At 37.8% G+C, this 509,658-nt stretch overlaps 83 protein-coding genes, 7 long non-coding RNA genes and 1 other non-coding gene across 172 annotated transcripts; 43 read left to right on the forward strand and 48 right to left on the reverse strand.

Moving 5' to 3' along the window:
- The first annotated feature begins 9,641 nt into the window (after positions 1–9,641).
- LOC105281496 (G-protein coupled receptor Mth2) lies at positions 9,642–25,557 on the forward strand. The gene is made up of 6 exons (XM_026973650.1): positions 9,642–9,902; positions 10,161–10,818; positions 21,910–21,988; positions 23,520–23,701; positions 24,345–24,510; positions 24,659–25,557. The coding sequence occupies exons 1-6, from the start codon at positions 9,783–9,785 to the stop codon at positions 24,984–24,986; spliced, it is 1,533 nt and encodes a 510-aa protein (XP_026829451.1). The 5' UTR covers positions 9,642–9,782; the 3' UTR covers positions 24,987–25,557.
- Positions 25,558–25,822: 265 nt separating this feature from the next.
- Positions 25,823–26,998, reverse strand: LOC105282319. The gene is made up of 2 exons (XR_894469.2): positions 26,339–26,998; positions 25,823–26,266 (listed from the first exon to the last, which is right to left on the reverse strand). It is a non-coding gene; the product is annotated as an uncharacterized LOC105282319 (long non-coding RNA).
- Positions 26,999–32,302: 5,304 nt separating this feature from the next.
- LOC113562926 lies at positions 32,303–33,639 on the reverse strand. The gene is made up of 2 exons (XM_026973721.1): positions 32,919–33,639; positions 32,303–32,820 (listed from the first exon to the last, which is right to left on the reverse strand). The coding sequence occupies exons 1-2, from the start codon at positions 33,197–33,199 to the stop codon at positions 32,739–32,741; spliced, it is 363 nt and encodes a 120-aa protein (XP_026829522.1). The 5' UTR covers positions 33,200–33,639; the 3' UTR covers positions 32,303–32,738.
- A 1,564-nt stretch (positions 33,640–35,203) lies between these two features.
- On the reverse strand, positions 35,204–39,216 carry LOC105287455 (transposon Ty3-I Gag-Pol polyprotein). Its single transcript, XM_011353001.2, has 2 exons — positions 38,453–39,216; positions 35,204–38,411 (listed from the first exon to the last, which is right to left on the reverse strand). The coding sequence occupies exons 1-2, from the start codon at positions 39,214–39,216 to the stop codon at positions 35,204–35,206; spliced, it is 3,972 nt and encodes a 1,323-aa protein (XP_011351303.2).
- A 4,360-nt stretch (positions 39,217–43,576) lies between these two features.
- Positions 43,577–55,678, forward strand: LOC105282317 (G-protein coupled receptor Mth2). 3 transcript variants are annotated; one of them, XM_026973736.1, is made up of 9 exons: positions 43,577–43,872; positions 44,048–44,095; positions 44,865–45,094; positions 45,187–45,275; positions 47,963–48,638; positions 51,206–51,284; positions 53,743–53,924; positions 54,461–54,626; positions 54,775–55,678. In XM_026973736.1, exons 3-9 carry the CDS (start codon positions 45,013–45,015, stop codon positions 55,100–55,102), a joined length of 1,602 nt encoding a protein of 533 aa, XP_026829537.1. In that variant the 5' UTR covers positions 43,577–43,872; positions 44,048–44,095; positions 44,865–45,012; the 3' UTR covers positions 55,103–55,678. The 3 variants fall into 3 exon arrangements, with proteins under 3 accessions (XP_026829537.1, XP_026829539.1, XP_026829538.1); XM_026973738.1 differs by having other exon boundaries at positions 44,865–45,034; positions 45,134–45,275; XM_026973737.1 differs by having other exon boundaries at positions 44,048–44,091.
- A 267-nt stretch (positions 55,679–55,945) lies between these two features.
- LOC113562933 lies at positions 55,946–56,716 on the reverse strand. Its single transcript, XR_003407259.1, has 2 exons — positions 56,449–56,716; positions 55,946–56,376 (listed from the first exon to the last, which is right to left on the reverse strand). It is a non-coding gene; the product is annotated as an uncharacterized LOC113562933 (long non-coding RNA).
- Positions 56,717–65,738: 9,022 nt separating this feature from the next.
- LOC113562955 (G-protein coupled receptor Mth2-like) lies at positions 65,739–73,364 on the forward strand. Of its 2 annotated transcripts, none has more exons than XM_026973806.1 (6): positions 65,739–66,663; positions 66,927–67,605; positions 69,719–69,797; positions 71,800–72,008; positions 72,652–72,817; positions 72,966–73,364. In XM_026973806.1, exons 1-6 carry the CDS (start codon positions 66,544–66,546, stop codon positions 73,291–73,293), a joined length of 1,581 nt encoding a protein of 526 aa, XP_026829607.1. In that variant the 5' UTR covers positions 65,739–66,543; the 3' UTR covers positions 73,294–73,364. The 2 variants fall into 2 exon arrangements, with proteins under 2 accessions (XP_026829607.1, XP_026829608.1); XM_026973807.1 differs by having other exon boundaries at positions 65,740–66,663; positions 71,827–72,008.
- Positions 73,365–75,877: 2,513 nt separating this feature from the next.
- LOC113562956 lies at positions 75,878–76,327 on the reverse strand. The gene has a single exon (XM_026973808.1). The coding sequence runs from the start codon at positions 76,325–76,327 to the stop codon at positions 75,878–75,880; it is 450 nt and encodes a 149-aa protein (XP_026829609.1).
- Positions 76,328–77,800: 1,473 nt separating this feature from the next.
- Positions 77,801–87,071, reverse strand: LOC105274674 (pre-mRNA-processing-splicing factor 8). Of its 2 annotated transcripts, none has more exons than XM_011330986.3 (9): positions 86,924–87,071; positions 85,892–86,124; positions 85,652–85,820; positions 85,397–85,561; positions 85,106–85,321; positions 84,447–84,785; positions 84,076–84,181; positions 78,668–83,983; positions 77,801–78,504 (listed from the first exon to the last, which is right to left on the reverse strand). In XM_011330986.3, the coding sequence occupies exons 2-9, from the start codon at positions 86,103–86,105 to the stop codon at positions 77,911–77,913; spliced, it is 7,119 nt and encodes a 2,372-aa protein (XP_011329288.1). In that variant the 5' UTR covers positions 86,106–86,124; positions 86,924–87,071; the 3' UTR covers positions 77,801–77,910. The 2 variants fall into 2 exon arrangements, with proteins under 2 accessions (XP_011329288.1, XP_011329289.1); XM_011330987.3 differs by having other exon boundaries at positions 86,782–87,052.
- A 124-nt stretch (positions 87,072–87,195) lies between these two features.
- Positions 87,196–90,542, forward strand: LOC105274673 (ribosomal protein S6 kinase beta-1). Of its 4 annotated transcripts, none has more exons than XM_011330983.3 (5): positions 87,196–87,333; positions 87,403–87,785; positions 87,942–88,058; positions 88,134–88,174; positions 88,267–90,542. In XM_011330983.3, the coding sequence occupies exons 3-5, from the start codon at positions 87,972–87,974 to the stop codon at positions 89,573–89,575; spliced, it is 1,437 nt and encodes a 478-aa protein (XP_011329285.1). In that variant the 5' UTR covers positions 87,196–87,333; positions 87,403–87,785; positions 87,942–87,971; the 3' UTR covers positions 89,576–90,542. The 4 variants fall into 4 exon arrangements, with proteins under 4 accessions (XP_011329285.1, XP_011329287.1, XP_011329284.1 ...); XM_011330982.3 differs by having other exon boundaries at positions 87,253–87,534; positions 87,646–87,785; XM_011330985.3 differs by having other exon boundaries at positions 87,252–87,534.
- A 304-nt stretch (positions 90,543–90,846) lies between these two features.
- On the reverse strand, positions 90,847–93,724 carry LOC105274672 (corepressor interacting with RBPJ 1). The gene is made up of 6 exons (XM_011330980.2): positions 93,487–93,724; positions 92,991–93,085; positions 92,673–92,923; positions 92,414–92,543; positions 92,196–92,327; positions 90,847–92,109 (listed from the first exon to the last, which is right to left on the reverse strand). The coding sequence occupies exons 1-6, from the start codon at positions 93,556–93,558 to the stop codon at positions 91,713–91,715; spliced, it is 1,077 nt and encodes a 358-aa protein (XP_011329282.1). The 5' UTR covers positions 93,559–93,724; the 3' UTR covers positions 90,847–91,712.
- A 242-nt stretch (positions 93,725–93,966) lies between these two features.
- Positions 93,967–95,272, forward strand: LOC105274670 (sesquipedalian-1). The gene is made up of 2 exons (XM_011330979.3): positions 93,967–94,775; positions 94,853–95,272. Exons 1-2 carry the CDS (start codon positions 94,482–94,484, stop codon positions 95,204–95,206), a joined length of 648 nt encoding a protein of 215 aa, XP_011329281.2. The 5' UTR covers positions 93,967–94,481; the 3' UTR covers positions 95,207–95,272.
- A 360-nt stretch (positions 95,273–95,632) lies between these two features.
- LOC105274669 (protein KIAA0100) lies at positions 95,633–104,187 on the reverse strand. Of its 2 annotated transcripts, XM_011330977.3 has the most exons (15): positions 103,811–104,187; positions 103,608–103,734; positions 103,337–103,528; positions 102,966–103,217; positions 102,627–102,785; positions 102,261–102,473; positions 101,898–102,165; positions 101,329–101,551; positions 101,123–101,238; positions 100,738–101,058; positions 98,104–100,641; positions 97,746–97,990; positions 96,624–97,680; positions 96,245–96,462; positions 95,633–96,160 (listed from the first exon to the last, which is right to left on the reverse strand). In XM_011330977.3, exons 1-15 carry the CDS (start codon positions 103,867–103,869, stop codon positions 95,876–95,878), a joined length of 6,273 nt encoding a protein of 2,090 aa, XP_011329279.1. In that variant the 5' UTR covers positions 103,870–104,187; the 3' UTR covers positions 95,633–95,875. The 2 variants fall into 2 exon arrangements, with proteins under 2 accessions (XP_011329279.1, XP_011329280.1); XM_011330978.2 differs by lacking the exons at positions 103,608–103,734; positions 103,811–104,187 and having other exon boundaries at positions 103,311–103,440.
- Positions 104,188–105,253: 1,066 nt separating this feature from the next.
- Positions 105,254–110,126, reverse strand: LOC105274668 (the record flags this gene model as incomplete). The annotated part of the gene is made up of 4 exons (XR_003407271.1): positions 105,254–106,260; positions 106,498–107,806; positions 108,045–109,206; positions 110,048–110,126. It is a non-coding gene; the product is annotated as a disks large-associated protein 5 (transcript).
- A 1,152-nt stretch (positions 110,127–111,278) lies between these two features.
- On the forward strand, positions 111,279–118,847 carry LOC105274661. The gene is made up of 9 exons (XM_026973809.1): positions 111,279–114,836; positions 116,246–116,543; positions 116,729–116,888; positions 116,984–117,179; positions 117,603–117,851; positions 117,937–118,082; positions 118,172–118,251; positions 118,355–118,513; positions 118,652–118,847. Exons 1-9 carry the CDS (start codon positions 112,912–112,914, stop codon positions 118,805–118,807), a joined length of 3,369 nt encoding a protein of 1,122 aa, XP_026829610.1. The 5' UTR covers positions 111,279–112,911; the 3' UTR covers positions 118,808–118,847.
- A 30-nt stretch (positions 118,848–118,877) lies between these two features.
- LOC105274662 (protoheme IX farnesyltransferase, mitochondrial) lies at positions 118,878–121,335 on the reverse strand. Of its 2 annotated transcripts, none has more exons than XM_011330968.3 (7): positions 121,184–121,333; positions 120,928–121,048; positions 120,591–120,840; positions 120,210–120,405; positions 119,934–120,109; positions 119,421–119,738; positions 118,878–119,322 (listed from the first exon to the last, which is right to left on the reverse strand). In XM_011330968.3, the coding sequence occupies exons 2-7, from the start codon at positions 121,003–121,005 to the stop codon at positions 119,078–119,080; spliced, it is 1,263 nt and encodes a 420-aa protein (XP_011329270.1). In that variant the 5' UTR covers positions 121,006–121,048; positions 121,184–121,333; the 3' UTR covers positions 118,878–119,077. The 2 variants fall into 2 exon arrangements, with proteins under 2 accessions (XP_011329270.1, XP_011329271.1); XM_011330969.3 differs by having other exon boundaries at positions 119,207–119,342; positions 121,184–121,335.
- A 183-nt stretch (positions 121,336–121,518) lies between these two features.
- On the forward strand, positions 121,519–126,791 carry LOC105274664 (alpha-mannosidase 2). 2 transcript variants are annotated; one of them, XM_011330970.3, is made up of 8 exons: positions 121,519–122,016; positions 122,098–122,270; positions 122,342–123,696; positions 123,777–124,115; positions 124,205–124,513; positions 124,710–125,241; positions 125,383–125,535; positions 125,721–126,791. In XM_011330970.3, the coding sequence occupies exons 2-8, from the start codon at positions 122,121–122,123 to the stop codon at positions 126,303–126,305; spliced, it is 3,423 nt and encodes a 1,140-aa protein (XP_011329272.1). In that variant the 5' UTR covers positions 121,519–122,016; positions 122,098–122,120; the 3' UTR covers positions 126,306–126,791. The 2 variants fall into 2 exon arrangements, with proteins under 2 accessions (XP_011329272.1, XP_011329273.1); XM_011330971.3 differs by having other exon boundaries at positions 122,110–122,270; positions 125,721–126,305.
- LOC105274665 (N-alpha-acetyltransferase 40) lies at positions 126,284–130,362 on the reverse strand. Its single transcript, XM_011330973.3, has 4 exons — positions 129,044–130,362; positions 128,564–128,952; positions 128,322–128,480; positions 126,284–126,426 (listed from the first exon to the last, which is right to left on the reverse strand). The coding sequence occupies exons 1-4, from the start codon at positions 129,047–129,049 to the stop codon at positions 126,345–126,347; spliced, it is 636 nt and encodes a 211-aa protein (XP_011329275.1). The 5' UTR covers positions 129,050–130,362; the 3' UTR covers positions 126,284–126,344.
- Positions 130,363–130,402: 40 nt separating this feature from the next.
- On the forward strand, positions 130,403–132,997 carry LOC105274666 (3'-5' ssDNA/RNA exonuclease TatD). 3 transcript variants are annotated; one of them, XM_011330975.3, is made up of 2 exons: positions 130,403–130,727; positions 131,427–132,997. In XM_011330975.3, exon 2 carries the CDS (start codon positions 131,454–131,456, stop codon positions 132,366–132,368), a length of 915 nt encoding a protein of 304 aa, XP_011329277.1. In that variant the 5' UTR covers positions 130,403–130,727; positions 131,427–131,453; the 3' UTR covers positions 132,369–132,997. The 3 variants fall into 3 exon arrangements, with proteins under 3 accessions (XP_011329277.1, XP_011329276.1, XP_019890131.1); XM_011330974.3 differs by having other exon boundaries at positions 130,404–130,735; XM_020034572.2 differs by lacking the exon at positions 130,403–130,727 and adding an exon at positions 130,744–131,327.
- A 625-nt stretch (positions 132,998–133,622) lies between these two features.
- On the reverse strand, positions 133,623–137,053 carry LOC105274660 (FAST kinase domain-containing protein 2, mitochondrial). Of its 3 annotated transcripts, none has more exons than XM_026973902.1 (6): positions 136,959–137,053; positions 136,490–136,645; positions 135,620–136,418; positions 134,852–135,483; positions 134,330–134,438; positions 133,623–134,177 (listed from the first exon to the last, which is right to left on the reverse strand). In XM_026973902.1, the coding sequence occupies exons 2-6, from the start codon at positions 136,602–136,604 to the stop codon at positions 133,955–133,957; spliced, it is 1,878 nt and encodes a 625-aa protein (XP_026829703.1). In that variant the 5' UTR covers positions 136,605–136,645; positions 136,959–137,053; the 3' UTR covers positions 133,623–133,954. The 3 variants fall into 3 exon arrangements, with proteins under 3 accessions (XP_026829703.1, XP_026829704.1, XP_026829702.1); XM_026973903.1 differs by having other exon boundaries at positions 136,991–137,009; XM_026973901.1 differs by lacking the exon at positions 136,959–137,053 and adding an exon at positions 136,764–136,946.
- Positions 137,054–138,469: 1,416 nt separating this feature from the next.
- LOC105274658 (transcription factor IIIB 90 kDa subunit) lies at positions 138,470–155,854 on the forward strand. Its single transcript, XM_026973916.1, has 15 exons — positions 138,470–138,860; positions 139,236–139,449; positions 139,527–139,611; positions 139,694–139,830; positions 140,105–140,209; positions 151,860–152,009; positions 152,098–152,191; positions 152,382–152,514; positions 152,677–152,773; positions 153,273–153,440; positions 153,523–153,605; positions 154,683–154,917; positions 154,995–155,151; positions 155,256–155,446; positions 155,540–155,854. The coding sequence occupies exons 2-15, from the start codon at positions 139,236–139,238 to the stop codon at positions 155,662–155,664; spliced, it is 1,974 nt and encodes a 657-aa protein (XP_026829717.1). The 5' UTR covers positions 138,470–138,860; the 3' UTR covers positions 155,665–155,854.
- Positions 142,728–150,594, reverse strand: LOC105274657 (BTB/POZ domain-containing protein 6). 3 transcript variants are annotated; one of them, XM_011330957.3, is made up of 7 exons: positions 148,982–150,594; positions 148,396–148,680; positions 148,171–148,318; positions 147,630–147,846; positions 145,629–145,815; positions 145,336–145,514; positions 142,728–144,983 (listed from the first exon to the last, which is right to left on the reverse strand). In XM_011330957.3, the coding sequence occupies exons 1-7, from the start codon at positions 149,022–149,024 to the stop codon at positions 144,519–144,521; spliced, it is 1,524 nt and encodes a 507-aa protein (XP_011329259.1). In that variant the 5' UTR covers positions 149,025–150,594; the 3' UTR covers positions 142,728–144,518. The 3 variants fall into 3 exon arrangements, with proteins under 3 accessions (XP_011329259.1, XP_011329260.1, XP_011329258.1); XM_011330958.3 differs by having other exon boundaries at positions 149,012–150,593; XM_011330956.3 differs by having other exon boundaries at positions 150,349–150,592.
- Positions 155,855–156,822: 968 nt separating the features above from the next.
- Positions 156,823–159,291, forward strand: LOC105274656 (putative gustatory receptor 28b). Of its 3 annotated transcripts, none has more exons than XM_026973917.1 (6): positions 156,823–157,198; positions 157,441–157,840; positions 157,972–158,175; positions 158,239–158,301; positions 158,403–158,492; positions 159,113–159,291. In XM_026973917.1, exons 1-6 carry the CDS (start codon positions 156,873–156,875, stop codon positions 159,239–159,241), a joined length of 1,212 nt encoding a protein of 403 aa, XP_026829718.1. In that variant the 5' UTR covers positions 156,823–156,872; the 3' UTR covers positions 159,242–159,291. The 3 variants fall into 3 exon arrangements, with proteins under 3 accessions (XP_026829718.1, XP_026829719.1, XP_026829720.1); XM_026973918.1 differs by having other exon boundaries at positions 159,101–159,206; XM_026973919.1 differs by lacking the exon at positions 157,972–158,175.
- A 381-nt stretch (positions 159,292–159,672) lies between these two features.
- Positions 159,673–163,518, forward strand: LOC105274683 (Bardet-Biedl syndrome 5 protein homolog). Of its 5 annotated transcripts, XM_026973922.1 has the most exons (9): positions 159,690–159,774; positions 160,559–160,683; positions 160,764–161,008; positions 161,278–161,327; positions 161,399–161,526; positions 161,683–161,818; positions 161,918–162,019; positions 162,100–162,291; positions 162,509–163,518. In XM_026973922.1, the coding sequence occupies exons 3-9, from the start codon at positions 160,864–160,866 to the stop codon at positions 162,722–162,724; spliced, it is 969 nt and encodes a 322-aa protein (XP_026829723.1). In that variant the 5' UTR covers positions 159,690–159,774; positions 160,559–160,683; positions 160,764–160,863; the 3' UTR covers positions 162,725–163,518. The 5 variants fall into 5 exon arrangements, with proteins under 5 accessions (XP_026829721.1, XP_026829723.1, XP_026829725.1 ...); XM_026973920.1 differs by lacking the exon at positions 160,559–160,683 and having other exon boundaries at positions 159,673–159,774; positions 160,860–161,008; XM_026973924.1 differs by lacking the exons at positions 159,690–159,774; positions 160,559–160,683 and adding an exon at positions 159,897–159,990 and having other exon boundaries at positions 160,860–161,008.
- Positions 163,519–163,788: 270 nt separating this feature from the next.
- LOC105274655 (WD and tetratricopeptide repeats protein 1) lies at positions 163,789–170,274 on the reverse strand. Its single transcript, XM_011330954.3, has 14 exons — positions 170,104–170,274; positions 169,486–169,599; positions 169,208–169,338; positions 169,022–169,133; positions 167,728–168,111; positions 167,542–167,662; positions 167,252–167,425; positions 166,770–166,885; positions 166,415–166,542; positions 166,187–166,267; positions 165,818–165,960; positions 165,533–165,680; positions 164,901–165,093; positions 163,789–164,686 (listed from the first exon to the last, which is right to left on the reverse strand). Exons 2-14 carry the CDS (start codon positions 169,549–169,551, stop codon positions 164,483–164,485), a joined length of 2,001 nt encoding a protein of 666 aa, XP_011329256.1. The 5' UTR covers positions 169,552–169,599; positions 170,104–170,274; the 3' UTR covers positions 163,789–164,482.
- Positions 170,275–172,554: 2,280 nt separating this feature from the next.
- On the reverse strand, positions 172,555–181,844 carry LOC105274653 (proteasome activator complex subunit 4B). Its single transcript, XM_026973925.1, has 13 exons — positions 181,606–181,844; positions 181,375–181,515; positions 180,296–180,458; positions 179,812–180,210; positions 179,470–179,618; positions 178,993–179,312; positions 177,644–178,643; positions 177,160–177,430; positions 176,595–176,978; positions 175,948–176,514; positions 173,753–175,360; positions 173,432–173,653; positions 172,555–173,251 (listed from the first exon to the last, which is right to left on the reverse strand). The coding sequence occupies exons 1-13, from the start codon at positions 181,842–181,844 to the stop codon at positions 173,108–173,110; spliced, it is 5,607 nt and encodes a 1,868-aa protein (XP_026829726.1). The 3' UTR covers positions 172,555–173,107.
- A 666-nt stretch (positions 181,845–182,510) lies between these two features.
- On the forward strand, positions 182,511–185,194 carry LOC105274652 (tubulin gamma-1 chain). Its single transcript, XM_011330951.3, has 8 exons — positions 182,511–182,705; positions 182,982–183,184; positions 183,274–183,420; positions 183,572–183,708; positions 183,782–184,088; positions 184,397–184,528; positions 184,645–184,827; positions 184,935–185,194. The coding sequence occupies exons 1-8, from the start codon at positions 182,657–182,659 to the stop codon at positions 185,136–185,138; spliced, it is 1,362 nt and encodes a 453-aa protein (XP_011329253.1). The 5' UTR covers positions 182,511–182,656; the 3' UTR covers positions 185,139–185,194.
- Positions 185,195–185,508: 314 nt separating this feature from the next.
- LOC105274648 (tRNA (adenine(58)-N(1))-methyltransferase catalytic subunit TRMT61A) lies at positions 185,509–187,461 on the reverse strand. Its single transcript, XM_011330949.3, has 4 exons — positions 186,870–187,461; positions 186,540–186,812; positions 186,166–186,335; positions 185,509–185,793 (listed from the first exon to the last, which is right to left on the reverse strand). Exons 1-4 carry the CDS (start codon positions 187,222–187,224, stop codon positions 185,650–185,652), a joined length of 942 nt encoding a protein of 313 aa, XP_011329251.1. The 5' UTR covers positions 187,225–187,461; the 3' UTR covers positions 185,509–185,649.
- A 156-nt stretch (positions 187,462–187,617) lies between these two features.
- On the forward strand, positions 187,618–193,903 carry LOC105274650 (probable ATP-dependent RNA helicase kurz). The gene is given in 16 exon segments (XM_026973811.1): positions 187,618–188,222; positions 188,434–188,724; positions 188,835–189,150; positions 189,779–190,014; positions 190,089–190,452; positions 190,564–190,804; positions 190,884–191,037; positions 191,109–191,341; positions 191,501–191,730; positions 191,882–192,109; positions 192,170–192,362; positions 192,443–192,580; positions 192,872–193,078; positions 193,220–193,438; positions 193,564–193,661; positions 193,791–193,903. Coding segments are annotated over 16 exon segments (3,357 nt in total). The 5' UTR covers positions 187,618–188,090; the 3' UTR covers positions 193,868–193,903.
- A 263-nt stretch (positions 193,904–194,166) lies between these two features.
- LOC105274651 (protein jagunal) lies at positions 194,167–196,906 on the forward strand. Its single transcript, XM_011330950.3, has 4 exons — positions 194,167–194,468; positions 194,873–195,014; positions 195,210–195,425; positions 195,614–196,906. Exons 1-4 carry the CDS (start codon positions 194,377–194,379, stop codon positions 195,740–195,742), a joined length of 579 nt encoding a protein of 192 aa, XP_011329252.1. The 5' UTR covers positions 194,167–194,376; the 3' UTR covers positions 195,743–196,906.
- A 3,568-nt stretch (positions 196,907–200,474) lies between these two features.
- LOC105274646 lies at positions 200,475–202,379 on the reverse strand. The gene is made up of 3 exons (XR_893108.3): positions 202,287–202,379; positions 202,083–202,180; positions 200,475–201,384 (listed from the first exon to the last, which is right to left on the reverse strand). It is a non-coding gene; the product is annotated as an uncharacterized LOC105274646 (long non-coding RNA).
- Positions 202,380–203,582: 1,203 nt separating this feature from the next.
- Positions 203,583–207,117, forward strand: LOC105274647 (G-protein coupled receptor Mth2). The gene is made up of 5 exons (XM_011330948.3): positions 203,583–204,572; positions 205,561–205,639; positions 205,796–205,977; positions 206,104–206,263; positions 206,574–207,117. The coding sequence occupies exons 1-5, from the start codon at positions 203,609–203,611 to the stop codon at positions 206,938–206,940; spliced, it is 1,752 nt and encodes a 583-aa protein (XP_011329250.3). The 5' UTR covers positions 203,583–203,608; the 3' UTR covers positions 206,941–207,117.
- A 2,051-nt stretch (positions 207,118–209,168) lies between these two features.
- LOC105274643 lies at positions 209,169–222,873 on the forward strand. The gene is made up of 14 exons (XM_026973554.1): positions 209,169–209,510; positions 209,954–210,134; positions 210,286–210,942; positions 211,073–212,428; positions 214,410–214,556; positions 214,618–215,206; positions 215,324–215,571; positions 215,795–216,328; positions 216,399–217,580; positions 218,241–218,744; positions 218,933–219,297; positions 220,359–221,959; positions 222,132–222,385; positions 222,489–222,873. Exons 1-14 carry the CDS (start codon positions 209,359–209,361, stop codon positions 222,654–222,656), a joined length of 7,938 nt encoding a protein of 2,645 aa, XP_026829355.1. The 5' UTR covers positions 209,169–209,358; the 3' UTR covers positions 222,657–222,873.
- On the reverse strand, positions 212,473–213,533 carry LOC113562888. Its single transcript, XM_026973570.1, has 2 exons — positions 212,910–213,533; positions 212,473–212,818 (listed from the first exon to the last, which is right to left on the reverse strand). The coding sequence occupies exons 1-2, from the start codon at positions 213,472–213,474 to the stop codon at positions 212,616–212,618; spliced, it is 768 nt and encodes a 255-aa protein (XP_026829371.1). The 5' UTR covers positions 213,475–213,533; the 3' UTR covers positions 212,473–212,615.
- On the reverse strand, positions 213,490–214,402 carry LOC113562887. Its single transcript, XM_026973569.1, has one exon. It carries the CDS (start codon positions 214,185–214,187, stop codon positions 213,882–213,884), a length of 306 nt encoding a protein of 101 aa, XP_026829370.1. The 5' UTR covers positions 214,188–214,402; the 3' UTR covers positions 213,490–213,881.
- Positions 219,338–220,419, reverse strand: LOC105274642. The gene is made up of 2 exons (XR_893106.3): positions 220,330–220,419; positions 219,338–220,010 (listed from the first exon to the last, which is right to left on the reverse strand). It is a non-coding gene; the product is annotated as an uncharacterized LOC105274642 (long non-coding RNA).
- Positions 222,874–223,010: 137 nt separating the features above from the next.
- LOC105274644 (uncharacterized protein C14orf119) lies at positions 223,011–225,695 on the reverse strand. Of its 6 annotated transcripts, XM_011330944.3 has the most exons (4): positions 225,390–225,560; positions 225,179–225,301; positions 224,904–225,095; positions 223,011–224,391 (listed from the first exon to the last, which is right to left on the reverse strand). In XM_011330944.3, exon 4 carries the CDS (start codon positions 224,385–224,387, stop codon positions 224,043–224,045), a length of 345 nt encoding a protein of 114 aa, XP_011329246.1. In that variant the 5' UTR covers positions 224,388–224,391; positions 224,904–225,095; positions 225,179–225,301; positions 225,390–225,560; the 3' UTR covers positions 223,011–224,042. The 6 variants fall into 6 exon arrangements, with proteins under 6 accessions (XP_011329246.1, XP_011329248.1, XP_011329247.1 ...); XM_011330946.3 differs by having other exon boundaries at positions 224,943–225,301; positions 225,390–225,572; XM_011330945.3 differs by having other exon boundaries at positions 224,904–225,301; positions 225,399–225,560.
- Positions 224,398–225,192, forward strand: LOC109610674. Its single transcript, XR_002192959.2, has 2 exons — positions 224,398–224,756; positions 224,840–225,192. It is a non-coding gene; the product is annotated as an uncharacterized LOC109610674 (long non-coding RNA).
- Positions 225,677–226,391, forward strand: LOC105274645. Its single transcript, XR_893107.3, has 2 exons — positions 225,677–225,780; positions 226,041–226,391. It is a non-coding gene; the product is annotated as an uncharacterized LOC105274645 (long non-coding RNA).
- A 169-nt stretch (positions 226,392–226,560) lies between these two features.
- LOC105274640 lies at positions 226,561–229,283 on the reverse strand. 9 transcript variants are annotated; one of them, XM_026973564.1, is made up of 5 exons: positions 229,141–229,283; positions 228,436–228,514; positions 227,671–228,358; positions 227,114–227,386; positions 226,561–226,887 (listed from the first exon to the last, which is right to left on the reverse strand). In XM_026973564.1, exons 1-5 carry the CDS (start codon positions 229,274–229,276, stop codon positions 226,687–226,689), a joined length of 1,377 nt encoding a protein of 458 aa, XP_026829365.1. In that variant the 5' UTR covers positions 229,277–229,283; the 3' UTR covers positions 226,561–226,686. The 9 variants fall into 9 exon arrangements, with proteins under 9 accessions (XP_026829365.1, XP_026829364.1, XP_026829363.1 ...); XM_026973563.1 differs by having other exon boundaries at positions 228,436–228,783; positions 229,141–229,240; XM_026973562.1 differs by having other exon boundaries at positions 228,436–228,789; positions 229,141–229,237.
- A 20-nt stretch (positions 229,284–229,303) lies between these two features.
- LOC105274682 (THAP domain-containing protein 4) lies at positions 229,304–230,368 on the forward strand. The gene is made up of 4 exons (XM_026973566.1): positions 229,304–229,442; positions 229,596–229,838; positions 229,909–229,983; positions 230,077–230,368. Exons 1-4 carry the CDS (start codon positions 229,381–229,383, stop codon positions 230,084–230,086), a joined length of 390 nt encoding a protein of 129 aa, XP_026829367.1. The 5' UTR covers positions 229,304–229,380; the 3' UTR covers positions 230,087–230,368.
- A 1,411-nt stretch (positions 230,369–231,779) lies between these two features.
- Positions 231,780–242,064, reverse strand: LOC105274639. The gene is made up of 3 exons (XM_011330928.3): positions 241,712–242,064; positions 241,265–241,369; positions 231,780–240,115 (listed from the first exon to the last, which is right to left on the reverse strand). The coding sequence occupies exons 2-3, from the start codon at positions 241,327–241,329 to the stop codon at positions 232,537–232,539; spliced, it is 7,644 nt and encodes a 2,547-aa protein (XP_011329230.2). The 5' UTR covers positions 241,330–241,369; positions 241,712–242,064; the 3' UTR covers positions 231,780–232,536.
- Positions 242,065–242,837: 773 nt separating this feature from the next.
- Positions 242,838–246,110, forward strand: LOC105274636 (vacuolar protein sorting-associated protein 4B). Of its 2 annotated transcripts, none has more exons than XM_020030163.2 (6): positions 242,838–243,393; positions 243,489–243,622; positions 243,772–244,148; positions 244,250–244,517; positions 244,628–245,070; positions 245,172–246,110. In XM_020030163.2, exons 3-6 carry the CDS (start codon positions 243,819–243,821, stop codon positions 245,271–245,273), a joined length of 1,143 nt encoding a protein of 380 aa, XP_019885722.1. In that variant the 5' UTR covers positions 242,838–243,393; positions 243,489–243,622; positions 243,772–243,818; the 3' UTR covers positions 245,274–246,110. The 2 variants fall into 2 exon arrangements, with proteins under 2 accessions (XP_019885722.1, XP_011329225.1); XM_011330923.3 differs by having other exon boundaries at positions 242,839–243,393; positions 243,511–243,622.
- LOC105274637 (pyruvate dehydrogenase [acetyl-transferring]-phosphatase 1, mitochondrial) lies at positions 246,019–248,600 on the reverse strand. 4 transcript variants are annotated; one of them, XM_020030161.2, is made up of 5 exons: positions 248,385–248,600; positions 248,048–248,142; positions 247,841–247,982; positions 246,993–247,469; positions 246,019–246,896 (listed from the first exon to the last, which is right to left on the reverse strand). In XM_020030161.2, exons 1-5 carry the CDS (start codon positions 248,521–248,523, stop codon positions 246,214–246,216), a joined length of 1,536 nt encoding a protein of 511 aa, XP_019885720.1. In that variant the 5' UTR covers positions 248,524–248,600; the 3' UTR covers positions 246,019–246,213. The 4 variants fall into 4 exon arrangements, with proteins under 4 accessions (XP_019885720.1, XP_011329227.1, XP_019885721.1 ...); XM_011330925.3 differs by having other exon boundaries at positions 248,433–248,598; XM_020030162.2 differs by having other exon boundaries at positions 248,427–248,598.
- Positions 248,601–248,689: 89 nt separating this feature from the next.
- On the forward strand, positions 248,690–252,226 carry LOC105274638 (kinesin-like protein KIF18A). Its single transcript, XM_011330927.3, has 3 exons — positions 248,690–249,107; positions 249,226–251,782; positions 251,991–252,226. The coding sequence occupies exons 2-3, from the start codon at positions 249,243–249,245 to the stop codon at positions 252,025–252,027; spliced, it is 2,577 nt and encodes an 858-aa protein (XP_011329229.2). The 5' UTR covers positions 248,690–249,107; positions 249,226–249,242; the 3' UTR covers positions 252,028–252,226.
- Positions 252,227–252,688: 462 nt separating this feature from the next.
- Positions 252,689–253,996, reverse strand: LOC105274635. Its single transcript, XM_011330922.2, has 3 exons — positions 253,378–253,996; positions 252,989–253,172; positions 252,689–252,916 (listed from the first exon to the last, which is right to left on the reverse strand). Exons 1-3 carry the CDS (start codon positions 253,635–253,637, stop codon positions 252,884–252,886), a joined length of 477 nt encoding a protein of 158 aa, XP_011329224.1. The 5' UTR covers positions 253,638–253,996; the 3' UTR covers positions 252,689–252,883.
- A 140-nt stretch (positions 253,997–254,136) lies between these two features.
- On the reverse strand, positions 254,137–255,605 carry LOC105274634 (28S ribosomal protein S35, mitochondrial). The gene is made up of 3 exons (XM_011330921.3): positions 255,389–255,605; positions 254,683–255,302; positions 254,137–254,424 (listed from the first exon to the last, which is right to left on the reverse strand). Exons 1-3 carry the CDS (start codon positions 255,504–255,506, stop codon positions 254,158–254,160), a joined length of 1,005 nt encoding a protein of 334 aa, XP_011329223.1. The 5' UTR covers positions 255,507–255,605; the 3' UTR covers positions 254,137–254,157.
- Positions 255,606–255,703: 98 nt separating this feature from the next.
- On the forward strand, positions 255,704–258,202 carry LOC105274633 (ejaculatory bulb-specific protein 3). Its single transcript, XM_011330920.2, has 2 exons — positions 255,704–257,236; positions 257,424–258,202. Exons 1-2 carry the CDS (start codon positions 257,071–257,073, stop codon positions 257,561–257,563), a joined length of 306 nt encoding a protein of 101 aa, XP_011329222.1. The 5' UTR covers positions 255,704–257,070; the 3' UTR covers positions 257,564–258,202.
- An 833-nt stretch (positions 258,203–259,035) lies between these two features.
- LOC105274631 (ejaculatory bulb-specific protein 3) lies at positions 259,036–260,769 on the forward strand. The gene is made up of 2 exons (XM_011330918.3): positions 259,036–259,618; positions 260,188–260,769. The coding sequence occupies exons 1-2, from the start codon at positions 259,432–259,434 to the stop codon at positions 260,358–260,360; spliced, it is 360 nt and encodes a 119-aa protein (XP_011329220.1). The 5' UTR covers positions 259,036–259,431; the 3' UTR covers positions 260,361–260,769.
- On the reverse strand, positions 260,692–262,951 carry LOC105274632 (cyclin-dependent kinase 10). The gene is made up of 6 exons (XM_011330919.3): positions 262,792–262,951; positions 262,426–262,580; positions 261,724–262,324; positions 261,186–261,482; positions 260,937–261,070; positions 260,692–260,856 (listed from the first exon to the last, which is right to left on the reverse strand). Exons 1-6 carry the CDS (start codon positions 262,799–262,801, stop codon positions 260,821–260,823), a joined length of 1,233 nt encoding a protein of 410 aa, XP_011329221.1. The 5' UTR covers positions 262,802–262,951; the 3' UTR covers positions 260,692–260,820.
- A 1,899-nt stretch (positions 262,952–264,850) lies between these two features.
- Positions 264,851–271,142, forward strand: LOC105274630 (claspin). 2 transcript variants are annotated; one of them, XM_011330917.3, is made up of 10 exons: positions 264,851–265,452; positions 265,855–266,063; positions 266,276–266,386; positions 266,542–266,744; positions 266,834–266,931; positions 267,119–269,683; positions 269,861–269,994; positions 270,299–270,520; positions 270,619–270,819; positions 270,957–271,142. In XM_011330917.3, the coding sequence occupies exons 1-10, from the start codon at positions 265,248–265,250 to the stop codon at positions 271,014–271,016; spliced, it is 4,008 nt and encodes a 1,335-aa protein (XP_011329219.1). In that variant the 5' UTR covers positions 264,851–265,247; the 3' UTR covers positions 271,017–271,142. The 2 variants fall into 2 exon arrangements, with proteins under 2 accessions (XP_011329219.1, XP_011329217.2); XM_011330915.3 differs by having other exon boundaries at positions 264,851–266,063.
- A 947-nt stretch (positions 271,143–272,089) lies between these two features.
- LOC105274629 lies at positions 272,090–274,445 on the reverse strand. 3 transcript variants are annotated; one of them, XR_893105.3, is made up of 5 exons: positions 273,962–274,445; positions 273,418–273,706; positions 273,171–273,346; positions 272,941–273,083; positions 272,090–272,447 (listed from the first exon to the last, which is right to left on the reverse strand). XR_893105.3 is itself a non-coding variant. In XM_011330914.3 (4 exons), exons 1-2 carry the CDS (start codon positions 273,784–273,786, stop codon positions 273,179–273,181), a joined length of 537 nt encoding a protein of 178 aa, XP_011329216.2. In that variant the 5' UTR covers positions 273,787–273,955; the 3' UTR covers positions 272,090–272,447; positions 272,941–273,083; positions 273,171–273,178. The 3 variants fall into 3 exon arrangements, 1 of the variants encoding a protein (XP_011329216.2); XR_893104.3 differs by having other exon boundaries at positions 273,864–274,445; XM_011330914.3 differs by lacking the exon at positions 273,962–274,445 and having other exon boundaries at positions 273,418–273,955.
- Positions 274,446–274,636: 191 nt separating this feature from the next.
- On the reverse strand, positions 274,637–278,772 carry LOC105274627 (ETS-related transcription factor Elf-5). Its single transcript, XM_011330911.3, has 7 exons — positions 278,228–278,772; positions 277,297–277,432; positions 276,554–276,808; positions 275,757–275,828; positions 275,598–275,678; positions 275,315–275,510; positions 274,637–275,234 (listed from the first exon to the last, which is right to left on the reverse strand). Exons 1-7 carry the CDS (start codon positions 278,267–278,269, stop codon positions 275,123–275,125), a joined length of 894 nt encoding a protein of 297 aa, XP_011329213.1. The 5' UTR covers positions 278,270–278,772; the 3' UTR covers positions 274,637–275,122.
- Positions 278,773–278,820: 48 nt separating this feature from the next.
- On the reverse strand, positions 278,821–284,706 carry LOC105274628 (protein cramped). Of its 2 annotated transcripts, XM_026973556.1 has the most exons (12): positions 284,503–284,706; positions 284,052–284,346; positions 283,689–283,949; positions 283,396–283,599; positions 283,088–283,278; positions 282,435–282,929; positions 282,082–282,243; positions 281,817–281,960; positions 281,359–281,673; positions 281,148–281,261; positions 280,950–281,060; positions 278,821–278,961 (listed from the first exon to the last, which is right to left on the reverse strand). In XM_026973556.1, the coding sequence occupies exons 2-11, from the start codon at positions 284,239–284,241 to the stop codon at positions 280,950–280,952; spliced, it is 2,187 nt and encodes a 728-aa protein (XP_026829357.1). In that variant the 5' UTR covers positions 284,242–284,346; positions 284,503–284,706; the 3' UTR covers positions 278,821–278,961. The 2 variants fall into 2 exon arrangements, with proteins under 2 accessions (XP_026829357.1, XP_019885715.2); XM_020030156.2 differs by lacking the exon at positions 278,821–278,961 and having other exon boundaries at positions 280,539–281,060; positions 284,503–284,705.
- A 136-nt stretch (positions 284,707–284,842) lies between these two features.
- On the forward strand, positions 284,843–286,819 carry LOC105274626 (pre-mRNA-splicing factor ISY1 homolog). Of its 2 annotated transcripts, none has more exons than XM_011330909.3 (5): positions 284,843–284,983; positions 285,181–285,239; positions 285,488–285,510; positions 285,667–285,985; positions 286,095–286,819. In XM_011330909.3, the coding sequence occupies exons 2-5, from the start codon at positions 285,237–285,239 to the stop codon at positions 286,455–286,457; spliced, it is 708 nt and encodes a 235-aa protein (XP_011329211.1). In that variant the 5' UTR covers positions 284,843–284,983; positions 285,181–285,236; the 3' UTR covers positions 286,458–286,819. The 2 variants fall into 2 exon arrangements, with proteins under 2 accessions (XP_011329211.1, XP_011329212.1); XM_011330910.2 differs by having other exon boundaries at positions 284,980–284,998.
- A 325-nt stretch (positions 286,820–287,144) lies between these two features.
- LOC105274625 (myotubularin-related protein 10-B) lies at positions 287,145–291,667 on the reverse strand. Its single transcript, XM_011330905.2, has 10 exons — positions 291,244–291,667; positions 290,882–291,079; positions 290,610–290,762; positions 290,270–290,394; positions 290,015–290,167; positions 289,622–289,926; positions 289,376–289,522; positions 288,825–288,997; positions 288,565–288,735; positions 287,145–288,457 (listed from the first exon to the last, which is right to left on the reverse strand). The coding sequence occupies exons 1-10, from the start codon at positions 291,304–291,306 to the stop codon at positions 287,969–287,971; spliced, it is 1,977 nt and encodes a 658-aa protein (XP_011329207.1). The 5' UTR covers positions 291,307–291,667; the 3' UTR covers positions 287,145–287,968.
- Positions 291,668–292,297: 630 nt separating this feature from the next.
- Positions 292,298–309,566, reverse strand: LOC105274623 (serine/threonine-protein kinase Genghis Khan). 3 transcript variants are annotated; one of them, XM_026973555.1, is made up of 27 exons: positions 309,372–309,566; positions 307,962–308,143; positions 307,669–307,848; positions 307,309–307,580; positions 306,914–307,213; positions 306,613–306,756; positions 306,395–306,517; positions 305,618–305,826; positions 305,266–305,477; positions 304,178–305,181; positions 303,794–304,029; positions 303,603–303,709; positions 301,475–301,780; positions 300,437–300,600; positions 300,038–300,290; positions 299,590–299,876; positions 299,313–299,456; positions 298,958–299,093; positions 298,531–298,772; positions 298,270–298,450; positions 297,981–298,169; positions 297,686–297,871; positions 297,398–297,579; positions 297,171–297,266; positions 296,926–297,049; positions 296,452–296,609; positions 292,298–296,348 (listed from the first exon to the last, which is right to left on the reverse strand). In XM_026973555.1, the coding sequence occupies exons 2-27, from the start codon at positions 308,098–308,100 to the stop codon at positions 296,235–296,237; spliced, it is 5,688 nt and encodes a 1,895-aa protein (XP_026829356.1). In that variant the 5' UTR covers positions 308,101–308,143; positions 309,372–309,566; the 3' UTR covers positions 292,298–296,234. The 3 variants fall into 3 exon arrangements, with proteins under 3 accessions (XP_026829356.1, XP_011329206.1, XP_011329205.1); XM_011330904.3 differs by lacking the exon at positions 301,475–301,780 and having other exon boundaries at positions 309,389–309,566; XM_011330903.3 differs by lacking the exon at positions 301,475–301,780.
- Positions 309,567–309,739: 173 nt separating this feature from the next.
- Positions 309,740–310,711, forward strand: LOC105274619 (U6 snRNA-associated Sm-like protein LSm7). 2 transcript variants are annotated; one of them, XM_011330895.3, is made up of 4 exons: positions 309,740–309,877; positions 309,973–309,984; positions 310,061–310,235; positions 310,360–310,711. In XM_011330895.3, the coding sequence occupies exons 1-4, from the start codon at positions 309,872–309,874 to the stop codon at positions 310,497–310,499; spliced, it is 333 nt and encodes a 110-aa protein (XP_011329197.1). In that variant the 5' UTR covers positions 309,740–309,871; the 3' UTR covers positions 310,500–310,711. The 2 variants fall into 2 exon arrangements, with proteins under 2 accessions (XP_011329197.1, XP_011329196.1); XM_011330894.3 differs by having other exon boundaries at positions 309,741–309,877; positions 310,058–310,235.
- Positions 310,594–314,972, reverse strand: LOC105274620. The gene is made up of 10 exons (XM_020034513.2): positions 314,955–314,972; positions 313,189–313,438; positions 312,987–313,091; positions 312,718–312,861; positions 312,445–312,627; positions 312,198–312,336; positions 311,815–311,936; positions 311,453–311,682; positions 311,179–311,358; positions 310,594–311,064 (listed from the first exon to the last, which is right to left on the reverse strand). Exons 1-10 carry the CDS (start codon positions 314,970–314,972, stop codon positions 310,786–310,788), a joined length of 1,650 nt encoding a protein of 549 aa, XP_019890072.1. The 3' UTR covers positions 310,594–310,785.
- LOC105274621 (sarcoplasmic calcium-binding protein 1) lies at positions 314,892–317,453 on the forward strand. The gene is made up of 5 exons (XM_011330897.3): positions 314,892–315,060; positions 315,351–315,517; positions 315,643–315,772; positions 315,843–315,946; positions 316,232–317,453. Exons 1-5 carry the CDS (start codon positions 315,009–315,011, stop codon positions 316,358–316,360), a joined length of 582 nt encoding a protein of 193 aa, XP_011329199.1. The 5' UTR covers positions 314,892–315,008; the 3' UTR covers positions 316,361–317,453.
- Positions 316,538–332,579, reverse strand: LOC105274622 (NPC intracellular cholesterol transporter 1). Of its 4 annotated transcripts, none has more exons than XM_011330900.3 (20): positions 332,141–332,579; positions 329,721–330,072; positions 329,102–329,394; positions 328,709–328,901; positions 327,595–327,726; positions 326,306–326,425; positions 325,978–326,195; positions 325,556–325,857; positions 325,178–325,375; positions 324,859–325,060; positions 324,473–324,770; positions 324,252–324,379; positions 323,805–324,059; positions 323,562–323,725; positions 323,326–323,438; positions 322,565–323,151; positions 322,296–322,484; positions 321,927–322,014; positions 321,188–321,354; positions 319,444–319,581 (listed from the first exon to the last, which is right to left on the reverse strand). In XM_011330900.3, the coding sequence occupies exons 1-19, from the start codon at positions 332,273–332,275 to the stop codon at positions 321,188–321,190; spliced, it is 4,134 nt and encodes a 1,377-aa protein (XP_011329202.1). In that variant the 5' UTR covers positions 332,276–332,579; the 3' UTR covers positions 319,444–319,581. The 4 variants fall into 4 exon arrangements, with proteins under 4 accessions (XP_011329200.1, XP_011329204.1, XP_011329202.1 ...); XM_011330901.3 differs by having other exon boundaries at positions 319,445–319,581; positions 321,263–321,354; XM_011330898.3 differs by lacking the exon at positions 321,188–321,354 and having other exon boundaries at positions 316,538–319,581.
- A 1,680-nt stretch (positions 332,580–334,259) lies between these two features.
- LOC105274618 (adapter molecule Crk) lies at positions 334,260–338,822 on the forward strand. Its single transcript, XM_011330893.3, has 3 exons — positions 334,260–334,912; positions 335,398–335,753; positions 335,857–338,822. The coding sequence occupies exons 1-3, from the start codon at positions 334,878–334,880 to the stop codon at positions 336,327–336,329; spliced, it is 864 nt and encodes a 287-aa protein (XP_011329195.1). The 5' UTR covers positions 334,260–334,877; the 3' UTR covers positions 336,330–338,822.
- Positions 338,823–338,954: 132 nt separating this feature from the next.
- Positions 338,955–342,252, reverse strand: LOC105274617 (5'-AMP-activated protein kinase catalytic subunit alpha-2). 2 transcript variants are annotated; one of them, XM_011330890.3, is made up of 10 exons: positions 341,719–342,252; positions 341,487–341,589; positions 341,263–341,404; positions 340,961–341,199; positions 340,664–340,870; positions 340,457–340,562; positions 340,024–340,358; positions 339,717–339,919; positions 339,460–339,619; positions 338,955–339,145 (listed from the first exon to the last, which is right to left on the reverse strand). In XM_011330890.3, exons 2-10 carry the CDS (start codon positions 341,587–341,589, stop codon positions 339,054–339,056), a joined length of 1,587 nt encoding a protein of 528 aa, XP_011329192.1. In that variant the 5' UTR covers positions 341,719–342,252; the 3' UTR covers positions 338,955–339,053. The 2 variants fall into 2 exon arrangements, with proteins under 2 accessions (XP_011329192.1, XP_011329194.1); XM_011330892.3 differs by having other exon boundaries at positions 339,717–339,880; positions 341,719–342,251.
- A 114-nt stretch (positions 342,253–342,366) lies between these two features.
- Positions 342,367–349,767, forward strand: LOC105274616 (adenylyltransferase and sulfurtransferase MOCS3). 2 transcript variants are annotated; one of them, XM_011330889.2, is made up of 6 exons: positions 342,367–342,469; positions 347,787–347,991; positions 348,080–348,293; positions 348,518–348,816; positions 348,909–349,382; positions 349,476–349,767. In XM_011330889.2, exons 2-6 carry the CDS (start codon positions 347,802–347,804, stop codon positions 349,625–349,627), a joined length of 1,329 nt encoding a protein of 442 aa, XP_011329191.1. In that variant the 5' UTR covers positions 342,367–342,469; positions 347,787–347,801; the 3' UTR covers positions 349,628–349,767. The 2 variants fall into 2 exon arrangements, with proteins under 2 accessions (XP_011329191.1, XP_026829323.1); XM_026973522.1 differs by lacking the exon at positions 342,367–342,469 and having other exon boundaries at positions 347,777–347,991.
- Positions 342,507–347,026, reverse strand: LOC105274615 (serologically defined colon cancer antigen 8 homolog). Of its 2 annotated transcripts, XM_011330887.3 has the most exons (9): positions 346,808–347,026; positions 346,424–346,561; positions 345,712–346,063; positions 344,851–345,634; positions 344,523–344,761; positions 344,332–344,443; positions 343,980–344,097; positions 343,376–343,452; positions 342,507–343,281 (listed from the first exon to the last, which is right to left on the reverse strand). In XM_011330887.3, the coding sequence occupies exons 1-9, from the start codon at positions 347,005–347,007 to the stop codon at positions 342,776–342,778; spliced, it is 2,526 nt and encodes an 841-aa protein (XP_011329189.2). In that variant the 5' UTR covers positions 347,008–347,026; the 3' UTR covers positions 342,507–342,775. The 2 variants fall into 2 exon arrangements, with proteins under 2 accessions (XP_011329189.2, XP_026829320.1); XM_026973519.1 differs by lacking the exons at positions 342,507–343,281; positions 343,376–343,452 and adding an exon at positions 343,645–343,720.
- Positions 349,768–349,809: 42 nt separating the features above from the next.
- Positions 349,810–352,459, reverse strand: LOC105274613 (probable galactose-1-phosphate uridylyltransferase). 2 transcript variants are annotated; one of them, XM_011330886.3, is made up of 7 exons: positions 352,114–352,459; positions 351,615–351,692; positions 351,359–351,528; positions 351,066–351,271; positions 350,737–350,965; positions 350,402–350,618; positions 349,810–350,284 (listed from the first exon to the last, which is right to left on the reverse strand). In XM_011330886.3, the coding sequence occupies exons 1-7, from the start codon at positions 352,124–352,126 to the stop codon at positions 350,037–350,039; spliced, it is 1,161 nt and encodes a 386-aa protein (XP_011329188.1). In that variant the 5' UTR covers positions 352,127–352,459; the 3' UTR covers positions 349,810–350,036. The 2 variants fall into 2 exon arrangements, with proteins under 2 accessions (XP_011329188.1, XP_026829324.1); XM_026973523.1 differs by lacking the exon at positions 352,114–352,459 and adding an exon at positions 351,879–351,954.
- A 247-nt stretch (positions 352,460–352,706) lies between these two features.
- LOC105274612 (neutral and basic amino acid transport protein rBAT) lies at positions 352,707–360,981 on the forward strand. Of its 3 annotated transcripts, none has more exons than XM_011330884.3 (10): positions 352,707–353,090; positions 357,441–357,819; positions 357,973–358,226; positions 358,304–358,429; positions 358,515–358,741; positions 358,829–359,012; positions 359,156–359,382; positions 359,944–359,946; positions 360,138–360,287; positions 360,374–360,981. In XM_011330884.3, the coding sequence occupies exons 1-10, from the start codon at positions 352,857–352,859 to the stop codon at positions 360,447–360,449; spliced, it is 1,860 nt and encodes a 619-aa protein (XP_011329186.1). In that variant the 5' UTR covers positions 352,707–352,856; the 3' UTR covers positions 360,450–360,981. The 3 variants fall into 3 exon arrangements, with proteins under 3 accessions (XP_011329186.1, XP_011329185.1, XP_011329187.1); XM_011330883.3 differs by having other exon boundaries at positions 352,857–353,090; positions 359,941–359,946; XM_011330885.3 differs by lacking the exon at positions 359,944–359,946 and having other exon boundaries at positions 352,857–353,090.
- Positions 360,982–361,074: 93 nt separating this feature from the next.
- Positions 361,075–362,446, reverse strand: LOC105274611 (JNK1/MAPK8-associated membrane protein). Its single transcript, XM_011330882.3, has 3 exons — positions 361,989–362,446; positions 361,590–361,759; positions 361,075–361,513 (listed from the first exon to the last, which is right to left on the reverse strand). The coding sequence occupies exons 1-3, from the start codon at positions 362,435–362,437 to the stop codon at positions 361,221–361,223; spliced, it is 912 nt and encodes a 303-aa protein (XP_011329184.1). The 5' UTR covers positions 362,438–362,446; the 3' UTR covers positions 361,075–361,220.
- Positions 362,447–365,714: 3,268 nt separating this feature from the next.
- On the forward strand, positions 365,715–385,528 carry LOC105274610 (serine/threonine-protein phosphatase 2A 56 kDa regulatory subunit epsilon isoform). Its single transcript, XM_011330881.3, has 9 exons — positions 365,715–365,853; positions 380,478–380,674; positions 380,975–381,169; positions 381,271–381,401; positions 381,796–381,913; positions 382,188–382,463; positions 382,648–382,877; positions 382,966–383,126; positions 383,678–385,528. Exons 1-8 carry the CDS (start codon positions 365,715–365,717, stop codon positions 383,120–383,122), a joined length of 1,443 nt encoding a protein of 480 aa, XP_011329183.1. The 3' UTR covers positions 383,123–383,126; positions 383,678–385,528.
- On the reverse strand, positions 366,745–378,812 carry LOC105274606 (peptidoglycan recognition protein). Of its 7 annotated transcripts, none has more exons than XM_026973529.1 (7): positions 378,220–378,812; positions 376,368–376,505; positions 374,206–375,678; positions 369,944–370,182; positions 369,547–369,612; positions 368,970–369,185; positions 366,745–367,967 (listed from the first exon to the last, which is right to left on the reverse strand). In XM_026973529.1, the coding sequence occupies exons 4-7, from the start codon at positions 369,969–369,971 to the stop codon at positions 367,453–367,455; spliced, it is 825 nt and encodes a 274-aa protein (XP_026829330.1). In that variant the 5' UTR covers positions 369,972–370,182; positions 374,206–375,678; positions 376,368–376,505; positions 378,220–378,812; the 3' UTR covers positions 366,745–367,452. The 7 variants fall into 7 exon arrangements, with proteins under 7 accessions (XP_026829330.1, XP_026829331.1, XP_026829329.1 ...); XM_026973530.1 differs by having other exon boundaries at positions 374,206–375,681; XM_026973528.1 differs by having other exon boundaries at positions 376,197–376,505.
- On the forward strand, positions 376,512–376,877 carry LOC105274607. Its single transcript, XR_893099.2, has 2 exons — positions 376,512–376,652; positions 376,729–376,877. It is a non-coding gene; the product is annotated as an uncharacterized LOC105274607 (long non-coding RNA).
- Positions 385,529–386,744: 1,216 nt separating the features above from the next.
- On the reverse strand, positions 386,745–391,592 carry LOC105274604 (transmembrane protein 62). Its single transcript, XM_011330873.3, has 14 exons — positions 391,339–391,592; positions 391,027–391,247; positions 390,817–390,928; positions 390,561–390,698; positions 390,160–390,486; positions 389,941–390,073; positions 389,472–389,627; positions 389,259–389,406; positions 389,047–389,169; positions 388,883–388,964; positions 388,668–388,796; positions 388,428–388,602; positions 388,109–388,333; positions 386,745–388,052 (listed from the first exon to the last, which is right to left on the reverse strand). The coding sequence occupies exons 2-14, from the start codon at positions 391,225–391,227 to the stop codon at positions 387,995–387,997; spliced, it is 2,007 nt and encodes a 668-aa protein (XP_011329175.1). The 5' UTR covers positions 391,228–391,247; positions 391,339–391,592; the 3' UTR covers positions 386,745–387,994.
- Positions 391,593–391,796: 204 nt separating this feature from the next.
- Positions 391,797–400,256, forward strand: LOC105274605 (tyrosine-protein kinase Src42A). Of its 3 annotated transcripts, none has more exons than XM_011330875.3 (6): positions 391,797–393,459; positions 393,738–393,859; positions 394,020–394,183; positions 396,310–396,640; positions 397,018–397,353; positions 397,626–400,256. In XM_011330875.3, the coding sequence occupies exons 1-6, from the start codon at positions 393,098–393,100 to the stop codon at positions 397,832–397,834; spliced, it is 1,524 nt and encodes a 507-aa protein (XP_011329177.1). In that variant the 5' UTR covers positions 391,797–393,097; the 3' UTR covers positions 397,835–400,256. The 3 variants fall into 3 exon arrangements, with proteins under 3 accessions (XP_011329177.1, XP_011329176.1, XP_011329178.1); XM_011330874.3 differs by having other exon boundaries at positions 391,818–393,459; positions 396,304–396,640; XM_011330876.3 differs by having other exon boundaries at positions 391,834–393,459; positions 396,304–396,631.
- A 765-nt stretch (positions 400,257–401,021) lies between these two features.
- LOC105274603 (ras-related protein Rab-23) lies at positions 401,022–406,619 on the forward strand. Its single transcript, XM_011330871.3, has 6 exons — positions 401,022–401,184; positions 403,903–404,024; positions 404,680–404,842; positions 405,038–405,117; positions 405,219–405,412; positions 405,529–406,619. The coding sequence occupies exons 1-6, from the start codon at positions 401,128–401,130 to the stop codon at positions 405,657–405,659; spliced, it is 747 nt and encodes a 248-aa protein (XP_011329173.1). The 5' UTR covers positions 401,022–401,127; the 3' UTR covers positions 405,660–406,619.
- A 496-nt stretch (positions 406,620–407,115) lies between these two features.
- Positions 407,116–408,940, reverse strand: LOC105274602 (BAG family molecular chaperone regulator 2). Its single transcript, XM_026973531.1, has 3 exons — positions 408,563–408,940; positions 407,928–408,040; positions 407,116–407,828 (listed from the first exon to the last, which is right to left on the reverse strand). Exons 1-3 carry the CDS (start codon positions 408,753–408,755, stop codon positions 407,592–407,594), a joined length of 543 nt encoding a protein of 180 aa, XP_026829332.1. The 5' UTR covers positions 408,756–408,940; the 3' UTR covers positions 407,116–407,591.
- Positions 408,941–409,196: 256 nt separating this feature from the next.
- On the forward strand, positions 409,197–410,483 carry LOC105274601 (60S ribosomal protein L38). The gene is made up of 5 exons (XM_011330869.3): positions 409,197–409,295; positions 409,473–409,514; positions 409,946–410,006; positions 410,095–410,217; positions 410,411–410,483. The coding sequence occupies exons 2-5, from the start codon at positions 409,512–409,514 to the stop codon at positions 410,449–410,451; spliced, it is 228 nt and encodes a 75-aa protein (XP_011329171.1). The 5' UTR covers positions 409,197–409,295; positions 409,473–409,511; the 3' UTR covers positions 410,452–410,483.
- Positions 410,484–411,012: 529 nt separating this feature from the next.
- LOC105274595 (chromobox protein homolog 3) lies at positions 411,013–413,956 on the reverse strand. Its single transcript, XM_011330862.3, has 4 exons — positions 413,518–413,956; positions 412,588–412,819; positions 412,169–412,478; positions 411,013–412,058 (listed from the first exon to the last, which is right to left on the reverse strand). The coding sequence occupies exons 1-4, from the start codon at positions 413,920–413,922 to the stop codon at positions 412,031–412,033; spliced, it is 975 nt and encodes a 324-aa protein (XP_011329164.1). The 5' UTR covers positions 413,923–413,956; the 3' UTR covers positions 411,013–412,030.
- Positions 413,957–414,816: 860 nt separating this feature from the next.
- On the forward strand, positions 414,817–419,725 carry LOC105274596 (tektin-2). 3 transcript variants are annotated; one of them, XM_011330863.3, is made up of 6 exons: positions 414,817–416,510; positions 416,604–416,864; positions 416,930–417,103; positions 418,708–418,930; positions 419,066–419,289; positions 419,387–419,725. In XM_011330863.3, the coding sequence occupies exons 1-6, from the start codon at positions 416,302–416,304 to the stop codon at positions 419,583–419,585; spliced, it is 1,290 nt and encodes a 429-aa protein (XP_011329165.2). In that variant the 5' UTR covers positions 414,817–416,301; the 3' UTR covers positions 419,586–419,725. The 3 variants fall into 3 exon arrangements, with proteins under 3 accessions (XP_011329165.2, XP_011329166.2, XP_011329167.2); XM_011330864.3 differs by having other exon boundaries at positions 418,717–418,930; XM_011330865.3 differs by lacking the exon at positions 416,930–417,103 and having other exon boundaries at positions 416,278–416,510.
- Positions 419,726–420,796: 1,071 nt separating this feature from the next.
- Positions 420,797–429,665, reverse strand: LOC105274597 (Kruppel-like factor 18). The gene is made up of 3 exons (XM_020034546.1): positions 428,471–429,665; positions 428,085–428,144; positions 420,797–424,215 (listed from the first exon to the last, which is right to left on the reverse strand). The coding sequence occupies exons 1-3, from the start codon at positions 429,537–429,539 to the stop codon at positions 424,022–424,024; spliced, it is 1,323 nt and encodes a 440-aa protein (XP_019890105.1). The 5' UTR covers positions 429,540–429,665; the 3' UTR covers positions 420,797–424,021.
- Positions 429,666–462,890: 33,225 nt separating this feature from the next.
- On the reverse strand, positions 462,891–464,368 carry LOC105274598. The gene is made up of 4 exons (XM_011330868.3): positions 464,158–464,368; positions 463,627–463,910; positions 463,399–463,535; positions 462,891–463,325 (listed from the first exon to the last, which is right to left on the reverse strand). Exons 1-4 carry the CDS (start codon positions 464,206–464,208, stop codon positions 463,066–463,068), a joined length of 732 nt encoding a protein of 243 aa, XP_011329170.1. The 5' UTR covers positions 464,209–464,368; the 3' UTR covers positions 462,891–463,065.
- A 1,260-nt stretch (positions 464,369–465,628) lies between these two features.
- LOC105274594 lies at positions 465,629–466,751 on the forward strand. Its single transcript, XM_011330861.3, has 3 exons — positions 465,629–465,901; positions 466,197–466,277; positions 466,400–466,751. Exons 1-3 carry the CDS (start codon positions 465,651–465,653, stop codon positions 466,458–466,460), a joined length of 393 nt encoding a protein of 130 aa, XP_011329163.1. The 5' UTR covers positions 465,629–465,650; the 3' UTR covers positions 466,461–466,751.
- A 13-nt stretch (positions 466,752–466,764) lies between these two features.
- Positions 466,765–472,983, reverse strand: LOC105274592 (serine/threonine-protein phosphatase 6 regulatory subunit 3). 6 transcript variants are annotated; one of them, XM_011330856.3, is made up of 18 exons: positions 472,394–472,983; positions 472,165–472,244; positions 471,911–472,062; positions 471,683–471,804; positions 471,296–471,433; positions 471,013–471,191; positions 470,815–470,928; positions 470,581–470,710; positions 470,334–470,486; positions 470,102–470,212; positions 469,949–470,013; positions 469,659–469,860; positions 469,497–469,580; positions 469,315–469,412; positions 469,053–469,134; positions 468,765–468,963; positions 468,281–468,683; positions 466,765–468,215 (listed from the first exon to the last, which is right to left on the reverse strand). In XM_011330856.3, the coding sequence occupies exons 1-18, from the start codon at positions 472,451–472,453 to the stop codon at positions 468,047–468,049; spliced, it is 2,541 nt and encodes an 846-aa protein (XP_011329158.1). In that variant the 5' UTR covers positions 472,454–472,983; the 3' UTR covers positions 466,765–468,046. The 6 variants fall into 6 exon arrangements, with proteins under 6 accessions (XP_011329158.1, XP_011329160.1, XP_011329157.1 ...); XM_011330858.3 differs by having other exon boundaries at positions 469,053–469,092; positions 469,315–469,394; positions 471,296–471,466; positions 472,394–472,982; XM_011330855.3 differs by having other exon boundaries at positions 469,315–469,394; positions 471,296–471,466; positions 472,394–472,982.
- Positions 472,984–473,670: 687 nt separating this feature from the next.
- Positions 473,671–474,944, forward strand: LOC109611586 (transmembrane protein 258). Of its 2 annotated transcripts, none has more exons than XM_020034545.2 (3): positions 473,671–473,814; positions 474,041–474,288; positions 474,394–474,944. In XM_020034545.2, the coding sequence occupies exons 1-2, from the start codon at positions 473,812–473,814 to the stop codon at positions 474,278–474,280; spliced, it is 243 nt and encodes an 80-aa protein (XP_019890104.1). In that variant the 5' UTR covers positions 473,671–473,811; the 3' UTR covers positions 474,281–474,288; positions 474,394–474,944. The 2 variants fall into 2 exon arrangements, with proteins under 2 accessions (XP_019890104.1, XP_019890103.1); XM_020034544.2 differs by having other exon boundaries at positions 473,672–473,814; positions 474,041–474,280; positions 474,394–474,940.
- Positions 474,530–477,229, reverse strand: LOC105274591 (tumor susceptibility gene 101 protein). Its single transcript, XM_011330853.3, has 8 exons — positions 476,910–477,229; positions 476,719–476,803; positions 476,559–476,624; positions 476,298–476,461; positions 476,102–476,222; positions 475,794–476,023; positions 475,299–475,648; positions 474,530–475,152 (listed from the first exon to the last, which is right to left on the reverse strand). The coding sequence occupies exons 1-8, from the start codon at positions 476,961–476,963 to the stop codon at positions 474,966–474,968; spliced, it is 1,257 nt and encodes a 418-aa protein (XP_011329155.1). The 5' UTR covers positions 476,964–477,229; the 3' UTR covers positions 474,530–474,965.
- A 748-nt stretch (positions 477,230–477,977) lies between these two features.
- LOC105274590 (alpha-1,3-mannosyl-glycoprotein 4-beta-N-acetylglucosaminyltransferase B) lies at positions 477,978–482,493 on the forward strand. 2 transcript variants are annotated; one of them, XM_011330852.3, is made up of 11 exons: positions 477,978–478,192; positions 478,319–478,658; positions 478,980–479,619; positions 479,707–479,753; positions 479,860–480,170; positions 480,295–480,425; positions 480,517–480,624; positions 480,703–480,896; positions 481,002–481,138; positions 481,211–481,326; positions 481,403–482,493. In XM_011330852.3, exons 3-11 carry the CDS (start codon positions 479,083–479,085, stop codon positions 481,430–481,432), a joined length of 1,611 nt encoding a protein of 536 aa, XP_011329154.1. In that variant the 5' UTR covers positions 477,978–478,192; positions 478,319–478,658; positions 478,980–479,082; the 3' UTR covers positions 481,433–482,493. The 2 variants fall into 2 exon arrangements, with proteins under 2 accessions (XP_011329154.1, XP_026829715.1); XM_026973914.1 differs by lacking the exon at positions 477,978–478,192 and having other exon boundaries at positions 478,199–478,658.
- LOC105274587 (probable cytochrome P450 303a1) lies at positions 481,526–487,255 on the reverse strand. Of its 2 annotated transcripts, XM_011330845.3 has the most exons (10): positions 487,151–487,255; positions 485,639–485,724; positions 485,320–485,571; positions 484,612–485,074; positions 484,164–484,344; positions 483,949–484,057; positions 483,626–483,806; positions 483,404–483,521; positions 483,201–483,339; positions 482,683–482,867 (listed from the first exon to the last, which is right to left on the reverse strand). In XM_011330845.3, exons 2-10 carry the CDS (start codon positions 485,721–485,723, stop codon positions 482,683–482,685), a joined length of 1,713 nt encoding a protein of 570 aa, XP_011329147.1. In that variant the 5' UTR covers position 485,724; positions 487,151–487,255. The 2 variants fall into 2 exon arrangements, with proteins under 2 accessions (XP_026829714.1, XP_011329147.1); XM_026973913.1 differs by lacking the exon at positions 487,151–487,255 and having other exon boundaries at positions 481,526–482,867; positions 485,639–485,723.
- LOC105274588 (methyltransferase-like protein 17, mitochondrial) lies at positions 487,127–490,064 on the reverse strand. Of its 2 annotated transcripts, XM_011330847.1 has the most exons (10): positions 489,777–490,064; positions 489,535–489,688; positions 489,037–489,436; positions 488,794–488,947; positions 488,531–488,674; positions 488,358–488,444; positions 488,136–488,274; positions 487,826–487,964; positions 487,639–487,760; positions 487,127–487,371 (listed from the first exon to the last, which is right to left on the reverse strand). In XM_011330847.1, the coding sequence occupies exons 1-10, from the start codon at positions 489,828–489,830 to the stop codon at positions 487,142–487,144; spliced, it is 1,623 nt and encodes a 540-aa protein (XP_011329149.1). In that variant the 5' UTR covers positions 489,831–490,064; the 3' UTR covers positions 487,127–487,141. The 2 variants fall into 2 exon arrangements, with proteins under 2 accessions (XP_011329149.1, XP_011329150.1); XM_011330848.1 differs by lacking the exon at positions 487,127–487,371 and having other exon boundaries at positions 487,594–487,760.
- Positions 490,065–490,087: 23 nt separating this feature from the next.
- On the forward strand, positions 490,088–494,855 carry LOC105274589 (xenotropic and polytropic retrovirus receptor 1-like). 2 transcript variants are annotated; one of them, XM_011330849.3, is made up of 11 exons: positions 490,088–490,367; positions 490,661–490,814; positions 490,927–491,183; positions 491,305–491,566; positions 491,656–491,831; positions 492,137–492,238; positions 492,416–492,653; positions 492,790–492,984; positions 493,065–493,234; positions 493,304–493,437; positions 494,215–494,855. In XM_011330849.3, the coding sequence occupies exons 1-11, from the start codon at positions 490,299–490,301 to the stop codon at positions 494,453–494,455; spliced, it is 1,998 nt and encodes a 665-aa protein (XP_011329151.1). In that variant the 5' UTR covers positions 490,088–490,298; the 3' UTR covers positions 494,456–494,855. The 2 variants fall into 2 exon arrangements, with proteins under 2 accessions (XP_011329151.1, XP_011329152.1); XM_011330850.3 differs by lacking the exon at positions 494,215–494,855 and adding an exon at positions 493,768–494,136 and having other exon boundaries at positions 490,299–490,367.
- On the forward strand, positions 493,447–494,136 carry LOC113562980 (xenotropic and polytropic retrovirus receptor 1 homolog). The gene has a single exon (XM_026973915.1). It carries the CDS (start codon positions 493,782–493,784, stop codon positions 494,010–494,012), a length of 231 nt encoding a protein of 76 aa, XP_026829716.1. The 5' UTR covers positions 493,447–493,781; the 3' UTR covers positions 494,013–494,136.
- A 555-nt stretch (positions 494,856–495,410) lies between the features above and the next one.
- Positions 495,411–501,620, forward strand: LOC105274586. Of its 2 annotated transcripts, none has more exons than XM_011330844.3 (7): positions 495,411–495,614; positions 496,998–497,672; positions 498,109–498,327; positions 498,437–498,503; positions 498,602–498,763; positions 499,024–499,129; positions 499,210–501,620. In XM_011330844.3, the coding sequence occupies exons 1-7, from the start codon at positions 495,530–495,532 to the stop codon at positions 499,264–499,266; spliced, it is 1,371 nt and encodes a 456-aa protein (XP_011329146.1). In that variant the 5' UTR covers positions 495,411–495,529; the 3' UTR covers positions 499,267–501,620. The 2 variants fall into 2 exon arrangements, with proteins under 2 accessions (XP_011329146.1, XP_011329145.1); XM_011330843.3 differs by having other exon boundaries at positions 495,413–495,614; positions 499,229–501,620.
- A 542-nt stretch (positions 501,621–502,162) lies between these two features.
- On the forward strand, positions 502,163–509,174 carry LOC105274585 (G-protein coupled receptor Mth2). Of its 5 annotated transcripts, none has more exons than XM_026973910.1 (8): positions 502,163–503,694; positions 503,801–503,871; positions 504,190–505,238; positions 505,423–506,425; positions 507,436–507,514; positions 507,675–507,859; positions 507,980–508,142; positions 508,450–509,174. In XM_026973910.1, the coding sequence occupies exons 4-8, from the start codon at positions 505,432–505,434 to the stop codon at positions 508,826–508,828; spliced, it is 1,800 nt and encodes a 599-aa protein (XP_026829711.1). In that variant the 5' UTR covers positions 502,163–503,694; positions 503,801–503,871; positions 504,190–505,238; positions 505,423–505,431; the 3' UTR covers positions 508,829–509,174. The 5 variants fall into 5 exon arrangements, with proteins under 5 accessions (XP_026829711.1, XP_026829712.1, XP_026829710.1 ...); XM_026973911.1 differs by having other exon boundaries at positions 504,502–505,238; XM_026973909.1 differs by having other exon boundaries at positions 502,163–504,313; positions 504,502–505,238.
- Positions 509,175–509,658: the final 484 nt, after the last annotated feature.

Here is a 509,658-nt window from a genome sequence, read left to right on the forward strand (position 1 = left end):
TATAATAATCAGATATACTAAAATTCTATTATCTTATTAGGCATTAATATAATAATAAAGAAACAGCACAGCTAGAAGTATGACTTTCAGTACGTAAGTTACCCTTTATTGATTGATTGTTATAAGATAAATTGATAATTAACATTATCGCATTCTCAATGTTAATTTCTTTGAATTATCCCTTATTAAATATTCAATAAAACCAAAACATTTTTGCATTTTTGCATTTAAAATAATAAAAACAAGTTACACTACGATAAGGGAGAACTACAGACAATTATTAAGATGCGGTAGTGGGTAGTGTCTCCCTACAAATATATGCGATGAGTGAGCTGCGAGATCGACGATATATCTACGTGTGTGAAATTAGCTCCGCACTTCTTGCATCAAGCGACGCGGTAGCCAAGTGCATAAAAAAAGAATACATGCAGCAAGGTCCGAGGAACGATCCGAGCGATGAGAGTCATTGGATAGACGTCGAGCGTCAAGTTTATCTGGAATTTCATGTTATACAAAACTTTTGATTAAAATATATCAGGAACGAAAGCCGTTATCAAAACCGTTGGTGATAGCGAATAGTGAAACAAAAATTAGGGATTTTCGCCTCTTAGATAGTATCATCGATTGTGTGTATCATTATCGATTGTATCGATCAATACAAGATATAAATAAAGCCTGACCGATTCGATCCTTCTTCTTTGCAACGAAACGGTCACAGGAACAGTTCACTAAATACGTTCGTTTTCTTATATCCTATCATAATTCCAACAAAAACTCTAACGGCATTTTTATAATATAATGTGGATGCAAGCTTTCGATCATGACCAGTTTAAAAAAAATTGATGCAGTCATTCTTTATATCTCGAGATCTATTTTCGCTATTGCATCAATTTCACTTTCCACCTTCCAGTTTCAGTCTCTCACATACGTACATATGTCCGCACATACACATACAAAGTAATTTTGTCCCTCAAGGTGCGTTCATAAAAGCAATTCAGTTTATAGAAGCAATTTAATTTGTAATTTGTAATAAATGTGAAGTTAACGTCAATGATACAATTAAATAATGATAAAAAATGATAGAATTACTGCTGGTATATCTGATGGTAATAATGAAATTCTTAGACTTTATGTAAGCGATGAAGATGGTACTGAAAAGAGGTTTTGAAAAACAAAAACCTATTAGATGTAAAAAAATATTATTTAGTGGAAAACAAACAGCGGTAATGCACCAACCCATAGCAGCTTTTAATATTGATGGACAGCTACTATTCATAAATTACTTTAATTACCAGTAGAACGTGGCCGTATTGCCAAATATAAACAACATTCTGATATAATCCTTAAAATTATATATATATATATATATATATAATTATATGTATAATTATATGATAAGAAATTAAAAATGTTGTTTTACTAATTATTGAATGTTGTTTTAATAATTATGAAGTTTCAATGATTTCAAATATTATTTTAATGTGTCGAAGATGTACATACATCTTCGATGTATCGACGTATTCAATGTACCTCTTCGATCTTAACAAAGATATTTAATAATACCATGGATTGCGATAATGTTACTCAAGATCTACGAGACATAAGCATAAAAACAACAATATTCCCTTGAAGATTAATCAAAATTAAGTAAAAAGGAATGGAGGAAAAAATCAATCTTTTTTGATTTTATCAATTTGTGCTGCAAGATATGATTATCAGATCATTATACGAATGGCCAAATTATCAATATTTATTATTAACTCTTTGAGTGCTATGGACGCATACAGGGTGTCCCATTTTAAAGTTTCCCCTAAAATATTTCAGAAACACTGCGTTAAATCGAAAAATGTTTCAAACAAAAGTTTTGTGACTTCGAGGGGGACATAAGACAGTACTATTGGTTTGACCTTGGGTGGCGTTCTCAAGGTCAGGGCAAGGTCACTTCGAATTTTTTAAATGGAACCCCCAATTTTTCATTGCATATTCTCATAGCTTACCTCGAGAGCTTTTCAAAACACTATAATGAAGTATTTTTTCATTAGATACTTTTCGAATTATAAGGCTTGAAAGTTACAATACCCATTACTCAAGTTGTACCACGCGGATAAATTTCCTTGGGATCAATTTCTAAGGTCATGTGAATATTCTCAATGGTGAAATTAACTTTGACTGTAGAATAGGAAAGATCGACAAATTTTCAGACTTCATGTTGTTGGTTACATAATTTCAAGGTCAAACAATAGGTAGTTCCGAATTATTATTTCAAAGTCAAGAGTGGAACATTCACAAATGGTCTTTGCTTTAATCGGCTCGAGAGTTTGAGGATTATTGCACTATTACTTTCCCATCTTAATATTAAACACTATTGGTTATTCTTATTTATTGCAGGATTCCATACATCTCATTGAAAGTTGACTTATCGATTGACAGCTGGTGTCTTTCGCAACTTGTATGCGTCCTTGAGCAATTAGCATAAAGTTTTCTGTTCTCGACACTTCCTCTTTAACTCGTCACGTCATTCGTGAATGATTTTCAAATTGTTTTGTTTTTAAAATTCCATTGTTGTCCAAGCAAAAACAATGCCCGATTACACGTCGAACGAGTTGACCGACATTCTTCTCATCCTAGGAGAATGTCGACGTAATTACAAAAGAGCAGCAGCATTGTACCGAAGAAGATTTCCTCTACGACAACATTCGAGTTATACTGCAATACGTAAAATTGAAATAAGGGTTCGGAGAGGGAATCTCTGTCGACGAAGATGTTACAACGTAGATGATTACGCGCTGAATGCTTGTTTCCTCGTAACTCTGGCGATGGTTCATTTGAACCCCCATGTATCATTACGTGAAATTGAGCGTACAGTGGGGATTCCAAGATCGACTGCTTCTAGATACTTGAAGGCTGCAAAGTACTACCCTTATCATATTACACTAAATCAAGCCTTGACTGAGAATGATCATCGAGAACGGCTATTATTTTGTCGCTGGGCAACACAGCAACTTCTGCACGATGGCGATTTTTTTAAGTACGTTTTGTTCAGCGATGAAGCTACTTTTCATAGTCATGGAACGTTAAATCGTCATAATTATCACTATTGGGCTCCAGTTAATCCTCGTTGGATGCAACAAATAGACAATCAGCATCGATGGAGTCTCACTGTCTGGTGCGGAATCGTCAATGGCTATGTAATTGGCCCCTACTTTTTTGATGGTATGGTTAATGCTCAGAACTATTTACAATTTCTAAGAGATATTCTTCCAATACTTCTTGAAGATATTGACCTTAGTACACGGAGAAGAATGTGGTTCCAACATGATGGTGCAGGTCCTCACTATGTCAATATCGTCAGAGATTATCTGAACGAGACCTTCCGTGATGTATGGATTGGAAGGGGTAGTCGAATAAGGTGGCCAGCAAGATCACCAGATTTAACTTCTCCAGATTTTTATTTATGGGGTTACCTGAAAGATGTAGTCTATCGGGAGAGACCAACGACAAGAGAAAACATGATGGAGAGTATCCGAGAAGCGTGTAACATTATTCTACGTGATGTTCTCTTACGTACTGTTACAAACTTCGAGAGACGGATTCCATATTGTCAACAAGTTAACGGAGCTACGTTTGAACATCTCATCAGATGAGCAGAGAGACGACCTACAAAACTAATTTACAACTACCTTACTTGGCCTTAATTGACAACATAACGGCATGATCTTGCCTTAACTGGCTGGATCAGAACACGATCTTGCCTTAACTGGCTGGATCAGAGCACGATCTTGCCTTAACTGGCTGAATCAGAGCACGATCTTGCCTTAACTGGCCGGATCTATGATCGATCTTGTCTTAGTTGGCTGGATGTAGAACACACGCATACGCACGCATGCATATGCTGATGGTAAACAGTAAAATACTAAAAAAAACTTCAGTGTCTGTTATAAAGCGAGTATTATCATTGGTCCGCTAAGGGTTGAACCTGAGTTTTCGGGATAAGGAGGGCGTTTTTAAAAACAATGTTTCGGACAAAAGTTACTTACTTTTCGACGAAGAATCAGAATCTGCAATAAAAAGTATGGGGTTCCGTTTAAAACAACAAAGTTGAACTCCATATGACCTTGACAACGCTACCCGAGGTCAAACCAATAGTACCTGTCTTATGTCCTCCTCGAAGTCACAAAACTTTTGTTTGAAACATTTTTCGATTTAACGCAGTGTTTCTGAAATATTTTAGGGGAAACTTTAAAATGGGACACCCGTATATGCGTCCGGAGACAAATATTGCCCATACAGCACAGAAGCTTGCACCAACGTTGCAACGTTGCAAATTGCAATGCAACGGTACAAAGACATTGCAGAGATATATATCCGCAAAATACCAGCACACTTGTAGCAACATGACATTAATATTTCGGAAACATTGCACAATCAAAATTTGTAATTAATTAATATTAATAATTCATTTTATTAAAACATTGGAGTCTTCCTATCCTAACGAGATTCGTCCAAATCTATTCGACCAATGATGTGTGATAACCAGAATCTGAGCTCGGTAATATGCGCATGCGGTGTTTGTCTCTTTCGACTATCTAAAGAACATAGTGGTTGTACGACGCGAGCATCATTCTAAAAGAAAGTAGTTACGTAAAAGAAAAAGGTAAGTACTTTTTTATAATATTATGTCTAATTATAGCACTTGTGTGCTGTTAAAATCTTGTATCTATTAATTATAATAGAGAATCACTCTATTTGCCTATCTCACGGTTTATATCACTATAACCTCAAAATTATGGAAATTTATTAGAAAACTGCATATTAATAGTTGTAATATTTTTAATAACTTTTTCTGTTATAGAAGCTGTTCGTGAAATACACAATCATGCCACTGATGCAGAAATTGCTGAATGCATTTCCAAGTGGCTTGCTCAAGCTCCGGTTAGGATTGAGAGATCAAAGTATGTCATTTTACATATAATTCTATACATACTTGCAGTATGTATATTTTTATGTAATTTTATGCTAATATATAAATTTTAATTCCTATTTTATTTTTACAGGCAACATACAAACAAAAACGAAGAAGATTCAATTATTTAATTGAAGGAAAAATATTTTAACATAATTAAAGGAAAAATAATATCTCAAGAAGAGGATTTTTAAGTTTTTTTTTATAAAGAACAGTTACTGTTTTATAACAAAAATAGAGAAAATGTTTATTTCATTTTTTATTACTATTGTTATATTACATATAATTGTCTATTTATGTTAATAAATAAAAATATTGAAGTTATATAAATAAAAATATTTAAAGCATATAATAATGAATAATTATAATTATTGCAAATTCATTACATTGCAATATTATTATGACGTTTCGTTGCAATGTTCCGAAAAGTGGACATCAAGAGACACGGTAGTGTCTCGCGCCAAGTATACGCGCAGCAAGACCGCACCGTGACTCTTTTACGCGAAGCGACGCTTTCGCAGACACTCAGATTATTAGATCTCAATAACCGCTGAACAGATCAACTTCTAAGTAGGCTCAATGGATAGCTTGAGGTCGAATTATATAATAAAAGTGTTTTTATTTTTCTTGTACGTGCCCTATGAGCGGAGATATGGCGATGCAAAGTCTGAAAAAGTCTGAAATTGGAAAATTTCATTTAAGAAACGTCGTTATCGTCGTCAAATGTACAGTCCGTTCTTTTTCGTCGAGATGGCAGCAGCTCTGTTTATACCGACCGGCGGAGATGCTGTTGGTATATCCGTGTGACTCACACATACAATCATATAGAGGCTCTATATTAAAAAACTCTAACTTATCGACTCGACCGTCATGTGTAAGTCACACGGATATACGAACGGCATCTCCGCCGGTTGGTGTACGACAAGTGTACGACGCGATGTAGTGCAAGAAGTTGGAGTGAGAAAAGATATATTTGCGAGAGAACGAGTGAGTGAGAGGGCGAGAGAGAGAGAGCGAGTTAATGAGAGAGCGAAAGAGCTAGTGAATGAGAGCGAGTAAGTGAGAGAGCGAGAGGGCGAGAGAGTGAGTGAATGAGAGAGCGAGAGGGCGAGAGAGCGAGTGATATAATGTCTATGCGTGCAGCGCATAGTGATCCGAGAGCGAGACATCAGTGCCATCAGTGAGTCTCGAACCCTCGTCTCGTGAGAGTTACGTACTGTAATCCGGTAAGTATATTCAGTTTAGCGGCCTCATTAAGCTCTTTCGAGACGATTTACACGAAACGAAAGAATCTGGTAGAAAAAAGCGTCACTCTGCCCCGCAAAGCGGGATGTTAATCGTTAAAGTTGATCACTTTTCAGGTTAGGAAATCTGTCAAATACATTACTAAATATAATGACAGGTTTCCTAACTTAAAAAGTGGTATACTTTAATGAGTGATATCTTGCTTCGCGGGGCAAATCGACGCTTTTTTCTGCCTAATTCTTTTGTTTCGCGCAAAACGTCTCGAAAGAGCTTAATGAGGCGGCTAAACTGAATACTTACCGGATTACAATATCCCCAATAGCCAACTCTGTCGAAAACAAATATCATCAGAGTCTGCTACAGATTTTGTTAGTAGAAACGCTACAGATTTGACGCAGGTTTTGTCTTTTCTATACTGTTAGCAACATAGCAACAGAAACATAACAAAATCTGTAGGCATAACCAATCTGCAGCGCACATTTGCACTATTTCTGCCGCCAATCTGCTGTTTTATTATGTCAGTAGGATTTGGCAACAAAACAAAAGCTTAATGCGGACACAGATGGCACCGTATCTGCTGTATCATTCTGATTAAATTTGTTTCCGATCTGCTGACATATTGTTAACAATTTGCTTATTGGGATGTAACTCAACTTTCTTTTCAGATCGGGAATATCTCTTATGTCCATATAATAATTGTATACACTAATTTGTGAAAAAACGCGATTAGACAGTTTTATACGTCTTTGAAGCTGGCACGACGTTCTACAAATATCGAAAAAATATTAAAAGTTCTAATAGCACTTTTCATAGTTCTACAGTTCCTGATAAAAATTAAAAAGAGTTCTGCATTCCTTCTATTGAAAAATCGAAATTGAAAAAATGTCGTGCTAACTTCGCGAATCTAGCACGACACTCTCCCCTCTAAAGTACTAAAACGCGTGGAAAATTATTATTTTTGACTATAGTTCCCGATAGTTCTAATCGAGATTCATATATATATATATATATATATATATATATACACACAATTTCAGATTTTGAATAATTTGTTATATCTGCGTTCAGCACGACACTTAGTGAAAATGCGTCGTGCTGATGATTTTCAGCAGTTCTAACGATAGTTCTCGACAATTCTGCAAGAGTTCTATGCAATAGAATTAGTTTCAAGAAGAGTTAACTATTGTTAGAACTGCTGAAAATCATTAGCACGACGCATTTTCACTAACAAGGGAAGGTTTTTAGGTGTTACACTCGGATTTCAAAAATTTTTTGCATGCAGGTAGGGAGGTCCCCAAATAGAAGAAAAAAATAAAAGTAGCGGCCCAAATGCATATTTGCGCGCTACGTGCGCAATTTTCGATTTTAGGTTAATTACTCAAAAATGCTATTTCCAATCGAATTCTTTACATTTTTTATTTCACCTAATGCACATTTATATTGCTTTGAATAATTTTGTGTGTGTGTGTGTGTGTGCGTGCGCGTATGTATATACTTTTACAATTTTTCTTCTATTTGGGGACCTCCCTACCTGCATGCAAAAAAGTTTTAAAATCCGAGTGTAACACCTAAAAACCTTTCCTTGTAAGTGTCGTGCTGAACGCAGATATAACAAATTATTCAAAAATTGTCAATTGGTGGAATATCGATCTGAAATTGTATATATGTGTGAATCTCGATTAGAACTATCGGGAACTATAGTCAAAAATAATTTTCCACACGTTTTAGTATAGAGGGGAGAGTGTCGTGCTAGATTCACGAAGTTAGCACATTTTTTCAATTTTGATTTTTCAATAGAAGGAATGCGGAACTTTTTTTAATTTTTAACAAGAACTGTAGAACTATGAAAAGTGCTATTAGAACTTTTAATATTTTTTCTATATTGGTAGAACGTCGTGCTAGCTTCATAGATGACATTTTTATTGTGTCATTGTATTATATATAACTACAAAAATACATGATATCTCGATAAAATTACCTTTTTCAAAAAAAAAGTAAAAAAGGGCGCCAAGTATGCGCGTGGTATGTGCTCGAAAAAACCAATGTGGTAGTTTCTTTAATTAAAAAAAATATTAAACCAAGTAATACGTACCTTTTATATTCTCATTCAATGATCCTATTCCAATCCAAGCGATAATAGTTCTAATTGTCTTTAAATATTATTATTTTATAGTATTTTGTAAAACAATTTATGAAATCCTCAAATTGCGCCAATTGCAAAGAGGATGTATTACCTCGAAAATTAATTATTGTACAACAATTTAAAAAAACCAAGTGGTAGTATCTTACCAATTACAAAGAGAATCTATCTATATATATAAAATCCCTATTCTGTCGTTGAATTGATCGGGTACTTCCCGACATGCTAGAAACACCAAATTTCGCATGGTGATAGGGGTTCACCCCCAGGTAATGGGAAAATTCTTGAAATCTTTAATTTCGGTCCAGGGACTACCTGGCGTAGACAGGCTATTTTACTAGTATGTATATATTGTCTTGAAAATTTGTTATACATCTACTTTCAAAAAATATAAAACTTTTATTGATTAAATGATATTTAATGCAAAATACTTGGTGCTGTTAGACCGAGTATTACAAGAAATCTCTCTTTCTCTCTTTCAGCGTTTAGTATGTAGCAATTTAGTATTTAGTATTAAGTTTAGCCTTTAGTATTAAACGCGTGAAATTTGTTAAACTTCTTTTTATATGAATTTGATATGTAAACAAACGGCTTGAGCTTTAGTAGGCGTGTAAGGAGCGCAGACGAGATGCTAGGCGCTGGTGAGATCTAGCAGCGCTAAGTATTTTGCATTAAATATTATTTAATCATTCAAAGTTTTATATTTTTTGAAAGTAGGTGTATAACAAATTTTCACATTCCTGCAATCCCATAGGAATGCTGCAGAAACATTTCGCAGTGAATTTGCAATGTTGCTACGTTGCGGTGGAAGATTCCTGCAATATATATGCAATCTTTGAGTGCTGTATGGGTGGCATGTTAAATATTTTATTTAATGTAGCGTAAATAACGAATTAAAATAGTAAAATAGTAAAATAGAATTACAATATTTAGTTGCACGTTACATGGTCAATCGGTATTTCGATAGAGTACGCGGTACATGAGAAAGTATTCCGTTCACAGCAATCACAATTGCGAGCCGCGCGCATGCCGTCAACGGAGCGTTTAAATCTGAAGAGCTTCACACTCAAAGAGTTAAATATTGAAAAAATTGCATTCATTATTGCTTCCTGAAGAAATAAATGTATATTGCTTGATATATATAAATGATACGTATAAAATATTTATAAAAAGCACTACAATGAATTACATTGCATTAATTATGTAGTATTTTACTATTATTACGTGATACATACGGGCCTGTCATTCCTTAGAGAGTTATAACGTTATCGTTCTCAGTATCATATCCACTAATTGCGGTAGTGAGTAATGTGACTTCCGTGAAGAATGCCTCGGAAGAGATGTCAATTTGCAGCCGCAGCACAGAGTTCACCGTAGTCACATTCATAACATCATCACATTAATTAGTACAGAATAAAACTGCATGTAGGAAGCATGCTGCTTCTTGTGTTTTTCACAATCCTAGTGACGGTCACCGCTTTAGAGAGTGATCGATCGGAGAAAAAATCTGAAGAATCATGGAAAGGAAATTTTACCCCATATATTCATTTGAAGGTAACAATGATTCAATACAAAATAACAAATTTAGTGTTTTGTGAAAAAGAGGATTAAAGGGGCTGTTTCTAGACATAAAAGTATTACATAACAGTATGAATATAACAAGATTTATTGAACCAATAATAAAAATTTTACTTTTGTTTGCTATGATTGTTCTGATTTTCAACTGTATTTGCAAATGTAATGAACTTTTTAATAATTTAATAATTATGGATCGGTATCATCCTTTCCTTTCTTTCGACTTCTTTCTTCTAGACAATGAATGATAGCGAGGACAACTCTGAAAAGCCTCTTGTGTCGCTATGCTGTCATATTGATGCATTTCCTATTAAAGAGGAATGTGTGAAAGATGCAGCGAATGAAACGAAGGCATTACAGTTGCCAACTAATTATGGAACCAATCTTACCGTACCGTTAAACATCACCGTGAATGATCTCCGAAAGCACTTCTCGTTCGTGGTACAGCATCCATGCGATGGGAATCGATCTCTCCTGATTCCACACGTTCACAAGACCGAGTGGTATCTCCTGTTAAACGGTTCCATACGAGCCTTAGCTCTTGAAAAGTCGGAAGATCGTCTACTGGATTATCATGAATATTGTTTAGCGAGGGTAAAAAAACAAGAGTATCTATTGGTCCACTGTCTAAATGCAAGTCAAGTAGAAGAAGAAGAAGAGAAGGAAAAACAAGAAGAAGAGGACGACTTAGTCGTGTATTTTTACGCACTAGTTATTTCTGTGCCATTTCTGATAGCTACGTATCTTGTGTACTGGCTACTGCCCGATCTGAATAATCTGCACGGTTTAACACTGCGGGGATATGTCGGCTGTATGGCGATAACGAACTGCATTTGTGCGACGACGCATTTGATTCCGCATGAATGGCTTTCTGAAGTCTTCTGCATCGTAATGGGTATATTTTTAAAATTATGTAATCGTTTCTTGATTTGTGTTGCCATATTAATGTGAAAAGTTTTTCCCAGACAAAATCATATTACCGCGAAATTTTCCCAGTTGATCGAATTGTGCATCTCGCATATATCATACAGTATTGTACATAATAATTTTTTCATCTAATAATTTGTACATTTGTCATACCTTATAAATTTCATGTCGATCTGTATTCCAAGTTCTACGCACAAGGTTGATGATCTTTTAGATTGTCTATCGCTCAAAAATACATTGCTCGTTAGACTTTATGATTATATCTATAAATAGCTGTTTCGTTATTTCGAGCAGTTTCCAATTTTCGAGAGAAACTCTTTTATCGCACATTTTCATAACTTTCATGCATTTTATCTATATGATCGGCAAGATTTTCTATTGGAAAATTTTTACTTTTAAATTCTAAGAATGAAACATTTCTTCAAGTTTTTATTTTATCTCTGTATTCTCAATATAGATTTAATGAAAACAATTTGAAAGATTTAGATAAATAATTTGTATGGCAGTATTGGATTGTAATACAATATATATTGGTTTTGTTTTTAAAATTTTTTAATAATATGGTAACGTATGTTTATTATTAAAAACGTTTAAAAAAGGAGACAAATATGTGTTGCAATATATGTATATATGCAGTTATAATATACAGTCGGGAACAAAAGTAAGTGGACAGGTAGTAGAAATAAGTATCAATGAAGTTTAATCGAATTAACATTACTATTATATTTTTAAGTTTTATTTATTATACATATATCCTTATATTAGATAGATTATTTAGTGAAATTAATATTTTAATTGAAATTAACAGTTTTGTGTAAGTAATTTATATTTAACGAAAATGTCTATTATTTGTCGAGGGACAGAAATAAGTGGACACTCGGTTACAATATTATTGCAAGCCAAACAATGTACACAAACATATTCATACGCAGTGGTCCCAAACAAACTATTCAGTACCAATTCAGGCTTTGTAAAAGTAAGTTCATTTGTGAAATATTAGCAGAATATCAAATATAAGAAATTTTGTCTCAAATTCATCATTTAATTGTTTCGAACTGCTATAATAAATTAAATTACCGTGTGATTACCGTCCGGACAAAGTACAATATATCTAAAAGAAAACATTTATAAAAAATATCTACATAATACTGTGGAAGATTTAAGAGGTCGTGACACAAGCGTTGTATCACTTTATAAGAAGACCGTCGAATTGTTCATAAATATCGAACATCCAATAATTTCATCGAGAAATATTGCAGAAACATTAGAATTAAACATTGGGATTCAACAAAAACAATAAAACGAAGATTACACGGAGCTAGATTAAAGAAAAAACTGCTGCAAGACTAGACGTAAGTCATATATTAATAAAATAAATATGAAGAAAGTTTTTGCTAAAAACTATATGAATGTGCCAATATCATTCTTAAAAACTGTTAAGGGATATATAATCGATGTATGTAATCGAAGGATAAATCGATAAATAGGATAATCGATATGGAAGTGCGCATGTGTGAACGATCAAGTATTGAGCGCTTGAAGCCGAGCGACGTGTGCTCCGCCTCTCTCGCTAATCAAGCGCGTTTCGGAGCAGACATAGTTTCGCTTAGCCGTTCTATATATTAGGAGTGTGATTTAGTTTTGAGGGTTTTGCAACAGATGGCTGTAGTGTCAGTTTGTTCCAATAGCTGTTTCCGATAACTGTTGTTTCTTACAGTGTTGACATTATCCATGACATTTAGTAGCATTATAGCAATAGATGCAATAACAGTCGTGTTTATATCATCGTAAAAATGGAACTTCCGAAAGAGCATTTTCGACATGCGTTGCTTTTGTTTTTTAATCAAAAGAAAACTGCGGCTGAGGGTTATAGAATTCTTGTGGAAACTTATGGTGATTCTGCCCCATCAATTAAGACGTGTGAATACTGGTTTAGACGCTTTAAAAGTGGTGATACTGATGTAAAGGACAAAGAACGCTCGGGACAACCAAGAAAGCTTGAAAATGCAGATTTGCAAGCATTATTGGACGAAAATCCAACACAATCCACTTCAGAACTTGCCAGAACATTAAATGTTGATCGTACAACAGTTACCAAACATTTACATGAAATGGGAAAAATTCAGAAAGAAGGGAAATGGGTTCGACATCAATTATCGGAAAGTGCCATTGCGAACCGGTTGAACATTTGCATTTCGTTGATCGCCAGGCAAAAAAAGAAGAGTCTTTTGTCTCGGATTGTTACTGGGGATGAAAAGTGGATCTATTTTGATAATCCCAAACGCAGAAAATCATGGGTGGATCCAGGCGAACCATCAACATCACTCCGAGACGCAATATTCACGGTTCAAAAGTAATGCTCTGTATTTGGTGGAATAGTGTACTATGAACTGTTAAATCCGCATGAGACTGTCACGGCTGATCGTTATCGACACCAATTGTACAAGTTGAAGCAAGCATTGGACCAAAAACGACCACCAATTGCGAGTAAACGACGGAAAGTGATTCTTCTTCGTGACAACGCTCGACCTCACGTTGCGTTATCAGTGAAACAAACACTATTAGAGCTTGAATGGGAAGTCTTACCGCACCCCGCGTATTCTCCGGACAATGCTCCATGCGATTATTATTTGTTTCGGTCGATGCAACACGCTTTAGAGGATACACACTTTCATAATTTCGAAGAAGTGCGAAAATTCGTCGACGAATAGATCAACTCAAAAGAAGAGTCATTTTATCGTGGTGGAATCCATCTCTTGCCAGAAAGATGGGAAAAAGTTATAGAAAACGAAGGAAAATATTTTGATTAAGGTATTCATTCGTTATCATATTTAAATACATGCGTTTTTGAGCAATAAAACCCCTCAAAACTAAATCACACCCCTAATATAATACGTTCTTTAAATTGTTCCATTCTATTCTAGTGTGTTAACTCTCAATAAATTCCGTTAAGAATATCTAACAGGTTATGGGCCTAGATCCGCGTATCTGAGCGGAATAGTGTGTGCGAGAAAATCGGAGCGAAAAGTGCTCAGAGCAGTGTTTCCAGATGCGTGCTTTTGCAGCGAGCAGCAGCGGCGGGGAAAATGGAATGGAGATGGTCTCGTGGACTCGGCAACCGAGTCTCGGCTGATCGGCTCGCGGCGGCGGCGCGACCACCCAAGCGAAGCCTCGTGTCCGTGAGCGCCGCTCGCGGCTTCTGTAACTGCGGGCTATAGAAGGAGACAAACATATCACTGTCCTTTACTATCGCTCGCGCTCGGTTCGACGCGATATTTTTCTTTTTACATATATTAAAATGAAGACCACTTATTAATTATGTCTATATTCAGATTTATATATTGGGTTGCAACATATATTTGTCTCATTTTTTAATGTTTTCAATAACGCATATATGTTATGCTTATGACTCAATATATACTCGACTATACTCGCCAATTGTTCCAAATTGCATAAAATGCTTTCTTCACTGTAATATAATTGTATGAAAATGTGAAGTATTCGCTTTATATTGTGCTTTACCGTATGTGCTTGTGTATTGTTTACGTTTTAAGAAGGATATAATGTCTTTGTGTCCTTGGTAGTTGTGTTACTGAGACGCGAACAGCTTAGTATTGCCTGAGAGTTTGATAAGGTAAGCCAAGTAATTTTCAGTCACTCGCATTTATTCTTATTTATGTACTTATTTACTCATTTATTTATTTATTGACTCATCTTCACTTTTATTTGTTGACTTGAGTTGAAGATGAGTCAATAAATAAATAAATGAATAAATAAGTACATAAATAAGAATAAATGCGAGTGACTGAAAATTACTTGGCTTACCTTATCAAACTCTCAGGCAATACTAAGCTGTTCGCGTCTCAGTAACACAACTACCAAGGACACAAAGACATTATATCCTTCTTAAAACGTAAACAATACACAAGCACATACGGTAAAGCACAATATAAAGCGAATACTTCACATTTTCATACAATTATATTACAGTGAAGAAAGCATTTTATGCAATTTGGAACAATTGGCGAGTATAGTCGAGTATATATTGAGTCATAAGCATAACATATATGCGTTATTGAAAACATTAAAAAATGAGACAAATATATGTTGCAACCCAATATATAAATCTGAATATAGACATAATTAATAAGTGGTCTTCATTTTAATATATGTAAAAAGAAAAATATCGCGTCGAACCGAGCGCGAGCGATAGTAAAGGACAGTGATATGTTTGTCTCCTTCTATAGCCCGCAGTTACAGAAGCCGCGAGCGGCGCTCACGGACACGAGGCTTCGCTTGGGTGGTCGCGCCGCCGCCGCGAACCGATCAGCCGAGACTCGGTTGCCGAGTCCGCGAGACCATCCCCACTCCATTTTCCCCGCCGCTGCTGCTCGCTGCAAAAGCAGGCATCTGGAAACACTGGCTCAGAGGTTTGCCGGCCACGTGCAACTAGTGCAATAGAAACCTCAGGAAGAATAGAGAAGGAAATGGAGCGTGAGAACGAGAGAATCAACAAATTAAAAGGAGAGCAAGAGTGGAACATGTGGAGGTTCCAAATGAAGATTCTTCTGGCGTCTGGAGAGGCATGGGAAGTGGTGCAAGGGCACGTGCTCAAACCGGAGCCACCACGAGGAGGAACTCCTGCCGAACAAGCGGATTTTGAGAGGAGGCTGAAGGCGTGGTTGAAGGTGAACAGCACAGCGCAGAAACAGATAATACTGAATGTAAGTAAGCAACCAATGTTACATTTAGTCAATTGCGTAACGTCCAAAGAAATGTGGGATAAACTCACGTCAATTTACGAAGGAAAAAATGCTACTAGTGTGCATATGCTGCAAGCGAAATGGTTCGCATTAACGAAGGATCCACAGGATGATATATCCTCTCATATTGCTAAAGTAGAAGACATTAGTCACCGTTTAAGAGCAATGGGAGAAATGATGTCGGATAGCATGATAATTACGAAGATCTTGCTGACTCTACTTCCAAGTTTGAACCATTTCGCATGCTCATGGGAATCCTTAGGCGAGGAACAAAGAACGTTAGCTAATCTGACGTCAAGGCTTGCGTTGGAAGAAGCTAGAATAAGTAGCCAGGATAACTCCACGGACAGCGCTCTGGCAGTGAAAGCTCGCCAAGGTAAAAAAGGCAAGGAAAGTGAGAAGACGAAATCAAGACGGAGGCCCGGAGAATGCTACAAATGTGGAAAGAAAGGACACTGGCAGAGAGAGTGCAAGAAGCAAGGAGAAGAAGGACGACGCTGAAGACGAAGACCATCGGAAAAAAGGGTAAGCCAGGAACGAGCGAGGCGTTAATAGGCGAGGAAAGTGAGAACGGTGCGGAAAAAGGAAGTTGGTATCTAAATTCCGGAGCATCGACTCACATGACGTCGAACAAGAACTGGCTGATAAATTACGTGGCATTTGAGGAACCGAAAAAATTTAAAATCGGTGACGGTAATTATCTATTTTCATACGGAATCGGCGACGTTCCTATCAAGCATACACAGGCAAACACTGGGAAGAAAACAAACATCTGTCCAACGTACACTTTATACCGAAAGTCAAGTACAATCTCGTGTCGTATGGAGCAGTGACTAACCGAGGCTACACGGTCACAGGAAATAATAAACAGTGTACTGTGTACTCAGGCAAACGCACCGTGATGATCGGAGAAAAGGAAGGCAATCTCTACAAATTGAAAATAGAACGAGTGCCAACGGAAGAAGCTCTATTGGTAGAAAAAGGTCGAGGAAAGAATTCCTTACAAGTATGGCATAAACGACTAGCACACTTAAACGTAAAAGACGTCAAACGGGTGTTGAGTCACAAAGGAATAGAAGCGACGGAACCAGTAAATGATTTTTTATGTGAAGCGTGTGCTGCAGGAAAAATGCATAAATTGAAGTTTCCGACAAGCAAGAGCGGCGCAAAGAAGGTTGGAGGGTTGGTCCATGCAGACTTATGCGGCCCTATGGAGGAAACATCGATCGGTAACTCTAGGTATTTCCTTCTATTTAAAGATGATTTCTCTAAGTACAGAAAAGTATACTTTCTTAAGTGTAAATCTGAAGTTCCAGAATTATTTAAAAAATTCAGAGTAAGCATGGAAAACGAAACTGGAGAGAAGCTGCGAACGTTAAGAACCGATAACGGACTAGAATTCGTAAACCGAAAACTGAAGGAGGAGACTGACAGGCTAGGAATTCGGCACGAACGAACGGTAGCATATACGCCAGAGCAGAACGGTCGAGCTGAGAGGGAGAACAGGACACTCGTAGAAGCGGCCAGATCGATGATGCAGGCGAAAGGGTTACCCAAGAAACTATGGGCAGAAGCTGTCAACACAGCAGCACATGTGCTGAATCGCGCTAGCAAAACAGAACTGGACAATAAAACACCATACGAGCACTGGCATGGTAAACCGACGAGCATAAGACACCTTAAGATATTTGGAACCAAGGTGTATGTACATATTTCGAAACAACGACGCTTAAAATGGGACGCGAAGGCCACGAAAGGAATACTTGTAGGATACGGAGAAGAAATAAAAGGGTACCGAATCTGGTATCCCAGCAAGAGTAAAATAGATACACAACGAGATGTCATATTTGAAGAAGAGCTTGGAAAAATCGAAAACAAAAGAGGAGAAGAAGAGAAGGATAAAAAAAACTTGGATTGATGTGTATGGAACAATTCAAGAGCAAACATTAGAGACTGAAAATGAAGAAAATATAGAAGAAGAAGAAGAAAGAGAGACATACTCTGAATTCGAAAGAACCAGCGAAGATCAAGAGGAAATAATAGCCTCTGATACCTCGGAAGAAGAAGAAAACGACACTCAGAGGCCAAGAATTGAACAAATTCCTGAAGAACGAGTTCTGCGAGACAGATCGAGTCTGAAACCTCCCGAGAGATATCTCAACTTAGTAGACTTCTCTAATAATTATTTGTATGTTGCAGAGGGAGATGAACCGTTAATTTACAGGGAAGCAGTTCAAGGACCAGAGGCAAAAATGTGGAAAAGGGCCATGAAGGAGGAAATGGAAGCCCACCGAAAAAATAAGACCTGGGAGCTGGTCACACGTCCGTCCGGGGCACGAGTACTGGCTAACAGATGAGTCTTTAAAATTAAAATCAAGGCTGATGGCACCATGGAGCGCTACAAGGCAAGGATTGTGACAAAAGGCTACCAACAAAGAAAAGGAGTGGATTTTCACGAGACGTTCAGCCCGGTAGCAAAATACAACACCATTCGAGCAGTATTGGCAATGGCGGCAGCGGAAAATCTGAAACTGAAGCAATTCGATGTCAAGACCGCTTTCCTGAACGGCGAACTGGACGAGGAACTGTACATGGAGCAGCCAGAAGGCCATGATGACGGATCGGGACGTGTGTGTAAGCTAAACAAAAGTCTGTACGGGTTAAAACAAGCGCCGCGTTGTTGGAACGTAAAATTTACAAATTGTCTGAAAAAGATTGGTATTGTAGCAACTAAAGTCGATCCGTGTGTATTTATAAGTGTTAAAGCCAAAGATAGAACATATATAATAATTTATGTGGATGATGGAATAATTGTATCAGATAGTGAAGCGAGAATCTGTGAACTACTCGGGGTATTAGATCGAGAATTTGAAATTAAAGTACTTAATGTAAATTTATTTTTGGGAATAGAAATGCAAAGGGACAAAGATGGTAATATTTCACTAAAAAGTACAAAATATATTAATCACATCGTAAAGAAATTTAATATGATAGAAGCGAATAACGTAGCGGTACCTGCGGATAATAATCAAAATATCTCTATGTTTAAACGAGATGGTGATAATGTAGTGAATGTACCGTATAGAGAAGCGATCGGTATGTTGTATATCAGGGCAGGGGTGGAATCACGTACACTCAACTTATGAGACCACAATAAGTAACTGTCTTTATTATTGAATAGTGGCTCGGATACTGCACGCAGCCTAACTGTCTATCGCGACTATCGCCGTGCGACTTCTGGTTCACGACTGCCTCGCGACCACGGTCTTACATACAGGTCTGGAAACTACCTCTAATTTCAGTGGTGGGAGTATGGCCGCTTTTTGAAGACACATTTAGTTTCTAGCATAACCACTACTCCTCGCTGTCATCGATATCCGCAGATAAATATAACCTGAAAAACCGGAGATAAGAACCCACGTGTGTTCATGACTCTTATTGAAAAACGGTTATTGACTACAAAAGTTATCGAAACGTTTATTGAAATGACGAAATGGTGTGCGGTACCGAATTGCAAGACCGGCAGTAGAACCGAGCAGAAACGTTCTTTATTTCAAGTGCTGAAAGACATTGTTACTTGGAAAAAGTGGGAAAAAGCTATTACCCGCAAAAATAAAATAAAAAGATAAAGGACAGATTTAAACATAAAATCCTGATGGAAAAAATATAATAAAATTTTGCTAAAATGTATTTGAAAATCTCTATCAATTGATCCCGGTTCACTATCATTTCATCATAAATTTTCAAACTTTTGGAATATTAGATATAAAATTTATAATAAAATACGAAAATTTATAATAAAATATAAAAATTTATGATGAAATGTTAATGAATCGAGGTCAATTGACAGAGAGTTTCAAATACATTTCAACAAATTTTATTACATTTTTTTCCATTACGGAAGGATTCGTTTTTATTCACACTTAATTTTGAGAATAAAAACTCAATTTTATTTCATATACATATTTCACTAATTCATTTATAGTCTTAAATTATTTAAAGCGTTATTAATTTATCATATTGTTTTGTGAAGACTGCGAGTGGAATAAAGACAGATATTCCCCCGGCCTCTGACGTCCCTCGTCACTCCCTCGTCACCCTGCGAACATCGATCGCAACGCCTCTCTAGTGGCTACTAAAGAAATAAAGAGTGACACACAAAATGATCCATCTCCACCTCTGAAGTTTCCAGACCTGTATATAAGACCGTGCTCGCGACTGCCAGGCCCGTTCGCGCTATCGAGCTCGCGCTCGTCCTTTGTTTTTCAGTTCCGTACCTATAAAATATGCGCAACGTCCTTCCAGGATACGGTAGTTTATTGTTTTTAGTACAGACTACGCGCCCTGACATTGCGTTCGCTGTAATAACGGCAAGTCAGTTTGTTGAAAGTCCTTGTAAAGCTCACTGGAATGCCTTAAAAAGAATTATTAAATATGTTAAAAGAACGATTAATTATGGATTAGTATATAAAAGTGGTAATAGTTGGCGAAAAATAATTGCGTTTAGCGACGCGGATTTTGCAGGTGATACACAGACAAGGCGATCAATGAGCGGGTATATGGTTAAGTTAGGAAACTCTCCAGTAATATGGGGATCAAAAAAACAGAGAACAATAGTTCTCTCGACGACCGAAGCGGTGTTTGTGGCAGCGTGCGAAGCAACCAAAGAAATAATTTGGATAAAAAGATTAGTATCAGAATTGACGTATAATAAAATTGATATACCAGAGTTGCGGATCGATAATCAAAGTACAATTCGACTAATTAAGAATCCTGATGTGCATCAACGAAGTAAACATATTGATATAAAGTTTTATTTTATTAGAGAGAAATATGAAAACAAGGAAATTGATTTAAAATATGTCAGTTCTGATACTCAAGCAGATATCTTTACTAAACCTTTAGGGAAGCTAAGATTCGAAGCGATGAGGGACCTAATCGGCGTACAGGAAATAATATAAAATACATAGATTATAAGAGGAAGTGTTAAGGGATATATAATCGATGTATGTAATCGAAGGATAAATCGATAGATAGGATAATCGATATGGAAGTGCGCATGTGTGAACGATCGAGTATTGAGCTCTTGAAGCCGAGCGACGGACGTGTGCTCCACCTCTCTCGCTAATCAGGCGCGTTTCGGAGCAGACGTAGTTTTGCTTAGCCGTCCTATATATAATACGTTCTTTATATTGTTCCATTCTATTCTAGTGTGTTAACTCTCAATAAATTCCGTTAAGAATATCTAACAAAAAATATAATATAGAGTGATGAAAGTAAATTTAAGTTACGTTACAATTAAAAAAGAAGCACCAAGAAAGAAATGAAACGTATAAGAAATCATTTATTACACCAACAGTTAAATATGGCAAAGGATTATTAATAGTATCGGGGTGCTTTTCATGGAATGGGATTGGTACTTTAGTACACATTGATAGAATTATGAATGCAGATAAGAATATTAATATACTTAATGAAAATTTAAAAGAGGCACTATTAAAAATTGATCTCGACGAAGGATTTGTCTTCCAATAACCCTAAACGTACTGCCAAGAAAAAAGTAAGAAATGTGGATTCAAATCGAAGTTTTTGAGGATTCAAATATTAAATTACTTGAATGGCCGTCACAGAGCACCGACTTGAATCCTATAGAGAACTTATAGAGTTTAATAGACGCAAAAGTTTCATTGGATAAGCGAAATAACAAGATCGACTGTTTCAACATTTTACAGTCAGCATTCGAACATATTAGTCAAGAAGATTATATTGAAAATCTGATAATAGTATTCCACGACGTGATGTTTGAAGCAGTAATTCCAACAAAAGGCGACAATACCAGTATTAACTTTATTATGTATTTTATTGATTACGCATTTTATTATTATTATTATCTATTTTATTATGTGTCCACTTATTTTTGTCTTTCGACAAATAGCAGACTACTTCGTTAAATATAGCTTGTTCATACATAAATGTAAATATTAATTTCAATTATTTACTAAATAATTGAATCTATGTACTATAAGGATGTATAATAAACGACATTTAAGTATATAATACCAGCCTAGTTCGAATAAACTTCATTGATATCTACTTTCTACTGTCTGTCCATGATTTTTGTCCTCGACTATATATATACTATAATTACAATATATTCATCTTCTTCTTTAATTGTTCTTAATAATAAATATATGTTACCTATATTATTACAAAAACTAAATAAACTAAATAAACTAAATAAAAATATATATATTTCTTCAAATAAATAATAATTTGCCTTTGTGTGACTGTTTTAGCTCTCATCATCATCTCTTCATTTTCGGCAAGTTTCTTCTGGCTAAATGTGATGTGCTTTGACATTTGGTGGACATTTGGGTGAGTAATCAAGTATTTTACAGTATATTTTATTCATACATTTCATGCGGATTTTTGTAGCAAAATTTAAACAAGATTTGGCAAAATTAAGACTTATACAAGATATGGATAAATATAAGTTTTGAGTTGAATTTTATTAAAAAAATCCACATGGACTTTCCGGTCAACAATAGATTCGAGCAATATTCTTTTACGAAATTGTGTTTACAATATTGCTGTATATTTGTATTTCATATAGTCTTGTCTTATACAAATTGTTAATCGTAATCGTTCTCTTGATTCAATCAATTCTCATCACTTTGTATGCAATTCCCATGTTTTATTTTCAATTTTTTTATATACTGAATTGAAATATTGTGGAATATGGAAATATTGATTAAATGTAGCTTTATCATTGACTAATTCTTTATATAAGATGAAAAACTTCAGTGTATATTCATTCATACCTTATCCATACGAACACACACACGCATTGTTTTTTATATTCTTTTTCTTCTTTCTTCACTTATCGCCAACTTGTTTTTGGAGAAATTTGTCATGCTGTCTAAATTGCACATTTTTCAAAATTTACGAGGATCCAATCAGGATATATAAAACTAATTGCAGTCTTGTCGAAACGATACGGATATATGAAGACATTGGCCGTATTCAGCAGACTCAACAGTTGGACAACATTACTAGATTTTCCGCTGGCACTCGATGTTGATTTGATTTGTTGGTTCTAAAAATTAGAACCAATTATGTTCGATTGCTACTAAGCGGTTGAGTCTGCTGAATGCGGCCATTAGTAATAGTTACATTTCATATTGTACTAATACTAATACTAATACTACAAATACGGTTCGAACACAGCAGAAATATAAATATATTAACTAGCACTTTTAATAGTTGAAAATGAAAAAGATTAATTGCACGTTGAATTGCACAATACATGACTTGAAGAATGCCGAATTTTGACCTCTGGGATGTAATATAAAATTATCTCCGTTATTTTCTGATAATCCGAAAAGATTACCCAGTCAGCCAAACCTGCGAAGAACAGACATTGGCAAAATCTGTTCGACAAAATATGTGAGCAGAGAGGCCACAGATTGGGTACAAAATCCACCCAGTAAGCACACTGTCAGCAGTATGTCGACAGATTGGCAGCAGATATTAAGCAGAATAATGCAACAGATCCGGTACCATCTGTGTCCGCATTAAGCTTGTGTTCTGCCAGCAGATCCTGCTTATAACATGATCTGACAGCAGATTGGCGGCAGGCTCTGCTCGGTTTCTGTTGCCAATCTGCTGTCAGATCATGTTAACAGGATCTGCTGGCAGAACACAATCTTAATGCGGACACAGATGGTACCGGATCTGTTGCATTATTCTGATTGACTCTGTTGCCAATCTGTCGATATACTGCTGACAGTTTGCTTATTGGGTAGTTTGAAATTTATTTTTGAGACCTCAATCATACAAAAGGGCACGAAAATTGAAGTTTTGCAAAATTGTATTATAGACAATGCTTTTCACATGCATTTTGCAGACACAAACCTCGGCCATTACAAGGAAACGTAAAGCAACGAGAGAAAAAGAGATTTATGATGTATTCGATCTATGTGTGGGGAGGCGCCTTCATTCATACTGTCATTTGTATTATAATGGATTTTACTTCAATTCTACCGAATGACTCTATCCGGCCAGAATTCGATATGTGTTGGTTCGGTAGTAAGTGATATCACTGTATTATCTATACTAGAGATTCGTTCACTTAGGACAAAATAGGTAAAGAACATATTGAGCTGACCGAAAAGTATCATGCCGAGCCCTTAGTACAGTTCAAATGCATCTATATTAAGAGTTAATATTATACATTTTTGTATCTACACCTTGCAAAAAAATCCGCATGACCCTTCCGGTAATGCAAATTCTTGTATTAATTTTGAATGCAGTTTTGCGTTTGAATTTTATTAAGGGGATCCATCAACATGGACATTTTGGTCAATCCAATACAGATGCGCAAATTAATTCAGCTTTTTTTTGAAAAAAATTGAGCTTTTATTTTCAAAAAGTAATAAACATGTCATTCTTCAAAATATTTGCCATCAGTTTTTAATACTTTCCTCCATCTATCGGGCAGCTGACGAATCTCCTGTTTCCAAATTTTTTTAAAAAGCGAATTAATTCGCACATTTATTAATAATAAATAGATAAAGAAACTACTTGATTCAATTATAAATCTTTCGATCAGCAATGTACAATCGCAATCTTCAATTTATAGTCTAATATGATCTCACTCAGCAAAACATTTTATAAAACATTAATTTGAATATAAAAACTTTTTAAAATTATATTTTATATTTCCTTTCAGCGGAGACAGCAGAGTTTCTATACTTTTGGGCACCCATCAGTATTATTATCGTCTGTAATATGTGCCTGTTTATACACACAGCGTTGAAAATTCGGAGCCTTAGAAAAAATATAGCTCAACAATTACAAGGTTCGGAAAGTAGGCGTCACGATGACAATAGGCAACGGTTTGTATATTACTACACACTGCAACGTGATAATCTACTGTATTATCTTGATTTATCATTATCTTGAAAAAATGATGCTTGAAACAAAACGATGACTTTTTGTAGAAAAAGCTATTTTCATTTAAATTTTACCAATTTTTGCTTGCAGGTTCAGCTTATATTTGAAGTTGTCCGTGGTAATGGGTTTAAGTTGGTCTATGGAGATTATATCGTGGTTAATGGAAATGCTAATAAATAACCTGCCGGAGTGTATCTGGTACATCAGTACTTTATCAAATATCTTGCAGGGTCCTATCATCTTCATTATATGCGTTTGGAATAATAAGACCTGGCATTTGTTGCTCAAACGATTGGGTTGCCAGGATCGCGATTTGTTTTACAGAAAATCGACAAACAGTAATAGCTCCGATCCGATGTCGATGCAGAAGATTTCTACATGCAGTCAAATATGTCATGCAAAACATTCATCTAATTAAACTCATTATTAACACCGTAACGCAATTAAAATTTGTATAAATTTTGTTTTAATACAAATGCAATTACTTGTACATTATATTTATATTGCACAATATTACATTATAAAACATAAAATTTTGAAGAAAATGTTACGTGAAAATATACTATACTTTTATTGATCATAATATTAATTGTACAACATATAAACAAATATTTCATATTCTTTCTCTTTATATTCATTTTCACTGTGTGGATGTTTAATCAATGCTTCCACTATATGCATTTGATATTTCCTAAGTACTATGTTTATATGTATAGACAGATGAAAACTATATATTTATAGACTAATTTTTTATATATTATGTAGAATATTATGCAATTATGTAGAAACATTTATTACTATTAAATACTACGTAATGCAAGTGCTGATTTACATGTCAAATTAAACTAACGTTTTAATTATATGCATTATAATATTACAATCGTATTTGCAAAGAACGTGAGAATCCGACATTTAAGATTGACAGAAAATCTATGTCAAATATATATATGTTAATTAAATTGTTTATAATAATAAATAGCAGAGACATGTACATTTTTCTACCATTTCCAAATATTACAAAACTTATATATTATAAATATTACGCTAAGTTTGTTACTTTATTCAAACATTGCTGATGAGTGCCGCAAGTCTCCGAGTAAAAAGGAAGTAGTCGCTCACTTTAGTTATGAGGTGAGCACTTTGTCACATACGCGCCTCACCGAGAATATTATCGTCTTCATTATTGTCTATATATCTACAGTCAACGGATCACGATCGTATCAGGAAAGTGTAATAAATAGGTATAGTCGCGAGTTGCATAGTTAGATTAGGTTTAATACTATTCCATTATTACAATACATCTTAAACGAGTGATTAAAGTTATCGTTTCTAATACTTTTATTGTTAAAAGCATATTAATGATTAAACGTTCATTTGCGAAGAACTATATCCTGAGAAACCGATAGTTAAGGTTGTCAGAAAATATATGTCATTAATTAAACTTTTCTAATAATAAATAGCAGAGACATGTACATTCTCCTAACTTTTCCGAATGTTACAAACGTTATATTACGCTAACAGTTTGTTACGTTATTCAAGCGTTGCTGACAAGTGCCGCAAATCTCCGAGTAAAAAGGAAGCAGTCGCTCACTGTATACTTATGATGTGAGCACTTTGTCACGTGCGTGCCGCAATGAGAGTATTATCGTCTTCATTATAGTCTGTATCCGAGTCCGATATCGTTACATCCATATTCACCTAAAATTACAAAGGTAAAAAGTTGCGCACATAGATCACTCGCGAGATAAATAAAACATCAGCTTATATTACCTGGTCAACTTGTCTTTTTTTCTCCTGATTCTCTCTTTTTGCTTTCAAATAATACGATACTGTTATTTCAGTAATTCCAAGCTGTTCAGCGAGGTCCGCGTGTGTTAGGTCCGGTTTCCTGTCTAGCAGTGCTTCCAATCAGCTTCTAGTTGTAACTGGTCATTCTATCTGCCTGTTCTCTATTAATTCTTTCATATGTCTCGATACTGTTCGGCGAGAAAGTCTAAACTGCTCTGCGATCTTCTGGTGTATTTGGGACGGGTTCTCCTTGTACAATACTACTTCCACTTCGCTTCTAGTTGCATAAAGTAAGGAGTGATCATAAACACCCAACTCAAACTTGTTAAACCAAAATTTGCAGACACTAAGGGGCAGAACATTCACTCTATACTCCTGAAAACTTAGTTTTGTAGTGTCTTTAGCACTTTTACTTCGAAAATAGTAATACAAAATGCGATCGCGAATCAGAGTTCTATTTAAATTGCGCTGGGGTATCTTCAATCGTGTTAAGTGTGACACTTTATTCGGAATTGTCAACCATTGACCGGGTATGATCGAGTACTGCCAACACTTCAAATCTAAACAGTAATTTAAGGGGAAGGAATTCCTCAGTCGCTGCTATCTATTTGTGTCCTTACGACCTTTTGCAAACATCTCATATTTATTTTGATCCATGTTTGAGCGAGTGGATGAAATCAAGAGACACGGTAGTGTCTCGCGCCAAGTATACGCGCAGCGAGACCGCACCATGACTCTTTTACGCGAAGCGACGCTTTCGCAGACACTCAGATTATTAGATCTCAATAACCGCTGAAAGGATCAACTTCTAAGTAGGCTCAATAGATAGCTTGCGGTCGAATTATATGATAAAAGTGTTTTCATTTTTCTCCTACGTGCCCTACGAGCGGAGATATTGCGATGCAAAGTCTGAAATTGGCAAATTTTCGATTAAGAAACGTCATCATTATTATCGTCGTCATCGTCGTTTGTACAGTACAGTTTTGCTCCGATAGGTGGCAGCAGCGATCTCATGCAGTCGGTATATCTGTGTTGGAAATCTAGTGTCTTTTTTCATGGGGGCGGTGGGTTGGGATCCTGCGTGCCATGCGGCGGGCTTTGTTGGTACGATTGCCGGGGCTTGCCGCGGAGCGTGTGGGATCTCAGCTATGTCGTAGTTTTAGCGCGAGACTAGCTGTAGTTTTCGGTCGATACTCTAAGTCCACATATTGTAACCGCTGGCCGGATGGCGATGCCAAGGTCCTCTCTTTTTATACAATTAAAAAAAAAAAGGTATATCTGTGTGATTGAGATATATCGCGAATCTGATTGCGCTGACTTTTTGACAATCGTTTGTAGTTTCGTTTTGTTTGTAGTTGAACTGTTCAAAAGGTATTAATTAACATTTGTTTAAACGAAAAATAGCTACCTTTGCCATTTGTTAAGATGTCGCAAATCCGCTTGCGCTGTCTTTTTCAAACTCGTTTCTAGTTGTTTCGTTTGTAGTTGAATTGTCAAAAGTTATTAACATTTGTTTAAATAAAAAATAGTTAACTTTGCCGTTTGTTAAGATATCGCGAATCCTCTTGCGCTGTCTTTTTCAGAATCGTTTCTAGTTGTTTCGTTTGTAGTTGAACTTTTAAAAGTTATTACCATTTGTTTAAATAAAAAATAGCTAACTTTGCCATTTGTTAAGATATCGATATAATTAAAAAATTAAAATAGTAAAATATTTAAAATATTTATTATAAAGCTTATAATTGAAAATATTCACTCTTAATTCACTCTTCGTCTCTTTTATGTGCCCTTTATAAAAACACAAAGGTGCAATCGAGCCTAAATTTTCAGTTTTATGCCTTAAAATCTCATTGTAAATTATTGTTACAAAAGAACGCTATCGTAAAGTGAAAGATGTTCCATGGGAATTGTCAAAAGTAATTGCTTCAAGAGAATTGTCAAAATCAAATATCACGGCAAAATATTGCTTGGGGTTTACATGGTTTACAAAATACAGTTAATGTTTCGTGTTATGCAAATCCTCATATAGTATAAAAAAGAATACTTCACACTACAAAATGTGTGAAATCACAACAAAATTATCTTTTTTAAAAAAGGTACAAAAAAGCGCCAAGTATACGCGCCCGAAGTTCTTTCAAAAAAGAATTCTACACACTCGAAGTTCTTTCAAAAAAGAACTCTACGCGCCCGAAGTTCTTTCAAAAAAGAACTCTACAAAACTAATGATATCAACAAATTGCGCCAACTACAATGGGTATTTATGCAAACCAGGAAATCTATTACTTTTTACTATTACTCTTTGGCCGATATTCATTGTTGATTCTTATTTAAGACCATCTTAAGTACATTCATAAGATATTTGAATTGATACGAATAAATATTTTAATACATATACATATATAAATGTCAATACAAATGTGTTTTTTGAAAATACTTGGCGCTGCTAAACCGAATAAAAAATTCTCTTAGTATTTAAATAATCTAAACATTACAATATTTGCTTAGACTCTAATTTACACAACAACTTGCCGAAATGTACAAATGTAGTTAATTACACTTATTCTATACTTAACTCTAATGTCTCACACACACGCGCGTGCGCGCACGAGAGAGGGGCACACACACATACACCTAACTTACATACACAATCGCAGAAATACACACACACACACATTTACAAGAGAGGAAGAAAGAAAATAAGGCAATTAACATATTGGTTCGATTTGTTGAGCATTTTTTATTCGGTTTAGCAGCGCCAAGTATTTTCAAAAAACACATTTGTATTGACATTTATATATGTATATGTATTAAAATATTTATTCGTATCAATTCAAATATCTTATGAATGTACTTAAGATGGTCTTAAATAAGAATCAACAATGAATATCGGCCAAAGAGTAATAATAAAAAGTAATAGATTTCCTGGTTTGCATAAATACCCATTGTAGTTGGCGCAATTTGTTGATATTATTAGTTTTGTAGAGTTCTTTTTTGAAAGAACTTCGGGCGCGTAGAGTTCTTTTTTGAAAGAACTTCGAGTGTGTAGAATTCTTTTTTGGAAGAACTTCGGGCGCGTATACTTGGCGCTTTTTTGTACCTTTTTTAAAAAAGTATGGAATAACGTCAAACGCAACAAATTAGAGGGCACAGCATTGGACATGGTGGTGCAGAAGATGCAGAATGGAGATACGAAACATTATCACTTCTGCAACAGCTTAGGACTCACGCAGATTAGTAAACAGTCGAAGATAATTGTTGCCCATTAATATGCACATTGATAGAAATTACAATATTTGGTTTAGCTTAATATAAAGTGACTATAAACAAATGAATTTAAATCATGTACAATATTTATTGTATGTGTCATGTACAATATTTATGTTATTTTTGTTAAAAGAAGAATATTTTTTATAGAATAATTGCAAATTAATGACGCTGTTCTAAACGCTATTGATGATCTGACTATGCATACGTTCATTTATGCGACATATCGGGAATTTGAGACTCACGTTAGCATATTTTCTCATTAGAATCCGCAGTAAAATTTATCTTGGCATGACTAGAAATACACTATAAAACGTTAGAACATTTATAACGTTAAAAATATTATGTTTGTATACAAAAGTACTTTGTGTACAAGAAAGATAAGATTGATAACGATCGATGTAGGGAAATACAATCGATTCTGTCACGAGAAACATTCAAATTTACTTTTACTTTTTCCGACTGCTGACAAGGTTTGGAATTTCATAGATCGGTCTTCCAATAACTATAGACAAACATAAGCAAACAAAGACTATTTAGAAGTAATCTTGATGACTGTAAAAAGAAACCGATCGTCAGTTTTCGCCGAATATGTTATGCGCAGGGGAGGCACATTTGGCAATTTCCGGTTTTTCTTCTATTTGTACATACATGAACTGAACTGCTGATAAGAAAAGAAAATTCTTGCAATAAAAGCGCAAACGTTGAGTACTATTACCTATCAGTGATCGCGAGAATTCTTGAAATCCTATATGCATCTAAAAATCGTAAACTTATAAAAATCTTAACTTAACGCGTATTTCTATTCGCTGTAGTACCCAGATAGCACACATAGTTCTATGAATATTCTTATGGAGTGCAAATGTTCTTCTTCAGAATATTCGAATTAAATAGTCTATAATGATACGTAGAATGTTACAATTAGATATCGTATATTCATAATAAAGAAGAATGTTTATAGAATATTCTTCGTGAACGTTTTTAGAATATTCGTTCAGAACGATTTTAGAATATTCATCGAGTTTCCCTGACGAAAATAAGAAGCTTTATAAAGCGTTAACAACCGTTTGATGAGAGTTTTTTGAGAGTTTATACGCTTTCAACCGTTATAAGAATGCTTATATAACGCTATTGGGATTAAACGCTTTCAGAACGCTTATAAAATGCTGTATATAACGTTTCATGAAAGTTCTATAATGCTAAGGCAACGCTTTTGAGAGAACGCTCAGTAAATGCTGATACACCTTCATGCAGAGAGTTTGCTGTCAGACTTTTCAAACGTTTAACAAACGCCGTAAAATAAGCGTTTTCCCTCCGTTCAACAAAAGCTTTATCAATGGCAAATTGTAAAGGCGCAGTGAACATTTTGTAGGACGTTAACACAAACGGCTTGGAGACACTCAAGAAACGCTTTTCCTCATTCCGTAACACAACCGTTCCAAATCCACAGCAAACGTTCTTTACGCCGTTTCTAACGATAAAATCAAATGCCCGCTAGGTGGTGCACATGTCGAGTTCTTACTCGACGTTAAAATTTAGCCTGAGAGTTATATAAGTTAATATACGCGCCTTGGCATGATAATATTAATTTTTCTGACACTTTTTACACTTGCGGCACAGAGGTTCCCATGGACAGCGTCCACGCACGCCGTAAGCAATTTGAAGTCATTAAATATTGACTAAAAAACAGATTACTCTACAATATTGGACCAATATAGGAAATTAATCTATGTCCAATATAAAAACTTGGATTTATATTGTTAACCAATATTGCTCCAATAAAGTTGTGCTACTAGGGAAGGGCTGCATGCAGTTTCCAATGATGAGAGCAAACGCTTAATACAGGATCTATAAACGTTTAAAGAATTTTCAATAAACGCTTAACGTCAAACATCAAGTAAACGCTCTCAAAACTCTCAAAATACTCTGTATACAAACGCTTTCTGAACGCTGTAGTGTTGCAATTTCCGCTCTACGAACTCTTTACTGACTGTTTTTAAACTCTCAAAAAACTCTCGCAAACGCTCATGTAAACGCCAAACAAACGTTCATAAAACTTCTTATTTTCGCCTGAGTTATGTATTGCACATTGTGTATAATGTTACAATGTTTTATATATAATTATATATGGATCTGTATTTGTCTAATATATAATTATATATAAGCCTTGCATCATGTATAAATATACATAAACACAAGTATGATTCAGATGCATTTATATATAATTGTATATGATTCTATATAAACTAGGAATATCCCAGCCAGCAAAACGGTAACATAATGAGTTCTTAAAGAGGTCATATTTGAGAGTAGGATGTCTTACAATACCATCAAAAAGATATCATAATGATATCATAATGTTGCCCAATGCGTCGATTTTAGAGGAAATGAAGACATCATAGAAATGATGTCGCAAAGAGCTCTTCAAAGTGACATCTAATAGATGTCACAAAAGCCTTTATATTAGGAGGTGAACAGTGACCGAAATAATGTTATTAATAACAGCTAGGGCAGCGATCACTTAACCGTTCTCTTAGAGAGGAAACGTGATAAGTTTCATTGATATATATGGAATTTATCAATGACACTTTTCGCGTTTCTTCTTTAGCGGAACAGTTAAGTGATCGCTGCCCTAGCTGTTATTAATTATTTCTGTGGAATATTTTCTATAAAATAAGTGTAGGATATAACGTATAATTATTTATTTTTTCTTAAAAATAAAAAACACTTATGCAATATATCTGAAAGAAACCTATGTTTCTAATGTACGTATTAACATTGTGTATAAAAAGAATGTATCATATATAGCGCAATAACATTAAAATATAAAAACAGTTTAGAATCAAAAAGTTATTTGGTTTCTTTTTTGCACTATGTTCTCACAGTCTGAATATAAAGGTTTAGTTCTCTATACGAAAAACAATTGAGTATATTGTAATATGAGAAAAATGAAACCTTTTGCTTTTTCTGAAACGAAAACTTTTGCAATTTACATTACAAACATATTATAGTATTTACTGCAATAGAGAACTATGAAAATATTTTTTAAACGTTCATAATAAGTTTTAGAACATGTTATTTTTCTTTCTCATGCCGTTTTGCAGCTTGATTTATTCTGTCATCAGCGTGTTGCAACCAACTTTTTATCACAGTCTGAATAGCATGTGATGAAATATTTGTATCCTTTATAGCGATGACTGTTCCTGAAAAAAATGTTTAATATTAATAATGTTGTTTCATATATCCATTGACTTAATTGCTCGTTAAAGTTAATACTTTCCTGGCGTCTTAGAATATTTACATCACAATTTTCTCCATTATCACTATCCGACTCTGATGATTCCATATCAGAATCAATAACATTGGAACACACATTATATTTTTCTTGCCGATTCTGATTTGTGTTTGTGGATGTGCTTGCACATAGGTTATTTTTAATATTTTCACTTTGAGCAACTTCACTTTGAGCAACTTCAATATTTTCACTTTGAGTTGCATGCAATTATGCAACTCACAAACTTTACGGAGTCTTCTGTTTTTTTGACTTGCTGACAGGCTTTTAAAATCTTTGCGGAAAGACATTCTGACAATAACAATAACAGTTTTGCAGGTTATCAAATCTAGCTAATATACCGAGGTTATCTTCTTCTTCTTCTTCGTAGTGTTTAATGGCACCCGATCCCTTTCAGGTTCGATACGGCCAATTGCAAAAGTGAATGAAATACGAAATAACAAGTTAAATAACAAATTGAAAAAAGAAACTCGGGACAATCGTTGTGCACCTGACGACTGTCCCCTTCGGAATGACCGAGGTTATCGACTATACTGAGAACACATTATGATCTCGTTTCCATGACATCTTTTATATTTCTTTCTAAGGATAACATTGCGAGTTCTCTTATTAGACATCTCTACAAATAGACAACATAAAGAGCTCGTTTCAAAGATGTCTCTTAGAATGACAACTTAAAGAACTCATGTTCTCAACGATGCTGACTGAGAAGCCTTCATTTGCGTACAGTACAATTGGACACGTTGCAAATGGACACCGTGATATTGGACACATAAGGTTGCGCACCGTTCGATTGGACACATTACTTTTGCGCACAGTGCGTTTGGACACATAGTTTTAGCGCACCGGTCGATTGGACACCGTTGCTTTTGGACACATCATATACTTTTGCATAATTTTGAATAAATATACACATTTATGTAATAGATTTATGAAACTGAATATTGTTATTAATTTTATTTTGCAAATAAACGTTTGTAATATTACACAGTTCTTTCGCGCACAGTTCTTTCACGCACGTATCTTTCTCACACAGTTCTTTCGCGCACGTATCTTTCGCGCACAGTTCTTTCGCACACGGTTCTTTCGCGCACAATGCGATCAAGCGCATATACCTCTTGTCTGATAAAGTTACTACGCTCCAAATTGTTACAACCGCGATCTCTCGCTGACAGAAATTAGAAATGTCGCACACACTATCGAGGTCCACAGGGTTGGTTAGAGTTAGATTAAGTGTTAATTAATCTGTATGTATTACAAAAAAGTTAATCACACTTAATCTAACTCTAACCAATCCTGTGGACCTCGATATAATATGGAATCGAGGTTCACAGGGTTAGTTAGAGTTAGATTAAGTGTAATTAACTTTTTTGTAATACATACAGATTAATTAACACTTAATCTAACTCTAACCAACCCTGTGGACCTCGATAGTGTGTGCGACATTTCTAATTTCTGTCAGCGAGAGATCGCGGTTGTAACAATTTGGAGCGTAGTAACTTTATCAGACAAGAGGTATATGCGCTTGATCGCATTGTGCGCGAAAGAACCGTGTGCGAAAGAACTGTGCGCGAAAGATACGTGCGCGAAAGAACTGTGTGAGAAAGATACGTGCGTGAAAGAACTGTGCGCGAAAGAACTGTGTAATATTACAAACGTTTATTTGCAAAATAAAATTAATAACAATATTCAGTTTCATAAATCTATTATATAAATGTGTATATTTATTCAAAATTATGCAAAAGTATATGATGTGTCCAAAAGCAACGGTGTCCAATCGACCAGTGCGCTAAAACTATGTGTCCAAACGCACTGTGCGCAAAAGTAATGTGTCCAATCGAACGGTGCGCAACCTTATGTGTCCAATATCACGGTGTCCATTTGCAACGTGTCCAATTGTACTGTGCGCAAATGAGGCTGTCCCTGCTAACTGGGATGTGTTTTCGCTCCGCACCGCTATGTGGTGCACGCGTCGAGTTCTTGTGGCAAATGCGCGTCACATGTATGTTCTGTTGGACGTATAGGTTGCACGGGATATAATCACGACTCGTATGATCACGAACGAACACAAAAATACTTTATTATAATGTTAATGTCTTATAACAAACAACGCACGAAAAGGGTTAACACTTCTGTGTATGTACTACAAAATACTAACTGCTTAATAACTAAACTAACAACTGCGCGCGCAACAACATGGCGCGAAAGCGTTCGTAAAATCAACCATAAACTAAAAGGTAAAAGAAAGTCGGTTTAAGACCGCCACAGTACCCCCCTTCTTAGAAAAATAAAATTTAAGAAAAATGAACTCGTTTGGAATAAGTCTTTAGGGGTGGGTCCATCGTGGAACTTCTAGGATGTGGTTGCTCATCAGGTGCGTCTGAAGATGGCGTTGTCTCGGATGAATCCGCCTTGCAAATGTACGCTGGTTTCAATCGTTCCACGGAAATAGTTTTTTCTGCTCCATCTACGTTTATGGTAAAAAGACGATCAGTGGGTCTGTTGATGACTGCATGTGGTCCGGTGTATGGAGGTTCCAATGGTTGCTTAACGGCATCGTTGCGAAGAAACACATGAGAGCAATCGTATAAATTTTGTAACAAAAACATGCGTGATTTGGTATGATGAGCCGTTGGAGTCGGTCGTAAGCCGCGAATATATTCGCGATGTTTTTCGACAAAGATTTGTGGATCTGCCGGTGCTTCTTGAGTGACGAAAAATTCGCCTGGAATACGTAAAGTAGTGCCGTAGATTAATTCAGCAGCGGATGCCTTAAGATCCTCTTTGTAGCATGTCCTCAACCCGAGCATGACGGTAGGTAAAAGTTCCGTCCAAGAAATGTGCGGGCTGCACATGAGTGCGGTTTTAAGACTGCGATGCCATCGTTCCACTAAACCATTCGATGATGGATGATAGGGCGATGTGCGAATTCTGCGAGCTCCGATTAATTTCGTGAGTGCAGAAAATAATAAGGACTCGAATTGAGATCCTTGATCTGTTGTTATAGTGAGAGGAGTGCCGTAATGACAAATCCAGTGCGTGTAAAATGCAGAGGTAATGGTGTCGGCTGTCATGTCTTTGAGCGGAACGGCGACGGGCCATCTGGAAAAGCGATCAATCATCGTTAAACAATATTTGAATCCCTTGACTTCTGGGAGGACGATGATGTCGAGATGGACATGGTTAAAGCGATTATCCGGAACGTTGATCTTCTGCGGGATAAACTTGTTGTGCCGTTGAATTTTGGCGCGCTGGCAGGCAATGCATTGACGAGCCCATAATAATGCATCTTTCTTGATACCAGGCCAAATGTATTTTTCCCGAAGCGTGCGACAAGTTTCGCGACCGCTGGGATGTGACAAACCGTGAATAATGTCAAAAGCTTGTCGACGAAGACTTTGAGGTAGGTATGGTCTCACTACGTTGGAAGCGATGTTGCAATATAGTGGAGATCCTTCTATCGTAAGGCGTTGAAGTTTGAGTGACGTGTCGTTGTCTGCGAGTTCTTGAAGTTCTTCGTCTTCGACTTGTGCTTGATGAATTTGTGCAGAGGAAAGCAAAGATGGTATGTTGATTGCGTTGATTCTGGAAAGAGCGTCGGCGACGACGTTGTCTTCCCCTTTTACGTAAATAATCTCGGTTGAAAACTGCGAGATGTAATCGAGATAACGAAGTTGTCTAGGCGATGCCTTATCCAACCGTTGGTTAAAAGCGTACACGAGAGGCTTGTGATCTGTCTTGATGACGAATTGTCGACCGTCTAACAGATGTTGGAAAAATTTGATGGCTGCAAATATGCCTAAGAGCTCCCTGTCGTAAGTGCTGTAATTCTTCTCTGTAAGGCTGAGTTTGCGAGAAAAGAAACCGATGGGTTTCCAAACTTCATCTTCGAATTGTTCGAGTGCCGCCCCAATTGCAGTGTCTGACGCATCGGTCGTGAGAGCCAATGGTGCTGAAGGTGAAAGGAATGTTGCGAGAGTCAAATGGGCAATACTCTGTTTGCAATCATTGAATGCTGTATCGGCCTGTGGTGTCCACGGAACCTTGCGTTTGTCTTTCTTTCGAGAGTCCTTGAGGAAATCATTCAAGGGTGCTTGCATGTGTGCGGCGTGTGGAATGCACTGTCGATAGTAATTGATTTTGCCTAAGAACCGTCGGAGTTCGTCGATGGTCTTCGGTCTTGGATAATCCAAAAGAGCTTGAACACGTTCTGGCATTGGTTGATAACCATGTTGATTGATGCGATATCCGAGGTAAGTGATCTCAGATTGTCCGAACTTGCACTTGCTGACATTAATGATGAGGTGGTGCTGTTGCAACCGTTGAAGGATGATGCGGAGGTGGTTCTTGTGTTGTTCCTCAGAGTCAGACATGATTATTATGTCATCGACGTAGCCGAATGCAAAATCGAGATCGCGGAGAATTGAATCGAGGTATCTTTGGAAAGTTTGTGTAGCGTTGCGTAATCCGAATGGCATGACTAAATATTCGTACAAACCAAAAGGAGTGATGATTGCTGTTTTCTCGATGTCTTCTTCCGCCATGGGAATCTGGTGATAAGCACGTTCTAAGTCTATTGTTGTGAAGACTGTTTTGCCGTGTAGCCGTGGAAATAAATCCTGGATTAATGGTGGTGAGTACCGATCTGGTAATGTACATGCATTAAGCTTGCGGTAATCGCCGCACGTACGCCAACCACCAGTCGCCTTCTTCACCAGGTGAATTGGACTGGCCCAGGGACTACTGGATGGTCGAAGGATGCCTTGGTCCAGCAGATAATCAATTTCCGTTCGAGCGGCTAGCAATTTCTCACCTGCCAGTTTGCGAGGTCGTTCTGCAATGGGTGTGCCACTGGTAATGATGCGATGAGAAGTGGTGCAATGAGCCGAAAAACTTGCCTTGCGTAAAGGTTTTGTGATGTCAATGAATTGATTAAGCACGTCCGTGTAACAATTGCGTGTGTCGACCGTGGAGATGCCAAAGATGGACGTTGTAACCAGGTCGCCAGTGGATGTGCGTGAAGTGAGCGGATCGATGAGTCTGCGATGCTTCAAATCTAACAGTAGTCCGAAATGAGCAAGGAAATCTGCTCCGATGATAGGCGATTTCACTTGTGCGATCAAACATGGCCATTTAAAGGAACGTCGGAGGCCAATATCGATGTTGAAAACTTTATCGCCAAAAGTTTGTATCTCCGTAGAGTTGGCAGCGTATAATTTGAGTGGAGCGGGCTTGAGACTATGTTTAATTAACGCGCGTGGCACCACGGAAACCACTGAACCGGTATCCACCAAAAACTTAAGATGTGTTGATCGGTCGAAAATATGCAGACGAGTTTCTCCGTTGAGGTCATGGTAGCTGCTGCCACTCACCGCCTGCACTGGTGACAGCTCGGTTAGTTTTCCGAATCGGTCGGTTGTTTGAAACTGCACGGTTGTGTGCATTTCTTTGCTGCTGCGCCAAAGGTCTGGTGATAGTAGCACTGGTTTGCAATTGCCAGAGCTTTTGAGCGAGATCCAGAACGTGATCTGCGCCGCGCTGACGGATGTCCCTTCGGTCCGAGTTTCTTGAAGGATTTCACTAAGTCTGCGATCTGCTTCTCGACACTTAGCAATCTGTCGTTTATTGTATCGGTGTGGACAGAGTTGACACTAGGTGTTTCAGGAGTAGCGCCCATAGCCATCACGTATGACGCAGAGCTGGTTTCGAGGATACGGTCAGCAAGATCTGCTAGAACTGTGAGATCAAGTGACGGGCTGGCTGACAGGATGCATCGCACATTTGCTGGCATGCGTTTGATCCACAGCGAGCGTAGTAGATCATCAGGAACAGTTTCTCCCGCCAGGGTTCTCATCTCGCGTAATAATTGACTAGGCTTTTTGTCACCGAGCTCAAGATCTGTAAGCAGACGATGTAGTTGTCGCTCTTTGGATTCCGTGAAACGAGTAATGAGATGTGTTTTAAGATTTGAGTACTTATCATGCTCAGGTGGTGTGCGAACGACATTAGAGACCTGTTGCAATGTGTCCACATCCAATGCTGTAATGAGATGATAGTACTTGGTGTTGTCTTGTCGTATTCCGCGTGTGCTGAATTGTGCGTCGACTTGAATAAGCCACAATTCGGGATCGTTCTTCCAAAAAGGTGGTAACTTGATTGATACTGCAGCTATGCTGGCTTCTACAGGTGGGTGATTGTCGTCCTGAGTGCGCATCGGTGGCTGAGCAGGATCGAAATCACTTGTATTTGACCCGGCACTCGTGGACTGTTGTCCTTGCTGATGAGGAGGTGAGCGTGAGACCGACATCGTGAAGTGTATCACGTATCGTTAGCGGGACCAAGTCGACCGTTGTGCGAGGTCACGTCTGCTACCGTTCAAGGTCACTGCGGGTTTTGTTCGCGATCACTGTGGCCGCTTCGTGACACGTTGGCCGTTGTCCGCGTGCACGTCGTATCGTATTCGCGATCGCGTCGTATCACCGTTCGGGATTGCGTCGTATCACCGTTCGTAATGGCGTCGTTTTTCCTTGTCCGATCACGTCGGGGTCACCAATGTGGCAAATGCGCGTCACATGTATGTTCTGTTGGACGTATAGGTTGCACGGGATATAATCACGACTCGTATGATCACGAACGAACACAAAAATACTTTATTATAATGTTAATGTCTTATAACAAACAACGCACGAAAAGGGTTAACACTTCTGTGTATGTACTACAAAATACTAACTGCTTAATAACTAAACTAACAACTGCGCGCGCAACAACATGGCGCGAAAGCGTTCGTAAAATCAACCATAAACTAAAAGGTAAAAGAAAGTCGGTTTAAGACCGCCACATTCTTACTCGACGTTAAGATTTAGCCTGACAGTTATATAATAAAGTTAGTATACACGCCTTGGCATATTAATTTGTTTGAGAATTTTTACGCTTGCGGCACAGAGACTCCCATGGATGTCCATGTAGTTCACGCACGCAAGCAATTTGAAGTTCGAAAACTTCGGACTTCAGATTATAACAAATAATATATTTTACTACTTACATATCTTTAATAATATACAAATATATATACAGGGTGTTAAATTTCAAACGTAACAGGTGGAATATCTCGTAAACAATGCATTTTAGAAAAAAATGTTTCCTACAAAAGTTGTAGGGTTTCGGAGGGAACATAACAATAATATTCATATAACCTTGGGCGGCGTCTCCAAGGTCAAGTGGAGGTGAGAATGAATTTTTTAAATGGAAATCCATATTTTTTATTATTATATCTTTTTCTACTAATTAATTTGAACAACTTATGTCTAAAGCATTTTTTTATTTACCTAATATTTTTTAAGATATTCAAGAAAAACTTGATAACTCTTTCAACATTCAGTTTACGATATTGAAGATTAAATGACGGAACGAAAGGACTCAGAAAAGAAAAAATAAAATAATTAATGAAGCAAATAAGAAATAGACTTTATTAATAAATCTTAATTCAAAAATGAAAGAATTTTTGCAAAAAGAAGTTTTAGAAAAAGTAACGAAGTCAACAAATTCTTTCATTTTTGAATGAAGATTTATTAATAAAGTCTATTTCTTATTTGCTTCATTAATTATTTTATTTTTTCTTTTCTGAGTCCTTTCGTTCCGTCATTTAATCTTCAATATCGTAAACTGAATGTTGAAAGAGTTATCAAGTTTTTCTTGAATATCTTAAAAAATATTAGGTAAATAAAAAAATGCTTTAGACATAAGTTGTTCAAATTAATTAGTAGAAAAAGATGTAATAATAAAAAATATGGGTTTCCTTTTAAAAAATTCATTCTCACCTCCACTTGACCTTGGAGGTGCCGCCCAAGGTTATATGAATATTACTATGTTATGTTCCCTCCGAAACCCTATAACTTTTGTAGGAAACATTTTTTTCTAAAATGCATTGTTTACGAGATATTTCACCTGTTACGTTTGAAATTTAACACCCTGTATATCATATTCATTTATACAGGGTGTTCCAAAAACATACCGACAAACTTTAGAGGGTTATAGAGGACACCAAAACAAGCAACTTTTATTAATATACCGATACCCGAAAATGAGCCGTTTTTGCAGGAGAGTAAATTATTTGGATTTATAACAAATGCTCAAAATGTTGGCCATTTTCTTCTATACACAGATGGCATCGTCGGTTCATGGATTCACGGATCCTATGGAATATCCCGGGAATAGTTTGCACATGTTCGCAAGCGGCCATGACTCTTGCGAGAAGATCTTCCTCTCCAAGTACAGGAGTCTCGTATACCAGAGACTTCACAAAACCCCAAAGGAAAAAGTCAAGGGGATTAAGATCAGAAGATCGCGCAGGCCAAGCTACGGGACCTCCTCTTCCAATCCATCTGTTCAGAAAACGCTGATCCATATACTGGCGTACGTTCAAACTGAAGTGTGTAGGTGCTCCGTCATGTTGAAACCACATGTCTCGTCTTATATCCAAAGGGATATTTTGTAAAAGTCCTAGTAAAATATAATATTTTGTATGAATTGGAGATAAATGTGAGCATTCAAACGAGGTGGCAGCAAGTATACTATCAAATTCTCCCCCACAATACCAACCCAAATATTGACGGAAAATTGCTGCTGGTGTCTTGTAAAAGCGACAGCATGAGGATTTTTATCATCCCAGATATGGCTGTTGCAACTGTTGAAAACACCATCCCGAGTAAAGCATGCTTCATCCGAGAACAACACAATTCTTCCGAAGTTAGGCTGGATCAAATTGCGACTCAAAAATCATTGACAGAAAGCGATCCGATTAGGGTAGTCTCCAGGATTCAAACCTTGTACTCTTTGAATATGGTAGGGGGATGAAGAAGTTGTTCATGCATAACACGCCATACTGTTGTCGTGGAAGCCCTCATATTATGTGAAATTGCGCGAACACTTGTGGAACGTTCTTCTTCTACGCGGTTTAGGACTTCTTCGAACGCTATCGTACGTGTTGTTCTTGGACGACCAGCACCACCACTGCGCTTTAGGTTACCACTTTCTCGAAGGCGACGATGAATAGAAGCAAATGTGCTATGATGAGGTTGACGACGATTTGATATCTTTCTTCGTACAAGTGTGCAGCTTCTCTTCCATTACATCTCGCTTCGACATAAATAAGATGCATGTCAGCTAGCTCTTCAAAAGAAAAATTATTGTTCATTTTGAAGACGAATTTCGTATTATCGTAACAGACACTAACGATACTGAGGTAATCAATCAAATGAGAGATCGTTGTCAATGTCTTGTAAGCGTACCTCGTAAGTGGATACTCACCGTGGTTATTAACAAAAATCGTTCAACCGAGCGATTTCGGGAATAGTTGCGTTTACTATCAATGATAAACATTCTCATATCATTCTTCGACAGAGAGAAATCCAAATCGTCGTCAACATCATTATAGCACATTTGCTTCTATTCATCGTCATTTGTGTATAGAAGAAAATGGCCGACATTTTGAGCATTTGTTGTAAATCCAAATAATTTACTCTCCTGCAAAAACGGCTCATTTTCGGGTATCGTTATATTAATAAAAGTTGCGTGTTTTGGTGTCTCCTATAACCCCCTGAAGTTTGTCGGTATGTTTTTGGAACACCCTGTATATAAGCATATCTATTTATACATGGACAAAAATGATATATAATTTTGTATAACCAGTTTTGTCTGATTATATATAAAAAATTTTTTACCGGGATGTTCCTAGAATATTTATTGAATATTCTATAAATATGCATAGTTATTATACAGAATATTCGATAGATTATTCTACTCACATTCAAAAAAGATTTATAATAGTGCCATTCGAATGTCCTACGAACATAAGATAAATATATAAGAATGACTTATGGAATATTCCAAATATTCTTAAAACATTCATAGGAATATCTTGTGCTATCTGGGTATATGCGATATTTCAAATACTTAATAGAATCTGGTGTTTGTAGACTGATTTAATTAATAATTTAATTTAATTACCACGAGTAATCTAAAAACATCTAATATCTAATATTGAGTATTGAACATATTGATATACGTCGTAACATAAATAATATCGCATCCGCCGCACCAGATTTAAGCGTTTGATTACGCAACGTTCTGCAATTAATGAAACTAATAAAACCTTAATCTGAATCGACTTTAAGTGTCGGAAATCTAATTATCCTCGGATGAAAGGATTCCTTCTGCAAGGTATGTAGCTGTCACTGCATGTCCACGTTTGACGATACCTATGTATGCAATAATATAAGTCGATATACATTCTACGCTGCTTCAGGAGCTTGACTGAAAGGCTGGTGACAAGTATCTTTGTCTCAATATCTACAGTCAACGGATCATGATCGTATCGAGAAGAGTAATAAATAGGTATAGTCGCGAGATGCATACTTAGAATAGGTTCCACAATATCCCATCAATATCAATATCAATATTGTTACAATACATCTCAAACAAGTGATTAAAGCTATCGTTTCTAATACTTTTGTTGTTAAAAGCATGATTTAATGATTAAACGTTCATTTGCAAAGAATTACATCCTGAGAAACCGATAGTTAAGGTTGTCCGAAAATACAGTGAGTATTTAAGTATATCGCTCTCACGCGGATGTACGTAGAACAGAATTTTCAAATATAGTCAGTCATTGGTCGTCTTCCGCCAGATTTAGACGTGTTGTCTTGTGATCCTAGCCAATCGCCGTTATAATCCTCACAGTGTGAGACAAACTCCTTTACGAGTTTTCGAATTAATTCACAACTTTCTCTTCTGTGTCTCTCGCGTGTGTGTGACACAAACCACGAATTTCGGACCTCTTCGGTATCAACAAAATCTGTGTCGTCTGCGAGATCTAATTTTCATCAATACTTATCGAATCGTTTTCGGAGTTCTAACTTTGGTTTCACACCGTGTATAAAAAGTTATAAAACACGTATATGTACATGTAAAGTATTACCGTTATATTAAAACTAAGTGTTATATTAAAACTAATTAATAAAAGATAGAGAAAATAAAATAATAGATAAAAAAGTATAATAATTAGATGTAATATATAATAAGTATATAATATACTATATAATATAATAATTAGATATACTAAAATTCTATTATCTTATTAGGCATTAATAATAAAGAAACAGCACAGCTAGAAGTATGACTTTCAGTACGTAAGTTATCCTTTATTGATTGATTGTTATAAGATAAATATATATATACTTTTACTATGATTCGCCAGAGGAATATTAACAAGGAAACTCGGATTTGAATGAAAAATGATACTCCTTAGTATTAATTAAGACGTACCAACCAGTCTAACGATTTGCGGATTAAGACTGACTATCTTGTCGAATTATTGCCAGTTATGATCGATTTAATAGGACATCCTTCCTTGTTATAAGATAAATTAATAATTAACATTATCGCATTCTCAATGTTAATTTCTTTGAATTATCCCTTATTAAATATTCAATAAAACCAAAACATTTTTGCATTAAAAATAATAAAAATAAGTTACACTACGATAAGGGAGAACTACAGACAATTATTAAGATGCGGTAGTGGGTAGTGTCTCGCTCCAAATATATGCGATGAGTGAGCTGCGAGATCGACGATATATCTACGTGTGTGAAATTAGCTCTGCATTTCTTGCATCAAGCGACGCGGTAGCCAAATGCATAAAAAAAGAATACATGCAATAAGGTCCGAGCGATGAGAGTCATTGCATAGACATCGAGCACCAAATAGCTTATCTGGAATTTCATGTCATACAAAACTTTTGATTAAAATATATCAGGAACGATAGCCGTTATAAATAATATAATATAAAATAAGAAAACAAAGAGATAAATAATCTAATACAATATAAAAAAAGGCACAATATAATATAATATAATATATATTATATTGTCTCGTTGAAAAATATTTCCCTTTACACAGTCAGCCTCAAATGACTTCCGGTTGACATTGATGTAGACCTCTAAGGACGTCAGGTAGGCAGAAAGAGACAGCAAACTCTACGTCCGCTCTCGTCTACTGCCCGAAGACAGCTAAAGCGCTGAGCACATACGTACGCGATTCTCGCTTGATGCGTCATCCCCTCCACTACGGTGAGCCCGTGAACCGCGGCTGCAAATTGTTATCTCTGCGCCGGAACGATAACTTCCAACGTAATCTTGCAATTTAAATCATCACATTAATTAGTACAGATTGAAACTGCATGTAGGAAGCATGCTACTTCTTGTGTTTTTCACAATCCTAGTGACGGTCATCGCTTCAGAGAGTGATCGATCGGAGAAAAAATCTGAAGAATCAAGGAAAGGAAATTTTACCCCATATATTCAGTTGAAGGTAAAAATGATTCCATAGACCTATCGAGCTTCTTGTTTAAAATTTACTAACTCATGCTACTTTGCTAACATATACTATCTAAATTTCTTGGAGTAGAATCTCACTCTTTTGGAGTGAGATGTCACTACAAGCAATAATGAAAATACTGCCAGTCGAAACCCAGTAAGCAAACTGTCAGCAGTATGTCGACAGATTGGCAACAGATTCAATCAGAATAATGCAACAGATCCGGTACCATCTGTGTCCGCATTAAGATTGTGTTCTGCCAGCAGATCCTGTTAACATGATCTGACAGCAGATTGGCGACAGAAACCGAGCAGAGCCTGCTGACATAACCTGGCGGCAGATTGGCGGCAGAAATAGAGCAGGATCTGCATAGTGTAGTTGGCAGCAGATTGGGAGCAGAAATCGAGCAGACTCTGCGAGAAAGTGCCGTAGTAGTACAAATTTATTGGAGCAATATTGGTTAACAATATAAATCTAATTTTTTATGTGGGGTATGAATTAATTTCTTATATTGGTCCACTATTGTAAAGTAATCTGTTTTTTTAATCAATACTTAATTTGATTAAATGGGCAAATTTAATGCCTTCAGATTGCTTGCGGCGTGTGTGGACGTTGTCCATGAGAACCTCTGTGCCGCAAGTGCAAAAATTCTTAGAAAAATTAATATTATTATGTCAAGACGCGTATATTAACTTATATAACTGTCAGGCTAAATCTTAACGTCGAGTAAGAACTCAACATGTTTACCACCTAGCGGTGCGGAGCGAAAACGCATATTCCTAGCCGTGTAAATTTGAATAGTGTCAAAAGCTGCAGATCCTATTCGGTTTCTGCCGCCAACCTGGCGCCAGGTTATGTCGGCAGGCTCTGTTCGGTTTCTGTCGCCAATCTGCTGCCAACTACACTGCGCAGATCCTGCTCTATTTCTGCCGCCAATCTGCCGCCAGGTTATGTCGGCAGGCTCTGTTCAGTTTCTGCCGCCAATCTGCTGTCAGATCATGTTATAAGCAGGATCTGCTGGCAGAACACAAGCTTAATGCGGACACAGATGGTACCGGATCTGTTGCATTATTCTGCTTCATATCTGCTGCCAATCTGTCGACATACTGTTGACAGTGTGCTTACTGGGTGGATTTTGTACCCAATCTGTGGCCTCTCTGCTCACATATTTTGTCGAACAGATTTTGCCAATGTCTGTTCTTCGCAGGTTTGGCTGACTGGGAAGGAGTGAAATTTCACCTTTTTAAAAGAGTAAAGTTATTCACGTTTATTTGAAGTGATTCTTCAACTCTGAAAAGAGTGCCATATTTCATAAAATAAAACTAATTAGTGAACACTCAGTGATTTTTTAATCTATAATTAGTTCTTGCCTTTAGATCTTCGTTGGATTCAAGTGCAGAAACCAATGAATATATCGTAATAAAAAATCACTGAGCGCTCACTGATCAGCTTTGTCTTCTGAACGCAGCCTATGTGATATTCTAACCTAAAACCTTCTGAACACGCAGAACCGGTAAATGGGAAGGCAATTTCACTCTAAACAGAGCGAAGTTTGGAGCGCTTATGTCTTCACTTTAAAAATAAGAGTGAAACTCTTCACTTTTTATCTTAAAGTGAATGAAGTCACTCTATTGGAGTGAACCCAGCAAACACAAAGTAACAGGTAATATACATGTTAGTTATAATTTCCCACTCATTAATATAAATACAATATAACATACGTGTTATGTAACAATTACATTGTTGAGTGGGAAATTATAACTAACATGTATATTACCTGTTACTTTGTGTTTGCTGGGAATATTTACTCCATAGGAGTGAACTGGTCAGTAACTCCATAATTAGAGTGAAAATCGGCCGGATTTTCACTCCCAAAACTTTAGAGTATATAATTATGTTTTCATGGTTATAGCAATTTCTTGATAATGACGCGAATCTTTGAATAACAATTATGAATATGATAATAATAGAAACAATTCATTCTTCTATACTATATCTCATTTACTACTCTATCTATTAATCTATCTATTACTCAAATTAGGAAAAAAATTACACTTAGAAACGTACATATATTTAATCGAGAATCAATTACATTTACCATAACTTAAATATGAAAAAATTACATATTATGTTAATAATATGCACAATATCATTAACTAATACCTTTACTGTGATTCGTTCATTTGTGATAAATTTAATCCTATAATTTTTACTATATGTAGAATCAATTGCCTTATCATTGGCCGCATTCAGCAGACTCAACCGCTTAGTAGCAATCGAACATAATTGGTTCTAACTTTTAGAACCAATAAATCAATATCGAGTGCCAGCGGAAAATCTAGTAATGTTGTTCAACTGTCGAGTCTGCTGAATGCGGCCAATGTATAAAGTTAATACAACGAATTTTCATTTTTTTTATTAAATTCTGTACGAAACAAAATAACAAATTTAGTGTTTTGTGAAAAAGAGGATTAAAGGGGCTGTTTCTAGACATAAAAGTATTACGTAACAGTATGAATATAACAAGATTTATTGAACCGATAATAAAAATTTTACTTTTGTTCTGCTATGATTGTCCTAATTTTCAACTTTATTTGGCAAATATAACGAATGTTTTCCAATAATTTAATAATTATGGATCGGTATCACCTGTTTTCTTTCTTTTCACTTCTTTCTTCTAGACATTGAATGATAGCGAGGACAACGCTGAAAAGCCTCTTGTGCCGCTATGCTGTCATATTGATGCATTTCTTATTAAAGACGAATGTGTGAAAGATGCAGCGAATGAAACGAAGGCATTACAGTTCCCAACTATTTATGGAACCAATCTTACCGTACCGTTAAACATCACCGTGAATGATCTCCGAAAGCATTTCTCGTTCGTGGTACAGCATCCATGCGATGGGAATCGATCTCTCCTGATTCCACACGTTCACAAGACCGAGTGGTATCTCCTGTCAAACGGTTCCATAATACGAGCCTTAGTTTTTGATAAGTCGGAAGATCGTCTATTGAATTATCATGAATATTGTTTAGCGAGGGTAAAAAAACAAGAATATCTATTGGTCCACGAGTACCTATTGGTCCACTGTTTAAATACAAGTCAAGTAGAAGAAGAAGAAGAGAAGGAAAAACAAGAAGAGGAGGACGACTTAGTAGTGTATTTTTACGCACTAGTTATTTCTGTGCCATTTCTGATCGCTACGTATCTTGTGTACTGGCTACTGCCCGATCTGAATAATCTGCACGGTTTAACACTGCGGGGATATGTCGGCTGTATGGCGATAACGAACTGCAGTTTTGCGATGCAGCTGGTACCGCATGAATGGCTTTCTGAAGTCTTCTGCATCGTAATCGGTATATCCTTAAAATTATGTAATCGTTTCTTGATTTGTGTTTCCATATTAATGTGAAAAGTTTTTACAAGACAAAATCATATTACTGCGAAATTTTCCCCAGTTGATCGAATTGTACATCTCGCATATATCATACAGCATTGTACATAATAATTTTTTCATCTAATAATGTGTATATACATTTGTCATACCTTATAAATTTCATGTCGATCTGTATTCCAAGTTCTACGCACAAGGTTGGTGAACTTTTAGACTGTCTATCGCGCAAGAATACATTGCTCGGTAGACTTTATGATTATATCTATAAATAGCTGTTTCGTTATTTCGAGCAGTTTCTAATTTTCGAGAGAAACTCTTTTATCACACATTTTCATAACTTTCATGAATTTTATCTATATGATCGGCAACATTTTCTATTAGAAAATGTTTACTTTTAAGTTCTAAGATAATGAAACATATCTTCAAGTTTTTTGTATCTCTGTATTCTCAATATAGATTAATGAAAAACATTTGAAAGATTTAGGTAAATAATTTGTATGGCAGTATTGGATTGTAATATATATTCGTTTTGATTTTTTAATTTTTTTAAATAATATGGTAACGTATGTTTATTATTAAAAGCATTTAAAAAAGGAGACGAATATGTGTTATATATACAATATATGTATATATACAGTAATACAGTTATAATATACAGTCGGGAACAAAAATAAGTGGACAGGTAGTAGAAATAAGTATCAATGAAGTTTAATCGAATAAATTAATCGAAAGAAAAAAAAATATAACATTACTGTTATATTTTTAAGTTTTATTTATTATACATATATCCTTATAGTAGATAGATTATTTAGTGAAATTAATATTTTAATTGAAATTAACAGTTTTGTGTAAGTAATTTATATTTAACGAAAAAGTCTATTATTTGTCGAGGGACAGAAATAAGTGGACACTCGGTTACAATATTATTGCAAGCCAAACAATGCACACAAACATATTCATACGCAGTGGTCCCAAACAAACTATTCAGTACCAATTCAGGCTTTGTAAAAGTAAGTTCATTTATGAAATATTAGCAGAATATCAAACATAGAAGAAATTTTGTCTCAAATTCATCATTTAATTGTTTTGGACTGCCATAATAAATTAAGTTACCGTGTGATTACCGTCCGAAAGTACAATAAATTTAAAAGAAAACATTTATAAAAAATATCTACATAATACTGTGGAAAATTTAAGAGGTCATGGACACAAACGCCGTATCACTTTACAAGAAGACCGTCGAATTGTTCATAAATATCGACAACATCCAATAATTTCATCGAGAAATATTACAGAAACATTAGAATTAAACATTAGGATTCGACAAAAACAATAAAACGAAGATTACAGGAAGCTAGATTAAAGAAACACATACTGCAAGACTAGACGTAAGCCATATATTAATAAAATAACAAATATGAAGAAAGGTTTTGCTAAAAAATATATGAATATGCCAATATCATTCTGGAAAAATATAATACATTATATGATTTATTGTAGAGTGATGAAAGTAAATTTGAGTTACGTTACAATTAAAAAAGAAGCACCAAGAAAGAAATGAAACGTATAAGAAATCATTTATTACACCAACAGTTAAATATGGCAAAGGATTATTAATAGTATCGGGGTGCTTTTCATGGAATGGGATTGGTACTTTAGTACACATTGATAGAATTATGAATGCAGATAAGAATATTAATATACTTAATGAAAATTTAAAAGAGGCACTATTAAAAATTGATCTCGACGAAGGATTTGTCTTCCAATAACCCTAAACGTACTGCCAAGAAAAAAGTAAGAAATGTGGATTCAAATCGAAGTTTTTGAGGATTCAAATATTAAATTACTTGAATGGCCGTCACAGAGCACCGACTTGAATCCTATAGAGAACTTATAGAGTTTAATAGACGCAAAAGTTTCATTGGATAAGCGAAATAACAAGATCGACTGTTTCAACATTTTACAGTCAGCATTCGAACATATTAGTCAAGAAGATTATATTGAAAATCTGATAATAGTATTCCACGACGTGATGTTTGAAGCAGTAATTCCAACAAAAGGCGACAATACCAGTATTAACTTTATTATGTATTTTATTGATTACGCATTTTATTATTATTATTATCTATTTTATTATGTGTCCACTTATTTTTATCTTTCGACAAATAGCAGACTACTTCGTTAAATATAGCTTGTTCATACATAATTGTAAATATTAATTTCAATTATTTACTAAATAATTGAATCTATGTACTATAAGGATGTATAATAAACGACATTTAAGTATATAATACCAGCCTAGTTCGAATAAACTTCATTGATATCTACTTTCTACTGTCTGTCCATGATTTTGTCCTCGACTATATATATACTATAATTACAATATATTCATCTTCTTCTTTAATTGTTCTTAATAATAAATATATGTTACCTATATTATTACAAAAACTAAATAAACTAAATAAACTAAATAAAAATATATATATTTCTTCAAATAAATAATAATTTGCCTTTGTGTGACTGTTTTAGCTCTCATCATCATCTCTTCATTTTCGGCAAGTTTCTTCTGGCTAAATGTGATGTGCTTCGACATTTGGTGGACATTTGGGTGAGTAATCAAATATTTTACAGCATATTTTATACATATACATTTCATGCGGATTTTTGTAGCAAAATTTAAACAAGATTTGGCAAAATTAAAACTTAGTACAAGATATGGATAAATATAAGTTTTGAGTTGAATTTTGTTTAAAAAAATCGGTAAATATACATAAAAGGTAAAACCTTACCGATGACCTTGACCTTGACATATGTTGTCAAGGTCATCACTCTGACTGACCTTCAAAAGGTTTTAGCCGGCGATCGTTGTTTATTAAAAAGTTATTAACAAAAGAAGTTTAATTATTTTGCATGAACTTTGAGCTTTGTATACGAAGTGAGGACTTCACTGTGACATATATTATAAAGTAAAGTACATGCGTGAACACAGTGGGTTCCGTCCCTCCTGCGGGGGACTCCACTTCCGGAAAAAATAACCTAACCTAACCCAAACCTATTTCTGCTTTAAAAACGAAAATGTGAGCGACAGCTAAAACATTTTAAAGTAGAAATAGGTTTGAGTTAGGTTATTTTTTTCGGAAGTGGAGCCCCTCCGCAGGAGGAGCGGAACCCACTGTATCCACGCATGTATTTTACAAGATGAAGCAAAATGTTTTTGTTAATAACATTTTCAGTGATGGTAATGACCTTGATAACATTTGTAAAGGGATTTTCGCCCCTCCTCTCAGCCGGGATCCGTACCGTGTACCAGGTGATCAAAATCTGTACGGTGAAATCTGTTACACTGACCCCGGCAGGGGAAGGGGCAAAGCCCCTCCTCCCCGCCCTCCCGCGAAGCGGGCTGTAAACGAGCGTATGTGTCCGGGGCTCCAGTTTCGGAAAATATAACCTAACCCAAACCTATTTCTGATCTAAAGCTAAAATTCCATCAAATATACTCTTTAACTGTTTAATAAACAACGAGCGATGGCTAAAACTTGTAGAACGTTACTGAGGGAAGTGATCTCTATAACATATGTCATGATCAATGTATCGGCACTGTCCCCTTATGCGAATAATTATTCAAATCTCTTTGGTTAATAACTTTTTAATAAACAATGACCGCCACCTATAACCTTGTGAAGGTCACTCAGGAGGATGACCTCTATGACATATGTCAAGGTCAAGGTCATCGGAGAGGTTTGATCTTTTATGCATATTTACCAAAAAATCTACACGGACTTTCCGGTCAATAATAGATTCGAGCAATATTCTTTTACGAAATTGTGTTTACAATATTGCTGTATATTTGTATTTCATATAGTCTTATCTTATACAAATTGTTAATCGTTAATCGTTTGATTCACTCGCACTTTATATGCAATTCCCATGTTTCACTTTTTTTATATAATGAACTGAAATATTGTGGAATATTATGGAAATATTGATTAATATAGCTTTATCATTAGCTAATTCTTTATACAGGGTGTCTCAGAAAGAATGGGACAATGCTCGTGTGCAGATAGAGCGGACTGAACTGAGTCGAAAAGTTTTGTACTATTTTACAATTTTCGCAATAATTAACAAGTTATTAATTATTAAAAATTACTGTATTATTCTGGCCTACCGCCGAATGCAAGTGCGCGGCGAGATGCGACCGCCTAGCGATCGAGGTTGCTAGGCGCGCGGGGTGTTGTTTATTACAAGTGGCCTCCCTAGCCAGTGCCACTGCGATCGCTAGGCACTCGATCGCTAGGCGGTCACATCTCGCCGCGCGCTTGCATTCGGCGGTAGGCCGGACTAATACATCGATTTTTAATAATTAATAACTCGTTAATTATTGCGAAAATTGTAAAATGGTACAAAACTTTTCGACTCAGTTCAGTCCGCTCTATTTGCACACAAGCATTGTCCCATTCTTTTTGAGACACCCTGTATAAGATGAAAAACTTCAATATTTTATTCATTCATACCTTATCCATACGAACACAGACACACGCACTGTTTTTTATATTCTTTTTTTCCTTCTTCACTTATCGCTAACTTATTGTTTTTGTAGAAATTTGTCATACTGTTTAACTACTACTGTCATACTGTTTAAATACTGTCTAAATTGCGCATTTTTCAAAATTTATGAGGATCCAATCAGGATATATAAAAACAATTGCATTCTTGTCGAAACGATAGGGATATATGAAGATATTAGTAATAGTTACATTTCATATTGTACTACTTACAATTAATATTACAAATACGGTTCGAATATAGTAAAAATATAAATATAACTAAGACTCTTAATAGTTGAAAATGGAAAAGATTAATTGCACGTTGAATTGCACAATACATGACTTGAAGAATGCCGAATTTTGGCCTCTGGGATATAATATAAAAATATCTTCGTTATTTTCTGATAATCCGAAAAGATTACTTTGAAATTTATTTTTGAGGCCTCGATCATACAAAAGTGCACGAAAATTGCATTTTTGCAAACTTTATTACAGACAATCCTTTTCAAATGCATTTTGCAGACGAAAACCTCGGCCATTACAAGGAAACATAAAGCAACGAGAGAAAAAGAGATTTATGATGTATTCGATCTATGTGTGGGGAGGCGCCTTCATTCATACTGTCATTTGTATTATAATGGATTTCACTTCAATTCTACCGAATGACTCTATCCGGCCAGAATTGCATATGTGTTGGTTCAATAGTAAGTGATATCAATCTATTATCTATACTAGAGATTCGTTCACTTAGGACAAAATAGGTAAAGAACATATTGAGTTGACCGAAAAGTATCATGCCGAGCCCTTAGTACGGTTCAAATGCATCTATATTAAGAGTTAGGGATTAGTTAGGGATCCATCAACATGGACTTTTCGGTCAATCCAATATGGATGCGCAAATTAAGTCGACTTTTTTTGAAAAAATTGAGCTTTTATTTTTAAAAAGTAATAAACATGTCATTCTTCAAAATATTTGCCATCAGTTTTTAATACTTTCCTCCATCTATCGGGCAGCTGACGAATCTCCTGTTTGCTAATTTTTTTAAAAAACGAATTAATTCGCACATTTATTATAATAATAAATAGATAAAGAAACCACTTGATTCAATAAATCTTTCGATCATCAATGTGCAATCGTAATCTTCAATTTATAGTCTAATATGAGCTCAACAAAATATTTTATAAAACATCAATTTGAATATGAAAACTTTTTAAAATTATATTTTATATTTCCTTTCAGCGAATGCAGCAGAGCTTCTGTACTTTTGGGCACCCATCAGTATTATTATCGTCTGTAATATGTGCCTGTTTATACACACAGCGTTGAAAATTCGGAGCCTTAGAAAAAATATAGCTCAACAATTACAAGGTTCGGAATGTAGGCGTCACGATGACAATAGGCAACGGTCTGTATATTACTACACACTGCAACGTGATAATCTACTGTATTATCTTGATTTATCATTATCTTGAAAAAATGATGCTTGAAACAAAACGATGACTTTTTGTAGAAAAAGCTATTTTCATTTAAATTTTACCAATTTTTGCTTGCAGGTTCAGCTTATATTTGAAGTTGTCCGTGGTAATGGGTTTAAGTTGGTCTATGGAGATTATATCGTGGTTAATGGAAATGCTAATAAATAACCTGCCGGAGTGTATCTGGTACATCAGTACTTTATCAAATATCTTGCAGGGTCCTATCATCTTCATTATATGCGTTTGGAATAATAAGACCTGGCATTTGTTGCTCAAACGATTGGGTTGCCAGAATCGCGATTTGTTTTGCAGAAAATCGACAAACAGTAATAGCTCCAATCCGATGTCGATGCAGAAGATTTCTACATACAGTCAAACATGCCATGCAAAAAATTCACCTAATTAAACTTATTATTAACACCGTAACGTAACCAACATTTGTACAAAATTTTGTTTGAATACAAATGCAATTACTTGTACATTATATGTATATTGCAAAATGTTACAGTATAAAACATAAAATTTTGAAGAAAATGTTACGTGAAAATATACTATACTTTTATTGATCATAATATTAATTGTACAACTTAATAAACAAATATTTCATATTCTCATTTCTCTTTATATTCATTTTCACTGTGTGGATGTTTAATCAATGCTTCCACTGTATGCATTTGATATTTCCTAAGTACTATGTTTATATGTATAGACAGATGAAAACTATATATTTATAGACTAATTTTTTATATATTATGTAGAATATTATGCAATTATGTAGAAACATTTATTACTATTAAATACTACGTAATGCAAGTGCTGATTTACATGTCAAATTAAACTAACGTTTTAATTATATGCATTATAATATTACAATCGTATTTGCAAAGAACCTGAGAAACCGACATTTAAGATTGACAGAAAATCTATGTCAAATATATATATGTTAATTAAATTGTTTATAATAATAAATAGCAGAGACATGTACATTTTTCTACCATTTCCAAATATTACAAAAATTATATGTTATAAATATTACGCTTACAGTTTGTCACTTTATTCAAACATTGCTGACAAGTGCCGCAAGTCTCCGAGTAAAAAGGAAGCAGTCACTAACATTAGCTATGAGGTGAGCACTTTGTCACGTACGCGCCGCACTGAGAATATTATCGTCTTCATTATTGTCTATATATCTACAGTCAACGGATCACGATCGTATCAGGAAAGTGTAATAAATAGGTATAGTCGCGAGTTGCATAGTTAGATTAGGTTTAATACTATTCCATTGTTACAATACATCTTAAACGAGTGATTAAAGTTATCGTTTCTAATACTTTTATTGTTAAAAGCATATTAATGATTAAACGTTCATTTGCGAAGAACTATATCCTGAGAAACCGATAGTTAAGGTTGTCAGAAAATATATGTCATTAATTAAACTTTTCTAATAATAAATAGCAGAGACATGTACATTCTCTTAACTTTTCCGAATGTTACAAACGTTATATTACGCTAACAGTTTGTTACGTTATTCAAGCGTTGCTGACAAGTGCCGCAAATCTCCGAGTAAAAAGGAAGCAGTCGCTCACTGTATACTTATGATGTGAGCACTTTGTCACGTGCGTGCCGCAACGAGAGTATTATCGTCTGTATCCGAGTCCGATATCGTTAATCCATATTCACCTAAAATTACAAAGGTGAAAAGTTGCGTACATAGAATCACACGCGAGATAAAAAAGCATCAGCACATATTACCTGTTTATCAACTTGTCTTTCTTACTCCCGTTCTCTCCGGTTCTCTTTTATTCCTTTCAAATGATACGATACTGTTGTCTGAGCAATTCCAAGCCGCTCTGCAATCTTCTGTTGTGTTTGGGACGGGTCCTTTTTGTACAATGCTTCCACTTCGCTTCCACGTGTATCTTGTCTTTTTATCTGCCCGTTCTTTATTAGGTTTTTCATATGTTTCTGTAGTCATATCTATTATGATCTCGAGGCTCATATCGATTTATCGATAGGTTGATCGATAGGGAAGCGGTTGATTGACGGGTATGTCTGTTCGGATTCGTTCACAGCGTTTATTCCCTTGCGAGTAGTCGTGCCAGTCAGTCGGGCCGGTCGGTCGTCAACCCGCACTGATAGTCATTATACACTATACAGTATATACTGTATACAGGGTGTCCCATTTTATATTTGTCAGTAAAATATTTCGATACGACGTCGTTTCAGAGAAAAATGTTTCAGATAAAAGTTAATATGGCTTCGAGGGGGCAAAATTATGATATTCTCAATTTAATTGTAGATGACGCCACTTTCGAGATTTCATCATGGCGGCCATTTTTTAAATGGAAGTCGATTTTTCTCTCTAAGTGAAAGTTATAGCTGATAATGAGACGAATACAACGGTTTTTTGGTTTTTGAAATTGGACCATTTTTCAGTGAGTTACAGCGTTCCAAAGTATACTGTTTTATAATTTAAGTATACACATAAACCAAATCTTGTATCGAAAAATGTTTCTTACAAAAGTTTTATGACTTCAAGGGGGACATAAGATGCTGCCATTGATTTGACCTTGGGTGCACCTGTCAAGGTTTATGTGAAGGTTAACTTTTTTTTTAATGGATCTCTTTATTTCTCATTATACAGTCTTGTAGCTTACCTCGAGAGCTTTTCAAAACACTATAATAAAGTATTTTTTCGTTAAATATTATTCGAGTTATGAGAACTACAAGTTACAATACTGCCGGCATTTGCATTATCCAAAGTGTACCGTTCTATCAACTATCCTACTTTTAGCGCTACCCAGGAACAACGGCGTGGACGTAGTAGGTTTCTGTTCCCTTCGGGGTGCTTTATTAATGTGAGTCCCCTTGCCTCTTACAATTGGGGTGCTTGTTTAATGTGAGTCCCCTTGCCTCTCACAATTGGGGTGCTTAATTTACTATAAATTTTTCGATACAGGATTTGGTTTATGTGTATACTTAAATTATAAAACAGTATACTTTGGAACGCTTTAACTCACTGAAAAATGGTCCAATTTCAAAAACCAAAAAACCGTTGTATTCGTCTTATTATCAGCTACAACTTTCACTTAGAGAGAAAAATCGACTTCTATTTAAAAAAATGGCCGCCATGATGAAATCTCGAAAGTGGCGCCATCTACAATTAAATTGAGAATATCATCATCTTGCCCCCTCGAAGCCATATAACTTTTATCTGAAACATTTTTCTCTGAAACGACGTCGTATCGAAATATTTTACTGACAAATATAAAATGGGACACCCTGTATATATATATCTTCGTTGTATATTAATAAACATTATATTAACTAAATTCCAGGGTTGGGTAGTAACTAGTTAAACAGTTAAAAGTTAAGTTAAAAAGTTAAAAAGTTATTAACTTTTAACTTAACTTAATTAATTTTAAACATATTAACTTTTAACTTTAACTAGTTAATTTTTAAGGCAGTAACGTTAACGTATTAATTTTTTTATACAAGTTAAAAATCATTCATCAATATTAAAAATCGTGAAAATGGTTGGCAGCGCTATTAGAGCCAGTGTTGCCAGTTAAGACGCGGCGCATAGTGGGAGAAAAGGCTCTGTTTCTGAACAAACATCTACCGACAGTCCGTCCAATTATTAACCGATTAAAAAAATTTTTTTTTAACTTACTTGTGAGTTCTTCTACAACGTACTACTGCTAATTTTTCAAGATAAAGCTGAAATTCAGAATGGCGCATCCATTATGGTGGTCAAACATATTAAACTCCCGTGATGGTGAATATATTACCTATATTATCTACGTATATACAGATTTTTAGAGTCACCAAAAAAATATATAAAAATCTAAAAATAAAAAAACACAAAAAGCATAAAAAGATAGATAAGAACCCTTTTACACACACGCGCTCGCGCGCGCGCGTGCGCGCACATATTCATTTTTACATATCTTGTGGCAAAAGGGATTAAGTATTGCATTATTAATAAAATACTTTATAATGCAAAATTCAGTCACTCGTTAAAAATTGAAATATAAATTACGGATTTGTAATTAGCGATCCCAAAAACTTAGATATCAATTTGAGTGCAGATCTACTTAATAAGAAAAATTTCGTTTTTCTTAACTGCCATATCGAATGTTATTCTGAATTTAAACAATTTGATTTCAGATTCGTATTTAGTGACTCTAAAAATCTGTATATGCGTAGATAATATAGGTAATATATTCACCATCACGGGAGTTTAATATGTTTGACCACCATAATGGATGCGCCATTCTGAATTTCAGCTTTATCTTGAAAAATTAGTAGTAGTACATTGTAGAGGAACTCATAACGAGTAAGTTAAAAAAAATTTTTTTAAATCGGTTGATAATTGGACTGTCGATAGATTTTTGTCCAGAAACAGAGCCTTTTCTCCCACTGTGCGCCGCGTCTTAAAACTGGCAACACTGAATAGAGCGCTTACGAATCTCAATCTTTAGTTTATAATAGACAATAATCATCTTATATGTTTATTGTATATGTTTATTATTTTTCGCGAAGCCTATTTTATAAGGTCAATCATCATCTAAATTAAAAATTTATAATTGAAACATTAATTACGTAAAGAAATATAATAGTTTTGCATAATTAACTTTTAACTTTAATAAGTTAATTTAATTTTTTAACTTAACTTTAAATAAGTTAATTTTTGTTTAAGTAACTTTTAACGTTAACTTAGTTAATTTTTGAGTCATTAACTTTAAACTTAACTTAGTTAAAAAAAAAAATAAAGTTACCCAACCCTGCTAAATACAGTACTCTCGTGTCAGTGTGTGTCCTTCTCAGTTACCGGGCCGCGCTTCCTAATCCGTTTAATATCCAACAGATGGTTATGGGCCCAGGTTGCCTAGGAAAGCTCGAGTCGGTTCGTTTTTCGTAATTGAAATCGCTGTAGAAGACCGCGCGTTGTCCATTGACATTCTACCGTGAAAAGGCACGTGTGAAAGAAGATGACGGACGCGAACGTGGGTGCTTTACCCCCTATTGCCAAGCTGAAAGGCAGAGAAAATTATACAACGTGGAAGATAGCGATGGAGAATTCGCTGCAACTGGATGGCTTATGGAAAGCTGTCCTAGGAACAGAGATCAACGAGGACAAGAAGATCAAAGCCAAAGCTAAGATCGTCCTGAGCGTGGACGAGAAAAATTATGTACACGTGGCGAAGGCACAGACGGCGCAAGACGCATGGGCGAATCTGCAAGCGGCTTTCGAAGACAAGGGACTCACAAGGGAAGTGGGCCTCCTGCGAAAGATGACGACCACGAGGCTGCAGAACTGCGATTCCATGGCGCAGTACGTGAATGAAATCATGTCTGCCGCCCACCAGTTCACGGGAATAGGTTTTGAAGTAAACCAGGAATGGCTGGGAACGGTGCTACTAGCCGGACTCCCAGATACTTATCATCCAATGGTGATAGCCTTAGAAAATTCTGGAATGGAGATCACGGGCGATTCGATCAGAACAAAGCTGTTACAGGAATCGAATTTTCCAGAAAGGTCGAAATCGAATGATGATGGCTCGGCGTACCATGTTGGAAGGTCGTCGAAAGGAACGAAAACAAAAACAAGACATAAAGGCACGAAGTGTTATTCCTGCGGGAAGATCGGTCACTATGCGAGCGACTGCGACGAGAACAGAAAAAGTGAGAAAACAAGGAAACCACAACGTTGTGAGAAGAAGAAAGGAGAAGACAACTTGAAGGTAGCGTTTTTCACCAGCGGATCAGCTGCTACCAGTAGTGAGGACTGGATTATAGATTCGGCAGCGTCAGCACATATGTCACCGCACAAAGACATTTTCACATCCTTTGTCAAGCTAAACGAATCGAAAGTGATCGTTGCCGACAACGCGAAGCTGCGAGTTGAAGGAAGAGGCACAGTGAACATACCGGTGTTTACGGGCAAGAAAGCTGGCGTTGTACAAGCCGAAGAAGTGCTCTACGTCCCGAAGTTATCTGTGAACTTGCTGTACGTGAAGAAGATGACTGAAAAAGGATTGAAGCTGACGTTCCAAGAAGAAATCTGTGAAATATCGCATGAGCGTGCAGGTTTAATTGCAGTGGCAAAGCCAGCGAACAATATTTACAAACTGCTGCAGTCGACGGATGTAGCGTACAGCAGTGAAAGCACTGTGGATCCTGAGATGTGGCATAGGCGGCTCGGCCACCTGGGGAGGTCGAATATGAAACTCCTACGGGACAATCATGCGGATGGCCTCAAGTTTGACGATCCTGGTGACCAGCCCTGCGAAGTGTGCGCCAAGAGCAAGCAAGCGAGGCAGCCCTTTCCGACGAAAGGAGACGGAAGGAAGAGAGCGTCGAAACCGTTGCAGCTGATCCACACCGACATTTGCGGACCGATGGAGAACACATCCATAGGAGGTTCGAAATATTTTATACTTTTTATTGATAATTACTCGAGAAAGCTCAGTATCTATTTTTTGAAAAACAAGAGCGAGGCTCTCGATATGTTTAAAAGATACAAAGCGTATGTAGAAAAACAGACTAGTTACAAAATTCTTACTTTACGGTCTGATAATGGTCGAGAGTATGTAAATGAGCAGTTTAGCCACTATCTCCGACAAGAAGGGATACGTCACCAGACGACAGTGCCGTACACGCCGCAGCAAAACGGCTTAGCCGAGAGAAGTAACCGCATAGTGGTTGAAAAGGCGCGGTGCCTGCTGTTCGATGCCGGACTACCGAAGAAGTTCTGGGCGGAAGCGTGTTCAACGGCAGTCTACCTGATAAACCGATCCCCGGCGAAGAGTCTGCAGTACAGGACGCCCTACGAGATGTGGACTGGAAGGAAGCCGAATTTGGGTCACCTGAGGGTCTTCGGTTGCAAAGCGCTAGTACATGTATCCAAGGAATTCCGCCGTAAGTGGGACGAAAAATCAAAAAGTTGTTTGTTTATAGGCTACCTAGAGCACTCAAAAGGTTACCGCCTGTACGATAAGGATAGCAACAAGGTGTTCAAAAGCCGAGACGTGATATTCTGCGAAAGCGCAGTGCAGGACGAGTCAAAAGGAATTGACCTGATACCAACTCGTGTAAGCAGTGAGGAACCTGAGGCAGATGAGGATTCGGACGACGAGACTCTCAACGATGAAGACTCTCAGAACGAGCGAGATGAGAGAGATTCAGTTCAGAGTGACTATGAATCGGTGAATTCCTCCACCGAAGATGAAGCAGTCAATGAGCCGAGTAACGACGATGAAGCCGCGCACCGCCAGGAAGAACCGTCAGAAGAAGAGGAAGTACGACAGGTTCGTCGGAGCAGCCGAGCACCAAAGCCGAGAACCTTCCCGGATTACGTATCGTACAACGTATCCACGGAGTCAACGGAAGTAGAGCCGGTGAAGATTCAAGAGGCCTTGAATGGTCCCCGTCGCAAGGAGTGGGAACGAGCGATGAAGGAAGAGCTCGCCGCGCTCAAGGCGAACAAGACCTGGGAGTGGTGCGATCGACCCAAAGGTAAGAAGATATTAAAATCTCGATAGGTCTTCAAAATAAAAAGAAATCCGGAAGATGATTCATCAAAATATAAAGCAAGGTTAGTGGTTAAAGGCTACGAACAAGTACCGGGTCTTGACTATCATGAAACGTTTTGTCCAGTCGTAAGATTCAGTACGTTGAGATGTCTATTTACGGTAGCTGCTAAGCACGATTACGATATAGAGCATTTAGATGTCGTGACAGCGTTCTTGAACGGAGATCTAGAGGAGGAAGTCTACTTGGAGCATCCAGGAGAATTCGTAGAACCTAAACAAAAAGGAAAAGTCTGTAAACTCAAGAAGGCCATGTACGGGTTGAAGCAGGGTGCATACGCCTGGAACAAGAAGCTGGATCAGGCTCTATCGGATCTCAAATTCAAACGCTCAGAGGTGGACCAAAGCCTGTACTACCGAAAAGAGGACGACGGAAGCGTCGTGTATCTAGCCACGTACGTAGATGATTTACTTTTGTTCACGAATAATAAAGAGTTGAAAAATTTGATTATTAGGAGACTGGAGCAAAAATTCAAAATGAGAAACCTGGGACCTGTCTCAAAAATCCTGGGTATAAACGTGAGACGAGATCGGAAAGCCAAGGAGATATTCCTTGATCAAAAGGATTACATAGAGGATGTGCTGCGGAGGTTCAGAATGGAGGATTGCAATCCAGTGGAGACTCCGTTAGACGCCAACCAAGTCCTGACAGCGGATATGATGCCAAGTGAAGAGGAGCAAAGAAAGAGAATGGAAAGTGTTCCATACCGCGAGGCGCTAGGATGTCTCATATACGCGTATCAAGGTACGCGCCCTGACTTAGGCTGTGCTGTAACCACATTGGGCTCCTTTGCTAAGAATCCAGGGAAGGCGCATTGGAATGCACTGAAACGTGTGCTCCGATATCTGAAAGGAACCAAGGAGATGTGCCTGAAGTTCGAGGGGTCGAAAGTCGGCCAGCTGAGAGAATATTGCGACGCAAACTAGGCCGGAGACGTTGACACGCGTCGCTCAACCAGCGGATACCTGTTCCTCCTAGGAAAGAGTGCCGTGTCGTGATGCAGCAAGAGGCAAGCGACTGTCTCGCTCTCCACGACGGAATCAGAGTACGTTGCCATGGCATTGGCAAACCAGGAGCTGCTGTGGCTAAGAGGACTTGTACGAGATATAGAAGATTGTTATATTCGTAAGACGAACTCAACGACGAGAGTGGTGATGGTGGTATATACAATTAAAAATTGATCAAAATGATAGAATTACTGCCTCTTTGATAGAATTACTGCTGGTATATCTGATGATAATGAAATTCTTAGACTTTATGTAAGCGATGAAGATGGTATACTGAAAAGAGTTTTTTGATAAAAACTATTAGATGTGGGATTAAAAAATATATTGGAATAGAAACAGCGGTAACGCAGCAACCGATAGCAGCTTTTAATATTGATGGACAGTTATTATTCATAAATTACTTCAATTACCAGTAGAACATGGCCGTATTGCCACATATAAACAACATTCTGATATAGTCCTTAAAATTATATATATAATTATATGAAAGGAACTTAAAAATGTTGTTTTAATAATTATGAAGTTTCAATGATTTCAAATATTATTTTAATGTACATACATCTTCGATGTATCGACGTATTCTGATGTATATCTTCGATCTTAACAGAGATATTTAGTACCATGGATTGCGATAATGTTACTCGAGATCTACGAGACATAAGCATAAAAACAACAATATTCCCTTGAAGATTAATCAAAATTAAGTAAAAAGGGATCCCTAAAAAACCTTTTTAAGAAAAGAAAAAATATACGCCAAGTACATAAAAACTCCCAACTTGTCAAAACTCAAAACTAAATATGAAATCAATAATTAACTAGCCAAGTATCTAGAAGTAGTTTGAGTATTTTACCCAAACGTTTTCCATGCATTCTCTCTTATCGCATGACGACATTGAAGTACTTGGCGTGCCCGGATCGCAGTGGTCATGTATTCTTGTAAATTTGTACAATATCTTGATTTGTATTGTATCTTGTATCTTCATGATTTTCAATAATGACTCGCAAATGATTTTGTGTCTCTTATAGGTAGGACAGGACGTTTTAATGTGATCCGAGCACGCCAAGTACTTCAATGTCGTCATGCGATAAGAGAGAATGCATGGAAAATGTTTGGGTAAAATACTCAAACTACTTCTAGATACTTGGCTAGTTAATTATTGATTTCATATTTAGTTTTGAGTTTTGACAAGTTGGGAGTTTTTATGTACTTGGCGTATATTTTTTCTTTTTTTAAAAAGGTTTTTTAGGGATCTCACTCTTTTTTGTAAATTTTTAAAATTTGACTATATTTTAGTTTTATATTCTTTTGAACATATAATTAGTATTACATAATTTCTTTTTATGTTTTATTATTAATTATTTTGCATGCTAACACGTACATCGTTCCGATGCAATTTGTAATAAGAATTTTATTAAGAATAATTTTTTGATTTTTATATAATGTAAATTATTTTTATATATTTTATACTTTTTTCTGTTTTGCTAACAAAATTTTTCTATGTGATTTACAATATTGTTTATTATAACTTTAACAATATAACTTTACTTTCACATAAATCATTTTTACGAGTTTTATAATTTTATGCAATGAATGTGGTAGCGCTCGACGTTATGCAATGAAATTCGTGGTATTGGTGCAGTCAATCCCTTTCTCACTAACTAATATGACGTTGCACCACGTCGATGACGGCGACAACAACGACGACGACGTTGCACCACATCGACGACAACGACGATGACGACGATGACGTTGCACCACGTCGATGACGGCGACAACAACGACGACGACGACGTTGCACCACATCAACGTCATCGTCGTCGTCATCGTCGTCGTCATCGACATGGTGCAACGTCATCGTCGTCGTTGTCGTCGTCGTCGATGTGGTGCAACGTCGTCGTCATCGACGTGGTGCAACGTCATCGTCGTCGTCGTCGATGATGTTGCTTGCAATTACTTGCAATTTATGTCTTTATCGTGAAATAAAACATTTCCTATGTATCACATTTTTTATAGTATTTGCGATTTATATCTTTATCGTAAAATAAAACATTTCCCATGTATTATTAAAATCATTTTTAATTCATAATAAATTAAATCATGCCTGTGTGAACAGCAGCTTGAGTTACAAAATCGCTTTGCATGTGTATGTGCGAGCATACGTACGTGAGTCTGAACCTGATTTCGAAAAAGGAGGAAAACGAAACGTCACAATTCTAACATTCAGTTACAATATCTCAGGATAGACTGCACCAATCTTATTCGAATTGGTCGCAATCGAAAGCTTGCATCCATATTATATTATTAAAGTGCCGTTAGATTTTTAAATAAGGCTTTAGTTCCTGAAATATTTTAATCATAAGTTTATGTGACCTGTCAAATGACATGAATTCCAGATAAACTATACGGTAGCGCTCGACGTTTATGCAATGAATTTGGCAACGTTCGACGTCTATGCAGTGATGTTTATTGCTCGAAACCTTGTTTTTTATGTACTTGGCGTCGCGACGCTACCGCGTCGCTTGATAGAGGAAAAAATCAATCTTTTTTTATTTTATCGATTTGTGCTGCAAGATATGATTATCAGATCATTATACGAATGGCCAAATTATCAATATTTATTATTAACCCTTTGAGTGCTATGGGCATATATGCGTCCGGAGAAAAATATTGGCATGTTAAATATTTTATTTAATATAGCGTAAATAAAGAATTAAAATAGTAAAATAGAATTAAAAATATTTAGTTGCACGGTGTATAGTCAATTGGTATTTCGAGTACGCGGTACGCGAGAAAGTATCCGTTCACAGCAATCACAATTGCGAGCCGCGCGCGTGCCGTCAACAGAGCGTTTAAATCTGAAGAGCTTCACACTCAAAGAGTTAAATATTGAAAAAATTGCATTCATTATTGCTTCCTGAAGAAATAAATGTATATTGCTTGATATATATAAATGATACGTATAAAATATTTATAAAAAGCAATACAATGAATTACATTGCATTAATTATGTAGTTTTTTACTATTATTACGTGATACATACGGGCCTGTCATTCCTTAGAGAGTTATAACGTTATCGTTCTCAGTATCATATCCACTAATTGCATGCGGTAGTGAGTAATGTGACTTCCGTGAAGAATGCCTCGGAAGAGATGTCAATTTGCAGCCGCGGCACAGGGTTTACCGTAGTCACATTCATAACATCATTACATTAATTAGTACAGAATAAAACTGCATGTAGGAAGCATGCTGCTTCTTGTGTTTTTCACAATCCTAGTGACGGTCACCGCTTTAGAGAGTAATCGATCGGAGAAAAAATCTGAAGAATCATGGAAAGGAAATTTTACCCCATATATTCATTTGGAGGTAAAAATGATTCAACACAAAATAACAAATTTAGTGTTTTGTGAAAAAGAGGATTAAAGGGGCTGTTTCTAGACATAAAAGTATTACGTAACAGTATGAATATAACAAGATTTATTGAACCGATAATAAAAATTTTACTTTTGTTCTGCTATGATTGTCCTAATTTTCAACTTTATTTGGCAAATATAACGAATGTTTTCCAATAATTTAATAATTATGGATCGGTATCACCTGTTTTCTTTCTTTTCACTTCTTTCTTCTAGACATTGAATGATAGCGAGGACAACGCTGAAAAGCCTCTTGTGCCGCTATGCTGTCATATTGATGCATTTCTTATTAAAGACGAATGTGTGAAAGATGCAGCGAATGAAACGAAGGCATTACAGTTCCCAACTATTTATGGAACCAATCTTACCGTACCGTTAAACATCACCGTGAATGATCTCCGAAAGCATTTCTCGTTCGTGGTACAGCATCCATGCGATGGGAATCGATCTCTCCTGATTCCACACGTTCACAAGACCGAGTGGTATCTCCTGTCAAACGGTTCCATAATACGAGCCTTAGTTTTTGATAAGTCGGAAGATCGTCTATTGAATTATCATGAATATTGTTTAGCGAGGGTAAAAAAACAAAAATATCTATTGGTCCACGAGTACCTATTGGTCCACTGTTTAAATACAAGTCAAGTAGAAGAAGAAGAAGAGAAGGGAAAACAAGAAGAGGAGGACGACTTAGTAGTGTATTTTTACGCACTAGTTATTTCTGTGCCATTTCTGATCGCTACGTATCTTGTGTACTGGCTACTGCCCGATTTGAATAATCTACATGGTTTAACGCTGCGGGGATATGTCGGCTGTATGGCGATAACGAACTGCATTTGTGCGACGACGCATTTGATTCCGCATGAATGGTTTTCTGAAGTCTTCTGCATCGTAATCGGTATATCCTTAAAATTATGTAATTGTTTCTTGATTTGTGTTACCACATTAATGTAAAAAGGCTTTTACTAGATAAATTACTGCGAAATTTCCCCCACTTGATCGAATTGTACATCTCGCATACATCATAGTAAATATACATAGTCTACAGCGGTATACATATTTGTACATTTGTCATATCTTATAAATTTCATGTCGATCTGCATTCCAAGTTCTACACAAGGTTGATGATCTTTTAGATCTGTTGTCTATTGCGCAAGAATACATTGCTCGTCAGACTTTATGATTATATCTATAAATAGCTGTTTCGTTATTTCGAGCAGTTTCCAATTTTCGAGAGAAACTCTTTTATCGCACATTTTTGTAACTTTCATGAATTTTATCTATATGATCGGCAAGATTTTCTATTGGAAAATTTTTACTTTTAAGTTCTACTGGTAATGAAACATTTCTTCAAGTTTTTATTTTATCTCTGTATTCTCAATATAGATTTATAAATGAAAAGAATTTGAGAGATTTAGGTAAATATAATTTGTATGGCAGTGTTGGATTGTAATATATATTCGTTTTGTTTTTTTTAATAACATGGTAATGTATGTTTATTATTAAAAACATTTAAAAAGGAGACGAATATGTGTTACAATATATATGTATATATACAGTTATAATATACAGTCATTCATGTTCTTTTTTAAATGTTTTTAATAATAACTATATGTTACCTCTATTATTAAAAAAACTAAATAAACAAAATACAAATATATATTGGGTCATTAAGTATGAAACTTTACAAATGTAAAAGCGTCATCTTTAACATTTGTTATCTCAAATTTGGCGCCAGACGTCAGTATCAGGTTAGGTTAGTGTGATAGATGTATGTTCGCTCTTCAAATGTCATATTTGTTTGTTCAAATATCTTCATTAGTTTTATTGGTGGATTCTTTTTTATAGAACTATGGAAAAGTCCAAAATTCGTGTGATTTATGAATGAGTTCCGCCGTGGAACCACAGTGTCGGAGACAGCTCGTAATATCAACGCTGTATTTGGTGAAAGTTCAACTACTAAAGCAACGGTGGGCAATTGGTTCAAAAACTTCAGAGATGGAGATTTCAGCCTCGCTAATGAGCCACGTGGAAGACCAAAGACGAAGGTGGATAATGATCACTTGAGAGCCGTAGTAGAGTCCGATCCATCTCAAAGTACACGTGAATTGGCATCGATATTCAATGTTTCTATACCCACCATATTGTTCATTTAGCTGCAATTGGTAAGATAAAGAAGTTGGACAAATGGCTTCCGCACGAATTGACCGATGCGCAGCAGACGCAACGTCTAGAGGCTTCCCTTTCTTTGCTTTCCCGTCACAAAAATGAATCTTTTTTTGAATCGAATTGTGACCTGCGATGAAAAGTGGATACTCTACGACAATCGTAAACGCTCACATCAGTGGTTGAACGCTGATGAACCACCGAGACATCACACGAAACCCAACATCACACAGAAGAAGCTTATGGTGACTGTTTGGTGGTCCAGGTCAGGTGTTATCTACTACAACTTTATGAAACCTGGTACATCGATAACGGCTGAAGTATATTGCAAGCAACTGGACGAAATGATGCAACAACTTGCTATTAAACAACCGAAATTGGTCAATCGGTCAATGCCAATCCTGTTGCATGATAATGCTCGACCGCACACTGCACGACTGACCGTGGCAAAGCTACAGGAGTTGGAATTGGAAACTCTCCGTCATCCACTATATTCACCAGATCTATCACCTACCGACTATCACTTCTTTCGGAATTTGGACAACTTCTTGGTGGGAAAATTCTTCAATTCTCAACAGGTAGTCGAAACAGCCCTCCGCGACTTCATCGATTCCCGTACTCCTGGCTTCTATAGTAGAGGCATAGACCAACTACCACTAAAATGGCAGAAGTGTGTAGATAACATGGGCGCATACTTCGATTGAAAATAAATCATGTCCATGTGCCAAAAAATGCAAAAGTTTATGTTCTATTTGTAAAGTTTCATACTTAATGACCCAATATATTTCTTCAGATAAATAAGATAATACTTCAGATAATAATTTGCCTTTGTGTGACTGTTTTAGCTCTCATTATCACCTCTTCATTTTCGGCAAGTTTCTTCTGGCTAAATGTGATGTGCTTCGACATTTGGTGGACATTTGGGTGAGTAATCAAATATTTTACAGCATATTTTATCCATATATTTCATGCGGATTTGTTTAGCAAAATTTAAACAAGATTTGGCAAAATTAAGACTTACAATTAGTACAAGATATGGATAAATATGTATAAGTTTTGAGTTGAATTTTGTTAAAAAAATCCACACGGACTTTCCGGTCAACAATATACAGGGTGTCCGATAAGTAACTTCTATCCCGAAAGAGGGTGGTAGATTAGGTCCAACTGAAAAGAAAAGTCGTATATCATTTTTTAAAATTCGCAATAATATAACCGAGTTATTAACCGATTAATATTAACATATAAGAGCGCGAGAAGCGAGACTGCGAGAGGCCGGACTCAGTAGGTATTTACTTCTTAGATCTCCTAGCGACGACGGACGCGTCCGATAGCGAGAGGCGGAGTAACGCGGCGGCGAGCGGCGAACGGCGAGCGGCGAGCGATGTATGACATAATAATACTGCGCCGAAAAAAGTGTCCTTTCGGTGACAGCAAGATGATGTGCTATCTTTTCCACACCACCTTGCGGTAGATAGCTTGGTGCGTTTTTTTTATAGTGGTTTCCCCGGTAGGCCTAATCCACTCTCGTTATTTATCACTCTCGTTATTAATGATCATTAATGTAAAAGTTGCTCAAAATCCCTTCCTCCTGCTTGTACACAAAATTCGGCCCTTCGAACAATGTCGCGCATTGCACGGTGCGCCATATCGGGCCGAATTTTGTGTACAAGCAGGAGGAAGGGATTTTGAGCAACTTTTACATTAATGATCATTAATAACGAGAGTGATAAATAACGAGAGTGGATTAGACCTACCGGGGAAACCACTATAAAAAAAACGCACCAAGCTATCTACCGCAAGGTGGTGTGGAAAAGATAGCACAACATCTTGCTGTCACCGAAAGGACACTTTTTTCGGCGCAGTATTATTATGTCATGCATCGCTCGCCGCTCGCCCCTAACTGCTCACTGCTCGCCGCCGCGTTACTCCGCCTCTCGCTATCGGACGCGTCCGTCGTCGCTAGATCTAAGAAGTAAATACCTACTGAGTCCGGCCTCTCGCAGTCTCGCTTCTCGCGCTCTTATATGTTAATATTAATCGGTTAATAACTCGGTTATATTATTGCGAATTTTAAAAAATGATATACGACTTTTCTTTTCAGTTGGACCCAATCTACCACCCTCTTTCGGGATAGAAGCTACTTATCGGACACCCTGTATATTCGAGCAATATTCGTCTTTTACGAAATTGTGTTTACAATATTGCTATATATTTTTACTTCATATAGTCTTATTTTATACAAGTTATTAATCGTTAATCGTTCTCTTGATTCAATCAATTCTTGTCACTTTGTATGCAATTCCCATATTTAATTTTCAATTTTTGTATATAATGAACTAAAATATTGTGGAATATGGAAATATTGATTAAATATAGCTTTATCATTAGCAAATTCTTTATATAAGATGAAAAACTTCAATATTTTATTCATTCATACCTTATCGGCCATACAAACACACACACGCATTGTTTTTTATATTCTTTTTCTTCTTTCTTCACTTATCGCCAACTTGTTTTTGGAGAAATTTGTCATGCTGTCTAAATTGCACATTTTTCAAACTTTACGAGGATCCAATCAGGATATATAAAAATAATTGCAGTCTTGTCGACTCGATACGGATATATGAAGACATTAGTAATAGTTGCATTTCATATTGTACTACTTAATACTATAAATACGGTTCGAACAGCTAGTACAAATATAAATATAAATAGGACTTTTAATAATTGAAAATTAAAAAGATTAATTGCACGTTGAATTGCACAATACATGACTTGAAGAATGCCGAATTTTGACCTCTGGGATGTAATATAAAAATATCTTCGTTATTATCTGCTAATCCGAAAAGATTACTTTGAAATTTATTTTTGAGGCCTCATCATACAAAAGTGCACGAAAATTGCATTTTTGCAAACTTTATTACAGACAATCCTTTTCAAATGCATTTTGTAGACGAAAACCTTGGCCATTACAAGGAAACATAAAGCAACGAGAGAAAAAGAGATTTATGATGTATTCGATCTATGTGTGGGGAGGCGCCTTCATTCATACTGTCATTTGTATTATAATGGATTTTACTTCAATTCTACCGAATGACTCTATCCGGCCAGAATTCGATATGTGTTGGTTCGGTAGTAAGTGATATCACTGTATTATCTATACTAGAGATTCGTTCACTTAGGACAAAATAGGTAAAGAACATATTGAGCTGACCGAAAAGTATCATGCCGAGCCCTTAGTACAGTTCAAATGCATCTATATTAAGAGTTAATATTATACATTTTTGTATCTACACCTTGCAAAAAAATCCGCATGACCCTTCCGGTAATGCAAATTCTTGTATTAATTTTGAATGCAGTTTTGCGTTTGAATTTTATTAAGGGGATCCATCAACATGGACATTTTGGTCAATCCAATACAGATGCGCAAATTAATTCAGCTTTTTTTTGAAAAAAATTGAGCTTTTATTTTCAAAAAGTAATAAACATGTCATTCTTCAAAATATTTGCCATCAGTTTTTAATACTTTCCTCCATCTATCGGGCAGCTGACGAATCTCCTGTTTCCTAATTTTTTTAAAAAGCGAATTAATTCGCACATTTATTAATAATAAATAGATAAAGAAACTACTTGATTCAATTATAAATCTTTCGATCAGCAATGTACAATCGCAATCTTCAATTTATAGTCTAATATGATCTCACTCAGCAAAACATTTTATAAAACATCAATTTGAATATAAAAACTTTTTAAAATTATATTTTATATTTCCTTTCAGCGGAGACAGCAGAGTTTCTATACTTTTGGGCACCCATCAGTATTATTATCGTCTGTAATATTTGCCTGTTTATACACACAGCGTTGAAAATTCGGAGCCTTAGAAAAAATATAGCTCAACAATTACAAGGTTCGGAAAGTAGGCGTCACGATGACAATAGGCAACGGTCTGTATATTACTACACACTGCAACGTGATAATCTACTGTATTATCTTGATTTATCATTATCTTGAAAACATGATGCTTGAAAAAAAACGATGACTTTTTGTAGAAAGAGCTATTTTCATTTAAATTTTACCAATTTTTGCTTGCAGGTTCAGCTTATATTTGAAGTTGTCCGTGGTAATGGGTTTAAGTTGGTCTATGGAGATTATAACGTGGTTAATGGAAATGCTATTAAATAGCCTGCCGGAGTTTATTGAGGACATCAGTAACTTAACAAACATTTTGCAGGGTCTTATCATCTTCATTATATGCGTTTGGAATAATAAGACCTGGCATTTGTTGCTCAAACGATTGGGTTGCCAGGATCGCGATTTGTTTTGCAGAAAATCGACAAATAGTAATAGCTCCGATCCGATGTCGATGCAGAAGATTTCTACATGCAGTCAAACATGCCATGCACAAAATTCACCTAATTAAACTTATTATTAACACCCCCAGCAAACACAGTCATATAACAATGATATTGCCATAATATAACAGAATGTAACACGCAATATACATGTTCGTTACATGTAACGTATATGTAGTTGTAATTTCCCACTCAAACGAAATTGCAGTAATATAACAATAATATAACGTGTTACTAAAATGTTATTTAAATGTTATATAAATGGAATATATATTATTTACTCTTTCTTCCTCTCTCTAGTCTCTACAACTACAGGTGTATGTTTAATTTATTTTCCTAAACGTTATGTACACGTTCGTACTTTCCTCCTATTTATTACTCGTTCAAAAATGTACCACTTCATCGTAGAAATGGACTTACGATACAAGTTGTGCCCTGCCGTGATTACCGTTCCTATATATATTTTGTATTATATTTTGCATGCGAGAAACGAAGCCATCTACCGGACAACTCGACATCTGAATGTTAAAAATGATATATAACATAGACACAAGGTCGATAGATGGAGGAACTGGCGAAGTAAGGTCCTCGCATGACTGCCATTTTCGGGACAGCGAGTATGTATGTATGTATGTACACGTAGTATCATGGTATATACATGTGTATTGATGTGTATGTCAGTCAGCAGGCAAAGTCGACAACAAAGTGAACAGAGTGTTGTGAAACACAAATGCCAGGTTGTTTTGCCAAAACCTGCATTTATGCAAAAATACTTCACCGTTCTTACTAATGTATCCCGCATAAAACGAGAATAACCTACATTTCGCCGCCATTTTCGGGTCAAATCGTATGAAGTGGATGCGAGGACCTTACTTCGCCAGTTCCTCCATCTATCGACCTTGCATAGACATAGTATGCAAATATTATAGTTATATAATATCGCATATTTCAGTTATATTATTATAATCAATGTATAACAGAGCAATATAACAGTTTTATAACGCAGTTATATTGCAGTTACAAAGTAAATTATGCAACCTCAACATTAATAACATATAACAGTTGTTATATTACGTGTTACTTCTGTGTTATATAATAGTTATATTTTGTGTTTGTTGGGCCGTAACGTAACCAACATTTGTACAAAATTTTGTTTTAATACAAATGCAATTACTTGTACATTATATTTATATTGCACAATATAACAGTATAAAACATAAAATTTTGAAGAAACTGTTACGTGAAAATATACTATACTTTTATTGATCATAATATTAATTGTACAACATATAAACAAATATTTCATATTCTTATTTCTCTTTATATTCATTTTCACTGTGTTGATGTTTAATCAATGCTTTCACTATATGCATTTGATATTTTCTAAGTACTATGTTTATATGTATAGACAGATGAAAACTATATATTTATAGACTAATTTTTTATATATTATGTAGAATATTATGCAATTATGTAGAAACATTTATTACTATTAAATACTACGTAATGCAAGTACTGATTTACATGTCAAATTACACAAACGTTTTAATTATATGCATTATACTATTACAATCGTATTTGCAAAGAACGTGAGAAACCGACATTTAAGATTGACAGAAAATCTATGTCAAATATATATATGTTAATTAAATTGTTTATAATAATAAATAGCAGAGACATGTACATTTTTCTACCATTTCCAAATATTACAAAACTTATATATTATAAATATTACGCTAACAGTTTGTCACTTTATTCAAACATTGCTGATGAGTGCCGCAAGTCTCCGAGTAAAAAGGAAGTAGTCGCTCACTTTAGTTATGAGGTGAGCACTTTGTCACGTACGCGCCTCACCGAGAATATTATCGTCTTCATTATTGTCTATATATCTACAGTCAACGGATCACGATCGTATCAGGAAAGTGTAATAAATAGGTATAGTCGCGAGTTGCATAGTTAGATTAGGTTTAATACTATTCCATTGTTACAATACATCTTAAACGAGTGATTAAAGTTATCGTTTCTAATACTTTTATTGTTAAAAGCATATTAATGATTAAACGTTCATTTGCGAAGAACTATATCCTGAGAAACCGATAGTTAAGGTTGTCAGAAAATATATGTCATTAATTAAACTTTTCTAATAATAAATAGCAGAGACATGTACATTCTCTTAACTTTTCCGAATGTTACAAACGTTATATTACGCTAACAGTTTGTTACGTTATTCAAGCGTTGCTGACAAGTGCCGCAAATCTCCGAGTAAAAAGAAAGCAGTCGCTCACTGTATACTTATGATGTGAGCACTTTGTCACGTGCGTGCCGCAACGAGAGTATTATCGTCTGTATCCGAGTCCGATATCGTTAATCCATATTCACCTAAAATTACAAAGGTGAAAAGTTGCGTACATAGAATCACACGCGAGATAAAAAAGCATCAGCACATATTACCTGTTTATCAACTTGTCTTTCTTACTCCCGTTCTCTCCGGTTCTCTTTTATTCCTTTCAAATGATACGATACTGTTGTCTGAGCAATTCCAAGCCGCTCTGCAATCTTCTGTTGTGTTTGGGACGGGTCCTTTTTATACAATGCTTCCACTTCGCTTCCACGTGTACCTTATCTTTTTCTGCCCGTTATTTATTAGGTTTTTCATATGTTTCGATACTGCTTGTCGACAAATTCTAAGATCCTGTCTGCGATCTCCTGGTGTGTTTGGGACGGGTTCTCCTTGTACAATGCTTCCACTTTGTTTCTAGTTGTAACTTGTCTTTCTATCTGCCGGTTCTCTTTTAATACTTTCAAATGCTGCCATACTGTTCTTGGAGAAATGCCAAGTTTCCATGCAAGCTGCTTTGGTGATAGTGACGAGTTTTCGTTGAGCAATGCTTTCAGTTCGCTTCTAGTTGCATCACTTGATTTGAGATTATATTTACGCGACTCAAACTTGTTAAACCACATTTTACAGACACTAAAAGGCAGAACATTCCTTCCATACTCTCCCCAAATCCGTCTTGTAGTTTCTACAGGACTCTTGCTTTGCTCATGGTAATACAAAATGCGTTGGCGAAGCTCAACTCTATCAATATTGGACGAGGCCATCTTCAATCGTGACACTTAATTCGGAATTGTCAACCATCGACCGGGTATGATCGAGTACTGCCAACACTTCAAATCTAAACAGTAATTTAAGGGGAAGGAATTACTCAGTTGCTATCTATTTGTGTCCTTACGTCCTTTTGCAAACACCTCGTATTTATTTTGATCCATGTTTGTACAAGTTATGAAATGTGAAATAACGGCTCGCTGATGTTTCTCGTGTGTGTGGATAGTTCACAGGTGAAGCGCAACAAATTGGAGGACACAGCATTGGACATGATGGTACAGAAGATGCCGAATGGAGATTGATGCGAAACGTTACACTTCTGCAATAGCTTGAGACTCACGGAGATTATTAAACAGTTGAAGATAATTGTTGCCGATTAATGCACATTGATAGAAATTACAATATTTGGTTTAGCTTAATATAAAGTGACTATAAACAAATGAATTTAAATCATGTACAATATTTATGTTATTTTTGTTAAATGAAGAATATTTCTTATAGAATAATTGCAAATTAATGACATTGTACTAAACGCTATTGATGATCTGGCTATGCATACGCGTTCATTTATGCGAAGTCGGGAATTTGAAATTCACGTTAGCATATTTTCCCATTAGAATTCAGTACATTTTACCTTGACTTGACTAGGACATAACACTGTACATAACGTTAAAAATGTTTGTATACAAAAGGACTTTGTGTACAAGATAGTTAAAAATCGATATCGATTGATCCATTACGCAATAGTATTACAATCGAATGGATAAAAAATATTTAAATTTCGTTGAACAACATTCGAGTACAAGTGAAAATCAATATATCCAATTTTTTATTAAAAATTTTGTTTATTTCATTACTACGTAAAGAATGTGTACATAATTGTCTAATTTGTGTTTCATTTCTTTATTTTGTATCGTATAATTTATGCGAATTCTATTTAGACGGATTCATATATAAGCGAATTAAGTTTTAAGAATCTTTTTATTTATTAGATTGGAATACAAATATTCACCATAATTTACTCATGTTTTCATGTCTCTATGTATTGAATTTTATTTACACGATATTCTTGGAGAACGGAACCTCCGCGTAAATTGAGCTCGAGTGTAATTAGTATTTAAATTGTTTTATATAAATGTAAAACACTTGTTTTTCCTTTTTTCCTGATTATATTATTATCATAACTGTATACTTATTTTAATATCAGAATTTAATTAATTGTTTTTTTACGTGCTGGAAATGAGATTTTTATAATATTATGTCTGCATTTCATGTACATCTAGAACATTAAAATATAAAAAAGTAAGTAATCAAAATTTTTACGAAATTCTGTGAGAAATCAAAAATAGAATTTACTTCTCTGTGTTGCAATCGTTAAACAATACCTAATACTTGTTTATATTACAATTACAAGCGTGTATTTGTGATTATTTACGTATAATTCGATAAAGAATTAAAAATAAACAGCATTTTACAGTATTACAGCATTTTATTAAAGTATTTTTGCGTTTATTTGCGTGTAGCGCATCTATAAATCGTTAATCAAATACTGGTACATATACTACATAAAGATTTCAGTTTACGCAAACATGTCCTCCCGATCAGCTCCAACACCCTCGCCATCTTCCAAACTCGAAAAATTGAGGAAATGGGCCGGCCTGTGTACTTCATGATAAAACTCTTTTGGATTTGCTAATTGTAGCTCGTACTTCATGTTGGGGTCGTGCCTCACGCCCATAAAATTGTAGTTCCACGAGCCTTGACTGGGCACCATGAAGAAACCGAGGAAACGGTCGGACAGAAGCATTTGTACCTTTTCATAGTGACTGGGTAGATAACCCTTCGGATTGTTACCCTTGTCAGTGTTTTGTTTGCCCCATTCGAAACCGCTTGGTGTAAGTTTGTACGCCGTGAGGGAACAGGAACCAGGCGTAAAACTGCAAGTGATGACGATGGTTTTCTCGCCATCCCAGATGGAATTCTCCGCCATAACTCGCGCGTGAGTGGATATGTCTTGCGGCGAGAGCTGCGGAAGCTCATTGGGCTGTGTGTGTATCCATCCCAACGGCTCCATCTCCTTTAAATATTGATGATTTGGTAATGTATTCGGTAAATGCACAGTCTGATGTGTTCCCCATTGTGGCGCCATCACGATACACCTGATTTCTTTCACCTATTATCATAAAACGATATCAAAATTAATATAAAACATATTTAAAATATATGTATTTAAAGCTTAACATTGCTATTTTAAATGTAGAGAGATATCGAGAGATAATAAAATATTTGCATCTTATATATCTAATAGTTAATACATATGTATATGTGAATAATACCTGAGGATTATCGGGTGGACTAATACCATACAGGTAGCCGGCGATTTGCGCTCGTAAATCAGAAATCGTGACAAACTTTTTCAGCACATTCTTCGGTAAGATGTAAGTATAACCGGTTTCCTTGATATCATCAGAAGAGACATAGATGTGATTCGTTCTGAGATGGAGATTCGTTGCAGAAATAGCGCGTACTCGCCACTCAGTTTTCGAGCTGAAAGTTTGCGTCTCGTAATTGGACGTGGTTGCGGTAATAATCTCATCGCCGTGTTTGTTCACTGTTCGCGTGGTCGTAGCAGTGAGTTGGCTCTGTTCCTTGGTCTGCTTCTCGATCTCGGCAATCTGTTGACGTTGGGCGGACGGAGCACTGATTTCCATACCAAGAATGATATCACGAATCTCAGATTGCGTGAGCGACGCGACATTGACATTGTTCTTCTTGCCGTAATCCGCCAAGATTAAATCTTTCAGCTGCACTTCCACCTTGATCCATTCATCATCCATCAACGATGGCCATATATGATGCGGCTCGGTGATAGTCGTCTTATCAGGCTTCAAAACGACTTTTGTTCTCTCGGTATTGACGTGTAGAGCGCGTAGAATTAATATCAATCGCGAGAATGCAGTGTAAGACGAGATAGTCTTCAACCAATCGTCATAAAGATTGAACAGTACCATCTGCGGCTCGGTCGCTTTTAATATCAGATCGCCGAACTTCTCCACTTTAAGACACGCCTGAAATGGTAACTGCAATTCAGATCCCTTGATGACTATGTTAGGGAAGTCCAGTAAGTGCACTTCCAATGGATCCAACATGCCCTTTCTAGTGACGATAATCTGTTTCGGTTGTTCCTCCACTGGTAGAGAACGAATTAACGCAGCGACTTCTTCGGCGGTTTTCCATTTGGCCAACTGGCCAAGACGCTTCTGACCCGCCCACACAGAGGTATGAATGATCTTCAGGAAAAGTTGTCCCGTGCGTGGGTTGAAGATAAAGATTGCTCCATTGATTGGCTTCGTCGTCAAATTGCCCTCGAAGGTTTTGTGAATAGTCACGCGATATACGTTTGTATCATCGACAAACCATATTATCTGATTGGAAAAGAGTTCACCGTAATTCTGTGAGGAGAGATAAGGTTCCGTGGGTTCGGACGAGTACAGCTGCAATGCTTTGCGAATACGTTCGCGTAACACGTACAAGGCGGGATTTGCTTTCATGATCTTCGCCATGGCTTGCTGTATGAGCGGCTTACAGCCAGGGAACCAGTTGCCATAAGCACTATGCAGATTATACGCTAAATCGATAGCTATCAAGAGACCAGTGGGCGATGGATAAATCGACATGTTGTCAGTGGTGTAATCCAAGAACTTGGCGCGAGCATATCGTTCAATATCGTGCGAATCATAATCGCCCCATCTCAATTGAACGTCGATCCAATATTTTTGTGTAGTCGTATTGTCCATTACGTCCTTGGAATCAGCAAGGAGCGATGGTCGGGACACGTTCCATTTATAGGCAGAAAATAGCAGAATGTCAGCGCATGAGGAGTTCATCTTGTAGGACTTTCGCGGATGTATCGTTTCCTTTTGCACAGTCTCGATTTCCAGCGCGTCCAGTTCTTGATCGAATACCTGACAGAGATCCATTACAATAGATTCATGCACTTTCTGCCACAAGTGAGCACGGAATATTTGAATCAGCGAGATCTTCAAGGTAGGTATTTTACCGTGCATAAATATTCCCGTTAAATCGAGCTGTACTTGGAAACCAACGTAGACATTCGCACGGTTGATAGTCGGTGACCACCACAAAGTGAACCGACGATTAGGAATTTGATTGAGACCAGAGCGTTGCGCATTCGTCAGCTTTTTATATTTCATAGATTCCTCGAAGCCGGACGCTTTCTCCCAAAAGAGACCTTCCCATGTTGGGAAGTAAGTACCTTTGAAAAGAGTATGTTCGAGAATGCCTTCAACACCACCAAGTGCCTGAATCATGTCGGTTCGATAGTTGTTAAGGTTCCACAATTTGCCATCGTGGCGTTGATGAGTCCACCAGAACGGATTCTGCTTCAACACTTGATATTGTTTGAATTCCGTGCGAATGCGCCAGCCTTTATCGTAAGCCAACGTATGCCTGTCTTTCTGAAATAGCGTGTTTATTCTGGGAATACCGCGATCCCAGCTATCTTCCAGGTCTTCTAGAGTGAGTCTGCGATTCTGAGCATTAGCCTCTTGTCGTTTCAAAGCATACTCAGCCCAAACGCGTTGAGAATCAATAAATTCTGATTCCCAGGGTTGTATATAACGGTATAAATTTGGAATCAGTTGATCTTCATCGTGACTCATACCCGAACGGAAGTGAGTGATACCTACGTCGGTTTGTTTAGACCATCTCAAGTCAGATTGCGGTATCAGTACGTGACCCATCGATAACATTCCCAGACCACCTAGCTCCTTCGGCGTATAAAAAACAACGGGTGGGAAACGTGAGGGCATCTTAGAATTCAAACCAATTTTGATACGTGTTTGAATCTTGTTCTCGCACTTCACCAACAGGTCTAGCAACTCTTGCGTGTTCACTACGGCCTCTCTGAAATAAGTCATCAGACCGATCAGCGCGGTATTCCACTTGTTCACAATCTTCGTAAACGTGGTTGAACCTGAAGCCATGAGAATTTGCCTGACCCGATTGTGGAAGCGCTGCAAACTTTCATCATCGACGCGTAAGAAGCATTGCGCCGTTCTTTCCTTTGTTATCTCATTTTGCAGATTCCAGACGCCATCTCGGTGTGTAAACTCCTCGTGGGTAGTTCTACATTTGGGTAAAATCCTACATTCGAAACCACTCATGTTAAATAATAAATTGGGATTATCTTTGCTGTAGACACTGACAAAGCTGTTCTCCCACTGGATGGTAGTAGTGGAGCGCGGCAGGCGATTCTTGATGTCCCAGAAGACGGCGCGACCCAAATTAACGTCGTGTTTCATCAATCTCATACGAGCGTCCCGTGGCCAACACTTCTTGTTATTGTAGCCGACAATATTCTCGTTATTTGGATCAGGATGTTCCGTAAGGTAACGTTGGATAAGATCTTTCGCCTCGTCAGCGGAGAAACGTAGAAACAAGTGTATTCTGTCGACGTAGCGGCAGTACAATCGAATAGGATGTGCCGTTTCGGAAGCAACATCTTGGAAGGTCAGAAAATCGTTCGGCATTTGCGGCGGACCGGCCATCTCGCTAGCTCGTTGAAGACCTAGAACCAGCAGATCCAACACTAATCCGTAATATTGTGCGATAAAAGATGCAAATTGTAAGCCTCTGATAATGCCGTAGCTGTTCGTGTGATTCATATCCTTGTAATTGATGACGACGTTGTTCTTTGCCGTCATGTAATCAGCGATGTTATGATCAACTATTAAACGTAGTAATCTGTTGAGCAACGTGAGATCGATTTTCTCGTATAATTTTTCAAATTTCGATTCGAGTAGCACGTTACATTCACCCTCGCCTACGTCCCACACGTCTTGAAGATTGTTGATACCCTGACACCACTTGTAGACCAGAAGCGGCGGCGGTTCTGTATCGGCCGGCTTCACCCATGGCGGGAATAATCGCCTCTTATCCGCTTCGTACCATAAATACTGATCCAAGTAGGCGTCCGTGATCTTCTCGAGTGGTTCTACGTCGTATACGGGAATCAGGTGGCTATAGAGATCCATGAACTCGATACTAACTTCCTTGAAAGCTCTCTGCGTAAGCAAATGTCGCTTAATCCTGGATAGCGCTTCGTGCGGATTGTCATACGCTTGCTCTATCAAGCCCAATTCCTCTCGTTGGCTCTGATTTAATCTGGATTTAACGCTATAGGCTTCTTTTAAACGTTCCAAGGCTAATATAAGTAACTTTGTGTCGTGTTTGTAGGACAAGGGTGGAAAGGGTATTGGTGCAAATCTTCGCGATTCTAACCAATGCACCGAAGTTGTAAATATAGCTACGGCTTCCTCCGGTGATATGTACGGACCATCCTTCAGATAATTGTGCTGCCTCTCCTGTTCAGCTTTCAAGTACAAACGTGTTAAACGACCGAGATTCTTTTTGCACACAGTTTTGTCCACCGTGGCGCCGCGTCGAATCCTCTCTCGGTTATAATGAGCCGTATTTGTCCACCAGTCAGCCTTCATCTTGACATAACGCAGTATCATGTTTTCGATTGGAATCGGCAGCCCTGGTACTTTCCATGGTATGTTAGCTTTCCAACAGCGCCAGGCCTCACTCAGATGCTGAAGGATCGTACGTGCCTTGTTCTGTTTTATCCCCTCTGGCATCATGTCCACGATATCGTGCATAACAGATGCGCGCAGCTCAAGATCAAAGTGCGATTCCACTCGTTGCTTCGTTACAGTTTTCGCCACACCCTTTGAGTGACGACCTTCAAACTGTCTCGATAACAGATTACCCAACCATCTCTCCAACAGCGGTGTAATGCCTCTCATGAAGAATAACCAGACGCGCCAGCCGGGCGCCCAGAATCCGCACCCGGGTCCCTTACCGACCGGTCCGGTATTGAAACGGTAATAGATCAGGTGCTTCAAGTCCTTGCACATCCTAATCTGTCGCATCAATTTATATTTATATCGGTACATGCCGGTCAATTGGCCGACGTGTGCGAAGATGTATTGCAATCCGTCAGCGAGCTGGAACGCGTCCACGTTATTCAGGCGATACTGAACGTGAGAATCGATAATGAGTTTAGTCAAACGAAGAATCTCTCGGCACAGATGAAACGCGTTACCGAACCGTGACTTTTTCCTTTCCTTCGTTGTAAGCGTTTTCACAGGTTTCAAGTTGAAATTGTAATCCAAATGAAGATAATTGAGATTTTTGCGGTGTATCAGCAGATTCAACATATTGTATCCCTGGCGACACACCTGCAAACCGGCTTCCACCCAATCTATCGTCGTCGTTTGAAAGAACTTGGTCGACTTGAAGGAGCGAAACAGGTAGCGCTTCTTTTGCGGTTTCGGTGGCCTGTGCTTCAAAGCATTCAGCACAAAGTATTTCAGCAATTTCTGATAACTGACTCGTACTTTTACAGGTTGACCAGGTGGACAGTGCTCTCTGTACCACGACTTGACTAATGGGATATCAATGGCCCTTCTTGTTCTACCAGAGCGTGTGTTGAACGGTCTAGGTGCCCATAAAAGAGCTATTCCATTAGCTGTATTATCAGTATAAAGAGGAGTCTCTTGCAAGAAAGGTTGCACCTCGCCTGGTAAAATAAAATCTTCATCATCTTCAATTTGCGGTTCCATTGTCTGTAAAAACAATCAAGTAGTGAAAAAATTATACAGTTTAAATTACATTAGTTAGTAACATGACTTAGCTAATTTAATAATTAGAAATTTACCTTCAATGAGTTTCTATGAGAAATTGGATTAATTAGAGGATCGAAGTAAAATGCAGGTAAATCCGGATCCTCAGTCTTTATGTACACAACATTCGGTGCGTGATACCTAATAAAACATAAATATATTAATATATGTATAACATTCCAGAGTAAACTAAATATACATATATATTTTTATTTTAAAGAATTGTATATAAATAATATTTGTAAGTGACATCAGCGGTTTCTTTCTATAATCTTCATGAAAGATACGAATAACAATCACTAGATTTTCTCTACCACACTGCTAGTAAGATTGTTTCTTATTACCAAACAAATCTTAAACTTAGTGTGGCAATCGAACAAAAATTTAAATAAATAGTGTGACTTACCATGAAAGATGCACAAAATGAGGCATGTTGTTGTATAAATAGGGGAACGCGATCCTGTATTCTGTCCTGATAGGTTGTCTAATAATGATCTTATTTATATCATTGAATTCGTTCCAATCTTCGTCAGCGGCATTTGAATCCTTTACCAACGGTTCAAATTTCGGCCCTCCAGGAATCGCCATATTTAATGCTTTGGCGGTAAAAAATGACTTCGGATCGAACAAATAGAAGAAGTTTTGATCTACCAAATCGGTCAACAATTGATTGGCCAAACGATACAAGGTAGCCATTTGTGGTAACGTCAGGTTCCATCTCCGATAAGTAGATCCGTTAATGTGTCTGGAATTTGTTATTATTTTTATATTCAACATTACGGGCGGCAGGTAAATAATATATCAAGAATATTGTCTCAGAGTAGCATTTTATCCAACTTGATAGCTCGTATAATCAATCTCAGACAATGATACAAAGCTGCTCAAGTTGTCAACTCACATGTCCAGTTGATTTCAGGACCCCTACGCTTTTCATCATTAAAAAGCAACGGAATATATCAAATAAAAACGTAAAACAAATAGATCCAGATTCTCGGCCTCTTTTCTTACAATTTAGTAATGAATAAAGACGATTTTCACATAAAATACCAATATGCATCAACTTACACTGTTCCAACTAACGGTTTATGCTCATAAAACCATGATGCAACAGATTCATCTTCTTCCGAGTCAAGTTCGATCTGTATAGCTTCCAAAGGTTCAACATCTAAAACGTTATCTGCGTAATCTAGAGGTGGTTCCTCATCATCGAACGGTGGAAACCGCATTCTCTTGAAGTGTCTGCGATCCCTTTTCTCTCGTCTCATCATAATCCACATAGTGCTGGAAGTTGTAATTTTTTATGTAAATAGCTAACAGCATGTAAACGGAGACAAAGTAGTAATTCTTATGTCTTACCCCCACTGAGCTATGAACACGGGTTCTATAACCCAAGGAATTTCATTGACGAATGTAATAGCTCCTGTAATATGATACAAGACTTTCACATCCCTTATCTGTTCCCATGGCATAGGCATATTCTCCAAAAGCTTCATAACGGCGTGTGGCATGTACTTTAATGCCCTGTGACAAAAATAAACTTATAAAGTTCAGTACTTGTATTTTCCGCAGCTCATCTCAAATTAATCAAGTACACGTCTCTCCGTAACTTACCCTAAGTAAACACGCTTATCATGCCGATACTTTCGGCTGCTCATATCGCCATGATCTCTAATGATCTTTCTTATATGCTCAGCTGGCATGTCCTCCTTCTGAGCATCCACAAAGCCAAACTTTCTCTTCTCTGCAAATCGCTTGGACTGCAACTGCTGCCATTTTTGCGCTGGAACAATTAAAACAGCAATTATTATCATTTGTTTGTTGCAGAGTAAAAATTGTTGAAAAGGTAGTCACCTTTTTCCTGAAGTTTGTCCTCAGATAAAATTTCTGGTTGTTTGGGCATCTGCGGTAATGGTGGTCCGGCTATAGCTTGCATATGAGCATGATGAGCAGCTTGTGCGTGAGCTGCAGCCTGAGCATGCTGGGCAGCGACCAACTGTTGCTGGGCCATCATTGCCCATGCATTTGGCCCATGCATTTGGCCCAGCAAATATGGTGGAATCGACATTGTTATAGATGTTCTTCACCTATAATACCAAAAAGAAAACTGAAAATGTTGCAATTTAATTCTCCTAAATACGTGATACGTACACTGTTTTATTTTGATGATAAAATGACTTAAAGGTTAGAGTGTATTTGAAGTAATATATAGGGCTGCGTTCGATTTGCACACTTTTGCCCTGTTATGCTTTTAGTTAATGCTTATTAGCATTATTTATAAATTATAACCATTAACCATTTGCTTTGGTCAATAAGCACTCACATTGACGTAACAATTTGATTTCAACATTGCAAACATTGCAAGCACATAAAAATGAAGGATATTGAAATATCAGTATTTTTTTTACTTTCACGAGCTTCTAGTCGCCAATTTCTAGTCATTTTGTCTCATCCTCAGGCTGTAATCCAATTAGCACTGCGAATGCTACAAAACACTTTCTATCTTTTTATCTGAAAGAGCTTTGAATAAAAACATTCATTCGCTTTTACTACACTTCCTCGACGAAATAAGCGTTTCAAAGCAGATCAATTAATATAGTAGTATCACATAATAATATCATGGTGTGAGCGCTCACAGTATTAACCAGCTTGTAAGTGCCGATAGTACGAGAGCGTGCAAATCGAACACAGCCTAGACTGTAAATAACCTCTCTCTTTCTCTCTTTCCTTATACGTAGATATACCTCTTAGACTAATTCTTGGAATATCACTTATAATACGGATATCTTGAATACATATTCTGACGCCGGGAGGCTTTCGAATATGTCCGACCTGCACGCAATGCGCAGTAAATACAAAAAGACAGTATTCAGCCGGTAAACTTACACAACGAAAGAACTGTACGCCGACGTTCGTCAGCACGTCCGTCACAATGTCCGCTTATTATTTTCTACGCAATAATTACAACATAATTTTAGCTGATGCTTATTAATTAAGTTATACTTTACAATAACGCTTTGCACATCTCGATGCCCTCGTCTTCGATTTCGATCGTACAAATGGTAGCGGATGCAATATGGCGATTGAGGGTCGATAGGAGACGTACAGAGACGCCTAGTGGTCTTCGAGTGAACTAACGATTTAGATTACGCGAGATTACGGCCAAATTACGAAAGAAATCGCGTAATTTTTATATTCTCTGTAGTCAGGAAAATTGCTCCGAGAGTATGTATGTACAGAGCGCTTCTTTGGGAGAATGATCAAAATAAGAATCTAATTGATTTCCCCTAGCCAAGGTTTAATTATACTGAGGGTCACTTCGAGCAAACTCTTCTGATTAATTTAATTCATCGAATAACTTGCAGGGCGATTAACATAAAGAAAAAGGTTATTTCGTTTGGTATCAGCAATCTTCTCGTGTTTTTCATAATATGACACTCTGTATAAGAACGGATAATGAGTACCAGCCTTAAGAATACATATCTCGTCGGTGACTGGTGAGTGAACATGTGATAAGCTATAGTGTCAATACTGTGTCGCACCGTGTCGTTTGTGTTCTTCATTGAGAAAATTTCCATCAATCTCGTGCACGGATTGTACTTTTGTAGCTCGTGGATGTATTTGCGATTATGTAGTTAGGTTCGTGCATCGCGCTTAAGTTTGACGATCGAGTTTTCAACTTCGAAGTCGTCCTGGAGTATTTAATCGTGCGATTGATTTACTGCACGTGAGATCGTAAAAGTTTGAGGTAAGCTTCCTCCGAAGTTCTCGCGATTTTACTGTGAGATGTTTACTTGCATACATATGTGTGCCGCGGAACTCGTGTCACTCGGATCTTCGTACAGCATTACTTGGAGTAAAGCAGTCGTGACGGACTGAACAAAATTCTCCTTAACTTGTCTAGAAATCCTCCGATGTGAGTTTGACACTTAGGATGGCAGGAGTATTCGATATCGAGTTACACGATGGAGATGCCACAAATCAGGATGAATCGGACGATGACGTGATTGAGCACCGAGAGGTAAAGTGTGCCTTGCCCGAATAGATTTTAAAAATAATAAAAATGATACTTAGTCCTTCTTTGATCCATTTCTAGGAGGAGTACAATCATGTCGCGACTGTAAGCGCTATATTAGAGTAAGCATTTTGGTTGTAAGCACCAAATTCGCTTAAAAAAATAGCTCACTTTTTATTTAAAAAAAAGCAGAGGTATAAGTTATATTTTTTAGGTCGGAGAATGTGGAGAGAGTTCAGTTGTCAGAGCAGAATGTAAATCCTGGTCAGGAGAAGGCCGGTCCGCAGGACTTTGAGCTGTGCAAAATTTTAGGAGAAGGTGGCTACGGAAAGGTTTTCCAAGTAAGAAAAGTCACTGGCAAGGATAAAGGTAGTATCTTTGCTATGAAAGTATTGCGCAAGGCATCCATTATCAGAAATCAGAAAGATACTGCCCATACCAAGGCTGAGAGGAACATCTTGGAGGCAGTGAAACATCCATTTATCGTAAACCTTATGTACGCTTTCCAAACTGGTGGTAAACTATACTTGATCCTGGAATATTTGTGTGGTGGTGAGCTTTTTACGTACCTCGACCGAGAAGGTATCTTCCTGGAAGATACCACTTGCTTCTACCTGTCTGAGATTATACTGGCGCTGCAACATCTTCATAATCAGGGAATTATATACCGAGACTTAAAACCAGAGAACATTCTGCTAGATGCTGAGGGTCATGTCAAGTTGACGGACTTTGGTCTCTGCAAGGAGCACATACAAGAGGGCACCGTCACGCACACATTCTGTGGAACGATAGAATACATGGCTCCGGAGATCCTGACTAGAAGTGGCCACGGTAAGGCTGTAGATTGGTGGAGTCTGGGTGCTCTGATGTTCGATATGCTCACGGGGATGCCGCCGTTCACTGGTGACGACAGAAGGAAAACCATCGAGAAGATCCTACGAGGAAAACTGAGTCTTCCGCAATACTTAACACCGGACGCCCGAGATTTGATTCGCAAGCTCTTGAAGAGGCAAGTTGTCCAGAGACTGGGATCCAGTCCAGAAGACGCAGAGCAGATCAAGAATCACAACTTCTTCAAGCATATCAATTGGCAGGATGTTATCGCGCGAAAGTTGGACCCGCCGTTTAAGCCATCTCTGAAGAGTGCCGACGACACGTCGCAATTCGACGAACAATTCACAGCGACTGTGCCGGTTGATTCGCCGGTCGAGAGTACCCTTAGTGAATCCGCGAATATGATATTCCAGGGGTTCACGTACGTAGCACCGAGTGTTCTAGAAGAGATGTACGCGCAGCCGAAGGTCGTGAACGCCAGGAGTCCACGTAGAGGTCTGTTAAACAACACGGCGGGTTTCGGCACCGCGGCAACCGGTCTACACGGCTTCTCCTCGCCCAGATCGATGGACGTACATCTGCGTCCGTCATTAGACTTCCAGCAGCAACACAGGCAACACGTGGTAGGATCAAATAGCGTGGAGGACGCCGAGATGGTGGACCTTGGTCCGTTATCGAATCATTTATAGTGCTGTGACATATCACGCACAAATTATTAGCTTTCTGATATATATATAAACTAAGGACGTATAAAAAGTATGGTCCGCAGAGTCGTTCGTGCGCCGAATCATTTACGTGTCGATAGACGATCGAGCAGAGTTGTATTTAGAAAATTCAATGTTATGTATAGTGAAGAGTAAACACACACAGTAAGTTTGAACAGCTTTCTCGTGCGATATTCTCTAGCTTATCGCGGTACTGCCTGCATACACGACCTTAGACCTTTAGCTATTTCAGAACGATTAAAACGTTCGTTTTGCAATGCGAAGAAGTAAATAAGTATATGTCTTTTCGCTATGTAAATACGTGTGGATGATTGAGAGTAAGTACATTCTTTAGGCAAACTTGCAGCATTAACGAAACGTTCTTCATGAGCAAAGTGCAGTTCTGAATCTGAGGATTATATCATAATAACAGTACGAATGTCAGAGTCATATCGTTGATTGTAGCATAATTGATTAGTACTAGACTACGTCTAACGATTCAAGTTGGTTCATACGTTAAGCGACGCGAGCTTTAAAAAGATATTAGACTGACGAGAAGAGCGTTACCCTCGCAGAAATATTGCACGATCGTGTCTCTTTTTTTCTTTTTAAATCTTGATAACTTCTTTTTGTTTTGTTGGAAGATGATTTTGTTTGGAACGTGATCCGTTCTCTCCACTTCAAATGACATACTTCGAATGAGAATGTACTTTTCTAATCTCTCTCTCTCTCTCTTGAGCAATTCTCTGTGTGCTTTCTATGCAATATGTATCAAAGTATACATGTAAGAGATACGCTTCTTTCTATTTTGACATTGATTCTAGTGAAAGTAATTCGATATTCCAATATAATTTACGTGCTCCGGGTGTTACGACAATTTGATACACTTCAATACAAGGTGGAACATTGAAGCTTCTAACAGAGTTATTAGGAGCGAGTGCAGACTTATCAATTATCTTGTTCTCTCTCTTTCCCTTCCTTCCTCCCTCCTCCCTCCTTCTCTCTCTTTCTGCCATTAGTATATAAAAATTCCTCATTAAATATATATTTTCTATATACAAAAATTTTCTCCATAAATTTAGAAAAAAAAAACATACGAAAATTCTTCAATACATATAAACATATGTAAAAATAAAATCAACTTTGGCTACAGCAACAACAACATACATTGCATTACATTAAAGAACATCATTTCTCTGGTAGAATTAGTCGCGATTACACGTCATTTACAATAATAATATAGAAAAGGGAAGATATTTCAATCGTAATAATGAATATATTTTCTTTTTATCTATGTACATCGAGTTTCGCTGCTGAATGTAATTAACTAATGGATTAATTGTACATATAGTTCAATCCGACTACTACTTCCCAAAGTTATGATACCGTATATCACATTGAAACTGTAAACCATTTGCAAGGAATGATTACGCAGATTTCAAAGTGCCCAAGTGTTCAAAGCCGTATCCAGTGGCTACTATTACACACATAATATACATTCGTACGTTATATTTAAAACTGTACATACACGAATGGATTGTTACCAGCTTTTTGACTGCATTTAAGTGCAGTTTATATAACGGTGTTATATAAACAGAATAAAAGAATTAATATTATCTAAGACCTACTCGAGTAATGTGCATCTTACAAATAAGAAATCTGATTAACGTTTAATGCGGACGAATCACACACACACATACACACACGCATACAATATTGTCAATGATCCCATGTATCATCTTTGCGAAAGACACATATACATATACATTATACTAAGAAATTATATACAATTATAAAAATACCAATATACATATATAAACATACCAATAATATATATTTCATTAATTTGTAAAAATAATAAGGTGCATGCTATTGAAATAAAATTTATGTAGCTAATTAATGTTTGTATTACAAGCCGTTATTTAAGGATGTTTTTCTGTAATTGAATAAAATATTATTATAATTAACGTATATAATTATATATAAACTTCTCCGTAAACAAATCCTTTTTAGAAGTGATTTGCAAACCACTTGTGATGTATAATGCTTTCAAGATACAAGGTAAATTACATAATTATAAGTTGTTTATTAATTCCACAAAACGCATGTTACTTCCTAGGTATTAATGATGCGCGTGCCTCCTCGTTTCGTTGTACCGCGAATTAATTTTGCTCTTATCTTCATCCTCAATTTTTTTCTTTTTATCACAGTAATACTTGTCCTTGACGTTAATTTCTTTATGCTTGTACGAATGTGTCTCGTTACTTCGTCTTTTGTTGTACTTGTGAGTACCCCTTTGTCTAGAATCAGATTTCTTCATTTTTTTCTTATCTCTTCTCGAGCAGGAATCGTCTGAACAATTGCTGGTACTATCGCTATCACTACTGCCGTTACTATTACTGCTACTGTCGCTGCTATCGCTACTGCTACCGCTGACTTTTTTGTTATTGCTTATCTTCTTTTTCTTCAATTTCCTTTTCTCTTTCTTGCGACTTTTCTTCTCCAGTAGCTGTAATTTCCTGTAACAGAATTACAATAGAACAAGCATTCTTTGCTTAACGAAATTTCAAGAGCGCTCTTACATTTTGGACATTTTAAGACTTACAATAACAATTTCTTTTTTTCCTTTTTTGACAGAGATTTCAGAAATGAGAGATCCGACTGCTCCTCGTCTTCGGATACCATAAGGTGTTCATGTTCCGGAACTTGTAAATGCTGTTGCGCATCTAGTGCAGATCTTGAGGAAGAAAACGAATTAATAATTTGAAATTTATAAAAAAAAAAATAGAAAAATGTTGCATGTGTTGTGTAAAATGAACTTACTTTTTCAAAGCCAAACCATCTTCTCGCATCTGTTGCACAAGCGTCATGGTGTCTGGCGCAGATGACGCTTGCGAATTATTATTTGCCATTACAACGCTCATTGCTTTACTATATAACGGGCATTCCTTATCTAAAAAGTTTATTTATTTTTATCAAGCTATTATTATTATTAGTTTATTAAAGTTTATTGTCAAAAGTTAATACATTTTTTTCTTTCTGCAGTTGTTGAATAAATAATAATAATAAATCTTTAGAATACCTGTATTTATATGTCCCCACTTGTGACATTTGATGCACCGTACATTTCTCACTTGTATGCCAAATGGTTGATCTCGAATTTCACTGTCACCCTTGCAATAGCTTTCTCTGGGAGCATTATATTTTCGCTGCCACTCAAACTTGTATTCAGGCTCATTATCTTCTTTTTCTCTTTCTTTCTTTGCTCCAGGTGGCGGTTCATACATAAAATTCACGCTGAGTTTATCTTTGCTCTCTTTACTGAGCAATGCTCTAAAAGAAACTTGGCGTTAGAAACGAAGCATTATTTTCCTGTATTATAAAATGTTGTAAAACTTACTTATTATTATGAAGATCTTGCTCTTTCTCATACTGTACTCTTAATTCTTCTTGTTTCTTTTTATAGGCTTCTGCTTGTTGTTCTGCCATCCATACCTAATGTACATAAAAGTATTAATATATTATATAAAAAAATTATGTAATTTATATAACTTTATTTCCAACAACCTTCTAAAACAATAATATATAGAAAGATACCAATTTTCAATCTTTCAGGTTATCTTTTATTTTATTTGTACACGCGATTACGTGCATGTAGAAATAATATTAAAATTGACAAACCAGACAAGTATAATACAGTTAACAATATTTAATTTTTCAGATTTCGAATATTTTATTATTTAATAAATTACTCTCAATTTATATGTAGCATCCTTCCCTCAATTTCACTTTCGAGACACTTTGTCACTTACGTGTACGATCTTTTTATATAAAATAAAAACAGTCAGAAACATTTTCAAGCATAATAAAAGCATAATAGCTTGACACTTTCATACCCGTTTCAAATTATCTCGTGACGCTGGATGGAAGAATTTCTTGCACATGTAATTGTTGAATCCTTTCCCCATTTTTGCAAACTGTAATGTTTCTTCACAGATACAATTCACAAAAGGAGCGGCACTTTTGTGAATAAGACTAAACTAAATTAAACAATATATAACCTGAATCACTGGATGGAGCGAAACTTCTTTTGATGAGGGGAGTAAAGTTTGAGGAGTGAGGGGAAATCGGTTGGCAGCCATAGACCTCCGGCACACCAGCGCGACGCGACACGCGATCGGATATGCGACGTGCGATATCCAATGAGCGTACGTGTTTATGGAAAAGCTGTACGCTCATTGGATATCGCACGTCGCGTATCGCGCATCGCGAACCGCGTCGCGCTGGTCTACCGAAGGCTATATTAGTCAACAACTTAAGGATCTTGCACAATAAGCGATAGAAATTGGACAACGCAATTGGGAGTCGAGTTTACGAACACACCTCACTTGAAAAGCGAGTTTGCACACCCTAGGGATCGGTCGGTCTGTTTTGATAAGTATAAAACAAAGAAAAAAGATTGTGTAAATATACGTTTATAAGCAAAGCGTGCAGTAATATCGTGATTTTACTGTGCAGTACTTGATAAACCACGTAAATGCATATGTTATGTATACGCACACACGCATACAAAACTTGTAAAGTTTTCTTTGGATTTTTGTAAATATAGGAAAATTTATGATATATAACCTAAGCAACCAAGTTCATAAATGATGCTTGTGACTGTGTCTTCATCGTACATACTCGCATCAATTGTTGATTCATCGTACGGTGTGGGCGTTTAAATGTCTTCTGTCATAATAATATTTAAAAAGGAAGAGGTGTTCCTTTTGACATAAATATCTGTGGTTGTGATTTGACAACCGTATTATACGTAAGACCTCGCAGAGGTGTACCGTGTCAATTATCGTCAAAAGAAATCGTGAATTGAAAATTATTATTGTTAAATGCCATGAAAATCAATGAAAAAAACATGGTGGCATTCGCGACCTCTGCGACGCCGGTGGACCGCGAGGGCTGGTTGAATAAACGCGGCGAGGTGAACCGTGCTTATCAGAGGCGGTGGTTCGTCCTTAAAGGGAACATATTGTTTTACTTTGATCGCCGCGGCGACAAGGAGCCAGTGGGCATGATCGTGCTCGAGGGCTGTACGATAGAGTTAACGGAGGACGAGGAACAGTTCGGCTTCAAGATAGTCTTTCATGGACCTAACAATAGGAGCTATGCTTTAGCAGCGGAGTCTCAGGTTAGCAAACGTTGATAGACATGCGCTTGCTTATGTTTGACAATTATTAAGTAAATAAAAATAAAACTCATATTTAGGAATCCATGGAGCAGTGGATGAAGGCCCTAGCATGCGCCAGTTATGATTACATGAAACTTATGGTAACAGAATTGCAACGTCAGCTGGACGCTGTGGAAGAAGAGACAACATCTATGCCGGCGCAACAATCCCCCAAGGCTCCACCGAGGCAGCGGCACAATCCATTCAATAGGCCAGATTCGCATCACCGTTCGCAGAGTGTCAGATCTGCTCCTAGCAGAACGGAGAATGTACCTAGAACTAAAATAACTTTCCGTGAGCTTCATACAGTGTATGGCAGACGAATTTTGGCGGATTTAAATGCATGGAGACACGCAAGGAAAAATGCAGAGGCGCCCCTAATAACTCTGTAACTTTGCGCACGCGCAACTTTGTAGGTATTGAATAGCAGATATAATAATATATAAAAAGTATTGGCCTAAAGAATCAAATATGTAATAATAGAATAAAACTGCAATGTGTGTGTGTGTGTGTGTGTGTGTGTGTGTGCGTGCGTGCGTGCGTGCGTGCGTGCGTGCGTGCGTGCGTGCGTGCGTGCGTGCGTGCGTGCGTGCGTGCGTGCGTGCGCGCGCGCGTATGAACTATTTGTTTTAAATAGATTCTACAAATTTCCACAATCTTTGTGATATGCTAGAAACTTTTATGAATTACTTTTAATTGATTACAGTTATTATTGATTCAGTCACAGATATAACTACCACAATGAGATTATTTTTAATGATAATAGAGAAGATACTAATTACAAATATAAAGTGACATAAAAAGATACAAATATTTGTACTTTTGTGAAAAATTATCTATTGGCATTATACATCGTTGCTTTTATAGTTACGGGGAAAACAGAAATATAAAATGCTGATGTTTTTAATGCTTCAAGAAAATCTGTGTGTACATATATACATCGATAACTTAGAAGTTATTTATTTATATAATAAACGGATATAAGTTTGCACGTTTATTGATGCCATAATAAATAATATATATTATTGTACACAACAAACAAGATGTAATGATAAATTAAATTACTTAAATTTAAATACGCTCTTTTTTCGTGCATCTCCAGGCAGATGCCTGGTACCTAACAAAAGACGAGCTTTATCCTCTTCCTGCGGCACGGATTCTTCCGGTGGTCCTCTTGGCTTTATCTGCAATTTTTGTTTGATGGCTTGGCTCAGTATCACGCGCCTAGAGTCGCTCTTCATAGCCAGAAGCAGATCGAGCCACGTCCAGGTTACATTATGGTATTCTAGAGTTGGTATGACTAGCGCAACGTCGCGCAAATCTTCAATATTCTTTTCCTTATTTCCCTGAAATGAATAAGAAGTGATGCTAAAATTTAAACAATTGCTCGCGAATGTGAAGAAGCGAGGAGAACTCGTTAGACCCGTTACCTTATATGATACGCGAACAGGTACTTCTGGTATCTTAATATATATGAATAGTTTGTTCTTGTCAGCCCTTTCCTTCATTTTTTCTACGTCGTCTCTCCTCTCAATAGGTACATAAAAGGATGAATCACGCTGCGATGCTGGAGTCTCTTCTATACCTTCCGGGTCTCTCTCGGGAAAACAAAATTTTAGCATAGTATTGAAGAACTTCTTTGTCAGACCTAAGAAGAAGATTAAGTCACAATTAGAAACAACTATGTTTTCGTTGTCCTATTTCTTTTAAGCGTAAAAGTTAATATTTGCAAGAAATAACGTATTCTCTTAAACATTATTTTTAAAAAGTACTTTGCTTAAATTCTATAGAAGTAATGCATTTCTTTACCTATCGTAAGGGGAACCACGTTGATCTCAAAATGCTCTTTCACGGATATTCCTGCTACCGGTGCTTTTTCCCTACAAAAGACCCGAAGTGCCCTCTGCCGATCTACAGGCATGTTGCTTTGTAGCTCCGTCGGCACTAGTACTTCCGTATAGATCTGATTCGGCAGTAAATTCGTCATCCTGACATATCCCAATTCCAACAAATGTTCCACCGAATCATCGGTTTTGCTCGTTTTCGTATAAAGAAAGTTAGTCAAAATAAGATCGGCGATACCCAGCTGACCGTCCGCGTCAGTCAGTCTCCATTGCGCGTGTTTGAAGCAAATCTCAGCTACTCTGGCCACCGCGGCCGGTTTGTCCTTCAGTGTAGCTGATGCAGCCGCTGGCGCGGTGGTTTCCTTGTAGCAACTCAACATAACATCCAATTCTTCCGCTTTGGCTCCGAGTTGTTCCTTGCATTCGAACACGCTCGCCTCTAACCGCTCCATCTCCGTCAACAATTCCGGACTCGATTCGTCGGCCAGCGCTTTCTGCACTAGATACGTTTCGCGCTCGAGCCGTCTTAATTTTGCCACCAAGCCGCGCACCGTGTTTTGCAGCTGCTGTATCGGTCTCTTCTGATCCTCAACGGAATGTAATTGCAACTGAAATCTCATCCTCTGCAATCTTTCCGAGGCCTCTTTTCGCCTCGGTTCGACGTACAACAGCAAGTTATTAACTATGTCCAATATCATCGCATACTGCAACGAATTGGTGCACACATCGAGATCATGATGCATCAACGTGAACGCATCGGCTGCGGTAAAGTCCTTCCTTTCCCACGGACTGACCTCCTCTCTGGGCGGAGGTGGTACTTGGTCCACCGAACCCACGTCCAAGGTCTGACCATAACCGACATAGAAGAACTCGCACTTACACCGCGACACTATACGCTGCAGTTGATGCTGAGGACCACCACCGCCCCCCACCGTTTGGCTAACCACTCCACCGACGCTCTGGCCAGATCCCACCAGTGCCGGGACATCCGGCAGACCCGCTATGATGGTGGAATCTTTTTCCTAAAATGCGACACAATGCAATTTTATTGTATACCTTGTTACTTGCATAATCACGCTCCACGTACCTGGATATTATCTAATGTTAGCCACATGATGTTGTCGTCGATGTTATCGTCAATATTCGCGCTGACGGTAGCGTAATACTGCATGCATTCTAGTGATCCGACCCAGGTTGTCTTTGGAACAAGGGATCGCTCCTTCCAAACTGGGTGATGAACTCTCTGTAAGATTTCCGCCTTAGCCGCCGAGAGAATTACGTAGCCGCGGGTCTCGATGCCTTTTAACAACACTTGACTGTTCACCAAAGCGACTGGAAAAAATGTTGTCTATTCAATCAATCATCTTTTCATATCGACAAAACAGATAATACAATTCTTTACTTAACATAAATTATTGATACAGTAAAGCAAAAATATGACATACTTAGCCAGTTTTTGTGTAGAACATCGTCTTGATGGCACGCCGCCAATCCGCGCAACTGTTGTCCCCTAGTCTGCACTGACAAGTCATCGCTAAAGGCTACAGGCTTGTTCCCCGCTTCCGCTATCAATCTCTGCAGCATTCCCGCTGCCTCGCCTTGCTGCGGCTTCACAGTGGACACTAGTGCCACTTGAGTCGGTGTGCTCTGCTGATCGACCACGGCTGATCTGACGGCACGATTCTTGTGCGGCGTTGAGTTGTTATCTCTGTGAAAACCTTTGAGCGCCGCGGTCGACAGGTTCTTCTTGAGTTGTTGAGTCTTGATGAAAGAGTCAAAGAGCGCGAATGCAACGTCGCGATTGGTCTTTGTCCAAGCGCCGCGAAGATCGTGCACGACCAGTCGATGAATTGGCGTGTCACCGCTCACACCAGCGACCATCGCCTCCCTGCCGTAGCTGACGCGCGCAACGCTCAAGCAGTAACATTTCTCGACCGGTTGACGTAACGACGCGCTTTCCATCTCATCTTTCTGCAGCGCGCTCTTCAGCCAGATCTCGGCATCGCTGAGCTCGCAGTTCATGTATATGATGGACCATTCCGCTTGAGGTCGATGGATCAGACCGTCGTCGATCGGATGCAACGCTAGATTGTGTTCCGAGCTACAAGCCACTCTGCCACCAGTCACTTCGAAGCCACGTTGCATGGCGAACGACATCCAATAATTGACGTGAAAACGATGGAAGGCTAGAGTCAGTCGTACCTTTCTGTAGTGCCTGCTGAGCTGTTTCTTCCTAGGTCTGACGTTCTTAAACAACGGACCTTTCCTCGTAGGTCTTGTCGCGCCCGATAATATCAACTTGAGATTCTCGAACCATCTCAACGTACTGCCATAAAGCAACGCTGTTGGTGCGCTGGCTAACGTAGGTGAACCGGTTGGCTTGGTTTCCAGAGAAAGGCTGACATTAAGATTTTGAGAGCGGAATGCCCTGAACGAGTCGTGCTCTTGATTGCTTGAATACTCGGGCAATCGATCTGGCGCGCAAGGTATGGCGGCATGATGATCACGCGGATCGCCTAGGCACACCCATGCTAATTTAATGCTCAGTCTAACGTTGGGCAAGTGTAGCAATCGACAGTCATCGTATTTACTAGCCGTGCGCACGTACACGTCGAGATCACCCTTGATAATAATTTTCCCTTGCGTCCAGTCGAGTTCCAGGCCGGTCCACGTAAGTTCCATTTCTTCCGTGGTGTTATAAGGATCTAAAGAGCCATGCAGCAACACCGTCAACTGTTTCACGCAGAGTGTCAATCTGCCATGGAGACTCAATCGCATTTTATCCCAGAACGGCAACGGCGGGCTCGGGTCTCTCGACGGATGAAGGATTTTCTCGAAGCTGAGATTGCACTGCGCTATCACCGGCTCCCAACATGGACCGAACGCGTATCTGAATTTGTCGATGTCCCAATTGAGGTCGTGATAATACTTGAAGGACGTCATTCCTCTTTCCACCACTATGTCCTTCCATGGTGCGCCGATCTCGATTCGGATGGTTCTTTTCGCCCTCGGCGGTGCCAAAGCTTCCGCTCCGGCTAACTTGCCCCACACGTTTAAATTTTCGACCAGAAGTAACGGCTGCGGGAAATCGCGAAGCTGGAGTTTCCATTCGGCACACTTCAGACTGATCCCTCGGATCCACAACGTGCTGAATTCCAGACCATCTTCGGGCCAAGGTGATTCTGGATCCATCTCCCTGATAGCTCGTGTTGCCTTCTCCATGCCATTTATGGACGGATCGGCCAGAGCCAGTATTTCTAAATTCAACATGGTCCACGCGAACAGTCGAGTCCTTGCAGGTCCCGCCCGTTGCATCTGTTTCCATCTCTGCACATAAATCTCGGCGTTCTTTTTATTCAAACTAGCATATAGCTCTTCGACCTTTCCTTGAGGAAGCAGCAAATGCGCGCGACAGAGCTCCTGCACCTTCGTGTCCAACATCGCTTGCCGTTTCAAGCTCTCTTTATACTCGTCCTCCAATAATTCATAGTTGTCGCGCAGACGTACCTCGAACGGATCGTCGCTAAGCTCGAACGTCCACTCCTTGATCTTTATGATCAGATCACACGGCAGAGACTCCTGTGCAGGTACGTTCATAGAATGGATCTCCTTCAGCCATTTTCTGATGCTGAACAACTCGTTCTGTATCGCATTTGTAAATTGATGCTCATAAGGGAAACAGATTTTGATAGAGTCGAGATTCAACGCCCAGCATTCGTTCCAATCCAATACAAATCCCTCGTTACTCTGCCTCTCCGCTCGTACCTCCGCGTTGTCAGCTACCTTGATCAGTTCGAAACCCTCGATCATAATTATGTCAGACATGTCCAAGGTAACTCGAATGTAGTTGAACCTCCATTCATCTTGCGACCAACGCAGTTGATCGGACGTCAGTATCAGGAAATGTTTAGCGGAAATGTCTATGGAGACTGTAACCCCACCCGTGGCCAATAAGTCTAGGACGCGTTTCTTTTTATGCACCTCTGGAAAAGAAAGAAATATATGAATATCGTAGACTAGACTAGATGCGGGCCAATTCGCAACCATCATCATTTTTAAATATGTTGATAATTTATCACCTTCGATGCGAGTGGTGTTCATTTCTTTCGTTACGATAGATCTGAAATCTTCAGACTCCATCCAGAATTGTAACAAGCGAAGATGCAAATTGGGACTCCAAGCTAAATTGGTGCCGTCGAGGCTGACGTTTACCGCGTCAGAATTAATTGCAGCTTTGCACTTTCGTATCGCGAGAAATGGATGAGTTAAAGCTTGCGCATGTTGACACATGATTGGTTCATTTTTGTTGAGAGTTATCGCGCTCACGCCTTCCGCCACACTTACGAATCGCTTTGCATTCTGCTCCAAAGTTGCTACATCCAAGCGTATCATTATAGACACTGAAAAAGACAGACGTCACATGAGGAAACACTTGCAAATGGACCGAGTCACGCGAATACTCACGCTCGTTTTCTGCGATGAAGAACAGATTGCAATTAGTTATTTTAAGATTCAACTGGATAGGACTTTGTGATATTGTATTTTTCGTTTTTGCCACCGGCTGCTGATACTTGTAGCATCTACAATTATTTTTACCATTGTTTTATGTACTTTAATTTCCTAATAATAATAATACTTAAATATAATAGAATCTACTTTCTTCTTATTACCTGTAAGCCTGTTCAAGAAATTTTGCAAGTTCCAAGCTCCATTCTGTTACGAGAGCATCAACTGCAATTCCTATGGCGTTGCTACGAGTCGTCGCCAGCAATACCCCAACGGAAAGTGGGCTGCCCCATTGATGAGAAGTTTCCGAAATATTGCCATTGGTGCCATTTAAAGCGCAATATAAAGACTCCACGATTAATTCCGTGTTTAGATTTTCAGTTTTATCTGACGAAGAGAGAAAATATTACAAGAAATTATATATCATTGTGAGAGAATTCAATACTGCACAATTCATGCATCGATTTGTAATAAAAAGGTCGTAGCATTAATTTTTTTTTATGAAAAAAAATAAAAAGTTCTGGAAGGACGGAATCATGAAGCTACTGCAAAGACGAGGAATGGTAGAGGAACAAAACAGCGCATACGTGATTGAATACATATTTACATGCGTAATCAATATTTATGTACGTAATAAAAACAATTGTTTTACAATTTTAAAAGACGCTACGAAACTTTTATTACAACTCAATATATTTTTTAGATATATTTATACAAAAATCACATAGCATACCTGTAGACGAATTCAAAGAAAATTTCATATGTGCAACGCCACAAGAAGCTTCTTGCACATCTGGCAATTTTATATTCAACGAAGAATCATACAATTCTGTATTCAGCATTATCTCAAAGTTGGGTAGTTTATTTCTCAGTGATATACTGCTAACAGGTCTTGAAACACTATTTTCGTTAGTATACAAGAACGATTCCCAGTCTCTGTGATCGTACATTATCGAGAAATTATTCAACTGTACATCAATAAATAGACTATTCTCCTCCATCTATATATAAATAAATGAACATGAGTAAATACGCGTTTTTAGTTGAATGAGCAATTTGCTCGATTAATTCTCCTTGATTCTGAACCTTAACTTACTTTTGTTTCAATCGAGAGTAAATGTAGAGTCAAAATAGGAAGCTTCCCACGTATACACAAGCTGTCTAGGCTTACAGTGAGATTTAATCGTGCTGCATTAGCTTGAAACTTGGCGTGAACTTGAAGACTCTTTAAAGTACCTTCCAAACCTATCATGCTGCTGTCTTCGCTGCCAGCGATTATTAACGAATTACCGATTTTTAACGTAAAATCCTACAAATATTGTTAACGTGAGCAGTGCATTTTACGAAGGTAATATTAGAAAAATTATACCTTTTGTTTGTTATTTAAATTACTTAAAATAACAAATTGTTTCTTATTGTTATTTAAAAATTATATCCGTTTGTTTACAATGCAGAAACTTACTTTGGGCAAAATCGGTGCTAATCTAGTCATTAAATTATTGGACGAATCGGTATGTACACTGCTGCATGAAGCTGTACTTAATGTTCTTCTGTCTCTCAAGAACTGAATGAGACCAGCACCACCGGAGCCTACGGTTTGCGTTACTCCAACACACAATGTCTATAAATCAGATCCCATATGATTCCTTTTGAAAGTAGTCGATAATCAGAGATTTGTCTATTGAAGATTGCTATATGCCAAGTATCACATATAAATAGTGTTTCTATTTTTTACGTAATAATTGTTACCAAAACACTTTTTTTTAATTAGAATATCAAGAAAAACAAATATTTGCTATACCTCAACTGATAGCTCTCCTTGAGCCTTAAACGTGGCCTCTACTGTACCAGCAAATGTTATTTGCGAAAGGCATGCATCCGAGGCATGTCTTAATAGTTTCATAGCACCACCAATAATAGAGGCAGATGCTAAGAGCGTACGTGCACCGTGTACAATACTACCGTCCAAACTTAAGCTTTCCGCGCTCCCATTAGCCAACCATCCATTACCGAGAGCAAGTAAACTTATATTCTCTACATGTATAGCCATAAACTGTAAAATAAAAAAGTATCAATAATAATAATTATGTAAATAATAAAATGATAAAATGAATAATCGTATTTGTAACATGAAAAAGCAACACACATTTAAAATTGTCTCTGTACGAGTACCTGGACAAACGTTATAATAATTGGAGGTATTTTTTTGTTTCGGAAATCTAGTACTTCATTGGATTGCTTTATCTTACAAGCTGGGTCAACCGGAACGTCGTTATTTATCCTGACATCTCTCATTATAATAGCTAATAATTTTGCTACGTCATTGCTGAACAAACTACTACGCACACTTATCTCTTCGACTTGCTGAAATGAAACACCGCAATTTTATTTATGATACATTTCAATATCTGATGTAGAAAAAATACCACTCTGAGATGCTTACCAATGTGAAACCATTTTTGGTTATATTGACATCACGGAGAATAAAATAAGGTAAAGAAATATAGCCTACTCGCAGGTGAATTTTGTAACGACGTTTCACCAACCATGCCAATAGCCTCGGTATCATCCTGTTGGATAGACAATTGTCAAAATATATTAATAAACTACTTGTGACGCTCGGGAATTTTAAACTTCCACGCTTACCATGTGAAGGAACAGTAAAGAATTAAAACGATTACGCAGAACGCAAATAATCCAGGCATGTTTCTGTGATGTGACTTGAATAGAAATTGTTTTCTAGCTAAAGAAACAATACCCAGTTCCCAAATAATACTGCAGTTTAATCACATACTTTTTGTCACTTTATGTAGTATTACATGTTATGTATTTATATTTTCGTATAGTAATATAGGACACCTCCGGCGCTTGCCTAAACACATTTATACAAGTTGTACAATTTAGTACCGAATGTCAAGCATTTTCGGTACATTACAGCAAGATCATCACATTCATCACTCACATCGGGGCATCGGTTAGGTTACATATGATGCGGACGAAACACTTTCTATCCTTTTTCTTCTTTCAACTAGAAAGAAGGAAAGGAAGTATTCTGAAGAATTGGAAACGTCAACTGGACTAGAAGTCCTAGGCTGTAGTCCAGTTAGCGTTGCGAATGCTACGAAACACTTTCTATCCTTCTTCAGCTCCGGGAAGTTAGCCGGGCAACTTTTACTTTTTAATTTTTTATTTTTGGTTTTACGAATCGTTTGTTGGTCGTTTGTCGGTTATTGTTGGCCTAATTAAAATTTTTGTTGGCTAATACTTTTTTTTTTTAAAGAAAATTTTGTGGGAAGTTAGCCGGACGAAAATTTAACGGTCCACGGACATCACGTACACTTTTAATTATAAAATAATAATTGGTGTATTTTGATTACAACTGCTAGTAAAATAACGTTTCCTCGTTTGTCCATAGGTTTGTACAAGGACGCACCATCGTGCACTTTCAAGACCGTGAGCGGCGTCACGCAAGTCGAATTTAGCTCCTGCGGGACAAACTGTTTTCCGCGTGTCGAAAGAGCGGCGAATTCCTGTGTTGGGACCTCCGTAATCCTGGTGACCTTCATTCGTTCGAGACGTTCGAGGGGAAACAATCGGATACCAATCAAAGGATACAGTTTGACGTTACGTGCAACGGCAAACAGATGATCTCTGGTTAGTTAATTGGTAACTATGTAATCGAACAAGCGCATTCTACGATGCTTCATTAATTTATCGACGTTATATGTTCCATATGTGGTACTGATGGAAATATTATTGTACAGGAACTGCCAGACGTCACGGAATACGGTAAAAATTTGAACCCAAAGTACAAGATAAAATTATCTGAGGATTGTATAAATGGAACGAGCTTGCACAAAACTTTACCGATAGTAGTAGTAACCAGTTCCGGACAATGTGGTATCGAGACCAAGCACAGAGACAACAGCGTAAAAATTATGGGGGGCCCTTTGACAAGACATCATGCGACTGTAAACAGACCTGTAAATACTTGATTTTGTGGCTCAGTTATCATTGACAGTACTCGTGCTGACTTTATTCAAGAATTTGTGGATAAAAAGGACAGGACAATTTTGCCAACACTGACAATAAGCAACAGAACAGTCTGTATTTATACAGAGTTATTATCATTAGTATTCATACATCTGTAAATATATATTAGGATATTAATAATTTAATTTTTATATTCCATAGTTTTATTTCTTTTTACAATGGAGAAATGGTATAATTAATAATAATAAATAACTTCTTTTAACGACCCTTCCACTGACACATTTATTCCATTAAAAAATTATATAATTATTATTTCTAAATCGATCAATTGCTAAAATGTTAAATTAATAGGAAAAATATCGTTCGCATATATAAAATTAGAAAACACTTATGAAAGTTTTATATCGAGAATTGTCAATTACGTTAAAAAAGTGCGTCGATATGTTTTTAACTATGTCCTGATTTCTCCATGTGCTCTCCTGTAATGCGTATCACTATACAAAGGCTCAATATAACGTACGGTCTCTTATAAATACACCGTGTAACAAATATCTATGTAAACAATAAAGGTGTTAGTTATTTTTCATATGAGATCTCGTGATCCTTGGCGCTGAAAGAAAGTGTTTAATTAATACGATATCTCTCTCTCCTCTTTGATCGTTATGCCTCTTTGTACATTTGTACTGATAGAACTTACGAGGTTCTGGTGTATCCAATGAGATAAGATCGCCATCAAATGTACGTTTGCCTCGACTTAGTCTTGAAGGAGTCTTGCTTCGACGTTTGGCATGTGGAGTTATAGGTAGCACGAGTTTGTTTTCGGAACACACTAAGCATGTTTCAGCTGCAAGAAAATATAAATAAACGTACAAGGTAGTAAATCAATACAAGTTTAATTATGTAAAACAATAAGTTCCGCCGACATTTTACCATTAAATTAATTTAAATGCGACACTTTCCGGATAATCTTCTCCTCTTGTCAACATCATATATTGTATTTTCCATTGTATTTTTGTCATCCTGTAACAATTTCAACTCTTTCTACTTGTCTTCACAGGACTCTTATTTTCCTTTTTACTAACACTTCCTTTTCTCCGTGTCATCTAGAAGACATTAGCTGTTATCAAATAGTTCATACATTTTCTGTTAAGCTTAAATTTTCATTTAAGTTGTTAATAAATTTAAATATATATATATATATATGTATATATATTACATTTTTGGAAAAATATATAATAAAATATATAAACATTATATATAATATCGTACATAATGAGAAATGCATAATAAATAAATTAAAGAGTTTACATAGCAATAATAAGAAAATAACACAGCTTTACCAATTTGCTTGTCCTGTTAATCTTCACACTATCGTTTGTCCTGATGGTTCTATTTCTAAGTACTTTTATTTCCGACTCGTTATCTCGTTCCAGTTCTGCATTTGAGATTGTCTCCGAGTTAACGGGAGTTCCGACATTAAGTTTTTAACAGCGTTGCAGGCAACACATTTACATTATATTCTACTTCCTCGTCCGATATATTGACACGTCGAGTTCAATGCCTTGAACGTTTCCTAGACGCTACAATCTCTCCATCGTCCGTCGCCGTTTTCTTACAAGATAGCGTTACGTCATTACGCGAGTGTACATCAAGATCTAAAGTATTCTGAACAGGTGATTTGGATTGTCGATTCTCGATCTGCATCGATACCTCGACCGCAAATTCATCAAAACTATTGGAATTCATAGAATTGTCAGAATCTTCAGCTTCGAAGCTCAACCTTTTCTCAGCGTTAATACTTTCTTCCACGCTTAATTCGTCCAATTAGAGATTGTCTATTCCGCTTAACGCAGCGGCTAGGCTTAATTTAGTCTGCGCTTCCTCATCAAGAGGAACCTCCCTTCTTCGAACTATCGCATCATCAAAATTGACCTTGTGTGCAGATTTGATACGAGCTTCCTTACTTAGGTCCTTCGATTTCTTTAATATACTTTTACCCGGCGTTTGGCCGGAATTAACGTACGTTATCGTGTCATCCAATTGGACCTCGGGCGTCTTACACATTTGACTTATCTTCATAGCTGCGAATGGACTCCTCAGCTTTTTGGACGCGCTAGCGCGATGCAACTGTAGCAAATTTATCTTCGCATTTTCGTCTCGCGCGAAAGGTGACTTGCGTGGGTTTGAACCGATGGATTTGGATCTTATCTTACGCCGAATGAAATCGTTTTCCTTGGAGGACGTGGATTTCCTACTGCTCGGCGAAGAAGTGAAGGCGCGCTCCTTATTCGCGTCCTGCAGCGGATCTTCTTTATTCAGTGGACTTGTTCCCGTTTCCATCTTCTTCTTTCTGGCAGCTAAGATCATTGACCGCAGTGCGCTTGGCTTTGATCTGTTTGGCGCGATCTGTTTTTTCGCAGGCATTCGCTTCTTTTTGCAGGCACCGAGCTTAGCAGCAGTGCAGTCGTCCTCCTGCCACTGTCTGTCGCGACGTTCCTCCAACTTCGCGAATCGCGCGTCGCAATTTGCGACTTCTATGTACGTCATGTCCCAAAATCCCTGCAAGTCCCTACACGTGACCAGCATCTCTCCCCTGCCGGTTTCGCAGTCCTGCACCAAGCCGCGAAACCTTTCGAACTTTTTATTTATCTGTAAAATAATAATTATTCGACCATTAATTGGCAAGCTCAATTTATTAATCAAATTGTAACGTTTCGACCAAGGTTTCTGGTCCTCTTCAGACAAAGATAATGATATTACATCAAAACTTCCTTCACAATAGCATTAGAACTATGAAATGTTGTGGACGAAATAATCATGATTTCAAACTGAAATGAACAACGTATTAAATATACTGTTATCAATTACATCATAAATTTTTATTTACCAGCAAATTCGTCTACCCCACCGCTTGATTGATTTCGTACGCAGCGTCTTCTGGTACATCCTGCTCCGATGTCTGGATGTCCAACCATTTCCTGCACAGATCCTGGAACTTGTCGGTCTCCTTTTTCAGAATATACTTGAAGTACTGAGCAGTGCGTTCCTCCTCCTCGGCAGATATGTTTAAGTTTTTCATTACGGTCTCTTTGGTCGGGATTGCGTCGGACGGTGAACGACCGATGCCAAGTCGCTGCTGTTGCTCCTTCCTAGCGTTTTTCTTGCCACGACTCAGCGTGAGGTACGGTGAGAAGGAAATGAGATTTTCCGTATCGCGGTTGCCTTTGTTGACATCAACTGACTCGGCTGAATCAGCCTCGCGCGATGGCGTCTTCGTATTGTTATCGTTCGATGAAGGTTGTCCCTCCTGCGGGGCATTTCTCTTTATATTCTCGTGTTTACTTGACGCTGTTATTGTTTCTTTGATTTCGAACGTGCTATTTAGATCGGGAACCGGTTCATTTAGCTTTTGCTGTGATTTTCGTTTATTCGACGACGACTTTGGACTTGAGGTTTTGATTCCTACACTCCTACTATTACCAGAGATGTTTGTATTTAATTCTTCCGACGGCTCGACTTTCAGCTCACTCTTAATGTTATTTGTGTCGAATAGATTGAAGTCAGCTTGTTTGCCTTTTACAAAGAATCTCCTTTCTCCTGCGGGGTTTCCTCAACTGGTACAAGACCAAAGAGAGGCAGCTTTTGCAGTCCAGATGGGGGTCTGAACTCGTGATTAGCGGGAGCAAATGATTTTGGCTTCTTCTTATCGGATGTTTTGACATTTTGGGCGTTTGAATTGAGATGCTGTTTTGCCGAAGTGGAAGCTACGTCTTTTGAGCCCGTTGCTACTTGCTTAATAAGTAGATTCTTAGCCAACAATCGCTTTTCCGTAGCTCTGGTAATCCGTTTTGGCACATCATTCTGACGCTTTGCTTGCTTCGCTTTTGTAGGTGATTTTGTGGATGTTATATTCCAAGGAGAAGATAGAGAATGGTGAACAACACCAACTTTAAAAGCAGGCTTCTTCTTGGCAGCCTCCAATTGTTTCTTTCTGTCACGTTCTTCCCTCCATTTTTGTAACTTCTGGAAACGTTCATTTTTCAATTTCCCTGTTGAAAAAATCATTTCTTTTTCAATACAACATTGCTAAGAGAAATAGCTTTCTTAAAATAAATAATCATAAAAACAAAAGTGAGTAATAAGAAAACTGTACGTATTTTATTATATGAACACATTACATTATGTAGTTCTTTTTCTTATTTATTGATAAAAAGAATCTCTTTTTCTAGTACTTTCTCAATTTTTATAAAATTATAATATAATACGTATGTATACAATTTGATATTCTAGAACACATGTTCCAATCAAATTACTTTTTTCCTACTAATACAGTAAAACAATTTCTTTACAACTATTGAAAATTTGAGACATGGGAAGAAAACAAACCAAGAAAATTTATCTTTATTTTTACACAATTGTTAGCTGTAAAATAAAACTTTATACACTAGAATCTTGGGAGCTACCAAAGTGCATGTAGTATTGGGACAAATGTATAGCTCATAAAATAGCGGCAAATGAAGAAGAATAAGAAGATTCTAAAGCACTCAAATAACAAAAATATGGAATAGTTTTGAACGGGATTGATAAGTAAGATTATCTCGAGAAAAATTGGCAGAATCGATTATCTCAAATTTTATCGCGATAATGTAAGAAATAATTATCTAAGGCCTAAATAATAATTAGCGTTACATGTTCAAACGGAGGCCAGTACGAGACAAACATCTCTCGAAACAAACATCTTGCGAGACAAACACCTGTGAAAAGTCTTGATACATGCCTTGAAGGACACTCTCTTTCAAGACGGGAAACGGTAAAATCGTGTATTCCCTGAGAGTTTAATTTAGAGAAAATCATGCCATTAAATAATTGACTATTTTGCTGAAGGCTCACCGTATTCCGCACTCGGAGGCACCGAGACGTCCTGCAGCTTACGAGTCTGATCAAAGGCGCGCGTTCGATCTCCCTGCGCGATTTATCTTGCTTGTAGGCGCGTACATTTCTATTGTGATCAACGTTGCCGAAACCTAGTCGCGGATTCTTGTATTGTTGTTTAAAATTCGACATCCGCGATCGCCAGCCCGATAAATTATCACGTCCGTGTAATCACGTGACGGCACAACTGAATATGACTTCAAAAGTTCAAATTGTTTGCTATGGCGCTGAACGTTAGGCGGACGTGCGCCATGCCTCTCATTGGTCAGTTCAACCTAGGGAAAAAAGTTCCACCAATCCAAATTAAGGCGGAAGCATAGCTTTGGGCTCCGCACACAGAACGCGGCAAAGCCCTAAAAGTTAAAAACTTGCACTTGTCTTTTCTAACTTTTTTCCATTTTGAATATAAAGTCCTGTAGAGCGGACTTTCTTTCTATCTATACTTTATTTGTGGAAAAGGATTTTTTATTTTGCACAAGCAATAAAGAGAATTTTCGATGCTGCAATTACCATCGCGTTAAAAGTTTCTATAGTCAAAGGAATCAAATAAAGCAAGGCAAAAATTTAGACGTATAAAGATGTGTTACATTGTTACATACGGCTGCGCAGATGAGGAACACTACACCGTTTCACGGAGTGCATACAATTTTTTTTCAAGATAAATAAACCAACAAACGTTTTATTTAGTGTATCTGTGACCAACAAACGATTGCGCATCGATTGAGCCGAAAATGATAAAAAATTAATTTTCGTCGGGCTAACTTCCCACAAAATTTTCTTTTTTTAAAAAAAAAACTATTAGCCAACACAAATTTTAATTAAGCCAACAATAACCGACAAACGACCAACAAACGATTCATAAAAAAAAATTAAAAAAGTAAAAGTTGTCCGGCTAACTTCCCGGAGCTTTTTTCTTCTTTCAAATAAAAAGAAGGATGTTTTGTAACATTTGCAACGCTAACTGGACTTACTGGACTACAGTTCAAGTAAAGTGGATTCTACAAATGAGAATTTAAGACATAAAGGACGTTTTCCAACAAGGTAGATCGACCTTCGCAATCTTTCCATTTTGACGTAATGCGCATGCGCGCGCATGCAGTTACAAAAGTTACCTATAGATATCATATTTTCTGTCTTGCTTTCTCAATATCCCTACCGCTTATCGAAAGATACGTAAGTAGCATTACTTATAACATGTTATTATTTACTATTTGTGTTTATTGATTTATTTCACTTTCGCATAATGGCATCTCCATCAATCATTCCTACGTCTATAATCTAGATACGTCGTGTTCCGTGATTGATCGATGTAGCACGTTAATTTTCGTGTACATATTTTCAACCCTTCCAACTTTTTCGAGATAGCAGCCAATTGAGAAACGAGAAAATCCCAAGTAACACGATAATATCGCATTAATCGAGTGATCGATTTACGCGCAAAGGACGTTAATGGATTCAACATGCTATCTTTTATCTGAACGTCTCGGTACTATAAGGTGAGGTTAGTATTTGTTTTGATCATCGTTGTGCGCATTGGAGTCAATTGATGTTCAACTTTACTCAAAATTGCAAGTATTTCTACCGTTGTAAATATTCTGTTATTAGTTTCCGTGGAATTTAAGTTCTGTCTGACAGTTTTGACATCTGAATTACATTTCACTGTAGTTACGTAACATCGTAGTAGTTAGGTTAGTTTGACTTGCTATTAAAAAAAACAATATACTGAAACTGTGAAATCTTATGTTACGTCAAATTCGTCAAACGATAGTAGTCTAATTAATCTCGTCGTCGCGCGTGCAACGTTATTTTCCGCACGGTATTATTAACCAATTTTCTTGCGTTACGGGAGATCCGGGAATGCCGCAGTAGCGCGGTACACGCGCACACTCGCTGTATCTCGCCGCATGCGTGTATAAATCTTCGGTATAACAGCAACGGCCCTGGGGACGGTTTCCGCGGAAACCGACTTATCGATTTGCCTAGGCGTCGCCGGCCGTCGAGCGATTCGAACGGCGGAGAATTGGCTTACCATCTGTCCATGGGACAATTCGTCGGGAGGATTCAGCGTATTCAAGAATGGCGCGTCCAAGATCGTTCGTAACTGTGAAACCGCGCTGTGAAACGACCAATAAAATGGGAAAAGAAAGAGATATCATTGAAGTTGTTCCGTTAAATGGCAGAGGAACGAATTTGTGTCACGAATGTAGAAACCTAATAGCATCACGTTATTGACGATTTTCTGATGTAGACGAGCTTACTGACTACACAGTTTTCTACGCACGTCTAAGGAAGACGGCGACAAATTATTAATACGCATCAGGCGGATATAGCAGTAAACGGGAAAGTTATACAAAAGAAGAAAGGAAACTCAGCTGTTTTAAAATACATTTCTGAAAGAAAGAGAGAGAGAGAGAGAGGGGGGGGAGAGAATGCTGATGAAAAATCAAAAATATACTTTTTTATGTGATTAAGAAGCAGAAAAATAAATAAATTAAAAGAAGAAGAGGAAAAAGAATGAAGGTTGACAATAACTTGAAGAATCAAATTATAGCCATTAAATTACACTGAAAAAATACCTGAGGATGGGATTGCGTTTGAACAGCTTGGTCCTCCGCCCTTTAAATAACATTCAAGATAAAGTGTGATGAGTTTCATTTGTAGTAAATTTTTCTTTATAGATAAACCAGAAAAGAAAAGAGATGAATCTCAAAGAGAGAGAAGAGTGAGAGAAAGGGAGTACTGTGTAAGGTCAATGTCATAGATATGACACCAGACATACAAGTGTAGCCAAGATAAATAATATCCTTAGGAAGAGGACGGGAATGCTAAACAGGAATTGCACGACGCGCACGATCATCCAATATTGCTCCGCGCAGGACACGTTGCACGTGCCGCCGGAGCAGAGGAGATTTCGGCGTGTGCACGGTCTGCAGCTGCCGCTGCATCCCCAACAGATCGTCGGCTGGGTGCTGTTGCTCATCGTGTTCACTGGCACTTTCGTCGTGCTGCTGACAACGCCGTTCCTGCCCGATCTACGCTTCGTCCTCTTGCTGTTGTTCGCCACGTTATTCTCGCTGCACGTGTTGGCCCATTTGACAGTGCTGTTGCTAGACCCGGCCGACCCGGAGGTGCGTGCCCGGCCAGCCGGTGAGATCGTGCCCGAATTTGATCGTACGAGGCATCGGCACGTAATCGAGAACGGCCGATGCCACTTGTGCAACATCACTGCGCTCGGTCGAGGCACCAAGCATTGCTCTATCTGCAACAAGTGCGTGCCGCGCTTCGATCATCATTGCAAATGGTTGAACAGCTGCATTGGTGGCCGTAATTATGCGGCCTTCCTAGCGTGTCTGGCGTCCACGCTGATCGTCGCACTCGCGGTCGCCGCGCTCGCCCTGGGCGAGTTGGTGCTCGTCAACGTGCGCTTCGTCATAGATGACGAACGTTGGACCAACACCAGCAGTACAAACGGTACAAGTATGAATAACGCTACAACACCGTCGCCAGCATTGCCGATGCCTGGGACTGGTTCACTCATTCTCATTACTGTGATCGGTGTTCTGTCAACTGTCGCGGCAGTTCTGCTTATACACCTTTGCTTCTTTCATGGCTATATCGCTTGTCTCGGTCTCACCACGTACGAGTACGTGCGTAGCAAGCGAGAGAAGAACGCCACCGGCGCTACCATTGGCTCCAGGACGACGTCTTCCGCTGGTCTGTGTGGTGCGTCTTACTGTAGCAACGGCAATGGTGAGGACATCAACCAGATGGTCAACACGCGAGGCTTGTACTCTCGCTTATGCGAAAACGGTCCGTTCAAGCTCGCCGCAGGCACAACGGCAACGACGGATGTGTTCGTTTGCTCGACGCATGAAGAGACGCATGGCGGCGACGCAACGACGAACGGCAAGAACGTCTGCACGAAGACACTCTCCTCGATGAAGGTCAATCGAAACTTCCACCTCTGCTTCTCGTATGACGCGCGCACTACCGAAACCTCGATAGAAGTCTCCTCTTCGCGCACGACGGATGTGGTGGAATCGAAGAAGAATAAAGAATCGCCGGACGCGAAATCATCCTCCACGCCCTCGCCGGTGTCCTGCTGTTTCTGCATCATGAATCACCCCGAAGGCAGGCACGACAGAAACGGACGACAGAGGCGTCGCGCCGGCGAACACCGTCCCGAAGTGGCGAAACGGTCCTGTGGGGCGATGCGAAGGATACAAACGTTTCTGCAGGCTCGCCTAAGAAAGAGCTCGAGGCAGAGGTCGGCGACTCCGTTGTCAACGATCGGTCGCCACTGCGGCAACAAGGTGATTCCGCAGGCGGACAGTCCTCCGGACGTCGCGCCGACCATTACCGAGGCTCAAGATCAGGTTGTCGAGACGATGACGACGGAATTGAGGATGCTGCCACACAATCCACGTCCACCGACGAGGCTGCCCGCCCTGGATCTTCCGCGTGTTATTCACAGCATCAGAGGAGTACCGCCGAATCCTGGGGATATCTCTGTTCTGGGTCCGATAGTACCATCTTCCATGATGATGTCCAAACGAAGTCAAGCCCACCTCTGCACTCGACGAAGCGCAACTCTCTCCAGGAAGAGGCCGCGCTTCAAGGTCGGCTCGCACATTGTCGCGCAGACTGCTCAACTGTCGCCGATACCGGAATCTGAATTCTCAAAACCAGCCACACCGAGGTCGCCGTCGCGATCGGGCTCGGCCTTCACCTTTCCGCCGTTACGCGAGTAACGTTATCATCAGCACTGTACAGGTGTTGCTCTTAGGAATACTAAGCCTAAAACTAATTCTGAAAGTGTTCTAAAATATGTCTTTATATGTAGAGGATATGTTCACGTTTAAGTGGAAAAGTATGGATCAATCAAAGTTTCGTTGAACACATACATGCACACACTGATACAAGATTCATCAGATTTGTGTAACTTTATTCAATGAAGCTGTTCAGACATTCTGTATGATCTGTTTGTTGTTTATTAAATAAAATCTAGATATTTATAGTCCGGCATTTAAAAATTTTGTGAGTGTGTATAAACTAAGCAATTAAGTATTTATTATAAATCTGATTTACATTTTCCATTTTGTTATAAATATTGTGTAAATATTGCGTACGTGCGTGCGTGTGTGTGTGTGTGTTATGTGTATGCACATAATGTGTTTGTATGTGGTTATATTAGCAAAGAGAAAAATTCTTAATATAAAACCTTTGTCCATATAAATTATTATAAAATTCTATTTTATAAACAATATATCTAAATCTTTATATTCCTTATTTAAATATACGGCATTCGTTACGCTAAGAATTGATAATGCCCATCTTGTTTTTATAATGTAAGCATGATTATGAAATAACAATTATATTTGTTATAACATGACAAAAATAGTTCATTCGAAAAAAACATGCGAAAATATCATTAATTTCTTTTATTAAATTATTTTCGATTAAATTCATAACTCTATCTTCATAAAAAAATAATTATAATTTGTGCTATAATTTCTAATTAAGATTTGTATCATTAATATTTATTTATAAATTATAATAACATGTATATTTGTCTCATATTTCAAAATCTTTAAATGTGTTTAAAGCAGATTAAAATTAAGCACTTTTATCGTCTGCTTTATCATTATTTTTATATAAATGAATTTATATAAATGAATATAATTAAAATTTTTTTTGTTAATATCTTTTTGTTAAAATGGCATGTAGTAACACTTTTACATAAAGTTTAATTTTAACAAGATATTATAATGACAAATAATATGTATTATAATTTAGATTTCTCAAGGCGACATTGGAGTACTTTTTTATATCATACAAACAAATAAACACACACACCCACACACTTTATTAGAAATGTCAACGTGTTTAATACGACATTACACAGCATAAAAATTCGCATTAGAATGTTTAAACTTATTTTAACGATCAATTAGAGACGATATCAGACTGTACAATGTCATTACAGTCATTACAATATTAGATCATACGACATTAATCGGATTAGTGCAATCGATGTCATTTAGTTGCCGTATTCGTGGAAGTGATATTACCGTCACGCCACTCTCTTCGCACGCAGCAAACTTGTACACGCTAGAGATATCGCAAAAGTTCTGTATCTCGTAGTCGCGAATAACATTTCGCTCGATATTCGTTTGTGCAGATAATGTCCACGAGCACGAACACGAGCGAGTCGTTTGATAAAAGAACTACCGTGTCAAAGACAATGAACGTTTGGGAAGATTTGGGTTCACCACGCTGCGTAGTCGCGCCGATGGTGGACGCGAGCGAGTTGGCATGGAGATTGCTCAGCAGGCGACACGGCGCTCAGCTTTGCTACACGCCGATGCTACATTCCTCCGTGTTTTGCCGAGATCCCAAGTACAGGCGAGAGGCTCTCGTTAATACCAGTGAAGATCGCCCATTGATCGTTCAGGTCTGTCGCAGTGAGGACTGCGCCTCTGCTGGCTATCAAGTTGAATGAATGTTTATGAATTTTTTTTATATAAATAGATACTTTACAGACGTAAAAGATAAAGAGAGAAAGGAAAAGGAGGACTTACTTACTCTTCACTTTCCTGTGACAGTAATTCATTGTTTTTTTTTTGTTTTTTTTTTTAGTTTTGTGGCAATGATCCAGACATATTACTAGAAGCTGCACGGTTGGCCGAACCATATTGCGACGCGATCGATATCAATATCGGCTGTCCACAGGCAATCGCAAAGCGCGGTCATTACGGAGCTTTCCTGCAGGACGACTGGGATTTATTGAGGAGAATCGGTACGTACGTTTCTTTCGTTTAAATTCGCGAGGAGAGATTCAAGTCCTTATATTTTAATAATGCTGTAACAATATGGGAAATTCTTTATACACAGTGTCGACTTTGAAGAATGGATTACAAGTGCCTGTCACCTGTAAATTACGAGTGTTTCCAGAAATTAATCGTACCGTAGAATATGCTCGTATGCTAGAGGATGCAGGCGCCAGCTTACTTACCGTCCACGGACGTACGAGAGAACAAAAGGGTCCATTCACCGGATTAGCGTCTTGGAAGCATATTAAAGCCGTGAGGTAGTTCTTGTTCTCAGCTCGACGTTGTCTCTCAACGTCTCATTGTGTAATCAGAAATTAGTTTCATTTTTGTTGATGTGATCAGTTATTCTTTTATTCTTTTAATATTATTCATCGGTAAACGGTACTCAATTAATTATTATTATCAAGAGACACGGTAGTGTCTCGCGTCAAGTTACGCGCAGCGAGACCGCACCGTGACACTTTTACGCGAAGCGACGCTTTCGCAGATTTATTAGATCTCAATAACCGCTGAATGGATCAAGTTCAGAGTAGGCTCAAGGATAGCTTGGGGTCGAATTATGTAATAAAAGTGTTTTCATTTTTTCAAATAATGACGCTTCGTTAGGCGTCGTTGAATTTAGAGCTGTAAGAGAAATGTCGTCTCGTGCAGTTAATACACAATAGCTTGTGTGTAATCAGAGATGCCGTGAAAATTCCTGTAATCGCTAATGGCAACGTACAATGTATGCAAGACTTGCATCGGTGCATCGAGGAGACCCAAGTACAGGGCGTGATGTCGGCGGAGGGGAATCTCTATAATCCGTACATATTCGAGTCTTGTTACCCCGCTTGTTGGGAGCCTGCCCTGGAATATCTGGAGCTCGTGAAGCAATATTCGGCGCCGACCTCGTACATCCGCGGTCATCTGTTCAAATTGTTCCATCATGTGTATGTATCAGCTTATCGATCACAGCGAATCGCAAATCACTTTAATCCTATACGTGTGCACGGTATGCTTTTAATTAGAGAGTAGATTTTCTTTAGCAGAGAATCGAGAGGAAAGAGAGAATTTAGCCACCAACTCCACTCTGGAAGCGTTTCAAAATATCACACACGCCCTGCGAGATCGTTATCTACCGTACCATGAAGGACGTATGGTGTGGCACACAGAAAAGACGGGTAATAATAATTTGATATTTAAGGAAGCATTAGTTTCACTTATTAGATCGCACTTACGTATCTCTCTCTCTCTTCTCTGATGTCTTTAGATTATAATTTAGAGTTGCCGCCGTGGTTGTGTCAACCTTACGTACGAGAACTGCCACAGGAACACGCACAGAAGTTACAGGTAAATAAATCGATGATTAATTGTGCTGTTTCTTCCATTACAATACTAAATTAGAATAACATCCTTTTCAACGTCTAAAATAATAAATAATAATAATTTTCAGGAAGGCACACCACAGAAACGAGAATACAGAGACGAGGACGGAAACGAAATATCGCGAAAGCGTTCGAAGAAGCTTAAACGAATAGCACGAAGGCCAAACCGAGCGACTGCGGTTCCCAAGAGAAGCTCGGATCGATGTCACGACTGTCCGAATCCCCTGGTTCGTTGAAACATTTTCGATTGTTGTGGTACCTTACTGTATCGGATATGCTTTGACTACGGGTTCAAGATACAAAGATTCAAGATATCAGAATATATTGAGGATCGTACTTTAATACATCAGTTTTTGTGTTCGTAGGGTTTCAAGTGCGAGTATAAATTATGTCGACAGTGCTGTCGAAACAAATGTTACATAGAGAATTTGGACTGTCCCGGTCACAGAAATCTGACGAAGACTAGAAGACAAATGGCGAAGGAATTCGAGGCGAAACGTAAAAGCGAAAATGTAATATAACGTTATGTCAAAGTATTTTAAATAGAATTATACGGAATACAATTTCTCTTCCTACTTAAATCTCACTGCTGTCCTACAAAAGTATCGATCTGACATCGCGTCAGTTTATTGGTTACATTAATATTAAGCCTAAAATACGATTAGACAACGTACTTTACATGATATCGTATTTACACGAGACTAACGAGGTAATGTAGGAATCTCAAAGATCTACAATACATTGTGAAGCTGTAACAATTTGTACTGTCAAGTCCGACAAGTCCAACAGTATCACTGTACAGTTGAAGTTGCTGATGCGATGGATGTAAAAATACTCAACGGATTGCTTTTCTCTGCTGCTGCTGCTGGCGGCACGTTGTGAGAGGACACAACCTTATCTCCCTGCTTTTCCGTGGTGCTGGTCCAACACTTCTTACTCGAGAGTAACAACACCATCAATAAGGGAAGATGAAGCAACGAAAATCGGAATAATTTCCTAGAATTAGCGCTATCCGAATGCTCGTTGAACTTCCAAGCTAAAATAATTGGAATTATTCTAACGTTGAGAAAATTTCATGCATAGTGCGTACCTATACACACACACACACACACACATGCAAAATACACGTTTTACCTAGATAAAGAAAATACGCGTTGAGAGGTGTCGAAGCTAGTGCGAACCACGTGTGAGTTACATCCACCACAGGAGCCAAGTAACACAGAGCCATTAGAACAGCCGTGTATCTCACGGTTGTTCTGCGACATAAATCTGGGTTCGTGACGGCCATCATTCGATAGCCGGCTCGTGAGTAATCCGGTCTTAAATTCCACGAGAGGGCATTAAAATGCGGAAATTGCCACGCGTACAAAATACCGGGCAAGATCCAAGCACCTAATGTCAGGGCATCGCCAGTGCAACCCGTCCAGCCCATAAGTGGAGGTATAGCACCTACTGTAAGGAACAAAATTATAAGTAATCCCCTTTATGGGTTTATTTATTAATTAATTCTTGATAGAATTAATAACTTTTATCTGAAACGTTTTTCTGTATATTTCATATTTTTTAAAATATCTATCTAAGGAAATTAAAATGGAAAGCGCTGCGTGTGTACGCGTGCGCACGTGTATGTGTATAAAATATACTTACCAATTGAGCCAATCCACGTATTACCAATACTGATCCGTTTCATGGGGGTGTAGATGAGCGTGTATAAGACAACGTTAGCAGCACCTAACGCTGCCGTTATACCATTTACTTCATGATAAAGTATCGATAATCCGAGTATACCAGATATCGCTGCGAATCCTACTGCGTGAACAGGCCTGATAGTACACAATATTCACTTATTACTATTCAACAATTCGGTTTATACATTATAAAGCTTACTTTTCCTGAATAAGCAAGCTGTCTGAAGAGACTCACGTCAAACGACCGCGTACTAATACTCGATTTTTCGTCCGTGACATCTGCGCATCAAAAGGAACTTCAAAAAATTGATTAATCGTATTCGCCGTGGCCGAGACTAAGCCCGTGCCAACGGAACACATTGCAAGTGTATAAATGTCGAGTGCTCCAGGAGCTAGTGCGTACCCTGCCATAGTTGTTGCCACAACAAGAGCTACGAGGAAGAGAATTATATGATTCAATGAAAGATCGATGTAACGATTTACATCGTTAACTCTAATGTACAATATTAAATATTGATTTAAAGGTTTGCTTTCTTCGGAATTATATAACAATTAATTATAATTGATCCTTATATCAAGTCTCAAATCCGTGATGTTTGTATGTATGTATACATACATGTTAATTTAATCTTGGACAATTTGAGATAGTCCTTGTGAAGTTTGCTATAATCGATGGTTATTGGCGTCTGTTCTGATTCTTCTACCTTAGATCGATCTTTCTTAATTTTACTACACACATCTTTCTCAACGGAGAAAGGTATTGCTGAAGTTATTGCGGTAACCTGTAATCGATCATTCTCCAACACTTGTGTTGGTTTTTCCATAAATGCAGCTTTTGTCGATTTGTGTTTCGGGGAGCCAGAACACTAAGGAAAACAAATTAAGGTATCTTTAGAGCCTGTAGAGAAAATACATTTTAATAAGTTACATCATTTGGTTCCAATGTTATATACCATGAGGATAGAAAGTTTTGGCACAAAGCTGCATGGTACGTGCCGATAGATTCCTATTGGACGAAGAATAAGTAACATGATAACCCTTAACGCTAATTAACTGCTTTTTATTCCCATTAACCTAAATACAAAAAATAAAATAGATATTAGAGCAGAGAGGTAATCCCATCTAGTCATAACCTACAAACGTATGACAGCATGAAAGTAAGAGCTAATTAGCTTCTCCGTTTCCGGCTAAAAACAATTTTGTACTTACATAGTCATATGTCAACATGATTTTAATTGTTCACGCCACATATTCACTGTTACGTAAGTGTAACAGAACCGCGAATAACATTCGAAACGACCAACGAAACCGGTTACGAGAAGAGCATACTATATACGAGCGCGATCACACCTGACCGCATCATTTAAGGCTGATTCAGACAGGACGCGTCAAGCGTCAAGCAGCGAGCGGGAACCAATCAGCGAGGCGGTATTTTCATACGCCACTGACTGGCTAGTTTTTTCAAACTACTTCGGCAGCAAGTAGTGAAGAATAATTCGACTCAACTTCTCACTCTATTCGAACTGCCAACTGTCAATTTTACACTGCGGATGAAACGCTTGACGCGTCACTGTATTTGACAGAAAAATTCAGTATGAATAAAATGAACACACTTGTTCAGAAGGATTCGTTCTTCGATCATAAATTCGAAAATTAATTGTAAACGTACGATATTTAAATTGACAGTTGTAACGTTTCAAAATTATTTCTAAAAATCACGACGCTTCACCGGCAACGTCCCCGATCGATAGCAGCGTAATTGAAAAATAAAAAAAACAATTACACGCGCGTGTACACTGATATGTATATGCGTACGTAGCGACGGTGATCACTAGATAATTATCAGAAACGACATACCAAGACGACAAGTCGGGAAATGAATCCTTCATTGTCGAAAGTCCAAAGCGAGTCAGCTGATTTATGAGGTTCACAATTTCCTTATCCGATGAGAATTTTTCCTGAGAATCCACTGAGAAATGAATCAGCTCGGTAACATGTAACCCACTGGTTATGGTTAACTGGTGTGTTAGGTTAGGATTGGAGTAAGTTCACGTTTTTCTTTCTGCCTTCTTGAATTGCCAGTTGTAATTAGCGTGAATCGCTTGATTCGAGTTATCGCTCAGATTAATTCCCAGACGTTGACCTAATGCAAAAGAGATTTGTGATAATGAGAACTAGAAGGACCATTGCCATCCTCGGGGTAGGTTTGATCCTTGCCTGCTGCATAATGATCTACCTAATGATGGACCTAACTCTTTTTCCACCCGGGCAAAATTCTAAGCTCTCTATGAGCGACGTAAGTTCCGTTTGTATTGTTTTTGTAAGTATGCTAGAATTGTTTTAACTTAGATTGCTCGTTTCTTTCAGAACCAATGGCTCCATTTTGAGAATAGACTTGCCAAATTGGAAAAGGACTTTGACAAGCATCATAAAGTTATGAACGCCCTGCAGGAGCAAGCAGCAAACATCAAACATAAGTTTGTGCCAGTAAAGTCAGTCGACCATTTCAATCATTCTGGCACTATGATTATACATCCAGGGAAAAGTCTCACGTGTAATTTTAATATCCAAAAAGTCCCGGAGGTTGACATACAGATGCTAGAATTATATAAGCAATTAGAATTTGATAATCCAGATGGTGGAGTTTGGAAGCAAGGGTGGAATATCGTGTACAATGAGAAACAATGGCATCCCAACAGAAAGTTAAAGGTCTTTATCGTGCCTCATTCACATAACGATCCCGGATGGCTGAATACCTTTGAGAAATACTACACGTTTCAAACAAGAAGCATATTAAACAATATGGTGACCAAGCTGGGCGAAGACAGCAGACGAAAATTTATCTGGGCAGAAATATCGTTCTTCAAGCTGTGGTGGGACGATCAGTCCAAAATGGTAAAGGACGAGGTGCGTCGCCTGATACACGACGGACAATTGGAAATCGTGTCTGGAGGATGGGTGATGCCGGACGAGTCCGTGTCTCACTGGGTCGCTCAACTCACTCAGCTGACCGAAGGTCATCAGTGGTTGAAGTACAATCTGGACTATACGCCAAATTCAGGATGGGCGATTGACCCGTTTGGTCTCTCTCCCACTATGCCGTATCTGCTGAAGAATTCAGGATTGGAAAATCTACTGATACAGAGGGTTCACTATTCCGTCAAGAAGAGGCTAGCCAGAGACAAGAAGTTAGAGTTTCGCTGGAGACAATTGTGGGACAACGATGGCTCCACGGAGCTGTTCACTCACGTTATGCCATTTTATAGCTACGACGTTCCGCATACGTGTGGACCGGATCCAAAGGTGTGTTGTCAATTTGACTTCTACAGAATGCAGAATTTTGGTCTCAGCTGCCCCTGGAAGGTCCCGCCGAAAGTTATAACCAAGGCGAACGTGGCGGAGAGAGCGATGCTTTTACTCGATCAGTATCGCAAGAAGGCACAACTCTTCAAGACTGACGTAGTGCTCGCACCGTTGGGCGATGACTTCAGATATACGCACCTCACCGAATGGGAAGCCCAGTACGATAATTATCAAAAACTTTTCAATTACATGAATGATAATCAACAATTAAACGTCCAGATACAATTTGGAACTTTGAGCGACTACTTCGAAGCGGTCAGAGAGAAACGCACTTTGAACGAATTCCCAACTCTGTCTGGTGATTTCTTTACATATTCCGACAGGGATGATCATTATTGGAGTGGCTACTACACTTCTAGGTACGTACAACAGTGTTTTGCCGCTTTTTCAGTAACTGTAGACGAATGAGTTTTAAATGTAGTTCTTAAATGGGATACAGGCCTTTTCACAAACGACTGGATCGTGTACTGCTGGGTTCCTTGAGAGCATCAGAAGTATTAGCCGCTGTAGCTTGGGCTAGAGGTAACGACCAGTTGGTGGAAGGAAATCTCGCGTCTCGTCTGAGCAAGGCCAGGATGTGGCACGCTCTGTTTCAACATCACGACGGAGTTACCGGGACTGCCAGAGATAACGTTGTGATAGATTATGCTCAGAAGATGATAATGGCACTGAATAACTCGGCCCATGTCCTTCAACAATCTATAGCACATTTATTGAAGACGCCGCAAATAGCGCCTATAGATGTAGAAGCTGTGTATTTTTCGTTAGATGAAACTAGGTACATAAATGACTCAGTAATAGTAAAAGTGATCATTCGTATTTTACGTGTACACAAGATGAGATATAATAACGCATTTCGTTTTAAAGGTCGCATCACACGAGCGCGGGCGAAAAGCGTGTTCTCAGTCTTGGGGATGATAGCCCTTCGAGGAAAATTATTCTCTACAATTCTCTTCCAAGGCAGAGAACGAAAGTGCAAACTCTGATCGTGTCAACGCCGTTCGTCAGAGTTACAGACCGAAAAGGACAGGCTGTCAAGTGTCAAATCTCTCCCGTTTGGATCGGTCCAGCCGCACTGTCCGCAGCTAGATACGAATTATCGTTTTTAGTCGCTGTACCAGGATTCGGTATCACTACCTATATCGTTCACGCACTGCATAAAGCATCGTACACAAAGTAAATATTATAACGATTTTTCTATATGAAAAGATTAATCCATAATGAAAGGTGATCCAAAAGGTGTAAACGATAGTAGCATATCCTTTTGGATTACTTCATAAAATTGCACGAGATTTAATGCGCACCATTAAGAGAAAGAAAAAAACAAATATAAGATTTATACTTTTTTCACTTTTTTTTCTTTTTTTAACAGAGGTGTCTATCCGGCCAATGTTACCATCTTTAACACCGACATAAGCATTCCATCAGTACCTGGTTTTAGTCATCTGACGATTTTACCGTACACGCAAGAATTCTCGATTGCTCAAAGGTCAGATCTCTCTGCCTCGTTTGGGAAGTCTGGTCTGTTGAAAGCTCTACGAGTGGGCAACACTACGTTTCCCGTGCATTTGGACTTTGTCAAATACGGTACCAGAGGCTCCGGGAAAGACAAAAGTGGCGCTTATTTGTTCCTGCCCGATAAATCAGAACCAGATCTGGTATTTATGGATACGAGGAGCATTGTTCATTTAGTGACAGGACCAATTGTATCGAAAGTGTTGATAGAGTTGCCGCATGTACGGCATACTTGTACATTGTTCAATTCTCCTGGTAGCGATGGGCTTGGATTGCATATACTCAACGAGGTTGACATAACAGATACGCAGAACTACGAGCTCGCGATGCGTTTGAACACGGACATCGCATCTGGCGACCAATTCTTCACGGACTTGAACGGACTAAACGTAAGCGTTGAGAGATGCAGCTGATCTATATAAATAAAAATTATATTTTATAATAGTCCTATCGGCAAGATTAATTATAGCTGCTCGCGAGTTAAGAAATTATGCGAAATTATAATTGCAAAATGCTTTACCCAATTCTAGATGATCCGACGACAAAGGTTTCCCAAACTTCCCACGCAGGGCAATTATTATCCAATGGGAGCAAATGCGTACATAGAAGATAAAAAGGCCCGATTAACAGTCACTACAGCACAGCCATTAGGAGTCGCCTCCATGGCGTCCGGACAACTTGAGGTGAGTCAGTTCAAAAGCTTCATCTTGGTAGAAATTTCCCTCCATTACATCGATCGTTACAATAACGTGAGATTGAAAAGTAAATTGTAAAATACTCCAAGGATGAATTTGCACATGCGATCTGTTTCTATCAAAAAAATTTATTTAGATCATACGCATATCATTCGCGTGATTTTCGTACACAGATTATGCAAGATAGAAGATTACTTCAAGACGACAATCGAGGATTAGGACAGGGTGTAATGGACAATTTGTTGACAAACCATCTGTTCATGTTGGTTCTGGAGAAAAAGGAAGTGAATTGTTCTTCCGCAGTACCGCCAGTTAATCACCCCGCGGGACTGTTATCTCTAGGCGGCCATCTAGCCTCGGAAGAACTGTTGCATCCAGTGACAGCGCTGCATCCCCATAACTCGCTGCCGTTCAATTTGCACGCGCATTTCTCGCCACTACGATACGATCTTCCAGTGGACTTAAGTATCGTTAGTCTCCGAGTGTTTCCCATTCCTGAGGGTGCAGGCAAAGGTATTGGTATGGTGTTGCACCAACCAGCTGTAGATATCTGCTTTAATAATCATCTCCAACGACGCTTCAACGTTTCGGAGTCGGGAGAGATTGATTTGACAAAATTCCTCAATGACATGGAAGACTGGACCATAAGTAAAGCACCTCTTACATTCCACAATGTTGGACCATCTCTAAAATCGCCCATTGTGAACTTGTGTCCGCATCAAGTACTACCAATATTGTTTCACAAAACGCAGTCTTAATTAGAGAGAAAATATTTTGCGTACAATGTACATTGCTTCTTATTCTTGTAAATTTTGTTTACTCAAGATTATGTAGTCTACGTTCGCCAAGGCTGATGGACTCGTACTGTCTAATTTAAACCTGAAACAGTATCAGAATATTAACAGCACTGTCATTAGTTTAAGTTAAAGGTCTCGACATTAATATTGGGTTATAGCAAAAGTTTGTAGCGTTGTTTATATGGAAGAACGAAATCGTGAGACTACCGCAAGAATGGTAGTGGAACGAAACGGCGCATATATAGTTGAATAAATAGTTATAAACGCATGTAATAACTTTCTGGAAATTTCACTAAAAGAAACGCCATGAACGTTTGTTATAATCCAATATTTAGTCAAAATTATTATTTTGGTTGAAAGTTGCACTTGACATTAATATGTAGATTATAATATTAAGGAATATTATAATATAAAGAATAGAAAAGCTACCTTGAAATTTATACTACATATACAAGGTGTTAATTTTCCACCGCCCACTAAGTACACAGTGTCATTCCTTATGAAAAGTTGAGTCGAAAAGTCCTGAACTATTTTTCTCTACGATGCTCAATGACAGAGTTATTATTAAATAAATACCAGCAAATTAACGCCATCCTTTAGAAGTATACACGTCTGTGAGTTACACAGCTGTCTTAACGGCATGAACGCAGCGACGGAGTACTCACGCACGCTACCAGGCGCGCGGCCCAGTGACGTATGCCCGGCTAAAGGTCGGCACTAATTGGATTGACTTTACTCAATAATTATTACTTTATTAAGCATTATAGAGAAAAATAATGCAGGACTTTTCGACTCAACTTTCCATAAGAAATAACACTGTGTACTTAATAGGCGGTGGAAAATTAACACCCTGTATATATGAAGTGAATTTTAGGTAGAATGACTTTGGTATATAATCATGTATTTTAATATATATATATATATATATAAAATTTCAGTCTACCTCGTGCATTAACGATATCTCTATTATATATCGAATATCATATATCGTATCCTAAAATTATATATCAAAATAATGGAAAATAGGAGAAAACAATTATACTTATGATTACTTTGTTAATTAATGGAATTTTTATTATTATTTAAAAAGATGTATAATTACGTAACTCTCCTATTTTTCATATAATTTTCTTATTTCATACGTATGTATTCAAAAAAGGAAAATATCATTCTATGCACGAAAATTAAAATGACTGATGAATGAATGTAATTTGGATACGTATTCATATAGCATATTTAACGATTATTCATAGCGATTATTTATAGCGTATTTATACGATTATTTGCCTCACAAAAATGAAACACACACACACACACATACACACGGGTTAAAAAAACCACCGTGAAGTATTAGTGATGATATTAATCGATATAATAGAATGCTGCTTGTTCGTCAAAGCAAACGCTTTGGCACTAGTCAATTACGTATAAAATAGTTTTAACTTGTGGCGATTTTTTATACGCTTGTACTACATTGTACATATATTATTGGAAAAATGAAATGAGAGTACGTGTATACAAAGTTATATGTATACATGTATCCCTATTTAATATTTTATACGCAATGTAGGATATGTGTGTACACATGTAAATGGTTTTAGGAGACTTGTTTGATGTAATATATCATGTATAATGTAGTACAAAGAATTTTAACGTGCGATTGATGTCGATTGAAAATATAATTAAGAATCTTTTTTAATCAAAATTATATGGGCAAATAGAACCAACAGTTGTTACCGATGCATACATTTTAATCACTCAATTTATAATAGTAAAATACTCAGAACGTTTTGATCCCCTTCAGCAGGTAGTTAAAAGATTTAAGTGATTTTGAGATGTACGTACTGACAACTGACCGTGTACACATTCTACTTATATGATTCTGATTAAATAGAATAGAATCTTTAATTATTAATAATTAAGAATCGAGTATCAGTATGTTTGTAATTGTAGTAGTAGCAGTATATTGTGTATTACCCAAGAGCATAGAAGAATTGTATCGCTGACGGATTGTGCTTGAAGACGGTTAAGACAATTTTCAGCATCTGGGTCTGACGTGCTACAGATTCCAGAGCTAACATCATAAACCGACCGAGCCCTTTGCGCCTGACCAATGGTTCCAGTTGTAATTCGTAACTGCACATGTAAATACCACATCTTCACCACGTGCAGAGGTTTAGTTTTAAGATAAGTATTGTCTACACATATGATATACGTACCAATACAACACTATGTCACCATTGTCGACATCAAAACGAAAGTGTGAGAAACCCAGATATTTATCATTACACGATGCTACCAAGTACCAAGACGTTTCCTCCGTTAATTCTGCTTGCTTCTCGTCTGCGTTCCAGCCCCAACTAGTCTGTTCGTACATACTCTTCATGTTTCTCTCCATGATATCGAAAACCCAGAAGAGACATTCAGGTTCAGCGTTTCTTGCCCTGATGCAAGAGAGTTTTACAGTACAATTATCCTTTGTGGTATACTCATGAAACTTCTGTAATTTCTCTAAAGGGTTCGCCAAGGCGTTTGCCTTGTTGATCAACTGTTGTTGCGCCGCTGCCTTTTCCGCTAGAAGCTGGCGCCTCGTTTTCCTGGCCTTTTTCTGTTACAAAAACGAAACGTATTTGAAAACTAATTAAAATGCTTTAATAATTCTCACAAATATTGAAAAGTAAGTAAACAAAAAAACTGACCTGCATATCTGCGCGACTTAAATGATTCAAATTCAAAAATATTTTACTTAAATTTCCCTTTTCCTTTTTTTTAAAAAAAGTATATTTATTTTACTCCTTAATTCCGCCGAGTAATAAATTTTTATATATAGTTTTTTATTTTATAATGAATTTTATTTCTTGGACGTAAATTACGTTATTTCAAGTAGCGTAGATTACATTAGGTTAACCGGAAAGTCCATGCGGATTTTTTAACAGATACTGTTCACTTCAACTTTCAACCATGGGTATGTTCCACTTGGCGCTAGCAACGACGCGAGCGTCATTCTGTCCTCATTGCTCACTTGAATATTGAAGAAAGATAGAATGATGAGCATCAAGTGGAACGTACCCTAAATATACGGTAAATCTATCAGGTGTGTGTGTGTGTATGTGTATGTGTATGACACTCGAAAAGGTGACACTTGAGCACATATTTACTGAATAAAGTGATTGCAATCGAGTAAAAACAACTGTTTTAGCAGTAATTTGAAAGTAGAAGAAAATAACGTGTTTTTCTGGTGCATAATACTTTTTTTATTACCGCAAAGGTGGGAGCACAGACTTTTGCATAGGAATAATATGTTTCATCTCCATTCCGGGGATGAAAATGGAGGATTCTGATTGGTTTGTTTCTTTATGCATTACGCAGAAGTGTCTGTGCTCCTGTGGTAAATATGCGAGAACAAAAGATACGTGCTATACGCAGGAAGAGGATGCTGCATGAATAAATGAATGAATGAATGAAGAGTACTCCTAGCATGAATATTCCAGAAGTGTAAAGTTGCTGAAAATTACAGGAATTCGATTACAATAGTACAATAATTAAGTTAGAGTGAGAAAAAATTATACTTGTCTCACTTTAACGTATTGCACCAGTTCAGCAATGCAGGAATAAAAAACAGACCCATATCTTCCTCAATTTACAGTTTGCAGTTTTATTCTTTAGAGGACTTCAAAATTCACAAATTTCTTGTTGATAAAAATTAAGCATTTTATCAGAATGATATGCAATTATAGTTGAGAGATGGCGACAAGTTATCAAAAAGAATGATGCCTACATATTTAGTTCAATAAAATTAATTTATAATAGTGTTTGAATTTTGTTAAAAAAATCCAATATATGTACACAGCGAATATGCATTTGCAGAAGTAGTTCTGTGAGATAACGACAAATATATAATTTCATAAACAAAATCTGTTTATTAATGTATTTTCATCTTTCAGAAGCATTTGATCTATTAATAGTCCTTTTATTTTGCTACTTCATGCATATATAATACTTTTGTGTGTGTGTGTGGTATATTTACAGTTTAAAGCTAAATATTTCACCTTTATACATTTATCAATCCACTTTACTTGAAACTCATCGGAAAACAGACTATTTACCAATCATGATTGATCGCTATTGTAACGACGTGTAATATGCACTTCTTGTCAAAGATCAGAGTTTATCAGATACATAGCGCCATCAAACGCCATACTCATTGTCAGTCTCCTTTGGTCCTTTGGTGCTTGGCTATGTGACGACGCTAGCACGAGTATGTTCAACAGCTCTGCTCTGATGGGAATGAACCGTGATCAAGGGTCAGTCGAGTGATTACTCAAAAGATCCGTATCATTCGTCGTTTAAGTCATCGAGTGCAGTGAGAGTTCACTTTTGGAGGTTGGGTCGTAAGTTTATTTTCGTTATTTTATCCCGAGTTGAGAGAATGATCGGTGTTTTCGTTCGATGTTGATCTCCTACTACGATGTTTTCTTTCTCAATAAAAAAAAATAATTGTAATCACATTACACTACCCGCGTACCTTTCTTCTCAATGAATACATATACGAACGCGATTAACGTACAGGTTAAGTGTTTAATCGCTTATTACGTACTTAATTATTGGTCTTAATTTGTCTACCAATTTGGTGCTTATGTCCAATGACTTGTTGCGTGATCATCTCGGTGACGTAATGATACATATACTGATAACTGGTTAGATTAAATTTATATTACGCATATGTGTATATATATGTATGTAACATGTGTTGGTATTTAGCGCACAATTGTCTTACTGATCATACTTCTGTGCTCTCTTTTTTCTCGCATTTTCTGTACTTTGAAACGTGCACATTCAGTTCAGGTCGCAGCGTGATTAACAAGAATGCCTTTATTGAATTTATTTATTGTGCACATATTTATCAAGCACGTTTCTCAAGAGCACTTTCTAAATTTTAATTTCACATTTGATTGCCAATGATGCCAGCTGATATATGTATAGGTATTTTATTTATGATAAAGTAAATTTATACTAAATCCAATAATTGAATGTTTCAATATTATGCAATGCTTAACATTCACTATTATCCTTTTACTTTAGAGTATCGTTCCATAGAGGCTTAACAGAATGGCTGAAGAGGAGAAAGCTGTTTCCTCATCCATGACACAATGCTACGAAAATTACATTATAATCGACGTGGGTGCTAATCTTACGAATAAGAAGTATAGTCGGGATTTAGATAGCGTAATACAGAGGGCAAAGGATGCCGGTGTGCAGAAAATCATGGTGACTGGCGCGAGTATTCGTTCTAGCAAGGAAGCACTGAGATTAACCAGAATATATCCCGGCACACTTTACTCGACCGCTGGCGTGCATCCGCACGACGCTAAATCCTGGGAGGATCCGGACACCCTGCACGAACTAGAGAGCATATCCAGTAATCCGGAATGCGTCGCGATCGGAGAGTGCGGCTTGGATTATAGCCGTGACTTCTCCGCCCCGGAAACGCAGCGCGCCGTGTTCCACAAACAAGTAGAATTAGCCTGTTCGTTAAATAAGCCGTTAGTGATACATGAAAGAAACGCACAAAAGGATGTGTTAGAGGTGCTCGGCCAATACAAAAATCGTCTGCCGCCTGTTCTAATTCACTCATTCATTGGCACCGCGGAGGAGGCGCAAGTCTACTTGGATCAAGGATTTTATTTAGGTATCACCGGTTATCTGTGCAAAGATAAATCCGACAGCGGAGTCAGGCAGCTGCTGGAAGGGGGACAAGCACCATTGGACAAGATCCTGGTGGAAACCGACGCACCATTTATGTATCCGAATACCAGAGCTAGTAAATTACCTGGACACGTGAAGGACGCTCTAACCGAACGATCTACGATGTTCCTTCATCGTTACTGCACCTTTCAACGTAATGAACCATGTGCCTTGCCAGCGATCGTGGAAATGGTGGCGGCCTTTATGCGAATCACGCCCGAAGAGGTTGCACTGGCTACCGCTTTTAACGCTCTAAAGTTATTTGGGCTGAATCAATGATAATAATATTCGGATCTCAAAGGTGTGCGTAAAATGGTGCTAGTTGGTGCTACAGGAATATTTAGTTACGACTTTTAACGTGTAGCGCTTCATTCGAAAGAAAATATATATTTCTTTATAATGCTTGTTTTTAGTTTTTTAAAATAATAATTAAATAATAATTGTATCGATAATACATAGAGAAATACATGGATATGTCTGATTGCTTATAGGACATTAATCAAGTTCACTGGCAATTAACAAATCTATAGAAAATCTAAGAGATAATAAATATTTGTATTATAGATAGGTATATTGTAATCTATACTTAGGAATACATAACTTGTCTGTGTACAAAGTTTTTATTATATTAACATTTATGCATTGTACTGTCTTTCTGAATTTTTTGTGAAATGTTGATTATTCTAATATAACACTTGGAGATATATGTATATAATCCAGTATTATACACATTTCATTGTTGATAGAAATATTTTCATACGAATAAATTGTTAATTATGGATAAATTTTCTGTCAAATACATCTATTTTCACGTATAAATTATATTTCTATTTTTTAAAAAGTAAAAATATCTACACATTCAAAAGCGAATGTGTACGTGCGAATAAATCATTTATGTCAAGTGTTTCTAATTAAATGCGTTGCTTCTTCTCTTTTTAGTTTAAAAATATTTATATGTTGGATTGAACAGAAAGTTTGTTTCGTTTTTGACAAGAGATGGCTCGAGATAGGAATATTGTACAATAGATATGCCCATGGCCAGATGGCAATGCCGAGGTCACCTCCTTTCTTTCGTAAATAATAAAACAAAATAAATAGATATGCAGGTAATCTTACAGTCGATTCTTGCTTATACTTGCTTATAAAGTGCATTTTGGTTTTTCCGGATACTATGGATCGAGCAACTACTTTTACTTATTTGTTTATATATCCTCCCTGTAAGCACAAATGGTTTTGTTGAACTTGGATCGCATTCGTGCCTTTTTGAAAATAATAGAGCATTGTATGCTGCAAATGCATATCTTTATCGAGTCGTTTTCAAAACCGTATGGGATGAACAATATACCATGAATTTGCGCAAACGTTGCTTTATATCACAGCATTTTTCAAAATATGCAAGATTAGGTCATGGAGTGCGAAAATCCATACGAACTTTTCTTACAAATTGGGAAGAAGAAGAAGGAAGAAGATGAAAAGAGAGAGAAAAAGCGAGAGGTAGGAGAGAAAGAGATACAAATAGCACAACTCCTATGTGTTTTTATATAACTTTTTACTCTTAAAATCTGTAATCCACATACATTATATATATATACAAAAAATGAACTTTGTGAAATCATTTATTTCACCTAATAATAATAGTATTTAATGTTCCTGTTTTTACATAAATGAAATGTATATTATAGTTTGGAATCATTTTGTTGCTTATTTCATATATTTGTCGTTTGCATGAAAAATATTACATTATGTAATATCCAATTACATACATTTGTTATAATCGTAATGTTCACAGAAGCTTCATAAAATATTTATGAAGAAGCGGCTTTCAAAAATATAATTTCGTGATATTGACTATACAATAATTCAGTTCATAATTCTGACACTGAGAGATCCTCACATTTAAGCTTTATAGCTTGCATCAAGTAGGGAACTCTTTCATATTCGGGTAGCTTGAACCAAGAACTAGAATTTATTGCTATTGTATTGGAATTTGTTAGTGCTTCCGCGGATTTTATTTTCAGCAACCATGTACTTTTTAATCTTTGCGAATTTATAGCGTAAGCAGCATCAGGTAAATTGAAAATAAGTATTCTGAAACATAAATAAATAAATATGTGTGTGTGTGTGTATACATATAACAAAAACATTTTCTGTGTAACATAAATAATATAATAAAATGTTAACAACAAGTAATTGTACGAAATCAACTGTTAAACGTTAAATAGATTCGGAAATTTTCTTACATTTGACTCATACTTGGCGTTTCTATATCCTCAACATAGATCACCTTATTAGATGCAATTGTATTAATTGCAATAGGATAGCCACCTTTTCTCATTATAACAACGTGATCTACAATAATATTTTATTAATATTTTATATATATATATATGTAAATACAATTTTATTATATTTTATAATTATTTTAATTCTATTATAATTGTCTATTTCACTTGCACACACAATTTGCAGTTTTTAAAATATACATATAATTTATAAATAAGTTAAGGTAATAAGTTTTCAGCTAATAAATGTTTATCAGTTTTTTAATATAATTTTATAGTTATGCTATAATTATTTTGCACTTTATTTCACGTTTTCACATTTTATTAGCACCTTAAATTATTTAATGTTTATCAAGTTATATCATTTATAATTAATTAACATTAATTTGTAGTAATTAACAACTGAGTGAAAAATGATTGATTTTAATTTAGTCAGAGACATATCCGGCTATAGTAACAGGAAATTTGTTTATAACTTACCAATATGATGGCCAAGCTTAGTTTTCAAGTCATTATGGACATATTGAGGACCACCTAACGCCAGTTCTAATGCCCCTCTCAAAGAATATGTAGGTTTTGTCGTACCGAGATCGATAGCATGCTGAATTAGGTCTTGCGACGGCCACGATCCATTATAATTCGGATACAACGTCTTGACACTCTGGTACAAGAGTAATAGTTCCCTGGCACATGTATCTTTCATTGGAATATTATTTACATTGTAGGAGAACACTTTATCGAGTAAACTCGGGTTATAACAATCCAATGCAATCATATGTAGGGCAAACTTGATCGTAGAAATGCTGACAAACTTCATGTTATTTGCCAATATCGCATCTCGTATAACGTCCCAGAATACTGGCTTGTAATCTGCATTAATAAATCCCTTTATAAATGTGAATACTTTGGTATACGATGCCCCTTTCAACAGATACGGTTGCTCGAAACATTTCGCTGCTAAATACTCCAGCAAGGGTATATGCACGTAATTTAGATCATTCAACAGTTGGAGTAGATCGACACCACTAGCAAAATCAATGTTCGAAGATAACGCTGAGCTGATAAAAGCATCTATCAATGCTTCATTGTAAAATCTGTGTCCATGTTTCTTGCTACAACGATATATAAAATATTGTCAGTATCTTATTTTTCATAATATCAAACACTATAAGAATATATATAAGAAATAGAAAAATAATATAATTTTATAATATATAATCAAATAATATAAGAATTTTTGGGACATACTTGTCTCTAATAGTAAGCAATAGTCTGTGAAGTATCTGAATTATCTGACGAACGTGCAATTCTTTCGCGTTGCTTGTGAGAACCTTTTGTACATTATATAGCACTTCGATAGCTATTGGAGATAGATCAGACATAGAACATAGGCTGTGAAGGATGGACAGAGCCATTTTTGCATTCAACTCATTTCTATGCTCCCGTAAAGATGTCAATATTATATTTTGTACTTCTGAATTATTTATATTGCGTTGACTTATAAATTGTAACGATGACGTCAACATAGATACATCATCCGAATCCAACTTTGTGGGCAACTGAATCTCAAACACTAAAGGCAAAGCTATCAGTAAAGCATCTCTCAGCGGCGTGCTATCCATCTTCTTTAATAAGAAGACTATAAAAATTATATCTCGAAGTGATATATCGTTCACGGTTGTGCGAATCATTTGTAACAATGACTGAATTAAAATGCTGTCATTTGAAACCTTTATATATGTAAATATTTTCAAGCACTCAATAATCTCGGACGTATTCATGACTCTGATGTGTCTATTTAACACCTCACACAGGCGTATAAAGCCGCTGTGTTTCGTTATACCTTCTATATCTTTTATACGGTCGTTTTTGATCGATTCAAATAGCACAGTTATCACGTGCATGGCTTCGCTCAGAGTCATGTTTGTATAAGCTGCTGTTTCCTCCAACATTTTCATAGTTTTGTATAATTCATGGCTCGTATGAGTTTTCACCCGAGATATATCTCTTTTCACCGATAACGTAAAATCTTCGAACTGCGTGTGATCTAAGAAACGTTTCATTACACTATATAGTATTGTACTTGTATCATAAATGTATTTAAGGATATTCAATTACCTGTCAAGTTAGTGCTATACGATACCCTCTGCACCGACTGTAACGGTGCTACATAATTTGTCCATTTGCGCGCTATTGGATACAGCCGAAGAAATCTCTTTAGAGCTCTGTCCATTTTATAAATAGTTGTTGCTACGCTGCAATATAGTCGATATTCTGCAAATTATAATATTATAATTGCACACACAGTTATTGCTTTGTGAAATGTTGATTTTTTTAAAAGATAAAACTAAAAGTAAGGATATAGCCTGATGTGAGACTCGTAAGTAATAACCGGCACATATAGCTCTCCGAACGGTAAATGAGAGGTTAGAAATACGTAGATATTGTTTTCTTCGTGATTACGTCATTGATGTGTTCCTTGTATTTTAAATGATAACGTGAAGAATATTAATAATGTAACGAAAATATAAAGAATTAATCTATTTATTAAATAAATAATGAGTAGTTATTTTTTCAAATTGCATACACATGTTGAACACAATATACTACCAAACTGACCAATTTCATAGAGACCCTTTAATAAGAGTCCCGCAACGACGTCTTGTAAGTTAAGCCCTTATTACACTACAGGTTGAGATTACGGTTTGCGATTGGTTACACTCCAATCATGCTTGAAGCGTAGCCAATCGCGAACCGTAATCTCAACCGCAACCGAGCCCGCAACCTGTAGTGAAATATGCTTTAAGAACATGTAATAGATAACAGAAAAACAAAAATGAGAAAAGATAATGAAAAAAGATCATGTGCATGTTAAATGGAATGTAAGTTCATATTCGGTGTTGTATTTCTCAATGCAAAATAAGGCCTATGGCAGAGAACGCGACGTAAGCGCTTACGTCGTAACGTAGTTCAAGGCAGAGAAAAACCATATACCATATACGCGATATACGTTTACGTTTAAGGGGATGCTGGAGCTGCTAGTGAACTTCTTCGCGATGGTGCTGCCATCGCACAATATTTGCACAATAAATGCTTTTTACAAAAATTTGGCAATTTGTACGCATAAAATTGCACCTATGCCCTCTCGGAATAAAATAAAGGAATATAATGAAGCTTTTAAAAGTTCCTTTAAAAGCGTAATAAAAAAGAAATTTATACTCTTCTTTACAGAATCAAGAAAATTATAACCTATAGTCAAAAAGTCCCTAGATTATTCCCTAGATTGTACTGCACGTCTGGGCTGAAATTCTGTAACTTCGATATCGATCATTTTCGGTATCGTTAACTAGCGACAACCTATGAGAGCCACGCTTTTCTCCAAGGTCGTCCTTGCCATTGGCTATCGCTAGTTAATGATATCGAAAATTATCGATAATGAGTTGCAGAATCCCGGCCCTGGGTGATGACTTTTAACTCGATTGTGAGGGGAAATCATTATTTCCCAAACTCTGAAAACATTATAGGCGTATTTCCCAAATGATTTGGCGTTGAAAGAAGCGAAAAAGAAAATTATTTGGAATGATGTCTGCTAACTATACACTCAACTAATTTTCATTAATTATTAAAAAACTATTATTTCGCAAACTCTAAAAGTTGTTTCCTAAACTTTCCCAAACGATTCCCAAACGATTGCAATAAAAAAAAAAGATTTATTATATTTGTCTGCTAACTATATTGAGGTACACCAGGGACACTAGTATAGACTAAAGTCACTAGATAGATAAAGTACCGCAATCCGTGGTAAAATACATGGAATAAAAATGGCATTGGAAGTGTACTTAGTGCAAACATGCAACTTATCAACACACTAAGTGCAATTCTATGAAGCAGCGTTGCGTTGTATGTCCATTGAGAAGGTTACATATTGTGATAGATGTGAAGAGAACATATTGTGATAAAAACACCGTGTAGTTGGAATTAAAATGGCGGACGATTGCGGTACTTTATCTATCTAGTGACTTTAGTATAGACATCTGTGCTTGCACATTGAACCATAGCTTGGCGCGTTCACCACGTGAGGCCTCCAAGATCAATTCGGTGGTCGCCCACTTCTGTCACTTCTGTCGACTCTTGAACGAAGTGTGTTTGGCAGAGAAAAGCGGAAGAATATATAAAATCTTTCATTCCTCTTACATATATATGTATATTTATCTTATTAAGAAAATATAAAAGATTCAATTAAGTAGCAACTTCTAGTCGCGCCAGTGTTCAGTGTATCTGGAGTATGTTCGTGTCGTTTCGTCTCAGGAAAAATAACGAGAGCAATCGAATACACGTGTCCAAACATACAACATTTTAGGGCCTAAAATTTAGGCAGTGTAGAAAAATATTTATATAATTTATATTTCATTTAAAATTATAACTTAATTCGATTTTAGAGAAATTTGATAAATAGGCATTTGGAGTCACTTAACAGCAAGTGTCAAAGGTACGTAACGCGGTTAAAATGTTTTTTATTTTAATTGTATTTAATAGATTTGATATTAATCAATTTATTGCTATTTACAGACACTTATTTATCATGTTTTGTTAATTTTACATCTTATTTATTGCACTGTTAATCTTATGTTTATATATTTCAATATAACGTATAAATCATATGCAACGTAGTAAAATTTAATAATCATTCTTTAAATAAAAAAACATTTTTGTGTGTATATCATATTTATACATATATTTGCCATACCTTTATTAAAACGAAAATAAATTTGGTTCATTTATTGATATTTTTTGACATTTCCTGTAGCAGCACAAATAAAAATAAAAGTGTAAGCAATTACTTCAATCTGATGTTATGTGATAGATGTCTGGAAGCAAGTGTCGCAACTGTGGGTCCACCAATATCGATACCGATCCGACACGTGGAGATGCGATTTGCATAGAATGTGGTTTTGTATTGGAGGATTCAATTATAGTCAGTCAGACAGCTTTTGAGGAATCGCCATCGGGCAAAGTGATGGTGCTCGGACATTTTGTTGCCAACGATAGCACAGGTGGTGCTACAAATTTCGGTGCATGTAAGTTACGCAAATGGTGTAAGTATTCCCTTTAAAAGAATTTTTTATATATAACGTCTCTTGTTGCGTATTGGTAGCGTACTATGCCAATGGAAGAGAATCTAGAGGAATCACTCTGCAGAATGCGCGAAAAGGTATAACGCACCTTTGTCTTCAATTAGGGTAGGTAATTTCTTTCTGTAATCAAAAATGATCTTCATTAAGTAAGTTTTCACGAAATTTTTCTGTACAATTTCCATTTCAGCCTAAGTCAAAATTATATCGATATATCGGTGAACTTTTATAAGATGGCTTTAAATCTCCATCTGACACGTGGAAGGAAGCAGGCTCACAATCAGGCTGCCTGTGTGTACATCACTTGCCGTATGGAGAAAACGGAACGTATCCTTTATAGCTTATTGCAAAAAATTAATGGGAATTAATATTATTATTATTAAGAGGAATTAATATTTTCTTATATTAATATTATTATTATTATTAATTAATATTTTCTTATATTTGATCCAAATCATATGTGTTCTTATATTTTATTCAACCTTGTTACTTTTCTTCTTTATATGTAGTTCAGTCATTTATTGTTTTACAAGAATCTAGAATTGGACAGGATACAAAGAAAATGACTAAAGGAAATACAAATCCTTAACACTCTATACAGATATGCTAATTGACTTCAGTGACGTTCTCCATATCTGCGTTCATGAACTTGGCCGTACATACTTGCGACTCACACAAGCTTTGAATATCAACATACCATCGATAGGTAAGTCATTTGAATTCTGTGTGACCACATGACACATATAATGATTTGCACATATTTCACTGCTCAAACATTGAGGTAGACTACCGCCTTGATATTTTGGATGGTTTAACTGAAATGTCAAGCTTTGTAGCGCAATCAAGAGATAACGCTGCAGAAATTTTTAAAAACCAGTCGCATCAGAGCCTCTACACACAGACTCTATACATATATAAAAAAAAGTGAATTAAACAAGTACAATGATTTGAGAAAGTAGTGAACTTATTACACAAATATAAATAAATAAAGTCTTTCTTCCTTTTAATTAAGAAATCACAAATTGCAATTGCAAGTCTATTATGGAAACGTAGTTTTAAAATTAATTTATTTATTTCTGTTTAAATCAATTAATTAAAATTAATTTATTTCTGTTTCCTTCTTTTTATTTTTTCATTGATATTGGCCAACTGTATAATTTATTGAAAAGCATTATTTTTTAATATTAAATATTACTATTTGCATTATATTTCTCTATATATTCTAACATTAACCATCTTATAAGATAAATTTTGATATCTTTTAAAATATATGGTTGTATGTGTAAGAAGGCTGTGTACACTGGGTATTCTAAACTATCAATATTAATTTTCAAAGTAAATTCTATGGAACATTTTAAGACAAAAATTCTAATATGAAAATTATGTCAAGATTGTTGAGACTATAAAAGGTTTTAAATAAGAAGCGATTAGTTCATCAATGATAGACTGAAGAAAACTTCGAGTGCTCGGATATGTCAAAATACATGTGAATATATAATATATTATAATTATAATAATACTTTGATGGCTCTGTTACTATCATAATATTATTATTTTAATTATATTGTAATTATTTTAAATTTTTTATTTAATTATGCATATGTAATATATAAAAAAAGATTGTCTAATAAAATTAGTAATTTATTTGTATTTGTACGGTAATTTCGGTTGTCAAAGATGTTCTATTCGCGAAAGCACTTATGCCTTGTGACACTTTGACGTACCTGAACGTGCGAAAGTTCAGCTTTGTTATTGATAAACTTTAATCGCTTTCCATTTAAAAACTATTAAAGCCTCTCTCGACATATATTTTCATGTTAGAATTTTTATCTTAGGATGTTCCATAGAATCTGTCTTTAAAATTCTTACCGATAGTTTCGGGACACGTTGTACAATATTGTAGAATATAAATGTTTTGTAATATTAAAATAGGATAATACATATATTTTTTGTATCTCTGTATCTTGTTTAGTTATAATACATCGTGTATAATACTAAAAATTATGAGGATTAATTTTTTCACACATGTTTACATGTTTTTTTAGAAACAAACATAATAAGACACATAAAAAATGATATATTTGCATAAAATGCATATGTGAGTGTGCACACGTGCATGTATGTCCAATCCTCCCCCCCCCCCCACACACACATACATTCTGAATGACGCTCTGTAAGTGAAACTATTACGCGAAACTTAATATTATAAATGAGAAAATACAAATAAAACATATTTATTTCTGATTAGAATATTGCTGATTAATACTTTGAGTATTTCGAGTAATACTTCGAATATGCATAAAGCATTTTTCTCAGATTGTTGTACATATTTCTTCGCATATTATACATTTTATCATTTTCTCAAAGATGTTTTAACTTTTATATAGCATATATTATGTAATAATAACGACTTTATTAACTTTGAAATAAAAGATTGCGATTAGAACTGATTCTTTGATTACGGAATGTAGATTTTAGAACAGACATTTATAATTTATTAAAACTGTCTAATTGAAATATCATTATATAATGATAAATCATTATATATATTGTATACGTTAAAAATATACACGTTTATTGATTTTGAATAATATATCTCTTTTAAAAACTTATAAAAATCTTATAAAGAAGCGTACAATTATATTTTATGGCAGTATAATAAATAATTTAGTGATGAATTAAATTATATTTGAAACAAATAGAGGATATATATGTATCATAAGTTATCATCAAATTATTGATAGAATAGTTGTAACAAATTAATGTTTACGTTTAATCTTCCAAGATTTGGAAATAGCATCTTAATATTTCTAGTCAATTTCATGATGACATTTAAATAATGCAGTAAGATTAACAATTAAATGAATATGAAAACTTTTAGCAAGATTATTTTAACAAAGGATATAAATGGTATTTAATATTTTTTTGAAAAAAATGCTAAGTCTCAGAATTGTAGCCTTGTTTGCCACAGATATGAAGTAAATAGTACATCTTTTCACTCTATCGTTTAACAATATTCATATAGGCTGCATTCAATTTGTACGCTTTTGTGCAATCAGCAGCTATGTTTATTAACACTATTAGTAGCCGTTCACTTTGCTTGGTATGCGCCAACACCGAGTGAGATCGTTCAATTTAAAGATTGCAAACGTGTATAATAAACGCGTATAATAAAAATATAGGATAGCAAAACATTTAATACATAATATGTTACAGAAACGTAATTCCAACGTTGTTCTTGTTTTATTGTCCGATTTGTTATAATCCTATATAATGGCTTTGTTTCGACATACATTGCGAATCAGTAACATACCATAAATATTTATTTTTTCTATTTTCTTTTCTGTCAGAAATAACATTCCCAGACAAGTATAATATAATCTAACCGAGAAAATTAATATAAATATTAATATAAATAAACAAAATTAATATTTTATTTGTGATCGTTTTACTTTAGCCTTTGTTTGTTTCTATATCTTTCCAATTAAGTGAAACGGATTTGTGGTCATTAAAATTTGTTTACTGTCGCTTTTGGATGTCCGCTTTGAGTAAAAACACTCGCGCTTTTCTCGTACTATCTCGACGAAATAAGCGCATTAATGACGTTATAATGACGTCATACATGATCTCTGTAAGCGCTCACAAAATCTTACAAGAGCTGACAGTGCGAAAGCGTGCAAACCGAACGCAGCCAATGGTTACATCTTTACATAAGCAATATATCATAAATTATTTATAGCACGCATTCTTGTATTTCCAAGACATATCTCTTCTCTTTACATTACATTATTATTTCATATATTTACAATTTTTAAGTAATCGTTACTCTTTTTTTTCGACATGAAAGGAAATTTAAATATGTGATACGAATCGAAGGTTGCTTCAAAATTGTAGCTTCATGAATGAGACTACAGCTTATGCTCTAGAAAGACATTTTGGACATTTCTTTAAAGTTATAAATAGAATTTACATAAACAATATATATATATATATTATTCTTTTCAAATCGTGTAATTTTTGTGTGTATATGTATGTGTGATGTGTTTGTTATCTAAGAAAATATGATTTCTGAACGATTTCTATCGGCATATATTGCATGTAGGTATCTAAAATATTTAAATACGTATCTAAATTTGGTAACGTCCTTTGGATTTAAACGAACTTTTAGAACTACGCTTTAATCACATATCGTGTAGAATTTACAATCGATAATAACAAGATAGTACATAGAATTTCACACGTACATTTTCAATTTTGCACTTAAATGAATATATACAAATATCAATCAACGAGCCTATTAAACTCCTTGCGTTGCGATTTCGTCTCTCACGTACATTTTTTACCTTTAGTAAAACACCTGTTACTCAAAAACCGTTTAATAAAACGTAAGCCAAAGAGTCAAGTATGTCTCACACATTCACACACACACACAGAATGGGTATTAATAACGTTAGTATTTTCGATATATTTTATAAACTGTCTGACGAATAGTTTACAGAGAAAATCGAGTTACAAGTCACTTCCATTTTTTCTGAGCATCAACCTTAAGTGGATACATGTCTCACATAGCTGCTAATTAAATGCCAACACAAGGAGTTGATCAAGCATCAATTAACAGAAATATACAAGATATTAAATCAAACACGATTAATATTTATATCGTTAGAAATAATAATTATGCTGAAGTATTTTAAATTAAATATATCTACAATCGAAAACAGCTTTAATAAACTTGTCAATAGCATTTAAAAAAAAAACATTACACGCAATTTTTTGTTCGTCTTTAACTGTTCTTCAGAATTTCGCAATAGCATTTTTATTCGTAATTTGGACATGCCCAAATATAAAATGTTTCAATTTGAAGTTCGAATATTCTGATTATTACGGTTCACTGGAATATAAATTCCCTCACGTTTCAAGACGCGATAACTTTCGTTATGCCGACCTGTGTGCTAATGCTTTGTTGCGTATCGGTGATCGTATGATTAAACCGTAAGCTCCGCTGTGCTTTTCCATCAATCGTCGGACGGCGGTCCGTAGAAAATTAATTCGGGGATCTGTCCACCTTGAACGCCGGTCCCGTTGGTGCTCTCCGAACTGCATTGAAACTGAAAGTTCACGCTACCGACTGTCGCCTCCGACATACCTTCTTGACCGAAGAAACTCAGTTCCCCGCCGTCCAATATCGCACTAGCCGTGTACGAGCATTCCGGCTCGATTTGTATTGGATTTTCAAAGTACACGTGAAACGTGTTACTCGAGCCGTCGGAGAAGAATTTCGTGTTGTTCTCCGCTAGAATGTTGCCGAGCCTCTTCAGCTCGATCTTAACGTTATAATCCGCAGCACCGGATGAACTTCCGTAGAGTCCAAAACCCACGACAAATATTCTCTTGTCGACGCTGAACTGAATCGAGTCACAACGGCCTCTGTATCGCCACTGATTCGACCTGTACGCGCAAGATTGAAATCTATGGCAAACCTGCGAATAATAGTAAATATTTTAATATTGTAAATATTTGCAGGTTACGCAATATATTTCAATGAACTTCTGATTGACACAATATATTGCGCAAACCTTCAATATAATATACAAACGGTTAATAATATTGTGCAATAATATTGACTGTCTAGGGCCTCCTTAAGGACACCAATAATGCAATATATATTAGTCTGCTCATTACAGCACATATCAGAAACTGATACCGGCAAATGTTTATTTTTAATGTTTTTCCCGAAAAACATTATAAATAAACATTTACTATTAATTTACTTTTAGGTTCAAAATACAAAAAAGTACAAGTTTTTATGTGAAACGGATGGGTTCCACCCACCTGAGTTTTTAATCCTTGACGTGATTTGGTAGGAAAACAAAGTTGTGGTTTGTTGCTAGCTGTGAAGTGCAGAAACAAATCAATTGTCTCCTGATGTGTCAGAATTCCTGTCTGCGCTGCACTATTCGCGAACTCTTCCAGATTCATAGCAGGAAGTCTAATTAAATACAAGGCAGGTCCTTAAAAAAAAAAGAATAAATATCTGATACATAAGGTCTTAACGGAACATATATAGAGTATGTGTATGCGTGTGTGTACGCATGTGTTTATTATATCAATAATTAAAATCTCACCTAACAGTCGTCTTTGATTGGCGGAGGAAGGCTCGAGGTCTTGTCGTATACATTCCGCGGAAGCCCATCGTAACGCAGCCTCCCATATATGGATTTCTTTGCAGTTTAGCGTTTCCCGAGATAAGACGGATTCGAGTGTATGAATGTCAATGTCCACAAAACCATCAGATCTTAGTGCCATTTCTGCCTGACATAAATAGTTTTACTCAATCTCGAAACTCAATACATATATTACTGTTATTAATATTATTATTTTGACCATTTTCACATAGTACGTTTTACAATTTATCCTAAAAATGTAATCCATAAATTATTTTTAAACGAGAGTTTTAGAGAAATTTAATACGCGTGTAATTATTTTGTATTTAATACGAAATTGTACAACTATATAACATGATTTTATTCTTTCTTAATACCTACACATTATTTTATTTTTTATTCCATCTCATTTTTATTATGAAATATTTATACAACGTTAAAAATTAGTTAATTTGTTACAATTTATCTTGTGTGTACGCCACATTTATAATAATATTAAGATAGCTGTCAATATTTGCAATTAAAGAGCTATTATGTAAAATCATTTGATAGTAACAGTAGCGATGGTGCTAAAGTGAACTTAATTGAAATAAATCATAAAATAATTTTTAGTTTGAATCGATTGTTATATTAACGTTTAGGATGGAAAAATAAACGAAAAAATATTATTTGCAATTTTACGTATTGAAGGGCATTGTATATATCATAAACCGATTTAATCGTATATAAAATATGATATTTTCACAACTTATTGAAAATCGACAAAATTTATTGAAATTGTCTGATCTTGCTTAATTGTTACACTTGATAAAATTTTGTCTATGAAACTCGATATGCTCAGCAAATATAAATAAAAAATATAATAAACAACACATGTAAAAACTTTGCAATCTTTCTAAATAAAAACAAAAATTAATAGATGTTAAAATATGCTACATATAATTATATCAGCACATGAGAGAGCTCATATAATATATCAACACTAAAGTATGACGAATAAAAGAAATCTATTATCGGCACAATTCTCGTTTAATAAATCGATGATTATATTACAATCACTTAATAATAATTTGTTATAATAAGAGTCTTGTACATGTGTTTATATAAATATTGTCTTTCTAAAGAATTTCTGCCAAATATTTATTTAGAAAGAGCCTAAGGTACAGAATTGCTCTAAGTTGTATGCTTTTCCTAGACTACCTACAATTGAAATAACTCGAAGTAAAAATCTCGTTAAGAGATGCGCCACTTTGTTGTAATATCCTGAATATTACATATAAATATGCTTCGCGGACTAAATGGAGAATAAACAACAGAAGTTCTTCTTTAAATTACGAGATAACGATCTATGGTAAATGACGACATTATTGTGCAACGCAAATTGGACTGTAAGAGACTGAACAGTTTCTTCGTAAGCAGTTTTTGCACAGCTATGTGCTTAAAAGGTTCAATATTTGCAATATACAGGAAAATCTGTCGATTCACTTTCACTTAGCTAACTATTTGATTCGTCGTTATGCTAGATATGTCACTGCGATTGATTTTGCCATACTCGTACTCGTCCGTCAAGCTATCCTGATACATAATGTTTTGCGTGATCTCGACCTGATCGAATTTATTGTCCGGAAAGTAAGGTTCACTTCGCGTCCGGAAAAGCGAAAAGGACAAGTGCTCATCCGCGAGGATGTTCGTGCAACAATCATTCTCCGAGAGGCTCAAACAGTGTGGCACTATCGACAATCCACCATTGAAAGTCTCGCAATTGTCATCGCTCAGACCTTCGTTGCTCTTGCATGCGCGCCGATATCACAAACTGTTGAATTTATTATCGCAAATGCAATAATGCAAATTCGAGGTGTGATCGACCGAGTCGCTGGAGGGGCTCGAGTCATTTTCGAGTGTCCCGTTCAGGTCTTTATCGTTCAAAGTAATGGCTCTTAGCGTCCTTTGCGTTTGACTTACTTGTGCGTCGATTACCTCCCAGCAACGTTGCATGAGATTCGGTTCTTCGAACAATCGAGACTGACTCAGAAGCAAGCACGCGTTCTTCGCCGTTAGACTCGTTTCCAAATAATTGACGCACGCGCGTGCTAAGTGCGGGACTATATATTTTTTCGCAACGTACAGCGTCGCCAGAACTGTGTCCGCTTCCAGTTGCACTTCGTCGCAATACATGTACCTTGGAAAATTATATATTAAAATTATACAAAGCTGTACATTCTTTTTTTTCTTGGTAAGAAATAGAAGCTAACACTGTTCAACAAAAAATGACTTCTTTTCCAACACCGAAACGAGACTAGTCGTTTTTTATCATTTTTCGGACACTGAATCCGGTTTCCAAATTGCTCCAAATCGCGTCACAAATTTATATCACAAATGATATTCAATCGGAAGAAAACCATTTGATTCCCTAAGACCTTGATAGCCAAATGCATTTTCTTCGATCATTCTTGATAAGATTTCCAGGAATATATTTCTGAAAATTTTCTCTGCTTGGGCTCACCTCAGCAGCGCGAGAAAGGCGGCTGGCTCGACATCAGGCACTTCTATGTCTCTTTTATTTTCCGGCAATCCCCCATAAAACATGGCATAAAATACAGAGCTACCAGTAGCGAGGACGTATTTGTGTGCTGGTATGGTTTGTGTGTGACCTATGATGTACATGAAGTACGATTTAATATCTTGCTAGCAGCAAGGCGATCAGGAAACGTAGAGCAAATATGTATACCTGGACTACCAACAATGAATATAATATCAGCCATGAGGTGATTGTTGAACATGGCCGCGTTTCGTTCTCGAACAGTAGGCTTCGTCGCTTGCCAGTTAGGGTCTTGGGTGCAGTCTCCGGGTGATGGTAGATTCAACTGGGTTATAGGCGATGACAGGGAAGACAGAGGTGATGCAGGAGCACTTAGTGGCTGATTCACTGCGATCCCTTCACGTTGTAACACGATGGATGAAGAGAGTGGGCTCACCGAGGGCGGTGAATCTGATGTATTGCTTGGAGATTCCGCTAAAAGACAAAGTATTTTTCGTGTTAAATCTATATCGAACATCATTTAGAAAATTTAGGAAATACTATTTATTTCCTGTATTAATATACACATTATTATAGTATGCGTTACGATAATAAATGAAACTGACACTTATACTATAGTATGTAATAAACGAAATTTTTTTAAAAACATTTTCAAGCGATATTGTTTAGAATTAACGAAAATGTCATTGAGCAATACTAAAAAATTTACTAAAATTTACTGAAATACTAAATTCACTAGAAATGCAAATAAATCCTTGAAAAATAGGCAGTATACATCTTATAATCGTAATCTTCTTCCTCGTACTTTTCTTGTACATCACGCACCGTCGTGTATCTTCACTACTACTTTGTAATTGTTAATTTCCCTTTCAAGTTTCTTTCAAGTCTCTCTCAGTTGCAGAGGGAAACAAGGTTATGTAAGAACGTTGGGTTCACGCGGATTTGAAATTGTTTGCACGCAGTTTCCGATCAACATATCCGTCAGTTAAAGCAAATAACGTGCTCGCGACACATCCACTACACTTTTTCGCGAGCAAATCAGAGGCATCGAAAAAAAAAAACTTATTTTTAACGTCACATTTCAATCATTTCTTCGAATGTACATTATGCCACCGACGTTGGAAAATAACGACGATTCTTAATATCGCAATCCAGCACAACTTTATGTGATCTCTGGCTAATGTTCTTCTTTTTGTATTCTCAATTGTTACGAGTGTTCCTTCGAGCAAGCACTTCCATGATATTTTGTTTGTGCGTGTGTGGGGGGGGGACGAGTGGTGGGGGGGTGTGCGTGCATAGATAGAAGGATAAATAAATATATACGCTACAAAAAACAGAAAAAGAGATATACATGATAAAAGCACGTGTGTTCCTATAGTTGAAAAATTAATGCAGCTTTCGTTGATATTTGCAACACGAGCAACGAAATTTGCATCTCGTTTCATAGCTATATGACGTTACGCACTGTATGTTCACAGTTATGATGACTGCACTTGCACAAACGGCAACAAATTAATAAACATATAAAAATTTATAAACATAAACAAATTTACAATGAATTGATCTGCTTGCAGTGGAATATATATTGATAGACAGTCATTTCGAGGATTATTGATCAATTATCAAACTTGAGCGATTCGTCTTTTTTTTTTTATTTGCATTCAAATGTAACACATGAGATAAATAAAAGATGATTTTTATCTCATCCATTATCGGGTAATCAACATTTATTAATTATTATGTGGAGCATCATCGATATAATTATAACATCTATTAATCTATTTTATGCAAGACACGCAAGGGAGTAATATTACACGATCATTTTTGGTAGAAAATAAAATAAAAAATAAAAAATCACGTTTGGAGAAACGTAATTTTAGGATAATTTTAAAACAGGATTTAGAATAAGAGGAATTTGACAGAGATGTTGTACACACGTTTACTGTATGAATAATTTTACAAATATTTACTTCCAACGTGGTTCGTACGATTGGAAAATCGTAAGATCGCGATTGACCATTTCGCGGTGCTTCATTCTGCGGGCGCATACATTGTACATATATAAATAGCGAACTCTCGCTCATTCATACGCGTGACATATACACAAAAGCGATATTTTTCTCCTCTCTTTGTCTGTCTCACCGTTCACCCAGGCATTGGTTTGCTTGACAGCAACGTTGTCTTGAAAGCGCTTCATCGGCTTGGTGGAGATCTTCGAGTAGAGATTCGACATTGCCATTGTCGTCGCACCTCCGTCCGATCTTTTCCGCCGTGTCGTAAACTATCCTCGCGCGTGCGGCACCAGAGCGGCTTCGTGCGTATCGGTTACGCGGCCGCCATTTCCTACGCACGGGCGCTACTGTCGAGGGGCGCAGCCGCCGTATCGGTCGATAGACCCCGACGACCCAGAGAAGGAGAAGAGATAGAACTATAGTAATAGATAGAGGGGAAGGAGGGGATGCAGAGGGGGGAGATGCTAAAGATCTATTGCTGTGTTGAAATTTCTAATAATAAATAATTATTTAATAATAATTTAATGATTATTTATGATCAAATCTAAATATTTGATTTCTTGTAGGCCAAAATAGCATTTTTTAATTATTATTCAAATAAATAAATAATTATCAATTTTTCGAAATTCTATCATAAACAAAATCTTCCCTATCGCAGATATAATTTATTTTTAATAATCTTCACCTAAACATGGAGCAAAAAATCGTTTGCAATATATTCTATATAATTGAAATACAGTTATATTGCAACAATGTTGCAATTTTGCGAATTACAGTGCAATATTGCAGAGACATGTTCATTTATAGGTGCATACATGTCGGATAGAATTTGTAATATTTATTAGATTTCTCTGTCTTAATTTTCATATTTTTCTTCCATAAAATAAATTATGAACATCAGATGTCGATGATTTCTTTTCATTCTAAAATTATATGTGCTTACTATTTTGTAAAAGTCGTTTCGAATATTAAATCGAACAAAGTTAATGTTTATCTATAAAAACAATTATCTTTTTTTTAAATACGATATATTCATTAAGGGAGTTTAAAAAAACGAAATTTCAAAACCAGAATTAAAATCTCAACTGGGTGTCTTGAACGTAGCTCACAACACTTGCCTGGCCATTTAAAGTACTCAATCCACTTGTAAAATTTTCATGCACATTTCATGCAACTTTAATCATATTATCTGATTATTCTGAATAAGTTTCAGATGGTTTTATCCTTTGAAAATAAAACTTTTATCTCTGTTCTTAAAAAATGCAAGGCTTTGCTATGATGAAATGAATTATAGAGATTATGTTAACAAAGATATTGGTCAAACAAAATATTATTCATATTTTGACTTACATTTAATGCAAATTTAATCGAAAATGTGCTGAATATTGAAACTGAAATTTCAAGAAAAAAGTATATATATTTATGTTAAAACAATTGTGACTTTATATTTGAATAATTTGAAGATCATGTTTTATTCAGTTTCTTAAAATATTTTCAATTTATTGTTATATTAATATATATTTAAAAGTCAGTTTATACGCAGTAACATTGTTGGTAGTGACGAACATTTTGCGTGTACGTGTGCGTGCATATGTAATATATTTTTGATGATGCAAATATAATTGTTTCTGTTATGCGTAGATCCTAGTTTGTTCGTTTTGAGGTTTGCGCATAAACTAGAATTCGGTGAGAAAACTCACGCCGTGTCTATGACGGCCTCAAGAATAGTTCAAAGAATGAAAAGAGACAGTATTCATAGTGGACGTAGACCATCAGGTTTATGTGGTGCAGGTAGGAAACTTTTCTATAAGATTTCTTTTAATATAAAGATTTATTTTAATAATATTTCATTATAAATATTATTGTTTCTCCGTAATAGCTTTACTAATCGCTGCGCGGTTACATGAATTCAACAGATCACCCAATGACATTATAAAAATTGTTAAAGTACACGAATCTACTTTACGTAAAAGGTAAAATAATTATTTAAATATAATTGTTAATTACAAAAATACAATTATTATTATTTAAAAATATAATTATTTAAATTAATAATAATAATTATTTAAGTCGGGGTACTTACAATATATACTTCTTTATACGTATAATGGAAGTAGATTTATAGTAATGGCAGATTTCTCTTTTACGTTTTCTCTAACATAGGTTGATGGAATTTGGCGATACACCATCCAGTGCTCTGACATTGGACGAATTTATGACGGTAGATTTAGAAGAAGAACAAGATCCTCCAGCATTTAAAGCAGCACGTAAGAAAGATAAGGAGCGTTTACAAAAGGTACGTTTCTTTTTTAAATATTGTTTCTCCCTTAAATTGTAACTGTAATTGTATCTTGAAATTTAATTTAACTAAACAAAAAAAGGCTGTGATTTATAAGATATAATAATATATAGACTACAGAATATTATTTTATTAATAAATAATATTTGCTTCTTTTAGTTAGAAAACATAGACACAGAAATAAGCGAGCTACAAGCGGAAATCGACAAACAGTTGGAAGATTACAGAATAGGAAAAGTAAGAAAACGAAAGGACGGTGAGTATATTTTCATTATCTACATTATTTTAAGTATAAAAAGAAAAAATAGTAATAAATGTAAAAGAGGAAAGGGATAACGTGTAATAGAGATTTATTATTTCTTTGATTGTTTCAATATTCTGCATAGTCAATTGATACTTGTAAATAGATTTTACAAGTTCTTCTTTTGGAGTCACGTCGATCGCATAAATTATTAAGTAAATAGACGAAGAAAAATCAAGCACAATTGTTATTTAAGAAATTATGTCTCAGATATGGTAGATGCATTGTGTAGTCAAGTGTATTAAATCCGTCTGATTTTGGCTCTTTCGTAAATAATTAAAATCTAGCAGCAGTGTCAAACAAAAGTGAAATATGCAGGTGATACATGGGATCACATACAATCCTATATTATTTTTCCTATAAGAAAAAAATAAGAGAAATGAATAAGAAGAGAGAATAGAATATTTTCTTTATTATTCAATGATTATATCTATTAATACAAAATTGTTTACAGTATTATCTAAAGAGACCGAAGTAGAGACTGAAGACGCAGATAGATTTGTTCGGGAAAGCAATTTAAGCATAATCCAAAGATATGTCGAGAACAATGTTGACAATCCTGATGAGGAAATTCAAGATGATATAATAAATAAAAATAATAATTCTCTCATTACTGGATTAGGTAAGCATTTAGGAAATAATATTATTTCTTATTTTATTGAGTTATCAACGAAACTTTGTAACTTTGATTGACTTACATACAGGTCCAGACATAGCATCGATGATGTTCGCAAACGATCATTCAAATGAATACAAAGAGAAAGCAGATAACAATTTGGAAGATAAGGTAAGCGTTCTTTTTTTGTTGAATTTGATTATGTTATTTTTATTATATGTATAATATTTGCGAGTATACATATAATAAAATAGCATTTTATTAATACATATAATATTTGCGAGGAAACCACATAAGGTATAAATCATCGATTTGGCCGAATTTTGGCAGATAGGTCGGGAAAGAAGATTGATCCACGTTCGGCCGTTTGCTCAAACATTCAAATATTATCGAGATAATTATCGTTGACCCATGTTGTGAGAGTGACACGTCAGCAATTCGCGCCTAGTGGATTGTAATTTCAGCTTTTAATTGTTATTTCTCTTCCGACTCTAAAAGGATTTATTTTCTTGTATATATCCAATAATTAATCCATTCCTATTTATCAATAGGAACGGTTAATGGATTATGTACAAGGAAATGAATTTTTTTGAAAAAAATGTGAAGGCTCCAAATGAGATCCTTGAGAAAGTCCTGAGGACACCACAATTTCTCTGGAAAAACCATCATTAAATTATTTGAGATCTATTAGATATAAAACTTGATAGTCAACTCAAGAAGTTTCTATTTCAAGAGCTCCTAGATTATTAATTAGAATTGCATAATTAACACTGTCGAAAATCTTCCTAAAATCGGTATATGTAGCGTCCACCTGGAATAATCTCTCTACAGCTACAACAATATAATCATGATACGTTATAAGAGATAGTAAGGACCAATCGATTAGTTATTAAGGGATCTAAACCTGATTAACAGTAATCCCAAGTAGATTAGAAAAAATTATGTTAAACATATCGCACTGCCAGCATACAATTATGCTAATAAAAATTAAATTCATTAAAATAATTTAAAAGAACATTAGCCGGCTTAATCACATTATTAGGCTGTGACATTGTACATAAGAGTACCATCAGTATCGTTAATAAAGGATAGATGAGGAAGATTATAATTCTCAGTGATTACAAAGTCGAAATCCGATGACACAATCCTTGTTTATTATTGGTTTATAGGTGGCAATAGAAAATATTAGTACATGCATTATTTATTTATTAAGTACCTGAAATAATTAGAAAATACTTTTCTTTGTAGACTGTCGAGGATATTCATACGAGTGATATTGATGATGAGGAATTGGACAGTTATATTCTTACGGAAAAAGAAACACGATATAAATCAGCCCTTTGGAATAAAGTAAACGCTGATTATCTTGTCCAGCAAAAAGAGAAAGAAGAGAAGCGTTTAAAAGAGAAGGAAGAAGGTAAACCTGAGAAAAAAAGAAGAAGAACAACTTCTAGAAAGAATAAAATACCTGCGAATACTGTGGGTGAGTTGATATTTATTTTTCTTCTCCATAGTAATTTAATCATCATCGAATATTTTCCTTATTGTTCTTTCCCTTAGGCGAAGCAATTGAGAAAATGTTACAAGAGAAAAAGATATCTACCAAAATTAATTATGAAGTGTTAAAAAGCCTAAATAATCAACAGCGAAACAGTCAAGAATTACATACCACGAATACAAAATCAAAATTAGATGACGCAACAAATTTGAGTAAACCGTAAGTACATATTATTATGCAATTATGACTGTAAAAATTGATCGTAATCGATTATAAGTGCAAGATCAGTTATTAATACAATGATTATTCTGTTTTTTTTTTAGAGTAACACTCAGTTCTTCTGTAAAGTCTACAGAAGTTTCGCTAAAGAGAAAACATTATTCGGTTAAATCGAGTACACAGAATTCAAGAATTATAGATAAGACGTCAAAGGATGAAGAATTTACAAAAAATTCACAAAAAGATATCAAGTCAATGGATATTGGTGAACCCATAGAAGACACGTCGGAAATTGGTATGCAATTTTTTTCTACTTTTTATTTTCAGATTCTTTCTTTTCATTGCACATACTGTGTCATTGTTATTATTAAATCTATTTCTGTTGTAGTGTTTGAAAATTGTTGTCTGGATGAAGAAGAATCCGACGCCGCTGAAATGTCCCTTGGACAAATGCTTGAATCTCATGCGATATCCGAGACTGAATTTTGCGATGATGACTATCAGTATGATTAGAAATTTTTATATTTATGTACTTTATATGTAATTATTTGATATTAATTATTATGTGTAAAAACTGTGTGTATGTGCAATTACACACGTATTTATATGCATTAATTTAGTAATATATGCATTTCTCAAGCTATTTTATGAAATATAAATTTCTGCAATAATAACTTACAAGATGTGCTACATCATAATAAGATTCCGTGTTTAAAAAGATTAGTTTCATCCATTATTCCAATAATTCATGTCTGCACATCTTTACACAACTTAGTGCCCGACTCATCCCCTATACGTGCCAGAGCATCATAGATTGAAACTCCAAAACAAAGTAAGCGATCTTTTGTTTTTACATCACAATTAGGGTTTTGGGAAGTTTATCTGACACTCTTTCTTTTTTTCTCTCTTTTTCTGTCCACCCTGTTCCACCCTCTTCTCGCCAGTTCTCCCCATCTTCCTCTCCGGAATTGTAAATTTACCTCATTTCTTCGGAATGTATTAAATTTTACATTTAAATTCAACGATGTCTCGCAACATGTTAACTTTTATATATAGTTTTTTAATTTAAGAACGTCGAAATATGCCAATTTTACTTGTTAACTCGAGAACGTTGGAATACGTTAATTTTTATATTTTAACTTAAGAATCACAATTCATGTAACACTTTACTGCATCTGCAGAAATGTATTAATTTTTATATTAAAACTTAAGAATATTTGTTCGCATAACGCTGTACCTCACGATTTTTATATTTTAATTCAAAACATTTACTCATGTATCGCTCTCTGTGCTATACATGTTCAGTAGCACATCAATCTTTATATTTCTATGCAAACATTTGTTCATGTACATAATTTACGTGCATATTAATATTTTAATAAGTAATAAGTAATTTATTACATATATTTAATAAATAATAAGTAATTTATCACATATATTTCATATGTATGTTAATGCATGTTAAAATTATTTCTTGTGATAATAGACATTGTCACTTGATGGATCAATAGAATGCCTCGATTGAAACTAATGATAACATCATACATCGGACCATATATTACGTCAGTATGATTTCTGGCACGTTAGTACACGTTCGTTAAACGAATGGTCAACGTGATAAATACAGTTATTTGTAATATCAAAGCAATTTTCAATAAATATAATAATAAATATAAATTAATTGACATTGATTATTAAGATTGCTAGAAAAGTGTACTTCAATGAATTTAAAGAAGAATCAACTTCTTGTTTTTACGGGACAATCTCTCGAAAAGATTTCGTATCCCCTAGGAATCAATTGGTCAAGTCGCATAGGCAGATTATACAGTTTCATAGTTGTAGTGTTGTTTTCTGTCTTGAGTCAAATGTCTTGGTACAACGTTTGTATCGGACATTGCGAAGAACACCTAGTTAGGAAGGTCATGATAATATTGCAGTATATTCTACATTTCTTATTGGTATTGATGATGGTGGGTACGTCTCTATTTCGTCCAAAGCCATTTGCTTTTCCTTATCAAGAGGTATACACTATAGATTCCATTCTTGAGTAAGTATCTCTTTTAATTAATAATAATATATAATATATATAATATATAAAATTATTATTATTATTATATTAATAATAAAAATAATTATTATATTATATATTGTAATTACTATTCCTCATAAACATATGACTTATTGTTAGAATTAGGACAGTTGCATTTCATATTAAATATAATATCGTGCACATAAAGATACAAATTAAAAATTCTCTACAATTGTTTTATTAACTACACAATATTTCAGATCGTATGGCGCACGAATCTCAAAAAAAGATATCTTTCTCCTGCAATATTTGCAGGATGCCGTGACGGCTACCGTGGCACTACTTGTCGCAATGAAATATATCTATGATATAATTCTAAATAATTCATTTCAATTGATATACTTTTCTCTGCGTTCATGGTATACTATAGTCTGCTGGCTAATTATGGACGGAATATTTGCTCATTGCGTGAACGATATATATCTAAGACTCCGGGAGTTAAACAAGATCGCGATTCAATATTCGAAAGAAAAGTTGTCAGTTTCTTCTGTCGATTTTACAACAAATTCGAATGCATTTAATAAACATAACGATGTCGTGGTTATTGGAATTCGCTTGATTCAGCATATTCATCATGGATTATACGTTTTATCGACAAAGGTATTCAGCTGACATAATTTGTATTATAATTTATTAATTAGTCTTATTATTAATATTATTAATATTGTCAATTAAATTTATCTTTGATAATTCTTTATCATAAATATGATTAACTTTTTTCGAATCAACAGGTGAACAAGAATTTTAGTATACAACTTTTGATAGCTTCTGCTATATGTCTGAATGGTACAATTCTTCTGCTGCATGATATATATTATAATATCAAGGCAGACAGAAACAATACTGAAACATTAATTTTTAACATAAACTTCATATTTTGCTATATTCTCCGAACTCTCTACATCAGCTATGTTTGTCAGCGAGCAAAAAACGAAGTGAAGTATTAAGCTGATATAGAAATGTATATAATAACGATACTAATTTTATCATGTTTTTAGTTTAGGAAAATGGCAATAATTTTGCATGATGCTTTTCTGGAACACAGATTATTGCGGGCTGAAGTAAGATTATATTTTTTTTAATTTTAGAAAATTTCAGAGATTTTTATATGTAAATATTTTCTTGCATATATATATTTACATAATATTTATTTTTCAATTAGGTGATACATTTTTCACTTCAATTAGTTCATGAAGATTTGACATTTAGCGCTTTTGGTTTATACGACATTAATATTCCTCACTTTTGTTCTGTAAGTAAAATGTTCTTCTATTTATTCTATAATAATATCGAATCATTCGCAAGATTATGTCTTTCGTGTCTGAAGTTGGATTCACAATTTTCAAATTTTGTATTTTTCTCTATTGTGTTGGGTTGTGCTACGTTTGTGTTAATTTATGCCACAAACCGCAACCAATAATTCAAAAACTTGCAGTATTTTAAAAAAATGAAAAAACCTAATTTTTGCTAGCCCTGCTTTTCTTTTCGAATTTTCAATTTTTAATAATTGTACTATATTGTACTACATTTGTGCTGATGCGTGCCGCAAAGAAAAAATTAACGACTTATACATATACGCAAGCAACAACAGAAAAAATAAAAGACAAATTTTCAGTAATTTCACATTTTTTTGTGAAAGAGCTTAATTTGTTTCCTAAATTAACACTAACTTGTACTTTGTTGTGCCATTGAAAAAATTTCGATATCTCCTTCCGTTTTGATAAAAAAATTCATTAAAATAAATAAGACAAACATCATCACATTACAACGCAAATATTAAATTTGTAACATTGAGAAAAATACAAAATTCGAAAATTATGAAGCTAACTTCACATACGTCACAATATTTATCTTTATAAGATTTTTGTATAGATTACAGGAGCTGTAATAACATATTTGGTTATGGTTATCCAATTAGATACAAAATTTGCTATAGCAAATTATAATGCAATAACTACAGTGGGTTACACAGAACATAATTTTACAAATTTTAAAGCATAATTTTTGCGATTGTTAAAAAATTGAGAGAGACGAGAAAGAAAGAAAACCTTTATATAATATTAATTCTTATATATTTTCTGCATATTATACAATAATATTAATATATTATAATAAATAATAATCTTTAAAGTATGAGTTAAGTTGCCAAACACAGAATAGATTTATTTGCAGAAACCTATATGCAATTTCTTTGTTAAGAGTTTTAAATAAACTAAAGGTAATTAAAATTTTATTAGACTTTCATTTTATTACTAGCATTTATTTCACAAACTTTGTACCTCGCCCCCTCCGCTTTTTCGTCAAAGGGTCTCCACGGAGCCAATATAGCCCTGGACCTAAAAAACCTTAATCCGATCCTGTATATAAAAAGTAAAATTTTACATTGCATTACATTAGATTACACTAGATTTGTTATGCTTCTGTAGACATGACAACGATATTGATTTTCCCAGTCTGACATAAAGCCGACTACAGTATCAGCTGATATTCAGAATGTGGCAGGACAACGAAGTTAAATTTGACATTTCTCATTCGTAATTATAAAATTACAATTATTTTTTAACTATTAATTTTACTCCTTAAGGCTGCTGGGCCCGGAGCCGAGAACTCCGAATTGAAGGTGCTGCCACGGTAGTTCGTGGTAGGACTTGTAACCTTATAAGGAGAACAAACAGTCACAATAATAGCAAAAAGACATCATTTTGGCATTATCGTGACTTTTTGTTCTCCTTGGGTAACCATACCGCGTGGTAAAACACGTCACTTTTACGTTGCGCTTTATATCGTTAATATTCATTATTGTGCGTTACAGTGACATGTGGTGTGTGCAGCAATATCACAAAAATCTCCGGCCACTATAATTAGAGTGTAATATCATATGTGAGACTTAGTCAGTTAGCATCTTTTCTGTCCAAATCAGCCCAATTTCTAGGCTGATTTTGAGGTTACGTATTGGTTGTTCCGTTTCAGGCTTAGCGGCCGGATATTTTTACAAGTATGCTGAATTAATCACGAGTATCACCTTGTGCATATGTGTTTTTATTTCCATACAGAGCGCAACGTAAATGTGCATGATTTCTCGCCTCTAACGTCATAAACAAAGATGGCCGCGGCGAGGACACAGCAGCCTTAAATATAAATATATTTATTCTTGAAATAAAAACATATTATAAAAGGCTAGCTGTTAACTTTAAATGTGATTTGTTTTGTCCTGTATTAAAATACGCGCTTTTTATATTAACCAAGTGAAATATATGATAAAACCATATTTATTGTTGCATTAATGTTATGTAACAAGAACATATTTTATATATACAGAGTGTAACAGAATATGCGTGGACATAACTTCATTGGTGGATTTACTAAAATAAGGACACGTACTGAAATAAGAAGAAAAGTTTATATAAAAATCAGAAGAAATAAGAAGAAAAATTTATATAAATGTTCGTCCTATCTGATTTTGTTTCCAAGTTTACAACTACAATTTATATGAATTTATAATTATTTTTTTTCTTTTTTATAGTGTCCTGAATCTAGCAGTGAAGTTATGCCTACGTGTTCTGTTACACTCTGTATAATGCATAATATTTAAAAGTCCCAATATTGTTTTTGTGTGCAGTAATATGCAATTGCGAGCCGGTGAGCTTGCCGTTGATAAGCTTGATATGATAGAAGACACAAAAGGCAATGCAGGAGACCTAGGACGGTTGATTGTTACAAACTTGAGAATCATATGGCATTCTTTGTCTTTACCGCGTATCAATTTAAGTATGGCAAGATCAAGATATTATTGCATGTAACAAATATGCACTTTGTAATTGACCAAGATACATTTTCAAATTAGATTAATCCAGGGTTGAGTAACTTTATTTTCTTTTTAACTAAGTTAAGTTTAAAGTTAATAACTTTTTAACTTTTAATTTTTAATTTTAATTTTAATTTTACTTAACTTTTAATTTTATTTAATAAGTTACTACCCAATCCTGGTAATTGAATTATATCAAATGTATTCCAGTATTTACGATTTCGTTTTCTAGGTATAGGGTACAATACATTCATAACTGCAAACACGAAACTTCTTCATACGGTAAGAATTATATTTTAAAAATGCATTGATAGTCTGATATATCGCGGCGTCAACGAACGTTGTTTTCCCAGATTTATGGTGGATATATACAAGCTCTCCATATATTGACGTCATTTCGAAATTGTCGATACGAATTTATATTTACAAATCACGATGTCAAAAGTACGAGACACTACACCTCGGTCATAGGTGTTTACAGGTAACAATTAACGGCGTAATCACATTTCTTTTTCACATAATTATCACGTATAGCGATAATGATATATATATGTTTCTATAAAAATAAAATATATAAATAATAAATAAATAAAATAAAATAATATATAAATATTAAGATTTCTATAAAACGTCGTAGAGCTTACGTGTCGTCGAAGATATACAGAGAAATTAAATTGAGAAGTGGAATTATCCATGAGAATCAACTGACCTTGTTACCTCAGGAAAAAGTGCATTCTTCTGTGCAAGATGTTTGGAACTTATCCATTGAACAGGTTTCAAAACAGCCTTGACCTTGATCAATTACTAAATTATTAATTAAATCAATTATTAAATTATTACACATAACGCGATAAATATGGTGTTTATTTTAGGGAAATATCGGAACTTTTATTATAACAAATATACGTTTGGTGTGGTACGCAGATGTGAATCATCAGTTCAATGTTTCGATACCTTATCTTACAATTGGAAACGTAAGTATCGAATTACAATTACGCATGTTATAATTTTTGAAAAATATATCAAAATTACATGAATAAATTTCTCGGCGCAGATTACTATTAGAACATCGAAATTTGGACCGACTTTGGTAATTTTAAGTACAGAGGTCAGTGGAGGATACGTTTTAGGTTTCCGTGTTAATCCTTTACAGCAGTTACACATTACTCACAAAGAAATTTCGATACTTCGTTCGGAATTCGAAAAATTTCCTATTTTTGGCGTAGAATACACGTTTGAACACGAGGTATTTTCTAACGCATATTATATATTTATATTGATTTTACTTTTCCTTTTTTTCCCATCTGCGTAATTTAGTTTCCATTTAGACAAAACTTAAATATAAAAATAAAAAATAATATAAATAAATTAAATATGATAATAAAAAAATTAATATTCTTTTATCAAATTATGTTATTAAAATAAGTCATATAAATACACACTAAACATAGGTATTATTATAGGCACCTGTACAACAGGAGATTAATGTCGAACATTTCACTGAGATACAAGATAATCAAGCTGAAATATCAAATATGTTCGGTTATTATTTCTCTGAGGGAGAGACAGGTCAGAGAAAGCCTAATTTTTCGATTAACTTCGGACTCGCAGCAGAGGAACCAAGGGAAGGCAGTACGTTGCAGAGTTTATGGGAACTTGTGCCACCATCTGCTAATTAATTAATTTTCGAAGACGTACACAGTTTATTCAGAAAAAAAGGGGAGATTTTAGCATTTTATTATAAACTGTGTCCACTGCATATTTATACTTATACTGCGAAAGCATCATTTAGTAACTATATATAAATTATTATAAAATTTCTGAAATCAAGGGATACATTCACAACGGATGTTAATATTTATAAATCAATAATTTCTGGCGCATCTTATCGCAAAAATGCAATGGAATAAAACTGAATATCAATTCTTGTTTTAAAGTCTTTCTCAAAAAACTTTTATGACAAAACTGTACATATGAAGCTTCTAGCAACCATTACTTACAAGAGAATCTCGCAAAACCGAAAATTCTGATTTTATAATAATAAAACTTGACACAACTTGTAAATTGTAAAACGTAAAGGCAGGAAATTGTAAAAAACGAGAGTAAATATTTTGATGACTGAATTGTATTGCATATAATTATAATCCGTTATGAACATACGAATGCATATATGGAATAAAAATATATTAACTTTAAGAAATTATAACACAATCGATACTTTTCCATATCAGGAGTAAAGTTTTGAAAATAATTGTTATTAAGATAAATGGCGTAGTTAAACAATTTTGTATAAAACATTTTCGATATTTCGTATAGTTTACATGACATATCGAAAAAAAGACAAAAGCTTTTGTACCTTTGATGGATGATTTTATCTCTTATTATTTTTCAGCAACAACTAAACATTTGTAAATTTACCTATTTATCTACAATCTACATTTATGCCAAGTTTGATTAAAATTCACTAAATATTTCGAAGGACGATTTCACTCCTCCAAACTGTGTCAGCCTCAATTAAAACTTTTTCAATTCATCTATTTATCTAATCTACATTTATAACAGGTTTTATTAAAATTAAAATCTTTGTATAATATAGTTTTTATGTAAAATAAAATTACTCATGAGTAGTTGAATATTGATAACCTGAATAAAATTTGAAGATTGCAATTGGAAATTTATTGAATCGTTGTTAATTAATATATTTAGATTTGTGGCGAATAATTTTTCATACAAAATTTAAATCCCGATAATTAAAGTTTATTTTTATCGTACGATACATTAATCGAAAATACGCAATTGTTTGATAAAAAAACATAATGGTGCATGATCATTTTTATAAATTTATAATAACAATAGCTCTCTAAGCAGCAAATATACTCAAGTTTCGAAAAAGAAAATCTACTGAAAATCTACTTACACATTAATTGTGTAAACAAAGAAAATTTTGTATCCTGTATTGAAAAAATATACTACAAGTCAACTTAACTTTAAAACAACTTAAAAAAATATTATTGATTAAAGACTTTAGAAGTATTACTTTAATGAATAAAATAAACACATTGTCTCACTTTTGGTCTGCAAAATTTTTTTTAACGGGCTTCATATATTTACATTTAATTAAGAAAAGCTAAAGGCAAATCTGTTTTTTTTTATATAAATAGATATAACATATATATTAGCTATGTCGTGTATATAAGGCTTGAAATATATTTCTTGTTGAAATCTTTCGTATTTCGTAACGATGCATCTACACACAATAATTTAGCAAATAATAAAATATTTTACATAGTTTTGATATTAAAAATCTTACTATACAATTAAAGTGTTTCGAAACACATTGGTGAGAAAATAAACAGTAGTGTGATAGATTACAATACACATATTGATAAACCTTCAAGTATCTAATCAACTTTAATGTGTGAACGTTCTTGCGATATTTAGCTCGGCCTACAATTTAGAGCTTGCGTTATCGGTTCACGCTGATCTTCACCATCCTCGTCGCTGAATTCGTTCTGAGAGATGGGAAATCTATATCCCATATTCATCAGCATCAATTCGAACGGATCACTGTTCATACGTATTTGATTAGCCGATGCAGCATCATCCAAATTTTGAATTTCTCTTTCATTTACACTGCCATCCTGTAATAAAAATTAAATTAAAAATTAAATAAAATTTGCAACGTATAAAAACTGAAATCACAGTAAAATTATATTAAAATTATATTTAATATAAAATGATACTAGGAATATCAGATCCGTGATTATATCTGACCATAGCAATATGTATGTACAATGTAAAAGCAGGAGGAAAAAAATATAAAATAAATATAAAAATATAAAAAATATGATTTACCTCCGGCAATGGACTCCACAACCTAATTACTGGATCAATGCCGCTGGTAGCTAATAAGCACGTGGATGGATGTGGTTGCAAGCAATTAACAATTCTTTCATCTCCTCGCAGAACACGTACGATATTGGTAGTATTACGATCCCAAATAAAAAAGGAACCATCATCTGAGCCAGCCACTATATATTGGCTATTACTTAAAATCGGAAGATAACATTATATAAGATGATCATAAGATTACTTTTATATATATCAGGGTTGGGTAACTTCATTTTTTCTTTAACTAAGTTTAAAGTTAATGACCCAGAAATTAACTGACAATGAGTTTACGTTAAAAGTAACTTAACAAAAATCAACTCAATTGAAGCTGAGTTAAAAATTTGAATCAATTTGTTAAAGTGAAAAGTTAATTAATATATATTTTTTGACGCATTGCGACCAATTATTTTCATACGACTTTAATATTGATGAATTATTTTACCTTGTATAAAAAAATTAATAAGTTAATGTTAATGCATTTAAAAATAACTAGTTTAAAAGTTAACATGTGTAAAATTAACTAAGTTAAAAGTTCATAACTTGGTAACTTTTTAACTTAAGGGGATCCTATAATATCATTATTTAAATTTACTTACTTCCCAAAAAAATTTGCCTCCTTTATGTCGGTTGTAGTATTACAATGACCACAGAATCTCATTTTGTAATCTATCGTATTGTTTCTCCATTCTTGCTCATATTCCGATATCGGGAAAAATGAACGATTACTTTGCGTAATGTCTTTTCCTAAAGGAAAACATATTAACGTTAACGTATTTTTATAAGCAGTACAATCATGTAGATTTATAGCTTGCAACAGTTTGTGTGCTAGATTTTATTTCTTATAATGATAAAATAATTGCACGAGATCGAGATAACGTTACCGTTATTGATAGCTTCTTTTATATCCATTTTCAATGCTTTATAAGCAGAATTAGACGTATACTCTGGAAACTTTTGTTGAAAACTCTTGAGCACACCGTTAGCTTCGATCGATCGATTTAAGTCAAACAGGCATCGCGCCAATCTGTACACACGTACAAATTTTAATAATTTCGATTACAAAACATTCGTTGATTGAATACAAAAGATTGAACAGCTGACGTAACATTCAACATTAAGCTACTTGAAGCATTTTATTGAAAATATGTCCATGAAAGAAAAAGATATATACATATATGTATACATAAAAGTTAAGGACTTCTTACAATTGTTCTGTAAATTTGTCAATTATAATAGTACATTGCTTTTACCTAAAGTGAGCTTTTACATGTTCCGGGTCAAGAAGCAACGTCATTTTACAATCTCGCAAAGCAGCATAAATATCACCGTCCCTAAGAACATTATAATTATACATATACGTACATACACATATATATACATGTACATAAAGTAAGTCGGAAGTAAGTTACAAAAGTAGAATGCTAAATCTATTTGAAAAAATGAATACATATATTTATCAATAATTTATAAATAATTACCAAGCACGTTTCATGTAAGCAGCTGCTCGATTAGCATATAGCACTGCCGCTGTTGGACAGTACGATATTGCTTTATTATACAAATTGATTGCTAATGAATATTTCTTCTGTTCAAAATTCTCATTTGCCTGTTAATTAAAAAAAATATATTACGACATTGCAGCAACGTTGCAATTAACTTCTCTATGCTATGTGTAAATAGATAAGAATTTGTTTAAAAATCTTTTCACACCCAGTACGTATTTTATTTAGTATATATATTGATAAAAAGAGATAAAAAACAATTTCATTTTTTCAACTATATGTTAAATGTAAATCTCTTATTTATGTAATGTACAAATAGGAAATAACTCACTTTGCGTTTTAATTCTTCAACATGCGGTGATAGTACTTTTATATTCTTCTCGGTGAAATCTTCCAAGCTATCGTATGATTCTAAGCAATATTTTCCAAAGTCTTGCTCAATTGATCCTAGCAAAAGAATAATTAACCGTTATCACGTTATCATATTTGATATATGCAAAAGTTTTAATCTTCGTTCACATGATTTTGCTTCAGAGTATACGCAATGCAATTTAGTCATCAAAATATTAGCTTGTTTTTTATGATGATATGACTTTTTACCAACTTTCAAGTTACAGATTTTTTTGTAAAAAAACGTTTTAAATAAATAAAAATTTATTTAAATTTATTTAACTATACCAGAGCGCTGAAAAAAAGACTAAAACCTTTGCACGCACGCACGCACACGCACACGCACACACACACACACACACACACACACACAATAATAAATAATTTTCATTCAAAACGAGCAACAAACTTTTCGATAACTACCTGAATGTTTTCTCGACAAACAGCTGGAAAATATTTTCGAATTGTTCGAGTCGTTGATGTCAAACAAATAAATTTGTTCTCCACCCATATTGACGAGTAATTCATTTCCATCATCGCTGAACGTCAGGTAGGTAGCCGTGATGCTTCTGTTACCGTCGCGAGAACGCAGGTGGCCTGTTCAATATTAGATTGAGTGATAGTCATTAAAGCGATTGTGGGTTACTTAGCAGAGTAGGAGAATAGGGATAAAGGAGTCGCGTACGCTATTATCTCTCATTGTATGAACGAACCCGCGATAAAGTATTGCGCGCTACCCAGAGGAATATTCTCATCCGGGTCACCCTTGCCCGCCCGATATGTGTTGATACTTGCCCAGTCCACGTTGTCGTGTATAGACGGCGATGGAGGAACCTAAGTGTAAAATCAAAGTGTTACAAATCTGAGATTCATCGACATTCGAGAATAAATGAAATTACCTGCGACAATTTGATCATTCGTCGATCGTACATCCGGATGTAAGCGTCATTGGCGCCGATAGCTATCAGCTCGGGCTTCCTCGGATTTACAGCGATGCATTTACCCTCCGCGTAGCGACCCATATGATACACGAGATTAACAAGTACATTATGGTTGTTGCTCCTACAAACATGCGGTGCACGTGTGTCGTATTGCAAAAACAGACCGTCCTCGCCCGCGCTCCAGAACAAAAAGGGTATACTGGGCACAGTGGCGATACGCTTAATGCGTTGCTTATGACATTTGCATGTGAATATCGGTTTGGAGAACGTGAGATCGTGTATTCGAATCCTGCAGTCCCCTGCACCTGACACCAGTATATTGTCATTTGATTTTGACATAAACTAAAAGCAAATATGAATAAAATGTCACAAATAACAAATATCTCACGCAACAGTTTAGTGGGGACAGTTTTTCCAGCAAGTTACACAGATGACACAGTGCAAAAGTACAAGCGTGTAAAATAGTGTTATCTAGTATTACCAATATTTTATATTAATTAATTAATTTTATATTTAGTATTTACATTTTGGTGCTTTCCAAAATTTGTACAATAAAAATAAAGAACCGTAATATTCTCTACTGAGATTTTCAGAAATTAAACCTACACTTCACCAAGAAATTCCAACAAGAATTTTACATGGTGTAACACAGTGTAATTCTCCGTATCCTTGCTGGAAAACGGCCATAGAAACGATTCATTTGACCCTTTCGCGACGAATGGCACTATAGCAATGGCAGTCATTTATTTCTTGTTCTAATAATTGAAAACAATGTCAAAATAAAATATTAGTCTAACATTCTTCTTTTATCAGTCACAAAAGTATTTTCCATCAGTGTGACAACAGACAGTTGCAACAGAGATAGTGCACACTTATAGTCCATTCTCTCACACAATGCAACCAACACCGTTGTCGCGAAAAGGTTCAAATTATAGAGAATTATATTGTTCTAAATTTTATACAAACTATGACACAGCTATGAGCCACTAATTAGTAGTGTTTTTTTTTTAACATTTTGCATCATAAAGTAATAATATAATGTATACTTTGAGAATTAGATTTTACATTGTATTAAATTATTAAATTAAATTAAATTTTTATTAAATTATTTTATTAAATGATCAAACAGAATCTGAATCCTGTTTAAAACAGATTAGCTAAAATATTACCACTACTTAAATGTTATACAAAATCAAACAAAATTTGATTAGAATTAAATTAATTGAGTAGAATTTAATTAATATTAATTTACCTTTACGGAAAATATATTTGCATGATGGCCTGAATGAAGTACCAATATTTTTTCATAACGGAAAGGGTTCCACAATATGATATCCTTATCATCGGATGCAGATGCAAGAATCCTAGATAATTAAAATATTAGCAGTTTACGTATTCTGTAAAATAAGATTACATGGATACATAAAGAAACACATACTGTCCAGTTTCATTCCATTCTAAACAATTAACACATCCCGAGTGACCATACAACTCCTTCTCTAAACCCAGGCGTGATATTAAACTCTCGGTAACATATAGCTTTTGTAAAATTGTATGTGTCACTGAATCCTAAATTAATAAAAAACATACAACACGATGTTTAATATTATCTACAATATATACAGGGTCGTCAACAATCTTTTGAATCATTCTGTATAGATAATAAGTACATACTTAAATATAATTTTATAAGATCAATAGTCATATACAACTTACATGTATTTCCCTTTGTCGTACTAGGTCTAGGATTCTATAATCCTTCTTTTGGACACTAGGAAACATTTCTATCGTTATCCTGTTTACTTAGTATAGCACAACGTAAATTATCTCCTAAAAATGAGCGAAATATGCAATTATAAATTAAACGATTGAAATTTATAAATTAAAATTGTTTTATACAAAGATCAATAAACAAAACGTACATGGCCAAAGATATTCTGTTAGACTTTTCATTTTTTTAAAAAGATCTATATACCCTAACCAAGATAATTATTTATTAAATTACTATTTATTAAATATTCTACTAACTTTGTGTGATATTATATTATCTTCGTAATTACTTATATATTGTGATACACGCACAAGTGAGAAGAAATGGCAGAACTCTTAATGTACAATATTTTCTAATTTTATCATTATTATATTGAAAGGTATAATGAAATGAAATCGCTAACTTCAAGGCAGCAGTTGTCACAACTCGGATATTGATAAACGTGATTACACGAAATATAAACAAAATGCGTATTTCGATGCTAATAAAATAAGGTATTTTAATGTTGTGATATTAATATTGTAAATATACTTGATACAAGAGTGTACATGGATTCTACTCACTTATTTAAAGCTCTCGGTATGAATCCCATACGATGGAACAATTCTTGCATTTCATGCAAATATACATCCTCCGAATAATTAAAAGTGTTGCATGTATAAAATAAAGACCGTCAAAGCAATAAAGCAACTCTTGTTTTCCGTTCCATACTATAAAACTAGAGAAAATTATTATAGAGAAAAGACTATAGAGAACTATAGTCCCTAGAAGACAGTCTGATCAGAGAGAAGCCTGAGAGCGGTCACGCTCGCGTTTTAACTGTAACGCTCAAACGTGGACATATGCGTTCCACTTGACGCTCCCAACGCTCGCGGCGTCATTCTATCTTTATTCAATATTCAGTGAGCAATAAAGACAGAATCACTTCAATCACTTCAATGTCTGATCATCGGGAAGGTATAGGCCCTTGCCCAATAGGCAATAGCGATAGCGATAGGCAAAATCGAATATAATTGGTTCGAACTTTTAGAACCAACAAATCAACATCGAGTGCCAGCGGAAAATCTAGTAATGTTGTCCAACTGTTGAGTCTGCTGAAATGCGGCCATTGCCTGTTTCGTTTTCCATTCTGCATTGGCATATGCATTTTCTAGTATTGGAATTCTCTATTTCTATTACTGTGCTTTCACTATCGCTATTGCCTATTGTGCAGGGGTTTTATCAATTGCCCACAGTGCAATCGCGCACATGGCGCACTAGACCAATAAAATCAGTCAAATGTAACCTAACCATAGACGTATAATATAATATACGTCTATGAACCTAACCCAATCTAACTAAGCACTTTGATTAGAGAGGGTCTTGACCCTCTCTAATCAAAGTGCTCTCCCTTGGAGAGTGTGGCCAATAAGCCGGAAACCGCCATGTTGAGCACAATGAGGTTGACTTAAGCGCGACTTTCGAAAGCGTATAAGTACGTATTGTAAATGCGAAAGAATGCAAAATGTCATGTAAAGAAGTAATATAATCGTGTCAGTAACATTCTACTAAAGAGTAAATATTATACATGTTAATACTTAGTCTGCAAATATTAGAGAAAATCGTTGAATAGAATATTCATGATCTTTATCCATCGAATCGTGTCCATAATGAAATAAATCGTCACGTATCTCTTTAAATATAGACAATGTGTCAATACTACAGATTCTCTAATGATGCTTTTATTATTTGGAAGGAATCTGTAGTGATGAAAAGATTATATTTTGCAATTTATTATTTATTTTAGAAATTTTATTTAAAATATGCTACATATATTTTCCAACAAATACAAATAACACAAGGTAATCTGAAACAGATTATAATTTATCCTCTTATTGCACAACCCGGCATCTTTCTAATATGTAGAATTGCTTCACTTTATATCTCTTCTCATCTGTCAAAATAATATAAAATACCATTTCATAAAAGTTATGTTTACTTTTATAGTTAACCTTTTATTTGTTTGTATTTTAGTAAACAATTTTCTAATATTTCATTAATATTAAATAGATTGAACCGAATATTTACCTGTCAAATAGCATAGAGAACCATTGCGCACATACAAATGTATATCTATATATATGAAAATAGCGGAAGTGTTCTCAATATGGCGGAGCCAATCAGCGATGAGTCCCTACATCGGCCACACTCTCCCTTGACCCTCTCTACTTTGATTGGCCTAGTGCGCCATTGTACATACGCAATTGCACTGTAGGCAAACGAGACGCTCCCTGGCCATCACCTAGACCTACACCTTTTTTGATTGGTTGAAGTTAGCAAGAGCACACAATGGCGTCACGAATCGAAATGTAGAGAAATCGCGCGCTTATTCAAGAAACTGGAAACGTGGAAGCCCAATACAGTTTATTACAAGGGAATTTGTATGTCCAATCCTAAAAACCTTGTAAGTACTCTGTACTTACAAATTAGCATTGTAAGTACTCTATATCTACTATATCGACCGTTGTCATCTTGAGTGTATCTAAATTAAACAATATGGTCTCTCGTTCAAAGTTCTCCTATATATAACTTTTCATTTTCCATTAAAAAAATAATACGGAAAATAGTACGGATTTTTATATGTAACTCGTCATTACGAATTTTACTTCACTGTGAAGCACACCCCGATATGGAAATTTTATTGTACATGGAAGTGCAAAATTGTACTTAACATAATACGACGTACGCGTAATTATACTAATTGTAAAATTAGTATGATAGAGCTTTTAATTTCGTAAATCGACAATTTTAATGACTTATTAGTTTCTTTTCGCGAATTGGAGCGACATATTTAATTCTTCAAATCTTTTCTTACGCTCAAAAGACTATCAGTCTACTTAGGCTGCGGTCCGAAATGCGCTTACAGTGCTGAAAAGCTATAGTTTATGTCACGTATACTATAGCTTTTCAGCACTGTGAGCGCATTTCGGACCTCAGCCCTGCATTGAACATCGAAAATTAAAAATCAAGGAGGTAAAAACTCAAGTTATATATTTACCAAAATTAATTTCTTCCATTTAATATCTGTATTAAAGTTCTATATAAAACTTGAATTATCCTATATCCATAAATCTTAGTTCTGCACTTTATTGAATGCTGGTTGTTTTATATATTTGTAATTAAAATGACAAATTTCTATAATCAACAATAATGATAATATTGACAAATACGTAGCAAATGTTATGATTTTAAATTTAATTGTGTAATATTTTCTCATTTCTCTGTGTGTATTATGTGCAGAGTTTTTATAAAAATTGAATGATGGCTCGAGCATCATTCCATTTTTAATGAGCACACTGCATTCTTATTGAACATAATTTTTATTACAATTAATATTATAACTATATTAATTATGCAGTATGATACACAATATCATACACAGTTATAATTGTATATAATACTGCTTCGCGATATTTGCGATATACAGTACTTGCGAATATACAGTATTTTTAGATACTGTGCATTCGAACATATAGTATTCATAGTATTGCAACAATTATTTTGTTTACCATAAAATTTAATTCCCGATCAAGCGTAATGGTTTGGCGGAACCGTTAAATCCTGCAAGACGGCTAACTGTTCTTCCGTGAAGTGCTGTGCATGACCATTCATACCGGTCCAGCCATCGTAATGCGTCCGTTTGAAATCGCTCAGAGTCTTTCTTATTGTCATCTGCAATAACAATGAATATTCGAAAATATTGACTACACTCGTTTTAATAATTATATAATGAATACCATTTTTATAGTTACACACAATAACATTATAATAACATATTATGTAATGAATAGTATTATAATGCAAAATGTAACATTAAATGAATATATATCAAGAGGAAAAAAAATATATTACTGGTATCGGTTGCGGATCGTTCATGTGAAGACCGAGATGCTCGAAGATCGGAGGCACGTATTTAGGCACATCGTACGGGTGAGCACGTATGAAAGCACACAGTCCGAGTACACCGGCGTGACATAAACGTATCGCATCGAGCTTCATGTTTCTCGAAGTTTTCTCGTCACTGGAGCTATTCTTCTTGTATAATCGCGTTCTCGCCTTCCTCTTGAATTCCTCCTAGAAATACAAAGGTGAACATTTTAGTCTAAAAGCACGAGGAGGAGAGGAGCATAATGGAATAAGTCTACTGTCAATCAAATTTTCAAAGCTACTTACTAATAATTTTTCTTGGTTCGTGATAAATCTGCAATGCAACAATCCACCGAGTACTTGGCTAGCTTTCTCCCTAACTTCCAGACGGTCGTCCTCTAGTAAGCACAGAACAACGTTTTTCACGCAATCGATCCACGAGACGTTACTGAGAAATATGCCCATATTGTGAAAGACTAATACTTGAAGGAACTCAAGGCTAGTGAATTTCGCGGACCACGACGAATGTTCCGACATCCTTTTCACCGCGGTCAACGCCACTGGCATGTCTTCCGGCACCGTGAACGCTTGCGCAAGAGTCGCCAAAGTGCACAAACACGATTTATTCAGCTCCTCATCCGCTTCTCTAATTGAACTCTCTAATTGACATATGATCGGGAATACTTGGTAAAATGCTGCCGTTGCAGCGTACTGTGAGCGAGACAGACTACCTATGATCCACTTGCAAACAGTTTTGAGCAACCTCTTAGGCACTTCTTTTTCTTCTGTCTTTGATACTTCCTCAAGTTCGTCATGAAGTGGAGCGTTAGTCGCCTTTTCCGGTGAGCCTTGCTCTTTATCCAGACTTATTTTAGCTACATTTAGTTGCATCTTAGTCGCATCATCATCCACTATAAGTTGCTCCAATAACGGTACAACCTTATCGACAAGAGCCCGCATTCGCGGAGTGGCGGTATCGGGCGAACTGCGTGGAAATCTGAGATCGGCGTCAAACACGGTGACTAATACCGATCCCAGGCGCTCTCTTACATTCTGAAACGGATTCGTCAATAATCTGTCCTCGAGGCGTACCAGTAAACGTTGCAGCAATTCCGTGACTCGCCACGACTGCTGGTTCAAGGCGCCTTGCAACACGTATAATCGGCCACACTCGACGAACGAGGATTCTGAATCTTTGGAGGGCGGCTCCTCCATTAGGCACTCCAGCAACCAGTGATGCCTATTTGGATCTCGGCGTTGCTGCGCCGTCGCGAAGCATATACCCCAATCCACGATAGTCTCTTCCGTTAGGTTCGCGATCGCGGTTCTTACAATGGGCAACAACGCCTGCCACAAATCGCAGGTCATTTGAAACGGCCAATGTTTCGCGCCCCTGATGATCCCGGCCGTAATCTCCGCAGCGCACCGTTGGCTGCTCTCTTGTTTGTCCGCCACGAGTCTCTGCAAGTGTGGCAAAAAGTGTTTCAAGTGGACAATTCCGTGATTGCGAAAAAGACCCTTGAATAAGAAGCATCTAAATGCGTTGAATTTGTCCTTGCCCTTTTTCTCCTCCAAGCTAAAGTAACTTATCAGCTTCTCTATATTCTGCGGATCGTTGAAGAAGAGATCGACCTCTCTCTCGCAATCCGTCAGCTTGCGCACTGTTGGATCGAGACAAGGTTGTTGGGATGAAGGAGCATATACTTTTAAAGTTTTCGGCCAAGCGTAATAGCCTACATATGGCTGGTGAACATATCTAGATTCATCCCATTGTTTAGCGGTCAGTGGACGAGTTTCATAATTGTACTGAAGCCACGAATTATCAGCTCTTATCCCGGGTATGACATCTCGCAATTGTTTCTCTTCGTCTAACATGTTCTTGTTGTTAGGTAGGCTGTGTATATCAATCGTCACCTTTAAACAGATGTTTCATACATGTACAAACTATATAACAGTCTATAATCTATATAAAAATAAGAAGAGATTTAATTTTATTCTGAAATTAATGCTGAAGTAGCGTTATTTCAAGCTAAATTTTTTATTTTTTTATTATATTGGAAAGTGATTGAAATTTTTTATATTTTTGAAATTTTATGTCCATTAGAAATCATGAATTAAAGATTAATTATATTATATTTTATTAAAGAACATAGTATAATTTATTAGAATTTTAGAATATAATCAATTTCTTTTCTATTATTAACGTACTACAAAATATATAAAAAAATCATAGTTTTAAACTGAGAAAGAAAATTTTGTTTTTTTGAAAATGGCAATGCATAAATGTTTAACAAGATAACTAAAAATAAAAAAATGTAAGAATTACGGAAAAGCTTATAAGTACTTTCACATTGTTTAATTCATTATTATCTCAAAATATAAATCCTTAAATGACGAAAAAATATGTATATAATCAGATATTAACAAGAAACTTATAAATCAACATTTATTGTACAAAACAACAATATCGAATAATATTCATTGCTCAATAAAAATTCTACCTTTGGGTGTTTTCGCTTTTGTTGTTTCAGCATAAATACCACTATCCTAATAGCGATCTTTCTCTCCTCTAAGGAATCGTGTATAAGCGCTTCCAAGAAGTAACGCACTATTCTTGCAGAGTAGACTTGATCCGGATGGACCAAGTCTCGTATAAAGCTCATCGCCATTAATTTGTGTCGCCAGTGAAGCGATTCCTCGAGTATGCAACGTAAGAGCTCGTCAAGCAGCCCGACATACGCGGTCAAATTAGATTCATTGAGTTGCCTGGAAGTCTGCAATCCGTTTTCTATCTCATTTTCGCTAGGCTGTGGCAACGCCGGTTGCGGAAAGTGTTCCCACAATGTGCGCGCAGCTGTCAGGCATTTGTCCGGTATTTCAAGCTTGATTGTATTCGTATAGAAGCACTTGTTTATAGTATCTACAATGTTCTCTTTCAGTCGAATTACAGAGAGTTTCTCGGATGGTTTGGAAAGTACGATAGCCGGCCACAACGATCTCAATATGCTCCAATCTGTTTCCGTAATAATAGAAACGTGTTGTGGTCCAAGCAACATGTAGAGTATACCCTGTTGTTTTGAATAATTTCAAAATGTAATACCAATACTTTTAGAGAATGATTATCTTTAATGTCGCACACCATCATTACCTTGTACGCATCGTGATGCTTTTCAGTATCTTTAGCTAAAATATTGATAAGACGAGGAATTATAAATGTATAGGAGTATGGGAAATTTTTGAAGACGGAGAAAAGGCTGGATTGAGCTTTCGAACGCACGTCCGCATATCTGTTTATGGCCAACGTGAACAATTCCAAAATTATTCGTTTATGAGTTTCCGTTAGAGCAACCGGTTGCGCAAGTGACCGAAGTTCGTGCTGAATATCACAGCGCTCCAATATTATTGGACCCATGCGGCTCTTGTTTCCCACTAATTTATCTTCGAACATTCTTTTAGCGACTTGAAAATTCTTACGTCGTCCATCGTGCGATACGCATAATCGTATTTTTCCCAGTAACAAACTGGCCCATATCTGAAATAAGAAAAATATTGTTAAAAATATAACATAATAAACGTTAAATCTGTGCATGTATTATGTGAAGAAATCTATATATTAATAATAAATTAAAATTGAATCCATATATCTGTGTTTGTTTGTTCACAAAAGAGAGAGAGAGAGAGAGAGAGAGAAATTAGTAAATATATATACACACCAGTATTAATATAAAGAAACTCTTCGTATTGTCCTCCGCGTTCTCAAGCATCACCCGTTGGACTTCACTCATAACCCCGACAAGATAGTGCCTAACGTTGCTTCCATCAGGCATCGTAACATGTTCCTTTACTCCATTTATAAGCATTGGAAGCGTGTTCCACCCTAAGGAAGATTTTACTTCGAGGGGAGGTTCTGTCCATACTGGTAGGACAGACTCGGCGCCTCTAATGATGCTGCATACGATATTCAGATTTGCAAGCAGTTCTTCCCTATATCAATTTTGCATACATATTATTTTGCACATAAAGATATGATCAATATACATCTTACAGACACTTCTCTCATTACTATAAGCTGAATTATCTAATAGCAGCAGTAGTAATAAAAATCGCACATGTCTATACTTTTGTTATGTACTCGATTTTTTAAAATATAATTTCCGTAAAGATGATTATTATGATAAAGAAGTCGCGTAAACTTACCTAGTTAACGTACTGGAATCTTTGCAATATTCTTTGAGCTTATCAACATGAGTCGTTAAGTATCTCGACAATATTCGTTGTATAGCGGCGATCTCTTCTTCACCAGGAATATACCACTTAATGTGGAAGTTATCGATGTCTACACTCTGACCCCAGTCTTTAATGTAAGGATAGTCAGAATCGTTGTAGTCTCTTTTGTTGGACGTGTACTGGCACGGAGTGGTAGTCGACAGTGAGCATAAGATACCCTTTAACAAATGGCAAGCCAATTTGTTTCCATCTGTCGATCTCATAAGCAAAACGTGATCGAGGACTTGCAACAGCGTGTCCAGATGCGGTAACAGGTTGTTGCCAGGCGTATCGACAACCGCAGACAATATGAGCATGGCGTGTAGAATACGATGATCCAAGTTTTCTTCCTTCAGCACGTCCTCTCCGTCGTTGATCAGTGATAAAATTGTTTGCGCAAGCACGGGTACTAGTGCACGCAGAGTATCGTGTCCGTTGAAACGAGAGAAGCTCTTGCACACGACTGCCGCCAGCTGGCCTGCGACTTTGGTCTCGAGGATTCGCTCCGTCATGTACGTGCGTAGCTTGTGAAGAGCGCTCTTAAAAATCGCATCGCTCGTCTCCATCAAAAGGGTGGTGCATACACCGGCGAGTGCCGTCTCCGCGATCGACTCCAATTTGCTCTTTAAATCACCACCGCGGCTCTCGAGACGCACGTTCTCCAACGAGCTCGAATCTATAAACATGAACACTCTGTCCAGAAATTGCAGTACGAAGTCCTCGAAGCGCGACGTCGCCTCGCAAATAATCCTGTCCTCCTCGGTCATATCAGCGGTCGATCTGGAGGAATCCACGATCGGAATCAATGTAGTGTAAACGGAAATAAAACGGAACGTGGCGAAACATTTTCCAACGTCGTTCGGATCGATCCCTGGTAAAGAGGAGAACAGCAATGGCAGTACGTGTGTTGGTCCTTCTGGGTAGGTGTAATCTGTGAGAGAGACAAAGATACAAGTTAAATAAACAAGTATCTGCAGTATCTAGAAATCATTCTTAATATGTCAACGTTTACATCAATGATTTTATAAATGTTATGATATTATCTGAAGTAGAATATTCGAAAAAAAGATATAAGATTCTCGATAAAAATATTTCACAATTCTAATTTTCAGTTATCCAGCGTTCATTTTGATCACATGACCTGTTTTGACGCTAAAACTGAGCGTCGAGCGTCAGCATGAAATAGCACCTTAAAGATGTTTTCTAGATGGCACCTTCTTCAGATCGAATGTTTTTATGACGCACTGATGATACAGTTAAAAATAAGACAACACACATACCTTTGTTTACATTTCGAGAACCTTGCACCATCGGCCTGGCGACAGCTACCATACAAATCATTGAGGCCGTAAGTTTATGCGGTTCGGTCACGGAATCGAATGTGGAATACATCCGTTCTAACATATCCGGTATTACCAAATTTGGTCTCATAGTTGCAAGATATTGTAAAGCATAGCAGGCATCGTTTACGCCAAATTTACTGAACATAGCTGTCATAGCTACTGGCACCATACTCTTAACAAAGGCATCAACGTCACTATCAGTTAATTTGTAATTGTTAGGAATTTGAGTTTCCCAAGTTTGTTTAGCGTATCTTTCTCTAAAATTGTGCAAACAAATATGTATGTTAATTGAATGCTGCAATGCTAAAACATACGCTTACGCTATTCTTGCCAAAATAATATAAAAGAAATTATAATTATATTTAAATAAATGTAAATAATATAAATTATAATTACAAGATATACAACACATACTTGTGTAAGCGTAAGATGAAATAATATGGAAGTTTAATAAGGAGTTCCTTCAACTTTCCCATCCATCGTCCAAAATTGGCTGGATAAAAATACGTCTCTATAGTCTTTAAAAACTTTTCCAAGTACATATGTGCGCTTGAGTTGTTTCCCTACAAGATAAAGGTATATCTTTCTTTTCATTTATGTTTTCTGTTTGTTTATCCATACAATATATCTCGTTTTGAAATAGTATCTATTCAGGACTTGTTCTTTTTTTTCCAAAAACATGAATCATTATTTCGTTATTCGATTGTTACGTTCCAATGTTTGTCATTATTACACTGAAATGTCACGTGATCTTACCAAAACTGCTACTATCCAGATTGCTATTGGTACTGAATCTATTTTATGGTTCTTGTTGTTTTGTGTCTGTTTATATGTTACTGGCAGATTCAGGCACCTTATAAATCTAGTAAACATCAAGGGAAGATGTGGTTCCCAGTCGATATAGCCGATGTTATAATTTGCCAATCTCGCCATTAACCACATCATGTCGTTTTCCCATTGCGGCCCATTGTGACACACTTTCCACATAGTCATGAACTCGTCGAACCAGAGCTGATGTCCGATGGAATGATGCTCGGGGGGTAGTTGCAATGGTAGAAAACACTCTAAAGTCTGGAGACTTGTACACATTGTCAATCCATCGAGAGGACAGAATGTTGGTCTTAGTTCATCTAATATTTCTTGCGTGGCGTTTAACTGTTGCAACAACATCGTTAAATAGAAAATTAGTCACACACTGAATCCGGGAATGTCCCTTTTTCTTGAAAAAAGTAATTCTTACGGGAAAATAATTCTTTACAGAACGAATCACACAATGTAGTATATTTTTCAACCATGAAGGATAACGGTAGATTCCTACTGAATTCTTTCTTAATGGATGCATAATATCGTATAAAGGTCTCCATGGAAGTTCTAATTCAGTAGGGCTAATTAATCCTTTTTTCCTAAGAAAGAAATATATTACACAGATAAAATATGTCAAATATAAGTCCTATTCCAACAAGATAGTTATTTTGCAGCAGCAAGAGATTAAGTCTTTAAGTCACAAGTTCAAAGTTTCAATATGTATAACATGATCGAAATAAAAAAATCAATAAGATACCAATTGTATTGGTTTGTAACAAAAGTTCATAACATGTTTAATTTTTTTTATGAAAAAAAGATGAGAAAATCATGAAGCTATTACAAAGTGCACATGTAGTGAAATAAATCTCAGTACAAAAAATCCAAAAGATATCTTTGCAATCTTTTGGACTTTTGTGCTGTCTGAGAATATATTTATGAATATATATACAGAGTTATTAACGATTGATATCAATGTATGAGAGCACGGCTCATGCAGCGAGCTGTTGGTAGGAGGGCACGGTGAGGCATGATGGAGACAGTGACGCCAGAAAGTGTGCTTTGTAGCATTCGGTGGGGATGGAGTTATTTATTAACTCAGTTATTATTGCAAAAATCACAAAATGGTACAGGACTTTTCAACTCAGCCAAGTCCAAATTATACACCATTAACCAGCGGTAACAGAGTTATAAGACATCCTGTATAATACTTTTGTCTTGGAATTTCATTAAAATAATGCTATGAACTTTTGTTACAACTCAATATTTTCTCTTATGCAAGAAGTGAAATATCTATTATATAATTAATACAATTTATGATGTCTACACTCAGAATCTTTGCAAACCATCTGTCCAAATCACGCTCATTTTCTTATAAAATAGGTCACGTATATGATCATAACTTGTAATACAAAATTAAAATTTTATCTTTTATCAAGAAAACAAAGCTTTCTTGAACTCATTTAGATATGTTTTCAAAAACTAACGTACAGATTTAATCAACAACATTTTACTTACTTGAGCAGTAAGACCAGCGTAGTGCCAAATTTGTTGACTAGTTCTAGATTTAAATTTGGTATGGTAATGAGCTCGTACATCAACTTCACAAATGCGATATGATCTTCTTTACTGAACTTCATTCCATATAGCTCTATATACCTAAAGGAAGATTTATTTCAACAGGTTAACAGGTTGACGCAAAACGTCGTAGGAAATTCCGCATTAAAAAATGGAATAACCGTTACCCACACATTTAACATGTTCACCCAGTAGATGCAACCTGGTTTTAATTCGCGCAGCATGACCGCGCGTCCCAGGTTTGCCTTGATCTCGGTGAGCCATATTCGTGACTCGGCATCAAGCTCGTCCGTGTAAGGTAGCAATTTATTGTAAATCAGCTCCTTTTGCGGGCGAAAGCCCAGATTTGACTTGGTTAATAATAGCATCGTCCGATTATCCTTTGTATCACGATCGTTCTCGTCACACATGATCACTATATGTATTTCGCACAGCAGCAAGAACAGATTAGCTCCGGCCAGCAAGACGTCTCAGACAATGCGATATTGTACGCGTAGTTGATTCAGCAACAACTTGCTTATTCTCATTCATTTTTATCGAGTCATGTTTCGAAGTCATCTAAGGAGCCATGTTTAAATCGAATTGAACTGAATTGACAAAAGATGCAGGTAGAACTGTCGCCATGAAGCTTGATATGTTGCTTACGTTCGCTCGTTCTTGCTCTAAAGGCGGTTATTCATAGGGAGATATGCGTGAAGTGAGATCTACAATGAGAATGTAACTAATTATACTTTACCATAGGGTCTTATATAGGATTCGAACTCTTGCTTAAGTTGGCAGCACTTGCTACGTCCATATAATTTCATGCGAATGGTGTCGCGCCTTTATTCCAAACAGTAATATCAACATGGCGTAATTGTTTCTGCCATAGACATAATAAGAATAGACCGAGCGTGAAGCGCAAAACGTGAAGCACAGCTAGAAAAGGACGGAAAGTAGGTGGAGGATCTCTTTCTCTCTCTGTTCGCGTCTTCCCCACTCTCCGCTCTTACCCTCACTCTTCTTTCTTTAGAGAGAGAGAGCAATCATTCGCCTGCTTTCTCTCTTTTTCTACCTGTGATTCACTGCCAAGTTGAGAACACGCTCGGTCTATTCTTACTATGTCTATGGTTTCTGCGATGTTATCGTGTGTTTAAAGTGTCAATTGGTTGTTCTTCTCACAAAATAAGCTAAAGTAAAGTTCTTGATTTCTCAACAAGTGACAATTCGCTTGAGTACGAAAATGCCGTGTGAAATGATAACCCTGCAGCTCGGCCAGTGCGGCAATCAAAGTACATGTCATTTTTCATTATACATGTTTATTCCTTTGGTCATTATATGTTTTTTGTGATTTTACTCAAAACGTTTACGTTTGAATTTTTGAAGAAAAACAAAAATAGTATTAGTTAAGTTTTATGGTTTTTATATTTCTTTGAACCATAAAAATTTTATTTAATAAAACCCTGAATCCTAGAATCAGGGAGCCCAAAAATCATGTTACTTTAAATGCAAATTTGAAACCTCGTATCACACAATCATTTAAATATATTCTATTAATATATCTTTAGTTGGATTTGAATTCTGGAAGAGATTATGTGCGGAGCATGGAATTAGCCCAGAGGGTATTTTGGAGGATTACGCGACAGAAGGAACCGACAGGAAGGATGTTTTCTTTTATCAATCAGATGATGAACACTACATACCACGAGCTGTATTACTGGACTTAGAACCTAGAGTAATCCATACCATCATGAATTCTCCATACTCCAAAGTAATATATTGTTACTTTTATAAGAAATTGATTTATCTCTATGGAGCTTTGAACAAAATCAAATAAATTTTTATTGTGCTCATTACAAGCTGTACAATCCAGAAAATATTTACTTATCAAAACATGGCGGTGGTGCTGGAAACAATTGGGCATCAGGATATCATCAAGGTGAGAAATTGCAGGAGGAGATATTTGATATACTGGACAGAGAAGCTGATGGCAGTGACAGTTTGGAGGTATAAACATATCATGTTCATTTTCACGTTTCACTAGTAATTTATGTATGATTCTAATTCAATATTCGATAAGTCTAACAAAAAAAAACTGAATCGTCATTGGTCTCCTCTTATGTCGTTGCACGATTTTGAGGTATCATTAAATTTGCAGGGTTTTGTCTTGTGCCATTCCATAGCAGGAGGTACGGGTTCTGGTATGGGATCCTTCATGTTGGAATCCCTTGCCGATAGATTTCCAAAGAAATTAATCGAGACTTACAGCGTCTTTCCGAATCAAGATGAGATAAGGTAACATGTCTATTTCATAAGGAACCATATCTAATATTGATTGACATGATGTGTTTGCATTCTTTTGTTGCAGTGACGTTGTAGTGCAGCCGTACAATTCGTTGCTAACACTGAAGAGATTGACAGAATGTGCAGACTGCGTTGTAGTTTTAGATAATACTGCTTTGAATAGAATTGCCTCGGACAGATTACACATTCAGAATCCCAGCTTCACGCAAATTAATAAACTCGTGTCGACGATAATGTCCGTTAGCACAACCACTCTGCGATATCCTTCGTACATGAATAATGATCTAGTTGGTTTGATCGCGCCGCTCATACCGACTCCTCGTCTACATTTTCTGATGACTGGATACACGCCACTTACAACGGATCAAGAGGTAATTATTTTTTTACATGAATATTTTATATGAGTAAGAAATGAAGTTTCGTACATTAAAAGAATAAAAACAAATATAAATATTCTTATAATAGTTGATGTCATTCTTCCAGCAATTTCTGTTATCGTTAATTCTATTAATATTCCGTTATCATATTTTATAGTCTTGAAAATTACACTCTGAATAATACACGCTTCTCTTTATTAGATATTAGATGCAAATAATTACACTAATAATTATAATTTATATATACATATTTATTATATTATATTTATATATATCATTGTTTTTCGTATATGTGAAAACAGGGTGCATCTGTGAGAAAAACATCTGTTCTGGATGTAATGCGGCGATTGTTACAACCAAAAAATATGATGGTTTCTACAGCATTAGACAGAAATGCATCTCATTGTTATATATCTATTTTAAATATAATTCAGGTACTTTTTTAAAAAATATATCTGGTATATGTATAATTCTTGAAATTTATTCAAAGATCAGACATATATAAATTATGAAACATACAACAAAAGATCGATAATAATATTTTTAATAGGGTGAAGTGGATCCGACACAAGTGCACAAATCCTTGCAAAGAATTAGGGAGCGAAAACTCGCACAATTCATTCCTTGGGGTCCTGCAAGTATACAAGTGGCTCTTTCAAGGAAATCCCCGTATATACAAAGCACACATCGTGTATCCGGTTTGATGTTGGCCAATCATACAAACATATCGTCGGTAAGTGTCGACTTTAAGAGGATTTTCTCATTTGGAACAGCAGAAAATTACCATTTTTTTATGATATATTTTTCTAATATCAAAACTTAAATATATAAATATTTCAGCTATTTGACAGAGCCTTACAGCAATATGATAAACTGCGTAAACGAGAAGCATTCCTGGAACAATTCCGCAAAGAAAAAATGTTCGAGGAGAACCTTGACGAGTTAGACAACTCACGAGAAGTCGTAGAATATTTAGTAAAGGAATATCAGGCCGCGACTCGAGTCGATTATCTCAGTTGGAATCCAAACAAAATGGACGTATAAAGTATTCAATAAATGGGTAATTTTTTTATCTAGAGAATTAGAGAATTTAAACACATGACAGTATTTCGTTCGATAATTTAATATTTTTAATACAACCAAGGAATTCTTCGCAAGAATGAATTGATAAAATATTTTATGATTATTAATATAAAGAAAAAATGTCACAAAGCTCTCTACACGACAGAATTTATGCAATTAATTTTTTTTAATAGTGTTCCAATCTCCATTAATAATTTTTAATAATTTTTGTATATATGCATTTGCTTTATAGCTAACAAGATTAGTTTTAATTAAAAAATTTCAAATAATAATTAATCTGCGGCAAAAATACGGTATGAAATAAATAAGGGAAATGACACTTGAGGTTCTAAACTTATAAAATTTCTATTTAACATGACAGTAATATTGTCACACATATAATGCACACTTCACATATTACAAGTAATGCTTGTCCATTTCTGATCTTAAAAACGCTATTCCAACTCGATGTTTTCTTCTTTCCTTTTCTTGTTTATTTTCGTGCGTAACTAGGAGGTAGAGTAGCTATCGTAATAAAGCCTGTGTGCCCGGGTAACGAATGAGCATGAGTAACTGTGAGGAGTTTTTCTTCTTGTTTGTTCTTTTCACTTTTTTGTGTCACATCGTCATTCACGTGCTGTAATTGAATAATTTTGTACTCTCCAGTTTTGTATATTATTCGATTAACTGCTTAAGTTACTTTTATTCAATACTCTTTTAGAATGTCGCCAATAATAATACCAAAATTCCGTCCGTGTGTGGTAAATCTCATTAAAAAAATACGAAAACACTTTGCAAAAAATGTCAAGGACAAAATATTATACTTGCAAATTATCATTTTGTAAATTTTGATTATTTTATTGAGTTTGTAGATCTTGTCTTTGTCAACGTTATCATTTTTCAGTGCCATATTTTTAGTGTTAAATATAGTAATTTAATTTTTGGTTTCACCTGAGATGTAGTTAAATGCAACTCTACAAGTTACAAATTTATTATAAAATATACAAACCTTGTATTTCAAACACTCCAAATCTAATACTGGCAATAATCTATATTGAACATTCATTTCTCTTTGCAAACATTCGTATGTATTTAATTCTACGAATCCTTCGCATATCAGTTTTGCACAGGTACGTTGGACCTGCTCGATGCAAGGAGAAAAGAAGCAGAGTTTTCCACCTGTTAAATGAAAGCCATTGTTATGCATTATTAAACGTCACATACATTGTGTAGCATCTACATTATAATTTACTTTTTGTAATCATGAATCTCTGTGAAGATGTTAAAATATTTTTTTTCGTGAGATGATACGCTTATCATCTCGTTGCTACTATACTGATATTTTATGTAAATAATATCAATCAGAATAAAGAGAACTCTTACCACTTTCTTTTAAGACAAAAGTAGCATGTTCTATAGTTAACCACGGGTGTGGAAGATCCAGAAAAACAGCGTCAACCTTATGCCTCAGGTCTTCCCCAAATCCCTCTATACAAATATCTTTTACCCTCAAAGTTACAAATTCACTCAGGCCATGCCTTTCAAATTCCACACCAGCAACAGATGCACGATGTTCGTGAAAGTCAAAAGTATACAAATGACCGTGTGGACGTATCGTTCGTATCAATGAATGAGACAAGGAGCCACTACCAGTACCTAAAGTAAATTACAAAAGGAATAAAATCGTTTATCTGAATAAATATCATTGTGTACCTGTTTCGATGACTATGCTGCCTGGTTTAAGTTCCATCAAGTGTATAATGAGACTTATGTCTGGACTATAGATAATCTGTGTTCTGTGTGGCAATGTCAGCGTCCAAAGTTCTGGTGTTGGTTGCAATACATATGCCCAGCCTCGAGTTAGCTCTATTTTTGTGCCATACTTTTGCCCAACGAGGGAGATCACCTTTAATGCACCATACGTCGTTTGAAACACATTGTCCACAATTTCGCCCTTCTTGTTGGAAATTTTTGCCTTCACTTCCAGCGAATGCATATTATTCGGATTCAGATACAATATAACAACGTCTCCTTCTTCTATAACTTTTTTTGTCTTATTGAAACTCATTTTCACATATATCGAACTTTTATTTATATCTAATATCTTTCTTGATTTCTTTGATTTTTATTTCTTTTTAAGACATTATGTTTTACATATTCAATATTCATGTATAAAAATTTGTTGGTTTGTTTATAGATATACAATGTGCATCAAATCATTAACTTTTTTTACTATAATTCGAAGTTATGGATATTACCGGTGCCACATAAATAAACATAAATTATCACAACAATTCATAACCAAACGATTCATGCGAAAACGTCCCATGTGGTTCGAATGCTTCGGTTATCTTCGGTTATCGACGAGTATGTTCGACTATTTTCGGCCAATTGGATGGGCTACACGTCACGTGTGGTCTGCATTGGCGTCGCAATATTGCCGCCAGCCAATCGCGACGATGCTGGTCACATGACCTCATATCCCTCTCTCTCCTGAGGCTCTCTGGTATGTATGTACGTGGCCCACGCCGTCCACGGACGGCCCACTGGCCCCATGGACTCCATGGAGTGTTGTATTATGTATTGTGCGAGCGGACTCGTAAGTCGTGACCATTTGTAGACTGTCGAACATCACAAGTTACATTCAATTTTTTATTTTTGAACTTTTATAATTGAGCCACCCTAATTCAGAAGAGCAAAGTTAATAATATTCATATTATTTTTAATTAAAACTGATGTATAGTTTAAAAAGCTAACAGATCAACATCATCATCAAGATTATAATATCACGTGTATATTATTGTTGCGAATTAAAGGTATTTATATTGTTTATTCGGAGAAATAGTTATTTGCGGTACTTACTAATGTGCTGAGATCGTTGTGTGGATTCTTACATCGAACAGTGAATTAGTAAGATTTAATGTTGAATCAGAAATGTTTACCCATGTTTATTTTCAAGTAATTCACGTGCATCAGTTCTGTATGACAATGGTGAAGATAAAAGGTTGCAATTGGAAGGCAAGAGCTAGTGAAAATGTGAAAATAGATGATTCCACTATGAATCAGGTAAATTTTCTTATAATTCTTCTTTAATGACATTTTTGATGAAGATAGAGAATACTTACTCTCCTAACAACTTCAATAAAATTTTATGCACATTTCACAGTGTAAAGTGAGGCTATAATAAAAATTGCTGTATCGTATTATCTTCTTTTGTGTGTTAAATATTGATAACTTATTAATTAAAATATTTAGCATAATGTCTTTTTTGTGACAGGGAGCAGCGTTGCAAGTAACAAAAGTACAGACAAGTCTTTCGGAACAGCAACGATGTACAAGTGTAACCATTTTGCAAAATAAAGATCGAACACTATGCTTACAAGAATTAAACAAGCCAGAAATGAAGTACAAAGCTGACAAAAAAGAAAAGAATTATGTGAGTGCAAGAAAACGACGCAGAAAAAACAACCGTGCTAAACGGTGCAGAGAGCCAAAAGTACAGGATTTGTCTATTCGGTGCACCAAACTGCAGTTGGAAGAAATATCCCCTGAAAATACTGGATTTGAAGTGAGTTTAAAGCAATTATTACAAACAGAAATTATAAAACTTATTATATAAACAAAAATTGTATAAAACTGTGACAACAATATTTATTTAGAATAATGGTTTTTTTTTAGAATTACAGTGATAGTAGCAATGATAATGTTTCTGATAACATTGCCATCCCTAAGATTACTCTTCAGGAGAGTAGTAAGACTAAAGGCTTCAATAAAATTGTAAGAAGCTCAGATGTGCCCATTGCCGCGGAGCTTAAGAAGCAAGTTGAAATAGTGCAGCGGCCTACTAAAATTGCCACACCTGCTGTCTTCGTAAACAGGAAGCCAGAGATGGAGGCAGCTAGATTAAAACTTCCTATTTGTGCAAAACAGCAGCATATTATGGAAACAATTAATAATAACCCAGTAATTATTATAACTGGAGAGACAGGAAGTGGTAAGTAAAATCTTCTCTTTATATTTGTAGGAAAAACCAGCTCAGGTTTAACTAAATGTATCACTTGCTTTGAAATTCCAACTTATTTGGATGCAGAAAGATCGTAATCACGAAGATAGACGGTTGATTTCTTTCTCTTGATTTCATTCTCCAAATACTATCTTTCTGGGTCGCGAGCGCTGATCTCCCTTTTGATCGGACAACTACGTGATCAACTATTGAGGGAAAACAAACATGCGTCATGTCGTGAATATCGTTAGAATTATCGCTAGAAGGCCAAAGAATGCAAGCATTGTTAGGAAAACAATTAAAAAATTCTTTGTAAAATCTTATACCTGTTTTCCGCGAAAAGTGCTACGTAACAGGGGGAGGAGTAACAACGGACCAATGGTTTTACATCTTCTTCCAAAGACTTCCACTTTCGGAAAGATGGAAAGATCAATCCTCTGTAATCAAGTCTCTTCAGTTACTCAATGATTATGAGGATGCCGCTTGAGATAAAATGTAATCAACTGAGCTCGAACCCGTCTCTTTGTAATTACAAATTTGCATGAAGCACATTAAAATGAGTAATAGCGAAATATTGATTCTTTAAATATATTTCTCATTTAATTATTTGACTTTGTAGGAAAGACAACGCAAATACCTCAATTTTTGTACGAAGCCGGGTATGCTCGAGAAAGAATGATTGGTATAACTGAACCGAGAAGAATAGCAGCGATGTCAACGAGCAAGCGCGTGGCCGAAGAAATGAATCTTACGCAGGACGAGGTTTCATATTTGATTCGTTTTGGGGGAAACGTTACCGAGAAAACGAAGATCAAATTCATGACTGACGGAGTCCTTCTGAGAAAAATTGCGAGAGTAGGTAGCGACATCGCAGTCATATCTTTATAATTTGATGACAAGGGACTCACGATTTCTTTACTCGTTTACAGGACTCGCTGCTCAAGAAATATTCTGTAATCATAGTGGACGAGGCACACGAACGCAGTGTACACACCGATATCCTAATAGGTTCTCTGTCAAGAATCGTTCTGTTACGTGACAAATGTAATGATCCCTTGAAATTGATCATCATGTCAGCTACACTGCAGGCACAAGAATTCGTAGAAAACGCAAGATTGTTTACGGTAAAGCCACCGGTAATTAAGATCGAGGGACGGCAGTTTCCGGTAACGAAATTTTTCAGTCGGCAAAAAATAATTACGACTAAGAAGAATTACGTCTCCGAGGCATTCCGCATGGCAGTAAGGATACACACTCGATTACCGGAAGGTGGTATATTAATATTTTTAACAGGTAATATATTCCTTTATTTTTGTTTATTATTATATACATATATATATATATATTTTTTATATTATTGTTGTCAGTAAATTTACGTAATATTTTTCGTTTGCTGACTTGCAGGTCAGCAAGAGATACATACACTCGTGAATCATTTGCGTGAAACATTTCCATCGGAGAGCGATGACGAGAGCGATGATGACGAGTTTCAAATTAATCTGGCGCATCCTGAGAAAAGTAAAATGCCTACGAGATCCAACAAGATAATTCCAAGGATGAATTTCAAAGGAAAGCCATGGAAGCGTTATGCCGTAACGATCGAAAACGAAGGTAACGTGTTTCTCCTGACCATTAATCCGGACGAGCATGTACATTCTCGTTCGATCGCTCTACTTTCTGAAATAGCTTTGAAGTGTACGTAAGAAACATTTATGTTCATTTAGTTATTCGGCGATTCCCACTCGTAAGCATCAGGATTCAGTGCAAGAAGACATCTTCGATGAGGATGAAGAGGAGAATGTTGACTTGATAAGAAATGCTGGACCATTACGGGTATTGCCACTTTACTCTCTGTTAGACGCACGAGAGCAAGCCAAAGTAAGTACGAAATGCGCAAAAATATTATGCGCGAATAATATAATGAATGATCTTTCAATATGTGATTGCAGGTATTTGAGACACCACCGAAAGGATGTCGTTTGTGTATTGTCTCGACGAATGTCGCAGAAACGTCGTTAACGATACCTAATATCCGATATGTGATAGATAGCGGTTATTATAAAATGAAACGTTACGATAAAGTGACCGGTGTCCAAACATTCGATATTTCCTACATAAGTAAAGCTGCAGCCGAACAACGTGCTGGCAGAGCCGGTAGAACTGCACCTGGTTGTTGCTACAGGTACTTGATATTGCAAGCACGGTTTTTCTATATAAAAGAAAGATAGAAAAGAGAACGTTCGACGTAACAAAATTGAAATTTCACAGTTTGCTACCTTATTCCACTCTTGTTGAATAACATAAATTTTTACCCTTAATAATATCTCTTTCTTTCCTGTAGACTTTACTCATCGGCAGTGTTTAAGAATAAATTCGAAGAGTATGATCAACCAGAGATTCAGAGGACCCCGTTGGACGACTTGGTGCTGAAAATAAAGATGATGGGTAATGATCGGGTCATGAACTTCCCGTTTCCTACGCAGCCGAATAACATGCAGCTGCAGGCTGCTGAGGATCGACTCACGATACTCGGAGCGTTGGAGCCATCGAAGGAAAAGGAAGGTAATCGAGGTAGTGTAAACGTTCTCCTAAGCATTCCTGCGAAGTAATAGTTTGGCAAAATTGTAGGATCCGTTGTACGGTGCACAGTTGTCCATTCTCTCATATTTAAATAATGAATTTTTCAATTATAGTAACGTAGAGTTATCGTTTTGTTATTTAGAAGCAAAACTAACTCCGCTGGGCCGCAAGATTGCCTTATTTCCGGTAGCGCCGCGATACGGCAAGATGTTGGTATTGTCAGAAAAACAAGATTTGATTAAATACATCATATGTTTGGTCGCGGGTCTTTCCGTTCGGCAGCTGTTTGCAAAAGGGACCGAAGGACGCATATATAAACGACTACAATTACAACATCAGTTGACTGTCCACGGGTACAGCTTACTTATGGGTATGTAACGAGATGTTATATTTTTCGTGGATGTAAAAAGTCAACAATGTGTCTTTGCAGGCGACTTGATGCTTCTGCTGAAGATCATTATAGGCGCCGAATATGCGGCATCGGTTAAGGATAGATTCTCTTCTTTCTGCTATGAAAATGGCCTGAGGCATGAAACTTTGGTGGAGATCGGGAAACTGCGACGGCAGCTGATCAATGAAATTAATTCGAATATACCAAACTTAAACCTGGCGATTGATCCCAAGTACGTATCTCATATCTATATTCTTTTATATATATATACACACACACACACACACAAGTGTAACTTATGGATTATTACAGAATGCTGCCGCCAAATGATGTGGAAGCAGAATTGCTCTGCAAGATAATCCTCACTGGTATGGCGGATCAAGTCGCCAAGAAAATTTCGCCTGATGAGATGATGGAGAATCAATTAAAGACCTGGAAATATGCTTATAGGTAAGATGTCACTTCTCTCTCAGCTACTATTCAGTTAATTAACCCGTTCGCTCCTAATGTCGGCATCCACGAAGCGATAAGAGACGTGAATCGCGTTATCAATGCGAAGCATGTGATGTTCGGTTGTGCGTGTTTCCTTGTTTCAATATATATCATACCGAGTTACATTATTAAATTATTGTGTATTATTGTTCCATGATTTTCAATTGTTAATTATATTATAAATATTGTTGGAGCGGACTGCCGTAACGAAAGAGTTAATAGCGATTTCTAATCCGAGTTATCTTTCAGGACAGTGAAAATAAAGGAACCAATATTTATGCATTCCTCCTGTGTCTTATGGCAGACCGAGCCAGAATGGGTGGTCTACCAGGAAGTGCATAAGGTGGACGGAAGGATATATATGCGAGGCGTCACGGCGATAGATCCTCAACAGTTACCAAAATTTGCACCAACTTTGTGCAATCTTGATGAGCCTGCAAATGATTCACCGGCAAGGTACTCTCTCTTTTCTTTACTATGATTATGTTATTTTATAATATTATTCTCCAACATAAATTTTACTATTAATTTTCATAAAAATTAATTTCTTCCACAATATAAATCAGACTTCCGTATGTACGTGTGTCTCATTTGTAGATATGATCCTGTAACCGGAAAGATCATGTGCCGTGTGTCTGGCACATTCGGAGAGGCTGGATGGAAACTGCCAATGGTAGATATAGAGTATCCATTAACCTTGAATGGCGTCAAGTGGTTTGCTTTTTTCTTTTTGGAGGGTGAAGTTTGCCCTAAACTGAAACCATTTGTACCATTGTTGGCGAGTTAGCCTTGCAGCGTAATCAAATTGCGGAGCAAGTAAGTATTGTTACATTTACCTTTTGATGTTAATTTTATTGCATATATAATTATATGATAATAATAATATACATCATTTGATGTTATTTATTTGATAGATTTAATTGATTCTGCAATTTTTTCAGGTCGGTACCTCGCATTGAAGCGATATTGCAACCGCTAGCGGCACATGGAATCTCATCGAAGGATAAATTACGAGAAATGTGGGATTCAGATAAGAAATGTAAGCTTATTTCCATTTCCGCAGTAATATATTTTTTCTTATAACATAGTACTTTAATACTACGCGTGTATAATTAATTTTGGCAACAAGTTTATTTGCGACTAAATTGTGGAACTTGTGAAATTTCAGTTTTGCTGTCCCAATACCTGATGTGGCTGCCTGTATCCACGCACGCTGATGTAGCACTTTTGTGGCCACTCTTGTAAATAAATAATAAATTTATATATTGCATTATTACTATACAAGGTATTATTTAATTCGTGCCCACTATTTACACAATGAAATTTCTCATGAAAAACTGAGTGAAAAAAGTTCTGAACCATTTTTTACAGTAGTAATTATTGAGTAAAGTCAGTCCAATCACCGTCGACCTTTGACTAGTATTGTCTGGAAAAGGACATGAAATTTTTCCAATCTTATGATGGCAAACATCATTCTTGAACGATAACAGCGCCCCAAGTAGACGCGCGCAAACATAACCAAAAACTCTTGCCCATCATTCAAGTTTGTTGGTTCTGGTCTCGAGCCACGAGCCCGAGCCCACGAAGCCACTGGAGGCCACTTCGTTTTCGGTGGCTTGTCTGCGGAAAGTTTAAAAATAGTTGAGTACACTCGGTGATGATCCGTCGCGTAAATCGCCCTGAATTTTGCTCCTCTAACTGAGCGGATGTATCGCTTGTATTTGTAAGAGATTTTCGGACGAAACTTCTCCGATATGGCTTCGAAAGTCACGCTTTCCCAGGCGCTGGGAACGGATGGCAGTGATTACAGCCACAGACAGAAAATCGCAACACATTACCAAGTTAGGTGAGATAAGTCTTTAAAAAAATGCAGCATTACTTTGAAAGATTGACTGCAAGAATCATCAGTCCCATTGATCAATGGCATGTCAGTTTCTCTATTTACCTCAAATACAAATGTATGTAAATGTCATTAAAATTGCAGACTCATTAAAAGTGAATAAACTTGGTTTACAGTCTGTTATTGCATATTAGATAAATAAAATTCAGACACATTAGCAAGAATCAATCAATTAATTAATACATATAGTTTGTGCACATTATATTTTTATATTATATTGATATATTGATCAATGTATTAAGTAGTACTGGTTCCTTTCGTTCAAGTACACATATGATATAAAAACGATACAGCAAAATATACTTTTTGTTGCTTTCTATGGAAAGTAAAAATGCTGTGCTTGTTTTCAGTGCTACAAACAAATCAAGACTGAAATACTGCATATTCTTTCATTATCTGTTATTTTTTGTCATGCTTGCCAAATTATCTGCAGACATATTAGATCATTTGGATATATTTATTCTGGAAATAGAGGAGTTACAAATACCACAGGTGCAGTAAAGAATATATCTTAATTATATAAATATAAGGATTAGGTATAAAGTAGAGTCGGTTAAACCAGCTAGTTCATTTTAAGCGGAGACAAGATAGAGAGAAGATTGATAATTATATTTATCTTTTTTAGTTAAAGTTTGTTAATTTAATGTTAATAATATAATTTAATAAATACATACTTTTCCATTTCAGCCATTATGGTGGGAATACATATGGTGCACTAGTTTATTATTATCTTTCTTTGCCCTTTCGGCAATTAAAAGAAATAGAATCAAAGTACTACAAAAATATATGATAGGCATTGTTTTACTAGGGTATGGTCCATTGATTTATGCTATTGTATATTACTTCAAGGATGTTTGGATGTATATAACTGTAGGTAAATCTGAAGATATTCATCTATGGCAGGTACGATTCTCCTCAGAGTCAATATCTTATTTTTAAATAAAATTTTATCGATTTTATGATATTATGGGTGCAAATTAATGAAATTGAATTTTGACGAAAGTTTTTCTTGAACAAAGTAGTTTCGATTTTACATTTTATTCTTAAGCGAAAGATAATTCTTGATCTAATTTGAATGATTTATATTTCAGGGTCTACCTTATGGTGTACTTTGGTATGCCTTTATCCTTTTAGCCTCGCAAGTTCACTGTTTTTCTTTGTACTTTTCATGGAATTTGTTAATTGCTTGGAAAACACGAGGTACCAAGAAAATGGACTAAACCTACAAACAAGAAAAGTAACGCCTACAGAAATATGTTTATGTGAATCATGGATTGACTTTCCAAAATGTTAACCATACTTATCTTTCATGATACGAAACCATATAATTAATTATTGCATAAATAATATTCAAAAAGTGTCAAATTTTATGAGATATATTAGGTTGTAAACTAAGCATTGTGGATCGAACTATCTGATTACAGTATTTGCTACAGCAATTATTTTCAACACTTTTCTTTTAATTTTTTTAATAAGTCTATCGTGCATAAAAAATGACGTATAACGCGCTATTCTCTGCTGCTGTCATAAATATTATTTGAGTACTGTATGAGGTAATGCCAGACAAAATAATCATCATTGCATAATTGTGTTTTTTTAATTCAAAGAAAATTTCTGCCAAAATGAACAGATTGAATATGTGAGAGATGATTTAAATAATCCGCAAGTGGTGATTTCAACCTGAAGAATAAACCACACGTTCAATGGCGATGGAAACGAAAGTTCAGTAGCATTATTGGAAACAGAATTGATCGATTCGTAAACTTGCATAACTGCTCGGGACAAGCTAGCTAAATTGCCCTGGCTATTTGTAAGCATTTGCAAGCTCTTTTTCAAGACTCGGACGGAAGAAAAATCCGCAAAAGTTAGTTTACAGCCTGATATTTGAACATGAGGATATACCAGCGTACAATTAGGTATGTCCAAAAATACATATATACTTAATTGAATTTATAATATTTTCAAGTAGAATTTACAAAGTCGCGTTAATAAGGTAGACTCTAAAGATTGTGAATTTTTTCTAAAGTAAATTTTATAATTTATTGAACTATTTGGCGAATCAGAAATGTGTATAAATATTTGATTCAGATATCTTCCTAGCAATTAAAATAGCAAGTGACTAATAATGAGGCGTTACGATATATAAATAATATAAAAACAAAAACAGAATGTTACATGTTTATCTGTTATAATTAAGAAATATATTTTACAAAAACTGTATATATATATGTATGTGTGCGTGTGTGTATATATATATATATATATATATTGCCTTTATTTGTTACTCCTCTAACTTTTTGATGTTTAAAGAAGTTATTACGAAATGAGGGAGCATATAATGTATCTAATATTAACAGTAATAAAATCTGAGTAAGAATTCATAATATATAGTTTTACATATTTATAATATAGTTATACAGAAATGTCCTAGTAAACTTTTGCATATGCTCAAGTAACTTAATTATAAAAATGTTAATCTGTTAGCTGCTTATCCGAAGCTTCCTAATTATTTAAACAATTAAAAAATGTGATTTAGATTCTGTCGAGTGTGCCTGTATGGGCATTCCAGGCAAGCTACAATATTTTTATTATATACGATTGTTGAGTTGAACATGGAATGACAATGCGATAATGCATCCAGTAGCACGAGCACTCACTAAGGCGCTTAAGGCTATCGTACACAAAATTCCGTAAAGTCATAAGACCTAAAACGAATCGATCAATTTCAATTGAGTATTGGGCTCTCCGTGACTCCCCCTCTTTGGTCTATATAAGATTTAAAATGTAACGTTAACATGAACTACTCATTGATCTAGCATATCCACATTTCTATATCCACCAAGATCGTAATTTATAAAGACCATTTGATGAAAGAAAATTCATGGAAAGAGATAGCCTTGGCAGTAAACATTCTAGGTAAACAAATACATTATTAAATGATAATGGACAATTTACACAGCTTCGCATTTCACCTTAATATGAATACCACATTTGAATAACGCGGGACTAATATGAATGTCACGTGACGTATGCCTTTAGCACTCTTTCTGGACGAAGCTGATAATATTTCTTTGAGAGCTTGTTGTTGATGGATTGGAATATTTTTTCCTGCCATTGTATCTTCTAACATTTTTTCATTTTTTGTATTAATTTTTTTAACAACAACTCCGTTGAGTGCTGGGGGTCTATTACGTATCTCTTCACGGAGTGAAAATGCGAAAAGTGAGCAAATTCACTAGGTGTTGACCAATCAAATTATAAATATTCTAGTAAATTGCTCATTTTTCACATTTTCACTCCGTGAAGAGATACGTAATAGACCCCCAGGACTTTATATTCAAAATGGAAAAAAGTTAGAAAAGACAAATGCAAGTTTTTAACTTTTTTCCATTTTGAATATAAAGTCCTGTAAAGCGGACTTTCTTTCTATCTATACTTCATTTGTGGAAAAGGATTTTTTATTCTGCACAAGCAATAAAGAGAATTTTCGAAACTGCAATTACCATCGCTATAGTGAAAAAATAGTTCACTAGCAGCTCCAGCATCCCCTTTTAGCGTTTATTAGTTTTTAAATTGTCTTAGTATTCACTGCATCGTAGTATTTATTATATTACAGAAAATGACTTGTTAATTTCCGTATAGACTTGAGAAGGATCAGAAACTTGGTCGAAACGTCGTGTAATATATATTAATAAATTTGCCAGTTCGGTCGAGAAAAAAGGAATACTTTTATTGATTCATCCTGGTGATACAAACTAATTAATTTGTGTCATAGATAAATCCAATCATTATTTGCAGAATTTTCTATTCCCGTAAAATTGTTAATGACTCTTCCGACATGTGCGGTGAAAAATACGGATGACATGAAAAACCGGTTTTCGCTACGGCTGAAGTATTTCCTGCTTTTTATTTCGTCATCGCTAATATATTTATGCTGAAATAAACATATTCATGGTATGTGAGATTGATCGTGGAATTTAATTCAGATTTTATCTGTGTTAGTCGATATTTGTTCTTAGAAATTTTTCGCAGACATTGTAACATTTTATACAATTTGGGAATTTCACTATTCGTCCGTTGTCTAATCGTTCTATTAATCTACATTTTTAATTTTCATGTTTCACTCAAAAATGTGAAGACCCTGGACAGGATTCTTGCAACTATGTAAGAGCCTGTTGACAAAGCTCTCTTTTTGACCCCCTCCCCTTGACCCCTTGAAACAGGTATCCGCAGCGGACAGACTTTTTAAATGTCGTCGGTCGATTGTCGTCCAATAGTCTCTTGCTATTCGCATCTGCCGCACATTTTATTCGTGAAGAGTCGAGTTAAGAGTAGAATTGTGAAGTATCGACTTCATTGTCCGTTCAGTGAGATGGCCTAAAGTCATCTGTATAATCATTAATATTAGATTAGGATTTGTTTCGATTTTCTCAGGTGAATGTTTTTCATTAGTGACTGTTCGAGAAGAAACATTTGGGATTAATTATTTCATTTTGTTTCTCAAGAAAACAAATTGCAGGTAATAACTTTTTCCTAAATAAATTTTCCAGATGTGAAGACTTAAAGATATCTATTATAATTATAATTCTTTTCGTGCTCTGATATTTCAAAAAGTAATAGATACAAATTTTTTCTTCTGAATAACAAATACATTATTATATCGCCTGTGCGTTATATCATATGTGTCAACAATCTTTTAATATTAATTTTATTCTGTAGACATTAACATTTGGGCATGCCTCTTTGTAAAACAATTTTGATCAAATCAGTTGATTTACCAATTAATCAAGGTTTGTATATAATAAAACTTTTAGAATATTCGGAGATATACTATATCTTTATAGTATATAGATTTTATGCTAGAAAATATTGTTTACAACAGTATATGATAATTGATAATATTTTTCTTATACTGAAGAAAATTTATGTTTGACAAACTGATCAAAATGTTACTGGATACTCTCTCGACTGGTGTCTCAATACTTACACTGTACTTTACTATACAATCTTTATTAGCATAATATTATTATTTAATATATATAGCTTATTTCAAAATAAGTTTAAACCCATTTAAGATAAAATTTGAAATAATATTTATAAATGCAGTGATATCATCATTAAAGACGCGTGATTAATTACTGTGTTCATTATGAATTTCGAAAATGCATCTTGTAATTCAAGCTTTACAACACTTCATACTTTAACTACAGTTATCCAACTTAGATACAAGTAACATATTTTTAATATTTTTACAATAGTTTTAAGTGCTACTTTTATTAAAATTAAGTGTTCTTAATTTGATTTATTTTTACTTGCGATTAGCTTAATATATAACAAACCAAACTTAACTCTTCTATTACTCAACTTCTGTATTAATTCTGTTCGCTTGCATTTTCTTGACTCTCTATTCCTAGCTAATGTTGGAAATCTCTCTACGTAGCTATCCCAGATAGCAAATAGAATTTAAAAAGAATTCTTTTTAAATTCCCGAATTAGGAAATGAAGTCTTTTTCCATCCCATTTCTATTCGAAAAGTACTCTTAAGAGTTTAAAAAGATATCATTTGTATGTCACCAGTTCTGAGTCCTTTAAATATTATAAAAGGAATTCCTTTTATGCTCTATAAGAATTCGCAATGAATTCCAAAAATAGTGCTTACATAGTATTCTAATGGAACTCTATCTAAACACTATTTCGCATTCATTGCGAATTCTCTTTTGTGTCTGAAGAAGAATTGTAAAGGTTCTTTTATGATCTATAAGAAAAATTTTTATGATCTATCTGAGAACAGTTCGTACATCAGAAAGAACTTAAAATGTATTGAATGTAATGAAGTATTTGAAATACTTCATTAATACATTTAACGTTCTTTCTGATTCAAGAGCTATTCTCAGATAGATCATTAAAATTTTTTCTTATTGAATGTCCTGAATGTAAAGAATACAGTGTAAATAAAAATATGTTTGGTTTTTATTGCACATTAAATATGTGTTTTTATAAATTACAACTACTTACACATACTTGTACGTCTCACTCTTCGATCCATCTCGTGTATAAGTTTAATTTGACAGAGAAAGAGAAAGAGAGAGCGAGAGAGCGATTGAACTTAATGCATCGAAGCATATCGCCGACTTACCAAATCAGATTATATTTTTGTGTTTGACAAAAGAGGCGTACTAGAAAGAGAGATGTATCACCGAATAATAATATATTCGTTTTCGATATGTAAGAGTGATTTTTTGGTAGCGCTACGGAACTTTTACATTTTTCTAAATTATTCGCGAGGCGCGAGTTTGACAGCGAACTGTCAAGCATATTTCAACGATTAATCCTACGGTTCGAATCTTCAGCTAGCCGATTACCAATTGAAGTACCGGTCGATAGTTGTTTTACAGTGTTAGATAGCCCACTTTTTATGAATTTGCATATCTCACGGAGATACAAGAGATATTTTTCCGTCTGATGTTTCTTTTCCCGATTAACGATCTGCAGACATTAAAAACGAAACGATCTTTCGAGGGCGAGAAAATTATTCGCTTATAGTTCACGATTGCCGATATAATTAAGATTAGAGACAGAAAATGTAATATTCATTTCTTCTTGAGGAAGAATCGCGCCTTACAACGCGCACCGCGAAGGAAGCTGTATTGTAAATAGTGAATGTATGACGAATAAGTAGTTGATGCATAGCAAAGTGAATAGCGTATCGAACAGTTGTACGTATATGTTTTATAACATATTGTTTAAAATCGCAGACATTATGTGTTATCTTTTTTTAATCGATCACTAGCGTGCTGCAGCCACTTTTTTATCATATTTTCAATGTCACTCTTCGGAACATTCTTGAGCTTCGAAATAGTTTCTGCAACATAACATATTTTGTATTGTAATTAGATATATAGATATTTTAAAAGCAGGTTTAACATTAATGTTTGTTAACCCAAACACTGAAGAAGAAAATGTTTTCTATGAACTAACCGATAAGTTGAGAAATTCGAGTGCTTTGAAATTTCAGAGTCTTTCTTTGACCAGACCAGGAATACTTCAATGCTAACTCGTTCGACATTAAGAAGCGCAACAATAAACAATAAGCAATAAAGCTGATATTTCAATATTGGTTTATATATTTATCAATATTTTAATTTAAAAATTGTTTTTTAAAACTAGGCATATACTACAAGGTTATTCGGATGATATATGTGATTGTCAAAGCCCTATGTCAACCATAGTTTTATGCAATAAATAAAAAAATAATCATCCACTACTGAACACTACCACACTATCATAATATACATAGTATTTTATCGATGGACGTTAATCCAAGCAGCAAGCAGTAATGACGTTTTAATAATGTTTTATTAATGTTCGAGATATTACACATTACAGTAGAACACAAAATCAAACTGATATCAGTTTGACTTTCTGTTCTACTTGGGAAGATGTTAAGATTTGATGCCACTTTGCTATTTATCTATATTGTGATATGTGAATGTGAGAGAAAGTGCTGGCTTAATCAGGCACATAAAAAGTTCGAAATAACGTAAAATCGAAAAAACTAACCTTTGACAATGTGTAGTCACGACGGATTCCTCCTTGTTCTCAGAACAATTATTATAAAACTGGCTTGGTAATTGGTAAAAACGGACCCGAGCAAAGACCTACAAATCGAAATCAGAATAAGATGTAATCAGCACCACGTGCACGATAAGGTTATAATAAGTATTTGCAATAAATTAATTCAGCAGAATAGACCAAATGTTTTACCTTAAAACTCTGTAACCGCCTCTTCTTCTCGAAAACCTTTGTCTATTGTCACTGGTACCTGCGTCGTTTCCACTCCAGTTTGATGCATCCTACGCGCGATCGTTCCGGAAGAAAATGCTGATAGCAATGATCGTTATGAACTCGAGAAGAATTCACCTTTTTGAATTCTTTATGAATTCGCGTAATTTGTTCAAAATGTACTCAAAACGAATTCCTTTCTGATATTTCAGAAAGAATTTCATAAAGATATAACTTTTGACTTCTTATGGAGTAAATCGAAGGTGTTTTGAAAGAAGTCTTTTTCTATTCATAATAGGTTTGAAAAGAATTCAATTTTGACGCGCTGCGGACAGTTGATCGTCGATGTCGCGCAGCTACGACGCAGACAATCGGTACTCGGTAGAGAAAATAGCGGTCGTCCTCACTATTTTCTGCTTCCGCGTCGGCATTGGAATATTGTACGTGTTTTCTTGACGGCACAGACATAATTTACGAGATGTTCCTGCCGAGAAGCTTCACGGCAAGCATATCTTGTTCGTGATATATTACAGAAGGAATGAATCGGTATTTCTTGATTTCTACACAGTCAGAAAACCGCTAAGCGATAGCTGTTTTAATGCAAACGATACCGCAATAACGACTTTTGAGATGCCAAAAGACGTTTCTTCACTATTGAAGCTCACTCTTCTTCTCTTGGCAGGAGAAAAAAGCAAAGTATTGTTAATATTTGCCATTCTTCGGTAGAAATTTGCAGAAACAGAAAGGAGACCTCCATATGTCGTAATCAATACATTTACAGAATGACAGGATTTTTATGAATTCGCATTACTGTTTTAACAAGAAGACTGTGTCCTGCTAAGAAATTACTACTTCGGCAAAATTAATCTTAAATTGCATCGCGTTAGATTAGGAGTAATAATTCATAACGGCTACGAGTTATCTACGTGGAGAAAACATGAATATATGTACTAAATTAAGAGATAAAAGAGAATACTCGAGAAACAATAGATACAATCATGCCATGTTACGCAGTCTTCCAAAAGTCCATAAACAAACCCAGAAGACTCAAGCTCAAGGGATTTAATGTCTCTTCCTATTGCTCTACCGCTTCAAGACCTGTTTTATCGAGGTACCTATTTCTCGGCATCTTCTTTTTCTTTCTTGCATTTGCACTATACATGCTTTGCAGATCGAAGTTATTACGTTACGTATATTTTGTAGTTCTGTAGTTCTATAGTTCACGATGTTGCTACAATTGAAAGAAGAAATTATATCCTATAATATAAATTCTAAATCCTATTCGACATGTTTAGTAATTGAAAATGCGTCGAACAAGTTTCGTGCTTTGGTGCTGCGCTAGTTTCCTCGTTGTCGCACCGTTGGAGCTTCAGCAAAATTCCACGAGCAACGATACGACGGAACGATATGAGCCTCTCAAGCTCATGGAAGATCAACGCGTCGAGACGAAACACGTGCAGAATAATTTGCGTGAAAATTTTACCAAGGATGATAAAGAGATGCGTCATAAATTCTTCACTAATATTGCAAAAGAGAACCGCGAAGACGATAATGTGACAGAATACGAATTCAATGAGGGTGTTACGAGAAACTACGAAGACGACGATCAGATGTTAGATATCAACGTGAACACTACGGAAACCAAACGCAACAACTGTACTACATCACACGAGCGGCATGGAGACCTCAATGAAAATAGCAAGAACAACACGGAGTGCGCCAACAGCACTTGCATTCGGCTTTGCTGTCCTCGAGGTGATCGCCTGATAGAGGAAAAGTGTGTTGCTGGAGAAGCTAATTATTCGTTTCCAATCGTTCACGGGAACGCAACGACTAACAACAAAACATTGGACCAGATGTTTCACTTGATTGTCAACGATCCATGCGAAGACGGCCGGTTCGTGCTGAATGAAACTGATAATTCTGCGGACGACGGGTATTACTTGTTCGCCAACGGCTCTTTGTATTATAAGGAGCTTATCGATCCGGAGACCTATTGCCTTGCTTTAGTGAATCGGGACAAGTACGAGGTGACCATATGCGAGCCAATCCAGACATATCCGATGTTTTTAACTGCAGGTGTTATACTATCTGTGTTCTTTCTGTTTGCAACAGTCGTAGTGTACTCTATTCTGCCGGAGCTTCAAACTATGCACGGCTATACGCTACGTGCGTACAGCGGCGCGCTATGCATCGCGTACATATTCCTTGCAGTGTACCAACGGAGCACATTGTCTCAATTAGGATACACCTACTGCCTCATAATAGGTATAGTATGCGCAAACTGTATGATAACATGTACGAAAGAATACATCTACACACGTAGACGTATAGAGCTTGATGTACAACCAGGATTAATATATTGCCCGGTTTTTAATCCCGGCTTCTATCTTCCACATTAGCGTTGCAACATTAACTGGAATAGCGCGAGAGGCATGTGAAATAAAAATAAAATACACAGATATAGAATCTTCCGCTATTTCTTTCGTGTTTGTGTTGCATAGTATGCACATATATAGCCATTTTATATTTGTCATTCACATTTTTCCTGACGCTGCTTCTCCCGCGCGCGAGCCAAGGTAAAAACAAATGGAGACCTAGAGTGAGAGTTACAAAAGTTCAACTGTATATGGAAGGTCTGTGGCCGAAACCGGATGACAGTAATGCACTCGTTAATACACTAAAATTTTACTATCCAACAATTTAATAATATAAAAATGATTAAAACTTAATGATTCAAAAAATGTGACAAGTAAATCTAGTTAATATTTAAATCTTGAATGCATCTTAAGATCTAATTAGTTTGACTTCAATTGTACAAAATATATTTTTGCTAAAAGTTTCAAAAAACTACCTCTTAAAAATCGTTTCTCAGATATTGATTGTTGTCCATTTCTTTTAATAAGAAAAATATTTGTCTAGATAAATCTAAATTGATAATACTATAAGATATGTGCGAAATATGTAACACACATTCGAATTTTTACCCTTGCATTTTTATTTTATAATAATTTACATACTTTAATTCAGTATTGACAAAAATTTGTTAAATTTAACATTCTTGCTTGAAATTATTGATACAAAAGGAGGGACAACCTGTTTTGATAAGTATATACACACACGCACATGCACACATACACGCGCATGCGAGCATATAAACAGAAATAAATATGTCTTATCGTTTAAATGTTTCACATTTAAATACGTTTGAAATATGTATTTAAAAATTGACATGCCGTTTGTTTGACTATTTCAGCCTATTTCCTTATGTTCTCACTTACGGCGAGCTTCTTTTGGCTGAATATAATATGCTTCGATATTTGGTGGATATTTAGGTAATTAAATTTTACGTTACGTTTAAGACAAATATGATAAAAAACACTAAATTTGTGCTTAAAAGAAGAAAAGCTTTCATTGGAAGTCTTACTACATGATCTATTTAACTTTCTCGTCATTGATTAATATTAATAGTGAACTATATTTCACAAAAGAAAGAAAACTCACACATCACGAGGAAATATGAAACGTCAACGGAAAAAGAAATTCCTATACGCATTGTACGGATGGGGATGTCCTTTTATCTTCATGTTCATATGTACCATGATTGAATTCGTTTTCGATGTGCCAGAGAATTTCATCCGACCAGAGTTTTGCATTCGTGAATGGTGGTTCGGTAAATGACATTTTTTTGCCATACAGTTATCTATTTAAATAAAACTGTACTAAAGTTTCCATTAAATATACAATTACAATTATATATTAATTAAATAAACTTACAATTATTTACCTTTTGTTTCAGACATGCATACAATAATGTACTTTGATTGGCCCTTTAATATCATTAACGTTTGCAACATTTTCTTATTTATTTCAACGGCGTTGACTATGGCACGCCATAAAAAAGATACCGATCAATTAAGAAGTGCGGAGAACAAATGCCATAATGACAACAAGAAATGGTTTGCATTGTGATATAATATTTTATAGTTTATGAAGATAGAAAAAGTGTTTTGTTTGTCTGAATGATTTAAGAAATGTTTTGAGATTCTTGATTATTTAAAAATATCCTTCTCTCTCTTTATAATTTTAAAATAGATATTTCTAAACTTGTTCAGTAATATATAAAATAGTTATTTTAAAATTATTTTATATATGCTGGAATATGTGCTATACTACCCAAACTAACAATCGAAATAATCAATCGTTATATATCAATTGTTAAATAATCAGTCACAAAAAGAAAGCAAAACTGAATGAATTTGCTTGTAGGTTCATAATGTATCTCAAATTGTTCTTCTTGATGGGCATCACTTGGGTTACAAAGATAGAAGCTGTTTATTTATGGATATTCAACCTATCAAAATACTTAATGTATTCCATAGACATGATAAACGCTCTTCAAGGCATTATTATCTTCATCATATTCGTTTGGAAGAAGAAAATCAGATTGTCGTTGATGGAAAAGTTGGGTTGTCAGGACAGTTTCTTGTTCAAAAATTCAACAAGTAATAATGGGCACAGCACTGCAACTTCACGTACTTCATTGACGGTATCTTTGCAGTCGATTGTTCCTTGTAGTCAGATAGACAGCGGTACGAAAAGTTCATCTAATGAAGCTGATACCAACACAACATGACGAGAGAAGATTTCATGTTATATCAGGCATAAGTTAATCAATGCCACAATCTAATCCGCACCTCATATAAATATTTTCTAAGTACATTCTAAGTTCCAAGTGCATGTATTCTGATCACAATGTCCAAATTTATTCCAAAGTTGATCGCACCAAGTACTAATCAGAATCCCACTTTTGTTTCAATGTGATATTATACTTAATTTTATGGGTGTAAGATCAACCAAATTTTAATAGATTCTATTGGGTCATTAAGTATGAAACTTTACAAATAGAACATAAACTTTTGCATTTTTTGGCACATGGACATGATTTATTTTCAATCGAAGTATGCGCCCATGTTATCTACACACTTCTGCCATTTTAGTGGTAGTTGGTCTATGCCTCTACTATAGAAGCCAGGAGTACGGGAATCGATGAAGTCGCGGAAGGCTGTTTCGACTGCCTGTTGAGAATTGAACAATTTTCCCACCAACAAGTTGTCCAAATTCCGGAAGAAGTGATAGTCGGTAGGTGATAGATCTGGTGAATATGGTGGATGACGGAGAGTTTCCAATTCCAACTCCTGTAGCTTTGCCACGGTCAGTCGTGCAGTGTGCGGTCGAGCATTATCATGCAACAGGATTGGCATTGACCGATTGACCAATTTCGGTTGTTTAATAGCAAGTTGTTGCATCATTTCGTCCAGTTGCTTGCAATATACTTCAGCCGTTATCGATGTACCAGGTTTCATAAAGTTGTAGTAGATAACACCTGACCTGGACCACCAAACAATCACCATAAGCTTCTTTTGTGTAATGTTGGGTTTCGCATGATGTCTCGGTGGTTCATCAGCGTTCAACCACTGATGTGAGCGTTTACGATTGTCGTAGAGTATCCACTTTTCATCGCAGGTCACAATTCAATTCAAAAAAGATTCATTTTTGTGACGGGAAAGCAAAGAAAGTGAAGCCTCTAGACGTTGCGCCTACTGCGCATCGGTCAATTCGTGCGGGACCCATTTGTCCAACTTCTTTATCTTACCAATTGCAGCTAAATGAACCAATATGGTGGGTATGGAAACATTGAATATCGATGCCAATTCACGTGTACTTTGAGATGGATCGGACTCTACTACGGCTCTCAAGTGATCATTATCCACCTTCGTCTTTGGTCTTCCACGTGGCTCATTAGCGAGGCTGAAATCTCCATCTCTGAAGTTTTTGAACCAATTGCCCACCGTTGCTTTAGTAGTTGAACCTTCACCAAATACAGCGTTGATATTACGAGCTGTCTCCGACACTGTGGTTCCACGGCGGAACTCATATTCATAAATCACACGAATTTTGGATTTTTCCATAGTTCTATAAAAAAGAATCCACCAATAAAACTAATGAAGATATTTGAAGAAACAAATATGACATTTGAAGAGCGAACATACATCTATCACACTAACCTAACCTGATACTGACGTCTGGCGCCAAATTTGAGATAACAAATGTTAAAGATGGCGCTTTTACATTTGTAAAGTTTCATACTTAATGACCCAATAGTTAGAATTTTTAAAGTTGTTCCAAAATAAATATAGCATGAGCTTTCTATTTAAAATCGAAACAGTAATAATCCTGCATATGCTTTAAATAAAAAATATTAAAAAATTAAACAAATAATCTTTCTCACAGTTTATTTTATATAATTGTTAAAAACAAATCGCTTGAATATTAATATAAGTATATGAAATGTTTTACGTTTTAAGTACAAATGGTTGTTTTATTATATAATAAATCAAAACATAAATAGAAATATGTAACAAAATATGTTTATATATATATATATATATATAGAATGTCTTTCACCGTGTCCGACGTCTAATCTCCATCCTCTGCAATCCTCACATTCCTCCGGGCTCAAGTTTTTTTGGTCCTGGATTTTTCCGCCGTTGTTTTGCTTGCCATTCTCTTGTTCAGTCTCATCACCAGCATCCGTTGTACGTGATCACACTGGCTGCGTTCAGCGGAGAAAACTGCTCATGCTCAGTGAACGCTCAGTGATTCTTTAATATAATTGGTTTTTGCCTTTAGGGTGCCGTCCCATGGAGCGTAACTTGCGTAAACGTAACTTGCGTCGACCAATCAAATCTTTGCCTGCAGAAGCTGATATCCAAATGAAACAATGTGATTGGACAACGCATATTACGCTTACGCAAGTTACGCTCCATGTGACGGCACCCTTATAAATATCTAAATATTTAAATATCTTCTCTTCCGTATCGTTCCGTATTTTATAAACATTAGCACAATAACGAGTGCTATGAACGTTCCTAAAGACCGATATCCAGGCAAGGATACAAAGAAAACAGATAGAATGGTGCAATAACCTTCGTATGTCACGCGAAACTCCTCAAGAGAGTCAAGAGAGAAGATAATATCAAAACAAACAGAAATGCTGCAATTAAATAAGTGCATTTCATCCCGGTTGTGGTATACATCTCTGAATATTTTTCAGACAAATAGTGACAGTAGCTTTTTGAAAGAATTTCATCACAATTGTTACATTGATTTAGCAGAATTGGAAGCTGTGGTGGAGAGCTTGATGTAAGTGAAGGTTTCCTGCTAATTACATAGGTTATATTATACAGATACACATCTGAAATAATTTATAAATTATCAGTTGAAAATTTGTTACATACAAAAATTGCATGATTTCAAGGAGGTTATTCCTTCATGTATGTATTTCTTTTATAAATGGAGAGGTTTCGAATGTTCGCAGATCCTCTTTGTTTTTTAAAATGAAATGTTACATCACAGTGTTAAAAAATATGTTAGTTAAAGTTAGTTAAATATGCTACAAAAAAAGATCACTTCTCATTTAAAAACTATTATAGCTCCGACATTTTCATGTTGGAAATTGTTTCTTAGAATGTCCCATAGAATCTTTAAGATTATTACCGATAGTTTGGAATATCTTTTGTATGTATGTGTGTGTACACGCACGATATATGATGTTTATTTTTATGTTTCATGATGTACTTTCATAGAGATTCTCCAAATGAAAAGCAATACCAATGGATCGCCTATACATTGCTGTGGAAACTCATGGACAACAAGTCATCCAATATTGATTGTAATATAAGACGCAATATTCAAACACAACTCAATTACATACAAATGAGAAATGCCATGGAATTATGTGGGAATGTACCAGATCATCTGAACAAGGTATCTTTCATAACATGCATATTGTACAGTATGTTTAGTTTATTATATATTTAACTACTATACTTTTTATTTTTACAAGAGAGAGAGGGAGAGAGAGAAAGAACAATATATATTTTTAATTTGTTACCTAAATCAGAATTCTATTTTTCAGGAATTGCTAACATTTCTTCAGAATACAAGTATAGAGCACGGTACAAAAAAGACTTTAAACACTATATCTCAACAGACTGTTACATTCCTAAAAGAAAGTCTGCACACTCGTTCAGAAGTAGCATGTTGGATCGTAAACAAATTGACATCCACAGTCTCGAACACGTGTAATATCGTTATTGACTTACAAGATATTTACTTTTCTACATTGAAATTTTACCTAGAACACATTCCGCTGAAAAAAAGTTGGTACTCAAGTCATCACGAAGTATTTGAGTCTCACTCCCCGGAGGCTGATTCTGCCGTTCATAGAAATTCATTACGAACCACCCTGTGTCTTTTGTCAAAAATGAATCTAGATGCAGATGTGGAGATCAAGTTTCTAAAAACAATTTATCCTGCACTCTCGAAGGCGCATCACGTTAAAGATATCGAGCTTGCATTGTGTTCGAGCAAAAATAACAAACTATTTACCGAATGGAAGTCGCTTTGGAGCGAGACGCACGCGTGCTCCGAAAGCGCTACTTGCTTGCTCGCGGCGTATAAAATCAATGAAAGTATATGCAGATTAACAGAAAATTCTGAAATATTTTTGTGCGAACGAGAATTACTCAAAAGAATCACTGTAAGGCGATTACACTGGTTAAATGATATTCTCGTGAGTATTTTTATCCTTGTTATAACTTTAATCGATTGACAATTAACAAGTCAAATGTAGATTGTACATTTAATATTTAAATTAATAATATCCCTCATTAAGGATTAAATGTTAAATTTATATGTTGCAGGATATATGTTATATCTTAATTAGGAACGGTAAATACAGCGAAGTCGAATTATTGTTATCGTGCGACTTGTTGAGGAGATTATATCCAGTTTTGCTGTTCAAAATATTAAACAGCTGCCCACAGGAAGAGATTGATTCCCTTGAAAACTGCGAAAGTGACATTCTCGTCTGTGAATCTATTAAATTCCTACTGGAGAAGTGCTATCTCGATTTACACGGTGACTACGATTTAAATCAAACGTACATACTTTTAAGGGATCATATTAAAGTGACAGAATATATCTTGCATTGGAAGAAAAGATACTTTACGAGAACGAGATCGAACACAAGAGAATCGAAAAGTTTGCAGTCTGATTTAATTGAGGAACAGGCAGTGTCTGTGAAACGAATTCTGTCGCTGTTATCAGAACGCAATGTACTCTCCGTCTTGAAAGCGACGACGAACATCTACGATCAGGATCACAATGCCATTCAACATTTACTGAAAGAATCTATTTCGCAGTCGGAAATCTTTCGGGCGTATTGTTGCATAGAAAGCGCTTTGAAAGCTATTTTATTATGTGAGTTTTACAACAAGGAACACAAGCAGATCACTAAATATTTTACTGACATGGTGTCACACTTATCCTCCTTACTCCCGCTGCTGCTGAGGATAGAAATCATAGAGAATATATTTTCGCTATTGTTCCTGCGTTACGAAGATTTTAACGTTAGAGATGCGAATGCCAAAGATGATTATTGTAACATTTCACTCGAGGAGGCGGACGTTGCCAAGTCGTTAGAGTACGAGAAGTCGGGCTTCATAGCTAATAAATATGCCGTAAGGGACATGCTGCATTACTTGTGGGAGTGCACTTTAGTTACGACACGAGATATCGATGCTCATTTGCAAGCGTCCGAGTTACGTGAAAGGATTGAAAACCTTCACGAGAACATGTCGATCCTCACGTCGGCACTGACGCACGCCAGATGGAGATTCAAATTTTATATGAGGCTTGATTTTATCGAGAACGTCGGTATTCCAGAAGAGGAAGCAAATACTTCCGTCGCGGCTAAATCAGAATCGGTGATCTCCCAGAGACCGAACTTTCCGCACCGCATCAAGAAAGACACGTTCTTTTATCAGGGAGACAGCACTTCGGACGAAACGAAAATTAAATCTGACAGTAGCTCAGAATCCGGCTTACTCGGCGGCAATGTTAAACGCAGGAAACGTTCCAGAGGCACTGCGGAAATGGTTGATTTAACAACGAAGGACAGATCATGTATAATAAATTTAATGCTGGCTTCGAAAGAGAGCTTGATCTTGTATTGCTTATGGAGGAGTGATCTTCAGAAGGCACATGAAATAATTGAGGTAACGTTACTTTGTATAATGATATATATATATATATATATATATATATTTAACTGTCACGCTTTCAGTTCATATAAACTAGAAAACTAAATTGAGTAAGTAGTTTAGTAGCGCTTTTACATGCATTAACGGTATAAATAAAATCGGACAAAGCTGCAAAAGTAATTCTGGGGTCAATTATCAATATTTATATATTTCTTATCGCAGCTTCGAATACCTCGTGTGCATTGTATTCGTATTCTGTAGTTTTGTATTCAACAATGTCTTCTCTCGGCTTTTTTAAACTCTTGACAAAAGTGCCGGGTGGATTCAGCGTGTAATAACGCTTGGCAAATAAAATCCTTTTCCGCGGAAAGCAAAATTTACAACGGAAACAACAGCAGCACCATCCTGTGAGGTACACATAGTATATTGGTCATAACAATAATCTGTTTATAATATTTTCAAGAGAAACAATAAGCTACAAAATTGATAAAATTACCTCTGTGGCACCAAAAAGGAATTGCCAGGCAAACGTAAATTAACAACCAAATCCTAACAACTAGCCATGTCCTGAAAAGGACCTTCCTCACAGCCGCGACGTTTCTTGTACGTTGATAATCGTATATAAGACATTTTATTGCTTTGATTCCAAAGTGACCTAGCTCCTCCTTCGTACAGTTCTTAGGTCGTTTCAAATCGATTATTCTTTTTAACGCTTCCTTCGGCGACTCTTTCAATTCTTCCTTCTCAGTATAATTAAACACTTTCCCGTATTTTATGTTGTATTCGAGCTGTTGGTCATATTCCATTTTGAATTTCTCGTAATCGTACGGTTCCTCGTCCGGACTCTCGGTATCTGCGAAAGTGTATCGTTTCTGCGAAATTAAAGACTGATTCCTCGGAATGTCGTTTGCCGCATCGTCATATCGAGTTGTGATATTTTGACCGTATTTATACATGGTGTCATACTGCACGCGCGTCAATTGCGGTTTCGCAGTGTATTCCGCTATTTCTGTGTTACTGTTTGTCACGTTTTTGCCTCTTATCACTTGAAAAAAATCCATCTCCTCGTCCAATGTCGTCTCATAATGGTATTCTGCCTCTTCGCGCTTTACTCTAATGATTTTTGTACCTTTATCTATTTATGTGACAGTGAAAAGATATTCTTTATACTTTTTCCTTTATTGATTAACATGTATTTTTATCAACGATGATATATGATTTATTGTACATGTTAATATTGCGTATTTCTGTAATAATGTTTTTATATTCTACCATTTCGATAATTCTGTAATCTTTTTATTTTTCTCATATTTCTTTTATCAAAATCTGTTCTAATTCGATCTGTTGTCTTTTCGTCACTTATTGTTTTCATTGATTTGATTTCATGGGTAGTCGTCGTCTCCTTTGCGCTCTTCAAAAAGTACTAATTGAAAACTCTAGATTTAATAATGTTAAGGGAAAGAAACTTTTAAGCGATTGTGACACTTACTTTGTCCAATTCATGTTTAAAACCAGCAATAAATGGTTTATCCTCTTGTTCCGAATTAAATATTTCTTCCACACGTGGTCGTAAATACGGAAATGCATTGGGGAATTGTTTTTTATTTTCCTTGTTTTGTTCATTGTAATATTTTACATGAGAATGTAATGGTTTATATCTGTCCTCATCTTCCGCGACAAGTTTCAAATCTCTAAGATCCGCTGGCCGAATCATTTCATTTTCACTCTGCTCGTCGTAATTCATATCATTCAATACGATTTCAAAAACTTTCATGTCTTCACTCTATAATTATAATTGAACAACAGTCTATAATTATCATAATTTTAGTACGCAAAATTTACTCCATGTATACGTAACCGTATGAGAAAATATTTGTAGTATACAAATCTGGATTATAAACGTAATTGCGTTTTGATGTAACATTATAATTTTTCTAATTTTTCTGATTACTTTTCCGTCGTAAAATATCATTCGCAAATATGTTCTGTTTCCTAGATGTTCCATATGGAAAATACACAATTAGACGGCGAAGTTCGATTCTCAGAAGCATTTCATGCATTTAAGCAGAATACATTTAGTTACCTTCATACCTCAGAACAAACAGATTTATCTAAAGAAAGCTCGAGGACTTCCACGTTAGAGGTAAGATCCCGCGATTTACCTGATAATCTTGGGAAGATACATAAATGCAATATGTTTGCAGAATATAAGATTGGTTGCGCAAGAAGGCATGCAATCTTCTAGGCACACCAACCAACTCGAGACATTTCTCGCATCTCAGGAAACGCATTTACGGATGTCAAACACGCTTACGGATATCCTAAATAACAACGAAACACTAACTCTTAGCGCGCTCGACTTAAGCCTAACTACTGGCCAAACGTATCAGATCTCGGATAATCTTTGCAATGTCGCCATAAAGTATTTGAAATTGTGCAAAACACTTGATAACACGGAATACGCGAGCTTCTTTCTAAAAATCTATCAATTGTTTTACGAGAGCAGAAATAATACGTCCGTGAAAAATATACTCTGTGATGCTAGAATCCCGTTGTCCATAAAAGAATGGAGAGAGAGCAATACTATTTGGAACAATTTCGAAAATAATTATCGCATGTTTAGCAATGTTGAGAAAGTGGGAATTACCAAGGTACAAACTTGCGACAATAATTATGTCCTAAAATTGAAAAGCATAAAAAGTATATCTGATATTTTTACTAGCGATCAAAAGTATTTTCAAAACATTTATTTCCATTTACAACTTCTCTGCACTATTATTCCAGATACGAACAGTAAGTTTACTTGTCCCTCTTTTAAATTTGTCATTAGTTCAATCGTTAAACCAATTAATCAGCAAATAAAGTATACCGAGAAATTAAATCTTGATCAATTTGTTATTGCTTTTCCAGACGATGCCAATGTACAGACAATATCTGATTTGTTAAAAACGCCATTGCATCGTTATTTCGGATATCAAATATTCGATCTGAATACGGAGCCAGAAAAACTGGAAGCGATCGCTTCTAGTTTGCAAGTGAATTTAATTTACAGTATTCTCGTAAATGCATGCCCAAATATCTCTTATTATAACGGAACGAACTGCAACAATATCAAGTCTCCTGGATGCATCGTACTCAATCAGAATAGAGATGAATCGGTAAGAATCCATTGATTACAAGAATAAAATAAATCAATTTCTTTTAATTATTATTATTAAATATTTATATTATATTTAATTATTTTATTTTTTAATTAATATTATATTTATATTTATTATTATTATTTATATTAATAATATAAATAATTATATTATTAAATAATATAATTGAATAATTTGTTACTAATGACTGATGATATAATGTAAACTGCAAAATTTGCAGGGTGTAAAAAATGTTACGATTAAAAAGCCAAACCAATGCGTTTCGGAGATACTGTCGGAACTCCTGCAGGTTCTGCATGACGTAAACTCGGGACGGTGTCGTCTGAATTACTCGTACTTGAGGAATGTTTCTAGTCACAAAGACGTGCGAACGGTCCTGAGTAAAACATCAAATCTTGCTGTTCTCGATCTCAGCGAACTGTCCGTAGGAGACGAAACACTGACGTTCTTCCTGAACGTCTGGAACATTATGTTCCTCCACGCGAGTTTGGTCGTATGGTCGAACGACCCACCTCTCGACAGTTTACGACACACGATCTCTCTGATGTCGATCGGTTACGTGATCGGTGATCTGGGCCTGGTCACACTCGCTGCTCTCAGATCGAAGTTGTTGGGCGAGCTCGCGAACGACTACAAGTTCTTCACGCGAGTCGAGGAGCTGAACGAATTGGCGTGGCAGGACTTAGACCTCATACAGAATCCAAAAGTCATCTTCACCATGGCTAACGAGTTTTACGGCACGCCTGAGATTCGCGTAAGCTAACGCTCGTTTAAAATTATTCTCTAGGCAGACGGACATGTGCTCAATGTGCTCAACATTGTAGGTGTACGAGACACAGACGTTAAGCGAGAGCTTGAACGACGCGATGCGCGATTATATCTCTTACTACAAATCGACATCGCTCGATGATGAATCCATGGATAGCGCGACAAGACGGAGAATCGGCCTACCCGATCTTATACGGCAGTATCTGAATGCGTCGTCGCAAACCGACGGGAATTCCCTTCCAACGGATGCACGCGAGATATTGAACGAAGATGCAGACGTGGTGTACGTTACGTCCGATTACACGTATGAAGTGATATTGAAATATTCCGAACACGATGCACCTAGTGTCGGAAGCGTCACGAGCACCACGCAAACCCTTTCACTTTGGCAAACCCGAGCGCTAAGACCGACGTTACTGCAGTACTTGACCAATCATTGCTGGCTTCTGTCGTATCTCATCCAGAGGATGCACAACGAGAACCCGACTATTCTGGAAAATAGTTGCGACAATATTGAACGCGTCGCGTGCCTCGACAATCTTTTGAATTCCCCGTGGATCGACAAGTTGAAACTGCTATTTAACGACAATCAAACTCTCGCCGCCATTCAGGACGGCGTTACCACTCAGGAATTGTGGCATTACTTCGAGCTTAAGAGGGAACATTGTAACTGGCCGAGCCACTTGGAAATTTTGAACGCTCTGCCCGACAACATGATGAAATGTGACACGGAGCTGCAGCGCTTCAAGGATCTGATCCTAAGTCACAAGCTGTCTAATCTAGACGCTCTCTCTGTCCCGAACATGCTGCAGTACTTGTATCAAATCAAAGATATACACGTGCTGACGCAGACGATACTGCACAACGTCAACAGGTGGCCGATGAACGTGTGCGAGCACGCGTTACTTCATACGCTGCAGCACGAGCACAGTCACAAGTTGCCGGCGCACTGCAAGCATCGGATGAACTGCATCCTGTGCAGGATAACGATTTTTCACAAAATGATTCCGTATTGCGCGAACAAATGGAACAGCACGTGGTACGACGTCGCGTACTGCACGGAGAAGATCGATCCCTTCCAGATCATCAGGCACTTGATCAACGTGGATCAGTTCGAGTTGTGTCTTGAATGGCTGGAGTGTCAGGCGTTCTCGTTGGAAATACAACCTTCTCTGATACAGGATTTTCTGATCGGTCTTTTGAGGAACAAGCAGCAAGATTTTAAGCAGGCGTTAAAGGTGCGTAATAACTTTGTCATAAAGATTGCAATTGCAATTATGTGACAACGTAGGGTAACTTAGAGTATGATGGCCATAGGCTGTAATTTTTACAATAATTGTTAAATAGTGCAATTTTTGTACTTAATCTCAACGATAATTAATATTTACAGTAGTTAACATACGTACACTAATCGAAATAACAATATTATGAATAATATCTAACATTTTAATTTTCGATTACCTGCATAGTTTTTCATGTGTCTAGTAAAAGTTGCTGTAATGTGAAATAAATTATAGTTAAGCTGCCGTAATCAACATTAGATACATAATAAAGGTATTTGTCAAATAAATATTGTCAAAATAAGATTAAATATGTAAAATTATATGTATGGCCATCGTTTCCCTAAAAGTCAGGTAAGATGGCCAATGCTTATGTTATAATATTTTGATAATATAAAATTTCTAGTAATTATTTTCTCTTTAATTTCATTAGTATTACGTACTTTAAGCTTTAGTGAAATAATATGCCAAACGCCATTAAAAAATAACAGAAATAAATGTATGTTTTTTGCATTTAAAAAAACTATGGCCATCATACCCTAAGTTACCCTATACATATACATATAATAATCGGAAATCTCATTTTACTTATCATCAGTCTAATAATGAATATTTCAGTTTCTCCAAACGTTACCGTTGAGTCAGTCACTGAAGATCTGCAAAGGAGTGCTCAAAAAATTAGAATCCACTAGTGCATTGCAATTTGTTGCCGAGTACTTATTGGAACGCTGCAGACCGGTAGAGCAATCCAAGTACCGAAAAACTTTGGTGGGATTAGAAATTTTGAAGATACTGAAGGACAACGATAGAGCACTGTATATTCATTTGATAAAGGAGCCAATGTTAATGTTGGAACAATTATTAATGAATTGTAAATTTGAGAATATTCAAAAAATTCTAAGCACGTTACACGAACGTTTACAACATCCCGATGTGGGCATCGAGAATTTCGACAAAATTATCAGATTTTATGCGAAAAAATCGCTCGACTTTCGCGTATCGTTTCAACGTGATGAAAGTAAAGCCAAAGGTGTTCTGCAATCTAATCCCGATACGGAAAATAACGAATTCATCATGCCAGCTAATGTGCCCGCTAAAGAGGAATGGATACCAAACGATAGAGTAATTCGAGAATAATTATTTAATAATCATTTCATGTGAAAGCAAGTAAATTTGATTGAGAAATATCAACAACAAACAGATATCTTTTTCAGTCAAATTTCGTTGCTTTCATAATGTTATAAAAAATATAAATACTTTCTTCTCTCTTTTCTTCATAGTTGCTACATTTAAAATCGTTTGTCCGACAGGCAAGAGAATGCAGTTGCTGCAAAGCCGTGATATTCTCGATGTTTAACAGACGACACCACTGTCGGCGATGCGGCCGCGTCGTTTGCGCCATGTGCTCTCAGCATCGCATGCAGGTCGCTGGTTATCCCAGTTCCGTGCTCGTACGCGTGTGCGATGATTGCAAGCGTCAAACGGTATTGCAAATGCGCGCAGCGCAAGATGTGCCATCAGTGTCCAGCAGTGAAGCGTTCGATTACTGGCGATTGACGAAAGACGAAAGGCACAATCGTACGATAAGAGAAGAGTTTTCCTTCGAGTACGCGCCAAATATCTCACTGTGCCTTGCTATTCTGAATTTGCACTCCGATCACAAAATGTACACCAGGTATAGTAATCCTGAGATTTTTTCAATCTGTTTTTACGAATTTTTTAATAATCTCTTTCATTGTTACATGAGTGAAAATTGACTAATTTGCGTAACGCAGCTTTATTACAAGGCAATTAAATACAATAATCATAATAAATAATAAACAACGTCAATTACATATCGTTGACCTAATTAAAAAAACTTAATTCACAAAATTACAATTTTATAGCCAAAAAACTGAAAACCTTCGTGAGAATCTTAAGAACTATGAATCTTACTATAAACATCTCAATTTTGTCAAGAATTGGAGTTGGAAGGTTTTCTAATTAGGCCGACGATATATCAGTCCTATTGCCCTTAACAGGGCGGCTTAGAAAAGTCCTCTAGGCAAGAATACTCTCGGTGGTTTGCCATTGCCTTCCGAGAGGAGAGCGAGCGTACAGAATTTTTCGGCTCCATCGGGAATCGAACCCGGGACCTTCGGCTTTGTAGGCTTGTGCGCTATCTACTGTGCCACGCTTCGCTTCATAACATGAAGTTGTTTTGAAGAGTTGTAGGGAGAATCTACAGTAGGGAGTAATACAGGGTGTCCCAGACTTACCGAATCACCGCCGATTGTATAATAATTGTTTCTTTCTACTATGTTACGTTACTTTATTCAATTATGCCAATATGGTATTTTAAAATTCTCGTACAAAGTTATAACAATTCAAAACTTTAAATCGTGCCTCCTGAAAAATCACAAGTTTTGAGTTATGTCATTGTTGCAGCAAATGAGCGATATACATACATAGTTATATATAATTAGATAAATTAGATTATATAAACAAGCAAAAGAAAGGAAATGTCAATGCATAAAATTCGAATAGTTTAACAGATAAAAATAGTCAGCTGTGGCTCAAGTGAAAAGCTTTCCGAATCTGATTCCTGATCACCTGATCACGCAGTATTTTTCTTGCTCCATACACCAAAAAATTACGGGCGCAAAATAGAGAAAAACAAAATTTCAACAATAACGCTTGCACCATTTAACTGATCTGTAAAACCTACTAGAAGAGTAAAGTAATGATTTATTTCAGCTTCCTGTTGGACCGTTGTGACGAGATGAAACAGTTGCTTCAGCCTGTTAGCGGCGGCAAGATAAATCCCGAGATCGATCATGCGGTTATCATCAAAATGATACGCTCTTTACTGATTGCGGCTAAGGTGAAGTGCGCGAAGCTCGGCTTCAACACCGGTCTCGCGCACTGCGATCGATTTCTTTCGCAAGTGGATCTCATCGCGATTCTAGTACAGTCCGATTGTCTTGCTCTTATACCGACGGACGATCTGGACGAGCACACGTTGAGGAAGCTTCGCGATCTCCTCACCGAGAAGGAACAATGGACTTTAGCGTTGGACGTGAGTACAAAAGCGGGATTAGACACGCAGGGCGTATGGGCCGCGTGGGGAAAGGCTTGCCTCAAGGTGGGCCACTTCGATCAGGCGAAAGAGAAGTTCCACCATTGCCTCGACAAAATTCTGCACGAAGATCTCGACGATTGGGTGGTGCTGTCTTATCCCAAGGAATCCACCGAGAGGGACAGGAAGGAGCTGCTCGATACGCCGACGTCCGTATCGAGGAGAAACAAAATACCGGATGAGGAAGAAAGAGCGAGCGAGAGCGGTAGTCACTCGAAGAGAAACGAGTACTCCAAATGCCGACCGCTAAAAGATCCACCGTTGTTGACCGATATCTTGCAGATATTGGATACCTTGAGTGTACACCGATCTCGGGTGCAGCATCCGTCTCACTCCAAGTCTGACGCGGCACAGGAAATCTTGCAGACGCTCAACAGCCTGAAATCCGTCAGTCAAAACCAATTTAGCGTGAAGCATCTGATTCCCGCTAATCAAACGATTTACTATCAGGAGAGTCTGTATTATCTCTTGACGTATGGAAGCTACGGTTCTATACTGCAATTCTTTTTGCGATACAAGGAGTTCGACAAGTGTCTGATATACATTTTGGAAAACGATTTGGAGCGTGATTTCTTTCTCAACGGGGTTTACCTGCCCTGTTTGAGGAACGGCGATGTCGAGAGACTTCACGACGCAATGAGGACGAGAGATCCTACCTTGCTCGTTTGGAGGAAGTATCTGCTGTTTATCTGTCACTTCATGGAAAGGAAACAATACTGGCATATTTTGTATCAAATACAGCTGTTTATGAAGGATTGCGTGAGGGCGTCGATGACGTGCATTCGTTTTTACACCAACGAAGCGAGCACGTACTCGGATCTGCACAACAGGGTGCATCTATTAGAGGACGCCCAGAAGCATTTGGAGTCGGAATTGCAGATCGAGAGCTTGAGCAAACGAAGGAAGAGCACGAGTTCCGTTCATAATGGTCAGAACCTGTTGGCGATGGAGATGGAGCCATTGGAAATAGATAGGCACATAAATACTATATGCAGACAGACGGAGATCGCGAAATTCTTGGCCAACTGCGAGAGAGAAGAGAGAGCAACGGTTGAATTTTTAAATCTCTTTCCAGATATCGATAAAGATAATTCCCAGACACCTCAATTGCCTACTTTATTTGGCAATCAACAGCAGAAGGTGCACTTGGCTGTTCTAGCTATATTATGTGGCCGTGACATTGAGGAAGGATTCGGCATAGCTTTCAGAATAATGCAAGGTTCGTAATAATATAATATGTCAGACAGTTCATTCCGTGCGCATACATATAAAACGTCAAATTAGCCAAATAGAATGATTACATACGAAGAAATTTTTATTATCAATATTTGCTGCCATAATTTAATTAATTAATTAATTAAATAAATGCTTTTACTATTATGTTTTTACAGATTATAATCTTCCGCAACAGAAAGTGTATTCTTTGGCCGGTCATGTGTTGGCCCTGAAAAATAATGTAGCCGCGATCGAGCAATTAATCAAATGCTGTCGCAGCTCTGGAACACCCAACGCTCACGTTATTTCCGATTACGTTTTAACGCACTGCGTGAAATTATTGTTGAGCCGTTCGTACAATGAGCAAAATCCAGTGCTTAAAAATCATACAGATGCTCTGGTCAGATTAATAACTGATACAGAACTTAGGGTAGGATTTACTTCGACTATATTCATGATTGATATTTTTATGACTTATAAAAAGCGCTTCTTTCGATGTATCGCTATTGTATACTCACGACACTTACTTTCAGATAAACGCGTATATTGAAAGCAAACAGCTGAAAGCTGCGTACTTGCTTGCTGTCAAGCATTCTAGAGCGCAAGATATCAGGAGAATCTTAAAAGAATCGGATAGACTTGGACAAAGTGCAATCAAAGCGATATGCTTAAAATGGCTGCAACAAGAATCGAAAGAATAGGCTTTCGAGGCCCTATTGGGCCCGTTTGATTGGAAAAAGACTAAGAATGAGACAATGTAATTACTGGAATAAATAAGTTATTGTTAAAATATTTTAGAAATAATATGTAAAGGAACGTATTTATTATTATACATATATTGTGATATATATATATAAGTATAAATTTTTTGTACTCTCACAGCAAGTTTGTGTAAATATACTAAAATATTTTCTTCAAGAAAAAACAAACCTAAACTTTTTTACAAAAAATTTTATCGTAGAGATTTTTGACTATCTACAAATGATTTAGTAAGTGTCCAACATATATGACAAACTTGGGGATCCAAATGCTGCAAATTATTCTTTTACAAAATGTCAAAATTTTACTGTATTTACTATATTATGTTGTTGGAGTTACATAATTATTATTACAGTCATTAAAAACGATACAGTATCCTGAAATCTTATCTTATTCAATTACGTTAGATAGAAGAAATTATACCTAGTTTACATCATGTTACTCTCACAATCAGATATGTTGTATATGGATATAAAGTCGAATAATAATATAGATGACATGGATGATTTATTAATATGATGACATTAATGAAATAATTCGTATATGGAGCATATAAAATGCAATAACAAAGGAATGTACGTAGAAAATCTCATTTCTAGACAAGAAAAAAGTTTACAGGTATTTGTATACATGATCCTATTTCCACTTTGTTAAATAATTTCTTGAATTTATATTAACATATTAAATGCACTTTAATATTGAACTTTCTTGATATTTTATGACAATAATTTTATGCTTTCATTTGAAAGTGGTACAAATCAACGTTTTACGTACAAATAATTTAACATTTCCGCTCTGCAGGCCCACAACTTTTATGAAGAGAATGATAAAATATCTTACGTGTGTGTGTGAGAGATTGTAATCTTCAATAATAAAAGTCGCTAGTGGACATACATCTACGTATCATATACTACAAATTTTCTATTCTAGAAAATGTGTTGTACGTTCTACTGTGTGAATCATCAGTTTACGTGGCGTGAACAAACAGTCACGCAACACAAAGACCTAGATATAAGAGGAACGTATCGATTAAGTTATAAGAATAATTCGCTTATATTGACCGTATCACAATCTTACACCATTGTCAACAGATGTAACGGATCATATACTAATATTTTTATATGTTACATATATAAACCTTTCAGAATAAATATATAAATATAAAAAGCTAAGCTTCTTTCCCCAAAATTAATATTAACTAAAGAGAACTAACTGGAGATGCTATGTAGAATGTATAACTTGCACATATTATATACACACACATGCACACACACACACACACATACTCATATATGTATGTAAGATATAAAGCATAAAATGCTCGTTCGTTACTGCTTGTCCTTCAGTAACGACGATAATTTTTCTTCGTATTTCTCAGCGAACTTACTGTCCGTGTTCTTGATGGCCGTTAACAGGGAGTCCTTCTCGCGTTGCGACCAATTGCTACTCCACTCTCTGAACAGCTTGACGCGACATTGGAACAGGCTCGGTGGTCTATCGGATTCTTCGCAGCCCAGCTTCTCCATCCCAGTCACTAGTCCATTCACAAGCCCTGAAGGACCACAGCTCTCCAACAGCACCCCCAGGAAATCACTCCGTTGCATCTCGGACCATTCTTGAAACCATTCTATCATGTAGCGCAGCTGAGCCTCATTTGACAACATCGTAGACATGTTCCTGTTTAAAGAAAAAAAAACGAACGTGTCAATAATCAGCTGATTGGTAAAAAAACGTGTAAAAGCTTTTTTCAATTATGCTTTAAATAATTGAAAAAAGATATAACAGAGAGAAACAAATTATTTATTATTATTATTATATAGTTATTATATATAATTATATATAGTATATATTAGAAATATTTTTATTTCAAGCAACGACTCAAATGAAAAGTCTTCGGAGCAATTTAAAAAATTGCTATCTCGCTTGTACGTCAGATATTGCACGCGTGCATATACACTTTGCGTTTAGCGCTATGATTACCGTCTGATCGCTTATGACAGACGACTCTCATAATTAATCAGTTCAGACTGCAAATCTATCTGGTAATCGCATTTACCGCTTACGTGACGGGAATCATGCGTGCAGATTCGACGAAAAAGAATAATGCTGCACGATCCTGTTATAGGTTAGGAACGCTACTCTCCGCGCAAACCGCGACACAAGAATACAGGATGAGAAACGTGAATAACCTTGATAGATCAGTAGCAACATGCAGGAGACCGAATTACCAAGACTTGCTCCAATCTCGGCAAGCCACCGTGCACCGTCGTGTGTTGGTCTCGCCGGACGTTGGTCGTTTTCACGCGAGACGCACGTTATCGCGTTCTGGCGACTCGTTCATCATCGGACGAGATAATCCGAAGGACAAAAATGCTGGTACTCTGGAATGACACGAGTAAAAATAGAGGCACGTGGTTTTGTCGATGGCGCGTCAACGGCGCGCGATATTTATTAACAAAATTACACGGATATCTCTAAGCTGACAACTTGCATTTTTTGGGGTTAACTTCCACCTCGTCTCCTGCCTCCTTCCACTCCTCATCGGAAATAGATTCGTCGTCCGAAGAAGTCGCTCGATTTGACGTGTCTGCACAGATCGATGATACATCATGCAAGACAGAAAAGACAGGTCATGATATTTATAACTTAGCAATAACGGATCTATCGAAAGTTACTTTGCGCACCGCCCGATACGTCCCGCCGCTCGATCAGCGTAGTTAAAAAGTTATTGACTCTTGATTGTACGTCCCGCAGATTTCCCAGCAACGTCTCAAGATCGTTCTCGTTCGATCGAGCAACCTCGTGTTCGTAGATACACTTCTCGTCTTCGTGTATCTTCACCCTTACGCCGGGAGTGCTCATCGTGCTCCGGGAAATTTTGAATTTTGCGTCAATGATGTATGTATGTACCTAGCTAGACGAAGCATTTAGGTGTTACTGCTCCAGCAGGAGGTAAAGTTGACACTTGGCACTCGGCAGTTTCACACTTTGCCGACCGATCAGGGAGATCCAATGATACCAAATGTGCCAGATTCGAATCTCAACAGCATGTGGTGGCATATAGAGGTGCAGAGACGCCAGATTCTAAATTCGATATTTGCAATGTTATATTTGCATGTGTTATATTTATATTCAATATAAGTATCACGCAATAATCATTTACGCACGATATATGTATAGTATAAATATCAATTTTATATCGAAACAAGTGAAATTTAGTGATTTCCTTTTTAATTAATTTTCTTTTAGTTTATACCATCTTATTATTTTATAAGTTTACTCATTTATTCAAATAAATAAATTAATAATCAATCCATATATTTCAGCTACAAAAAGCCAAGAAAGAATATTTCTTTATTCTTCCTTAGGACAGTTAGAGATCTAAGGATAAGGAAGAATGAAACATCCTGATTTATATCATACAATTAGGTCCTTTGAATGTTCTAAAGACACTCTTGTGCTATCTGGGAAAATAGTATACATATATGGACACTGGAGCGGAATGTAAATGACTTACAAAAATTTTATCTTTAGAATGCATGCAAGATATTAATGAGTTTATATTTTTATCGCATGTTCTTTTTAAATTAAAGAAACAGGTTTATGATAACGTATTGACAAAATAATCTTTATTGTCATAATATGAAATATATAATTATATAACATTATATAATTTATCATATTGTCTTACTATATTACTTAAAAATAAATTATTGTCAAGTTAATATACGATTTGAATATATATATATATATATATATATATATATAAAATATAAATTATATATATTATATATATTAAAATTATTTATATTATAGGTATATATATATTCAAATTATGGAATCTCGTAGAATCTAAAATAACATTATTACAGAATAACTTTGTGATTAACGTCATTAATAATAAAATACAAAATAAAAACACAATGTAATAATTTATACAAAATGGCAAAGTGGGTATATATTATTTGGCACTTAATCGGAACGTTCTTTTGTGGGTTCTGTAGATAAGGATTTTAATTTCATCGTTAAATCAGTCGTGTCTTTTAAACTCAAAAGATTCTTAATCTTCCGACATGTCTCTTGAGAACGTGAGTTGATCAAACGAGGACAAAAATACGTAGTCAAAAAGTATGATATATTTATAGTATCGAAATCAAGGAATTTGTAATACACCTGCAACAAAACATTTATTTTAATAAGTTCAAAAATATCGTATGCCTTATTATTTTCTAATAAATAATTTATGTATTAATGAATATTAATGTATATTTATATACATAAATTTATTATGTATATAAATTTTTATTTATTATATTTATATGCATAAATTGATATCATACAGATATATGTATATATGTATATACAAAAATTATATCTTAATTTATACTTGAATAGAAACCTTAAATTTTTTGCTCAGTGGGTCTATTGTTAGAGCTTTTAAAAAATACTCCGCTGCATTTGCTATGTCCTTATGTAGAGTATAATAAGTTATTGCAATATTCAGAAGCATAACTATTTGCCTCTCCGTTATGGACTGATTATATTTTTTCACCATTCGCAACAAATGTGGCAACGGTTCTAGCTCTCCAGTTTCCCAGCCATACTGAATGTATGAAAGTTCTGCTACAAAATTATTACATTCCGCAGCCTTTTTATAGTACTTTATAGCTTCCTAAAAAATACACTACGTATAGAAATTTCAACTAGAAATATCTGAATATTAGAAAAACATTAACAGTTTAGACAAGTGCAGATTGTATAATGATACGTCTGGAGAAATGTAAGTATAATTCAAATTTCATTGTGGATTGGAATTCGATCGGAATAAAAATATATTCCTGCAATATGTATCATGTATATCTATTACTACTCATTTTGTTTCTTGTTTTTGATGAACAGTAGAATAAAAATTATAAGATAGAATAAAAAGTAGAATAAATATTATATCATACCAACCTTGTAGTCTCCACTTTGCTGGTATAACATCGCACAATAATGCAAATATGTAGAATTATTCGGAGCTATTTTTTCTACACTGTCTAAACATTCTTTGGCCAATTGCATTTCATCCGAGAGGTTTGCACGCAGAAACATACGAGCTAATTTTAACAGTATCTTATAATTAGTAGGTTTTGACTTGAAAATGTCTTTGGCTATGCGTATCACTTCTTTCTCATTAGCTGCTTTTCTCTGCTTGTAATCCAATTCTCTGTTAAACTTATAGTAGCTCTCGATGCGCATTTGCAGGTAATACACTCCGAATACATGATTCTTGGATATAGCATATGCTATTTCAAAATGTTCCTTTTCCATGTCTGAGATGTCAGATGACAGAGCTATCACGCGTCTTTGGCGTCTAAGATTCTTTGCGAGAATAAAATGCCACAGGGCACAATCTTGATTCTTTTCCACTGCTTTTTTAGCAGTATCGACCGCTTTGTCCATACCAAAATCATTTAAGGAAGACCACACGACACTTTGACATCCATACAAAGCACCCAATTCTTCATCAGTAAAATGCTCAGCATCGATATTTCCCAATATCTCTTCTAATTCATTCATTTCTTCTATCTCATACAAAAAGAAACATTTTGTGGCATAAAAAACATGTTCAATTGCCCTTACTGTCTTATGAAATTTTTGCCTACAATAATACTCAATATAACATCAATGTATAAAAAAAGATTTTAAAAATATCAGGGTAAATGTTGCTTATCGTACTTCTGTTGAATCTCTATTAAAAGCTCCTCGCTTTTCCTCATTATTTCTGTCACTGTACCATTATCCGCACTTACTACAGCTGCATAACATTGAAACAAAGAGTGCATCAGTAATTCTAATGGACAAGAGGCATTGTTTTGCATTTCCTGATCCTTCATGCAAGTCATTCTATGTTTTATTGTACTATCTAACATTTCCCAAGTAAATGGACAGTGTAACTTTGAAAGTTTTTGTTTTACACTTGTTTCCTCATGTTCATCCGACGCCATGTTCTTAACGAAATATATTATTTTCGATACAATGTTCGAAGTTCGTAGAATATAAGAACAAAGTTTCTTTCTTCTGAAACTAAAACTGAAATTTTACTTCTTACTTCAAAAACAATATGCCATAATTAAAAAACTATTTATCCGCATGTTTTATGGGTATTTGCTTTTTTTCTATAAAGCTAACAATATGCACAGCACATTTATGAAAATGCAACAGAATAAGAAAGCGTAATTTAAAAGAACACGCTTGTAAATACGTACGAGTTTTTTATATAATAATAACCTTAAAGTTACACAGTAACAAAAGCTTTTCACCTGAATCGACTTGTTAATAACAATCTAAACTGCTACCGAACGTTACTTGGACAGAATGGCATCAAACATGTGACGTATTAAGAATAATTAAGAATATTTATTGTTGGAAATCCCCGATTACCATGGATTGAAGTGATAACAGATGTACAGCCTGCGCACTGATCTATATAAATGGATTGCAGACAGCCTTTGTTTGCAGGCCACCGGAGTGTACCCAAATGAAGGTCGGCCATCTTGTTAGTTACAGGTCCGCGCATGCGCGTCGGTTGCCACTATTTACGTCTATTGGATACAAGTATGATCCTGTATCGATATTATTGTACGGTTTACGTAGTTTTAAAGGTTTTCTATCTGTTTCACAATGGTGCGATGTTGTTTTGGTAATAGTATTTTAACAAAAGGATGTGAACGGACATTTCACAGGTACGTATAGTAAAATTACATATAAAAGGGAATAAAAAGTAAGAAATGCAAGTTATGTTTACAGGATAAATAATTATGATTAACTATATTGTTTCGTTCAGTGTATTTAATAAATAAATAAAATTAAGTATTTTTTATTTTCTTTTTGTGAAGGTTTCTTTTATCAGATAAATTTATGTTAGAGCAGTGGCTCAAGCAAATACCAATGAAGCATTGGACACCAAATAAGGATAGCCTCCTATGTTCAGATCATTTTACAGAAAATTGTTTTAACAAATCTGCATTTCAAGTACGCTTAAAATCTGATAGTGTCCCAACACGTTTTGGAGATCCACAAACAGCTTGTATAATCTGCAAGTGGAAACGTTCACATGAATCGATGCACTCATTTTTCAAGTATGGTTTTGAAATATTGTTATATTTTATTTGTAAAACTTTCTATAATTCTAATTCTTATTTTATGTAGGTTTCCTTTAGATAAACCTGTACTTCTCAATAGATGGCTGGAAAATATGAATTTGTTAAATTGGACACCTACTCAGTTAACTACTACTTCTACTAAATAAATAAATTTTCATAAATTATACATAAAATATATAATGCAACTTATATATGAATAATTACTTTTTCTCAGGTCACTGTGATCCATCACCCTCTGAGGAATGCACGATTCGTGTTGCACAAGGCAATGAAATTACCTTATATCATTAAATCAATCAATATTTTTGTATTATATTTTTGCATTTGTATAGATACATTTGTTTGTAACTATGGCTATACTTAATTTAATTAAGGCCTGGTTGTACAAAAGGGTTTTAATATCTCTACATTACTTTTTTAATATTATAAAGATTATTGCTAGCCTTTTCAATTGTATTTCAAACGTTTCTTTTGGTAATACAATAAATCTTTATGATATTAATAAAGTAATGTGGTAATATGAAAAACCTTTTATACTATTTTTACAATATTATACTTTTTTAAAAATATATCATTTATTGCGATATTTCAATATGATTTTTGGAAAATAATATTGAATATTTACATTTTTACTAAAATTCAAACATGTTTTCACCTTTTAATATCCTGCATCCAGTTACACGGCAAATTGTCATTCATTATTCATTATATTACGTCATTAATATACATCAGTGAACCGACCATGATCTGTGTGCGTGCGTGCGTGCGTGCGTGTAAACCGACGCGCATGCGCGGACCTATACATAACAAGATGGCCACCCTTCTATTGGGAACGTCGCTATTCAGCAATCCATTTATATAGATCAGTGAGCCTGCGGCCCGTATCAGACTACGTATTGGAGATCGAGATTTAACCAATCAGAATAAAGCAATCTTTCAAAAGCAAGATTACTTTGTTCTGATTGGTCAAATCGCAATCTCCAATAATAGTCTGATACGGGCTTGAGATTGGAGATTGCGAATTGGAGATAATGGAGATGGAATTTAATCAATCAGAACAAAGCAATCTTAATACCTACATACTATCTATCTACATATATAAAACTTGTCTCATTGGTCGCTACCAAAAACATGGCGATGCGCAGAAGGGATTGGCGCAAGGCGAAATAAAAGACTGAGTGCCCCTACTATATTATGGCTGTGTTCCATAATTCGCTGACGATTAAAATGCGTAGCACACAGTTGTTACAATTTACAATGCATTATGAATAATAAAGCATAACATGATAGTATATTTTTTGTGTGTTAAAATAAGAACTGTAGATTTGACTAGGCTTGTGTTACAGATTTCAAAATTACGTTTACATAAATTGTTCATATGATGTAGACTTTTTTTTCATGTAAACTATGTAATCTATTGGATTTACTGAAAGGTGGTGACTTTTCAATCCAAAAAAATTAATATTTTAGCAGCAAATTTCAAAATTTATTTAATACTAAAAGCTCAATTGTACAAACTCTGACACAAAAGAAATAATAAACCAAATTTTCTTCTCATTATTTATTAATTTCTTGTTTACATTACCATAAATATATTAAAAATACTTTTTTACTTATACATTGCCAAAATACATTTTAAATTTTATATTACTTTTAGAAAACTATTACAAAAATATAAGCAATATATACTTATAACTTTATTTATTAAATAATCTTTTGAATGTAAACAAAATATTTCAAATTAATGAAAGTAACATAAAAACTTAAATAAACTAAACTATACCTAACTTAACTAAATATGTTTTCTAATATGTTACTTTGTTACTTTCCTTGCTTATTTTTATAAACATACAGATAATATAACTTTATAAGAATGAACAATTTATAATTAATGTAAATTACTGTACATTAATTATTTGAAGTTTAATTAAAATAAATTACATATAAATTGTTCATTCGTATTTAATAAAACAATTAAAGATTAATAAATTGTAACTCTCATTTAATCCTAAATATATATGACATTTCTTATTTAAATTGTTTTCATAAACTAAACAATTCTTTTTGTCCTTCAAAACTGAACGATAAATAATAATACATAAAGATAACTTAACTTGAATACATAAAACTGAAACTTTTATCCATAAATATTAAAAAAACCTGATACCTACTTTACGTATAAAATAACCCCTAAACTATAAAAATTATAGCCTTTTAAAATATTTGAAAATATAGTCCCTCATTTTTTGCACATCACAAAAGCTTAAACTAAAAATTCTCTAACACACGTACGCAACACGCGCGCCCCTTATATTTTCTAATCACTATACTTTAATTTTGACAAATCGTATAATAAATCTAGTCACATTGCTAATTAAGTAAGCATTAAGCACTTGTTCTTGTAAGGGTTTCTGCAAATACAAGAAAGATGGAACATAATATGACTTTCAGAGTAAGTGATGTGTACTGAAATTTTTTAAGAAGAGATCGAGGTTTAGTGCAAACTAGTGAAAATTTATGAAAAAAAGAGGTTGTTGACCTGCATGATGTTACGATTATGATGTTATTTTTCTAATCCACAGTTCCTGTTAATATAATATTGCGTTAGGTTCCATATAAATATTTCCATGTCATTTAGAGTTTTAAACCTTTAACTCCATCTTCTATTAACATCTTATACATTCTGATCTGACATTTGCATTTTTAACAATTTCCTCGCAATATTTATGTGTTTATTAGATATAGTAACTTGTAATAGTTTATTCCCTTGACCATTACGAGTATTAATCACAGCTACAAACTCGTCTGGTTTTACTGCTTTTAACTTGTTAATAATTTCACTATTACCTATTTTTGCGTCTTCAAATATTTCTTCAACAAGTTGCAACAAATTAGTAACACTCTGGTATTTGGTAAGATTGAGAGGTGTCTTACCTTCTTTATTCTTAATGTTATAGATCGCACCATACTTCAATAAAGATTTGACAATCTCTAAGTAACCATTGTTGGCTGCAATGTGAAGTGATGTACTACCGCTAGCAGCGGTTTTAGTATTAATAAGGTCATTTAATTTTACACGTCCATTATGACGACTCACATGTTGTAACAAAACTTCGACAATTTTTTTGTAACCTTTCGAGGTAGCAATGTGTAACGGTGTATTATTTTTATTAGTAACTTGGGTAACATCAGCTCCAGTTTGTAGTAAGATGTTAATAACATCTACTCGTTCACTGCTAACAGCGTAGTGTAATGCTGTTCTTCCATCAATGTCTTTATCATTGATATTAATTCCACCTTTTAATAGACATTGCACAGTTTCTACATCACCATTACTAGCAGCAATGTTAATATCTTTTTGCAGATGTTGGAAAACTTCCGATTCAATACCGCCCTCAAGTTTAAATATCACTTTAATGCTTTTTATCCTCTGCAAAATATTCGAAATACTAGGATGATTTAGTCCAAAAACAGATTTTAATTGATCAAAAGTTTCTTTGTAAGCTTTTAGTGCACCAATCCATTTGCCTTGAGCAAAAAGTATATTTGCTATATTAACTTGAGTCTCTAAGATATCAATATCATTTGGCCCCAAAACGCATTTTTGGATATTTAAAACCTTTTGGAAAGCTTTCAAGGCTTCATGATATTTCTTTTGATGGAATAGTACTCCGGCAATGTCATGTAATGTTTTCAAAGTTTCAAAATGAGTAATACCGAAAATCATCATATTCTTTTCGAAAAGCTCTTCATAAATTTCCAATGTCTCTGCGTATTTACCCTGGTTACACAGTATCATTGCTATATTATTTTGAGCACGCATAGCAATTGCCACAGCCTTTACATCTGACATCTTTTTTCTTTTTTCAAAAATTATCCTATTAATATTTAACGCTTCTTCATATTTCCCTTGTTCATACAATAGTAATGTCATGTGCAACTGAGTATCTAAAGTGTCTGAGTGATTTGGTCCTAATATTTCTTTTTGTTTCTGATAGACTTCTTGATAGATATTAGAAGCTTCCTCATTTTTTTCTTGTCCGTGCAGCATTAGAGCAATTGTACTTCTTGTATTTAGAGTGTCGATATTATTCAAACCCAGAACTTCTTTCTGTTTCTGGAAAATTTCCTCAAGCGTATTTAAAGCTTCTTGGTAATATCCTTGTGCATATAATGCATCAGCTATACACGTCTGAATATCTAAAGTACCAGGATTATCTGGTCCTAATATTTCTTTCCTCTTTTCAAATACACTTTTATAAATACTTAAGGCCTGTTGATATTTGCTCTGTTCCAAGAAAGCGAAAGCTATATCAAGCTGAGACGATACATCACCTTGTGATACCTGTTTCAATCGTTCGAGTTTTGAAAAGTTACTATGCGCTGCAGCAACTATTAGCGTTTTGTTTTCTTTGTTACGAGCACCCATGATAGCTTTTATTGTGTCAACGTCCTTTATTTTATTAAGATCATCAATAACTTTAGAGTTACCATTTTTAACGTTTTTAAATGATTTATTCACTAATTTAAATAAATAAATAATTTCTTTTTCTACAGTAAGATTCAATGGCGTTTTATCATTGTCAGAGACAGCATTGTATATTGCACCATTAGATAATAAAGCCTTTACAACTTTTAAGTGAGAGAACTTAGCAGCATAATGTAGAGGAGTAAACCCCTTGTTATTAACTGCATTGGAATTAGCTTTATTTTGTAATAGAAGACTGACAACTCTGTCACTGCCTTTCCATGCAGCAAAATGCAGTGGTGTTCCACCATCAGCATTTTTGGCATTAACAAATGCTCCCATTTTGATGCAACTCTCAACTTCTGAAAAATCATTATGTTTTATAGCCTGAAATAACGTTTCAGTTGATGTTAATAGGCTGATAACGTTTTTGTCACGAGCCGCTACTAATGGTTTTCTAGATGATTTGTCAATAACATTATAAGTTGCTCCATGTTTTAGTAAAACTTCAATCACATTTTTATGGCCAAACTTAGCAGCAATATGCATAGGACTTACGCCATTGATATCTTGAGCATTGACATCAGCACCTTGCGCTATTAAATACTCGATAACTGCTAAATGACCTTTTATTGTAGCATACTGTAGTAATGTCCCATTAAATATAGTCGGCTCGTTGACACTTAGTCCCTTACTAAGGAAAAACTCTACAATTTCCTCATGACCATCTCTAGCTGCAAGATGCACGGGCTTTAAGCCAGCGTCAGCTTTAGCATTAATATCAGACCCTTTGTCGACTAGATACTTCACCATTTCTAAGTTACTTCCCTGTGAAGCGATGTGCAATATTGTCCGATTATCGTAACCCTTACTATTCATATTTACTTTCTTGTACTGAAGGAATGCTTTAACCACTTCCAAACGATCATGTGCCACTGCTAATTCTAAAGCTGTTCTACCCTCATAATTCTTAATATTAACATTTGCATTATTATTTAGTAAAATTTTTACAACATCAGTGCGACCAAATGTTGCTGCTGCATGTAATGGTGTTGCTCCGCCGGCACCTTTAACAACAACATTAACATTAGCTCCATTTGCTATCAAAATCTCAACAACTTCTTTATAACCCTCGTGTGCTGCAAAATGTAATGGTGTTCCACCATCAATACACATGGCATCAATATCAGCACCGCTTGTTATCAAAGCCTTCACTATATCCTTATGTCCTCCTGCAGCAGCTGCATATAATGGTGTAATGTTACCAAGACCTTTTATGTTAACGCGAGTTGTGGTTTGTAGCAAAATATCTACAATATCTTTATAGCCAGCATGCGCTGCTACAAATAAAGGTTTACCTTCTGCGTCAACATTAGCTCCATTTGCTATAAGAACTTCAACGATTTCCTTGTTATTACATTTAATTGCAGAAAGCAATGGTGTAGAGTCGTTAATCTCGATGTTGATATTAGCACCGTTTGCTATCAAAATCTTAACGATTTCTTTATGACCTGCTTCCACAGCTATCAGTAATGGTGCACCTGTAATACTGTTTCTTACATCGACTTGGGCTTTATGTTTTATTAGGAGATCAACAACATTTTTATGTCCTTCTAGAACAGCTGCATGTAACGGTGTAAAATCATATTTAGCTTTAGCATTGACGTTAGCTTCATTTTGTATTAGCAAAACAGTAGCATCTATATGATTGTCTCGAGCAGCCATATGCAATGGTGTAATGTCGTTGTTGGTTCTAGCATTAACATCAGCTTTCTTTTTTATCAGAAGATCAATAACTTCTACGCTACCGTTTATGGCAGCTGCATGTAGGGGTGTAACACCATCAATATCTTGAGCGTTAACTTCGGCTTTATGTTTTATCAGGAGTTCGGTAATATCTTTATATCCTTTCATAGTAGCTTCATGTAGTGATGTTTCATCAATATTGGTTTTAGCATTAACTTCTGCTCCATTTCTTATTAAAAATTCAGCAACTTCCTTATGACCACTTGTTACTGCGTAATGTAATGGTGTAACGTTATTTTTATCTTTAGCGTGAATATTAACACCATGTTTGAGAAGAATAGTCACCGTTTCCAAGTGGCCATTCTGTACTGCCAAGTGTAGTGGAGTTATACCCCCAACAGTGTTAGCACTGGTGTTAGCTTTATTGTTCAGCAAAATCTTAACGATTTCCTCGTGTCCATCTTGTGCCGCAAAGTGTAAAGCTGTACTATTATAGGTTTTGTGAACGGCATTAACATTAGCTCCATGTTTCAATAGAATGCTAGCTATCTTCTCGTGACCGGTTTCTACTGCACAATGTACTGGTGTACAACCATTGATATCTTTTGCGTTAACATCAGCTCCCTTTAGAATTAAAGTGTCCACTATTTCCAGGTGGCCGTTGAATGCTGCTGCATGTATTGGTGTCCAATCTCTATCATTTTTTGCCTTAATATCTGCTTTATGTTCAAGTAAGAAATTGACTAACTCCAAGTGACCATTTTCTGCTGCTTCATGCAATGGGGTAAAACCACCCATAGCTTCATTGACATCAACATTTGCTTCTTTTGTTAGTAGAATCTTAGCAACGTCAACATGATTGTTTCTTATTGCATAGAATAAAGGTGAAAGACCGGCTACATCCTGGATAAAAGTATTAGCTTTATTTTTCAATAGAAAATCAACAGTATCCTTGTGACCATATTGAGCTGCAATGTGTAACGGTGTTTTGCCACCATGATCCAGATTATCAACATGTAAGCCTGCTTCTTGTATGAAGAAGTCCACAATCATTTTTCTTCCATGCATAGCAGCAACGTGCAGTGGGCTTTGGCCATTAGTATCCTTAACATTAAGGCTTAAATTTTGATCAAAGATGAATTTTATAACTTCAACACTAGGTCCCTTAGCAGCAAAATGCAATGTGGTCCACGAGTTAATATTTCTAGCATTAAGATCTGCTCCTTTCCTGAGGCAATCTTTTAAGCTTTCTAAATTTCCTTCTTGCAATGCAGCGAACATTCTTCTCTGATTAATAATGGTAAGTAAGTCTTGATCGTATTTCTCTCTCAATCTGGAAGGATCATCAATCACCAAGTTGTCAATTTTCCTGTTACTTTCCATTACATTTTCTTCAATAAGTTTTTCAGCATTTGAAACACCTGTTTTTGAAGGATTAGATAATAATATATTAACTAATACATTATCATGTGCTAAATGATTACGGAAACATTTTCCACTTAATGAAGGAGTATTATCATCTAAAACAAGTTGTTTATTTTCCAGATATTCCTTTGAGCTATGTAAAATTGACAGTATATCCAAAACAAGCATTTGTATTATTGCTTGCAATTTTTCATCGTTCTTATAGAAAGAAAATGTTTTAGTTAATTTGTCACTTAATAAATTGTTTAAAATATTTCTTAATTCAGGTAGTTTCGGTGCAAGATGGTTATTATATTTATCTTCTGCAACATCGTAAGTCTTCTCTTGTCCATATATAGGAATAAAAGAATCGTTTGTATTTAATTCCTCTCTTAATTTCTTAATCCATTCGATATCGTCTGTTGCAAGTACAACAATAAAAACAATTTCCCAAAGTAATCTGTTCACTTTATCCAAGGTGTCATCTTGAATTCTTAACCCAACACTACGAGAAATTTTCATTGATAACATAGCAATTTTTTTAACATTATGAGGTTTTAGTTTTAGAGCCATATTCTCTAATAATTGATTAGCATGGAGTTTTATTCTTTCAATAGTGTTATGGTCCATCATTTTTGCATTCAAGCAAATATTTAATAATGCAACGCCTGTAATGTAGGTAGTAACATTTTCTGATTGGATATCAGAATTGATTATACCATTAAGTTTGTCGAACAAGTGCTGTTCATAATTTGTCTTCTGCGTTATATTATCGCTCAATTCTTTAAAGAGATTTTCAAGCTTCTCGTTTTCCATCATATAAAAATGCTCCGAGATTAATTGATCAAATTCAACAGTAGGAAGCACTTCAACAACCTCTTTTATTTCATTCAAATTGTCACAATTAATTACCTTGTTTAGAAGTATTCTGATCATTTTTATTTTTTTTTCATAAAAAATATCAGTAATAACATCATCAACTTTTTTAATATCATTTTGAATACTAATAAAAATATTAACATTTTTACTTCCCAGAATCTCTGTTCTCTTGAAGAGTGAATAAGCATGTGATAATAAATTGTGTAAATCTGTAACTATTTTTCTTGTATATTTTGGTAAGGATAGCAGCAAAAGCTCACTTGTAGTATTAGATAACTTAGGGGACTCTAAGGTGTTTTTTAAATGCTCACCAATAACTTGTAAAACCCTTGTAATAATTAACTGGTCTTCCCTGTCTCTACAATCAGCTGACAATGCTAATTTTATATAATCACTTATTTTCTTTAAAGACTGAATATCCCTAATTTGTTGATAATCATTATACAATTCTTCAAATTGAGGGTAACTGCTAATAATCTCTGCAATAACTTTTTCACGTTTTAACTTTGGGAAATCAGTAGCTTTATCAATATCTGCACCTTCCACAATATATTTTTCGTTTTCGATTTTCTTTGCAAAATTTTCTAAATGATTTAATATTTTACTTTTAGTCAATACAGAACGGTAAAATAGATTAACATCTTGTCGTTTTATGTAAGAAGAGATAAAACTGACTAAACAGAACTCTATTTCTTCCCAAGGTAATCTATGATAAGTTGATGTTAACTGCTGTTTTAATATATGAATATTTTGTGCAATAAACTTTGCTACAACTAAAAACCTTTCATCTACTTCGGTGTTTAAGTAATCTCTCTTCAGTACGCTAATGTTTTCAAGTATTAATCTAATCCGTTCTCTGATATTACTAAGATTACCGCTGAAGCTTTGGTCGCATCCTGAAGTATTTGAGAAGAAACGGAGGTCTATTAACTTATTTTCAACAAATATTTCCATTTTGTCCGACAAGGATACATTCTTTAACTTTAATTCTTCATAAGCTTTTGAAAGAGCTTCATCCAACTCTCCCAAGTGAACAGCAAAATAATTACCCGGCCAGTTGCGGATGAGTTTATCAAGAAGCTCAATGTTACTTGAACGTATAGCATAATAAAACGCATTGTGACGTTCTTCATCTCTATCATCTGGTAATATAGTAGTTTTTGTGGTATCAATAGATAAATTACTTAAGATTCTATTAGCACTGCCAAATAACCACTCTAAAACTTTTACCTTGTTATGCTTACAGGCTAAGATGACTAAATTAGTATTTTTAATAGGATTACTAGCGCGAGCATAATAATCTCTCAAAGTTATTTCATCTTCAGCATCTTTTGTGTAATCAATTAAATTGCTTAATTGTTTTAATTCATTAATAGTACCCTCTGATACTGCATTTTTCAGTCTAGTTAAAATTAGGAAATAAAGCTCTTCGGCTTTTGCTTTTCCATGGTAGAGCCTTTTGTATTCTTTTACAAACTCTTCTTTTGATGTGTATAGACGTGATAAAAACTGTGAGTTTTCTCGATAAGAACTAGTCTGTTGTTGAGATACATGCCCAAACCTCTCCATGTTCTCCTCAGTATGTTTATGTTCGTCGAGCCTATCTTGGTGTTGACGCGAGTTACCTTCCTTTTCATCCTTACTTCTTTTATCACTATGTTTCTTCAGAGATGAACTTGATTCCTGGCTACCAATTGCTTGTTGTGGTCTAATATCCATCAAATCAGCTGTGTCTCCATCCTCTTCTTCCGAAACGCTGAAAATATCAGAGAATATAATGTATCTTCTATTAAAGTAATTTCATCAATCATAAAAAAGTAATATTATTAATTTATAGAAGAAATAAACATAGAAAATATAAATCTTATAAATATTCTCATTGCAAATTGCTTATTATTCAACTTGTCTTTCTATTAATTTATAGAAATACATTTAACTCTCATAGTTTATATTCTTATACTAGCATTCCGATAATCAGTTCTGGCAGTGAATATCAGAACGCAGCCTATAACAGCCTATAAAGTTATAACAATCAAAATAGATACGGCTATTAATGAGTAGGTATGCATGCTGTTGATGATTATAGCTTCAGAATGATCATGGAACATCTCATATGCCCAGTCTACACTGCAGAATGATCCTACTTGTGACTCATCTGATTACTATATTTTATACCTGTTTCTTTAAGCTGTTTCACTGTTAACGCGACTTCAAAATTTTTGATTTCATATGATTGAAAACCAACGTCAACATATTGACCGTCCTCGGATGAGCCACCAGTAGGATCATCCTCCAGTATAATCCAGATATTAAATACAAACGTAAAAATATTTATGCAGGTATACTGCAAATACATATGTTGTTCTATACGTACAGTATCTTAAATACCCAAATATTCTGGACAACATTACTCATCATTTTGCTTCTGCCATATTATATTTTTATTTACTATAAATGATAAGAAGCATGCCTTTTAGTGATTAATGGTAAATTCTCAAAATATACTCTCTCTCTCTCTCTCTCTGCTATTTTTAATTTGTATATATAAGGCAACTACATTACCGAGATAAAACTTTGAGTGAAAATAAATAATGAATTGCACAACCATATCCTAAATCTAAATCATTCTTTAACCCTTAGAGGGCCAGACTGGCTCATATAGGAGCCAGGTACGAACTTGGGAACTTTACGGAACCTATAGGTTGCATATATGCATAAATTGTACGTTAAAAAATTTCAAATTTCAATGGAAAAATCTGGGCCCTTTAAGAGTTAAATATTATTAATTACTTAATAATTTTAATTGTACTGTAAACATGAACATTTTATTTCTTATAGCTTACCAATATTTTAATTTAATAAATTACAATACTTCAAATATATTTATACACATCATGTACAATACCTGTAATCACCCATATCTTTGGACGGTCTCTTCTTACTTTCTTGGTCCTCGCTTTGGTTGTACATGTTCAACTTTCTCTTGTTTTGCTTGCAATCGTTGTCCTTCCTTTAATGGAACATGAGTGTTTTTTACTTGAAAAGTATGATTGTATACTATATAACAGTGCACAACGTTCAAACGCGCTTGTAACGATGTTAACGCGGTAAACGAGCGGGAATTTCATCGCTTTCGATGAAATTAACGCCCGTATTCAGAACGCAAGGATAGCAGCGCTTTGTTCGATAAAATCTATAATTACGCGTTTACGTGTTTATACATCAACATTTCTACTTGGAAACACTCTTCGTAGAGCGCTATCACAATGTTTCAAGCATAACGTGATATACGTGAAGAAAAACATTATAATTGTCGTAACAAGTATCAATAATTAAAAAATGAAATACGTACGTGCAATTGACGAAGTACGGAATACAGGAAATACTGCTAAAGTATCACAATGGCGACCACGAAGTTTTCGTGATGGTCCGTTTGAAATATTCGATAATAATGAGTTTGAAATTGGTAGACACTTTCAAGCAGTGGGAATAGTGATAGATTGCTTGCGGAAAATTATTTTCTCAGGCAGGAGACGAGAACGATGTTATTTACGTAATGCACAACGCAATTCTAACTCGAGCAGCAATGCCAGATCTGAATTCCGACTTGGGATTCCCGACAGCCTCGACAAGTCGACAGCGTACGGTGGCGTGTGGAGGGGATAATCTCGCGAGGTACACACGCTACGCATCGTGTCCATGTGCGCACATGGACATGAACGTAGTTGTGTAAATCACGTGACCATCCCCTCCACAACCTACCGTCGAAGTTCGAATCTGGCATCACTGGGCTGATACAACGTCGTCGCTGCGTTTTGTTTTGTATGTTTCGCGCCTTCTCCTTCTCGTAGTTAAAATGGCTCTCGATCCCTACTACGTTCAATATGCTAGAAATCGATCTGAGATCTCGATCCGAGAAATGTCTGGCCAATCAACTTGCAGCTTTTCTCTCAGAAGCTCTCTAAAATATACATCATTGACCTCCGGCACACCAGCGCAACGCGACACGCGATGCGCGATATGCGACGTGCGATATCCAATGAGCGTACAGTGTTTATGGAAAAGCTGTACGCTCATTGGATATCGCACGTCGCGTATCGCGCATCGCGAACCGCGTCGCTCTGGTCTGCCGAAGGCTATTGGCGGTATGTCGTTTGGATAAATTTTCACGATTTTATAATGTGGGTGAATGATCAAACAAGTTTTAAGAAGTAATATGCGTGGTCGAATTTTGGTGAAACTGTAATTAAAAAGATAGAGATAGAGATTCCCAAATGGTACTTCTGCAGGGTAGTAAACCTGCAAGTCAGTTTTCCAATATATGGTGATTTTCAGTTAGTTGCTGTAAGAGCTGCCACAACCTTCTGGGGGAGTGCAAAGGGATTTAAGTGTCTTGTGCTCTCATTCGTTCATTCATTCGAAAGTAACTAATTCCTATGCCATACAGCCAATGATAAGCGAGATAGAATGTGCCTATGTCGAAGCATATCTTCAAGTGCATCCGTAGGATGAGCTAAAATGGTGACGAATATGCACATTTATTTAACCGCAATCCTAATTTTGCAATAATAATATTATTCTAGGAATAGAGGAAGGTATCGTACTTTTTACGAGAACGAGCGTCAAAATTACTACAATCACAAAAATCGCAGTATTGTTCTAGCATTGTTTCACACGCGTTTCCAGTTTCGTTGATTAGACCTCTTTAAACTAACATAAGCAAGTGAGGAAGCCGCGAGAAGAAAGTGACGTTATTTATTCTTCGATTTAACGAATCCAGTGCGCGTAGTCGGATAAAAAAGAGATTTGCTGTGATGATTTCATTAATCTGGCCGAAATCCCGGCGATAATGATTACGACAACGTATTAGCGTGACATCGTCGATAAGTGACGTCGTGACGTACGTACGATTTTGAAGGTTACGAACTGACAAATCGTTTCGGGAGGTAGAGAGAGCCGTGAACGGCCTGTTCTGCGTGCTCGAGTTTTACAACATCACCAGAAGGAATTGGCATGGCTTCCGGAATATTGCAGGTAATTTTGGAGAGTTCATGAATCGCTCGGACATTTCGGTGATGAGACAATAGGATTCATATCCGGAGGAATAAGAGGTGCTAACAGACTCATAGAATGTTCAATGATCCTTTTTAGAAAGCCATAGACCTTGTAACGAAGGCTACGGAGGAAGACCGTAATAAGAATTATGAGGAAGCGCTTAGACTGTACGAGCATGCTGTTGAATACTTTTTACATTCAATCAAATGTACGTTGGATAACGAGTACTTATTAATATTTGATGTACATTATAAATAACTCTAATGAGTTATTTCATAATTCACTACACAAAACTTTATATTAAATCAATTTATTATAAAAAAGCTTTATTAGTCAGTTTTCGATGACGAATTTCAGATGAGACTCATGGAGACAGAGCGAAGGAAAGTATAAGAGCAAAATGCATGCAGTACTTGGAGAGAGCGGAAAAATTGAAGGCTTACTTAAAAAAGAGCAAAAAGAAGCCAGTTAAAGCTGGAGAGGACAATTCCAAGAGCGAGGATAAGAAGAGCGACAGCGGTGATAGCGATACCGACAGCGATCCTGAAAAGAAGAAGCTGCAGAGTAAATTGGAAGGCGCTATAATCATCGAAAAGCCAGACGTTAAGTGGAGCGACGTAGCTGGTCTCGATGGAGCCAAAGAAGCTTTGAAGGAAGCTGTTATTCTACCGATTCGTTTCCCTCATCTTTTCACTGGGAAACGCATCCCTTGGAAGGGTATTTTATTATTTGGGGTAAGTACAGAGTTTTTCAGAGATGAATTTAAGATCTATCTAGCTTTTTCGATTTAAAGCTATTGTATCATTGACATTTTGACGTCTATCTTGCTGCTTAGCCACCAGGTACTGGTAAATCGTACTTGGCAAAAGCAGTGGCAACGGAAGCCAACAATTCTACCTTCTTCTCCGTATCATCGTCGGACCTAGTGAGCAAGTGGTTGGGAGAGTCGGAGAAGCTGGTGAAAAATCTGTTCGAATTAGCGCGACAGCATAAACCTAGCATTATATTTATCGATGAGATAGACTCGCTCTGCTCGTCGCGTTCCGACAACGAGTCGGAATCTGCAAGGAGGATAAAAACAGAGTTTCTAGTTCAGATGCAAGGTACGTTCGAAGAACCTTCGAAGCCTTCGCTCACGAAATGAATCTGTGAATTGAACAAACCTGTAAAGTTGCAAGATGATCATTAATATTTTTTTCGGTGCACGGTGCAGGTGTAGGATCTGATAACGACGGTATACTCGTTTTGGGCGCCACCAACATACCCTGGGTCCTGGATTCCGCGATCAGGCGAAGATTCGAGAAGAGAATTTACATTCCGTTGCCCGAGGAACAGGCGCGTGCCGTTATGTTTAAGCTTCACCTGGGCAACACGTCGCATTGTCTAACGGAAGAGGATTTTAAGAAATTAGCGGCATCGACCGAGGGTTACTCGGGAGCGGACATCAGCATCATCGTACGGGACTCTCTGATGCAGCCAGTCCGCCAGGTACAAACGGCCACGCACTTCAAGCGCGTCAGAGGGCCGTCACCGAAGGATCCTACCGTTATCGTCGACGATTTACTTACTCCGTGCTCGCCCGGCGATCCAGCGGCCATTGAGATGAGCTGGATGGAAGTGGATGGCGATAAATTATACGAACCACCAGTCACGATGGTGAGTTTTTCTCTACTTTTCTATATATAGAATTTACGTTTATACAAAAACGAGCAGCCTGTTAATTTTTAATGTACAACACGTTATTGTTGTCATTTTAGAAAGATATGTTGAAATCGTTAGCAACAACCCGTCCTACAGTAAACGAAGAAGACATGGCGAAATTAGAGAAATTTAAGGAAGATTTTGGTCAAGAAGGTTGAGACCGTTGAGTTCTTTCTCTCTCACTCTCTCTCTTTCTCTTTCTCTCGCGCGCAATTAAGTAAATGGAATTTTAATTGAAACAAATATTTTTAGTCAATACACGCTTGCCTTATGCCTCTTATGAGTATGAACACTCCACGTGTCTGTATAAATATAAAACTCGGAAACGGGTTTACTTTCTTCTATCCCCTCATTTGGTTCTCCTCTTTTCTTTTAAACGCAACACATTAAAACGGACACGCCGTAAACTTATCGCTTGTACCATTTTGCGGAAATAGTGCATAAATTACGAAATAAACACTATACACACACACACACACACACACATACATATATATATATTTTTTGAGATACAAAGTTCTTAGAGACTTATATACGACACGGTTCAAGACGAAAAGTAGATTATTTTTTATTATAACGTAATGCAAAGTAGGGAGAACGTTTGCGACACGCGTCTACGAGATACTCCGATAAAGTGTGGTAAAGTCTGTATTTAATGCATCATTATTATATAATCGGTATGTATATCTAACAAATTAATTGTAAATCATGTAGATTTTATAGTTATTTCCTAATCATTCGCGAGAGTGTATGGTTGTGACCGCTCCTGTGCGTTGTCACGTTGCCATATTCTGGCACGACAGCGAATGGAGACGATCGCGTACAGCTGAGGAGACATCACGCCAATCTGGCCAATTTATGATAAATTTGCTAACTGAGATCAGTGAATTAACACGTGTTATATGTAATATATTTACATGTGCATTATATCGATATCCAGAGTGCTGTTTTCATGTAAATTGTTTTTATTGTTACTAAATAAATAACAAGCTGTATATATACACACATATACACGTATATATGACATACAAACAATTTACAATTTCGGTATCTAAAAATAGTCGCGTAGATAATAATAAGAAGAAGAAGAACAGCTTCTCAGGGAGGACAGTGTCTGAGAAATTCCGAATCCATGTAAACGACCGTGATGGTGATGTCGTCGCGGAATATCCGTACCACTTCGCCCGGCAGGGTCAGCAGCTGCGACAGCTTGGCGTGGTCTATCCCGTATTCCGTGCCGCCCAAGGCGTTTCTCAGTAGGTGCGTCGCCGCGTTACCGTCCAGGGGTTTCTTTTTCAAGCCCTCCTTCCGTTGCAGCAGCATCTCGTTTATGTCCGACAGTTTCATGTTTTTACGGGGCAATCTCAGTGGGCTCAGCGTCACCTTGCCGCTCATGTGCTCACCGACCAAACGCACGGCTTGCAACGGTGAAATCAGATCCCACAATCCGTCGCTGGCTATTATGAGGAACTTGTCCCTGGGCGTCAGTCTGTGATACTTGACTTCCGGATTGGCCGTCAAGTACGGCGGCGTATGATAATTCGGAGGGATCGCCGTTTCCCCGAGAAACGGCACGACGACCTTTTTCATGGTGTCCTTGCTCCACTTGTAGCGAAAATCGCCTAGCGATCGGAACGGCGCTAATTGCCCGAGCAGTCTTTCCAGTTTGATCACGGTCGATTTCTCGTTCGACGGATGCTCCGACAAGATTCTTCCCACTTCCGTGCGATTGTCAGCGTTATGCTCCACCGTCATCATTTTGGCCGACCATCCATCAGTTTCTAAGTGACATAAAGACTTGTTAATTCTACGTCACTTCTCCCAAGTATATATCATTCTTGACACTAGATAGATAAGATTATTACGTAAAAGCGAACCTGAAAGCACTCCCAAGACGGCTCTGCAATCGCCAACACCAGCGACATGGAGGTGAGGGCCGTCGATGTGCGCCACAGCCGCCACCGCACCCGACATTGCGACAGCGAGAGTTCTCGCAGCGTCTTTTCTATTTAGCTGTAATAGAGCTTCGCTCGAGAGGTCGTTGTCCAGTCTGAGAAACGCGTTTTCCAAAGCCTTTTCCATTTGAAACTCTTTCCTGGCGTCCGATTGTACCAAGTCTTTTACAAAATTCAAGAAGCTAGTCTGGTAAAGATCTCTAATCTCGGCCAGGAAATCTACTTTGTCATTGAAGGTCTGAAGCAATTCTAAGTTTTTGTCAGAACCGATCGAATTCAAGTATTGTTGCAGTAATTTGGGTGGTAACAAGCATGCCGATATATAATGAAACAGTCGTTTTGATACCACTTGTGCACAGGCACCGCCGCCATGACCATCGAATACTCCCAATAATACACCTACAAATAAGAGAGCGCAAACTAGTCACGATTACGATGCATTTGTAGAGACGCAAAACCCTGTTATCCAGGAATCTGCAAGCGTCAGAGTGCCTGGCACAAAAATTACTGTATCACGATTATCCAAACTTGTGAATTTGCACCATCTCTCGCTTAAGAGGAGGCTGGAGTCGTCTGTATTACCGACAAACTTGAGGAATCAAAAGGATTCTTCATTCTGCGCAATCAACGAAAAGATCTGTTAAAAAAAATCACTCATTCCGTTGGTGATACAGACGACTCCAGCTTCCTCCCTTAACTGGCCAATAACAGATGATTTTAATTTACTGATTTAAGAAAGAATTCAGTCTAATTGAAGTTGCTTGTTGTACCTTTGGTCAGCAAGCATTGCGCCTCGGATCGAGTGTCCTCTATGGGATTATTAGACGCCAATTGATTAGAGTCGTAATACTTTACGGAACCCGCGCCAGAGAATTCTTTGGTATACTCGTTAGCTTGCAAAACGTTCGTGACCTGCAACGGAATACATGGGATACATACGAGAGAAAGAGTCAACTGGACGAACGATTCTGGCGTACCTCTTGCGGCGTGAGACGCGGCAATGCCGTGTACAATCGCTGGAAGCTCTTGTTGCCACACGGCTCGCTCGTTCTAGCATGCACATGCCGAAAACCTTTAACAAAGTCGCAGCTAATTTTTTGCAAAACCATCCTATCGCCGAATGCTCGTCGCCCGTTTCGGCAACGCACTCTTGCTAATATTCTTTCTCCCCTCGGCTTTTCCAACACATTTTTAAATCTCTCGTACAGGTTAAGAAAATTGAAATAAATAAGTAGATCTCTTTTAATACGTAACGATTTATGATATAAATTTGCTTTTCTTTCGCGAATTAATTTAGGCGTCTAAAAATCGTACTTTGTTCAATAATAGCAGTTGAAATACAATATTTATTATTACTCTCACGTGAACACTCGTAACCTGCATAAACGTATCCACCGCCGTCACAACTTCTATACACACACACTTCTAACTTGTTACGTAAGTTAGAGCGCATGCGCTAAATAAATAGTCAAGAAACCAAACGACGCCATATTTATGCAAGTTCTTATTAAATTAATAATATTGTAGGAAATTGCAAAATAGCGAAATGTATAATTATAATGATAATATAAATTTCTTTCCCTTTCGTTCCATTCCTACCAATTGAATACTACCGCGAGCAAAGGACAATTCTAGACATCTTATTGGTTCCAACAATAATTTATCCAAGCCTAGTTGTAAAGGTGAACCTAAGCAAACATAAAACGCGAATCCCACATTTTTCCCTAGGATTTTAGTCCTTGAGGTTTGCATGACTGCGCTCGTCGCCTGCGTTTAAATTTCAAAACTCACGTAACGCCAACAGCTCGTTGCGTCGGGGCTCGTTGCGTGCCTTGTGAAACGTTGAGCGTGTTCGTTCGTTGAGCTGTTTGATACAGTTTTTCTCTCGTCCCTGTTAGTGAAATTTGCGTGAAACAGAGCGTTCGCGTCAAGGAAAGGAAAGGAAAAAAGCAATCGTTAGAACCGGCGAGCGGACTTGAAAGTTCTTGGAGCAATGCTGATAGCGTCAGCGTGACGGTTTTGCGATGCGAGAACGGCGTAAGTAATGCATATCTTTTCCGCTTGTTTCCTGACTGAAGTTGCGTTATGAAGCACGGTAGTGTGTCGTGCGAGAAGTCACGGATCAACAAACAATTACAATTGGATGTATTTATAGTTCACTAGGCTGCAACGATGGTCTTCAACAAGAAGAGTTCGACGAAAGGAAAGGTCGAATTCTCGTCTGCCGTAGCGATGAACGTGAACGGCTCGGTGAAGCCGAGCACGAGCGGGGCCGTGAACGCGCAGGGCGAGGATTCCGCCGAGATCAAGGTGATCGTGAGGGTTCGCCCACAAAATGACCGCGAGCTGCAGAACAACGGCAAGACGATCATCGAGGTCGTGGACAACAAGATGCTGATCTTCGATCCGAAGGAGAAGTCGACGTCCTTCTTCTTTCACAACGTCGCTCAGAAGAACAGAGACATGCTGAAGAAGCAGAACAAGCAACTGCAGTTTATCTTTGACAGAGTCTTTGACGAGACGTCCACGAATAACAATGTGTTCGAGGGGACTACCAAGAACTTGATCAGCAGTCTCCTCGACGGCTACAACTGTTCCGTGTTTGCTTACGGTGCTACTGGTGCCGGCAAGACTCACACTATGCTGGGTAACAAGGAGGATCCCGGTATCACGTATCGCACCGTCGCGGAACTCTTCTCTGAGATCGAGAGGCAGGGCAAACACCGTGAATTTACCTTGTGCGTGTCTTATTTGGAAATATACAACGAGATTGTACAGGATTTGTTACACAAATCGGGCCCACTACACCTGAGGGAGGACGGAAAGTGCGAAGTTATCGTCGCTGGGTTGAAACCGATTGCCATCACAAGTGCCGAAGAATTATTGTTACTGTTGGCGGAGGGCAACAAGAACCGTACTCAGTATCCAACAGATGCGAACAAGGAGAGCAGCAGAAGCCACGCAGTGTTCCAGGTGTACATCAAGATAACGAACAAGCTAGATAGCCAAGTGCAGAGAGTCAAACTGTCCATGATTGATCTAGCGGGATCCGAAAGAGCCTCAGCCACCGGATGCAAGGGCATAAGGTTCAAGGAAGGCGCCAACATCAATAAATCTTTACTGGCTCTGGGCAACTGCATAAATAATCTATCGGATGGCATCAAGTACATTCCATACAGAGACTCCAAGCTGACAAGGTTGCTGAAGGACTCGCTCGGCGGTAATTGCTACACCGTTATGATTGCCAACATCGCTTCATCCAGCTTCACCTACGAGGATACGTACAACACCCTGAGATATGCGAATCGAGCGAAGAAGATCAAATCGACCGTGAAGAAGAATGTCTCCTGCGAGATGCACGTCAGCGGTTACATTAAGATAGTGGAGGAGCAGAAGAAGGAGATCGAGAGCCTGAAAGCGAGATTGGCAGCTTACGAGAGTGGAGCGTTGCAACTGACGCTCGAGAACAAGGCGAATAAATTGCTCACGGAGGCGCACAGCAAGCTCGGAAAATTATACGACAAGAAGAGAGAGCTGATTCAGAAGATGCTGGTGTTAGAGAGCTCCGATAAGATCTTGGCCTGCAGGATACTCTACAAGAAGGACGCCGATGCGAGGCTGCACGGTCTAACAGCGGCCGACAACGCCTTATCGTCGGAGGAGCAAAATGCTAGCGGGAAAACGCGCATTAACAAGTCGCTGCATTACTTCCAACGGCAACGGGATTCCCTGAAGGCACAAATGGAACCGATATGGCAGGAATTGTGTTCAGTCGAAACGGAGATACAAAAGATAACTGCTTCGCAGCCGGACGTTAACTCTACAAACGAGAATTCGCAGAGTAAACAGATCTCCGAGATTGACAAGTGCTGGATTTCCGGAGTGCTGCAACACCTGAAGAAACTGAGTAATCTCCTGCGATGTGAGAGGCAATCGATTAACGCGATAACGAAAATGATGAGCGAGGTCCTCCAGAATTATTATAACATGATGAAAGGATACGGGACAATGACGGACAAGATGCAGCTGGAGTTCAAAGAGTTAGTAAAGATGCTCGAAGGCTTCCGAAATATTAAATGGTCCGATTGGGACTCGGCGGCGAGCACGGAAGATTTCAGCATGTTCACATGCCTGAGTACGGCAGCGATGGACCCATTAAATAATCCTATGCCGATACTGCGAGCCGAGGTTGACAATGAGGAGAACGACATTTTCGCGACGAATATCTTGAATTCGACTTTCGACGTTGCTTCGCTGTTATTGAGAGACAATTATACCGACGATAATTCCAACGAAAACAACGATGAAAGTAACGTGCCGAGTAGCAAATCTATGCAGGAAATTCCATATGAAGAGAAAACTACTGTAAAAGGGATCGCTAGGAAACGTGTGCTATCCGAGAAGAATAGCGAACACGGCGCTACCCTGCCAAAACAAACAAACAAGCTACCGACGAGTAATAAAAGTATTGTGCAAGATAATAATCGAACGGGCAAGGAGAATATAAATAAGCAGAAATCTTGCCAAATGAGCGCGAAGAATCTTGCCATTCTGAATAAATTTAAGAACAGTACGGGTAACATCGCGCGGCTTCCACCCGGACACAATAATGCTGAAGAACGAAAGGACGTGACGCTTAAAGCAATGCGTAACAAAGAGAGGCGTGGACTCATGACAACGCATCCGTACCATAAACCAGCTGTCGGAAAAAAGTAAGTAAAACTTGGCGTAAAATTTTAAATATTTCGTGTATATAACATTGTTATATTAGAATATTAATATTAAAATAGAATTAATTATTAGAATATTAGAATATTAAATTTACGCGTTAGATCACAAACATTATCTCAAGTGCTTGAAAACGGGCCCTATTGACATCATTTAATAAAATTTTCCTACAATATCGTTTTTATATTGCAGGTCCACTGCTATGCCATCGACCAGAGTTCCATGGTGACGTTAATCAAAAATTTAATATTTATATCTTTTGTACTAATTTAATGTAATGACTAAGACGGATTTACAAACATTATGCCAAATGAAAATTTAAATAAGGATCTACCAAGTACACTTGAGGAAAACGTACGTACGTGTTGAATTGAATTCAATTACTTTTTTCTTAAATAGATATTAGACTATATTTATATAAAATAAAATTAGCCATAAGATGACTTTGTAATATTATAATATGCTTCTTTTAGCTTAATTAGAAAATTATATATAAATATAATTGTGCAAGCAATAATTTTTCTTTTTATATATTACGAAAATTAAAACGGTAAATTTTTATATTTATGACGGTAAAAATATACTTTGGTTAAAATATACGTTGGTCATCACATGTTGCGTTATATAAATTTGAAAAACGAGGAAATGAAAAAAATTAATAAAAATTCGTATGTCAGATTCTGTTTTGCTTCTGCAATCTTTTTGTCAATCTTGAATAATTCTTGCCTAAAGACGTTACATATGCATGTGCATAATAGAATTTATGACTACGAAATTTACCATTTTGATGTTTCATGTACTAAGCCAACAATCGAGAATTGTATAGATATCGAATAACTTATATCGAACAAATATAATTTAATATGAATAAAAAAATCAACACATAAATACATTTTATAATTATATTTCTGTCGTGCGCAGATTATTGACTATTTGTATTACTTGTACCTGTTGCAAAGAAAAAAAGTAAATTATTTGCGGAATTAATTTAAATCATTTATGCAATGAAAAATAGCAAAAATTGCTTAATCGAATCGTCTCTAAACAGTAGCGAAATATTCCATGCTTCGTATCTCGTTTACTAATTATTTGTTCCCCAAATCCTCATTGAGACTTTCCTGAAAACATGTATATCATTACATTGTGCCATTGTCTCTTTCGTATTTCGTTGTACAACCTGAGATACTAACGTATTCCTGCAAGGCATTTGACACGTGCCTCGAGATGTCTGGAATTGTCAAATCCGAGCTCGAGTGCCTGCTACTGACTATCGTAGGCAAAATTGATCTCGAGTGTTCGTAAAACGAAGCGAATGATTGCAACAGAAACGCCAGAAATGCCAATGACGCTAACACACTGATAGGATCGAAAGCACTGAAAAGCACGTCACAATTGATCGTTACTGACAAAATACCATAACGAAAGAATCAGATGTAATTGTAACAAAGACTTTCCTCTCTCTCGACCAGTCTGGCAAAATTTGTACTCAACGTTTTTATTGCTAAGCCTTTATTACTAATTTACCCTGGCGATATAAACTTTATACTTCCAGATGTAATTGTACTAAACAAACACTTACTGATAGTAAGCTGGTGATGTGGACGAGCCAAATCCAACGTAACTGCGTTGCAGATTCGATCCTTGTCTACCGTAACTAACAGATTTCTGATAAGGCAAAAGCGGGGATATACTTTCCGACGCCGTCCTGTACGTATCCGATAAATGACACAGAGGCGGATTTCTACAGGATGGTATTCGGCCGATTGTTGCCTCCGACCTTGTTTGCATCTCGCACAAAATGTGACCGAATGCACTAAGCAGTAGCATAATCTTCAGCATTTTCTTTTTTCTTTTTGCGTCCTGAGGACAATTTCAATTTCTTGTTATTTTTTGTAATATCCGTTGCACGAGAATCACATCGATATATTCGGAAGGTAAAACACTTGCTGCAAATATAATTAAAAATACAGGCGTTACCGTTCTCGTGCGATACATTAAATCGTCAAGATTTTTACATCGCGTCTCAAAACTAAAACGATTCTGCGTTTTCGCGATGCATACTCGAAAATATATATATATATATATGCCGCCGAATGGAAGAGCAACGAGCATTTCCGGTCGATTCTCCGCACGCTCCAATTGTCAATGTTTTACTGAATTTGTGACAAATTCAAACACGAAATTACGGAGACCGCAATCTCGCTACGTTGGGACGTTCGTCCCGTAAACGAGCGTAAAATTATTTTACGGCAAATTGAATCTTGAAGTAGGACACGTTGCTCACGGGAACTGTAGGAAACGAGATGTTGTTAGTATAAAACGACTAAAACACAATTTGCTTTTATATAATACTCCAAGTTCAACTTTTATTATCAGATTTCAGGTTCAATAAATTTTTCACCGCTTCCTTGTACTTATTAACCGAATACTGATCCTCTCCGTTGTTAATGAGATCGGAAACGGCAATCTTGTACTCCGTTACGTGTGGGATGGTCTCGTAATCGTAATCGGTTGGCGGTTCCGGCCACCTGTATAAAGTCACCAAGTTCGTACGGCTTGCGCTGGTGTCCCAATCGTAATATTCCATGTCCACCAAGGATTTCTCGGCTTCCCACGATTCCACCCTCTGCCAATGAAAATTTCGTCACGTGAAAACTTGAGTTTCCTATATTACTTACAATCAGGGTTGGATAATTTCATGTTTTTCTTTAACCAAGTTAAGTTTAAAATTAATGACCAGAAATTAACTAAGTTTACGCTAAAAGTTACTTAAAAATTAACCAAGCTAAGTTAAAAGTTAATAACTTTTTAACTTAACTTTTAACCAGTTACTACCACCCAACCCTTACAATACACTTGTAATGTTATTGTGTACGATACATACCCAAGATTCATGATACAGCGCTGTGAGGAGATACCGCACGTATTCCAAATTTTGCTTCCTACTTGGGCATCTGTCAGCCGTGATCGTTAGCACGTCCGTTTCCGGATTGTGCTTGTTCCCCGCCAATCTCAACAGCTTATCCTTGGCGTGAGTGTCCAAGTGAAGGGAGGACAGTTTTATCTGCAGACTCACGATCCTGGCGAGTGGATCCTTGATGCTGGGCGAGGAGTAGCAATAATCGGACGTGATGATCTCAACGGGGAAATGCTTCGCGTATTTCTCCTCGCTGTTTAAAGCCGCGGGCCACTTGGTGCAAAATTGCTTCAGCGCTTCGCAGTGCCGTCTGATCGCCGGTGGCGTGAGGTGCAGAAAGTTCGGTATCTTCATAAGTTCCGCATTGGCGTACTTGCTGAGCGGTGCTTCGTTCGGCTTTGGGTATCCCTGGCGCACCGGAAGCGGCACCGAAGCGGGATGGAAGGTACGCGCACCTGGCCAAACCGACGGCCAGTCCTGGTCGACAGGCATCTCCGTCGTTCTCGGCGGCTTGACATCGATTTGCCGTCTCTTTCGCTTCGACTCCCGAGCATGCTTCTGTGGATAAAGTTCCAACACGCGAAATTCTGGAAACGAAAATGTGCATTTGTCTCGATATTATTCTCGATATTATAATAGATCAAAGTGATCATAGCAGCCGGTGTGTACTAACGGTCAACTTTGTTGCTGGGCGATTCCGAGGCACTCGAGTATGCAGCGGTTAGTTTCAGTGTTTTCGACAAACTCTGCGTCAGGTTCGTCGCGAGCCTGTTACATTTTAACGCGTACATTCTTACGCGTAATTACGTCGGCGTAATTGTACGATTTTATAAAAACATAACCTAGCCTCTTGCCTTCTTACGTGCGCGAGTTCAGTTATCAGGTTATGTTAGATGTTTATGATCGGTAATGTAGCGTGCAATGTTAACGACTGCTAATAATAAATTACGTTCACGCCACTGCAAAATAATTGAATTGATGACAAACTTTGTATATGTATAATTTTTTAACGTTAAAATATAACTTCAAAACTTTTATTATTAATTCTTATTTGTCAAAATATGCCGTTGTTTCAAAAATCTTTTTATTAAGAAAGATAAGAAAATTATTATGTGGATGCGTAAGTTCTCTTGCCGATTTTGCAATTTTTCTTTATTAAACAATCGATAAAGCATAAATCACTCAAAGTATATTCTACGACTTTTTCGCATCTTTCAACATGCAACATGCGAATATCACGTTAAAAGAAAGAATCGTCTTTTGAGGCGATTCATTCATCGAGTCATCGGCAAGAACTTATATGCATCGACCTATTTATCTAACATAAGCAGGACATTCGGTGATCGATAATACATATGCTGTTTTTATAGAATTTTATAGGATTTTACAGATATTGATATCTTGTCGAGAATCACGACAAAGGCATTCCGCAGAAGTGACGATGTTCTTCCACTGAAGACTAAAGTTTAAAGTATAAATATGGTGCCACAATTGATCAAAACTATTTCACTTCTTTTAAGCACAGACGATGAAAGGCATAAATATTTATGAAAGCGATTTTGAAGAGTAAACTTGGGCTTACAAATAAGTCAGAAAAATGAACTTTGAATCGCGGTGTGATGCCCCGAGAGATAGCTTTTGGAATGTTGAAATTTAGGGTCAGTCATTTCCATAGCATATTCTTTGATACAATCGACAAAATTATATTATATTATTTATTAAAATACACGTTGATTCAAAGGATGAAAGAAAACCTTTGTTAGCTTCCAATTTATGCTTTAACGCAGTAATTAAGCGAATTAACCAATTATTCGAGATTCGAGATTTCCGACAGCCTCGATCATGAATGCTATCGCTTATTGCTTACGCTTACTGCTTACTGTTTACGTTCTTCCTTGTGACTATCCTGAAAGGAAATCGAAGAAATTGAGTTCGATAGATGGGTGTATTATGGAAAAAAATAAAATCTTGGAGACTATGCATTAGAAATTGAGATTTCGATTTGAAGGTTGAAACTTGATCAATCATAACATTGCCTGCTACTTTTTGATTGGTCGAATCTCAGTCTCTAATGCGTGATCTGATCTGAGGGCTTCGTAAACGTGTAGGAAAAGGATAACGCATCGCTGCTATCTTTCTCTAATATTTTCTAGAGGATCGCTATCGAATCTCGGCAAGAGACACACACGTACAATTATTAAATCCGTGAAGGTCACAAATATTATTCCATCTGTTATTGTGTGTCTATTTCAAATTGGCTTAGAGCGTTTAGTTGTTCGGGAAATTCGATATCGAGCGAAGTAACTCCAAGTCCGTACATTTCGAAGAGCGTATTGTCGACATCACGTTAAAACGATGAATATCCATATCGCCGTTATAGTACTCGTTAGCTTAGGAATTGACGTTTCCTGTCAAGAAATCTTTTCCTCGTATTCGTCGCTGAGTAAAAATTTCATGGACAAGCAAATCTCGTGCCTGATGGAAACCGGGTCGTGCAATGATATGGGAAACAAAATGAAACGTAAGATAAATTTTGTGCATGATCATATATATTTTACGGCATGAGCCTGCGCGAAATCGCGAGTCCCTCGCATTTGACATTGAGAAAGAGACGTGAAATAACGTGAAAAGCGCGCAGGATTGATGGTTTTCCACTTGAAAGAAGAATACGTTTCTTACACACAGATATATATTTTTTATATGCGTAGGTTTGCTACTGCAAAACGATTGCGAGCGTTGCAGTTCGCAGCAGAAAGCACGCGTAAAGAAATTGGTAGATGCTATACGGTCACAGTATCCCGCACAATGGAAAGTGATCAGAGATAAATACAATTTGGAGCGAGAATAGTATAGTTAATTTTAATACTGAAATCACGAGGAGGATAAGAAATATAATATTCGTCAAAGGGATCACGCAGACGATAAAGAACGAGGCACCTTGGCTGCAGTCCACCGTCCAGTTCAACCGAATAATAATGCAAAACAATTGCGAGCGTTGCAGCAATAAAAACAAAGCATAATTGCGATATCTATCTACCAATACTTCCAGAATATTGAAAGAACATTCTAACCATGTTCTTTGTATTATTTTTTTCTGTTCCATTTTTGCAACAAAGTAAAAATTATTAACATTTGTAGCTTTTGCACATTTTATGGTAGTTTTCGTATGTTCCATCAACGTAATCCAACATGAAAAAAAATCTTAATACAAATGATCTTAAATTAAATTAATATTGATATTTTTCAAATTAATGTATACATTAAAAATATGACATATTATAAATTGTAGATAGACACTTTTATGTACAGACGCTCATGGAAAACAGAATTAATATTACTTATCTACTAATATCAATATTACTTGTGATTATACTATTATATGTTAAAAAGCTAAAATCCCTATTATATAATTATAAAATTGTAATTTTAATCACAATTACAATGGTGTGAAACAAATAAAGATATTTTTTACATCTTTTTCAAGAAACGAAAAATTTATTACAATAACTGCCTGAAATTTGTACGATACGAAAATGTGTACCTCTTGAATCGGAATCTTTATAGCATTGAAAAAATGTGATCATTTAGAAATTTTACGATGAAAAGCTGCATAACGTAACATCACATAAGTCTCTGTCAGTATTGATAACGGTTCATCGAAACCACTTTCTCTTTATGCGTCACGCGTACGTTTCAATAGCCGGCATTCATTCATTTATTACCATAAGCACAGGTTTTTGAATTTGCATCCTATTACATACGTAATAATACGTATTTTTCTATGTCTCACATGTAGCGCGAATTAAAAGAAATTGAAAGTGAAAGTTCCGTTCTTTTAAAACTGTAAGTAACATAATAATTTTCCACGGGGAAACTTTATGCGGAGAACTGCGGGAACCGAACGTACTAAAATGTATATAAATCGTCATAATCGAAATTAATAATAAAATAAAAAATATTCCGTGAATATTGTAAAGAGTAATTTTTTGCTGCAAGTGTCTCTTGATGCAACTGGCTAATGAAGTGGGTCAAAGACTTGACACACTGCGCATATCAATGATTTACAAATGGATAATAAAAGATTCTAACATCGTAAGAATACATGCTGTATTCTAAGAAGTTGTTTGTATTTAAAATTGTTTATGTCCATTAATTTTATTTTCATTAATAAATAAATAATTTTAATAAATTGTAAATATTCCGTCCGTTTTCTAGGCTCTACAAAAGTGATATTGCAGCTCTGCAAAATTATTCGTATGCTAGTACTAATCGCAATATTGATTAGATTAAAATTACAGAATCTTGATTTATGCAGAAGTGAATTTTTTATATATTATATATTTTTTTTATTTCTCATTGGTACAGAATTATTTGTCATCGTCGCCGATGCAGAACATCTCTTTATGTAACGCAAGCAAATATGTAATTGTTTAAATAACGGCAGAGATACAAGTTCTTATGGGATTTATCATGTGTGATTAGAAACGACACGCTACAAGGAAGGCGTTAAAACATGTTTAAGAGATGTTGCACGGTGGGTACTCTCCGTTCAATCCGGTCCCCGGCCTCCATTCGATTGTATAAAAGCCAGTGGTCGATGATTGTCGCTGTAGTTGTTAACTCTTGACCGCAGTCTCGTCAGCCGGAGAAGTGATTTCGCTTTCGCGCGTTTCTACATTTTCGGACATCGAGAATTATTAATAATAATTTCATATCATGAAAGGATATTTCCTGATCCTGCTGACATCGCTAATAGCCTTGGCACTCGCTGCCGAAAGGTATCCCGTAAAGTACGACGATGTGGATGTGGAGAGAATTCTTCAAAATAATCGTGTCCTGACAAATTACATCCGGTGTATGTTGGATGAAGGACCTTGCACGGCCGAGGGCCGTGAATTAAGAAGTAAGTAGGAAAAGATCAATTAGTACATTGTTCGTTCAACTATCTCACGAAGATATTTAAAGATATTTCATTTTTCTTGCTTAAATTTAATTAAAATTGCCTAGCTTGCTCGGCATTACCTTTTTCAATTTCCTAAATTGGGAAATACCCATGTTGACTCACGAAAGCACACGCACGCGCGTGCACACACACACTGCAAGATTGCGACTATACATAATTACGGCAGAGTTCAACACATACTCTCTCTATTATATAATATTTCACGTAAACTTTCTCGCGGTCGTTATATACGCGTGCATGTCTGAAAAGCTTGCTTAAGTGACGTTTATATCGCTCTTTATGTAAAAGTAACTTTGAAACGAGAACAATAAGATTTGATCATTTAAATTATATTTAACACGTATTTCATTCGGACAATTCGGATATTAACGGTCTTTCTGGGAAACGACGTCTTAAAGCAAATAAATGCATTAATGTTTATTTTATATACTTAAAAAAATAGTTTCAAAATTGTAATAAGACAGTCAATTAATCCTATTAGATTAATAATAATAATGGCCCATTTACAGAAACTCTGCCGGACGCTTTGTCGACCGGTTGCACCAAATGCAACGACAAACAGAAGACTGTGGCGGAGAAGGTGATAGGTCATTTGAAAGCAAAACGGTCCAAGGATTGGGAGCGTCTCATTGCCAAGTACGACCCGCATGGCGAATACAAAAAGCGCTACGAGCGATCGTAACTTCTTACTGTAAAATATCTCAACGTTAATTGTTATTAAAAACTCTCATGTCAAAATTAAGCAACGATAATCGCAAGAGATAGAATTCACTGCGACATGCACATCGATACGACACGCACATTCTCTCTCTCGTTACTGAAAATATTGATGTAATACGATGATGTATTCGAATGGAATCCGGTTAAATGTACAAACACAGGATTTAGTGAAGGTTTCACTTTACTTACTGACTCAGCACTCTTCGCGAACACGCGTGAGGAATGTGACTCCTTACCTGTTCCCTAGAGATTATTCTTGCGATTGGAAGAGGCGTAATTGATATTTCTTGTCGTCATTAAAATCGTTTTATATCATTAAAAGTGTATTCAGTGTTTTGACAATAAATATACACATATCATTATCGTGAAACGGAATATTTCAGTGTGAGGATCAATTCTTTCTTGAAATTGCAAGCTTCTCCTTATTCCACGCGTCTCTTTTTAACCAGTGATCCAAGCTGAAATAAATAAATAAATGTATAAATAAACAATATTTTAAGTAATAGATACGCGTTATCACGATTGCCAATGAACGTACGAGATCTGAAATCGCCGGCAGATTGTTGGTCTGATCGGTAACGGTTGGCTCTTGCTCGCGACTTTCCTTCTGCGAAGCTGTCTTCTTCATGTTTCTATGCTGCGGAAAAGTGGGCATGAGCTTCGGATCGCACGCTGTAACATGTTAAATCAGTTAACTGATAGATCAAATGTGTAATTGTTATTATCCCAGGAAAGAGACAATTCAGAAATAAGAAATTTTCGGTAATCGAGCAACGCTCATACTAACGTAGCGGGGCTTCTTTAAAGTAACTGCTCTGCAAACATTCTTCAGCGGTTGCCCTTTTCTTGGGATCGTACATGAATAAAAAGTTCAGCAGTCTGAGACCAGCGGCGCTCAACCAAGGGAATCTTTGTTTCAAATTGTTGTACGGTTGCTGTTTAAGCGTAAAATTTTGTAACGCTGGTAAGGAATTGAATTCTGGCCAAATAGCTTCGCTGGGAGTGCCCAGTAGGTCGACAATCAATTCCAACTGTGCAATCTCCGATCTTCCAGGTAACAGAGGTCTGTGTCCCAACAATTCTCCTAGTAATAAAACAAATTCTATATTTGTTATGTATTATTATATTATTATATATAATATTTATGTAATGTAAATAAACATAATATAATAAAAAAATATATAATATAAATTATTATATATAAATTAATATAATATAAAATATAAATTTATAAATATATTATGCAGATAATATTATTACATGCTTATACAACATGCAACATTTACATTCACAGCACAATAATTTAACCCTGTTCACCTTCTTACCTAATATGCATCCTGCTGCCCACATATCGATCGAAGTGGTTTGCGTTTTAGCCTGCAAAAGTAATTCCGGTGCTCTGTACCATAACGTCACCACTCTCGGAGTCATTGGTCTCAACGGCAGGCCGAACCATCTCGCCAATCCAAAATCGGCAATCTTTACGCAACCTTTATCAGTCATGAGAAGATTAGAGACCTTCAAGTCCCTATGGACGATAAAGTTATGATGCAGGTAGCGCAGGCCCTTCAATACTTGCAGCACTATACACTTGACTTGACTCTCCGAGAACGGTGCTTGCATATTGTCCAACAGGCTTGCCAGATCCTGTTCGCAATATTCCATTGCAAGGAATATGCTCTCCAGGCTCCTGCCGACCACCACTTCTCTCAGATGCACGATGTTCTCGTGTCGGCACGATAGTAAAACTGATATCTCCCTGAGACCACTCACTGGCAATCCATCCTTCTCGTGCTCCATTCTCACTTTCTTCAAGGCAACGACCTTATCATTCTTCGTATCTCTAGCCCGATATACAATTCCGTAAGTACCCTCTCCGATACGATTCAATTTCTCAAACTCGGAAACAAATCTACATTTACCAAGCTGAAAGAAAAAAAAAATATATATATAAATAAAACCTAATGCTATATAACGTGTTCTATATTCTACAAAATCTACATTATATAAACAAAGTCGTTACATACAATGTCTTGTTCGGGAATTTCCATTGGCTTGCCAGTTAGAAAAGACGTCAATACCCCTTTTCTTGTAATGGGAGCCGAGGGATCGGGCCCCGAGTCGGATACTGCTTTGTTATCGCTGTCATTGTGCTCCACTGACTTTTTCTCCAAATTTTCGTCTAAAATAAATTTGCAATTTATTAATTGATTATTCCCGTTATGATATTACACACACTCGTACATGTATATATTCTTATTTTCAGAAAAGTAAAATATAGGGTGCTCAGACTTTTAGCTGTTAGAATATTATTCACATGGCAGATAATTTTTTTAATCGATCGTGTTATTCGTAATTTGAAGACTGCTGCTAAAATCACGTTTTCGTTATACCTTTTGTCATTTTAATCACTAATTGATACAGAAAGTAATAAGCCGGCAATTATCTTCAATGGTCGAAAATAAACAACAATATCCTCAGCGATACATCGGCATCATATACGTATAATCCGATACTAAATACTCCAGCCGAACAAAATAAAAAATGGCGTAGTTTAAAACCCGTATCACTAACTACACATTGGAGATTAAGGGCGATTTTCATACCGCCGTATAGTTAGCAGTCAATGATAAATCTTTTTTTTTATTGCAATCGTTTGGGAATCGTTTGGGAAAGTTTAGGAAACCACTTTTAGAGTTTGGGAAATAATAGTTTTTTAATAATTAATGAAAATTAGTTGAGCGTATAGTTAGCAGACATCATTCCAAATAATTTTCTTTTTCGCTTATTTCAACGTCAAATCATTTGGGAAATACGCCTATAATGTTTTCAGAGTTTGGGAAATAATGATTTCCCCTTAAAATTGAGTTGAAAGTCATCACCCAGCGTGCAGTATAATCTAGGGAATAATCTAGGAACTTTTTGACTATAGGCTATATAATGGAAAAACGTTTATAATCTTTGATATTTCTCATTGTTTTCCATTTCAATAATTTGGGAATCGTTTGGGAAAGTTTAGGAAACCACTTTTAGAGTTTGGGAAGTAATGGGGTTGTTTAATAATTAATGAAAATTAGTTGAGCGTATAGTTAGCAGACATCATTCCAAATAATGTTCTTTTTCGCTTCTTTCAACGCCAAATCATTTGGGAAATACGCCTGTAATGTTTTTAGAGTTTGGGAAATAATAATTGCATCTCAAAATAAAGTTTCATGTCATCAACCAGGGCATCTATCACGTAACTTTTCCCCTAGGATGGAAAATGAAAAATGAAAATTTCTTCATCTCAGCAGCAAATCATAACGTAAAAGTTCACGCGAAATTTTCATTTTCCATCCTAGGGGAAAAGTTACGTGATAGATTCCCAAACGTGAAGCCAAAAATCTAGGGATTTTTTGACCATAGCCTATATAATGGAAAATGTTTATAATCTTCGATATATCTCATTGTTTCCTAATGTTTTCTATTGCAATCATTTGGGAATCGTTTGGGCAAGTTTAGGAAGGCACTTTCACAGTTTGAGAAGCAATAATTTTTATAATTAAGGTGATCCTGGAATGACTAGTGAAACAGTGTTGCTATTTGCACAAAAATTACAGTTAAAATGCTTTTTACAAAAATTTGGCAATTTGTACGCACAAGATTGAGGCGGTCCCGTATCAGAATAAAATAAAGGAATATAATGAAGATTTTCGAAGTGACTTTAGAGGCGTAATAAAAAAGAAAGGTGTATTCTTCTTTACAGAATACAGAATACATATAAACTTCCTTACTGTAATATTATTAATTTTTTATACTGGGAAAGTATATGCTTGGGTGGAAGAGCACGAGGAGACGGGCTTCGCCCGTCACTTAGTACTCTTCCACATAAAAAAAATAACAAAACTTTCAGATGACCAAAAGTACTGCGTGAAGTTACAATATGAGAACCTTGCTTTGCGTGGACCTCGCTTCACATGAATTGAAAACCTATTTGGAATCGTACTAATTTTCATAGCAAGTACACTCAACTAATTTTCATTAATTATTAAAAAACTATTATTTCGCAAACTCTAAAAGTTGTTTCCTAAACTTTCCCAAATGATTCCCAAACGATTGCAATAAAAAAAAAGATTTATCATATTTGTCTGCTAACTATACGGCGGTGATTTTCATAGTGCATTCTAATAACAAAATAATTTAAGTATATCTTAGATACTAATACAGCTATCTGATTGGCTAATAAATATCTTAAGATCATACATAAATATCTGTAAGGGCTTCTGCACACAGGACGCGACAACGCGGTGACCCGTCTTGCTTTTCTGATAATAGATGTAATAAATAAATATAAAGAATAAAAGGCTAATATAACCTTAATATAAAGGAAACGATTATTAAGTCGTTGCTCATGAATTTTTGCGAGCACCTAACATAAAAACAGGCTATAATATCGTTCTTACACTACGTTCAGTCATCTAGATTCTTATTATTTCTATGACTATATTTTACGCGCGCGTCGTCTGTTTTGTCAAGTTTCATTGAACGCAACTATTTCAATTGTTTCGAGTATAGTCACATTTTCCTCATGTTTATGCTTGAGAACGCGTGTCGTGTGATTTGAATTTGCTCATTTCCGAAGGGGACAGTCGTCAGGTGTACAATGATTGTCCCGAGTTTTTTTCTCAACTAGTTATTCCGTATTTCGTATTTTGTTTTTAATTCATTTTCGCAATTGGCCATATCGAACCTGCAAGGGATCGGGTGCCATTAAATACTACGAAGAAGAATCTGAATTTGCTGTACCTTTACAAGCATTATTTTACATTTATTCTTTACTATTTTAAGAAAAAGATTTCTCATAATTTTGATGATGGATACAGTTACGGCTTGCTCGGTTACTGATGTAACAGAGGTCGATTCGCAGAACGATCTTAGCGAAAAAGAGCATTCTGTCAGTAACAATGATTCAGATGTTTCGAAGGTACTTTTAAAAAGTAATAACAAAGAAGAAGTGCATAAGGAGAACGTTGAAGAAAACTTGAAAAATGTTTGCAATACTACATTGTTCAATGGTAATGTGGATAACAATCGTGAAAAGTTACAAATTATTGAAATCACAAATCTGGCTGATGATAACTATCAGGATAATGGACTTGAAGTCGATAAATATGGAGAAAATAAATTAAGAGCTAATGTTACATTCATCAGTGAGGATGATGTTAACAATACTACTAAAAACAGATTCTTGGCCTCTGTAGCTAGTGATTCTGAAGAAGAAACTAATAATTACGAAAAGTTGGATGATAACAATGCTGAAAAATTACAAATTATTGAAACCTCAAATTTGCCTGATAATTATCAAGACAATGGAATGAATCTTGATAAACTTAAAGAAAATAAATTAAGAGCTAATGTTACATGCATCAGTGAGGATGATGATAATACTACTAAAAACAGATTCTTGGATTTTGTAGATAGTGATTCTGAAGAAGAAACTAATAATTATGATAAATCTGTCACTACTAATGTGAAGCATATTCCTGAACCGTCTGAATATTTACAAATTGCAAAATATAAAAAGAGGAATAAAAGCTTGAGAATAATAGACAGCGAATCTGAAGATGATATAAAAACGAACAGTGCTGATGACTCTCCTGAAACAATTGAAGAAACTGATACCAGTGTAAGCAAATACATAAACTTTAATATTTTATCTTATTACTTTTTAAAGTATAACATGATTTCATATAAAAATTATTCAATATATATTGCTACTTTATAGGCTAAAAAATTTATAAAACTAGGATTTCATATAACTACATACAACATATAAATTCATATAACTACACTTGTACTTTAAGTACTATTAAAAAAACTTTTGTCCATTTCTTTCAGATTCTAATAGATTCCAAGTCTAAAGGAAAACAAAAGGAAGCAGGTCACAAATCTGTTGATGGTGATATATCTAAAAAGGATGTTAAAGAAAATTCTATTAAAAAGCGAAAGGTATTCATTTATACTGTTCTTAAAGGCATACATTTATATTATCTTAAAGATCTTTATTTTATTTTTTTATTTCATATAATTAATAAGATGTGGTATATATTTGTTTACGGGGCAAAAGTCAAAACTAATGTCAGGATTCTAACTTCATGAAACAGGGATCTATAAGAGCTTCTAAGAATGAGGCAATGCGTCAGATACACAGCGAGAGCCAACGTTTATTACGAGAAACAAGAATTTCTTTACCGTATCATAGACCGAGACAGCGGACATTAGAAGAGTTTCTAAATAGAAAAAGGTTGATTCTTCCAAAGGGTGGGTCGATGGCTAGAAAAATGAAAACGTCAGCACTGTTAGTAAGGTGAGTATTACATTTTACGTAAATCGATGTCGTAAAATGATATTTGAGATACAAAATGATGATCGATTTTTATGTTTAATTTTCAAAAGTCAAGTGATAGAAGAACGACAAAAAGAACATTTTTTCTCATCTTCGGATTCGGAGGATGAGATGGAACACCTTAATAGTAAAAGTACTACTAGCAAAGGTATGAAAAGCTCTTTTATGAAAATTGATGAAGTATCCTCAATAATTATAAATAATTGAATATTCGACTATTAAAGATCGCAAAATATTAAAGATAATTATGATTTTTATATTAAACAAGAGATTACAGCTCAAGATATTACAAAAACATTTTTGCAAAATAAATCAAGCGTTATCTCTCTTAACAGAAAAGAGCAGCAGCCGAGATAAATCTGATGCACTACCTCAACCGACGTCAATCGAACGCAATCAAGATCTTCAGAGATCCTGTGTATCAAGAAAATTATTTGATCCGGATTGCAAGAATACAACGAGCGAGATTTTCGACGACAGTCACGATGAACAAGAATCAACAGAGCAGATAATTGAAGCTATTTTTACTGCTTTGGATGCAGAAAAATCTGTTACCGATGAGAAGAAGCAAGATGTTAATGAGATACGTGATGATGAGGAAGTGGGTGAAGAACTTCGAAGCAAGGAACGTGCGACGAGCGATGCTACATCTTCAACGTCTAACGATTGCATCGTACAAAATAATGAAAATAATGGAAGACAAACTGATTGCGTTGAAGTAACCGACGTATCACAATCTGCGATTTCAGTCGGTGACACTCCATCGGAAAGTCGAATTGATGCTTCAGCAGAGGAAGATGAAACGTCTGACGGTCATGTACTTGGTTTGCCACTTCCAACGTTCGCAGATGACATTGTGACAGATAGGGACAGACTACTACCAGAATTTATACCAGATAAAGTTACGTTGAAAGGCTCGCCGGGTACGATTATAGACCTGACGCACGACGTGAAGCCGAACAAGAAGGGTGTGAACGCTTTGTTAGATAGATTTTTTAGCAAGCACTTTACGACGAAGAAGAAGGCTGATGATAATGAGTCTGAAGTAACTGTGATACGCTTGCAAGACACTGAAAACGGTCCCGTCCCAATCAAGGAGGCACTGCCATATAAATTATCTCCTATTGATGAGCATCCTGAGTTAAGTAAGCCGGGAGTCCAACGACGACGCTTACAAGAGGATCTAAAACTGCAAATGACCTTGATAAGCAACGAACGGTGGAAACAGAAAATGACGGAACAAGAAGTGGAAGAGAAGAAAACCTGGGACGAGGAGGAAGAGAGTGATTATGATTTCGATGAGCAAGAAAAAGCGAAGAATCTTGAGTTGAGTGAGAGCGGAGAGAGTGAACCCGAAGAGGACGATGTTTGTCTGGAGGATAAAAAAAGGAGGAAATGTCTATTTGCAGATGACGAGGCTGAGGTTACGGATGACGAGGGTTCGAATATCGGTGCACAGGAAGCAGACAACGAAAGTGATACGGATCGAGAAATAGAGACCGATCAAGAAGAAGAAGAAGAAAGAGAACATGAAGATTTAGATGCAGATGTAGAGGATAAAAGTGAACCTGATTTTCAAGGCACTGATAACACTCGTACAAATATTGTCAAAAATAAAAGAGATAAAGAAACGAAAGAATTAATGCATGAATTTCAAGATCTATCGGACATGGATGCGAATGATCTGGAAAACGAAAGTGATCCAATCAAGAATATTATGACGAATGTAGATGCGTCTAAGAAACATTCTGAAGGCAGTGACTCGATGAGCGAGGATGAGTGGAATACACCCGTTCGTCAGCAGAACATAGAAGTCTGTACAAAAAGCCAGACGTGTAAAACACCTTTGGTAAAGACGAGCATGCTCGATTTTGTTTCTCCTATAACGCAGTTAAGTGTATTGAATACTACCTTGGATTCTGTCAAGAAGGATTCGCCAGAGAAGAACAAGTATATGGTTGATAAACATGAATCTATTTCTATGGAAAGTACGCAGAATGACGAGTCCTTCGAGCATGCAAGCGGCATTCGAAGCAAAACTATTTCGAAGAAAAGACTGTTTGACGATATCGGGGAAGAAACTATCGATGACGAATATCTTATGAAGTTGTGTTCGGGTAAATTTGAGTCTATGCCAAGCGCTGATCTGAGTTTAAAAGATCCTTCCTCGCAATTTGATGTCACTAGATCATCGCAGTTGTCCGAGCTGTTCTCAGGAAATTTAAATACAAAATCAGCTGATGTCAAACAATCGAAAACAATCGAAGAAACAGACAACGAAATCTCTCGAAGTATGAAAGTAATGTTGGCTGAAGATTCCAATAAGTCTGTAAATTGTGCGGAAGAAAAAGAAGTTAGTGCGACGGATTCGAAGCTAAAATTAACGATTGCTTCTTCAGACGATGACGATCAATTGGATAATGCTGATACATTATTTAAACCCAAGAGACGTTCAATGAAAAAATTGATTTTATCTGATTCAGAAGAAGAAGAAGATGCACAGAAATCCTACGATGAAGAGAGCGATAATGCAGATAACGAAAATGCAGAACAATATGTATATTACGATTCCGAAGAGAACGAAATGATAATTGCACCAGAAAAAGACATTAAAAAAGTCGCAGCTGATTTTCTGGAGGAAGAAGCCGAATTAAGTGGAAGTGATTGGGATTCTGTCGATGAGGACGAAAAAGATTTGGATAAACTAGAATTTGAAGACGGTGACGATGAACATATAGACGAACATAAAGTGAGAGACGAATTGGGGAAGATTCATATGAAACAGATGTTGGACGAGGATAAGAGAGAAGTTAGATTGCTTAAAGAATTATTATTCGAGGATGGAGACTTGCACACGGATGGAACAGGCCGCGAGCGCAAATTTAAATGGCGGAATATAGGTACGAGAATATACATGTAATTTTTTTCTATTGATTTCACAAAATATAATAATACTTTTTTTCTATTGAATTTTATTGTGATTTTCATTTATGTGATATCTAATGTTTCAACGCGCTCGTATGTGTGATTTTATGATATTTATGATAGTATTAATAATATCATATTTTATACATTAGATAAAATAGAAGATAACGAACAGTTTCGAGTACCTGATGAAAACGATGGCTGGGTGGACGAGCAAGAAGATGAAGAAGAAGCAAAGTGGAGTAAATTCAGACGCGAGAGGGACAAGTTTATTGAAGAGAGAAAGGTATAATTTTATTGCACTTTGTGCAAGTGTAATTTTATACTTGTATGCAAAGTGCTTGCAAAAGTTCGTATTATATTAAAGCCATCTTACTTTCCTCTGGATCTTTCTCATTGCTTTCAAATGGCGAGATACTGTTGATTCATTAACTCCGAGCTCTCTCTCTCAAAGATTAAAGTTTTCGTCGAGCAATACTTCCGATTCGTGTCCCCGCTTCTGTTTGTGACCTTACGAACTTTCGCAAGAACATCTAATTTTATTATTTATGTAAATCACTTTTACGAAGATTTACATTTTATATTTCTAGCAATGTTCAAGTACTGATGTTGAAGACGATTTACACGACAGTAAGATGTTTAAACTCGGAGTGGAGGCACTTAAAAAAATTGAAAACGATAAGTTAAAAAAACAACAAGACGTTTCTTCTGATAGAATAGACGCCTCTGAAGAGATGGAACCAATTATGCCACGGAGCATGACGGATCTCTTAGGTGGATCAATTATGGGAAAGAAGTCTCAGAAGTTACACGTAAGATTGTACAGTTAAGGTTTCGTGAGAATACGGCATACCATATTGCCATCTCATTTTACTCTTCGAATAGCTTCATGCGAACATACATTTTACAGAATATTATGAAGAAACGTTCCTACTTAGCGCGAGGAGAACAGTCACTGGCAAGACTAGCTTCGCTGGCAAAGCAAGGTGATTCTATTTCACACATGGTAAACTCGCGAAAATGTGTCTTCCAATATGTTGAGCCACGCACAAATGATATGTCTAATGCAGAGGTGAAAACTGGAGAAGAGGATCAGGCATCGCAAGATAGGGTAATTATTTCTATTATTTCAATGGTCAATGGTAAAAGGCATCGTGGAGTCATAAATTTTGACTCTAATAATTTCCACTTTAAAATATACAAATATACAAGATATAATAAATATTTTGACGAAAATGTATTTTGCAGCCTCAAAAGAGAAAGAACACGTCAGATTTTCCACTAGCAACAAAGAAAAGGCGAAAATAGAAGTGTCCCTTGAAGAGCAAAAATAATTTAATCTAACTCTTCCACGTTTTTAAACTCTCATTGAGTTATACATGTACAAATGAATTATTATTTTTGGAAATATATAAAAATGTTACATATAAAAAATGTTAATTATTTAATTACTAACAGAAATAAGTATCTTATTTTATTGTATTTTTTATATATAGGGTTGTAACAAAAGTTCATAGCGTTTTTCTAGTGAAATTCCAAGCAATTATTATACATATGTATAAATATTTATTTAATCACATATGTAGTATGTGCGGAACGGTAAGACCTGCGACCAAGTATATAGAAATATTAGAAAAATGTACATTTGAAAGTAGAAAAATATACATATAATAAATAGCAACATTTATTAAAATAGTAAATAGTAAAATACATTTTGTTATTTACTATACACAGTTTAATTGATATTTAATTCATAAGCATTTTCTGTCGCTGTTAATCGTTGGCAATCCTGAGATATAGAGTATACTACATTCTGAGAAACCGACGATTAAGATTGATGCAAAATACATGCTTCTTAATCTTACAAAAATTATATTACGCTACCAGTTGTCTATTCAAACATTGCTGGCAGTGTAAGTGTTGCAAATCTTCGAGTAATAGGGAAGTAGTCGCTCATTGTACACTGCGAGCACTACCATTTGACGTGTTTGCGGTAACTTTACAATTTTGTTTTTCCAAAACTTATCATTTTTGTCATAAAAAGAATTAACGCTACAAAGTCTCATATTGCAATCCAATATATATGTAAGAATATAGTTACATTTTTCTTTTTATTATTTCTGATTTATTTTATCAAAATATGTAAAATTTATTTTTTTTAATCAATTTTTTTACAAAAATAAAAATCAAATTGTTAAAATTTAATAGTCCTTCGACCATAATACATCGCGCACTGCGATTTAAAATGGACAGAATCGTATGAAGAATCTCATGATTGTTCTTTCTCTGCTGAATTAATGTTAGTGTGGAAGGGAATGGACTTGTAGCGAGACGATTTACCATACAGGATTTACGTCAATTTCAACAATTTGTGATTTTTATTTTTGTTGAATACAAAACACAAAATATAATAAATTTTTATAAAACTGTAATTTAGTTCTCAGCTTTAAACGGCTATCTAAGTAACTATTGTGAATTTGATACATATAATTATCAATCTTTTACTTAAATTAATCTCAGCAATTTCAAAAAACAACTTATGATTTTTAATCTCTGTCGAATACAAAATAAAAAAATATAATCAATTTTATTAAAACTGTAATTCAGGTCTTAACTTTGAACGGCCATCTAGGTAATTGTTAATGTTGAATTTGATATGTTTATAAAGTCTACTGTTTAAATTGATCACAGCAACACGCTTGAACACGTACAAACACTGTGACATTTACGTTGTCTTTCCTACAAATTCAAATAATTAAATAAAAGAGATGTATTCAGAGAAGTAACATTTGGCTTTGTATTATAATGATTATCAAAAGACTTTATGACTTCAAGGTGGCAACAGCGGTCTAACAGCTAGAGTACCAGACTCATGACCAGGAGAAATCCAGGTCCAATCACTTGATCACAGAAATTTTATTCTAACCTGATCCCTAATATAATAAATATAATAAAACTAATATACTATTATTTCGAATTTTTGCTGCACAAAAATAACTCTACTGGATTCTTGATCGTCTCATTTCTGGTAATGACAGCTATACACAGCAAGATTTGATACAAATATATTCTCGAGTATGGAAAACTGGGCTCCGTCTCTCAAAAGAGACGTGTTAAGCCATTGGTTCATACACTGCCGGAAAACCTCTGTTATTACGCCCTCCCAATTATGTCGACAAGGATTGAGTCTAATTCAGGCTTCAGAAAAAGGATGTACATATGCAATACGTACTTGATATCAATTGCTAAATTCGGCATGCTTTAATCAATTTCATCAATCAGTTGTTGCCTGATCTGAAATCAATTTCCTGATCTCCATCAAAGCTTTAGACCTGAAGCAACGTTCCTCTAGAAATGGCTGTGGAACAATAAAACCTGCAACCAAATCACAGTATATGGAAATTAGAAAAAAGCCTTTCAGAAAAACTGATGATGTACATTTTTTAACATTTCCAAACTTACAAAAATTATTATATTACACTAGATGTCTTGAAATACTGATCGCAAGCTTTGTAATTCTCCAAGTAAAAAGGAAGCAGCTGCTGCTCGTGGTACGCTTCAAGCAGATTTGTTAGGTGTGCGCTGTACCGAGACATCTTTTGATTATTGTCCAAGAGCCAAACTGCAACTGCAGTCACCTAAAAGTGCACGTTAAAAGTTACGTAAAATTATATGCGAGATAAAAAAGCACCAGCTCACATTACTCAACCTGTTTATCAAATAATTCTTTCTTTTTCTGCTGCTTCGCATTTATTCTCTTCAAGTACTTGCTTACTGTTGATCGACACATTCCAAGCTGTCGTGCAAGCTCTCTTTGCGTTAGGTTCGGATTTTCCTTAAGCATTGCACTCAATCTGCTGATCCTTATATCACGTAGCTTGACGGCACGACTTGACTTAAACTCGTCAAAACGTTTCTCACAGTCATCGATAGACAGAGTATTTTCTCGATACATCTCACATATCAGTCTTTGAGTTTCTTCAGCACTCTTGCCTTGACTGTAGCAATAAAGCATGAATCGGTAAACACTTATTTCTACGTCTGGACATGGACGTTTGGACATGGCCATTTTCATCATTTTCACGACAGTTAGTTTAGAACGACGGATCGTCAACAATCGATCGTGTATGATACTGCCAATACTTTAAATCTAACCAATAACTTAAAAAGTCTTAAAGGATCGCGAAGTATCGATGCCAGAAACTGAGCTTTGGTACAGAGATGCCAGATCGCGGCCGCGGCTCACGCCTCACCGTAGGGGAGGGGATGACGCACACAAGCGATGAACCAATCAGCGGAGCGCACACGTACGCGGTTCTCGCTTGCGCCGCTTGGACTGTGTTCGGAAACATTACCCGAGTGCCCCAGTGTATCATTTTATCCTTGTTGTTCATTCGCTGAACAACAAGGAAAAATGATACACTGGGACACTCGGGTGATGTTTCCGAACACAGCTTGCGCGTTCATCCTCTCCACTACGGTGAGGCGTGAGCCCGCGCGATCTTCATCTCTGCTTGGTAGCATGCACGTGCCAGATTCTAGCCGCACGTTCTAGCACGTGGAGGGGATGACGCACATAAGCTACGTATCGTGTCCGTGTGCGCTCGGGACAGTCGAGTGGTCCCGAGCGCACACGGAACTGATTTTGTGACATATCCCAGACAGCACACATGTTCAAAATCGGGACATAAAACGTCTTTTCGCCGTCTTTTAGACACTATATCTTAAAGACGTCGAAAAGACATCGAAAAGACGTTTTATGTCCCGATTTTCGACATGTGTGCTGTCTGGGATGTTTTATAGGAAAATTTGCTTATTTTAATTTGTATTAATCGTTGTTGTACATTAACTCTTTGTATGCACTTAGTGTCTTTTTTGTACCTTTTTTTTTTTGAAAAGGTTTCTTTTTTAATAAAAAATAATAAAACTTTTTCTTGTGATTTCCCAAAAGAAATCCTTTCTTTATTATTTTATTTTCGACATTACTCTGGTTTTAAATAGGCACTGTTCCTCGCAGATATTACTATACTATTTCTAAGGATGTCACAATCATAATTATCATATGGAATATTGTCTTCAATAACATTATAGACATAGCAATATCACGGTATAAAGTACAAAGTGTTTAATATGAGAAACGCAGAAATTGAAATAAAGAAGAAAACTTGAATCTTTTTCCTTCCATCTTTCGTACGACTGCCTCACTATCACTATTACGTCTTTGGCCGCGAAAAATATAGCCATACTTGGCGCTGTTTGTAGTACAAGCGTGTAGAGCACGTTAGCAGCACCAATTGTCCTTGCAACGTTGAAGAATATCACGTGGGACATGTAATTGTACATTTTGTCAATTTTACACATCGAGGTCGCTTCGTTATATCGAATCCTTTGTTCTTTTTCTTCTTTCCATCATTTCAATGTCGGAAATTTGGGTTATCCGTTTGCCAGCCTTTCGCGTTTGGCCCAAACTGATACACCAATCTTCGACCGAGCACCGGCAAAAATATTTTGCTTTTGTAATAGTACCTGCAAATGCCACACACACGATTGACAAATAATGTTCAACTGTCTCTCAACGCGTTGGACATTATTATTATTATTACTACCTCATAGCTCTACTGAGTTTCTCATAAGTCATTTTCGTATTTCCTTTCCGGGATCCCCATCGTTTTGCTACCTCGTCGCTCTTTACAAAACGAAATTTAGCCTGTGAATAATCCTCCCAGCAAATTAAACTTGGACACGTTTCTCTATTACGTAATAAATCTCTAATAAATTCCCATAATTTTCCTTGACTGGCAGCTATAAATGCGATTAAATTTCTGTCATTTAAAATCATTAGACACATTTCCGGATTATATCTAGCAGCGTCTTGTCTACGATACTTACGATTTTTTTTGGTCTTCAAGACTCTCGGTCTGCCAGGTAATCTCTTTGTAGTAACTTCCACGCTATTATCTGATTCCGCATCTGAAAAAATCAGAAGAACATCAATGCAAAAGATAAGGGACTAAATGCACCAATTGTTTTCTTTTCTTAAGAATTTACCGGATATGTTGTTGGAACTAATTCGCGCATACTCGTCCTCCGATTGTGGCTGAATAGTATCAAACGACGGCACTGCACAAATTAATTGATGCTTTAAATATCAATGCTGACAATGCTGATTTCAAAGTCTATTGTACTTCTCAGGATTTTGATTATTTTGCTTATGAACTTTAATAATTATTTTCAGATTTTTACTCAACATTTTCTCGAGATACATAACACCACTTTATTTAATGTATTTAATATATTGAGTAAATTGAATTGAAATACAATAAAAAGAAGTTGACTTTATATTTTGAAGAATTTATCTTTAATGTTGAATAAAAAGTTTCGAATTTTGGGAAGTAGTGGGAGATGTATAAATATCGAGCTGGAATACTGTTCGATCTTTTAAATTTAAATTTAAAGCGAGTACCACACGCACGCACGCATGCATACGAAAACGTTGAAGTAGCTTTTTTCTGTTACTTTTGACCATCTTTCAGGCAACTTCGTAATTCTGTCTTTTCAGAATTGCCCAGATTTCTGGACAAAGAGCTGTTTCAGAGATGATTCAGATGAAAAATTAAACAAATTTTTATATGGGAATCCGATAGTTACTAAAATAGTTATTAAAATTTATATACGCGATATACAGAGTGTCCCAGATCTACCGTATTATTCGTTAATTAATGGTAGATTCCTGAGTTCATTTGGAGGCGAAAATCTTAATAGCAAATTTTTTTTGTTATTCTTCGAGTTGACTGAAGTGTCGTGAAAAGGTCTTTATATTACATGCATATATATATTGTACATACATAGATTTGACCCATGTTGCGAGTGAAGAAGATCATACAATTGGTCCCCGTATATGGGATCGTGGTTGATGAAATCTTGTCGCGTAAAGGTAACGATCTCCTTCCCAGGTACGGCAAGGCTGTGTTGGATAGAGCTATAAGGCTGTCCCATGTACGACGCGGCTGACATCAGCCAATTTATCGTTTCTTCTTGACACCAGTTTTTGACAGGTTTGTCCGACCATCCGGTGCCGTCGATCTCCTCGCCCTCGTTACCTGTCCCATCGAATAAAATATAAGTGAACGATTTAAAGACCGAGTTTTACCGCTTAGCACTTCGCGCCGATCCGCTGTATATTAAAGTATATTAAATTTACGTAAATGCATTTGAAATGCGAGACATCGTCGCGCAGAACGATCAAACGATTAAATGCTAAAGTCGGAGTGCGGTTTTCCATAAACCGATGCAACACGTCAACGCTAAGCAGTCCCGGGAAACCCCCTTCCAACAATCGCTGCGTCAGTAATCGCAGACGTGTATCGAGGAGCCTTCATGAACGTTTCAGATTGCCTCGATGAAGACGAGCGACGTGAAAACGCATTAGTAGCATCGTCATTTTCTCGAATCCAAGCGCGTGAATAATGCGTGAATAATACATATGTATCGATCTCGATGACAGGGGAAAGCTCAATGAATAGGAAAACGATTATTTTCTGATGCAGAGGTCAAAATTAATATGTTTCCACTTGTTATGCATTATTACCGAGCGAACATTTCTTCTTAGCTGGCTCGCAACCGCGGCTCGCTAAGAAACTGCTCCGCTTCGGAACCAGTGTGTCCATGTCCAGCAGTAGATGAGTGTTTTCCTCTTCAGGTAAATTAATGAACGATGAATACATCTGTAATCAGAGAGTTTAAGAGATTTCTCGTGATATCTCGAAAAGAACGCGCTTTAAAGTGTGTATGCTGTGTGTCTGATTGAATTATAAAAAAAAAGAAAGAAATCAAGATTAGCATCTACTTCGTTTACATTACACACACACACACACACACACACGCGCGCGCGCGCAGAAAATCTAATTCGACTAGAATGACAGATCCTTACACAGAAAATCAGAATCAAATTTTTCAACATAAATAAAATAAATGGAACAAATCTTGGATATCTAAATAATTAAATAATTAAAAATTGCCAAATAAAAAGATTTTCGATTTTACGCAGAATGTTAAAAAGAAACGACTCCAATCCTCGTCAACGTCCGGATTTACATTGCGTCAATGAAGAATCTATTTTCAAGCACTCTTTGACTTAATTAATTTTAGCTGAAAAAAAGATATCCGAGATAAAATAAAAGAGGAGTGCGACACGAGACTCGTAACCGACGATAACTGCGACTGGATAAACGAAGCAGTTAATTAAATTTTGCTAGAATCGCGATCGTATTTAATCGTTGTTGAAAAGGAAAATGTTGAACGTTGAACGATAACGATATTTTATCTAGTTCGTTAAAATGAGCGTGTCCTTTATGAAATTTAAATGAACCGTGTGCTTTTTGTTGAGAAACGCCCGAACGTAATTCGCACTCGCGGCACGTCTCGGACAAAAAAATAAGGAAAAAATAACGTAATAATAAACAAACTAATGAATCGAATAAAATAATATTAATATCGTGCATTTCCTGTTTTCGGCTCACCTCTGACAGGTCGCTCCTGCCGTAGTTATTAAACGAATCCATTTTTTCACGCGACGGCACCAACACTTTCACCTTAATCTTATCATTAACAATATCAACAGACAACGATAATGTGTGTTTCACGAGGATGCACCACGTCGCGTCTGCCGCATTCGCGAATATATTTGTACGTGGCGATGGCAGTCGTATATATATATATAAAAGAATCAAGCAGAAAATGGAAAGCGTGCAAACACGCGTGAAAAGCACGTGCGTTGATTCACGAGGGACGCGTGTGCTGTAAATCGCGCGATAATCGATCGCTCGCGTATTCCCGATTTAAGGAACACGAGATTAAGGGAGGCGCACCGGCGCTTTATATATCGCGTTACGCCGCTATCAATCTCGGACTCGCAGCTCGGTTCCAGCGAGCGACTGGCCGACCGAGCGTACCCGAGGTCTTTACTCGACGGAGAATGATGACGGGCAAGACAAATACGAGACTGCAGTGGGACAACCGCGGCGCGGTCGGGCAGGTTTCAACGGGGATTTCCCGCTCTGCAGCCGCGGCCAATCACCACCGAGTCGCTGTAGCTGACGCAATAATTGCTTACGTCTCATTGGCGTCAAAGTCTCTCCGAGATCTTTTCAAAACGCAAATCCGACTGGCCTCTCGCATATGCTCTCGCTATCAAGCGGACGTCCGATGCGTGGTGTAATAAAGGCCTCGCTCTCGAAGCGTGGCCGCGACGCGCCTGCAACAGTTAGCGTATCATTAATTCTTGCTCGCACGTTTTTCAGTTTTTTCAATAAGACTCTTTCGACGAAAGCGAAGCTATAAATGATCCAAGCGGAAAGTTCCTTACTCTCGGCTTTTTATCAGCTACTCGGACCGAAACTGGTTCGATACAGCTTTAACAGTGTCTCGCCGTATGTAACTGCGTTGCGCGCGGAATCGCACGAGATACGTGATTCAGATAATAGGTCTGTTTTTTATTCCTGCACTGCTGAACTGGTGCAATATGTTAGAAACAAGTATATTTTTTCTCACTCTGACTTATTGCATCAGTTCAGCAGTGTAGGAATAAAAAACAGATCTATTGATTGAGGCACTCAGCACGATGCGCTAGCTCGTTTTTCGCGGCAGGCGCCTATGCCCGCGTTTATTTATAGTACATCGTGATGCGCACCGTGGATGTGCGTATATATACGTCGGTATAGCCGCGATCTTCCCTCTCCTGCATCGTAGTATTTTTTTTTTTCTTATACTGTTGATTTATTATTTTTGCAACGAGGCGCTTTACAGCTAGCGCGCGATTCTCTCTATAAAAAAATACCCAAATATACAATAAAATTGTGGGAGCGTAAATGTGTACGTATGCATGCATGTGTGTGGCATTTGTTTCCTGCTTCCATAATGCGACATAACAATTAACATGAAATGACTTAATCGCTACTAAGAATTGTAGTCGGAGTTACAATTATCTCTCATGCAAGTCGACCGATAAAGCAATCCCTTTACAGCGTTATAAACTCCAATTATATTGGTCCTTCGAGTCGCCGTGTGTAACGCATATTGTATACCTAGCAAGACTGCAGGTAAAGTCCTCGTTCAATTTAATCGAAATGATTGCGCACGATTAGCTGGAAATATCCGACTAGACTGAATAATCGATCAGCTCGAGAGAAAAACATTCGAGAGAGAAATATACGCATTGCTTACGTCCACAGATAATTACACTCGTAGCCGACACGAATTTTCATACATAGACGTGTGTACACCGGCGGTCACGCAGACGTAAGCACTATGAATCATTTTAATGTGCATTTCGCAACCCGCCGGGGAAAAGCCTGCTCGCCGGCAGACTCGATTTCTAGGAACGCGGACACCTTCGCGGCGGGATGTTCCACTCATTATCGGTGCGTTGAGCAATACAAATGTACAGGAGAGAGGCGTGCTATCTATTTTTATAGATAATAACAGAATATCCACGTAACGTTAACAATCTTTGCTCTCGGTAACGTTGACGATCCTCGAGCGATCAGTTTCAAAAGTTTCGACGGACTCGAAATTCACGAATTGATCGCTCATTGCAGTCCTCGTTACGTTCCACGTTATAATTATCGTCCTCCTCGTCATCGTTCGCCTTTTTGCCGCACGAACGAAAACCACGATAATATCCGAATTGACGTAAAACAGACGCAGCTAAGACATAGCTCGCCTCTGCGTTGTGACTCGCGTCGACGAGTCTTATCATCAGGATACTATGGTAACAGTGGTTTCTCCTTAGGAGAAACTAATGTGATAGAACTTCGTGGCGGAAATAGCGGCTGTTGTACCATTAATTTATGTATTGTCTTGCATTTTTATGCTGTACATCGTATATAAAATGTATATATACATATTATATTACATACATCATACAAGCTATATCACATATAAATGTCTGTGTCATAGTACTCGGCACATGTATTGAGTTGTAACAAAAGTTTGTAGCGTTATTTTGGTGACAATTATTATTTATGTAACACAAAATTATTATTATATAAATATTTATTCAACTACATATAGCTTTTGCCATCTTTGTGGTAGCTTCATGATTCCATCTTTTCAGACCTCGTCATCTTTTTTTTCATTAAAAACAACGCTACGGACTTTTGTTACAATCCAATATGTTAACATAGGAAATACATGAATGATTTTATTTTTAACAAAAAATAAAATGTGAGCTAAATAAATTACCTATTTTTTATTTTCGTTAGAAACCATCTGCGAGTTATAAACCATATTCGCAAATTTTGCCATGTAGTCCACGCTATTCTCGCCCATCAGGCACTGCATGTGCGATACAACCTGTAATAATATCAACAATGGGACAACGTATAATAGAAAATATAATGGAATACAATGTATTATACATGCATAGATATTTATATTTACATCAGAAGAGGGCCGAGTGTCTTCCATGATCTGTTCACCCGTTTGACTTCTCTGTGAACCTTTCATAGGCGATTCGAGCTGTCCTAAAAAGCTGCTTAGAGAAAAATCGGCAACCTACAACGGAATCGGTATTAATTTCTCGCATGAAAATTCGCGCTACGTTAATATATATTTCCAATTTGGAATGGTATTATATCTCGTTATGAATTACCTCACTGTTCAGCCACTGATGCTCGCCTTCTTTAAGAATCTGTGTAGCACTAGTAATAATTGAATTGGAATTCTTTGCGTCTCCACTTGTCTCGAGGGAGTCCAAGAAAGTCTTGTCCTGAGTATCGCTCGCATTCACCGCTACTATTTTATCAGTTTGTGTTTGGCACAATGAGGATCCGTCAACTTTGCTCGCATCGCTCGTCAAATTTTCTGGCGATATGTTGGACGTCGACACAATAGGCAATACCCTTTGTATAACGAGACTTTTCTGTCTCACTGTTCTGCCTCGTTTGGAAAACCGTGTTTTAAATTTCTACAACACATGTTTTTGATCAAGAAAGCATATTTCTAATGCACATTTTTTTCAAGTTTTATAAAATTTAATTAACAGTATTTTATATAATTTAATATAATTTTATAATTTTATAATTTTTTTATTTTATTTTTTATACTTACGTCAAGTTGCGTTTTAAATGCGTCAGCTGTGCCAATCTTGTGATACGTTTGCGGAAGAAGAGGCCTTCTGAATGTGGACTCCTTGATGGACGGAACGCGGGACGAGATTACCGTTTCGTTGCTTCCCGATGTGTTATCGTAGACCTGACAAAAACATTTAATTATTTACTATGTAAAAATATTTAACATTTAAAAAAGATTGGTGATTATTCGTGAAATCATGCATTCTCATCACAAAGTCCATAAAGTATTCGTTATATCTTACTTTGCTTGTACCGTAATTATGCTTTGCTAGTGACAAGAACTTTTGCAAGACCAAACATAAACTGTTATCATGTATGCTCGGTGACGCCGAATCGGATGTATAATGCTCATTAGGCAGCCAGTCCCACCAATATTCCAGAGTAATTTTTGACTCGCGACCAAACTGTTAAATTTCAGAAATGAGATTTATTTCTAAGAATAATATATAATCACATTCAAATTGCACATTTTTTGTAAAGAATTGACTTAAACAATAATAAAAATTAATGTAAGGTGTATAATTTGCTCGCACACATACACTCTCTCTCTATATATAAATATGTATATATGTAAAGCAATAAATGTGTCATGCACCATTAAGAAGAGGTCACCCATAGTAATTGTATTTGCTTCCTCGACGTTCCAACCTTTTCGGATTCTCTCAACAGTTTCTCTACCAGGAAATCTGTTGAGTTCTGAATGATGTTCCGGCGACTTCTCTGTATTATTTATAATGGTCGTTGGTTTTTCAGACACGCTGCTACCAGTTTCCAAGAGATCCATGTCGCTACTAGTATCTGGCAACGCGCAATTATCGTCGGCGCGATTTTGCATCTTCCTGTCCGATTTGTGTCGCTTAATTCCCTTCTTTCCTATTCCTTTGAGATATTGCGCGGACCCCAGCAACTCCACCCTTGAGTTTTTTAGGCCGAGACGTTTCTCGTATGAATTTAAACTGACGCTATTGCTGGTGAGATACTCTCCGAGATTAACCATCGGCAGAGCAATCTTGGATCCTTCTGGTGGAGCAACTCGCAATAAGCAAGTGTCCTTCACGTCATTGGCAATGAGATTTTCCACGGTCGAGCACTAAGTATACAATTCATTTAAGGATTGTATCCGTATAAATATATGGAAGCACAGATTGCAACAAAATATATTTCAAAGCAGATGTAAATTTAATTTACAATTGTCGATCGATAATTGTAAAATAAATAAAACGTCGCAATTAAATAGCAAAAGGATACTGTAGTGTATTTTTTAAGTCGCCATCGCTGCTGCAAGAATATTAATAAACTTGAGAGGCGCCTTTGGATCGGAAGAAGAGTACGTACTCGTGGATTCATCGACGCCGCTTGTACTTGCCACCAAGCCATGTTGTTACGCGGTCGCAGCTCTATCGTTATTCTGGACGGCAATTTTATTTCCTCCTGCCAATCTGGAGTAAGACAAGAACTTTACAAGCAGTACGCAGAATTAATTCGTTATTTTGACCAAAAGAAAGAACTTAATTTGATTATATATTAAAAGTGATATATATATGTAACAAATATACCTTCTAATTGATTTAACTTTCTAAGCGCCCTACATATGGGCGTTTTAATTCTCATGGTTTTTCCCCGAAGTCTGACTTGCGTGGATCCCCAATATACCAATTCATTCAATCTTAAGTAAACCTTCTCGTGAATGCGAGGTAGCTTCCGTCTGAGTTCACCATAATTTATCAGCCCGTATAATTCTTGAGAGGTTTTCTTCACATCTATTCGTGACAAATGATACATTATGTAGCCTGTGAAATTGTACATGTTCCTTTTTTACACGACACAGCACTATCAACGTTTTGACAACCTTCTGAGAATTTGAGGTGCTTCGATATTTTCAGCCACGTTCTGTAATAAAAATGTCGAATTTGCTCCTTATTCTTTATCATGGCATCCGAGAGGCCACGTTTCCTGCCTTGATTCAAAAAGTAACTCTGCAGTGCATCGAAGTCTTTGCCATACTCGTTAAGCGCTTTGAAAAAGGTATTCTTATCTTCCAGAGACCACAATTCGCAGGAGCGTTTAAGTGTTCGTACTTTGGCTTCCGTTGTTTCCTCATCCTTTACATCTGTGTATTTTAAGAAACAAATGATTTATCTTCCAGGTGTAGCTACAAGTTGTTGTACACTGGCTGATACTTTTGTCGTACAATTTATACAAAGCCACATACCCTTCTTGTCGTTACTGACAGGATCATTATTATCGGTTTTGGGCTTTTTAGTACCACGGACAACACGAATCTGTATATTCTTGTTATCTACCGTTTGACACTTCGTATCGGGACACGCCTGATTCAGCTGAGGACACGCGGGATTTGTGTTGCTAAGTTCAATATCCTCGCATTTCGTCGAATCTTCCATCACGCAATGTTTTTATAATTATAATTTCTGTATCAATGCTTTTGAACGAAAAACTTGAATGGTATCGCTTCAAGTTTAAGATTTTGTCATTTGCAACGATTAAATCTAAAAAAAACAGAACGAGAAAGACGTAATAAGAAAAATGCAATAAATATAACAAGTATAACAATTCGTAGTAAATTTTAATAGGGTTTTAAGCGCGTGCAGAGCGGAGTGTTTCTGACACTTGGCCTGTATACATGTATTTCTTGTTTAACTTACTTCCCAAATCTTTCACCGATGATATTTCAACAATATCTCAAGCGCGAAGAGAGAATGAAATAGAAACATATTCGAACACCTGATTTAGCAGGGACACGAACCCAAGTGCAACTTCCAACGAGTTGGACAAGATTCAGTGCCAGGAACTCTTCCTCTTGAGAGGATACTACATCGAGGATTTGATTCAAATCGAGAGCGACTCATAAAGATGTTAATCATCTTATGCAGAGACGTAATGTTCCTCTTTACATGAGCATATAAAAGGATAATTTCTGATTTGTGTGACGTGCATGCATTTGGTATTGGAGTCTAAAGCCCATTCTACAATGGCAGTAAGCAGTGAGAAGTGACCAATGAAAATCGATTATTTTAAAAACTGACCAATGGGAACTCTCACTTCTTATGCCATTGTAGACGATCCATTAGCTTAAGAAGAAAAGGAAGTAATACATAACCTGCGAATTGACGTGCATACACACATGTATGTAAAATAATTGTAAGATAATAATGTAATGTAGCCTGTAAAAATATATCTTGTGTGATCATTTTTTGTTTCTTTCTTTTTTACAAACAATAGAGAAAAAGCAGTATAAAACAGTATAAAAGATTGCTTTTTTATTATGAGTAATTTTACATGGGTATAAGAGGCCGTGTTTATTAAGATATTTTTACTTACAGTGTTGCTGCTATGTATTAGATACTAGACTAATCAATGTACAGAAGAATTTGGGAAAATGGTAAGGCTATATATTATGTATTATTATGTATTAAGACTGCATCCTTGTTATGACCAGTATTGACAGTACTCGATTGATACCATTTGATTTTGTACAACATTTAGTAAACAAAAAGGACAGAATGATTTTGCCAATACTAGCAATGAATAATGGAACAAGCCTGCATCTTACCACTGTTTATACACATTTTCTTAAACTATTACATATAATTAAACGATATTTTACCTTAATAAAATGTATTTTTTCAGGCACGAAATGCAGAGAAGGCTATGTAAGTTTATTTTTAAATTTTATTTATCTATTATAATTTTTAAGTTTAGTTAAATACTGTATACATAATAACAATAATAATAACGTTTAATCAAAATCAAAACAGGTAATATCTTTATAATCATTGTAACATTACTATTATTATTAATGATCTTAGGACAACGCTTGCTCGTTGGAGAGCAGCGCAAAACAATGAAGGAACAAAGAAAGAACAGGAACGAAGGCCATATTTAGCTTCAGAATGTAGGGATTTACGTAAGGCCGAGAAATGGAGGATGCAAATAATCAGAGAAATTGCCAAGAAAGTCGCTCAAATTCAAAATGCTGGGCTCGGCGAGTTCCGCATTCGCGATTTAAATGACGAGATTAATAAATTGCTTAGAGAAAAGCGACACTGGGAAGCGCAAATAAAGGAATTAGGTGGGCCTGATTATTCCAGAGTCGGCCCTCGCATGTTGGATCACGAAGGACGCGAGGTGAGTTATGAATTTTTTGGACATTTACAAGAGCATCCTTATATCCTGCTAAATTTCTAACAATAGCAAATAATAAAATGCATCGATGTATTTTAATCATGAATGACAGGTTCCTGGTAATCGAGGTTACAAATATTTTGGTGCTGCCAAAGAGTTACCGGGTGTCAGAGAATTATTTGAACAGGAGCCACCGCCACCCCCTCGGAAAACTCGCGCGGAATTAATGAAGGACATCGACGCGGATTATTATGGTTATATGGATGACGATGATGGCATTTTAGTACCACTGGAACAGAAAGCCGAACAAAAAGCGAGAGAAAAGTGCATCAACGAATGGATATCGCGCGAAAAGGAACCGGGAACCGACGTTGAAACAACGGCGCAGAAATCAATTCCCTCGCAGCAAGACATTCAAGAAGCACTATTGGTTAGGAAGAAGAAAGAACTGCTAGAAAGATATGGACTAGAATAAAGTCGAAACTGCAGTTTGCTAAACAATAATCTGACCTCAAATTTAGGTAGTGATAATAAATTGAAACGTTTATTGATCTAATTATCTAACTTTTGTACATACATGCATGAGCAAAGAAAAATAATGTTACTCTTGTGTTACATAATCTTATTGCAAATAGAAAATATCATCGATGATTATCATTAATTTTGTTTATAATTTTAGAACATTTCGCTTTACTATTTATATAAACATATATCTCTTAATTTGTAAACATGTGTAAATGTTCTTTCATGAAACTATTGAGTTGTAACTTATATTCGTCCTGTTGTTTTTAATGAAATGTATGTTACAACCCATATTATTAAAAATACTAAAAAAAACTGGAAGAATATATAAGAATATAATAGCAATCCATTACAGTTATAGAAAAATAAAATTACATTTATACAAGTCACAAGCTACTACAGATTTATTCATTCCTATGTATTCTTTTTCTATGATAGGATCTAGTAACATACTAAATTGAACATTTTTTTTAATAACGAAATGCGTATAAATGAGTATAAATTTAAAATTATGACTCGTAGAAAATACTAGCGTTTAAATGATAAAAATCTAACTCATTTATGAGGTTTGATATATATGAAAAGCTACGGAAGTTCTATATATAGGGATTTTGGTTTTTAAGAAATTCACAAATGTTATTATTTAAATGTTATTTAATAATAGTATTTACAATATCTCAAAATAAATTATGTATAAATTATGACATAGATTGTTACAGAAAACTTATTTAATGCAACATGTTTCATCCAACTATAAACTTTATTTGTTTTTGTAACAATGTAAATGCGCCCTAAGTATTAAAATTATCTAAGTTTCTTTATATTTGCATTGCAATTTGTACAAGTATCGTATTTTCTATAACTATCTCTTAAAGCTCGACTTGTCTCTGTAACATTAGCTTGTTGTACAAATTTAATAAGAACATAAAAATTTATTGATGAGATAGATATTTTTATCGTTTCGTGAAATAAAAAAAATTAGCTGCTCTCCATTGCACTAAGAATTTAAGACATATTTTAATGTTCCTACCCTCTGATCAAAATTTATGTTGAAAATGTCAAAAAATCATGAATAATTTAAAAAGAAATGTATATATATATATATATACACACACACACACACACACACACACACACACACACTTATATATAGGAATGTCATAGATTTTCAGAGAATATATATCTTTATAATATTCTTGAAATCTATAATCCATTCCTCTTCTTTACGTTATCATCTTTCTGACATGTTTTAAAAAATCATCAATAAAAGCTAATAAATTTTAACATAACTTCTCGTTCCGTTTCGTACATGTTCGTTTAACAAAACCTTGACTGAAGTCTAGATAAAATACGATAATCAATATCGTAAATTAACTAGTTCATCACTAGTGGAAATCGTTTAGAAATTAGTGTTGAAAAAAATGTAATCAGGTACATCCTGAGTGGTATCAAAATAGCGTTCTATCAGTCGGTTGCGGTTATTAGTGACTGCGCGTCTAATAGGTTCTCCGTTAAGAAGATTGAACTATTCATAATTGGAGCGTTAACGAGATTTCCTGATCTTTTGTTACTAAAGGGGTGAAAGCTATCGATATTTGTGTGAAGAGAGTAGGTACCAATCTTATTTACGGACGAGCCATGGTTATCATTTATATTTAATTTAAGTTGATTCACGTCATTCTGAAGCAGTCTAACGTAGAGTTCGATATGCCTTTGGCCACCATTATGTATTTCGAGGGTCGGTATCCAACGAAAGTAGCATTGCGTCCAAAGTTCCAAACTAGAAATAGTGTACAAGGGTTTTATAATTGTCCTGCATTGTCTCTCCTGTCCTTCCGCCTTGTCCACATTGCGAGGGATAAATAAGGGATTGTAAAATAATAAGATGTCCTGATCGTTGAACTGCTCTCGCCAGTCCCAAACGCTGCGAAGTACCAGAGGTGTGTTAGGGTCCTGAAAAATTGCAGATACAGTTTATTCATTGCCGCATAAGAAGTTTTTCTTTGATCTTTGACAATGAACCATCTCTAATGTGTATCACTTAAAACGAGATTTATTACCATAGCTGCCACTGCTCGATCTCTTTCGCAATTAAAGATAAAGGTGTCGAAAATGGATACGTGCGCCGTATCCCATAACGTGGTCAAATACGTTTCCGTAAATTCAAACTCCGTCGGAAATTGTTGGGTTAATTGCCAAACGCAATCCAGATACAGGAGAAACAGTGGAGACTATGAAGAAATACAGAGAAAAATAATTTGCAATGACGTCATTTATTGTTACGAGTGCTCCAAGCGTTTATAAACTCGATTATGCCTACCTTTTCCGAATTTGGTTTAACGATGTGACCTAATCTATCGCAAAACGGATGACCCCCGGCGACCCATTCTTTTTGTAATAGCGATTGAAAGCCGGTTATGGTACGAAAGTGAGGGTCCAACAGCAGTTGAACTAAACTTGATATAATGCAGCATAAATCTCTAGCAGTGGTCTCTACAAATTTCAATTTTGTTTATATAAATCACGATCTTTGTTGCATGATAAATCGTCAGCTTTTGTATTTTATATATATATATATATATATATATATATATTTATTATTATTAATATTATTAAAACGTCTGTGTGTCTCTCTCTACTGTTAAAATAATTATTTATATCTAGCAACATTTTAAAATTTTAACGATCGAAAAGCTATTAATAGTCTTTTTGCTGCAGACGTGTATAAACAAAGAACTTGTTAATCATTGTCTAATCATTTGGTTGACAGTGCATAGCTATCTCATCTCAGGAGTGGTCGATAAAGTATTAAACACACATACACAACAGGCGCGCGCGTACGCACGCTCTTTAAAGTTAAAGACATCATACCTTGTAAGATAACAGAAATTCCTAAATTGAGATGGTCACAAACTTCGACTGCTTTTTGCAAACAATACGAGATATATTTCAGCCATTTTGTAGTTTCTAGCAATGAATAAAAATTATTATCCTGAATCCAGAATTGTCTGATGTTCTCTAAAAAAATATAGATATTCTTTCATAAAAGGTTTCAAGTATAATTCCAAGTCGTTTACTAATACAATGCGTCATCTACGTGCGATTGAAAAGATTTACCTGGTGAACACAAGTTAATAAATTTGGTAAAGGCCGCCGCTACTAGTTTCAAATTGATCTCCTTGTTCAATTCGATAACAACTGGAGGATTCTTCTGCGGATGGCTCTTACGAATATTCTCGAACATAATATTTTCGTGCATCCTCTCGGTAATTGTTGGTAATAATTCCGGCATTTTTACTAAAGCTGCACCGTGTGCGTTCGTCCAGGACCACACGGGCGGTCTGTTACCTTGAAAGTGTTTAGCAGCATCTGTTAATTGTCTGTCTGTCACAGATGCAGGCACAATTACGTATTGCGATAAACTGCAAGTAAACAGTAAGTAAGGAACACTTGGCATGTTGCGAATAAGTTAAAAATTGAATGAATTAAATACCCAACGAGCAAAGCTACCTAGGAGAAAGCTGGAATTTCGCATTAACCATGGATAATCTCCAACCCTTTCTTATTTCATCGCTGCGTAATGTTCTTTTCAATTCGTTTTGCCAGTCTGCGATGTCCCGAAATAATTGGACATTTTTGTCAAGACTACTATAGTAAGCCTCTCTGCGATAAGACAGAAATTAATAACAGACTAGTTATAAAAGCTGATATCAACTTCGCATTAATTTTAACAGAATTCAGCCAGATTTAATACAGAATACTGACTTGTAATCGTAGGCGAATAACAGTTGATGTCTCCTAGGAAAGGCATGATGCAGTAACGCGGTCAGAAGATTCTTGCCATGTCCAAGTGGCGAAAATTTAAAAGAGAAGGACCACGTTCTTAGATTCTGCAAATTAGAATACACAACTCTAGAGAGTCACGATCGCATGTAATTCACGTTACAGTGAAGTTGCTTTAGCAATTACTGGTCAACTATCTAAATATGTCTAAAAGATCTTTTGTTTGCAATATGCCTTAATGTCAAAAAAATTGCATTTGCAATTATGTCATTAATTCATGCGTGTTTGATATAAAATCTTACATGAAACGAGAAAAACCTACTTTACAAACAATAAATATTCCTTTTACTTTCGATGGTACTGTACTACCAGGGACTAGTTTTTTTTTCTTGTCACCCATTATGTAAATTTCATCGATATTTGTCAGGCAGGTATCCGTATATCCATACAAATGATTCTGCTGGTGAGTAATATCCTGTGGCAAAAAGAAATTGTCTTCCCATTAAAAATCACTGATCTGAAGGTGTATCTAAATGCTTAACGCAATCTTAATAATCGAGTCGTCCCTTACAAGGGAAAATTGATTCTCCTTACCTCCTCGTTTGACAAGTCATCGCTGGTGACAAACGTAAGTTTGAAATTGGTCACTGACAGGTTGCCGGATATACCTTGTTTCAGGTCACTGACAGGCGAGAACATAAGGACACTTTGTGCTTCAGCGATGAGAACCTCTCCCGGTAATAATTTTATACCGTTCTCGACCAACGAATTACGTCGACTGGAATTGAAAGTCTACGAACACAGAGTAGGGAAACAGTTACCATTTGATCGAGTGGCGAGTGAGAACAACTTGTTGCAACGCTGCAAGTTAAGAGACTGGAGTGACAGTACGCAACAATGGTCAAGCAAACAAGAGAAAAATGTTTGCGACTTACGGTGAACATGACTACGATTACCTGCATCTCGTGCTCCTCCAATCCCACGTAACTGATGAAATTGTTGCTACTTTTGTTTTCCATGGTGGGCACCTCGTTATTACCTCGACGCTTCGATGACACGACCGAAACTCGCAGTTTTATTGGGGATCATGTAGAAGACAATAGGGAGGAGAAATACTGAAGCAACTCTGGATTCGGATGTTTCCTCGGTGTTTCCATTACCGCACTACGGAGTGTGGAATGTAGGAAGAAGTACGCGGCCAGCGGGTATCGGGAACACACCCGCATAAATTCGAATGTAACGCGACACGCGAGCGCACAGCAAACAACGTAAGTAAGAAAAGCTGCGAGAATTTCCAACGCACAGTAAACAAGATGTATCGATACGATCGATGCAACGTGCGAAGTTTGCTCAGGCTCGATTCCTAACCAATCGTGATGTGTGTCGGGACGCCCTGCTTGCTACACATCTCACACGGTGGACCATTCGTTCGCCTCACCTTTTGTCATGTTCGTTTTGTGATTGGTTGCCCCTCGCAGCGATTATCAAGGCACTTCACTGCGCGTGAGGAGAGGCAAGAGGAGGCGTCAAGGAGTCGGATTATTGTGCCGAGAATTCTATTTTTTGTGATGAGAATCTCACGTTATGCAAATGCTTTCACGTCGGCTATCACGCTATGCAAATGTAAATCATTTTAACAGAAAAAAAACTCTGAAGTACTGAAGAGAACGACCGCGACATAAAAGTGTCTCGAGAAATTTGTAGGTTAGGACAGCTTGCAAAGAAAGACGGATTTTTTCCGCAATAGTCTTTGATCTGTCATTCATATTCGGTAAAAACTTTTATTTTGTCATTATTATTAATTCTATCTGCCTTTCGATATGAGGATCACGTCAAATTTCGTGTGCTCTTGCTTCAAGCTTATCAACAGTGTAGGATTAATATAAGGGGCCAGAGTGGGCCCGAGCCCACAGCGGCAATTTACTTTAATCCGACTCTGCTTGTCAGGGAATGAGATAAATCTTACGATGTACATACAGGAACAGTTGAAGATGCAACGAGAGCGTTTAGGCTTTTCACTTTATTTTTATTAATATAGTTTTTCTACACAGGAAAATTAACTCGTTTCTCGATGGATAAAATAACTGTATAGTGTATGTTTCGCTACCTCGTTTCTTTTCGTAGGTTTCCCATGCGAAGGAAGATAAGACAAACGATATAAATACTATCATATAAAATCTACAAAAAAACAGGCGTTCATTACGGGCGAAGTACTAAATATATAAAGTTTAGTCTCCTCTCTGACTAATGATAGGTCACACGCGATAATTTACAATAAAATACAACTTTCACCCAAGGCGCAAATGTTTTATGATTTTAATAAATATTGCAAACGATGCATATATTGTTATAAATAATATGATAGAAAGAAAGAGACAGAGAGAGAGAAAGAAAAATGCTAATCTAATTGTTTGGAAAATGATGAATTATCTTATCTATTTTACGCCGACAGGGATTAACAATAGAACACTTAAGATGCTGTATTTCTTCGACCCTTTATAACCCAATTATTATTGAATTGTTTAGCGCATCTTGATCTACAAATAACGAATAACTGACGTCGTACATTGTTATTCTTCGATTTCTCTCTTGGGCAAAATTGTTTTCAAAAATCGATTGACGGAGAATTGATCGACGTGCAGTGGTAATAATGTACGTGATTCCGCAAAAGTTCAACCAAAAATAGAACATTGTAATATTACATGAAAAATGACAAAGAACTGGATTATACAGGGTGAAGAAGATAACTATCGACTTATACATATATATAAAAAATGCTAGTCATTCTGTATACATAATATATAATCTATTGTCGCGCAGAATGCCGTACATTTCGATACTTGATAAAAACAATATATGTATTGTGATATCGTGATATTTTTGTTTTTACATGTAAAACGGTAAACTGGATATCCTTTTTAGTAGCCCCACGGAGTACGTTTGGTATTATATATAAATAACGATAGGCTCGAAAGTCAACGGGATCACTGGGAGTACGTCTCAAAAACAAAAGATCCGAGAAGACTGAAATCAAGTTACAAGAGGTGCTAAGACAAGAAATCAATGCTATGTACAAAAAAATGATAATTCCTTTCGCGTGTCGATGCGTCGATCGATCGCCAAGAGCTTGACAAAATGACGAAACAACAAAACACGAACGGTCAAGTTATCCCTCATCTTACAAACCTTAAGTAACAGTACGCGCGCGGGCGCGGGCGCGCACACACGGAAGAGATAGGCAGATCATTGAATTCTGTAAGTACAGTAAGATACGCTCGTTTCGTATGTATATCTCTCTCTCGATTACAATCATCGTTCACTCGAAACCTCATTCTGATTCCATTTACTTTAGCACGGAGCAACGGTGCATTATACACGGCGCAATCTTTTTCTATTGACGATTGTATCGATCGTCCTTTAGCATTGACATCTGTTCCATCTATTTAGAATGTGGCCATTAAATCTGTAATAGCCTATAATAATAGTATATTCAGGAGCGAGAGAAGTGTGTGAGTGTTTTTAAAGTACAGTCGAATGTTTCTCGAACGTCGCGCGACACGTCTTGTTCTCTTATTTTAGATACGCTCGTCTTTTTCAGTTTTGCATCAAAGTGAGCTGTGCTTTTGCGAGTTAGAAAATTCCATTAAAAAAGAGGCGCACGGTGACAAACGTAATTATTACAATCAGTAGTTTGTTCGGGTCTCCCGATCACTAAGTAATGTTATACCGTACTTAAGCTACTGGCATAGAGTCCTGAGACATTTATTTTCTTGTACCAACCCTCATGATTTCTTTGTAACTGTCTTTTTTTGTCCTTTTTTCAGTAAATATACATAGAAACGTGTATATTTTCTATTATCTCGAAACGTACGCGACGTGTTCAATTGTTTCCGAGCGTCTCGAATCGAATTTAATTCCCTCCTGTTTTATCCTTAAATAACTATAGTTACAAAAAGGAAAACCGATAGTAACGTACAAATTGTTTAATTACAAAGCACGAATATATACTGGTCGTCGCGTCGAAATAAATTAATCCCATTTGGTCTACACCTTACGTACTGGCACTTTACCCACTAATATAAAAGTAACGAAAGCATATTGTAGTCCCGTATAACATACACGTCGCGTCAGTGTTGTATTAAAATCTAATTCGCAATACATTAATTTACAAGAGAACAATTTAGGACACCCTGATTCAACGAAACTATTTCATCGCCGCCCTTTCGTCGCACTTTCCTCGCATTGTCCTTAAATTCCGACACATTGCACTTATATTTAAGTGTAGTTGTTTATATATTTAGTAATCGCCAGAGTATAACGTTCGTTTTCTTATTTATATGCTAATGCTGTCAAATTATCCGCGCTAAAATTCTGTATTATAATCATAATTATGCCTTCGATGAAAGAATGAACGGATAAATCGGCAAAAGACAGTACTCTCTCGTCCTATTTTTCTAGTTGGGGTACATTCGTACGTACACACGATGTATATTTCTGTCGTGTATTCCCTGACACGGCGTCGCGTATGCACGTATTACAGCGCACACGTAGTGAGCGCAATCGGTCTCTCTTAACAACTACTTATTATCAGCGGGAGCTCGCAACACATTACACGATTCATTTTACTATTCACACGCCGAATAATACCATGTACATTAGTGCATTATGACGCGATAGAAAACATTTAGTCATAAGGCATCGAATCGATTCGCGCTCCATCTAATTTGTTATGTAATTCGTTAAACAGTGAAAATAGTCGCGCGGGATGTCGTGAGTACCCTTTTCACGGAAAATCGAACGATCTTGTAATCTTGTCAGTAGTAAATTTCCGATTTTACTACTTTAGTTGTAGTCAAATAATAAACTCTTAATCGTTATTATAAACGTTACTCGATTATTATTAAAAATTGATGAAAACGAGAGGTCACCCTCTCTCACGAGATGTGTACCGCTATTAGAATACTCCCCGCACGACTAATCACGTCGTAAAAAATCGCGCAGCTATTCCGGGTATAACGGTAATTAAGTTAATAATATTTATACGTTTGTAGCTAATGTTCTCATCTAAAGTCGAGAATACGTACGATACATTAAATAGTTTAAATTTTTATTGCTAGTTAATTTGACTGAGATTCCAATTTTGTTGTTGTATGCCAAGTTATATCTGCGTCGAAATAAAGAATGACGACTGTTCGAAAGAAATAGATATGGCATCGCAAAGCGGACTAACGATCGTCAGGTGCATAAAATATTTACAATAATTTATATACGATTACATTAATTGATGGATTTCTTCGTTGAGTGCATCATAAATTATTACATATAAACTCTTAATCAGAAAATTATAATAATGCATGATTGCATTGACATTTCGTGAACAAAAGTTTCTATAGTTTATATATATATATTTATATTTATATATGCACAATCGCACACAGCGCACCAGTGTATTACTCGTCAAAGCGCACGATTATGATACTTATTTGACTCATTTACTGCGTAACATTAAGTATGCTTAATTATATTGCACGACGGTAAGACAATACCGCGGGATAACTCCTTCAGATTCCAGAAGATCAAACGCCGTGATACCGTGATCGAGTACTGCGTGTTTGCAAAGTACACATCCAAAATATATGATTATACACGTTAGGCTCGGATTCGCAAAACTAAATCTCCGGTCGTCGAATAATAATAATCGTGCTTCACGTATTGACTGTTCATTGACCATCCATCGCAGTGACGATGCGACAATCATCACAATATATTTTCAACAGCAAGGAAACAGGGAAGAAAGGAGCTAAGTGAATACACGTGAGCTTAACATGTACAATATATATCGTAGGGACGCGCACGTGCGCGCGTATGTAACAAATCGATAGCTTTTCAAGCATGCCGGTACTAGATACATACCGTTTGCCTAGAGAAGTCTCCGCGAGCGTTCGATTTATGAATCATACGACGATGACCCATGATCGTGAGCGGGACTCGGTGGCGTTGATGGATTTGAACTGTTATTTGAAGCTATCGAGTGTCTAGGACTACCACCGGATGGATGCTCCTGTTTAAGGAAACAAAAATGAAATAAAATTAATAAATTTATTGGATTGTTTGTTTTCTCACATTGATAACCTGCCAATTGACTGGCCAGTATTTTTACGTACCTTGTTGTGCAAGGACGCGATACTACCAAGAGAGAGCGGAGTGTGTGAACGCAAATGTACCGATTCGGAATCGATTTGGTCCACTGGAGTGCGCGGTAAGGAAGGTGGCGTGGCACTTGGTCGCGGTGGTGCAGGACCTCTTCGTGAAGTCGTCGAACCTATCGTATATTCGTATTGTGCATTTGATATAATATACACTTGATGTAACTATCGATTACAATTGTTTCGTAACTAAAAATTCAAATTTTTTTATAAATAAAAAACATTTTTACTTGTGAGAGAAATACGATATTATTTTATCCGATTAAATTTAACTCGAGCGAAAACGGAGGAATATTCTCACACTTTCACATTCGCGATATTAAAACTGCATCCTTATCTTGTAAATTAGTATATTATTGGATTGTAACAAAAGTTCATAGAGCGTTATTTTAATGAAATTCCAAGATAAAATTGTATTATGCATAAATTTACCGTTGTGCGGCGAATATCCAGAGTTTCTTGACATATGCGAACTCAGACGACGCGTGTCCGAAGGGGGATGCCTGGGAGGCAACGGTGCCGGCTTACTCGGTGTTTGAAGCGTAGAATCATATAACTATAAAGAAAAGCAATCATATGGAATAAGTTTGAGATTTATCGTTTACGATTTACATCGTTAAGCGTGGCTCAAAACGCAAGGTTCTTTTATTTAACGTACTAAGCGAATAATTACTTACTCTTTGCTGACTACTGTGAAGATGGGAACTATGATGACTCGAGTGTTGTTGATCAGCCGTTTCTAATGTCGTGGGTAGATCTAATAAACGTTGTATCTGTAATAAACGAAAATGCAAAAAACATATTTATATAATAAATACCTCGACAATTTTCTAAAATCCATCACATTTGTCCGATAACAGTAAGTTTGGAGAAATTGACTATTCAAGTTTTAATCTTTACGCACCTGTATTCCATTTCCTGGACCCATGTGGCTGATATGATTGAAATTAGTCGGCGCGGAAATCATTTTCGAGCGCCTGTCCGTCGGGCGAACGGCTCTGTTGCCTTCTCTCAATGAGAACCTTCGTCGCGGCCTTGTCATTTGTCTGCCGCTCGCATCCAGCGGTGTCAGATTTAATAGTTCTCCTAGAGCGTTGGAGGAAACAATTAAAATATATAATACTGTAAGTTACATTTAATATTTTATTTAATGATTATGATATATATATATTTTTGCATAACATATACTTACGCTGATGTAAATTACTGAGATAAATGACATACGGCATGTCATTTATTACGCAAGACGTGAGAGAACCGGAAATATTTAACGGACGAGCCCGTTTCACGTTAAGCGTTTGTAACCAGTCTCCAGATGTACAGTCAAATACGTCGATGTGCGTCTCACTATATACTAACAGATATCCTTCGCAATAACCTGGAATTTGGATTTTCATGAACGTAACAACAAGATACAACGAGAATGAGAATAGAGAAAACGTACGATAAGACGACCAAGAGCTGCCGATGGCCATTAATGTACTTACTAACTGCCGTAGGAACTGCGGGATACATTATCTCTCGGTCTCGACTCTTTCTTCCTTGATTATCGACGTATACCGCTAACGTATGGAAGACTAACAAGAACTCACCGCGCGTTAATTCGATGCAACGTAGCGCATCCACGGCGCTATAAGTGAGAAAACCTAACAGTGTGTTCTCAGCGTGGACCAAAGCTGAAACGAATAAAGTAGAGAGGCTCAAATAAAACGGATCGACGTAATAAAATAATGGAAACGGAGGATTTAGCATTTAGCTCTCATGGTTTTTACTCACAAATAGGATGATGATCCCCTAAAATGCTGTAAATCGAAAAACCAGACGGATAGCCAACGCATAGGCGCCCTTCCGAGAATATTTGCAGGGTTTGCGCGTGGCACGGTAACATTAATTCGCGTATACGCTTATGTCTCGTTTTCGTACGCGTTATCTCGTACATGATAATCTGCGATGCATTCTGTGGATAAAACACACACGTAAACATAAGAAAATCATTACATTACGTTACAAATACAAATGTTAATATAATTGCCTTACTTGCTTCTTTATTGCAACGCATAAACAATAAGTAAGTGGATTACGACGCACTACTCCTGTCGCCAACGTAATGCATCCCTTGGTCTCTGCAACTTTAATCCATTCAACCTCGTCCCCATCCAAGGCACGTACTGGAACCAGCCGTACATGACGTTGCTTTCCACTCAATACCACGATCAATTGCTCTTCAGTAACGTATTCGAGGAGATATATCTTTTTCCCTTCCCCAACTCTTGCAATTTCTACAAATGTATCATAATTTAATACGTTATCAATTATAATTATCTGATAACTAGTGCAATTCAAATGTTTTTCATAATTATACAAAGAGCATTTTTATTTTCTGACAAAATATTTTTTTTATAGTAAGAATGTACTGTAGAATATGAGTGTTATCATATCAAGTGGAACGGCTTTACTGACTTACCACTACGATCTAAATCAAGACAGAAGAGACCTTCCTCTGTCCCAATGACTAGACGATCCGGATCAATAATTGCTCCTGACATCACATTTTTAATAAATGCCAAGGTATTGTCCAATAACTCTTTCGCTCTAAAAATCTATTAGCGGGAGAGAAAAGCAATATGTTAATCAATCATGTACATTGATATACCCTAAAGTTATATAATTACGTATTCGTAGAAAATGTTATATTTTGAATATCTTTTATAAATTAAGTATTTCGAGAAAGAGAATAGTTAAAGAAAACACGTAAACTAACAATAGTAAATAGTAGAGAGTAACATATCGTTTTATTATTTAGATTTTTAACTATATACCGTTGTGTTTGGAAGATTGTTCCTTTTTAAAATTCTATGAAGCTCGCTTAAAGCTACTACCCATTTTGTCTTTTCGCTCTCCGTATCTGCCAACATTAACGTATGATTTCTCAATCCAGGGGGCTCCAATAGTGACGTCGTTATCTAAGCCAAAACAAAGACAAATTATATTGATTTTAATTTTTACATTTTTTTTCGAGTTAATTAATTCTGCCGCACAAGTGACAATTTGTTTATTAATTAAGATCTTATATAAATTAATGTGTTGGAGCATTACCCTAAATATACACGGAATGTCCTTCTTTGTAGCGTGTATTACGTCAGAATCACGAACGGAGCTGACACTGAATTCTTCGTCTCGCATATCCAGAACTTGTGAAACGTACACAGAAGGCAAAGCATTGCGATCTGGCGAAATGTCATAGAGAAATAATTTAAAGTCGCAAACCACGACGAATTGACGCACCCAACCCTTTTTCACACCACCCATTTTTGGCACTTTGACGTATCCTTCGTACGCAGTACCTATCCCACGAGTCGGATCAATTCCCAGTGGTCGTTTGGCTGAAACAATCGCAAGTCGTAAAAATAAAGTGACAACATAAGAAACTGCGACGATGCTCATCGTGAAGATAGGAAAATGCTTTGTACGATTTATTATTAAGCTAAGTGAAGTATTAATAATTTCTTCGTATTATTAATTATTTTTGATTGATGTTACTTACTTTGATCGTGGGGTACAGGGCACATTGGAGGTACTTTATCGCAACAAGGCATATGGCACGCGAAGCCGCACACTTCACATACGACTCCTTGCCTCGTCAAACCAACCATTAGAGACGTACAGTGATTACATTTCGTAGGTGCTGAGAATGTCCGTACAAGAAATTGATGTGACTTCGGCTTTGGTTGTAGATTGGCTTGACCATGGGTGGAAGATTTGTTCAGAAGTTCGTGGGATAACGGCGATGTTGGATCCTAAAAACAAGAAGAAAATTGAAACATACGCACAGCGAATGCTATTAGAAAGAAATATAATTATTTATTTATATATAAATATATTTATTGATAATGTTTTAATCTTTTGATTTCTTTGAGATGTATTTACATGTTGAGATACTTACGATACTAAGTTCAGACAAATTACTTTTGCTGCTCGTAATACTGAGTGCACGATTGTCCTCGATGTCACCTTCTACACTGTCGACACTTCCGTGACGTGTGCTACTTGTTGTTTCTTTAAGGAAGTGCTCGAGATATGACATCTGTGATGTAGGACGTTCTAAAACTATATTAAAGAAGATAAACATCAGATAAATAACGTATGGTAATCGATGGTACAAAAATATGAATGCAAATTGCAAATATTTGTAAGATTTGCAAATGCAAAATATATGTATATACATATAACATAGTGGTCGCAGTATTAAAGTTTCAGCAACATGTAACATCTTACCTGAAAAACAGGATAAAATTTCTTTTTATCACGATATTTATAAAAGTGTACATGCTCCTCTTGATTACTCAACAAAAAGAAATAATAAATTCTGCTACAATCTCTGATTAGATTTTCTTGATACTCTTGTCACAGATTTAAGACTGGCGCCGCAAAAATACGACGTACGAAACATGCTTTGTTACAATAAACAGCTAATTGTGAAACTAATAAGCACTTTAAATGGAAATAGCTTTGAAATATTCCAAGTTTCAGATGCACGAAAAAGCAAAATTCACAATTCACGCAACACATATTTGTTAATCGTTTAATTAAAATAATCAACCGATGAAGAGTAGACTTCGTTTTTCGATAAAAAACTAATCGTCATTTAAAGAAAAAGAAAAACAATATTTACAAAACCCACCAACACCGTTACAACTTGGTACAACTTGGGGACAAGAATGATATTGGGCGTACAAAACACAGCAATCATCTCTCCGTATTATATTACAAAGTGTTAAAGATAACACAGTGCTATGTTCCGGCCAAGACTGGAATAAGCAGGTGGACAACGTTGTAAAAATAGATGTAGATAAGGACGTATCTTTTCTTTTAAAAAACGGAAACTAATAACGCAGCGGAACATAGCGCTGTGCTGTATTATAATTAGCGGTACAGTTGGCCAATCAATCCAAAGTCGCTCTTTTGCTGCCACATCATTTACCGGGCGGCGATACGATGGCGACGGCATTCTGACTGATGAACGTGTTGACTGGAACGAATCTAGTTAATAAGCGACAAGTCGTGATGCGGGGGGCACGCATTACTGGTAGGGGTGACGACGGCTGATGTACGATGATACGTTGGGGTTTGGTGCTAACGATGTTTGGAGATTTGCTTGATGTGTTGCTGGATGAGACAGCTGTCACAAATATAGTTTGAAGATGAGCAACAAGAGGCCCCACACGCAGCTCGTTACGCCAATAAACAGAGGCACTTTGTAGTCTAGAAATCAGAATCGCATACCGTACTGGAGAATCGAATTATTATGCTACATAGATCCCAGTAGTACAACGTTCTCTATAATTTGTATTTCTCACGCATCGATGTATAAACCGTATTAAAAATAAAGATAAAAATTACAGATTTTCTCGCGCAACGAATAAACAACGGTAGTCTTCGTAGTCTAGAAAATTCAAATAATTCGATATAATATCGACAAATCAGATTATTATGTTGAATAACAATCGCGATGATAATTTCGATAATTGTTTCTTGCAAGTTAAGGTGATCCTGGAGTGGCCAGTGAACTCCGTCGCGGCGTCTGTATTACCGGCGAAATCGGTGATTTTCCTGCATTTTTCAAGAAATATATCTTTTTATTGAATTCACAGAATGAAAAATCCTTTTCCACGATGAAAGTACACACAATAATGTAGTGTGGAAAGTTAAGTCCTATTTTCCACACTACATTATTGTGTATACTTTCATCGTGGAAAAGGATTTTTCATTCTGTGAATTCAATAAAAAGATATATTTCTTGAAAAATGCAGGAAAATCACCGATTCCGCCGGTAATACAGACGACTCCAGGATCGCCTATGTAACTTGAACTTCTCTGTTCAATGAGAATAAGATTTTTCCATTGCGTTGGTAATGCATTTTTTTTAATGCATTAATATATTTACGTTTATGAAGAAGGAAACATCGGCGAGACCCTACGTATGGAGCACCTGTTCCCATCTTAAATATTATACATTATAAATAAACATCAAAATTTCCACATTTGTACCACACTTTGACAGAATAATTTTGTCTAATAACGCCCCTACTTCAAATGATTGAAATGTATTATACATTGAGAAAATTAACGACAATTGATCACCAATAACATCTTTTTTCCCTCTGTTAGAAGCTTTTTAGCAAAGTCTTCTCGTTTCATATCATAGAATGTTACTGAAGAAGTAGCGCAACGAGTTCTAATTCTACACCCAAAATTAGCAGAATCAGAAAGATTGAGAAATGCAGATTACTTTCGGAAAAATATAGCGAAGTAAACTGCATAAAGGTATTACAAAAGAGGCAAAATTCTAGAGAAGAAGTCAGTATACGATATATCGCCAATCGCTATGCCCATGTATCATCCTGCAGACTATAAATTTCATAGCAGTATAGCTTTACCGACTAGATTCGAAAGCTACGAAAAATTACTACCACATTGTTCCTATTTGAGCATTATATTTTGTAAACCAAGAAAAAGTGTTACCTTACCACTTTATTTAAATATTACGTATATAATATTATTATGTTCGTTGAAATGTAGAAATTGCACGTAACGCATAAATTGAAAGACGGTTCGGGAAATTAAAAATTGTTTGTCCAACATTTTTGAAGTCTCTTCATACGTCCGCGATTAAAAATAAATAATATTACAGCGCGAGCATAGTCTTATATACACCAACGAATTAATTATGTGCACGTATATAAACAATATATAACTCTCTATCAATGTATAATATTCCCACAAAAAATACATTGGTTTGAAGATACGCATGCAAAAGCCGTCACCGATAATGCAAGTATAATTACACAGGGGCTTCAATAAGATTAGGATAGTCCGAATAAAACAAAAAAGACTAATATATATATAGAAGCGAAATTTTTATAGTATGAAACCAGAATTTAGAGCACGTTCAATGCTTGAATAGAGATCAACACACCTACAAATTACGTACATAACATGTACAGCTACGACTTGCACAGCGAGTGTAGACGCAATATTGCCATAGCGGTATAATGAACGAACTTTTGTGCACTTCTCGCTCTTCATATTGTCAATTGAAATGTACTTACAGCCATCTCCAGTATCGAGACGTGCTTGCAATTCTTTTACTTGCATATCTTTCCGCTTCAATTCGTGCGACATGGTATCCAATCGCTGCTTGAAATCCCTCAATTCCCTGATGAAAAGAAAAACGAAGAATTGGTTTTCAAAGTTTTTCAATTTTCGCAAGTTACAATTTTCCGCATGAATGAAAAGTTACTTTTGTGCCGCTATCAAATCCGAGCGGGTCTTCGTGAGCTCCTCGGAGATTGCCTGCTTCGCTTGTATCTCGCTCTGCAGGGAACTTTGCAAGTTCAGAAGCTCCATTTTATCGAGTTTCTGCGAGCGTCGATTTCGCCAATTTTTGTCCGACATGGTAGTTCCGCTTCCGACGCCGCTCACTCCACCCGAGTGTTTTAAGAATTCCAATTCCTCCGTCATTTTCGTAGCTAGAGCCTGTAAATCGGGACGGAGTTTCCTTTTCTAAATGCACTAGTGAAATCTCTCGTTACGCATTTGTCATCAATGTTGCAATTAAGATCTTACACCACCACGACACGTAAGAGCCTAAAAAAAAGCATATATCTACAAGTTGCGGACAAACCTGCAAGTATCCACGAGCATCCTTTTCATCCGACACCCATTGAATAATCTCGGTGATCTGAGCTTCCCATTGCGCAATGGCTTCCTTCTTATTCCTCAATTCCTCGTACTCGTCCTCCAATTGTCTCCGTTCACCTTGCAATCTGTTGACGCTGTCGGTGAGCGCACCAAGCTCCAGCACGAGCTTCTTGTTCTCCTCGACCAGCATGATCTTCTCTCTCTCGTGGCGTCTGCTCAACTCGTTTATGGTTTCCTCGCTGTCGGTGATGTTCTCCAATCTCGCGGCGTCGAGTTTCTCCTTCGTCAGTTGCACCTCTCTCTCCAATAACTCCCTCCTGGTCTCCGCCTCGTGCAACTGTTCCTGCAGGCTTCGAATCTCGAGATTAAACCTGCTCTGTTGCTGAGTCAAGTTCTCGTTGTACTGGACCTCCAGTTTTTCAACTTCTGCCTTTAACCTATTAATCTCCTGGGTTGCTAGAGCGTGATTCCCACTGGTATCATTTCCGAGAGAACGCTGCCTGATCTTCTCCGTTTCCTCCTGCATCTGCTTGCAATACTCCTCGCTGCGTTCCCGTAATTTCCTTTCCTTGCTGGTCTCCGCCATCGCCTCGTCGATTCGATTCTCCAGCTCCCTACGCAGTTTCTCAGCTTTCCGTATGTCGTGTCGTAAAGTATCGACCTTTTGCATAGCGACCTCTAATTCTTCTTCCTTGTCCCGAACCTGCCTCGATAGCTTCTGCTTTTGTTGCCTCAGCTCGGACAGTTTGTCCGTCACTTCCGTGTACTCGGCCATCGCGAGCTTACGTTGCGTGAGCGCATCCTTCAGTTCCTTATCCTGCAGTTTCAGTTTCTCCTGCGCATCCAATTTGTCCTTGACAGCTTCTTCCTTCTCCAGACGCAGACATCGGACCATTTTCTCCAACTCGCGGAACTTTGTCATGTCGCCGTTATCCAAAGTTCGTAGTTCACGTGAAACATCCATAGACTTCAGCTGTGACTCCAACTCTGTACATAAAACATGATCTCGTATCAACACCATGCACGGATCATCAAAGATGGAAGTACCGCGATTTAAATAGAAAACTTTACCACAATTGCGTTTTGTAAGCGTATTTATCTCGTCTTGAAGCTTTCTGGTTGCATTATTGGAATCAGGTGAGATGCCGGGTGAAGAGTGACCTACACCTGAATTTTTCATATCATCGATAGTCTGTATCAATCGTGCGTTCTCCTCCTCGAGTATCTGCATGCGTTTATCTGTCTGGGATAGCGCAGAAATACAACCCAGATCCGATATGCAACTATAACGATAAAATAGATTTTTCTTTTTGCTGGAAATTAACTAAATCGACACGTACGTGACGTTAAATTATTCGCGAAATTCAAATAAATTTATTACAACGTTAAAATAAAAGTAAGAAAACGAAACATGACTCGTTACCTTCCTTGTGTAAAACTAAAGCCAACAAACGGTAGATGAAGCGCGGAGAATGCCGAATTTGCGGCCGGTGGAACAGCGTCCGAGGTGCGAACATCGTTATCGTCAACGTCAAAATTTGACGTGTCACTGGGTGAGGAAACTTCAGGAATGTATGGTGCGGTGCTATCTCTGAGAGTATTCCAATCGACTCCCTCGAACCAAGGATGTTTCTATATTTCACAATATAAAAGAGAAAATATGCATTACAACATGCACTTTGTACTTGATACGTATTATGAAATACGTTTATCACGAATAACAGTGCATATCACAGTTAAAAAAATAATATATAGTAATCGAGCGCTACCTCTTTGACTTTATATTCCTTGAGAAAATTTGAGACGATTTGTCATCACACAAATTGAGGAATGTTAGTAGCTGCAACTTGTTAACTTTCAATTTTGATTATTCAAAGAGAGATTACAATTTTCATATTACAAATTATTGTATTAAGCTTGAAATAACAAAGGATTTTATATTTTAAATTGAAATTCTCGCGAAAATGTTGAAAGTATAAATTTTACATTTTTAATTTAAGCTTTCTTCAAATTTCTAAATCTCTTTAGAAATAAGTTTGAAATTCATTGAAGGACGAATATGTAAGGTTTAAAAAAACGTGCGTGATTTTCGATACATCAGTTTTGATTCGATGCAAATGCGAAAACACAGAAATGCGTGTATCAATGCGAGTATAAAAATTTTCAAATAAAATTAATGAGACGTGTCAGCAAAATTTACCTTAAAGTCGTCAATTCCATTTTGGCCTAATCTAAATTCAGAGCTGCAAATCAACTTCCGCATTAGATCTTTGGCTTCTTCAGAAACATCGTACATAACGTCCGTAGGAAAGTCAAAGCAATTCTACAAGAGCAGACGTCAACTTTTATCGATGAGCAAACGATCTTTTCTAATTGGATGAGTAAATCTACAATTAAGGGAAAGGGAAAAGATATTACCTTGTGATTCATAATCTTTCCGTAGGTTTCGACTAGAGATTCGGCATAGAAAGGTGTTTCACCATAAAGCATCTCGTACATGCATACTCCAAGAGACCACCAATCGCATTCAGGACCATACTGTCCCTGACCATCCTCCATCGCCTGCGCAAAATGTACAATAACACGTGTGCACGAAAAATCATGCAAATCACAAAGCTATTATAATAATATATAATAATATTTACCAAATATTATACTTTAAAGGCAAATTTCTTCATTAGAATTATAAAACGCGTGGCGCGTGGCCGAATGAAATTACCCTCAATATTTCTGGTGAAATGTAATCCGGGGTGCCAACTGCAACGTTACTTTGCACCGTCCCATCCTCGAACAGTCGTAAACAGGAACCAAAGTCAGCTAATCTGATATGACCGTTCGCGTCCAGCAGAACATTGTCCGGTTTAATGTCACGATGTACATAGCGCAAGTCATGTATAGAACCTATAGCTAGCACCATTTCTGCTATGTAGAATCGAGCCATATCTTCGGGCAGGCGATCCTCAAATTTACTCAATAACGTCAATAAATCTCCGCCGCAATAGTAATCCATGACCAGATACTGTAAGACACCAGTTGCGTAAGGGCAGGAGTCGGACAATTGTACGGGCAAAACTGTGAGATATCGACTTTCCAAGTATCGCAAAGCGACATTACCAAGTTATTGTCATCTTGAAAGGCATAATGCAGGTTCGTGATCCATCTGCGATCACCGTACACCAATACGTCCCTTTCCTCCCTGAAGCACGCGGTCTCGGCGCGCTTCAGCATCTCCCACTTGTTCAGGATCTTCATGGCGAACACCTTGTCCGATCCACGCATTCTCACGACGCATACTTCCCCGAAAGCACCTCTGCCAATGACCTTAACGATTTCAAAGTCCTCCCGCGTCAATTGTAAACTCTTTATGCACGAGGCAATTGGTTTCACTGGAAAGTAAGGGACCGGCGATCGTGTCAACTCAGTGTAAACATTCGCTAAGCAAAATACCCAGAGAACGAACTTGCGGACACTTACCAAATTCGATAAAATCAGAAACAGTCTTTTCACGGCGTAACGAAGAGTTGCAGCATTCGTCGTACAACACGAGCAACACATCGATAAGGGTCTCGATCGAAATGGTATGACCTACCCGTCCACCTTGGACAGGACCACCGATAAATAGGCCCTCGAGTTGACGTAGTCTTCCTCCGATGCCTACAACATGGACATCGCAGCTTTAAACACGTATGCGTGACTATGTATGCTTTTTATGAAAATTGAGCATGTCTTATATATATAATTATATCTTTTATGAAACAAAACTGTACCATTGTTTGATAGTCCCTTTGGCATAATATCAGGAGGTGGATGGCCATAAAGGTATTGCGACGAATCCGACATGTCTCTTTGTTGATAAGGCTGTTCCTTACCACAATCTATAGTGGATATTTCCATTGTTGTTAGCATTCGTTATCTCCTTATACCACATTGTTATGCTTTGAGAAAATTCCTGCAATACATCACTTTGCTACAATGATAATAAATAATTAACTAATTTTATACATATATATATATAATAAAACAATATATAATAAAAAATATATAATAAAACACCATGTGTAACTTGCTCAGTCACAAATTTCAGATTAAATAATCTTATTGTAAAATGGAATAAAAAAATTTTCACACACAATTAGACTAACAGATTTATAATTTTTCTATTTGGAGATGTTACAAAGCTACATGATTTTTCATCTTTGTGCTACTTGATAATTTTTCAAAACATTGTGAAGAAAGGAGAACAAGGACAGAGACGGTATAATGAAGTAGGAAAATAAATCGATGTAAAAAAAGAGGCAAGAATAAAAGGCACGAACGGAACAGAAAAGGAAAGCAACACAGAGGAAAACGACAGTAAACCGCAATAGAAAAAATTAATAGAGGAAAACGACAGTAAATCGCAATAGAAAAAATTAATTGCACAAAGTGCGGGAGTTGTACGAGATTCCCCACCCTCCACTCATCACGAAGCATCTGTATATCGATGACCGCAGAAAAGAATTCTGTTTACAATCGTGCCGCGACGATCAATCGTACGAAACGTCAAAGGAAAATAGCCGCGATTCGAAATTCGCGATTCGCGCGCCAATACATAAAAGACGCACTGTGAAACAAATCGGTTTCTCTTTTGTCAATACGACGCGGCGACGTGTATCGGTGCAGCTGATATAAATCACGAAAAGCAGTCGAGCTTTCTTTCATTCATTCGGTTCTCGCGGTCGTCGTCACCGGGATCATTCACGTTGGAAATTACGTAACCGCTACAAAGATAGCTAAAATATTCGGCGAGAGGAGCGCGCGACAGGAGAAACACGCGTAAATAAAAAAAAACGCGCAGGTAAAAATAGTGCACTGAAGTGAGACACCGCGGATTCGCGGACGGAATTGTGGAATTTGACAAGATCGCGGTGGCCCCGCGCCTCGATACGCGGCGAATCGCCGCGATCGTAATCCCGTCAGGCATCGCCCGGACGCGGTGGACGCTCGGCGTTGCACGTTGATCGCGTGTATCGTCCGGAAATTCTCCGAGTTTATAACCTCGTCACAACACTGCACTGCCATTCGCGAGGAAATTCGTGACGTAAAGTTTCGCCGTCGCGTAGGAAGATGTTTCGGGTAAAAAGGCCTTTTTCCTTGCCGATCCCGAGCGATCTCGCGCTCGATCGACACGCGCATACCTGTCGCGACGACGTACCCTGCTCTCAATTTTCCTCAATTGTTTATTGCGCGCACCATTTGGTTATCACAAACCATCTTGCATAGACATCTCTCCGAACCCCAACAATTTGATTGACCCCCTAGCAGGCCCTACGCGGAAAAAATATGGCAGCTCTACGTCATTAAACGCAACCGTGATAATCGACATGCAGATTGGCGACGCTATTCGATTTTCCAGCACGTGGTGTTAAGGTAGAGGTCGCTAGTGTCTCTACCTCCGCCTAGAGATTCTCAACTTGAGGTGACCGCCAACTGGCGCTCGATTCTCTAGAGACCCTCAAGTTGAGGGTCTCTAGGCTTTCGTAGACGGACACCATGTGGTCCTTCTTGAACTGTTCTGTGAACTATGACCAATGACTTTATTTGAATTTCGTGAGAAACATCGTACGTCTTGTATGATTCCCATCGATTTGTGTGTAAACGAGTTCGACGTTGAGCCTGTTTCTGTATAATCTTAAGCATGTCCGTGAGTATCACATTACGAACTAGTTACTTCTCTACAATTTCACACGGGATTCATTCGGACGATATAATCTCGCCTCTAATTTTCTCTTGTTACAGGCGACAAAGCAGGTAACGCTCTCATCGTGCGATGTAACGTAACAGTTAACGAGTAAACTTGAGCGCGTCTTTTGCATTGTTGTAGCAGCAAAATGTGGAACACAAGGAGAAAAAGAGGAAAGAGAGCATCCTCGACCTCTCCAAGTATCTCGAGAAGAATATCAGGGTAAAGTTCGCTGGAGGTAGGGAAGCCGAAGGTATACTCAAAGGTTACGATCCACTGCTCAACCTGGTGCTGGACAATACAAAGGAGTACCTTCGAGGTATCGCAGATACCTCTCACGAGTGTGTCACGAATCAGATATGATATGTGATACATAATGACGTTTATTATGGTTCAACGACAAGTTTGATACGCACTAGTAATTTTTTGTTGCAATTTTGCAGATCCGGACGATCCGTATAAATTAAATCAGGACACTCGTATGTTGGGCTTAGTAGTGTGTCGAGGAACAGCCGTAGTCCTCATCTGTCCTGTGGATGGTATGGAAGCTATACCAAATCCATTTATACAGCAGGAAGGGTAAAGAGGAGCTTTCTTCTTTTGTGTGATTAACAAATCAATCTTTCCTGAGAAAGAAAACTCTCAGCTGTGAGCGCATTTTCTATTTCTTGGTTTCTAATGAAAAAGATGTAATTTATTTTATGAACGTTGCATTTTGTATATATCTAAGAAACTTGTACATGTACGTAGACGTGTGTATAAATTTATAGAAAATAAATGCAATTTTTTCACAAAGTGCAAAAACTGTTTTGCAGTTACTTTAGCAATAAATAATAACAAGCAAAGTAATAAGACCTCTGTTCGTTCCGTCACTCGATGCCAAATTCGTTTCTTAGCCATGGATATTGCTTTGGGCATTCGAAGCACGTGTGCAAGTATCGATACGACTGGAGCGCTTTACTAAATAGTTTGCAGCTGTTCGGTTGCTCACAGGCCACCTCGAATGGCTCGAAATGCCGAGTCTTGCATTGCCAGGGCGCGAACTTTTTGATCTCGTTCAGGGACGTTGGCCTGCGCGTCCATTCCACGACCTGGTGACTCGTGACGAGGAATACGTCGTCCAGCCGAAGCAGATCATCGAGAAATTTCTGATTGAACACACACAAATAGTGAACTGAGAGCTCGAGCAGGGAGAATACCATTTCTTCGGTTATTGATAACGGCTGAATGGTTTGAACAATGCGTTTGCAACTCGTACTCACGTTAAATGCGTAGAAATGCATTGGATCTTGGAACCACGATGCGTGAAAGCGCAAGCTGAGAGGCGCACGATTGGTGAGATAGTGCCTCTTAAAGTTCAGCATGAGCATCTTGTAAATCTCGTCGCCAGACAGATCGGAGGAGCACGAGTCCACGGTGGTACAAGTGGTGCTCGTAAATTCCTAAAGAAATATAAATAAAATAAAATATAATTATCGAAAGAAACAAAAAAACGAGAAAACATTCCGCGCGCTTTGTCGCGATGATCACGCTTACATCTGCCAAAAGCTGATTCAGAGGTAACTCCCAGATGTTCGGATAGGAACGAGTCGGACAAAGTTGCTGCGTGTGGACGCATGGATGGGGCAATCTGTGATCGAGCGTGTAAGGCCACAGAGGCGGATCGGAGAACGGCGCTACGATTGAGGAATCGTAAACGAAGCCAAATTCGGACATCATTAAAAATTGGCGGTTCCATCCGACTTGCAGGAAAGGAGCTCTTATCCCTGAAACAGGCACGACGTGTGCTCTACGTTTACTCTCTCGAAGATATTATTTCGTTAAAAAGAATTGGTAAGAATTGTCCGAGGATATGGAAAATTGATATATTATTGCAGCTAAAAATGACATTTTTCTACCTTTGATATCACCGATACGAACTGCTGCATATTTCTTGATAATGTTTGCCATTCCGACCATCTCGTCGAACCAGTCCTCGATCGTTGCATTTTTCGACCACCACTCTTCCGGCCCATGATGACTGCGAGGAAAATAATAATAAAAGCGAATTCTTCATTTTACAATACATTTCCTTTCTTTGTTACCATTGTCGAGTCACGTGGTGTAAGAAACTGATCGTCGACAAAACTTAACGTAGCAAATTAAAACCGAAAGTGACAATTTTGAGGAATAAAGTAACATCATCTCGATACCCTACGCACGAAGAAGAGAACAGAAAGGTGGAAGCAACGTCGAGAAAATGACGTTGCAGTGTCGTGAGCGATAAAAAGAAAATGCTTACGTGACAGAGTGTGCGGCTATTTCGTGTCCGATATTCCACAAATATTGCACGTCCCTATAATTCGTGTACTGATGACTGATGTAAAAGGTACCTCTTATGGGACACCCGTTGGGATTCTTTCTGTCGTCAGTGAAAATTTCTGCAAACGTACCTTTTCGTCAATTCGTTTTCGCGAGCAACAATTAATTATTGCACGAGAAGGAAGAATGATACGAGCGTTTTGGATCTCCGGGATCGCGAAACTCACTTGAATAGAGTTGGAAATTTTCGGCGTTCACGGCATCGTCGAAGCTGATCGTTATCATCTGCGGAACGGTGAGCGCGGTGAGATTCCCCGGGATCCCAGTACCACCCTCGGAGCACCAGCAATCGGGTAGACGGCATTTCTGTGCGTCGCAAGCCGGCGCACCGTTCGCGTCGTATCGCGTGTCTGTTATATGAACGAATTAACGGGAGAGATTGAGATGGAGACTCGATCGAGAGAGGTCGATCTCTCAAGATAATTGGCCATTTCTCTCACCACACCATCCCTCGTCGGAGGCATCGGGACAGTCGACGCTCCCGTCGCAGAAATACGTAGCCGGGAGGCACGTGCCATCCCCGCAGGCCAATTTCTCCTTGTCGCACTCGCCATTGCCGAGCAGCGGCTTCGCTGGTTGAGCGTCTATAAGAAGCTTTGAAAATTTCGAATCACCGTCACTCGTTATCGACGACAGCGCGAATACTCGCGAATTAATTTCCTAGCTTCGACTTACGTGCTTGTCGATTATTTATAAAATTCCTATGTACCTGACGTTACGTCGCAATTGTCGACGTTCGCTTTGAAGTCGCAGATCTGCCTGGACACGTCGAAGAGCAGTCCTTGCGAGCACTTGAACTCGAACACTTCGTTGTCTGAAAGATCATTCGGAGAACGATGCAGTACGCGCTGTATATATCTTACCGGGTCTTAGGTCCGAGGTAGGAAGAAGAGTAGTCAAAGTTGATTTACCCAGACAGACAAAGTATTTGGCACACTCGGCGGGGGACCAAACGCTGTGCGGTTGCCTATTGGGATCTCGATAAAACTTGTTGTCGTCTATGCAAGGAACCTTCTCGCGCAGAAGCGTTTCCTTCTCCACCGCTACGTTTCCTGAAAATGCGATCTTGTAGCTTGGAATTGTTTCTCGGAGCAATCGAATGAAAAATTTCTCTCGAAGAGTCAGGCTGCGCAAACTCTCGCGTACAACGATCGCACGAGGCTACGAGGAGATGATTATTCCGGAGCGAGTACGAGAAAGTATCCGTGAGATCCAGTTATTTTGCCTCGGAAACGGATATGCAGTGTGGAATGTGGCGTGCGACTCGTTCGAAGAGAAATCTCGCGCGATTAGTGCCATCGTTTTCACCCGAATGTAAAAATGGAAGTGAAACTTTTGTCGCGCCAACGCGACGCGTTATTTTGCAATTTCAAACAATTAGTTGCGCGCTTCGTTCTGCTCGGGCTCGCAACAGCGACGCGGGTCGATATTCCGATATTCGAGTCGATATCAATATAATAATAGAATAATAGAATTTCCGAGTAACGGAATCGTTGAAATCGTTTCTTGCAGTATTCTCGTGGTAGCACGGTCACTTGAACCGAGAACTCGATCTCTTTTCTAAACTGAAAACAGAATCGAAAAACTCACCGGAAACGGAAAAGACCAACGCAATGAATCGCAATTTCACGTACGCGGACTTCATGTCGAGCTCTCTCGCGCGCCACACAGCACGAGTCGAGTTCCACGCGCGACAACTCGCACTTTCAAACTAACGGTCGCTTACGAAAGTGTGCCTTATATGACGGATATACAACGCTTCTGACCGATAATTCCTTCGGACCGACTATTTTCGCTCGCGATCGCTACTGATACCCAGCGAATCTTTGCTCGGGAAGTTGGTCGCGCGTGTATACCGCTATTTTCGATATCGAAAACGATACGTATCTTGAGAACAGACAAGTACAAAAATACATTTACGTGAAGAAGCAAATTAATCATGCAAGGATAAATCGAGGTAAGTCGTTGACGTTACTTGATTCGATTTGATTTAACGTTATTCGTTTCCTCAAAAGATAAAATATACGTATTGTGTTTCTTGTCTCCGAATAAGATGTATACCATGTAACATTCCACGTTAACGACGCGCACGTGGAGAAGACGCGTCACGTGGGAGGCGGGTCACAGGGTGGGATATGAAGAAAGTTCTCGGTCGAGTCTGCTCGCGAGCGGAACCTCGGTTAAATTCGGACTGCTCGGATTTGCTTGAGCGTAAGGCAGAGCCGACTGCCCAATTAGAATTTAGGTTTGCAACCGCCAACGGAAAACCGCCATCGTCGGAAAGGCGGAAATAGAGCGCGATTCTAAATATTTCGCTCCGCGCTTGGGCACGTAATCCGCGCGAGCAGGTAACGAAGACGTCGGAGAGGGTAGATTCGGAATATCGAATCGTACCATGAGAGATATGGTTCATGGTTCGATGGTATAGGAATCGAATAACACAGATCAACATACTTGAGATTTGACATACATAAATATATATATATAAACAAGAAGGAAAAAATTGTCGGTAGACACGGTAGCACACCATTGTCCTTGTCATTGCCACGTGAGTTTCTTCCCCGTCTTCCATTTGGGAGGGGTGGCCTAAGTTTAGAAACCTGGCGAAACTCTGCTCGACTGCAGTGTGAAATCATCGTCCTCCCGAGCCACTTTCTCTGCGTCAGACTCGCTGTACTTTCGGCAAAAGAGACATCGGACATCAGTTATCCGAGGGGGGGGGCCATACGCAATGGCCTACAGCTGGGATAATCGCGTCAATTTCATAGTAAAGTTCCTGTATGGTTAGTACATACACCGCGCGAATATTATTGCGATAATAATATATATCGCAAGAGTATTCGCGGGACTTTGCGGGACAATTTCGGGGCAAAGGAGTGGCGCGTAGGATCGCGATCAAAAAGAGTAGATGACTAAGATGACTCTTTGTCTGAATAGCGGAAATGTTTAATACACGATTATATTAATATTAATATTACAGTATATTAATATTAATTGTTGCGATTAAATAGTTTTCCATATTTTTTCTCCGAATTCCCAAACATGTATCGCTCACAGTTGCTTACGATTGTAGACATAGATAACAACGGGTGGTTGGATAAACACGATTTTGAATGCATGGCATTGAGAATGACGTTGATCGAAGGCAAGGGCGAATTCAATTACAATCGCTACCGAGAGAACCTGCACGTCATGCTCTCGCTGTGGGAGGAGATAACCGACCTGGCAGATTTCGACAAGGTACGACTGTCGTCTATCCCATTATGTATATATATATATATATACACACACCTGTATCCGTTTCATCAAACGCGCGAATTCCCGCGAAAACATATTCAATCGTTTTCGTCTCACCTCTTTTTTAGGATGGCGTCGTAACGATAGAAGAGTTCAAAAGAGCCGTGCAAAATAGTTGCGTGGGTCGCTCCTACAACGATTTTCCCCAAGCCATGAAGATGTTCATCGATAGCCACTTCAAGATACTCGACATGAACGGTATCGTACAGTTTTATTCACACGCACATATACGCACGCACGCATCCCCATAAACGTGTAAAAATTGCAGAGGATGGCGTAATTGGTGCCGAAGAATTTCGATACGATTGCGTTTCAAGGATTGCCGTCGATAACGTAGACGTCCTTGACAAAGCTTACCAGAGTCTTCTGAACGTAAGTGAAATGACTGATCGATAGTATCTTATATCAAGATCAAGTAATTTCACGTGGGGCCCACAAGAGTAGGCCCATCTCTAACGCTCCGCGAGAGCACTGCTGTGAGAACAGTGATTTTGACTTTTTCCGCTCTGGAGTTTTGTGTTTTGACTTGTGTACGAGTTTTATTACTTGTACCGCGACTCGATCTTCGCATCTTCGTCGCGCGCGACTTTTCCGACATTTTTTTCACGACCCGACCCGACGAAGAACGATTGCCTTAAGGGATCTTTACGTTGACAGGATGATGACAGGAGGCGGGGTGGATTAACTCTGTCGCGTTACCAGGAATTATACGCACAATTTCTCGGTAACCCCGATGACAACTGCCCGGCGATCTATCTCTTCGGACCGATCGGGCAAGAATCGTAAGCGTTTACCGTTCGAGATTCAACCTAATTTTACTTGTTCTTGTGGAGAAAAAGACATGCCATACACGCGTAAACGCACGCTCGATCGCTCATTCATTGCGTAATGCAATTAAATCATTGTAACAAGAAAGAGATCAAGTCAATAGGAGTCAAGGAAATAATACACAGCGTAGTGGTATGGTACAAACAGGAAAAAATTTATTTCTATTTATGTGATAACGCAGTACGATTTTGCATGTAATTTCAGATACTGGTCTGTGAGCTCTTTCCTTTCTTGTTTGCCCGTTTTTTTATGTCGAATCGATTTAATCTCTACACACATACACGCTCTCTCTCCCCCCTACCCTGCTTTATAATTTTTTTGTATTATTTTGTCGATACTCAAGCTTCTACACTGATATGCAGTCTGCCGTATTTTCATAGTGCAGTCGAAATCGAACAACCAGTCCCAGTTATGCATTATTTACGCATGCTCTTTACGCGTACGGACTCCAACGGACTAATACAATGTGCATTAAACTTGCGGAAGATATCTTCACGGTTAAATCGACCACGTTTAACCACGCGCGTCAACAGACATATATCAAACTCTTATACATTTTACGATATATATATACGATTTATCATTAACATTTAAACGCAGTCATCTCTCTCTCTCACACACGCACACACTCTCTCATCTGCACACAAATACATTGTAATAACAATTCCAAGAGTATTAACAATCTCATCTAGCAAGATTTATTTTTCTTTTTAACGCCATTTTTGGCGATTGTACAAAAGTTAGTTATGCTCCATATAAAACCACACAATATTTCATCATGCTATTCAAGTCCACGACGAAAAGCAATTTCCTCAATGTGGAAGCAAGCATCAAGCACGTTGACATTGCACAGAGAGATGTTGATGATTAAATCCAAATACCGGTGCTTGTGTCGTACGTGAACAAGGGTGACCGTGAGACAAATTCGTGGTACGTATTGAGCGCAAGAGTGTCGCACATTTTACAACTCGCACTATACACAGTATACTCTAGCAAATAGAATTGACGATTCTACCACGTTGAAAATCTAAGCGATAAAATATAATAGAGAGAAAAAAAACTGCCCGTTCTTCCATTTGACGATCCTACTTCTAATTAGTCTTACGTCTGATTAAACCACGAGAAATACTCACGCGTGAGAGAATCGATCGGTGACAAAATCGGTGTTTCGTTCCTCTGTCGTACAGGATATATATTCGTTTCAGCCTTCATGAGATTACAAATATATTTTCACTTCAAGACGTTAGTGTACTTGAATTCTCTCATCTCGCCACTCGATTCATTTCAGCTATTTGAGTGTACCGCGTGCACGAGTTCAGTTTCTTTAACGAATCTATCGTTGACGATTCTCAATATTCCGTTCTACCGAACTTTCAAGTACCACGGCAAAATTCCCGACACTCTAATCTCTAATTCTAATCATAATACTAGAGAGAGAGAGAGAGAGTACCCACACGCGACAGTACTCCATCACAATATAATATTGATGCATTCGAAACTTTTGATACACAATGACACGTATACGCGATAAAACTTTCTGGAGGAACAAGTTTCGTTAACGCGGCGGCGGCATTCCTCGTCACTTTTCCAGTGCAGAACATTGGTTTCGCACGCGTAAAGTCGAAAACAACTTCAGATGCATCGATGCAAAGTCGGTGAACGGTCCGATTGAAATCTAACGGACCTGAAATTAGGCTTCAAGTCGATGACACGTACGAGCCTGCCATGGTACTTGCGAATCAACGTAACATTGAAAAACCTTAATCCCGGCTTACAGGTTTTCGTTTCTAGTCTCTAGCGAACGTCGTACTAATTTCTCAATAGCTATATCATCGACAGTTGTCTCGATTGTGGACGGCATAAGAACAGTTACATGTTGTGCTGCACGAGTTTCAAATGCACGAGATCTCTCAAAGTATCATGTATTACAAAAACGTTTACAGTGTTTTTCAACAGTTTGCGACATTACTGCTGAAATTGATTATATCGCAAAAAAAATACCTTACAGACCAGCGAAAATTTTTTTAAAAATAATTTGCGTATTGGAAATAAGTTGTAATAAATATTCCTTTAATTGTGACGCTGTTGTCGCATTGATTATCGATATTTCATGCAATGCATCCGGGATAAATGACAATTGAGTATTGTGATACGATACGATGTGTGTCGACACGATACAAGGAACGTATTTTCCATGCTGTTTAGTGCAAACGCGCACTTGTATCGCGCGTTACTATTGTAAGGCGAAATTCTTTTTTATCTCACAATAGACGAGTATACGCGTTTAAATAGTTAGAAAATGCATTTCTTGTATCGTATCGACATATACGTGGATGTGTATGTGTATGTGGGTCGCGTGCATGCGTACGTGTGTACGCGCGCGCGCGTGTATGTGCATGTGTGTCATGTATGTACAGTCACATTTGTTACATTCTTGTTAACGTTATTTAAACTTAGATAGACTTGACGCGAGTAACGTAAGGAAATATATATTCTCTTCTCGAGATAAATTATACTATCTAAAATCGATCGGTACGAATCGATCGGTCGCTCTCGCGTAACCACGAGACATTTCAATTTAGAGAGGATATAGAGTTTATGTATGATGTGTATATGTGCATATATATATATATACACACACATATATACATATAAACACAATTTAATAATATTAAATTAAAAATGTGTGAAAGCCTTGCCCAGAATAAATACGCTAAAAGTGGCGCAAAGATCTACAGCTCTAGAAAATTTTCTTATCGCTAAAATCGAATGCCAGATATGAATGTGGATGGACATGTTCAGATTGCGGAGGAAAGAACTCGTGCGACTCTTTGGCTCGCAACGGCTCAACGGTTAAAAAGACACTATTGAGACGTAGCTCATTTAATACATCTCTGCCCGAGTCTCTCTCTCCCTCTGTCTCTCAAAGTACAAAATTGTACCCCGATTAGACCGACGACGGCGGCGGTTGTTGATTTATCGTTAGTAGAATGTTACGTGATGATCAGTCACATCAGTCGAATTCATACTGGCGTAGGAAGTGGTTGGTTGTTGATGGTTGTCGTTTTGGAGTAGAGGAGAATCCGGTTCGTCACGTTTGCGACGCTCAACTTGGTTTCCGAACTCGCTTGCGAGTTCGCAACTTCCGGCTCTTCTACGACCTCGGCGCGACATCACGCCTGAAAGCACAAATCAGGAAGAGCACATTAAACACTCTAAAATATCCAATCTGATCAGATAAATATAATAGAGTAGAGTATGCGCATTTTTCAGTGCATGCTTGCTCATATCAGCGAGTTACTACTTAGTAATTTTCACCATTACATTTCTGTCCGTATAATAAATAATATAAATAATGTAATAATATAAAGAACGTTATGCTTCGTACAAAAAGCAACTTGCAAATGAAAAACTTTCAACATTACTTTTGTGCAATGCCAAGTAATGTGTACCAAATCCGTATCTGTATCCGTGTGTGGAAGAGACATTCTCATTTTATGTACTAACAATTTCTTCAAACAGAAGAGCTTACGACACACATTAGAAGGCACTTCTTTTTTTTATTAAACATAGAATGATAGAACAGATATACCAAAAACTGGATGGAAATTTAGAAACATTCTACACGTGAATTCCATTGGGAAACAAACGAAAAATTGCAATGCAGTGTATTGCGATATTGTTGTATATGAAACGATGCTACTTATTCTACATGATTCTCTCCACCAGTGATTATTGCGTTTCCATATCCCTGTTTCGATCAACAGTCTAGCAGCGTCAAAAATCAATATCCATGTTTCGTCGAAATTTCATCAAGAAATTCGACAAAGAATTTCTTTCTTTATTGGATGCTATAATAATTTTCAAACTGTTTCCATTCGTATACGATTACATGGTACGTATAGCCGTTTGAGAGACGTGTCAAGTGATAAAGGATGCCTTACCCAGCAAGTAGTAGTGACAAGAGCTTATAAAAATAGGACGCGCAACAGTACACTAGCCAAATAATAACACACATATATATACGTATACACAACACACCAACACACATAAACCGCATGTAAAGTAATATTGTAGAGACAAATCCCTAGAAAGTTTTTTTACATTATTCATCAAATAAACACAGGTGCAAAGTACGAATTCTCCGTGCATCAGTGTCATCTTAACGATCAATTGGTTACTTTTACAACTGCGTTTCGACCTTTTCTGTGAGAAATGCTCTTGTTACTTGCTCTTGTACGATCCGAAAATAATTTTAGCGTGTAGAAAGAAAAAGCAAATTGAAACGTGCGAATATATTGCAAAGGCGTAAGGCGTGCAATGTAACGGAGAAGCGGTAGTTGTTATAGTGTAGCATTACATTTCCTTGCTATTTAATAGGAATAATACTTGCTATAAAGCAATAATAATCTCTAATAAGATTTTGTTTCCAAGCTAAAGAATCTAATGGACATTTTGACTGAAAAACTTCAGAACAGTGGCCACTAACACACTTGGCCACTTTATCCAAAGATTCTCTCTGTGTGTTAGAAAAAATCGTACGTTCCAAGTGCGTTCGTGTGCGTGTTGGAAACACATAATGGTATCACGCTGATTTGCAAATTTGCTGACACAAAGTGATACGTTGGAAGAAAGGTTTGCTTTATAGAGAACACTGCATGGAACATCAAACATAAAAGGTGTAACACACTCTTTAGGCAGAAAACAGACACTGCGGGGGTTTTACCACACGTGGATGTTTCACACAATGCTGATGTTTCTTCTCAACTGAAATTCTCTGCATACCTATCTTTCACATTCGAGCACTTTGAACGTAGGTGTGGTTGTAGTGGGTGTAGGAGAAGAATTGTGTTTGCTTACACGATGATTCAAAGACGTCTCTTGCACGTTGTCCAGATTTCCACGCATCGCTCTCTTGTGATTGGCCAACTTCTCTCTGTTCATGGGTGAGCCTAGAACCACCAGGAGCCATGACGCCAGATCCACAGAATTACTCAGAATCGTGTGTTTAAATATCTCATTTGTTTCGACGTACAAGCGCAGGCGTGTTGGCAGAGATTTGGTGTAAAAATATCACAGTGCAATGTTTTTGCGGGACGTTATAAATATATATGTATGTATATACAAACGCACACGCAACTCTGTCAAACTCAAGCTCGAATCGAAGCTGCTATTGAACGTGAGAAGAGAGACTTTCGAGTAAAGTCCTTTCCGCACATTCGCACGATGAATATAGGGATATGAAAATGAGATTTAAATTGGCATAACACACTGGTGTGTCTCTGTCGATAAGGATTAACCATCCCAACCAATTGAATGAAGAAGCAAGAAGCAATGCTTCTCAAAAGTGTAGTAAATAATAATCATTTATCATCAAGCGTGCCTATTACTAAGTGATTTGATAAGACGATTTGAAATCTGTGTAACGCAAGAATAATAAAAAGCGTCAACGCTAATATGTCTATGCGCGTGAAATAGCCAAGAGATTCAATCTACTTTAATGATTATTCTTCTTTTCTCTTACCTATGTAACTTAGCAATACTGGCAAAAAGATGAGACCATGCGCTGCTCCAAATAACACGATACCCAGGTACATCCTAAAGTAAAACACCTGTAAAAAAGACAAACGATCTTTCCTGAACAATGGTTGGAGAAATGCCAACGTAATAAATACTAAAACCACAACAGGCAATCTTGGACATGAAAAATAAGCAAGTTACAACGTGTTTGTAATGAAACCGGTTGACAAATTCGGTTAACAGATCGATCATACAGATTATACCCAGGTCGAGGATATATTCTTGAATAATCGGTCTGCGAGAACACCTTGTATCGGGACAAGTAACGTTCTACTCGGTACTAAAAAAGTATTGCGATGGAACGGAAGCCAACCTGGAAAATCTGACTTTTTGCAAAGCCGAGGACTATGATACCACCAAACTTAGTGAGAGTGATACCGCTGAATACCGAGCTCCCCATGTTCGTCAAGGCGTCCGCGACTCTCTCCACTCTGGTGGCTTGGACCGACACCGAGAACGAATGCACCAAGTGGCTGCAAAACTCGACGGCTATACCGACCGCCTGCAAGAGAAACATTTATTGCGTTCATTGATACAGGTAAATACACACGACAACGTGGCAAAAGGTATCGCGCGACTTACCATAACGAGATTTACCAGCGACACTGCATTCAAGGTAATGTGCCACCAATACATCAAGCCACCGATGTTGACGACGATCATCGTGATTGTAATCAGGACGACCAGAGATGAGAAGATGTCCAGACCCATTAGCAAGAAGGTAACGACGAATATGGCGAGCAACGAAATTCCTATACTTTGCAACGTGTCGGGCCACATGGTGAGATACTGCTCGTAAAACACGTAGAATACACTGTACGGGAAAACCTCGACCGTAGTGTTCTCGTTGAGACTTTTCAGGTTGCTGTTGAGCATGTCCGTAATATTTGCCGCTACCACTCTGGCCGCTCTCATCGATTCGTAATAGTCGGCCGAGGTCTTCAAAATCGTGTGATAAGCCATGAAGTACGATGCGCCGACCGTCGACATGCCTGTCTTGGGATCTGCAATGTAATTCACGGCGTGTCCGTACGCCGCGTGGCCCCCTTTGGCGCACGTTTCGTCGGGATTGTCTTGCAGGAAAAACGACACGTATCTGTCGAAGTCGACGGCCACCGGCCTGTTGTACTCATTCAAAGTGATGTTGCAAACGGTGCAGTGCGCGCGATCTGCGCGACAAACAAAGCGAATAGTGAGAGGCGAGAAACAATTTTGAGATTAATTTGAATAATTGAACACGGAGCGATCGCGATCGCGGGATGTCAGATTATCGTTCTTTTTCTTTTTAAAAAATTTTTTTTAGTATTTTGTAGTAATTGTTTTTTGTTTGAAACGATACGTACCGGTATGTGGACAGAATGAGCTGTTTGTAGGGAAGTACCGGCAACAACCGGGTAACCCCGACCAATCGATGTAATCGTCCATCCAAGACGAAGCAGGCTTAGCTATGTAAGAGCTAGAAAAAAAAGAGACGAATATAAAGGAGAGAAACACAGAAACGTCAAATGAATTGGAGCTAGACCAAGTGGAAGTTTCTCTACTGTTCTCTTGCTATTGTAATTCCATCATTAATCTGTACCTGTTTGACTGCTTGGACGCTGTAAAGATCTGTGTGGACACTGAATCGCTGTTACAATACTGTCCGCCACACACTAAATTTTGCGCCCTCGTATCCGAATAGTTTAGGCCGTTTTTAACGACGAAGTACATCGGTGGCCCGATCGACAAGTAATTGTTCAAAAACTGAAAAGAAGCGCAGAGACGATCGATATTATTAACATTTCGTTACTCGGTTCTTTGTGTTTACATGAACGTGACGTACTTGGAAATACTTGAGCACAAAACTGTCCTCAGGCATAGAGAGTTCTTGATCAAGACCAATCTCGATGTGCGGTATTATAGCGATACTGCTACAGAGCCATCCGAAGAATCCGATCATGACGATCGCGCGGACCCACTTGTGCAACAGGAATGGGACGTACACGACTTTGAAAATTTTGTACAATATTCCGTCCACCACTTCTTCCCCGTCGTCCCTCTTGGAACGAATGAAGCAGCATACGTCCAGCCTGTTGTTCTGAAATTACGAAAATCCAACGATCGTTATAACAAAGTGCGAGCAAGATGAGAGACGATAAAATTATCTATCCTCGTCCCTTCCGAATTCGGATCGAGCGCAATTATAAATTATAAATTGACTGAATTTTTTCTCTTCTTCCCGTTTCGAATTTTAGACGAGACAAGCCTCGTACCGCATTTTCTTACGTACCGCGTGCCGAATAGTGTCCAGAGCCAAGAGACTGACGAAGCAGGTAATTTGCAATATGAAATCTACTAGTAATGCCATTCCAGCATAGAGAGCGAACGCCTTCACGGCAGGCATGTCGGAGAGGCCACCTATAAATCGACAAATAAATACAAAATCTAGACAATTCGCGTAGAGATTTATATACATTACAGCACTATGGTATACAATGTTAAACCACGTACCGAGGAAGAAGCAACAGCTTTCCGACACACTGGTGAGTAACATGCTTGGACCGACTTGACCCAGCGTACGACCAATGTGTTCCGGGATCGATTCGTTCGGGCGCCTGCCCTCCCGCTGATGCGTTTGCACGAGAATAAAAATGTTATCCACTCCGACGGCCAGCACCAAAAACGGGATGACTTCGATGATAATCAATGTAGCCGGTATGCCGATAAAGCCGAATAATCCGACCGAGCAAATCACAGACGCCAATACTATGAGCACGCCTCCGAGTCCGAGGGTGATTTTAGAATCGTGCTGAAATAAGTTTTATTTTTAAGTTAAATTTGATTTAATGGAGAATTCTATTTAAATGCTAAATATCAATAAAGCAAGAGATAATTACCAAGAGCCGACTACACGATCTAATTTGGCCGAGAGACACCGCGATATATCCAAACATAATGACGTACGATACCAAAATGGTCACAATATCCGACTGAGATTCGCGATTCAGTTCATCTTCGATAGATCGCTCGGACGTGAACGCTATATCCATAAATGCGGGCTTCCTTGTCGCCGTCCAATTTTTCATAAAGTTTATAAAACTGAAATTAGACCAAGCATATATAATACGCACATTACGTAATCTCGTTTGATCAAACCGCTGCAGCGCGCTGTCGAGTCGAATCTCATTGTTGTCAACTTGAATAAAAGCGATTTACCTTTCTTCCCATTCCATGGCGGGAAGTAACTTGGCTTTGTTGTGATAATTATTTACAAGAATCGTAAGAATTATAGCAGTCGCCTTTTCGTACGGCGAATTGTGAAGGTCTTGTCCCGGGGACAAGAAGCCGCCTACCGCGATCGCCGGATCTACTGGACCACCGTAAAGTGCGAGACATTCAGGATTGTATGCATTTCTGAAAAGAAAGATGTATATGTAAACACATACATGTGTATAGAACAAATAATCTGATAAAGATAGCAATAAAACAATGCCTGTTCTCATTATTATTGCTAGCTGTCACTGCTATCTACTCTATCTACTTCAATAAATCAATGTTACGAGCTTTCTCTATATTGCTTGAACTGTTACTTACTGGGAACAGACTCTAAAGTGATCCAGATAATTTACTGTGTAATTGCCTTCGTCTTCCGAATCCTCAAATTTCTCTAAACTATCCTGCCAATAGCCCCAAATACTTTGAATAGCACACTGCGAGACTGTCGTCGGGCCAGTGAAAGGTCCAGTTAAAGGTGCAAAACATATGTCTGCTAACGTATAATTGTTCGGAGTAAGTATACGTTTAATTCCTTCTTGCAATTCAAAGACAGTTTTCAAAAACGTGTCGTTAAACACAGGACCAAATACAATCGGTCCGTTGGTGGTGTTGTGCACGATCTGTAATATTAAGAACAATGTATCGTATGTTTGATGATGATGAGGATAACAAGCGCGACAACAGATATGATTGGTTGCATGCAAAAAAATGGCAATGTGATGGATTTTAATAACACTTACGCTCGGCAAGCCAACCGAAGTGATGATAATTTGTTCATTTCGATAAAAGGGTTCAAAATGTTTATCAAAGTATTCCCGTTCGACACGTGCCCGGGAATGCGGAGACGCCCATAATTCTACAGGATCTGTAGTAACGTTCATGTACTTTATGCCATGTCCCAGGCCGACAATCAATAGAAAGCCAAGGAAGAGTATTAACCAAGGCCGGGAAGCGCAAACTGCAATAGAATTATCGATTATCGTTAGCAGAGACGCGAATTGACATTTTTTTGTTCTAAATCCTATTACACGGAGGATCAAAATCAAAATGGGACAATATTTTATTTACCTGTTCCCCATTTGCAGAAAAATTCTTGCAAAAATTTATCCGTGCCTGCGCCAAGCTTCTCGATGAAGGTTGATTGTTCTCGGTCAAATTCAGTTGGTAAATCGTCACTGGATATAACACCTACAAACATTTTTCATCGAGTGTAATTTTCACGTAACTGCGAGTAACATTCTATTGTATATATATCTGAAGTTGACACAGTCAACATCAACATTGGGAATAAAGTATTAGAAAAATTATTAGTTTCGTGAAAACGTGGAGAAAGATTTCCCTCCTCCACATAAATGCGAAACGTAAGATTGAACGTGGGTAAAGCATCATTCTTACTCCATCTATTATCATCAAATTTCGTTAAAAGCATTTTCCAATGTTGTTGAACTTGACAGAAAAATTCTGTTTACATATCCGTTCATGGACGATATATCTTAAATATTTATGCACACTTACCTTCCAATTTATTATTCACAAAACTTTATCGTAATAAAGCAAGACATGGCAAACTCTCTCTCCCTACATGCATATATACATATGTACATATATACATATACACATACACACACACACATACATACACTACATAACGTGAACAATACTAAACACGCGTGCAACACGAGAAATTGAAGAACGCGAAAAAGGGTGTACACAGACCAATGAATACAAATATTTCTGTAATATTAAATGCTGATTGCGTGTATGTTCGTTCCTTATCCGGAACTGTTCGTTCTAGACGAGACGTTTGTTTGCATGAAACTAGATATCAATATCTTATGCAAGCTCTAATGCAATATTATTACACTGTGTCATTAGAATATGATATGCCATTTAAAAGACGATCTCGTCAAGCTCATGCTTTTCTTCAATCGGTCTTTTGCTGCCTATAAGGTACGTCAAACGTCTATGATGAAGCATTATTTTGTAACAGTCGTTTGAAAATGTTGAACGTGTAAATTGTCATGCAGTAAATTGTCACAACTCATCGTCATGACATGCGGGCGCACACAGAGCATTGTATTGCGTTGTCAGAGACTAAAGAGAAAAGCCATCGAGTACAAGAAATTTAACGCGAGAAATAAAATCTTTAACGAATAATACAGCTGCGAATGCAAACAGGCAAAGACTCGTCTAAATGCAAAATAAAGAGATATTTTCCATCAGAAATAATCTGCAAGAAGATGCAAAAACAAAGCGGCAAGAAGAAAAGCAACAAAGAGATTACGACAGTAACAGTGAGAGAAAAGTGAGACATCACTATGACAGACATCGAAGATATTTTTGGAGTCAAAACCTACTAGAGCGCTTAGACTGAAGTGGACTGTCTTCTTGGTCAGCGGCGAGGGCAATACGAGCACCATCTCCTGGGTGGTGTAACCCGGCAGCTAGCCGTCTACCCACCTGCCTTCCTACTTCCTCCCCTCGTGCAACTATACATATGCGCACACCGTACATATACAGAGTATTCTTATTTATAATCTATAGTCTGATTTCGTTCGATATATACGTATATAATATATATGTAACACACGTTCAATATACGTATTACACATATGTTTATTACACATTGAGAAACTCGGGTTCTTTATGCCTTCATTAAATCCAAGAAACATACGCGTTAGTAGTATTACATAATTATAATTTACATATATTCCATATTCCACGGAATAAGTTATTTGCCAAGTAACTCGTATTTATTAGACTCGGAGCGACACTGTGGTTACGTGTGTATTAATTCGTGAAATGAGAGATGACGTTTATATTCCAGTTAGTTCGAGACATTAAAATTACTCCCCTTTTTTCCTGCTACTTTACGTTGATGCATAATTGTAATCGCATTTACGTGACACGAAAAAGAAAAAGAAAAAAAAAAATTATGATAATTATAACTTTACACAATTTTCTTACGCAAGAATACGATAAATTATTATTCCAAAGTGCGCAAGCATGCCTCTTGGAGCTCGGGATAAGGTAAGGGTAAGTGCAGAGAAAAGATGCTGCCATAGTTAAAAAAATACTAGCAATACGACGGAAACGAGATCAACGGTAATTTTTGGCAGAAATTATAATTATAATTATAGGGGAAGAACTGAGAAAGGTTACTTTTTCTCTCTCCACTTATTATACGTACTTGTTGAAAGATCATTAACAATAAGAATAATAATAATAATAATTGAACAAATCAACTACAATTAGTCACTGTTACGTTCAACAAATTATAAGAGACAAGTTGCAAAAAATAGTTAAAAAAAAAAAGAAGGAGGAAAGCCTCAGAAAATTGAAAAGAACACACTTCCAGTTTCCACTTCCATATAATTCGTGTTAAAATTTAGCCCGAGTTGTTATCCTTCTCATTTCAAGTAAGAGTACAGCTCTACGAGATCTACACAAGAGCAAGCACGAGTCTCTTACCTATACGTTTCCTCTGACTGAAGCACATCATCAGCAGGAGGAATATGCAGGAGCCGCATATAAAAATAATTGTCATCGTAACTTCGTAACCGTCGTAACCGAGTATCGAGAACGGTTTTGGCAGTGGAGGCGCCGGTGGTGGTACTGGACAACTCTGCTCGCAATCCACGCAGCTACAAGCCGGAGTATTTTTCTACAGGAAGGAAAAGGTAACGTTCAATTCCATCATCGCGAGTAGGTTGGTCACAATTGAGGGACTTTTGTTTCATCAACTCGTTAAAACTTATCTTAGATAATTAAGAAATCTAATTGCTTTAAGAGAGAAAGAGAGAGTGCTCAGGGTACCATCATTTAGGACAGTTTAGAACGTGTCATTATGAATGTAACACTAACGTTTAGCGCCTTGCTGCACGGTGTGATTGGAGGATCCAAAGGCACAAACGATCCAACAGGCCCATCCGTATTCACATATGTAATTTGGAAAGGTACGTAAATATTGTTTTCCGCGTCACCCATAAAGTAAAACCATTTCAAGGGAGTGCATCTGCTCGCTCCCCATTCTCCACACATCAAGTCCAGTGCCAATTGTCCCGTGCTCGGCACCGATACCTTACTGCACGAGTTAAACGTTCCCTCGAGATATCTGTTTGTTATGTATATATCTATCGCATTGACATATTCCACCCCTGAAAAAGGAGACGGATCATAATACGATTAAAAACGATTAAAAAAACATCGAGGTTTGCTCATTTGGAAGATGATCCGATTATAATTTGGCCGTATTGCAAGATTTGCCAGGGAAAATTGCATTTCGAAAAAAGATCGTTCATTCATTCAAAAAGGACATTTATTCGCGAAATGAAAATGTAAAAAGTGCTAAAGATATATTTAATAACCGTGGACTCGAACTGAAAGCAGCGGTGATACACCAAGTAACGGTTAATCCGGTCCAATTTCCGCACCGTCGTGAAATCGATTGCTAATTGTTACGTGTAATTAAAGGAATACTTGCCGTTTGCCTCAGCTTTCTCCGTAACATTAATAAATTTGCTTTGATTCGCAGCGCATGAGAAGTCACAAAAGTGCTTCACTAAATTATCCAAGCAACTGGGACATCTCTTTAAAAAATTCGACGCGAGCTTGACATTCGCGTCTAACGTAACAAGTTGTTTAGAGTCGCAACAGGTATTAATTCCTTTGCCATCGTCCACCAACAAATGCGGACAGTGCTTAGCCAACAGCTTTTGACCTTCGGAATCCAATGGCTTTGCCGAGCCGGTGTAAGGACAGTACTTCTTGTGCATTGCTCCGTCCATATAACATTCTCCGTACCAGACGCAATGGCCATTCTCTTCACCAGCGACCTGTGTACAAATAACAAAAACATTTGCAATTTACATTTACAATTTGGAAATAAAGCACTTGCAGGGGGGGGGGGGCACGGCGTGGTTCTTTTGGAGCACGCGAGTATTGAGTATTTTCCTTCTTCTCGTTACATTTGATTATATTCTTGCACGTTACATGACTCACTGAAAAGATGTACGCGACAGACGTGCAATCTGTAAGAAACACGCCTAAAGAAAAAAGGGAAATACATATATATACGTACATACACGCAGCACGCGCGACTTTTGCTTTGTTCATTTTTCCCCGCATTACGAGAGATTTCCCCCACATCTGGCATCGTTAAATATCGCGTGTTGTATAGTTTTCGATTAAGTAATCGTCGTATTTCAAGCTAATTAAGTAGTCATCCGATCGAACAAAAAACTATTGCTTAAGGCGTCTCCTAATTGAGTTATGCATGATTTGCACGCTTAAACACGGGACATTTATTTGAGCCAATGAGGTGAATCAATCATTTAATTCGCCTAAAGTACGGTGCTCAATGAAAAATTCCCACAAACGAAATGTCGACTCCTTTCACGCAGATTATTAAGTCGATTTCAAATGTAGAATACTCTTTGTTAGACGATCACACAAAAGACGAGAATTTAACTTTAAAATTTTTTTTCTATCTCGCATGTGTACCACAAACAAATATGTACATGCATAAATAAATGATCCCACATTTGTCGAAAGGTCGAATGTAATTTCAGTGTAAAATTTATCTACTGAAGTTTACACGATAATGGACACGCACGTACGCGGGTGGATACTTGTCCCCCTCCTCTCTCGTCATCCACAATACAATGTATATAATAATACATTTTCTAAATTCATCTTGTCATCATTTAAATACTCGATGACATTCATATTCTCCAACTCGTCACGTATCATAGTCATGCTTGTTGTCACGTTTTTCGCGATGGTCCGTTTTCGAAAGAATCATTTAAGGAAAAAGCTAAAAGAAAGAAGGGGACAAAGAGAGAGAGAGAGAGAGAGAGAGAGAGAGAGAGAGAGAGAAAGCAGCAAAAGGATAACACATTTAGAAAATGTAAAAAGAATGTGCACTTGTTTATTTTACGTGACAGCGATGCTCGTTATCAGCTCTACCAATAATGAGTCACTCGTTTAGGAATCATCAGTGTCACGCAACGGATATTATACTTTGGATTACGATCGTGCATCATTGGTGATAAAAAGTACTAGGAAAAGAAAACGCCTAGTTTATAATCTGATTGGTTTACACACGTAACACGTGAGGCAAGAATACTCTTTGTTCGATAACGAGCGTACGTACCCGAAAGCAGGCAAGAGGGAAAGAAACTTTTGTTTTATTTTTTTAACTCATTTTAATAATTAAACGAGAGTTTAATAATACGACTGAAACAAATCATTCGGAATTTGGATGCAAGGACGCAGCATGTGATCTTGGACTCTGATACCTCAGAGTCGAATCATCGCGTCCTCGTTCCAACCACTCACTATGGCAAGCCCGAGTGAAAAAGTGATTTTTTTTAATCCGAGTAAAGAAGAGGGAAACACGCCGTGCCTCGAACGAGTGCATTAAACTCATCCGAGACGAGAGACTTGTCTGGGACGAGGGCTGGGCAAACTGGCATTTATTAAATTTACTAAATAATTAAATTTAATAAATCCTGCGCGACGTGCGCGCGCGCGGCAACGATGATAGGCTTTCTCGGCGGATCGGCCGAGATGACGTCACGAGTCGTGAGACACGACGCGCGAGCGCCGTCCTAGCATTTCGTCGTGGGGTGTGGGCTATGCACGTAAAGAGATACATGTACATATTCGCGTGCGTGTGTGCGTCGCGGTACGTGCGCACATAACACGGACGAGAGGATAAAAAATACACAAGCATGCATAAAATTCAACCAAACGAGGAAAGGGTAAAGGTAAAGAAAGGGGGATGATACATGACGCGTGTACGCACAAACACACGTACACACCCAACAAAGTCGCAAAAAAAAAACCGAGTACGGTCTATACTCGACCATTGTCGCGTTGTACGCGGGATGCGTCACTCACCGGACTCGTGAGACTGGACAAGGTCAGCAACAGCAACGGCAACAGAGACCAGAAAACACTGCCGTGCCTGATCATGATCGCGCTTGTACAAGTATCACGGTGAACGCTCGTGGCCGTTACGCTAGTCCTGTGCATCGCGCGGCGTTATACGATCACGATGCGTCACGCCCGGAATTCACCCTTTCGCTTTTTGCTACTACGCAGCGCGCACTTAACCTCGCTATTTACACGGTCGATACGTAACGTGTCACGACCGAGTGACCATTACGCGCGAGGAACGTCTCGACGATACTCATCGACGATGCGGGCCAGTAGACTCGCGCGTGAGCGTCCCGAGTTTCAGCGACTCGCCCGGACTGGCCTAGCTAGACTGGGCCAGTCGAAGAACTCGAACCACCGTCTCACCACCACCGACTACCACCACCCACTCCACTGCCACCCATCCGTCAGGCCTACGTCGATGTCGATCCCGTTTCGCGGCTATTGGCGGCTGCTGGCTCACCCGCTTTTGCGATTCGCGAGCGCCACTCGGCAGTCGGCGGCGCTGTTGTGTTGTTGTTGTGCTGGCACTGATCGGCGCAGCGCGCGACGCTGATCGCTGATGATCTAAATTACAAATTATGCGGGCAACTACGATCCTTTTTTTAATAGACGATTTTAACGGATGACGTTTAAGTTTCGCGCATAATAAGAAAATGTATTAATAGAATCGGCATGTAGGAGGTATTTATCTACGAATAAAGACGAAATATGTCTCAGGAATTTCAAATCTGCGAGACTCTTAGGATAAATTTGAAATGTTTGCCACGATTTTTGGCAAGATTGACTGTTTACATGGAATAATCTGAATGGATCTACAAGGGCACGTCGATTACAAAGTATAATTTAAAAATGCCTTCATCCATCAGTTTGCGTAATCACGATTTAATGTATCAGATAAGCGAAGGAATAGTGCGCTCATGAATGTTATCTCTTTCTCGGAAGATACAGACACAAATTCAGTCAGGGACAAAATCGACGCGACGGCGCCACCGTTTTTTGTTAGCATAATTAATTTGTATCCGATGTATAAGATATATATTCAACATGCGCACGCGCGCGCAATGTTGGAAGAGGGTAAAGACGCTCGTGCCCTCGTGCGGAACGTGAAAATTACCGCGTGATAAACTATTTGCCAATAGTTTCAATAGCTTATCGATACGATTAATTAAAAGTCATTAAAAGTACATTTAAAAATGAATTTGCCAACTCTGACGAAATTGATGGAATGATCGAGGTAAAAAGTGAATAAGACTTTAAGATTCCGCGTGCTACCTTGAACGAGTGACTTGCAAATTGTAAACTACGTAAAGTACGTCAGATCGGTCGAAGCAATCACGTATAGTTTAAAATCTCGTAAGCTCCTTAAAGAAGCAAGCATTAATTTGCTCAATAGGTAGTTACGAGTATAGGCGTGCTCTTGCACGCAACGATCGTATTTGACGTCTTCCTGTTTTTCTCGGGTTTTGTAAAAAAAAACGGAAGGAAATGTGGGATCTCGCTGTAATGCGTGGTATTAGTAAAGAGAAGATGATGTATTTGCGTAATTTCTAATTGGTAAACCAGCTTTGTACGTGGCAACAATTATCCATTCCTTTTGCAGAGCTTTTCTTCGCAAAAACAAATGAAATGCCATCCTTATACTGGCGCAATAACGATCTAGCATACTTGACTCGCGGTATCGATTAGTATCAATTAGTATCGAACTATCGACAAACACCCTAACCTAGCAGCGTAGCCTACGTAAAAGAATTCCGTTCGAGAGATGAAGCGTTGCTAGTTGAGAATGACAGAAATGCCCTAAACGACTGTTTCTTTCTCTCTCGATCTTGCGACATTGCGCGAGAGAGATAGATTTATTCCAACGGTAGCGAGTTTACTCGCATTTATATTTACGTACGCGTAATATATATATATATATATATATATATATATATATATATATAACGTTTTGCCAGTAAAAAGTTGACCAATCGAAATAAAGTGTCGTTCACGTCCCTTGTCCCGATTGATCGAATCTCATTGTCGGTATGCATCTTGGGTTTACAAATCTTGTAATTCGAAACGGACTTAAGTCACTAGGCGAACGCTAGTCCGGCCCTAGTCCGGCGACCATTTTTGTGAGATCGCTGTTCCGAGTCGCGCAAGGTTTCATACAGCGAGCGAAAAAACGATGTGCCAATAGCACGTGGTGTTTCGTTCGTGACGAGATTCGAGGCGAGGAGCGAACGAGCGATTTCTCGTCGGTCGACCACACCTGAGTGTTGAACGCCGCTGAATATATATGTATATATATGTGTATGGCGATCTCAACATGTCGACGGGCCGCGAGTGTCACAAGATCGCACCGTGCGAGGAACCTTTGACAAAGGGGCGATAGAATCTGTCGAGTCGTAAAGAGATTACTATTCTCGAGAGAATTCTCGATCGCGTCGTGTCGCGCCGTGTCGAGTGTGATGTAAATGCGTATTGCTCTTGAGCGACTGTTGATCCGGCGGCACGATAGACTCGGAATCGGTCTGTGGAGTGGTTCGTGAACGTTATGGTTCTTTATTATGCGCCAACTCGGCCGAGCTCTTCTCTCTCTCTCTCTCTCCCTCTCCGTCTCTCAATTGGTGTGCGTAATATATTAATTGATAATTGACGAAGGAACAAGTTGTTGCTCTTGGACTCTATAATAGGAAGAAAGCGCGCAACAATGGCTGCAACCTTCGATCAGTACGACAAGTCGAGGTGCGTTTGAAAGATTTTTCATATTTTCATTCATCCAGCGAGCGTGATGTCGTTTGGGATTCTGGCGATGCGAGTAGCGTGTCGCGTTACGCGACACGCTCGTTTCGTCACTCTTGCTTTACCATTTTTCTTTTTCTTCTTTTTTGCTAGAAATTTTAGGAAAACAAGCTATCGTCTCTGCTTAGTTTTGAGCACTGGAGAAATCGTCTTTGGTCTTTGGTGCGACATGAATCTCGATTTGCTTGTTTGAGATTTCGACATAGTCCGCACGCTTGCACTCGTGATCGAGTAAAGTTAACTGATGCTAAAGAATTTGGACAACGCGCGAATCCGTTTCCTGTGTGCCTGTTTGTAAACGAATTTCCCCGTATTTTTCGATTTGTTTTGTTTGACTGTTTTCTTACATTTGTCATACACTTACACTCGTTTTACGAAAGACTCGATTCGTTCTTAATATTATTGACACGATTCCGTTTCTTTTCTAGCTGGTACTTTGGTGCCATGTCACGACAAGATGCTTCCGACTTGTTGATGGGTGAAAAGGAAGGTGGTGTATTTTTGGTACGCGATAGCACTTCGATTCATGGCGATTTTGTACTGTGCGTAAGAGAGGATAGTAAAGTTAGTCATTACATCATCAATAAGATTCAACAAGGGGATCAAATTCGGTACCGAATTGGAGATCAGATGTTCCCAGACATTCCCAGTCTCTTGGCGTTTTATAAGCTCCACTACTTGGACACCACTCCGTTGATCAGGCCAGCTCCAAAGAAAATGCAGAGGGTAATCGCCAAGTATGACTTTGAGGGCAACGATTCCGAGGATCTGCCATTTAGAAAAGGTATGGTTTACTCTTTCTCGTTCCACCTCGGTTATTCGGTAGAGTAGCGTGTTACCAGAGTTGTGATTGCAAGATACATGTGCGATGTCTACTCGTTATCTAGGTGATATACTCACTGTAATATCAAAGGACGAAGAACAGTGGTGGACAGCTAGAAACAGTGTCGGACAGACTGGTTCGATACCAGTTCCATACGTTCAGAAGTACGACGAGGACAGCCACATGATAATTGAAAATAACTCACGACCCGAGAGCGGCGGTAGTTCCGGCTCCAACTCGAATTCAGGACCCATGTCACAGGTGTCGCACGCGGAGACGGTGGGACAGGCGGCTGCGACGCGGCGGTCGAACATTCAAAGAACGTTACCAGCCTTCGCGAAAGTGAAACAGGCGAGGGTGCCAAACGCGTACGACAAAACTGCACTCAAATTAGAAGTAGGTGACATGATCAAAGTGACAAAGACTAACATCAACGGTCAGTGGGAAGGCGAGTTACACGGGAAGGTTGGACACTTCCCGTTTACGCACGTAGAATTCGTAGACAATGAGACTGGCGAGAACAATCAGGAGATTTAACAAAAGTTCTCCAAGTGTGATGCGTCGCACGAGTGACGAGAGCACGAGGGACTCGTACAGTATCAAAAATTAGGTTATTGATAACATACTTATTATATGTACCATCGCATGGATGTTTCGGTTTATGCATCCACATCTGAACAATCGTATCTGCATCTGACGGCCGTGTATTACGAATAAACCCCCAATCTTTGTGCAATATGTTCAAGTATGAGAGTCGTTGAGAGATTTGCGTTGACATCTCTGCAGTTTATTGATCACTTAGTCACTTGTCACGATTCAATCTTGTGGTATATGCTGCTAATTGCCCAAAGCACAATTATAATTCTGTAGGATTATTAAGTACGTGAATGAGTAATGAAACAATATATATATATATATAGTTTTATTATGCATTCATGTAGAGATATATACATATGTATAATATATATACGTGTAATGAATGTTTATGTTTGCACGTGTGTATATGTACACGCGCACGTGTAACTTTATTACTTTGTTAAAATAACAAAGAAAACATTTTTCTTGTAATATAGGAAAGATGTCGAGTACCATGTACGCGTAACTTGATTAATCTCTTTATGTAGGAAATGTATTGATTTAACATTTACGCACGTAGAATTTTTTTTATTATTTTCTAGAAACTTCAACTATGCTTGAACTTTGAGAGAAGATTCGGCATAATATCTCTATTCGCGTTCAACACTCGCACTCGTTGATTCATAAAAGGCATTGTGTTGTAGATAAGCTCAAGTTATGCTTTAGTTATGAAAATTCAACGATGAAGGAAGGGCGTGCTTCTTGAAATATACATAACTGTCAGCGAATATCACGTATTAGAATGGCACATTTGCTCTGCTCTGTGAACATGTGGTAATATCTTCTAGTCATACACAGTGACTATGATGAAAGCATACTGCGTATATTCGCTCATCGCTATTTTTCATCCTACTCTCGCCAACTTTTCCGGCAAAATGTTTGCGTAATGCTCAGATACGGTGGAAAACAAATTATACACGCACGCGGATAGAGCTGTGTGTCCTCTGGAGGCTATATCTTTGTCATGGTACATATAATACTTGTTAGCCATTGGTTGTGCCACAATTGGAGCAGCACCCTTGTGCTAGAAATTTCTATTTATATGACGGGAAGAGTAACTGTGTGTCAAAGTTAACCATAATTATACGCAGAATTCATTGAGAAACGTTTTAACGGCAATTCCTTGGACGATTATTGCATTTGCGAGCAATTTTTCATTAGAAAATAATTGGTTCTGTGACTGTCAAGGGTATCTGCCATTAAAATGTTTTCCGATATTTCAGTCAAACGCCTTATGTATCGGGGCTCTACAATAAATTAAACGATAATTGAAGATTGTAGTAATATTTGAAAAAGGAATGGAGCAAACTTGTATTACTGATCATATTTACTTTTTTAATAATATTTTTTGCAATATAATTTCTCTCATCATGCGCAATTATGATGCTCGATGTTGCGTCGTTCCATCTTTTAATTTTATATATGCATTTGACATTTCCGTCATCTCATCATCATCGTCATCGTCATCATCATCATCAGCAGCAGCAGCAGCATCAGCATTGTCATCGTCATTCGTCATCTTCGTAGTTATAAAAGTCTATAAATTCCCTAATTTTCATGAAACTGTACGCAGTATTAAGATATATGAAACTGGAAGTATTCCATATCAATAAAATTATGTATTAGAGGCAAGATTCTCTTTCGCGTTTAATGTTTAAATAAATAAACGGATAAAATACAAAATGCTCGAATTTGTATATATTTTTTGCATCCACTTCAATATTTGCGCAATAATGAGACAGGCCGAGTAAGCAGGTAGCAAGCAGTTCCTTGTCAGCCATTACGAGAATCGAGAATCGAGCCACATATTTGTACAGAATCAGACGTGGTCTGGAATGTGTGCCATTATGTATTGTATATGTACATCTTGTTATCTTTAATTATCAACAGAGAGAAAAAGAGAGAGAGAGAGAAAGACGCAGCCACGTATGGTGCTTGAAACAAATTATTTACGAGACATTATGTCGTGATATTTGTATACATACGTTTAATTATATCGACTCAAATAATTTACGTGCATACACGTGTAGATTAAATCGTTAACTCGAATAAACTCATGGCTGCGTTGCTTTGAGCTGCTTTGATCATTTTGACACGCGTAGCATGTCAAAGAAATTTTTTTATTTGTATATGTATATGTATACACGAGGTGAGGACGATTTAAATACGACGAGAATGTATAATGTATATTTTTCTAAGCATATGCACATACTTGTTTTCTCGACAATGTGAACCGATTTCATAAAATTTACACACACACGCGCGCGCATACACATGATTAGATAAGTAATCGTTTAGACAAATATATTTGTGTTATAATTTATAATAGATCGTAAAATAAAGTGTAACACCAACTATAGCATCCAATAAAAAAAATAAACAACTGTAAAAATATTACGTTGTTATTGTCAACTTGTACGACGATTTGTAAAATTACCAGAGAAAATGCAATTAAAAGATGAATCGAGCTCGACAGTTAGTCTATGGTCTTCGTATTAAAGCTGATAAATATGTATATCATAAAAATTAGATTAACAAGGCATTTATTTCGTACAATAACCTGCATTTATTTCGCGCTATACAAGCTTAAAAGCACAGGATGTAACGTGTCAAGAAACAGGGGCGCTATCGTGCCAATTGCGTTATTAGTGCAGCACACATCTCGAAAAATTCCATTGTGTGATGGCCGGTCGCCTGCGGAGGCGGCAATGTTGGATCTAAAAGGAACATTACGCGTACGCTGCGTTAAAATTGCATTCAATAAAACGATAATGGGCGGATTAACGGATAGTCAGCGAATTCAGCTGAGAACCAGAGTTATCATAATATTTATAATATACCAGAGTATTATAAATACTATTGATACGATGCGCCGAGTGCTAGAAACTGTTTTTTTTTTTGCTCTTTGTTTTTGAAACCGCCAATTCGTACGGATCCGCATCTGCCATCGATCTGCGATTTCAAGCGGCACACGCACGCACACTGGTACGTCCAACTGAATTTGCTAGTCCGATCGTCGCGCGTCATCTACCTCGGCCAATGTCCTCTTCCTCGCTCGACAAGGACTTAAAGTCCAGTAGGTAACTCTTAAAATCGACTTGGTACAATTGCAACGACATCTTGCTATATCTGTCGGTCAACTGGTTCTTCTGTCGCACTCTAACACTGTACGCGTTTATGATCTTCCATTCCTGAAAAAGACAATCCGTGTGACGAACGTTTGCCAAAAACGAAAAACTGCGACGAGAGCATTTGCTCGCAAATATCAATAAATAAAGCGAAGCTTACGAAGTCGAGCGCCTTCATAGCACGATAAACTTCATTCATAATGTCGTTCGGCTTCGACTGCGATCTGATCCCTAGATGCCATTTCGCACGTTTGACGGGTGTGCCGCGACTGCCTTGAATCTGCGCGGATGCACTACCTTGCGAACCTTGGCGTTCACGGTACGCTGCAACATTATCATTACGTCTCGTACAATCGTCTTTCGCTGGAATATGATTGAGATACTCTTAGCGGTATAATCCTCGATACATTTATCCCCGTAATTATTTTGCATGATGACGCGACGACGCTCGATCATCTCGTACATACGTGCAATTCTCTCAGGATGGGGTTTCAACGGGCTACTATTCGCGTCGTTCGGACTGAACGCTACCGGCGGCGGGCTGGACGCCACGTAAAAGTCTTTCAATTCCGCCTTCGCGGCCTCATCCGCGATCCTTTTGTTGTCTATGATCAGATGATAGGCGATCGCCAACTGATCGTGCGGATCGCCAGCCAGCAGCGCGGAGTGCACTTCCGGCTCTTTGACATTGAATTTCTCGCACACCTCGTTGACAGCGTCTATGTCAATGACGGACGAATCCTGCTCGACAGGCGACGGGAACAGGTACGACGGTAGATCCTTCTGAAACCACTCGTGCTTTCTGAAACGAAAAGATATCTTCGAGAGATAGAGAACGACAGAGAACGCTCCTGGAGTGAATTGACTCGCTTGTGTCTAGTGTGTGTGCGTTTAATGTACTTGATATCCTCGATAGTGGCTCGCTTCATCGGGTCGACTTGCAACATGTGGCACAAGAGGCTGACGACGCTCTTGTTCAGGTATTCCGGGATGGGGAAGACGCCAGCTAAAATTTCAGAGGACTCGTTACCGATCGTTTGATCGTCGGGGTCGAGAGGGTCCCGCGGCCGCGGCCCTCTCCGCAAGCGAGAAGGTGCTCACACTTACACTTGATTTTGCGAAAAAGAGTAGGAACGTGCTCGTCGTCGAAAGGTAAGGTACCGCAGAGTAGCGCGTACAGTATAACGCCGCACGACCATATGTCTACCTCGGGGCCGGCGTACAGCTTGCCGGATATCACTTCCGGTGCGGCGTAATTCGGAGAGCCACACGAGGTACGCAGGAACTCACCGTCCATCATCATGTTCGACAGACCTACATTCGTCGAGTGGAGAACAACATTTTTATAACACGTATGCCGTTAAGCGCGAGAGTGTCGTATGCCGATATCGAATATCCAAGTACCGAAATCCGCGATTTTCACGTGAAGATTGTGATCTAACAAGAGATTTTCCGGCTTCAGGTCCCGATGGACGATCATGTGCCGGTGACAATAATCGACCCCCGATATGATCTGTTGGAAGAACCGTCGTGCCTCGTACTCCTTCAGCTTGCCGTGTTTAACGATGTAATCGAACAGCTCTCCACCCGAGACGTATTCCATTATCATAAATATATCTGTTGGAGTACTTATCACCTGGTATCTGAAATACGAAATACGTATATTAATAACGTGTATTAAGCTTCAGGCCGAATCGAGTACTTACAGCTTGATGATATGAGGATGCCTGAACAGCTTAAGATTCTGTATTTCCCGGCGAATCTTGCCTACGACGTCCAGGCTCTTAATCTTTTGTCGATTCAGGATCTTTACGGCAACTTTGTGTTTTGTCAAGACATGTTCTCCAACTATGAACATCACAACGTTAGCAAGTATACTTTGAGCAGGGATTAGCACTGGACAGGGCTCAGGGCATACACGTATACTTACTTTTTACTTTGCCAAACGTGCCCACGCCTAGAGTTTGACCTAAAGTGTAATGGCCTATCTTGACGATGGGCTGCGGTTGACTACTTGGCAGTTTCTCCGACATCTTGAAAGAAACAGTACAAACTTGTCGTTAAATCTTGAACGTTACGCCAGCGAGAAACGCAAAATGACGTTTCAGATCAGTTGGTAAGTAACAAGTAATATTGGAGTAAGCGTAAAGATTGTATATTACCTTGTCAATAATTTCTCTTATTTCCAAACGGAATTATTTTGCAGGAGCAAAGGCATCAAGCAAGATGATCACTCCTCCTCGCGTCGAAGCGTAATCGAGCGTACCGTACAATGGAGCACAGAACGAGAGTAGATGGAATTAACCTCCTTACACGAAAGACGGTGCGATTAAATCATAACGACGAAGACAAAGAGAAATACGTGAAACGAAAGAGAATTCGATTGCAGAGATGTGGGAACGCGCACAACTCCCTCAAATCCAATCAAACGCAATCACCTGACACTATTTACATGTCTAGGCGCGAGACTTCTTGTCGCGCACGGCTGGCACCGCGTACTTATTTATCGAGCGCGATCGCGTGCTGATGGAAACCTTTTTCACATGATACAACTGTAGAGAAACGTTGACCGGAGAATAATTGCGGACTGATCAAGCAAATTGATTACGATCATTATAAAGCCTGATAAAATCGTACGTGTCGGTTATTTAAGTACACGTACGCGTTATTTGTAACTGAAATATCACATGGCTCTCCGATCAGTCTGATTGCCTCCGTTTGGACATGCAACGCCCGACATCCAATGGAAGACTCCGTTTTCCAGGGACATTCCTCGTAGTCTGGCCACAAGTCGTAGCGAGGGTCACGCGAATGGCTGTGCGCTTGGACAGGTGCGCACGGTGCAGCACAGTGCACGCGCGAATCGAATGAGCGAGTGGCTAACCACGCTTCGGACGACGACGGGAGAGCAAAGTATGATAGGTTAACTTAATAATGAAATATAATTCTCAATTTTTGCATTCTCAATTTAATTCAACTTGATATAATCATACGTGTATATGCGTGTTGCGTCTTTATGCGTAAATCGCGAAAAAGCAGATTGTAAGGTTATAGAGGAATTCAATTTCTATGTTATTTTTCTATGTTCTTCGTGCATACATGTATCATATTCGTGACTAATTGATATATATATATATATATATATATATATATATATATGTAAATGCGCATGTATCTCGGTAATATCGTTAATATCGTATTGGTGATACAAAGAACACGTTACTGCAGAGTGTCGGATGCACCAGTGTTCAAGATGGTTCGGTTGTCCTCTGGTTGTTCCTCTTCCGCTAGCTCATTGAACCGATCATCGTCGACGTACTGCTCCTGCTGATACCGCGACGGATCGTACTCGTTATATTGGTCATATTCCTGCTCCACCATATACGTGTTTGGATCTACGTCCATCGTGTACGCTGAAGCGTCTCCTTCCTGGCCGGTATACCTTCCTGTGATCTCCATCGTATCGCTCGCTCGTGCAGGCTCGTCCTCCTCCGTAATGACACTCCGCGTCTGACCGCTCGACATATCATAGAAATTCTGGCGCGGTTGATCGTTTCGCTTGGACGTCTCCGAGTCCATTGCTCGCTGGTCATCATTCGCGCTGTCAGCGACTCGAGCATTGGTCTCATCGATCGCTGATCCATCCGCGTACCACGCACCTGTCGTCGAGTTGTCGTAACGATCGTTAATTTCATTAGCATTGTGCATTTCCACAGAAATTCCTCCTGAAAGGTAACGGTCGTTACTCGATGCAGCTAAATCGCAGATTAGAGATTGCGCAGAAAACGCTAGTTGAACGCGCACGGAGAGACAATTTACCTTCGTCACTCGCGAGAGTGCCCTGTATTTTATTTGACAAGTGTTTTACGTTGCTTTGTAGGTCGGCCATTTCTTTCCTGTGGTAAATACGTGAAAATACGTTAATGGACACGCTCGATTATCAGCGGGGGATTAGAGTCACGGTGCCGAGTGTAGGACACAACTGTCATTCGTCTTGGGGTACACACGTCGCCGACGACTATTACTGCGCCGACAGGGACGTTTGCGAGGTGTCTAACTTCTTTTTCGGAGTTACTTTTACTTTTAGATCGACTTTAACGACACGTTTCTTGCTCGAAGCCGCTTGTCCAACTGTCGTCGCGGCGTCTCTTTTAACGACCCTCTCTGTCAATACGGAACAGCCTCAAGTATATATCAAGTGTGTATCAAGTGAGCAATGATGGCATGATTCCTATTCACTAATTAGCGTATGAACTACCTTGCGTGTCTAAAACTATTGCTATTGGTAGGAAAAACTAAATTAGAGGCACGAGCAGGGGGTAACACACGCGGTAACGAATAACGTGGAATCGACAACGAATACGAGACGCACGCACGTTACATTCTTTCGTTTGGATTTGCCAAAGACAAAGGAAAAATATACTTGTGCTTAAGATTGTTAGCTTCCAAACGCTGTGTGAGAGATTGGCATTCGGCAGTCAGTCTCGAGACGAGCGTGGCCTGATTATTCAGAGCGTCTTCCAGGCCCGCCACCGTGGCAGCTGCGAAATTTCGTTGCCTGATCAAAATCTGTTGCGACTGATTAATCGACTAGTCTCAATCTCAATCTGCTCAATGCCTATGCTAGGCATAGTGTCAGCATCAGCCGATTTCTCACACACGAACGCGTTGCTCTTAAATCAATACCGAGTTTAACGTGTAACAACGGAACAACAACGGTGGCACTTGTCGCGGACAATATACCCAACATAGGCATACTTGGGGCGATGTCTTACCATGCTTCGTCTGCATGTCCATTATCATGGAACTCAATTGCTTCTCGTTCTCCAGTCTAGGCGTAATCTGCTCACGACTCTCCTCGGGATGCGCAATTTTACTCATACTGATCTGAAAGACGCGCCAAGGTGCTTTTAAAGCCCAGCCGCGGTTCTCGCCGGCGTAAGTTATTTAGCAAGATGTACGCTACCTCTTTCTCCAAGGACGCTATTTGCTCCGACAATCTCAGATTCTCCCGTCTGCAGTGTACTAGGTCAGCGTCCGCTCTTTCCAGACGCTGCTTGTACGAATTTACTTCAGCCTGCAGCCTACTTTGTTCCTGACGTGCCTGCCTCTCGTTTCGCTCGGCCGTCAGCTTGCCGGTTAACACTTCCTGTTCCGCCGCGTCCTTCTCGCTCAGCGCTTGACTCAGATCGCTTTGTAGGGTGGCTAAAAAAAATAATGTACGTGAGATATCGTATTTTCGCTGCCGAGTGAAACCGAGCCTCCCCCAACGCGCGAAATGGCGCTTCGCTCACATATTTTGCTTTGCAGCTCCTTCTTCAGATTGTCCATGGCCGACTGTTTCTGAGCCGACTCGCGCCGCAGCTCGTTGTTCTCCCGTCGCAACTTTTCAGATTCCAATTGAGACTTGTTGGCGGTTTCCCAGTGAGACGCGACGTCCGCAGTGAGCTGTTCGATTTGCTGATTGCACCGACGCTCCGCTTGTTGCCGATCCTCCGTTATGCGTCTGTTCGTTTCCTGGGCGGCCTCTCGCAGCTTCTCGTGCTGTCTCTCCAACTCGTCCTTCAATCTTCGAATCTCCATCTCGCTCTGACCTCTCTCGAACTCGACCTGGTGTCTGTCGTCGATAGATCGCCTCGCTCGCTGCGTCGCCTCGGTCTCCTTGTCCCTCGCGGCTGACAGGAGCTTCTGCAGCTCGTCCAGCTTCATCTCGGCCTCGTACTTGGCGCGCAGAGCCTTGTCCAATTCAGCCTTCAGCTCGGCGATACCACCCTCGCTCCAAGTACCCTCCGACAAGCGTTTCAAGTTTGTTTGATTTTCCTCCTGCGCTTTCCGTAATTCCAGCTTGGTCTGCGTCAATTGTGCCTCCAACTCGCTGATTCGCGACTCGAGCATTATACTGGGCCCCTCTCTCGCAAAAGGCCTCTCTCGTGGTCTCTTGCTGTCGGAATTGTCAGAAATCTGGCCGTTTGCGTCCTGCCTGTTGCTACACTCGCGGCAGTCTTTGTGATTCTGCAGAATGCACTTGGACAACGCGCCGTGGTTCTTGCTGTGTAACGCATCGTTTTCAGCCACGACCTACAAAGAACAATCACTCTGTGATTCGGAGGATCTCGAAACAATCTGTATCGCTATCCATTCCGATTCCTCCGTACCTCTTTGACCCTGCCCAACAGATTCATCAGTTCGTCTCTGCAATATTGAGACTCTCGTTCCAGTTGCTCGATATAGTCCTCCTGTCGTTCGATGAAGGACGTCAACTCTGGAGGGACGGATTGAAGATCGGCCCTCAATAACGCTATATTATTGTACGCTTTTGACGGATGGACCGTTTTCGAGAATCGGTGAGAGAGGGTGTGCGACATCGCGAGGTTTTCGGCAAGCTCCTTCCTGCTGCGAAGATTACGAAGACTACCGCTGGTCATGCTCGGGTCATCCGTGTCCTCGCCCGACTCGCTGACGCGCGCGTTGCTGCCTTTGTACACGTGCCAAATGCTTTGCGACTTTCTGCACGTTAAATCGTCATTTTCCTCTGTCATTCAGTCATTCAATTATCGCGTAAGCGTAAATAAATACGGAATAATTTAAAAGATAAATATTTTGTCAAATATATACGCGCCTGATCGATGACCAATGAAATTAAAGGATGTAGGAGAATGCATAACATATTTTGATATTTATATTTATATTTCGATAACTTGGATTTTTCTCGGCAGAGTCATTATCGATTGGCGTTTATATCTTTTAATTTTCGTCTCTACCTTCCTAATTTGATTGCCAATATTGAAATTGTTTTTTTTTTACTCGATCGTAAATGTGTATAAAATGATTTAACTGCTGCGAGCTGTTTTATTTGAGCCAACTCACGTTCCGGACATGCCCGTCGGCCCGATGTAAGATTCATTCAACAGATACTTTAGCTTCGAGATCGCTTCTCTGTACGCCAACTCCATGTAATCCGTCGGCTTCCTCTTGAGATCCATTTTCGATATTCCATTTACTTTCCTACAAGACAATCGTTTCCGCTGATCGTTTTTGCTCGATTGACACGAAGCACAAACGACAGCCGAAATTAGAATAAACTGCAAACGCACATAATTATTAATATTCGGAGCAATTACTCGAGAATGGGATCATTGTAGACGATCGAAAAAAAAACAACTCGGAAATAGTCTGAAAAACGTGCGCCAAGGATAATATCGTTAGGCCATTATTCAGCGGGTATATGGAAAAAAAAACTTGAGATCTCACCTGTTCCTCAGTCGCTTCATCCGTGCGAGTGTGCAGACTGCATCCGCGTAACTATCGATGCCGTACGTTGTGTTCAGTTTGGCGGTCCTTGGGAGAGATCTTAAATTGCCAGGGATCGCACCGCTCGACGCGATCGGATTGCCGGGCTGGGAGGAGACGAGGATTGCGCGAGCACCGTGAGCGTCGTTCGTCGTTAACATTCTAAGCGGCTTCTTCCGCGAGCCTGGCGACTCTGGCGAACGAGCACCAACCAGCACCGCTCGGCCGATCGATGATACGCTCCTCCCGGCGCTTTCCGTTCACAAGTTGGCAAAGAAAATCGAACGGCGAGCGTTTCTCGACGTTGTAACTGGAGGAGCCTGGTGGTGGCTCGCGTGCGACGGTACCATCCGACCTTTGTCCGGGTACCGTACCATCATCGTCCTACCACGTTGATACGTACGTGACCACGTTCCGTGACTCGTTATTAGCCACGTCTATAATATACCTTGATGAGGTGTGCCCTAGGTAACGATATACCTTCGGTAGGAGTGGGCCAGAGTGGGCGCGATCACCTCTTGTCCCGGCAATTCCTATGGAAACATTTCAATGATCAAACACGCGTGATTGCGATCACGGTGACGCGACAGGAACGAGATTCCAAAAGGGAGTTCCGTTGTAGGAAGTTCCTACCAGGCAAAATGCGTAATGCTATAGTATTTTCTTCGAAATTGCGAATCTCGAAATGAAATTGTCCAGTTGAATGAAACTGCTTTTCCACGTTTACGAAATTATTATACATAGAAATCTTTGGATAATCTTTGGATCGATGAAAAATGCGCACGATGAAGCTATTTGCTTTATAGTCTCTATATATATGTTGCACACACGCAACCACATACGCTAGTGTGAGTTGGCGCGTGGATGCACGTGCGTGAAAATAAGCGTTTTTAGAGGCACAGATGGTGATTATTAAATATCCGTTTGATATTTTCCCGAGGTCGATTGCACAGAAATGTCGACAAATACGCCCGAGGATAAACTGGTGGCAGAAATCACCGAGTTGCGTGCATTGTTACGCGCAAAGGAAGCTAAACTGGCCGAGTTGCGACGCGAGAGGCAAGTCGTACAAGAATACGGTTTACACAATGACGAAATTTCCAGATACAGTCGACAACTTTTCCTACCGGAAATTGGCGTGCAAGGTATACAATACGTTTCATTTATTTATACGGTGTCTCGTTTAAAGACTCATTATAAAAAAAAAAATAAAAAGAGTAATCGTCCTTTTAGGTCAGAGAAAGATCAAAGACAGTTCTGTACTCGTAGTAGGAGCTGGTGGTCTCGGTTGTCCCGCAGCGTTATACCTGGCGTGCGCTGGTATCGGCCGTATCGGCATAGTCGATTACGATATCGTTGAGATCAATAATCTTCACAGGCAATTATTGTACACGGAAGCGAGTATCGGTGCTTCCAAAGTAGTCGCAGCAGCGGAGAGCATCGCTCGGTAATCACACGTTACGGGCTAATTCTCTATTGCGTATCAAAAAATGACAAAGACTCTTTGATTATAATGGAAACTTTTCGGTAGATATTGCATCGAGACGTTGATCTGATTCGTGTTAATTAAACGCTTTTATTAATTACCGAGTTTCTGCAAATACAAGCACAAACGACGCACGATTTATTCCTCGGTTGCCCGATGAATTACTGACAGAATTTCGTTTTCAGGCTGAATAGCCGCGTAAAAGTCACTCCATACAAGATCCAACTAGACAGCAAAAATGCTTTGGATATCATAAGGAATTACGATGTCGTATTGGACGCTACGGATAACGTGGCGACGCGCTATCTGCTGAACGATGCCTGTGTCTTGAGTGGGAAACCGTTGGTCTCTGGTTCAGCGCTGAGATTCGAAGGCCACTTATCGGTGTTCAATTACAATGGACCCTGCTACAGGTGCATATTTCCTAAACCCCCACCCCCGGAAACTGTAACGAGCTGCGGAGACGGAGGCGTTCTTGGTGCAGGTATATAAAAGTCCGCTGAAGTAATCTCTTTGGAAATGGTTTTACCACTCAAATTTATCTCTCGTCTGTCCCTCCCCGTTGCTGAACATCAGCTGTAGGAACAATTGGCGTCTTACAAGCACTGGAAACGTTAAAAATCATACTCGACATGCCTGACGTAACGTCCGGACGACTCTTGCTATTCGACGGAACGGAAACCAGATTCCACACCGTGCGCCTGCGTCCGAAGGACGCGAATTGCGCGGTTTGTGGCGAATGTCCCGTGATACGTGAATTGATCGATTACGAGGAATTCTGTGGCGCAAAGGCGAACGACAAGGAGCCGAATTTGAATCTGTTGAGAGAAGGAGAAAGGATAACGGTCCAAGAGTTCGATCGGATCGTGAGAAGCGATTCGGAACCTCGCGTATTGATAGACGTACGTTCGCCCGAGGAGTATCAAATTTGCCGCTTGCGGGACTCTATTAATATCCCTTTCACGCAGCTGAGCAAGGATCAGAATTTACAGCTTATCAGAGACAACGTCAAGAGGGCGCGGGAAGAACATCGCTCCTCCTCAGTAAATTGTAATAATACATGTATCCATGTATTATTCTACTCTTTATTCAGTTCTTATTTTTTCCTACACATGACTAATCTTGCGCTATTTGCTGTTTTAGTGTACCTTGTGTGCAGACGTGGCAACGATTCGCAAAAGGCTGTACAGTGTTTGAAAACGATATTCACCGAAGATGCGTTAAAAATCAGAGATATAATTGGAGGTATTCGTGCTTGGAGCAACAAGATCGATCCAAGCTTTCCCGTATATTAAAAAACCACGAGGGTGATGGCAAAGTGGTGGCGTAACGTTCCGTTTTTAAATACACATGTACAGACAAATAGTTTTCAAGTGCTCTTGAAACTCGCAATAATTTATACCACTTTTGTCAAATAAAAAAAACAAAGAAAAAAGGCTTCATCAATTATTGTCAGAAATTATTTAACACGGTGTTGTGGCAACACTCTCTATATATGTACAATATGCGATGCACGATATAACACCAGGCATATTTGCAACATTTACAAAATTACGTAATTCTTCTTCCCGTGTAGCGGGAAAAAAGTATTTTTTCTAAACGATTTTCATCATTTTTACATGTATAAACACGCGTGCATGCACCGTTTAGTAAGATTTATACATTATACATACATGTTCTATTTACATATGCGCACTGGACACTTTAATTGGCATATTTCTCTATTTCCTCAGCGGACAGGCTAGTTTCTGGGTGTTTATAGTGAGAATCCGGTAAGCTTCTCAATTTTTCCGCCGCCTGTTCCGGGGTCAGGTCCCTCTGTGCTTGCGCTAAAAGCTCATAGCCGACCATGTGCTTCTTTATGGTAGCAGATCGCAGTAAAGGGGGCAGATACATCCCGTGAAAGGTCCAGTATGGATAATCGTGATTGAGACGCGGACCAGTCGGGGCACCTTCGATTTGACAGATCGAGAAATTAGCGTTCGCGAATAAATAATCACAGTAAAGATCAAAGATGGTCGAGTAATCAGAGAGAATAGCATCCGAATAAAATAATCATCATCCTTTACCGTGCCACCCCATCGAGTATGGGAAGGAGCATCGAAAAAGATTATCGTATTTGGTGCACAGTCTTTTCATAATGACCGACAGAGTTTCTTGTTGACCGTCTGACAAATCTTGCATCCTGATTAATTGTTCCTTTGGCAGTATCATGGTTTCGTACGGCCACACTGCCCAAAATGGCACGATGACTACCCAGTCACGATTCTCGATCACGATGCGTTCCTGCACACAGATTCGTGACGTAACGTAGCGCAATAAAATTCTCGGACAATCACCCGAACGCACAGAGATAAACTATTGAACCTTGAACCGTTCCACGCTGCATCGCGATATTGCTTACCTTTTTTAAGAGTTCCTTGTGCATGTAATCAATCAGAAGGGGTCGTTTGTTGCGCTTGTAATAATCGTCGAGATATCCGTCCTTGATTCTAGCTTCGTTCGGCAGAAACGAGCTGGCCCAGATCTGGCAGTGAGGATGCGCGTTGCTGCAGCCCATCAGAGCGCCTCTGTTCTCAAATATCTGAATCCAGGTCCACTTTTCACCCAAGTCCAACATCTCCAGGATCCATCTGTTGCAATGTTCCTTGCAAAGTCTCGCTTCCCCAAGAGAGAGAGAGAGAGAGAGAGAATGCCAAAATGCCCGATATGCCCTCCAAAGCATCTACTTACCGTCTGACCACTTCCTTGATCTCGTGAATCCTCATCAATGCTATTGTCACGTTTGATTTTGGGTGAAAGCACATTACCTTGCAGGTGCCCTTGGCGGATCCCATTTGGAACAACTCATCGTTCAGCTTCGGTGGGTCTGGCACCGATTCCAGCAAAGCAGGGAAGTCGTTGACAAACGAAAATGTATTCTGGTATATCGGAGTTACCTGCCATACATCAAACGGTATAAAATTGATGATTCCAGATCGACAATGCGTTTAACCGAGCGGATGAAACACGCGCGATCGACTGACCTCTCCGTTAGCCCTGACGTTTCCTGGACACAATGGATTCTTTGGATCGTAATCTGGAAGCTCTTCGTCTGTACTGGGTTCTATCTGCCCTCCCCATGGTCGCTTCATACGATGTGGCGATACCAGTACCCATTCTCCCCTCAATGGATTGTATCGTACATGTTGATGCTCTGCACAATGATTCAATCTTAATTGGTAATTGTTTGTTGTTAAAAAATATACAATGTCTGTTGTGTACTCTCTCTTATTCTCTAACCTGTTGAGTCGAATGCCACTGATGCATCTTTTGATAGATTTTCATTTTCATGACTGGACTTGCACTCCGATCCATCACCTGGAAAAATTTACCCAAGTTTGTCTCGGTAACCAATTTTTGGATTTTTTCATCATCATGTAAAGTGTTAATTGTGTCATCCATAAAACGTGCAAGATTACATAATAAAGTCTGTATATATCCCTGTATGTATATTGACAATGCATATACGATCTTTTCAACTATTTGAAAAGTGTAAAATAATACCGCGACGTTGCTGTATTTTACATTGCTTGATTCTAGCTTCGTTCGGCAGAATTATTGCCATATCTGGCAATGGGGCAATAAAAAATGTAGATTTATATGCTAATAAATACATGTGCCAATTAGCACAGAGAATTCTCAAATGGTATTATATTTGATATTACATGTTTATATCATTTGATTTGACAACAATGGCATGACAATTATGTTTTCAACGTAATACTGTGATTGAGCTTACCTTTGCCCGACATTTGTATACAAGAATACCGCGTAGCTCTAAGCACGCAAGTGTGCTAATTTGATCGGCGAATCGATACGTCGACATTCTCCTTCTTTCGACCTCGTGTCCGATTTTTGTGAAGCTATCGAGATAAAGAATGAATGTACATGCCAATGGTCTTGGTTGATTAAATAGGATTTAAAATACGATTACGATTAGGTTTCATAATTTGCAATCTTTGCAATGTACTTTTCAAGCATATCAGTATGTTACATTGTCACGTCATACATGTATGTAAATTTATATAAGAATTTATTGATATTTATTAATTTTTGTGTAACGGAATATCGGAATTGGCGTCGCACGTGACAACGATTAGTAATTTGAGCCATTTTTGAAATGGCTGGAGCCTTTGACAAATCCCTATATCAATAAAAGATCACTAGATTCTTTCTAGATCTTTGTTTGTGTTGTAGACCTGCTTTTAGGGAATTTAGGTATTTGATTAGATTTACAATTTCTTACTACGGGATATTTTAGGGGATGAAAATCTAGCGATACTTCGTAGCGTGCGTGGTTACCATCTTGGAATAAAGTGGATCAAACTTCATAAGCGCGAACGGGCGCCATCGCTATCACTGTCACGTCGTGTATGTACGAGAGCATCGTCTACGGCTTTTGTACTCTGACGCGAGAAGCATTGCGTAAGCTTTTCTACGAGACGACCAAACAGATAAGAGTCCTTGATCGCGATTCGCGATATGGAGAGTGGGAGAGATAGTGGTGAAGCGAACGGCGCCGCGAAGGAAAGGTCATCGTCAGTCATCGATACGCCCAAGTCGGAGGAGGAGGTTACCGTACGCTGCGACGATACTCAGCAGGACAGCATCATGGGTAAGCACCGTGACGAGGACATGGAGGAAGGTGTGCAGGAGCGAATGCTCAAGGATGACAGCACCGCGAAGATCACGTCCACGGAGAAGAACGATGCCGAGGTAAGAATCTCTCGTCTCTCAGTCGTTCGAATTTTGCAACGGTTGAACAATGGCATATGCGCGCGAAGATGACTTGCGTCTCTCAAAAATACCCATGCGTCCGCGAAAAATGCGAATTGAGCTCAACAAAATTACATTGTTTAATTCGGCTTTTACGAATTAAGCGTAATTTTAACCAATCTATTTGTATATATTATGTTTATGTATATAGTATGTGAATTTGTGAATTCCATTTAACAAAATTTTATACTTTTTTTATTTTACTAAGATGTTTTAATTTATGGCTAGGAAGGATATATCATGTTGCAAAAATCTTCACAAAAGTGCAAAGAGTAGATATACGTGAAACACAGAGCAAGTGGAGCAATGCATTGCTCATGTAAGAAAGAAGTAGATGTGTCTATCATGTGTAAAGTTTTCTCAAACTTTTCTCTTTCACACTCGTAAAAATGACATACTTTAACTGTAACCAAAAGGGGAAATTAAAAAGATATTAAGATATCAAAATTAAAAAGATATCTCACAAAAATGTATTATCTTTTTCAGGATTTCTCGCTTGAAAGTACTGAACCCATCAATATCAGTCCATTTTCTATATCAATGTACGATTATCTTGTAGAATAATAATGAAGATGTTTTATTATTTGAGATAATGAAAGAGATAATTATTCATGGAACATAGTTTAGATAAGCTGCTTTCCATTTACAGTCTTTCATGCTGTCAGCACTTATGCTTATTAGCACTTTGTAGTCGTTCGCTTTGGTTGATATGCGCTCACATTGATAAGTCAGATCGTTGGGTTTGAATATTGTAAACATTCAAGCTAGCAAGTTTCGCTATACATTGCTGATCAGTAACGTCATAATCATTTTTTAGCATTACTTCAGCTATTAAAATCCATATATTTTTTTTGGCGAAATTTTTTCACTAATAAAATATTTTCGTCAAAGGTAATATTCTTTATTTAATAAAAGGAGACTTCACTGTGATCATTTAAATATTGCAAATATATATATAAATAATTTTAATAGAACATACAACATATAACAAAAATAGATTAATCAAATGGATCAATCAAATCAATAGTTCAATAGATTAATGATTAATCAAATAGAAAACCAGCAAAAAAAAACAGAAAAAAATTAACAAAACCTAATTCATACTTTCGATTGCGGAATTATAACAGAAACAGAAGTAACATTTTCAAACAAGTATAATAATTTAAGGGAGCAAACTTTTAGTCGTTTTGTCTCATCCTCAGTTATAATATAGTTATAGTTATAATATGTATCATGTTTATTCTGTATGTTTCAAGTTCATTAACTGTGGTGGCACAGTTATCAAAATTTGCTTTTACATATTCCTTTAAGTAAAAATATTCACTCTTTTATCACACTACCTCGACTAAATGAGCGTTTCAAAATGCAAAGCAGTATTACTGACGTCATAGCGACGTCTGTGGATGCTCTGCAAGTGCTGAGAAAAACAAAACGAACGAGACAAACGACGCTTACAAACGCTGATAATGCGACAATATGCAAACCGAACACAGCCATAGTTTGTATTCTATACTGATGCAATAGCTGGAGTTAATTAATTTGCAAACAGATTTAGATTGGACATGTTATATGTATATATATTACGAATGAGGGAGGAAGATATTTGTATTTTAAGAGAGATACCTTCTTTATTGCGTGAATAATCGATCATTCTTGCGAATAGTGAGGCGACTCGTGGTTTTCACGATGTATATGTATTCAGATATATCCCATACAGCACAAAAGTTTGCAGCAACATTGCTGCAATATTGCAATATTGCACATTGCAGTGCAATGTTGCAGAAATATTGTATAGTCGTGAATTTGCAATATAGTTTAAACAACGTTACAGCAACATTGTAAAATATTGTGAAAATAACATGTACTTTTATTGTGTGTTTGTGTGTCACTTACAATTAGAGTAAGTATTAAAAAATGTTTAATATTATAATAATTTTAATACACATAGGATTGAAAGCATTTTTATATTAATTATATATGTATATAAATTTTTCTATTACCTCCAAACCCTAAGATTAAAATAAAATAAACTTATGCGTTATTATACTTACAAGTTGGCATGTTAATCTTAATACATTAAGTGGTTTTTAAACTTTTCATAAAAGATCTATGTGTTCTAGAATGGTTTTACTTCGTGTTAAAGCTATTATGCCAACTTGTGTATAATCTAAAATAACGTAAAATAATGTGTGTATTTATATTAATGTTAGTCATGATTATTATAACAATCAAGTAAATGTGCCAATATATCGTTGGACTGGATCTTTTGTGCCTAATAATATTTTTTACATGAATTTATGTACAGTCTTCGCTTAGACTTCGCTTAAACTACGATTCAACTTGAGACTGCGTTTTAAGACCGTTTACTATCGGTCTTGAAACTCAGTCTCAAGTTGAAGCTAAAAGAAATCACATAATTAAATTTAATTACGTGATTGGATAGTTTGTTAAGCGAAAAATATACATAAATTAATGCGAAATATATTATTAGGCACAAAAGATCCAGCTCAACCATATATTGGCACATTTCCACAGTAGTTTGCATGTTATATTTTACTGCAATATTGCTACAACGTTTTGTAGCAATATTTCTGAAAGCGGACATTTTACCGTTGCTGCAATCTTGCAGTACTCTTGCAACAACATTTCGCAATGATTCTGCAATGTTGCAATCTTGCCGAAAAATGTTGCTGCAATATTGCGGCAATCTTGCCGTGCTGTATGGGATGTATCTGTTCTTTGCGCTTTTGTGAAAAAAGATTGTGAGACTGTAGGAGATAACATATTTTCAATACAATTCACGAGTTTTTCGTATTTATTGAAGAATATGAGCATCAGTCTGAGCAAAATACTGTGGGCAGTAAAAACATGTAGGCTAATCAAACTGATAAAGTATGCAAACTCTTATAGGAATTGCATCATCTACTTGTAGAAGTTGCATCATGCACAATAAATATCACATATAACTTATATTAGAACATATCTATTAAAATCAATCAATATAAAATCAATATAAAAAAGACGTAAAATTAATAGATTTTATATATTATACAAAGTACATACAAAGTACTAAGTTTATATCGCCAGGGTAAATTAGTAATAAAGACTCCTTCCAATCGATCAGTCTAGCAAAATTTATTTGTTCTTGGATACACAACGTTTCGACCAAATTTTCGGCCCTTATCAAATGTATTTAACAATAAAATTAGCAAATAATTTTCTGTAATGAATATAAGGTAATTTAAGTAATCTAATAGAAGTTATAAATATTTTTAAGATAAACAACTTACCGGTTGAAAATGACTTTCGAAATGAAGAATAGTGTGCGGAATATTCTCGACGAAAACCACGTCATTACATCACAGAGGCCAGCAAGCGAGTGATACGCAGGAGACAGTGCTATGTGTTTTTGAAAAGTATGTTATAAATACTTGGCAAATTCTCTGTGTCTCTTTGTAAATTAATCAAATTAATATTTCTCTTGATAAGGAACATTTCAGTAATCTCTCTTTTTTTAAGATGATTTTCGTGATGCAAAATATTAACATTGGACCAGTCAAATTCGTGGTTGTTAAGACCTTTATGTTTACGGACCACAGAATGATTGCTTTGCTGTTAAACATGAACGCAATGTTTGCGTTTATTTACAAAGAGACACAGAGAATTTGCCAGATGCTTATGACATACTTCTCAAATACACATAGCACTGTCTCCTGCGTATCACTTGCTGGCTTCTGTGATGTGACGTGGTTTTCCTCAAGAATATTCCGTACACTATTCTTTATTTCGAAAGTCATTTTCAACCAGTAAGTTGTTCATCTTAAAAATGTTTATGACTTGTATTAGATTACTTAAATTATGCCTCGTATTCATTACAATAAATTTTGCCAGACTAGTCGATTGAAAGGAGAGTTTTTATTATTAAATTATATATTATATAAGCTCTTATTTTTAGTGATTTCTACTGATTTTAGTTAATAAATAAATATATCTAAGGGACCATTAAATTAATTCTATATTATCTTACTGCAATTTGTACACTATATGTTTATTTATAAAAATATAACAGCATATTAAAAATCTGAATTGTTAGTTTTATGGATACTTTGCAATAAGATTTGTATTTAATTAATACAAAGATGTTCTGAAAACAATTAAACAATTAAAACATTATTATATTACTCTATAAGTATATGTAAATATATACATATGTATTTATATATTTTAGATTTATTTATAATGTTTTATGTCTCTCGTCTGAAAGTTACTTAAAATTGTATGTTTTATTAGGCAAAATTTATCTCTGAGAATGGCGATGCCAAGATCGATATCGAAATGGTAAAGCAAACTCTTTCTGGAATGGGCAAAGAAGAATTGATGAAGTTTGCTAATGACCCATTCTGGGTGAGACTGAGATGGATTTTATTCATTGCTTTTTGGTTGCTGTGGGCGGCCATGTTGGCTGGTGCTATAGCCATTATCGTGGTAGCCCCAAAATGCTCAGTACCTGAGCCAAAGAAATTGTGGGAAGAAAGCCCAATTATTCAGTTGGATCCCTCAGATTCTCCTACCGCTGACTTGAAAGGACTAGAATCTGTACTAAATGACGTGAAGAGTCAACATATCAGGGCTATATCTCTTTCGTCACTGGTGAAGGAAGGTGCAAGCGGTATGTACGAAATCTAAAAGAAATCATGTTTTTTTACGTAGTCCGCTTTCTGCATAGCTTTATATGAAAGAGATTGATTATGCATTTTTTTATACACAATTCATATTTTTTTAAATATAGTATATTAATAACGATTGTATTTTTTTATGGCAGGTGGAACTGAAGATTTTAGAAGCATCAAACCCGAATTAGGAAACGTTAGCGATTTGGAAAATCTTATTAAAGTAGCACACGAGAAGGAGCAACAGATCTTCTTGGAATTGGATCCGAATCATTCCTCCGTGGATCATCCATGGTTTCAACGATCTGTAGAGAGGCAGGATCCATTCACAAATTATTACGTATGGGCTGATGGGATAACCAGATCAGATGGCGGGAAAGAAAGACCGTACCCTCCGAATAACTGGGTTAGTCATACTAGCTTCAGTTCATAAAACATTGCGACGTTGAAAAGGAAATTATTAAGCAAATATTACGTTTGCAGCTGAGCGTTTACGGCGGATCCGCGTGGGAGTGGAATGAACAAAGGGGTCAATACTATCTCCATCAATTTAATAAGTCGCAGCCTGATTTGAATTACAATAATCCAGAAGTGGTGACAGAGTTTGGAGTAAGCTCATTACGCCTTGTTTCTAACTGATCAGCTTATCTTGTTTTAACATGTATTCTACATTTTTGTCTGTGTACCTTTTAAGGACATCTTGAGTCATTGGCTGAAACTAGGGATAAGTGGTTTTCGCCTGGCGAACACGCAATATTTAACGGAAGATCCACAGCTCCATGACGAGTCCAGGAGCATTCTTCCTGTGGAAGCGAACACTTATCAGTCGCTGACACATGTCTACACACGTGATCGTCCGGAAAACGCAGCGGTGTTAACTAAGTGGCAAGAAATTGTTCATAATAAAACCAACGGCCAAGGGTACGTTTCCATGTGATCTGGCAATTTATTAATTTACATACATTTTGTTACTACTGGCTCATATCTATATCATTACTTACACTGTAGATTATTCGCGTTGCAAGATGACATCGGTGCAGATATATTGCAAGTTTACAACGAGAAAAAGATACTGATCGATTTACCGCAGAGCTCGCACTTCCTCACCACTATGAGTGCGAATGTAAACGCTACAGTGCTGCGTAGAATTATATCACAATGGCTTTATATTGCACCGTGGCCTGCCTGGAACGTAAGTACTTTTTCATACATACATATACATACGCGATAGCTTTTCTAGTAGAATCTCACTAAATAAAAAAAAAATCTCGATGAAAATATATTGAAATTATTGTTTTCACATGCATGTACTGTGATTCGGCACACTGATTGCAGTTGAATGATAAACAGACCACTTTGAGGCAACGTTTGCCCGCTGATATCGCCGATAGCATAACATTGATGACAATGTTACTGCCGGGCACACCAATTCTCCGATTAGACGATGTTATGTCTGCAAAGGAGTCGTTTGCAACATTGTCGAAAGCACGAAGTGGTTTAACGTTCCTTCATGGGGATATGATGAATAGGATAATAAACGGAACTGTCTACGTATATACCAGGTGAGCTTTATGTAACAATAATATGATAAATTATAATCAAATTACAACTTTGCATATAGTTCAACAGAAATAAGATATATACATATGCTTGTCATTTTCAAAAAATATATTAACACATAGTATGTATTAAATTGTGCTAAACAAGCTTGAAATTACTCGTTTGAATGATGTTTGTTAATCTAACTAACTTACACATAAGAAAGAATGGTCGCAAACATGTGTGCATATGATACATGAATAGAAATGAGATTTAATTGGATGATTGAATCCATTCTTGTGCACACGGTTTGTAACTTTGCATTGAGATACCTTTGAACATCCCGGCCCTACATTCTCGAGATGCTTTCAATCTATCAATTGTTTGATTTACATCTTACGCTAAATGGTTTTAAATCGGATGAAACAAAATTCCTGGGCACTCGTAAGAGTAAATTCGTAATAGCATTGAGTAAACTTGAAAATACGGGCCTCAATAACGGAAATATTGAGATTATTGTGTATAATAAACTAACCAAATATTAATTTGCCTTATTCTTCCATGCTTCTTGCGTGACGCAGAAGTTGGTGAGTTCACATTACTTGCACATAACATGTTACGTTTATGCTTCGCTAAAATTAACATGCATGTAAAAGGAGAAAGACGATGCAGATTAATTCACAATTTTTAATAAACTACATCTGAGACTGACGCTTCGCAATAGTATTTACTAGAGGAAAATCTGAAGATATGTAAATTTTTATGAATAAATTTGTAGGTTAAAAAGTGGCAATCCCGGGTATCTGGTCGCGTACCAGACTGCAGAAGAATCAGCTATCATAGACCTGTCCGGGATATCGCGAATATCAGAAGAAATCACTGTGTTCGCCCACAGTCCCAATTACGTTCAAGACACAGAAGTTTTCAAGTAAGAAGATCTCCATGCGACAATCTACATAAGTCCGTATAATTTTACTGTGTTTAATATTTTATTAATTTCACTTCTGTTTGCAGGACAAAGTTGCCATCAAATAGAGTACCCATATCGCCGAGGAGCACGTTGGTACTGACATTCGTGCCGAAGGAATAATTATGAAGAATGCTTTTGATGCAAAAACGATAACGATCTGTGTGCGATTGCGTTTTTGCTTTGATAGAAACCGAGTTTTGGTCGATGTATCGCTTATATCAAGGAGACTAAAATTACACTTATTGGGTTCATCGGAGAGTCTCTGCAGATTTGTTTTTAGCAAAATTCGAACGCAAAACTTTGTATTAAGAATTGATACAAAGTTGCTAAACAAGTCCGTACCGACTTTCCGGTCAACCTTGATATATTGAATTTAGAATGCACAAATTCTTTGATCATTATCCGCCAAAGAAGACATTGTTTGCCGAAAATCTAACTAATATTTGTACATGAACATATGGATTATTATGTTTATTGACATCATTTGTTATATGAAAACAATATTCGTATATATGTTTGGAAGAAAACAAGTGATTAAAAAGATCTATAAATTTGTGCGTTTATATATTCATTGTATTACGTGTGCAAATAATATAAACGATTTTGTGTCTTGATGTGTAAGTGCATGATGAAATATATGTATATGCAAACATAAAAAAATGTGTAATTAAATCAGTTGTTTTATGAAAACACAATGGAAAAACATAATATCACTACTGATATTAGACAAATTTAAAAGGTTTTAATTAACAACCAAATCTTTATTAAAAGATATCCTATATAATTGCATACAATAAACTTTTGCGTAATAAAGCTTAATGTAAACACTTTAATGAATTATGTTAAGATGACATGTAAAGTATTCGATACGCCAGGTAGTACTCTGAAAGCTTATTCAATGTGGAGCTTATGGGGATCGGTAAATCTCGCTGTTAGAATATAAAACAATGCAGGTAATGGAACTAGGGTCAACATTACGGGATGAATGCTAAGTCCACGAAGAGTCGCCACCGCAATCACTCCATATCCATGTAACAACCAATGGCCCAGGATGACTATCACGTTCTTTATGTCTGAGACGGAGCTCAGTAATAGCGATTTCATCGTTTGGTTCAACTTGAATGCAAAGTGCGCCGCATTTGACAAAACCGACAGGATGATAGTAATATAGGGAAAAGAATAATCTACGAAACAGATGTACGATTAATATACAGTGTGTTCAATTTTATACTAATATAATCATGATATTATGTAACGTACATATGAGACCTCCACCCACGGCATGAAGCAGCGCAAGGATTGGGTAGAAGTACAACGCGGCGTAAATGGAGAACTTGCCTTGTTTCGGCATGAATTTCTTGGCTATTATTGGCCTTATTAGTAACATAAGGATTATACCTAAAGCATAGAAGACAAAAACCATGGTGTACCTGAAATAATGTAAATGGTCATTACACATGAATGTCATACAGTTCTCAAGTTGTTGCAAACCTATGTAAAATATTTGACAAATTTTAAATCAATGTTTCATTAAAAATATTTTTGAAGAATCTATTAAATGCCAATAATTAAAACTAATCTATATAAGTCTTTGCTTATTATAAATATGTATTGTGCAATTTCCAGTGAAAAGTAAGAAACGAATCTGATTATACTAACAAGGGATAAACTGCCTCCTGCGTGCAATGTAGGGTCGCTTCATAATTGGGACTGGGATTGTGCAGTAACGTGTACCAATCCGACAGTCTTTTCGCCTTGCACGATTTTATGGTGAACTCTCCAATGGGCTCTGTCACTTGCAGTACTATGAGAGATGCCAGTACTACCTCGAGCAATGCAGACAGGTGCAGAACTATCACCTCTTTGGGTATGTTCCGACGCATGGAGACCATGTCGATGGAAAACCAATGCAGCACCAGGGCCAGCAGAGCCATGAAGCCGAGATAAAGCCAGTCGTAGAATATCGGCGTGTCGTCGCAGGGCACGCACGCCGACGAGGCATTGGCGCGAAAGCCGCGCGGACAGGCGCCGCAATCGCTCCAATTCCCGTCTGGCAGGAGCTCCCTGCCGCAATACAGGCCGGGACATCGCGTGAGCGCGTTCATCATCAGCGCCGTGTTTATGTCTTAGGTTAGGATACCCATGGGACACGGTGAATTACATGATCGGTTACGACGACGACTCTTCGACGACGAAAGATAGGTATATCGGATTATTTTCACTCACTGATCCTTCGGAAATCTTTTCCAAGGTTCTAACGCGGCTGCAACGTTCGTTCACGGACTAAAAGAACGTAGCAAGATGGAAACATGAAGAAATGGCTGTGCTGACGGAGAAGGTGGGCTAGAAACTGGATTCTATGAAGAGAACTTCTAATAAAGATAAACAATAAACGTGGTTATACGTGGTTGTGAAAAATAAAACGTTGCAAAATTGTTAGAAATGCATCACGCGCATGTATATTTGTATCAAAGGGCAAGAATTGTGGAAACCGTGATGTTTTCGATAGCGTTTGAGCTCTGTTAGCAATGCATTAGTATACGTATTACATATATGCCGCTGTCAATCTGCACATCAAAATCAAACTGCACTGCGCAGCTCCTTCTCTGTTTCTGCCGTTAAATCGCTAATCTGCTGTCAGATCATGTCAGCAGGATTTGTCACATTTCTGCTTGCACTCTGTTGACATTAGATGTACAAATTCTATGTCAAATCTGGAGATTTTTCTCCGACACTGTCAAACGCTTGGCAAGATCTGCGCAGGTTTGGCTGACTGGCCACCTGATATAAATACTTTTTTTTATGTATATATGTAATAAAATGAATTTATCTTTGAATTATTTTTGATTTTCATAAAGGTACTTTTAACTATATATACATTTATAGTCCACTGATGTTGCTATTTATAGTAACGGTACTTGTGTTTATTTGATAATAAATATAAATTATAAATAATTATTTTTAAATTTTAATTCAAGGTTAAAATATCAGTAAGATAAATCCTACAAACTTTGCCTTTCAAAATTTTCAAGATAAAAAATTTGAAATTTGAATTTCCTAAGAGAATACATTTTACAAGTTTGTCGAAAAAATGTTTAGTAATTCATGATTTCAAATTACATCCTGGATAATTCAAAATTCTACTAATTCAAAAATTCAAAATTTATAATTGAATCTATATATATTAACGAGTAGAGTGAAAATTCGTGAGATAGAAAAAGATAGAGAGAGAGAAGAAGGGTGTTCCGTCAGTACGCATTCGTAAAGCGGTAACGTGATTCGTCCGTAACGATCGAGTCCATGCGCCGTGCTGTCTTCCATTTCAGCGCACTGGCCGGCGCATTGATCGCGAGCGCGGCCGTCAGCCAATAGCGCGATCGCTCGCCGCGCACGGTATTGGCCGGACGCGCTTGAAAAGTTGATGCGAAACGTCACGTCGACGGCGCGCCACCTGCCGTACTCGTGCGCCTCCGCTGACGATCGGTCATCTCCGGCCGATGATTGCCGAGCGCACATTACTATTTTCAGGCACACAAGGTACCTCTTGACGGATTTTCAATAAGTGAAGAGGGCGGCGGTGCGCGCGCGATAGCTCGGGCCTTTTCTTCCGCTTGACGATCGTTGCGATCAGTGGCCTGGCGGTTGGTTTACTGCAGTGGTGAACAGTGAAATTCGGTCAAGTAAACGCGCAAGCGAAGCACCCAAGCAGCCAGCCAAGCGGACGAGCGGACGAGCGCGCAGCGGTAGCAGCTACACTACAGGGCGATGTCGGGCCACGTCTCGGCGATTCTCGGCGCCTGACGGTCGGTCGCGGTCGCTCCGCCGGAAAATGAGAGAAGCCCCCACGTCGCAGCGAGCAGCTGATGGCGGCCGAGTGCTGTGCTACGAGCTGCTCCTAACGTACGTCCGTTTAACGTCATCGTGTCGGCGTCCGGGTGTGCGACGAGCGTGAAGTCGAGGTGGTGGAGCGTAGTCTCGGCGGCCGCCGCGTGAAAAAAGAGACGCGGCAGCAACGACTCGGAACAACCGCGGTGCCCGAGGTGGTTGCAGCTCGCAACTTGCGCTCCCGTTCTGCGACCCGTACGCAGCAGAACGGTCGTATACCGTGCGTGTGCGCGCGGCCACATTACCCGCGGCCATACTTACTACGCGACGACGTGCGCTAACCAGCTATACGCAAGTCGTTCTATTTCGTAACGGTGCTTCTCTCTCTCTTTCTCTCTTTCTCCGTTCCGCCGCCGGTGACTCGACTCGGTTCGGTTCGGCGCGGCGCGCGCGGCTTGGTTTTTTGGTGCATGCGTGCGCGTATGTGCGTGCGTGCGACGCAACTCGCGACATCGCACATCGTTAGAGAGGAGCGAGAGGAGCCCTCACCGACCGACCGATCAACCGACTAACCAACGAACCAGCAGCGGCTACCACCACCGACCGGCGCCGCCGTCGTCGATCGAATCTACCCTACGCCGTTTGTCGGGCGTCAAGGTGGGTCGGAGGGCAGCTGCGGAAACGCGGACTGTCGTCGAACGTTTTGCGGTGTGTACGTGCCGTATACGCGCTTCTCGCGCCGTGTAATCGGGAGCATTTACCTTCACGGAAGAAAGGAAGGAAGAGAAAAGAAAAGGAAAGGAAAGAGAGGAAAGAAAGACGAACGAACGAACGGACGGACGGAGACGGCAGCACGGCAGGGCGTGCGTCTGCGTGTGACAACGCCTAGCCAAGAGATCATCGCGCCCCTTCCTTCGAGAGACAGCGGCGGCGGTGACGGCGAGAGCCGGCGAAGCACCGGTAGTGGCCGCGTGAAATCCGGACACGGTGGACTCGTGCAACGCCGCCGAATCATCGAGCCTCTGCGTGAGAATTCGAAGCTGCTCGCTCCACGGAGAGAAACCGTGACCGTTGATCGTGTCGATTAACGTGCTTTCTTGTTGATGTCTCTGTGCTATGCTGCTCATCGAGTATCTCTGACGAAACATATCGTCCTCCTTCACGCATGAACAGCTTCGTAGTAAAAGTGAGTGAAACGAGACGGGAAAGAGAAGATCGAGTGCTAGCGATATAGAACCATCACGTGCGCAATTCGTATCGTCGTCTATCAGTGTGTATTGCTCTCTCTCTCTCTCTCTCTCTCTCTCTTCCTTTCTCGTGGGTGCAGTGTATTCGTCACAGTCGCAGTCACTGTCACGGAATGCAGCCTCCTCAGGGTGAAGGTGATCATTGTCTCTAGTCGCGAATAAAAACAGAAGAACGCTCTGCTGCCTGGGAACATCCCGAGAGCGAGTCAAGTGCGAGTACCCGTCGAGGCACTAGCAGCCGGTGCGTCTCCAGCTCTCGTTGAGGTTCATCACGTTACCAGGACAGTTCCACAGTGCCTCCGTTAATGCCAAAATGTCGTCAGGGACTTTTGTGGACCGGATAGACCCCTTCGCTAAGCGATCCCTCAAGAAAAAATCCAAGAAGTCGCAGGGATCCTCCCGCTACCGCAACTCGCAGGATGTGGAGCTCCAGCAGTTGCCACTGCTCAAAGGTTAGTCTCACTTCATAGAGAAAGATTTCTGCTTGTTGGTACCTTTAGAACTATACTTGCCTATATCTGCGAGTTAATATTAGGATGTAGAGAGAAGAGCGCTTGTACAAAAGTACTATATGCCTAGGAGTTGTGCAACGTATCAATATATTGCACATTAATGATGCTAAGTTATGTATTATGTAAAGCTAATTTGCATCTGATGTTGAAAATGGTAAGAATCGTTATTAAACGAGTTGGTGCATTAAAGATATTGAGAATCAAAAGAATCAGGAATTGGGCAAGACTGAATACTTTACTTCGATCACTCAGAATCTTGATTTTTCATTCTGTTACTCTGGAAATAATGATTTAATGTCCCTGATTTTGTCACAATATAATATTTTAAAATTCGTTTTTAAAATGTTGATAAAACTGTCGCGTTACTTGTATATCACTCCTGTTGTCTTATATATGGCAGTCTTAACGCTTGAAATTTCATGAATTTGTATCATTCATATACATTGTCTTTAGATATTTATGTCTCTAGATATTTATGTATCATTACTTCAAATTGTATCTAATCTCATAACCTAACCTAACGCTTGAGCATTTAAAATGTATGAGGAATTTAAGCTGCGGTCACTGTAAGTACTGAAAGTCTATAAGTTCACTGTGCGTATACTATAGACTTTCAGTGCATTTGCAGTGAATATCGGAGCACAACTTAAATACATGCTTAAAAAATAAAAATTATTTAATTAATTACTAAATTAATTAATACAAGAGATTCTAAAATTGAACTTGATAAAAGTAATAAATATATTGTGCATGTATATAAATGAACCTAAAACGTTGATATCATTGGATACTTAATTACACTTAATTAGTCATGTAAAAGTAAAATTATTGTACGTTTCGTTGCTGCATTTTATTACACCATCTTCTACATTTTGTGCTTGTTTTTGTAATCTTGCCAGCACATTTACTAATATTCAATAACATTACGCGGAATTTATTTCCGTTTTAAGCTCTTACTAACACCATTAACATTTATTTGATTATAAAAATATATAATAATTTCGCATTGTTAATCAACGATAACGATGCACAAATGTTTAGATACGGTGGTGCGCGTGTTGAGCAAAATACGGTGACAAAAATTGATGGAACTCTATGTGATAAGGTATTCATGATGCCATGTGCTTTCTAGCAAATGGAAGCACGGCTCAAATATAGTATCCTTGAAACCATTGAACAATTGACAGTGAATCTGTCGCTTCTGACTTAGGCAATCGCATCACACGCTATGAATACACTACCTATTTGTTTCTTTCAACGCGTTTCACGACATTATTGATTGACGCTACATTGCAGCGTACTTACAAACATTTTGTGCAGATGCAATTTTTCAAGCAGAAATAATTCCGTGAACACATTATAAACACTGTTTTATATATATTTACACGATTATCATTGATAATTACCAGCACGTTATGTGATTAACAAAAAGAGGAGTTGTAAAAAGATTTGTTTATCAAGCGATTAGTTACAGTTAGGTAAGTCGATATTTTTGCCAAGTTGCGTCGAATCGTCCATATGCGCCATCTCCAATACATCTCAAGGATTCAGTGACCAATGCGGCCACTTCTTAATGATCTCGTACAGAGCATCTCCGGGACTCAGGGTCTCCGTAATTTGTCGTTGTCCCAACAATGTATAATTGGACGAGAGCTTACCGGTCTCGACGCCGAGTTGTATCAGTTTCTGTACCGCGTCCAATTGCGCTCTCGGTGGCACGACAGAGTTGAACGTACCGATAAAAGAGATACCGATGCCTCTGTTGTTGTAGCCAAAACTATGAGCACCGACGTAACCCCAACCCCTACCGACGTAAATGCGTCCGTCGCCGCCCGCCATAAAATTATAACCGATGTCGGACCAGTTATAGTCCTCCATGTGAAAGCTTTGCGTACGTCTCACGTGGGACGAGCATTCGCTCTTCGTTGTGCAAAAGTCCGTGGCGGTGTGGCTGATGATCACATAGGGTACCGGTAATTCTAACTCTTTTAAGGGCTCCGAGGGTGGCTTGCCACCCCATTCGTCCTTCCCGACAATTGAGACATCTGTGGTATCTGTAAACCAAATCGGGCATTAGACGAACAGTCTGAGTGAATGCTCGATTTATTGATTATTCGTCTCCATCAGATGCAACATATCGAGCACGCTGCTTCAGTAAATCGATGTGATGCAATCGATAAAAAGATAAAAGGTACAAAGTAAAAAAATGTAACAAGTACTATAGAAATTATTAATTATTATTCGCCAGTAAATCATTAAAATTGCTCATATTTTAGTAATTAGTCGATGAAAGTTTTATAACATCTCACGATTTATCTGAACATGGAGATTATTGCCAAACAAGGATTCTCGAGTTTGGTCTAGCGATCTGCCGATATGGGAAAAATAATTTTGAACACGAAAGTAGTTTGTGCCGTTAGTCCGCTCGACATTTGGGGTATCTAACGGGCATACTGAAACACTCATTATGCGCAACTTTAGAATTTTGTTTACGGAACGCTATGTATATCTGTAAGGATATCTCGGGCACATTTCGAAACAATGAGATGCGGCAAGTGCGAGAGAGTACATTCATGAGTTCGTTCCTGACACTGGCAGTTTCCTGCGACCGCATGAGTGTCACAGCTAATTATCGCAGAGAAAAATTCTAATTGATACGCGTGTGTCGTAACACGTAGTCGAATAAACTCGCGCTACGTGTCGCGTTACGTTTTCACAGAGCGCGGAATCGACATTAATTTTAATAATTCTTCCTCGCTATCGAGCGCAACTCACATTCACTGAATATTTGTTGTTACGTAAAAATAAATATTGCGTAAATGTACATGGACATACACACATGCGTGCACGTTGTAGAATGTTATGATGTGGAAAAGAAGCCATCAAGGTTATCAGTGTGTGCTTTACGATGTGATTCATTTTACGAGGCACAGGATCCATGGTAATCCATGGCACTATCTTTGGCCGCGAAAACAAGGAGTGGAAGTGCAACGTGCAGAGGAAACAATAAGAATATGAAGATAATTTCGCGTGGCATAACGTGGCGTCTGCTTTACCTGCTAATGTTGTTTGTTTTCCTTCAGTTGAACAATTTCCTTGAGATATTGATACGCCACGTTCGCTCAAATCGGGCAAATGCTCAACAGCTTCGCAATTACGAGGAAAGTATTCGGAAAATGCCCATGATACGATAACGTACGTTAAGAGTGTCGTACATATGATGCATACGATGCATATCATCAGATGTATCCATATCCATCTCCACTGCGTTTCTGCAAATCGTGTTAGATTAATTTAATTGTGCAAACCATGCTCTAACATGATTCATTCATAAGAAAAATGCCGCCGCCGCCGCCGCCGCCGTATCCGCCAATATATTATAATTCCGGTTTGAGTGTATCTAGGTAAAAGATGAATTAGTTAAGTCTTTTATCTAGATACTTTTCAGATATTATTTAAAACAATTTAGGATATACAAAAATAATACACTCGACGCAACTACGAAAAACAGAGATATGTTTCAATATTAATACATTACATATAATAAGAATATATTATGTATTATTAACTGGGTTTTCATCGAATATGCGATATTTTTTGAGAAAAATGGCACTCGGTGCGCAAATTACTTGCCAGTATTGATATTCTGCTGATTCTTAGATGCTTGCTCAGCATCACTTTTATCGGTCACTGAATCATCTACAAACAATGCAAAAGATGTAGATGCAATTTAACAAAATACATAAAAATATTTTATTATTATTTTATTATTAGTTGTCTACATGCAATATTTACACGATGGAATTTCATCAATTTTCTCTGTTTGTGTTGACATGTTGACTTTGAAATTTACAATAAAATTTTTGCAAAAATCATAGTGCGATTTGAAGCGTGTACAGTTCTATTATTAAACAAGTTTTCGGACACGCGATGACACAAAGAGTCATCTACAGTGGCAGTAAGCAGTAAGAAGAGTTCCCATTACTCAGTTTTTGAAATAATCGATTTCGATTGGTCACTTAATACTCACTAGCTTTGCAGCTGGTAGGACAAACCATGATTATTACGCGAGATAGCTTTAAAGAACTCTGTATGACCGCACGTGATTCGTCTCAAATGATTTGACGCTCCTATGCCTCCACGGAGGTATTAATACTCGGTACGGGAACTCCCGGGAACTCCCCTCATGAGATATCGTACATCGTATCATGGCGGCACTGCCATCTGGACACAATCGTACAGCGAGGAACTAAAAGTCAACATGGCGTTCTGTAGGATTTAAAAAAAGCTGTTACTGTGGAAAACGATCATAGAAGCTTGTGGAGTGTTACAATTGAGTGTTGGCGTGTGCACAAATGATTATTGCAAACTCACGTACATCATCATCATTACACACACGCATATACACAATAAGAAGAACAATCCGTAATTTGTCTATAATCAGTGTTGAGATCATTTGAAATACTCTAGATACAGATTAGAGAAAACATATGCGCATCTCAGATAAGATAAAAATTATTCCGGTTTGAGTGTATCTAGGTAAAAGATGAATTAGTTAAGTATTTGTATCTAGATATCTTTAAGATATTATTTAAAATAATAAATAAATAATCGTAATATATAATATATCTTTCTTCGTGTAACTGTGTAAAATTGCTACACAAAGATTTTATTCATAAATACATTTAAGGGATCAACTTTTGTTCGCAGTTTGAGATTGAGTTTGATTAACAGATTTACAAAATTAAAATGATTTATTTATATGCATCCATATTTAGTAAAAACATACTTTGAGATAATGAGGGAATTGATGTGCTGGACGTTAAAAATTTCTCAGACTATCACAACTTTTCGACGAAATCGATTTCTTTCAAGGTCAAAGTTGGAATCTTTTATCTTTTTATCTTGGTATACTCTTAAGCATTCTTGCAATATAGCACCGATTACTGGAGCTTCATTGAAACATCTTGCACAATTTGTGTTGACTTTACTTATCGCGCAACTGTTTTCTCGTTAACGGAAAATGGCAAAGAAAAAGAGAAAGGGAATATATACGAGCGTTCACAAGTAAGTCTTTTATATCAGGTCTATAAAAGGTTTCCTAGGAAATATATAAATGTTTTATAAATTTTTTGTCTGCTAATAGTGAAGTAATCCTCGTTTTCATTAAACTAGGTGACCTAGAAATCCCGCGCGGCGGGAATTTCAATGACGAATGACGATTCTTGTGAAGTACAAGCCTTCAGCTTGCCACAGGAGATGTCGTTCACCTTTGTCGGTAAAACGGACTTTGTCTCACCCTTTCTGTGTACACATTTATGTGCACTTGATACACTTTATAAATTATAATTTATATATATATACATACACGCACAATGTTCATAGAAATGTAAATTATGTTTCGTACTTTGGTTTCTTTCTATATTTCGTAAACTTCTTTCTATTATAGACATATTTACATCCTATCTTAATAACAAAAAAAGATAGCTCTTTAATTGAACTAAATTGTAGAGAGAGAGGGGAAGGAGAGGAAGAGGCGCACAGAATGTTTAAAGTTCAAGGTACTACTAGTAGAATAATTGTATAATAATAAATCTAAATAAATGAAGTTTAAGTAGCATTAATTCAATAAAATTAAGATTGTTCAAGTACAAGATTTCTTTGCAATGCATAATTTATAAAGTTTATTAACTAGACAATCTACAAAATTTATTTCTTATAACCTGTAACAAAGCAAATGACAAAGTTCATATCTCTTTTTATGACGCAAATTTTTTCAAGGTAACACTGATATTACAAAGTGCTTTTTCAATGGCGGTCAATTCTAATCATAGATTGTTAATTATCGTTGGTAATTATTCAGTTTAGAGAAGTCAACTCTAATCATCTTGATCTTGACATATGTGTTATTGTGTAATCATCTTACTGAGTAATCTTCAAAAGGTTTTAGTTGCTACTCGTTGTTTATTAACAAAATAAGTGTACAGAATGAAATGTAATTTTCTAATTATTGAATTGGAAAGGTATTTATTATATATATTTATATTCTTATTATATTCATTAGGCACGGAGATTGAATTATAACAATGCAAAGGAGGTTATATTTTTTCCAGAATAAGTGTGCATGTCCATACAATTAACTTTGTTTTTAGTTGTTATCTTTATTGTTATATTTACTGAAAATTCATTACATTTGTTAAATTTCAATTTATCATATTTTGTTAATAACTTTTTAATAAACAACGAGCTAAAATCTTATATATAATAGTATATATATCTATACGCGTGTGTGAGAAAAAATAAATGTTTTTTTATTATCTTAATATTGTCTTAATATTTATGTTATCTTAATATTATATATCTTTTATATATAATATTGTTGTGTTGATGTGTAATATTCATACATTATTAATTAATTTTTAATTTGTTTCATCCCGTTACAAAGTTTTCAGACATAATACACACAACGGAAAGATTGCGGATTATTATGAATAAAATAATAATGAAAAAGATCGTTTTTGGAATCGTTTAAAAATATATTTCTGTGATTGAGTTTGATTATAGTGAGCATCTCGATTAGTTCGAAATATCCAGCACAATAAACCATCGTATCTGTCTATTATAAGCATTCAAGCGACATTACGATAGGAAGTCGTTCGTAAGGAATGACACATGAACGGAATAAGAATGATAAACAAGTTCAATATAATACTCGCGAGTCAGAGTCAGATCTACTATTCAGATTATGAAAATAATATTTATAAAAAGAATTATTGTCAATCAGATTTGCAAATATTCGATCAAAACAAACTGTTTATGAAACTTAGAACTAGCTAGATTCTTATTCCTTCTATATTACTTCAAAAGTACATAAATATATAAACTTTATCTCAATTTGTTATTGTTCTCAACATTGCACGTGATACAGATATTCCATTCTACAAACAAAAAACATACCATGCATTCAACGATTATTATTTAGCTAGATAATAATAAAAAGTATTACGATAATCATACAATTGTGATGAAAAGAGATTTATGCGTACATCATTTATTCAACGTTCTCTATCATTCTCTTTTTGCCACTTGTAAGCAGACTTTTTAATACATTGTACGGGATGCGACATTATTCCATGTAACTTGAATGTGTATTCAGGAGATACTCGAGTCTATCTTTAAAAATAAACTATTGTGCAATCTTCGTCGTAGCAATAATGATCGTAAGAGTTTTACGATTTCGATATGGCATATCCTCTTTAAAGTAAACTCTTTCGGTGCTTTATACATTGTATAACTGCATTGTTACCTTACTCGTTTTGATTATATTATTGTTTTTCCATGGCAAAAAAAAAGAAAAAGAGGGTGTGACTGCATCAATGATGCGCTTGAATACGGCGCAAATTGAGGGCGTGACGGGGCGAGCATTTGGCGCGATTCGGTCTTCATACGAGAGAGAAGCAAACTCTTACCGATAAACGTTATTAAAAATTAATGTTAAAATCTCATAAATTCGAGCTACATTTAACAGTATATCTAAATCTTTGCTTTATTTATATAAAATCTACTGTGCTTTCCACGTTGCTTTCCAAGTATACTTTGATAAACACATTCGGTATTGATCAATGTGCACTGATAAATACATTGATAAATACATTTTAAATAAACCAATATGATAGGGATAAAGTTTCACCTCACAAAATCACCTACGGGTTTACGTAAACAAAAAGGTTTCATGAGCTTGCAGGTTTTTGATTTAAGAGAACTTTTAATTTTCCAAAATGAGGAAAATAGCTGCGCGCTGAAACGTGCTGAGACCATTACATCATATGTAAACAGAGTTTAATTATGCGTCATGCACAAGTGGGAGCATTAGTAAGCTCTCTTTGTTCAGACGCGCGACGGAGTTCCAGTCCGATCCATATTAAGGAAGAGGACGAGCGCGACAATGGAAGTAGGAATGACTAACGAAATAATTCTAGAGATCGTTTCTCGCCATTCCCTTACAATTAGTAACGACGTCAATAATAAATAAATAGTTATTGATAAAATTGTCAATCAAATTCGCATAATTATAATCATTTATAAAATTTTAATAATAAACACAGAAAGTTATGGACGAATCTCCTTTATTAATAAATATCTTAATAATAAATTTCGATAAAATAATTTAAATATCACGTTAAGTATTTAATAAGATACCTAATATTATCAATATATGTTCATAAAAATATATAAATATATATCTTTGTAATATCTTCGATGCAAGCATTGCTCAATGCAAGTCTCACGCACATATACGTATCTTTCTGCTTAATTGCTGGCGTTGCTGATGGCCACGGTCATTGCCAAGACCAGAACAGGAGATTGCGATAGCGGGTTCTTTAAGGAGTGGGCGAAACGCAGCTTTCCTGTTGTTTTCTTGAGTACTCCTTGCGTATGATAAATCGAAAAAAAATTATTCCCTATGCACTATCCAATTTGCATGATTGCATAGAACAAAATTACCGGTTTTATTTAAATAAAATTGAGGCAATCTTGCTACGAACAAAATATGACGAATTATCTCAGTGATTTTATTTAATGATAGATTAGAATTTTTATAATTATTATTTTTAATTTTAATTTTTATAATTAATATAGAAAAGAATAAAACACACAGACATAAGAATTATTGTTGTATCTGTGATATCATATTCCGAGTTTATTGAAGTTATACTTTCCTATATTAATAAATGGGTAGATATTGGCCCATAAAAGGCTGTCTCGCCAATAATGATGATGATATTAATAAATAGATAATTATCAAATATGCAATATTACCAGATAAGATGACGTGATCGTAGTTTTTCCTGGTACACTATAACAGCAGCTAATATTTGCTGAGGCGAACCGGAAGACATATAAATATTTAGTTGTATATAATGTGTTATTTGACACGTAACATTTTATGCACGTTAAGATCAAAGTTTACACATGTTCCTCTTACATTCTTTAACTAAATTTGACATACATTTCTCTCGGAGCCTTTCCCAAGAAATATAAATAGAAAATAGAAAAATCTAAAAACGCACCGAGGGGAAAGATGATAAGGGGATAAGAATGAAGGTGGAGAAATGCGATGCATGAACACGAGATGGAAAACGTCGGGGAGGAAGAGGCATAAAAGATAGAGGAGAATGTAGAATAGGAGGATCAAAGAGGAGGAAGAAGATGGTGGGTGCGAAGTACAGACGACGAAGTACACCAGGAATGAAAAAGACCGGAGTAAACGTGGTGGTAGCACGCCGAAGCACGAGAGAGGAATAAGGATTGGAAAAGGGGCGAAGAGGCTACCTGATGGAACCCCCAGAGAAGCAGTGGAAGTATTGATCCGGAATGCCGGCGACCACCTGCGCTCTTCTACTCCTTCACTACCATCCCTCTCTCCCTCTCTTTTCACGCTACCTCGTCTTGTTTTTCATTCGCCTCTCTTTCTTCCTCCTCTCCTCAACCCTTTCTCTTCCTGCCGTTCTGTGTACCGTTTTCTATTTTCTCTTTGCGTCACTGCTTTACCACGCTGCTTAACATATTTTTAGGTTTGTTGTTCATCACGTTTAATTATTATATTTTTATTTGTCAGATTTTACTTATATTTTTATACTTATTAATTTTATATTTAATTAATTTTTTATAATTATACAATAATCAAATTATTTTTCTTTGTAAATTAATTTTTATCTTCTTTTATTTATTCCATAAATCCTGCACTGGAGCCTTCGATCGATCCTGCTGGAATGATCAATGAATTGTGTTACTCATGAAAATGGTTTATGTTGGTGAATTAATGAGATATAATTTTTATAAATATATAGAATTATATAGTTTTCATTGAGGATAGTTCCCTTGATTACATGTACTTTATATACTTTGGATATTTCGGACAATGGAGATGCTTTTTCAAGAAAGAATTAAATTATAGTCTTGAATAGCTAGCAATAAAAACAGTTAACTAACTTTTGATCAACTAAATGTAAACAAAATAATTCAGTCAATAAATTATATACTTTGTAATTAATTACAAACGGATTTTACTTAAAAATTCTGCCCGCTTTCAGTCCGCGTTCTATATCTATTCACGCGAGTTATACTGCAGTCATATTTGAAAATGCGGAACGCTATTGCTATTGTATCAAGTGAGATATTTTTACCCTCGCCGAATTTCGCGGTGCGCGACGACGCGGTATGCCGTCGCACGAGCAGCTATGTGAAAATACATGTTACGTTATGAATGAAATTATAAATACGTGCATGCTAGATGATCGCGCGCACGTAACACCGAGGGAGAACGAACGGGACGAACACGCGTGTAACGCTATTCTTGGAGTCCTTCGCGACGCGTTGTGGCGCGACGCCGTCGTCGTCGCGCATCGTGGTGGTTGATTCTCTTGTGGTGCGCCTCTCTATCTCTCTCTCACCGTCTTTTTACCGGATTTGATAGATTTAATAATCGTGTTGAGGCCGTTCAACTGTCGCATGATTCCCTCGTTTTACTTGTACCGAGAGCAGGTGTGAGACTCGATGGAGGAATCATGTGCCCGGCATCGATTAAACCTCTGAAACCAGGATGAAAAATTAATTATACTCTTACCTCGTTATAGCTCGGGCATGACGCAAATTTGTTCCACTGTATGTTATCGCGAAATTGCGACACTTAGTTCTAATTTTACTACTTGGGAACGAACGTAAAAAAAAAGAAACACGTACGTAATGGAAATTTATAACTGGATGAGTTAGTAAAGTATTCATTCCGCAAATTAAAGTTGTTCATTATTCTAGGACAATTCTAATGAAGTTGATGAAGTGGACAATTCATCCTTGACACGAAATATAGATTTGTTGCACTATTATTAGACAGTGAATGGAAACTTGACTGAAATGGAACTGCGAAGAATACTGGCAAACACCTTTCAAGAATTAAAAAAAAATATTTTATAATAGAATTTTATATTTTCTAAGTTTTTCGATAATTATCGAAAAATATATCATTGCTTTAGTATCTTTAGTATAATTATTAAGCAAGATGTAAGAACGATAAATGATAAATAATAACTAATAATAATAATAAACCGTGAATGCACTCGTGATTCTCAACAGATGCGTATCACGAATTGCCATTTCTATTCCATTTTTTCCAATTTTTTCCTTGTTTTTATTCCAGTCCATTCAGTATTATATAACATAAATTTTATTCGAATAAATTTTCTCTTTTAATACATTTTTTTCATTGACAAATAAAATAAATCAGTACGTCTCGTATTTTAAAGGTGAAAAGTATAATGCACCTCTCACGTGTGACGGCGACAAAGAATTCGCGCGCGGTGATTTAACGTCGCAGAACTATATAAATATGTCTTGGATGTGTTACAAGTTCGTGTTGCCACGGGCGCTATTTCGATTCGTGATTTCGATCGCTGCCATTCAAGAATGACGGCGGGGAGAAGAGCAATTAGAAGCGCTTCTCCACTTAAATACATCTCTTAGAGATTCACCTTTTTCCATTTACATCGTTCCACGGCGTTCCGCAAGAGATCTCGGTAGATAAATATAACGCGAAAATTACCGCCAGGTTTTCTTCAGGATGGCCACTTTACTCGCCGCGATTTATTCGTGCGATGATATTTCGCGTAGGATGGGTTCGCTGTTTATGAGTGAGTGTGCGAGAGAGAGAGAGAGAGAGCGCAAGGGAAAATAAGGGGGAAGGGAGGGAGTTTGGCATAATTCGATAAAGTCATTGAGGCCACGCCGCGTGCCATTATGAAGAGCGAAGTTGCCACGGGACGTTGCAACCATGCCATCACCCCGAAGCGAAGCGCAGCGCAGCGCACGGGAAAAACTGATTAGCTGATATGTGTGTTACCCTTTGACTATATACGGAGTACCCTAGAATTATCGAGGCATTTCATGCAATTTTTGCGTTAAAATTACTCTTTTTAATCTAAAAGACAATTTGCGAAATTTCATAATTCGTCTCATTTAATCGTTCAGTACAATCGTATTTTATTATATAAAAATTTGTTAAAATATGTTTGTCGTATAGACAAGAGAGAGGAAATAGAATAGCTAATCGATTTATCGCTTGTCTACGTCATTCTATCGTTATTAATTTTATATTTTATGTTATCTTCCTAGATAATTTCGTTATATTTTTAATCACTTAAAAATTTCTAGAGTTCTAGAGTTTCTAGAGTTTTTTTTAAATAGCGTACGTTCTGGTTTAGGAAAGCCCACACACACACACGCACACGCACACGCACACGCACAACATACCTTGTCCGAAAGTGTTATAACATCAAACGTGTAAATCAGAACTTGAGTAAGTTATAAGACCGATATCGCGACTTGATACATTCGACAATGATTCAATTAACTACGATAAGCGCTAACCAACATCGATAGCAAGAATCTGTTCTAATCCCAAGTCGCACGCAATCCGTGGACGTTGACTCATGATTATTACAGATAACAAGAACGCGCAAACTCAGCCGAGCACTACGGTCTGCAACTGAGTGAAGGTGGCTGCATACACTGCCGACGAGCCGGCGCGCCAACCGCCCGTCGCGCTCATGCGTAACCTCCCTCTCAGACGAACGTAACCTCAACTATTTTCCTGATTTATTCTATTATACTCGAATATCGTACTTTCACTAGAATGTTATTTAATATAATAGGAAATAAATAAAAGTATAAATATGTTTTTACAAGAATGTATTTAATTTTTTTTTTTATACAACTGAAATCGAATTATAAGTATGACTTGACGCTCGAAAAAACTAAAAACTGGAACAAAGAGTATTAAATCAGTATTAAATTTTCCTTAAAAATGGGCAAAACAGCTGGCGAATCGTAGGAAATGAAAACAATGATGTGTACAGTAAGATAGGTGTTTGGATCGTTCCAATATTTTTAGATAGTTTGCTCGATTTTGGTGGCACGAAGGACTCGCGCACCGCCGCCAGAAACAAGTCGTAAAGAAAGTGCTTAAAATCCTTCGATCGAACCGCTATGAGTCTGCAAGACTCATCGAACAGTTTTCTGGCCTGCCTATAAAAGCACTGTACATCAAATTCTGACTGAGAATTTGGGCAAGCGGAAGGTTTGTACATGCTTTGTACCGCACACGCTGACGGAGGATCAAAAAGACGTCATAGTGGAGCAAAGAGTGCAAAGACGTGCTAAAAGCGGCCGATACTGATCAATATTTCATAAAAAGTATAGCTGATGTAGCTGATGACGAAACATGGTTTTCAATATGAGCCATTCACAAAGCGGTAGAGTGCAGAATGGTAGCAGAACCCAGAAGGGAACATTGACAGCAAGAATCTAGATGTTTCTGCACGATACAAATCTTAATTACATATATATGTAACTTTTTGTTTAAATTGTTTGTTTAATAATTTTGCAAGATTCTTTTACCACATCCAGCACAGGTGTGCAATACTATTTTGTTGTTGGCATTGAAAGTAATGCCAATCCACAATCGAGAGTAGATATATCCTGATCAGTCAAATCTGCGAAAATAGATTCTGCAAAGCGTTTGCTATAAATTTTGTTAGTAGAACACTAGCAAAAACGTTAACAGGAGCTGATAAAATAAGACAACAATAACAAAATAACACAACAAATTTGCAGCAGAAATCAAATAGGATCTATCGTTTAAATGGAATGCACAGTAGATCTTGCACGACTTCTATTACTAATTTATTGTCAAGTTATGTCGATAGACTTCGTCGACAAAACACGATTTTAATGCGTGAAATAATACTGGATTTTCCATAATATTCTGATCGCATTCATTGCCAATTTTTCAGTTAGCCATACTGCTAACTGAAAATTTTGTTTCCTGCGTACGAATGGAACATTTTTAACTCTGACAACTGAAAGTAGACACACGAGTTAAGGCAAGGAGTTAAGCTTTGAGATGCGAAAGAAGAATTTCAAGTAACAACTACAATTTCGTAGCTGGTTTTACGTGCAGAATATTCGATGTTACTTTTCATTTGTTAAATAATTTTTAATTAACAGTTTCTGTCTACTCTTAACGTTACTACTTAATAATAAAAAAATTGCGTGATAATCTTGGTAGTCTTTCATGAAATTTATGTAAAAAATACATTCATTGGAAAATCTGAAAGATACGCTCTGTACAATTTAGTTGTACGATGTCGTCTTGGTTTATTCTGTTAGAATGGCTAGAATCATGTAGGACTCTAGAGTTTCTATCAGCTCAATTAAATTGTTTGCTTACATATTTAGAAGCAAAAGAAATGATAAAATTTTATTGGACTCTTATTCGCGCAATGGAAGGTTAAAAATAAATAGATAATAAAACTGCTCATGCAGTAATTTCTTTGTATTTGCATACTTTTTTTATATTTAATTGAAAATACAATCCTTTGAATAATTATTAACGAATTATTAATGAAGAAACAGTTTTCAACAAGAATAATTTTATTACAAAAAGTTTTTATATTTTAGATATGTATGTAAACTTTGGAAATCATATTTATGTGATCTATTTATTACAGATTGCAATGCTGCAGAACAGGAAGAATTATTTATCAAGAAGCTCCGCCAATGCTGCGTGGCGTTTGATTTTATGGATCCAATGGCTGATCTCAAAGGCAAGGAAATTAAACGGAGTACGCTCAATGAATTGGTGGAATATATCACAGCGGGACGAGGTGTTCTTACTGAGCCCATTTATCCAGAAACCATTAAGATGGTATGTCATTAATAAAAACAATAAAAAATATTGAAAAATTAAAATTCTTAATATATCGCCATTACTTGCTTTAATACACATACTGTTATAATATTAGTTCAAGTAAATGACAACAATTTACAAATTTTCTAAATAAATTAAATATCATTTGTTTTTTATTCTAATACATGTATAATAGATTTATTAATATTCAATAAATATCTTTAATAGAATGTATAATATATTGATGGATAGAAACAAAAATGCATGATTGATATTCTTCATGTTTAACATTTCCTTTTTTTCTAATATTTGTTAAAGGTGTCTGCAAATTTATTCCGAACGTTGCCACCTAGTGAAAACCCGGATTTTGATCCCGAAGAGGACGATCCAACTCTGGAGGCTAGTTGGCCCCATCTTCAGTTGGTTTACGAAGTCTTCCTCCGTTTTCTCGAGTCTTCAGATTTCCAGCCTGCCATTGGCAAAAAAGTTATTGACCAAAAATTCGTGTTACAGGTAAAGGGGGCATCATTGCATTATCATTTTCGGCATGGCCTCTAGTATTTTCACTTAATTACATCAATGAATATGTTTGGAATATAATTATGTTGTTACAGTTATTGGATTTATTTGATTCGGAAGATCCAAGGGAAAGGGATTTCCTGAAAACTGTTTTGCATCGTATTTATGGCAAGTTCCTAGGTCTTAGAGCCTTTATACGCAAACAAATAAACAACATTTTTCTGAGGTATCTATCTGAATGTATATATACTATTTTCTTGTTAAATTCTATTAAATTATAAAATCTGGAGAGAACTGTACTTTTACGTTTCAAAATATTTTACGTATTCAAAAATATTTTTTTGCGTGATTTGCATTTTGGAATATTATAATATAATAAAATACTAACAATAATAAAGCTTTCTATGTAATTACTATGTAATTTAATTTTTTACCAGAATCGTGAGAAATGAGTTTCTAAAATTAGTTTCTAAATATTAATTGACTTTTAATATTATATTCAGTTAATATCTGTATTATTCTATTGAAAAATTCTATCAAAAATCATTTTCTTTCTAGTATTTACACATGCACACATATATATATAATGTAATTATGCTTTATATGCTTTATTATTTTAGGTTTGTGTATGAAACGGAACATTTTAACGGAGTTGGTGAATTACTTGAAATTTTGGGTAGCATTATTAACGGATTTGCTCTTCCCTTAAAAGTTGAGCACAAGCAATTTTTGGTTAAGGTACGATTATCGTATTATATCACATCATATTCCACTAACCCATGATCTGTTTTCTTAAATTTTTCTCTATGAAAGATGATTATAATATTATTAAGCTCAATTTTGTGTTACGAAAAGAAGGAGATAATTAATGAAACGTAATAGACAACCTAATATAATTGAACTAAATATATAATAAATTCGTCCCACGAAATATCATTAATATCACATTTATTGAATACCATTAATACCACATTTATTGAAAGAGGATGTGCATGTGCGTTTGCTTTTACAGGTGCTGTTACCACTACATAAAGTGAAATGTTTATCACTATATCATGCGCAATTAGCTTATTGTGTGGTGCAATTTTTGGAAAAGGATGCGTCTTTAACAGAACCAGTCGTACGAGGCCTGCTTAAGTTCTGGCCTAAAACGTGTAGCCAGAAAGAAGTGATGTTCCTTGGCGAAATCGAAGAAATACTGGACGTTATAGAACCTAGCCAATTTGTTAAAATACAAGAACCTTTATTCAGGCAAATTGCACGCTGCGTATCTTCACCACATTTTCAGGTAAATATACAAATATAGAAAACTAATAATTATATTTGAATAAAAAACAAGTAATATTTAATTTATTTAGAAAATTTTTATATTATTTGTAAATGACAAATGACGTATCATACTGCGGAATCTTTTTCAATTCGTTTGATGAATTTATGCCATAAAGTGTGATGAATTGCTTTTTATGTTACAGGTCGCGGAGAGAGCATTGTACTTTTGGAATAATGAATATATAATGTCTCTAATTGAGGAAAACAATCATGTAATAATGGGGATTATGTTTCCAGCATTGTACAGAATTAGCAAGGAACATTGGAATCAGACGATCATAGCTCTTGTTTATAATGTTTTAAAGACATTTATGGAGATGAACAGCAAGCTCTTTGATGAACTTACTGCCAGCTATAAGTCTGAGAGGCAAAAGTAAACTTCACATTTGAGAATCTCTTTCATGATTTTGCCAAATTAAGGATTTCGTTGTATCTTTCTTACGCATGTCTTCTTGTCACAGAGAAAAGAAGAGAGAGAAGGAGAGGGACGAATTGTGGAAGAAACTGAGCGAATTGGAGATAGAACGACGTAATGCTCTCGAACGTAATGCTCTTACAGCTACCTCCAATAATCCAGTTCCTGCCACCAACACACCTACGACACGAGCCCGCCCCTGAGCTAGTAAGTGGATATTATAGAATATTATATTTATTTTCAATTGTAAAACACATGCCCGTATATAATTATAAAATACAAGAATAGTTTGAATAAGCAGAATGCTGAAAGATGCGCGAAAACTTTTTTTTTTCAAGAAAATTTCGAAGTCTATTTTCCTTTGCAAATTTCTAATTGCAAAGAATCTTTGCTTATGTTGTTTTAATTTCCTATATCACAGTTTTTGATAATTATGCATTTTACTTTACCTTTGTTCAAGCAAAATGTGCACTGAAAATTATTTGAAGAACATAAATGTCTCTATTTTCTTTTGTATATGATAATAAATCTTTAAAACTTATTTTTATTTAATTTCTATCATTTGTAATTTAAAAATTGACGTTTAAAAATCGATATTTTTCAGAATTCTTAAATTCTTAAAACAATATTTGCGCATGTATTTCTTTTAGCATTATATATATAATATATAGATGGATATAAAATTTTTAATAATAATGCGTGTTTCGTTATATCATTTGTACATGATACTCGAGTAATTTGGTTTCTTTTTTTTCTAGATGGAAATACAGTGCCACGCTGCCCGATTGTTAGACCTTAGTTTACGTCGAGTGTCCATATACCATACGTGAAAAATTATTGTTGTTAGTGAAACGAAGTGTCTCACACAATGGCATTCTTGACAAATATAATTAATTTTATTAGTTGTGACTGGAATGGCAGAATAGTGGAAGAAGGAAACCATGAAAAGACATTGTAATTAATTACGCAATTTTAATGTTCTTACAACAATAACAACATCAACAGCAATGTGATCAGTGAATTCCAAATGATTTTATATGTGTATGTTGGAGTACGTCCACACTTTTGTTCCTCTTCCGTTCTTTTTTGCGGGATGGTAACGGTCTCGATTGCATGATGTACTCAGTGTTAGCACGCATTGCGACAGTGTGCCGATTTCTTTTTGTCTGAGATTTCGTTGCGCTCTCGGTAGAAGGGGACAATCGTGGTATAAAGTTTGAATGGACAAAGTTACACACACACACACACACACACACACACGTTGTTGTGATTCTTATGTTCATTTTTGGAGGACGCGACACTTTGTGCATTCTCCGACGGCCAGCGTGTCGCCTCCTGACTGACCCTTACGCTGGTTTTTGTAACTTGAACGGAACCAGCACGGGGGTGTTTGAATATATGTATCATATATTCGTATTAACGATAATGATAATTATAACAGGTACGTAATAAATTAGATAAATGAAAACAAATATAAATATACATATAATATATGCGTGTATATATACATATATATATACACATATACATTTTACATACATATGTATGTGTATATATGTATAGACACGGTATAAAGAAAAAGGAATATAGTAATATGAGATACGAGAGGCAAGTCAGACGGAGAGGACACGCGTACACCAAATTGCGATGAATGGGAAAAAAAAAAAATACGCGCGTAACGTACATAGGCCGATGTGCTACCAACACAGACTGCTGTGGCTGTTATACGTGCCCCGCAGCGAGTTGACGTAAATCTTTTTCAAGAGTATGAAGGCACACGCGAATAGTTAATGAATGATCCAATTCATTGTGGGGAGAAAAAGACGCGAGAAAGAAAGAAATATATACATATATATATACATATATGTATATATGTATGTTGTTTTTTAAATAGAAAAGGAGGAAGAAATAATATATAAGAGCGAGGGAACGAGAGGAGTATACAATAAAGAAAGAGAGAGAAATAAATTGATTGTACCAAAAAATATCCGTTGCTTATAAATATAATTACGTGATACGGCGCGCAGATATAAGGATCCACTTTGGAGCTGTGCTCCCACACTGGCAACCGTATAGGAAAACCGTGGGATCGTTTTTAAAATTTCTTACCATTGCATAATAGTAACTAATAATAAGGATAACGATAACAATAAAAGAGAATAATTAAAACAAAATAATAAACGACAATGATAAACAACTACTAATAGTACACAAGTAAAATAAAATAGTTAACAGAAATGGGTGATCGCTTACTCATATTTTCATGGAGGACATTCGAGGGAAAACGCACTATTGCCATTGTTCTTAACTGTTTTTTTTTTATTCCTCAAGTTTATCGTCGAACGTTTCTCACACATGACTTGTACACAACTTGTACTTGCTCGCTTTGCGTTATGCTCCGTTCACCATCGCTATGTAAAACTCGTACGGTGACAGAGAGAAAGGGAGAGAGCGAAAGAGAGAGAGAAAGAGAGAGTGACATATACATATATAAATATAAATATATATATATAAAATTATTGTAAAATAATGTAATGTGACTTGAAGACGTAGGCGAGAGTCCGAGAAAAGATTCTTTACGCGTAAATAGATACACATTTATTAAAAAAGTGTCTAAATTATTCCCACTAGGCTGATTTTCAAGATATACGTTCTATCTGTAAACCGACATAAATCAGGAAAGACACAACTGTACGGACATATTTCACAAAATATGATTACAATTTTAATGAATTTATACAGCGGAGATCTAAAAATTATATTAATTTGAAGTAAATTTTAATACAGTTTTTTAATTATTTACAAAAGCAGGAAAAAGATTCTGTTCTCGAAATGTTTCAAGGCAAAATCAGCTACAAGGATTTAGGTTGGAATTTAATATTTAAGATATTAATGATTAGATTTTAATAAAATCGCTTAAACGATATTGTTTAATTATAACAGATTTATATTAGAGTCACGAGATATTAATTGTATAAAGCTGCAATCCGTATCATAATTTGTACTTTGTTTTTAATGTATAATTTTATGTGATTTTCTGCTTGTTAAAAATCCAATGTAATGTTATATTTTTTTACTTTTCATAAATTTTTAATATTAAATCAGAATTGTTTTAAATGCAGATTTTATTTTTAAAAAACAATTTAAATTCCACACCACTTTGTATTATTCATGAACTCTGTTTTATTCATGCATAGAAGAATTTGCTTCATTACAATAATAATTATCATATGTAAAGCAAAACAATTATATCGCTATCGTTGCATATAAATTTCAGCAATTCCAATCTCAAACTCGCTTGCATATTTTCAAGAATTTTCACAGAATTTATTATTTATTAGTAAGAGATTTGTTTATGCGTTGCATATTACATCTTATCAAACAAATGTAACATACAACATGAGGACCCTCAAACCCTCAATAATTGTTGAGAAGGCAATTGGACAAAACAGGCTGGCCAATCGTAAGCACGAATTTCTAGATACTTACTACGGCACTTGGTGTGACATATAGTGACATCTCTGAATTCCAAAATATCTTAGTTACTAATACAGCTATCTGATTGGCTTTCCATTTGAAAGAGGAGAAAGGATAGAAAGTTTTGAAGCATTTGTAGTGCTAACCATGAAGTCACAAAGTGAAATTATAGAAAATTATTGATTATTGTTGATTCTTAAAACCCGCGAAAATTAAAATATTTCAATACTTTCTGTGGAGTAACGATTATGATTTCTCGGAAGTTTGTCCACATAAAAAATAAATGTCTTGTATATTATTGCATAAAGATTAATTATATTTACTAATATATATTAATATACAATATTATTATATGCTTTTCATAAAACTTTTATTTTTTGTTCATTGTTACACATACACTACCGAATGCTACTCACACGTGACGTCAAATTTGATCGTATAATCACATATTATAATCACACTTTAATATAACAGTTACTTTCACAGGTTTTTCTTTAAAATATTATCTACATCAAAAACAGTCAATACTTTTTAATTATCTTTTGCGTAACGTTTTAGTAACACAGAAATTTCACATCTAATTGCTATTTTTTAATCATAATAACGGCTCATCCAGTTGTGAACTGAGACACATGTATCTCAAACATAAAAAAATAAGTAAAATTTGATTATTTATCAAATTCTACATATTTACTGCGGTTTTGTTATTTCTGCAGTGCTCTAAATAGAAATATTATATAAACATATACAGATAGATTCGAGAAGAGAATTTTTAAGCGTATCGAAAGTACTGTCGTGAAAAGAATATAGTGGATCCTGAATATAGAGAAGTAGAAAAATATATGTCACAAGGAAGTGATCGAGATATTCAGCTAAAATCTCTGGGAGTATTAAGACTACAATATAGTTTTCTTTTCTATAAATCTTTGCTTAAATTGGAAAATATCACATTCTATTGTTCAATATATGTTCGTAAATCCACAATGAGGAAATAAAACATCAGGGAAATACGAATGTGGCAATATTATGTTACATTAGATAAATAGTTTTGCATCATTGTGGTACTTTTCTCGTTGATTTATTATTAAACAAAAAGTAGAAATAAAAACATGCCTTGTCTAAATTCTCAAATTTAAACTATAGACAATATGGAAGTAGAAGATAGTAACAGTTATTAATACAAATTCACATCAACAATATCATTATCACGTTGCAAAATTTGCCTGGGAAGCGTATTGCATTAAAAATAATTAACAAAAACTATTTTTTAGACTTAGATGATTTCCAATAAGATTAAGATAACTGTATAATATATGAATATATATATGTGAAACAACGAGTACCTTGTAAAATAATGTGGCACTTGTTAAAGGAGCATTGACTTCGCATCACGAAATGCATGTGGTGATTTTTTACAAACATGACATAAAAAAGTAATTCGATTATTTTCCAATAACTAATCATATCAGTTGGTTTCCCAACAATAATCTCCACCTTCAAACTGTGATGTACATCACAATAGGAAGAATCCATTAAAAAGTCTGTCCAAAAGTAGCTGACTAACATTCACCAATCGCATTACTCCACTATCAGTTTTATTAGATTGCATTGTTGTTGTTAATGGCTCCATGTGGGGACCACACAGATGCAGCGGACCTTGAAGAACAGGCAAATGTAACGATGCTCGGGCACATGATAATGCAAATACAAACCTTAGACACGAGAGTGGCATCGCGTTCACATGATAGCACAGTAATGCTGCTATAATAATACTCCCAGTGCGTAACGGACATAACAGTACTGCTATTGCACCATACTCCAAATACAAGAAATAGGCCATAACAGATTGCAATAGGATCAACAGTCCAATTGGCACATGCTGCCAAATTAAACGGAACTTGGACAGATGCTGTGTCGGATTCTCAGCACTTTGCAATCTAAATTTTGCAAGCGAGTAATTGAGATTAGAATTTTAAGAAATCTCTTTCTTTCGTCACGGTTTCAATAAAATTATCATAACGAGCCACGGACCTACGGTCAACTTGATGCGCTAAGACCAGCGTAAGCGGTAAGTAAAAGAACAGCAACTGGAAGAATCCATAGGCGTAAGTGAAACCACCCGGTAAATATTCATTGCCAATGAATATTCCCCATACGAAGATCACACCTATGTGATTCTCAATTATTTCTCCCACAGTCCAGGGACCTTGAAATCCATCAAATTAATAATTCTGTTTCGTTTTCTTTTTATTAGATATGATATATACTTACCGACGGTTAAATACAAGGAATAGAGTATCAGCCCAAAGTACAATCTATCAACCGTGGACAGTATCCACATTTTCCTCAGCCACCAATGAAAGAACTTGATACGTAGCCGTGGTCGATGTATACGTCTATCTAGATAAGAGACGATTTACTATGTATATTTCTTCCAATGTAACATATAAAATAAATTCCTAAAATTTCTCTGAGTATATATTTACTTTTGTAATGTATGTGCAGACATCGCAGCAAACACAGTGGTACTGTTGATGATACCAGAGTAATGAAGAAAAGAAACTGAAACTATGAGGAATGACACATTATAAATTATTATGTATCACTAGACGTGAAATTTCAAGTAATTGTAGAAGCTTGGTTAGCTCACAATATAAACCACGTTGAACATCAGTATCAGTTTCGGCAAAACTTGAGTTGATAACCACGATCCATCAAGAGAAAAGGGTTGTGATACAAGTTTTTCTCTGCCCTCTTTATCTATTACGCATACCTAAAATACATACGTGAAAAATGTAGAAGCAGTACTCGAGGCTGCAACAATTTAATTAATTTCGTAAATAATTAAAATATTTACTAAACTGTTATCTGATGAATACCCTCTTTGTAATCTGTCGAGTTCCACGGTAATACATAGAGAGGTCCTTTCACGTGACTGCACTTTTGCCAAACATCGTGATCCAGTTGGATTTCGACAGTTATTAATGGGACTGTAGAGAACGCCAGCACTCTACACCAAAACAACATTTGTAAATTCGATATTTGAATATTTCACAAGAAAGAATTCAAATTTACCTAATATGTGTAGATGTAATAATGGATTCTAGATTTTCTCTTTGCGGCATCCTGTATAGCATATTTTTTGGATTGGTAATTAATACCACGGGCCAGTCATTGTGCTTCACATCAATAAATGAGAACTGGCCATGATCAACTGCTGCCAGACGATACCTAATGAATATTAGCTCGTAAACGTTTCGTACTTGACAGTAAACTAAAGAAAAGTGTTAGCGGTAAGTTGCATCTCAAATAAATAATGTTATGTTCAAGTATAATATGGATTCTAATTATCACAAAATAAAATTTGTGAAAATAAAATATACTTTTCAAGATTATGTTTATAAAGACTATCACTTCTTTTCAGAATTATCGGAAAACAATTTCTTAATCAATGTAATCAATGATATCAATGTATAAAATATACAATATGCAAAATGACAGAAATAAATTTATGCATTTTATCATAAAAGTATATTCATCTTACATTCTATTATCTTTCCAATCTGCCAATTCTAACTCAAGGAAGCCCGCTTTTTGTAACGTGTACATGTTGGGTACCATACCACCAAGAGTATGGTAATGGCCACATAAATATACCATACTTTCTTTGTACTTTCCTTTTAACACAACAAATTTAAGATAATTATTTATATGTTTACATCGCATTTTTCTAATAATAAAATAACATATGTTTTTAGATTACCTAAAATATTTCTGATGTTAGTATGAGATTGCGACAATATGCATGATGTAGGATAATGTCCAAACATAATTGCATAATTTGCACTGTTGTCTTTAGATTGATCAACCAATTGCTGTATCTTATTAATCTCCTGCTGGTCCAAAATACCAACAAAATTAAACGGTCTCCTAGGACCTGGTTTCACACAAGCGTCAATTGCAATGAAAGAGTAAATTTCAGAACCCACAGTAACGTTATACATGTAAGATCTTGGATGTTTCTTCCCCTGAATAGAATAATTGGAATAATAATTATTTCTTGCCTGAAGGCTAATCACGTTAAAATTATCTGCAAAAAATGTTTGTAATGTAATATAATTTTCTCAATATTATTATATTTCTATTGAAATAGCAGCTTCTTACCATGATTTCCCCTGACATCCAGCCACAATGTTTTCTGTATTACATTAGTTTCATCTATTACGTGTTTATAATATTGCCACTCTTCGAGTATCTGCTTAGAACCCATTTGATCTATATTTTTGGCATCAGTCAAATCTCCTACAAAAGTATATGATAAAATATTTTATTAATTTAATTGGATTACTAACAATATATGTGTATCTTATCTTAGCATCTTAGCTTGAGACATATCTGTAAAATACGTCATTAAGATTACCTGAAGCGAGAACAACTACAGGTTTAATTGCATCTACTGTCACATTACAGAATTCTTTCAATTCCAATATCCTCGAATGGTCTCTAAAGATGCTTATGTGTATATCCGATATCTAAAGATACAAAAAACTTACAACTAAGTAAGTACTTAGATAAATACTTATAACTTACATTGCACTACCGATTAAACGAAAGATACTTATCAACAAACCTGTAAGAACCACATCAAGTGATCAAACGATTTTCCTATATTATAATGCTTTGGTCTGGACCATCCTGCTTGCCCATTCTCTCCCAACACCTCATTCAGAGGACGAGGATCGACACTAATAAGATCAGCTACGTTCGCCACGAAGATGGAGAGCATCAGTACAAAGACCAACAGGACGATGGTGGATTTTGCTATTTTCATCGTGACGAAAATGTCTACTTCTACAAGCAAAAATCAAGAAAGGTTTGATTGTTTGTCGCAGTCAGCTGATCCCGGTAACGTTTGTTCTCTCACGTCAAAGTCAGTGAATACCTGTACGTCATTCAATGCTCTCGACGAAAAGCGAACTGGGGAAAGACGATCGACTGATTCGGAGGATCGTTTTAGAATCATATCCTTTGCCTTTGCCAACCGGCAAACAACGAGCGTATATTAAAGCCGAGGCTCGTCGGCATCGTTCAAACGTGAAAGAATCTCGTGCGATATCACACGATATGCTAAGTTATCCTCTGTGGGGGTAGGGGGTACGAATTTCCCTCTCGAAGAGAAGAATCTATATTCGACGCCCTCTATATTATAGTTGCATATAGCTGTAGTCCAGTTAGCGCTTCCGAATCCTTCCAACGTTTTCGTTTTCAACGCTACAATTGGTTGTTGAAGTGTTGGAAGCAATTTGAATTAATTCAAATCCATTTTTATAATTGGCGCAATTTTTTTGCTATCAGGGTTCTTCTTTGAATGCATCCTTCGGGCGCATATACGTTATATCCTATATTAGATAGATAAATAGCATTTTTTCTATAACATTTTCTATTTAAATATATCTTTCGTACATTGCAATAAAAATACAGTATTATTCTCTTCTAATTCTCTCGAAATTCTAATCCTCTTCAACTTCTCTTCTAATCTCGCGCAACAGTGTAATAATATTTCATTCAACGATTGGCTGACGGCCTAGCAACAGAAGACGATCACGGAGACAAGGAAGCCGCAGTGCTGCCACCTGTCCCAAGAACTCAGGTGGCGGCAAACTACTTCAACTTCCTCCGTCTCCCCGACCGCCTCATCCGACCACTAGCAACACATCTGGCGCGTCTGTCATATTCCCAATTCCCAGAACGCTCACGACTCACGACCGCCGCGAACGTCGAGGAAAAACGATACACAAGTAATGCGAGATCGATAGATCGTCGGTGCATCACGCGGTGCTCGGTGAGAGTGTCGTCGTCGTCGTCGTCGAGCTGCGATCGCTGACGAAATTGGGCGTGTGTCACGTATGGAAAGGCTGTCTCGTCGGTGGTGAGGATACGCGGGCGTGCGCATGCGAGAACAAGCACGCATGGTGGCTTTTTGACGGGTCTCCGTGACTGCTCGGACCGCAATGGCGACGGTGCCCGACGGCTCGCCTACTTTCTAAGCTCGCCGAGGTGAGAGACCTGTCGTTACGTTCTTCCGATGGATGGGCTATCGGGCTCTGTGTAATTAACGATAACGCGTCGATACTGCTGGACACCGCGCCGAATCCGGAGATATTATTATTAATCGTGGACAGGCCGAGTCGCGGATACAATCTCGCGCATTGCTTTCCACGGCGATGCAGGCCCGCTGTTGCAGTTACAGGGTGTCGCAGCGGGAGACCGGAATACCCGTAGAATGCGCGGAACCGCCCCGGGATTTTCCCTCGCGGATGTGATCCTTTCCCCTCGACTCGCTTCCTCCCGCGATATCCAGCCGACAGTTCCGCCCGTTCTGCGGTCGCCGTCAGGACACGGACACAGCTGACGGATCTCGTTCGAGATCACAAGCTTGCGGATCCATCGGGGAATGGACCATCGGATCGATTCACGACAGTGACTCCGCGCGCGATTCAGGCTCGACGCCTACGTATCTCAGCGATTTTTCGCGGCGACGGACAATTGTGAAACTGACGAACCTAGCGTCGCTGTTAAACTGCACAATCTCGGCGCAGCGAGCGTGCACGCGGGTTAGATGTGAGGTGGAGGACAGCGTGCCTCGTGGATAGCGGAAACATCGATCTCTACTCGAAGACGGAAACGGAGACGCGTCGAACATGGGAAACTGCTTCAGCAACCCGACGGACGTCGAGGAGAAGAAGCAGGAGAGAGACAGAGGTAACCCGAGCATAGAGACGGTCACCTCGCAGACCAGCCCGGTACCGACGCCGCCACCGGACCCCATGAGGCCGATGCCGCAGATCCCGGACACCGATGTCACCACCGCCAAGATATTCGTCGCACTTTACGACTACGACGCTCGCACGGACGAGGATCTGAGTTTCAGGAAGGGTGAGCACCTGGAGATACTCAACGACACGCAGGGCGACTGGTGGCTGGCGCGGAGTAAAAGGACCAGGCAGGAGGGCTACATCCCCAGCAATTACGTGGCCAAGTTGAAGTCGATCGAGGCCGAACCGTGAGTCGCTGTTCTTCCCGTTCAATTATTTTAGACGATAATCTTTATCTCGCCGACAGATAATCAAAGATATGCGCGCGTAGAATTGATGATAATTGAATGCGCAATAATAGAACTTTCTACAACCGGTACGTGGAAACGCCGAGTTTCGTTGTACCTGGTCATGATTCCGATTCCGCGGAACAGCGAAAGCTGCATCGCGGAAATTCGACTCGCGAGCAGCGAGGAGAAGGGACGGATCTCTCTGTCATACTCACGATGCTAATTTGAATTTGCAGATGGTATTTCAGGAAGATTAAGCGAATCGAGGCTGAGAAAAAGTTGCTACTACCGGAAAACGATCACGGCGCGTTTCTGATAAGAGATTCCGAGAGCCGACACAATGATTACTCCCTTTCAGGTAACGTCATAGGATAATGAAGCTATCGTGCCGTAACGCGGACAGCACGATATCATATAGATGATGAATAACGATCGCCGTGAGATTAAGCCGCCATTAAACTATTTAAACTATCAAACTAACCGAGTAACTAAAGTGGAATGTATTCATGATTGTGTAGTGCGCGACGGTGACACGGTGAAGCATTATCGTATTCGTCAATTAGACGAGGGTGGTTTCTTCATTGCCAGGCGAACCACATTCAGGAATCTACAGGATCTCGTAGAGCATTATAGCAAGGATGCGGATGGGCTCTGTGTCAATCTGTGCAAGCCCTGTGTGCAGGTAATTTCCTCAAATAGCCGACATGATCGAGCTTCTCAACAACAGCTATATAAAATATCATTCGGCCGGATAATAATCTCTTTACCAGCTGTGACTAATAATCGCGAGTTACTAGATAAGAATCGAGGAGGAGTTTAAACGAATCTGTGTAACTTTATTGCGTCTCGCAATAAAGTCTTAAGAGCGAAGGTTTATTTGCCACTGAGTTAGGCAAATCTCTATCGACGAGGAAACAGTATTTTCAGAATCTGTATGTCCTAACGTAATGTATTTCGTTTGTTTCCGTGAAAGAGCTTGACGAATTGAAAAATACGCGACAAAGAGAGATTTATATGTAGCGATTATATTTTCGCTAAAATATTTAACATTCGCGAAACGGATTATCGATAGATCGATAAATCGACTTTATCTACTGTTATTGTGTCTAAATATTGTATCAAAACTTGAAGACTTTTGTAAAAGCAGCAATTAATACTCTTGATTACTCGTTCTGATTATAATAATGGTAATAATGATGATTATCCATATTATTACCGTTATTATCGATATTGTTAAGATCAATATTATTTTTGTTATTCTTTTATTATCACTTCTAAGTTCATTATTGTTAATGTAATGCTACTACCAATTAATTACCAACACTGGATATTTCTGATATATCAGATAAAACACATTCTAGATGACACATCATTATTTACAACCTGGCAATCACATTAATTACGTTGATTGCATCCCTGATTCTCGGACTTATCTTTTTCATTTTATTATTAACAAGGCACCACATAAATGAGATTTAAGAATGCAACAAACGAGATATACTTGTATATACTGTATGAAAAGTTTTATGAAACTTATGAAAAAGGAAAAGATATCAAGTTTTAGAAGCATTAATAAGCACTTTTTTACCTAGTTCGATATCTGAATAGACTATGTTTGTTTGTCTGTTTATTGCTTACCCTACCTCCCGGTGGATTTTCTTGGTAAATTGAATGTCCTAATATACGCCATAACACATTTTTTGATTCTTTTCTTTTTCTCGACATAAAACGCTTTTCCATTTTATTGTGTCTGGCCTGTACATACAGCACAAGCCCGTTTTATATGGGATTATGTTTCAGAAGCAGTAGATTGTCATTCACTTAGAGATATCTCGTGCATATATAAAAAAAAAGAAACTGTACATTCGGTGTAATATCCATATTTACGACAAGTTATCTCACCAATTTATTCAGCATTTTTAGAGGTTGCGAGAGGTGTAACATATAGGTAAATGTTAAGAAATCGAGATTGGCAGCACACACGAAAAAAAAAAAACCGGCACCCTTTCTTTCCACTGCGAAATTGCCGCTTTCGCTTGTGTGAATAACAATTTACGTACGAATTTTTTTCCGTACTTATACGTACACATAAATTCCGCCGTATTGGTGCGAGAATGATGAGAATCGCACTTGTCGACTTGAATGTATGTGTGCTGAAAATTTATTTAAATTTATATCTGTATACAGAATGTCTCAAAAATGCTTCTAACGTACATGTCTTTTCCGTTAGTTGAGAAGCGGACGAGAAAACGTGTACGTTATCACGTTTAGATTATACATGTATGTGTGTATATCGGACACGACACGGGCGTAACATATATATATATATACATACACTAATGTGTTTCTGAATTCCGTGTAAGTCGCAGCGCGGTTATTCTCACTGTGCCACATTTGAGATATTCTGCATATACATGTTACAATACGTATTTCATTATTTCACTTTTCTCTTCGTCTTTCTCATAATTTTTCTCTAAAACGCATATCTTTATACTGTTAGAACAATCTATATTTACTTGTCCGAGATCGTTATTGGGATTCTTACACGATCACAGGACATGGAAAGTAGTAGGTTTGTATCTTCGTGAAGAGAGAAGTCAAACGTTAGCGCTCTCACAGTGTGCGTAGAATTGTCTCTTACGCTTAGCTAGAATTTTTTCTTATAAAAGAGACTGGACTAATATAATAGTTGGTCATTAATGCAGCTGATAAAACATAAACTCCTTCCTTGCACAAAATCAAGTCTCGTGAGTGTGCCTCCGTGCTGGCGACGACTGATTCGGGTCTGACTTTGTCCAACAGGTGGAGAAACCCGTAACGGAAGGCCTTAGTCACCGTACGCGGGATCAATGGGAGATCGACCGTTCGTCGTTGAAGTTCCTGAGGAAGCTGGGACAGGGTCAGTTCGGCGAGGTGTGGGAAGGTCTGTGGAATAATACAACCCCAGTGGCGATAAAAACACTCAAGCCAGGCACCATGGATCCGAAGGACTTCCTGGCCGAGGCGCAGATCATGAAGAAACTCCGACATGCCAAATTGATTCAGTTGTACGCCGTGTGCACGATGGAAGAACCGATCTACATCATCACAGAACTGATGAGGAATGGCAGTCTTTTGGAATATTTACAAGGTATGCAAGGTATGGTTTGGCCCTCATTGATCTTTCTATTATTATTATGTTTGATTTATTTAATAAAACCAAGTAAATTCACATATGAAACCACGTATATATATTTTAGACATTTTAGTTATGCTCGATAATATCACCAGGTCATATCTAATATCTAAGAAAAGACCTGTGTGAGCTTCCAATTCCAAAAAGTTCCCAAGCAATCCGCCAGAAAATGGAGCAAATTTATTTCTCGATCGATTTAATTGAATATCTTACTTTTTCATCAGTTTTTTTTTTTTTTTTTTAAATGTCATTCCTCCTGCAAGATCAATAAAGCCAGTTCTATATATAGTCGCACACTTTCGTCAAATTATCGTTGTAGTTATCATGCATGATCTTTTTAGGGAAGGGCAGAGGTCTAAAATTGCAGCAATTGATCGACATGGCTGCGCAAATAGCCGCCGGTATGGCATACTTGGAATCGCAGAATTACATTCATCGGGACTTGGCCGCTCGTAACGTTCTCGTGGCAGACGGAAACGTCGTTAAAATCGCGGACTTTGGCTTAGCCAGGCTCATCAAGGAGGACGAGTACGAGGCGAGAATAGGAGCGCGCTTCCCTATCAAGTGGACTGCGCCCGAAGCTGCGAACTACAGCAAATTCAGTATTAAATCCGATGTATGGTCATTCGGTATTCTCCTTACTGAATTGGTCACGTATGGTAGGATACCTTATCCAGGTGAGTTCTCTCCGTCTCAGTTTGTTTCCTTGTTGATTTTTAAAACCGAAAGTAGGAACTTTAGTTGGAAAGATTTAGAACAACTCACACAGAAGAAAAGATTATCTGAGCATCAAGTTAGTTATGGCATTAGTGCCAGGTTTTTATCGACTAAAAATGAAGAATTTTCGTTGGTATTAATGGTTTACTGGCGAATTAATAATTCGATATAAAAAAAAGTGAACTTCTCACGATAGTCAGATGAATGAAACGCAAATCGCTCTTCTTCTCAGGTATGACGAACGCCGAAGTTCTGCATCAAGTAGAGCACGGCTATAGGATGCCGTGTCCACCCGGTTGTCCCGACACTCTCTACAATATCATGCTGGAATGCTGGAACAAAGATCCCATGAAGAGACCGACTTTCGAGACGCTTCAGTGGAAGCTCGAGGACTTCTTCACCATGGAAGGTTCCGAGTATAAGGAAGCGTCTGCATACTGAACAGAGGGTTACGACCTTTACGTTACTCCACTGAGAAATGCGATGTGTCGTCACAGTTACATCGATGCCGGTCATTACGGGCTTCTCCATTGATCTATTTGTGACGCGAGTTTCCATGATACTTTTGAGAGAGAGGGAAAGAGCGTACTATGAGGTAATACAGCCTTTTTACTCGAATGACAATTTGCGTACGATCGGTAGACGGTAGAACAATTTTATTTAATACTGAACTTTTCTTCCCCTCTCTCGCTCCCATCTCTATTTTCTTTTTTTTTTCTTTTCTTGCGTCCTCGTATCTTCGCACATTTTGTCCGCCATAAAGCTCTCGGAGAAGGATGTTTGTACATTTTTACATATATGACTTGATTAACGTACGTTGGCACTCTGATGGTTTTATCAGGAGTGGCAATGAGATTTTAGATATCGTTTTAGACCGCAGTAAGGATGTAGACGTTAAATGGCCTTTGTAAAATCGTTTATAAGTGTCGGCGTGAGGTAGATCTTGATCGTCTGGGTGGTGATTCCGGATGACGGGGCCGTGCGCGATCGGCGACATAGAGTAGCGATGTAATATATTCATGTACAATATGAATTGTACTTGCCGTGTTAGGATTATCGTTTACATACACGTTATCATGAATCGATAGGGATGGTTGATCCCCTGACAACCGCATTGACGATGTCAAAGACGAGAAACGACGGACCACGAGTGCACAACTTTATCATTCCTTCTTGCTGCTTGAGTATCACGGACACGACGAATTCTCGCGAGACGGATATACGAAAATCACTGACTAAATTATCTCGCGCATGACGTGTTTCTGCGTGCATGTGCGAAGGTCGGAGATTTATAACCGGTCCGTCCAACACAATGTGAAAGATCGTATCTTTCCCCGCGGCGATTGCGACGAATAACATTGTATCTTTTTCTCTGTCCCGTCTATTTGTCACAGAATAGCAGATACTGATACAAACTGCCAACTAACATTGTTTAAGCTACATTTAGTACTCGTAACTTGTGTAAGATCACTTTTCGAAAGTACACGCGCGCGAGCGAAAGGGAGAAAGAGAGAGAGGGAGAGAAAGAGAGAGATTGAGACCATGAAAAACAGTGTTGAGGATGCATCAAGCATGTACAAATCTGCTATAAATGAGAGATCAGTGTATCGTCGAATTTTTGAGTATTCTGCAAAGAGAACATATACATCACGAATATTACGTCATCTTCGTTAATCATTATTCGGCCACGTTGACATTATCGAGTTCGTCATTTTTATATATTTTTATATGTCGTATCTCTAACGCGCGTTTTATTACGCTCATTTACCGCGGCTTTTCACGTTTACGAGTGACTCGAACTTCAGAATAATAATTACGCGTTAAAAACTAAGCGGATACTATTAAGTAAACTATTATATGACTATAATGATAAATCATGTAAAATTATATAGATATTTTAGCAATATTTTAATCCCTTTTACACGCGCGCAAACATATGTTGGAATGTGCCAAAATCATCGCCATTCCTTTCGCCTATCGATTCTACAACGAATTTGGAGTCAAGTTCACCGCAATAACAATTTCACTGTAGGGAACATTCTTCTCATAATTTTCGAAATTATATCACATTAACTCGATGATAAAATTTTAGAATAACGTTAGCTTAATATTGAGAAAAACGACTCCAATTTCGTCGTAGAACGTACCATGGTTAAAACAAACCTTATAAAACACTATAAATATGCGTGTACACACATTATATATACAATTGTTATATAATACCATGTGAATATGCATCTAACTTCCGTTTTGAAGTCTGAGCTGTGTTAATAGTACCAAATTAATAGAAAATTTTAAAGATGTGTGCTTATAAGCAGTACCATTAATTGCATGATAACTGTTTCCAATATCGTGATATATCGCACGCGCACCATCAACTCTTCTGTTGAAAATGAAAACATGATTTATTTTGAGTAACTTGTACTTTTTATGTTAAGATAAAACATTTTGTCTTGAAAACATTTTAATTTAGTGAAAGGTACGTTATTTGTAGTAAAATATTAAAGCGAGTGATTATGCATTTTTAAATGGAGATATGCACGAATATCGCCAAATTGTATGTAGGAAATTATCGAAAATTAACAGTTACGGCAACAGTATGTACTAAGAAATAAATAAGATACAGAAACTACCAATTATACAATAATAAGATATAATGCAACGAGATTAAAAGCACAAAAAGAATGAAAGTTTACTGGAACCACTGCTAACTCTTATCCAGGCAAGTTCTTTTCTTACAATTAGAAGGAAAAGTGATTTCCGTTGGAATAATTATGTAATAGAAACTTGCGATAAACGCGAAATACTATAGATGTATAAATAATAATTGACAAAATAAACGCAACAGTTTTGTTTACAAAAATGAGATTGTTTGAATACATATATAACTATTATGCACTTTTAATAAGGTGCAATTAAAGTGAAATTTACATTTAAAAAATGTGAATTTTGCCGAACCCGTGTTACATGAGAGTAATTCGGCGCTTTTCATAAAATCAACCGCAGCTTCTTTGCGATAGAAATCCGCGTTACAAAACGAAGTAAGTCGCGAGCCCCTCTAGTGTCTTACACGATGCCATTCACTAGACGCGTAAAGTCACCAGATCGGACGCGCGTCGGCGACAGGTGTCTCCTACTGTACAGGTGTTCTTCAGTCGGCCAGTGGTGGTCAGCGGCGTGCATTCGTGCGTGCGTGCGTGCATGCTGCGTGCATGCTTGCGTGCATGCGTGCGTGCATGCGTTCCGCACGTTCCGTTTCGTACCATTCGTCGCGTTCACCTGGGGAGGCTCTCCTCTCTTTCGCGCGGCTGCCAAGTCGCTAGTTACGTTGCGGTTCCGTGCGGGGAAGCCGACTTTTCCCGCGAGAGAGAGAGTGAGTGATATTACAATACGAGTGACGGGAGGAAACGCGCGGGCCGACCGCCGCGCGCGCGCGTGTGTGTCGTGTGTGTCGGAACTCCGAATAATGACTCGGCCAAGGCGCAAAGTCATCGACTCGCGAATACCGAGAAGGGAGAGGAGGTGAGAGAGAAAGATATCATCTCTCGCTCCCTTTCTTCCTTCCTTCCTCCTTCTCTCTTTTCCCCCTTCGATTCCGCATCGGCTTTCGGATAAAGGCCGAATTTTCACACGTGCACGCGCGCGGGCGCGCGACTGCGCGAAGATCCACGGCGAAGATCCACACGCACGATCGATCGAGGGACCATGGATCCGTATTGTTGTAGTGGGATATTATGCTAATCGTCTTTACGGTCAGAATGCGGGAGGAAGAGCTCGAGATATCACTCAAGGTAATCGCGGGACTTCGCGTCTGAAATCTCCAGCTTTGTGCGGTATTTCATTGCGATTTTTCCACTTTCCTCTCCTATCACCGTCGCGATCTCCAACACCTTTATTCCATTCCGTATGCGACCAGCGAAGCGGCTGGATAGGATGGACGCGTTTTTCTTATTTCCTCCTCGTTCGCGGCGTTTTTCCGGCAGGAAGGAAAGCAGCGCCTTCCTTGCATTCTTACAGTGCAGAGTTATTATTATTATTATTTCGCTGATCGTCAGCAATCGCGCCTCGCCGCGTTTGTTGATCTTTAACGGCCGCGTACAATGATAAATAAATTTTCGCACGAATAACTCTCGATAAAGGCACACGCGTCGTTGCTGGAACTAATGAGGCCACTTGTGTAAGAATTTCTCGATCGATCGCAATCGATCCGGTTGGAAAGAAGCGGCATCGAATTCCGATGATCGACGACTGCTTGAATTCTGTCAGAATCATTAGCGCAAAACCGGATGTTAAGGTTCTCGCGAGTCCTATCGCGAGAATCGCCTCGATAAGTCCCGCACGCGAAATTAACACGCGATGCACAAGCCGGCGAGTGCGTTATTAACCGGTTGCGGGGAATATCGAATGTAAGAATTTATCCAGAAGCTGAATGCATAAACAGTGCGTGAGCTTTGCATAAATTTCAGAGAAATATATGCTCGGAGCCTTCGGAATCTAAATAATTCAAGAGGGAAGAAAGTAAAAGAAACTCGATTCATTCTCGTACTCATTCATCTTCGTTGTCAGATTTGCTATCGATAGAGCAAAGATAGCAGAATCGCTGCGAACATTGAAAACAAAGTTTTCCCTTCGACGCCTTCAAATTAAAATATTACAGTCGCAGCGAATGTAATTTATTCATAATTGATCCTAATTTAGTGAGATTGTTTTCTGGCAAAAAGAATAATAACTGTGTTTTAAGTCTAACAAATCCCGTTGGCACGCAGCTGCTTACGTTAGAAAGTTTTATAACATCTCACACGATTATCTGAACATCGAGATTATTGCCAGGTTTGATCGACTAATCACTAAAGTATGAGCAATTAAAATGTTACAGTCGATTGCGAGCAAGTAAGCATCTTTTCTTTCAAATCTGTAATGTTTTTATGGAAGCCAAATTAAAATGTTACAGACGACTGCGAACAAGTGTGCTTCTTTTGCTTCAAATCTGTAATATTTTATGGAAGTCAAATTAAAATGTTACAAACGACTGCGAGCAAGTAAGCATCTTTTCTTTCAAATCTGTAATATTTTATGGAAGCCAAATTAAAACGTTACAGTCGACTGCGAGCAAGTAAGCATCTTTTCTTTCAAATCTGTAATATTTTATGGAAGCCAAATTAAAACGTTACAGTCGACTGCGAGCAAGTAAGCATCTTTTCCTTCAAATCTGTAATATTTTTATGAAAATTATTTTGTTATTGCACGAGTCACATCCGGGGCAATTTTTCTGTTATCACATCCAGCTTCTCAATCGCAGGTGCAACAGAGTACTAAAGAAAACAGAAAAAAAGGAGGAATCTTGCGCACGAACTCGGTGCTGCTCCAGTGATCTTTGCTTATCTCTCGATTGCCGGTAACGGTACCTACTCGCGTTTTCATCATAAACATACGCGCCTATCGCCAGATACTATACGTCCATTCGTTTCATTTTTATTATCGTTTTACACACAAGATGTCCCGGAACTATCGTACGTTCCTGAACGTTAAGAATGACCGTCGTTTTACCGTAACTCACCAATTTCCAACATCATCTTTGTATCTCCGTATCCGTAACCGAATGTACCTACATTTGAATTTCTCCGCCGACGTCCTGTTCCTGAAATTAATTGAATCGAACGATCATTGTTCCGTTACAACGTTGAACTATATATCATATACGTACATGATGTATCCGTTACTTGCTCGCCTGGTTTGCGCCTCGTTTTCGATTACTGTGGTCGGAAATGTCATCGACGTCGACTCGGATTCGCCATAAAGAACGCACCGGCCTTGAAACTAGGACTTTCGTTCTGAAGCACGTTGATTTTTTCTCTCGCGCGACACATCGGCGACATTAAATGTTCGCGAAATGTACGATAATCTGCAGTTTATTATTATTATTGATAATATTTATTTATTCATCCGAATAAGTGCTGCCGGATGAATAAATCAGAATGAGGTTGCACGTGCGAAACTCGAGAAATTCCGGCACTGATTGAGAGACATCAATTTCCCCGTTCGATAAGTGCTTTTAACACTCTCGCGCATGTATACGTAAACATTCCAAAGAATCTCTGTGTCGCGACGAGCTATGCGTGTCACTTTAAGTCCTAAATCGCGTCAGCAGGTGAGATCGCGCGACCGGTTCTTTTTTTATGGATTTACGTCCGTAATTTTTATCGAAATAACCCACTTCTCCGCAAGACACGTCGTCGGTATATATTTGGCGAAATTATTCGGGCCACGATCCTCGATGGACCTCGATCGTTATCATCGAATCGCAGAGAACAAGCGAAAAAAAAACTCGATATTAATGACGTGTGAATCTGAATCCCCGATTCAGGATATTGATTTCCGATTCAGAATATTAATTCAGAATATTTATTCCTGTATATTGGTTTCTTTTATTAAGACATTAACTTTATTAAGAGGTAAGATATTCGGTGTGACTTTTTTTAGCCACTCATATTCATTTAAATATTTTTAAGGTGGTGATAGTAGGCAACGGCGCCGTGGGGAAGTCCTCGATGATACAAAGGTTCTGCAAAGGTACATACACGAGGGATTACAAGAAAACGATCGGCGTGGATTTTTTGGAACGTGAGATCGAGTAAGTAATTGCTCGCTTACTAACGGCTTAGACGTGTGTCGAATCGTTTTAATAGAAAATTACTATTCAACTAACAAACTAACAAAGTGCAAGCAACAATAAATTAAAATTAGAATCTATAACATTATTTCGTTAATCCATTAATTATTATAATATATTCTTGAAAAGAGCTTAAAGAACATCGGGAGATGTTTGTGACCTGTAGAGCAAAAAGGCAAATGACTCAAATATTCCTCAGCTTTCAACATGTGCCGCGAAAATGCTGAACAAATTAAGTTGTTTCGAATGCATGCTCGTCTGCTGATCTGATTATTCGTGTGATCATTGCTCTGTGTGTGTATGCGTACTCGAGAGCGACGTACGTACCTGAGAAAAACCCGATTTTAATCGTGCCAACTACCGTGCAAGCTACCGTGGGATACTTCTCGGATATCCCTTCCGAACGTTGATGGCGATGTAATGTCGGTCAATATGGAAGAAAATTTTGCCTTGCCGCACGTGCGACCAGTCCTTTATCAATAGTCACGCGATTATTTTTACTCTTTATATAACTAAAGATTGAAGATGGTTCACAGCACAATTTAACACATAATTTTTCGCGAAATATATAGAAAAAAATATATAACAAATAAGAAATATACATATTCTATGATAGAGTTGATGGCGAGGATGTAAGATTGATGCTGTGGGACACTGCGGGACAGGAGGAATTTGATGCGATCACTGCGGCTTACTATCGCGGTGCCCATGCCTGTGTGCTCGCTTATTCGGCCACCGACAGAGATTCCTTCGATGCTATTCCTTCATGGAAGCTCAAGGTGCGAGTCCTCTACTAAAGTAAATTCTCTCAATTTAATCGATAAAAGGTTTTTTCTATTTCTCTAAAATTTAATTCAAAAAATCCTTCTTTTATTATTTGTAATATTATTTTATTTTTATTATTTATTTCCGCTAAAGGAAAATCGCTAAAAAATCCGCTATAAAAATTTCTTCAAATTTTCTTGAAATTTTAGGTGGAGAATGAATGCGGAGAAATTCCGACCGTTTTGGTGCAAAATAAGATTGACCTCGTCGATCAGTGTGTGATTGATCCGTAAGTATGCGCTAAATAGTTTTAAATACAAATTTCATTATTAACTGGCAATTTTAAATTTTTGATAAAGTTAAACCAAGACCACCCGGTAAATATTACAGAGACGAGGCCGAGAGACTCGGTCGTGCCTTAGGCTGCAAACTGTTGCGAACGTCCGTAAAGGAGGATATCGGCGTGATGAGCGTCTTCCGCCACTTGGCGTCGCGGTGCTTGCACGAGATGCGACGCTCGGACGACGACTATCAGGACGAGCTGAGATTATATTCCGCAGAATGTAGAACTCCTTCCGTCATCAGTACGAACAGATTCAATTTTCCTCCAGTATTACTACTTGCAAAAAAGCCAGCAGTTTATCATTTTTATTCATTGTGAAAATGATGAAAATGACGTTGCGTCTTTCCTTGCTTGCAGGTGCATTTAACCCGGACGGTTCGATGTGCGGTCGCAACGCTGGTAATGGGACAATAATCCTCCGACCGAGTGGCAAGACAAAGAGTCACAAGAAACGAAATTTCGTGAAGAACGCTTGCAGACTCTTGTAGCTATGTTTTTTTTTTTACAGCATGCGTACGATGACGTCAACATCGCGTTTACAGTATCGCACAGGGACACCGGAAGCACAGCTGCTTTGAGTGTGTTGTGTTCGTCTCTCGGTTGTAAATATATATATATATATATAGTTGTTTATTCTGTAGACATAAAGGACGGTGATTTAAACCGAGTGTATACATAAAAACGGAAAAAGAACGCGTTTAAGCAGCACGACAATGATGCAATGGATACGATGTTATACCGAATTATCGCTGCATATGTACCATCTGAAGATTGTTTAAACGTGCATTACATGGCTCTAATATCGATGCGTGCTGTTATGCAGCTAGCATCGCAGTGTCATCGCAGAACGTGACAATAAGTTGGTCAGTTTTCTAACTAATGACCATCTACGACAGTTAGATAAGAGTAATAATATACATTTAATAACATATGGGAACTTAATTTATACGTGACAGAAATAATTACGCTCGTAACGTTAACCAAATGACGTAGATTATATAAGGTAGGAGAGAAATTAATCTCGGATATTAATTGTGCCTACATATTCGCTAATTGCGAATGGTATGGATAATGTAATACAAAAATGACGCGCGGTTTGCGAATATTTTATCGTATCGTTCTATTGAATAATCATTGATCTTTTTTAATTGACATAGCATTGCGAATGAAATTATCAAGTCAGGATTGTAATGTTAATGCTGTAGCTAATGATGTAGCATTAATGCCAATGACAATAATAATATTAATGATGATATAATAATGGTTATTCGTGAATTATCACGTCGTTATGATGCTCGCCAATCGACTGCCAACTTTACAAAAATTTGACATTATGGAATGAGATAATATACTTAATATTTACTGTATATGTTACATTTTTATTTTGTTATATTACAGACGATAATGAAAATCTGTACATTTGCCTAGCAATAAAACGATTTTTGACATAAAATCTAGATGAAAAACATAACCGTACATAACACAAGAACTAATAAACATACACAGCACAAAAGAGAGGAAGAAAACAGAATGTTTTAAAAGTAATGTAACTAGATTAAAAATGGATCGAATTATTAAAGGAAAGTTAATTTGAGCGTAACTTTAGTAGATTTGTGTATATTGGACCCCCCTATAATGTGGTCTCATATAACGACGGCGGACAAGATTACGGCAACGATAAATCCCTATAAATACCTGTAATGAAACAACTAATGATTATGCAACTAAACGATTTGCAAGTTTATATACATATATATAAAAAAGTAAATTTTCTAAATAATTTCCTCCATGTGCTACGCATTTTATATATGCATAACCCATATTTCGAAGGAATTTGGAACGTCCAGAGGGAATCTACAACCCATAGCGTGGGGGTCTGCTGTGATGGTTAATATTTTCCAAAGGCGCAATTATATTAGATGAAAATCTAAAGAGGCCCATTTGCTCAGCTTTCAGCACTACAATTATTCATAGTATATTCTGTATGTGCATTTGTATACATTTTCTAAAAATTTTTTATTTTAAAACGTACACATTAGACCTGAAAATTGTCACTGATCCTGGATTGATCACACAGTGTTTTCGCTCTGTTCAAGCGAAGACAAGTTCTTCCTAAAGTTGCAAAACACTAAATATTTTAATGTTAAGGGACTCGTGTAAGGAATCATTTAAGAATCATGTCACTATAACTATATCGTCCACTATTTCGCAGTAGAATCTACACGAAATTATGCTTACTCGTGAAATGCAAAGGAAGTAAGAACTTAATAGCACAGGATGTAATGCTTCCTGTGTCGAAATATATCTTAAATTCGCCGCGACAGCGATAACACCATAACCAAACACTAGAAAATCTTGTTCGAAATCTGTGTCAGCAATGGAGTAGATTTATGTATCAAAGAAATCCTTTCTTGATGTCTTCATTGTGTCATCTCCAGGATGTGCATCTTATCGATATAGTCGAGTAATCCTTGCAATCTTTTCTTTACCCTTTTCTGATCGTCTAAGGTACATCCAAGAATGGCAGTCTCAAAGATTTTATCGGAATGTCCTATACCATGGGAAGAGCATGCGTTCATAAACTCCGCGCATTTCTGTCGGGTGGCACTTGGATCTTGACGCAAACTTATGACTAAACCATCAATTAGACCGTTAACCTGAATTGGAAGGAACAATATTAAATCAACTACTGTAAAACCCGTATCTTTTATATATATATATATATCTTTTATACATGCTTGCAGAGTCTCAAATACCTGATGTAACGCCTCTTCCTGTACATGATCACGTTGAACTGTGACCAATACATCTACAGTTGAACATCGCATGGATAATCTCTCTGCATATCTTAAAATATCATCTCTGTCGGCTGTACAAGAAATCAGAAATATAACAATTACTTTTTAATATTGCTAACAAAAAGTTATATTAAAAGTAAATATTAAAAGTAAAATTTATAAAATGGATGCGAAATTAAAGTTGAAACTTTATGTTTGATGGATAATCTGCACAAATTTCTCTGATTATTCTTACATTTCTTTAAATTCAATTTTTTCTGGTAAAGAAAATCGGAATAATAATCCATATGAGGTTTATATTATAAAAATAACGAGAGTGACAGAATTTATAAAAAAGTATAATTTATACTACAAAGTAACAATTAAACCATTGTCGATGCTTGAAATCAGTTATCATTGTTACCCTTTGTTTGTAATAAAACAGATTTAAGCAAATTATCCACGAAATCCGAAATATCTCGATCGTTTCATTAACGATTACGCAGATAAAATATTCTCTGTCTCTCTCTGTCATGAGGAGAATGTCGATCCATTTCTAATAAAATTCGAGAGACTTCCATCGTTCGTAATAATGAAATTATCTAATCACTTACGCTCTTCAAGGACGTGCAGTATATCATTGTTTCTGAGGGTATCTAAAGTCGTTAGCAGAGAATCCTTTTCCTCCTCCAATCGAGAAGCATCTTTCCGCAACTGCTCGACATGCACTTCTATTTGATCCAATAAGCCGACTAACCTGTCCTTCGCTTTCGGCTCGTTGCTACTCTGTTCTTGTTCACTCTCCATGCTGCGTCTCTTTGTTTATCATTAACTTTGTAGCGAAACGTTCTAATTACACCTTCCTCTTCGATGCATACACATCGAATGAGCGTATTCCACTCCGATTGTCCGCGAGATCTATGTAAAGCAATATTAAGATCCGTACTATACAGTTGGGTTAAGTGTCGGGTTATGTGACAGCGTCATTGCGAGAGCGAGGAACAATTTTTACGCATGCGCAGTAGCATAAGTAGCAGACAGCTCTCCAAGTGCTGTGATTGGTGGTGCCTGACTGCAATCTAAGCAAATGGGATTCACGAAAGATTTGACCAATCGAAATTGTCGTTACACTTTCCCCGAACTGTCCAAAAACTCACTAAAACCTAGTGTAAGACACAAATAAAACTAAAGGCTGTGAAACGTAGCAGCCATTTTAAAACATAAATTGTGATTGGTCACATTTCTTAAATCTTAATTTCATCTTAAGGTTTTCTATGTGTCGGCCTTAACCTATGCGTTACTGCTCGCGTCGCCATCAAATTTCTCTCTTTTCGTCGAGCGTGTAGGGTGAGTGTAATGTGTTCTTGTAAGATATATTTTGTATCGGTTTATTTTAGTGTCATCTTTTATTGATTCACCGAAATATTAATTTGTGATTACTCCAAAAAGCGCATTATTATATATATATTTAAATCATTTTGCATTTTGTTGAAAGTTTCCTATCGAAATTTTATTTTGTTTCAGGTATACCTGCATCAACTAATTACAGATAAATAAACAAACATGGTAAGTAGATAAGTCGTTCAATTTGATTACATTTTGCTCCTTCTAAATACATTTTAAAATACCTTTTGATTACATATTGTTTTATAATTTAGTTAAATATGTTGATTGAGATATGTATGTTTGGTTAACTTAACCTCAAGTGCTGCAAGTTTTATGGCTAAGGCCCTTTTGATTACATATGTTTTATAATTTAGTCAAATATGTTGATTGAGATATTTATGTTTAGTTAACTTAACCTCAAGTGCTACAAATTTTATGGTTCATTAACCATAGTTTAATTCTCTCGTAACTCTTTGTCTCCTTCTAAGGTGGGTAGTTAAAGAGACGAAAAGTGAGTTAAACTACGGTTAAAATTAAGCGACATTGGTGGAACCAGGCATAAGTCAAATGTATAACAGAGGGAGACTATTATATGATTTTTATATTTTCAGCCACGAGAAATCAAAGAGATCAAAGACTTTCTTTTGAAAGCGAGGAGAAAGGATGCGAAGTGTAAGATATACATTAATCAAAATACTTCAATACTATTGTAAAATAAATTTCTTATTAATTAATAATCGATTTGTAATTGCTTTTGTAGCCGTGAAAATTAAGAAAAATGCTGACAACGTTAAGTTTAAAGTTCGTTGCTCCAGGTTTTTATACACACTTGTGATCACTGATAAGGAAAAGGCTGAAAAACTGAAACAATCCTTGCCACCAGGTAAGCTACCTTAAATGCAATTTTTGACTATATGTTATAGTTGAAGTCATAACGTAATATTTTTTATATAATCGGGATTTTACTTTTTGCAATATCGTAATTACATATCATATAAGGGAGGGACTTTGATCAAAAATATTGATTTTAAGGACTCATAACTTCATGTACCATAATGCGATTGAAATATTTTTAGGTCTACAAGTAAAGGAAGTAAAGAGATGCGAGCGTGTATAAAATGACAAAATAAATATCTTCTTAAATATATACATATATGTTTCCTTTATTAATCTTAAAAAAATTTATAACCTCTGAGAAATTTCTTTCTTTCTTATTCATAGCTTGATCCTTTTACTTCCACTAAGTATTTAATATAATTTCAATATTGTTTTGAGAAAACGGAATTTATTTCACATAAACGTTTTGTGTCTTAACCCTTCTGCTACGTACAACATATATGTACATACAATAGAATACTTTGTTGATTGGTGTTACTGGTTTACAAAGTATAAAACAAAAACAGTTAAACATATTTTTTTCCCTTTAAAAATTTGGAGCTACATTAATTTTTCCGTAAATATGACAGAAATTATGCATTATCTATTTGTTTCATTTTCGCATAATCAAACATCAGATATACCGCACATACTATAACGAGCGCTGTTTGATCGAAACGCGCCGCAGCAAAAGGATTGAAACGTAAAACGTTAGGTTGAAAAAAAATATTTGACGTATAGTTTATCGGTGCGAGACATACGTAAAATAAGTGAAAGAACTGAGCGATCAACAAAAACGACGTTTTCAGATAATGTTCAAATATTTATTTTGTTAACCTCAAATCGGTGAATATATGCATGCTACGTGTTTGCGCATAAAAAGATCAATGCGGCATCATTGTCATCTGAATATAACACAAACACTCTTAATTTTCATGCATGGGAAACTTGTCATATCGGAGCAGATATTGCCCCCTTCCCTAACATTTCATAAATGTTGCGACAGAGTAAGAATAAGATTCACTTTGCTGATCTTACGTTTGTAATTTACGTGTAATAAGTATATATGAAAAAATGTCGTCACTAATTAGACAATATGGTAGAGACTCATCATTTCCACCTGCACATGGACTCTTCAGACTTCTCGCGAGAGGACGTGTATACATCATGTACATTATACTTATACTCTCTAATACCGTACATAGCAAATTATTTGTTTTGATATATTCTTTTTTGTTTCTTTCTTTCTCTCAAGAACCATCCACTTTCTCTTGTACAACTACGGACTATATATATATATAAATATATATAAATATATTTGGTAATTATACAGAAAAGGTTACACAGCTTCAATTTGTTTTATTTTGGCACATGCTATGGAGGGTGAAATTCTAAGAAAATTTTACTTAACTATGTGGCGGTCGCGTGTAGTTTCTGAGACATGTCATAATATATCATGTCACAAATAACACTAAGGTAATTACACAGATTACAGGGGAGCTAGGTCAGCTCCAATTACTTTGACTTCGACTTTGACATGTACTATAGAGAACACCCTCTTGAGTAACTCCCACAAGTTAACAAAAATGTTTAACGATTTTGCACGAATTTTCAGCTGTTCACGCGAAAAGAGAAGACGACCACCACATAAGTGTTAAGTAAAAATTACTTAAATTACTAGACTTTCATCCTTCATAAGATACGTCAAAATAAAAAACAATCGAAGCTGTGTAACTTTTTCTGCATACTTACTATATATTTATATATAAAGTAGGTTCTTTGAATAAAATAAAGATATTGTGGGACCGCCATATCTTTCTTCATTCATCGCATTCATGATAGGTGGCCCTGCAAACGAACATTCATTATTACCATCATGCAATAAATAACATAAATAATTATAATTATTAATTAATTTAAAGTTGTTAAAACAGTCTAATGAGAAAAAATAAAAATACCTCTGTTTGTCCATATTACGTTTCGACAATCTTCTGCCATGATCACGCGTCGACAATGTGTATCGTTTTGTATGTGCCGGATTTGTCCTGAGTTCTCGCATGTCGGCAGTCTTCACTTTCTCCAATTTCTGCATGAACTTGGCGATGAGTTCGGGACAATTTAGATTCTCTTCCGGCTCCCATGTATCGTCGGCCGCAGTAAAGCCTTTCCACCTGATTAAAAACTCTCTCATGCCATTTTTCTTAAAGTGCACTTCGATTATTCTTTCGACCTCAAATTCCTTCAAGCCCTCCTTACTGTCTTCTGCATCTGGAAAAATAATTTAACGATAAGTGTGCTTTGAATAAATTATAACATCTTAGGATGGGATGGGATGACATGAGTGAAGATAACTAAATTAAATAATCAATCAAAGTACCATTCTCAGCTTGTTTTTTCCCAATAGTTTTGGACTTTTTAGTTTTATCTGTTCTGGTTTTAGTTTTCGGCGATTTCGTTTCCTTGTCCTTAGCTAAGAAGTCTTTTATCAATTCAGGACAATTCAGATCTTTCTCATTTTCCCAACTGTCGGCAGAATCCCCGTAACCTTTCCATCGAACCAAAAATTGTCGACGGCCTTTAATAGTACGATGACCAACGAGTTCCTCTACCTGTGAGAAGAAATCATGTATCTTTAATTTTTATCAAATAGAAAAAAAGCAGCATTTATCGCATCACAAGTTATTTATCTTATTTAAAAGTATCAATAATTGTTAATTGTTACAACAGATTATTTATCATCACATATCATGACTACTGCAAATTCAAATATTCAAAGCAGTTTACACAAAGTTACGCAACATTACGATATTTTGCACCATGCAATGATTTCCCGTAAATACCCAAATTTGGCAAACTGTCATTAAAAAATGTCTCTACACGAATTTCCAATTTTCTCGAATTTTGAGACTGAGGCATAATTCTCATTGCCAGTGTCACGCGTGACATGCTCACGCGAGTAGCGCTAATTTACAGAAAGAGGGGGAAGGAGAGAGAGAGAGAGAAGAGTAATGCACCAAAGTTGGCGGCAATGCAGCTCGCCTGATTTCCATATTGCGTATTTTTCCACAAAGTAAACATTCTCGCATTCACGTTGAACATGATCAGCGCGCGAAGTCGAGAAAAAAGAAAGAAACTTCATACCAAAGCGAATTAGTTATTTAGCAGCATCGTTCAGTTAGAACTCGCTCATCAGATTGCCGTTGATCGGAGACGTGTAATCGGCAATCGGCGACGTAGAACGGCATCGTAAAGACAAGATCGGCGCAGGGAACAAACATTTACGAGAAAGACGCAACGTCGCACGTACCTCGTACTCGTTCTCGGTACCAGGCTTCTCATTCGCCGAGGTGGACGCCTTGTGATCTGCCTTCCTTCTGCGTTTGTTGGGAGACGGCTTCCGACCGGCGGCAGATTTTTCGCCGTTCTCTCGCTCGTTTTCCGGCGGCATTTCGTCGTCCTTCATCTCAGCGTCGTCGGCCGCGCGCGCCGCCGACTTCTGCACTGGTGCGCCGCGCAGCGAGCGTCTCTTCGATGGGGACTTTCGTGTGGCCGGCGCGGCCGAGTCCTCGGACGCGCTCTTGCTGGATTGCTGCGACGCACCGTCATTAGCGGCGTTATTGGTGGCTGCGCGCGCGCCGCCATTTTCCTCCGGCTCGCTGTCACTCGTCGTCTCGGACTTTCTGCGCTTGTTTTTCATTCCGAGCCGACGCATACTTACGCGGTATTGTTAGCAGCGCGCAGCACGACTGCAGGGTTCCTTCCGGCTGACTCCCGGTGGCGACCGCGAACTAGCACTGGCTACTTGACTCCTTCACCTCTTTTCCACGTCGTCCCCTTTGCCTCCTTCGGTGAGATTGCTCTTTATATCCTTTTCTGCGTCGTGACGGAGATGTGTAGCGGCCAGCTCCCTTTCCGCCGCGTTCTATCTAAACCGCCTTGTTGCGACTTACGCTCATGTTCAACGATGGTGACGAACGCGGTTGCCGTGCGCACGCACTCTCGCTTTTTACATATGACGTGATGTGTGTGTGTATGAACGTGTACAACACAGTCGGACGAACACTGGCAATGACGATCTCTTCGCTGTCGATCGAGTGCCGGCAAATTGTAATAATCCTTTATAAAGTCCTAAGAAATGATATTAATACCGTTACAAATTTCCTGGTAGTTTCGATTATATTATTTTACAATTTTACTAATTTTCTGAGTACGTTTAACAGCGTGTTCGTTGTCAAAATAAAAAGGATTGCACGCTGTATGTGTTTTGCTGAAGCATTCTGTGAAGAATAACATTTTACTAATAAATATTTTGAGTTTGAAAAAAAGATATTTTAAATCAAGTTATTCTTTCACATGAACATGTTGAAATTTATGAAGATTTCTTTCCAATTATACGGGATGACCGGTAATGGAGGTACCAACGCTCGTGAGCGTTAGAATGATAGAGCGGGGTGAATTGAGTAAACAAGTGTATCATCTTCCAAATAATCATGTAAAATTTTCAGATATTAAGTAAAAAGGATTGTTAAATGAAAGCACGTTCGAGGTGGTGTAAATAGATAGCGATCTATTAGAAAAAAATTGGGAAAAGATGTAGTGTAGTGTTGTCCCCCCCCCCCCCCCCGTCGCGTGCATTAGTCGTCGACATAAAGGAGTAGTCCGCGAAATAAGAACATGGGTCGCTACGGCACACGCTACATATTCTTATTTGGCAATTCTTTTTACGTAATATCAATTTTACGTGGTTGTTTGGAAAATAATACAAGAATTTTTTGCTCGACTTGCTCTATCACCTCACGAGCGATACTTTTATTATTGGACGCCCTGTATATGTGTATGTATGTATGTGTATGTGTATATAATTTGAATTTCTATATTTAATATATTTCTTATGGTAACAGTTATCGGATAAAATCTAGAGCCCTGTTTTTCAATTTTACTCGGTATTTTATTCGCCGATGAATAGGATTGATTCCTTTTTGTGTTGACTAAACTATCAGAGATAGTATATCATTCAGGCTAATTTTCGATCGATATCTTCCTTATATCCAAAATATTTTATGTCAATCCGTTTTAGTGACATTTTTCCTGATTACGTTATTTGATTATTTCTGTCTTTTTCTATCCAAAAGTCTGAATGAAGAGACTTTTTACTTATTACTTCATTTCGAATGTAGAAAGTGCTACAAGTGCAGCTTGTAACGAACAGACTTATTTTGCGACGTATGTACATGCTCACACAAGGCAACAGAATGACTCTTTTCAACGAGCAATTTAATGCCGTGGGATAAATAAATCCTGCTGATGAATATCGTTAACGCAAATCAGAAATTCAATAAAACCGTAATCAATTTTAGGCTAGCATTTGTACCTTAAGAATCTTAAGAACGACGTCTTCCACCGTTATCGGTTTTACACGAAGCGGCCATATTGATCATGGACATTATCGGAAAACAACGGAACGTGAGCTAATCGGTAGAGTCGTTACAGTAAACGGCCGATAATATTTCGTTGATGTCATCTGAAATTTCGTCACGTGAATTTTCGCTCACTTTGATTTTGCGAAAAGAAACTCACGTTTCTTCCTCTTCTTTCTAATTTCTCCTTCTCGTTCCTTTAAAATGCCGGAAGATGAACGTAACGTAGTGACATGCGTCAGATACATATATATGTAGGATTTGAAAGACCAAACTTTTAGCAGAGATTCATTTAAAGTAATAAATTTCATCCCGATTAGTAAATTTGATTGATAAATTTTTGTTTAAAATGAATCAGGTCACTTGTACTTGACTCTTCATTTTACATTACAATGACTTTAGGAATATTCCTGGGTTCAAAACTTGTCGCATTCGACAAGTGAAGAAATGACATGGAGATTACAGTTGTTCATTCTGAGATCAATGCAAGTCGTATATTCGTAGGAATGGTCATATAATTATCTCATCCTAGTTTCCCTCGTTGTCCTGACAACGCATTACATTGCGATCACGATCAAAGCGTTTGTTGACTAGCGTCGGAACCTAAAATACTCTTTTTCCCGGAGTCGATCTTTTTGTCCCTTTCATCCTTCTTCGTTTAACGGGTTATCGCCATGGCCAAATTTGTGAGTACTTACGAGAAGCCTTTGCCTCATATCGGTCTGCCGGATTGGTACGCCAAACAATGGGAACTTGGGCAAAGCGCGGACGTTAGAAGATCCGAGGCCTGTCAATTACGCAACTCGAGCAGAACTGTTCGCTCCGAGGGGAACACAACAACGAAATGGGACACTTATATGAATAATACTCGATTGGTGGATAGGTGAACACACTTTTACTTAATCGTTATTAATATTAATTTTATTTAATATTCATGAGAATGACAAAAATCAAATTCTTGATTTTATCTTGTTAGACTTACAGAATTATCGAGATGGAAGGACGTATTCGAGGACTTGTTGCAAAGGTTGCTTACTGAAATACGTTTACTAAACGATGAGAAAGCCAACATGGAGAAGGAGATTGAAAATATAAGCTATTCCTTGCGAGTAGCCAGTGAATGCATTTCAATGAGAGATTGCCGTAGGGGAACTGAGCTCACGTACGACGAAGCTGACATCGAGTTAAAGAAGGAGCTCTGCACGCTTGGACACCTTCAAGAGGAATTGACGAAAAGGTGATCAGGTTGACGATAAAAATAAATACTGCGCAAACACATTTTTAAGTTTTCTTCACTGGTAGAGCGCAGGCCGTGTGGGAAAAGTTGAATCATTTGGAAACTGTGAAATTTGAATTGAATTTGGACATAGAGGACAAAAACGAAACCATCAGAATAGACAAGGAGAACCTCGAATTGGATCATACTTGCGCGAATATAAGTTACAAGCCGAAAACGTTGATTACTGAGGGAACCAAGTAAAACGTTGCCTCCTCAAATTAGAATCATTATTATACAGGGTGTCCCATGGGAAGTTGCTGAAACTAATCAGCTGTCATTTTTAAACGTATGCAGTTATTGAAAAAACAAAAATTGCGTTGGAAAGAGGAAAGTCTGCAGTTTTTAATGGGTATAAATAAAATTTAGCAAAATGTTTGTATATCAATTTATTTTATTAATAAAAAATATGCTAATAATCAAGTAAGCTAATGATAAATATTTTCAAAGTGTGCACCATCTGAATTTGTACAAAAATCAATTCTTTTACGAAAACTTGTGGAAACTTTTTCTAACATGTCGTCTTTAATATTGCTGACGACCTTTTTAATAGCTACTACTAAATCTGACACTGTTTCTGCATTTCCGGCATAACAATGGTCCTTAATGTATCCCCAAAGAAAAAAGTCACATGGATTTAAATCCGGCGAGTACGGTGGCCATTCTAGCCCCCCCCCCCCTGGGCAAATTTGGGGTCTCCCAGACCGATGACTCGATTGCCATAAACTTTATGGATTGTTTCGAAGACCTTCTGGGTTCGATGTGGTGTCGCTCCATCCTGCATTAAATGAAATCCTCTGACCAGGCCTCTTTTTTTTGCATGAGGGAAGAATTGTGTTTCGAGAAGCTGCTTGTAACTTTCACCAGTGACTGTTGATTCGAAGAATTGCAGATAAATTCCTTTTACCGAGATCGCAGCCCATGCTGTTATTTTTTGTGGATGTAAAGGTTTAACCAGGGAAACGTTGGGATTTTCCGACCCCCAAAATCTATAAGTTTGTTTATTAACATAACCATTTAGCCAGAAATGTGCTTCGTCCGTATAAATTATCAATTTTGCATCAAGTTCTCCATCTTCAAACATTCCATTTATCGTCTTGCAGAATTCCACACGTTTCGTCATAGCGCGTTTGGTTAGCAATTGATGCGATGTTATTTTATAGGGATGCTTTTTCAGGAAATGTTTTAAAATCCTGTGTAACGTTGTTTTGGATATTTCAAAAGCTTGGGCAGCTTTCCGAATGGAAGAATTTGGATTCTCTTCAAAATACTTCTTAATATCTTCAATATTTTCTTCTGCAGCTATAGACACAGAAGGACCTGGCAGATCATGTCTACGGTCTTGGATAGTTCCATACTGCATAAAATTATCGATAATTCTGATAAAAATAACACAAAACATTATTTTAATGCAGATTTATTGCCAAAAAATGGAGTGACGTAACGCATACGTTTAAAGAAATAATAAATTCTAACCTTTTCAGCGTGTTTTCGTTCTTAACTTTATGTGTTCCGTATTTAGTACGAAACCCCCTGTAAGTATTGCTATAAACTTTTCCTCTGGAAAAGAAGCACTCGACAAGATAAATCTTTTCTTCCGTCGTCAGATTACTCATTTTGACGCGCACGGACTTGCATCTACCACAACCAGAATAAAACTGCGGACACTCAGATGAACGACCGTTAACCGTAAGACCCTTTCTGAAGTCATGGAGGGGAGAACCAATCGTTTACTTTCAGCAACTTCCCATGGGACACCCTGTAATTGACTCGCACAACCTATCTTTTTTTTTCATTCTGATAGATCAATTAGCTACGAGATGTGGTTGGAGCGATGCCATCGTACTAAAACAATGCTCGACAACGAACTAAATGACTGTTATACCTTTCGTGAGACTATGCGTGTAACGAGGGAACATGCATGGAACGATATTAAAGCTCAACAAGACGTAACGGATTATACTTTGAGAAAGAGGATTTATCAAACGCAAAAGGCCAGAAACGAGCTAGAGTGGCAAAAACTCAAAGTCTGTGATCGTATCTTTATCTTTGATTTCGATTAATTGTAATGGACGGACGGAATACGTTGAAGTATACTCGAATGAAGATTAGATGTGCCACAAAAGGTGCACATTCTCATCTGTGTCCTTTGATTTAAATAGGTACAGAAGGAGATGGAAATGTTGAGAAAAGAGATAACCGAGGCAGAGGGGGCATTAACGAGTAAAACAGACATTGTAAAATGCGTCGAAACACGACTGGGAAATCGTACTTATCGGCCTGGAGCGGAGCTGTGTAAGGATCAAGTCGAGCTAGGCCTGAAGAGCGAAGTGCTGCAACTGCGGCAAACTGAGGAAGACTTGAATAAGATCATCGAGTGTTCAAGGTACACCTGTGTCTGATTTAGACAATTACTTGCCTTAATTTATTGTTTATGTTTCACAATTGTGCAAGACTTGATACATGGAATTTTCATATTCCAGAGCAAGTTACAACAGTCTGGAGTCTTTGCTTACACGTATCGTCAAGAATCTCGAGGATAAGCAACACTCTCTTAATACCGATGTCATGTGTCTAGACATGAGATCGACAAAAACAGGGGACAGGTCGTATTCATCTAATGAGACAAATCGTAACATCACGTTGACTCGCATGGAGGAAGAAATACCAATGGAATCCTAATTCCACTTTAATGCGCCTAACTGGCACTCCGCACTCGCTGTCTCGCGTTTGTAAAACCTGAATTTGTTATAGCAATACAACACTTTTCTCCAAATATGTGTACCCTCAGCACTATCACAAATATACGAGTATTAAAGGAATCAGTCTGTCATTTATGTTACGTTACCTTGTCCGCCACTTAATCATGGAAATCGATAAGTGTCTCTTCTGATGCGACGTGATGAAATTTTGAAACAATATATATGTATGTGAAGGTTCACAATATTATGATAATTATAACACTCTATTCGTAAATCTACGTGCGCATAACCTGCTCTGTCCTAACAACTCAGTTTTATTTTGTCCGCTTGCTTCGACTTGAGAATCATAACTTTACATCGCATTTTCATAAAATGTGTCACTTTTATATTTTTCACAAAAGATTTTGGCAAACGAAAGGCTTAATCCAGCAAATTTACGAGAGAATTCAAGCAAAAATATACAAAATACAATGTTGCTTACAATGTGGTTCAGTTGATGCTTCGAAATGCTTTACAATGTTTTCTTTCCTTCCTTTTATTTGAAAAAAGAAAAAAGGTGAAGTATTCTGAAATATTTTAAACATTAACTGGACTACAGACAAAATCAGTTGATACTTTTGTCTTATCGATACCGTAGTTACCGAAGAAAGAGCGCTTTATTATCAACTGTTGATAAATACGCATCAAATTATCTTCAGTCGGTATACGATGCACTTGAATCCGAACTGAAGAAACATTGTTGCCTAAAGTGTAACTAGCAGGCGACAAAAATGGGCGTAGGAGGACGCTAGTCATGTTGAACATCTTCAAATAAGAATTTGTCGAATAAATTAACGTTTAAGTATACATGAAATAATTAAATTGGAATCGCTAATTGTATTTTTAAACAATGTAATTATCTATATAGTTACGATTCACTGAGTGTTTTTATTGTTAGCGTCCTTTTTGCGATTTATTTTCAAACTAGTTTTTTAAAAGAATATCTTCTATAAAATAATACAGATAATATGAATAATAAAATTCAAATTCAGTTTACGAAAATAAAAGGATAATATTTAATATTAAAAGACCTCAGTTTGCATTTGCAAACTATTAATCTACAAAAAGCGATATATGCATAGTGGACGAGTATAATTTTATAGGTTTGTAATTATGTGAAAAAATAATGTGAAATCATAGGTAGAAACAAAGTACAGAGATATACCATTGTATATTTAAATTACACAACACACAAATTACAACGTCTCGTAAATATGGACAGATTGAAGTCGAGAGTAGAAGATGCGTAAAAATGTGATTAGCGCGTTTGAGGTCGCGGCTGGTCTGTTGTTGCACGTTTGCAAAAATGAGGTATATTTCGCATGTCCAAATAATCGATAAAAGTCGACCTAACGGGCGAGCAAGCTAGGACGGGAGAGGATCGCCGTCGGTGAACGAAAGGTGAAGAGAACAAGAGGAGAGGACGAGAGGAGAAAGAGCGGAAGAGGAAGAGAGAACATGAGGTAAATCAGGTGGCGAAATAAAAAAACACGGACGCACGTGTCGCGAGTGCAACGCAAGTGAAGGAAACGACGACGACGAGTCGAAGGAATCAATCTCCTTTGGAAGAATGCGGTGACGAGAAACGGATAGGCAGGCGAACAGGGAGAGACGGATATAAATAGACACGTTACTTCGTTCTCCGTCTAACGCTCAACTACGTAACTACATAACGATCCGATCGATCAATTACAACGATCGCGCATTGTATACAAAGCGACGACTACGGACAGAATTTTTGGCCTCCTGCGCGCCTTCCCGAGGGACGCTCGTATCGGAACCTAACGGAACGTCTGCAATACGCGAATTGCTCTTCGCTGACTCTTCCCTCTTTCTCTAGCGCGTTGTCTTTATTTTAGCGCCAGGAACGGACGGGTGGTAACGTTTTACGGCTCAAAGTCCGAAAAGCTTTTGAAAATGAAACGTTAAAAGGATGTCATCCTCCATCATCCTCGTAATCAAAAAGACAAGCAAGCATTGTAGAATAACAACATTTTGTCATGAAAAATCTTTGATAGTGCGCAGCTTTAAAGCTTAAAATCAGATACAGGGGAAGAAGATGGATGATCATCTTCCCCTGTATCTCAACGAAAATATTACAAAATAAGAAAGTGGTATGTATGTAATTAAAAATGATACAAAAACACCACATATATGCATGTATATGTATATGTATATATCTTCCTAGAAAGATTATTTCATGAAATCCCGTAACGATTGAAGGACCCGACATCTAAAAGCCATAGATTCTCTTTCTACTTGGAATCGTTCCTGACTACGAGTTCCCCTCTTGCGTTTTCGCGCAAAGCGCACGATCTATACGCGAAATGTCTACGCCTTTCGCGCGAAGCACGGTGAACGAGCGATGGATCGGATCGGACCGATCGGAGCACGCGTGAGAACGAATTATTCCCGGCCCATCGCTCCGCGTAATATACAGATAATATTACACTAGCTACATGGCTATCAGATGCGTATCTTCTGTTCTTTGTGTTCTTTTTTTTTACACGTATACACAAGCACATACATAGACTATCGTGTGTAGAATACGCATAAATACACACTCGCAATATCGACATAACACATTCGCACGTACATCCACACATGCACACGCATATCGACCGCCATAAGACATCTTATCTCTTCTTCAAGACTCTACGCGAATTTGTACATAAGGCATCACGATATCGCGCCGTTTCTCACACACGTACGAATATATGTGATAACGACGAAGCGTGATACTCGCTTTTCTATCTGTTTTTGCTATCGAGGAGGTTCGGTAAATATCGAGGCGAATTTCGCGTTAGCGACGACTATCGAAATGACGCAGGATGATGCACGCGGCGCGAGACGCGGATTAAGCTTCTTCGACTTGAGCTCGAGCGTGCAAGCGATCGTTTACACGCCAAACAGGATATCTCGAGTCGCAGCCAATTTCGAGATAGCGATAATTTCAAGATAGCGTGGCTTTAATCTGGCAAATCATTTCGCTCAGGACTCGAGAACGTCGTGGAGGCGACGGGTCGTGTACAAGTCAAGTAGGGAGCAAATACTTCTCCTTTTGATTATCGAAGAAACCGCTTCGAAAAGTATACATATGAGTGTGGTAAAGCTGATTCTATCCAAAGTTGCTTCTGCCTTTAATCTTTAATTTGTAGCAGAATATTTTATGAAAACGCACGTTAATAAATTGCAATGATCGCACATTATCATAATATATAAATGTAAATGCTTTGATCAAAATGTAGTCAATTATATTTCTCTGTGATAATTTAGTATTAAAAATTCATATTAAAAATATATAACGATAATCATAGAATTATTTATATTACAATTAAAAAACAAACACAATTAATGTTTTTTTATAAAAATTGTAAATGATAAAAACGTAAGTTGTAGCAAATTTCGAATATCTTATTGATTTGCATTTAAGTTTTTGAGTATGTTTGATGAATGCAATTTCCAACAAAACGGAGATTAAAAAAAACATTTGTGGAGTTACATTCTATCAACATTGAATAATTGAATTAAAAACAGGTATATCACAATTCTATATAATCGCATAACATACAGTCACAGATCTGAAATAAATTGTAGTAAGTACAATACATATCATTAATAAGAAACGTGTATCCCCGCTTTAAGACAAACATTTTCGCTTTTACCTTTCGAGAGCATTGGCTTCACTTTTCTTCATAGGTTCTATAATGGCACGGGTCCATCCGTCGGTGTCGAACACGCTATATTACTGAACGGAGATCGTAATATCTCTCACTCGGATTGTCCATGAGTGTGTATTGCGCTATGACGAAATATTTCCTCGCGATCACCACCCACACCGAGAGGATGTGTTTCGTCATAATCGCTTAACCGAACGGTAGTGAGTGTACCTGAAGCTATCGAGCCAAGACGGCTCGCTGTTCGAGCGTTCGTTCGATATTGTATTATATTGCGAATTGGGACCAACGATCGGGCCCAAAGCCAGGTCTGAAATCATCGCGAAATCGTATGGGAATATAACGGAAGCGCAGACTTGCATAAGACGCAGCGTAAAACCACGCAAACGCATACAACATCCATAATACGGTGTCGAAGTGTCGTTCCCGACAGGTATCTATTCAAGCAGATAAAGATACCTCAGAGACAATAATATTACTCAAAAGATAGCTTTTGTCACTCTTCTCTTGGTGATTTCCACAGCTGGGCTTTCGGGCTTCTTCAACTGACGGATACTCAAGTGAAAAGCTCCACGTCTCTTGGCCTGAATGGCGAAAAGTACGCACACAGCGTGCACGCGTGCGCGCGCGCGTCCAACACGAGTAGTCGAGAACGAACGGGATGCAAAAGAAGACAGTCTCTCTCTCTTTCTCGCTCTGCTCACTTGGTGTGCTGCTTCGGGAGGTGCCGCTTCATGTGCAGCGCGAGATGATCGCTCCTGGCGAAAGAGCGCTCGCAGACCGCGCATTTAAAGGGCTTAGCCCCGGTGTGCTTGCGGTAATGCCGCGTCAATTCGTCGCTTCTGGCGAATCGCCACTCGCATTCCGGCCATTGACACTGATACGGTTTCTCGCCTGAAACAGCCAAGAGATGAGACGTGAGTTAGCACACGCAATATCTTGACGTATGCTCCTACAGCGTAATTGCTGTCAAAAATGACGCGTTGTTAGTGAAACTTGAAGAGTTTCATTAAATCTGGCAAATAAATAAATTTCTAAATATTTTCATTAATTCGAATAATTAATGCAAATTCTATCTAACTAGTCTATCCTATTAATGTTACATTACAATGTATTAGTAAGTGCAAAACGCTTTTTCTGCAGAAAAGTTGGGGTTGTCGGATGATGCTTGGCGCTGCGTTACTTCGACACTCTCAGCGCTCGCATCTGCGGGATCAAGCGAATTTGTTCCCTTCCCTCGCGAGCGCACAAAAGCGTATCGTCTCGCGAGCGAGAATTCCGTTCGAGTTTCGAGACTGCGGCGACCTATTAGAGAACAAAGCGTTGCTCTTTGCGAGATGGAGCCCCCCACGGGATGTGGTATACTTAGGTGTATATATATATATGTATATATATATATATTGTGTGTGTGTGTGTGTGTGTATATATATATATATATATGTATATGTATACCCCGTCGCGCCTCTCTCAGCTGCGAGAGATGCAGCGCGATGTGACCTTTAACTGTACCTGCATGCCGCAACACGCTCACCTGTATTCTAGCGCAATCGCGGCGGCCGGACCGTGGTGCGAGCGAGCGAACGACCGGCCGAATGCAACCGGCTAATGCGAGCCAACATGCCCGCATTCCGCTTAGCTTCGCCAATTATCGAAGAATGCGCCTTCCTTGTCGTTATTACGCGTTATCGATGCCGTATTGCTCTTACGAATGATGAGAGTTCACGCGCGGTTTACACAAGGCGTCCACCGGATCTCCGGAATTGATCAAGGCCGCGATTTGTAAGATTGTCGGTTTTGACCGCTTGGTGTGCAAAGTTGAAGCCTTTGGAAAATTTGCTATCCGGAGCTAGGATGGATCCAACGCATCCTCGGAACGCCTCTCGCGCGGATTATGGAAAGTCGATCTATTTCGCCTGCAAACAACTGCATCTCGTGCGTCAATCTTCTTCCATATTAATCCTGCCGGACTTTATTGCCCCGACGAGCTGCTCGCGGATTCGCTCGCGACGAAAGATCTCTTAGCGATGCGCGGAGCGGCCGCGGCGTAAGAAGCGAGCGAGTAAAGGCGATCGAGCTGGAGGATCGTGGATGCGAGGCCGAGGGGAGGGCGCCGGGAGAGGGAAGAAAGAACTCGATAGCTGAGAGATACACCCACGCATCCTCCTAGCTCGTTTCTGTTCCTCTCACGCGCTGCACGGAGACGACCCTAACCGGTCCTCACCGTCGCTGCTTCGTCGTTGTCGTCGTCGCTTCGCCGCCGCCCTGCGCCACGGAGAGTTGCATTCAGCGCTGCAGCATCGCGCCGTGCCACGCGACGCACAGCCCATGGAACGGTACTACCACCACGAGCGCGCCATCCATTTACGGTATCGCGCATTCACGTGAGAATTCTATTCCTCCGCAGCGTGTACAAGAAGCGGCTCCGCGGCGAAATCTCGTGTCCCGCCGACCGGGATTACACACGGGTTCCGATATATCCCTACTTAACATTTCGGTTGCTGTATTATAAAAAGGCATACATTTGCATACATGAATAATACGGGTAATATCTTCGAAAAACTTCAACCGCCATCCAGGAAGAAATCGTGCTAGCGTGTCATCCGCCAACCGCGAGAGAGTTTATTTAACAAATGAAATCTGTTTGTTCAGAAAAAGCTCTGTGATGGCAGAGACATTCTTGATGACAAGATTACGAGCGCCGGGTTTTAATTCTCTGACTCGCAGGATCGTGCAAGGTTGTGCACGAGAGATATTGCGTTACACGCAATCTTTTGCGTGGCGATCAACCGATCCGGCGACACCTACGAGGCCTCCAGGCGTCCCCGTTAATTTTGGATCACTTTCACCCGAGAGCCAACGGCGCTCCATTCCGCGGATAAGTTGCTTTCCAAATACGCTTCCTAGCCCTACTTTACTCCAGATTTCTTCGGCCACCGGGCTTTCTCGCCAAGCCCGGTTTTTGATCGAACTCTCGACAATTAAAGATGACGCTAAGAGTCTCGATTACGTTCAAGAGAAAAGAATTAACAATCGAGTACACGAAAGAATCTTAGGAAGTTGTGTAACTTGAGGAATTTAATTTTAAGTTAATCATGAAGGTGTGATGCATCATTATACGCATCAGAGTATAAATATTACGTTATGGAAGTAATTAATTAGGAATTTTTATGTATATATTGCTGCATTAATTATATATGAAATATGTTATTCATTAATACAGGTAAATCAAAATTTAAATGATATTTCTGCAACATGTTATCGATAAATTATTAATTACATCAATTGTAGGTTTTTGACTTTTACTATAATAATTTCAAAGATTATTATGAATGAATTAATAACAAAATCAGTTGATACACCGCTCAGGACACGGCACATTCACAGCAGCGCAGCGAGGGTTCATTCACGACTCGTCTGACCGTCTCATGCGGGGGGACCACGTGCCCTCTCCCCCCCATCCCCCACTTTTCTCATCGAAGCGTTCCTCGTCTCGATGCGCTTGCGTCTCGCTTCTATCTTGTGCCGAGATCGCGCGATAAATTGAAATATCCACGCATAATTTTGCGAGTTAATTGGCTTTCAACAAATCAATTGATGCAATATAAACACAAAATTGTGACTAATAAATATGTACAAGTCAACTATCGTACAATTTATAATACGTATCACGCGAGTGCAGAGAGAAAAGAAACCTTTGTTTAATTAAAAAATAAATCAAAGATGTAAAGGCAAGTATCAGCCAATTGTACATAAAGTACATAAAGATAAAGTGTAGATAACTCATCTAAATGTAAATCCGACGTCGTTGCGTTAAACAACGGAGTGCTATTTTTATGTCACATTTTATCCCGTCATCAAAAAATATTAATTACATTATGGAGATAATCTCGAAGAAGCGATGCCATTCGAGAAATGGGGAGTAATTGTAGCCTTGCTCGTGGTCTTCCTGCAATTTGATCCGCGACCTTTGATGGCTCGTTGCACCCCAAAATCCCCGTTCGACTCGTCCTGTCAACGAGTCTGTACATGTCGCTTATTTCGTTCTATCGATTCGTTCGCGTCGATGACACGCCGCAAAAACCTACCCAAGTATCAATTCGAAAGTGGTACATCGCACTTAAGATGCCTCCGGCTTGCATTCCGCGAGAGACTGCCGCGTAGGCACGTGTGCGGGAAGCACATCTCTCTCCTTCTCTTTCTCCTTCGCCTCTCTCTCATTCTCGCTCTCTCGCTCATTCTCCTGCTCTCGCGTGCACACGCTCCGACGCGTGTGGGAACCCAGCATGCGTGTCGTCCAGGTAGCGCACGGCCGTGTGTTAGTGCCGTGGCTCGTGTCGATGTGTTGGCGGAGCTTGGACACGAATAGGATGTGGGTCGGTCGCTAGCTTCGCTCTACGAGCGCATACCTCGAGAGCTTCGTGCGTCCCTTACCACGTTTGCATATGATAGAAGCGACTTTGCACGACACCGCGCGCGAGCGGTGCTAGTAGAGAAATGAGGAGATGGAAACAAAGAGGGAAAGAGAGAGAGAGGAGAAAGAGAGAGAGAGGAGAAAGAGAGAGAGAGGCTGAGGGACCGCGCCCTGCCCACGCGTGAGCGCCGAGTACCCGACCTCGCGCTTTCAAACTCTTCGTCTCGCTTCGTAGATGAGCTACATACCTAATTACCGGAGAATACACGGAGGCCCCTCCCCTTAATTCTAGCGCCCATTTGCTCGTGTTAGCAACAATGTACGTGATTCGCCGAAACGTATTCTCACTCACCCGTGTGTATTCGCTGATGGGCCTTCAGATGCGAGCTTTTCGTGTAGACTTTCGCACAACCTACAAACGGGAACAAAATTGAAAGTGCAAGTGCACTCAAAATTTCAATTCTTAAAAGTAGTATCCACAATTTCTCTTTTTTCGTTTTATTTAGACACGTAATATAACAAATATTTATGGTTTTTTAAAAATATATAAATAGTCTGGAATAGTAAATTTATAGCATAAATTTTGATTTACAAAGTGTTATATTAAATCTCAGAAATTCTTACTTTTTTAATTTAATCGTTAATTAAATACGCACGTGAATATGGATGAAAAATCCATTATTTTTTAAATATAATACTTCTTAAAAAACAAGAGAGAAAAGTAAATTTTACGCTTACCTATAAAATCGCAGTGGTGCACTCGACGCTTTTCCAGCTCCGGGTTGTTCCGCCTATTGAATTTGTTCGACATCGATGATGACTGGATCCTATGAGCCGGATTCAGAATCGGGCCCGGCTGGGGGTACGGGGGTGGCGGTGTCCGCCTGGGTGGACCGCCGCCGATGGGTGAACCGGGATCGGAAATCGGTGGCGTCAGCGGTGAAATGTACATCAGCCTCGTCATCGAGCCGTACAGAGGCGACGTCGCATTACTGTTTGCCTGGTGATGACTCGTCGTCGACGAGTCACTATTACCGCTATTATTGTTGTTGTTGTTATTGTTGTTGCTGCTGTTGTTGGCGCCGTTGCTGCTACCGTTATTGCTACCGGTATTAGTCCCGTTCGCATTATTACTATTGACAGTCCCGCTATTGTTGTTGTTGTTGTTATTATTGTTGGGAAATGTCTTGAAAAGAGCCGCCGTGGACGTCGTCGTCGTCGTCGTTGTCGTTCGATGATGGACGACGTGCTGAACACTGGAGGGATTCGAAAAGGGGTTTTGTGCGGGGTTCGTGGTCGGTCCCTCGAGAAGATGCAGGGTTGGTGGTGGTGGTAACGGTTCCGTCTTGATCTCCACCGGAGACAGAACCGGTGGTGGTGTCACATCGTCCGTTTCCATTTTCACGTGGGACTGCGAGCCCAACATGTCCGCATTCTCTGGGTCTAACTTCTGGATACTCGACGTAATATCCTCCCAGAGCGGTGGCCTGAGAAACACATCGTCATCCTGACCGGTGGTCGTCGGTTGACCTCTGGTGGGTACAAAGGTGGCTTGTTGCGGCCGGCATACCGCGGGACCGCCGACCTCGAAGAAGTCCTCCATGTGCATCGACGACGGCTCCCGAGTATCCCTTGCGTCGGACTCATCTTCTTCCAGCCTCTGCAAACGGTCGATGTCTTGCCTGCACAGCAAAGTATCCAGGTCCGACGTCTGCTGAGGACAGAACGAATAGAACCCTTCTATAAGAATGTATTCGTGTATGATTGTCTGGCAAAAGATTCGTGAGATTGTTATATTCCTACACATGTACGTTTAACGCAAAACAGTGTCGCGTTTTAAGTATCAGCAACCCAGCACAAGTAAATACTAGTAATAGTAATAGTAGTATAGGTAATATTAATATACAATTTGACAAGAGTGGAAACTGTTGGCGACAGCCAAACGTGGTACAATCAGGTTAAAGTCACCACGTCTAGCGTTGGGGACATGAAGGGCCCGTGTTGGAGGAAGGGATAGAGGGCAAATGACTTGCGATATGGTGATACGCCGCACACGCGCGGCGAAGGTCCTCGGGTCGGACCCCGTTAACATGCGCAACGTCGTCTCGCCCTACGACGTCCAGCACGCGTGAGGAGGAGCGACGGGAAGACGAAACGCGGGAGGCTGGCAATGCCGCGTCATCCTTCGCATGATTTGTACACGAGCAACGCCGCCCTCGCGCCCGATGGTACACCGCTCGCTCTTTCCTCCCTCCTCCCTCTGTCGAAAGACGACGAGTGCCACCTCGGTACGGCACATAGTGTTCGGAGAAGTTCTACAAGCATCTCCCGGATCGCCCATCAACGGCAATGGCGACGTCGATATTGTTCTCGCGTCGGAGATGTACCAAGATGTATCGAAAAGGACCCGAAAGAGTTATGGCGTCATTTCGAACTTTACGACTTTAACGCTTCCGTCGGAATCTCTTCGTCGTGGATCTAAACTCGTGGCGAAACCCACACCGGAAATGCACCGTGTAACCGAAAGGGTCGAGAAAATAATGACCGTTTTGGTCTTTAGGGTTCTAATCTTTAACATTAAACATGTCTTTTCACCTAAATTTAAGGCTTGGTTGTTCTACGTGGAAAGAACGTCTTTCTCTCTGTTTCCTTTTTTCATTGGATTTTTTTAAGGTTTTATGCGCTCACGAAATATTATAAAATATTTTAATTTGTAGAGACTCTTTTGAAATTTGGCAGAATATAAATTTCCAAAAATAATGTAATGATCCAGTTCAGATAAAGCAAAAGGCAAGGGAACGCTTGTTGATTCGTTCAAGAGTCATGAGTCTTGGCAAGCTTTTGAGCTTTCCATCGAACTCTGTTGTTCGCGCAGTTTGTGATTTATGAATTATTTACACAATGAATAATTCATCGTCGGAAGATTGGTACACTCGCGACACTCGATCGTACCTGATATGCAATTTGAAAAGGACTTTGTGCGCGCGAGTGACGCACGATACGCGCGCACGAAACATTATACTTAAAAATCTCCCGTAAACCCTAACGTATATAACACTCGCATCGTATGTCGGCGAACGATAGCACCCTGATCGCAACGGTTTCGATTTTACGAGCGACGAAAGGGTAGACCGAGGAATTTATTTTCGCAAGAAGAAAAAACCCAAGAGCCGACTACAGCCGGAGGATTGCAAACGCTATTATCTCGGCGACTTCGATTCTTGATACTGCGAATAAAAATTGGAAAATTACTAAAACTAAAAAAAGAAAGAAAAAATTTAAAAACTAGCAAAATTTAACTGGCGAACATTATACAGGGTTCAAATTATGATCGAAAATGAAGACGCAGACGTGGCTTGAATTGACGCGACTTGAATTATAAGTTTTGTTATTGGAGCATTACAAGTTGAGACGCATATTTATTATATTCTTCTATCTTTCCCTCCTCCCCAAAGCATTGTTGCAAACAAATTAGTGTCACGATCGATCGGAATGCCAGTGTGTAACAAGGTAACTGGCAACTCCTGACGTGACCTAAGGCCTTATGTGTTTATGACTGAACATTACGTAAAACGCATTTCATACAAAATTAAACGTGTTTGTCCGAGAGGCGTCAAATGCGAAATCGTTTCATTTTGTTTCTCGTTCCATCGGGACCCACCGGCCGTCACGGTGGGACCTGCCTCTTTTCCTACGATCTCTCGTCATCCCTCTCTTTCTCGCGCTGCGATGATAATGATAGTGCGGAGCGCGAGCAAAGTTCGTCCATCCGGCTATTAATGCGCGTAATCATAGAGCCAGGGTCGCCGGTGTTAATAATGCGTTTTCGAATCTGTCGGAGCGAGAACGAACACCCACGCCGCGTCGATACTGCGTCGTCATTATGTACCAGCGGTGCGTGCGTGCGTGTATGCGCACTCCCACGCACACGTCGAGTGTGCGCTCGCGCGCGCTGCGCTAATATCCCTCCACTTGATTATTCCAGTTGATCGCAAGTCGCTTGCTCGAATGCACACCGATAACAACACAATGACGACGACGACGATGGACGTCGTAATCGTCCTCGGAAAAGGAATGATTTTTTTCCTCGGTTAGCGAGGTAATAAATATAGTCCGCCGTTATTCCGACGAGCGTGCGAGATACGATATCCGTTCTCGTCCAACTCGATTAGCATGCCGTCAATGATTCCGGAGCACAAGAATTTTTCTCGTTTCAACCAACCGTTCTATTAACGAGTTTGTGCGCGCACAAGTGTGAAAAACTATGAAAAAAATGAGAAAATTGGGGAAACGTGAAAAATGCTCCGAAAATATCGAAAGTATATGGATCATCATTAAATGCGATACTTGGAAGACGAAAACAAAATAGCTCGAAAATAAATACGAGTCCATCCCTAAGCAAATTATCGTTAAAATACTCTTAGACGGCAATAGAATCTGGAACATGGAGTAGCTTCCTTATAGCTTCCCTTCCAGTAATCGATAAAAAAAAAGAGAAATTTGATTAAATGTACTGGTTTATCAGATACGATTACGTAACATCCACGGCGTCTCTGATACGACGCCCGCGATAAACTCGCGCTGGCTACTCGGCTCGTACTTCATAATTACATCGGAAGCGAATCGCCGACGAAATTTATCGCGATCCGGCGATAAACGTAATGCGGCCAAGGAAGATGGATGAATAGGAGAAGCGAAGGGACGCGACGCGACGCGACGCGACGCGACGCGACGCGACGCCATGCTGTTCGCGGCGAGGAAACGCAACGCGCAGAAGCAAGCGGCTCGCCGAATCAATCTGGGGAGGCCACACCCTCTGACCTAAAGCCGCATTATCGCGATAAACGCCCAGGAAAATGTCAGCCATGAAACCGCCCCGAAATGTCCTCGCGCGCGCGCGCGCGCGCACGCGCCAACGCTCATCATCATCAACTCTTGAAAATCATCATCGCGACTCATCGCGAATCCGCGTCCGAGACATCGCGAACGCCGATTGCCGGTCCGCTCGATATATTCCCAAAAAGAAAACATGAACACATTCGCAATTTGTCAATCTGTCTCTATTAATTTATCGAGGGGGCAGGGAGGCGGGGGACGATATGATGAGAAGGAAAGAAGAAACGAAGATAGTCGGTCTCGGATTCGGACAACGACTGTCGAGTCGCGTCACCTCGCATCGCAGATAAGGGCAGAGGATGCGCGGCTCTGGAGGTCCCTCGCATCCTCCGTTCCTCTTCGAGGGGGCTGGTACATCCATGGCGTGGCGCGGACACGTAGATTCTATCTCTCGTCCATTCAGCCGCCTAGGTAATAAAACTCTCGCGTCCATTATTTACTTGCATTATCGTTACTTTACGCCCACGCGGACGCGTCGTATTTATGGTGAAATTATTCAGCATTATTTCGCGGATATGAATAAGATGATGGTGGAGATACGGCGGCTGCGCCACGCGATGCGCGAAATCTCCGGTAAATGCAAGATCGCCGCGTTCCATTCTCCTTCCTTCACGACGGGACGGGATAATCGCGCGCAAATCGAGATCATCGATCGCGCAATACGAGAGAAACCAAATTTACCCCCTTTTTCGTGAAGCGATAAGCGCGATAGGCGAGCCATCATCGACACTATCGCCGAGTCACGAGATTGCCAAGGACGATATTTCGACCAATCTGCTGGAAGCCCGCCGGAAGCGACGGCCTATCGGCTAAAAGTACGGGATAACGGGGGATGAGAAAATCGATTCTCAGGCATTGTGTTACGCAAGTGCCTCTGCAAAGACGGCGCAGCGATTAGGATGAGGAGGCGAATAGCGGCGATGGCGGCAGCGACGATAGACAGGAGAGTATCATTGTTCCCCGTACACATTTCGTAAGTAGATTGGCATTTGTGATGCAAGTCGAGTCATGCCGCTGCCGCTGCCGCCGCCGCTGCTGCTGCTGCTGTTGCTGCTGACCTTTAAACGACTTTCTTTTAGGCTACGCGTGACTTGATCTCGGAACTTGATTCTGCTCGACTCCCCTTCGTTGTCGCTCGCCTCGACGCAAGAGTAATACGTGCACCAGCAGCATCGGCACCGGTTATCGCGCCGCAAGTCGCGAGTCGCGCGCGCGAAGATATCCTGCCGCGTGGAACGTAATCCATTTGTCCAACTTGTAAACATTCCCAAGAAAATTGACAGAAAACACTGGCGATACGATCGACGTGCGGGAGCACGTGAAAGGCGCGTTTCGTCCATTATCAGTTCGCGCGTTGAAACTCGCGCAGAAGCGTGCCGCGATGAGGATTCCGCGTTGCGCCGATATCTCGATTTTCCGAGACAGATATCCGTTCGCGCGCGCCGAGTCGCGCGGAACCGCACTGCGGTTTCTGCGTGCGTGACGCGATATTTCGAGATACCTGCCCGGCCGGCCGAGCGCAAGTTATCGCGTTCCGCGGCTAATTACTTGGTGCACGGAAATATATTTAAAGCCCCGGGCTCTGCCGCGTGCTTTCTTTGACGTGGCGTCAATCCGGCAGATCGCGGAATGGCGCGTCTCGATCGAGCCGTCACGCAGCGCAAATTTATCTCGTTTCATTCAGCGTGATCTTAACTAAAAACAGTATATTATATTATATACAGAGACGAACGATAATCGCTCTGACGTGGATCAACATACGTGAAAATTGTTAATTAATGTCTTTATAAAATAAACGTTTCGACACTGCAAAGTACAACGTGACGATTAACTCGCTCGGTTCGCCTTTCGAAGACGCGCGCGGGGTCCTCGATAAGATCGATGAATCTCTCGAATTATCGCATGATTCGTGGCGCGATCGGCACGTCCGTTCATCTGTCTGTAATCATGACTCGCGCCCAGACCACTGACTTTCCGGCCGGAAAATTACTTAATGAATATGGACATGCAACGCATTATGTCGTATTAAAACGCACGTGCGCATATAGGAGGCACATCCCTCCGCTGCTGGCGGAGCCGTTTGACAAGCACGCTCGTGTTACCTTAGCACGTGGCACACGCGCGCCGGCGGACCCTTTTTCGCCCCCTCGCGAAGCACGTGCGATGGCTTTGCGATACGGTTTGTCGCTGTTTGTCCACAACTATTTACGATCGCGGGCACCCTGTTAATCGAATAACCCAAAGATCACGACATAGGTTAATCGCCCGTTATAATATTATTACTGTGCAATATCGGCGCTATTTGTAATATTAAACACGCAAACCGTCTCTACGCAATTCCTTTGGAACTAGATATTCTTTTTGTTTAAAGTTACGATTATTTTACGAAAATATTAATGCCTCTCTGTACTACATTTATCTAAATTTATTATCATTAATTATTATTTATCTAGTCTCGATATTAGGCCAAGTGTGGTGCTCCCGACGTCTGAATACCTCGAATTAAGTTTTATTATTAACAAAAAGATTTGTTACTCGATGGTTCTCGTTAAAAAACGTAATTAAGTTTTTATTCCTTCCCGAATACTTATAGTTATACTTAGAGTCTAAATATTCAGGAAGAAATCGAGAATTAATTCCATTCTTTAACGAATCATTTATCGAGTATAATAAATCTGTTTTATAGTCAAATACTCGATTGTCGATTCCTTTCTTCAACATTGCCCATCCCTGACTGGCCGCTTCGACTCGCCACGCCACGGCACGCTTCATCATCGATCTCTCGCATTGTTAGACGCTCGTCTCACGCGATCCGCACATCCTGTGGATCCACTCCCCTCATTAGGACACCTTGGGTCATATATAACTACGCAGCCGCGCGCGCATTCTCCGCGACATATAAATCTAGGTGCAACGACAAAACGACGATTAACGCATCGAGTCATCTCCACCGCAGAGTCGATACTTTTAGTAATTTAGTTAATCGTCAACCTTGTGTCGTCAATTCATGATTTGATGCAAATTTCTGAGAGAAATAATTAAACCTGCCTTTTGTTTCACTATTCTGCCACATATCCGTACCGAAAAAGATCTACGTAATCAGGATTCACATAAATTCGCCCGAAAATTGCTCTCACCTCTCACCTTTACGTTCGTAAAGATTCCACGATCGGTTTCCTAATGTTTATCAGACCGTCAGTAAATACATGTGTATATATATATATATATATATATATATATATATGTATAAATGTTGATTCGAATCTCGCCACGGTCATCGATGACTCGTCATCGCTTCCTCCTCGCCGCGACGGAAACGCTCGACGAAGATTATCGTTATCGGCTCTCCACAATTTTGTTACGCAAGCGAAGGCAAACGTGAGTCACTCTTCAAGAGCCGCCGACTTCGCGGGATGATCCCTTTGGCGAAACCAGAATCGTTCCTCGACTAGCACACTCACGATGTTGGCGCATTAACGTGATTACACGCTACGCTAGTCGAGAGTACGAGAGTCAGCTGTTAGCGCGCGTCAAACTTCTGTGCTACCTGGACATCCCCCTTGTAATTTGCACCTGGTATATCGATTCTATCTGCCCGCGATTACGATAACGCCACCGGAACGAGACCAGACGGAGACGTGATCTCGAAAGCTTTCTTTTTTTTTTTCACTCTGCTAATTTATCGAGAAATGAAACACACGAATTTCATCAATCCAACATTGGATTGTAAGATATATTCGTCTCGGTTTTTAATGTTTTTAAATGTAAAAATATATTAATAAAAACGCTAAAAAAGCGGGACGAATACAATAGAACCTCGAAAAAAGGGTAATTGCACGTAACACGTGCAATTGCTTAAATCGATATTTACATGCCACATTTCTTCTATATTACGCGAAAAAAATGAGGAAACTTTACCACGGTACTAAACAGTTACGTTTATAAACCACCCGAATCAATTAGGAGACAGGAAATACAAGTCGCCCTAGATTATAAGAACTTGGGAAAAGCTATGGGAACGAGCTCTGTTAGCAGCGGGATAGAGAGAGAAAAAAGAGGGATGCGTCGTGTGTTGACGAAAGTAATAGCGCGGTTGTTCCGGTTCGGAGGATCGTTACATGCGTATCTAGCGCCACGGAGAGAACCCCTCGTCTTTCCATAGAACCCCACGCTGCCGATGACTCCCGTTAATGCACTTTTAATTAATTAAACGGGCTGATGGACTGCAGCCCCCTCCTGCCTCTCTCGTTCTCTCTCTTGTTCTCTGTAGTGCGCTCTCGTGCCGACCTCGCGTGCCGCCGGCTGTCCGTTCTAGGTGCAAACTCATAGGTTCCCTCCGGTATCCAGCTAAACGCTTCTCTTTTCCTCTTTCTCCTTCCTTCTCTCTCCCTTCATTGATCCCGTCACGTTTCTCGTCTCGTTCTTTCGTCGCTGAAAGCTCGCCCGTGGTATCCGCGTAAAAGCTTTCGCGGCGTAGCGAGCGTTAATGGGTTAGGCGAATGAAAATGGAGAGAAAACTAGAAGTACCTGTCTCGAAAGAACACAAATTATCGTAGCAGTAAAAGCGATGTGGGAGAAGCGAACGTTAAACAGTTTACAATACGTTTTTCTAATGCTTAAGTATACGACAAAAGGATAAAAAATAAACAGAACAAAAACGTGTAATGAATAAAAAATATAGGAACGATAAAACTTGTTGCTCGAAGCAAAAAGCAAAGCATAAAAAGCAGATGCGTATATCACGTTCGTATAAATAATTCTGCATCTTACTGCAAATTATTCGCCTCGTGCTTTCAAACATTTGCTCGTATCAATGTTTTTTATCGATTGCGCTCATAATGGTTATTAATAACGCGCGTGGTCGCGCGAGCGTTGTTGGAAACTTTGCGAGACATTTATGATTCCATAATTATGTAGTAGAGCTGCGTTTTTATCGAAGCATTTTTTATTCATTGGTATTAAACGTATATTTTCACACCATCACAACTCCTCATCTATGACAGCTGTTAACTTGCCGCATTAGTAAATGCAATATTTTTCCATATTAGTATTTTTCAGCGTTTTTGTTTTGATAAATGTTGTGTTGTGTAACAAGTATTTCGGATTTTCCAGATAAGATTCAGCTGACTTGCAAATAAGCTTCTCTAAATACAATACGGTTTTAATATCTTCTCTCGAGTTGCTGCAAATGATTATTTACTTGGGATTAACGCTTTGATTTAGAAAATCTATCTATTATGAAATCTAAAATTATTCGTTACACCATCCAATAGAAAAAACAACAATGTGCTCTATCCTTATTTGTGCATACTTTTCTCAAATGTAGCCGACAAATAGATTCTCGCATCTCCGTCGTGTTCGTCCTCGTGGACCACCCGAGAGTACGGCGCGGTGCCGATTTCTTTTGTTGTCGAGCTGTGCGGAGCTGCTGTAATTAAACTTACCGATGACATTGATTTAGTTACTCTCTACGCGCCCCTTACGCGGCCGCGCGGGATACACGCACGGGTCGTGTACATGGATCGCGTTTATACGGAATAAATAATTTCACGGCCGGATGGACCGAGTCACCTTTCAGACTTGTGATTTACTTCACCGGGCGCATCGTATTCGCGTATTATGCATGCGTACATGTAACTACGTCTTAACTTCAATTTTCTAACGGGCACCGACGTCGATGTCTTCAAAATTCTGTCCCGAGGATATGCAGAGAACCTTGCCTTATAAATATGAGCGCATAATATGCTATGCAAGTATTGCGAAATAAATAATATATTTATAATATATATTTTTTAAGCGTCTGTTAATTGTGATTATATGACCAAAACATGACCAAAACACATCACACATATTTTACTATTTCTACATTTTGTCTTTCTTAAAGCTTACTTCACTAAAAGCTCCATATTTCTAATCGTTAATTACTCGAGGACCGTTCCTCGATATTCTCGAGAAAAAAGTCGATTCCAAAAGGACACTTGGTCACTGTGGGACACTCTATATACGTGGACTCGCACGAGGGTGCATCGGTAGACGGGCTACGAGATGCAGGACGATTAGAACGAATGGCCGTTATAAATCAGCTCCCTCGTTGGCCCCAGCTTGCGAGGAGGCGCGGAATACGAGAAGAGAGAAACTTCTTGAGGATCGAGATTTCGTCGTCCAGCTCGTCCCCTCGCCGCCTCCTCGTTCGGTCCGTTTCCTCGGCGCATTCTAATCTATTTGCCCCGCGCGCACCCAAATAATCCTGATCCACTGACATCTCGCCCGCACTGGCGGTATCTTGACCAAATAAATGACCGAGATGGAGTGTAAGATCATGATGAAACCACACATAGTTCTGGGATTTAGAGGACGTAATTATCCATGGATGTAATTATCTCTCACTGATGTCCTTCCCTACTTGGGAAACTACGATCTTATTCACGGTTTAACGTCTGTTGCGTGCAACATCTGTTCGTCTCTATTATTTTGATTAATTACTTGAGAGATCGATTTTTCTTAGATTTATGTACACACAGTTTTCTTAGATTAAATTACAGAGTGAATTATACAGAGAGACTGAAGGAAGAAAAATTAATATTTCAATGAACAGGGAGGAGACATTTACATCGTGATATTTTGCCGGATAAATGAATGCGATTTTCCGTGAAGCGACTTGTTTTCCTTCCTCACGACGTAATTATAAGTAATCAATCGGAGAGAATTCGTTGGCTCGCTTTCGTCTATTCGACGATACGTTGCGCCGGTACACCGAGTCAGTCTGATGTCAGTGAGAAAAACCGGTTGAAGCGGTTGGTACCTTCATCGAAAGTGATAGTCGCGCGTGCATTCTGGATCCGAGATCGCAAAAGCCGATTCTGTAAGCCGGCTGACATACTTTTCCCGAAAATTCATGGCGAGGTCACGACGCGAAGCGAGAATGGATTAATGAGATCGATCAAATCGGCCACCGGGAAGCCCAGAAATCGGCTTACCGCGTTTCTCGTTAAGATCTCATCTCTAATCCCTGATCGTTTCCAACCGTCGATCGTGGGCAACGTTTTACTTTACGTCGTGACCTCTCAAGAAGAGATCCGTGAGTCAACAGTCGCGGAAACAGTCACGCACACGACTTTCGTCGTTCGGCCGATCGCTGTTCAAACTCGGAACATTTTTATTTGTCGATTTCCTATGACTTCGGCGAACGAGAGTTTCCTGTTCAACTGTAGCGTGATGACTCAGTCGACTGAGCTTCCACGCTCGGACGCGGGAAAAATGCATCTTATCGTAAAACGAATGTAGATACGGCAAGTTGGTCGAACTCTACAGCCTCAGATGAGAACACGGCCACTCCACGTTGTGAACGGTATGCGCCATATCGTTGGAAACTTGATCTCGAAAGGTACATAATGACCCGGAGTCGACAACGAGATAATGTCCGGCTCGTGCAAATTTCTCTATCGCAGCGCACGCGAACGATGTGTTTGGCCGCTCGACGTTTCGCCCGATTCTCAGCTGGAGGAGACGCTTAGGGAACCAAGAGGAAGAGAGAGAGAGAGAGAGAGAGAGAGAGAGAGAGAGATAGAGAAAGAGAGAAAGGCGGGATGGAGAGGAGAGCAGTGAGTCAGATGGAAACGTCGGTACCGCGCGCATACGTGTGCGTGTCGTACGAGTCCACCCAGTATGTTAATTCGCGCTGATGACCCCATCAGGAAACATGTTCACCGCTGAGTGGAGGAGCCGAGTTTTCGTTTCGTGCCTCTTCGGCATTCGTGCCGTATAATACGCTCGCGCAGACGGTCGCGCGTCTTACGTGTGTACGTACGTTGTGTGCGTCGGCTAACTCTCGACTCGAGCAATCGTTATTCCCGGCTACACATCCCTCTCTACCCTCTCCCGTCGATCTACGCCCACGCGTTTGCCTGAACATTCCAGCTGGACGAGGTTTAATCCTAATAGAATTATCGTATGCTCATTAGGAATCGTCAGGAACGCCGATTCGGACATGTCCTCCCGCGCTTGACACTGATTTACCGTGCGCGTTGATTTTCTAGAATTTCATTCAAACGGATTCACGCGTAATCCCCAGAATCCTGGCCGAAACGGTAAATTTCGATTATTCGCCGAGTAATTGCTTCTAAATCCGTTATGTAATCGTCCGTAACAAATTTGCAGAGCTCTATTGCCTGTATCGAGGTGACTTCTCTCTCGTGTACATAAGTTCTGCACGTACCTATGTCATAAGTATGTGTTTAATTTGATTCATCGCCATCTAAACGCGATTCGGATTACTTAGTTAATGACCTAATAACAAATAACAAGATCCAAATTGAAAAGATCAACGTGCTTTTTCAATTAAGACAATTTCACTCAGATGGCCGAATTGTCCGTATAAATATGTCTATGCACAAATCTATTGCCAATTTTTCGATATTGCGAGAATCCTGAGAATCCATCAGAAGCAGAATAATTGAATAAAAATATCAGTGCGGCTACGCGTCGCGTTGCGTCCCTTTCGGGGCCATGAATGCGAACGCGAACGGAAATCGATCTGCTTCGGCGAACAGCCTCCTAGTCGTGGTCCAGAGTGCTTACAGCTTACGGGAATACAATAAGACAATTATGGGGGACGGATGGATGGGAAGATAGGCGACGGATTAGGCGGAACGGTAAGCTCCAATCAGCCAGCTCGTATTTATCACGAAGAGACGAACGGGAGTCACCGAATGAACCTGCGCGCGCTCTCGCAGAGGCGTCGAAAAGATCGACGGTTATGGAAATGTGAGCGCCGAGACGAGTATCAATTTGATTTAAGAAGGGGAGAAAGAGAGACCGACGCCACTGTGAGCGAACGATGTCCCGATGTCCTATCGGGACGAACAGGAGGACCTCAGCGGGACGTTAATACCCAAGAGGAAGACAGCTTCCTCTCGATAGAATCGTCGATCCTCGCGCTAGTTCTGCCAAATCCGACCGGTACACGCATACGTCTCGAGAGACGCATCGCGATTAGATGTCGATACCCGAGAATAGTCAGGATATCATGCAGGCTTTTCGAACTAATTCGAGATCGTTGATCCTCGAAACATTCGGAAATCTTTCGATACCGAATTTTCCGTTTCGTTATATTTCGCCCGTGTGTCTCTTATTTATCGTGTTTCGTTGTTTCTGATATTTTTTGTTGTTGATATCTTTATTTTTTCGAACGCGGCGAGCTTTTGTAAAAAGTCCTGGAAAGAGGAAAGAAAAGTCCAAAAAGGCGAAAAGGAACGAAAAAGTTTTCTGTGCTAATGAAAGTTGACCTCAAAATGGAAAAAGGATCAATCTTATCATCCTAATGCACGGGACAGTAATGATGCTCGTCCCGCTATCGCGCACGTGAGATTACGACGCATTCAATTAACATCTCAATACGCCGCGCGGCCATTATTTTAATTACATTTACCATTCGCAATAGAAATTGAAATAAGCCTGTGACACGAAAAACATCACGGATTTTTGCATCTTTCTGGCAATCGATCGAGCGATACGGTAATTTAACGTTGAACTCTGAGAATGTCAAGGAAAGATTCGCCATTAAAATTCACGACGAAATTCCACGTGTACTTGATTAATCAACGCTAATGGGAAAGAAATGGACGAGCAGCCTAAGGACAAATCTAGAGACCCTCAAGGGAGGGACTCTGCCTTAAGGGCCTCTAGATAAATCTACCCGATCTCGAAGATCGGAAATTCAATTTCGCGGAACGAGTACCTGTCGATGCGACCTCTTAATTCATTCGCGTCTTGTTTTTCATTGGGGCATTAAACGGAGTAACGGGTGTATCATCCGTGTACATACATTCCGCTTTCGCTGGTCGTATAGGACGACAATCGGCGGGAGTTCGTTACAATTCCGTGGAATATTACCATAACCTTTCTACGGACGAGAGAATCCTTACTCTTATCCGTTCTGGTCTCGCTGGTCTTATTACCTCGTTCCAGTCTAGCTATTTGAAAGCGGCGCGGTGTCATCGCTTGCGCGCTCGCTGAAATCATACAAACGCGCGTGCGCGAATGATACACGCCAGTATTAAACACACCATTAAGATCGCATCGGCAGATTTTCAATGCGAGGCGAGTGGTATCTCAGGCCAACGTAATATGCGCGTGATATATCGCGACGCTTTTACGGTGGTGCACTGGACTAGAAGTAGAGATACTACCCCAAACCGGTATCCGTATCTTGCATTAAACGTGCTTGCTTTAATCGTAATCCCGTTGGCGTTAACCCGTATCGTTGTAACGTTTCTTTCTTTTCATTGTCGCTCGATGCTATTGTACACGTAATTGACGACGAAGGCGACTCCCGAGAGGAGTGTACCGAATCGCGTGCGAGACGACACCGTGCTCGCACGTGATTGCGATTCCTCGCGGACGGGCGATGCATTCAACGAGGCATCTCTCTCTGCGTGGTTTTTATGTGAGAGAAGGGGGAGAGGAGACATGGGGGTGACAAGAGGAAAGGAAAGTTACACTCGGTGGGCCAGCAAAAAAAGATCGAGTACGGGTCGAGAGTACCGAGAGTCCGGCGAAGACGGAGGAGACGACTCGGTCGTCCATCCGGTCCTCCCCCTTTCCCTCTAGGCGCTCCCTCCCACGTGGTCAATTTCATCGTGGACCAGATACCAACCGCGGTGTAGGACCGGGACCAATGCGACCAACGGTGGTCGTATTGTAGTTGATTTGTGACCACTAATTTTATGTTCCGACAGCGGGATCAGGCGCGGGTCCATCCCACCGTCGTCCGGCCACCGTCGCCATTAGCCACCCATTCGAAAAACTACGGGCCGAGCTTGCGCACTCGGACATTCATTCATCCTCCCAAACGCGTCGTGGATCGTGGCCGAGTCCTTATAATGCCCATTGTCACCGCGCGTAACTATGCTTTCGTCTCCGCGCGATGGGGTGAGCGCGATGGGGAATTTATTAGCTCCTAACTGGCCTGATGAAATAATATCCACGGAGGATTCGGTCGCGACGCGGTTTAACGCCTGGATGCCGAGCATTGTGGGATCATTACATAACCCAAGATTGCCGTCGTTTCCCCCCGAGGTTTGATTAAACCGCAAACATATGGATCGCGACACATTAATGTAAAAAAAAGGAATGATACCAGGGAATGAAATTTAAGAGTTGTCGCGCGAATATCGAGATACTGCGGAGAAAACCGAGTTCATGAGTTGGCGAATATACAAGATATTCGTGAAGGAAATAAAGAAAACATGCGATATCACCAACATGAGAGAGACGCACTCGGATTCTTTTGTATATCGTATCCGTCCACTAAATCGATGATTTATGTGAGGGCGACGCGTCCATCGAGTTCGCATTATAGGTACTTAACTCCTCTGAATGGACTTTCTTTGACCGCGGTGGAGGGTTAAAGGAAGATAACCGCATCCCCCGTGGAGCGAAATCACGCCCCGACGTTACCCCACGGTACGGCACGTTGACTAATCGCGTTACACCCGATATATCGGAGATTCTACCACCTCTCGTGCTTCCCTCACTCGGCTGGAATCCCATAACGCGGATGGACCACCTGTTGATACATTTTCTCGAGGGACGACCCAAGAATCCACCCCCGCTTTTAAGAATAGTGAATCTGAAGATCCGCCGAATTCTCATCGTCAAGAGGAGAATCTCGCCGGTCAGGATAATATTGAAGGATTACCGCTTGTGTAAGAGCAAAATTCGAAGTCACACAGTACGCCTGTGTGCGTAGTTTGATAGAGAGCCACGCGAGAGCGCACGCACGTTAGTGATAAATAAAAAGAGAGATCGAGAGATAGATTGAGAGAATAAGAGAAAGAGAAAGAGAAAGAGAGAGAGAGAACGAGAGAAGAAGGTGCGCGAACGTTGCGAGAGCAATAGAGAGAACGCTCGCATCACATTCTAGGCTATTCCGCATTCTGTTCCCCCACTCGGCAATCCTCGTCCACGAGCCACTGGCTCACCTCTACGCCTCCGTCGTCGTGCTGAAGAAAAGTTGTATAACGAAACACGTACGCGTGTACCTGACGTACGCGTACGTGGCCCGGACGTAACGTGTACAATCCTAACGTACGATCGCCGTCGATCGATTAAGACCGGTGCACAAGAGTGGCGGAAAGACGCGTGGACGTTGCGTCAATTTGTCGTGCACTTCAAGCGGTACCCAGATGATAATGAAGCAATGCGCACGTACGTGGATACGAGCAATACCGATCTTATTTGCAGGGGAGAAGGATTCGTCGCGCGAGCACGTGCAAGCCTCGAAATACCGTGGGAAAAGGGAAAATAAGCGGGCGCACACTCGCTGTTGTCGAGGACAGCGATATCAATTCCACCGATGTAAACCTAAATAAATACGCTTTACGAAATAAATATGTACGAAATAAGCACGTAAAGGCATATCATTAAACGCATACGATAAACATATCGTTTTATTTCACGAGATATTTCACGCGTAAATGAAAAACTCGACTGAGAAAAAACATAACACGTTGTATTGGGTTGTATTGGAAAGTTCGTGCAGCTTTTGTTAGCAAAATTCAAAACTGCATTAATTTTTAATACAAAGTTTTCTGTTTGAATTTTGCAAATAAAATCCGCACGGACTTCCCGGTGAACCCAATGTTATGGCGATATCACAATGCTTTTCCCTACAGGTTGATGCCTACGCCTTCTCTTCTTCTTTCCCTTGATCTCAATCTTATTATCGATCATGCACGGGTATTTGCGACGATTTCCATTTTATTATCCGTGCGTTCGTAAGCACGCGTGCACGTTCGCGCAACCGCATTTCCGCTATTAAGATCTTCTGTGAGAAACAAAAGGAGGTAAGGCGATCGCAATACGTTGACGCGAGCAGAGATCGATCCGGTGCGCGTCCGTGGGAATGCTTGGCTCGTAACGGTGACATTCTAAGTAGTCTTTCGTCGATTACCCGTCGAAGAAAGACGACGGCTCACACGAGGGCGATTATCGTCATGCGGAGACACGTGGATGGCAATGAAAGTGACAGCGCGCGGGCACATACCGGCGCAGCGCGGCGCCGCTCGGACTGACAGCCCGGGCTGACTGACTGGGGGATCGATCGGTAGCAAAGCGTTTAACGGTGTAAAATTATCCTTCTTGCGAAAAACACGTCATCGATGAGAATCTCTCTTTCATGTACTCAGCTACTAACATCATGGGGGATCACTGGAATTGCCGCGGTCTGAAATTCAACTTTGCCCATGTGAAGTGTTTTTGATTGCACGTGTCTTTGCTTTGGAGATTCAAATTAGCTTGGGACATGTACACAGATTCCTCTTTCAATGAATATATTACGGAATAAAACACATCTATAAGAGGCAGTAGCTCAGAGAAGGACAAAAGACAGATTGGTCGCAAGCGGCGCGATGCAAGCGCCGACCCTGACGCAATTCGAGTCGGACAAGTCCGCGTTCTCTAAGGACATGACATTTACAAGCTCTTTTAATAGATCATAATGCGCTGCTGAAGCCTACTTGCACTTGGATGGTGAAAAAGTGGTAAACGATCGCGTTCGGGAATATTCTGATAAATATGCTAACGTTTATAATTATTCACTTACGGACAGAGAGTGCTCGAAGATTGGCCACATGGTCGGACGAGAAATTCGCGAGCGTGCGCTCAGGATTATCTCATTACGCGGCTTATGTTTACGACTGGTCACTAGCGACGACATAAATCAAAACACTTGGCAGATATTACAAGGTTCAGTATACGCGAGATAGCAGCTGTAAAAATTCGCCATAATTTACGAGTAAATGCCGAGATTCTTCTCTTTCCGTCGGATCGAGACCGCACGCATCGTTCGCTTCCTCTTTCTTCACGAATTTAACGTATCCGGCTGAACGTTGTACACGTGAAGTTACATAACGGGAAACGCGCGACGCGTTTCTCGCGATCGGACGATTTGACGAAGAGAACTTCTCGCGATTGCTCCCGATAACGGCGCGGGATAATCCGTGCAAATACGCAAAACCGAGTAATTGCAAACAGTCTAATCTCAATGTGACATTGGCCGCCGTGGACACGTATATCTCTCACGCCATGTCGGTACAGTATTACATGTTTGAGCGGCAGATAAGGGAGATGGGGTTTCGCTCGAGAGTGAGTTTCATAACTCCGCACGCTCGAGGCATTTCAGCGTGACTTCTTTATCTATCCGCGGGGAAAAATCCCGCGACTGCTGAGTTACCTGACGGATTTTTAACTATACAACGATAAAATAGTGGAAAGAAGAGAACAGTGGAACGACGAAGCGAAGCAATCAGCAGGCTAGAAGTGCTCCAACTGAGGATTTCAATTCGAGACCAATTCGAGACCGAGCGCAAAGTCAAGATCGAGATTGACACCGCATGCCGCTGAATTTCGGCGGCGAGCCGTCTTCGCGAGCTTCTTTGTTCTATGAGCTTCGTTCGGTAAGCCACGAAGGCGCTCAGTCACGTTAGAAAGTCAGCGGGGGCACTTCTCCGCTCAGGCTTTCAGCTGCAACGACAGAGCGGCTGGGCCGTCTCTAACACGCGACCGCTCTCTTGGCAAAGAGAGACCCCGTGCGCACGTTATGCTTAGCACCGGCTCGGGTTATGGTTGTGCTTGGGCTGAGCGCTCGGAGCGGCTTGGAGCGCCAGCTCGCAGATACCAATCTTGCTTCTTGACCTATATCCGCGTTTGACTCGTTTGCGCAATCGGCTCTGAAAGGCGTCTTCGAAAATCAGCGCGAGAAAACGCCGAACGGCTCGCTCGCGGAATCCGTTCCCAGGCGAGGATCGCGGATTGCGAAATCCGCAGATACGCGATTCTCCGCGCCGCAATATCGTTGTTAATTCGTCGATATTATGAAGCGCCACGAAGTGCAATAATTTCACACGCACGTTGAGCATGTGCGTCCCTCGTGTCGTCGATTACGAAGCATGCGGAAACAGTTTTTGGACTCGAAACTCGAATATGGAACCAAGCTTGAGAATCGTGAGAGATGTTGGTCGAAACTTTTCCTACGGAAAAGTCCACTATTTTCGCACGAGGAACTGGTTATCGGAATCGATCTCGAGTTCTGTACTGTGTAAATTTTTCGGTGTACTTTGTAAATTTTTATATGACGTGTCACTATGCGAGATATCGATAATCTCTTGCCCGATGATGTCACAAACGAAGTCGAAGGATTTTCACGCGCGCGAGCGACGTACAATCGCGGCCACCTTAGGCCTCCTCCGAAGTGCTTTGGCACTCCGAAGAAGGGATTTACATGCGTTTCACGGTGTCCGGCGTCGCTGACACGATTGCTACGCAAGTCGGGGGACATGTAGAATGCGCGTCGCGTCGGTACGCATCTTAAAAGTCACTACGCACCGGTCTTCCTGCGGTCTCGTACTACCAACGATCGCCGTGACGAGTAGGTACGCTATAGCGAGGCTAAGGACCTTGATACTCTTCACATGATGCTCTTGCGAAGATTTTGATCAAATAAGAGTCTCGAAATTCAAAGTCTTAATCATACTGAAACAACTTAATTAATATATATGATGAGATAAAGTATGGTTGATACCGAGAACCGATTTTGAGAAAAAGTAAATGAATTTTTCCTCAATTATACATGATAATTTTTCTTAGTCACGTAGAAGAAATTCTGATGTCTAGCAAGCGGATAAACAACCGACGATGTTCCAGGAAATCCTCGATTTTCTGCATAAATGGATACTCAGGTCTGAGACATACATGTTTCGCATATGTCACTGATTACGTGAAGCAAGTTTGTATTCGCGCTCGATATGTTTATTTCGCGCGTCGTTGTGTCATCGTACCGATCGTTGGAAGAGTTGGCCGAGCGTCACACCGCGCGGAGTATTCCCAAATGTGAAACGGCGTAAAACTTTCGCAGGGTCACTACCCTTTACGACCTACCGCTTACATAAGCAGTCGCTCGAGAAAGTAGCCCAAAGTCTGCGCCGTCCGTTATAAATCCACCGAAATGCCGAAATATCTTACTTATTATCTCGTGCCCGGCATAGAGCGCTTTCCAGGAATACGCGTAACGAAAGAGCGTGGTAGCACGAGAGGAGATATAAATCGATAGCGCGATATTACCATGTACGTTTACGTGATTTCGAGCCCATTAGCCGCACGAATGTGCGCGCGCGCGCGGTCATCGTTGGGAAAGAGGTCAGAAAGGTACAGAGGGGTTACAAATGCGCTCGTGAGAGAGAGGAAAAAGAAGCGACCAGGAGATTCAATTTATAATGCTCGCGCGAAACATGCGACACGCTACTTCTTCGAGCGTCCACGTCCGATCGACGCGCGTTTCTCTCCCGCGCGGCTGCACCGTTGGAAATAATTAGAACGAAAGCCAAAGCGATATACGAGACGCTCGCGCGAGCGCCGAGGTCGCGAACACGCGAGACGAAGTGAGGCGAGGCGAGGCGAGGCGATGCGACGCGAGACGCGGACGATGCCGAGACTTGCCGAGACTCGCGGCGAGCACCAAGGTTCGCCCGCTGGGCAGTCGGGGCCTCCGGAGCCCGTTTCCGTGTTCCGCGGCAAGGCAGCAGGGTAGGGCAGCACACGGGGAGGGGCCCCGGTACACCCAAGGGGAGCGAAGGGGGCGAGAGAAGCAGAAGGGACCTCGAAGGCCCGGGGCGCCGCGAACGTAACGGTACATCGCGGAAGAGCAGCTACGACGATAGCGCGAATAGCCAGGCCGGCCGGCAGCCTCCACCCGAATCGAAAAAGCGACGCGCGTCGCGTCGCGTCTCTCTTTCTCCTTCTCTTTGGCGGGTTCTATCTTCGACATCGCACAGGCTACCGAGTCCGACTGTCCGAATCCAATCCCCCTCCGATTCGCCAATTTTCTCGATGTCGCTCAGGGCAGCCGACTTTTCGCGCCTCCGTTGCACCACACGGCGAGCACGCGACGCGGCGATCGAGGCCTATTAAAACGCCGCCTCATTAGTATGAAGAGCATGGCGTCGTTTCACAGTTATTACAACGGATAGCACGATGCTTTTACAATCCGTCCTCGACGTTAGCTCGCGCAATGCTAATGCGTACACCACAGCGGCTGGGACTTCCGTGGTGGCTACAAAGCGCCTCTTTACGCTTTACATTAAGTATGCAATGACACGATGCGGTGCGGAGTGTCCGCTCCACGCGTACAACACGCTTATTGTATCTGCACGCACGCCCGATTTCAAAAGAGAAACTCTTTCTCCCCTGCGTTTCCACCCTTCGGCCCGGACCCTCGCGCGAAAACCGCGCGACGAACCGGTGATAAACAGCGCTAAACGGCGATAATTTTCCAGTGGTCGGCGCGTCCAGGCGCCAGTACTTAAGGAGACGCGGGATTGCAAAACAAGTTGCATGAATTGAATATGCGAGTATGCGAATCAAGTGTGAGTAGTTGTAAGTTGCTGAAAAAAAACAAAACAAAAGAAAATGAGAAAAACGTGTCTGGACATTCGTGAAAATTCAGTCGTAAAAATATAGAAAATATTCGATCCTTGAATATTTCCTTCAAAGGTCCTTCAAAAGTTTCATTATAATGATAAACTTACGATTCTCGCAAAATGAATGAAATATTATAATTCCGAGAACTGATGATGTGTATAATTTATTTATTGTATCGTTAACAGCTCTAGAAATAATTGATTGATTGTACAATGATTGTACAATCCTGTTGCTTCTTACATGCTTCTTATTAATTTTTTTCATTGAAAGAATAAACACGTCTGGTTTTATCGATAAGGCAACTATTTGCCTCTTGCAGAATCAGAGTCTCCAACCGATTGGTTTTATTGCAAGCGTGCATTTTCTTATCACAATTAAATGTTGCTTTATTTATTCTACATTATCCGATGTTATTTCTTTTAAACCGTACATTTATTACGATTTGTCGCAACAATACGAGATAAAAATAAACAAATGTCTCCGCGAATGCGCGATTGACATAAAAATGTTTCCTGCTGACTTAAACTCGCGTATGGTTCAAGTTAGCCATGCGTACGAGGTGCACGTTTGCCGGTAAATCATAGAGCTAAGAGCGCAGAACGCGCAAAAGAAGAAGAACTGAATTTACATAGTCGAATGCAGCAACTCTGCTAGATTATTTATTACGAAATACGCGAAATACGTGATTAGCGTTCTACTTTATAGTCTTATCACGAAATCTCTAATCGCGATTATTTCACCGTATTATAAATAAAAAAGCAAGAGATTTAATTATGGAATAAACTGTAAATGTCTTTGGTAAATTAAATTCTATTTCGCATTAAATACGCATTAAATAATGATAAATATGGATAATCAAATATTTTTCAAACAAATTAAGATAGTACACTGCATAATATATAGTTTGCATTATATAGTAAATTATAATGCAAGAAATTCGCGCGATGTGACACTAATAATGAAGCAATTTGTCCTTCTCTTTCGAGCCGCGCGACTTCACGACTTGCAAAATTGCTGACGCAAAGGATAACTGACGCTTCATTTGCTTATCTAAATTGAAACCCCGAGCAACTAAGGGAAGGTAGCGCGATGTTTTTACGGTAGTGGCACTCACGAATTACACAGAGGGACGCACACAACCGTATCCACGTAAATGGAGATATCGGTACACAATAATGTTGCCGGAGTAATTTCCTGTCCGGCATGAAGGCAGAGCTTCATTAGTCGGAAAGCATCATGACTTTTTTGTATTTATAAAAGTCTCTGCGGCTCGACTGTGCCGCCAGTTTTCTGTGCATGCTTTCGCGTTGCGTGGAATCAGCACGACATCACTCGGATAAATTCAAAGCAAAATATAATGCGACGACTATCTGGAAAAGAACAAGCGCCACTTGTAATTAAATTCGCGATTATTTTCGACTAGAGGATATTAGAATGACGAGATGACTTGTTACGCGCAAGTCTTAAAGAGTAAAGATTCAATGGCCGCCGTATGTCGAACGAGTAACGGTCTCTCCGCGGTTTATATTCCTTTTCCATATGCCCCATGGTAGTCGGAGACGCCCGCGTTGCGGCGCATCCACGATGTTTTATTATCGTGCCGCGTAATTGTCGCCTCGATACCTCGCACGCGAAGAAAAGACTCTAAAACAATATCAAATTGATTCTTGCAATCAATGAAATAGGAATGAAATATTCGGCGAAGTTGGCGAATTCAGTTATATGAATTAGGAAATCAATGAAAAAATGTCGTCTTTAATTGTTTCTTAAAATTACATATGTCGAGTTCCCATATAGGGTTTGCCGAGATAGACAACGTGGCCATTGTTTAGTGCAATATTGCATATCCGAAGTTCAGGTGACTAAATTCAGCCAATATTCGGCGAAATATCTTGTCACCAACATTGGTAATTCCACTCAAAGCCGATATACAAATTTGTCTTTCGTCCTAGAATTTCAAAAGATTCTACATTTGTCAAAGACAAAATTCGGGTCGTTAAAGTTAATGTCGGGCGTTCCGGGTGTTACCCCAGGCTATACACACCGGTGATCGTTGGGCACGCTCGTACTTTTCACGCTTCGCGACGCGCGTCATATCTGTTTCCTGGCGATCGTAGCAAGAGAACACGATTGTTAACTACCGAAACGCTTTAATAATACACAACTCGACAGGGAATCGGTGGCGATTTCGCATGACGAAGCGCGACCATTATCATATGACGTGATTCGGATCTTTGATAAACTTTACGCGCGCGGCATAATAATTACTAGTGGATAAACGCGTAACGAATTGATTACAGTCCGATCGCGGAATGTCGCGTCCTCGGTATATCGCAAAAAAGGACAAATTAATAAAAGTATGTCGCATGTTGATCACAACGTCGTTCGACTTTGTTCGCGACACAAAGTCGTGCACCAACCGATCGATTTTTTCCAGCCAGCTATATACATATATGTGCGTTTGTCCTCAATTAAATTAGATCGATTAAAGGATATAAGCGCAAAGTAAAGAGATGATTGTTACGTCATGGACACACAAAAAACTTGTATCATTTCTGACAATGGAAGATACATTACAACTATGGTTATAACATCGGAAGTGGGCCACGCTGTGGAATTCATTTTCTATCATTTTCCACACTCGCGTGTGTGATTAAACTATGGCGCGAATTAATCTTGACGAGGATGGGAGATATGTAATTCGCGCACGTAGAATTGATCAGCAATGCGCCACAATGGGATTGCGCGCATTTTCTATGCGCACGTACAAATCTATTACGACGATCCGTGAACAATAACTCTTCCTCCACTCTCGGCATTTAATGGCTCGCCGTCTATTTATCGTGGAGGAAGAGGAAGCGGCTGATGGGTAGATAGGTCGAGCGTTTTGTAACTAATTTCGCGAGTAAATTGTCCGTAACATTGGTTTGGTGCACTCGGACTAAACTAACGATGGCTAACCGGGGGCTGGAACTGTGTCGGCGTGCCAACGCGTGAATCCTGTGTTGTATCCCGACAAGGGTTTCGTACCGGTGTACAGCTTTATAAGAGCATAGATTCCAATATGTCGTAAATGCACGTGCACAGGGATCACCTCGATAGCATTTTCAGATTTAAAATCGAAACTGTATGAAATAAAACATATAATTTACTTCGAGTCAAAATTATTCCAAGCTTTGATAAATGCACGTTATTTTATTTAAATTGGGCAACACTTGGCTTTATTAATAATATGTTAGATTTATGACATCTGCTGTTATTGTTTAATCGTTTATTTTTAATATGTTGCGGACGCCACTTTTCGCAGATAAGTCAAATGTTAAATATTGGAATTAAATCTTAGAAATGATATTTTTGTCATTTATACATGGTTGTGATATCACGGCGGATAATTCAAAAGGTTTATAAGATTTTGCATAATATGTTGCTAGTCAGAAATATGACACATTAAGTATCACATCAACTTATTTCAAGTTTTACACCTAATTAATGCACCTAATATTGTAATCCGCGCTCTGCGAGTTTTTATAAAAAGCTTCTGACTGATAATAAGGTAATTCCTACGATCACTATTACGGACGCTGTTAGCCGCTGATTGTCAGAGAAAACAGAGTAACGTAAAAGAGAAAATTGCAACTGGTGCATACTTATGGAAATTTACAACGTGCTCGAGCGTAAATAATAGCGGCGCGGTGGCAAGTAACAATATTTGCGGACGTTTAATGCGCACGACGTTTTACGCGTGTTCTGCGTATTTCCACCTTCGTTTAAGATCTGAAACCACCGGTCAACGTAAATGTTACAGAACGCTTTTTCAAGCGCGCTAATACTTGCTACCCGCTGCAGATAAATAAAAGTCGAAAGAAAAAAGCAGCAAGTTTCTCATTTATTTAACCGATCCAGTTGGTTTTATTCATTTTGTTTAGTAGCCTCTAAACAAAATATTTTTTTAACAGCTATAATGTTCTTACATTTATTCTCCTTATTATCTACAACTTTAATTTTAATTGATACTCTACGTCAATGTTACTTAATAATCTACATTATATAATAATCGCCTCTGCCACTTAATTTGGTCAAATCGTCTTGCAGAGCCTTAACAACTGCTCTTAAAGATATAATGATAAAAAAAGGAAGGCAGGAAGAAAAAAGACTTTCTTCTGCGCAAACCCCATTGTTGAGGTATATGATCCGACGATACGCGACCGACACCAGTCTAAGGACATGTATAAGAGAGTATACAACGTAAGTAACCGCACACCCACTCATTCGCGATTCAACGTGAGTCACTGGCTAACGGCTGGGTAATACGACGACGAGTCGAGGAGTCCCTCGGAATCATCGCGGACGTCGAGAAAGGACCGATTTCACTGACGCGATTCAACTCTCCGCGTATTCGCGTAGATCTAAGCATTCCGCTGCATCGTCCGCCGTGAGAAACTCTGCGTCGGGATATTAAAAGATAGGAATTGACACTCGCGCGGAGTTCACGTAAGGCTAAGAATCTCGCGAGTCGAAAATAATTCAACGAGCAATCGAACGATGATTCTGAAGGAATATCCCAAAATATATTAAATCATTAACAGGGTAGTGTCTAAATAGTATCATAGCGATATTTTCGAGAGAATTTTCTTTTCGTTTTTTAAAAGTTATCCAGTCATAATATTAATAAAATTAATATTTGACAAATTACGTTGTGCTGTTATAAGTATTATGCGCTTAGTTTGATCATCGTCATCTAAACGCGACCCGGACTATTTAGCTAATAACCTAATATATTCGATAACATAAGGAGATGGTATAACAAGGCTATCTTTGTCAACCGCAGCAACTTATTCCGAGATAAAGGGTTTGTGGTTGGTGAGGTGAAACAAGCGAAGCGACACGAGCGATATTAGCCGTATTTTCGGTTAGGTCATCATCTCCGCTCGATGTTAATCGCGTTTCTGCTCCCTCTGTCCCTGTTCGTATTTGTACAGCGACTGAAATAATCGGCGGCGGAATGGTAATCGTACGCAGTTTTGAAACGAAGGGCGGTGAACCGTGGAAATGGTTCGTCCGGTGGTAGCTGGGATGTCCTTTCTGGCTCGGGCAGCACAATAATCGCGGATTTCCGTCCGCTTATTATCTTACACGCGTCACAATACGTTAGATTGTGTTGGGGCATCGGCTAATTACCCGGTCGCGATTTAGTCGGACGTTCCGGCTGCCGACGTTAGCGTGAGATCGAGGGATGCGTACATCAGCGTGGACGAAGATGGAGAAGAAATAATTTCTCGCAGCAAGCAATGATTGGGCAATATAAAGAAATTAAGATCGCGTTGTATAGTTATATATGAAAAAATTATGAAATTATTCGTTATAATTAAACACAAAATTGGTAAAAGATTGATACATGCACGCGCGACGAAACTAGGCTTTTCTAATAAGGTTTCGGTGAAAAACATCTCCATTTTTTCTCGTGCAAAATTCTTTTAAAATCTAGGATTCTCTCAATTGTGAGAAAAATAATATCACTATCGCGCGTTTATTCGAATCAGTCCGACGTTTGGTTTCCTTTCGTAGGACTTCTTTAGGACTCAAACTCGGCTTTATCGATACTCGGCGGCCGTACCGTGATTTTGCATGCCAAAACGCAGTATCCAGGAGTCAGTAACGGTATCAAAAAAACCGGTTTCCGGTTGAAGGCTGTAATAGGTGTGTTCGTTGTGCAAAATTCGTAGACCGGCTCTTCGGCTGCGAAACCGAACTGTCGCGACGCGTCGTGCGCGCGCGCCTTTTCTCTTTTGACATCGTGAACAAAAAACTCGTCTCCAAACTCGATTACGACTCCATTCTTAATCGACGCTCTGTCACGCGCGATTGATAAAAATCGTTAAAAAATAATTAGTATGAAAGCTGCATAAAAATCATAACGCATTTCCTTATGCAAAGACATTAGCAATCTAATATTGAAACAGGTCCGACGCGTGTCGCAAATCGCGCGTTAAACGACTTTTCAATAATTCTAACAGCACCCTGTACATATAAAGCCAACAAATTCATTAATGAAATAGCGGCTTTTACGAAAATCGTGGAGTCTTAACGACAGGCGAAACGGCCTTCGTAATGTGAAAAGTACACGCTCTCATTCGTGGCGTGAGAGATCGCACTCACGCACGCACACGCGTGCCACATAGATAACTTCTTCCGTAAGGTAGAAGAGAGGCGGACGACGCGTGTGCCAGACGGACGGCGCGGTATCAAAGGATATTTACCCTGTCAACAGCATGGCTTTACGTGGCGGAGACGCCGCTACGTCTATAAGGGGGAGAGCACATAGTACTCACTCGTACCGAGATAATAGTAATGGGTATTATTACTCCGCTCTATTATTTTACGATCTAGCGCTTCCCGGGAATTGATACATTATCGTAGAGCCGTGCGTCGTGCTAAACCGAACCGAAACGAGTCGAGTCCGATTGACTAACGATTAGGAGTGTAAATATCCGCCGTTCCTTCGCATCCGCTATCTCCTCTCCGATATATCGCTCATGTAAATTACATTGGCGCGCACTAATGAAAAATCGATAGATCGATGGAAAGTCTGATAAAACAAATTAATCTCTAGACGAAATAATAAGCGGAAATAATTGGTATTACTCGGCTCCGGACACTCCGGATCAGTTGCCTCGAGTTGTTTTCACAACTTAACCGCGAAACCGATAATTGAATGTATCCGGCGAAAAATTGACGGCTGTAACATTTACTCGTTGAAAACCTATAATTTCGTACGCGATTTATGACAAATGTTAAAAACTGCCGCAGCTGGCCGTGGGCCGTCGCGTGCGCGATCGTATCGGTCTTCGAGTCTACCGTAAAAAGAGAGAGATTAAACGTCTCTTCTCTGAGATCGGTACGCTCATTCACTAAGGCTCGTGTGGCGTGTTTAATTAAACCGACGGTTTGCGCCATCAGCGTCGCATACCGATTTAAACTGCGCTTAATCGACGACACTCGGCTTCTGCTAGGAATACCAAAGTCATCGCTATGAAGCTATTGTAATTTCCTCGTCGAGATTATCATTCGTGTCTCATAATCAGACCTCTTTCGTCGTATCTTACTTAATTCTATAATAAAATCAATGAAAGAGAAATTAATCTCCTCTCGTACATTTCGAAACATTTATTCACGTATACAAGAGTCTGTTGATCGTCACTGTTATTATCGTCACACTCTTAAGACCCCAGGCGGTACAGCGATTAAGTCCGCCTCATACTACGAACTCCATCACACATCGCCGGAATTAAAACATTAGCTATCGAGCGAATCCATCTTTCAATATCGCGTTAGTCACGTCACTCGGGGACCCGAGTCATAAAGGAATAAAAGTGCCGATTACACGATCCTGGGATTACTCACCTGCATTTGCAGCCACGAGTAGTCGATGTACGTGGTGGTGGTGGCGGTGACAGCTCCGGCGATCCCAGCGGACGTCGTCGACGAGATCTGCTGCCAGCTGTCCTGCGCGTTGCATCCCAGCACCGTCGCGAGGGGTCCGTCGGGCTGGGTCCTATCGGGCACTATCTGATCGGCGGCGTACTGGGCGGCATAGGGCGGCTGTATCGTTGGCGGCTGGACGCCGACGGCGGATGGCAGACCGGACAGGGACACCGGATGAGGGTGCTGCGCAACCCCCGTGGTGGCCGCGGCACCGGCGGGTAGACAGCACACGCTCGCGTCCATCCGTGGCAGCAACGACAGCGGCAGCGGCGGCGGCGGAGAATCGTAAAAGCGTAGCTGCTCCGGCTCCGGCTCCCCCCGTGTCGTTGTCCTGCCGAGGGTTAATCCTCGCGGCACCATCCAATCTGCGACCGCCGCCGCTCACGCCGTGGTGTCCGCCGACCGACGGAGACGGTTAGCGAGATCAAATCCGCGGATTCTTCCTTCAAGTCTTCCGTCTCTCTTCGAGAATGAACAACGACCCTACGCCATGTTCCGAGGTAGTTCGATCTCACTCCCGTCGCCTCGATTCGAGATTCTTGATGATGATGATGATGATGATGATCACCTTACTCTCTTTCTCTTGCGGGATTCTTTATGTCTCGGAGATTTAATTACAATCGGCTAGAGGACGACGCGCTATCGACCTCCGAGTGAAATTCGATTGTCCGCGGCGAATGGATCTCACAATGTCACTTGGACTCGCGATACCCAGGGTGATCGTTGGCGACAACGAGCACGACAGTCACGTACATCGGAATCGCGTTGACGTCCCGCGCGTCGAGTCCAGCGAATTCCGTGCGCGAAACACTGTCCCGCACCAAGCCGAATGCTCGTCGAGTGTCATTGCGAACATCGCGTCTCGCGAGAAATATTAATTCGTTGACTGATCAATTCTCTAGTTTTCGTTGATGGAACGAAACGTTGCCGCTGCTGGAAACTATTAACGCGAGCGAGGGAAAACATCCGATTCCGCTCGCGAGTTCGAACCACGAATCATCGATATTTTCCGAGTTCTCACGTAATTTTCAAACGAAGACATCGGATTGAAACTAGTCTTGGTCGGTTCGATCGATCGTCGTCCACTGTGCGACTTTGTTTATGCTTAATTTTTCCTTCTGTCGGGAAAAGCTTTAACCAGTCAACATTGTGTTGATCGCTTGACACGATACTCCTTTACTTAACGATCTCTCTCTTCTTCTTGCTACTTCTCGATGGAGCACCTTTATTCCTCGTCGACCGATGACACTCGCCACAGACTCGATCGTTTCTGTCGTGACTCTCGCGCGACACGGCACACGAAGCACGGACATTCAAAGCAGAAAAGCGGGAAGCGCCGCTAGTACCGAAAAAGCGGAGCGCGCGTGCGGGCGATCGAATGCGCCGATCGCGGTCGGCCGCCACGAGATCCGCGAAATGACGTTTCTCGACGGTGACAGCGCGCACTCCCGTTAACGCGTTGACGCGCGCGCGCGTGCTCGCCACGAAGGACCACGAGGATGAGGGCGGAGAGAGAAAAGGTGGGAGAGAGACGGAAAGAAAGAGAGCAGAGGATTTGCAAACAGGCGAGGGTGGTGGTACCGGTGGTGGTGATGGTGGTGGGGTAGAATGGTGGTAGTGGAAACGGCGATACGGAGGCGAGGGTGACGGACGAAACTGGCGCGCGCAACTCTTTGAACGTTGCTCGCGTACTGTCGCGACGTCGCGTACGCGCATGCGTGGATGCGTGTCGTCAAGGCAACGGTTCCAGAGTAACTGCCTGGCGAACGCAGCCCTCCGCGGCAAGCGTGTTGCTTTTCTCTTTCGCGCGCTCGTGCTCCCTCTCTCTCTTTCTCTCTCCCTCCCCTGGCACTCTCGCTCCCTCTCTCTCTCGCTCGCTCGCTCACTCCCGGCTCGCGCGCCTGGCTCACGCCCCGGGCGCGACCGATTCGAGCGGTCTAGGCGGCCATCGAGCGCACGCCCCCATCCCAGCACTGAGAGAGCACCTCTCACTCACTCACTCACTCACTCACTCACTCCCTCCTCTCCTCCTCTCTCTCTCTCTCTCTTTCTCGATCTCGCGCCGAGTATTTATGTATGTACATACGTATACTTTCCCGCCCTCCCCCCTTCTCCATAAGTGTCCTCCCCTACTCACTCACGTTCGTTGTCCGATTCCCGTCTCGATCGGGCGCACGTTCTGCACGAATCATCGCGTCCTCTTCTCTCAGCGCACGGATACACGAGGCGAATACCGCCCGCGCGCGCGCGATCCGCGCGTCTCGACAGCGCGATTATCGACATGAGCTATCGAGAGACTCCTACCTCCTCCTCCTCCGACTTTGGCACACTTCTCTCGACGTTTCGTCCGGCTTTCCCCGCGCGCCCGCGGTCCCCCCCCCTCCTCCCCCGTGGTTACTTTCTTCCATCGCGCCCGACGAATCATCCCTCGCCGGAAACCACCGCCTTTTACTACCCCTCCCGACGTACATACAACGCAACTCGGAGCAACGTGTTCACGCAAATCGCGAATTACGGGGGCGAGCGAATTAGAAAACCCGTCACGTGATCTCGAAACGTCATTTCGCCGTCACCCGAGACTCACTTCCTCTTACGCGGAGGGCTGATTAATTAAGGTTGTAAGAATGGCATAATATAGCAATATAAATATAATATGAAATGGATAATAGACTCATCGAGTCCGGAACTTTCTCCAACGGACAGGAAAAAGAAGTAAAGAGAAAGAGATACTAAAGGTAATAATGCACGTTACGTTTCTATATTTACCGATGACTCTGTCACGGCATATATTGTGTTGTAACAGTGGATGGATCAACCAATATGAATTCGGAAAGACGTGTTAATAATGACGTATGTAGTTGTAATAACATTTTGGGCACGTATTAAATAACTGAAGAAGTATATATGTTAACAGTGGCGCACGTTAATTGGCTGCAATGCGCGACTCAATTTGTTGTGAACCCGGAGCGCGATGTTTCTCCCGTGATATTCGTGCGCGTCACGGTCGTATATACAGATAAGCGGACGCATACATCTCTACACCGCGCTCTTTCCTCTCCCTCGTCCGTTCCTACCTTTCGGTCGCGACGAGGCAGAAAGGTTCCCTTTCTCTTTGGATTGTGAAACGATTTTCTATCGCGGTTTAGCTCCGCGCCGCGCGCGGATTTATTATATATGCAATGGGTTACGCAAATTACGACAAAGTGCAAATATTTCACATGACCTGCACCTGCGTGACTCCCCTTTCTACACGTGATCGTTTAACCAAGCACGTGAATCGTGACGCGCGGCGGGGTACGTATGTATATATTGTGTATGTATGCATATATGCGTCGCTCGAAATTCCGACAAGCTTCCTGAGACCCAGTCGTCTCTCGCAATTTCTCCGGAATATACGTGATACACGTAACGTAGCGAATTACACTCTTTGCACCCAGGAGATGTTTCCTGGGAACCGAATTACCACGAGAAACTAGATAATGAACGTGTTATATGCAACTATCCTCCTCGAGTTTCGGAAATTCCCATTTCCTGCTTCATCACAAAAGCCACGTTATGCAATGACAACCAATAAGTCATCCGTCGCAAATATTTAATCTATCAATATATGCGCTTTAAAGATGAGCTTATCACATCAAATTTATGCCGCAACAAATATTTCAAATTATATCAAGTATGACGAGTAGTGCAATATTTAACCTCTTCTTACAACAAACTTTTTCAGATACATTACAAAGCAGAAAAGAGAGAGAGATGCGGAACATGCCAGTTTAAATAAATTAATTCGAAAACATATTTACTTTTCTGCAGACGCGGGGGATTGCAGGTTTGCGTGAGAAAAGCTGACAGTGACATATATCACGGAATATACGGTAAAGTTTAGGGCTAAAAGTAGCTCAGTCAGCCAAACCGGCTGCTTGAGAGAGTGAACGCGCGCGCGAGTGACAAGCGCAGCTACGAGCCGGTCAGAATTTAGTGGCGAGACGTAGGGTGCACCGCGCGCGCCGCTCTCCCCTACCCGGTCGCGCGGAAGCGATGCGACTTATGAATGGGAGTAGTACTCGCCCATTGGTCGCATTCGATAGCCAATGGCTGCCGGCTCGCGCCGCGCCGCGCGGCAAGTGATGCAAAGCGTCCGCGTATATATACACTCCCGCGTACGTCGATATTCCCGACGCAGCTCGATGAGGAGATCGAGACGAGATACTGAAGCAAATCAACCGAATCCTATGAACACCGCGCGCTGCGCTACGCCAGGACTTCTGGAAAAAAAAATTTATTAGCCGTGTGAAACCGCTCGAGTCGTAATTCAGACTCTGAGACCTTTATGTTCCTGGGAAAGAGCGCCCGTGATCGTTATTATCGCTATTATTATCGATTCTTACGTAATAATTATTACACGCGTCAATGGACTGCGAATCATGTTTCATGCGTGGCGATGCGTTGCGACAAGGTTTTCAAGCGATTCGAAGGAGAACGCGCTCACCGTGAATCGCCGAGACGCCGATGCGAGTGATTAATTCCATCGGCATTAGAGCGACTCAAGATCGTCGACGACTCGATGACACAAGACGGTAATTTCGGTTTCTTCTCCGCGTCGGTGAGTATGCCGCTCGAGTATACCCCGATGGTAATCGCGCGCGCGCGCGCGCGATAGCAGGAAAATGTAACAACTCGTAGCGGGTCGGGACGCACGAGAGATAGGAGGAAGGGCAAGTCGCGCGAGCGCGGCGTTAATCTTCTGGCAAATACCGAATGGCAATTATCGGCTAACTTATGGAAAGTATAGGGAACGAGCGCGCGCGGCAACGGCGCTTATGACAGGGAAGTGAGCGAGGTTCTCTCCTGGGCACGTCAAGGTGACGACACGGCGGGGATGACACCATATCCTCGACGTGATGGAGACGAGAGCGCGATATTACATGATATTACACTAGCGCTAGCGATACATTGCGCTGCTTTGTGAGCTTCGCGCGCCGCCTCTCGTCTCTCGTGCGAGCGGGTTGCGTTCACGCGCGCGCACTTACGAACTGTCGTCATCTATCAATTAGCCACCTCATAGCCATTTGCGTCCCTCGCTGTTATGCTCGCCGTTTCTCGCGTCACCGTCGTGTGCGATTCTGACTCAATTACCGGCGACTGTGAACGAGTTACCTTTCGTATTTCTAAACTCGTGAATCATTCAACGCGTTGCTCATAAACGCGAGCGGAAGAACGCGAATCTTTTAGATCGTCCGTGAAACCTCGTTGTCGTGTGTCGACATTTCGTCTAGAATTTACATATTTATTATAATCAATTTATTACTAATGGATAATATAGCTTTATTATTAATAGATTAATATTTCATTCACATATTTAATAAAATTCAAATTCTTCCTGATCTCACAAGCACATTACAAAACGCTATCTACTTGTGTAGTGCATCTAATTTAATATCTGCAATAGTAACAAGAGACTGCACGACTTTAAACCCCCGATTTCAACCCCACACGTCACCATATTCATTTTTCCGCTGCGTTGACGGAGCATTGCTGCTTGGCTCTTGGCTGCCAAGTACCGCTTCATCTTTTGCATATTGTGCTTCACTCGCAGATTGCGCCTCTCTAGCAGTGTACCATTGCTTGTTCCTGTTGTAGAATTCTTCTCTATTTTTATGCCTCAATTCGTCGTAACTAGCGCTCTTTTGCATGTTCATCGGCTCCGTCAGATCCGTCTCTTCCACGGAAGACTGGAGATCACCTGTAAATGTAATTTATGAAATTACCATCGCGCCAAATGTGAAAGACCTGGCGACAATTTGTACAGAACTTACCGCTATCATTAAGACTAGAGTACGTGTCGTATGTGTTCATCGATGGATAATCATCGAATACTATTTCTGTGGATGACTCTCCTGAGGTTTGAATCTCAGATTGCACATCAAGTGGTGAGAAACCTTTATAACGTAGGCTGCAGACAAAAATGAGAGCTTTAATAAATGACATAAACAAGTACGAAACTGAATGGTGAAAATAATTTTTGTATGATCAAGAAATAATACCTTCTGTCCTTGTTATAAGGATTCGTCTCTCTGTATCCTTCTCTTACATCATTGCCCCATATCGGTTTGATTTTAGCTAGACATTGCTTAGAAGTAGATATTCGGTTTGATATCATGCCCGTAAAACCAGCAACTGCTGCAAAGTATTTGGCTTTTGCACGAAATGGTGTTACGAAACAGAGACCATATCCCGCAGCCGCTGTGAGAAGCGTTGGTATTAAGATACTGGAGTTTTGCATACAATCCTGCCATCGCTTGAAGTCTTCGTCCGTAAACTCCCGCTTCTATGATTTATCACAGCGTACAGTTATTTAAGAGTTAAATTATCTAGTTGAAGTACATTGAAGTATCCTTTGCAAACCAAGTATGTATGTCTACATTTGATATAATAGATTACGTATATAAATGGGTAAATAAACTAAGTACATTAAACAACTTTTGTGTTGTAAGATTCGTGAGCAATTGTTTTGCCTTCTAGCTTATCAGCAAATATTATATGTCAAGTAAACCGATTTATATACAGTTACAAACCTTAACCTCCCAGTAATCAGGATGTTGCACATCTGTCACAGTATTCGTCATGATTCTCGAGTATCCCGAAAGTCAAAGTATTTCATTACATTCAGCGCCAGACGTTTGTTTCGTAACTGATTTTAGATGCCAATATAAATATAAACACCATACAATGGGAATACGAACCTCTAACATCAAGTACGAGCAAGAATTAGATAAAGACGCCATCTATGTGATTCATCAGCTCAAAAATTAAATAACATGAGTTCATCGAACGTCGATAAGTTAGATTCCTTTTTAAATTATTCTCGGTAAAAACAGAGACACATTTATCATTATACTGACAATGAAATAAATAACAATATGGCTTACAATTTGCAAACGAAAAGTTGTAACATTAATTATTATAACATAACTTGATTTCTTTTTATTTCACTTATATGTATTTTATGTAGTTATTTATAATAATAAACACAATAAGATTTTCTGCGGGTTTTCTTAGACTAAAAATTGCTGTTTCATCTCCAATATTTGAAATTAAACTAACTTTTCTCTTATTTACATTTTCCTCTTCTTCCTTCCTCTTTCTCTGTTACTTCTTTAATATGTTAATATTACTGGCATGTGACGTCTTTGGCTACTTGACACGTTAAAATTGCAACCGGATGGCATTTTCAATAATGCATTTGATATTTGCATCCGAATGACGCGATTTATTTGCATAACTGTGCTAATTAAATTGTCGTGTCGTTAACATGACGAAATATATAGACCGAAGATCAGACCACTAGAATGTTTATTAATATTGCTTTCCACAGAATTATTTATAATTCCCGCTATTTACTTTCCGGCTTTATTAAAATATTAACATCGAGAGACATGTCTATTAAAATATATGTTATTATTAAATAATAGGTGTTTATTAGGATGTATATGTACTACAGAATTTAAATCACCAATATCGAGTTTAAACCACCGATATTATTTTCAAAATATAGGCATACTTATCCCGTGATAATACACAAACGCGTTAAAGAATTCTTCGAAAGCCTTGAACGAGTTATTCGTGTAATATTTTCATTAACAAGTTCGTTACAGGAATGATTTGTGAGTATAGAACCGATTATGCTCCGCGAGTAAATCTGATGCAAAACCTGATGCAAAACCGCGTATATTTCTAATACGCTTGAAGATAATATATCCTCTTTTTTAAATGAAAAATTAGATCTTATTCATGCTCCCTTTACTCCTTCCCAATACAATATACGCATTATTCGACTGATTTTCAAACAGTCAAACATTTTTTAGTGCTTCTTTGTAAATATCGGTTTCGCGATCTAATGCGTCGCGACGCATACAAGACGCGGAAATTTTCCGCTGCCACTTATGAACTGACCGAGAATACGTAATGCAAAAGCATATACGTATGAGGTGCGGTGGTGTTAACGAGGGGCAGATGTCCTCCGGTATAAAAGTGGCGGTCAAACCGTCGAAAACCTTGTCGCATTAAAATGTCACGCGCCGCTACACATCGCGATCGGCCCCTCTGGCCATATCAAATTGTATTTGTATTATTTATATTGTTACCGTTGTTATCTGTGACGTTGAATCGAGTAGATGCCAATCCGTTACCGGATCTCGTGCAGGAGTACCAGAAACTGTTGTCCGAGAGTGGAACGGATGATTGGACGGACAACTCGGTAGATAATTCGACGGATAACTCGGTAGATTATTCGACGGAGACTGCGGCCAACACAGATGTGTAATTTCTTCAAAATATGTTATATATTTATTTTATCTAGAAAATATTGTTTATATTATGAGAATATGTAATAATATTATATAACTGCATTTGACTTCCGGGTTGAGAAGCCTCGAGTTTTTAATAAACATTATACAAATAATATTATTTTATTATTTTATATTATATAAATAATGTTATTTAGAAAATGTATTATGTAATATGCTTCTGTGACTTTTCTATAATATCATACAACATTATAAAAAAAAGAAAACTCGAATGGCTGTTATATGAGTAATTTCTATGCTTCTTCCAGATACGTGGTAAAAGCTGTAGTTTACGAGATTGGGATTCTCACGGACACGGATAATACAACGAGTGGTGAAAGTACCGAAAGGTATATACCTATACATACAATTTTATTTTATTTTAGTTTTAAATATACTTTTGTGTAACGTGAATATATATAGAGGTGAGAAACGATTATATCAATATTATCATATTTTTCGTGGCTTGCAGACAGGAGAGAGTCGACATATCACTGTACGATCCACCGCGTCGAGAGGACGAATTCTCCTAAATTCCATGAATTTTTCTGCATCGAAGCAAGTGTGACAGACTACGAAATTGCAGACAAAATGCATTTATGGGTCGAAGACAAGGACCAAAATAGCAGAGAACGCGCTGCTGAACGTGAAGGCTGCGCATACGCGATGAAGACGATGGTATTTGCAGCGGATATGTATGTTAAATTAATTACTGGTTACGCGCCGTACGAAATGAGACGTAAAAAATAAGAAAAACAGAGATTCCACGATGTAACATGCGAAATATAATAAAAATTTCGATATTAAAGTGACAATATTATAAAACAAGATTTCTGAGATTTAAAACAATGTTTTATTATTTCTTCATTTAATTATGAACAATATCTCGTGTACAACGCTATAAACACATTGCTGCTGTCAAACCTGCGAGGCAGAAGAAAGTCGCGGAACAATCAGGTAACATAATGATCGCAGAATGATCACTTGGAGAATGATAGATACATGTAAGGTCGAAGCGTGCGCAACACGTTGATATTAGTTCCTGCAATTTAACGCTATTTACTTGTGGAAGATCTTCGTGAAAGACTTTAACAGTCGCTTAAACGTACGTATTTATACAAATCTTTTCTTTCTTCTTTTTTTTTTTATTGGAATGCAAGTAAAACGCGCGTGTTCAAGAGCGATCGGTTAATGTCGTGTATAAATTTTGACGAAACATTACGACAAAAGGTAATAAAAATACTCTCGATTTTTTTTCTCTTCTCTTTTTCTGCTCGTATCGTATCGTTGTACTAACGTACACTCAGACAGTAGGCACTGCACCTAAGTACCTTTGCCTTATCGAAGGAATAAGCAAAAGCACTAGTTCGTGAAATATCGGTCTTGCACAGTATATAAACGGCATTACAGTAGTTCTTCCCTTACATCTCTCCTCCGCACTTTCGTTTGCAACGTCATAACACGCAAACGTACAGTACATGTTCATGAAAACTTAATCAAACGCCGTGAGCGAATAGAGCGGAGGCGAAATTTGTTCGACGCCTCCTTTCTTCAACGCTCTCTCTCTACTTTTTGTATTCAATAAATCTATATAAATCGTGTAGCATGAAAATCGCGACATCACATTTCGTCATTTCTATCCTTCGCTTCTTCTTTTTTTTTTATATTTTGATAAAAACCGGTTACTAGTTACGTATAAATAACAATTTACGAAAACTCTGAACGATAATCGTAAAATATACGGAGTAAGAACTTTTACGGGGGAGAATTTTTACTCGCAGGAATACTCGTAGACGCCAGCCGTTCGGCGAGGGACGTGATAATAGGGAGGGGAAAGGATTTTACCTATGTATGTATAATAAACATGAAATTATTGGCTAAATGTACTTGAGCGTCGATCGTTTTCGGTATTCCGGATTTATTCAAAAAGATAGCCTGCATCGAGGCTGTAATGTATCCAGCGCCAACGCCTTTTAAAATTATAATTAACGTGATGTCTAATGAAAAATAGAGGAGGGTTTTTAGTATGCTCTCGATCGTTCGCGTACGACTCGATACTGATATGATTTTCTCTTCCAATTGCCACAGATGGTCTAACGTACAGAAGGGATAACACGTTTCATTTGGCGTTTTGAGACACCGGCGCGGAATTATCAGCGCCGGCGGACGTGCTTCTCGAAGGAACGACAGCTGAAATTTCTGTCGTATCAGACGCGGAAGGAACGCTATTCGCGCACGTCCATTCCATGCTTGTTACAGGCTTGTTCTCCTCCGCGGTCTTGGATTCGCTGGAACAATTAATACAACAATCAATCACATTGCAACTTTGACAGTCAGACGTTACGCGAGATACCTGCTAGTCGATGATTCGCTAGATTTGACGTTCTCGTTCGTAGAAGTTGTTTTGTCCTCTTCGCTCTTGTTGCTTTCTACAGCTGATAAATCCGCTCCGGGTGCCTGGTTACCTACGGAATCCGCACTCTTTCCACCGCTTTCGTTGGAAGCCGTTTCTGTTAAGCCGGAAACTCTTTCCGTTAAGTTTGCGGCCGTTGTTTCCGACATCTTCTCCTTGCGCTCGTCGCTCGACGGTTTTTTCTCCTCGCTCTCCTTATTTTCTATACTCAAGGTGTTCTCAAAATTGTCGAAGTTAGCCCAGCCAGTGGATTCGACCGATTCCGATGCCACTACGTCCCACGGATTGACTGGTGGGAGCGGGCCGCCTCCACTAGTGCTCAGTGGCTCAGTAGTGTCCCAAGCTGAAAGTTTGCGATTAATTTTGATGACTCGGCATTCTCGAACTAGAATAATGCAAAAGAAAATCTGCAATAGAAACGTACGATCGGTCGCGTCAACTTCCATGTGTATATCACGCGTGTCCTCATCGTCCTCGTCGGATGAACTGGAATCCTGATGCTGCTGCTTCGAGTGCCAATCACGCTTGTCCACCACAGTTTGGAACGTGAGCTCGCCCTCGTCGCCCCATTCGAGGCCGCTGCCGCAGTCCTCGAGTCCAGCTTTTTGTTTTTGTTGGCACAGCTTTAACACAGCGTCAACAATTTTCTTCGGTCCGGATGCAAAATGCGACAAACGCGACTTTATCCAACGGCGATGTAAAAAGTACTCACCTTATTAAACATTTCTTCCCGTTTGTCGAGATCTTCTTCACTGATAGTAAAGGCCAACGTTGTTAATTGGTCAACTGGATTACTATAATATCATATTTCTTAACGAAAATGTGGGGGAGATATAGCAACGACAATGTCACATCGCACTCTCTCTATGCGTGCATTTTCTCAACGCGGATGATCTCTACGATTGCGATTCTCACCCCAGCAGTGCTATTTATTCATTGAACAATACGAGATTACTTCGCGGACGTATACTTACTGAAGCGCGTCATCGCCATCGTTGAACTCGTCGTCGGGGAATCCAAAGTTCTCGATGAAAGGAGGTGTTATTTGTTGAACCTGATAATTGGAGTACATCTAATACCGAAAATACACTATGTATGATAAATGAAGAAGTAGACAATATTAATTTATCGATAATATACAGATGTAACCGTTAACCTGTTGGATATAAGCCTCTTGCGAATAGGAATTGTATTCGTCAGGATTTTCTTCGGAGCTCAGGTACACTTGAGTCTGATCACCCTAAAATCGAAAAATCGAAATTATATAAAGGCGACGTTTACGGCGAAACGTAAATATATAATGGAATACATCACGTACCATCATCAAAGTCTCGTGAATTTTATTGATCTCAACCAACTGCGTGTTCACAAGGCTTTCCCATTTATCAAGACACTCGGGTGACAAATTGTTCTTCAAAAAGCTAGTCAGTATATTACTCTTCTCGCACTGAGTTACGATATTATTCGCGATATTTATCAAATGTCCCATGTAACCCTGTCGAACGCCGTTTTCCTTATTTCTACAATCAAATTTTCATATTACAATCCTGAAATTTCTTTCGCGGTGTAACTCTCCGCAAAATCTAATAATAGGTTTAGTAATCTTACTGTTTGCTATCGTTCTTGTCCCACGCTTCTACGATCCTTTCTATCAATTTGCATTTGATAAATATCTGAAAGTTATAGCGACCGAATTTTATTTTACCGAATTACTTTCCGGTATTTGCAATTTACTTGCGTGCAACACAATATGCAACTCACATTATTATAAATAATATCGTTATCCCGATGTCCAGAATTAATAGCTAAGGCCAGGCACTGTTGTACTTGTGTGTGTAAGAAATTATTCCATGTATATTTGAAAAACAAATCCTGCGACATTTGAAATAATGAAATCAACGACGAAAGTAATGAATTTATGATACTAAACTACTACTTGAAATTATCAGAAAATAATTTATACGATACTGGCATTTGTACGATGTGATCTTACCAACAATATCTGGAATGTTCCCAAGTTCGCTAAACTTTCGTGGATCTTCATATTCTCCGTCCACAATAAGCCGTTTATCAACTTGGCTACGTGCAAACGAGTATTACCTAATGGACATTCTAAAAGTCCAACGGTCGTTTTTACGGCAGGTTTCTGTACAACAGAGATTTTTAATGATGCTCCAAATAATATAGAAATAAATAAATTGTTATGTTTTCGACAGCAAAACATTCAGAACAGTACTTACATATGGTGGGTCTAGAAGAAGTTTATGAAGATGTTCCAAATATGGCAGAGCAGCGTTCGATATCTTAATACGTTGCTCATTATCCGCGACCTCCTCGCCATTACCGTGTACATCTCCCTCGTTTGACGGACTGTAAAGAGTCGGACTGTTAGATTTTGATTATTATTACTCGATTAGACGCTACGCTTTATTCGTCTGTAAAGCAGAATTCGAACGGTACAGAAAACATCATACTTGTTGGCTTTTTCACCTAGAAGTACCAAGAGCACTTGTATTCCACCGACAATACTACTTTCTACCTTTTCACCCGTTAAGATAGTTTCTAGTAACAAACTCACAGTTTCTTCCCTGTAACGGAACATTTATTATTTCGCATTATCGTGCACTCGAAACTGTGAAAAATCACTAGAAACTTGCAGAAATAATACTCACGATTCTAGAGTATTTAAAATAGGATCTGGATCAGCGCGTTCCGTGGATGTGCGTTGATTTTCTCTGGCTACTATCACCATATCGCGAAGTAATAGCGCCGCGTTAGCATGTTTGGCTGGATCTGAAGTGGGTGCTAACAACTTTACCAGTCTCTGCACTAAATGTTGACTATCTAACCACTATCAAAATGGACATACGCATGTATACGTGTGAAGGAGCACAGTAACGGATTATACATTTCGGGTACAATGATTAGAATGATCTTTAGAGAAAAGCATCTTACATTCAATATGTTTTGACGCATATCACTGCCCTCGACCTGAGTAACAAGTTTCAGTATCAAGTCCATGATGGCAGAAGTCTCTAAATGCTGCAGCAACAGATCCACACATCTCTGACGACTTTTAAGAAATTCTAAAACCTGTAAGCATGTGAACTGATAGGAATACCAATTCTGGAATGAACGGAAGTACGTAGGATGGAGTAGGATAGACATGTGAGTGACGTGGGAGAGGCAACAGGAAAGACAATCTATTACTTCACTAATATTTTGAATTTTAAATATCAATCTCAGAAAGAGTTATTGCAATTGAATTCAATTGACTCAGCTTATTTAAATACCCATTATGTAAACGTCTCACTAATTACTACATAAAAAAAAATTAATTACCTGGTCTATCCTACGAGCGACAAGCACTCCGATAGTTTTACTGAAAAATGATGCAAGCAGTGGGTTTAATGGCTGATCTGTATCAATGAAAGAATATAATTTGGCCAAAAGTGCTTCATCACCTAAAAAGCAAAAATTTTATACGATACGTGATTTATGAGTTCATTGCAATTTTGTGTGTCAATGGATGCTTTCCCGTTGAGTATCTTTATCGAGCTTTTCACGTACCTGCCAGTTTCTCATTCAGTGTAGGCACGTCGCATGTGAGCAACTCGCAGGCGACATTGGGATACTTGTAACGCCAACGTTCTTCGATGTCTGTGGATGGTTCCTTAGTGGTTAACGTCACTAACTCTTCCATCACGGCGGGTCTCGTGAGACTATTGATTACAAGTATGGTTATTTTCCACGTACCAAAAGTAACACATGAAAACTACTCAAGCCAAACTTTACTGCACACGAAGAGCAATATTCACACTTACTACTCGACCAGCTTTTTGTTCTGGCTTTTGCATTCTTGCAAGATATCTTCCTCGTCCATCAACTCGTGCAGAGTGACATCCTGCAGACACAAGGAAACCGATTAGACATCGTCCAAACGACGACGGTCTGGGGGAAAAGATAGGAGGGGGTAAGCGGGGAAGGGGACGGTTTATAATTGCTCGTCCAGAAGAAAGACGCTTGGGAATGACGAAGGGGAAATTTGCTTGCCTCTTTGTTGAGCAGTGCCTCGATATGCGGTGACGATACGTAATTATTCATCCAGAACATGATGCTGCTTTGCAGCGTCTAGCTGCTGCTGCTGCGACTTGATGCTCAAATATCGCTCGTCGCGGTTTATCAGTGCTCTGAACGGTCGCACGACTCACATTGGCGTGGCGCGGGGACGCACGCACGGGGAAAACGGGATACAACACGTCGCGCGAGCTCGCTGGGCCGCCGAACGACTAACATCGCACGTACGCGTAAATCGGTTCTCCCAATTCTCTTCCGCCGCGCCGCACCGCGGCCGCGCGAACCACTGTGTGTCCCCGCTGTCGTCACCGATCCCGAACCACCTCCGTCACGACTCTGCACGGCCGACTCCGACTCTCCTCCTCGTGACCGATTCGTGCTCGCGGCTGTCACCACTCGGGGAGTACCTCGATAATCGTTTGCGAGCAGCAATCTTCACGATCTAACCATGCAAATGCAATACCGTTGGTTGCACAATGCAACGAATTAATTCTCTGCCCCGGAAGCTCCGGAACGTGAAGCATGAAACGAGCGCGGTTGGACGCTCTTTCTCTCGGAGCGCGAACGGGCGCGCACGCGCGGAACAGCGGATAGCGAACGGGAAACGTGGAAACTCGTTTCTCCACCAATGCTTTTTTCCGAGGTGCGCACATTCACCTGCACTTTGTTACACTTTTGGCCTTTCGGATGAAGTACCATCCGGGCCACGCAAGCACTGGAAAACAGGAAAGAAGTAAATTGCAGGAAAATGTAATGGGCGAATCTGACGCTTGTGTATTGCCGAAAACTATTCCTCTTCTATCTAAAATGAAAACAAAATATATCTATTCTGGCTTGCAAGGAAGAAAAACAATAAAAAAATAAAACGTATATGATTCTAAGAAATGCGAGTGAATGTAATTAGGGAGAGAAACCTGGCATTATTAAGAGACGCATATACTCAATCAATTAACTATCTCGATATTTTCAACGATATTTTCGTATATCCGAAAACTTGATAATTGACATTATCGACCGTTTCCTAAGAATCGTATATATTTATCTGTTTGATATATAATATGATAATACATAATTATTTTTCGATGTTTGATAAACGTATATAGATATTTGTTTAATGTAATATAAATATATATTGCCTAAAAGCTACGTTTTTTAAATTATTATCCACGTTTGGCGCAATGTTTACCGACGGATAAATATATAGCGCACTTCAGGGTCAATCAACTTCTGTAAAGCTGACCGTCTTTGATGATACTTTAGCAATGACGGAAATTTTGACAACCCTAGTGCGCTCTATCTCTCTTTGCATACTCTAAGCGGTTCGAAGCGGCTGTATCTGCCACGAATTTATTTATTTTGTCGAATTACGTCAAGACACATCAATTTCAAACAAAATGGTAAATGCAAAATGCTATCTCTCGTGTAGAATACATCGATAACATTTTTAGCGGTTCTGAACTGACGAAGCTTGATTCGAGTTACATATAACCTCAACGAATAAATAAAAAATCCAGTTTTATCTTAAATTCTGCTGAAAGCAAGAAAGAAAAGGAACGATAGTAATTAAATAACGTGAGATTGGTCTATATTCTAACATCAATGACAAATATGTCATAAATTTAGGTGGAGATCGAGTCAATGATGAGATACGTGTCACCAGTAAATCCAGCTGTTTTTCCACTACTGGCTGTGGTATTATTAGGAATTGGAATATTTTTCACAGCCTGGTTCTTCGTGTACGAAGTCACCAGCACCAAGTTCACACGAGATATATTCAAGGAACTATTAATCTCCTTGGTAGCAGCGATATTCTCTGGCTTTGGGGTGTTATTCCTGCTGCTGTGGGTTGGAATCTACGTATAGGTAATATTGTAGGTCTAACGAGTGTTAGAATTACCGCAAATAAATCTATCTTCGTCAAAATTGTCATAAAATATCAATTTTTCTTGAGTTTTGTCATGGTTGTTTTGTTTCAGGTTGCGTTGAATTAAATTGAAACAATTGACTACTTAATGGCATTTAATTAAGTCAGTAAGAGAGAAAGAGGATTCCATTTGTAAGACTTTATCATCATTGCAGTTCAGTCAAATAAACACTTCCAAATATTTTTTACACTACATAAGTTTATTCACTTATCACAATGAAAACATGAAATTTGCAATGCAAGTACATAGCAATCAGTGTTATATCTTAAGAAAATAAGTCTATTTTTTTCTCAACATAAATCAGAATCTAATTAATTCATGCAATATTGTGATAAAAAAGGTTTCGTACTCATATGTGCAATAATTATTATACTTGCCTAAAATCATAGTATGCATAATATTAAACTTTACGTGAAACAGTTTTCTTCTCGTTACACTGCGAGAAGAAAAGAGCGTTCATTCGACAAAATGTACATAATTTATTTGATCATTTCATCGATAAAATTTTAATATCAGCAGATGTTACATATATTGTTTCCTATTTCCACTGCGTAATACAAGATTATTTTGTAGTAAAATGGAATATTGCATCTCTAAAATAAAGCGTAAAAGAGTATCATTTCTTAACCAGCCAAACCGGCTTTCTGCCGACATCTCTGCATCAGCGCCCTCAACATGAACTGTCTGCGCGACAGCTGTCGGACTTGCTTCAGGAACGCGTCCAGGTCTATGATGCCAGATCGCAATCCCTCGGCGAGATAATAAATAGCATCCTCTGTAGCCGCCTCTTCGGCGAAGGCGTTTAACATTCTGCAAACGAGGGGCGACATTAAGGTCGGGTGTATTCGTTAATCGCCGTCAGCCTCGATCTCAAACTAAGATTTCATTCTAGCTATATTCAAAGTCGCGCACGAAACCAAATTTTTGTAGCGTTAAATTTCGACTTGTGTACTTACTGTTTATATAACGGCGCTATGGTAATTACAGCTTCATCAACATCTATCGACTGATTATCGGATAGTTTGGCGATCTCTTTTTCCAACTCTGCCTCCTTATCTTGCAGAATGTTCACATTTTTTTCAAGTTCTTGCTTCTCTCTCTTGAGTTTCTCAAACAGATCGGTCAGGTGCGACGAGCCGCTCGTCAATTCCTGTTGTGTTCGCCGCAGTGTTTCGAGCTCGGCCTGCAGCTGTGAGAATTGTTCCTTAAGCCGGCGCCGTAGCTTATCTTCTACCGCGGACAACAAGGATGCCCTTATGTGCTCCTCCGTGATTGTGCCACCAGAGTTCGGCTGTACCGTCGGAGACTAGCAATAAAATGTTCACAGACATTTATTCTCGATCGAATACCGACAAAGCCACGCGAGTTAAAATCATTATAAGTTTAATCAAAGTTAAATTTTAATTATATTTATAATTAAAAAATAAATTAAAATGATTATATCGTGATACCGGTTGCGTAGCTGGTGGGTACGGTGGATATGGACCGTTGTAGCCTTGCGTTGGGTAACTGGGAGTGCTTCCGGCATAAGAACTGTACGAGCCTGGGTACGGGAATCCTCCAGACGCCGTAGGCGGATACGACGGATACACGTTACTACCACTGGAGTATTGTGAATTCGGTGGATATGGTGGGAAACCGGAACTCGTCACGCTTCCAGTACCAGGAACTGGCATGAACGCTGCATGGAAATTTAAATTACAACACATTAAATAATTGAGACACTCGTTTTAGAAACCTATGAATAAAGTGTGTTTACATTGAACAGGATATGGTGTAGAACTCTGTTGTGTCTCCGATCTTGACTTCGCATAGACTGGAGGTTGCTCCCCGAAGGTGATGATCATGACTTGAATTAGAGCGAGCAAATCTGAATTGTGCTGCGAAATAAGGATACCAGAATTAATACCGGATAATAAAGCGCTCTGTTATTAGCTGATAGTGAATATACTTACTGGGACCCAGTCGTGGAGATACGGCAAGTAGATTTTACCATTGTGATCTACAAACATGCTAACTTTGATGTGCATATCTGCCGTTGGCTTAACGTAGCACATGGGTGCATTGTTGGGATGAGTGTCCATCAACCATATGCATATTGGAATATTGTAACAGGTGCCTGTGAAAATGAGCGAACCGATGGAGAGTGCCATTTGACATTTTTCGAAACTTAATATTTTATAAATGAATTTCAAAAGTAGACGCACTGGAATTACCTTTATAAACAACAGGTATGGTTCCTTGCAAGTTGAGCAGCTCCTTACGCGAGCCATCGTTGAAAACTATTGAGCAATGAGTCAGTTTTGTGAATTTGAAGAAAGTAATTAAAAGTATTGCTTTATATTTAAGATGATTGTCGCAAACGATTTGACTTACCAAAGGGCTCAATTTCATATATCAAGCCTTTGTAAAGGTTCAAAACGCTTATTACATGCTTCTTTGTTATGTCCGGATTTTGATACTAAAAGATAACGTTTTTTTAATGGCATGATGGCATCGTACATAACAATTGCTATTGGATTTACTATGATGATGATTAAATCAATGTTAACGAGGATACTGCGTACCTTAGACAGACCTTGTCTGATCCTCCCCTCGTCCAATGGTGTCATCTTCACCATTTAGCCTAGCTAAATTCAGACGAGAGAACTTTGTTATCAGTTATAATCGCGTACTTCAATTTATACACTCGTAGCGACAGCAGCACGCAATCATCGGACGTCACGTTCGAGCTTACGTTATCATCGAGCGGCGAAAGAATATGTATGACGGAATCATCGAAAGCAACTACGAATTACCCCGTAACGTCAACCAAAGTGTCAATGCGAACTATTGTGGATTATCGTGAATTTATTATCGCAATATTCCGTCAGTGGTCATGCAATACATGAAAAGACACGAACAGCGTGCGATTATAATCCATCAAATCGCGCTTCGAAGGTTTTGCGGATATTTGAGAAACTCTGATGATTAAAAATTATCGGTAAAGTAGTATCCTGTAATCCGATATCCCTTCTGTCACCGACAAAGTATTATTAAAAACTGACAGCAATATACGAGAGCCAGTATGACTAGGGTTGTGCCATAAATTTCAAAATTACGTCAGTCTTTTCTTATATTACAATTATTTTAAATATAATCGAAAGATACTTATTAGCCAATCAGATAGCTGTATTCCAGCAATGTCGGGCAGAAAAAAACAAACATTCTCTATTCTTCTCTCATTCGAGCGAGTTAGCTAGAATTAGCAAGTTAGCGATTAGATTAGCGATACCATGCGATACGACATTCAACTTTGAATAGATGTGAAATAATAATTCATCTTCACTCGTTATCGAGCGTACTTTTAGATGTATCATCATATTTACATGGAAGGGGATAATCAAAGTAATTTATCGGTTCACAAATATTGCGTTTTATTAAACACGCAGTCGTTCTTTAACAAACACTTGTGTACTGATCACCCGATACAGTGGCATCTGGATCAGTGCACAAGTTTCTACAATCTCGTGATATATACATTCTCTCTCCTCATTCCATTAATTTAAGCATCTTATTCCTCTCTCCTTTTCTTAAAGTTCTCTGATTTCGAATTTTAATATATTTTATGACATTTTAGTTTTTTCTACTCCGCGTCGAAAAAAAAAGTTGTCATTCCTGTTCTGCTAATGCTTCCTCGACGAAAAATGCCACAGTTATCTGCTTTGCAGCTGATGACATATTTATCCTTTGCCGGTATCACTTGCAGATGTATACTTATAGATGCTATCCTATTATCCTTTTACCTATATCTGGAGCACCCAGTAGATTCACGTACACGGTGGATTCAAACGGGCTAATGTTCGTACAGGTAGGTTATGTCAGAAAATAGATGCGCGACGGGCGTTATACCTTCCCGCAAGGAGAACGCGAGGAACCGATACAATCAAAGTGTCACACTTCACGTAATACATGTTCTTGGGACCTTCGTTGTCAGGACGAAAAGGGAATTCCAGTATGACGACGTGGTTACATTGTCGCGACGCGCGACGACCGTAATCCGCGATCTTGAGGAAAACTAAATAAGGAAGTGGTCAAATAAATTCGAAACACAAACGGTTTCGACAAACAACCAGCACGTCGTGCACGCAAGCCGTCAAGAGAAGTTGTTGGCGGCTGGAATAGCCCTGTCTTCTTTTCCTAATCGTCACATCGCTCTTTCCACATTCTTCTCAAGGATGCAACTTGGAAACAACTTCTTGAAGGCTGGTCGAATTTAGTATCGCCTCTCCACGTATTGGATATCCACGTGATTGATAACGAGATTACTTCATGATGTAAGTGTTGGAAGCTATAAAATCGTTGATAAGATTGTGTTTGATAAGCTCACTTGGCAGTCTTGATGTTTCAGATTGCAATAAGTATTAATTTGAACTAATAGATGTATAAATTGTTCAGGTATCTTGGAATACTTTGTTCATATGTGACTCATGTGTCATTAATTGTTTCACTGCAAAATTATAATATATTAGAATAGAATTAAATTAATACATTATATTAGAAAATGACTGAAGATATTGCGTAACTTTGGTACAAGTGACACATTTATTTTACATGCAGATCGATGACAGTTGATGATCGTTCTCTGTTTGTCACAGGTATTTTTGGCCAATAAATAGCTGCAACTCCCAGAGAGTTCTTCTGCTTCTACTTGTCAAACTGAAGGATGCAACCATGTAGATTCTAGAGACAGACTGGAGGATGATGACGCCGCGCTTTACCGCCCTGACGCCGGTGCGGAAGCGATGTCTGATTGTGTTCCTGCTGGTTCTGACGCCCTGTGTAATCCTTAACCTGTTAACGCCATCAGACATGCGCGAGGAAACTGTGTTGCAGAACAGCATCGCCGAGATGCAGGCCAAGGTGGAGCATCTGCGTGCCAAGTACATAAGCACCCAAGAGGAGATAAATCTGCTGTCGCATCAGCTGTTGCAGTTGATTGAGAACAATCACATTTTGCCAGATTTACAACTGCTCATCAACAACGGCACCTCCAACATCACCAGTATTAAGCTGCCCTCGATCTACAATTTCCTGCCGCATTTTCTTAATGATCCGAACAGCCTGCGTCCGGCATTCGTACAAAGTAAGGGTAGATCAGGGGTGAGCATGGTGCTGGGTGTGCCAACGGTAAAACGCGAGGTCCAGTCTTATCTGATGGCTACTCTGAAGAATTTATTGGACCGTATGAACGCCGCGGAAACAGCGGACACGTTGATCATCGTTCTAGTGGCTGAAGTAAGTGGAGTCATTGATCATGAAAGAATAACGGTGCTGCTTGCATCTTGAAATTAACAAACACGTGTATACATTTTTTCTTTTCAGGCAGACATGGACTACGTGACGTATGTTGCGAAGCAAATCGAAGTTCAGTGAGTTTATTTCATTTTTATTTTATTCTTATCTTTTCATCTTTTTCGATACAATCTTTATATTGACATGATATACAATATTTTTATAATACATTTTTCGTCTTAGATTTCCGAACGAATGTGAGGCCGGCGTGATCGATGTGATATCGCCCTCGTCATCTTACTATCCGGACTTGTCGAAATTGCGTGATACCCTTGGCGACGATCATCAGCGCGTCGTTTGGCGATCCAAGCAGAACCTGGACTTCGCTTTCCTCATGTCGTACGCCCAAACGAAGGGCACGTTTTACGTGCAATTGGAAGATGATATACTGGCTAAGAAGAATTTCATAACAACTATGAAATCTTTTGCATTACAAAAAATAGGCACGAAGGAGAATTGGTTCGTTCTCGATTTTTGTCAACTTGGTTTTATCGGTACGTATTATATATTATGTAGTGACGTAATATGTAAATTAAAAGAAAATATGATCTATTACATATCGAAGGAATGTGATGTAGTATAAATTAAAGGAATATATTAAAAGCGATTTTACCACAGGGAAACTGTTCAAATGTGTGGAGTTGCCTTGGCTGATCCAATTCTTTTTGATGTTTCACAATGATAAGCCTGTTGATTGGTTGTTAGATCATTTGATATCAACAAAAGTCTGCAGTCTTGATAAAGACAGTGTAAGTGTAGACAAGTGCAAACGAGACAAATTTAACAAATTATGTTATATGTAATACGGGAATTTAATTTATTTAATTTTTCTTCCGACAGAAACATTGCAAAATGGCCAAGGCAGAGTTATGGGTGCATTACAAGCCTTCCCTCTTTCAACATATAGGCACGCATTCTTCCTTAAAGGGAAAAGTACAGAAACTTAAGGTAATGCTACTCAAAAGTCGAAATCAGATATGTTTGCAATGACACAAATTATAATGTTTTTCATGATTTTCACTTCAGGACAAACAATTCGGCAAGATAACATTGTTTTACGCGCATGAAAATCCCGAAGCAACCGTGGAAACTCAAATTAAACCTTATAAACAGTACACGCTGCAAAAAGCGTACAAGGGCGAGTCGTTCTTCTGGGGCTTGCTGCCGCAGCCGGGGGATCATTTGAAATTTAAATTTTCACATCCTATTTTTATAAAGAAGTAAGTCGTGCAAGACACAATTCTATCAACAATTCTGTCATCGATTTTATTATCTTAGATTACGGAAGATTATTGCGATTATCGCGTTGTTTTGTAATCGCGCAGGTACTTATTCAGGAGTGGAAATCCTGAACATCCGTCTGATAGATTTTACAATACGACGGTGGAGGTACTGTCCGAGATGTCCCCGTTGTTGGACAGAAACAGTAATGACGTGACGGAGGATGGCTACGTAATTATAGGTAAAAAAAATTCTATATTTGTATTTTATAGTTTGATCGAGGTTGCTTAAATACCTTCTCATGAAAATGAAGGTAAATTCGATGTGCTTGGAGTTGCTGAAGGGACGGTGGATAAAAAATTGGGGAGGATATCTGTACTTCGTTTAACTATACATAGCGAGAGCGAAAACTGGGCCATTCTGTCTGAGGTAATCCTCGATGAATTTTTAAATTTTAAATACTATTAATTCTGTTTCGCGGCCTAAAAAGAATTCTCTTAATCAGATTCACATAATAGAGGATCAACCCAGCTGACTAACGGACGAAGACTCCCGAGCGTTGTTCCGGTACCACCTGCACGGTTAGCGTAAGCGGCTGCTTTGATAAATGTTTATTATTTTGATATCCTTTTATTTCGCCATCATGCTATTATACATTATGGATTTGAATCGGTAACGTAACAATTATTAGTTCAATACCGTCCACTACAAGAGATATTTTAAACTGTTAAAACGAATCGGGCTTTCGTTATCGAAAAAGCATTTTATATGATGTCTTTTTTAATGATATATCATGCCTGCTGAAATGTAAGGGTCAGATAAAGTGCGAGATGCCCCTTTGTATTTTAATAAACATCTTGCGACTTGAATAATGGCACATTGCTGAATATTGAATTGTTTAGTATAAATGTTGTCTGCTTTGTGTAGGATTTCAATTTGGGGCATTTGTTTAATTGTAATTGTTCGCGCGTTTGTTCCCTCACTGATTTCTCGCGTTCAAAGCCGTTGCATAATGCGTGGCTCTCGCATTTACATATAAGCGTAAACATGATTGTTCATCTTGGCATCGTCGATGATGATTATATTAAACTTGTTGGCAAGCGATTTGCATCTGGAAATGCAAATTTGACAGAAAGCGCAGATGCGATAGAGCTAAACGTATATAATACATGTCGAAATTTCTTGCATAAGGGAAGAGAAATGATTTTGCGAAACGAGATATACTTATATATATATATATATAATCTACACACATGCGACTATGTGCAATATGTATATAGTCTGTAACTTATTTTTGTCCAGCGTGCAACACACAAGACACGGGTTCGAATGTCTGTTGACGCTCGATAAACGGTGATATGAGAATTATATTCTTCTAATATATGTACAATTATTTATTTCACGTAGCTTTCTTTGTACGTATGTATGTAGGTATGTATGCATGTATGTAAGTACGTATGATGCGTGTATGTATGTACGTATGTATATATATACGTATGCGTGCATATATATGTATTGATATATACGTTTACACGTATATGCACACATATCTATCCATTGCTTATACATAATAACAATAAAAGTATATTTTTCTGATAACTGTTTATCAAAATTAACGTCATGTTACCTGTTCCGTTATCTCCTATTTTGCATATAAAATAAAATATATAAAATGAGATTTGTAACAGCTATTGCAGTACAAACAAAGAGTATTATCGTTACGATTTTTTGATTGGAATAGTGCTGAAGTTGTGACAGACGCCAGATGGAAACTGTGCGTCCGAATCACATTCTCAGGGAGACTAATGCCCTGTACGGTTTGGGACCAGCTGTGACGCCGTCTACGAAGTCTTGTGTGGAGGGTCGCGGCTCACCGGGCACTACGGAGAAGCTGAACGCCTGCAGCAGAGCAGCCGTTATGATAAAGATGTTGCTTCTAGCTAATATTTCCCCCATGCAACGATGTCTACCTGTAAGCCGTTTTGATTACCATTAATCCTAGCGGTTTACCGCACGAATTACATCTGCCTGAGCACTGTGAGCGTTGCACGTTTCGCGATTCGCGCGCGATAACGTGCCTTAAGCTCTTTTAATTCTTATAATGTAAAGATTAATACAGCCAAATTTCAGAACAAATCTTGTATCTCTAAAACCATTGAAAAATTAATTTCTTGATCGTTCAATATCGCGTAGTATATCGCGAGTCGCGACACACTCTCAAGTGGCGAATAGTGTGTCGGAGTTACATCGTGTGCGATTATAACAGCGACAGGAAAGAGAGAGAGAGAGAGAGAGAGACGTACCGATGCTGAATGGAAAGTATTTTTCTGGCGTAACGACGTTGCCGTCGCTATCGAGAAATCTCTCTGGCCGGAAATCCTCCGGGTCACCCCAAGACTCGTCCATGAGCACTCTATTGAAATTCACGATGAGCATCGTGTCCTGAAATTAATAATAATCATTTGTTCATATTCTTCTTCAATAGTCAACTCAACTTTGATAATACCTTTGGAATTTTATGGCCCACGATAGAAGTATCTCTCAATGCCCTGTGCGGGACGTTCAAAGTGCGTCCCATGAACATCCTTAGGGACTCCAGGACAATGGCTTGGATGTATGGCATTCTGCAAAAATACGATATAATTTATACCTAGCGTGAAATAATTATTCATGCGCAAAATAAAATTTTACAAGTAGCGATCGTTGCGACAGTGATCAAAATATTTACTTCGGTCTGTCGGCTAATGTGGGAAATCTGTCACGACCGAGTACTCTGTCTATTTCTTCATGCGCCTTCCTCTGAACTTGTGGAAATAGTATCAGATACAGAAATCCAAATCCAAGTGCTTTCGAAGTTGTCTCGGAGCCCGCCATGAAAAGATCTACGCAGATGGCTAATAGTTGCGATTCTGAAATTTATTTCATCATTAATATTCTTATCTTGTATTATTTAGTTTATTATTATATTATATTATGTTAATTTTATTATTATCCTATTATTTCATATCATTAATATTTTACCATAAATGTATTTTGTATGTTCCGAATTACCTGAAAATGTATCAGTGCAATCTTTTGAATTTAGCACAGTCAGGTAAACGTCCATCAAGTCGCGCGGCGCATCTGGTACAAATGTGTTCTTATGATTGTACAACTCCTCCTGAAAGAGGATTATTATTCTTTAACAATTAATTTTTTCAAATATTAACGTACTTCATAAAGTGATCTAACAAATTGTTGACATGATAAACGCGACTTTTACTTACTTTCAGAAATGCCCACAGTTCCTGATGCGTTTGTAGGAACGACTTGTAGCCGGACATTTCAGGCGCAATGAAGCGTAACGGCGGGAAGTGACTGAAAGGCGCACCGATCATATCGATTTCCTTGAGAAGCTTCGTGAGGATACGCTGCAGATACGTGAGCTGCTTGTCGCCGGTGTCAAATCTGTGAAAATCGACGTTAAGAATTAATCCTTTACTCATTTTTTTCAGCTTTCATAAATATTGGGTTGCAACAAAAGTTCGTAACGTTATTTCAATGAAATTTTAATGAAAAGGAAAGACAAAATTAATTTATATATTTGTGGTAGCTTCATGATTTCCAGAGACCTGTCATCTTTTTTTCAAAAAAAGTTAAACAGCGCTACGGACTTTTGTTGCAACCCAATAATTCGCGGAGGAACAGGGAGAAACGGGCGCAAAGCTCGCAGACCTTTTGCCAGCCATCATCTTCCATAAAGTGTTGAGCACAGTCACACCGAAAGCGTCGTGCATAGGTATGATCATTGTCGCCGATTGGGAGACTTTCCTGACCTCTGCATAATCTTCGGCCTTCACGTACAGATCCGCCACCGTCGAGGCTTTCCGACTGGGAGTCTTCTCCTCGATTACATTTGACTCGTCGCACAGATCAGACTTCTTCAAGTCGTCTTTCGATTTCTTCTGCAGCTTGTATATCTGGCCGATGTTGTTATTCAGCGTTGCTGGTCTCCGGGCATCGGCAATCTCGTAATTGTAACCGTCTTGTAACAACTTCTTGAAGTGCTCCACCAGCTTCAGCGCCTCGTGCTCGATGATTTTGGTCATGCTGGTGCGACCAAACCCAAAGTCCCGCAGATGCCGCAGGACGAATCGCCGTTGTTCCACCCACAGCTGTTCGTCCACGACGATCAGACCTGATCAGAAGACATCACGTAAACTTTTCCAGGATTGACAATAATAAATCTCTTATATCTTCGCCAGTAAATATAAAGTAAAATAAAATAAAAGAAATCGCTCAATCCAGCTGGTGATGATCGAAACGCTGTGATTTTAATTCATAATAAAACCGTTGCCAGTTGAGTTGAACAATTTCTTTTATTTTATTTTAATTTTCTAAACATTTTTTCTAATTTTTCCTATTCACAGCACAAATAATTACCCCGTCTGGCACCCCAAGTTCTGGCCTCGTATATCGGCCCGATCGGCCTGCCATCACAGTCTTCATTAGTTAACATTGATCGCATGCTCTCCAGATCATTTAGAACGACGATGCGGTCTCTGCCGATCTTTAGACCCACCACTGGACCATACTTCTTGCAGAGCATCGAGCAGGTTTTGAAGAGATATCCTGTTTCCTGGCGAATGCGCGCCACTTCCAGCGCACAGCCCAAAATAGGCCACCATTTCGGACCTAAAATAATTGATGAAAGATTTTAGATATAATTTAAAAAACAGATCTAAAAATAGATCAATATTACCTGGTGGATATCCTTTTGGTTTGTGGCAGCCTAGGTACAGCAATAGTAGAATGAGGACCAGCAGTAACATCGCCGTGGCAAGCATCCTGTTAAAAAATAATATAATGTTTAAGGGCCAAGATAGAAAAATGAACAAAAAAATGAAATTAATATAAATATAAATATAAATTATACTAAATATAAATATAAATTAAATATAAATATACAATATACTCTATTACTATATATAATATATAGATCAAACAATTGCATAAAACTAACTTGTTATACGTTAATTCGTTAATATATATTATTGTGGGCAGTACGTTGAGTTCGTGCAATCGGTATTTGTGTTTATTGCGAGTGCAACCATGCATCTCACATAAATACATATGTATATAATTACATACACACACATGTACATATATAAGTATCGAGTAAGTTGCAGGAAGAAAGTGAACCGCTCTCAAGAGAGAAAGTTGCATACGGAAGAGTCGGCACTCGCGCAAAAAAGAAATGGGCTGTCAGCTGCATTATCCCATAACTCGTTACATAATCAATGCACATTTAAACACTTGATGCATGCAAAATGTTCACCGCATCGCTTTCAAATTCTCATCCCATCTCGATCATCTATCACTTCAGAATTGAGGTTTCTGTTAATGCAGTTACATTTAATTTACATGTTAATTTGGGAATTATGGAAAAATATTCGCAAATTGCAATTTTGGTTTTTTCAAAATTATTAGTTGAGATAAATTGCAAATTTTACAGATTATTATTTTTTTACATGTACTTGAGAAAATATATCAACGATATAAAATTAAATGTGGAATTTTGAGAGAAGTATATAAACCAGAAACATTAAAAGATATATTTATACAAAACCAACAATTATTTTTGAATGCATGTAATAAAAAAATGACTATTAATTGAAATATATTCAAATAATTAGATGGACTCGTGGAATTTGATAATTACCTATATATACTGCTTGCTCTTATATAACATTTATCTTCATAACTTTTAAAATATGATGGATTCTATTAATTATAATCTGGCAACTTTATTAATTTATACACACAACGGGTTCCGGCCGCGATTCCGATCCTTATCAAGTGTTGTTAAATTTTATGCGATAGTCATTTTTGCCAGACTTTCCTCATTCTATAAAAAATGATGATGAGATACATCTGCATATCAAGACATGAAGATTCAACAACACTTGATAAATGCGGAATCGCGGCCGAAACGTTGTGTGTATAAATTAATAAAGTTGCCAGACTGGTCACCGAATTGAACATTTTGTGTATTTCAATTATCCTGGCGGTTAAATTTGGATTCGATTTAATTATATATATATATATATGATTACACGTCAAATAAGCGAATATTTTGAATGTTAAACAAATAAAGGAAAATATTGTATGCGATTGCACCGTTAAACACGCCACGAGAGAAAGACTTTGATGTCTGAAGGAGGGTCGGCGACATCAATGCTCTCCCTTTCTCGAATCCTTGAATTTATCTTACCTTGCACCTGGAGAAATTTTCTCGTCCGTTGTATAAGCGGGACTGGTCGTGGACCAGCGTTCGGTCTGCTTTTAAATGCCCCTCTTCCCATACGTTTCTCGCAAGCCTGATGTTTACGTTATAAGCATTAACACGATGCATTGGCAAGCCTTTAAGTGGCGTTGCACGGAAACGAGTGGTAAATTTTGGAAGACTTCTGATCAACTTCCGCTGAGATAAAACTAGATAGCAAAGATAATATTACATGAAGATGATTGAAATTTCAGTGTAAAACAAAGATTATAAATTACTTCTATCAAAATTATTTTCTCGTTATAAATATAAAGAATATATATTTTTTTGTAAGTTTTCTCGCAAATTGAAATGTGTTTTCTTCATAATCTTTCTACATCAGAACCTTAATTTTATTTAAATTCAAGGAATAATGTACGAAATATAAAATAAGTTAACAAATCTTTAATAAAACTTTATTTTTTATTCTGTATTACTAGTTCTTTCATTAGCTGTGCCGTCTTCCGGATTCTCTTCTTCTGGATTCTCCTGTTGTTGCTCGTAACTGAGAGGTAATCTGTCGCCCCACATAGTGCTCTTCGCGCAACGATACATATGCCTGACAATAAAAATTCATATAATTGTTGTAAACTCAGGTATCAGTAAAGTTCAATGAATACCTACTTTCCATGCTTGGACTTGGTGAAGATTTCCTCCTTCAGTTCACCACTGGCGACACACATGCGACAAATTACGTGTCTGTGACGTTTTAATGTGTGTTCCACGAGTCTCGGCCATTGCTTGTCGTCCTCCGGACGTTTACCTGCAAAAGAAAACTCTTTGAAAAATTCTATTACAAATTACATTACGTGACATCTCAGTAACTCTTGCTGCTATTAGCAGACATAATTTTTTCTTGAATTATTCGATGTTATTTAGCTAAGAACATTGAGATAATAATTTTGATTTTCAACAATCCTTTTTCCTCACATACTTTTCTTAAGCACGACGTAGGAGTAAAGTTCCGACTTGTGCTCTGTAGCGTCCAGAAATTTAAGTGGGTAATACCGAACGACGAGGCTACACGGAACATCGTTTCCGACGAATCTCGGACACTTGAAATCATGCGGACACTAAATCGCAACAATAATAAAAAAATATATAATTAATGAAATCATTTTGAAATCAAACTTGTCTTTATCTAACTGATACTCACAGGTGAGAAAACGTAACTGGGTTGTCTGTCAGTTTTGTATTTCGAATTTGCGTATTTGAGGACGAAATCTCGCGCTTCGTTCACCAACTTTCAAAAGCAAGAGATTAGGATTAGGATTCCATAATATAAATGTGTAAATATAAATGGAAGGTAAAGTTATTAGCCACACTTACTTTAAAACCTGCGTTAGTTCCTTCTTCTACAATAATGAGATAGTTTTCGGTCTTCCTCCAAAGTTTCAATATCGCTTCCAGACGTGCCATTTCACCCGGCATTTCAAACAAAGAATACGCACTTACTACAATATCATAAGTAGGCTAAAAATAATAAAGATATATTACATAATAAAAACGTCTCCAATTACATAAAAAATATTATAAAAAATTGCATTTTACATATGGATAATTTAGGAATATTTAATGGATATTGTACACACTTGCATAGATGCAGGGAAATATTGACGATAGGAGATTCCTGCGATTTGAGGCTTTGCAGCTTTCGCTAATCTTTCTGACAATTCTATCATTGCTTCCGATACATCGACACAAAAATATTCCTTTATCGAGTTTGACCATATCTCAGATGCTGCCCTATAAAAAAAAGGTTATTTTTATCTTCATATCATATTAATCATGCTATTTTACATTGTGCAAAACTTGCAGATGATCTTTATATTTACCACATGACTGTACCGAAGCCAGAACCGAAATCGAATAACGTCTTGGGTGTAAAATTCTTGTCACGTTGTTTAATCTCGTTTAGAATCTTATATAGAACTACATAATTCTGAACACTTCTGGCGACCAAGTATGTGAGGGAAGTAGGTTTATCAAACTTTATCGGCTGCCAGTTATAAACATTTTGTTTCAAAATATTTCTGGCTTTTCTGTTCGTTCGGAAATCTATATCCTCTATGGATATCTTTTGATCATTGTCTGTCACTCGTTCGTTCAAACATTCTTCTACTTTCTGTAACTTTTCAGGTAACTGATGATCTTCCACTGGTGGACGCCGGTTGTGCAAGTAACGATTTAAGTTTATTGCGCTCGCCTTAATATCTTTTAACAATACATGCTTTTCTACAAACAATATTAACAAATTATGCAACGTTACTGAAAAATAGTGACTGACCGTTTTGTACATACAGTCATAAAAGAAACAATCACATAATCTGTACCTTTCAAAATATCTCGTATTTCCTTTGATGCCCATTCTGGGAAGTCTGGTGTTCTAGGCTTAATAATACCCTCGTGATGCCTGTACTTCATTTCATCATTAGAAAATAAAGTAGACGTCGTCTCATCAAGCACAACTTTCGACTTTGCTGAAAACTGAGTAGTATAATGTTATTAGCATAATTATCTCTGTTTAACATACTTAAATGCATGTGACCAAACAAATAGTGGATGTCTTACTTACACGTCGTAACGATATGAATCTTGCGCGATACATTCTCGATACAATCGGCTCCATTATTTTAGTTAGTGTTTTACGAACGCTCACCAGTTTGCATATTCTTCTCCGAGTGCTCGAGTACCTGCGTGTGGTACGAAAGAATGTAGTTCAAACTCTACACGTGCGGCATCATGACGGACGCGCTATGTGAGCCGCAAATTGTTTATCACGTGCCATAACCTCCAACGAAATTTCTGTTACCGCAATTTTCCGTATTGTGCACTAGTGTGCGCAATGACAATTTGTAACATCCTGTAACGAGGTTACGAGGAAGTTGTGGCTACTGCGCCAGGTTTTTGAGGGAATCGCGCATAGAGCGCGACGCGACATAACCTAGGTATGGGAATACGTACGCGAACGCAGCGTCCGGTGAATCCGTCAAAGATAATTCAACGTAATTCTGTTTACGATTAAGTCAAGTCAAGTGTCGTCTGTACGTTGAGTCAGCACGTAATTGTTGACACTCCTTCCTTTCTGTCGACAAGCATGAAATTCGCGGAGCACCTGAGCGCTCACATTACACCGGAATGGAGGAAGCAGTATATCAACTATGAGGTATGTTTCCTACATTTTGGAAAAGTTTGTGTTACATTTTCTGTATTTGATTTATATAAACTTTGTATCTCTCTCTCTCTCTCTCTCCTTCCCCTTTCTCTTTTCTTCCCCACTTTTCGCACGCGCGTAAGGTGGTGTGTGTGTGTGTGTGTTTATACATTTTGTATTTATTTTTATTTTACATATTACACAAACTACTGTTTGTTTATTTTGCATCTATGTTTTAACAATTTTAACTTCAACGTTGCAAGAGATTTGTGTTTAATGTTTTGCATTCTATAATTTCGCTATAGGAAATGAAGGCTCTACTATATGCTGCAGTGGAACAAGCCCCATCAGCAGAAGCGAGCGAGGCACATGTGTTGGAGAGCTACTTTAGCAAGTTTGACGAAAAGTTTTTCCATTATTGCGACAAGGAACTGACCAAGATAAATACCTTCTATTCTGGTAATGTCTATCAATATTTCAAATATTCTTGTATCATATTTTCTTTTTCTTTGTTAGGAGATATCATCTAATATCACAGTTTTCAAGATATATAAAAAGTATTCATTTTCAGAAAAGTTAGCAGAAGCCACACGTAGATTTGCTACGCTTAACAACGAACTGAGCGAGATCTTATCCGTTTCTGAGGATGCCCAGAGTCGCAAGGCACGTTATCGCAGTCATATCCTTCACAAGAAGCCAGTGTCGGCGCGCAAACTACAAGAGCTCAAATTGGCGTTCTCCGAATTTTACCTCTTTCTTATTTTACTTCAGAATTATCAAAATCTGAATTTTACTGGATTCCGGAAAATCTTGAAGAAGCATGACAAAGTATGTAAGTCTGGTCAAGACAAATTTATGTGCGTAATATTATTAATTTAGATATCCAAAACTTGGATTAACCATTTAAGTGAACTCTAGAAAATTTATATTAGGCAATGATATTTCGTAGCTTCTTAACGTGGACATTGGGGCGAAATGGCGTGCAGACCATGTTGACACAGCAATTTTTCATACGCGTAAGGATATAGACAGGCTCATTGTGGAAACTGAGGCTCTGGTCACTCGAGATCTGGAGCACGGCGACCGTCAACGAGCTATGAAACGGCTTAGGGTACCTCCACTCGGAGAACATCTCTCCCCGTGGATCACATTTAAAGTCGGCCTTTTTTCTGGTGCTTTTATCATTCTTTTCATAGCTGTGATGTTATCCGGTAAGCAGAATGTTTATTTCTTTTTATCTGCAGTAGGAGACAGTATTTTGGTATTTGTATTTGTATTATTCGATTGTACGTTGCTCCAGCTATGCGATACACGAAAAAGGACAACTGGAAGGTACTATGTCGAATTTATCGTGGACCACTTCTCATGATAGAATTCCTTTTTCTTATGGGAATCAACGTTTATGGTTGGAGGTCTTCTGGCGTGAACCATGTATTAATATTCGAACTGGATCCACGCAATCATCTGTCCGAGCAGGTTTTATGAATAAAATCAATATTTTATAACTCACAATAGGATCCACCTAATTTTACAATATTAACAGAGATTTATTACTGTTCTTTGTATTTACATATTTGATGTTAATATTCCCATAATCGCTATAAATAGGATTTACGCTTATAATTGATATTGCATTGTACTTTTACGCAATGACATACATCAGGTTTAATTGGGAGTCGCATTACATTAAAGAGTATACAGATGACATTTGAGTGTTTACAATGGAGTTTAAATATCGCAATAAATATCGCAATTGAAATTCAAGATGCATATCTTTTCAGCACATCATCGAAATGGCAACCGTACTCGGCTTGGTCTGGTCTATGTCCATTCTGTCCTTTCTGTATAGCGATATGCTAGGTGTACCGCCCTTTGTTCAACCAGTAAGATCACGTTTCTTTTAAATTTTGCTATTTATTCGAAATTTAAATTTAGAAAAGTCCATTTTGAAATGCGGCAAATAATGATTACTAAACAATTTTATTTTGAAAAGCTAATAATCGATCTTTCATGACGCGAGGCATTCTTTATCTCAAAGAATTGATTTCAGCTTCTTGCAGGTGCTGTTCTATGCGCTACTGGCATTATTCCTGTTCAATCCCACCAAGACGCTGCGACACGAGGCCAGATTCTGGACGCTACGCGTCCTGGGCCGCGTCTTCTGCGCACCCTTCTTCTACGTAGGCTTCGCAGACTTCTGGCTCGCCGATCAACTCAACTCCCTTCACACCGTCTTCCTAGATTTCCAGTATTTTGTCTGCTTCTACATTCAGAATTCCTCTTGGACCGATGTCACAGGTCAGTAATCTATTTATTTGCCTTGTAAGGGAACATTTTCTGAGCTCCCTTTATTTTTTTATCACGTTACATTAACATTTGTATTTATATCTTTATGGATTTTCAAATTGTGTTATTTCTTCGTTCTTTTGGATAGATGCGGAAACCTGTATAATGCGTGAATTGTCGATGAGACCATTCGTGGTGTGTTTACCAGCCTGGTTTCGATTTGCCCAATGTCTCAGACGTTACCGGGACACCAAAGAAACTTTTCCGCACCTGTTGAACGCAGTCAAATATGCAACGAGCTTCTTTGTAGTCATCTTTTCTTACCTACACTTGACGAACAAAAGTAAGTTCTTTTTTTTATTAATCTGTAGACGGAGGTAAAATTTATTTGACTAATAAGATTGCTTGTTTTATGCCTCGTAGAATACTACGCGCTATCTACGGAGAATCCTTACTTCTATTTGTGGCTGACAGTCAGTGTGGTGAGTTCTTGCTTCACGTATTCGTGGGATGTGAAACTGGATTGGGGCCTCTTTGACAGTAGCGCAGGGGAGAACAAGTTCCTCAGAGAAGAAATAGTTTATTCATCACCCGTACGTTCCTTTTTCTCTCTCTAATAAACTCTGTTGCAACAATAGATTATGACCTTTTCCATATTGCAGTATTATTACTATTTTGCGATGGTCGAGGACTTTATCTTGCGATTCGGTTGGGCGTTCTCCTTGTCCCTGACAGAGATGGGGTACGTCCACGCAGACCTTATGGTTTCCATAGTCGCTCCATTAGAAGTCTTCAGGTAACCATGTGCTTCAGTTTGTGTTAATTGAGAATGCACGTGGAATGTCAAATGATTTGTTGAAGTAGCTGAGTTCTTTTACGCTAACTCGATGCTGCTAGTCATTGATTTTTATCGTTGTTTCATTATTTTCAATGATTGAAATTGCTTAAACACGTGATTTGCACGCGGTACATTTTACAATTACACTCGAAGTTACCTCTGATAATTCTATTCAAATTTCGATCGCAATTTGTGACGAAATAAACAATCGTCGAAAGTCGAAAGCATCGACTTAATCGACGATGGTCCGATCGATCTAATCGCTGATCAATGTGCCTTACTAATAAGTCGCTAGAAGGTTCATGTGGAATTACTTTCGGCTGGAGAACGAGCATCTGTACAACGTAGGCAAGTTCCGGGCAGTGCGAGATATCTCCATAGGGCCTATTAGACGCGACGAGGATAATGATCTCGGGAACATGATTCATCTGATGGATAGTCTATGCGAGGACGATGACTACGGGAACGGTGATGACAATGATGATGACGGATTAACGTTCCAAGACCAGAGTGTTGTAATTTGCCTTTTTTAATTTCTTATTTTTTTTATGTTTAATTATATATGTGTATATTTTTTAATTCTGACGAAATAATGGCTAGAAATTTTATAGCGCACAATACTCTCTAATCGTAAAACGTAATGTTACTTTCAGCAAATATAACAAAATACCTATAAAGCCACACGATGCTTGAGAGAAACTGGATTGTCACGTAATCGGTATATTTGCTCGACAGGCGCTTCGTGTGGAATTTCTTCCGCCTGGAGAACGAGCATCTGAATAACTGCGGGAAGTTCAGAGCGGTAAGGGACATCTCGGTCGCACCGGTCGACTGCTCGGATCAGACGCAGATACTAAGGATGATGGACGCTTCCGATGGCGTGATAAATCGCAGAAGAAAGCAGAAAGTCGATGAGAAGCGCAAGCCGATGCGATTGCTCTTGAAAGGCGAGTCGCTGTTGGATGATAGTTGTTAAGGCGATACAATTATCGAGAGATAATTCGGCTGAACGTAATTTATATTGAATTTACATATAACTAAATTGACTTTTGTACTTGGTTTGTAACTTAGACTTCATCTATGACGGCTAATCAAACTGATAAAAGCAGAGGTTTGTGTGTGTAGGGAGAATTTCAGATTCTAGCATATTTTAAATTTAAAATGCCGAATCATGTCATTGCTTGTGAGATATTAATTAAATGTGTTATTCTATTGATATAGCTAAAGATTATCTGTGAGTCAGTAACATAAAACGTTTACCTCTGTCAAAGTGATATCAAAAAAATCAAAAGAAGCAGATTATATGGAGCGTTAAGAATCAATGTACTCTCAGTTTGATCGTTACTCATGAAATAAATCATTGTCACAAAGTGGAACATTCTGTATTTCAGAGTATCATCTCTATCAAATTGAAACCAAAGCATAAACTCTGAAGTTCCTTGATATCCCATAAAATCCTTTATCTTCCAACAATTTCAGAGAATAAGCCCATCAATCACTTGAAGAGCTCTACCATTATCAGAAAAGTGCATTATAGATCATAAGAAAGAAGTATTTTTTTATAAAAAAATTTTTCATAATAAAGAAGTATCTTTAGTACTGTTTTAGTACCGGCATTAGCGAGCGAAGCATAAGGTGAACGTCCCGGCGAGCCGAAACTGTAGGTCTGGTAACAGAATAAATTTTCACACGCCGCGGATGCGGGTGTATGGGGCACGTGGCAGCTGCTTAATGACACCTTAATGCGCTCATGTTAATCGCCGGCGCGATGCGGTAAGAGCAGAGGAAGGAGGAAAAGGAGAGGAGAAAACTGTTGGAACCATGTCCTCGAGGAACGGGACATGGAGTACTCGCTCGTCGACGTGGAAGGGCGAGATCGGCGGTGGTCGTTTATTGATTGAACGCGCGCGGCCGACCGCGCAAGCTCCCCATCCGCCCTGAATGAAGTGACGTGCTTTCTCGCATATGGAGGTGCGAATAGAGGGACGATAAGACCTGTGTGCGGAATCCTCGGCAGCCGACCAACAGCAGCGGTGATAATAACGAGAGGATGCTCCTTCAGCGGGGCTGCACTTGGCTGACGCTGATGCCGCTCCTGCTAAGCCTGTCCACCGGTGAGCTTAGCTTCTATCGAGGTGAGTGGTAGAACCTATCATCTCAGAAGAGACTGTCCAGGGGGAATGACAGAGATGCCGCTAAAGATCCACTTGTAGCCTTCCAAAACACTGTTCGCAGCAAGGATTGATCCGTTAAATGTGAAATATTATCAGCGGAGCATTTCGTGTACATTTCTACGCTTCTGTAGTTTCTGTTTAATTAGATTACAAACAAAAAAATATGGTGCATAGAAGAGGATTCTAGGATGATCTAAGCTTATTAGGCAAAAGAGCTTTCCTCATGTTTTTTTACATTTTCTATATAATTTTTGCTAGAGAACTGTGATATTGAAAAAGTTAAGAGACGGAAGCTACAAATGATAGTAGTTGATACTAGCACCGCGAAAAATTATCGTTCTATTTAACTACTCCATTATGATAAAAATAAAGATTCAATTTTACGGTCAGAATTAGCCTTTTTCTCTATTTTGTTCTGTAAATAAGAATCTCGAGATTCTCGCAAGAGCGTAATATGAAAACTATAACTGTATTCCTTGTATTCCTCGTGTTCTTCAAATTCTACAAAAGATTATGAAGATAAAAATGTGCGTGATGCTTTTCGGCCTCAAAGCGCACCGGATAATTAAGATTTGAAGGTCAAATTGTGAGACTGTTTGTGAGAGAGATTAGGGTTCGATCGAACCCTTGTCGGTGACCGATTGTCGTGCTAATGATTTTTATGAACGCGAAGTTTTGCCTGTAACAGAAAGTGTATATAATATTGCAAACGTGGTATTATCACGGAATGCTTTTGTATCTTGACCGCAGGAAACATAATCGTATGCTAACGAGAGCGACAGGAAGCTCAGCGATAACAACCCAAGCTCGGTAGAAGTTTAACAGCTGTTAATTCGCAATGCTTTATTTACGCAATGTTCGTTAGATATAGTGTGATTGAAATTAATGCGATTACTTGTGACATAATAAAATTCGTGATTTAATTCTCTTAATTAACTGAAACTTTGCAGATTTTTCCAGGTATAGGAATATTGCATTAAGTGGAAAATTTCTCGAGAAGAAACTTGTCAATGAGTTAATTTTATATTTCTTCGTACATTCAGTGCTGAAATCGATAATCGGAAGAGCGTATTAAGCGCTCAACTGAAATTAATTTCATGACAAAGAGATTGTTAATTAAAATGAAGGAAATTGAGGACATATTATTTGACGTTATGACAGTGCTGCAAATTAATATTGATTTGAACAAGTGACTTTCATATTAGACGAGGAAAGACGCGAATAAATAGCGTAAATAATAATGAATATATATATTAGCTGATAAATAGAGCGTAACCGGGGTAGACCGGTAATATTAAACGGAGATGAGAACACAGTTTCTATTTCCTTCAACGAATATCGCAGATGCGCTGCCGAAAACGTCGGAAGACGTCGCGTTGAAGCACATCGCCCGCTACCTCGAGGCGCAACGCGAGGCGCAACGCGAGGCGCTACGTCTACAGCAACGTCTTCATCGCTCGCATCTGTCCATGTTTCTATCGCCGATGCACAAGAAGCACAACGGTCTGCAGCTGGACAAACAGGCGCGCGAGATCTTGAAGATCTTAAACGACAAACTGAGAGAAGGTGAAGCTTATCAGGAGAAGGACAAGACCTGGGCGGTTCATCGTCATCGTCCGATGTACGACGACCCGATGCTGCAGATCGCGGAGCAGGAAGCTGGAAGCTATCTCTTGCCTTACTACCATCTGGGTACCGATCATCTGGGCTATCCTGAAGAGAAGCAGCCGAGCGAGAAAGACGACCGTTTTACCAAGGGTCTCGGCTTCGACGTGGACAGAGACGTGATGGAGAAATCTCGCGTGGTCATGCTCCCCATGCACTCTTTCTACGGGAAGCACAACCACGAGACGGACGTGCTACATCACGAGGGTGGAAGCGAAGCAGCACCCATGCAACCGGCGGCAACCGAGCCGGAATTCACGTATAAATTTGACAATTCGAATCTCGAGGATAAACACCCGTTTGCAGTAAAACCGAATGATCCCAGATACTACAGCAACACGCCATTTTCATCGGGTAAACATTTGCTCGATTGCTTGCAATGTTTTATCATGCAATGTCCTAGAACAGTGCTTCTTCTTTTGCGCCAGCATACGGAAATCGAAATTGAAAGAGATGCAAAATTTATCGAGAAATTCTGCTTTGTTTATGCTTTATTGCGAACAACATTAAATAATTTGAAAATATATTTTTATTTTGTTTTTTATTAATTTATAATTCATTTTTATTTCGTAGAATTTATAGTCAATCTAAGAAACATTGCCCTAAAGGATTCGATTATATAGTTTACACAAATATCGATTATCACCCCTATTTTTAACCCCTTTCTTTTTTTATAACGACATTGACCCTCCGATAAATATAATCCCTGTTACTTCTAGCTTTTTTGCTTCTTTTCAAAGATTATAAGTGACACGAAGGTTTTTTCACGTGAAACTTATGTAATTCGTAGATGACTTCGACCGTCAAGCGAATTGGCATGACGTAAAAGCTACGAATCAGAAACAAATGTTGATAAACCACGAGGACGATATGCGGAGCGTTAATCAAAAGACAGTGAAGGACTTGACCGCAGGATTCGATATCGCATCGGAAACGGAAAGATCTGCGGGACATTATCCGCTGATTATGCCCGTGAATCACGATTTGAATAACGATATTTATTTCATCGGTAAGCACAGTCAAATAAAATAACAAATTTCTCCTATGAATATCGTAGAAGAATTTTATCAATTTTATCAATTTTTATGCGATTAAATGTGGTTCCCGTGCGCTTTCAGCCATTGTTGCTGGTTGCAGCGCGGCAGCAATGTTCGCTCTGGTACTAATCAGTTTAACGTGGTGCAGGTAATCTAATATTTATGATAATCCGATAATAATTATGATAATACATTATGCAAGGCAGCACACGTACGTTTCTTGTTTCACGAATGTCCATCTTTTAGATTGCAACGCGGTGCGAAAGCTGCAGCGGATATAGAATATCCTGCTTATGGCGTGACAGGACCAAACAAAGACATATCGCCTTCTGGTGATCAGAGACTCGCCCAATCTGCCCAAATGTATCACTTTCAACATCAGAAACAACAAATTATTGCTATGGAAAAGTGAGTTCGCTTTATGTGTATTCTTAATAATTATGTGTATTCTTAATTACCTTCTGAAATTTAATCCATTTTAATCTTTATTTTTAATCTTTAATTAATTTTTTTCTGGTAGATAAAATTGCTAAAGGATAAATACATGCCAGAATCTATAATTTCATGAAAATTTCAGAGGAAAATTTTAGAGGCGGAGAGTAGAAAAATGATAGCCAAAAGAAAGTTCTCTTTTATACCGTATTATAAGAAACGGTGCTTTGTTGTAGTCGTACTTCTGCAACGAGAGATCCGGGTTCCCTTTCGGAAGCAGAGAGCGACGAGGAGAACGAGGAAGGCGACTATACCGTTTACGAGTGCCCGGGACTTGCTTCTGTAAGTTTTGCAAATAAGCAACTATAATCTATCATCATAATATATCAAAATTCTGATTAAAAATATCAACATCCTAAAAGCGGATACCTTGTGTTAAAGACGGGCGAGATGGAGGTGAAGAACCCGATGTTCCATGACGATCCGACTCCGGCAACGCCGGCGACGCAGAGTAACAACAAAGAAGAGGACCATATATAGTTTCCGTAAAATAAACAGATAAATTACGTACGTGCGATTCGGAAAAATCTTCCCTGGTGCTTAGCTCACTATTAATGTACCATATCGGAAACATTTGTCTATTATATTGAGTGTGTACAACTTTAATATTTATATATAGCACGCGCGAGCATTTCACGGGGGAGAAGAATGGAATTGGTTCGATATCTCGGTATCAGAACAACCGGTGCCATTTCTGTTTCGGGAATAAAAGAATTCCTACAATAACGCCTACGCAGCAAGAGAAATCGGAGCAACATGTACAAGCGCGTGTCAATTTTATGCGGGTGGATTTGTTATAAGCGGCTTATAATATAGCCGCATATTGTCGAGACCATCGAATCGATTTTGTGAAGCCGATGTGCTTCTGGGAAAAGATTTCATTTGAAAAATAGCAGAAACTTTCTCTTTCTTTTTTTAAACTATATTACAGAAAATGGAAAAAGCTATAAGAAGATGTGATAACTCGTATCGTGTTTTCTTTTCCGCGCATTGCTAGTGACATCGGTTCTTCTGGCTCCGAAAAAAACATTATCCGATCGTGGTTGTAGGAAGATCTGTGGGGAGTGAACGAATCGACGAACAAAATCGCGTCTGTCTGATTGTGAGGAGTTAGTTTTCTAACGTCGCGGCGTACCATAGTTTGTACTTTCATAGCAGGAGCAGTTGCCACACGATCGTTATTATTTTTCTATGGTTCGTCAATGGCCCGTTCATACAACTCGGGCATCCGATGGCATTTTATGATAAATATGTTTACTGGATATGTGCGTGTTGTTTAAGCAGCAGCTTAAACAGCGATGTATCAAAGTCTATTGCCTGAGACTAAACTCCCTTGAAAGTAAAACAATCAAATAATTTAGAACGGTCTACGCATCGATGTTTTCGAATCTGTTTACTATTTCTAGTTTCGATTGAACGTATATGGAGAACTTTATGCAGTATTATTGTATAATTATACAAGTATATATTACAGAAATTTAACTTATATACATTCTTTCTAGGGTACATACAAGCATAAAAATTTTAAAAAATATTCCGTAGAATATTTGTTTGTTTTGTATACGTGAGGAGCAAAACGCGGTGCATTAATGATTTCTGTGGTGTGCAGATATTTTAACGACCAAAGTTACAACAGTTTAACTTTATGTATTATTTTGTTATCAATTCTAAGGAGATGTATTCGGTGGCCACGCGTGTTAATGAGTTCCTGATAAACTATCTTACGCATGATTCTCCGATCTTTCGGAAGAGTTAATTCAAGATTAATTATTAATTCAAGATTAAGCTGTTTTATTATATTCTAATATAGTTGCTTATGGCGCGTACTAAATGACGATACGAAATAATTTTACCTAAATTGAAACAAAAAGAAAGTCAATAACGTGAGAGTTGTGCGAGTATATTAAAGTTATGCGTTTCCCACTTTCTGCACTCTTCCCTCATGAGTAACGATTTTAAATATGCTTGCTACAGGGGAAACTGTTTTCTCGACAGTTACAAACACATACACATGCACGAACACACACACACACACACGAGATATATATCTATAATATTTGTTGGCTTAAGAGGACAATATATTTTATTTTTCTATGATAATTATCATTGTTAGTTGTGTAAAGAAAATCTATGAACTGCTAATCTTAAGTCACATACAAATGCAGAGCTACTATTTATTTTAGCAAATATCAAATGTTCATATTTAATGCAAAGCGAATAGAAAGTGTGCGCTCTATCTTCTAACCGTTACAAAGTCGTTTTCTATTTTTTGCCATTATGCTAGACAATACACAAGCACGTGGCATAAGATATTTCGTATGGAGAGTTCTTCCTTTTCCGATCACCATATTATGATATATTATATTAATGTATCTTAACCGATGAGTGTACGTGTCGATATGTTAAAGCATGTGATCTATGTTTCTGATCTCTTCTATTAACACTATGACATATATTATTACACATTAAATGCATTAAAACAGAGGAAGGATACTATGAAAGGACAATCTGTGTACAAATAGACTATTAACATATAGCAATTTGTAGCATGATTGTGCGTGTCGTGTCCACTCCGGAGTAGGGACTTGTGTTGCTCGGTTGAATTCAATTTAATCCTACTGTCGCATTGAAGTTATAATCTCACCTTGCAACATTCGTAATTTGTCGATTTGCTAATCGACTATGCGAGCGAATTATAATATATTACCATTATTATTTTCACTTCTACTAATCAAAAACTAGAGTAACAAAATATATCTATATAAATTATGAATAATGTATTATTATTTTATTAAAATAAATTATTTATTTTATAAAGTTTTTTTCTTTTATATTAAAATTGAAGAAAGCTTGAGGCAACACGTGTTGTCATGTAAATATCTCAGAAACGTTTTGTTATAAATTATTATAAAGTATTGACTTAATATCAAGTTTATTTGCGTCACATATCCCAATATGCACTTAAATTTATATTATAAATTATTTCAAAGTGACACGAACGCGTTGGAGCAAATTGGGACATGTGACGCAAACAAATCGTCTAATCTGGAAAGATGCTAATTGAATAATTGATAAATTACGCAATCAAAATATAGATATTATCAAATGTTATAAAATAAGATAAAATTTCAATAGTATGCTGAGCATCTGATATAAAAACAGTCGTTATCTGGTAATAAGCTGTTGTTGATTTTACTTCTTTCGCAACGGCAAAAACGATCAGTTGAATAATGATTACATATAGGGTGTCCGGTAAAGTTCTCCGGTAAAGTCAATGCTCGTATAGAGGTAGAGTTGAGTTGAAAAGTATACGTTTTGCGGTCCTCGCAATAATTAAAGAGTTATTAATTGATTAAGATTAGCAAATCAGTGCGCGTCTCGCGCGCAGTAGGCGGAGTGCTCTAGGCACGGTAGCGACCTATTAGAAAATTTTAGGAAAGGATGCCAGCAACACGTTATTCTTCCTCTTTGTCGGATATTAGAGGTAGGCGTGGTACTCTAGACAAGATAAATTTTAGGAAAGGATGCCAGCAACGCGTTATTCTTCCTCTTTGTCGGAGGTAGGCGTTGTACTCTAGACTAAGGTAACGACCTATTAGAAAATCTTAAAAACTTAATATAAAAAAATTAATATAAAATAAAAAATTAATATAAGAAAGAAAATATCTTGTCGCGTGTTTTTGCTCATTGCTAGGTAAAACAATCGTTCGTATGCCAAGAGCACTCTGCGACTCCACGACATGAAGTTGTGTATTGCTTTGGTGCTCGAGACGCACTCTCATTTAGTACTTCCTTTTACTTAGACTTAGACTTTGGACGCTCACGCGCTTTCAGCGTCAATCTATTAAATGTAAAACAAATATAGACTGATGTTGAAAGAGCGTGAGCGTCTAAAGCGAATGCAGTTATTTGGAAAAAATATAGGATTTTTTTATTCAACTTTCTATCATCTTACGAGCGTTAGTACTTCCATTATCGAATACCCTATACATAGTAATTTTTTATATGTGTCATAGATAAATCCAGTCATTATTTGCAAATGTTTTATTCCCGTAAAATTGTTAATAACTCTTCCGACATGTGCGGTGTAAAATACGGATGATATGAAAAACCGGTTTTCGATACGGTTGAAGTATTTCCTACTTTTTATTTCGTCATCGCGTATATTTATGCTGGAATAAACATATTCATGGTATGTGAGATTGACCGTGGAATTTAATTCAGATTTTATCTGTGTTTAGACTATATTTGTTCTTAGAAATTGTTTGCAGACATTGTAACATTTTATACAATTTGGGATTTTCACTATTCGTCCGTTGTCTAATCGTTTTATTAATCTACATTTTTAATTTTCATGCTTCACTCAAAAATGTGAAGACTCTGGACAGGATTCTTGCAACTATATAAGAGCCTGTTGACAAAGTTTTCTTTTTGAACCCCCTTGTATACAGGTATCCGCAGCGGACAGACTTCTTTTTAAACGTCGTCGGTCGACTGTCGTCCAATAGTCTCGTCTTGCTATTCGCATCTGCCGCGCATTTTATTCGTGAAGAGTCGAGTTAAGAGTAGAATTGTGAAGTATCGACTTCATTGTCCGTTCAGTGAGATGGCCTAAAGTCATCTGTATAATCATTAATATTAGATTAGGATTTGTTTCGATTTTCTCAGGTGAATGTTTTTCATTAGTGACTGTTCGAGAAGAAACATTTAGGATTAATTATTTCATTTTGTTTCTCGAGAAAACAAATTACGGGTAATGACTTTTTCCTAAATAAATTTTCCAGATGTGAAGACTTAAAGATATCTATTATAATTATAATTCTTTTCGTGCTCTGATATTTCAAAAGGTAATAAATACATATTTTTTCTTCTGAATAACAAATACATTATTATATCGCCTGTGCGTTATATCATATGTGTCAACAATCTTTTAATATTAATTTTATTCTGTAGACATTAACATTTGGGCATGCCTCTTTGTAAAACCATTTTGATCAAATCAGTTGATTTACCAATTAATCAAGGTTTGTATATAATAAAACTTTTAGAATATTCGGAGATATACTATATCTTTATAGTATATAGATTTTATGCTAGAAAATATTGTTTACAACAGTATATGATACTTGATAATATTTTTCATATATTGAAGAGAATTTATATGTTTGACAAACTGATCAAAATGTTACGGGATGTCTCAATACTTACACTGTACTTTACTATACCTTATACCTTTACTATATCTTTATTAGCATAATATTATTTAATATCTGTAACTTATTTCAAAATAAGTTTAAACTCATTTAAGATAAAATTTGAAATATTAATATTTATAAATGCAGTGATATCATCATTAAAAACGCGTGATTAATTACTGGGCTCATTATGAATTTCGAAAATGCAATCTTGCAATTCAAGCTTTATCACACTTCATACTTCACCTACAGTTATCCAACTTAGATACAAGTAACATATTTTTAATATTTTTACATAATATTTTTAAGTGCTACTTTTAGTAAAATTAATTGTTCTTAATAGCAATTTGATTAATTTTTACTTGCGATTAGCTTAACATATAACAAACCAAACTTCTATTACTCGCAACTTCTGTATTAATTCTGTCCGCTTGCATTTTCTTGACTCTCTATTCCTAGCTAATGTTGGAAATCTCTGTACGTCGCTATGCTATCAGCATTTTCTTCCGGAACGATCGTGCGTAGGATGCACCAAACTGGAGTGGAAACGACGCAGTTACCAGTGACAATTTACGAGACGTTCCTGCCGAGAATCTTTACGGCAAGCATATCTTCTTCGTGATATATTACAGAAAGCACGAATCAGTATTTCTGGATTTCTACATATTCACGAAGCCGCTAAGCGATAGCTGTTTTAATGCAAACGATACCACAATAACAACTTTTGACATGCTAAAAGACGTTTCTTCACTATTGAAGCTCTTCAATTGGCAGGAGAGAAAAGCAAAGTACTGTTAATATTTGCCATTCGATAGAACTCTGCAAAAACAGAAAGGAGACTTCCATATGTCGTAATCAATACATTTACAGAATGATAGGATTCTTATGAATTCGCATTACTGTCTTAACAAGAAGACTGTGTCCTGCTAAGAAATTGCTATTTCGGCAAAATTAATCTTAAATTGCATCGCGTTAGATTAGGGATAATAATTTATAACGGCTACGAGTTATCTACGTGGAGAAAACATGAATATACTAAATTAAGAGAAAAAAGAGAATACTCGAGAAACAATAGATACAATCATGCCATGTTACGCAGTCTTCCAAAAGTCCATAAACAAACCCAGAAGACTCAAGCTCAAGGGATTTAATGTCTCTTCCTATTGCTCTACCGCTTCAAGACCTGTTTTATCGAGGTACCTATTTCTCGGCATCTTCTTTTTCTTTCTTGCATTTGCACTATACATGCTTTGCAGATCGAAGTTATTACGTTACGTATATTTTGTAGTTCTGTAGTTCTATAGTTCACGATGTTGCTACAATTGAAAGAAGAAATTATATCCTATAATATAAATTCTAAATCCTATTCGACATGTTTAGCAATTGAAGATGCGTCGAACAAGTTTCGTGCTTTGGTGCTACGCTAGTTTGCTCGTTGTTGCACCGTTGGAGCTTCAGCAAAATTCCACGAGCAACGATACGACGGAACGATATGAACCTCTCAAGCTCATGGAAGATCAACGCGTCGAGACGAAACACGTGCAGGATAATTTGCGTGAAAATTTTACCAAGGATGATAAAGAGATGCGTCATGAATTCTTCACTAATATTACAAAAGAGAACCGCGAAGACGATGATGTGACAGAATACGGACTCAACGAGGATGTCACGAGAAACTACGAAGACGACGATCAGATGTTAGATATCAACGTGAACACTACGGAAACCAAAAGCAACAACTGTACTACATTACACGAGCGGCATGGAGATCTCAATGAAAGTAGCAAGAACGACACGGAGTGCGCCAACAGCACTTGCATTCCACTTTGCTGTCCTCGAGGTGATCGCCTGATAGAGGAAACGTGCGTAGCTGGAGAAGCTAATTATTCGTTTCCAATCGTCCACGGGAACACAACTAATTCGTCAGAGATCGAAGAAACCGTGGATAACAAAACGTTGGACCAGATGTTTCATTTGATTGTCGACGATCCATGCCAAAACGACCGGGTCGTGCTGAATGAAACCAATAATTCTACGGACAACGAGTATTATTTCTTCGCCAACGGCTCTCTGTATTATAAGGAGTTCATCGATTCGAAGACCTATTGCCTTGCTCTAGTGAATCGGGACAAGTACGAGGTGACCATCTGCAAGCCGAGCGGTAGACCGGCATATCCGATGTTTTTAACTGCAGGTATTATACTGTCTGTGCCATTTCTGTTTGCAACAGTCGTGGTGTACTCCATTCTGCCGGAGCTTCAAAATACGCACGGCTATACGCTACGTGCGCACAGCGGCGCGCTATGCATCGCGTACATATCCCTTGCAATGTACCAACAGTACACATTGCCTCAATTAGGATACACCTACTGCCTTATATTAGGTATAGTATGCACAAACTATATGATAACATATAAGAAAGATACATCTACACGCATAGACGTATAGAGCTTTGGTGTACAACCAGGATTAATGTTGTCCGGTTTTTAATTATTGATCTTTTATAAACAAATGAAATGATGTCTCCCACTCTTGGTTTTCATCCTTCAAATTAGCGCTGTTTGCAACATTAACTGGGATAGCGTGAGAGGCATGTGAAATAAAAATAGAATACACAGATATAGAATCTGCCGCTATTTGTTTCCTGTTTGTGTTGCACAGAATGCACATATATATGCCAGTCTACATTTATCCTGACGCTGCTTCTCCTGCGACGCGAGCCAAGGTAGGAAAAAATGGAGACCTAGAGTGAGAGTTAGAAAACTGTATATGGAAGGTCTGTAACCGAAACCGGACGGCATTAATACACTCGTTAATACACTAAAATTTTACTATCCAACAATTTAATGATATAAAAATGATTAAAAATTAATGATTCAAAAAATGTGACAAATAAATCTAGTTAATATTTAAATATTGAATGCATCTTAAGATCTAATTAGTTTGAATTCAATTATACAAAATATGTTTTTGCTAAAAGTTTCAAAGGACTACCTCTTAAAAATCGTTACTCAAATATATATTGTTGTCCATTTCTTTTGATAAGAAAAATATTTGTCTAGATAAATCTAAATTGATAATACTATAATATATGTTCGAAATATGTAAAACACACTCGAATTGTATAGACTATTTTTACCCTTGCATTCTTATTGTATAATAATTTACATAATTTAATTTAGTATTGACAAGAATTTGTTAAATTTACCATTCCTGCTTGGAATTTGTGATGCAAATGAAGGGAAAACCTGTTTTGATAAGTAAATATACACACACGCGCGTGCGAGCATATAAACAGAAATAAATAATGTCTTATCGTTTAAATGTTTCACGTTTAAATATGTTTTAAATATGAATTTACAAATTGAGATGCCGTTTGTTTGACTATTTCAGGCTATCTCTTTACATTCTCGTTTACGGCGAGCTTTTTTTGGCTGAATATAATGTGCTTCGATATTTGGTGGATATTTAGGTAATTAAATTTTACGTTACGTTTAAGACAAATATGATAAAAAAAACACTAAATTTGTGCTTAAAAGAAGAAAAGCTTTCTTATTGGAAGTCTTATTACATGATCTATTTAACTTTCTCGTCATTGATTAATATTAATAGTGAACTATATTTCACAAAAGAAAGAAAACTCGCACATCACGAGGAAACACGAAACGTCGAGGGAAAAAGGAATTCCTATACGCATTGTACGGGTGGGGATGTCCTTTTATCCTCATGTTCATATGTACCATGATTGAATTCGTTCTCGATGTGCCAGAGAATTTCATCCGACCAGACTTTTGCATTCGTAATCGTTGGTTCAGTGGTAAATAACTTTGCATAAAGTTATTTATTTAAATAAAACTGTACTAAAGTTTCCATTAAATATAAAATTACAATTATATATTAATTAAATAAACTTACAATTATTTACCTTCTGTTTCAGACAGAATTGCTAGAACGTACTATTTTTATTTGCCCGTGGGTATCACTATTGTTTGCAACATCTTCTTATTTATTTCAACGGCGGTGACTATGGCACGCCATAAAAAAGATACCGATCAATTAAGAAGTGCGGAGAACAAATGCCATAATGACAACAAGAAATGGTTTGCATTGTGATATAATATTTTATAGTTTATGAAGATAGAAAAAGTATTTTGTTTGTCTCAATGATTTAAGAAATGTTTTGAGCTTCTAGATTATTTAAGAATATTCTTCTCTCTTTATAATTTTAAAATAGATATTTCTAAATTTGTTCAGTAATATATAAAATATTTATATTAAAATTATTTTATATATGCTGGAAGATGTGCTATACTATCCAAAATAATAATCGAAATAATCAATCGTTATACATCAATTGTTAAATAATCAGTCACAAAAAGAAAGTAAACTGAATGAATTTGCTTATAGGTTCATAATGTATCTCAAATTGTTTACCTTGATGGGCGTCACTTGGGTTATGGAGATAGTAGCTGTTCATGCATGGTTATTCAACTACCCACCACGATACATTTGGTATCCCACGGATATAATAAACGCTCTTCAAGGCGTTAATATCTTTGTCATATTCGTTTTGAAGAAGAAAATCAGATTGTCGTTGATGAAACAGTTGGGTTGTCGGGACAGTGTCTTGTTCAAAAATTCAACAAGTACTGGTGGGAGTGGTGGGCACAGCACTTCAACTTTGCATTCTTCATTGACGGTATCTTTGCAGTCGACTGTTCCCTGTAGTCAGATGGACAGCCGTATGAAAAGTTCATCTAATCAAGTTGATACCAATAGAAAATGACGAGAGAAGATTTCATGTTATATCAGGCATAAGTTAATCAATGCCACAATCTAATCCACATATAAATATTTTCTAAGTACATTCTAAGTTCCAGGTGCATGTATCCTGATCACAATGTCCAAATTTGTTCCAAAGTTGATCGCACCAAGTACTAATCAGAATCCCACTTTTGTTTCAGTGTGATATTATACTTAATTTTATGGGTATAAGATCAACCAAATTGTAATAGATCCTATTTAGAATTTTTAAAGTTGTTCCAAAATAAATATAGCATAAGTTTTCTATTTAAAATAGAAACAGTAATAATCCTGCATAAGCTTTAAATAAAAAATATTAAAAAAGTAAATAAATGAATCTTTTCCACGTTTTATTTTATATTATTGTTAAAAACAAATCGCTTGGATACATATTAATATACGTATATGAAATGTTTTAAGTTTTAAGTACTAATAATCGTTTTATTATATAATAAATCAAAACGTAAATATAAATATGTTATAACTCAAAACAAAATGTTTATATATATTATATATAAAAGCCGATTTACATATAGAATGTCTTTCGACGCTGCCCGATGCCTAATCTCCATCCTCTGCAATCCTCACATTCCTCCGGGCTCAAGTTTCTTTTGCTCATGGATTTATGTACAACCTGTTTTTACCCCAATCTGGCTCTTCCTTTTTTCCGTCGTTCTTTTGCTTGCCATTCTCGTGTTCAGTCTCATCACCGGCATCCGTTGTACATACATACGTGATCACACCATGTTACCAGTTTCCTTTTTATATCTTCCATAATTTCTTTTTATCCCATCTGATGCTCTATCATCTTAT

Source organism: Ooceraea biroi, chromosome 11 (assembly GCF_003672135.1).
Source record: "Ooceraea biroi isolate clonal line C1 chromosome 11, Obir_v5.4, whole genome shotgun sequence".
In the NCBI taxonomy this organism is placed as follows: Eukaryota; Metazoa; Arthropoda; class Insecta; order Hymenoptera; family Formicidae; genus Ooceraea; species Ooceraea biroi.

Bases quoted from the DNA above. Each gene is read 5' to 3' on its own strand.
- LOC105274630 (XM_011330915.3), top strand. From the start codon at position 265,248: ATGATGGATACAGTTACGGCTTGCTCGGTTACTGATGTAACAGAGGTC. The intron at 266,932-267,118 runs GTATGAAAAGCT...CTCTCTTAACAG, and splicing joins TAAAAGTACTACTAGCAAAG to AAAAGAGCAGCAGCCGAGAT. The intron at 270,820-270,956 runs GTAATTATTTCT...TGTATTTTGCAG, and splicing joins ATCAGGCATCGCAAGATAGG to CCTCAAAAGAGAAAGAACAC.
- LOC105274617 (XM_011330890.3), bottom strand. From the start codon at position 341,589: ATGTCGGAGAAACTGCCAAGTAGTCAACCGCAGCCCATCGTCAAGATA. The intron at 341,200-341,262 runs GTAAGTACTCGA...TTCGTATTTCAG, and splicing joins CATCCTCATATCATCAAGCT to ATACCAGGTGATAAGTACTC. The intron at 340,563-340,663 runs GTAAGTGTGAGC...CTGAAATTTTAG, and splicing joins TCTTTTTCGCAAAATCAAGT to CTGGCGTCTTCCCCATCCCG.
- LOC105274585 (XM_026973909.1), top strand. From the start codon at position 505,432: ATGCGTCGAACAAGTTTCGTGCTTTGGTGCTACGCTAGTTTGCTCGTT. The intron at 507,860-507,979 runs GTAAATAACTTT...CTTCTGTTTCAG, and splicing joins TCGTAATCGTTGGTTCAGTG to ACAGAATTGCTAGAACGTAC. The intron at 508,143-508,449 runs GTTTGCATTGTG...ATTTGCTTATAG, and splicing joins CATAATGACAACAAGAAATG to GTTCATAATGTATCTCAAAT.
- LOC105274672 (XM_011330980.2), bottom strand. From the start codon at position 93,558: ATGGGGAAAGGATTCAACAATTACATGTGCAAGAAATTCTTCCATCCA. The intron at 92,544-92,672 runs GTATTCTAAAGA...TAAACTTTTTAG, and splicing joins GTGGGGACATATAAATACAG to ATAAGGAATGCCCGTTATAT. The intron at 92,328-92,413 runs GTAAGTTCATTT...TTCTTCCTCAAG, and splicing joins GATGGTTTGGCTTTGAAAAA to ATCTGCACTAGATGCGCAAC.
- LOC105274682 (XM_026973566.1), top strand. From the start codon at position 229,381: ATGGTGCGATGTTGTTTTGGTAATAGTATTTTAACAAAAGGATGTGAA. The intron at 229,443-229,595 runs GTACGTATAGTA...CTTTTTGTGAAG, and splicing joins TGTGAACGGACATTTCACAG to GTTTCTTTTATCAGATAAAT. The intron at 229,839-229,908 runs GTATGGTTTTGA...TATTTTATGTAG, and splicing joins TCGATGCACTCATTTTTCAA to GTTTCCTTTAGATAAACCTG.
- LOC113562955 (XM_026973806.1), top strand. From the start codon at position 66,544: ATGCTGCTTCTTGTGTTTTTCACAATCCTAGTGACGGTCACCGCTTTA. The intron at 72,009-72,651 runs GTAAGTGATATC...ATTTCCTTTCAG, and splicing joins CGATATGTGTTGGTTCGGTA to CGGAGACAGCAGAGTTTCTA. The intron at 72,818-72,965 runs GTCTGTATATTA...TTTTGCTTGCAG, and splicing joins CACGATGACAATAGGCAACG to GTTCAGCTTATATTTGAAGT.
- LOC105274636 (XM_011330923.3), top strand. From the start codon at position 243,373: ATGGCTTCCGGAATATTGCAG. The intron at 244,149-244,249 runs GTAAGTACAGAG...CTTGCTGCTTAG, and splicing joins AGGGTATTTTATTATTTGGG to CCACCAGGTACTGGTAAATC. The intron at 245,071-245,171 runs GTGAGTTTTTCT...TTGTCATTTTAG, and splicing joins ACGAACCACCAGTCACGATG to AAAGATATGTTGAAATCGTT.
- LOC105274596 (XM_011330863.3), top strand. From the start codon at position 416,302: ATGGCCAAATTTGTGAGTACTTACGAGAAGCCTTTGCCTCATATCGGT. The intron at 416,511-416,603 runs GTGAACACACTT...TTATCTTGTTAG, and splicing joins AATACTCGATTGGTGGATAG to ACTTACAGAATTATCGAGAT. The intron at 417,104-418,707 runs GTAAAACGTTGC...TCATTCTGATAG, and splicing joins TTGATTACTGAGGGAACCAA to ATCAATTAGCTACGAGATGT.
- LOC105282317 (XM_026973736.1), top strand. From the start codon at position 45,013: ATGCGTCATCCCCTCCACTACGGTGAGCCCGTGAACCGCGGCTGCAAA. The intron at 51,285-53,742 runs GTGAGTAATCAA...TGCATTTTGCAG, and splicing joins GACATTTGGTGGACATTTGG to ACGAAAACCTCGGCCATTAC. The intron at 53,925-54,460 runs GTAAGTGATATC...ATTTCCTTTCAG, and splicing joins GCATATGTGTTGGTTCAATA to CGAATGCAGCAGAGCTTCTG.
- LOC105274670 (XM_011330979.3), top strand. From the start codon at position 94,482: ATGAAAATCAATGAAAAAAACATGGTGGCATTCGCGACCTCTGCGACG. The intron at 94,776-94,852 runs GTTAGCAAACGT...ACTCATATTTAG, and splicing joins CTTTAGCAGCGGAGTCTCAG to GAATCCATGGAGCAGTGGAT.
- LOC105274587 (XM_026973913.1), bottom strand. From the start codon at position 485,723: ATGCTTGCCACGGCGATGTTACTGCTGGTCCTCATTCTACTATTGCTG. The intron at 483,522-483,625 runs GTAAATATTTTG...GTATTTTTGCAG, and splicing joins ACATTAGCCGACAGACCGAA to AATGCCATACATCCAAGCCA. The intron at 483,340-483,403 runs GTATTATCAAAG...TATTAATTTCAG, and splicing joins TGGGCCATAAAATTCCAAAG to GACACGATGCTCATCGTGAA.
- LOC105274604 (XM_011330873.3), bottom strand. From the start codon at position 391,227: ATGAAAATAGCAAAATCCACCATCGTCCTGTTGGTCTTTGTACTGATG. The intron at 388,603-388,667 runs GTAAGTATATAT...ATGGATTTCAAG, and splicing joins TTCCTTGTATTTAACCGTCG to GTCCCTGGACTGTGGGAGAA. The intron at 388,334-388,427 runs GTCCGTGGCTCG...TGCAAAATTTAG, and splicing joins GCGCATCAAGTTGACCGTAG to ATTGCAAAGTGCTGAGAATC.
- LOC105274613 (XM_026973523.1), bottom strand. From the start codon at position 351,939: ATGGCAATAATTCTGCCGAACGAAGCTAGAATCAAGCAATGTAAAATA. The intron at 351,693-351,878 runs GTATTATTTTAC...AAATTTTTCCAG, and splicing joins TAAAATACAGCAACGTCGCG to GTGATGGATCGGAGTGCAAG. The intron at 351,529-351,614 runs GTTAGAGAATAA...ATCATTGTGCAG, and splicing joins AGTGGCATTCGACTCAACAG to AGCATCAACATGTACGATAC.
- LOC105274616 (XM_011330889.2), top strand. From the start codon at position 347,802: ATGTCGACAAATACGCCCGAGGATAAACTGGTGGCAGAAATCACCGAG. The intron at 348,817-348,908 runs GTATATAAAAGT...GCTGAACATCAG, and splicing joins CGGAGGCGTTCTTGGTGCAG to CTGTAGGAACAATTGGCGTC. The intron at 349,383-349,475 runs GTAATAATACAT...TTGCTGTTTTAG, and splicing joins TCGCTCCTCCTCAGTAAATT to TGTACCTTGTGTGCAGACGT.
- LOC105274603 (XM_011330871.3), top strand. From the start codon at position 401,128: ATGCTAATCGTCTTTACGGTCAGAATGCGGGAGGAAGAGCTCGAGATA. The intron at 405,118-405,218 runs GTAAGTATGCGC...TAAATATTACAG, and splicing joins GATCAGTGTGTGATTGATCC to AGACGAGGCCGAGAGACTCG. The intron at 405,413-405,528 runs GTACGAACAGAT...CCTTGCTTGCAG, and splicing joins TAGAACTCCTTCCGTCATCA to GTGCATTTAACCCGGACGGT.
- LOC105274665 (XM_011330973.3), bottom strand. The intron at 128,481-128,563 runs GTACGTATATCA...TTACATGTGCAG, and splicing joins GGTGACATAGTGTTGTATTG to TTACGAATTACAACTGGAAC. The intron at 126,427-128,321 runs GTAATACACAAT...ATACTGTTTCAG, and splicing joins CAATTCTTCTATGCTCTTGG to GTTTAAATTAGACAGTACGA.
- LOC105274615 (XM_011330887.3), bottom strand. From the start codon at position 347,007: ATGTTAACGACGAACGACGCTCACGGTGCTCGCGCAATCCTCGTCTCC. The intron at 346,562-346,807 runs GTGAGATCTCAA...ATTGTCTTGTAG, and splicing joins ATGAAGCGACTGAGGAACAG to GAAAGTAAATGGAATATCGA. The intron at 344,762-344,850 runs GTGAGCGAAGCG...TATTTTTTTTAG, and splicing joins GGAGCTGCAAAGCAAAATAT to CCACCCTACAAAGCGATCTG.
- LOC105274637 (XM_020030161.2), bottom strand. From the start codon at position 248,523: ATGCGCTCTAACTTACGTAACAAGTTAGAAGTGTGTGTGTATAGAAGT. The intron at 247,470-247,840 runs GTACAACAAGCA...TCTTATTTGTAG, and splicing joins GCAATGCTTGCTGACCAAAG to GTGTATTATTGGGAGTATTC. The intron at 246,897-246,992 runs GTTCGCTTTTAC...TATGTCACTTAG, and splicing joins CGTCTTGGGAGTGCTTTCAG to AAACTGATGGATGGTCGGCC.
- LOC105274629 (XM_011330914.3), bottom strand. From the start codon at position 273,786: ATGATGAAAATGGCCATGTCCAAACGTCCATGTCCAGACGTAGAAATA. The intron at 273,347-273,417 runs GTTGAGTAATGT...GTGCACTTTTAG, and splicing joins AAGAATTATTTGATAAACAG to GTGACTGCAGTTGCAGTTTG.
- LOC113562888 (XM_026973570.1), bottom strand. From the start codon at position 213,474: ATGGATTTTTTTCAAGTGATAAGAGGCAAAAACGTGACAAACAGTAAC. The intron at 212,819-212,909 runs GTAATTTTATCA...TGTACCTCACAG, and splicing joins TCCTTTTTGGTGCCACAGAG to GATGGTGCTGCTGTTGTTTC.
- LOC105274652 (XM_011330951.3), top strand. From the start codon at position 182,657: ATGCCGTGTGAAATGATAACCCTGCAGCTCGGCCAGTGCGGCAATCAA. The intron at 183,185-183,273 runs GTAATATATTGT...GCTCATTACAAG, and splicing joins TGAATTCTCCATACTCCAAA to CTGTACAATCCAGAAAATAT. The intron at 184,529-184,644 runs GTACTTTTTTAA...TATTTTTAATAG, and splicing joins CTATTTTAAATATAATTCAG to GGTGAAGTGGATCCGACACA.
- LOC105274622 (XM_011330898.3), bottom strand. From the start codon at position 332,275: ATGCACAGGACTAGCGTAACGGCCACGAGCGTTCACCGTGATACTTGT. The intron at 326,426-327,594 runs GTAGGTTTTGAC...AAATGTTTGTAG, and splicing joins ACTTCAGTCTAAGCGCTCTA to GTGTTATATCCAGTGACGAT. The intron at 322,015-322,295 runs GTTGGCTTCCGT...TCTTTTTTACAG, and splicing joins CAAAAAGTCAGATTTTCCAG to GTGTTTTACTTTAGGATGTA.
- LOC105274656 (XM_026973917.1), top strand. From the start codon at position 156,873: ATGAATTTAAAGAAGAATCAACTTCTTGTTTTTACGGGACAATCTCTC. The intron at 158,302-158,402 runs GTAAGATTATAT...TTTTTCAATTAG, and splicing joins ACAGATTATTGCGGGCTGAA to GTGATACATTTTTCACTTCA. The intron at 158,493-159,112 runs GTAAGTAAAATG...ATTTTTGTATAG, and splicing joins ATATTCCTCACTTTTGTTCT to ATTACAGGAGCTGTAATAAC.
- LOC105274586 (XM_011330843.3), top strand. From the start codon at position 495,530: ATGCTCCTTCAGCGGGGCTGCACTTGGCTGACGCTGATGCCGCTCCTG. The intron at 495,615-496,997 runs GTGAGTGGTAGA...CGAATATCGCAG, and splicing joins TGAGCTTAGCTTCTATCGAG to ATGCGCTGCCGAAAACGTCG. The intron at 499,130-499,228 runs GTAAGTTTTGCA...CTTGTGTTAAAG, and splicing joins AGTGCCCGGGACTTGCTTCT to ACGGGCGAGATGGAGGTGAA.
- LOC105274588 (XM_011330847.1), bottom strand. From the start codon at position 489,830: ATGGAGCCGATTGTATCGAGAATGTATCGCGCAAGATTCATATCGTTA. The intron at 488,675-488,793 runs GTGTGTACAATA...TATTATTTTTAG, and splicing joins ATTTCCCTGCATCTATGCAA to CCTACTTATGATATTGTAGT. The intron at 487,761-487,825 runs GTAGGTATTCAT...TTTTATTGTCAG, and splicing joins ACCAAGTCCAAGCATGGAAA to GCATATGTATCGTTGCGCGA.
- LOC105274602 (XM_026973531.1), bottom strand. From the start codon at position 408,755: ATGGAGAGTGAACAAGAACAGAGTAGCAACGAGCCGAAAGCGAAGGAC. The intron at 408,041-408,562 runs GTAAGTGATTAG...TTTCTTGTACAG, and splicing joins ACTGCACGTCCTTGAAGAGC to CCGACAGAGATGATATTTTA. The intron at 407,829-407,927 runs GTATTTGAGACT...CTTCCAATTCAG, and splicing joins AGGAAGAGGCGTTACATCAG to GTTAACGGTCTAATTGATGG.
- LOC105281496 (XM_026973650.1), top strand. From the start codon at position 9,783: ATGCTGCTTCTTGTGTTTTTCACAATCCTAGTGACGGTCACCGCTTTA. The intron at 21,989-23,519 runs GTGAGTAATCAA...TGCATTTTGCAG, and splicing joins GACATTTGGTGGACATTTGG to ACACAAACCTCGGCCATTAC. The intron at 23,702-24,344 runs GTAAGTGATATC...ATTTCCTTTCAG, and splicing joins CGATATGTGTTGGTTCGGTA to CGGAGACAGCAGAGTTTCTA.
- LOC105274635 (XM_011330922.2), bottom strand. From the start codon at position 253,637: ATGCTGAAGATTATGCTACTGCTTAGTGCATTCGGTCACATTTTGTGC. The intron at 253,173-253,377 runs GTAAGTGTTTGT...CGTGCTTTTCAG, and splicing joins ACATCACCAGCTTACTATCA to TGCTTTCGATCCTATCAGTG. The intron at 252,917-252,988 runs GTTAGTATCTCA...ACATGTTTTCAG, and splicing joins CAAATGCCTTGCAGGAATAC to GAAAGTCTCAATGAGGATTT.
- LOC113562926 (XM_026973721.1), bottom strand. From the start codon at position 33,199: ATGTCTTTCCGCAAAGATTTTAAAAGCCTGTCAGCAAGTCAAAAAAAC. The intron at 32,821-32,918 runs GTAAATATTCTA...CATTTTTTTCAG, and splicing joins ATAATGGAGAAAATTGTGAT to GAACAGTCATCGCTATAAAG.
- LOC105274610 (XM_011330881.3), top strand. From the start codon at position 365,715: ATGTCGTCAGGGACTTTTGTGGACCGGATAGACCCCTTCGCTAAGCGA. The intron at 365,854-380,477 runs GTTAGTCTCACT...TATTTATTACAG, and splicing joins GCAGTTGCCACTGCTCAAAG to ATTGCAATGCTGCAGAACAG. The intron at 382,878-382,965 runs GTAAACTTCACA...TTCTTGTCACAG, and splicing joins TATAAGTCTGAGAGGCAAAA to AGAAAAGAAGAGAGAGAAGG.
- LOC105274660 (XM_026973902.1), bottom strand. From the start codon at position 136,604: ATGGACAGAGCTCTAAAGAGATTTCTTCGGCTGTATCCAATAGCGCGC. The intron at 136,419-136,489 runs GTAATTGAATAT...AACGTTTCTTAG, and splicing joins GTATAGCACTAACTTGACAG to ATCACACGCAGTTCGAAGAT. The intron at 134,439-134,851 runs GTAAGTTATAAA...ATATTATTGTAG, and splicing joins TAAGCTTGGCCATCATATTG to ATCACGTTGTTATAATGAGA.
- LOC105274590 (XM_011330852.3), top strand. From the start codon at position 479,083: ATGATGACGCCGCGCTTTACCGCCCTGACGCCGGTGCGGAAGCGATGT. The intron at 479,620-479,706 runs GTAAGTGGAGTC...TTTTCTTTTCAG, and splicing joins TCATCGTTCTAGTGGCTGAA to GCAGACATGGACTACGTGAC. The intron at 480,171-480,294 runs GTACGTATTATA...ATTTTACCACAG, and splicing joins TTGTCAACTTGGTTTTATCG to GGAAACTGTTCAAATGTGTG.
- LOC105274621 (XM_011330897.3), top strand. From the start codon at position 315,009: ATGGCCTACAGCTGGGATAATCGCGTCAATTTCATAGTAAAGTTCCTG. The intron at 315,061-315,350 runs GTTAGTACATAC...TTACGATTGTAG, and splicing joins CATAGTAAAGTTCCTGTATG to ACATAGATAACAACGGGTGG. The intron at 315,773-315,842 runs GTATCGTACAGT...TAAAAATTGCAG, and splicing joins CAAGATACTCGACATGAACG to AGGATGGCGTAATTGGTGCC.
- LOC105274633 (XM_011330920.2), top strand. From the start codon at position 257,071: ATGAATATCCATATCGCCGTTATAGTACTCGTTAGCTTAGGAATTGAC. The intron at 257,237-257,423 runs GTAAGATAAATT...TTATATGCGTAG, and splicing joins TATGGGAAACAAAATGAAAC to GTTTGCTACTGCAAAACGAT.
- LOC105274597 (XM_020034546.1), bottom strand. From the start codon at position 429,539: ATGTGTAGGAATATAACAATCTCACGAATCTTTTGCCAGACAATCATA. The intron at 428,145-428,470 runs GTAAGCGTAAAA...TCCCGTTTGTAG, and splicing joins GCACCACTGCGATTTTATAG to GTTGTGCGAAAGTCTACACG. The intron at 424,216-428,084 runs GTGAGTGAGAAT...TGGCTGTTTCAG, and splicing joins CCATCAGCGAATACACACGG to GCGAGAAACCGTATCAGTGT.
- LOC105274639 (XM_011330928.3), bottom strand. From the start codon at position 241,329: ATGTACAACCAAAGCGAGGACCAAGAAAGTAAGAAGAGACCGTCCAAA. The intron at 240,116-241,264 runs GTATTGTACATG...TGATATTTTCAG, and splicing joins AAAGATATGGGTGATTACAG to CGTTTCGGAAGAAGAGGATG.
- LOC105274626 (XM_011330909.3), top strand. The intron at 285,511-285,666 runs GTAAGTTTATTT...TAATGATCTTAG, and splicing joins CGAAATGCAGAGAAGGCTAT to GACAACGCTTGCTCGTTGGA. The intron at 285,986-286,094 runs GTGAGTTATGAA...CATGAATGACAG, and splicing joins TGGATCACGAAGGACGCGAG to GTTCCTGGTAATCGAGGTTA.
- LOC105274627 (XM_011330911.3), bottom strand. From the start codon at position 278,269: ATGGATTCGTTTAATAACTACGGCAGGAGCGACCTGTCAGAG. The intron at 277,433-278,227 runs GTGAGCCGAAAA...CTCTGATTACAG, and splicing joins GCAGGAGCGACCTGTCAGAG to ATGTATTCATCGTTCATTAA. The intron at 276,809-277,296 runs GTAATAATGCAT...TCGATGGGACAG, and splicing joins TAAGAAGAAATGTTCGCTCG to GTAACGAGGGCGAGGAGATC.
- LOC105274640 (XM_026973563.1), bottom strand. From the start codon at position 228,704: ATGGCGTCGGATGAACATGAGGAAACAAGTGTAAAACAAAAACTTTCA. The intron at 228,359-228,435 runs GTACGATAAGCA...GTATTATTGTAG, and splicing joins TTAATAGAGATTCAACAGAA to GCAAAAATTTCATAAGACAG. The intron at 226,888-227,113 runs GTTTCTATTCAA...GTTTTGTTGCAG, and splicing joins CACTGAGCAAAAAATTTAAG to GTGTATTACAAATTCCTTGA.
- LOC105274594 (XM_011330861.3), top strand. From the start codon at position 465,651: ATGTCACGCGCCGCTACACATCGCGATCGGCCCCTCTGGCCATATCAA. The intron at 465,902-466,196 runs GTAATTTCTTCA...TGCTTCTTCCAG, and splicing joins ACTGCGGCCAACACAGATGT to ATACGTGGTAAAAGCTGTAG. The intron at 466,278-466,399 runs GTATATACCTAT...CGTGGCTTGCAG, and splicing joins AGTGGTGAAAGTACCGAAAG to ACAGGAGAGAGTCGACATAT.
- LOC105274592 (XM_011330854.3), bottom strand. From the start codon at position 472,453: ATGTTCTGGATGAATAATTACGTATCGTCACCGCATATCGAGGCACTG. The intron at 471,192-471,295 runs GTAAGATGCTTT...CCATTTTGATAG, and splicing joins TGCGTCAAAACATATTGAAT to TGGTTAGATAGTCAACATTT. The intron at 470,213-470,333 runs GTAAGATCACAT...CAAATGTCGCAG, and splicing joins GAACATTCCAGATATTGTTG to GATTTGTTTTTCAAATATAC.
- LOC105274589 (XM_011330849.3), top strand. From the start codon at position 490,299: ATGAAATTCGCGGAGCACCTGAGCGCTCACATTACACCGGAATGGAGG. The intron at 492,654-492,789 runs GTCAGTAATCTA...TCTTTTGGATAG, and splicing joins CTCTTGGACCGATGTCACAG to ATGCGGAAACCTGTATAATG. The intron at 493,438-494,214 runs GTAACCATGTGC...TTTGCTCGACAG, and splicing joins GCTCCATTAGAAGTCTTCAG to GCGCTTCGTGTGGAATTTCT.
- LOC105274664 (XM_011330970.3), top strand. From the start codon at position 122,121: ATGCAAAAGAGATTTGTGATAATGAGAACTAGAAGGACCATTGCCATC. The intron at 122,271-122,341 runs GTAAGTTCCGTT...CGTTTCTTTCAG, and splicing joins CTAAGCTCTCTATGAGCGAC to AACCAATGGCTCCATTTTGA. The intron at 124,116-124,204 runs GTACATAAATGA...TTCGTTTTAAAG, and splicing joins TTTTCGTTAGATGAAACTAG to GTCGCATCACACGAGCGCGG.
- LOC105274653 (XM_026973925.1), bottom strand. From the start codon at position 181,844: ATGTGTGACGAGAACGATCGTGATACAAAGGATAATCGGACGATGCTA. The intron at 178,644-178,992 runs GTATGTGTGTTG...TCTCTCTCACAG, and splicing joins TTCTCGAAATGTAAACAAAG to ATTACACCTACCCAGAAGGA. The intron at 173,654-173,752 runs GTAAGTAGCTTT...TTGTATTTCTAG, and splicing joins CGAACCAAGAAAAATTATTA to GAGGAATTCAAGAGGAAGGC.
- LOC105274673 (XM_011330983.3), top strand. From the start codon at position 87,972: ATGGCAGGAGTATTCGATATCGAGTTACACGATGGAGATGCCACAAAT. The intron at 88,059-88,133 runs GTAAAGTGTGCC...ATCCATTTCTAG, and splicing joins ACGTGATTGAGCACCGAGAG to GAGGAGTACAATCATGTCGC. The intron at 88,175-88,266 runs GTAAGCATTTTG...TATATTTTTTAG, and splicing joins ACTGTAAGCGCTATATTAGA to GTCGGAGAATGTGGAGAGAG.
- LOC105274612 (XM_011330883.3), top strand. From the start codon at position 352,857: ATGGAGAGTGGGAGAGATAGTGGTGAAGCGAACGGCGCCGCGAAGGAA. The intron at 358,227-358,303 runs GTTAGTCATACT...TTACGTTTGCAG, and splicing joins CGTACCCTCCGAATAACTGG to CTGAGCGTTTACGGCGGATC. The intron at 360,288-360,373 runs GTAAGAAGATCT...TTCTGTTTGCAG, and splicing joins CAAGACACAGAAGTTTTCAA to GACAAAGTTGCCATCAAATA.
- LOC105274634 (XM_011330921.3), bottom strand. From the start codon at position 255,506: ATGTACGCGTTAAAATGTAACAGGCTCGCGACGAACCTGACGCAGAGT. The intron at 255,303-255,388 runs GTTAGTACACAC...TTTCGTTTCCAG, and splicing joins GCCCAGCAACAAAGTTGACC to AATTTCGCGTGTTGGAACTT. The intron at 254,425-254,682 runs GTATGTATCGTA...TTTCATTGGCAG, and splicing joins CGCTGTATCATGAATCTTGG to AGGGTGGAATCGTGGGAAGC.
- LOC105274591 (XM_011330853.3), bottom strand. From the start codon at position 476,963: ATGGTGAAGATGACACCATTGGACGAGGGGAGGATCAGACAAGGTCTG. The intron at 476,223-476,297 runs GTAAGTATATTC...CTTATTTCGCAG, and splicing joins ATCTCCACGACTGGGTCCCA to CACAATTCAGATTTGCTCGC. The intron at 475,153-475,298 runs GTAAGTACACAA...CCTCGTTTGCAG, and splicing joins ATAGCGCCGTTATATAAACA to AATGTTAAACGCCTTCGCCG.
- LOC105274611 (XM_011330882.3), bottom strand. From the start codon at position 362,437: ATGATGAACGCGCTCACGCGATGTCCCGGCCTGTATTGCGGCAGGGAG. The intron at 361,760-361,988 runs GTTAGTATAATC...ACATTATTTCAG, and splicing joins CAGGAGGCAGTTTATCCCTT to GTACACCATGGTTTTTGTCT. The intron at 361,514-361,589 runs GTACGTTACATA...TCTGTTTCGTAG, and splicing joins CGTGGGTGGAGGTCTCATAT to ATTATTCTTTTCCCTATATT.
- LOC105274658 (XM_026973916.1), top strand. From the start codon at position 139,236: ATGTCTGGAAGCAAGTGTCGCAACTGTGGGTCCACCAATATCGATACC. The intron at 152,010-152,097 runs GTAGGAAACTTT...TCTCCGTAATAG, and splicing joins ATCAGGTTTATGTGGTGCAG to CTTTACTAATCGCTGCGCGG. The intron at 155,447-155,539 runs GTATGCAATTTT...TTTCTGTTGTAG, and splicing joins AGAAGACACGTCGGAAATTG to TGTTTGAAAATTGTTGTCTG.
- LOC105274683 (XM_026973920.1), top strand. From the start codon at position 159,734: ATGTGGCAGGACAACGAAGTTAAATTTGACATTTCTCATTC. The intron at 161,527-161,682 runs GTAACAATTAAC...AAAACGTCGTAG, and splicing joins TCGGTCATAGGTGTTTACAG to AGCTTACGTGTCGTCGAAGA. The intron at 161,819-161,917 runs GTTTCAAAACAG...TGTTTATTTTAG, and splicing joins GGAACTTATCCATTGAACAG to GGAAATATCGGAACTTTTAT.
- LOC105274666 (XM_011330975.3), top strand. From the start codon at position 131,454: ATGGCTGAAGAGGAGAAAGCTGTTTCCTCATCCATGACACAATGCTAC.
- LOC105274601 (XM_011330869.3), top strand. The intron at 410,007-410,094 runs GTAAGATATACA...TTGCTTTTGTAG, and splicing joins GAGGAGAAAGGATGCGAAGT to CCGTGAAAATTAAGAAAAAT. The intron at 410,218-410,410 runs GTAAGCTACCTT...AAATATTTTTAG, and splicing joins GAAACAATCCTTGCCACCAG to GTCTACAAGTAAAGGAAGTA.
- LOC105274655 (XM_011330954.3), bottom strand. From the start codon at position 169,551: ATGTTTCCTAGTGTCCAAAAGAAGGATTATAGAATCCTAGACCTAGTA. The intron at 169,134-169,207 runs GTATGTGTTTCT...TTAATTATCTAG, and splicing joins GAATGGAATGAAACTGGACA to GATTCTTGCATCTGCATCCG. The intron at 165,681-165,817 runs GTAACGTTATCT...GTTTTCCTTTAG, and splicing joins AAAAGAAGCTATCAATAACG to GAAAAGACATTACGCAAAGT.
- LOC105274619 (XM_011330894.3), top strand. The intron at 310,236-310,359 runs GTATCGCAGATA...GCAATTTTGCAG, and splicing joins TACAAAGGAGTACCTTCGAG to ATCCGGACGATCCGTATAAA.
- LOC105274631 (XM_011330918.3), top strand. From the start codon at position 259,432: ATGAAAGGATATTTCCTGATCCTGCTGACATCGCTAATAGCCTTGGCA. The intron at 259,619-260,187 runs GTAAGTAGGAAA...GCCCATTTACAG, and splicing joins CGAGGGCCGTGAATTAAGAA to AAACTCTGCCGGACGCTTTG.
- LOC113562956 (XM_026973808.1), bottom strand. From the start codon at position 76,327: ATGGCCTCGTCCAATATTGATAGAGTTGAGCTTCGCCAACGCATTTTG.
- LOC105274644 (XM_011330946.3), bottom strand. From the start codon at position 224,387: ATGTCTACGATGTTGTCAAATGAGGCTCAGCTGCGCTACATGATAGAA.
- LOC105274657 (XM_011330956.3), bottom strand. From the start codon at position 150,445: ATGGCAATGTCGAATCTCTACTCGAAGATCTCCACCAAGCCGATGAAG. The intron at 147,847-148,170 runs GTGAGCCCAAGC...TAATTTTCCAAG, and splicing joins GCCTTTCTCGCGCTGCTGAG to GTACATGTATTGCGACGAAG. The intron at 145,515-145,628 runs GTGAGATTTTAA...TTTTTTTTTAAG, and splicing joins CAATCAAAGACGACTGTTAG to GACCTGCCTTGTATTTAATT.
- LOC105274628 (XM_026973556.1), bottom strand. From the start codon at position 284,241: ATGGAAGATTCGACGAAATGCGAGGATATTGAACTTAGCAACACAAAT. The intron at 281,961-282,081 runs GTAAGATATAAC...TGTTTTTGTCAG, and splicing joins ATAATTACGGTACAAGCAAA to GTCTACGATAACACATCGGG. The intron at 281,674-281,816 runs GTAAGTATAAAA...CATGTGTTGTAG, and splicing joins CATTTAAAACGCAACTTGAC to AAATTTAAAACACGGTTTTC.
- LOC105274625 (XM_011330905.2), bottom strand. From the start codon at position 291,306: ATGGAAAACAAAAGTAGCAACAATTTCATCAGTTACGTGGGATTGGAG. The intron at 291,080-291,243 runs GTAATCGTAGTC...CTGTGTTCGTAG, and splicing joins TGGAGGAGCACGAGATGCAG to ACTTTCAATTCCAGTCGACG. The intron at 288,998-289,375 runs GTATGATGTCTT...TGAAATTTGTAG, and splicing joins AATTTCTGTTATCTTACAAG to AGACCACTGCTAGAGATTTA.
- LOC105274661 (XM_026973809.1), top strand. From the start codon at position 112,912: ATGCTAAACAGGAATTGCACGACGCGCACGATCATCCAATATTGCTCC. The intron at 114,837-116,245 runs GTAACGTTATCA...TCGCGAATAACA, and splicing joins ACCTTTCCGCCGTTACGCGA to TTTCGCTCGATATTCGTTTG. The intron at 116,544-116,728 runs GTCTGTCGCAGT...TTTTTTTTTTAG, and splicing joins ATCGCCCATTGATCGTTCAG to TTTTGTGGCAATGATCCAGA.
- LOC105274623 (XM_026973555.1), bottom strand. From the start codon at position 308,100: ATGCTAACAACAATGGAAATATCCACTATAGATTGTGGTAAGGAACAG. The intron at 307,214-307,308 runs GTAATGTCGCTT...GGTGTCTTACAG, and splicing joins TTCAAGATGACAATAACTTG to TATCTGGTCATGGATTACTA. The intron at 297,267-297,397 runs GTGCGTAAAGAT...CGTTTATTACAG, and splicing joins GTCCAGGAAATGGAATACAG to ATACAACGTTTATTAGATCT.
- LOC105274643 (XM_026973554.1), top strand. From the start codon at position 209,359: ATGCTGCAATTAAATAAGTGCATTTCATCCCGGTTGTGGTATACATCT. The intron at 210,135-210,285 runs GTATCTTTCATA...TCTATTTTTCAG, and splicing joins TACCAGATCATCTGAACAAG to GAATTGCTAACATTTCTTCA. The intron at 221,960-222,131 runs GTTCGTAATAAT...ATGTTTTTACAG, and splicing joins AGCTTTCAGAATAATGCAAG to ATTATAATCTTCCGCAACAG.
- LOC105274638 (XM_011330927.3), top strand. From the start codon at position 249,243: ATGGTCTTCAACAAGAAGAGTTCGACGAAAGGAAAGGTCGAATTCTCG. The intron at 251,783-251,990 runs GTAAGTAAAACT...TTTATATTGCAG, and splicing joins AAACCAGCTGTCGGAAAAAA to GTCCACTGCTATGCCATCGA.
- LOC105274648 (XM_011330949.3), bottom strand. From the start codon at position 187,224: ATGAGTTTCAATAAGACAAAAAAAGTTATAGAAGAAGGAGACGTTGTT. The intron at 186,813-186,869 runs GTACACAATGAT...AATTTACTTTAG, and splicing joins CAGCATAGTCATCGAAACAG to GTACTGGTAGTGGCTCCTTG. The intron at 185,794-186,165 runs GTTTGTATATTT...ATTCAATTACAG, and splicing joins TGGAGTGTTTGAAATACAAG to CACGTGAATGACGATGTGAC.
- LOC105274651 (XM_011330950.3), top strand. From the start codon at position 194,377: ATGGCTTCGAAAGTCACGCTTTCCCAGGCGCTGGGAACGGATGGCAGT. The intron at 194,469-194,872 runs GTGAGATAAGTC...GCTTGTTTTCAG, and splicing joins GCAACACATTACCAAGTTAG to TGCTACAAACAAATCAAGAC. The intron at 195,426-195,613 runs GTACGATTCTCC...TTTATATTTCAG, and splicing joins AAGATATTCATCTATGGCAG to GGTCTACCTTATGGTGTACT.
- LOC105274605 (XM_011330874.3), top strand. From the start codon at position 393,098: ATGGGAAACTGCTTCAGCAACCCGACGGACGTCGAGGAGAAGAAGCAG. The intron at 393,460-393,737 runs GTGAGTCGCTGT...TTGAATTTGCAG, and splicing joins AAGTCGATCGAGGCCGAACC to ATGGTATTTCAGGAAGATTA. The intron at 397,354-397,625 runs GTGAGTTCTCTC...TCTTCTTCTCAG, and splicing joins TGGTAGGATACCTTATCCAG to GTATGACGAACGCCGAAGTT.
- LOC113562887 (XM_026973569.1), bottom strand. From the start codon at position 214,187: ATGAAAGTTTTTGAAATCGTATTGAATGATATGAATTACGACGAGCAG.
- LOC105274674 (XM_011330986.3), bottom strand. From the start codon at position 86,105: ATGTCGATTCCACCATATTTGCTGGGCCAAATGCATGGGCCAAATGCA. The intron at 84,786-85,105 runs GTAAGTTGATGC...AACAAATTCCAG, and splicing joins AAACCGTTAGTTGGAACAGT to ACACATTAACGGATCTACTT. The intron at 78,505-78,667 runs GTATTATTCACA...TTATGATAATAG, and splicing joins GTCCACCCGATAATCCTCAG to GTGAAAGAAATCAGGTGTAT.
- LOC105274620 (XM_020034513.2), bottom strand. The intron at 312,628-312,717 runs GTGAGAGAAATG...TTCATATAACAG, and splicing joins CTCCGACGAGGGATGGTGTG to ACACGCGATACGACGCGAAC. The intron at 311,937-312,197 runs GTAAGCATTTTC...TTTTCCTCGCAG, and splicing joins ATAGCCGCACACTCTGTCAC to TCATCATGGGCCGGAAGAGT.
- LOC105274618 (XM_011330893.3), top strand. From the start codon at position 334,878: ATGGCTGCAACCTTCGATCAGTACGACAAGTCGAG. The intron at 334,913-335,397 runs GTGCGTTTGAAA...TTTCTTTTCTAG, and splicing joins GATCAGTACGACAAGTCGAG to CTGGTACTTTGGTGCCATGT. The intron at 335,754-335,856 runs GTATGGTTTACT...CTCGTTATCTAG, and splicing joins GGATCTGCCATTTAGAAAAG to GTGATATACTCACTGTAATA.
- LOC105274662 (XM_011330968.3), bottom strand. From the start codon at position 121,005: ATGTTACTTATTCTTCGTCCAATAGGAATCTATCGGCACGTACCATGC. The intron at 120,406-120,590 runs GTATGTATACAT...TCTTCCTCGTAG, and splicing joins GTCCAAGATTAAATTAACAT to CTCTTGTTGTGGCAACAACT. The intron at 120,110-120,209 runs GTGAGTCTCTTC...GTGTACTATCAG, and splicing joins TTAGTACGCGGTCGTTTGAC to GCCTGTTCACGCAGTAGGAT.
- LOC105274606 (XM_026973529.1), bottom strand. From the start codon at position 369,971: ATGGTTTGTCCTACCAGCTGCAAAGCTA. The intron at 369,186-369,546 runs GCAAGTAATTTG...CACGATTTGCAG, and splicing joins TCAGCAGAATATCAATACTG to AAACGCAGTGGAGATGGATA. The intron at 367,968-368,969 runs GTAAAGCAGACG...TTTGGTTTACAG, and splicing joins AAAACAAACAACATTAGCAG to ATACCACAGATGTCTCAATT.
- LOC105287455 (XM_011353001.2), bottom strand. From the start codon at position 39,216: ATGTCGGTCTCACGCTCACCTCCTCATCAGCAAGGACAACAGTCCACG. The intron at 38,412-38,452 runs GTCAGCGCGGCG...CTCGCTCAAAAG, and splicing joins CTCGGACCGAAGGGACATCC to CTCTGGCAATTGCAAACCAG.
- LOC105274598 (XM_011330868.3), bottom strand. From the start codon at position 464,208: ATGACGAATACTGTGACAGATGTGCAACATCCTGATTACTGGGAGGTT. The intron at 463,911-464,157 runs GTTTGTAACTGT...GATAAATCATAG, and splicing joins CTGATTACTGGGAGGTTAAG to AAGCGGGAGTTTACGGACGA. The intron at 463,326-463,398 runs GTAAGTTCTGTA...TTACATTTACAG, and splicing joins CTCTAGTCTTAATGATAGCG to GTGATCTCCAGTCTTCCGTG.
- LOC105274595 (XM_011330862.3), bottom strand. From the start codon at position 413,922: ATGCGTCGGCTCGGAATGAAAAACAAGCGCAGAAAGTCCGAGACGACG. The intron at 412,479-412,587 runs GTACTTTGATTG...TTATTTTTCCAG, and splicing joins GAAAAAACAAGCTGAGAATG to ATGCAGAAGACAGTAAGGAG. The intron at 412,059-412,168 runs GTATTTTTATTT...GTTCGTTTGCAG, and splicing joins CGTAATATGGACAAACAGAG to GGCCACCTATCATGAATGCG.
- LOC105274669 (XM_011330977.3), bottom strand. From the start codon at position 103,869: ATGCCTGGATTATTTGCGTTCTGCGTAATCGTTTTAATTCTTTACTGT. The intron at 103,529-103,607 runs GTAAGCATCTCA...GTTTCATTTCAG, and splicing joins CCAAAAATGGTTTCACATTG to CAAGTCGAAGAGATAAGTGT. The intron at 96,463-96,623 runs GTAAAGAAATGC...TCTTCTTCTTAG, and splicing joins CGTGGTTCCCCTTACGATAG to GTCTGACAAAGAAGTTCTTC.
- LOC105274632 (XM_011330919.3), bottom strand. The intron at 261,483-261,723 runs GTAAGAAGGTGA...TTTTATTACTAG, and splicing joins GGCAGCAGGATGCATATTAG to GAGAATTGTTGGGACACAGA. The intron at 260,857-260,936 runs GTACGTTCATTG...TATTTATTTCAG, and splicing joins TGCCGGCGATTTCAGATCTC to CTTGGATCACTGGTTAAAAA.
- LOC113562980 (XM_026973915.1), top strand. From the start codon at position 493,782: ATGTGGAATTACTTTCGGCTGGAGAACGAGCATCTGTACAACGTAGGC.
- LOC105274647 (XM_011330948.3), top strand. From the start codon at position 203,609: ATGCGTCGAACAAGTTTCGTGCTTTGGTGCTGCGCTAGTTTCCTCGTT. The intron at 204,573-205,560 runs GTATAGTATGCG...TGACTATTTCAG, and splicing joins CACCTACTGCCTCATAATAG to CCTATTTCCTTATGTTCTCA. The intron at 205,640-205,795 runs GTAATTAAATTT...ATTTCACAAAAG, and splicing joins GATATTTGGTGGATATTTAG to AAAGAAAACTCACACATCAC.